This window comes from Rhineura floridana, chromosome 4, assembly GCF_030035675.1.
Source record: "Rhineura floridana isolate rRhiFlo1 chromosome 4, rRhiFlo1.hap2, whole genome shotgun sequence".
Classification (NCBI taxonomy): Eukaryota; Metazoa; Chordata; class Lepidosauria; order Squamata; family Rhineuridae; genus Rhineura; species Rhineura floridana.
In genome coordinates this window covers 127510933-128087648 of record NC_084483.1, presented here as the reverse complement: position 1 = coordinate 128087648, position 576716 = coordinate 127510933, and the positions used below count along the sequence as shown (strand labels likewise).

Genomic DNA, 576716 nt, shown 5'->3' with positions numbered 1-576716 from the left:
TATAATAAAATACAAAATCTTAGATACAATTGTAAAACATAGTACATAATACATACACAGTACATAACAAGGGAGGGGAAAATCAGGAGCAGGTGCATAAAATACAAAAACGATGTACAAGTACAGGTGCATAATCTATTCTCTGTACAAAAGTAGTGCTTAATTCTTTGCTCTCGCCTCTATCTGCCACTTTCCTATGTGGGTGAAGTCCTTGCCCCCCCCATGGCATCCCAGAAGGGAAGACACCACGGGGTAATTGCACATTACTATTGAAAATGGTCAAACACAAGAAATGCTCTGCTGAATCAGACCAAAGATCCATCTCACCTGGATTCCTCTTTTCCACAGTGGCCAACCAGATGCCTAAGAGAAGCCCACAAGTGAGACATGAGCACCCTCACTGTCTCCTGCTGTGGTTCCCCAGCAACTGATATGCAGAGAAGCATGCTGCCTCTGATCCTGGAGGTGGCATAGTACTCAGACTACAGTGACTAGTAGCCACTGATAGTCTTAGCGTCCACAAATTTGTTTCATTCCTTGTAAAGCTATCTAAGTTGGTGGTCATCCTCGCTACATCTTGTGGTGGTAGCATATTTCATAGTTTAACTATGGGCTAACTAGTTTGATGGGCTTTGTGAAGAAGTACTTCCTTATGTCTATCTTGAATCTTCTAGCATTCAGCTTCAATGGATGAATCTGGGTTCTAGCATTATTGGAGAGGGTGAACAACTTCTTTCTATGCACTTCATTCCTACTATCCACAGTGCTATACACCTCTATCATGTCTCCCCTTCTTACTTGCCTTTTTTCTAAGCTGAAAAGGCCCATTTTGTAATCTTTCTTCAGAGTGGAGTTGTTCCAGTCCCCTGATAATCTGGTTGCCCTTTACTGCACCTTTTCCTGCTCTACTATATATCCTTTTCGAGGTGCAGTGGCCAGAACTGAACATAGTATTGGACATGCTGCTGCTGCTGCTGCTGCTGCTGCTGCTGCTGCTTCTTCTTCTTCTTCTTCTTCTTCTTCTTCTTCTTCTTCTTCTTCTTCTTCTTCTTCTTCTTCTTCTTCTTCTTCTTCTTCTTCCGTACTGTTCATCCAGAGGTCCCATGCTGGGTTACAACAATTTTAAAACACATAATTAAAACAGTTAAAAATAACCCAAACAACATCACAGAAAACAGGGTGAGTCCTAAGAATATACATCTCAGGTGTTGAAGGCCAGGGTAAAGAGGTCCGTATTCAGCATTTGCCAAAAGTTGTACAATGAAGTTGCCAGATGCACCTTGGTGAGGAGGGAGTTCCATAGCTTAGGGGCTGCCATAGAGAATGCCCCCCCTGGACTTCTAACGGTGGCAGAACTACCAAAAAGACCCCCTCTGCTGATCTCAGCGCCCAAGAGGATCTGTAGGGAAGGATGCGATCTCTTCAGATATTTGGAACCTAAGTCATCTAGGGCTTTAAATACTAATGTCAGCACTTTGAGCTGGGCCCAGAAATGAACTGCAACCAATGCAGCTGTTTTAAAACAGGGGTTATATGAGTTTTAAAAGGAACCCCCACCAGTAATCTGGCTGCTGCATTTTGAACTAGTTGAAGTTTCCTAGTCATCTTCAAGGGCAGCCCCACGTAGAATGCATTGCAATAATCCAGTCTGGAAGTTGCCAGAGCATGGGCACTGTGGACAAGTCTTCTCTGTCTAAAAGGGGCCAAATCTGATGACCAGCTGGAGCTGGAAAAAGGTACTCCTAGCCACTGAGGCCACCTGAGATGCACCTTGTAGAATGAACCAAGTTCTCATTAAGAAGGGGTGTTGGAATATATGGGGTTCAACTCCAACTTGTCCCATATATTCCAACAACCTGAACCCCCAGCAGTTTGGATCAAGGAGTACCCCCAGGCTGTGGACTTGCTCCTTCAAGGAAAGAGCAATCCCATCCAAAACAGGCTGTATTCCCACCTCTAGACACCTCTGTCTTTTCAGGATTCAGCCTCAATTTAATGGCAGTCCACCACTGCCTCCAAGCACTGGTTCAATACCTCAACTGCCTCTCCTGATTCAGATGGAATAGTGAGGAAGAGCTGAGTGTCATCTGCATATTGATGGCATTTCATTCCAGCTCTCCTGATGACAGCTGCCAGTGGCTTCATATAGATGTTAAATAGCATGGGGGACAAGATAGAACCCTGAAGAACACCATAGGATAATCCCCATGGTGCTAAACAGTAGCCTCCCATAACTACTTTTTGGAAGCAGCTCTGAAGGTATGAGCGGAACCACTGAAGCACAGTGCCCCCAACCTCCACTTCCTTGAGATGTTCCTGAAGGATACAATGGCCAACAGTATCAAAAGTTGCTGGGAGATCAAGGAGAATGAGCAGGATTGCATTCCTCCATCTCTCTCCTGACAAATGTTATCAGCCAGAGTGACCAAAGCAGTTTCAGTGCCATGGCCAGGCCTGAAACCAGACTGGAATGGGTCCAAGTAATCAGTTATGCTAAATGCACACCATGTGCATGAATGATTGTTTTTTTCACAATGTTAGGGAGTACTGCTCTGTGTCAGGCCTCATTCAACATTGCCCAGGTACAGATGAACCTCACCCAAGATTTGCAAGTTGTGCGATGGATACAAATTGCCTTAAAAAAGTAAAGGAAAGAAAAAAGGATGTTGTTGTACTGAACATTTTTTTCACTTTAGTCCCAGAACATACTAAGATAGATTCACTATAATGTAATGGCAAATTCCCAGTTGTGTGTGTTTTGAAAAAGTATTATTTGGATGCCAAAACAATGTTTTGGCTTCAATCTCCATTGGGAGGAATAGCTTGCTTGGGAACAGGGAAGGGCCTCTGTGCTACACTATATAGTCTTTGTTGATGCTAACAAGTCCAACAGCAAAGGTTCAGAATGATAATACAGCCCAGTGCCTTGTCGTGGGAGTTGCCAAGAGAAGAACAAAGAGTCTGTCCAGCAACCAGGCCTTAAACAAATACATCATCTCCCAGCAATCCAGGGGCAACTCCTTTCATCAGACGTCAGTTCTGAAGGGGAAAAGAGTTTGTGTACATTAAGGAGGAAAATGACTGTAGAAAGAACAGCAGGGTCCCCATAGAACAGGGAGCAACATTTCATGAACAAGCAGTGACTGTACCCTGGTCTCATCTCTGACAACTTCTTTCTGGGAACTTCTGGAACATTATCTTAACAGCATCGCGTTAGTATGTAGGCTGCAATTCTATACATACAACAAAGACCCTTGCGGTACCTCAGAGACTAACTAGCACATTTATTATGGCATAAGCTTTTATGAATAACAGTCCAGTTCATTAGATGCATGAAGCATTACCCTGAAGCGATCTCCTCATGCATATGATGGAGTAGGCTGTAATCCATGAAAGCTAATGCTGTAAAACCATTCTTAAATCTTTTTGCTACACAGATACCTTTCTGGAAATTCCACACATAGGCAAACAACTTGCTTCTCCAGACAACCTGTTTGTTGTGCATTCATCCTGATTTGTTTGCAAAAAGCTTGTGCAGAGGTTAGGCTGTGCCTGATCTTTATTCAGCATGCATTCTGATTTGTTTGCAGGGAGGTTATACTTATACAACAATGAGAATTCATCCTGATTTGCTTGCACAATAGTTACATGTCTTCCCATTATTCATTCATTCATCCGATACTTTTCAGTGCATTTTCCTATTGTTTTCTTAACCGCAAAAAGTCTGTTGTTTTTTAAAGGGGATAGGTTGCACTAGGGTGACATAGGCACTTTAATCCACTTGAATTGTACAAACCAACATTTCCAGTATGTCCCTGAATCCCTGCCCCAAAATAGTGAGGGTCTGGAGGCATCCTGCTTCAATCCCACTGAAGCCAACTCAGAGTGAAGCAGTCTTAAACTATGCAAGATTGCAGTCCAACAATAAGAACATAAGAAGAGCGCTGCTAGTTCAGACCAAAGATCTACCTAAGTCCAGCAGCTTGTTCTCAGAGTGACCAAGCACATGCCTACAGGAAGTCTGCAAGCAGGACATGAGCACGTTAGAGGCGACTACAGCCTAATACTGCAATCTTAAACACATACTAGGGAGGAAATCTGATTGAATAGACTGGGACATACTTCCAGTGGCTGCTGGTGGCTCCATATCAGTGGGGCTGTGGAATCCTCTTTAGTACATTGGACAGCTCCTTGAAAGTTCGTACTAAAACCCAGAGCGGATTCCACTGCTGCACTGACATGGAGCCACCAGCTGCCATTGCTTTCAAGAAAACATATATACCATTACATTGTACATGTGCACTTAATGCACACATTTATTGGTGAAACCTAGGCATCATGGCTTCATTTCTAACTCTTCTTAATAGACTTTCCCCCTCTTGTCCTAAACTGCTTACCATAAACAGGCAGTCTGTTGTAACACATGGCAGATTGGAAGACACATGTTTATGCAGCATAGTAGCAAAATTAATTTTGAAGGAAAAGCAGCCTGGGTTAGAAGAGTGGAAGACAGATTTGCTGTTATGCTAGCAATTTAATATTTGGCATAATTTATTGCAGGATGGATTAGAATCCTTTTAATATTTACATAAATAACTTGCTAAACCCAAGATTTGTTTCCTCCCAAGGAAACTGTCTAACCCAAATTCTGGAATGTTAAGTCTACTGCATAATAATTTTGTACAAAAATCAGTGTAACTTGTTGACTGAAGGCTTTTGATCATGTTATTCACATTTTTCATGCAAATAGGAATTTCAAAATGAAATGGGCTGGAAATGGGTTATTTATGATATGGTGCTACAAGATCCATTTTATATTTTCTCATTTTGCTTCCCAAGTTTGTACAGTTTTCTCTATGCTGGCATAAAATGATAGAATTTTAGAATTGGAAGGAACCTTGGAGGTCATCTAGTCCAACCCTCTGCTCATTGTAGGATCTATAGTGATGCAACTGCAATATCCTTGACAGATGGCAGTCCGGTCTCTGGCAAAATATTGACAACAAAGGAGAGCCTGCCACCTCCCGAGGCAGCCTGTTCCACTGTCAAACTGTCAAACAACAGGAACGTTATCCTAATCTTTAGCTGAAATCTGCTTCCTTGCTATTTTCACCCGTTACATCTAGTCCTGTCCTGTACAGCAACACAGAACAAGTCTGCTCCATCTCCTGCATGACAGCTCTTCAGATATTTGAAGAAAGCTATCATGTTGCCCCTTAATCTTCTCTTTGTGAGGCTGTGAGACATACTCAACTCTTTCAACAAAGCATAGAGAGTTCACTGTGAGAACAGGATGCTGTGCTACATGAGCCATTGGACTAATCCAGCAGGACTCTTCTTATGGTCTTAGAGGCTTTGTAACTTGGGACCAAAGGGCACACGTTGCTCACATAAGAGAACAGGTTAGATATTCAGCATTCTTGCTCAATGGAGCTCCGGCAGCAGTTCTGAGGAAGAATCTACCTGCTTGAGAGACTTGTTTTGTGACTTGTTTTGTTTTGTGACCCTTTGACAGTGATGTTTGTGACTTAGTACAAGGCAACTCCTGCAATTGTAGGACTCCTATGTGTTGATGGGGAAAAAACTATTTGGAATTAATACAGGACATTGACCTCCTTCCATTGCCAATGCACCTTGGAAGAAGACTTGTGAGACAGAGTAATGGTGGAAAGGTCATATTTATTCAAATATAAACAATAGAAGATCTGCCAAACAATAATTGAATGATGCAAGTGTAGACAGGTGGGTATTGAATTAACATATATGAGGGAAGCAACCCTCCACACCCCTGGGCAAGTAAAGAGCCACATTTTGTGGCTCCCCAGCCAAGGAATGAGAGAAAATTCTCCTTCCCTGCTAAGTGAGCCTTGGGTATGTGAACCCAACATGCGCACCCCAAGCCCCACTGTCCAGCGTTTACCAAGATGCACATGCCAGACCTGAGGGGCAGCCCCAAGGACCCCCCAAACCAAAGGCTGTGGAAGGTTACTCAAGAGTGCCCTTAACCCAATGATGTCTCAGGGTGCCTGCCAATTATGTTCTTAAATTCCCTTACCTGCCTGCACTGAATGCCAAACAGGCCAAATAAATTCATACACCACCAGTAAATCAAAGAACCCTACAGTGTAAGGTAGGCAAAAAAGAGGAGTCCAAGGGCAGATCAGGGCTCCCCCAGAAATTCCTACTCAGTCCCTGGAAAGGGAGACTAGTGAAAACCCACTCTGTAGAGGGAGGGAGCTTGGGTGGGCACTGCAAAGAGAAGAAGGAAGTGGACAGGTCAGAGCGGGCTGAAATAGCAGCCTGACTGCCCTCTTCTTATTGGGCACTCCAGCCCATGAGATCCCCAAGGCCCTCTCCATGTGGGAAAGACCAACTCAAGTCTTTTCCCCAAAGGGTATGTGTGGCAAATTCACCCCCATTAAGAGTGGGAGTGTGATCATAAAGTATTTACTTGTGATTCTTTTGCAGGAGACACAAAATATGCTTTAGTTCATTCTATGGTGCTTTTGGTGGATATGTGCTAAGGTGTCATCAGAATGCAGATGACATCCAGCTAGGAAAATCCAGCCCATTTTCTGTTGTGTATCATCCAATCAAAAGGAACAACAGAAGTGTGGGATGCTGCCACATTGGTTGAATCCCTTGGAGATGAGTGCTTAGCATTTACCATTTGTAAGAATCAGGTAAAATGAGATGTAAACTAGAGATAATCTCCCACTGCTTGCTGTCAGATGGGTTGACAGAGAGAGGAACACATCCTCAAGTGCCTATGTGAGTTTGCTTTGCCCATGTGGAAGTAGAGGGTTTTTAAAGCAGATATAATATTCTTAGAGAGACAAATGACTACACCTTTGGCTTTCATCATAGGTGAACAAGAAATACTGAATGATGAATGAATCTTTGAACTTTTTAATAAGTTGGACACAGTATGTAATGTGAGAAGCAGCTATGTTAATTTGACATGTAGACCCTGGGCGTGTTGCTGTTTAATTTCATTATCCAATCAATAATGTTGCCTGTTTATTCAGATATGCTATCTTAGAGTTGTGTTCTGGCTGCTTGTCACTGTGGCTGCGTACACACCATACATTTAAAACACATGTAAAGCATGTGATCTCCTCCCCCCCCCCCAAGAATATTGGAAATGTAGTTTGTTAGAGTGCTGAGAATTCTAGCTCTGTGAGGGATAAACAACAGTTCCCAAGATTCTTTAGGGGAAACAATGTGCTTTTATTTATTAATTAAATTTATATCCCGTCCTTCCTCCCAGAAGGAGCCCAGGGTGCAACATATGGTGTATGCCATAGAGAAAAAGATCCTTGTGTGACCCTCTTAAGGATTTGGGTGTGTTCTCTTCCATTCTAGAAAATGGTGAATGGCACAATGATAAGAAAATGGTATAAACTGAATACATGAACATCATTAGAAAATGGCTGAAGATGAATATGTGAAAAATGCAAACATCATATTTGAGAGATGAGAAATTCAAAAACTAGTTAAGATTTTTGTGTGTGATCACTGATGACACATCAGTTCCCTGGATGTTTGTTCACACATCAGATCAGCCTTCGCTAACCTGGTGCCCTCCAAATCTTTTGGACTACAACTCCCTTCATCCCCAGTCTTGGACATTGTTTCAAAGAGGTAACTACTGTGTCTTGCTGCCTGGGTGCCTACAAGCACCTCTGTGCAATGGTTAGAGACCATTCTTTGGAGATGAGCAATTTGTTAGAGCTCAGTGCAGTATAGTAATAATTTACAAGGGGAGTGAAGTGTCCTTCTCCCATGTTGGGTTCCCAGATGTTGTTGGACTCCATCTCCCATCAGCCCCAGCCAGCTTAGCCAATGGTCAGGAATGACAGGCGTTGGAGAACTCAGATGGCACCCACCACAGAGGTAGCTGAAACATAAGCATATTGGTACCAAGAAAAACTGAACACAAATCTCTGCCATTGTTATCAGGCCAGTTCTGTCTGTCTGCTTAGAATTAACATGGCACTTGAGCCACATTCACACCGTATATTTATTTCATTATTGTTTCACTTTAAACAGCCATGGCTTTTCTCAAAGAATTCTGAGGACTGTCATTTGTTAAGGGTGTTGAGCATTGTTAGGAGACCCCTATTCTCCTCACAGAGCCACACTTTCCAGAGAGGTTTAACAATCAATCCCTCTTCCCAGGGAGCTCTGGGAATTGTAGCTCTATGAGGGGATAGGGATCTCCTAACAACTCTCATTACCCTTAACAAACTACCCTTCCCAGGATTCTTTGGGGAAAGCCATGACTGTTTAAAGTGGAATAAATGTCTGGTGTGGATATGGCTAGGGACTATATTCGTTAATTAGTAATTTTGTAATTGTTACTGATGTAAGCCGCCTTGGACAGGGCAGGCATTGCTTAGGTAGCCTTGATATAATTTAAATAAAAAACAAAAATAGTAAGGGAGAAAAACTTTTGCATCATTGGCTGACAGAAAAGGGGAAGATTAGATAGTATTATGTAAAGCTGGAAGTCCCTGACACTTTGCCTAAAGGATGTTGTGACCCTTCTCTTTTGTTTGCTATCTTTGTAGGAACAAACTCAAAAAGTTCTTTTGTGGCACAGAAATGCCTGATGCAGCGCACTCTGCAGCAGTTAACTGGTATAGTATATAATCATTTGTTATCTGGAAATTTAATAAAATAATAGTAATTATGAGGGCTGAGCCGAAATGGTTGTTAAGAACATTTTATGCAGTGTTAAAAAACACCCACATCTTCCAGTTTTGTTAGCACTGCTTGTAGAAATGTTTGTTTCATTTTTATTGCCCTTTCTTGCTCTCTCAATTGATTTTGCCATCAATGACATCATCACATGACCATATCTGATTAGCTATGTTGGGGTCATGGCATCTTCTTCACTATATGGTGATAGGCTGGTGCGATGCATGTGACTGATCTAGGAAGCAGAAAGAAGGGATAGTCAGAGGAGAAAAAAAATGTCAAAATAGGGATGGGAAACAATGACACCAAACTGGATCAAAAAGGTGAATATTTGCACAATCAAATGATTTTGAAATATCTCCAAACATTTCCCCTAAGATACATTACTTTCAGCCTGAAAACCATAACTGGAGAATATTCGGCACAGCCCAACAAATTATATATATCTCATATAATAAAATATATCAACAGGAACATGCCAAAATATATTTGAATTAAAATCCTGGACAAAGGACCTTTCCCTGTATCACGTTATTGCCTCATACTGTTAAAATTGTTGGGATTATTATTTAATAACTTCATGCTCTTCTTAACCTGGAATTCTTCAGAGATGCTTCCACTAAGTTGACAATTTCCTCCATAAAAAAAATTCAGTCTTTGTCTCTGATTTTTCATTTTTCAATTACATATTGGCATTTTAAACTTATTTGAATTTTGCTACAGTACATAATGTATGATTTGTGGATTGTTGGCGAAGTGAATTGGGGTCGGTTACTGTTATACTTTCCTTCCATTGGCTTCATCGCAACTGTAAATATAAAGCGATACTACATACTCTCTTACCTTTATCCTTCTTTCACCACTGCCTGTGTAAAGAGCAATCCAAATCACACTTCTATACTGCGTGCCAGTATAGATTCACATAGATAATATATTCACTGATAGGCAAAAAACCTTGCAGTGTAAGAACGTACCTATAGCCCACAGATATTTCTATCAAACTTTAAAAAGCAGGGAAATTGGGCAGCTATAGTGAATGCACCAGGTAAACAGTATTCTGAGGTGGTTTTACCATTGCCTTTCTCTGCGGCTGAGAGGCAGTGACTGGCCCAAGGTCACCCAGTGAGCTTCATAGCTGTGTGGAGATTCGAACCCTGGTCTCCCAGGTCATAGTCCAACCCTGACTCTGGGGAGGGGCAGGGAGGGAAGGAGGAGAGGGAGGGGAGGAGATTGGGTGGGCACTGGGCAGAGGGGAAGCCCCTTTCCTTTCCAAAAGGAAAACATTGTGAACAGTATCACTGCTTTTCAGCGTTTCCCCCACCTTTTTATTCTACAGCAGGCACATGTAGCCTCCCACCCAAATTTAAAGCAAAGCTGTCCCTGGCCACATCCACACCAGGCCTTTATTTCACTTTGGACAGTCATGGCTTCTCTCAAAGAATTCTGGGAAGTGTAGTTAGTGAAGGGTGCTGAGAGTCGGTAGGAGATGCCCTGTTCCCCTCACAGACCTTCAATCAGAGCGGATGACTGTTAAACCCCTCTGGCCACTGAAGCCCTGTCAGTGGAATAGGAGTCTCCTCTCAGCACCCTTCACAAACTATACTTCCCAGCATTCTCTGGGGGAAGCCATGACTGTCTCAAGTGAAATAAAGGTCTGGTGTGGGTGTGCCCCCCTGATTAGGCAAGCCCAGCAGCTGTGAGTCTGGCTTTTAGAACAGTGACAGTTGGTTCTTACTGAGCATGCCCGACATAATGGTAGACTTCAATGTTAAAATTTCTTGAATTAAAAATCAGCCAGGCCATTTTTTAAACTTTTAAACTGCAGAAGATGAAGGTCAGAGCATGGGGCAAGGTCAGTAATAGGATTACAGATACTCTGTGAACATGGCTGATTTTTAATGAATTTCAACAGATTATGGGAACTGACAGAAAAAAGTCCAAGAGCGGTCTAGGGTTTTCCCCCTCCCTTTTTAGACTTTGAACTCTCTATTCTCTCTGACTGTTTTGTGTATCACCATGAAAATTGAGAGGGTTGTTAAGCAAGTATTTCTGAGTTCAGGGCTCTAAGTTTTGTAAGGTTTTGTTTTGAAATGAGTTTATGAGAAGCCTCAGAATGGCATGGGGGGTATTTTCAATTTAACATTGCGGAATGTGAAAAATCCATGCTGGCTATAGTATACAGCCCAGAGCTTGGAAAAGTTACTTTTTTTAAACTACAACTCCCATCAGCCCCAGCCAGCATAGCCACTGGATTGGGCTGATGGGAGTTGTAGTTCAAAAAAGTAACTTTTCCAAGCTCTGATACAGCCACTCTCGTGGCTGTATAATAAAGGGTGGGACAGTGCATCTCCCATACATGTAGCATTCAGGTCAGAAGCAGCATGAATGGTTTGGTGGAGCTATGGAATCACCCTCCTGAATGACACCAGCATCACTGATGCTTACCTAGACAAGGCCGGAGTGGTGGCAAGGTCAGCACCATGTGGTTGCACCAACAGGACCAATCTGGCAGTCCCACTGGTGAAACTGTGCAGCCCTGGCCTCACTGCTCCCTTGCCCCATTCCTCTGCAGGTAAGCAGCACTGACATCTTCCTGGTCCCGCCCAATCACACAGAATGCTTCTGATTCAGATAATACATACCCATCCCCAAATCTTAGAAAGAGCTCAAAGGAGTAATCCTAAGCTCCCGAAGAGGGTGACTGAGGGACCTTTGGATGCTGGTGACCTCCATCTGCAGAGAGAGAGAGCTCCAGTGCTGGAGGCGGTGGCACTACACTTCCCAGGATTCTTTGGGAGAAGCCATGGCTGCCTAAAGTGAAATAACAGTCTGGTGTGGATGTGGCCAGGGACAGCTTTGGTTTAAATTTGGGTGGGAGGCTACATGTGCCTGCTGTAGAATAAAAAGGTGGGGAAAACGCTGAAAAGCAATGATACTGTTCACAATGTTTTCCTTTTGGAAAGGAAAGGGGCTTCCCTTCTGCCCAGTGCTAACCAGAGCTTGGAAAAGTTACTTTTTTGAACTACAACTCCCATCAGCCCAATCCAGTGGCCATGCTGGCTGGGGCTGATGGGAGTTGTAGTTTAAAAAAGTAACTTTTCCAAGTTTTGGTGCTAACCCGCCCAATCTCTTCTCCTGCCCCTCCTCTCCTTCTCTCCCACTTCCCTTCCTGCCCTCCTTCTCCCCTCCTGTCCCTCCCCCAGGTCAGATTCACCTATCATAAACATGATTGCACAGGAGTAAATCCGATTGAACTAAAAACGCATGCAAATGATCAAACCTGCCCTTCCCTCCTATCCCCTCCCTCTTGCCCCTTCCCTCCCATTCCTTTGCCCCTCCATTCCCCTCCCCTCTCCCCTTCCAATCCTCTCCCTCCACCTCCACCTCCTTCCCCTCCTTCCCCTCCTTTCCCCATCCTCCTCCCCCTGGTCAGTTTTACCTATCTTAAGCATGATTGCACGGGAGTAAATCCCATTTAACTAAAAATGCATGCAAATGATCAAACCTGCCCTCCCCTGCTCCTTCCTCTCATCATGTCCCATTTGCCCCTTCCCTCCCCTTCATTTGCCCCTCCCCTCCTCTTCCAATCCCCTCCTTCCCTCTCCCCATCCTTCTACTCTCCTCTCCCCTCCCTTCTTCCTCCCCTCTTCTCTACCTTCCCCCTCCCCCCATGGTCAGTTTTACCTATCCTAACCATGATTGCATGGGAGTAAATCCCATTGAACTCAATAAGCATGCAACTGATCAGGCCTGCCTTTCCCCTCCTCCCCCTCTCCTCCCCCTTCCTCCTGCTTTCTTCCTCCTCCTCCCCTGCCCACTCCACCCTCCCTCCCTTCCTTCCCCCTCATGTTCACTTTTACTTAGCCGAAGCATGATTGCACAGGAGTAATTTTCACTGAACTCAATAAACATGCAAATGATCAAACCTGCCCTCCTCCTCCCCTCCTCCTCCTGCCTGCTCCCATCCCCCTTTTCTCCTCTGCCCTTCCTTCCCTCTCCATCCCCTGTGGTCAGTTTCACCTATCCTAAGCATGATTGCAGGGGAGTAAATCTCACTGAACTCAATAAGCATGCAATTCCATTCTCAGCAAACTTGCACAGGATCCCATTTCTTACCTCCTGGATGAAAAAGCAGAGAAATTCACTAATAGGCAAAAAAGCTTGTGGTTTAAGAACGTACCTATAGCCAACAGATGAGCAAAATCAGCACAGCACATGTCTTGTTTCTGTTATTGGGGCTGACTGCATGTTACCAAATTCTTCCAAGTTACACAGGAAGTGGATCGGACTGTGAAAGACCAACCCAATTTTTGTTTGCATTTTGACAAATTTGTAGGGCAGTCCAATATCTCAGAGAGGAGGTCAGGTCTCCTGCTCCCCTGGTGCGTTCAATATAGCTGCCCAATTTCCCTGCTTTTAAAGTTTGGTAGAAATATATTTTGGCTATAGGTATGTTCTTAAACTACAAGGGTTTTTTTGCCGAATTTATATCTAAGGATGGGCCAAATTTTCAAGGCATGAAAAGCAAGGTTGGGGTGGGGTTGAAATTTCCCCTAAAAGACATCCCAAATGTGCCTTCTGGGCACCTTTTAATTTCATCATCATCCCCCACACACACACCAGCAACTGCAGCAGCCAACTGCCTCAGCACAGTATTTTATTTTCTTCCTGGCACTTTCTTCTTCAGAACATGTTCTCAGCCAATTACGGATCACATTGTGAATATGATAACATTACAATGCCAAATGACCAATCAAATTTGGTATTGTGACAACATCACTGAGTGAAAATGTAGAATTCAATGTGAGGGGAGTGATTCCTGTTATCACATTTCCTTTACTCTGGACGGGCAGATGGAGGAAATGCTTGATAGGTGGGGGGAGAAAGGAGAATGTGGTTGCCATTGCAGTCACTGCCCAAGTAGCTACCTTCTACTCAGATTTATTAGGAAGGCAGCTGCTATTGTGGCTACTGCTACACCCTCCTGAGGAAGTTATCTATTTGCAGCCCCTCTCCCACCCCAAATTTCCAAAAATTGGCCCTCATTTTCTTTGCCTGTTTAATCATCATCATCATCATCGTAGTCGTAGATTTATTAGTTGCTTGATACCTGAAGGTCTCCAAACAATGTTAAAAACAAAAACAAATATATCATACTATAAAAACAAAACAATAAAACTGCAACACCCTCATGAAGCCACAGGAAGCTTGGCCAACATACTAATAACAGACAACATCATCTCAGTCTATCAAACGCCTGGGAAAAAAGGTAAGTCTTTACCTGGTGCCAAAAAATGAAGGTACCAGGTGAAACTCAATGGGGAGTACAGTCCACAGACAGGGAGCCAAAACTGAAAAGGCCCTCTCCTTTACCACCACCCTCTGAGCTTCTGAGATTTTCAAAGCCATGGAATCTGTTTCAGCTCAACCCCATTTATTTCAATGGAACTTGCATATGAAAACTGGTGAATTGTGCAGCATGTTAATTTCTCTGTCTCTCTCTGTAGAGAGAGGGTGCTATTTCTTTTCTGCCTCAGGCACCAAAATGTCCTTACTGTGCCAGTATAATTTTTTTTTTGGCAGTGTACTCATGTACTTGTTGGCAAGCCCTGCTCTAAGTACTTATGTGCTGATGTAGCAGGTCATAAGATATGGATGTAAAAAAGGACAAATAGCATTTCTGATTTTGTGCTGATGTGAATGAAGGCTTATAGAGGAAAGGGGTGCATGCTTTTCACAAAATACATTGGCAATCTTTCATGGGGTATTCTGAAAGGCAGCAAAACTCTTCATCATCCATCGTCTAACCATCCTCCAAGTCTACACTCCAATGGCAGACGCATAGGGTTGCCAGGTCAGAAGCATCCCAAAACCTGAGATTTTAGGGGCGGGTCCCAGTGATGTCAGGGAGCGGGCCTGAGTGATGTCATGGGGGCAGGCCCGAGTTATGTCACAGGGCGCACCCGAGTGATGTCATTAAGCATGATACATTAATCATCAATCACAGTTGTTCGGAGCATACAATAATAAAAAAAATCTGATTGGAAATTAAGCTAGAAATCTCAGCTAAAAGATGGAGCCTGGGTAGGGAACATTTAATCTAGCCTACTTGCTTTCGACAAGAAGGGTTTAAGTGCCGCCAGGCCAGTCACCAGATGGCCACTGTAGGAAGAAAGGAGCCTAGTGTTGTGGAGATGTTAGATGGGAGCATTTGGGAGTAAAGATGGATGCCCCTGAAGGCTTCAATTCTAAACACACGTACTAAGGGACTAAGCCCCCATAGAACTCAACAGGACTTACTTCTGAGTAGATATAGTTTGGATTGCGCTGTTGGTAAAGCTTGACTAGGGATCCTCTGCAAAGACATCCATATCCAAGCAGGGTTGGCAACCCCCTGCCTGGAATGCCCTGCCTATGTTTTTTAACATGGCTGCTCCAAACTTCTTTACAAATTTGACCCTTCACTTCAGAAGGAGGTTTGAGAAATGAGTAAGAGTAAGAAGATTCTCTACCCTTTCTGTCTACCCTATGGGCTGTTATAAACTCACTTTGACAGCCAACCCAATTCCAGTGAGTAATAATTGACAGAGAGAAAACACACAAGGTTTGATCTACCTTCACCGGCAGCAGCTTGGGAACAACAACTGCAGCCACATTTTCAAATATGTGAATTCTCATTTACCACTATTGGGCAAGAAACAAACTGCCATGCAACCAACAAGGTGCATCATCAATGGGTTTTAGGGGGTTGAGCTGAGCACATGGAACCACTGCTGTAGCTTCTATGGATGTAAGGGATGTAAGGGAGTGAGGTTAAAGGTAAATGAAATGCAAACAAAAAATGAAAAACAAAATACAGTGATGCTTTCCTAAATGCAATACCATACCAAACACAACAAGATTCCTATGAGTAAGGCAGCATCCCACAACCAGTCAGGATTCATAACCAAAAACCAAAACTAAAAAAATCCTTGCAGCCAGTCAGTTAATGCAGAATGCTGCAGCATGTTTGCTGACATGAGTGAGATCCTATCAGCACATAATACCTCTGCTCTGAAATCTGCATTGGTTGCTGATTTGCTACCAGGCCAAGTTCAAGTTGTGCTTTCCATGTTATGGGTGCCACACAGTACTTGTTCTGCTCTTGTAAGAAATCAGTCCTGTAAAGTGGCAGCATTTTGGATACTCTGTTCATAGGGTTTTCGTAGTAAGAGGTATTCAGAGGTGGTTTACCATTGTCTTCCTCTGACTTTGGACACATACCATACTTTGGACATATAATGAGAAGACATGATTCACTAGAAAAGACAATACAGAAAAACAGAAGGGAGTAGTAAAAGAGGAAGACCAAACAAGAGATGGATTGATTCCATAAAGGAAGCCACAGACCTGAACTTACAAGATCTGAACAGGGTGGTTCATGACAGATGCTATTGGAGGTCACCGATTCATAGGGTCGCCATAAGTCAAAATTGACTTGAAGGCACATAATAACAACGAAGTGGCAGCACCTACACTTTGGAACTTCTTGCCTATTGACATTAGGCAGACACCTCTTTTCAGCACCTGCTAAAATCATTTTTGTTTAGGCAAAAATGTAGCAACACATGTAGAAGCTATTGTGTTTTTAAATCTGTTTTTAACTCATTGTTGGTTTTATTAATTTGAATGTTTTTCAATGCATGTCTTTAACTGTTTTGCCAATAATTTTATTGTTTTAATTCTTTCTGTAAACCGCTTTGAGATTTTTTACAATAAGGCAGTATATAACTGTTGTAAATAAAATACATAAATAAATTTTGGAGTCACAGCTTTTAAAAATGTTTTTAAAGATGTTTTGTTTTAATATATTTTAAAGTATGTTTTTGTGATTTTTAAAGTGTTTTTAGTGCTTTTGTTTGCTGCCCTAGGCTCCTACTGAGAGGAAGGGTGGGATATAAATCAAATAATAAATAAAAATAAATAAACTTCATTCACCCACCCCAAAATTCAGAATCATGCCACTTTAAGCTGTTTTGCAACTGTTTATACTTGTTTTATGGTTATTGGTTTTTAAAGGGATTTATTTCTTATTGTGAGTTGCCTTGTTTTCCAATCACCAACCCTACCTCACAGGGTTGTTGGAAAGACTCCATACACACACGCACACTTGTAAATATACACCCCATATAATAGTTTATTGTCAAACCAGTTGGCCATTGCAGAACATTTTTTTAAAAAATCAGTATTAGTTTCCTACATAATAAAAAATGTGATACCTAGGTAAACCCTGCCTAATTGCTTTAAAAATAGATTGGAGGGGGAGGGAAAGATTTACAACACAAACACAATTCTTTGTTATATTTACTCAGAAGACCCATTAATTTACAGCACAATCCTAACCATGCCTACTCAAAAGTCAGTCCTAATGAATTCAATGGGGTTTACTCACATGGGATTAGCATTGCTTTACTCCCAGAAAAGCAAGTATTGGATTAAATACTTTCATATTGCCAAGGGTTTCAAAGCACTGCCCTCTCCAACAGCCCAAGGTCTGACTCTTGCACACAAGAGAAAAAAATCTTTAAGCCATATTCTTACTTACTCAAACTGAAGATCTCAAAGCTACCATTTCCTGACGTTGCAATTAAGTGTAGGCACTGCCTGGGTCAACAAATCACAACCCTGGCTTCACTTATTGGCTATAATCCTGAAAGGGTGGGGTTAGAGCCAGAGCTTGGGAAAGTTTTTTTTTTTTACTACAACTCCCATCAGCCCAATCCAGTGGCCATCCTGGCTGGGGCTGATGGGAGTTGTAGTTTAAAAGAAGTAACTTTTCCAAGCTCTGCTAGGAGCTGCTATAACAGATCCATCAAACAGATTTAACAGTTGCCAGGGGCGGCTGATGTTTTGGTGTATATCTCGGGAACCAGACCACCTAGAAACTTAATATTTTTTTAAATTGAACCTGAGAGTCCAGAGATTAAGGTGGGTCAGCCAGAGAGCCGGAGGGGACCCCCCCAAAACCAGAGTCTCAGGCTGAAAAATGGAAATCTGACAACCCTACAAACACAGAAGAAGAAGAAGAATTTATTTATTTATTTATTTATTTATTGCATTTGTATACTGCCCCATAGTCGAAGCTCTCTGGGCAGTTTACAACAATTAAAGAAAGAATTGGAGAGATTTTATGCAGAAGTACAGGAGGAAATTGATCACACACCAAAACAAGATGTGATGATAATCATGGGGGACTGGAATGCAAAAGTAGGGAACAGAGAAGAACTAGGAATTGTGGGGAAATGGGGCTTAGGAGAGAGAAATGAAGCAGGAGAAAGACTTATTGAATTCTGTGAAGCCAATAATTTGTTTCTTGTGAACACATTTTTTGAGCAACCGAAAAGACGATTGTACATGTGGACATCACCAGATGGTCAAGATAGGAATCAAATTGATTATATAATTGGTAGCAGAAGATGGAGAAGTTCCATACTTTCTGCAAAAACAAGACCAGGAGCAGACTGCGGTGCAGATCATGAACTGGTCGCATCAAAAACCAGTGTAAAGGGGTGTGTTTTATCACCCTATTTGTTTATCATACGGAAAGCGGGATTGGACCAAGATAAAGGAGGTGTGGAAATTGGAGGGAGAAATATCAATAATTTAAGATATGCAGACGATACCATACTATTAGCAGAAACCAGTAATGATTTGAAACAAATGCTGATGAAAGTTAAAGAGGAAAGCACAAAAGCAGGACTATACATGAATGTCAAAAAGACTAAAGTAATGACAACAGAAGATTTATGTAACTTTAAAGCTGACAATGAGGACATTGAATTTGTCAAGGATTATCAATACCTCGGCACAGTCATTAACCAAAATGGAGACAATAGTCAAGAAATTAGAAGAAGGCTAGGACTGGGTAGGGCAGCTGTGAGAGAACTGGAAAAGGTCCTCAAATGCAAAGATGTATCACTGAACACTAAAGTCAGGATCATTCAGACCATGAGATTCCCAATCTCCATGTATAGATGTGAAAGGTGGACAGTGAAAAAAGCAGATAAGAGAAAAATCAACTCATTTGAAATGTGGTGTTGGAGGAGAGCTTTGCGCATACCATGGACTGAGAAAAGGACAAATAATTGAGTGTTAGAACAAATTAAACCAGAACTATCACTAGAACCTAAAATGATGAAACTGAGGTTATCATACTTTGGACATATCATGAGAAGACCTGATTCACTAGAAAAGGCAATAATGCTGGGAAAAACAGAAGGGAGTAGAGAAAGAGGAAGGCCAAAGAAGAGATGGATTGATTCCATAAAGGAAGCCACAGACCTGAACTTAGAAGATCTGAACAGGGTGGTTCATGACAGGTGCTCTTGGATTCTTAGGGTCGTCATAAGTCGTAACTGACTTGAAGGCACACAACAACAACAACAACATCATTTGAATTCATGTTAAAATAGATTTGGTTTATCTTTGTTAATGCTAGTACAAGGGCAGATGATACACCTGTGGTCTGCATTGTAGCAAAGAGTCTGCAAACTCACTCACTCCTGGTCTGGGAGCAGCAGTAGCTCTGGTCTTGTAACGCTAAAGTTACTGCCACCAACCCTTCTCAAGGCTCCAAATGATTAATTTTAGTTATGGGCATGAGGGAACATCCAGCCCACCCTGTCACTCCCTAGGGGAGCAGGGCAGCTTGCCTTCCTTGATCAAACCCCACATGTAGCATGAAGCCATATGGTCTAGACATGTGCAGGGGAAATGTCCCTTTGAGTCTGGCTCAAACACATGCAAAAACCCGAAGGCAATTTTAAGATGCTTGTTGAAGAAAAAAAAAGGTTTAAGCAGGCAAAAAGGAAAAGATGCATGAAAGAAAATGAATATTTCAGTTCTAACTATCCTGCATGGCTGCTTACAAACAGGCTCCTGGTCTCTTTGCGAGTAATGAAACACACTGGATGTTCAGAGAGATAGTGAGAGACGATGGCACATTCCAGCTCTTAAGGGATCTTGACCCAGGTGGGGTCTGATTGACAGGTGGCTCTGAAGTAGCCACTCTCAAGATGGGCAGGTATCTCAGGAAAGGGTGGAGGTTAACACCATTGGGGAAGTTGGGACCTGGGCTGCCATGGTGTTAACGACTGCCAGATTTCCCCCCACTTTCCTGCCAGATGGAGCGCTTTCCTCAGCGTGTGTCCTGGAGGGCAGATGTGACCTCTCCCTGGACATGATGGACTAGAGACACTGGGCAATCTGAAAGTGACAGGCTGGGTAGAAACAGAGCCACACCACATGCATTCTAACAATTTCCTCAGTGCATTTAATACTTGTTCTGGGTGGCAACAGCTTTATCTGTAAACATGATGCTATTTCTAACTGTTCACATTTGACATTTCTCTCCGTTCTGGCTAGGAAAGTAAAACAATTGTCATTGCTGTTCCTTTGTGCAACAGTGTTTTAAGTTTGGCAATTTTGATGGGGAATGTTGTGCTTTCCGTGAAATATTTTAGCAGGGGGGGTTGTGTGTGTGTGTTTTAAACCCATCATTTCTCACATGTTCTTTCTGTTGCTTATTTTGGTTTTGACTGCTGTGCTATTGCTCTGTACTAGAGTGGAGTGCAAATGCAATATTCCCAACCCCCCAAAGCAACTGACAAATGGTCTAATGTAAATGTGGAGAAGTGTAAAATTGCTGCTAAATAGTGTATAGGAAGGATAGTCACAACAACAAGTGGGCCATGTGGTTTTAGTGGGTAGCATGTTGGATTTTGGCCTAGAATACCTCAAGTCAAACCTCTGCACAACCATATACATGCTGGGTGGTCCATTTTCTGCCTCTCATTTGCTCTTGTGTAAAATGGAAAAATCATAAACAGGATTACAGGGAGGAACCAAGAGAGATTCTAAAGCATTCTCCATGTTAAAAGTGCTGCAGGGATGAATATTAATAACAATGGACTGCATAACACTCTAGTATTGTACAACGAGGAGATGCCTTTTATGGATGGTAGAGCACTGTGCTCCTCCCTGCTGTGTTTCAGGCTACATGCAATGATTTATCAGGACCACCTCTGTCTCTGGTCGGCTCATTGCTTCTGTACACTGAGTGGCTATTATTATAAACAAATGGGTCTGCATGGTAGGCATGCAAGCCAAAGGCACAAATCCCTTTGATTAAGATGATCTGACTGTGTTTATAACCTTGCTGTAGTTATTATGGATAAAAAAGGGAATAGTCTCTTTGTGATGTTGACCGTTACATTCTCTGTGGCTTTGGTCTACCACATTCCTATCCTTTCTTTAATTTCCCTGTGCATAAATATTTCCTCTCAGTGAAGGAGAAACATAGTTCAAAAGATTCAGAGAAATGCCTCCCCTTTTGTTTCACACTCTTACTTCTAAATTTCACCAAGCAATCTTAATTATGTCTACTCAGAAGTAAGTCCCAAGGAGTAAATCAGGGCTCCTAGCAAGTATGCTTTGGATTGCAGCCAAAACAAACAGCAACAGCAGAGAAGGGATTGTTTTGGTGTGTGTTTATTCCTGCCCCCCCAAGGATATACCTTGCAACATATTTCACTAAGCATGGCACAAAGTTGAAAGAAACTATTGCAAAGATCAGAGGTGTTCAGAGGCGAGCTCATGAAATTCTCTAGCACTGAATGAAATGCCTTCATCCAAATTATCTTCCAAGGAAACATTTTACTTGATTCGACATGCACATTATTGTCTTGCTCAGTATGTTTAAACTTAGACCAAAGAGGGATCTTGGGGATTAATTCTGGTAAGCATATAGCTGAAATTTTCCTTTATTATTTCTTGTTACTGATCTTTTCTGTGCTTTTTTCTTTAAACCCGCCAGTGTGCCCCCCAATATTCTTGTTCTGTTATGACCAGCTAGGGACACTAGAGGGCAGCATGACTGTTCTGTTTCTTTGCATTTGTACACTGTTATTTTTTTTTGACAGAGCTGTTTGTCTGTCCCAGCTATTCAGTGGAGTCACAGAAGAAAAATATTTGGAAGGGGAAAATAAAAACTATTTTGTTCTGAGAGTGCACATTCTGCCCTGCACACACAGGCAGTGAAGAAAGCAATGCACTACAAATGCGAGGAAACATGAAAGGTTTCCTGCCGTCTCAAATCCATAGGCTACTTCTTGGGTTAGGTAACTTTTAAAACAGCTGAGTATGCAGACAGCCCCAGGGGTACATGTTTATACTTACTCCATTCAGAAATGCAATGCTGTGATGGGAGAAATTCAGTTAAGCAAGAAGAATAGGGTGTCTCCTGGTGAGGATTAATGAAGGGCCAGAGGTTCTCAGGGTGACAAACCATTTGAAACAGGCCCTGGGGTCAAATACAGCTGGCCCTCCAAGCATTTTTATCTGGCCCTTAGGACTCGCCTTACACCACAGCTCCTCCCCAAGCCATGTGTCTTTGTCTGGCTGTTAAGTGTCTTTGTTCTGTGATAACAGAGTGGAGTGTGTGTGAACTAGCCTACTGTACAAAGGTAAAATTGGCATTTGCTACTCTGCCCGCTTTTGCCTCTGGCCCCACCCACCACTGGCATGTGGCCCTTCAAAGGTTGCCCTGAAGGGAAAGCCAGCCTCCAGCTGAGAAAGGTTTCCTACTCCTGTTTTTAAATAAAATAATTTAAATAATGTTTTTAAATAATATAAAGCCATAAAGAACTTCCATCGCTGTCACCAGGAAACCACTCTGTCTTGGAGCTGGCTGTAAGGGCCTGGGCCTGGTGTCTGGCCAAGTAAATTAGGGTTGCTGGCAGCATCCACCCTGCTGCCCAGCAGCTTCTCTGACTGAGCTGGCAGAGACTGTCTCAGCTGTGGTATTGAAGAAGGCCAGAACCATAGTCCTGGGTGATTTCAATGTCCATGCTGAGGCTGCCTCTAGTGTTCTGGCTCGGGACTTCACAGCCTCCATAACGACCATAGCGGCTGTCTCAAGTTGTCACCAGTCCAACACATAGGGCAGGGCACACCCCTGATTTGGTTTTTGCTCCAGATGGAGGAAAGGGTGGTCTGGAGATGAGGGGGTAGATGTCACCTCATTGTCGTGGCCAGACCGCTTCCTGGTGAAGTTTAGACTTACAGCTCCAATCCTCCCCTGCAGGGTTGGTGGACAGATTAAGATGGCCCATCCCTGGAGACTAATGGAATCCATTGGATTCCTGAATGCCTGGGGTAGATTCCAGTAGATAGAGCTGGTGACCCTGTTAAAGCCCTTGTTATGCTGTGCAACAACAAGACACATTGGGCTTTTAACATGGTTGCTCCTGAGCGCCCTCTCTGGCATTGTGGAGCTCAGTTTGCACCTTGGTACACCAGTGAACTAAGGGCAATGAAACAGGCCAGATGTGGGCTAGAGTTCAAGTGGCAAAAGACAGGGTGTGAGACTCATTAGGCATGAGTAAAACATCATAACCGTGCCTACTGTGTGGCAGTGAGGGCAGTGAAGAAGGCCTACTTGTCTGCCTTCATCGCATCCTCAAGTAGCTGTCCAGTGGAACTTTTTTGTATTGTCAGGGGTCTGTTGACATCAACTCCAGGAAATGGAGTCTTAGACCTTTCGGAGGCCCCCCATGAATTGTTTGCAAGGCATTTTGAGGGTAAAGTTGCTTGCCTCCACAGCAATCTTGATGCCCCATCCACATCTACTGTAGTCCCCAGTGAGGTGTCCAGTACAACTTCTGCCACAACATCTTGGGATCTGTTTCAGTTGATGTGGCCTGATGACATGGACAAGGTGCTTGCCATTATGTGGCCAGCAACATATCCTCTCGCCCCTTGCCCTTCTTGACTTATTAAAGCTTGCTGAGAGGGTATGACCAAGTGGATCCAGGGTGTGGTCAATGCCCCTTTGTGGGAGGGAATGGTCCAAGCAGCCCTGAAAGAGGTGTTGATCTGATCGCTCCTAAAAAAACCCACCCTGGACCCATTGGTTTGTGACAACTACTGCCCAGTTGCAAATAATCCCTTTTTAGGGAAGGTCATCAAGAGGGTTGTGGCACAGCATTTGCAAATACTCTTGGATGAAACAGATTATCTTGACCCATTCCAATTCCGGCTAAATTCAAGGTTCTAGTTTTGGTGTAAAAAACCCTACACAGCTTAGGACCAGGATGGAAAGACCATCTTATCCCTTATAAACCTACTTGATCACTGTGCTCTGCAGGTGAGGGCCTTCTGTAGATACCATCTTATCAGGAGGTCCATTCTGCACAACATAGGAAGCGAGAAATGTGGTGTTGGAAGAGAGCTTTGCGGATATCTTTGACCACGAAAAAGACAAATAATTTGTTGTTAGAACAAATTAAACCAGAACTATCACTAGAAGCTGAAATGATGAAACTGAGGTTATCATACTTAGGACATAATGAGAAGACATAATTCACTCAAAAAGACAATAATGCTGGGGGAAAACAGAAGGGAGTAGAAAAAGAGGAAGGCCAAACGATGGATGGATGGATTCCATAAAGGAAGCCACAGACCTGAACTTACAAGATCTGAACAGGGTGGTTTATAACAGATGCTATTGGAGGTTGCTGATTCATAGGGTCGCCATAAGTCAAAATCAGCTTGAAAGCACATAACAACAAATTTTAGACGTGCCATTTCTGTTATCTTTTTAGTGCCTATTGAAGACCTTCCTCTTTCAACAAGCCTTTTAAGTAGAGACCCTATCCTAGTCTGTGTCTGTGCTGGAATTGCTTTTAAAGATGTTTTTAAAGTTCTTTTTTAAATATGTTTTTAAGATGTTTTGTTTAAATATGTTTTAAAGACTTTTGTTTTGAAGATGTTTTAAAGTGCTTTTTGTGTTTTTGTTTGCTGCCCTAGGCTCCTTCTGGGAGGAAGGGCGGGATATACATTTAATAAATAAATACATAATAAAAACACAGATCAGATAACAGCACATTTTAAAGCCGCAGATAGGCGAGCAATGATTTAAACAGGTTCAGCCATAAACATAAAATCAAAACAAAACTTTTTGCATATAATCCCCCCCTTAACGTCGAATAAAGGCAAAGGAGCAAGAAGGCAGTTGCTGGACCTGGGGGCAATGTGAGATGTCTATATATAGCACAGAAAGGCAAGGACCTGTTTAATGAGGTACTGATTTTCACACATTCATAGCAGTAGATCACTAATTGATCCAGAATGAAGTGGGGTCTGTGTAAGCCATTTGTAGACTATTTAGGGACAAATTATGCAAAATACATCTGTGCACACAAATCCTAAATCAAGCATTGAGCATTCTGCATTGCTAAACTGAAAGGACAGTGACTTGGATGGCTCTCACAAGTCTCAGGGCGTAGTTTAAAGTCACACAATACAATAAACTTCCTGACGTTCAGCTTTTCTCGATCTAGTCAATGGGATTCCCCATGTATCCTATCTTGTATTCTGTGTACAGAAGATATAAAAAGAATAAATAAAATTTATAAAATTGTAAATGTTGAACCAGGACTGGAAATACCCAGGTCCAGATTGCCATGGAGCTCACTGAGTGACCTTGGGCCAAGTACTTAGCCTAAACTACCTCACAGGGTTTCTGTGAGGATAATACTGAGAGAACATGTAGTACACCAACTGGAACTCCTGGGAAAAGGCAAGATATAAACACACATATGCAGAAAAATATATTCTGTATATCTCCACATGTGTAAGAAGGAAACAAAGGGTTGTATCTAACTAAGCTCTGCTTAGAGTAGACCTACTAAAATTAATTGCCTTATGTTAGTCAAGTCCATGTATTTCCAATATTCTACTCTGAATATAACTAACATTAGGTACAACCCAGATACTCTATTTTCTTGTTCTCCACTTGTTTCTACCAACTTTATCAAAAGAGTGACTTCAGTTAGGGCTTATCTGGATTATTAGCCAAAGCAAACACCAGCCACCATTTTATCCTTTATGGGATAGCAATATAAGATGTAATGCAAAAGCAGTAGAACACATCTAATCCCTGTATAACAAATGGAGGGGAAGACTAGCTGTACTGCTGGGAAATCAAGTCTATTACCTTTTCAAAAATCAGAGGAAAGATTAGTTTCAGCGCTGGAGATGGGAGCACGTGTTCTTCAAAGATTTTTTAAAATTGGTATGAGTGTACTGCTGTGGGTGAAGACGGTTCCCCAGATTTTCTTTTCTTTAAAAGGGCTACATGAACATTCCCACTGTTATGTGGTACAGTGGAGAACCTCTTCATCTCTATTTTTTTAAAAAATCCTCAAAATATTACAAATGGCACAGATTTTTCAGGGATGGGGAGTTGTGTCATTCTTCACTTGTGATGCAATAATTTCTAGGAGAGGCTTGAATATTAAAGTAATTACATTCCATATAAGGCTAAAATGAAAGTGGAGAACTTCTTTGTGATTTCCCCCCTTCTGTCCCCATGAAAAGCACCCTCCCTTTTCAGTGATTAAATTATTGCAAAGGGACACTGCAGAGAGAAGGCACCCACTCTCCACTCCTCATACCTAGCATGCAGGAAACAGCATACATTGTGAATCTCTTTGAAGGCCTGATTGGATTCAGCTTCAGCACCATTTTCCCCTTCCTCTCTCCTTCTTCCTTATAACAGTGACATAATTATATACTTGACAAGATCTTTGAGAACAAATAAAGGTAATTCAGAGTGAGGGCATTTCCTTCATTCTGAATTATCTTTACTCTTTCAGTAATGACAGTAATGTCAAATTTGATTGGCTGTGTGATTACATCACGGTTACTGTCATTAAGCTGTGATTTTAAAACAAAACAAAAATGGTGTAACAGCAGTAGGTTTTCTGAGACAAGAACACCAGTGAACAGACACTAAAAATATAAGTTTAGAAAACACCTTACTAGCAAAGCCCTTTTTCGTGCCAAAAATAAACACTGGAGAATATTTGGCACAGGGTGATTTCACAATATAGTATATACTAGCTATGGGGGGAAATGGCATTTTCCCAGTGACAGTATGTTGCTGTTTGAGTACTGGGAAAATGTGTTATCTCCACACAACATAAGTACAATCTTCAGAGAAGACATCTGAACCACCTCCTGTAAATTAGTAGCAATTGTGTCTCAGCAGTGCTAGACAATTATTGTTCTCTGGATATGTCCTTATAGGAAAGGCAGTTATTTTCTGCAGGCGATTTACATTTACCACTTTATTTCTGTTGTCTCCATTTTGTACATGATCAATTTCCTGTATAGTTCATTACATCCAAAAAGGAAATTCTGACTCTCTTATTTAAGTAGTATTATGTGTGATGAACACGATCATGTTTACTTTGCTGTGTCAACAGATGCTGAAAAAGATGAACACTTTTTTAAAAATCCTACACATATCTGTATAGGCATCAAATTAATCAAACAGGATGGTGTTAGCAAAATCTGCATTTGAATAGCAAAGACATTTCAAAAGTAACTTCTAGTGCATGAGTTCAAGCCATCACAAATCTCTCCCCCACACTGGCAGAACTGTCAAGTGGGAAATTGTTTGGAGCGCAGAGAGACTGAAATCATCTACTTTTCTCCACCCACCCCCAAAAAACTAATTCAGAATTAGTTAGAAAAGCTGTTAAGAGCTAAGAGAAAGATCTGCATGGAAATAGAAACAGCATCCATAATTTCCCTGGAATAATTCTGGAAAGATTATGAAACTGGGAAGATGACTTTTTTATATTCCTCAGTCTTTAATCTATGTAGATCAGGGTTATAGAAGCTTTGGCCCTCCAAAGTTCTTGGTGCACAACTCCTGTCTTTCCTCATTATTGGCCATTCTGGCTGGGGCTGATCAGAACTGAACCATTAAATTATTTCTTTCAAATCTAACCTGTTGTCATGGTCAGAGCTTGGAACAGTTACTTTTTTAAACTACAACTCCCATCAGCCCAATCCAGTGGCCATGCTGGCTGGAGCTGATGGGAGGTGTAGTTCAAAAAAGTAATTTTTCCAAGCTCTGGTCATGGTTCACTAAGGAGGCACAGGCAGCATCTTGGGTTAGTGCATGATCCTTCCTGATTTCTTATATCACAACAATTCTGCCTGGCAAGCCTATGATAATCTCTGATTTATCAAGTGTAGAAAAAGTGCTGTTTTTCACTTCCAAGAATGGTAGCTTCCCTCCCCCTCCACAAAGCCTATTTGCCCAGAATTCCTGGAGTAAGAGTCGAAACTTTTCTGATTTATGCTTTTTCTATGGCTTCCACGCTCTCAGTGACTGTGTGAGCAGGCTGTCACATTAAACAAAGTTCACATGTTCTTGTTATTTTAATTAATCCAGGCCTAGCAGAAGCCCTGGGTTAGGAAACTCAAGAGTCCTAGCCACATTGTTTTTGATAGAGGTACTTTTGAAGAGATAAGCTCAGATATTTTTATCTTCACCACTGTGTCCATGATGGCATTTTTCTTCTGTTTTTCTTCTACTTGTGATTAATGGTACTGCAGGCTCTTCCAGACCTTGATGGGATTAGTTGAGGTGGGGAGGAAACAGGAAGTACCTTCGTTGTAGGAATTAACAGCTACTGACATGGTTTTAACACAGTGATAGCTTACCTTACCATACTGATGGTACTCGTTCTTTTTAAGCAGCACTGATTATAATGTAGATTTCCCTACCCTGAAGGTGTGGTTTGTGGGTGATTGGCAGTTTCTGATTCAGAGAACTGATCATATGTAAAAACTCATTTGTATATAAGGGCCTTTTGTGTTCAGAAATGGAGAATGGACCCTCATTCGTTGCCTGTCTGAAATGGGCTGGTTCACATGGCGACTTATTGTGAGATTCGTGCTACTTGCATCCCCATTTAATTTGCACGGTTCACATGATGTTGCAGGCAATCAGCAGCTATCACACAGTTTTCCAGTATCAAGCTAATCAAATTTTAAAGCGAAAAGGAAAGGAAAAACCATCTCAGGTTCGCTGCGCTCCTCTGTGTAGGCGCTTTGCTTCTATGTTGTTTTAGTGGGGGGGCTCTCTTATGCTCCATCACCAGCTCCCTCTCTCTCTGCCACCTGCAAAAGCTGACTTTCACTCACTCCCCCCTCTATTCAGTTTCATACAATTTCATATCAATTGCACTGCCACACTCTCCAAAGCCCGGAGAGGCGTGCAATTGACAAGAAACAATGAAACTGACAAAACCCCTCCCCTTCTCCATTAACAATATGGATACTCCAGAGGGAGTAAACATGTAAATTTGGGGGTGGGGCCACAAGGAAACAGCGATATTAAACTTTTTCAGAGGAATGCCAACTAGTGTAAATGGAAACCATCAGATTGGAAGTTAGAAAGTGTGAACCTTGCAAATCTATCACAATGGCAAAAGCTACATCTTTAATTCAAAGTTTACCTCCCATGTGAATGAGCCAAAAGAGTCAAATTCTTCCCCTAAGAAGACTTTTCTTAAATTGAAACAAGCTTACCACAAGAGTTCTCCAAGTTTTAGCAGCTGGAACAAACAATTGTATTTTCTGATTTTGTATGTCTGGTGGAATTGTGTAACAAGCATGAACAGAGGGAATCCATAGCGTTGAAAGAGAAGGGCAAAAATTCAAATGTTTTGATAAGGCATATTTCTGTTTTAAATAGTATTTTAAACAACATTTTGCTGTCATAACAGTGAATTGAGATTTTAGATTTCAAATTGAATCACTGGCAATTCATGGCTGATATATTGCTAAGTCACAAATTTGCTCTGACTTCAAAAAATATAATATTAAATTAGGGATGGATGAATCTGCTAATTTTGGTTTCTCTCGGTTTCTTATTTTTTCATTCTTAAATTCAGACCTCATTTACACATCAGCTTATGATTTTTTTTTAAAAAAAGTTAACATGAAAATTCAGACACAATTTTGCCTAATATCTACACTTTTGCAAGCAATTTCTCCTAAAATAACACATTTGTGTACATTATATTCATTAATACCAGCCTTTCAAGCACACTTTCCTCTAATGCATGTTATTTTATATAATTTATCCCTAATATGCATTTTAAAATGTGTATGCCTAATATACACTTTCCCCATGTACGTGCACGTTTTGGTTGGAGAACTGCATTGAAAAATTCGTAGAAGTGCACATTTTGAAGGATAGCTGGATTATGATTTGTGTATTGGTTTAGGAAGTGTGAATTAGGCAGGTTTGCATTCAGATGTGAATCAAATACATTTCTCTCCCATCTCTGTATCTGGGCTTGCAGAATGTGATGTTGAAGTAATTGTCTCGGTCCTGTTGCCTTAATTAGGGGTCCAAAGCCTGATCCAGGAAACCACTCTGTCAGGCACTATACAGAAAGACAAAAGGTGGACTCTGCTTCTGAACATGTACAGTATTAAAAATAGACACAAGGTCATATTAATGTGGCAGGTATTTTATAGACAGAAATTTCAATCTCCATCAACAGATGTGGAGCAATGCTTTCCAGAGGCTTTTACAAGGCCTCTTTTGCTGACTGGGCAGTTGCTGGGGTCACACATGAGATCCTAAGAAAATGAGCTGGGAAAAGTAAGTGCTTTGAAAGGTTCATCTGGTACATGCTATTTAACATACTTTGACACAGTGAGCCAGGAAAGCCAGGATTCATTTCAGCTATTGGATGAAATGTCAGGGGGGAAATGTCTTGCATGAGTGGTTGACAGCTGATAGGACAATCATTCTTTTTATTACAGGTTACACTCTCAAGGGCATTGCTTACAGACCAGCAATGCCCCAGAACAAATCCCCTCACACCTGCCGAGGAGAAAGCTCTAAGAATGCTTTCCAAATGAGAGCGAAATTGAAGCAGGGCCATCCCTGCCATTAGGCAGAGTGAGACAGCTGCCTCAGGCAATTGTCAGACAGAGCAATCCAAATGGTGGGAATTCGGCAGGGGGGGCAGTGGCAGCAGCCTGCGGAAAGCTCCATGGCATCCACTTCCGGCTCAGGAGCCACTGGCCTGGCTGAGTGGCAGCTCCATTGGGAGCTGCGCACACAAGTGGGAAGGAAAAAGCCAGTACCTACTAATAGGCCTCCTGGGGAGTAAGCACTCCCCATAGATGCCCATTACAATTTTTTTACTCTGCTGGCCTTTTGCTCGGCAGAGATTTCAGCCATATTGGGACCCAGGGGAGTGCTCCCAACATGAGGAGGATCTTGCATATCTGTCCTCCCCTGCAGCTCCTCCCCTGCTATGCCCCATTTTGGGGACTACCGCCGGCTTCTGCTGGCTTTCTATCCATTGGGCTGGCTGCCCCTGGTGGACTCCTGGCAGCACTGGCAGGGTCTCGGAGGCAGTGTTGCTTAGCCAAACCAGGGAGCTTCTGCTGGTGGAGCCCAGTGGTTCTGGGAGCCTGCCAGCTCAGCCAGGGATCTGCTGCATCCAACTCCCTCCAGCCTGGCAGAAATATGAGTTGGATTGTACCCTTAGGGGAGAAGGCATCATTTGCTGCTCGCATGGGAGCAGTAGTCTCCAATGACGCTGATTCAGTGAATTGGGACAAGAGGCATTGGAACAACTCCCATACACTTTGGCAGTGAAGAAGGTTCCTGAGCACGCCCATGAATATCCTTAAGGTTAAGAATATAAGAAGAGTCCTGCTTGATCAGGCCAATGGCCCATCTAATCCAGAATCCTGTTCTCCCAGTGGCCAACCAGATGCTTTATGGGAAGTCCACAAGGAGGATCTGAGCGCAAGAGCATTCCCTGCACTTGTATTCCCAGTAAATGGTATTCAGAGTCTTAGGCCTCTCCTGTTACCAGCCAATTCTCCCTACAACTGGTTATCCTCCCACCATCACAGCACACCCATAATGGTAAGTTTTCAGTGAGGTTTGGATAGCAGTGAGTTCGTTATAAGTCAGATCCAAGTTTTGGAGAGGGTTTGGGCTTCTCTTGTAATGGGACTGAGATTTCAGAATTGGAGGATTTCATTTCTGAACTCCACCTTTCTACAACTAAATTCTCAGATATACAGTACATGACCATTTTTTTTATTGGTTAACCTCTCTGGTAGACTGTGGGAATGCTGTGGACATAATATATCTTGACTTCAGCAAAGCTTTTGACAAAATGCTCCATGGTATTCTTATTAGGAAGCTAGCTAAATGTGGGCTGGATAGAACAACTATCAGATAGATCCACAGTTGGCTACAGAATTGTACTCAAAAGAGTGCTTATCAATGGTTCCTTATCAAATTGGGGGGCAGTAATGAGTGAGGTACTTCAGGGCTCAGCCCTGGGCCCAGTGCTCTTCAACATTTTTATTGCAGGGAATGCTTATCAAATTTGCAAATGATACAAAATTGGGAGGAATAGCTAATACCCTGGAAGACAGAAATAAAATTCCAAGTGATCTTGATAGGCTGGAGCATTGGGCTGAAAACAACAGAATGAAATTTAACAGGGATAAGTGCAAAGTTCTACATCTAGGAAAAAGAAACCAAATCAGAAGTATAGTTTCCAAATCGCATGAAGTATTAGTTCCCCCCTTTTCAGCACTGGTTAGGCCTCATCTTGAGTACTGCGTCCAGTTCTGGACACTGCACTGAAGAGGATGCAGACACACACACACACACACACACACACACACACACGAGAGAGAGAGAGAGAGAGAGAGAGAGCTTTCCCACAAACGGGATGGGTTGGGTATCCTCATTTTTTCCCCTACTGCAAGTTAGGGAAGCACTTTGCCAAGTGTGATGGTGATCAGAAAAGTACCCATGAGGAAAAGGTTAAGCACCCCTTGTCAGCACAGTTGCTGCAATTAAATCCACAGCCCTCCAAGTCTACATTTCAGTTTTTTAAAAAAATACCAGGAAGCTCATCACGAGTCTCCCATGTCACATGCAGTTTGGCCCATAGTGGTGACTTTCCATCTTAGCGGAAATCTGCATGTGTATCTAAAGCTCTGTTGTGGAATCTTTGGAATTTAAGCACCGTTAGCTTTTGGCCAGGGTTCTTTGATATTAGAGCAAGCATGACGCTGAACTTGTCCTTATGCTCCATCCAAATGCTGGGCATCGTTTCCACAGCATGTAAATGTTCCTTCAAATGATGCTGCTTCATTCTGAATATCCCATCTCGTGTTACAGCTGGAATACTCATTGTAACTCTTACCCTTGCGCATATCATACTATCCTTGCCACTGCTGTAGCTAATCCGCTGTGACTTGGCAGGAAAACTGTTTATCTATTCTGCTGCAGGGTAAATCTCAAGGGTTGTAGAAAATGAAGATGGTTGAGATCATGGAGATATAGCATGTATTCAGAGCAGTACTTAGCAGTTCAGTTAATACGGGTTAATCACTAAGCTGAATTCATGTGTGACAGGGCATATTTTCACAAATACATAATCTTTCCCATACAAGCATGTACAACACTACAGTTGTTGCGACTTTGGTCTGTCTTCCAAGCAGCAGTGGGAAAAGTTAACCCTTTCTCCCCACTCTAAATTCTACTGATGTCAATTTTTTTTCCAAAAGAAAAGTCACTGCAGAGCTGGCATTGGTTTTGTGGAAATTCCTGAATAAAGAATAAAGGTATCCATTTTTTGTTTCTGTGTTTGTACAAGATACTATGGAGTAGAGGAAAATAGTTATTAAAGTATTGTTAAGTGTGGTCGCTCCACCCAACAAAATGAGGTGAGTCTGCTTGGACCCTTGAGTCATTTATTTAATTCAGATTCTATCAGAGTTACTCAGTGTTTCCAGTCTGTTGAACCAATACTGCTAGCTCTACTGTCATCAGGAGGATACCAGTTCTGGATATCTATTTGGGGAAATCTACAATTGCAGAAGTTCAGATATGAGTATCTGATACTTTGTTGCTCATCAAAGGCCTTAATGTTTTGAGAAATGGAACTTTTGTTCTCTAAGACAGGGAGAGCCATAGGGTTGTGAAAGGAAGGCCTGGGAAAAAACCCACACCAGATACAGTTTTTTTTTTAAAAAAACACCATCCTGTCCCCCCCCCCATTTTTTACTCGTATTTTTCCTTTTTGTGTTTTTTCTTGATTTCCCCCCCAGACCTTCTCATCTCTTGTTATGTGCCTTCAGGTTGATTACAACTTATGGCAACCATATGAATCACTTACCTCCAAGAGCATCTGTTATAAACCACCCTGTTCAGATCTTGTAAGTTCAGGTCTGTGGCTTCCTTTATGGAATCAATACATCTTTTGTTTGGCCTTCCTCTTTTTCTACTCCCTTCTGTTTTTCCCAGCATTATTGTCTTTTGCAGTGAATCAGGTCTTCTCATTATATGTCCAAAGTATGATGACCTCAGTTTCATCATTTTAGCTTCTAGTGACAGTTCTGGTTTAATTTGTTCTAACACTCAATTATTTGTCTTTTTCACAGTCCATGGTATGCACAAAGCTCTCCTCCAACACCACATTTCAAATGAGTTGATTTTTCTCTTATCCACTTTTTTCACTGTCCAACTTTCACATCCATACAGAGAAATCGGGAATACCATGGTCTGAATGATCCTGACTTTAGTGTTCAGTGATACATCTTTGAGGACCTTTTCCAGTTCTCTCATAGCTGTCCTCCACAGTCCTAGCCTTCTTCTGATTTCTTGACTATTGTCTCCAGTTTGGTTAATGACTGTGCCGAGGTATTGATAATCCTTGACAAGTTCAATGTCCTCATTGTCAACTTTAAAGTTACATAACTCTTCTGTTGCCATTACTTTAGTCTTCTTGATGTTCAGCTGTAGTCCTACTTTTGTGCTTTCCTCTTTAACTGTCATCAGCATTTGTTTCAAATCATTACTGCTTTCTGCTAGTAGTATGGCATTGTCTGCATATCTTAAAATATTGATATTTCTCCCTCCAATTTTCACACCTCCTTCATCTTGGTCCAATCCCGCTTTCCATATGATATGCTCTGCGTATAGATTAAACAAATAGGGTGATAAAATACACCCGTCTCACACCCTTTCCGATTGGGAACCAATCGGTTTCTCCATATTCTGTCCTTACAGTAGCCTCTTCTCCAAAGTATAGGTTGCGCATCAGGACACCCTCATGGCACCCTCATTTATTTTAAAGCATTCCATAGTTTTCCATGATCTACACAGTCAAAGACTTTGCTGTAATCTATAAAGCACAAGGTGATTTTCTTCTGAAATTGCTTAGTCCGTTCCATTATCCAACATATATTTGCAATATGATCTCTGGTGCCTCTTCCCTTTCTAAATCCAGCTTGGACGTCTGGCATTTCTCTCTGCATATATAGTAAGAGTGTTTATTGTAGAATCTTGAGCATTACTTTACTTGCATGGGATATTAAGGCAATAGTTTGATAATTACTGCATTCCCTGGGATCCCCTTTCTTTGGAATTGGAATATATATTGAACACTTCCAGTCTGTGGGCCATTGTTTAGTTTTCCCTATTTCTTGACAAATTTTTGTCAAAATTTGGACAGATTCAGTCTCAGTAGCTTGTAGCAACTCTATTGGTATGCCATCTGTTCCTGGTGATTTGTTTCTTCCAAGTATTTTAAGAGCAGCTTTCACCTCACATTCTAAAATTTCTGCTTCTTCATCATACGATTCCTCCGTGAATGAATCTGACATCCTTGCATCTCTTTTATAGAGTTCTTCAGTGTATTGCTTCCATCTTCCTTTTATTTCATCTTGGTCAGTCAGTGTGTTCCCCTGTTGATTATTCAACATCCCTATTCTTGGTTTAAATTTCCTTTTAATTTCTCTAATATTTTGGAATAGGCCTCTTGTTCTTCCCTTTTTGTTGTCCTCTTCTATTTCTAAACAATAACTACTGTAACAGTTCTCTTTGTCCTTACTTACTAGTCGCTGTATTGTTGCATTTAGGGTTCTGACCATGTTTCTTTCTCCTCTTGCTTTTGCTTTCCTTCTCTCTTTAACCATTTTAAGAGTTTCTTCAGTCATCCATTGAGGTCTTTCTCTCTTTTTAATGAGAGGTATTGTCTTTTTGCATTCTTCCCTAATGTCTCTGACTTCAGTCCATACTTCTGGTTCTCTGTCAACTAAGTCTAAAGCTTCAAATCTATTCCCTATTTGATGTTTATATTCTTCTGGGATGTTATTTAAATTTTATTTTGGCATTCACATCTCTAGGTAGCCAATATTGTGCTCTCCAGATATTGTTGGATTGCAACTCCCATCATTCCTAATTATTGGCCATGCTGGCTGGGGCTGATAGGAGGCGGAGTCCAACAACATCTGGAGGGCACCATGTTGCCTACCCCCTGTTCTAAAAGACCTAGCACCTTTATCCTTCCAGACACCGGGTAGTAATATTAAATTAATTTCTATGTATATCTTTCTTACTTCGCTTCTTAAAATTAACCATCACCAGCTTTACTAATACCATGATTCTTTTGTGCTCTGCCTTATGAGAAGGCCTGAAAGCTGACAGAGGCAAGAGAAGACATATCTTAATTGTTATATATGTATTTCTACCCACTGCATATATTTTACATACTTTTTGATCTCTCATGGACTGAGACCTCTGAGCCAGACTTTTGTAACTAGCAGTAGCATAGGCTGTACTAGCTTCTTGATACTTTTGTTCTAACAGCAGCAGATGGGCCAGATATCCAACCTTCTATTTATGTATGTAATCTGTTTTTATTCTCTACCTATGCCTGATGAGGGTATACACTGAAATGTTTGCTTAGAATATTTTTAATGGCTCTTTGGTTCAAGAATACGGTATATATTGTCTCATATGCTGTAGATATCCAGTCTTTTAAAGTACATTTAACAGGAAGTAGAAATTGCCAGAAGAACAAAGAGCCACCAGCTTTCTCCATGCACCAACCAACTGGAAGTTAGGCCAGGGCTTCCTCCAGGTTTGAGAGAAGGTTATGGCAATATGGCTATTGGTGGTTCCTCAGTCAGCATCCCCATGGCTACAAGCTTACTTGGCAGCAACATCTGAATCTGTAAAGCTGCCTGTCATGTTAAGTTTCTCACAGTGCATGTAGTAGTAATGTTGAGTCTACCTGGGCAATTTGGGAGTTGGCTTCTCAGGTCCAGACATAGCTGCTAGGTGAGCTTGAGGCTGAGAGAACAGTCCTCAGTGCCAGGGGGCCCTGCTAGGACACTTGGCCTTGGAGTAGGATGGTCAATGTGGGGATCAAAAGGTGAAATCCACAGCATACATTAAAAGCACATGGCTTTCCCTGAGAATTCTGGGAACTGTAGTTTACCCTTCACAATTCCTAGCATCCTGGGAACAAAATACAGTTCCCAGGATTCTTAGGGGGAAACCAAATGCTTTAAATGTATAATGTGGATGTGACCTAAGGGTGAAAACTGTCTTGGCACACAGAAGAGTTCCAACCCTGTCTTGTGAGCTTAATAAGCTAAGAAGGAGATGTCTATTTGGTAAACATAGGAATATAGAGTACAGGAAACTGCGTTACTCTGAGACCATTGGTATGTATCCCAGTCTGCCTCTGTATTTGAACTATTTTAAACTGTTTAAACTTTTATACTTTTCTTGTTTGTAACTGTTCTATTTGTTTTATAATTGTATACTTTATTGTTATAACCCACTCTGGAACGTTATGGTAAAAGGTGGATAAGAAATCTAATAAACAAACAAATAGCTCAGTATTGTCTACACTGACTGGAAGTGGTTCTCCAGGGTTTCAGGCAGGGAGTCTTTCCTGGCCCTGGAGATGCCAGGGGTTGGGCCTCAGATGTTTTGAATGGAGGCACATGCTCTACCATAGAGCTATGGCCCTTCCCTGTGGCTTGATACCCAATGCAAAGTCCTAAGTTGCACAACTAGGAAGGGTATGCATTTTTAATACAAGGAGCTGTCTTGCACAAGTCTTGTGTCAAGGACTCAAACAGCCCTTCAAGCCCTGAGGCTCTTCTGAAGTTCTGTCACGCATGTGCATGTGCATGCACTTACTCTCCCCATGCTACTTTTGGATCCAAGATTTCAAAGATCTTACATGCAAGGGAAGGGAGTAAAACTTAATTTATTCTATAATATACTTCTTTCTTTCTTAACTTGGATATGCTTGTGTGGTTTCCTGAAGTTACTAGAGCTTCTGCTTAAGCCTTCTTATTCCACATACGCATGTTTGATCCCATTAAGACAATGGGGTTAAGCATGCATTGTAGATATGACTGTAGGAGTGCCACAGAAGTGAACAGTTTGCTGATGGCAGCTTCTGGCCCTTGATACTTCAATCAGTTTAAGGAAGCCATGTAAACCATTTTGAGCAGCTGCTTTAACTTTCACAGTCTTATTGAAAACCTGAAAACTTGAAAACCTGGAAAGTGTCAGCAATTGCGTCAACAAGACCAGTTGAGGGCCCTATTTGATTTCACTGGATGAAGTGGGTGCTTTGAGGACAGAATGTTTATGGCTGCCTTATCTCACTTTCTCTTAATTCTGGCTGTCCTTGTGTTTGTTTTGGCTGACCTGGTGCCTCAGACAGCAGCATACTTTGCTGCCACATAAGTTACATAGCTACGTAATTAAGGAGGATGTGAAGCAAGCCAGAAAAAAGGAATGTGCCAGGACAATGGTCTTCCTTTCCTTCCATACTTTGCCGTGTAGAACAAACTGTGAGGTCATTCCAAATGTTGTTGAACAGCATATAACCAAAGGAGCAGGGGCAGGGGCGGGGAAGAACTTGATCTTGGGGAGGGGGTTCTTTGTCACCTGCTCACCCAGAGATGCGTATGGGATATCTGAAAGTAATGCTTGTCACCTTATTAAGCAATATCCTAAATTAAGCAATATCCTAATAATTCCTAAATACATTAATACTCAGAAGCTCTACTTTATTGTAGACAGAGTCCCCTGAAAGTAAAACCTACTTCAATTTTTCTATCATTTATTTCCTCACTGAAATAAAAAGAATATAAATGTAACACACCAATCAATCCAAATATACCTAGATGCTTTATTGTTGAAGTAGTTCACATTATCTCAGCAGTCCTCACAACAGCCCTGAAAGGTAGGTCAGCAATATTACCACCATAGTTCCTGTAGAAGCTAAGGCTGAGGAAATAGCAACTTGCCAAAAGCAAACTCTTCTTCAAAGGGATTTTCAGGCTGTTTCTTTAAAAATGTTATCAGACCAACAGAAAAGTTAATTTTCAATAAATTTTGCACAATTACTCTTATTTTTAGCCTTTTGAAGAGGCACCACTCTTTTGCTGTGTAGTTAAGAGATGTTACTGTGTGTCTTTGTTCACATGTACACATGTGTAAGCCATGTGCAGGAGGAACACGACCTTTGGGAACTTTAGCTCAGAGTCAGGGCATGCGACATCCCAGGGGGAATTACCAATCCAAGTATAAAAATAACAAAGATGGAACAGAGGCTGGGGACATTGGGGAAGAAGAGGTAGGAAGGGGAGAGCCAAGCTGCCTAAAGCAATCTAAGCTAGGATAGATCCTATGAAGACTCAGGGGTGTCACTAGGGCGGTGCGGCAGGTGTGGGCCGCACCGGGTGACACCACCAGACGGGGTGACACCCAGAGCGCCCCCCCAGGCACCGCCTAGGCACCAATGAGAGTCTTCGCGTGGCCAGCTGCCTTCCTCAGCTGTTAGAAGGTGGAAGCGGCGGCAGACAACGAGGCAGCAGCGCACTCCCGGGCCCTGTCGTTTGGCCGCATGCTCCTAGAGGCCGCGCGCGTGTGCGATCACTCAAGAGACTGAGAGAGAAGGCGCTGCGAGCCACACCAGGTGACACCAACCCTAGTGACACCACTGTGAAGACTGAATACTGAGGTTTGTGGGAGAGAATGCTAGGAGGTTTGGTCACATAAAAAAGTAGGAGAAATATCTAGAAGACTAGGGACATCTAAGTGCCCATATTGGTAGGATTCAAGTGTCCTGCTGCTAAAGGTGATGAATGTAAAGGTATATGAGTACTCTCATGAGCTGAGAATTGTGGTAAGTTGTATGTGCCACTTTCAACATTAATTGTAGAAATCCCATAAGTCCAGCTGGGCAGTGGGTAGAATGGAGCACAGAACAGAGTCAACCTTCTAAACCATAATAAAATGAAGAGGTGCATCCATTCAATCTTTTCCACCCACCCTCTGTCCTGAATTGTGAACATGCAAGTAGATTAGGGCAACAGAGAGTCAACCTGCATGATTTGGCAACATGGATGAGTTCCCTCTTCTAGTGGCATCCAGGGTGGTGGGGCTGAGTCATGGGGCTGCCCTCCCTACTCTGGCATTGCTGAAGCTTACCCTGATGGGGCTGGGGTGAGGCAGGGTAGCAGCGCGGATGCACCAGTGGGAGTGCCAGATCAGCTCCACTGATGTGTTTGCATTCCCTTTTGCAAAGGACTGCCAAAACATCCAGTGGATGGGAGGAGTGAATGGGTGGCCTAAAATGTTTGCAAAAGCAAGCCTGCCTGTTTTGGCTAACATTTATCCAACTGTTCCTACAAGGAACTCAACACAACATACATCTCTCTTGTTTTACCCTCACAACCATCCTATCAGGTAGATTAGGCTAAGAGGTAGTGATTGGCTCTAATCAGGTATTTGAATCCAGATCTCCCTAGTCAAAGTCCTACATCAGAACATGGTGATTTTTAAATATATTGTGGACTACAACTCCCATCATTCCTGATCATTGGCCATGCTGGCTGGGGCTGATGGGAATTGGAGTCCAATAACGTTTGGAGGACACAGTGTTGGCTAGTCTGCCCTATATCATATGATCCCATACCAAACTAGAAGGATTGTTGGGGAGAAACCAGGACAGTTAGATTGCTATAAAACTGTAGTGGAAATCTGTAGTGTCGATATACCCTCAGTTGTCAGCATTTGTTTTTATGTCTAGAAAACCACATCTCATTAATTTCCTGTCAAATACTGATACTTACCTCTTTGAATTCTTTTAAATTATGTAACCCTATCTTTTCACATGTGAAACTGCTTGTGCTCATGAGGTTTTTAGTCCTACAGCATATTTTAAGGACCTTATTGTTATCCTCAATATTCTTAGCTATTTATGTCTCATTCCTTTATGCACTTCAAACATCATCTTTACCTTCCTTCTGCTTTTCCTTTTAAAGCTAACAATACTGTAGTTTTCATGCTGTCTTCAGTTTTAAAGAACTTCATTTTTACTTGCAATTAAGTTAAGCAACTTGTCACTCAGACACATTAGCTGTGAAATTCTAAACTTAATTTCACATAAAACCTCCCCCGAGTCAACTTTTTCAAGCTTTACCAGGCAGTTTTCATCTATGTATTTTGCACAAAGTACTCTTTACTTTTATTGCTCAACTTGTCAATGGCCTTGTATGAGTATAAAGACCTTCCCAATATATAAAATTCTGTAACTTTCTACAGTGGCAGCAAGTTATTTCTCTAACTTCCCTGATATATTAAGACTTTTGGAGATATAATACACCATAATGCCACCCTGGACACCTTTGGGAGGAAGAGTGAGATATTAATGGAATAAACAAACAAACAAACAAAGATCAATTAAAAAGGAGAGTACAATTAATTATCATAAACTCTGATTAGTTGATTGATTGTTAATTTTTATCCCGTTTTTTCTCTGAGGAGCTCAAGGTTCTGTTTTAGGTTGAAACCCCAACTGTCTAATCCAGAGGCCCTCAACTTTTTGGGTCTTGGAGGTGTATTTGAAAATTTCAGAAATTGTTATGGGCACCACAAAAAAACCCCACTCTATTTCACAGAGGAAAAACTGGTGATGCTCAGAACCAACCTCCCCAAACAAAGCAAAACATAGACACCTCTCAAAAACATGAATAAAACACAGATCAAACAAAGCAGCCCCCCACAAAACAGGTAACCTCCCTGCAAACTAAACAACCAAAAAGGTTTTAAAAACCTCTTAATTTTAAACAAAATTAAAAATTGGGAAGTGCAAGGGACCTTGGTGAGAAACAAGGGGGCACTTGAGGGTGCCATAGTGTCCATGAGTGTCACATTGGAGACCTCAGCTCTAATCCATGTGTGCTGGGAGTAAAGGAGGGGACAATTTTAAGAACAAAAGGGGGACATGGGTGATGGGTGCTCAATCCTCTCTCCACTGCTTACTTGCTCTTGGCTCTTTTCTTCTCCTACCCCAATGCACCTTTCTCTCAGCTGGGTTCTGAAATGAGTCTGTGTGAGAAAAACATTCCTGTAAGGGGAGGGCTGCAAGGAGTTAAGGCAGTGGGAAGGGGAGGGCAGCCACTTTCCCTGGTTCATGCTTCTCACATTCCATGTTCCTATTGTGTGCGTCGTACAACTCCTGACTCTCCTTTCGCATCTGTGTGCATCAGCCTCTGGGCTTCCTTTCGGGTTTGACTCAGCTGCATCATTAGTCACAGCGCTACTCGTACTTGTCCTTTGTTCTTCCCCAGTAGCTCATTGAGTGTCTTCTGACCTGGGGGTCTCATCTTCCAGCACTTTCTCGGGTTGCATTTTGGATACTCTTTTCATAGGGTTTTTGTGATAAGAGGTATTCAGAGGTGGTTTACCATTGCCTTCCTCTGAGTTTGGATGCATCTTAGTCTGGTGTTTCAGCTTTGACCATTCCGCCTTGGGTGTCCCTGCTAGGAGTCTAGCATCTTGGACTAGACTCCTGACAGCATTGCTCTCAGCTTCTTCAACACTCTCAAACCCCCTCATCATGTTAAGGTGTGCATCCTAGAGGGGGGCATTGCTCAGAGTGGGTGATAATGTCTCTTTACCTTGCTTGCCCTCACAACAACCATCAGAGGGAAGTTATTATCTTTCCCATTTTGGAAGTAAGGAACTGAGACAGGGCAGGGCTGACTTGGACTAGTCCTTGCCTCCATGTTGCTTCATAGATTAAATCCTCCCCCAATCTCCATAAAGGAAAATGTATGTGACAGTGTCTAAGTTGTGTGCATGTATTTTTGTTGTTATGAGCATACACATTATGTAATAAATATGCATATAGGGGAAAATGTGAGGTATGAAGCCCTGAGCTTGGAACTTTACGTAGATCCAAATCAATCTGCTGGTTCATGCTAGGTCAGCCCTGCTAAAAGTATATCCAGTTAATAATGCTTTGAACATTAATGCAACCACATTGTTATTTTTTTCTTGAACTGGTAGCTCTGAACTCTCAACTGGAAAAATACCGCTGTCATTAGTATGGATTGGAATATGGAACTGGAATTTATTTCAGGAACACTGAAGAGGCAAAAGGCAAATATTTCATTATCCAAATGTTATAGAAAATGAATTTTACAGACAGGCTCTTCTAGATATGGGAATACCACAAAACACACGCACAGAATGACTATGGTTTATACTGAAGTACCCAGTTACATAGGACCTAGTAAAATATTTTATTAGGCACAACAATAAATAGCATTGTAGAAGTGCTTTTGAATACACAGATGACAGAGTATTGATGGATCACTAGGAAGAACGAACAGGTATTAAGGGTTACCAAAACAAAATACGTTGCACATTTTTGTAGTAGTAGTTGTTGTTATTTATATCCTGCCATACCCCTGAAGTTCAAGGCTGGTAACATGTCCTATTTCACCACCATCACCAACAACAATGCTATGGAGTAGCTCAGTGGCAGAGCAGCTGCTTTGTATGCAGAACGTCCCTGGTTCAATCCTTGGCATGTCGAGCTAGAGCTGGGAACGTCTCCAATTTGAAATGCTGGTAGTCAGTGTAGACAATACATCTGCCCTTTGGCCTTGATCCTGTCCCAAAGATGGGACCACCTATCCCATCCCATATCAATCCCTGAAGTTATTTGGGGGTGGGTGGGCTAAGGGTTTTTTAAAAATTAAAAATGTGGTGGGGGAATCTCCTTCTCCCCAACTGAGAGAAGGCAGGTGCAATCAGCACCGCATAGGATGAAATCATTCTGCTTACCAGTAAACGGGGAAACAGGACGATTCCATCCTGCACGATGCTGGTCACTGTTTCTTCCCAAACAGCTTCTCTGCATGCAGGGGAGCCACCTGCAAATGAGCAGTGACCAGCACTGCACAGAATGATCTCTGCTGCTTGTCAGCTGATAAGCTAGAGAATTCCTTCTGCGGGTGGCTGCTTCTTTGTGAGCCGCTTCCCTGCATTCAGGGAAGCCACTTGCAAAGGTGATTTGGCGTGCAGTGCTTGGGGAGGCCTGTCAAGAAGGAAGAGGGTTGGGGCACAAAGGCACCTACCTCTTCCCGTGAAGAGGGGTCTCTTTTCCCAAGCTTCTCTGCCTTCCCGCGCATGCCTGCCTCCTCTTTCTGCACTATGCCCCACCCCCTGAGAGCCCCAGATCACTCTAGCCTGCTGTATCTGATCCATGGAGATCCAGGGCTATCTCAGCCTGACTCGGGCGAGGCCCAAATGCCTCAGTTTGGCTCAGGCCTCAGCTCTTGGCCAAATACAGAGCACAGCCCTAGGAATTAGAACACTACTTCTTTCTTTCTTTTTTTTGGTAAAAGCAAATTTTAAAGATGGCTAGCATGAAAACCCCTGGAGCTACTCACCTGAAATTTGGCAGGGTTAATTCTCTCTATAGGGGCTACAATGTTACCAAATTTCATGTCCCTGCATGGGAAAAAAATACCATGCCCATTTTAATTTTAAAACATTTTAAATTTTAATGGTGGCTAGCATGAAAACCCTGGGAGCTATCCACCTGCAACTTGGCAGGTTTAATCCCATAGACAGCAGCTACCAAAGGTCACCAAAGTTCATGTCCCTAGATCAGAAACCACAACAGTTATGGCTGCTTTGGTTTTGCAATGAAAGTCAGTGGGATTTCCGGAGATTTTTAACATCTGGGTTGTGATCCAGATCTGGGTTGGGTTGGAATCTGTCTGGACTGCATTGGGCCTGATCTGCATTTACAAGTCAGAGACACAAATTGCATTGAGCGACTGGGGCACAGCCTTATTGTCTGTCCCTGCTCTATGTCAACCTTCCCTAACCTGGTGCCCTCCAGATGTTCTAGACCACAATTCCCATCAGCCACAGCCACCATAGCTGAACTGGCTGGCTAGGGTTGATGGGAATTGTAATCCAAAACATCTGGAGGGCACCAAGTTGGAGATGGCTGGTCTATGTGTATACAATTGTATGTGCCAGAGACTCATTTCAGACCTTATTTATTTATTGCATCTATATACCGCCTCATAGCTGAAGCTCTCTGGGCAGTTTACAATAATTAAAAAAAAATTCAAACAAGTATACAACAACAACAGATTTATTTACTGTCAAAGACCCATATTACAAGTAAAATACAAGGGAAAAATAAAATACACGGTTAAAAATTTAATACAGGATTCAAAGTAATTAAAAAGCTAAACAGACTATAGCTTCTGGATTGGCCTTTGGAGAACAGAGTTTGCTCGCTTGGTTTGAGCTGCATATATGAATTTGGCCACTGATAACGTAAGGTTCCTATTTAATCCATTCAATAGCTGTTCCAACAGCCTCGCAGGAGGACTGTAGGGAAACCGTTTGGTAAAAGGATAAAGGAATTTAGCTCGTTCAGAAGAGTATATCGGACATGCGAATAGTACATGAGATAGTGATTCTATCACTCCCAAACTACAAGGGCATAACCTCTGAGCTTGCGGGGTACCTCGGTATCTTCCTTCCAGTACAGCTGAGTTTAGGCAATTAAATCTTGTCTTAGTGAAGGCATAACGGAATTTAGGTATATTTAGGAAGTCTAAGTATTGAGCGCGAGAATTTGTATCAAACCTCAAATTGTGATATAACGGAGAACATACTTTTGGCAGCTGCTGCAATAGCGCTTTGCCTGTCTATGTCTTTAAGTCTGTTGCCAATGATGTATTTGGCCATTACTGGTTCTATTTGGGATAGATGTTCCAACGAGTATCCTAATTTGGGAAGTTTGGAATGGAAAGTTTTCATCCAGTTAGAGGTATATGAATAATAATAAATAAATAAATAATAATAATTTAATTTTTAGGCCGCCTATCTGGCTGAAGCCACTCTAGGCGGCGTACATATTAAATTCAATAAAATACAAAATACAGTAAATACAATAAATACAATAAAATACAAATAATCAACAGTGACAGAATAGCAGCAATTGTAATACATAGCAATGGGCATTGAGTATATAATTAGCCCATCCCGATAGTCCCAAAGGCCTGACCAAACAGCCAAGTTTTTAATGCTCGGCAGAAGGTATCCAGGGAAGGGGCATGTCGAAGATCAAACGGGAGGGAATTCCAGAGAGTGGGGGCCGCCACCGAAAAAGCCCTCTCTCTAGTCCCCACCAACCTAGCTACTTTTGTTGGTGGGATTGAGAGAAGGCCCTGCGTGGCGGATCTTGTCGGGCGGCATAGTTGGTGATGCTGGAGGTGCTCCTTCAGATAAACCAGGCCGAAACCATATAGAATCGTTCCATATTGCTGTTAGGTATTCATTAACTGGGCCATAGGATAGTTTAATCCAAAAATTAAACGCACTTGACCATGCAAAGCATTCGATCGAGTTTAGACCAGTTTCAAGTCTAAGGGCGGCGTTAGGTACGCACCTAGATAAACCGAAGAGTTTTCGTATAAAAGTGGAGAGTACCACCTCAACTGAGGCGTTAAAGTCAGCAATCCATATTGGAACGCCAAATAGGTGTTGGGGAATTACCTTTGTTTTGTAAATCTGGATGGCCGCTGGAATAAACTGGCCTCCTTTAATGTAATAATAATGTAAGATGCGTTTCAATGTTGTATGAGCCGTTGCAACCGCCGCCCGGATGTGTGTGATCCATGAAAGGGATTGGTGAAAAATTATACCTAGGTACTTGTAGCTTTTGACCCGCTCAATTTTTTGGCCATTTATTGTCCACTCCGCGACAGACTGACAATTTGAGAAGACTAATATTTTGGTCTTAGAAAAATTTATAGTAAGCTGGTTATCAGAACAGTAGTTCATGAAGACGCGAAGGATTCGTTTGAGGCCTATCTTAGAAAATGCTAAGAGGGCTGCATCATCTGCATAAAGCAGGATGGGGCATCTATAATCACCTAATTTAGGCGAATGTAGGTTAGAGGAGATGCACCTAGACCCTAAATCATTTAGATATAAATTAAAAAGTAGGGGCGCCAATACACAGCCCTGCCTGACTCCTTTGGTGGTGGAAATCGAGTCAGTCAGGCCTCCATTTATTCCGCCTATGAGACCCCAAAATGGTCTCCTGTGGAAGACCCACGACAGAGACAATTGTGAAGCAGTTATAAAGCTTTATTTTCGTTCTTGCAAGAGCAGGTGTCCACTAGGTGGGCACACCCAAATGACATTGGTACAAATCTTTTATCCTCTAGCACGACGCTGTGGTCCCTCCCCTGTTTCCTCATTGGACAGAGTACTCCAGAGGTTACAGCCTATCAGAGCCGCCTTTCCCTGTCATATGAAGTCCCGCCCCTGTTTACATCTCCCATTACTCAGATTTAAGCTACCCCACACCAATATTTATTATTTTCCATATATGGTATTTTACTCCCCTCCCTTGCACATTAATTAAGCAGAACATTCTCAGAACACTCCCATTACATCAAGCAAAGTAAAATTTCCCTATGACTCTGCCAAGCAAAAACCCCCTTTCTATATTAAAACAGACTTTGACCACAGATTGTCCAGATAGCCATCTTACTTCATTATCTGAGCATAAAAACACCTTTTAATCATTTAAGCGTAAATCCCCTTACTATTTTAAAGTGGAACTTTGACTGCAATCTGTCTGTTCTGGCTGCTTTTTATTTGAACTTCAGACAGATGTCCTATTCTAAGAAAAGTCCCTTTTCTTCATCTAAGTTAAACTTCAGCCTCTATAGCATATCTATTACAAACAATCTACCAATTTATTAACCACTTATTCTTAACAATAAAATCACATATTTTATTTATCCCTAGAATATTCTGAAAAAGCAACACAATATATACACTTCTCACATTAATAAGCAGGCATTCTTTATCATACCAATTAGGAATTTCTGTGTTTAAAATAGGTCTAGAAGCCGAAGCTTTTGGAATTAGAATGGGATGTAAGAGTCCATTAAGATTGTCATAAGCATTGAGAGCCGTTTGTAGGCTATCTGTTTTCATTATTTGCTCTTGAATAGCCGGAGCTGTGTCAGAAAGAAGAAAGATATCAAGCGTAGAAGCCAGTTTTGGTGTCCAGATGGTTCTCCTATGTGTGAAATAGGCTGCACTTGCTATTGGGTTATACTCCTTAGCCACACGACATTTCTCATTTGTTTGTACTGAGAGCACCAAGGGAAGATGGTCACTGTCTTGTCTTTCATCTACTGTAAGTTTCGCTATTTGTTGTAGCAGGTGGTATGATATTATCGCGTAATCTATTACGCTGCTTCCTCTGGCAGAAATGTATGTGTATTCAGCACATACGTCCAGTGTGTTGAGTCCGTTGAGAATAACCAAGTCATGAATTCCCACAAGACGGGAAAGGCAGATTCCTGAATAGTTAATTCTGGAGTCCTTGGAGGTCCGGTTGAGTGTTAGAGGAAGATGTATACAAATTTAAAACCATACCAAATTAAAACCCGTAAAAACCAATAGGCAAGTTAAAAATGTGCTATTCAAATGCTGTTAAAAATGCCTAGAAGAAGAGGAAAGTCTTGACCTGGCGCCAAAAAGATAACAGTCTTCTCAGTGGTGGCCCCCACATTATGGAATGATCTTTTTGATGCGGTGCTCCTGGCACCAACACTGTTATCTTTTCGGCGTCAGGTTTTTAAATTGTTTTTAAAATTTTAAATTGTTTTTGTGTTTTAAAATTTGACTGTTTGTTTTTAATGTTTTTAATTGCTGCAAACTGCCCAGAGAGCTTGGACTATGGGGCGGTATATAAATGTAATAAATAAATAAATAAACAGTGTTGGCGTCAGGCGCACCTTGTTTAATACATCATTCCATATGGAATAATTATATTAACCATTATGATGAACATGTGAATGTCAGGCACATGTAACCCAGCTTCTCCCCCTCCATATCTTCATATAATATCTGAAAGAGGCTATTGTTTTATAATATAGGCGAATCATGCAGCGTTAGAAGCATTGTTCTTATTGAAAGATGTATTAAAAGGTTTAGAGACTAAGTTCTGTGACTAGATGTGTGAGGACAAAATTTATAGTTATGATGGAGTCCAGGCTTGAGAAAGGACCGTTCTGCATTCTCTTAAGGTTAGATATGTTTTATAGTATCCAGTAATAGGGGATGATGCAAATGTGTTGCCATGGTTTGTAAAGTAAATCGGATCAGACGGGGTTTGTCAGGTCTCCAGAGGTTGGTTTATGTGGGTGTTGCAAATGTCACACTGAAGACATGTCTAAAATTTTCTGGGGGGAAAAAACCCTCTTGGAAGATACAACCCACCTACCTAACCCTACATTAATTTGGAAGCTTTAATATTATTATAAAAATGAATAATTCAGTGCTACAAGCTATTAAATGTTAAGGCCTGAATTAGGTCACCTCTCCTCAGTCCTATTGTGTTGCCTAATACATTGTTTTGTTTTTAATGTAAACCACCAAATCCTCTTCCTTGACTATCACATTTTTGCATAGTAATCGGTTTTGCTGTGCTATGCTGGCTCTTGCCACAGTAAAGATGGTGTAAATGGCACACATATGAAGCTGTCCTATAGCAAATTAGACTGATGGGCCATCTAGGCCAACTAGCAATGGCTGTCCAGGGGCTCCATAGAGGGCTTTCACATTGTCTGCCACCTGGTCCTTTTCACTGGAGATGGCAGGGCTTAAATCGTATGCATATTAATCATGTGCTCTACCACTGAGCTATGACCCCTCACCCAGGGTCTCCTAGACGTGTTTCCCTAAATTTTTCCAATCTTTTCCCAATGTCTCCCAGACATCCTTTCCTAAACATGGAGTGGGCATGTGCCAGGGAGCCACAACCAATCAGGGATGCCCAACCTGGCATCCTGAATAGGGTTGCCAGGTTTTTGGTCTGAGACTGATCCTGTATCTTTAGGAGACGAGAAAGTCAGCCAAGTGCAGGTGTTCTTGCAACACTGTAATGGGAAAAACTACAAGGTGGAATTCTCCCTTCTCCCTTCACAACTGCCGGGCCTGGCAACCAAGAGGTCTTCTGAATCTTTAAAAGTTGTGCAGAGGGAAGGGAGAATTCCACCTTGCGGTTTTTCCCATTACAGGGTTGCAAGAACACCTGAACTTGGCTGACTTTCTCGTCTCCTAAAGATACAGGATCAATCTCAGGCCAAGAACCTGGCAACCCTAATCCTTAATGTTTAGTGATGTGAGTCTGCTTCTCACTCCTGACATGTTTATCAAATATCAAATTTCCTCAAATATCATCACTAGCCTAAAATCATTTGGGGATCTTGCCTTGTATTTTTTGTTTGTTTTAAATGTGCAAAATGCACACTGACAAGTTGAGTGGTGGAGGGAGGTTTGTTCCAGCTGTCCCTTTTGGCAGTACAGCAACAGGTAGAAATGTAGCAAACATATTTGGTCTGCTAGCATGGAAAGAAGGTTATGATTTTTCCCCGGACAATAAATGGTCAATTTGGGGTCAGAGACAAGGCTGCTACCATGATCCTTCTCCAAATGTTCAGTATCAAGGCCACATCTTTTTAGCCCATAATAAAGTAGGCAGGCACAGTATCTGTTGCAAACCACTATCTACTGCAAACTTCCAGTATAGGGATGGGGGAGAAATTTGATTCAGTTTGCATTTAAAACCAAATCCATAAAATGGGCACTTTCTGAAACTATATGAGAACCAAAACACAGCCATTCTTCAAAATTTGCACATACCTGAATTTTGCAATGGAGTTCTCTAACTGTTTACAAGAACACATATATTAGGTAAAAGTGTACATAGAAATATATTAGTAATATATATTATATTAGTAATATATATTAGTAATATATTAGAAAATGTGTTTGTTGGAAGAAATTCACACAAAAATGCTAAAAAAAATTCATGAGGATTTTTAAAAAATTCACAAATTGCTGCAGAAATGTGGAGAACTGAATTTCAGGGTGGAAGCATGAGAAACGGAGAGAACCGAAATTGACAGATCCTTCCCTCCCTACTCCAGGGCCAGATTAAAACATGTTGCTGCCTGGGGCAGAACAACAAATGAGCCCCCGCCCTGGCAAGTCAGGGTGCACACCAGCCATGTTATTTTAACACCTTCGGCAGAAAATCCCATAAGCATCTCTCTTCCTTCCTGGCAGTGAAAATACAACAATGACAAAATAGCTAACAGTTAGTTGCCCTTCCATGACACCCAAATCAGCTGCCTCACTCTGCCTAATGGTAGGGCCAGCCATGCCAATATTCCTGAGGAGCAAATCTGTTGCCCATCTGTGACAAATCAGTCATTTTTTTACATGGCATTGCATATGAATGCTGTGTTATATAAGAGTTGCTGCAGTAGATGTAAGCATGACTGATGTAATTCACAGAGGACCCTGCAAGATTTTTTTTTAAATTACTTAACAGAAGATAAAGACCTACTTGTAAAATGAAACTAGATGGCATGTCACTTCATTTAACATGACGCCCACAGTTAGCATTCTAGATCAGTTTGGAACAGAAAGTATAGAGCAAACTAATTCAATCTGTACTGTGGCTACATTATCTTGATAGATATACAGAGGTAGAATAAGAATGAGTCTAGATGGCCATATATTAATCTTCCTAACACCCACCTACAACTATTCTTGTTCCTCCACAAAATTCTGCAGCCTGAACTACATGTTATATTCAGTAAATTAAACAAAACTGCTCATTTTAAAGTCATGTATCCCAATCAAAGAAGCTGATCATTCTGCCAGTAAAAGAAATTATCTTCCTCTCATATGCAAGATTATAAAATCTCTGAAAGTGTTTAAGAATCAAGTCACAATATTCCAAATGCCCCTTCATGCAGATTCCATGTCTTGCTTAAATGCTTCTTTTGTGCTCTCGTTGTCCATGCAACTGCTCAAGACGAAAAGGCTAAATTTACACATACAAGAACAAAATGTCATCAATAGATCATCTTGGTATGAAGCCTTGTGCCCAGTTACTCATGTAATTCCAGATGAGAAAAGTAGATGACTCATGAGAAATCATTTGGGCTGCCTCCTCCTTCTCCATAGCATGACAGCCCTCCCTCTAGTCATATGTACCGTATACACAAGTGCAAATAAACTAAAATAAATTGGGAAAGAACTTTTGGTCTTACTTTTCAGGCAACTGGCCAGAACAGAATACAAATTGTCAAGTTTTGTTTTGTTTCCTGGCTGTTTGGCAATGCTAGCGATTGATTATTTTCTTGGAGAAATATATTTGCTTTTTATTAGGATGAAAGAACAACCAAAACTGTATTTAGATTGCAACCAAGATATGTAGGGAAAGGTAACAAATCTAGTGGCATTTTAATCAAATTGTATAACAATGGTTTTAAGAGACAAATTCAATGGGTCTTATGGTCAAATACTGAAATTTGCATCAATTGGACAAAGGTCTAAATGTGTTTGGAGCCACCAGAAATATTAAAGAAACAGAGATGTATACAGCGGTTGGTTCTGATCCCACAGAGTACATACGGAGTAAGCAGATTTACGCATGCAGAGGACTAGCAATTTGGCATGGAAGGGGGAGTGGAGGGAAATGAATCCAGCCCCACAAACAGCTGATTGGCAGTATTTCAACTTTTAAAGAAGGGTTCTGTATACACAGCTTTAGCAGTCAGATTGGGGAGGGGAACTGTGTATGTGTAACCCATTGCAAAGTTTTACTCTACTTTTATGTATTTTCAGTCAGTTTTAATCAGTTTTAAAATCCTCATGAAAATTCATGAGCATTTTAGTGCAAGTTTCTATTAATAAACACATTTTTGTATGCAGTTTTGAACAATGTACACATTTCTATAACCAACTTTCTCTAATACAATGCAACTATGCCTGGAGGATGCAGACAATCTAGATCCATTCCAGTCTGGTTTCAGGCCCTGTTTTAGCACTGAAACAGCCTTGGTTACTTTGATGGATGACAGAGAGAGAGAGAGAGAGAGAGAGAGAGAGAGAGAGAGAGAGAGAGCAGGAAGAGTGCAACCCTGTTGGTGCCCCTTGATCTCTCAGCAGCTTTTGACACTTTTAATAATGGTGTCCTTCTGGAGTGACTCCTTCTGGGTGGAGGCACAGTATTATGGTGGTTCCATTCCTATATTTAGAGTCCCTGCCAGAAAGTAGCACTATGAGCTGTTGCTTGGCCCCATAGTTTTTGAGATGTGGATTCCTGCAAGGGTCTATTCTGTCTCTTATGCTATTCATCTTCTATATGAAGCTGCTGAGAGCTGTCATCTGAGGATTTGGAGCATGGTACCATCAGTATGCTGATGAGATGCAGCTTTCTCCATTCTATGCAATCAGGAGAGGCTGTGAAGGTGTTGGACCAATACCTAGAAGCAGTGATGGGCTGGACAGAGGCCAATAACTGAGACTGAATCCTGATAAAATGGAGGTGCTGTGGTTGGGTAGTTCCTGGGTCCAGGAATTAGGTGTATAACCTCTTTTGGGAAGGATTGAACTTTCCCCTGAAGGAATAGGTTTGCGGTCTGGGAGTACTCCTGGATTCCAACTTGTACTGGAGTCTCAGGTGGCTTCTGTGGCTAGGAGTGCCTATGCCTAGCATAGGCTGCTTCACCAGCTATGGCTGTTCCTGGATCGGGATAGCCTGGCCTTAGTTGTCCATGCTCTTGTGGCCTCTCGCCTGGATTACTGTAATGTGCTATACATGGAGCTACCCTTGAAAATGGTCTGAAGGCTGCAGCTAGTGCAGAATGGGGCTCCTAAGTTGGTAAGTGCATCAGCCTGATGGGACCATGTGTCACTAGTCCTTAGAGTACCGCACTGACTAGCAGTGAGCTACCGGGACCAATTCAGGGTATTAGTACTACCATACAAAGCCCTAAATGGCTTGGGAACCAAATACCTAAATGAACACCTTCCCCAATATCAACCATTATGGGCCCTACAATCAGCAGGGTAGGCCTTGATGGTGGTGCCACCACTGAGGGCTACTGGGTTGCCAATGACACATAATAGGGCCTTCCCTGTGGTGCTTCTTTGTTTCTGCAATCCCCTCCCTCATTAGGTATGTTAGCCTCCCTCATTATTAACTTTTAGGAGAAATTTAAAAACATACCTATTTGCCCAGGCATTTGATGGCTGTCCCTGGATGCCTTTGAGAATAGATAATTGCTTTTATGAGTTTTTAACTGTTTTTAGGAGGTTTCTATAAACTTTTTTTCAGATGTTTTAATTATATTGTTTCAGTATTGATATGTTTGCTGTCCTGGGTAGGGTCACCAGGTCAGAAGCACCCTAAACCATGAGATTTATGGGGTGGGCCCTAGTGATGTCATGGGGTGGGCCCTAGTTTAGGGTTGCCATATTCCAGTTCCACAAATCCGGGCAGGTTAATTTGCATATTATGCAAATTATTTGCATATTATTTGCATATTATGCATATTATTTGCGTATTAATATTTGGATTGTCCAGTTGTTTTGTTTTTGTGCCTAGGAATTACCACCAAAAACTGGGGAAAGATGTGAGAAATCTTTTTTTTAAAAGCAACATTTTCAGCCTTAAATGCCTAGACTCTAGTTTCCAATACTATGGAGTATTTATTGATTGATTAAGAGGATTTATATCCTGCCCTTCTGCTGTTAGAAACAGAGCTCAGCACAGCTTACAAATATAATAAAAACAATAAAAATACACAATCAATATAAAAACATAATAAAAACACAAAATAGCAACAAACATAAAGTAAGTCAGGGCAGCAGTACGGTTAACCATATACGATATATTTCAAAGATGTGGTGGGTGGAGAAAAGCAAGAAGCCAAAATGTTAGGAAAAGGAGTCTTTCACACCACACGCTCAGTTCTAAATACTGTTGCAGCAAGTTTTACAAGTTCCTCCAGTATTCCACTGGTTCAGGCACTCAGACATTCAAAGTATCTGTATGTTTCTTAGGTTTTATAAAAGCATAGCTTTGCTTAACTCAAAATTTCTTCTCCCTTTGATCAACCACATCTACACAGGTTCCACCTCCATACTCAAAATGAAACTGGGCCTGGAAGTGTGCAACAACCCCACACATACCTTGCTAGTTAGATTACTGATGCCAGGATGTCTGTCTTATTGACTACTCTCCTGCTCCCCCCCCCCAACCGGGCATCATGAAAGACCCAGTCCTGGGCTCAGAAAGAAAATAAATATCTGGTCCTCTTGAAAGTATTGATAAGCCTCTTGTTTTAATTGAAATAATAATTATAAATTCTTGCTCTTATCACTAATGGGAGTTAATTATCTTGCATATGCTGCTAGTTGCTTCTATGGCTATAACGGAGTGAGGTTAAAGATAAGTGAAATGCAAATAGGAAAAAAAAAACACAAAAGGCAGTATCACTTTCCTAAATGTAATACCATACCAACCACAACAAGATTCCTATGAGTAAGGCAGAAAACTAAGCATCTCACAACCAGTCAGGATTCCTAACCAAAAACCAAAAATATGATAAATGAAGAAATATTTATATAAGCATGACTATCAAATATATTTATTATTTACACAAACTGTAAAGATATTTATAGTACAATCCTAGGTTTATTTATTCAGAAGCAAGTCCCAGTGTATTCAGTGGGGCCTACTCAAACAGGGGCAGAAATGCAACCTCAAGTGATAAGCAACATATGGGATTAGCATTGCTTTCACAAAAAGCAAGTGTTGGGAAGGTTTTCAAAACACTGCCCAAGATCTGACTCCTGCACACAAGAGGAAAAGAAACTGAAATGTATATACTTACCCAATTTATGAGATTTTCAGATAAACAGGGGGTGAAACCACCATTTTGTTTTCTAGACACTGCCTCAGGTCAATGAAACCAAAACAATCCTGGCTTTTCTGATTGGCTGCAATGCTGAACGGGCGGGGTTAAAGCTACAAAGTGCTATAGTACAGTACTGTTTAAAGAAAGATTTAACAGTCGGGGGGGCGGCTGACGTTTTTATGTATATCTCGAGAACCGGACCACCTAGAAACTTAATTTTTTTTTTAAATTGAAGGTGAGAATCCAGGCCACCTAAGGGGTTAGCCGGGCGCCAGGTGGCATGCAAAGAATCCGGGTAAAACCCAGCTAACCGGGCAATATGGCAACCCTACCCTAGTTAGGGTTGCCAGGCTCAGGGCCTGAAATTGATCCTGTATCTTTAGGAGATGAGAACGTCAGCCAAGTGCAGGTGTTCTTGCAACACTGTAATGGGAAAAACCACAAGGTGGAATTCTCCCTTCCCCTTGCACAACTTTTAAAGATACAGAAGACCTCCTGGTTGCCAGGCCCGGCCTCCAAGAGGTCTTCTGTATCTTTAAAAGTTGTGCAAGGGGAAGGGAGAATTCCACCTTGTGGTTTTTCCCATTACAGTGTTGCAAGAACACCTGCACTTGGCTGACGTTCTCATCTCCTAAAGATACAGGGTCAGTCTCAGGCCCTGAACCTGACAACCCTAGCCCTAGTGATATCATTAAGCATGATATATTAAGCATCAACCACATTTGCTTGGAGCATACCATTCAAAAATATTTTTCTGACTGGAAATTAAGATAGAAAACGTAGCTGAAAGAGGGTGTTCCCAGATCCAGCTGAAATGATGGGATCATTTCTTCTCACTTGCTTAGGGAGCCTGGGCAGGCATTATTTAATATAGCCTACTTGCTTCTTGCAAGATTTGTTTAAGTGCCCTCTGGCCAGGCCAATCATCAGAAAGCCATTGTGGAAGAAGGGAGCCTAGTGTTGTGGAGATATTAGATTGGAGCACTCAGGAGTAAAGATGGATGTCCTGGAAGGCTGCAATTCTAGACACACTGAGACACTAAGACCCATAGAACTCCGCTATTTCTGAGTAGATATGGTTAGAATTGTGCTATTGGTAAGGCTTGGCTAGGGATCCTCTGCAAAGATATCCATATCAAAGTAGGGTTGGCAACCCACTGCCTGGAATGCCCTGCCCCTGCCTTTTAATATGGCTGCTCCAAACGTCTTTACAGATATGATCCTTCATTGCAGACAGGTTTGAGAAATGAGTAAGAAGATTCTCTGCCCTTTCCTGCCTACCCTCTGGGCTACTATAAACACACTTTGATATCCAACCCAATTCCAGTGAGTAATAACTGACAGAGAAAATACACATGGTTTGGTCTACCTTCACAGGCAGTAGCACAGGAACAACAGCAATTGCAGCCATACTTCCCAGTATGTTAAATCTCTTTTACTATTATTGGACAAGAAACAAATCATCATGCAACCAACAAGCTGCATCATCAGTGGGTTTAAGGGTTTGAGCTGAGTACATGGAAGCACTGTTGTTGCTTCTATGGATGTAAGGGAGTGAGGACAGAGGTAACTGAAATTCAAATAGACAAAGAAAAACAAAAGATAGTGATGATTTCCTAAATACAATACCATACTAACCACAACAAGATTCCTATGAATAAGGCAGAAAACCCAAGCGTTCCACAACCAGTTAGGGTTCCTAACCAAAACCCAAAACTAAAGAATCCTGGCAGCCAATCAGCCAAGGTCACAGAAATCCCCATGCAGCACAACCTGACCCAGGAGTTGCAGTTAGTGCAGAATGCCGTGACACGATTGCTGACATGAGTGAGGCCATATCAGCACATAATACCTCTGCTCTAAAACCTGCACTGGTTGTTGATTTGCTACCAGGTCATGTTCAAGGTGTGCTTTCCATGTTATAGATGCCACATAGTACTTCTGCTCTTGTAAGAAATTGATTCTTTAGTGTGGCAGCAGCTATGCTTTGGAGCTCCCTGCTTATTGACATTAGGCAGCGCCTTCACTGTACTGTTTTCGGCACATGCTACAAACATTTTTGTTTAGGCAAGCCTATCCAGGGATATAGAAGCTGTTATGTTTTCTACCTGTTTTTAACTCATCATTGGTTTTATTATATTTAATGTTTTTAAATACCTATCTTAAATTATTTTGCCAATAATTTTATTGTTTTAATTCCTTCTGTACATCACTTTGAAGATTTTTTTTATAATAAATCGGTATATAAATGTAAAAATGCATAAATAAATTAGAGTCAATGTGGCCCTTGAGTCTCTTTCCTCTTTTAGGAACCAAGGAATCTGCTTTATACCAACGCAGGCCGTTTTGTACCATCTAGCTCAGTACTGATGACATAGACTAGCATTGGCTCTCTCCAGGATTCCAGGCAATATTCTTTTCCAGAGGTTGGATTTTGGACCTTTGCATGCAAAGCATGGGGCCTACCACTGAGCTACAGCCCTTCTCCTGTGTAAAAAGTATCTTTTTAAATTGTTCTTTTCAATTCACTAATGAATGGACAGCATACCTAGGGCAGATCCACAACATGAATTCAAAGCACATTCAACACATATTTGAAGCACATAAATCCCACCACAGAATCATGGGAACTGTAGCTTGTTAAGGGTGGTGGGAACTATAACTGTGAGAGGAAGACTACACTTCCCAGGATTCTTTGGGGGACATCATGTGCTTTAAATGAGAGTTGAATGTGCTTTAAATGTATTGTGTGGATCTGCATTACTTCATAAGCTTTGCCTGCTTATAAATCATTTTAATTAATTTTTTAAAATGAAAACCAGCTACAAAGTTTACTGGGTCACCATGGGCTACTCACCATCTTTCAGTCTAATCTGCCCCTCAGGGTGAAAACAACAGAAGGGACCATGAGCACCCCAAGGAAGGACGCACTTAAAATGTATTGGAAAGAATAATGTTCAACTGTAGTATGAAATCAGATACTTGTTGAGACATAGTATGAAGAAATATTTATATAAGCATGATTATCAAAGATGTTCATTATTTACAGAACCCGTAAAGATATTTATAGTGCAATCTTATGCACGTTTACTCAGAAGCAAGTCCCAATGTATTCAATGGTGCTTACTCAAACAGGGAAGTGTGCAACCTCAAGTGATAAAGAACTTCACTCACCTAACCCAGAATTCAGAACCATGCCACGTTAAGCTGTTTTGCACGTTTTATACTTGTTTTTATGGTTATTGGGTTTTAAATGGATTTATTTCTTGTTGTAAGCTGCCTTGTTTTCCAATTGGCAACCCTACTTTTTCCAATGAGAAAATATATATTCACATTGGAGATGTAAAAATACAAACATCCTATATAGTTTATTGTCAAAACCAGTTTGTCATTGCAGACCTTTTTTTTTAAATCAGTATTGGTTTCTTACCAAATAAAAGCAGTAACTCCTAAATAAGCCCTGCATAATTGCTAAAAAAAGGGGGATCGGAGAGGGAGAGAAAAATTTACAACACAATCCTTTTCTGTGTTCACTCAAAAATCCCACTGAGTTACAGCACAATCCTAACCATGTCTACTCAAAAGTAAGCCCTATTGAATTCAGTTGGGTTTACTCCCAGGTATGTGGCATTAGTACTGCATTAGAAAAGTGAGTATAGGATTAAAGCTTCATATTGGGAAGGTTTTCAAAACAGGCTGTGAATTAGACAAATAAACTGCCTCTTCAACAGCCCAGGAAAATTTAAACTTGTTTGACTCCTTATAATTAGAAAAGTACAACACATTGTAATGGCACTGTAAGCTGCAGCTATTTTTGAAAGTAATTCAACAAAACCCTGCATGCACACTTTTATTATAATCATAACTGAAATTGTTTAATGTGGGTGCCTACCAAGATTCTGCTGTGATCTTCTGCTTGATTATTGTGCAGTATGCACACAGAGGAAAAAAACTACTCTGGCTGCTCCTGAAAGCTATAAACTTTTTCTACTCATGATATGCAGATTTTTTCAGGACTTGTAATCAGGCCCGATGCCAAAGGCCCCCTTGTTAGAGTGGGAGGGTGGTGCTCTCTTTCCCCGATCCGAGGCAGCGGCAGGTCCTGCAATCTGACATTGCCATGGATTGTGGGGAGGGAGCTCCCAGACACTCCCCCATACAGGCAGCATAGGCTTCAGTAAGCTCACCCACCTACCCTACCTACCTTTTGCATCATGGTGAACGACATGAGTGCTCTGTGTACATGCGTACCCTCACCCAAGATGGTAATGGGGGCTTCCCTGAAGGGCTGATGTCACTGCTGCCATCTTAGTTGATGGCAGGCATGTGCACTATGCATGCACATCATTCACATGATGCAGGAGGTAGGTGGGGCATGCGGGTGGGCTTATTAGCTCTGCACCACCTGTATTGGAAGGGGGTGTTGGCTATGGTACCGCAGGCCTGAGGCAGGCTGATGCCCAAGGGTGCAGTCATGCCTGGTGCCAACCCTGCTTGCAATGGGTTCTAGCTATTGCCTGGAGGTCAACAAATCCCTCATCAATCACAACTCTGATGTCACTTATTGGCTAAAAAACTGAAAGGGTGGCAATTTGAGCAGCTGGCTATTAGATCATTTAGCAGAAGTTGCGGCTGGAGAAACTGATATTTTGGTTTGTATCTCTTGAACCACACCACTTAGAAACTTTTTTTTTTTAAAGAAAGCTAAGAGTGTGGAGATTAGAGTGTCTCACTCGGAGACCTGGAAAGGACCAAAAAAATTCTGGAATCTCTGGTGAAAACTGGAGACCTGGCAACCCTAGCCCTGAAATCCTTTTGTATTTCCAGTCCCCTGATCATCCTTGTTGCCCTCCTCTGAACCCATTCCAGTTCGTCTGCATCCTTCTTAAAGTGTGGTGTCCAGAACTGGATGCAATACTCAAGATAAAGCATAACCAGTGCTTAATAGAGGGGAACTAATACTTCATGTGATTTGGAAACTATACTTCTGTTAATGCAGCCTAAAACAGCTTTTGCCTTTTTTGCAACCACATTGCCCTGTTGGCTCACATTCAGCTTGTGATCAACTACAATCCCAAGATACTTCTCACATGTAGTATTACTGAGCCAAGTATCCAGCAAAAAAGCAAGGACGCAGGCAGCCAAAAACACTCAGCCAAAGAGAGGGAGACCCTCAAGGTGCCAAACCAGCAAACAGCAGAGAGTTGGTAATGAGAAATTTTTATTGCAGCCCAACACATTTTGGGTGTTGGCACAACCCTTTGTCAAGTGCAATCTGCAAAAGTATATATACAAACACCATTAAAATCAGTTGCATTCTAAAATTCTAAAATACAAAAAGAACTACATATATATCAGCTCAAAGTAAACAAAACAACATTCTTCACGATGCTGGCCAAATACTAAAATTAATAAGGAAAGGACAACCAAAATGAAACAATGAAAAATGAACACTAAAAAGTAAAACTGGATACACGTGAACTCAACACAAAAAAATTAAACAGAGCTATTAACTAAGTAGGATAAGCCATAACAAAGAAAATGGAAAAAAGGATTAGAATAGATGACTCGGAACACCTTGTGCAAATAACAAACTGGTATCTCATCAATGTAACAAACTAAATTCTTAAAAGCAGCTGGCTCTTAAAAGAAGAAAGATAAAGAGCACACCCACTCATGTGGGTGTAGCTACTTACTGAAGGGAGGATGGTTTCTGAATTCTAAAAGGTATATTATGCTGATTTCAATGAGAATAACTATTTATTATAGGTAGCACTAACTGGAGTGTACAGTAAAAAATATATGCAACAAAGGCAATGAACCGGGGGGGGGGAAGGTGCAAGTGCAAGTGCATGTGATAGGACTAGCTATAGCAAGGAAGCTATTCCTAGATCTTCATTTAAACCTGTGGGGGTTACCATTGTTCTGAGTTTCTTAAAAGTGGCTTTCCTAAAGTCCAGGGTACATGTATGGCTACTCTCAGCTTTTGTTTCCTTTAAAATCAAGAACTCAAGTATAGCGTGGTCACTTTCTCCCAGAGTTCCTGTAACTGCCACTCATCTACCAAGTCATGTCTATTGGTTGGAATCAGGTAAAGGATAGCCAATCTTCTAGTTGCTTCCTCCACTTTCTGTAGGAGAAAGTTATCTCCAACACAAGTCAGGAATTTCTTGGAAGGGCCATGTTTGGCAGAATTTATCTCCCAACAAATATCGGGGTAATTGAAGTCCTCCATTATTACTACATCATGCTTTGTCAAAACATGGGCAATTTGCTTTTCAAAAGTTTCATCCTCGTCATCTCCTTGATTGGGTGGTCAGTAGTAGACTCCAACCAACATATTCCTTTTATTCCTTGCAACATTTATTTTAACCTAGATACTCTCAGTGGCATTTCCAAGCTTGGCCTCCTGTATTTCTGTACAGGGATATATATATTTACTATATTGAAGAATGGTGGTGTTTTGGTTCTCAAATTATTTCAGAAAGTGTGCATTTGATAGATTCACCTTTACATGTGAACTGAATCAAATTTCTCCTCCATCCCAACTCTGGAGGGACACACAACAAAGGACTGATGCAAAGGCAAATAACATGTAACACTCATACATCAAGCAATATCCTGCCTTAATCATATATGTATATTCACTAATAGAATATCCATATAGGTAGCACTAACTGGAGTGTACAGTAAACCCTGGGCTCTCCCTGCTTTTAATTAACAATATTATGATAATGTTATTTGTTATTTAATTTAATTTTTGTAAATTATATATTGTTTTTATTGTATTTTTACTGTATTTTATACCTTTGGCCCAAAGGCGGGGTATAAATAAAATTTAATAATAATAATAATAATAATAATAATAATAGGCAAAAAACCTTGCCGTTTAAGAATGTAGCTATAGCCCACAGATATTTCTATCAAACTTTAAAAAGCAGGGAAACTGGATAGCTATAGTGAATGCACCAGGGGAGCAGGAGACCTGACCTCCTGTCTGAGGTATTGTACTGCCCTACAAACTGGTCAAAATGCAAACCCAATTTGGGTTGATCTTTCACAGTCCAATCCACTTCCTGTGTAGCTTGGAAGAATTTGCTAACATGTGCCTCTGAGCATATGGTGAGTTTAAGGGAATAGCTAATGTTTGGGGATGTCAGGTGATTCCATTGCACCACTGGTATGATTGCTACTGTCATCTGTCATCACTGATTTCTTTTTTGGGGGTGGGGCCCAAATCCGCTCTGCTGCCCTGGGCTCCTGCAGAGAGGAAGGGCAGGATATAAATCAAATAATAAATAAATAAATAATAAATCGAGATACACTCTCCGTCTCTCCCAAATACCTGCTGATCATGACCAAAAAAGTCCTGTCCAGTTGTAATATCTTTCTTCACCATTGCCCAGAATGAAAGAGAAAATGGGAGGTTTTCTTTCTTTTGGGGGGAGGTGTTTTGAGGGTCAATTGGAAATGATTTCATAGAATCTCGATGGGTAATGAATGTTAATAAATTAACTGAAGGGTGATCTGATTGGAAAATTATCTGGTTTGCCTTCTGTAAAAGGGGTGCTCTGTTGCAAATGGAATTCAAAGTGATGGTTTGATGTTTGGGGCTAAAAATAATTGCTTTACAGCTTGTGGGTAGTCATTTGTCTGCAGTACTCTCTTTGCTACTGTGGCCAGCTATTGGCTCTGGGAAATATACAAACATCAGGAGTACAACAGTGTTCACTGTTGTTTGTCTACAGTGTCCCTCTCCAAGAGACAGAGAGACAGAAGGGTGTATGAGCCATGTCTGAGTCCATGAGAACATGGGATTATAGGAAGCTGCCTACCAATGAAGACCATTGGTCTGTCTAGCACAGTATTATTTACGCTGGCTGGCAGCAGCTCTGCAGAGTTTCAATCTGCAGTCTTCCCAGCCTTCCCACCACAGATATGTTGCAGGTTGAACCTGGGACTTTTTGTATACAGAGCATGTGCTTTGCCATTCAGCTATAATCTTCCCCAACCACTGAGCTATGGCACTTTCACAGACCTTTCACAGATCTGTGCGCTTTCATCTCATGCTCCCCATCTTGCAAGTGGGTAAATATTTTCTAGAAAATCATCAACACATTTAATTCCTTGATCATAAAATACATGGCTTGGTTTACTTCTACATATTCTACATGTGTTATTTCCTACCTTTGTACTGTGGCACAGTTGTAGTCTGGATTTTTAGGTTGACCTGTAGTGGCCTGAGTTCATGAGTAGACAGTATTGGTTGGTGGATAGGAGACTCGTAAGTACATGCAATTGCTGAACACTACTAGGCTCTGCCTGGTCCCATTTCTTGATTTGCTAGACTCTTCTGGTTGAGTGGAATAGGTGGATTTGTAGCACAAGGCGTGTCTATCAGTAGATGGATTATTTTGAGAAGTGCAGTAATTTTTGTGAAGCTTTAACACTCCTGCTGGAGTCCTGGAAGTTGATTATCTTGTCAGTGATTCCCATGATAACTTAATGCTTCCATTGTTTTGTTTCATTTTTCAAGTTCAGTTGAAGTTGAAAATGATAGTTGAAATGTCTATCCTAAAGGAACATTTAGCTCTTTTTGCTTGAGGGAAAAAGGGTTTCAAATGCTTAGACTTAGGATCACAAGAAAAATGCGTGATTGTAGTTTGCCCCTTCCTGCTGATACTGAAACTATTGCTGTTTTTTACTAGGAAAATCACATAAAAGTGGCAATTCTAAACTTTACTAGTGCCCTATTGAGCACAGTGATATTTACTTCTGTGTAAACATGCATACAATTGTGCTGTAAGAGGTACATCACTATAGGGAAGAGGTCAAGATTATCATATTTATTTATTTATTTATTTATTGTTAAATTTATATCCCACCTTTCCTCCAAGGAGCTCAAGGTGGTACACAAACATGGTCCTCCCTCTCCTGATGTTATCCTCACAATTACCCTTTGAGGTAGGATAGGCTGAGAGACAGTGACTGGTCCAAGGTCACCCAGTGAGCTTCATGGCCAAGCGGGGATCTGAACCCTGATCTCCCAGGTCCCAGTCCAACACTCTAACCACTACACCATACTAGCTCTTACCAAAAAAAAAAGACTCTGGAGAATGAGCATAGCAAATGAGCATAGCAAGAAAAACAAATGGCTGCATAGTAGCTATTGTGTATTGGTTTATGAATCTGTCATAGGTCAGTTCATAGAACAGGTACAATATATAGAAATCCCATTATGGGCCTCTTATGGTCTAAGATGGAACTTTGGGAGCTACATGCAAAGAAGTACTAAGTGTCAAAACTTTCCTTGTGAGTTTGGAGTGATAGAAAGATAATTCTCATCTGAAAACTCTCATTTCTTCTCAATATTAATATAATAGGATGCTCTTCTGAAAAGATCCCCATGTATATCCTGAAAAATACTAGAAAAGAGCATTTTTCAGGAAATGGCATCAGCTATCTTATCAGATGGGGTATTTTAGTGAAGCCACATTAACATAGAATAATAGAATAGTAGAGTTGGAAGGGGCCTATAAGGCTATCAAGTCCAACCCCCTGCTCAATGCAGGAATTCAAATCAAAGCATTGTATAATGATGGGAGGGAGCATCATGTCAAGTTGAGATGAGGGAGAAATTTGTTCAGTTTGGATACTAATGCTACCCTACCTAAATTGCCCTTCCTGAACCAATACTTGAACTGAAATGCAGCCAGCCTTCCAAAATTTGCACGTTTCCTAATTTTGTGACCCAGTTCTCCAGCCAAATCATGCATAGAATAGTGTGCACAGATATGTATATTAGTGAAAATAACATACAAAATGCATCATATTAGAAAATATTCCTTGCAAAAATGTGTATATTAGAAATGTGCATGAAAATCATGCAACTTTTTATGCAGACTTTCAAAAAAACCACACTGATGTGAAATGGTATGAATTGGAAAAATTAGCAGATCCTTCCACCCCTTCCTCATAGTGACCCTTATCCCCCCAAGAATGGCTGTGTACAACAATTCCAAAGACGAAATGTTGGATCTAGCAGTATTAGGAAATTATGTATATAACAGATGCAAAACACTGAACAGACCTGAAGACATTTTGGAGTTATTTAAAGAAGGGACCAAAGCAACTATGGTGCTGCCAAGTACTGCAGTCCTGGTTTAACTACTGGCTCCCCCTTTATAACCTCCCACTTCTCTCACTCCTTATCTTGTTGTTAATGGGACATTGAAGGAGGGGAGGGGAGGGGAGGGGGGAGGGAAGGGGGATATAATCTTTGGGAGGGAGAGGGTAGATCTGATCTGTGTGCTTGGGATACATAATGGATGATTTCATAGTATTGCTATTTTGAGAATTAATAAAATTTGCAAATAGAAAACATAAGCATTCCAAGAGAAGCTTGAGGAAGAAATGTGAGACACTTCCAACATACCGTCCCAATCTTTCTGTCAAAACATTTCTCTCTCTCTAGGAATGTTTACAGCACTAAAGGGGAAAAAAGGACTTCCAAACTGTGCACAGAAATGAAGGATAAATCAGAATGGATGACTCAGCTGGATGACAATCTAGATTCAGTCAGCAACTGGCTTGGCAGCTCTCTTGAGAGAGTTAGAAAATCTCAGCAGCCTCTTGTTTGATGCCTGTACTTTCAGACATTTTTCCAATCCATATTTGGGTGTATTTTGGTTCATTCATTAAAGTTACATTTTTCGGTTATCCTCTGGCTAAGACCTGTGAACAAATTTACTTTAACATTTATTATTCAAATATCGTTCCTCATCCCCCATTTTTTAAAAAAGAGAGCTTAGCATCTTGGATTTGAAAACATATTTTCTTGGGATGCTGCCAGACTGTAACAGTTTTGGGGTGGGAGTGGGACTAAATGGCATACCAGCAAATTCAGGTTGCACAATTATAGTTGAGTGGGAGGTCTTGCCCAACAAACCCTCTATCCCAAAAGGTAATACTTTGTGTGATAAGTAAAGTGATGGGAAAATGCACTGGAAAGTATGGGATAATACTTGCTTTGATGCAATATCATCTAACCTCCCTGCAAACAAATCAGAATGAATACTCATATCTCTCTGAAAATATATCAGGATGAATGCTCAATGAACAGGTTGTCTAGAGACACCCTTAGAAAGAGTCTGGTATGAGCATAGGAATTCTCACAAAAAACCCTCTGGACAAAATGCAGCTAATAAATCTTTTCCCTCTTTCAGGAGTATGTACCAGCTGCTGTTATGGCCCTACTGACTCTACTGGTTATTTAGTAGGACTGTGCACAAACACCCCCCCATCTGCCCCATGGCTCCAATCTGGAGTGGGGCATCAAGCTGACCCACCCTGAGTAGACCTGAGGACCACCCACCTGGCTTGGAGCCACTCCTGAACAAGTTTGGGGGAAGGGCTCATGTTTAATTAGGGTAACCCTCAATTATGTTTGGTATTTTAAAAATATCACTATTTATTTCATAAAATAAATCTTCATTATAACAACTATGGTTTGTACATTCACTGTCTAAAATCCAGTTGTTTGATTTTTGCTTATAATTATTTGCCACAAGACCTTTATGCAGTAAAAGGAAGTTGCTTTCTTGGATGCCTCTCTCTTAGGTTCCTTATGGTTTGGTAAAGCATGCTGATGCTTTCTTTGTTCTCTTTGTTTGAAATTTGGAGAGTTACCATTGGCTGAGGATGAGTCACAGTTCGTAGCCAGGTGACCACGCCTCCCACATGAAAAACAGCATTGTGATTGGTTCTTGGGAGGGGCTTTCCCCTTCCCTTTATCCTTCTTGCTAGCCAGGTAATTTGAGCCACTCTCATTTGAATCTCTAAGGATAACACATTCCTCTCTTAACTTTGCAAGAGCTTGTTCAAATTGAATCTCATGGTTGTGGTTTAAAAGAGAAATAAATGGTTCAAATCTCTCTCCCAGTGTGCCCATAAGAAAACCCAACTTCTGTTGGTCATTAAATTCAAGTCCAGTTAATTTTAACTTGCTGAATATACTAATCAGGGACGTTATATGCCTTTCACAGTCTTTGTTTCTAGTTTTAGCTTCATTATTTTGTGAATCAACATTGTCTGAGATCTAAAACTTGTAAAGCCAAATGCTTTTGGAGTTTATCCAGCATTTCCTTGGCAGTTTGACATTCTGTTACATAGATCAGTTGATCATCCTTAAGGGAACCAAATATTATAGCTTTTGCTATAGCATCTTTGTCTTGTCAAATGCTTATTTCTTGGGGATCTTCCTCTGGTTTAGGTTCCTCAATACAGGAAAGAGCCTTTTTTGCACCCAGAGTAATTTTAATCCTGCTTTTCCATTGTTCAAAGTTAACAGCAGTTAGCTCTGGCAGTCTGGCAAAGCTCTGTTGTTATGCTGATACATTCTTTCTTCCTGGTCTGAGAAGAGCTTTGGTTTGCTAATACAACTTAGAAAAACAGCAGCCAAAAAGTCTCTTTAAAACTAGTACCTGGTAACAGGGCAAAGGGGGGGGGAAATACACCAAAAATACTCAAAATAAAACCCGAAAAATCTGGTTTAATTCTGAACTTATTTCTGGGCTAACCATAACCTGTTTGGTATTTTAAAAATATTTGTGAAATAGGAATTGTTTCTTGGTCCTATTTCTTAGCAGAGATATAAATGCAAGCAGCGGGATGAGAATCAACCAGTCCACCCTTTCCCTCAGACACAAATAATAACAGAAACAATCTTCTTAAGTAAAAGATAAAGAATGTTTACTCATGACCTTTCATATTTTGGAAACACAGGCTCTAGCTTAGGTGAAAGAAAAGTAGAAGTCTCAGTCCATGGTAATGGTCATCTTGGAGAGGAGCATGTGCATGCTTCACTCTCCTCAGGTTTAATGGAGAATATGCAAAGACTACCAGACAAAGGAGGAGGAAGAGAAAGCCAGGTAACCCCACCCTTCAGGAAGTTACATCACTGGTAAACAGGGAACATGCAAGTTTGCTTATCCTAACAAACATATGGTGGGGTGGGGGCAGGGGATGGAGATGTTGTGTCTAATTTGCATCGGACATCATACGGCGTTCCACAAGAAGTCATTATTTAGCTGAATGCTTATTCCTTAGGTTGTGATGAATCCAAGATTTGCAGAAAAGGAAACTGAACAGCCACTGTAGATGAACAGCCACTATGATTAGCAGGCAGATTATAATATTTTAAATAAAAAATACAAAGGCTTAAAAAAGATAAACGGGTAATGGGTATTTATAGTATTGGTCTTGAAGAGGGACACAGGAAACCTATTGTGTGTATTCACATACATAAAAAGTAGGACACCCCCCACCCCTTAAATACAACCCATCCAGTTGAGAAAAACTGCATCTCTGCAATACAGAGATGAAAGACAGGGAGTTAGAGTCTATCTGGGCTTACTGAATTTACAACTGCTGAGTAAGGGGAAAGGTGGCAACTGCCCTGTAAAAGGGACAAGGATGTAAGAAGGCAGTGATCCGACCTGCCCTATTTGTTGCAGTCAGAGCTTTTTCTGTTCTGTTACAGCTCAGCTTCTGTTAAAAACCTGTGTTAGTTGTCTCACTATCTGCTATGGTCAAAAGAACACAGTTATGTAATTATTTCAATGCATTTTAATGGAAGGGGAATATCAAAAACAATGCAGAGAATTACTCAAATTATTCATGCAACGTTTGCAGACCAAAAGGGCAATAATGAATGCTGCTCATATTCATCTGAGCGGTTCTGTTCCTGACCTCAGAATAACATGTGAACTGTGGCAATTTCTTCTCCCATTTCCATTTCTGACAGAATTATCTGAAATCCCTCAAATGGAAACATCAGCAGAGCTTGGAAAAGTTACTTTTTTGAACTACAACTCCCATCAGCCCAATCCAGTGGCCATGCTGGCTGGGGCTGATGGGAGTTGTAGTTCAAAAAAAGTAACTTTTCCAAGCTCTGCATCAGAGATAATTTGAAATCCAAACAAGGCCATGGCATAAATGTTTGGTAATCGCTGATTATAAAAGGTTTCATAGAACCAATTGATTAAGTGAATTTGGTTTGCTCTCTCTTTGTGTGTGTATGTATATATGTGAAGGGGATCTTGGTGTACTGTAAATTTGATGAACAGCAATCCACTGAATTATGTATTCGCTAATAGGCAAAAAAACTTGTGGTTTAAGAACATACCTATAGCCGATATTTCTATCAAACTTTAAAAAGCAGGGAAATTGGGCTGCTATAGTGAATGCACCAGGGGAGCAGGGGAGATGACCTCCTCTCTGAGATATTGGACTGCCCTACACATTTGTCAAAATGCAAACACCATTTGGGTTGGTCTTTCACAGTTCAATCCACTTGCTGTGTAGCTTGGAAGAATTTGGTAACATGTGCCTCTGAGCATATGGTGAGTGGTGGCAACACCTGCAATCAGCCCATATAATAGAAAGAAGACATGTGCTGTGCTGATCTTGTTTTAGCAGGGAGGAAGCAACGTTATTAAGACAGTTGATATAGTTCAGATGGTCACTTTAAATATGTCTGATTTACTTTGCAATTTTAGTGGAGTTTCCTATAGGAAGTCATTTTCTTTTGTTTCTATTTCTGTGAATATGTAAAGTACAGCAAAACTTTGCAAAATTTACACTAAAAAAACTCCAAACATAATTGTGGAATAATGGCACTGACTTCTTCAGAATAGTCTCCAGTGGACCTCAGGAGTGTCTCAATTTGCACAAGATAAAACAGTGGGAGGTGAAATATATTCTAGCAAAATTCTAGGTGTGCTCTATGTTTTTAATTGACCGTGCCTACCTTGCCTTAAATGAAGTGGTTTAAACATAGCAGGCTGAAAACATGCATCCTCTTTTTTCCAACAGCTAGAGTCATTGCTGAAGTAGCAACATATTGTAATCAGTCTGATTTTACATCAAACTGCAGTTTCAAATTCCACTGTTAATGCACCCAAAATAGAAATAGAACATAATCTCCATTTTGAAACACAAAAGGCTCTCTTCACCATCATATGACATTGACCAATACAAAGGCTTTGAAATTAATAAAAATAAATTTGACACAGATTTCTAAGATGAATAATGAGGGAAATAAAATTTTCTAGATTAGATTCTCTGTAGAAACATTAGTAACACAGGAAAGAAGCAAAGTAAGAAGAACACCAACAAACATACAAAAATATAATTCTCCATCTTTGGAGATGGCAGGTGTTGCCACCACTCACCATATACTCATAGGCACATGTTACCAAATTCTTCCAAGCTACACAGGAAGTGGATTGGACTGTGAAAGACCAACCCAAATGGCGTTTGCATTTTGACCAATTTGTAGGGCAGTCCAATATCTCAGACAGGAGGTCAGGTCTCCTGCTCCCCTGGTGCATTCACTATAGCTACCCAATTTCCCTGCTTTTTAAAGTTTGATAGAAATATCTGTTGGCTATATGTACATTCTTAAACCACAAGGTTTTTTGCCTATTAGTGAATTTCCCTGCTTTTTAATCCAGGAGGTAAGAAATGGGATCCTGTGCAAGTTTGCTGAGAATGGATTGATCATTTGCATGCTCATTGAGTTCAGTAGGATTTACTCCCCTGCAATCATGCTTAGGATAGGTGAAACTGACCACAGGGGATGGGAAGGGAGGAGGAGGGAGGGGAGGAAATACAGATGGGAGGGCTGGGATGGGAGCAGGCAGGACGGGGAGGGGACAAGAAGGACAGGTTTGATCATTTGCATGTTTATTGAATTCAGCGTGATTTACTCCCATGCAGTCATGCTTAGGATAGGTAAAAGTGACTGAGGGAAAGGGAGGGAGGGCTGGAGTGGGCAGGGGAGGAGGAAGAAGGAAGAGGAGAGAGTTGGAAGGGAGAGGAGAGGGGAAGCAGGTCTGATCATTTGCATGCTTATTGAGTTCAATGGGATTTACTCCTATGCAATCATGGTTAGGATAGGAAAAACTGACCATGGGGAGGAGGAGGGGGAAGGGGAAGGAGCGTATTGCAGGGGGGCAAAGGAAGGGGGAGGGGAGGGCAGGTTTGATCATTTGCATGCTTATAGAATTCAGTGGTATTTACTTCCGTACAATCATGCTTAAGATAGGTAAAACTGACCATGGGGAGGAGGAAGGGGAGGGAGAGGAGGGGAGGGGATGGGGATGGGGAGGGAGGGGCAAAGGAAGGTGGAGGGAAGTGACAAGAGGGAGGGGATAGGAGGGAGGAGAAGGGAGGGTGGGTTTGATCGTTTGCATACTTTTTGAGTTCAATGGGATTTATTTCTGTGCAATCATGTTTGAAAATGAAAATGGACTGCCTTCAAGTCGATTCCGACTTATGTTGACCCTATGAATAGGTTTTCATGGTAAACGGTATTCAGAGGTGGTTTTACCATTGCCTTCCTCTGAGGCTGAGAGGCAGTGACTGGCCCAAGGTCACCCAAGTGAGCTTCATAGCTGTGTGGCGATTCAAACCCTGGTCTCCCAGGTCCTAGTCCAACACTGACCTGGGGAGGGGCAGGAAGGGGGAGGGGAGGAGATTGGGTGGGCACTGGACAAAAGGGAAAACCCTTTCCTTTCCAAAAGGAAAAAATTGTGAACAGTATCATTGCTTTTCAGCGTTTCCCCCACCTTTTTATTCTACAGCAGGCATATGTAGCCTCCCACCCAAATTTAAACCAAAGCTGTCCCTGACCACATCCACACCAGGCCTTTATTTCACTTTGGACAGTCATGGCTTCTCTCAAATATTCTGGGAAGTGTAGTTAGTGAAGGGTGCTGAGAGTTGCTAGGAGACGCCCTGTTCCTCTGACAGAGCTTCAATCAGAGGGGCTGACTGTTAAATCAGTCTGGCCGCTGGAGCTCTCTCAGTGGAACAGGAGTCTCCTCTTGTGATGTCCCTGTATATATATAATACTGTAAATATGGTAAGTGAGGGTTTATTAGAGTATATGTGGTAAGTAGACTGAGTGAGAGGGGGGAGTACATGGGTTGGAATGTTGATGAGTGTTGTATTATGATTGGCTGAGCGCTTGAGTGTCTGAAGGTATAAATGAGAGGATGACAGTTGGGAGGGGGTTCGATTAGTGCGGTTTGGTTGGTTCTGTGGGTTGGTTTTGAGTAGGGTGGAGTGGATTAGGCGCGTAGGTTATTGATGACTAAGAAACATAAAGAGTAACGCATCTTATGAAAGCACACGCTTGTTGACTATACCTTTAAGTAATTTTCATTTCATTTCATTCCATTCAACTTTTATACCGCCCATAGCAAGCTCTCTGGGCGGTGTACATGAATAAAAACACTTCACATATAATATAAAAACCACTTAATCATCAGATTACAAAAGATATATCAAAAACTGTCTGTTAAAACATTAAATACAAAATACAAATACAAGAATACGAACATGTTAAATATTAAAATATTAAAATGCCTGGGCAAAGAGGAAGGTTTTCACCTGGCGCCGAAAGGATAGTAATGTAGGCGCCAGGCGAACCTTGTCAGGAAGGGTGTTCCATAGTTCGGGGGCCACCACCGAGAAGGCCCTCTTTCTTGTAGTCGCCTTCCGGGTGTCTCTTTCTGTCGGCACCCGGAGGAGGGCCTTCGATGTTGAGCACAGTGTACGGGTAGGCTCATATCGGGAGAGACGTTTCATCAGGTATCGCGGGCCCGTGCCGTGTAAGGCTTTATAGGTTAAAACCAGCACCTTGAATCGGGCCCGGAAACATATGGGCAGCCACTGCAAGCGGGCCAGAATCGGTGTGATGTGCTCCGACCGCTTGGTCCCAGTTATTAATCTGGCCGCTGCATTCTGCACTAGCTGCAGTTTCCAAACCGTCTTCAAGGGCAGCCCCACGTAGAGTGCGTTGCAGTAGTCCAATTTCGAGGTTACCAGAGCATGAACAACTGAAGTAAGATGTTCCCTGTCCAGATATGGGCGTAGCTGGGCCACCAGCCTAAGTTGGTAAAAAGCACTCCGTGCTACCGAGGCCACCTGCGCCTCAAGTGACAAGGACGGGTCCAGAAGGACTCCCAAGCTGCACACCTGCTCCTTCAGGGGGAGTGTAACCTCATCCAGAACAGGTCGAACATGCATCATCTGGTCAGGGGATCCATTTACTAGTAGCATCTCAGTCTTATCTGGATTGAGCTTCAATTTGTTCACTCTCATCCAGTCCATTATCGCGGCCAAGCATCGGTTTAGCACTTTGACAGACTCACCTGAAGAAGATGAAAAGGAGAAGTAGAGCTGCGTATCATCAGCGTACTGATAAGAACGCACTCCAAACCTCCTGATGACGGCACCCAGCAGCTTCATATAGATGTTAAAGAGCATGGGGGACAGAACTGATCCCTGCGGAACTCGATATTGGAGCGCCCAGGGGGTCGAGTAGTGCTCCCCAAGCACTACTTTCTGGAGATGACCTGCAAGATAGGAGCGGAACCACTGCCAAGCAGTACCTCCAACTCCCAAATCCGTAAGCCTCCCCAGAAGGATATCATGGTCGATGGTATCAAAAGCCGCTGAGAGGTCAAGGAAAATCAACAGAGTTACACTCCCTCTGTCTTTCTCCCGACAAAGGTCATCATACAGGGCGACCAAGGCCGTCTCCGTGCCAAAACCGGGCCTGAAACCTGATTGAAATGGATCCAGATAATCGGTCTCATCCAAGAGAGCCTGGAGCTGGGATGCAACCACCCTTTTCAGAACCTTGCCCAGGAATGGCACATTTGCTACCGGCCTGTAGTTATTCAAATTCTCTGGGTCCAGGGAAGATTTCTTTAGAAGTGGTTTAACCACCGCCGCCTTAAGGCAGTTCGGGACCACTCCCTCATATAGTGAGGCATTAATCACTTCCCTGGCCCAGCCGGCAGTGCCATCCCTGCTAGCTTTTATTAGCCAAGAGGGGCAAGGATCTAATACAGAGGTGGTTGCACGCACCTGTCCAAGCACCTTGTCAACGTCCTCAAGCTGTACCAATTGAAACTCATCCAACAAAACATGACCAGACTGTGCTCTGGAAACCTCATTTGAAGTAATCTTGTTATTCCCTGTGTATATAAATAAATATTTATTGGTTTACCAAAATGCCTGATCCTTGGCTGGGTTTGCACAGACGAGAAGGGTAGGCAAGACATATACCAAGGTTGGGAAACAGTATCAATGGTGGCAGCGGTGAAGAGATAGTGTAACATCATCAGGTATCCAGAGCAACCCAGGGCTGTAATCTTTATAGGCACAAAGATACAGGGGGGTTGAGGCCTGTAAGTGCACCCAGACACAAAATAGCAATAAACCAGGAGGAGACAAAGGCACAGTCTCAAGGCAGTATTGTTTACAGGGAGTGTCTGGTGGTGCTCCCTAGCAGTGGGATCTTGTGAGATCTTTGCTAGAGCTGGTGAGACAACTGTTTTGAGAGCAGGACCCTGAGGTGGGTCCGTGACAAGGCGGTGACCACAGGTAGGGTCCTGACACCTCTCAGCACCCTTCACAAACTACACTTCCCAGGATTCTCTGAGGGAAGCCATGACTGTCTCAAGTGAAATCAAAGTCTGGTGTGGGTGTGGCCCCCTGATTAGGCAAGCCCAGCAGCTGTGAGTCTGGCTTTTAGATCTCTGACAGTTGGTTCCTACTGAGCATGCCCCACGTTATCAGAAGGAGCCAGCCAAAATTTCTTAAATTAATTAAAAATCAGCCAGGCATTTTTTAAACTGCAGAAGATGAAGGTCAGAGTATGGGGGAAGGTCAGTATTAGGATTACAGGTACTCTGTGAACATGGCTGATTTTTAATGAATTTCAACAGATTATGAGAACTCTCAGAGAAAAAAGTCCAAAAGGGCTCTGGGGTTTCTCTCTCTCTTTTTAGACTTTGAACTCTCGTTTCTCTCTGACTGTTTTGTGTATCACCATGAAAATTGAGAGCATTGTTAAGCAAGAGTTTCTGAGTTCAGGACTATATGTTTTGCAAGGTTTTGTTTTTAAATGAATTTATGGGAAGCATCAGAATGGCATGGGGGTATTTTCAATTTAACATTGCGGAATGTGCAAAATCCATGCTGGCTATAGTATACAGCCACTCTTGTGGCTGTATAATATACACACAAAGATATATGTGAAATGCTTTTTTGTGGTGCTGTGTGCTGAGGACAGGGATCTCTCCCAGCCCTCCCTGGAGATGCTGAAGACTGAACCTGGGACCTTCTACATGTGAAGCAAATGCTCTACTACCATCACTAATATGATACGAAATCATATTTTGTTTATAATAACAATGCATTTTACTCAAACGTTTCTCACAGGCCCACTATATATGGATATAATCTGCCTCACTTTTCCTACAGGTCCATTCTCAATCAGGCCAAATTTTGATTTCTAGCGCAATTTAGAATGTGCTCACCCTATTAGCAACCTTCAACCCCACCAGAACTGCTCTTTTTCTTTTCCCACATCAAAACTCTCCCTATTGAGCATCCTGTGACTGCGTGTCACAATACAGGAAAGGCCCTGATGGCCTGAATTTGCAGGAGGGCTACTGACAGGATTTTCTTGATAAGGGCTCTAGGGGCAGGTGCCATAGAAAAAGTTGCAGAGGGATTCTCTTTCTCTCCCTTCATGCATACCAAGGCCTAGCCAAGTAAGTGGCAATGTGCAATGGTACCAGCCTCACTGGCACTTTGTTTGATGTGGGAGTCCCCTGCACCACAAATATGTCCATGGTCTTTGCTTAGTGGCTCTGTATACTGGGTTTGGCTATCCCCAGTCTTGCCAACTGCTAGCAAAATCATGCTTTCACAGATTTAGGACAGAAGGGTTGGACAGGATCCTGCGGGAGGCAAAGAAATCACAATCAGTCAGCCTGGAAAAGTGGAAGAACAGCACAAGGAGACCTGCATGAAATCCAGTACCTTTGCTGTGTAAAGAAGCTCAGCTAGGAGGGTGAATGGGAAAAACTGTTAGAATTAATTCAACATGAAATAGTCTAGAATCATGTGGGACTTTCACACCATTGTCAGACTAAATAGAATTAGCTGTCAGTTTATTCTGCATATCTTTTTTATTTAAATTAATTTGTCATTGCTTGTGGACTTTTAGCATGTCTGCAGTGCCTGTCTCTTTCAGAAATCAGGGGCCTGAATCATTATAGGCAGCCCACACACATACGATGACTTCATTTCCTGGGTTATATAAGATGCAAACTTCCTAACAAGTTGTCTGCAGGAAGTGTTTACCACTTTACTATAGAACAATCACATTGACGGCAGACTTGAACTGGTTGGAAAAGCACTTACAATGAAGCAGTGATGTTAACTTGCAGAGCCTTTTAAAATATTCAAGTCAGATAACTTAGACAAACTTCCTACAAATATTCCTACCTAGAAATATTCATTTGGTTCTTGAGCCTTAATTTATTGGACAGGAGTTGGAGTATCAGAAAACATGGCTAATTAAAAAAATTTGTCTGATCAATTATTATTGCAGTGTTATTCATTTCCTCGAAGAAAAGGAGGCCACAGACTACTCTGATCTACCTTCGCATCCCAGTAGTGATTTAGATGGTGCAAATAAGATTTGATTTTGGTTTTTTGTAATGTGCCTGTACAGCTGGCTGTAAAGGGCAGTAAGACAAGCACAGAAGGCCTGGGAGGCTGGGAGAGAGAGAGCTTGCAGTCACTGCCATTCTTCAGAATTTCCTTTTAGCTGTTGCTGCCGCCTTCACCAAACTCCTTTGGAGGAGAGATAAGGGAGCCAGCTGGGAACCCTATAGCCTAGTGAGAAGATCTCATTCCCAAGATAATCTGATCTGAACTGTATTTAAGTCCAACTGCTTTGGTCTCTTGGACAGCCACAAGACTAGCACTGAGGATCAGGAAGGTGTTCCTGTGTATGTTTGTTTTAGTCTGTTCATTTTTTATTTGGATATAGTCCCCATGTGAAAATGATGTATTACACCATTATGCAAAGCAATTAGGAGCTATAACACAAGGTCTGAGTGAGTTATATCAATGAGATTTAATGGGAAACCTATTAACATAACCATCATCCAAGTCTATGCTCCGACGGCAAATGCAGAAGAAGAGGAATTGGAGAGATTTTACGCAGAAGTACATGAAGAAATTGATCACACACCAAAACAAGATGTTCTGATAATCATGGGGGACTGGAATGGAAAGTAGGAAACAGAGAAGAACTAGGAATTGTGGAAAAATGGGGTTTAGGAGATAGAAATGAAGCAGGAGAAAGACTTATGAAATTGTGTGAACCCAATAATTTGTTTCTTGCAAACACATTTTTTGAGCAACTGAAAAGATGACTGTACATGTGGACATCACCAAATGGTTAATATAGGAATCAAATTGATAATATAGTTGGTAGCAGAAGATGGAGGTTCCATACTTTCTGCGAAAACAAGACCAGGAGCAGACTGCGGTACAGATCATGAACTGGTCATATCGAAAATCAGAGTAAAGCTCAAGAAGAAGAACAAAGCAATCATAATGCCAAAACACAATTTAAATAACATCCCAGAAGAATATAAAGATCAAATAAGGAACAGATTTAAGGCTTTAAACTTAGGGAAAAATGCAAAAAGGCAATACCTCTAGTTAAAAAGAGAGAAAAACCTCAATAGATGACTGAAGAAACTCTTAAAATGCTTAAAGAAGGAAACGAAAAGGAGATATAAACACGGTCAGAGCCCTAAATGCAGTAATACAGCGATTAGTATGTAGGGACAAAGAGAACTATTACAATAGTTATTGTATAGAAAGAGAAGAGGACAACAAAAAAGATAGAACAAGAGCCCTATTCCAAAAGATTAGAGAAAGGGAAATTGAAACCAAGAGTAGAGATGTTGAATAATCAAGAGGGAAACACACTGACTGACTGATATGAAATAAGAGGAAGATGGAAACAATACACTGAAGAACTATATAAGAGAGATGCAAGGATGACAGATTCACTCACAGAGGAAACGTATGATACAGAACCAGAAATTTTAGAATGTGAGGTGAAAGCTGCACTTAAAATACTTGGAAGAAACAAATCACCAGGAACAGATGGCATACCAATAGAGTTGCTACAAGTTACTGAGACTGAATCTGTCCAAATTTTGACAAAAATTGATCAACAAATATGGAAAAGAAAACAATAGCCAACAAACTAGAAGCATTCAATATACATCCCAATTGCAAAGAAAGGGGATCCCAGGGAATGCAGTAATTATCGAACTATTGCCTTAATATCCCATGCAAGTAAAGTAATGCTAAAGATTCTAGAACAAACTATATATGGAGCTAGAAATGGCAGACGTCCAAGCTGGATTTAGAAATGGAAGAGGTACCAGAGATCATATTGCAAACATACGTTGGATAATGGAATGGACCAAGGAATTTCAGAAATCACCCTGTGCTTTATAGATTACAGGAAAGCCTTTGACTGTGTAGAACATGAAAAACTATGGAATGTATTCTGAGCCCATGGTTCTGAAACCCACTTTGCCAGACAGTCAACTCAATCTCTCTCTTTTAATCAGAACTATTTTATCAAACCAGAAAAAAAAGGCATACAGAAACTTCAAAGAAAACATACAGTCTCTGGGGATGGTGAACTGAGGATGGTGATGATGATGAAGGTTGATGGCAGGTAATTATATTGTAGAATTGTTGAAGAGGTAAATTCAACAGAGGAGAGGTACCTTCTGAGAGAGAGACAGCTTTTGGAAGAGGCAATTCTGGCAGAGGAATAACGATAGGTAAAAAAGGAGTGTTGTCCTCCGGGGCTACATGGCCTGCTGCTAGCTTCACTGATGACTGAAACAACTGAGGCAGGTATTGGAGGGAAAAACTAACTAACCAATTAAAGAAAGGGGTGATGTCATCTGACAGGAAGTTACTCTAAAGCTAAGGGAGCATAGAGACAGACCTCTAGAGTTCCATAACTCTACCCTAATAAATACCTTCTTCAGCACAACGGAAAGGAGTATCCCTGCGGAGGCAGCACAGAATGCTTTAAAAGAAATGGGGGTGCCACAGCATCTAATTGTCCTGATGCACACCTTATACTCTGGACCTGACGCTACTGTAAGGACAGAATATGGAGAAACCGATAGGTTCTCAATTGAAAAGGATGTGAGACGGGGTGGATTTCATCACCCTATTTGTTTAATCTATAAGCAGAACATATATGGAAAGCGGGATTGGATCAAGATGAAGGTATGAAAATTGGAGGGAGAAATATCAATAATACCACAATACCATACTACTAGCAGAAACCAGTAATGATTTGAAAAGCATGCTGATGAAAGTTAAAGAGGAAAGCACAAAAGCAGGACTACAGCTGAACCTCAAGAAGACTAAAGTAATGATGACAGAAGATTTATGTAACTTTAAAATGAGGACATTGAACTTGTCAAGGATTATCAATACCTTGGCACAGTCATTAACCAAAATGAGACAATAGTCAAGAAATTAGAAGGCTAGGACTGGGGAGGGTAGCTATGTGAGAACTAGAAAAGTCCTCAAATGCAAAGATGTATCACTGAACACTGAAGTCAGGATAATTCAGATCATGGTATTCTCGATCTCTATGTATGAAAGTGAAAGTTGGACAGTGAAAAAAGCAGGTAAGAGGAAATCAAGTCATTTGAAATGTGATGTTGGAGGAGAGCTTTGCGGATACCATGGACTGTGAAAAGGACAAATAATTGGGTATTAGAACAAATTGAACCACAATTATCAGTAGAAGCTAAAATGATGAAACTGAGGTTATCATACTTTGGACATATAAGACCTGATTCACTAGAAAAGACAATAATGCTGGGAAAAACAGAAGGGAGTAGAAAAAGAGGAAGGCCAAACAAGAGATGGATTGATTCCATAAAGGAAGCCACAGACCTGAACTTACAAGATCTGAACAGGGTGGTTCATAACAGATGCTATTGGAGGTCATTGATTCATAGGGTCATCAGAAGTCATAATCAACTTGAAGGTACATAACAACCACACCAAAACATGTATAATATGACTCTTTTGGGAAAGATTGCCCGTATGTTTGGACTGCAGTGTTATCAATATATTGATAATGCCTAACTTTATTTTCCATTCTCCTTGGATTCAGGAGTAGTGTTGCCCCTGAATAGGACTTTGGACGCTGGATGTGGGCAAACCATCTAAAGTTGACTCAAAAGAAAACAGAAATGCTGAAGTTAGTGGTCCATGTAATTAGGGATGGGGTTTGCTGCCTAGCTCCGATCAGCTTGTATTCTGATAGCCTATCGTTTGATCCCGATTCACCCTTGTTTTGTTCTGCTTGCTTTGACACTTGCCGATTCACTGGGGGGTTTTTTGGTTATGAAAAAAGCGGTGTAATTTTAAACGTAAATGTCTATGTAAATGATGACAGTGTTCCATGTGGTCTGTTGTCCCCTGTTTATCACACTCACACATTTTTATGAATGCATCAACTTGGAGGAAATTATGAAGATAATTACAGAAAATTGGGGGGGATTTAAAAAAAAACCTGTTGACAATTACAGCTGCAGTGCCAGTCCAACAAGATAGCGGACTGTCAAATTCAGTCAGAATCCGGTACTAAGTCTGATTTAGTAGATATTCTCCTCCATCCCTGTATGTCATCCAGGAATGCTTGTGGCATATGATGGTGCTGTTAGGGCAGGACTTTGGGACAGGAGTCCAGGTCCCCACTCACTGAGTCCCTAAATGCAGCAGTATTGGCTTACCACATTTGGAAGTAAGTGAAATAATACACATTATCATCTAAAGTCGTGTTATGACCATTAAGTCTAGAGTCTAAAACTATATAACTGGTGGCATATTCTAGAAGAAATTCCCTCCTCCCCAAAAGAAAAAGTTTACAGTATGGGGGTAATTTTGGATCTTTTACTCCTGGATGTGCAGGTTGCACCTGTGGCTACCAATGCCAATGACGGGCTTCAAGGGTTTTGTCAGTTATACCCCCTCTTATCTCCAAATATGGGGATCTCTCTACCATCATAAATGCCCTGATAACTTTGACAGGAATAGAGGAGTGCCTAAATAGGAACCACCTGGTTCCAGTTTAACTGAAGTGGCATGCACCCCAAACTGCTAATTTAGAAAGTGCTATGAAGCTTGAGGGTATGCTGAAATAGGGTGCATTTGGTGCGCTTTACGCTAGCATAAAGAAATTTTCCATAGAAGGAAAAAAGTTACTTATTAGAACTGTTAGTTCTAAAACAGAGTACATGATTTTGGATGTACACATTTCAAAATATGGATTTTAAGCCAAGAGCGCCAGTAATAAATTGTGCCCTTTAATTTACAACTTTAATGCTACATTTTCGAGGAACTTCATTTTCACAAATATTTACTTATTACATTTGTATCCTGCCCTTCCTCCCAGAAGGAGACAGTCTTGCACATTGTTTCAAAGACAACATGAAAAACAGCGACAAAAGCCTTCAAAATTATGATATTTCACTGCACAGAACTAAACTACACTATGTGAGTTGAATAGCTGGTTAAAAATAGCCAGGCAAAAGCCACCTCTCCTGTTCTTAACAATTTATTATAGAGATAGTATTTCAGCTGATCTTCTCTACAGAGCAATATAATGTAACTCTTATGCCAGTCTTCCCTATAAGAATCTATGGTGATGAATGTTTCTTGAATGGGCAATTCAACTTTAGAAGTTGGGTTGAAGATGAGTGATTAGCACATAGTGTGTAAAAAAAATGCAATATTGCATTGGGTGTCAGAGATTGGGAGCAAAGAAATGTGCAAGTTGACTGAAAGTGAAGCAGCTTGCTTTTCTCTGGAAATCTGATACAGAGTAGTGGATTTGCAGCACTGTAAGAGTGTCTCTACCTCCAAGTCCGCTCTTGTGTAATTGCAAGAAAAGTAAATATTACAAAGGTTCTTAAAGTCCCCAGCATGCTCTTATTCAAAGGAAACATGAGTGCTACCCCTGGAATGCCTTGCTGCCTAGGGAAATGGGAAGCATGTAATAAAGTAAAAAGTTATCTACCTTGCCTATGCTGTAGTCTAGCATGACTAAGAGCAGGGCTGTCTTTGAAGGTCTGACTATGTATTGTTTTCTCCCTGAACTCCAACTCACTCAACAAACATAAGGTGAACAATAGCTGGACAAGGTCAGGAGGGAGCTGCAGGCTCTCTACACCTGCTAGTGTCTGTGAAAAGCCACTACCAACCTCTCTCACTCAGTAACAGGGGTAGCTGTCACATCCCCACCCTGCCAATACTCCCCCTTTACCAGAGGGAGACATGGTTTCCCTTCTCTTCCACCACACTTTATAACAAAGCTGCTATTATGGACTCTGCCTATTTCCTCTAGCCCTTGTTATAAACATCCAGGTTTCCAGCCTGTGTATCTTTATAATTCTCGAGGATAACAGCCCTGGATTGGTCCTCTGTAACCCGCTACAGTTACTTTCTCGGGTACTTCAGTGCCACCATTGATACTGTTTTTCCCCTTTTGTTTATGTTTTGCCATCCTTGCATTCTTGCCAATAGATGGCCAAGAACCAGGCGTGTTTAAAAAGAACAAATAAGTGTATTTATTTAACAGGTTTCTTAATCAACATTGTTTACGTTTCAAGTACGGAAGCATGTGGATTCTATATATGTCCTTCACTTATATAGTTCCCAGTCTTTTTTTAAAAAAATATTTATTTATTTATATCCTGCCCTTCCTCCCAGGAGGAGCCCAGGACGGCAAACAAAAGCACTAAAAACACTTTAAAATATCATAAAAACAGACAGTCTTTTCTGTATAGTCAATTAATATTAGCCTGCCTATACAACCCTCTACAACCCCCTCACACCCACACACACCCTCCAGCACTCTCTCTCAAAATGTCCAACCCTCTCTCTCTCCAACTTCGATCCCTATCCAACTGTCAACTGCCAAACCTTTCGAATATATATCAGTCATTCCACATTAACTCAGCCAATCACACACAGCATTCACCAACATCCCATACTCTCATTCCCCCTCCCAAATCTCATTACTTACCATACTCACCCTATTTAAACCTCACTTACTATAAACACCGAAATAAATACACAATTATCTACACAGAAATATGGAACACCACAGTTGTTATGTTATTGATGTCACCATGCATGATGTAGGGAAGCAGGCAAAGGTCTAGGCTAGTGTTGACTGTCCTGGCCTCACCTTCCTCCCTTAAACAGCAGCACAAAGTTGGGGAAAGGGGCTACTGTTGAGAAGAACCAAGGGGAAATGATGGTATTTCCCATTAAACAATGGCAATGAGAAATGCTGAGTTGTAGGGGTTGACATTCCTCACTGTGACGAAGCATGGTCTCCTGACTCAGCTTATAGCTATGTGCCACATAAGTTAATGGAGCCAAATCCTTTACAGGACGAAAAACAAATAGGTGCTTTTGGAGCCCTTTAAATAGGATTGCTGCTCATGCCATGGAACTTCCTTGAGCAATGGAACTTCCCCTCCTTCTCCCCCTCTTTATTCCCCAAAATATGCTCTGGAGGGTTCATGGAACCTCCAGAGCACGTTTGGGGCATACAGGGAGCATGGGGGAGGAGAAGGAGGGAAGTTCCATTGTGCAAGCAGAAACCGTTCTGCTCATGCAATGATTTTGTTGGATACAAACCTTTGTGCCATAGAAGTGAATTGGGATAAAATAAAGTACTGCTCTTGGGGACACTATTAGGTAAGGGCAAAATCTGAATGCTTCTGCATGTACATATACAAGAGGCACCTGCAATAAACTTTCCCCTCATCCACCAGTGTTGTATAGAAATAAATGTTAAGTACCCACAGGCTTACAATCTAATCAGGCCCAAGTAGAAAAAAGAGGAAGGGGGAAAGGAAAGTGTTGTGGGTTAAAAACAAACAAACTATTGTTATACTGAGCAATCAAGGAGGAAAAACAAGTTGAATGACTTGTAATTTCACTAGTAATTTATAATACTGACTGCTGCCATTTACTTATGGGTGTAGACTATGGGTGTGGATGGAGCATAACTGCTGAGGCATAATTCCTTAGGTAGGGAACCTTGAAGGATGCCTATCTTATAGCACTGTTGTAAGGAGACAGTATCCAGAAAAGTTCTATACAAAGTTCTGGACATGGATTATTATTATTATTATTATTATTAATAATAATAATAATAATAAATGTATAAACAAGTAATAATAACAAATAGAGTTTACACTTAATTAAGTTTCTAGGAAGCTTCTCAGGAAGAGGAGAGATGTGTGATATCCCCTGCATGAAACTAAGGGAAGTTGTCCAGTGTAGTGACTTAGCATGATCTGATTTCTTTGGGTTTAATTTGTCAGTAGTAAAAGGTCCTTGAGACAACATTGCCCAGAAGAAACCTGTAGTCTGAATATTTGGCATTTTCCAGGGGCTGAAAATACCTCAAAATACAAAAATCTCCCAGTATAAAAGCAAAAATGGAAATATATTTCCTTTTACAATGCATGATCATTTCCCACGATGGACTCCCAGAGCTCACAAATACTTTGTGGACAAGTTAATTTGAAGTGGACTGCACCATTTTTTGATGATAGCATGTATATTTAAACTTGCTAGGAAGTGGATATTAATTTTCATGTACAGGAATTGTGAAGGGACTCTTAATAATCTAACTACAATATTGCATAATGTGGACACCAAGTGTACTATCTTGTGCTTTGTCTGTAGACACGTTTATTTGAAGGGTCACTTATGCTGAGCATACAAGCTTCTCTGGTCTTATAAGGTCAATTGCTAGAGAAGCTCCCTTACATATTTAGGTTTTTCTATGAGTTCTTAAAGTCACTACCACCTAAGATTAAAACACACATTTTGCCTGTTTTGCAACCTTGTGAAGAGCTAGAGAGCTTTTTTCTAAAGACAGCAAACATATTTTCAAGGTCTGTTCTGGCAAAAAAAAAGTGATCCGTATGATCCCCTTGGCATGAAAACAGTGTGAACAATGGGAACTGGCTGGAACCAGATTGACTCTGGAGTGCACTGCCCAGAACAAGTTTGGAGACGATGGGAGGGAAAGTTGCATGCAGTTGAAGGAGGATGTTCAGCAGACTGTTTGCATCAGTGGTGCAGGCCCAACACAATAATGATAAATCAGATAGCATAGACTGCACCATGGTCTAGCTGTCTGTGATAAACTTATATTACTGGACTGGGAAAGAAATGTAGTTTCAACACTATCTAAGCAGTGATGTCATAGATTCTTTCTCTCTTCTGGGTGTGCTCACATGCCGAGGAGTTTGATGTTTGCCTGAAACAGAAGTTGGTGGGGTAGTGCCTCATTTGTCCTAACAGACCAGCCCCCACAGAATGTGAGCCGGGACTGCTGACAGGATATATCAATGTGAGTAAATGAATTAGGCCCAGAGAGTGCATGAAAAAAACCCTGACAGTAGATTCCAGGGGCAGGGAATAAGGAACATAAGAAGCTGCCTTATACCCAGGGGTGTAGTCACAGGGGGTCATAGACTCTGGCAGCAGGGTCTCAACCAGGTCCCTATATTTTATTAATTATTTGATTTATATCCTGCCCTTCTTCCCAGCAGGAGCCCAGGGCGGCAAACAGAAGCACTAAAAACACTTTAAAACATCATAAAAACAGACCTTAAAATACATTAAAACAAAACATCTTTAAGAACATTGTTTTTAAAAAGCTTTGAAGACACCTTAAAAAAAAAGGTTAAAAACATGCTGTTTTTAAAGAAAGGTTTAAATCCACAGACTGGGATAAGGTCTCAACTCAAAAGACTTGTTGAAAGAGGAAGGTCTTCAATATGCACCGAAAAGATAACAGATATGGCGCCTGTCTAATATTTAAGGGGAGGGAATTCCACAGGGTAGGTGCCGCCACACTAAAGGTCTGCTTCCTATGTTGTGCGGAACGGACCTCCTGATAAGATGGTATCTGCAGGAGGCCCTCACCTGCAGAGCGCACTGATCAACTGGGTATATAAGGGATAAGATGGTCTTTCAGGTATCCTGGTCCCAAGCGGTATAAGGCTTTGTACACCAAAACTAGAACCTTGAACTTAGCTGGGTAGCTAATAGGTAGCTAGTGCAATTCTTTTAGCAGCGGTGACATGTTGGTGATACCCTGCCACAGTGAGCAGTCTCACCACCGCATTTTGCACCAGCTGCATCTACCGGACCAGCCGCAAGGGCAGCCCCACATAGAGCGCATGACAGTAATCCAGCCTGGAGGTTGCCAGTGCATGGACAACAGTGGTCAGGCAATCCCAGTCCAGAAATGGCTACAGCTGTCTTACCAACTGAACCTGGTAAAAGGCAATCCTACCCATTGAGGTCACCTGAGCCTCTAGCGACAATGATGGATCCCGGAGCACCCCCAGACTATGGACCTGCTCTTTCAGAGGGAGTACGACCCCATCCAAAGCAGGCAACTGACCAATTGTCTGAACTCAGGAACCACCAACCCACAGCGCCTCTGTCGTCCTAGGATTCAGACTCAGTTTATTGGCCCTCAACCAGCCCACCACCAAGTCTAGACAGCGGTCCAGGGCTTGCGCAGCCTCTCCCGATTCAGATGTTACAGAGAAATAGAGCTGGGTATCATTAGCATACTGCTGACACCTCACCCCAAAGCGCCTGATGACCGCTCCCAAGGGCTTCATATAGGAGTTAAACAGCATGGGGGACAAGATGGTTCCCTTCGGCACCCCACAGCATAACTGCCAAGGGGCCGAAAGACAATCACCCAATACTATTCTCTGAAAACAACCTTGGAGGTAGGATTGGAACCACTGTAAAACAGTGCCTCTGATACCCATCTCATTAAGTTGGCCCAGAAGGATACCATGGTCAATGGTATCAAAAGCCACTGAGAGATCAAGTAACAGGGTCACACTCCCCCTGTCCTTCTCCTGATAAAAGTCATCCATCAGGGCGACCAAGGCCGATTCAGTCCCATAACCAGGCCTGAACCCAGACTGGAATGGGTCAAGGTAATCTGTTTCATCCAAAAGTACTTGCAATTGCTGCACCACAACCCTCTCAATCACCTTCCCTAAGAAGGGGGTGTTTGTGATCGGTCATTAATTATCGCAGGGCAATGGGTCCAGGGTGGGCTTTTTCAGGAGCAGTCGGATCACTACCTCTTTCATGGCAGCTGGAACCACTCCCTCCCGCAATGATGCGTTGACCAAATCTTGGATCCACTCGGTCAAACCCTCTTGACAAGCTTTAATAAGCTAAGAAGAGCAAGGGTCAAGAGGACACCTTGCTGGCTACATCACTGCAAGCTCCTTGTCTATGTCATCAGGCCACATCAACTGAAACCGTCCTAAGATGTTGCAGCAGATGTTGCACTGGACATGTCATTGGGGACTACAGTAGATGTGGATGGGGCATCAAGACTGCTATGGAGGTGAGCAAATTTACTCTTAAAGTGCCTTGCAAACAATTCACAGTGGACCTCCAAAGGGTCTAAAACTCCATTTTCTGGAGTCGATGTCAACAGACCCCTGACAATACGAAAAAGCTTCACTGGACGGCTACTTGAGGATGCGATGAAGGCAAAGAAGTGGGCCTTCTTCACCAACCTCACCGCCATAGAGTAGGCACAGTTATGATGTTTTACTTGTGCCCGATCAGCCTCACAGCATGTCATTTGCCACTTGTGCTCTAGCTGTCGTCCAGCCTGTTTCATTGCCCTTAGCTCACTGGTGTACCAAGGTGCAAACTGGGCTCCACAATGCCGGGGAGGGTGCTTGGGGGCAACCATGTCAAGAGCCTGATGTGCCTTGCTGTTCCACAGTGTGACAAGGGCTTCAACAGGGTTACCTGCTCTATCTACTGGGAACTCCCCCAGGGCATTCAGGAATCCAGTAGATTCCATTAGTCTCCGGGGATGGACCATCTTAGTCTGTCTATCACCCCTGAAGGGAAGGATTGAAGCCATAAGTCTAAACTTCACGAGAAAGTGGTCTGACCATGACAATGGGGTGACACCCCCCATCTCCAGACCATCCCTTCCTTCATCTGGAGCAAAACCCAAGTTGAGGGTGTGCCTGCCCTATGCGTTGGGCCAGTGACAACTTGAGACAACCCCATGGTCATCATAGAGGCCATGAAGTCCCGATCAGGATCACTAGAGGCAGCCTCAGCATGGAGATTGAAATCACCCAGGAGTATTGTTCTGGCCTCCTCCAATACCACAGCCGAGACGGCCTTCGCAAGTTTAGTCAGAGAAGCTGTCAGGCAGCAGGGTGGATGGTACAGCAACCCTAGTTTCCTGTCTCCTTGGCCCAACACCAGGTGCATGAACTGATCAGCATGAAAGGGGAGCATGTTAGCCACTGAGAGGAGTTCTTGTCCTTTCATGCTGATTGAAGTCACCCAGAGTGAAAGGAGATGAGTCAACCACTGAGAAGACTCTTCTCAATATTAATGCACAACCTTCCCTTTCATGCTGATTGGCTCCTAGGGACATCCCATGTAATGGAGTGTAGACTTCCAAGACAACATGGAGAGCAAGGGAGATGAGGGAAAGTGGAAAAGAGGACATCCTAAAGAAACTAAAGGCCATCAGTCAATCCTCCAATTTTCAAAAACATACAAGGGCTTTCCTTGGGAGTAGGGAGGGAGAAAACAGTACAAATTTGTATGAGCCCAGAGAAATGAGGCTTTACTTGGGGGCTCTGCTCTGTTGGCACCATGTTTCCAGTGGCATAACCAATATGAGAAGAATTCTAACATTTCTGAAAAGCTCAGACTGAATCTGTATTCTTCCTTTCTACAAATATATAATTCAGAATAATTAGCACTGAATACTGCAGGCAACAAGAGGCAATTTTATTTCAAATCCGTTGTCTTATGGAATTAAACTTATTATGTTGCTCAGATTTGTGCTATGAAGAGGTGGCAGCAGGGATGGGTTTATTTTAAAGAGCAGCATTTGCTTTACATAAGTCACTGTTTCTATGGCACTCATAAGCAAACAGTGGGCTAACATAGAAGAATGCAGTGCAGTCTTTTTTTTTATGTAACATCTTTTTTGATGTGCTGTGCCATAGAATATTTCAATAGGAAAAGCAATATATAACTATGCTCCCTTGCACATTTTTTAAAAAACAATAATGACCTGCTACACCACGAGAGCTTTTCTTGTGCAGCACTTAAATACACTAGAGGAAAAAAATCATCTCATGAATCCAATATGAGCAAATTACTGGGTCAAATAATGTTTTTATAATTTGGGCCCATAGGATTGTATCCAATATACTCAGAGCAGACCCATTGAAATTAATGGGCATGGCTAACTTAGGTACATTCATTTCAGTGGGTCTACTTTGAGTAAAACCTAGTTGGAGACAACCACATTGTTTCTTCTGTTCACTATGAACACATAGTTTAACTTCCCTCTGAGCTTTTTTGTTACAGTACTCACCAGTGCAGAGTACTGGCACCTCTTTTTCTGCTGTCCATGGCAGCCATTTTGTGCAGGCACCACAGCAATTTTATCAAGATATGAGTGCTGTTACCTTATTATTATTATTTTTTTTACCAAAAAAGCATTCCACTTCCCTGGACAGCAATCTCCCCTCCTGCCTGGATTTGTATTAAACTGAACCTAGCAGAAAGTTGTTTTCACTTTTTAGTTTTTGCCTGTAAACTATTTCTCTTGAAATTTCTCAGAAGACATTTTTCTAAGAAAAAATTCTGAGATTTTTCATTTGCTCACCTTCTCCCCCCAGGCCAGTTTGAAGAATTGTCTTCAAATATTCTCCACAAGTTTTGTGACTGAGTGGGTGAGTGGGAGGGTATGGGTGGCAGCTGCCATTTCCCCACCTTTCTCCTCCCCGCAATGCCCTGGAATGATCCAGGGCATTGTGGAGGATATCAAATGGTGACCAGGCTGCCAGCACTGTTGCTGCTACTACTTGCAGCATAACAAAACAAACACCCAAAACTCCTTAAGAAGAATGAAAGCAACTGGGCTATTGCCACTGTCACGGCTAATGGTGAGCGCTAACTTTGAGAAAATACTGGCAATCCCTACCCCCATTCTTTGCCCACAAATAGGGCAGAAAATATTGAGGGGCCATTTGCACCCAGCTCAAACAAATATTTTCACATTGATATCTTTAGTCTAGTTTTATAGGTATGACAACCTGACAAGAATATAGAAGGTTAGAAAGAAAGCAACTTGCTAGTCTGCTTCTTAGCAGGGAAATTATTGTTATGAGTATGGGGGTTGGGATGGCTAAAGAGATCTAGAAAGTGGATGGGCAGCTGGAGGAATTGGACTGTCAGGAGTTGCAGTCAGTAGCGGAGGAGGAAGAAGTTTTGATTGTCCAGGAGCCTGCCAGGGGGGAAGACAGCAGAAAGCTGGAAGTGAAGCCCCAAGAGTTGAAGGAGGACAGGCTGGAAAATGAAGAGGAAGAGGCCTCAGAAGAAAGTGAGGTAGAGCCTGGAGAAGAGATGCTGCTGACAGATTTCTCTGCTCCCTGTGTGCCTGCTGTTAAAGTAGTGCAGGAGGAAGAAAAAGCCTTGGAGAAAGGTGAACTAGAGGCAGGAGAAGGGCAGCTGTCGATAGATTTCTTTGTCCCGTGTGCCAGCTGTGGAAGAAAAAGTGCAGGAGAGGCCTAAGGTGGGAGTACAAGTCCAAGAGGAATTCCCAGCACCTGGAGAGATGGGTGAGATAAAAACCCCAAGTGACTCCCCTTGGGTGCCCCATAATTGTCTAGTAGGGTGGGATGCAGCTCCTATTATGGGTGCAATTCCTGGGCAAATTGCAGCAGTGAGAGGCACCCAGCACCCTGTGGGTTTGGAGGGCAAGAGACACTGGGAGGGTTACCTGCCTCTGTTTGGGCCCATGTTTCACACTGGAGATTGTGAGGGAGAACAGAGATTTCTTTCTGCCAACCTGGGTGGGCTAGGCCAGCTAATCCTGAAGAAGATGCCCCCAGATAAATACTTGTGGCAGAACTTTGATTTGGAGTTTGGGGCAGATGAAGTCGACTGGCTTAAAGACTTTTCCCAGAGCAGAGAGTGGGAAGAAAATGGCTACAGTCTGCCATGTGCTTATGAGGAAACAAATCTGTTCCTGGATATGAGTCCCAACCCAAGCTTAGACTGGGAACTCCATGAAGCCCCAAGACAAAGCACCATGTGGCCGACCACATGGTTTGGGGGTAGGGTTTGTGCTTATGGGACTGTGTACTGATGGGACTGTGTATTGATTTGCTGTAGGAATTTTTCTGATGGCTTTAGTATTGCCTTTTGAAATGCTGTTGATTTGTGCTTTTTGCATGAGTGTGGGGATATGAGCTGTTTAATGATTTTTTAGGAATTATGTTGATAGGTTTTTGCAATAAGGTTTTAAAGTTAAGATTTACTAATCTGTGACTGTTGCATTGTGGGTGTATGTACACCTGTCTACGGGAGCAAGGAAAAATGTGCATGTGGTTGAGGGCATGTTTAAACATGCCGGGAACTCAGTATCTTGGCCACTGCCAAGTTATGAGGACTGGGTAAACTGTTTGGATGCAGAACTGTGACTGGGGGCTCCAAGAAAGAAGAGGAAGCCTAAAGAGAGAGCAGTTAATTGAAGATGTGCTGTAAGGGAATGGACTGTTTTTGTACTTGTGTGGAAATGAGACTGTAATATGACTGTGCTTTTAATGATGTATATTTCAATGTCTGACTAACCTGTACCGGTTATTTCTTTGTAGGGAAAGTTGTTATTCTGTTCTTTGGTTGCAGGTCTGGAACAGACCTTTTTCAGAGAAGGGGGTAGTGTTATGAGTATGGGGGTTGGGATGGATGATTCCTGTGGGTCCCCTTTCCAGCCTCTGATTTGGAATCCTGTCCCTTGGAATGAGGAACTCTCTGCTGGTCAAATGAGTCTTTTGTTAACCAAATAGATTGGCCAGGTAAGATAATGGGCTGATCAGTTGCCTAGCAATGGTGAATGGGCCAGGGAGACCCTTTTGTCATTTAAACTCTGCAGGAGAGCCTCCCCCCCACTCCTGGCAGCTAGCAGAAGTTGTGCTTGTAGTTTGAGTTGTGTTTAGAGATTTGCTGGGAACTGGAAAGCAGGCAGAGAGAGACAGGCTCTCTGCACCATGGCATTTGGGGTGCCTCCTGCAACCCAGATGGAAGAGCTGGATGTTGGACTGCTGATGCCTTGAACCCCTCCATTCTAAGCTCAGGTTGGAATGTGTGTAAATAAACAAACCATATTTCATAAAGACACCACAGTCTCCGCTGACCTTCTTCCCCAAAGGAAACCAAACCCTGGAGGAGCGCAGGGACCCCCGAAATCTCATCGCTTGGAGATTGGGGGAGGCGTGCAACATTATGTTTATTGACTGACCCCTCCCAAGGTGGAAAACAAATCCCCGCAGCTACATTTTTGTTTTCCCCAGATTTGACACACATTTTATTTAAAACTCTGGAGGAAGAAGCTTGAACTTTTGGAAAAAGACTGTGTCTCTCATAATGTGATGTCTGAGTTGATTTATAGTGTGCAGAAATTGTGCAGCCTGTTGAACAAATTTTACTTCCACTTTAGTGATCCCAACCAGATGCACATCTCCAGTTCTGACACTGTGCAGATGTAAACATGAAAACACAAAGCTCAGCATTGCCAGAGACTTATCTGATGCCTCCATTTAGAATTGAGCCATTTCCATCCACCACCCAACTTTGTTACTGTCTGTATGACAAGTTATTGGGGATTACTTATGCTGGCTCGATTCTCTTTGTGACAAATTATTGGTAGTTGTGTATACCAAGTCAATTAATAACATGGCCTTTAAAAAAAGATTTCTAGCTTGGTTTTTTATTCAGTGTGCAGCCTCCGCTTTCTTGAAAGAGCTGAGGCTAGCTTACATGGGCTAGGCTGAAAGTTTGTGATGGACAAAATAAAAATCGCTCAATTGACTTCATGGCGGAGTGGGGACTGGGAGGGTGAGATACAAAAGGTGAACAGTGTGATGTGATGTGATGTGAACCCAAGTGTTTTCCATCTTAGTCTCCTGAGAGTGGGGAGCTTTAAGCCCAGGGGCCACATGTGGCCCAATACGCCTCTCTATCTGGCCTTTAGGGCTTACCCTAAGCCATACCTGTCTAGGCCACACCCTTCACTGGTCCTGCTCAGTACCCTTCTCAAATGCTTTTGCCTGGCTGGAATGTGTCCTTGAAGTGGGATAATGCCTCTTGCTTGTCTGGATGGAGAAATGTGTGTGTGTAGAAACCTCTGACTTTTGTGAAATGTAGTCTACTCCATGTGATAGGAATAGGTTTGGTCAATTCATACAGCAGAAAGAAGAGTTGCATGCGCTTTCCCACCTACTTTTTGCCTGTAGCCCCATCCACCATTGGCATGTAGACCTTGGAAGATTGCCTATGAAGGAATGTGGCCTTAAAGCTGAAAAAAGTTTCCCATCTCGGTGCTATCCACTGCACTACATTACCTAGTGTAACAGCAGATCCACACCATACATTTAAAGCACACCCAGCACATATTTAAATCATATGACTTCTCCCACAGAATCATGGGAACCGTGGTTTCCCCCTCATAGAACTACAAATTTCCAGCAACCTTAACAACTACAGTTCCCAGAAGTCATGTGCTTTAAATGTGCATTGGACGTGCATTAATTGTATGGTGTGATCTGCCTTAAGTTTAGAGGTATCCAGGAGCAACTGGCAGGCAGGGGAAGTGGCACACACCTGGTCTCCTGGCAGCATTATCACTGTGGCTTACCTGAAAGGAAAGTGGCAAAGTGGTGGGGAGGTCAACACTGTGTGGCTGCCCTGGTGGGAGCACCAAGAGGCCAGGTGTGCAACAGCACCCCTCCTCACTGGCCACATCTGGAGGAATCAAGTTTCAATATATTAGAAACAAGTGTGTATAACTCATTAGAATCCCTTAGTTGCTAAGGTTAGCCACTGGGAGGACACTATTGAAATGGATAGGAATAGGCTTGGTCAATTCATGCAGCAGAATAAGATGGGAATGAGGTGGTAGAATGGACTTGACTGTGCCAGTTAAAATTCCAGGTGGGGAATACCAGTTTGGAATGCTGCCCCATATGAAAACAACAGCAATCACAATTAGAAAACAAGGGGAAAAGGTTCTAGCCCAGCACTTAGTCTGCTTTCTGTATTTTAATATTGGGAAGCATAACAAATGTAGATCCCTCCCTGCAGTCTGAAGTGGTACAGTCCAGTCTACCACCTAAGCACGTTACATCTTATTCTTCTGCATGTGCAGGCTGGGCCTTACTCCCTTTAATAAATATGTGCTAAATAAATATGTGCTAGGATGATGTGCAGATCATCACTATTCATTCTGGGGTTCTTGTGCATTCAAAAATGTGCACAGGATTGCTGCTGTAGAGTTAATTGAATATCTAGGGGATGGGCCAATAGGATTAATCTTTCGAGGTCAGTATCCTATTTCAAAGAACAATATGTTTAGAGTTGAAGGATGACTATGTTTTGGCTGGTTATTTGGCTAAAGTATGTCCTACAGTAGTTTAGCGATGTTTGATTGCTGATAAGAGTGGTAAAGAGATTAAACTGAAAAAGAAAGTGTGAGTGCTGACAGCCCCACCATCTGGCCAAAACTGCATTTTCCATTGAGAGATGTTTGTTTATTTCTGCATCTGACTGCCTTCCACTTGAAAGAGCTGTGTTTGGTCCAGCTGGGTTCTTTTTTGTTCGGGAAGAGTTAAGGCAAGTGACACACACAGTTCAGCTGCATCGGGTTAAACCCCATCTGCTTGTGTGCTTAGCAAAACTTGGCTAAATATCTCCTGATGTCTGCAAATGCTGGTTTATACTCATAGCTTTAATATCTGGTTTGTAGAAAGTGCAACAGATTAAACAAATACAGGAAAACCAAGTTGTAAATGACTTTTGATGCCATCCATATGCTTTGGTTAGCTTTCTTGCTTCCATCTTTTACAAGATTTTTGCCTGCTCACCTTGGGTATGCTCAGAATTGTGGGCCTTCACCTTCAGATATTATGAATGCTTCACCACATTTCCTCCTTGGCGCTCTTCACTTCCCAAATTAAGCTATGTAGCACCTGCTGTGTTCTACAGTAGTGTTTGCTCTGAATGTACCACTGGAAAAAAGTTTGTAATTCATTTTACTAAAACCTTAGTTTTGGCTATGTGCAAATTAATATGTAGGAAAATCTTTGTGTTTGTTGTTGTTGTTGTGATTTTAAAAGATCTGCTCTGATTTTTATAAAACTTTATATGAAATTTCCTTGGGAGCTTTTCTTGGCTTTCTAGTTAGGAAAGGGTGTGGAACATCCCTGTTTTTCATTTTCCCCCTCCCTATTGTACAGTGAAGTTGAGAGTTCCCACAGTTGTTTCAGCAACAGCTTACATAACTGCTGACATGCAAGCCATAAATGACACTATGAAATAGTTGCTCATTCCTTTCTTGCTAACTGTTTTATCTCCCTGGGAATTGCATCACTAGAGCAGGTTTCACAAAGTAGTCTTCAGGGAAAGCAATATATTAACACTTAAAAAACTCCAACTCTGCTGCCTTCACCCCCACCCTGCAACCCACCTCCCACGTGTACACCTTGCCAATTGCCTAGAATTTCTCTGGTCTTCAAGAGACTATTACTGCTGCTCTTTTTTTCTTCCACACAAAGTCCAGCTATTATCATAGACTGCACAGCTCTGAACCTGGTTGGCCAACACATGAAAATGTTTACTACAAGTTTGGTGCAATCTTATAGGATACCTAGCAAAAGGTTTAGGCTGCAAGTTAGCTGCCAGAGTTGAGTAATAGGTAGCTGTTGTGTAAAGGTTTCATACTGAATTACATGTTTGATGGGTGCTTATGGGCACTAGTGTGCTGTTACTTTTGCCCTCACTGTATCTGAACTAGTGGGGAGAAAGGCCACAAAGAATCTACACAGAAAAAAAGTTTTCTGTGATAAAATCACCTTTTGTTACTGAACACATGCCATTATTTGAGATTTATAACTAATTTAGCTGTCATTCCTTCTTCCCAGAGAGTCTTAGGTAGAAGCAGACAGGGATTTTAAAGACAGCATTCTTATTTTTTTCACCAGCTCTATTGCAGTTCAATATGGAATAGATTGTGCCTATGACATAGTAGCTCTTACAAGCTTTCAAAGTGTGCTTGGTGTACACACATGTTCCTCCTGTAATGCATATCCGGTTCTAGCAGGCTGAAACTTGCAGAAGGAAGCAGGCTAAGCTCACTTGACAGATGACGGGGAGGGAGAAGGCAGTGCAGTCTACAAGGATAGCTCATACAATGAACTGGGAGACATTTTCTAAGATGCAAGGAAAGTAAGATGTGGAAGCAGCAGGGACAGAGATAAGGTCAGCATTGCCACTAGATAAGAAGAGCCCTGCTGGATCAAGTGAAAGGCCCATCTAGACCAGCATCCTGTTCTCACAGACCACTTTCTCGTGAAGTTTAGACTTATGGCTTCAATCCTTCCCTTCAGGGGTGATAGACAGATTAAGATGGTCCATCCCCGGAGACTAATGGAATCTACTGGATTCCTGAATGCCCTGGGGGAGTTCCCAGTATATAGAGCAGGTAACCCTATTGAAGCCCTGGTCACATTGTGGCACGTCGGGCTCTTGAGAGGGTTGCCCCCAAGCACCCTCTCCTGCATTGTGGAGCCCGGTTTGCACCTTGGTACACCAGTGAACTAAGGGCAATGAAACAGGCTGGACGAAGGCTAGAGCACAAATGGCGAAAGACGTGCTGTGAGGCTGATCGGGCATGAGTAAAACATTTCACCATTGTTATCATTCAGCAGTAGCGTCCTGATGCTAGTGTCTTAGTGAGCTATGATGGAAGGTTATGAAGCTTTGGGTACATAGTATAGCTGTTTCTCAAGAGGTTTAGGTTTGGGGATTCAGGCAGCCTGAATCTGAGGTTTTGACTACCAGGTCCTGCTTAGGTATTGGTGCCAGTACCTGGCTGGAAACATGACCTTAGTTGTGTGACTATAGTTCTCTCACCTGCCCCCGGCAACCTCTTTGGTGCCTCCTCCATTGAGCCTGTGATCCGGACTGGGTTATCATGACAATGAGCTGGAAAATCATGTTATTGCTTGAAATAAAAAATGTAAAAATTGGGAGCTTACCTTCTTGCCCTGCACAATCCCACCATTTCATTAATCTGGATGAAACTGATAAAGAGAAAAGACTTTCAGGAGAGGATCTTTCTTGCTGTGATCTGCTATAACCTTAAAAGATTGATGCTTTTCCTGCTTCTGTGAGACACCAGAGCAGCCATTAGCTAAGGTATTTTGCCATATGACAATCTAATGGTTCTAAAGCTGGTAGTTATTTTTTCAGAGTTATTGGGAAAGGAACTGTGCTCTCTCTCTCTCTCTCTCTCTCTCTCCCTCTCTCTCTCTCTTGAATAATTTTTGTAACCATATCACCTGAATATATTGAAAGATACTTTTGTAGATAGAAGGGTGAGCATTCAAATGACATGTTACTCCTCCATAAGCAGTGAAACATTCAAAAAAGCAGTTGATATGTTTTAAAATATCTTAGAATCACAATGCTAGAGCTTCAGAGCAGTACAGTTAATTAATATGTCATCCTTCTAGCCCACAGCTCCAATTTCCATTACAGTCCAGAAGAAATTAATTTTCTTGATTTGTTAATTAGGAAACAAGGTGATCATTTGTATACTTCTATATACAGGAAACCCACAGATAGAAACTCCTATCTAAGGTTTGACAGCTCTCACCCCAAACCACTAAGACAAAACTTACTCTACAGCCCTAAGGATTAAATGTAACTGTTCTTCTGAAAAAGATTTTATACAGCAATCCCAGATTTTGGAAAATCTTTTTGAGAGGGGTTATCCAAAAAATATAGTAGATGATAACTTTAGGAAAGTTTCCCTTAAAAAATGCACAGACCTTTTGCAATCCATGTTTAAAACAGCTTCTGATCGCTTAAATTGCAATTTGGCCTTTAACCACGTTACTAATAGACTACAAAGTAGCATTAAAAGGCATTGGCATGTTATACAACATTTCCCTGGTTGTCATGAGAAACCAATGATTTCCTTCAAAAGAACTAAGAACTTGAAGGATATTTTGATTAGAAGTGAATTTAGGGATAACAATCACCTGAACTTTAATTCCATACTGGGCACAATTGCACCTAAGGGTCACCATCCCTGTGGACACTGTGCCTATTGCATTTTTACGTGCAAGGTGACAGAGTTTGTCTATCCTGTCAGTCATAAAAAATACACTTTGAATCAATTCTCCACGTGTAACACTGCCAATGTCATTTATGCACATGCACACGCATTGCTGCTGTTAACCAAGATGGCAGCAGAGGCTTCAGCCCCTTAGGGAAACCTCGGCCGCCATCTTGATTGATGGCAAACCTGCATGCGCAGTGTGCGCAGCCGCAAAAAACAGCAGAGAGAAAGGTAGGTGAAGCGGGGGAATGGGGGTGGCTCTGAAGCTCCTGCCCTGCTATCCGTGGCAGGAATCCTGCCGTGGATTGCGGAAGGGGAGCGCAGGGGCCCTGCAGGTTCCCAATCGGGCCCCACCTTTGCAAACACCAGCCCTGGTTTTGGAGGCACTGTTTTACAGTGGTTCCGATTGTATCTCCAGGGTCATTTTCAGGGAATAGCATTGAGTGATTGTCTTTCGGCCCCCTGGCAATTGTGCTGTGGGGTGCCGCAGGGTACCATCTTGTCCCCCATGCTGTTTAACATCTATATGAAGCCCTTGGGAGTGATCATCAGGAGATTTGGGGTGAGGTGTCAGCAGTATGCTGACAATACCCAGCTCTATTTCTCTGTAACCTCTGAATTGGGAGAGGCCGTGCAAGCCCTGGACTGCTGTCTGGACTCGATGGTGGGCTGGATGAGGGCCAATAAATTGACTCTGAATCCTACCAAGATGGAGGCGCTGTGGGTTGGTGGTTCCCAAGTTCGGATAATTGGTCAGTTGCTTGCTTTAGATGGGGTCTTTCAAGCAGGTCCATAGTCTGGGGGTGCTCCTGGATTCATCTTTGTCGCTGGAGGCTCAGGTGACCTCAGTGGGTAGGATTGCCTTTTATCAGCTTTGGCTGATAAGCAAGCTGTGGCCATTCCTTGACTGGGATAGCCTGACCACTGTTGTCCATGCCCTGGTAACTTCCAGGTTGGATTAATACACTCTATGTGGGGCTGCCCTTGAAGTTGGTCTGGAAGCTGCAGCTGGTGCAAAATGCGGCGGCGAGACTGCTCACTGTGGCAGGGTATCGCCAACATGTCACCCTGCTGCTGAAAGAATTGCACTGGATACCTATTAGCTATCAGGCTAAGTTCAAGGTTCTAGTTTTGGTGTACAGAGCCCTATACAGCATGGGACCAGGATACCATTTAAAGATGTTTTGTTTTAATATGTTTTAAGGATGTGTTTGTTTTAATATATTTTAAAGTCTGTTTATATGATGGTTTAAAGTGTTTTTAGTGGTTTTGTTTGCCACTCTGGGCTCCTACTGGGAGGAAGGGAGGGGTATAAATTTAATAAATAAATAATAAGTAAAATATATATTACACAAAAAGGGCACCAAATCAGTCCAGACATCAACATATGTTGCAACAGGAAAGCAATTTCTGGTTGTAAAATAATATTTCTTAACTTCCAGAACTGAATGTAAAAGCTGTCCTGTATGTAGTTGCAGTGTCCCCTTTACACATAGTTCATTAAAATGATTTGGTGGATTTACTTTGAACTCTAACATTTTAATTGAAATATTTTTTTTAATACTTTTACACAACATCTTACTTGGCACCAAGCTTGAGGCTTTCTTCTTTCCATGCATTCTTTTCACTTTTCAGTTGCCTCCCGCTTTTTTGTTTTGGAAGTGAAATCTCTCTCACAGTACTCAGAGGTTCAAAATTATTTGATCACAAGGGTAAAATTTTCTTGCAAAGAGAGTTGCACTTGATGACTGAACCTGTTCAGCTGCCTGATATAGTTCTTTCCCTCTCGCTTGTGACATATTAGTTAGGTTAGATCCAGAGATGGATGAGCAGAATTATGCTTCTGCAACCAGGCTTTTCTGATTCCTCAGCCCTGCTGCAGCCCTCTGCACCCCCAGAAAAGTTGCTCCTAACAGTTGAGACACCCTCTGTACTGGTGCGCAATGAGGCACGAGGAATTGCAGCGGGATGGGGAAATTGGGAGAATTTGGTGGGGCTGCTTTGCAGAAGCAAAAGGGCTTTCCATTTGCCCAGGTCATTGTTGGATACAAGCCTCTGAATTTGATTCTACTCTGATATCTGATTGGCCTTTTCCTGTTCATGCATGTTAACCCAGAGTGGTTTGCAGCAATGATCTGAGCAGACATGATATATAATTTCTTAGGGTTCTTTCCCAGTAGATCACCCCTTTCCCAGCTAGTTGTCTTATCATACACCCCCCTACACTATGAATCAGTGAAAGATAATTGTGACAGGCTGCAAAATAGTGTTGCGTGCCTCCCCCAATCTCCGAGCGGTGAGATTTCAGGGGTCCCTGCGCCCATCCAGTGTTTGGTTTCCTTTGGGAAGAAGTTCAGCGGAGACTGCTGTGTCTTTATGAAATATGGTTTATTTATTTACACACATTCCAACCTGAGCTTCAGAATGGAGGGGTTCAAGGCATCAGCAGTCTAATATCCAGCTTTTTCATCTGGGTGCAGGGGCATCCTATAGCCATGATGCAGAGGGATAGCCTCTCTGCGTGCCTGCAGCCCCAGCCATTCTCTAGAACACACTAAAACTACCAGCACACACCTTCTGCTAGCTGCCAGGAGTCGGGGGAAGGCTCTCCTACCGAGTTTCAATCACAAAAGGGGTCTTCCTAGCCCATTCTCCGTTGCTAAGCAACTGATCAGCCCATTATCTCACCTGGCCAATCTATTTGGTTAACAAAAGAGATTCATCTGGCTAGCAGAGCCAGCCCCCAGGACATAGGATTCCAAATCAGAGGCTGGAAAGGTGACCCATAGAAATCATCCATTCCATGCTCATAACAATATAATGCAAGTCTGAGCGCATAAGACTCGGAAACTGTAGGGAGAAGAGGAATAGTGTCGAGTTGTGTAGCACCTTAAAATACTGATAAATGTAATGTAGCATGAGCACTTGTAGGCAAGAATCTGCTTCCTCAGATGCACAAAGGGGCAGTGGTGTGGTGTGCTGTTTTAAAGGTAAACAAGTTGGTATATAATCATAGAGTGCTAGGATGCATGTAAAAAAGCAGGAAAAATCAATTAGGATGACTTGTTTGTATAGGCATATTTTTCTGATCCCATAAAATAAAAAGTATGAGTTAACTAACGTAATATTTTTTTATGGCTAACATGCTGTGTTTTATCTTTGAATGTCAAAACATTTGTGACAAGACTGGGTCTCAAGCAAAAAAGAAAGTGAAGGGGAAATGAACAGAACAAATGTTGGGCATGTACGGGTTATAAATATAACTTATAATATATTGCATGGTAATACAGAATAATATATAAAAGGATCATTCAGATGAACCTTTGTAGTTTAGAGGATAGGGAATGAGCAGTGGCGAGTCTCAGTTTTATGTGCTTCCTTCCTGCGTACGCCAGGGGAGGAGATTCTCATTTGTGTCAAACCATAATTTACTCTTTTTTTCTGAATGCAGTAAACAATGGTTTGGATTCTCATTTGAGAACAACTTTTGTTTGTGCAATCTGTAGCTTGTAGCATTTAGCTAAAACAGCAATCCTTAGTTTGCTGCTCAATGGAAGCAGAAGTTACTAATCTTTTCCCTTCACACATAGGGAAAAGGGAGGGGGGAGCATATGAGCCTGAGTCCTGCGGCTGCTTGGTTCCAATCCTTCAGACCAAGGGCTGAATTGACCTAGAGTTGTTACAGTATAGTTCTGGCTTGTGAGACTCATATTCAATATATAATATTGCACTGTCATAAGCACATACTAAGATAATGTCCTATAGACTGATCCAACAGAAAAAGATTACTTGAAAAAAAACCCTCCTTGATATGTAAATAGTTTGGTGGTGATACATTTCAGCATTCATTTTAGCCATGACAAAAACAGACAACAATCACAACTTCATAACCCAGTGGGGTAAAAAAAGAATAACTGGGTTGTTAATTTCTCATAGTGAGGTATCCTGGATCTCGTTCACAAAGAATATTGGTAGGCTAGAGTTTATCATAAAAATCTACCTATAATGGCTGGTGGCACCTGAATATGCTGAATAGCTTGGGAAAACTATTTTTTATTAATTAGCTTGGGGGAAACTACTTTTATGTTGAGCAATGGGCTTTTTTTTTGGACAGTGTCTACCAGTTTTCACTAGGGCCAATGGGAAATACAAAAATATGTAATTACATAGTCTTCATAGAGCTGGGGGCATAATTGCATGTATTAGCTTTGGATGCATCCATTCAATACCCAGAAACAAGCCTGGTCTTTCTATTGCATAAAAAATGTATTATAGTATAGTGATACATGACGATTTGCAGCTCGACTACTAGCATATTTTATGCTTGATTCACACTTTAAGACTAGAACTGTGTGTTGCTGACTGGTGACAGAATGTTGTTGTTGTTGTTAAATGCCTTCAAGTTGATTACGACTTACAGTGACCCTATGAATCAGCGACCTCCAATAGCATCTGTCATGAACCACCTTGTTCAGATCTTGTAAGTTCAGGTCTGTGGCTTTATGGAATCAATCCACCTCTTGTTTGGTCTTCCTCTTTTTCTACTCCCTTCTGTTTCTCCTAGCATTATTGTCTTTTCTAGTGAATCATGTCTTTTCATGATGTGTCCAAAGTATGATAACCTCAGTGCCATCATTTTAGCTTCTATGATAGTTCTGGTTTAATTTGTTCTAACACCTAATTATTTGTCTTTTTCGCAGTCCATGGTATGCTCAAAGCTCTCCTCCAACACCACATTTCAAATGAGTTGATTTTTCTCTTATCCGCTTTTTTCACTGTCCAACTTTCACATCCATACATAGAGATCGGGAATACCATGGTCTGAATGATCTTGACTTTAGTGTTCAGTGATACATCTTTGCATTTGAGGACTTTTTCTAGTTCTCTCATAGCTACCCTCCCCAGTTCTAGCCTTCTTCTAATTTCTTAACTATTGTCCCTATTTTGGTTAATGACTGTGCGAAGGTATTGATAATCCTTGACAAGTTCAATGTCCTCATTGTCAACTTTAAAGTTACATAAATTTCTGTCGTCATTACTTTAGTCTTCTTGAGGTTCAACTGTAGTCCTGCTTTCGTGCTTTCCTCCTTAACTTTCATCAGCATTCTTTTCAAATCATTACTGGTTTCTGCTAGTAATAATAAATAATAATAAATTTAATTTCTGTGTCGCCTATCTGGCCAAAGGCCACTCTAGGCAACGTACAAAACAGTTAAAACACAATGAGATAAAATACAATAATACAATAAAAAACAGTATGAGAATAATACAGCAGCAACAATATTAAAACAGGGTAGGAGGCATTTCAGTCACAGTAATTAACCCTCCCCGGAGATCCCAAAGGCCTGTTGAAAGAGCCAGGTCTTTAAGGCTTTACGGAATACATTTAGGGAAGAGGCGTGCCGGAGATCTTGTGGGAGGGAGTTCCAGAGAGTGGGGGCCGCCACTGAGAATGCCCTCTCTCTTGTACCCGCCAATCTAGCTGTTTTTGTTGGCGGGATTGAGAGAAGGCCTTGAGTGGCTGATCTTGTCGGGCGGCATAATTGGTGGCGTTGAAGGCGCTCCGTAAGATAAACTGGGCCGAGACCGTATAGGGATTTAAAGCTAATACCAACACCTTGAATTGGGCCCGGAAAACAACTGGAAGCCAGTGTAGATCGAACAACACTGGTGTGATGTGATCCCGGCGGCGACTATTCATAAGTAGTCGAGCCGCCGCATTTTGTATAAGTTGTAATTTCCGGACCGTTTTCAAGGGTAACCCCACGTAGAGCGCATTACAGTAGTCCAAACGAGAGGTGACCAGGGCGTGTACTACCAGGGGGAGCTGATGAGCAGGAAGGTAGGGTTGCAGCCTTCGTATGAGGTGTAGTTGATACCAGGCTGCCCGGCTCACCGCCGAAATCTGAGCCTCCATGGACAGCCTGGAGTCAAGTACAACCCCAAGGCTGCGGACCTGGTCCTTCAGGGGTAAACTCACCCCATTGAACTTCAATGGTATGGTAGTAGTATGGTATCGTGTGCATATCTTAAATTGTTGATATTTCTCCCTCCCACCTCCATCTTGGTCCAATCCCGCTTTCCGTATGATATGTTCTGTGTACAGATTAAACAAATAGGGTGATAAAATACACCCCTGTCTCACACCCTTTCCGACTGGGAACCAACCAGTTTCTCCATATTCTGTCCTTACAGTAGCCTGCTGATTATACCTAATTCTGCCTCCGTCTGCCACCATTTTCTGACAGGCTCTGCCCCTGCAACACAATTTTGTGCCTGGTTACTTTCTGCTTTAGACAATATTTTTCATGGGTGTTATTGATGAAACTTAGTGCTTATATAAGCTAACATCGTTTGTACACCATCAAATTAACAATATCCTCTGGGTGATTAACAATAAAAGATAAAAGAAAAACTAACAGAACCGTAAAAACCAAACATAGAACTACAATACAAAACTAAATAAATAAGGCCATAAACAGCAAAACATACATTAAAACAGCAGAGCTAAAAAAAACCACTGAACATCTTAAAATAATTTTTTAAATGCCTGGGAAACTAAAGAGGTTTTCAATTAGGGCCTGATCAGATGCTGGTATAATCTGGATCTGATGCTTTTTGCAGATCCTTTTAATTTGGACTGTTTGCATGAACTTTTTGCCAACGCGATTACATTCAGCTGCTTTTGCTTTTAACTCCGGATTAAATCAATGTGACAAAAACCTGAAATTGCTTTTAAAATCCGCACCTGCTTTGATGTGCTTCTACCGTGTATTACCTTTTAAGCTCCTTGTTTTGGCTGCGCAGTTTCTTCGCCATTAGATCCTCCCTTTTCTCCACCCCTTTAACTGTCTCTCGGTGTAATTTTGTTTCCTTGCCTTCCTTTCTCCCGCTTCCCCCCCAATACATTTCCTCCCCCTCTCCTTTAAACAAAATCACATTCATCGAAATTATTCACCCTTGAATATCTAATTCTGTGCAAGCTCTCTGCATGTGACGTGAGCAGGTTTTTTCCCCACCCCTTCGTTCTCTCTCTTCTGCAGTGACACCAACTCCCTGAGGGTAGCAGGGAACTGCTGGAGCTCAGAAAATTGCTTTCTGGCCGCCAGAGAGGGAGACTCCCCTTCAGCCTTGGCTGGCTCTCTTGCTTGTTTCGGGGGGGGGTCCACAAGCTGCTACACACCACTTGCTGGACCTACACCCAGGCTTGGAGCGCACGCAGCCACGATGAGAGGAGGCTGGTGAAGGTGCCGCTGGGGTAATTTATAAGCGCCCAAAAGCACAGGGGAAAGGGGAGCTGCCTTGACGTCTCATCCCAGCATCTGCTCCACTCACGGAGAGCGATAATATTAAACGGTCAATGCTTCCTTTAGTAGCTGCTTTTAATGTCTCTCTAAAGATAATTGTTTGGGGTTTTTTTTATGTTTCCCAGAACGCATGCTGAGGCTTGTCCTGGGGTGCCAAAGGCACACCAATCTCGCGCAGGGACAGCCTAACAGCCACGGGTGGGAGCAGGGGGGACAGGAGAGAGCCTGCACCACAGGGAAGGGGGACAGCTGTAGATTCCCTTTCTTTCAAGCGCCTATTCCTCTCTTCATTTAGGGAAACACTGCCCCTTCCATGCCTCCGCAGTTAACATTCTAATGTGTGGGTGTGGCAACAAGGAAATGCTGATAGCAATAAATGCACTTGCATATGAATGCTAAAAAGAAAAACAGCCAATTTATTCATAGTGAAGGCAGAAGTATGTGAACTGTCAAAATCAATTTCGATGGAAAAAGCAGCAGTTTTAATGTGGATCTTGGCTCATATGTGAACCAGCCTTTAGTGCTGAAAAGGCCATAAGGTAGGGGCAAGGTAAACTTTTCTGGGGAGGGCATTCTACAGTTGCAATGCCACCACTGGAAGGAAGGACCCTTTCACTGGTAATAACCCTCTGCATATCATTTGGTTAGGGAACTTGGAGAAGGGTCTCTGATGAAGATCTTACGGTGTAGGTAAGGTTAAGATTAATTAACTGGAAGGACATGTTTAAGAGCATCCCAAGTTAAAGAGGTTAATATTTGTATATATGAGCAAAGGTAAGACTCGGAGAGAGACATACAATTTTACTTGTGTATTTCTTGTACCTTTACAAAGCCTACAAAATTGGCTTGGATCCAGAAAAGCCTGTAGTGTCAGGATTTACTGCCCCTGCAGCCCAAGTGCTCCCCAAAGCCACTCCCACGGTTCAGAGGATTCTCCATTATGGCATGGAATAAGGTGGCTATAGTGGGAGGGGGGCCTATGGCCATACTACCCTGAACACGCCTGATCTTGTCTGATCTCGGAAGCTAAGCAGGGTCAGGCCTGGTTAGTACTTGGATGGGACACCGAATACCAGGTGCTGTAGATTTAGAGGAAGGCAACAGTAAACTACTTCTGAATACCTCTTACCATGAAAACCCTATGAATATATTCAAAAAAGATTTATAGGGTCGCCATAAGTCGTGTTGACTTGAAGGCATATAACAACAAAGTGGGAAGGGAGAATTGGCAAAAACAGGTGGAAGCATCTTGTGTGAACCTTCTGCTTGTCTGGGCCCAAGCCACTATAAATTAAAAAAAAAACAATTTATGCATATATGGTATCTAATAGAAAAGTGAAATAGTAGGGGAAATGGCCACTGCGTAATGTAAAGTGTGTAGTACCTGTGTTCACTCATCAGTGTATTTTTGTTTGAGATGTTTCCCCTTTGTTGGCAGTAAATGTCAAAAGCTTCTTTATAATCTCTAGCTAATTTCACTTTTTTGTTTGTTTTCTTGTCAGGGCAATTAAGGGTCTATTGAGAGTGACACTGCAAAATTTGCTGGAGGCTCTGGACTCTATAACTGTCTTGTCAGTGGTGCAGAGAAGTATTTTGAGCAGTGGAAAGGATCTGGAATGTAAGGGTGTGTTGCAGCTTTAGAACACAGAAAAGGAACTTCCATTATAACCCAGGCTCTTCTAGAACAGAGTTAAAAAGAAAGCCTTCTAGTTTCTCTATTCCTTTGTGTAACAGTAAGGACACTCCTATCCTGTTTCCTTTCTTCTGCTTCAGTTCTTCTTGAGTTGACTGCTAAATCATTCCCTGATTTCATAACAAACTCTTAACCTTTCAACAGTTCGTGTTCAGTGGAATCAAACTGTGTTCAGGTTACATCAATTGTGTGCACAAACTTGTCATAGTTCCATAGACATCCCAATGACTATAAAAAATAAACAAAGCTCGTGTTCATTTGCCTAAAATAATCATTGATTTATTATTTTAGACCCATTTCATTTTGTTTAGAGGGGAGGGCATACTGTGTGTTTCTTGTCATGAATTATGAAAATGTATCTTCAATATAGTACACAATTAAAAAAAATACTTGAAATCTCAAAACTATTCTGTGAAGTTCAAATAACTGGTACATTCGTACAGAACAGATTGGTTTTACTGAACCAGCTTTCTAATCCTATGCATGTGTACTTGGAAAGGGGTCCCACCAATTTCAAGAGGGCTCACCACTATGTTAGCATACACAGATTGTAGCCTTTTTAGATTTGTTTTACCAGTAGTCCAATATCCTGCATTTTGTGTAACTGAAAAAATATAAATCTCCATGCAGAATTTCAGAAACGCTAAAATGTTTACATAAGAAAAATAATTCCATCATTAAATTAATATTTTATTGTTACTAAGGTCCCTACAGAGCCAAAGAACAGTATGTTAGACAATGACCAGGTAGCACCCATAATACTTTAAAACATTTTTAGTTTGCCATTCTGGCTGTTGAATAGTTTGTAATAGTAAGAGCAAATAATTATTTAATGTTCGGCAGCATGCAAGGATCTGGGTATGCTGGTTCATACAGCACTTTCCCCATGGCTTTTTTAGGACTGTAAAGCTAAACAGGGAGGAGAGAAGGCAATTCAAGGAACAAGTACCACCTACCAGCATACGTCATTTTACAGCTCCCGTTTTGGAGTGTGCCACCTGTGTTGATTCTGTTAGCCCCTGTGTCTGCCATTTGGACAAGCAGTGACTGGAATGGAAATGTGTGTAGCTTATGTGTATCAATTAAAAACTTCCATCTAGGTGCCCAGATTTACTATAAAATACTGAGATTTTGAAAACCTGTGAAGTTAGGGTTGCAAACTGAAGCACCCTAACTAAAAAGTGCTACTAAAATTAAGGGTGCAAATGATCAGGTTATAATGCATTTTTTTACAAGGCAAACAAGTAAATTGTGCAAGATGTCGGAAGTAATCAAGTGAATGTTAGCTTATTAGGCAATGGAAGTTAATTTTTTAAACTGTTTTGACTTAAAGCAAATTTTAGGAAATGCAAAATCATAATAAAACCAAAGCTGAGCTTTCCATATTAATGTGTTAATATTCCTAAATATATAATTAAACTAACAGCTTATGCATAATATTCATAACTCTTATAATTTGTTTCTCATCTGCTTTGACAATTTGTGTTCAAATTAGTTTTTGTACAAATGGATTCTTTTTGTTTACAAAGCATTGCAATAATTGACAAAAATAAAAACATGCAACAGAAATGTGCATTATCACAAAATAAGCACTATTATTACTGGTTATATTTGTTGATAATAGGTGCTTTAATCTCTGAAACAAGAGGAATGCTGAAGTATGCAGAATGATTTCCTGCTGCAAAGATGTTTTTCACACTTAATGTCTGAAAATGTAGCAAGGTTAAATAAATAAACTGAATAAATTATACATTTAGTATGAATTGCAGACTTTATTGTTTTTCTGGAAATCTTAGGATTTGTAGCTGAAGAAACTATTTTAATTGGTATATGCATTAATCACAGTAGTTATGATGTTAATCTGACCAATTCAATTATTATTTGGAAAAAATATAGGAAAAAAGAGCAAACAATTTTGCTCTTTTCAAGTAGTTTTGTATTAGGATACAATAACAGTTAGAAATGAACTATTGCATGTCATTCTAAAATATCTAAATAATTTCTTCAAATAAATTCAGCCATATGCATAGAACATACCAGTGCATAACCAAGTGACATGCAAGCCCTCTGTTATATATTTGTAAATATTCACAGTATAACATGTCTGCACTGTTTTACTAATGCCAGCATTTGATATACCAGGAGACATGTTAAATGATGCTATTTGTCGACATTAGAACTTCATAAGACTTGTTAATTCTGAGTGGTGAGAGTGTTTATTATGTAGAAGATGCAAAATGCAAGGACACTCTGTTCATTTCCTTTGAAGAATGGAAATATAAATGATGATAATATTTATTGGACTATATTTATAAAATTAATCAGCTCTTTACTGAAGATTCATAAAAGCATGTAAGGTAAGCAATGGAGAGCAAGAATTTTATTTGCTTTTTAAATATTTCCTCTCACATTGTGGTAATTTACTGCAACTATTGTTTGCCAGAAGCTACTTTAAAGAATTTTATAAAATGACAAATGATTTGGGGGACAAGTTGGATAAGTTTAGGTAGTTTTCCTTGATCACAGATGACTGAACAAGGAAGATAAATTTAAGAGCATCACAAATGAGACAAATGAGTAGATGGATTTGCGTGCCAGCGTCCACTGTGCATTTTCAAATAGAGCACCAAGTATTGATCAAGAAAATAGGTTAACTGTCATGTTTTCCAAACTGTTGCAGATACATAATGCATATGCAACCTAATGTAATAACATATTTTTCCCTCTGTCAGAAGGGAAAACTTCAGTGGGATTGAAATCAGGTTCGTTTGCTTTTATTGTACCATAATAAATAAAAAATAAAAATAGATGATCTTCCAATCATATAGAATGCTGCCCTTTTCCTATTTCAAATTTTCTCTTATTTGCAAACAGAAGAGTCTAGAAATCAAACAAATTTTAAATGCATTTTTAAACGAATACCACGTTGCATTTCTTTACAGAAAATAAAGGATCATCTGAAGGATGAATAGGGCAACTGTTCCCATCAAAGGCGTGAAGGACGCAAATTGGTATAATCTGGAGATCGGTACTCTTCATTTTCTTTTGCGACGGGGATTTTACACCGTTCACGGTGAGGTTGTTACATTAAAGAAGAGACACTCCTAATGCTGGACACCGTTTCCTCCTGCGGACGCGATAGACTTAGCCGGAGTTTGCGATTGGTTTGCTCCGAACGAGCCTCATTTTAAAGCAACCTCACCACCATCACAAAAAGATCGGAGCCCCCCGTGCTAAGTCACCGATTGACAGGTGGTGGCCCGTTTGTGTGCCGTCCGTGCCTTTTTGTGGCAGCCCTTTCTTAACGCCGCTCGCGTACTTTAGACGTCTGAGTGAGAGAGTCAGAGGAAGAAGGGCGGGAGCCAGGGTTGGGCACCTTTACTTCTTCCATTGGTGCTGAAACGGACGACCTGGCTCTAGAACGAGAAAACTGTCCGCCCAGACGGCGAGGCGTCCGGTATCCACCTAGAGGCGGGAGAACTCTTTGCTGGAACTGCGCGGGGAGTGGCTTCCCCCCAGGACAGCACACCTCGAGGCGGGAGGTTCCTTGAGAGACTGGGGGCTTAGGTAAGGAGGAAGGGCGTATTTACCTCGCCGCGCCGACCCCCTTGCCCCCATAGCGCCTCAGGGGCGAACGGATATGGCCGAAGGATTTGCTGGGCTACCTCACTTCTTCCCTTCCAGTGGCGACGCGGACAGGACACGCGGCCGCCTTTCGGATTCCCTCAGCCACGCGCAACAAACCGAGGGCTTCCAGGCACGTATCTCAGAGTTAGAAACTATGGATTCTAGAGTAGACTCTCATGGCACGCGAGTAGATGACAGTCGAAAGAAGCCCTCTTGAAGGAGGCTTCAGTGCGTAGACTTCATCCCTCATGGGCATTCTCGGCGCAGACGCCAGACTCTCTTCAGGGCTGAGTTCTGGGAAGTGCGCCTTCTCTAACGCACGTTCAACTAGCAGTAGGCCTTGTTGGCGTCAAGGCTACTTCCTCCCAATATAGGGTGCACAGGATTGCAGCTTAGGTGAATACCTTTGGGGACGTGCAGAGGGCTTTCCCCTCATTGGTGAATAGCCATAAAATGTCGTTCAGAGCCTGGGAAAAGAAAGGCTTCCAGTAAACTGGCCTCAAGCATTTGCCATGAGAAATTAAGCGCTGAAGTCAAGTGTGACACAAAGTCCCGCTTGCGAGCTTCCCCGCGGGTATCTGGTGGGCCACACTGGGAACAGACAGCTGGACTAAGGTGGACCGATCCAGGACGGCTTTTCTTATGTTCTTAAAGTTGGTGAAGGGGAACTATTGGGTGTTTTTGAACTGCAGTATCCCTGGGAAGTGCTAAGATGTCGAGGGCTGGGCTTTCCTCTTTCGCCGAAGCTTTGATGGCTTAGTAATGGGAAAGGCAGACGAGAAACCCGATTCCGCCCACCCCACCCGCCTTCTTCAGGTGGCAAGTTCGCTGCTTTGCCTTGCCTTAGCGTGAGGGAGGCGGCTTTGAAGCACTAAGCTCCGCCAGTGGGCGGCTTTCTGGCGGCCGGGGCTGGAAATTGGAAGCAGCACTGCAGTGATACATTTTTTCCATCCTCGCCGCTCGGCTTTTAGAGAGAGCGAAATATTTATATTGCCGAGAAGGAACCCAAGGAAGAAGAGGGCGGGGTAGGTAGGTTGTGTGTGCGCGCGCGTTTTAACGCCAGGTTCTGGGCGCGCGAGGACGGACGACGACGTTAAAGGCGGTGTTCTCGGTCCTCTCAAAGGGGAAAGGCAGGAAATTAAGAGGATTCTTTGCAGGGGATCTGTGGGATTTTTAAACCGAGAAGGTAACTGCTGGCCGCTCTTCGCGTACCGGGAAAGGGGCACTGGAGCAGCAACCGAGCGGCGACCGAATCCACCCCGTTGCCTGCCTTTCTGGCTTCTGCTTCTATCCTCGCCGCCCTGTCGTGACTCTTCCAAACGTCCTGCCTTAAACTCCCGCGGAAAGGGCGGGAGGGAAGCCCGATGGCCAACCCCGAGAAAGCGCGCTCAGCCCGCCCCCAGCAGGCCCCCCTGACTGCGGGAGCGGGAGGGGAAAAACCCGGCTCCAGCCCTAGGCAGCTGCACTTCCCTGGCCACAAGAGGAGCGGAGGGTTTCCTTTCCCGGGAAGCAGCCGGGTTGTCTGCAGCTCCTCCCGCGTTCTCGTAAGGAGCAGCGGCAGCAGCGTTAAGTGCTGCGTGGCGGGAACGGGCTCCTGCAACAGCCTTTCTAACACAGCAGCCACTCCGCCAGTCCCCTCCCCTTCTCCCTCTCCTTCCTTTTACTTCTTGCCACCGCCTCCTCTTCTCTCCTCCTCATCTTCCTTCAAGCTCCCCGGTCCCCGCGGGAGGGAAGGGGCTGGGAAAGCAAGCCGGGTATCAGCGAGAGATGTTGGAGCGGTGGAGGCACCTCCAGCTCCCTTGATTGCCGTCCCCGGCAGCAGCAGGAGGAGGCGACTTCGCTTCCCCTCCTCCATCCTGCTACCGCCTTCCAGCTCCAAAGAAGGCGCCACCGGCCAGCGTCGTCATCGACAGCAGCGATCGCCTCCCGGTTCCTCGCTTCTCTGCCCGGCTTTTTCTCGCTTGTGGTCCTACAATCTGTTAGCTAGAGGAGGAAGAGTAGCTGCCCGTGGCGACGGCCCCAGAGGCAGGAGCAGGGCTTGCAGGCAGCGGCAGCAACAAAGAGGCACCTTCTTCACTTTCTCTTCCTTCCCCGCTCCCCTCTTGTTGGGGCCAGACATGGAAGATGGATCTTCTTCGGCCAGCTGTTTTAGACGGTTTACCGAGTGTTTCCTGAGCACAAGTAGGTGGCTGAGCGTTGTGTTTTTATGGTCGATTGCCTTAGGGGAAGGGCGAGGGGGCCGCATGTAGGAGTGGTTATGTGGCACGATATTTTGACCCTCTCCGTGTGTCTGAAAGAGGCAGGGGTGGGTGCTTCCAGTTAAACTTGGTCGCGGTCACCTCTCCATTTAGAAATTAAGCACTGCAGCCCATGCGATGCTAGTGTGTTTGTGGTACCTATCTACTGCTATGAAAAGAGATAACAAAAGGAGGAGGAACAATTGTTCATCAGATCTGTAGAAGATTGGCCGAGAAATAAATGGGTTTAAATTTCAGGGAGGTAGATGTGGATCAAACCAGCAGCAGCAGCAGCGTGCTGATTGTAAATGGATTAGCACTGGAAAAGGTTTTCCTCCAGGAAAGGCAAATCTCCTTCCTTGGATAGTTTATATCCAAAGCTGGACAGGCATCACTTGATGGTGCTTTAAATACAGGATGGCCTATTTCAGAGCAAGTTTGCTTACTAATGATGTAACAAGGAATGCAGTCTTTCCTGGGACATGCTTAAAGCAACACAGTAGATTTCAGAGTTTTTCCTGATGGGAAAATTTATGGAAGAAATAAAGCACACAAGAACATAAGCATCAGAGAATAGTTAATTATGGCAAGGAAGGATGAAAAAATAAAGTTTGTCATACCTGAAACATGGCAATCATTTGTTACCTTCTTGAACATGTCTTTTGCATTCACTTTATCTTTCTTTTTCTGACTTTGTGCACATTTGTGTTAGGATGATTATTTATTTATTTAAGAGAGTTCTACACTTTCCTTCACCAATATGGTCACAGGGCAGTTTACAATAATCAAGTAATATAACACATAATACATAATAAGCAAATACATTAAAATAATTCTCATGAATTACATAGTGTAATTAAAACACCATAAAAATGACTTAACCTATCAGCCACTAAAAGCCTAGTGAAAAAGGTTTTTTTTAACTTGGTATCTGAAACAATTCAAATTTGAAATGTGACACACCTCAATATGGTGGCCATCCCACAGATGCAGAGCCACCACCAAAAAGTCTCTTTGATGGGTCTCTGCACTTCTACCTCTTTTAACCAGAAAATTGAATGGCATGGAAACTGAAGTGGGCAAATGACATGAAATAGTCTTGTCAAAGTGACCAAATAATTCTTTAAAAAACTAACAAAATCTCAAGCACAATCTTACCAAAGCTTACCATGACCTAAGTCTATAGGTTTGGGAGATTAACAAATAAAAATGGAGGAACATTCTAGCAGAAGCATAGAAAAACAAAATTAGTGTTCTACTAAAGAATTGGGAAGCAACCCTTTAACACAGGGATAATCTTTATTCTTGAGTAATTGGGGCAGTGTACACTTAATACAGAATAGTATATTAACGTTTGTCCACTCAGAGTGGTAAAAGGTTTGATATTTCTCACACAGTTTCTACATCATATTGATAACTGTGATGAAAATGGAGAGTTGTCATCACTTCACATTTATAGGGCATAGATGGATCATCTATTGAATGATCTTTGTATTGTGGAACTGTTGATTATTCATCTTGATCTTTGTCCCATAACTTGTCACTTTCAATATATTTCCCATGTATATAGTAACTGGATGGCTTTTTATACAAATCTCCCAAAGTTTATATGAAATATAACTTCTCTTACAGACAATCTCAATTTTAGTGCTTATTTCTTTGTAATTGGGAATACTGTATATGGGTTCAGATTGTTTGCCGACCACTTTTGGGGGAAATTGATTAGGTAAAAGGGAAAATTAGTTTACCTCTGCCATTTCAGACTTTCACTGTGTGAAATACACTGGCAGTGTTGCAAATAGTTGCACATAAAAAAAAAGTTTGGAAGGAAGCATTCCAGCGTGCACAATTGTGTTAGAGCTACCATAAAATGTGATGGGTGGGTGGAGGAGAACTTGTTAATCAAATAATAGGCAGTTTTGAGGGGAGAAAAGCACATGGTGTGACAGGACAAAATAAGCCAACAAGGTTGTGAAAGTGTCCACATTCATTTGTCTGGAAAGCCACGATTGGCCACGTTTCATACTTCACTCCTCCCTCCAACACCTTGGGGATCATTTCCTTGTAATAAAGCAATGTATGCTATTTCCAGTGGCTTTCAGGGCTATGTCAGGATTGGGTTACTATCAAATACACATGAATGTGTGGGAAGTACCCTTTGCTTCTTCCAAGTTTCCCCAAACCCTTTTTATTTATTAAATGTATATCCCTCACATCCTCCCAGAAGAAGCTCAGAAGAAAAAGCTGTTTTTCTCTTGTGTCAGGAGGTTACCCATGGCAGGAGAAAAACAGCTAGAGGTTGGGTAATCGAACAATTCAGCCCCCCCCCCATTCTGTGTTGTAAATCTCCCCCTCTCCATAGCTTTGTAGCGATTCAGCACAATAAGCTGCGTTGGATCATAAGGCGTTATGACTAATTTGAGCTGTACTTTTGAGCCTTTTTGAGTTTGTGATACTTTGCAGCCATTGGTATGCTATCAAGGCATGTCTACGCTGTGCCTCTTACTACTTTTCTTTTTAAAAAATATTTTCCATAATAACAGACATACAACATACAATATAGCCATCACGTACTAAATAAACTGTTTGTATATAATTATCCTCCTTTAATTCTGTACTCATAGATTTATATTAAATCTGCGAATATTTAAAACCTTGTATAAGATCTGTATAAATATAAAATCTCATTTATATAATTTATTTTGTTATTTATTAAAATTTATATCTCATCCTTCCTCCTAAAGGAGTTCATGGCTGCAAACAACAAGCAATTAAACAAACAAACAAAAATCTTAAAACAATTCCAATACAGATAGAGACTGGGAATCTCCATAGTCATTTATTAGCAGTGAAACGTCAAATAATTCTAAATGTTCTTTCGTATAACTGACAATGAGGCTTAATTTCACTCTCTGCAAGTTTTGTCATCTTTGCAACATACCCCACCTTGTTGAATCATACTCTTTCAGAGGGAATTTTAGCAGATTGCCATTTCGCAGATGGCCACATTTTGTCTACTCTTAATAAATTTCCAGCTATGGGAATACGATTTGATTGAACCTCATTTCACATATTGCAACAATGTAATGGTACAGAATAACCTATCATATCACATCTCCATCATACGCACATATAATTAACATAATATTTTACATTTTCAACATCTGTTAACAATATTAGGATAGGTTGTAGCTAAATGCTTCAGAGTTAGGTACCAGCAATAAAGGTGCTTATAATAATTTATTAATTTCTTTTAATTTCAGCTTGCCTTTCCTTATTCTAATACTAAGTCTTTATGTACTATCTGTATGTGTGTATATAACAATATACTTCTTATTCTTTAAATAACAAAATGCTTAATAAGGTTGTAAAATTGGGAGATTTGGACAGGAGAGGATTCATGAAACTAGAGGTATTGCCTGAGACTCCCTTAGCAGTCAGGGGCAAAGTTGCCAGGTAATGTTTTGTTAGGGAGATTTCTGGAAGATTTCTGTTAGTAAGCTACTTTTTCCTTAAGTTTTCTGAAAGGAGCATATCATCTCCCTGACACCCCCTTTCTTAGGATGATTTAATGTAGATATCTGTAAAAGGAAACAGAAAGGAAAAGGGGAAAGATTGGTATTTTCTAGGGGGATACAGAGGAAGAAGCAGAGAGCTGAGTTTGGGGATCTGTAAACTTTTTTTGGGGGGGTGGGACTGAATCTCTGGAGATCTGATGTGGGGCAGTGGATTTGGCCATCTGTTAGAGTGATTAAGGTATGCCTCTTTGTGTAGTATTCTTGTATATTTGCAAATAAACTGAAATATAATAAAACACCACATACCTCCACTGACTTCCTTCAAAAATAAACCAAAACTGAATGAGTACTGGGCCCTTGGAATGTATCACTTTTCAGAGAAGTTTGGAGAGTGCAACAATAAATTTTAAGCTAGATAATTGCCAGTGCTGTTTTTCCATTGTTGAATGTGTTTTTCTGATTTTATTTATCTTATTTCAGATATATTGTGAACCACAAGAGTTCCCCTGAGGCTGGATTAGAAATTAAAGAAACAAATAAATAGGTGTAATTTTACCCTGTGTACCCATGCTCTCATACATGCCAAAATATTTTGGTGCATTTCATAAAAACAGTGAGGAAAATCTTGAATGCTTCTGTATAATTAGGTAGTTATATGCAATGTTGGAAAATAACTCTCCCACTGCTCCAAAATAAATTAGTATGTCTAAGGTAAATATATACAGATTCATTATCAACTCAGAAAGAGGGGAAAGCTCTGATAGTGAAGAAGTGGGGTGGGGCAGTAGTAAGGATGAGGGGAGATATCTGTTCAAATACAAGCAAGGGACATAATGGGAAGGTTAGTATCTCTAATGAGATTGTCTTTCAGAAGAAGAAATCAGGAAGTTGGATGATTTCGTGCTCAAGATACTTGCATTGTTTTCAGTGACAGAGCATGTGAAAATGAGTGATGTAGACATGCTTGAAAAGATAGCCATACTATGACATTTTAATAAGTCATCAAACAGTTGTACGCTGAGCATACTTTTCATGGTTATTTTTCGAACAGTCACTATTTTGAAAATGTCTATGCTGTGGGCAGTGCATTTGTCAATAGCTGGCTGCATTTTTGGGTCCCAGTATCAAAATTGCTGATACTAGATGCTGTAAAGGCTGGGTTTTCACATAATGTGAGCCCCAATGCAACATTGGGTTTGCGTGCTCTCCTCTCTTCTCATGCAGCTGAGAGGAAGACTTTTACTGAGATTACTTTCTGTTTCTGTTCCAAGGAATCCCTGCATAGTGTTATGTGCAGATCAGGAATCCTGGTTTAAAACAAACAATGGTTGGTTAAACAAGCCAGCTTCATAAGCCATGGTTTGATGCCGGCTTGAACTAACCATTGTTTGTCAAACAATTTGTTTCATGAATTTTTTTTGCCATGCAAACAGTCTGAGTAAAACGCAGTGTTTCAGTTGTGCTGTTGAAAATTAAATCTCTGTGTTAAAACTTGAATAACATAAAATACTGTTCAGGCTCAAGGTAAATTTGGCAGTGTTTACAATAAAATTAAAAGATTTCCATAAAAAATGCAATGTGATTGGCACATATTCCTTTAAGTGTTGTTAAAACAATATAGGTTTCAGTTTGATGTCTAGCCACTACTTTTTGAAACATTTATGGGAATCTCAGGAACTGGATTATTGACAAGCACAGATTAACTGTAAGGATGTTGAATCATACTTATTTTCAAAAGTTGGCATTATTCTGGGCATTAAGAAATGTAATTTAAGTCTTGCCATATAATTTGGTGATGATCTTGCTGTTAATAACATTGCCATTGTCAGACAGAGAGTATTTCACTTGTTTTATTCATTATTTTTAATATAAGGTGTATGTAGAAGGCCATCTTGGTTCGGAGCCCATGTTTCAGTGTTTCAAGGTGCCTTTGTTTTATTATCTAGCAGTGTAAGCGGGGCTGACTCTTGGGTTCCGGCCCTAGGGCAAATCATACTAGCCCTGTTCAAGCGTTCGCCTGAACACAGTGGGCTTAAAACAGGGCAGGACAGGGGCATGTAGGAAGCCCCATCTCCAATGTTGCAGGTGTGAAGGCATTGTTTTACACTTCCTATGTTTAGCATGAAGGTCTGCAAAGGGTATCTAAGTGAAGCCCTGTCTTAGCAGGCTTTCTGATTGTGAGGAGATTTCTAAGCATGTTCAATGGAACACGCTTAGAAACCCAGCACAGACCTGGTCTAAAGTAGAGCCCACATGCCTAGAGAGGTCGGCATCAGAGTTTGTGTGCAGCCCCTGCCCTCTTCACAGTTTTAAGCGGAACCATTATCAGAACTATCCGTGGGCATCTAGATCATGTGAGGGTGGTTGTTGGCACTGTTTCATTCAGTGCCAGGCTATTGCTTGGCTGGGCAGTCAGCCTTATGTTGGGATCCTAAGAATGGTTGCTCAGGAGTAGCCTGATCCTATGCATGTCTATTCAGAAGTACTCCCACCTTCTCCCAGAAAACTATGTACAAGGCTACAGCCATGCTGTAGGCTGGAATCCTATGCATGCTTACCTGGAAGCAAGCCTCATTGAATTTAGTGGGGTTTCCTTACAAACATGATTTACTGAAGCTGCCTGTAACCTCAGCTGCAGCTTACTCCCAAGTTAAAGCAAGTTGTACTCTGCCTGTAAAGTGAGATGTGTTTCCTTGGAAGTAAGCCCTATTGAAATAAATGGGGCTTACTGCTGAATAAAACATGCATGGGAAAAAAAGCCATGAAACCCCACACTAACAGTTCCAGGTGTTCATCCCATTGAATTCAGTGGGACTTGCATAGGATCAGCAAGAACACTAGATTCCCCATCCTCTATCCTGAATGGCGACTAGGGGAACCACAGCCTAGTCTTTCCACTTATTATTATTATTATTATTATTATTATTATTATTATTATTATTATTATTATTATTATTATTATTACTCTTTATTTTTACCCCGCCCTTTTTCCAAAACTGGAACTCAGGGTGACTTACAAATAAAAACTACACATAGGTAAAAAACATACAAAAATATACAATTAAAATAGAATTAAACTATTCGTAACATTAAAACCATGAAACATACACTTAAAATACTAAGACAATTTAAAACATTAAGAATAGGACCATAGAACAATACAACAGACCTTATGAGGCCCTATCTTAAACATCTTCTAGTCCAAAAGCCTGTCAGAATAAAAAAGTCTTTGCCTGCCGACGGAAGGATAGCAAGGAAGGGGCCATTCGTGCTTCCCTAGGAAGAGAGTTCCAGAACCTGGGGGCAGCCACCGAGAAGGCCCTATCTCGCATCCCCACCAATCGCGCTTGTGAAGGTGTTGGGACTGAGAGAAGGGCCTCTCCTGAGGATCTCAATGCCCGGGCGGGCTCATATGGGGAGATACGGTCTGACAAATAGCCTGGACCTAGGCCGTATAGAGCTTTATAGGTCAAAACCAGCACTTCCCTTGCTTTTGCAGCCAAACTCTCCACAATTGTTGCACTGGTGTTGCTATTTTGTTGTGTACTTCCCTTCTTCCCTATCAATCATCCCTAGGAAAAAAAATAAGCCACTGCCTGCCTTTCTTGTCTCTCCCTCCTCCCTACACCACAAACCCACTCTGTTCCCTGTTCCCCATCTTAATGCATATGCACATCATGGCCTAACGAAAACAACCCAGCCATGGCTGCTGGCACTACATTAAGGTGCAGGGCTCCCAAAGGGCAGGGCTTGGATTGGTCATCTTGATTCACCCCTTCACAGGGATGGCTCTTATGTAAGTCTTTCTGCTGCATAACTGTCACTGATGATTGTCAGTGGGTCTCACTAAGTTGAAAACAAACTATGTTCAGTAGCAGCGTCGGATAGATTGCACCTTTGTATACACATGAGAGAAAGGTGGGGTGAAATGTAGCTTAATTCTATTTAAGTATTGGAATTATGAATTTAGGTTGCAATCCTATCCACATTTACATGAGTGTAAGCCCCATTGACTCAAGTGGGACTTCTTTGTGAAAAAAAACCCAAAGCATAGAATCAGGTGTATGGCAGTTTTAAATGTATGCTTGACTGTAGCCAATGTGTATAATCTGCTGGTCATCGTTGTCTTTGAACATATGCTTTTCCTAGTGCCATTTAAATCTGTAATGTTATTCAACATATTTTCAGAAAGGCATTTTTTTCTTAAAATGCTCCTGATACTTTTGTACATTGTGTAATACTTTTAAGATTTTATGTTTATGTCAAAATGCCAGTTTAAAGTGTATTTTAAAGAAGTATAATTTAGCCTGTTGTATTCCCTCTGATGGTTGCTGAACTGTAAACAATTCAGCCCAATCCTGTTCTTCAAATTGTTCTAATATTGTTGTCATTATGAATAGTCAAGTTTTCAAAAACCTATATAAAATAAAGATAAATTTCTAAATACGGAGAAAAATGTATTCAGACTTCTTATGGGTGATCATTACATTCATTCACTTGGAGCAAGGAACTACAAGTGGATTTCTGTTTATTATGCAGTAGGTTTTTCTCATCTCCTACTTCAGATGTGTGCTGCTCCTGCATTGCATGATCCTTCAGAATGATGTGTAGTGCTGATGTGTATCATTTTACATGATGTGTATCCATGTAAAAGATTCTCCTCTTGCAAGCATGTTTAAGGGTCATGTGTGCAGCATGTGAATTCCCAGAGACGTGTGTAAAAAGAACACCCTTCTCTTGTCAGAGCAGAAGTGCTTTCCATTTGCACAAGTTGCTCTCCGTATCCAAGCAATTTTCTATTGTTTTAAATGCTTGCTTCTGAATTTTTCTTTATGGCTGCATGGGAGTGTGTGAACCTGAGAATTGCTGTGGCTTGTGCATGCTCATATACATCGTGCTAAATGATGATTGTGCAACTGGTCACTGGCTGCATTCGGATGTGACGGTAAATGAATTGCTGGACTTAACTTGAAGGTTATTTCTCTACTGGATGGAAGGTATCCTAGACTGGGATCTCCTCCCATTCACTCCGGAAGGAAAGGCCAAAATTTGAAGCTTGGTGTCCTTCCTGTGTGGGAGAGAGACCCCTTCTACCTTGGTTCATACGATAGCTTACAGTCTAGCTTTCTGGACAGCACCTAAAAATAAAGCTTCACTGGGCTTGCAGGAAGGTAAAAAATGAATAGAAACAAGGAGAAAGCTAAAGATACAATCACCCCAACCAGAAAATCCTAAATTAAGAACTTTGAAACAAATTTCTGCCCTAGTATAACCTCACCTGGCTGGGTAAGGATGTCCTCCATCCACTATAGAGAAGGTAGTTTCATCGTATGTCCAGCATTCCATTCTTCTACAGTCAGTGATGTGGGACAGAAAATTTTCCAGTGTTTTATTTTTGTGCAGAAAATTTTCCATTTCATTGATTAATTAGTAACAATGAATGAATACCAACAGCAGATATGATATTAGGCAAACCTGGCTCTTTCAAAATTGTAATTAATGCTTGTCCCTAGCAAGTATATAAGGATATCATGTATAGTTCTTTGTGTTGATAAAATTTATTAGTGTGTGAACAGTTTTTAGTATCTCTATTTTTTCCTTTAAACAATATAAAAGAGCCTAATGCTATTGTTTTTAACTTTTTACAAATATTCCAGTAAAAACTTATACATAATACAACATTTAAACCACATTAAGTGTGGTTTAATCCCCTCCCTCAAATATTTCAGATCAAATACTTGTGTAGTGTGACAAAAAATTAACAAGGAGTACTTTTTTTTTGGCTTCGTTTACTAAATACAAACAAAATAAACATTCTAAAGTTATGAGGAAATTTTCCAATGCAAATTAAAAAATTACCGATGCAAATTACCGTATGCAAATCCATACTTTTCTGGAAAACCCACATTACTACCAACAGTGATGGTTGCCAAGCACCTCTCTAGTTGCCAAGCACCTCTCTGGTCAAATGAGCGAGCTTCAAATAGAGGCCCCGGCTTGCTCCCTTGCCTTGGGTTTGAGGCTTCCTGGTGCTCCGCCTATCATTTGTATTAATACCTATATCCCCCCGTCTAACTCTTCTCAGCCAGTCTCTCCCGGGAGGTCGTTGGAATCCTTCCTGGAAACACTCCAACTCAGGTATCCTACCTATGAGTTTCTCCTTGGAGGTGATTTTAACGCAAGTCTGGGCTCAAGTTTTCCCAAGGGACACGTAAACCTTAATGATTCAATGGAGGGGTTTCCTCTCCTATTTAGATCAGCAAGGGACCACATAGTTAACAAATATGGAGTAGCCCTTAGCCAGATATTACAAAAATTTCAGCTGACTTGCCTTAATGGTTCCCCATTAGATCTCCAAAGGCAATTTCACATACCTTGCGAGGATGGGGGCCAGCTTAGTGGATTATTTTTTGGGCTTTCACACATTGATAAATAGGGTTAAGCAACTGGAAGTGCTACCGAGACCAGAAAGCGACCACCTGCCCCTAAAATTATCTCTAATGGTCCCAAAAAATTGTACCCTGCTCCCTTCTAAGCTTTCCCATCCAGAACTTTTGGTTGGTCTTAAACGCCGTAAATGGTCAAAAGACATAGGAACAAGGGCCCACAGCATGCTCCAATTAAGTCCCCTCCCCTTGTTACGTCAGATGGCAATATCAGATCCCCAGAATAACATTAATATATATGAGGCTATCATGGCTGAACTCAGCCCACATATAACAGCTCTAACAATACTTCCAGCCTCCTTACACCCCAGAACCTGGTTTGACAAGGAATGCAGGTTTTTCAAGAAACACCTCATCAAGTTGATTAAATCATTCCGTACCACCAACAACCCTGTTATTTTTCATCAATTACTAATGCAGAGAAGGGCCTATAAAACCCTACTCAAAAAGAAAAAACAAGCTTTTCACCAGGCAAATTGGATGGCCCTAGCAAAAGCGGCCTGTGATAAAAACGAGCCGGAATTCTGGAGACTTTTGCAAGGAAATCTAGACCCAACGCCTCACACATACTCTTCTCCAATTACCCAAGAGATTTGGGTTGCTCATTTCAGTGCAATCTTTGGCAGTCCATTCCCCTCAAGCCCTGTGGAGATAACAAAAGAGCTGGCCGGCCTCCCGTCTTGGCCACCAATTACTTCTGAGGAAGTCAGAGAGCTTATATCCTCCCTGAAAGTAGGGAAAGCCCCCTGGGAGGATATGATACCTCCAGATTTCTTAATTCAAGATTCATCTTGGTGGGCTCCTTTACTCGCTGCCCTATTCACTTACATAAACACCACAGGCAGAATTCCTCAAGGCTGGTTGACCAGCATTGTGGTCCCTATTTTTAAAAAAGGAGATCCCACCACACCTTCAAACTACCGCCCTATATCCTTACTTGACATTTCATCAAAGCTGTATAGTCGACTGCTCCTAAACAAGCTTAAAGATTGGGACCAGTCCAACCATATAATTTGTGAAGAACAGGCTGGCTTCAGACCAAATAAAAGTTCAATCGATCAGGTTTTCACATTATACCACCTTATGAAAAAAACAAGATCCAAAGCCTACCCCTCTTTATATCTAGCCTTCGTTGATTTTAGCGCGGCCTTTGACTCAGTGGACAGGGGGCTCCTATGGCAAAAACTGGCCAATTCAAATATAGACAAAAGGTTGTATTGGCTGATTAGGGCTCTCTATCAATCCAACGTAGCCCAGGTATGCCAAAATATCACGGGCTCCTTGTCATCAAAAATTCCAGTCCAAAGGGGGGTTAAACAAGGCTGTCTACTGGCTCCTTTTCTTTTTACTTTTTTCATAAATGATCTTGTAGATACACTGACTTCACCGGCCTTCCCCCCCCGCTCTATTGGTGACAAAAAGATCAATGTCCTCCTGTATGCTGACGATGTGGTACTTTGCTCTCTAACAAAAATTGGGCTCAGATGCATGATTCACAAATTGAAAGAGTATTGTGATTCTCAAAATCTCACTATCAACCAGTTTAAATCAAAAGTTATGATCTGTGGGAAGTTTATGAAAGCTAAAAATAGATGGCCTTTAAATGTGGGTACTCTTGAACAAGTTCCCACCTTTAAATACCTGGGTGTACATCTGTCCAATAGATTATCCTGGACTTCACAAATCAAGGCAGCGGCTCTAGTTGGGTCCCGAGCTCTAGGTTCTGCTAAAAAGTTCTTTTTCACACGGGGCGGGGGCAGCTTATTCCCCCGCTGATTAAAATATTTAAAGCAAAAATACTCCCCAAAATCCTATATGGAGTTGAACTTTGGGGAAATATGGCCAGAACTAAACTTGAATCCATTCAGAACATTTTTTTGAGACAATTGCTGGGCCTCCCACAGGGGACCCCGGCAGCCCATCTCAGAGCAGAAGTGGGTCTGCCTTCAATAACAGCACGCATAGACCTAGCTTTACTAAGATACTGGCTTCGTCTTAATGACATGGACGGCGCCTCTTTGGCCAAGCAGTGCTGGCAAGAACAAATGCAGTCTGTCGGAGGTGCCACAGAGTGGCTGTCTATTTTTTCTAAATACGACCTCTCCCCTGCGAAGCTAGTGGAGCTTAGTAACACCGCTCTTTGCAACTGGATTTTTAACCATGATGCAGCTCAGGATCGGACATCCATAGAGATGGCCTCCTTTTCCAGATGGTATCCTACCATCAAACTCAATCATTACATGTCATATTATTTAGTTGCCATAGATAGACCCCTCTTCAGAAGAGCCTTTACGGCTCTCCGCTTTCAAACCATGCCTACGGCCTATCTTGAGGGACGGTTTTGGGGTATTCCAGTAATCCAGCGCCAGTGTATATATGGCTGTAAGGATATTGAAGGGATCGTTCACTATTTACTTTACTGTCCACTCTTCGATGACCCTAGACAGAAATTTCTCCCATTTTAAATCTCTTAAGACCTTGTTCTGACAGAGAATTGATAATTGCGCTTCTATCTGATAATTCCAATTTTGTGACCATTGCAGCCGCTAATTTTGCAGTTGCAGCTCTCAAACTGAGAGAGTCCTTTGCCGAAGAGACAAATGCCCACCAAAGCCCTATATAAATTGTTATGTCATGATTTGTAAATTTTATATATGTTTATACTTTGCAATTTTATTCTTGTTTGTATCTTGCACATGGCCTATGGCTAATTCTGCAATAAAGTACCTTGTACCTACCTTGTACCAACAGTGATGAGGTACATGAATAGTTCCCAGAAGGGTGGGTCCCTCATTGCTAAAGTTGTCTATGAGAGATCCATGGCAGGAGCACTCACTTGCCTCACCTGAGATGAAGGTGTTAAGCTGACAGTGTGAAGTAAAGGTTGACAGTGATGACCAGGTGGCCACCATACCGATATCAATAAGCGTAATGCAGAAGTAGCAGCATTTCTCCCAGAATGAGCTAATATTCCAGCTGGAACAGTAGCAGATGCAGACATATCAGAAGGAAATACACAAAACTATCTGGAAAGACTTTTCCCATTGTACTTGGATGAGATGTGCTTGCGATAGAAAGCTGCATTAAATAAAACATCAATCACACATTGCAGTCATCATAGTTGAATAACAGAGCCTTACTGTTTCATGGTTTATACATAATGCCTTTTCCCTTTTTTCACAATTTGATGACATATGGTCAATTCTATTCTTTGCTCTCACAGACTTGTTAAACTGATAGGAGAGGAGATACAACACATCTAATAACTTCTAATATGGAGGTGTCTGTTTCTGAAAATGGTTAGAACAGTGAGTGCTTGGAATAAGCCAAGGCAGCTTTCAATGGCTGTTGGTTGTTAAAAATCATGAGCCCGTTGCAGAAGTGTTTGTGTGACTTTGGGAAATGAATTTTACTTATTTTTAAAAATTTGCCGAATACTTCACAACAGCTTGAAGCAAAGCCACCATCTGTGATCCCAAGAAACAAGGTTCTTCTCCATTCCCTTACTTCAAGAATTGGAAAATTGGGTTCTTCACACACAAAAATGCTTTTTTTTTTGTTCCAAATGAGAGATGGGTTAATGAGTTTTATGCCTTACGAATATGCAATATGAATATGCGCTAGTAGAAGAGTACCTTTTTTTCCCTGAGAACTGAGCAAATTCTAGGAAAGAGTAACTGCATGCTTTTCTTCTGTCCCTGACTTGGGTAATTCTTTCCTAAATAACTTTTCTTTCAAATTTGTTTCGTAAATCATTTCTGCAGGTGTTTCCTTTAGTATATTTGCTCTGTTCTACTGTGTATTATTTAGTGTTGGGTAATCAAATGTGGATTTGTTTAAACTATGAGTACCGAGACTGCTAATGATTGCTGCTGATAAGGTTTTCATACTTTGTGCCAGATCTGCCAGGCCTAGAAACCCTCACAAAGAGGAATCTGCTGGTTCTAAGTATCTTTAAACCAGAAGAAGAGAAAATGGGGTCAGGTTTCTTTTGATAGCTGCTTAGATAACTTCACTTTTATATGTGTCTACTCAGAAATAAATCCCTTTGAGTATGTGTAGGATTGCAGCTTCAATGTATTAAAATTACATTTCAATGTGTCTTTAATAATTTGGGTATTAGAAAAAGAATATTTTTCTGCTTCCTTATTTACAGCATTGTTTTGCTCTGGCATGCAGTGTTTCATTTCTAAAATAAAGATGCTAGAGGTCAACCCATGGATACCCATATCTTTTCTTCCATGGGTTGGAAAGCACATTTGTGGGGGTTAATTTTGACCACAAAAAATAGCCTATAATGAAAGGCTCATGAGTGTTTTATTCTGTTTTTATCATGTACACCATTGCACTGGCTTTATGCTGGGTATGCCTTTGTATAATGATAAAATAATAATTTTATTTCTATGTGTATTTCATTTTGACTAGTATCCAGTGAATCCACTAAGTAACTTGTTTCATCAGCACAAGGTTTTATGCTTGCACAGTGGAACTTTCCCCACTCCGGTGTGCCCTTCCCAAATATGTTCCAGAGGGTTGAGGAACCCCCTTAACAAATTTAGGGAGTGCATAGGGGGAAGGTGGGGGAAGTTACATTGACCAAGCAGAAATCCTTGCGCTGATGGAACTAGTCAGTTGGATACTGTCCCTTTTCCTCCATGGAGCTCAAAATGGAAATGGACTGCCTTCAAGTCGATTCTGACTTATGGCGACCCTATGAATAGGGTTTTCATGGTAAGCGGTATTCAGGGGTAGTTTTACCATTGCCTGAGGCTGAGAGGCAGTGACTGGCCCAGGGTCACCCAGTGAGTTTCATGGCTGTGTGGGGATTCGAACCCTGGTCTCCCAGGTTGTAGTCCAATGCTTAAACTGCTACGAGCTCAAGGCATAACACACTCAAACCACTACGAGCTCAAGGCAGTATGTGTTGCCTTCCCCCTTATGTCCTCATAGCAACCCTATGAGATAGATTTGTCCAATGTCACTATTCCACAGACCGAGCACCACCCTCAGCCCCTGTGGCATTTCTGTAGTAGTCAAATAGTAGGTCCTCACACTTGCATTCCCCTTAATGAAAGGGGATTTCATTAATCCCCCTATATCAAAGCGATTTTCAGGAAATTGCTGGCTGAATGATTGGCTACTGGCAGTGGTGCTGTGTTTTGCTACTGGGGGGTTTAATATTGGCTTTATGGTATCTTACACTATTTTTATCAGCATTGTTAGCAGCCTTCAAAGCTTTCCTCATGAATAGCTGAGGTAAAAATGAATAAAATAAGTGGGGGGAAGTTACCCACCAGGAGATTGACCTTGTATCTTTTGGCATCATTTAACTGTTAAAAACTTCATGGGTACAAAACAGACTAAAAACTGCAGCTGCCACTAGCTCAAATGGTCATATGAGTAAGATTTTCTATTGGATCCATCCAAATCTTATACAGATTCTCAGATGCATAGAGCTCTTAAAACAACTACTAATTTTCCCAAAGGCACAGCACAACCCCATTAATCCAGCTAATATCCTGCTATACAAATGCCATAATTTCACCGCTGGGAAAATCCTCTCATAGTCTCCCTCCTACAACCAGTCACTCCCTCCTACAACCAGTCATCCCTTCCCACAATTTGAGATGCCCAACAGCACTTTTGACTTTTTTCTTTTTTGTAAAAGGCAGTATCTTTAAAGAAGAGTGGAGCAGCTTTTAAACTGACTGAGGGGGGAAACCCGACAGGAGCTGAGAAAGGTCCGGTTCGGAATAAACCTCCCCCCTGGGATAAAAACCAAAGAAATGATGAAATTTTAAAAGGGGTAGGCCTAGAAGTAGGCATTGTGAGAACAGGGGCACAGGATATAAATTCAGAAGAGCAAAATTACCACAGGCCAAACCACAAGTGCCAAAGACACTTGAAGAGAGTCACTGCTTACAAGTGCCTGTACGCTAATGCTAGGAGCCTCCGAACCAAGATGGGAGAACTGTAGTGCTTGGTCTTAGAGGAGAGCATTGATATAGTGAGCATAACTGAGACCTGGTGGAATGGAGAAAACCAGTGGGATACGGTTATCCCTGGATATAAACTATATCGGAAGGACAGGGAAGGACGTATTGGTGGCGGAGTCGCTCTATATGTGAAAGAAGGCATTGAATCCAGCAAGCTCGAAACCCCAAGAGAGGCAGACTCCTCCACAGAATCGTTGTGGGTGGTGATACCATGCCCCAGGAGGGACTTAATACTGGGAACGATCTATCGTCCCCCTGATCAAAATGCTCAGGGAGACCTTGAGATGAGATATGAAATTGAGGAAGCATCCAAACTAGGAAATGTGGTAGTAATGGGTGACTTCAACTACCCGGACATAGACTGGCCGCATATGTGTTCCAGTCATGACAAAGAAGCAAAGTTTCTAGATATTCTAAATGACTATTCCCTAGACCAGTTGGTCATGGAACCGACCAGAGGGACGGCAACCCTGGACTTAATCCTCAGTGGGGACCGGGACCTGGTGCGAGATGTAAGTGTTGTTGAACCGATTGGGAGCAGTGACCACAGTGCTATTAAATTCAACATACATGTAAATGGCCAATTGCCAAGAAAATCCAACACGGTCACATTTGACTTCAAAAGAGGAAACTTCACAAAAATGAGGGGATTGGTAAAAAGAAAGCTGAAAAACAAAGTCCAGAGGGTCACATCACTCGAAAATGCTTGGAAGTTGTTTAAAAACACTCTATTAGAAGCTCAACTGGAATGCATACCGCAGATCAGAAAAGGTACCGCCAGGGCCAAGAAGATGCCAGCATGGTTAACGAGCAAAGTCAAGGAAGTTCTTAGAGGCAAAAAGTCTTCCTTCAGAAAATGGAAGTCTTGTCCGAATGAAGAAAATAAAAAAGAACACAAACTCTGGCAAAAGAAATGCAAGAAGACAATAAGGGATGCTAAAAAAGAATTTGAGGAGCACATTGCTAAGAACATAAAAACCAACAACAAAAAATTCTATAAATACATTCAAAGCAGGAGACCATGTAGGGAGGCGATTGGACCCTTGGATGATAAGGGAGTCAAAGGTGTACTAAAGAACGATAAGGAGATTGCAGAGAAGCTAAATGAATTCTTTGCATCTGTCTTCACAGTGGAAGATATAGGGCAGATCCCTGAACCTGAACTAACATTTGCAGGAAGGGATTCTGAGGAACTGAGACAAATAGTGGTAACGAGAGAGGAAGTTCTAGGCTTAATGGACAATATAAAAACTGAGAAATCACCGGGCCCGGATGGCATCCACCCGAGAGTTCTCAAAGAACTCAAAGGTGAAATTGCTGATCTGCTAACTAAAATATGTAACTTGTCCCTCGGGTCCTCCTCCGTGCCTGAGGACTGGAAAGTGGCCAATGTAACGCCAATCTTCGAAAAGGGATCCAGAGGGGATCCTGGAAATTACAGGCCAGTTAGCTTAACTTCTGTCCCTGGAAAACTGGTAGAAAGTATTATTAAAGCTAGATTAACCAAGCACATAGAAGAACAAGCCTTGCTGAAGCAGAGCCAGCATGGCTTCTGCAAGGGAAAGTCCTGTCTCAGTAACCTATTAGAATTCTTTGAGAGTGTCAACAAGCATATAGATAGAGGTGATCCAGTGGACATAGTGTACTTAGACTTTCAAAAAGCGTTTGACAAGGTACCTCACCAAAGGCTTCTGAGGAAGCTTAGCAGTCATGGAATAAGAGGAGAGGTCCTCTTGTGGATAAGGAATTGGTTAAGAAGCAGAAAGCAGAGAGTAGGAATCAACGGACAGTTCTCCCAATGGAGGGCTGTAGAAAGTGGAGTCCCTCAAGGATCGGTATTGGGACCTGTACTTTTCAACTTGTTCATTAATGACCTAGAATTAGGAGTGAGCAGTGAAGTGGCCAAGTTTGCTGACGACACTAAATTGTTCAGGGTTGTTGAAACAAAAAGGGATTGTGAAGAGCTCCAAAAAGATCTCTCCAAACTGAGTGAATGGGCGGAAAAATGGCAAATGCAATTCAATATAAACAAGTGTATACAATATAAACCACCACCCTTTCCCGGTTGGACTTCTGCTCTGCTGGGGTCATGCCTTGCAGGACCAGGACCAGGTACTCAGCCAGCTGTGGCTGATTTTTTCCACCTGTCCCTTCTTTGGAGGGGATACATAAGCCAGGTGGCTGAGGTGGCTCCTGCTTTGTCTGGGTCTTCAGTTATGTGCCTGGGAAAGAGGACTCAGAGCCAAGTGGGGAGATTTGAGGAGGCCCCAATTAGTGTAGTGATGGGTAGAGGGAGATATGGCGTTGTGAGGAGGACTTGCCAGGTAAGGGGAACACGACCCAGGCAGTTAATGGCTGTGCCTTGTTTTGGTCCTTTCTACACCCACAGGTTTGCTGGTTGCCCTATCAGCCAGCTCTCAGGCCTCTGGATGCTGCTGCTAAATGCCAGATCGGTGCATAATAAGATCTCCCTCATTCACGATTTAATTGTGGATGAGGCAGCCGATCTGGCATGTATAACCGAGACCTGGGTGGGTGAGCAGGGAGGAGTCAGTCTCTCCCAGCTATGTCCACTAGGGTACCTGGTCCAGCATCAGGGTAGACCTGAGGGTCGGGGAGGGGCGGTTGCTGTGGTCTATAGGAGCTCCATTTCCCTCTACAAGCACCCTGTCCATGTGACTACTGGTCTGGAGTGTTTGCACCTTACGTTGGGTCAGCGGGACAGACTGGGGATTCTGTTGGTGTACTTACTGCCCACCCCGCTGCCCAACAGACTCCCTAGCTGAGCTGATGGAGGTGGTCTCAGGTGTACTGTTGAGATCCCCCAGACTGTTGGTTCTAGGGGATGTCAACATCCATGCCGAGGCCACCTTATCCAGGGCGGCTCAGGATTTCATGGTCTCTATGACAACCATGGGACTGTCCCAATATGCCATTGGCCCAACACATGTAGCAGGGCATACTCTAGATTTGGGTTTTGCATCTGGACATGGAGTTGGTGATCTGAATGTGAGGGGCCTTACATCAGTCCCTCTGTCATGGACAGATCACTGCTTGCTGAAGTTTGGACTTACAGTGGCTTTTCCCCTCTGCAAGGGTGGGGGACCTATTAAGTTGGTCTGCCCCCAAAGACGAATGGATCTGGATGGTTTCCAAAGGGCTCTGGGGAGTTTTCCGGCTGATAGGGCTGGCGCTCCAGTTGAAACCCTGGTTGAACTGTGGAATACAGAAATGACCTGGGCGGTTGACATGATTGCTCCTGAGAGCCCTCTCCTGTGTAGAGCTCGTACGGCTAATATGGTATATCCCAGAGCTGAGAGCGATGAAACAATATAGGAGACGGCTTGAGTGCAGATGGAGGCAAACTCCTGGTGGATGCAGTTATACACTGGTAAGTGCCTATGGTAAGCTGTATTTAGAGGCAGTGAGGGCAGCAAAAAAACCCAATATTTTGCTGCCACTATCAAATCATCAATCTGACGCCCAGCGGAGCTCTTCAGAATTGTCCGGGGGCTATTACACTCTGGCCCCAGGGACAAGGTAGAACCATCTGAGGCCCGCTGTAATGAATTTGCTAGGCACTTCTAGGATAAAATCTTTAGCATCCGCCAGGACTTTGACTCCAGTGTTATAGCAGGTGAATCAAGCGAGGTGTCCAGAGCACAGCCTTGTCCCGATTTCTTGGATGAGTTTCAGTTGGTACAGCTTGAGGACATTGACAAGGTGTTTGGACAGGTTTGTGCAACCGCTTCTGTGCTGGATCCTTGCCCTTCTTGGCTAATAAAAGCTAGCAGGGATGGAATAGCCGGCTGGGCCAGGGAAGTGATTAATGCCTCTCTGCGGGAGGGGGTGGTCCCTGGCTGCCTGAAAGAGGTGGTAGTGAGACCACTCCTGAAGAGGCCCTCCCTGGACCCAGAAAATCTTAATAACTATAGGCCGGTAGCAAATGTTCCATTCCTGGGCAAGGTCCTGGAACGAGTGGTGGCAGGCCAGCTCCAGACACTCTTGGATGAGACAGATTATCTGGATCCATTTCAGTCAGGTTTCAGGCCTGGTTTTGGCACGGAAACAGCCTTGGTCGCCCTGTATGATGACCTTTGTCGGGAGAGAGATGGGGGAGTGTGACTCTGTTGATTCTCCTTGATCTCTCAGTGGCTTTCAATACCATCGACCATGGTATCCTTCTGGGGAGACTGGCTGAGTTGGGAGTGGGAGGTACTGCATTGTGGTGGTTCCACTCCTACTTGGCAGTTCGTCTCCAGAAGGTGGTGCTTGGGGAACATTACTCGGCACCCTGGACTCTCCAGTATGGGGTTCCGCAGGGGTCTGTTCTGTCCCCCATGCTGTTCAACATCTACATGAAACCGTCGGGTGCGGTCATCCAGAGCTTTGGAGTGCGTTGCCATCAGTATGCTGATGACACGCAGCTCTATTTCTCCTTTTCATCTTCTTCAGGTGAGGCTGTCAATGTGCTGAACCGGTGCGACAATGGACTGGATGAGGGCTAATAAACTGAGGCTCAATCCAGACAAGACTGAGATGATGCTAGTGGGTGGTTCTTCTGACCAGATGGTGGATGTCCAACCTGTCCTGGATGGGGTTGCACTCCCCCTGAAGGAGCAGGTTCGTAGCTTGGGGGTTCTCCTAGAACCATCTCTGTCACTTGAGGCTCAGGTAGCCTCGGTGGCACCGAGTGCCTTCTACCAACGTTGGTTGGTGGCCCAACTACGTCCCTATCTGGACAGGTCTAACCTGGCTTCAGTTGTCTATGCTCTGGTAACCTCCAAATTAGATTACTGCAATGCACTCTACGTGGGGCTGCCTTTGAAGACGGTTCGGAAACTGCAGCTTGTGCAAAATGCAGCGGCCAGATTGGTAACAGGGACCAGACGGTCTGAACATATAAAACCGATTCTGGCCCGCTTGCATTGGCTGCCTGTATGTTTCCAAGCTCGATTCAAGGTGCTGGTTTTGACCTATAAAGCCTTACATGGCTTGGGACCACAATACCTGATGGAATGCCTCTCCCGATACAAACCCACCCATACACTACGTTCAAGATCAAAGGCCCTCCTCCGGGTGCCTACTCCAAGGGAAGCTCGGAGGGTGGCAAAAAGGAAGAGGGCCTTCTCAGTGATGGCCCCCAAATTATGGAATGACCTTTGTGATGAGGTGCGCCTGGCGCCAACACTGTTATCTTTTTGGTGCCAAGTCAAGACTTTCCTCTTCTCCCAGGCATTTTAGCATGTGTTTTAAATTGTTTTTATATTGTTTTAAATTTTAAAATTGTGTTTTAAATTGTTTTTAAAATATGTGTTTTAAATTGTATATTTGTTTTAATGTTTTTGATTGCTGTACACCGCCCAGAGAGCTTCGGCTATGGGGCGGTATACAAGTGCAATAAATAAATAAATAAATAAAATAAATTATATGATATGGTAGCCTTACACTAGTGGTAACCTTTTTATTTTTGTTTACTCCACCCATTTACTGCTGGAGCCCTCTGTGCCCCCCCCAGCTGCTCTTGAGTTGGGGTACCTTCTGGAAAAGTATAAGATATGGCTCTGGTGCTTGCAATAGGTAAGGGGGATTGGCAAAAATCAGTTGCTTCCCTGTGTGGAAGTGAAATACTTTATACTAGCACAAAGCCACCATTGGATACAACCCATTGTCACCATAGGATTTGCACAAAAGTTGCTGCCTTTGTATTTGTGTAGTTCTGAACTGGGTCTTTTTTGGAAGCATTGCCTCATGAAGTCAATCACATGTTGACCTTTTGGTTATTTCTGGCCACCTACGGGACTGTGAAATAATTGTTCTGCTAATTGTGATTTTGCATATTTTTGTTATGACTTGGGTTATTTTCTTTAAAAAAGCTAGTAAGCTTTCAATCATCAACAAAAACCCTTCTTTGTTTTTTGCCTTATTTTTATCTGGAGAATCATATGTAATTGATTTAGCTGTAAAGTTTTTCAATCTGGTAAATAGAATAAATATTTAATCTGCTGAAAGAACCCATCTCTCTAATTCATAATCCATCTATGGAAAGTCTCTAACCTTAAAAAAGCAAATGCTTTTTGATGAAGACAGAGTGTACTCTCCTGGCGTTTCTTGAGCTACACTTTACATTCTTGAAAAAATTAAGTGCATTCGGTGGAGAAGTGTCACCTCAAATGTTTCCACTGTGTACATGTGTATTTAAATCAAATCACTTTGTAAATCAAATCATATTGTAGTGTTTTGTTCCAAGTAAACATTAGAATAATTTATTTCTTGTGGAACAAGAACACATTGAGTTCCATAGGATTACTGTAAATTTGAAAAAGTTGTACATGTTCAACTTAGTGTTTAAATTTGGGACTATGTATTTTGATAGAGATGCACTTAGTGAGCAAGTCTATGCACATGAACTACTTAAGGATTGTCAGTCAATATGATTGTGTGATACCTGAACATGATTTGCTTAGATTACATTCTGTTTGCATACAATATTCATAAACCTGTATAAGCTGTTATAAGGTAAACAACGGATTAATTTACTGAAATGTTAAACATTGCTTTCCGTGCATAATTATTGTTCTGTTTATACTTTACATTCACTTCAGTGATTTTATATTGGTACCATTTGGGGACGGATTCAGTTCTTTGCTCAAACATGCCCTTCCCTCTGCATACATTGAGGGAAGGGCATTCATTAGCAGAAAAATAGAGAGGGTACGTAGTTGAGTGGGCTGTTACTCATGCAGAAAAATAGTAGCAAACCAGAAAGGATAAACAGCGTATTCCAAGATGGAGTGATTTAAATTAAGGTAATTGAACTCACTAAGTTCACGATAACTAATTTTAAAACAGTTATTTAAACTGAATTTCCTATTTCATGATTAATTCATTTCTTGAACTAAGGCTGTGAACACACTAGTTGCCTAGAGCAAAGTGTTTCCATTAGTCACACCTGAAGGGGGAATGGGTTGATATGCTGATCAGTTGCGAAATCTGTTTGAAGCTGAATTAAAAAACAAACAAGCTGATTCCACCAGGTTTTACAGCGAAAAAGGGGCAGGGTTTGACTAGTGTGTCCCTGTTTTCAGAACAGAGGTGGAGACACATTGGAACCAGCAGAACAGTGTGTGTGTTCCTGCCCTAAGAGTGTATACTACTTTGTTGCTGAAACAATTAAAATATAGTGGGCTGTATCCACTGCTCCACACATGGAAATATGCTCATCTAAGGGGAATTTCCTTCCTTTTTGCTGTAGCCCTTTGTGCCCTCTCAAAAGCCCCTTGTGCACCATTCCTATTCTCTGAAGCATTTTAAGTTACACTGATTTACTTTTAAAAATGTTTATTGTATTGGATTGTTGATTGTATTTTAGTATTATTTTGTTATTCATTGTATTTTTATGCTATTTTATGTTCACCGCCCAGAGAGCTATTGCTAGTCGGGCGGTATATAAATTTAATAAATAAATAAATAAATAAATATAAATAATGCAGTGTTAAGATAAGGCATATGTACCACTGTAAAGTATACTTAATTGGAAGAAGGATGATTTGTTCTCTTAGGCTTCCAATCCAACAAATGTATTTCCTACTGGATTGGAAGGTGTATTTGCAGACCAGTGCAGTGTGCATGATAAAATTAGATTTTGATTACAGGCTCCAGACCAGATGTATTTTCAACTCAGTGCACCTGTCAATGGCTTGAAGCCTTTACTTAAAAATCTGCTCCATCTACAGGTTCACTAGTTTGCTTAGATCAAGTCCCTACTTCTCAGCCTCAGTATGTCATCACTAGCCTGTTTGGTAGGTTAGTTTTTATTGCACGGTTACTATAACAATGCACATGAATTGTAAAGCGCTTTGTGAACTTGGCTACAGTTCACAAATCACTGGAGTGGTCTCACAAAACTATGTGGAACCATTCTTTTTGGTAGTCTGTGGATTATATTTATTATTTACGATAAGAGTTATATCCTGCCTTAGTTGATGTACAAAACCTGTCATAAACTGTATACAATAACAATTTGAAAGCAGCATTTTAACTCTACAATTAAGCACATTTAAAATGAACAATAAAACAGTAGTAAGACACCATAATTTATAATCACAGAGTTTGGGCAGTCTTGCACCAGTGCAGGCCGTTATTCAGATAATATGGTCCCAGTTGGTTTAGGACTTTAAAGTTAAACTTTAAATTGGGTCCAGAAACAAATAGGCAGCCAATGTAAATGGTATGGAATGGGTGTAATGTGCTCTGATTGTGTTGGCTCCTTTGAACAGCTTGCTGGTGCATTCTGTACTGTTTGATGTTCCTGAAACATTTTTAAAGATAGGCCAATGTTTTGTTTTCAAAATATTAACATATAACTATCAGTGCATTATTAGAAGACAACAAATGTGAATCTTTGTACCTTTTAAAAACTTGATAAACTTTATCTGGTTTTCTCGTTGTTACAACTTCTCAGAAGTAACGTTATGAAATGGGGGAATCACAATTGTAATGATGTTCAATTGGTGCAGCCTCACATAGATTGCAGTATTATGAAACGCTCTAATGGTTTTGGCTGAGGATTGCATGTAAATTGCCTTTTAAATCAAAGCTGAATCTGTTAAAGTTAGTGAAGGAGCAGTAGCTGGGAGACTACTGCTCGACCCCCTGGCTGTTGGCCTACGGGGTACCTCAGGGTTCCACTCTGTCTCCCATGCTCTTTAACATTTATAAGAAACCACTCGGAGAAGTCATCCAGAGATTTGGAGTGCAATGTCATAAATATGCTGATGACACTCAACTCTATCTCTCTCTTTTATCTGATGGCAAGGTGGGACTGCTCGTCCTAAACTGGTGCCTGGAGGCTGTGAAGGGCTGGATTTGGGCAAACAAACTGAAACTTAATCCAGACAAGACGGAAGTGTTTCTGGCCAAGGGAAAAACTGCCCCAGGGATAGCGTTGTGGTTGGTGTTGCACTCCCCTTGAAAGAGCTGGTCTGCAGTGTGGGAGTTCTTCTGGATCCTGCCCTGCTGCTGGAATATTAGGTGGTTGCGGTAGCCAGGGGTGCTTTTGGCCATCTCAGAATGGTCTACCAGCTGCGTCCATTCCTGGAAGCAGCTGACTTGGCCACGGTGACACATGCATTGGTGACATCGAGGCTTAATTACTGTAATGCACTCTACATGGGGCTGCCTTTGAAAACGATTTGGAAACTACAGTTGGTCCAAAATGCACCAGCCAGAATGTTAACTGGAACATGGCGCAGGGATCATATCACCCCGTGCTTTATCGACTCCACTGGCTCCCAATTTGTTTCCGGGCCCAATTCAAAGTGCTGGTTTTGACCTTTAAAGCCCTAAATGGCCTGGACCAGTGTACTTAAGGGACCACTTATGCCCATATATTCCTAGCCTGGATTTAAGATCATCTACCTCTGGTCTCCTCTGTGTGCCTGGAATGAAAGAAGTTAGATTGTCAGGCACATGGAAAAGAGCCTTTTCAATTGTGGCTCCCAGACTTTGGAATTCCCTGCCCCGAGAAGCCTACTTTGCTCCCTCCCTGAAGGTCTTCCGGAAACTTGTAAAAACTATTTAGTTCTGGAGAGCCTTTAGTTGGGACTGACAGGTCAGCCTGACACTGTTTTAAGTTTTTAATCTTTTATTTTTATCTTTTAAGTTCTTTTATTCTCACTTTCTTATATGTGTATGCACATATATACATGTATGTATGTTTGTATGTGTATGCATAATGCATTTTATGTATGTATGTGCATAATGCATTTTATGTATTTTAATAGTATTTTATGCATTTTAATTTACTGTAATGTTTTGTGTTTTTATTGTGTATTTTATTATATATGTGTGCGATTTTATTGTAGCTGACCTGAGTTCCCTATTGTAGGGTAGAAGGGCAGGATAGAAATATTTTAAATAAATTAAATAAATAAATAAATAATAGTATTAGAAACAATCATTGCAGAAGGCTACTGGGTAGCATTTAAAGCTGCTATATGTCTTATAGCAGAACCAAATCTCTTAAGTAACTCTGATGTTGTTATATGGATTTTATTCACTACATCTCGCATATCTCGCATGTCTCCCTTAACTCTCATACCGAGTAATTCAGTAATGTTAAATCATGTGCAGCATAGTGCTGTCCTAAGCATGTTTACTAAGAAGTCAGTCCTGCTGAGTCCAGTGAGATTTATTCCCATTTGTATGCACAGAATTGAGCCCTTAGACTAAAACTTTTATTGTGTTTTGCAATTTTAGCTTTCTGGAGAGGACTCATCTGTTAGTGAAAAATGTCATTTATGATGTACTGTTACATGTGTTTAATTTTCCGAGTGAAAGGTGTCACATTGTTAGTGCTTAATCTTAATGACAAACTTCTGTATATATGCAAAGCTATGTTGGATCAGAAATAGTGTGTGAAATTTATGGAATTGACATCTGTATTTATGGAATTAATACCTTCTGACCGGCAGTGTGGGTTACACTTCCTACTATTGGTCCTTATATTTCCATCTTTGGCTCATAATCTTTCTGCACGTTTTTTGTGGGATTGTGTGAGATGTGTCTGTGCAGGTACGTGAACAGAAAGTTAGTATGATGCTGCCTCCATTTTGGCCTCAGTTTCATTTGTCATTGGCAGGGGGAGGTATACTTTGCGTGGAGGAGTTGATTACTGTCTGGGGTGGCAGGTCTCTGTCCTCCTTCTCAGTTCCGCCACTCCCCCAGAAGTACGTGGTTGCTTCTCTGTAGAGTCCTCTGCTCTGGCAGTGCTGTTACTTAATGCCAGATCAGTCCGAAATGAGACCATGCTCATCTAGAATTTTATCATGAATGAAGGGGCCCATGAAGGAGGGGTTTTACACTTCTCCTGCCATGACTGCCAGTCTGGGTAGGCCAGCTATGCAAAGGGCTGTCAAGAAGATTTCCAGGGTACTGAGTAATCTAGAAGTGACAGTGGCCTATTGCAAGACAGCAATACAGGGCCATGCTGGCATGTATTGCTGAGACTTGGGTGGATGAGCTGGCATGTGTGACCTAATTCGGCTGTGCTTGCCTGGGTACTTGGTGTACCACCAGGCCAGACCAGAGGGTTGCCACAGGGAGGGCATCACCAGTGTCCACAGGAATTCCATCTCATTCACCAGAAAACATCTTGACTTTGAGTTAGGTTTATTTATTTAATTTGAATTAAATGATGTATAATCTGTTCTTCATTGTTCACACAATCTCAGAGTAAGGAACAACTTTAAAACACAATAAATCAACATTTCATTTAAATGCAAATTAATATAAAATCAGACAGTCTCCTAACAACATTGCTCCCTCAGTCAAGCGAGGGGCACCACTTTAGCCAGATACTTTGGCTTGGGTGAATAGTCACTTTTTTTTTACTGCTTTGAAAGGATTATAATAGATATTGGCTGCATCTTGTGTTGGGCCAGAGAGACAGATTTGGGATGTGGCTGGGGTACTGATGGCCTGGCTACCTAGTGGTGTTTTTGACCAAGCTGGCTGAAGTGGTCTCTAGTGTGGTGTTGGAGGACCCCAGGACAATAGTCCTGGATGATTTTTAACATCCACATGGAAGCTGCTACTCAGGCTGGCTCGGGACTTCATGGCCTCCATGGCAAACATGGGCTCAAAAGGTCATTTTTCCAACACATTGAGCAGGGCACACTCTTGATGTATCCTTTGCCCTGAGTGATGCGAGGGAAAGAAGTGGGTGCAATGCACCCCGTTGTCAAGGTTGGACTGCCATCTGGTGGTTTTTCCAGTGGAGAAAGTTGGCAGTCCTGTCAAAATCCTGGTCTTGCTTGGAAATGGTGAGATGAGATGTTTTTTTTTTGACACAATTACACCCAAGCATCATCTCTGACTTTGTGGAGCTCAATTGTCCCCTTTCATTCTGGGGAGCTGTGGGCTATGAAGCAAGTCTGACAAAGACTAGGGGCAAGCGACACTAGTCTTGTTCTGAGGTCACTGAACACTAGTTAGTGCATGTAATCATGCATAATCTGTGGCAATGCAAACAGCAAAATAGGTGCACTTCACAATCCACACTGTATCCTCAAGCAGTCAGCTGGCAGAGCTCTTTAGGGTGGTCTGGAAGTTGCTGACTCCCACTGTGGGGGAAGAACCTTTGGAGCACTTGAAGACTCTCTGTGACCAACTGGCTGCATAGTTTGAGGATAAAATCATTCAGCTTTGGAGAGACTTTGATCCTGCAGTTGTTGCAGTCTCGGCTGAAATGTCCAGTGCCCACAGCCTGTGCTGTGCTGTGGGATCAGTTTCAGTTTATGCACCTGATGCTTGCAGCTCTCTCTCTGCCCATGTATCCCCTTGATCCTTGTGCCTCTTGGCTTACTAAATTAGCAGAGAAGGCTTGACTGCTTGGGTCTGGAGTGTGGATAACATTTCAATGTGTGAGGGGGTGGCTGCTGCTGATTTGAAACAGGAGGTGGTACAGTCACTCCTAAAGAAGTCAGCCTTGGACCTTCTGGACATTATTATTTATTAATTAAATTTATATCCCACCCTTCCTTCCAGCCCAGTTTCCCTTTTTAGGAAAGGTAATGGAGAGGGTTGCAGCATGGCAACTGCAGGCATTTGTGGATGATATGTGTAATCTAGAACCAGGGTCGGCGCTAAAGGGCGGTCAGGTTGAGCCCTGGCCAAGGGCCCCTGGGGCTACAGGCCCCCCTGAGAGTCCCCTCCATAGGGTGGGGGAGGAGTAGTGCTCCCCTGCTAGAGATGTAAAATTTCCAGAAATTTTGAAGCCATGGAAAAAAACTTTTTTCTGTTTTCCCCCAGAAAAAAATGGAACTTTTCAGAAAAATTGAAAAAATGCAATATTAGCACTTTTTCCATATTAAAAGCCACTTTGTTACAACAGGAACATAAAATGTAATTATGTACAAGTTGGTTTGGCATAAAAATATCACATTTGGTACAGTAGGGCCCCGCTTACCGGCGCTTCGCATTCCGGCGTTCCGGTAATGCGGCGGCAGGAAATTCCCCTTTTTAAAGCCGATTTAGCGATTTAACGACATTTTACAACATTTTCGCATCATTTTCACGCGACGGCCCCATTATAGTCTATGGGTCCCGCTTTATGGCGATTTTTGCTTTATGGCGGGGGCCTGGTCCCTAACCTGCCGTATAAGCGGGGCCTTACTGTATCTTAAAAGTACTTTTTATTCAAACAATTATTACAAATTGAATTTACTTTTTTAAATTTTACTTTTTTTGCAACAAACGGATCTATAAGATCCTGAACTGTAAGGAACCTCTTTCATTTTACCAGTTTATGAAGAGCAGGTAAAAAACAATTAAAAAAACAGAAGAAGCCGTCAACATTAATAATAAAGAAAATTATTTACGTCTCTGCTAATCCTCCACAGTGTCAAGCAGACATAAAGCATCCATTCCCATAAAAAGAACTGAAAAAAAGGGGGGGCAAGATTCAATGAAACATTTTATTCATCAAGCTAAAATAAAACATTCCATAATCCATTTTTTCTTCATTTTTTTTCAATTTTTCAATTTTTTTCAGAAAAAAACAAAAAAGACTTTGGAAAAAAACAGAAAAAGTTTTTTTCCTGAATTTTTCCAGTTTTTTCCCAGACTTTCACATCTCTATCCCCTTCCGTGATCCATGGCTGAGTACTGCCGCAGATCGCAGGGAGAGAGCTACCCAGCCACCTGCCCATTTGCTGGCTCCACCTACCTGTCTCTGCTGTCTTTTGTGGCTGTGCAGGCTGCATGTGCACGGCTGTCATTGGTGGCTGAGGTTTCCCTAAGGTGCTGATGTCCTTGCTGCCATCTTGGTTGATAGCTGCATGCGTGCCCTCAACCAAGATGGCGGAGAAGGCTTCAGCCCCTTAGGGAGACCTCAGCCGCCATCTTGGTTAATGGCAGCCCAGAGCACACAGCCACAAAAGACAGGAGAGACAGGTAGGTGGGGCACGTGTGTTTCAGTAGAAGCCCCAGATATTCTGTGACATTAAAGCAGGCCTGAAAACATCTTAAAAAACAAGACTGTAGAGGCAGACTAGAGTCATCGTATGAGAATTTTTAGTTGTCCTTGATTAATCTTTTCCTCTACTTTAAGCCTTTGGATCATCTCCTTTGAATCCGGATTTTCTTCTCATCTGTTGTCAGAGCACTGTTTTGACTTTTACTCAGGCCAGTATGCAAAGCCATTGCTGTGGGAGAAAACACAAAGTTGCTTTAATAACTCTTTGGTCAAAAAGAGGGCTAGATATTTATGAATAAATTAATAAAAGCATGGCTGTGAAAGCATTCCCATGGGGAAAGTTGTGCTATTAATATATGGGATGATGTTTCTACTTATACCTTGAAGAAAAACCGGATGGAATAGCAAGAACTTGATAGTTCTTCTTGGTCTGCTATTGAGATAGTTTTTGTGAAGAAGAATGAATGCTCTACTCTGCTCCACACATTAAAACAGTATGAAAATAAGCAACTCTAGAGAGAGAAGATAATGGTGTCCAATCTGGCATTCAAAGAATGTTATGTTTCTTATTAAGTAATCATGGCAATAAACACAGTAGAAAAAACTAAAACAAAGGTAATTTAACATTTCCGTAGTATTGAAAGACCCAATATGAACTATATGTACAAGCCCGGCTTGATTTGCATTTGTAATGACAAACAACCTAAAAGTTTCTGACACCTCAAAAAATGTTGACTGCAATTATATAATTATATAAATTATAAAATTCTTTTATAATTTTAAAATAACTATACCTGAGCTGGAAACAAGCTATCAGTTTGGAGTCTCTCAGAAGATGCTTTCTGCTAAGTTAAGAACAATTCTTATTTTGCTGTAGATAAAAAGAGCAGTTATTTGAATGCTTGAGTTTATGCATTCCATACAAACCAAAGGTTATACCTGTAATGTGAGTAGGAACTCAAGTGAATTAGATATAGTTGTATGGGGGAGTCAGTTGGGAGAGGCACCAGTAGGAAAACGAAAGCAGAGCTCTTGGTTATGCTGCAATAGACTGTTAAGTAAAGTTTGTTCCTTCTAACCAGCATTTGTGATTCATTTCAACTCTTGCAAATATTACAATATCTATGGTTAATATTCAGTAATTAGTATTGTTGAATGGAAATGTGTAGATTCTATAGAAGCAATAGATCATTTCAGAGGTTTGTGAGACTAGAAGCTAAGTCTCTCACTCAAGAGCAATTCCGTAATCATTTGTCCACATATGGTGCATTTGTAGCAGCATTTCTCATAGTTTCTGACATACCTAGACCACAGCAGGCCACTTTATCTGGGTTCCATGTCCTTGGAGTCCATACAGAAGTCCTTGAACCTTTGACCTTGCTGCCTAACTTGGGAGAAGCTATAGGGAAGGGCCATAGCTGTTAGGTTCGAATGGAAATATTTCAGTATTAGCTGTTTCGTGTGTGTATAACTATAGTGCTTGATGTTGCACTCAGGTCCTGCTCGAAGGTTTCCCATAGGCATCTGGTTGGCCACTGTAAGAATAGGATGCTGGACGAGATGGGAGATTGGGCTGATCCAGCAGGCTCTTCTTATTTTCTTATAACTATAACTTTTTATGATAGTGATCGTTTTGTGGGAAGGGATAATATAGTCTTAGCAACTTGCTGGATTGATTTAGAATGATGTAGTGTTGCAAGAAAATGAAAAATGACTGATTGCATTAGAAGTGATGTCATAGAGATGCAGAGGTGAAAGTTCTGAAAACAGTCAGTTTGTCAGTTGAAGGTAGGTAGGTCTGTTGATCATAACTAGATCTGTGTATCTAATGCATTAAGGGCATAAATTCCTTTCATCCAACTGTTTCTGGGTACAGTTTTCCAGTAGCATGTGAATGTTAGATGTCTTGTTCTCTACTAAATGTTTGTCACCCTGTGAGTATTGTTACTTTTCAGAGTGCTTATGATGAGAATATGGATGAATCTATTCAGAAAACAAACAAGTCACCACCTAGAAGATATTCATCCAAAATACCAGACTCCTTAACAGCAGAGAGTAGAACCAGCCTCAGAGCTAAAATTGCGAACTCTTTTGTGGTGGCGGAGAGAAAATTGGGTGAGCAGTTTTCAAATGAATACCGAATGTCCTGATACAGGAGCAGTGAACTTCTTATTGAAATAATAGTTCACTCAACAGTTCATTTATTTTATTTATTACATTTATCATTGTAAAGAGCTCAAAAGTATATTCTTGGTTCTCTAATTACATTTTTAGCCTCACAACAACCCTGTAAGGTAATTTAGATTGAGAAATGGTGACTTAGCCAAGGTTGCCTAGTGAAATGGTTTAGTAGGGATTTGAACTTGAGACTGCCTAGACCTAGTCCAACAATCTAACTTGTCTTGGTGTTCATCTTTTAGTGATTCTTCTTTTAGCACATCTTCCTTGTTATGTTGTTGGATGAAAACTTTTGGTATTTTATTCTCGGTTTATTTCTAATGCATTTTTATGTTTTTAATCTTTCTAGGTTGTTTTGAGTCATTTGTAAAAAAAATGAATAAATTTAATAAAAAAATATAAAAACCAGTGTAGTTCAGAAGGTGAAATTTTCTGCTGCATGTGAATTATGAGAACAGTTGGCTGGGATGAGTGATGTTGATGAGCTTTATTCAGAACTGTTCATACATAGTCATAGTTCATAGTCATAATTGGTGACTAGGTTTAGATAGATGGGGTTGGATGTGTCTAGTGGTATTTTTTTTTGCTTTTGGTTCCCTCAGTTTGAGATGTGGCATGGGAAGCTGCTTTTTAAGAAACAGGTCCAGAACTAGTTCCATGGTTCTTTGGATTGTAGCCAATACAATGAATGTATTTTGAGTACATCAAACCACTTGTGTATTATTACTATTATTGCTGTTTGTCATTATTATTATTGAATTTACATGCCACTCATTCAGCCTGTGCTTTTCTAATTGCATTGGTTTCTGATTTGCTTTTGGGTCCAATTCAAAGCGCTGGTTTTAACCTTTTATGCTTTAAATGACCTGGAGCCCTCACATCTCAAGAACCATTTCCCCTTGTATGAGTTCACTTGCCTGTTAAGGTCTGTCCAGAGGTCTTTGCTACCTGTGCCATCTTTGCAGCAGTAAGAACCGAGACAGTTTGGAGAACGACTTTTACATTGCTTTCCCCAAACCTTTGGAACTTTCTTCCAGTAGAAGGGAAGCTATTTTCTTTCTTTATTTCTTTTTTTGCAATGGCTGCAAGAAAAACTTAAATTGTTTAAGCTGGTTTGTAGTGGAACTTCCTGTGACTTTTCAGTTTAACTGGCATTTTGTTTTATGTGTAGGGCTTGGTTCACACATAACGCTTAAACTGTGATTAATCTTAACAATGGTTAATGTTAATCATAGTTAATAAACCATAGTTAAAGCTGAGGCATCTTGGAGATTATAATTTAAAGGTTGGTATATTAAATCAAAGAATAGCTAAAAGCAGCTGAGCCTTAAGAGTGGCTTGAATTTTTTGCTGCTCTTCGCTCACAGCTCTGTAGTTTTTGGCTGGTGATAGCTTCTTAACTATAAGGAAAGAGATCTGGATTCCTACATAATGCTAAACTATGGTTAATGTTAACCAAAGTTTATAAACCCACTACAAACCTTAGTTAATAAATGGCCTTTAACCATAGTTAATAAACCATAGTTAAGCTACTCAGCTGCATTCACACATACTGTAACACTAAACAGGCAGTTGGCATGAAGGGAGGGAGAAGAATACAGCAAATGCAACACTTCTGAATATCCCATCTTTAATGTTCTATAACTGCCACCTTTGGTGCAATATCCTTTGTTTCACAAAGCAGCTGAAGAAGTTAGAGATCGAAATGTTTTGCCCTAAAACTTTAATATCTCTGTTATGTTAGGGCGCAGTCCAACTTGTGGTTGTGCTGGGCTGAGGGAAGTTGGATATGGTGGACCCCCAGTTGAGTGGGCAGGCTCCACTGGTAGAAGCCGTTCACCCCTGCTCAGCTGCGGCAGAGTTGGGACCCTGCTGGCTCAGCTAGATGTCTGCCAGGGAAGCCCAGTCCAGCGAAAGGGGTGCCAGTGGAAGCTGGCAGAAGGCTCCCCAAAAAGGAGGGGCTGGGGGGGACTTATGCAACATCCAATTCCAGAGTGCTCATGCTGGTCCTGATCCAGGCCAAAGTTACACTGGGAAAAAAGTTGTTCTAAGAAAATAATTACAATGGAAATCTGTGGAGAGAGCTTACTCCCCTTTAGGGGTATTTGTGACTTTTACTTTTCGGTCCCTGCATGCAGCTCCAGGCTGAGCCCGTGTTCAGCTGGCCCAGTGGCTCCCGAATGTGAAATGGATGCTGCGGACCTTCCCGCCGGCTTCTCCTCTGCCAGTCCCCCTTCTGCTGGCTTCCCAGGAGTTGGATTATTCCTCCTGTTGCTGTAAGGAATATACATTTTTGTGATTAACTGTATCTGATCCATAACAAACTTTTTTGAAGTGCTGTTTGATACTTTAAAATTGTTTGTATCCATGTTAACTACCATGAGTAATTGGAAAAATGGTATTTAAATATTTTCTTAAGTGTCCTGAAAGACATGTGACATAGAAAAATGTTCACTTGGTACCAGAAAAACATAAAATTTGGTGTCACGTGAATCCCCCTGGCAAGGGCGTTACATGTACATGGGGCCATACCTGAAAAGGCCCTCTCTTTGGCCAATACCCCAATAAATTTAGAAGGTCAGATATTGAGAAAATGGTTAGAGAAATGTTTGCTTCCTTTCTCATGACATTAGAATTTGTGGACATCCCATTAAGCTAAATGTTGGAAAATTCAGGACAGACAAAAGAAAGTACTTCTTCACACAATGCATAGTAAAAGTATGGAATTTGCTCCCAAAAGATGTAGTGATGGTTATCAGTTTGGATGGCTTTAAAAGAGGTTTAGACAAATTCATGAAGGCTATCAACCCTGGTGGATATGTTCTACCCCACTATCAGAGGCAGTATGCTTCTGAATGCAGTTGCTAGAAACTGCAGGAGGGGAGAGATTGCACTCACGTCCTGCTTGAGGACTTACCATAGGCATCTGGTTGGCCACTATGAGAATAGGATGCTGGATTAGATGGGCCACTGGCGTAATTCAGCAGGCTCTTACATTCTTATGGCGAAGAATGCTGGGACTAGAATCCTGTCGAGGTTGGCCTGCCGTGAACATATAAAGGCAACTCTGAAAGAGCTGCACTGGCTTCTAATATGGTACCGAGCCTGTTTCGGTGTTGTAGCCTTGGTATGTAAATCTCTAAACAATTTGAGACCTAGTTTCCTGTGAGAACACCTTTTCTCCATAGGCTGACCTATGTATTAAAATTAGCCAGGGAGGCTGGCTTGGTGATGCCGCTTGTTACTGAGGTTTGATTGATGGCAACATGAGGGGAAAGCCTTCTCAGTGGTGGCACCCCAGCTTTGGAATTCCCTCCCCTCTGCGGTATGACTGTTCAACGCCAGATTGGACAGTTCAGTGTCAGATTGGATGGTTTTGGAGTTATTTATTATTATTTATTTCATTTCATTTTTAAACCGCCCATAGCTAGTAACTCTGCCTTGATTTTACACTGTACTGTTTTATGTTGACATTTATGCTGTTATTTTATCTTTTTTTTTTATTGCTGCCTGCTCTGGAATTGCTTTTTGAAATTAAAAGTGGGATAGACATGCTTTAAATTAATAAGTCACTACTTGAGCTTCTAGTGACAATATCAGATTTTATCAGCACTCCCAGACTCACACTTGATCATTTGGGGAGGGATGTTATTATTCAAAAGAGGTGAACATCTCTCTTGTCAGCTTCTGTCCTGCTACTAGAATATCCAAGTTTTGTATGCAACAGAAAGGCTTTGCTATGGCACTTAAAATACAATAATGCATAGTCTTGAAAACAATAGGGAAAGAAAATATTTAAAACTGAATCTGCTTGTTTGTGGCTTTATTTAATTAAGCAAAGTCCTTTGGTATTTTTTTAAAAATAAGTCAATATGGTGTTCTGCAATTGTGCAACAGGTTTTGATAATCTTTTTTAGGAAGTACTTTTCACACTACATTTTTGTTGCAGAAATTTAGTAAACCCCCTTTTTGCACTAAGACTTTAGTGTGTAAAGTAGCAAAGCTTATAGAGTGCAGAAACAGTGCAGATTGATAATTATTCAAATACTTTACTGCTGATTTGCTCTTCACTGAAGCTTGTATAAAACTATTGTTTTGTTTGGTTGTTAGCATGTTAAGTCTGGTACTCTGCTGGGTTGTGCTAATTTCAAAAGGAAATTCATTTTTAGAGCACCCTATTTTTTCACAATTTCTTCTGCATGCATAGTATATAAAGGAAAATTAATATTTTAGCAGTGTATGAACTTTCTCATTAAGTTTGCAGTTAGGCTCCTGAAAAAGCAGATGCTCTATAATAGTCATGCCTGGAGTGAACATAGTTTTCTTTATTAAACACAAAAGTATATTTTGTGTTATACTTGGTACATATGAAATACATGAAGCTGCCTTGTTTCTGTGGCACAATATTAGTCCAGCTGGTCCTGTATTGTCTACTGTCATCGGCAGCTAAGACCTTACGAATCATTGGGACTTGGTTATTGCTGACAAAATAAATCTTCATGGAATCTCAGGAGTCTGCTATTTGAAATGTTGTTTGTTGTTGTGCTGTAGCCTAGATTTCTCTGTGCTGAAATATCTGTACTTTACCATCTGACTGGCAGTGGCTGTTCAAGGTCTTGAAGCCTTCCTACCATAGATCCTTTTAATTGGAGATTCCAGGGATTGATTGAGGAATTCAGTGTTATGCAGAAGTCCTTTATTTCGGACTCCCCTCCTCTGCATTCTCTGGCATACCCAAAGGTTTTGGGAGAAGCTGAATCTTTTCTCTCACATATGTGGTATATGGAGAAGGTAAAAACAAAAACAGTGGTAGTCTGTCCTGCTACTTAGGCTGCTTTCACTCTGTGCTTTATTCCATTATTCTGACGATTTCTTACCTGGTAATTTGCGCATTATATTTGATCTTTCATACGATGCACAAGCTAGCTCCAGAATTCTAGTGGAATGTAGTGGAAGTTTAGTGCTAGTTTCTTTGATAAATAATACCAGAAATAATCCATTAGCAAGGCTGGGAACCCGGAAGATTGCAGGAGTTTATTGCTAGCTGCCGCCGCCCATGTGACGGGCATCCCAGCATACAGTGCATTCCCACCCTTTAGTCGCGTGTTTGTTTGTTTTTGCCTGATGAATGTTGTACCGGTATTCTGGCATCGGTGCAGATAGCAGCAGCATTTCCCACACATACCTCTGTCTTGATCCAACTAAAACAATTTAAAAAGTCAGATCCTAAAGGGAGAGGGCTTTCATGGCGATGGGATGAGATCTTAGATCTCCTACACAGTGAGCAACAGTGTGCATGGGTGAGGGACGAAAACAAGCTGTGTGAAAGACAGTTGCGCAAAATGCCGGTATATCGGCTGAAAAAGCTGCTGTTCCTTAATGCAACAGGTACTGCAGTGTGAAAGGGATTTTAGAAATCGGGACAGAAGTGCTACCTTTTAAATCCGTTAAACTAACGCAATCAGCCCCATGTGTGAAAGCAGCCTTAAAAAAACCTGCTGTTTCTTGGAATGGAAAAGGACTGCCTTCAAGTCAATCCTGACTTACTGTGACCCTATGAATACGGTTTTCATGGTAAGCGGTATTCAGCGGTGGTTTACCATTGCCTTCCTCTGAGAGGCAGTGACTGGCCCAAAGTCACCCATTGAGCTTCAGGGCTGTGTGGGGACTCAAACCCTGGTCTCCCAGGTCATAGTGCAACACTCTAACCACTATACCACATTGGCTGTCCTTACTTGCTCAAAATTGCAGTGGAAATGAGACCACTGGGGTGGGGATGGGATCTGTTGGCTGGTGTCGATTCGAAAGCATTCAGTGGACCTAACATGCTGGCATCGATTCGAGTTAGTTCTGTATCCATTAGCTGCTGCTTTTACCAATCTATGCTCTTTTTTTTTCCTTCAGGAAAATATCAATAATAATATCAACTTTTAAAAAAGAAATATCGATGTTTTGAAGGAAATATCGATAAATATCCTTACAATAGATGTTTTAGAGGTGGTTTTTTTTTTTAAAGTTCATTTTCAAAAATAGCTGCAGAAATTTGCTACATTAAAATCCGATCCTCAGCTATTGAGAATAAGCGAATTATTGGAAAATTTGGTACCAAATCCTAATTGGGCAGAATTCTAGCACATCTCTACACTGGGGTAAGGATGTGTGTGATATCTGGTGTCCTGCTTGCCAGAGGGCTGGGAGTACTCAAGCATTAGTGTGGCCCAGAATATTTACTACTTAGTATACATGTATTAATCATAACATAGGTTGGAATTATAAGTAGGTATTTCCAATTAAGGCCAATCTTTAATGAAAATTCTGTTTGTTTGCTACAGCAGTTCTGTTGAGGCAAAGAGATTACAGGCATACCCCACTTAACGTCGCTTCACTTACGTCGCCTCGCTATAACGTACATGCTCCATACTTCCCCATATCCCGCTTAACGTTTGCGTGCTTCGCAATAACATACACTTTATTGGCATGATGCAGCTGCCATCTAGTGGTGATTGCGTGCAGTACAGGTGAAGACAATTGCTTCATTTAAAGTTTATTTTCGCTTAAAGTATACTCTCCGGTCCCGTTGCGAACGTTAAAGCAGGGTATGCCTGTATGTAGCTTCAAAGTTTGCTGAAGTTACATTGTTGTATGGGAATTTAAATGGAAGCTAAAGAATTCCAATTAAAGTTAGTGAAATTACTTGGGGAGTAGAAGGTCTGCACAATTTGATTGCCAACAGATTCTGACAAGGCAAATTTTGTGACAAATTTTGAGGGACTTGTTGAGATGAAACATCTGTAGACATTTTAATGAAAGCTGAAAGAATTCCAATAATTTATCAAATACCTTCCACTGGGTTTTCTTTGTACAATCTTGATTATAACAACTTTTTTAAAAAAAGCAAAATGTAGGTTGGAAAAAACATTTCAGGAAGTAATGTCTGTAGTATATTATTGAGATTGCAAAAGTTTCCCTTCTATTTCATGAGCCAACTTTGCCTGTCAGCGTGTTTTCTAGTCTACATATTGCTTCAATCCTTGTTAGTCAGTTGGAGAAAGAACAATCTATTTGTTGCCATGCTGCCTATGGATTGTTCTAGGGTTATAATTTTAGATGGCCCTTATATTAGAAACAGTGATGAGACAGCTTATGAAGCCATTCCACTTAACATGCTATTTGCTGCAGATGAAAGAACAGATAAAACATGATGTTGCTTTGGAGTTCAGAAGTAAATGTCAGACTTGACAAACTTCCATGCAAATACACACAATGTAGGTGCACATTAAAATAATTAGAATCCTTACTTCACAGTCCGTTTTCTATTCAGTATTTACCCTAAGGGTACATACTTTTATTTCTTTATGAACAATGGCTTCTGGAAAGAGTTATCCTCCTCTGCTCTGAACACTTTGTCCTTATGAAATTACTAAAGAGGGGAGTTGAGGAGAACTTAAACCAAGAAGGGATGATTATTAATAGTGCTACTTACTACAGCCCACTTAGCCTGTAATAGCCTGGGAAGCCTTCAAATATTCACGTTTATTTAAATCACCTTTTTTCTTGCCCCTCCCTTTCTCCTCTTTCACACTGTTATGGTTGAAGTGCAAGACTTTACAGACTGATAAGAACCACATGGTCCTTTGCCATAAGTCAGGAGTCCCCACTGGGCTTACTGACGCACACGGTCCTCCCCTGATGTCAAACAGCTGATAAGTAGCACCTTTGGCTCTTTTCCCAAACTTGTGTGCCAGAGAGGAAGAAAGGTTCTTTGTCTGAAAAACGCAGCTCTGTTGAGGCATTTAAAAAAAAAAACATTTTATTGCTTTCCTTGAATCAGAGCCAGAATGCTGTCTGTTCAAACTATTTAGTATTATTTCTAAATTACTTGGCAAATATAAATGTCCACTAAAGTGTTTAAATCATCATGTGCAATATTTACTTCTTTGTGCTGTTAGAACCAGAAACCAAATGCAACATGCAGTGTTTGTAAAATAGGAAGGCTCAACTGAATTGTGAATGGTTGCAGAAAACTATTCACAAATTCTGAAGTTTGTCTTGCAAAATAACCATGGCTTTGATCCTCAGTTAACCTTCCACAAACAGAAGGGTCTTTGGTCTAATGCAGTGGTATGCTTTTGATATTTGCCAAAATTGTGGTGAATGTGTTAACGTTTTTGCCACATGACTGAAAAAAGGTAACTATGTTTTTGAGGGTAGAAAAATACACAATAATGTTTTGAGCAGAGCTTGGAAAAAGTTACTTTTTTGAACTACAACTCCCATCAGCCCCAGCCAGCATGGCCACTGGATTGGGCTGATGGGAGTTGTAGTTCAAAAAAGTAACTTTTCCAAGCTCTGGTTTTGAGTTATTGATACAATGAGTGAGAAATCTGACATATCTTTTCATTAAGTTGCTCAGGGAAATCAGTCACAAAATCAATTAGATTACATCTCAAAACTGCCTCCAAATTTTCATCTAGTGTCCACCACCTATATGTGCAACGTTCAAAAACAATGTCTTGTGTGTACACTCTTCTCACAGCTCAAGTGCATTTTGCAGTGTATAAGACCAAAGACAAATCTGTGATTGTTAAAGGTGGGGGGTGGACACTTGTTTGAACTGGTACATGTGTGAAATGATTGTATTTTAAAACTTATTCACTAATAGGCAAAAAACCTTGCAGTTTAAGAACATGCCTGTAGCCAACAGGTATTTCTATCAAACCTTAAAAACAGGGAAATTGAGCAGTTATAGTGAATGCACCAAGGGAGTAGGAGACCTGACCTCCTCTCTGATATATTGTACTGCCCTACAAATTTGTAAAAATGCAAACACAATTTGGTTTGGTCTTTCACAGTCCAATCCACTTCCCATGTAGCTTGGAAGAATTTGGTAACATGTGCCTCTGAGGATATGGTGACTAGTGACAACACCTGCAACCAGCCCAAATAATAGAAAGAAGACGTGCTGTGTTGATCTTGTTTTAGCACGGAGGAAGCAACAATATTAAGACAGTTGATATAGTTCAGATAGTCACTTTAAATATGCTTGATTTATTTTGCAACTTTAGAGAAGTTTCATGTTAGCCACCCTTGCTTTACCTCATAGCTGTGAAATTACAGAAGTGAGCTGGACTTACTGATAGCGTGCAGGACTGCATACTTGATTTGTAAAATCCTGTAAAAATGTAAAAAAAAAAAGATTTATTTTCATTATGTAACTTTGCCTGTATTGGGGGTAAGGATAAGGGGTTTGAGAGTGTTGAAGAAGCTAAGAGCAATGCCATCAGGAGTCTAGACCAAGAGGATAGACTTCTAGCAGGGGCACCCAAGGCGGAATGGTCAAAGCTGAAACACCAGACTAAGATGCATCCAAACTCAGAGGAAGGCAATGGTAAACCACCTCTGAGTATCTCTTACTATGAAAACCCTATGGACAGAGTATCCAAAATGCAACACGAGATAGTGCTGGAAGATGAGACCCCCAGGTCAAAAGGCACTCACTGAGCTACTGGGGAAGAACAAAGGGCAAGTATGAGTAGCGCTGTGAATAATTATGCAGCTGGGTCAAAGCTGAAAGGAAGCCCAGAGGCTGATGCGCACAGATGTGAAAGGAGAGTCTGGAGTTCTACGATGCACACAATAGGAACATGGAATATGAGAAGCATGAACCAGGGAAAGTTAGAAATTGTTAAGCAAGAAATGGAACGCATCAACATTACAATACTTGGTGTGAGCGAACTAAAATGGACGGGAATGGGACATTTCCAGTCAGGCAACTACAAAATATTTTATGCAGGAAATGAGAAATTAAGAAGAAATGGGGTTGCTTTAATAGTGAGAAGTGATGTAGCAAGAGCAATTAGGAGCTACAATGCAATGTCTGAGCGAGTGATATCAATGAGATTAAACAGAAAACCTATTAACATAACCATCATCCAAGTCTATGCTCCGACAGCAAATGCAGAAGAAGGGGAATTGGAGAGATTTTACGCAGAAGTACAGGAAGAAATTGATCACACACCAAAACAAGATGTGCTGATAATCATGCGGGATTGGAATGCAAAAGTAGGGAACAGAGAAGAATTAGGAATTGTGGGGAAATGGGGCCTAGGAGACAGAAATGAAGCAGGAGAAAGACTTCTTGAATTCTGTGAAGCCAATAATTTGTTTCTTGCAAACACATTTTTTGAACAACCGAAAAGACGACTGTACACGTGGACATTACCAAATGGTCAATATAGGAATCAAATTGATTATATAATTGGTAGCAGAAGATGGAGAAGTTCCATACTTTCTGTGAAAATAAGACCAGGAGCAGACTGCGGTACCGATCATGAACTGGTTGTATCGAAAATCAGAGTAAAGCTAAAGAAGAACAACAAAGCAATCATAATGCCAAAATACAATTTAAATAATATCCCAGAAGCATATAAAGATCAGATAAGGAACAGATTTCAGGCTTTAAACTTAGTTGACAGAGAACCAGAAGAGCTATGGAATGAAGTCAGAGACGTTATCAGGGAAAAATGCAAAAAGACAATACCTCTAGTTAAAAAGAGAGAAAGACCTCAATGGATGACTGAAGAAACTCTTAAAATGGTTAAAAAGAGAAGGAAAGCAAAAGCAAAAGGAGATAGAAACACAATCAGAACCTAAATGCAATAATACAGCGACTAGTACGTAGGGACAAAGAGAACTATTACAATAGTTATTGTATAGAAATAGAAGAGGACAACAAAAAGAGTAGAACAAGAGCCCTGTTCCAACAGATTAGAGAAATGAAAGGGAAATTTAAACCAAGAGTAGGGATGCTGAATAATCAACAGGGAAACACACTGACTGACTGAGATGAAATAAAAGGAAGATGGAAGCAATACACTGAAGAACTCTATAAAAGAGATGCCAGGATGACAGATTCATTCACGGAGGAACCATATGATGAAGAAGCAGATATTTTAGAATGTGAGGTGAAAGCTGCTCTTAAAATACTTGGAAGAAACAAATCACCAGGAATAGATGGCATACCAATAGAGTTGCTACAAGCTACTGAGACTGAATCTGTCCAAATTTTGAGAAAAACCTGTCAAGAAATATGGAAAACTAAACAATGGCCCACAGACTGGAACCGTTCCATATTCGTCCCAATTCCAAAGAAGGGGATCCCAGGGAATGCAGTAATTATCAAACTATTGCCTTAATATCCCGTGCAAGTAAAGTAATGCTCAAGATTCTACAACAAAGGCTCTTACCATATATGGAGCGAGAAATGCCAGACGTCCAAGCTGGATTTAGAAAGGGAAGAGGCACCAGAGATCATATCGCAAACATACGTTGGATAATGGAATGGAGCAAGGAATTTCAGAAGAAAATCACCCTGTGCTTTATAGATTACAGCAAAGCCTTTGACTGCGTAGATCATGAAAAACTATGGAATGCTTTAAAAGAAATGGGGGTGCCACAGCATCTGATTGTCCTGATGCGCAACCTGTACTCTGGACAAGAGGCTACTGTAAGGACAGAATATGGAGAAACCGATTGGTTCCCCATCAGAAAGGGTATGAGATAGGGGTGCATTTTATCACCCTATTTGTTTAATCTGTATGCAGAACATATCATACGGAAAGCAGGATTGGACCAAGATGAAGGAGGTGTGAAAATTGGAGGGAGAAATAATTTAAGAAATGCAGATGATGCTGTTGAAGTGTGTGCGTTGTTGCGTGAAACAGCATACGTTACGTTGGAGTTAAGTTGCTCAAGAAACTTCTCAGATGCATTAGATCAGGTTAAGAGTCTTTTATTAAGACATTATGGCTTAAGGCTTTAAGATCCCCCCCTCTAGGAGAGAAGTTCTCAGTTCAAAGACATTACACAGAAGACTCAGCTCAACACAGATAACTGCTAGAACTCTCCCAGTCTATCTTGATGCTGCCATGACAACGGCCTTGGCTATCCGTTCCCAGACTGGGCAAAGACATAACTTCTCTTAGCTACAGATTTCCACACTTTCAGACTTGATGGAAAAACACTCAGTGACAGTGTGGTTCAATGGTCAACAATTCCCCCCTTTTCCCATCATGTCTGTAATTCATTACAACAATTACAATAATACATTTCTACAATACATCTTGCAATACAGCTTACATTTCAGTACAGTTCAGAACATCTCTGCACATTTAGCTAAAACTTTATTCAATCAAACTTTGGCTGTACACATGTCAAATACAAAGTGTCAGGATCCATGTCCACCAGTTTATGCATTCCAGGACTGGTAATTACCCCCACAGTATATCTTTCTGGCGGTTTCCCTATGTTTACTCTTGTAGAACGTCTTAATGGCACTAGGGCTTCTGCTCTCTCTGTCCCCCCATCTGTGCTTGTGCTTGGCACAGCCTGCGCAGGAGATTCCATTTCCTCAGCCTTACGTTTCTTTGATCTTCGTTTCCCACAAATGAGTTCATTTAACGCATCTCTGAGAGGAATATGTGTGCCCTCTACCTTTATGTCTGGATTTGGCTTAAATGTTTGTGATTGTGTGTCATCTGACCCTGTAAGAATGACTGTTTCCCTTTGATCCCAAGGTTTTTCTGAGACTTTAATGCTTCTGCTTGTGATGTTCCTATATATTAGTGTATATATGGTAAGCGCTGGTTGTTTAGAGTATACATGGTAAGTAGTGAAAGAGGAGGGGGAGTGAATAGGCAATAGAATGCTTGATGATTGGCTGAATGTTTAAAATGGCTGACAGTATAAATGAAAAGATGACAGGTAAATCTGGGTGAATGTGAGGTGGTGAATTGTGGAATCTGGGGGGGGGAGAAGAGAAAGAGTGGATTGCTTGGTGGGGTTTAGAGAGTTGTTTACCAGGAGGGAGGTGGAGTTTGGATTAGTATTGAGTAAAACCATATGCTTATGTGCCTTAAGAAGAAATCTTGTTAATCTTGTTAGCTTTGTTATCTGTAATAAATACTTAATTTGGTTTACCAAAGGCCTGATCCTTGGCTGGGGTTTCACAGACCAGAAGGGAGGGTAAGGTAATGACCAAGGCTGAAGGGGAACTGTAACAAATGGTGGCAGCGGTGAAGAGAATAACAATACCAGTATTCAGAGTCTCTGGGAATACTAGTATTGGGACGTTACTGGTGGTTGCCTAGCAGGGGGATCTGTTGAGATCTGTGCTAGAGCGGGGAGAGAAATCATAAGAGAGAGCGGTCCGGACTGGTGGAGTCCCTGGTGGTGCCTAGAGACAGACAGTAACCACGAGCAGGTAGGAACCTGACAGGGAGAGCCAGGGAAGGACGCGTCACAGGTGGTGTCAGTAGCGGTGGGATACGAACAACAGAGAATCCAGATACGAACCAAAGAGAGTCCCAAAGACACGTGGTGACAATGGAGACTACATCACAGGTGTTGGCTGTAGCAGTGAGATACGAATACTAGACAATCCCTAATAGTTGTGTGGCAAACAGAAATAACAAAACAAGATTTCTTGTGAGAGTGACTGGCAAAGAGTGTGTGGCAAAGAGTGAGTGAACTCAAACACCATGGCTGAATACATAAAAATGAAAAGAGAGGAGCTGGTGGAGAAGTGCATAACATTCAATTTACCTCACGAGGGTAAAGGGGTAGATGAATTGAGGGTAGCACTTATAGGATTTGCAACTGCCCAGCAAAAACAACCTGTCAGAGAAGAGACCCCAGAAGGATATTTAAGCAATCCCGCTTATATAGAGTACTTGAGAGAGAAGTTGAGGGTGGAAGGTGCAGAGAAGGAAAAACAGAGAGAGTTGGAAGCTGAGAGATTGAGGATGGAGGCTGAGGAAAAAGACAAGCAGAGAGAGTTGGAAGCTGAGAGATTGAGGATGGAGGCTGAGGAAAAAGATAAACAGCGAGAGTTGGAAGCTGAGAGATTGAGGATGGAAGCTGAGAAAATGAGAATGGGGTTTGAGGAGAGGGAGAAACAACGAGCAGTGGATGCCGAATTACAAGTAGAAAAGTTAAAATTTGAAAGAGAGAAGTTTCATTCTGATGAAACAAGAAAGGACAGAGATGGAGCAAGAATAAAAATTACTCCAAAGGACTTTGCTGTCTATGAGCCTGGTCAAGATCCTCAAATTTACCTCAGTACCTTTGAAAAAGCAGCTCAGTTGTGGGGGCTACCTGAAGATAAATACATGCAGAATTTATCAAACCTGATTAAAGGGGAATTGGCTGAGGTATACCAATATTTCCCCTCAGACAAGCCTGTCACCTATGCTGAATTCAAAGAAGCAGTGTTTAAAAGATTCAGACTGGGGCCTGATTATTTTAGAAAGCTTTTCAGAAACTGCCAGATACAGACAGGGAGGTCTTTTGTGGAACTGGGAGCAAAGTTGATGGATATATTTGGAAAGTGGATGAGTAGTGCCAAAGCTCAGTCAGTGGAAGAGGTGAAAAGCCTCATGATACTGGATCAATTATACCATCAGTTACCACCAGAAATAAGGCTCCTGGTCAAAGACCGTTCCCCTACATCGGTGCAGGAGGCCGCAGAGATGGCGGATCACTTCGCCTCCAATAGAACTGGCTGGGTGGGGAAAACATCAAGAGATTTTAAACCCAGACCATATAGTGCTGGCAGAAGGGATGTGGTACCACAGCGAGTGAGTCCTCCATTAAAATCTGAAGGGCACAGGACACCCCAGAGTGGATCTGTGTACCCTAAAAGTGAGGAGAAATTATGCTACAAATGTGGTAGACCGGGGCACCTACGTTTTCAATGTGAGGTTGCCAACCCCATTAGTAATCCTGCTCAAACAAGGGCAGTGAAAACAGAGCCCAAGGCTTTAGAAACAGCGAAAAAGGTTCAGTTTTGCCAGATAAACTGGACAGAAGTAACAGACCTTGATTCAAGTCTGAGAGAGGAAGTGAGTGTACAAGGGGCAAATTATTGGGCATTGCTTGATACTGGTGCCGCTCAGACATTACTGAGGCCAGATTTAATAAAATCTGAGGTAATATTACCTCAGGAAACTGTGACTATCCAAGGAGTGAGAGGTCAACCAGAAAGTTTGCCTGTGGCCCTGGTGGAAATGACTTGGAGAGGCCGAGAGGGCCGATATAAAGTAGGCATTAATGCCCAGCAACAAGAACCAGTAATACTGGGAAGGGATGTAATGGGCGCCCAAGGAAAGATCTATGTAGTGACCAGACAGCAAATTGGCAGAGAAAAAGAAGCCATATTAAGGGGGGCTGAAACAAACAGGGTGGAATGGCTGAACAAACAGGGTGGAATCTGTTAACCAGCCTCAGGTCACCATAGCAACCACTAGCAGGCCTGCTGAAGGAGACAAAATGTATCAAGTGGTCTCTGGGGGAGAAGCAGAGCAATTCAGGGAAGAGCTGCATCAAGATATAAGTCTGAAGCAGATAAAGGAACAAGCTCTGACCCAACAGATTCCTTTCACTGACAAACTGAGGAATCAAGTTGTGTGTGAGAATGGGATTTTATATAGACTGTGGATGCCTGCTGAGAGAAAGGATGAATGTGAACCAGTGAAGCAATTGATAGTACCTAGCAAATACAGAACCAGATTTAATGGAGTTTTGAAGGGCATGATGGGATGCTTCTTGTTTGCATACAGAGAAGTCCCTCAAGAGTCAACAGGCTTCTCACCCTTTGAACTCATGTTCACTAGGAAAGTGAGGGGACCTTTGGAACTGCTAAAAAATTCATGGGAAGGAACTCTGGGAGAGTACAAAACTTCTGTAGTAGATTTTGTATTGGAATTCCGCAATAAATTAACATCAGTGATGGAAGTAGTGAAAGAGAATTTGAGTCATGCACAGGAGAAGCAAAGTTACTGGTATGACAGAACAGCCAGGGAACGTGTGTATGATGTGGGAGATATGGTTATGGCGTTCATACCCAGGAAACATGACAAATTACAGGCTAACTGGGAAGGACCATATACCATCAGAGAAAGGCTTGACACAGTGACGTATGTAATCACCACAGACCAATTAAACAAAAGCAGAGTGGTTCATGTAAATATGTTAAAGCTTTACCATACCAGGGATGCAAAGGTGTTGCAAATTACCTTATTCCCTGAGGGAAGTGGGCCTGAACTTCCAGATTTGGTACAGGAAAGCAAAGACAAAGGAGGGGTAGATCAAGTGGAATGGTCAGAGGAGGTGAAGGAGGAAGTAAAAGAAGAGATTCTGAGAGTTTTGAAAACCTATAGGAATCTCTTTAGCAACAAACCTGGCCGAACCAGTATAGTTATACATTCCATTGATACTGGAGATCATGCCCCAATCAGATCTGTTCCGTACCGTGTGAATGGGAAAGTTTTGAATGAGATCAAAAAGGAGGTGGAAGATATGCTGGAATTAGGAGTGATCAGGGAATCCATCAGTCCCTGGGCCTCAAGTATTGTCCTGGTTCTGAAAAAAGATGGAACGACCAGGTTTTGCATTGATTATCGGCTAATCAATAAAATTACTGTCCCAGATGCGTATCCTATGCCTAGGGTAGACGCAGTGTTAGAGTTATTGGGGGCAGCAACCATTATCTCTACACTAGATCTCTGTAAAGGATTTTGGCAAATGGAACTAGACGAGCAATCCAGAGCCAAAACTGCCTTCAGTACACCAGATGGGTTATATGAGTTTGTGACCTTACCCATGGGACTAAGGAACTCACCAAGTTCATTTCAGAGGCTAATCAATACTGTGTTGCGAGACATGTCAGATTTTGCAGTGGCCTATATCGATGACGTGGCCATTTTTAGCAAGTCGGTGCCTGAGCATGTCCAACACCTGACAACAGTATTGGAGGCCTTAAGAAAAGCAGGCCTCACAATAAAAGCTAAGAAATGCCAGTTTGGACTAAAGGAAGTAATCTATTTATGACATAAGGTGGGGAGTGGGAAAATCACCCCCTTATGGAGCAAGGTGGAGGCAATACAAGCGTGGCCGATCCCCTTAACCAAAAAACAAGTAAGGGCATTTCTGGGTGTGGCTGGATTTTATAGGAAGTTTGTGAGAAATTTTGGGGAAATAGCAACCCCCTTGCATGAATTAACAAAGAAGAAGTGTTCTGAGCGTGTGGTATGGACGGATGAATGTCAGAAGGCTTTTGATCTACTGAAGCAAGCCTTGTGCCAAGGACCCATATTAATAGCACCAGACTATGAGAAACCATTCATCGTGGCTACAGATGCGTCGGATCTGGCGCTGGGAGTCGTCTTGCTACAGGAGAGAGAAGGCACCAGACATCCAGTGGCGTACCTGAGTCGCAAGCTGACGCCGAGGGAGAAAAACTATTTGTCGGTCCAGAAGGAGTGCCTAGCGGTCGTGTGGGGACTGAACAAGTTGCGCTCATACGTGTGGGGACGAAGATTCACAGTGACTACGGATCATCGGGCCTTGTTATGGTTGCAGACTATGAAAAACCATAACACTATGCTGCAGAGGTGGTCCTGGGCCCTACAGGACTATCAAGTGGACTTCCAGTTCATAAAAGGCAAGGACAATGTACTGGCCAATGGACTTTCCAGGCAAGTGGCTGGGACTGCAGTGACGTGACCAGACAGAGGAACAAAGAAAGACATTTTCCCCATAGAGACTTTTATTTGTTAACGTGGCGTATAAATCCTGGAACAGGAATAATACTCTGCCGTTGTTTAAGGGGGGGGAAATGTGATGTTCCTATATATTAGTGTATATATGGTAAGTGCTGGTTGTTTAGAGTATACATGGTAAGTAGTGAAAGAGGAGGGGGAGTGAATAGGCAATAGAATGCTTGATGATTGGCTGAATGTTTAAAATGGCTGACAGTATAAATGAAAGGATGACAGGTAAATCTGGGTGAATGTGAGGTGGTGAATTGTAGAATCTGGGGGGGGGAGAAGAGAAAGAGTGGATTGCTTGGTGGGGTTTAGAGAGTTGTTTACCAGGAGGGAGGTGGAGTTCGGATTAGTATTGAGTAAAACCATATGCTTATGTGCCTTAAGAAGAAATCTTGTTAATCTTGTTAGCTTTGTTATCTGTAATAAATACTTAATTTGGTTTACCAAAGGCCTGATCCTTGGCTGGGGTTTCACAGACCAGAAGGGAGGGTAAGGTAATGACCAAGGCTGAAGGGGAACTGTAACAAATGGTGGCAGCGGTGAAGAGAATAACAATACCAGTATTCAGAATCTCTGGGAATACTAGTATTGGGACGTTACTGGTGGTTGCCTAGCAGGGGGATCTGTTGAGATCTGTGCTAGAGCGGGGAGAGAAATCATAAGAGAGAGCGGTCCGGACTGGTGGAGTCCCTGGTGGTGCCTAGAGACAGGCAGTAACCACGAGCAGGTAGGAACCTGACAGGGAGAGCCAGGGAAGGACGCGTCACACTGCTCAGAATTAACTGCTGTGTTTCTGGACACCAAACTCTGTAATATGCATTCTGAAATCCCAAAACAAAACCTTGCTGCGCCCTCGGTGCAAGCTTGCCCCTCCTTTTTCCCTGTGGAACGTGGATCCAGCATCTTGCCCCGAATTTTTGAATGTGTTGTATTTTCGGTTTTCTGCCAGTGATTTTCTCATAAGGAGACATTCCAAGAGCACTGTGTAATACCCTATTGTGAATGTAATTCGCATAAAGAATTGCTTCTGCCCTGAATGAATTCCCTAAACTGCAATCCATTAACATGGCTCTCATTGCTTCCTGCAGCACCCTGTTTTTTTCTCTCTGCAGTTCCATTGGAAAACGGGCTGTATGGAGCAGTAAAATTCTGTTTTATTCCCTTACTCTCAAGGAAGTCACTCAATGCTTTACTCGTGAATTCCCCCCCCTGGTCTGAGTGTATCGCTTTCACAGTGACGCCATGTTGAGTTTCAATTCTCTTAATGAACAGCTTCACTTTTATGCTTGAGCAAATAAAGATTCGTGTATCTAGAGAAATCATCTACCAGTACCATAAAGAATTTCGCACCTCCGCGTGAAGCATTTATTGGCCCTGATAAATCAACATGAACTAGCTGGTAGGGAGCTGTTGTGGTTCTTTCAGCCTCCCGGTTAATTGGTGCAATAGTCATTTTAGCTTTATGACAAGAATCACAATCCATTAACTGTCCACAATCTCTTAAACGCATGTCTTCACAATGCATTGGGGTTTTCTTAATCGTGTCACGGTTTGCATGCCCCAGCCTTTGATGCCATTCATGGACGCAGCCCTGATGTACCTGTGCCTCAGCATTTAACACAGCACACCCTGCTTGACTGCTCTTTATTACAAACTGTGAATCATTAAGGCTTCCCTGCAAACACACTTGATCTCCCCTCATTACATAACATTTGTCTTTGTGGAACAATACAGAAAAATCACAACTCACCAGTTTTCTGACTGACAAAATGTTATGAGCTAATTCTGGAACAAACAAGCATTCTGAAAGTATTCCCAGTTTATCAAATCTCACCAGTCCTCGGGCTTCCACGCTCTTCTGCGACCCATCCGTAAGTAAAACAAAGTCCTGCTCATTTGTAGACGTGTAAAACAAACTCCTGTCTTTAATTAATATATGGCTTGCCCTGCTGTCAACAATCCAGTTAACAGGTGCTAAATCTTGAGACTTCTGTTTACAAACAAAGTTCACATTTCCCTGCTTCAAGCCTCCGTCCCTGGAGTTTCGCTTGACTGCACAGTCTTTCTGGAGATGCCCACGAGCCCCACAGGCATAACAAGCCTTCAGCCGTTGCTGTTCTTGCTAGTTTTCCTGTCTGCTGCTGCTTTCTTCTTTCAGCTTGGCTCTTTGCTTTTCCTCAGCACTTTTCGCCTCTTGTCTCCGCTGCCATTCCTGGGTCAGCTTTTCCTCAATAAACGCAACGTTCAGACCTCCGTCAGGCATGGCTTCGAAAGCCATGACCATATTATTCTAAGTCCCATCGAGCGAAGCCAGGATCAGATAGGTCTTCTGAAGTTCAGAGTGTTCGACGCCTCGGTCCGTCAGCTCAGCAAACAAACGTCTGAATTCCGTGAGATGCTCACTCATTTCGCACTCACCCATGAAGCTCATCTGGTAAAGCTTCCGTGCCAAGCACAATCTAGATCCCGCAGTCTGTTGCACATGAATGCCTTCCAACCGGTCCCACATCTGTTTGGCGTTTGTAACATTTCTCACGTGTAGAAGTTGAGAGTCTGATAGAGCCAGAAGTATAAAAGCTTGCGCCTTCTGATCTCTACGCGTCCAGGCCGCGGTCAGTACCGCCGGAGAGGGTCCATCTATAATGTCCCATAAATCCTCTTTTATCAGCAAAGCCCTCATCCTCGGCTTCCAGCTGCCATAATTCTTTTCATTAAGTCGTTCCATCGGCAAGCCTCCCCCAGACAGGTTTACAGCCATGTTGCTCACCTCTGTCTGGTACAATCAACCAAGCTGTCCTCTGGAACTCCGTCTGCCGTTCAGACCAGCAACTTACTCCCGTGTAATGCGCTGTGTACCTGGGCCCATAACCCCTGTTGAAGTGTGTGCGTTGTTGCGTGAAACAGCATACGTTACGTTGGAGTTAAGTTGCTCAAGAAACTTCTCAGATGCATTAGATCAGGTTAAGAGTCTTTTATTAAGACATTATGGCTTAAGGCTTTGAGATCCCCCCCTCTAGGAGAGAAGTTCTCAGTTCAAAGACATTACACAGAAGACTCAGCTCAACACAGATAACTGCTAGAACTCTCCCAGTCTATCTTGATGCTGCCATGACAACGGCCTTGGCTATCCGTTCCCAGACTGGGCAAAAACATAACTTCTCTTAGCTACAGATTTCCACACTTTCAGACTTGATGGAAAAACACTCAGTGACAGTGTGGTTCAATGGTCAACAGATACCATACTACTAGCAGAAACCAGTAATGATTTGAAAAGAATGCTGATGAAAGTTAAAGAGGAAAGCACAAAAGTAGGACTACAGCTGAACGTCAAGAAGACTAAAGTAATGACAACGGAAGATTTATGTAACTTTACAGTTGACAATGAGGACACTGAACTTGTCAAGGATTATCAATACCTCAGCACAGTCATTAACCAAAATGGAGACAACAGTCAAGAAATCAGAAGAAGGGTAGGACTGAGGAGGGCAGCTGTGAGAGAACTAGAAAAGGTCCTCAAATGTAAAGCTGTATCACTGAACACTAAACTCAGGATCCTTCAGACCATGGTATTTCCGATCTCTATGTATGGATGTGAAAGTTGGACAGTGAAAAAAGCGGATAAGAGAAGAACCAACTCATTTGAAATGTGGTGTTGGAGGAGAGCTTTGTGCATACCATGGACTGTGAAAAAGACAAATAATTGGGTGTTAGAACAAATTAAAACAGAACTATCACTAGAAGCTAAACTAATGAAACTGAGGTTATCATACTTTGGACACATCATGAAAGACATGATTCACTAGAAAAGACAATAATGCTGGGAAAAACAGCAGGGAGTAGAAAAAGAGGAAGGCCAAACAAGAGATGGATCGATTCCATGAAGGAAGCCACAGACCTGAACTTACAAGATCTGAAGAGGGTGGTTCATGACAGATGGTAATGGAGGTCACTGATTCATAGGGTCGCCATAAGTCGTAGTTGACTTGGAGGCACATAACAACAACAAAATTATAAGTTGCTTTATTTATGACATATATAGTATGTAAACATGCTTATATTGAAATCTCAATAAACAGTTAATAGTGGTCCCTCCTATTTTTTTCTTGAATCTTCTGAGATCTAGATCTTAATAGCAAAGTTATGGCCTTTCTTTGACTATGAAAGGTATGATTAACATAGAGACATTATTAAAATTTCATATTAAAACAGGTAATATAAATTTGCCCCCAAATAATAGTTTTGCCAATTTGCAAAAAAACAAAATCAGCAACAGCAAAAAAACAAGCACACCAACCAGAAGTGAAAGATGGAGGTAAATGTGAACAGCTTTTTGAAACTTCCCTATTTATGACAATAATAATAGACTTAAAAGTGCCAAAACAAAGGGCCTAGAAAGGACAGCAGCTGTTGGTGAGAAGAGGTGCAAAGAAGCAAAGAGCCATTTGTCCACAGTTTTCGTGCAGTCTTGCAACCTTTTGTGCAGAAAGCTGTAGATGGAGTCTCCTAGTCCCGTGTTGCCCATAGACATGTGCAGGGCCGGATTATCCATTAGGCTTAGTAGGCTGAAGCCTAAGGGCCCGGAGCTCTTGGGGGCCCGTGTGATGTTCCTATATTAATGTATATATGGTAAGTGTTGTTGTTTTAGAAGATACATGGTAAGTGGAGTGAAAGAGGAGGGGGAGTGAATGGGCAGTAGAATGCGAGATGATTGGCTGAGTGTTTAAAATGGCTGAATGTATAAAAGGAAGAGTGAGAGTGGAATCTGGGGGGAGAAGAGAACTGAGTGGGTTGGTTGGTGGGGTTTAGAGAGTTGTTTGCCAGGAGGGAGGTGGAGTTCGGATTAGTATTGAGTAAAACCATATGCTTATGTGCCTTAAGAAGAAATCTTGTTAATCTTGTTAGCTTTGTTATCTTTAATAAATACTTAATTTGGTTTACCAAAGGCCTGATCCTTGGTTGGGGTTTCACAGACCAGAAGGGAGGGTAAGGTAATGACCAAGGCTGAAGGGGAACTGTAACAAATGGTGGCAGCGGTGAAGAGAATAACAATACCAGTATTCAGAGTCTCTGGGAATACTAGTATTGGGACGTTACTGGTGGTTGCCTAGCAGGGGGATCTGTTGAGATTGTGCTAGAGCGGGGAGAGAAACCATAAGAGAGAGCGGTCCGGACTGGTGGAGTCCCTGGTGGTGCCTAGTGACAGGCAGTAGCCACGCGCAGGTAGGAACCTGACAGGGAGAGCCAGGGAAGGACGTATCACAGCCCGCGATCCACGGAAGCAGGACAGGAGCCGTGGATCGCGGGACAAGAGCTTCCGAACTGTCATCCCCGCTCTTCACTTACCCTTTTCTCCGCTGTTTTTTGAGGTTTGCCATCAATCAAGATGGTGGCCGAGGTTTCCCTAAGGGGCTGAAGCCGCTGCCGCCATCTTGGTTGATGGCACGCATGCTTGCTACACGCGCGCATTGCTGCCATCAACCAAGATGGCGGCAGAGGCTTCAGCTCCTTAGGGAAACCTCGGCCGCCATCTTGATTGATGGCAAACCTGTGTGCGCAGTGCGCGCAGTCTTAAAAAACCCAGAAAGGTAGGTGAAGCGGGGGGATGGGATGGGATAGGATGGGATGGGACGGGACAGTGGGCAGCTCAGAATCAGCCTAGGGGCCCTCCTCAGCTTAATCCGGCCCTGGACACGTGAAAAGGGAAGAGATTGGTTTCGAGAATGTACAAAGAGTTTTCCTCTACCCTTCACAGCTAAAGCAAAGCTTGTCAGCTTCTAGGCAGCATGTATTATACATTTATGATATCTGCCCCTCTATATTGCACCAAAGATTTTCCTGCTGCTAATGTGAATGAAGGATCACAGCCAATGTATTTATTTTTATTTATTAATGTATTTCTAAATATAATGGTAGTTATAATATAATCATTTTCACACCATAAAACAAAGAACTAATGACCAAAACTGATTTAAATTAAAATAATGTGCACAAGATTATTATTCTCTCTATCTATAGTTGTGCATTTCTTAAAAATTCTGCTCTGTGTTCACTCTCTGCTTCAATGTGTAATTCAAGTCCTGCATAAAATGAAGCTCTTTGTTTCCCTGCTCACTATAATGAAGAAGCTAAAAACTGCTATATGTTTTTCCCCCTTTTGCCAAAGTGGATGAAATTTATAGGCCTAGAAGCCTCTACACAGTAGATTAAGATAATTGTTTAGGGTAGCCATAAGTCGGGGTCGACTTGAAGGCAGTCCATTTCCATTTTTGTGTCTTCTGATAGGCTTTGCAGGCCTCCCAATAGGCCTTTACGTCTCCAATATGCCTGACGATGTGAGGCCGTCTACAGTGCTGCTTACTAAGTTCTGAAAAGCCTTGGAGCTTTGTTTTGTTAATGTAGCACTGCTGTGCTTTAACAAAAAACAATCCAGAGTTGTTCAGTGCTCCAGAGAACTTATTTGACAACTTGACATCTTGCAAAACTCATGGACCGAGAGCAACAGAGAGATACTATATGGGAAAACTGTATCAGCACAGAAAAATACAGAAACAGAACAACAGACTGCTCTGGGTCTTTGAAGGGGCACTGATTTGATTCAGGGAGGTTCAGGCTGCTTTCATACTGCACTTTATTCTGTCATTCCAACAATTCTTTACCTGGTAATTTGTGCATTTTGTTTGACCTTTCACACAACATAATAGTTCTGGAAATGAGGTGGAATAGAGTGGAAGTTTAGCAATAATTTTTGTGAGGAAAGATTCCAGAAACAATCTGTTTGCAAGCTTGGGAACCCAGATAGCATAAGTTTTGTGCTAGCTACAGCCACTCACATGACAGGCATCCTGGCTTGCAATGTATTCCCGTCATTTAGGCGGGAGACATCTTTTTTAGCCTGATGAAAATTATACTGGTATTCCAGCATAGGTGTGGGCTAGGGTTGCCAGAACTCCATTTTGTAGGCCTGAGACTCCGGTTTCTGGGGGTTCCCTCTGGCTCTCCAGCTGACCCACCTTAATCTCTGGACTCTCAGCTTCAATTTAAAAAAATAATTAAGTTTCTAGGTGGTCTGGTTCCTGAGATATACACCAAAACATCAGCCACCCCAGGCGACTGTTGAATCTGTTTAATGGATCTGTTACAACAGCTCCTAGCAGAGCTTGGAAAAGTTACTTTTTAAAAACTACAACTCCCATCAGCCCCAGCCAGGATGGCCACTGGATTGGGCTGATGGGAGTTGTAGTTCAAAAAATAACTTTCCCAAGCTCTGGCTCTAACCCCACCCTTTCAGGATTGTAGCCAATAAGTGAAGCCAGGTTTGTGATTTGTTGACCCAGGCAGTGCCTACACTTAATTGCAACGTCAGGAAATGGTGGCTTTGAGATCTTCAGTTTGAGTAAGAATATGGCTTAAAGTTTTTTTTCTCTTGTGTGCAAGAGTCAGAGTCAGACCCTGGGCTGTTGGAGAGGGCAGTGCTTTGAAAACTTTGGCAATATGAAAGTATTTAATCCAATACTTGCTTTTCTGGGAGTAAAGCAATGCTAATCACATGTACCTGGAGTAAACCCCATTGAATTCATTAGCACTTTTGAGTAGACATGGTTAGGATTGTGTTGTAAATTAATGTGACTTTTGAGTAAACAAAACAAAGAATTGTGTTTGTGTTGTAAATCTTTCTCTCCCTCTCCAATCCTATTTTTAAAGCAATTAGGCAGGGTTACTAGGTATCACATTTTTATTATGTAGACTAATACTGATTTTTAAGAAATAAATCCCTTTAAAAACCAATAACCATAAAACAAGTATAAACAGTTGCAAAACAGCTTAAAGTGGCATGATTCTGAATTTTGGGTTGGGTGAATGAAGTTTATTTATTAATTTTTATTTATTATTTGATTTATACCCCACCCTTCCTCTCAGTAGGAGCCTAGGGCAGCAAACAACAGCACTAAAAACACTTTAAAAATAATAAAAACAGACTTTAAAATATATTAAAATGTCTTTAAAAACATTTTTAAAAGCTGTGACTCCAAAATTTATTTATGTATTTTATTTACAACAGTTATATACTGCTTTATTGTAAAAAAAATAATCTCAAAGCGGTTTACAGAAAGAATTAAAACAATAAAATTATTGGCAAAAACAGTTAAAGACATGTATTGAAAAACATTCAAATTAATAAAACCAACAATGAGTTAAAAACAGATTTAAAAACACAATAGCTTCTACATGCGTGGATAGGCTTGCCTAAACAAAAATGATTTTAGCAGGTGCTGAAAAGAGGCGTCTGCCTAATGTCAATAGGCAAGGAGTTCCAAAGTGTAGGTGCTGCCACTTCATTGTTGTTGTTATGTGCCTTCAAGTCAATTTGGACTTACGGCGACCCTATGAATCAGTGACTTCCAATAGCATCTGTCATGAACCACCCTGCTCAGATCTTGTAAGTTCAGGTCTGTGGCTTCCTTTATGGAATCAATCCATCTCTTGTTTGGTCTTCCTCTTTTTCTACTCCCTTCTTTTTTTCTATATTGTCTTTTCTAGTGAATCATGTCTCTCATTATGTGTCCATTGTATGGTATGTGTCCAAAGTCAGAGGAAGACAATGGTAAACCACCTCTGAATACCTCTTACCACGAAAACCCTATGAACAGAGTATCCAAAATGCTGCCACTTTACAGGACTGATTTCTTACAAGAGCAGAACAAGTACTGTGTGGCACCCATAACATGGAAAGCACAACTTGAACTTGGCCTGGTAGCAAAACAGCAACCAATGCAGATTTCAGAGCAGAGGTATTATGTGCTGATAGGATCTCACTCATGTCAGCAAACATGCTGCAGCATTCTGCATTAACTGACTGGCTGCAAGGATTTTTTTAGTTTTGGTTTTTGGTTATGAATCCTGACTGGTTGTGGGATGCTAAGTTGTCTGCCTTACTCATAGGAATCTTGTTGTGTTTGGTATGGTATTGCATTTAGGAAAGCATCGCTGGAATACCCCGCATTAACATACGCAGTGGGACCGGAGCGTGTATGTAAAGTGAAAATGTACTTGAAGCACTACTTTTTCCCCACTTATCGATGCATGTACTGCAGTGCAATCGTCATATATGGGCATAACTGATGTAAATAACGCATTTATAACTAAAATAAAAATAAAATAAAATAAACCCTTTATGAAAAAGGGTAAGCTTACCTTTAATGTCAGCTAGCAGATGTGAAATGGATGAACGAAAATTTACATGTACTGTAGGAAGGATGAAGGAGAGGGCGTATCTTCTACTTCATAAGTCGAGTCATCAAGGGCTAGACGCTTTGTTGCTGGTGATTTGGATGGACTACCTGAAGTAGGAGTAGGGCTTGGCAAGGCTGATGTTGATGCTAGAGATGGACTTTCAGTGGATGTTGATGGTCTGGGAGATTGACTGGGTGCTGCTGGCCTTTTATGAAAGTAGGTGTCTAAGGAGGTTTGAACTATAGCTCTTTTCTTTTCCCTGTAGATTTCTTTGTAACAGGCATAAGCCCCCAAAATGTTAGCATTGACTTTGGGACTTCTTTCAAAGTCCCTATCGTGCTTTTCAAAAAGAGCCATGGCGCTATCAAGATGACGGAAAGCTTCCAAGAGAATTTTTGAAGTTAGGCCTTCAGGCTGTTCCATGGTCTCATCCTCATCCGGCACATTTTCTTCTTCTCTCTCCTCTTCAAGTTCCAGAAGATCTTCATTGCTGAGGGGTTCAGTATGGGACACCATAAGGTCAGCAACATCTTCTGGCTCCACTTCCAGCTCTAACTGCCTTGCCATCTCTACAATATTTTCAGTAACATTAGCTACAGGATCTTCAAAGGCTTCGACATCATCAACAAACTGTGGGCATAATTTTTTCCAGGCCCCTTTCATTGTTGTTTCCTTGATGTCATTCCAAGCATCTCTTATAGTTTTGATGCAATCCAAGATGTCATAGCTTTTCCAGAACTTCTTTAGGACTTCTTGCCCTGTCCCCTCTTCTTGTCTATTGCTGCAATACACTTACTGAAGGTTCTTTTCAAGTAGGTCAACTTGAAGGTGGCTATGACACATTGATCCATGGGCTGCAGGAGTGAGGTGGTATTCGGTGGTAGGAATTCCACTCGAATGTTAGGGTTCAGTTCATCTAACGTTCGAGGGTGGCCAGGAGCATTGTCTACAAGGAGCAAAATGTTAAAAGGGATATTGTTGTCCTTGCAATAGGCTTTCACCTATGGTACAAAGCAGGTGTCAAACCAATCTTCGAAAATGGCTGCAGTCACCCATGCTTTTCTGTTAGACCTCCAATGCACTGGAAGTCTAGTTTTAACGTAGTTCTTCAAAGCTCTAGGGTTTTCCCAATGATAAATTAGCATAGGCTTCAGTTTCAAGGTACCAGAGGCATTGCCACCTAACAGAAGGGTTATTCTTTCTTTAGCTGCCTTGCAGCCTGGCATTGTTTTCTCCTCTCTTGCGATGAAGGTTCTTGCAGGCATTTTTCCAGAACAGCCCAGTCTCATCCACATTAAAAATTTGTTCCTTGGAGTAGCCTCCCTCTTCAATAATTTTGGCAAGGTCGCATGGACAGCTTTCTGCAGCCTCAGTATCTGCAGTAGCTGCCTCTTCTTGCACTTTGATGTTATGTAGGTTAGACCTCTTCTTGAACCTATCAAACCATCCATGGCTTGCAACAAATTCGGCATCCTTCGCTGCCTCACCTTTCTTAGCCTTCAGGTCATTGAATAGGCTTAAGGCCTTACTTTGAATCATTGCCTGGCTTACAGGAACCTGGCGTGCAGTCTGATTTTCTATCCAAACTATTAAGAGTCTCTCCATGTCTGCAACAATGCTATCCCTTTTTCTAATTTTTGTTGTGTTCACTGGTGTAGCACTCTTAACTTCCGCAATAATTTTTTCTTTGCTCTTCATGATTGTGTTAACTGTCGTTCGAGTGAAGCCTAGCCTTCGGCCTATCTCAGCTTGAGAAACACCTTCATCAGACAGTTTAATCATTTTAAGCTTCATATCTAAGGTGATAGATTTACGACTTTTCTTTGTATCTGCCATTATGTACTGTACTGTAATACTGTACAGTACTGAAGGCAAGGGAAAACAATACCAATACACACACACACCCCACACACACTATTGGTAGTCACAAGCCAGCAGTGGCGAAAGCCAGAACTAATGATGGGCAGAGACAGAGAGGAAAGTATTAAATTAAAGCAGGAAAGGAAGATGGGACAATGGAGAGGTATAAAATGAAATCAGGGTGATCTAAAGAATTTTTTTTAATCACAATCAATTAAAGCAGGAAAGGAAGATGGGGCAATGGGACAATGGGGGACAATGGAGAAGTATAAAATGAAATCGGGGCTCTAAATAATTTTTTTTATTTTTTTATTTTTTTATCACAAAGCAGGAAAGGAAGATGGGACAGTGGGGGACGATGGAGAGGTACAAAATGGGACAATGGAGAGGTATAAAATGAAATCGGGATCTACAGTACTGTAAAGAGCATGAGGTGCCCCCCCCACACACTGCTACCACCGACCTAGGCCGGGGCAGGCAGAGCTCCGATCGCTCTGTACTGTACAGAGTAAAGTACAGTACTGTACTATAGTAACAATTTAAAGAATTTAAACAATTTAAAGAAGATCTGTACTGTACTGTAAATGAGAACCTTCAGGTCAGCAGTCACTCAGAGTCGCTCTGAACGCTCTAAACGCTACGGGAGACAACGCTTCGCAATGCGTGTGGCACGTGGAACTCAAGTTCGGGCGTTCCGTCAGTGTCCGTAATTGTGAAGCGCGCGTATGTTGTGGGGTATGGTGGAGTATGGAGCATGTCCGTAATTGCAAGGGTCCGTAAAACGAAGGTACGTATTTGAAAGTGTGGCTGCAGTTGTTCCCAAGCTACTGCCTGTGAAGGTAGACCAAACCACGTGTGTTTTCTCTTGTCAATTATTACTCACTGGAATTGGGTTGGTTGTCAAAGTGAGTTTATAGCAGCCCACAGGGTAGACAGAAAGGGTAGAGAATCTTCTAACTCTTACTCATTTCTCAGACCTCTTTCTGAAGTGAAGGGTCAAATCTGTAAAGAAGTTTGGAGCAGCCACATTAAAAGATAAGGACAGGGCATTTCAGCCAGGGGGTTGCCAAGCTTTACCAACAGCACAATCCAAACTCTTATCTACTCAGAAGTAAGTCCTGTTGAGTGTGTTTAGAACTGAAGCCTTCAGGGGCATCCATCTTTACTCCCGAATGCTCCCATCTAACATCTCCACAACACTAGGCTTCTTTCTTCCTACAGTGATCTTTTGGTGACTGGCAGTTAAACCCTTCTTGCTGAAAGCAAGTAGGCTAGATTAAATGTTCCCTACCCAGGCTCCATCTTTTAGCTACGATTTCTAGCTTGATTTCCAATCAGATATTTTTTTTCATTGAATGCTCCAAGCAACTGTGATTGATGCTTAATGTATCATGCTTAATGACATCACTTGGGCCCGCCCCTAAAACCTCAGGTTTTGGGATGCTTCTGACCTGGCAACCCTAGTGTGGGCAGCAGCTTCACCTTCCTCCTCCGCCCCCTTGTGTCTGGACACACCACAAAAATAATGTCAGATGCTAAAGGGAGAGGGATCGCGTGGTGACAGGACAAGATCTTAGACCTCCTACACAGTGGGAAACTACAGTGTGCATGTGCATAAAAGGCAAGGGATGAAAATAAGACCTTGTTCGTTGCAGCAGTGTAAAGATATTTCCCGAAATGCCGGTATATTGGCTGAAAAAGCCACAGTTCCTTAATGCAGCAGGTATGCAGTGTGAAAGGAATTGTCAGAATTGGGACAGAAGAGCCACATAAGCCCCATTTCTGAAAACAGCCTTCTTAACATCACACTTCAACTTGGGGGAGGGGAGACCCGCCTAAATCACCCTAATTTGCCTCATTATTCAGCCCCCACTCAGAGCCAATGCACATCCTTACCACATACGTGTACTAACAGGAAGTACTTTAGCAGGGATTGATGGCTAGGCCCTGGCAATTGTCCATCTCAAGGCAATGCTGATGCCAACACTATTACAGTAGTCTGAAGGTGGGAATGAGGTGTTTGTTTTCAGTAGAGAATGGTGTTAGTAGAGGGTTTCCATTTGTGTAGGATGTCTGTAAAATTGTTGCAGAATGAAATTATAAAGGAAATGGTGTTTGTCTAGACTTCAAGCTTGTTTTGCTTGTATTTAGGAATACCCTGAACAGACGAGCAACTGAATTATGAGTTCAGTATGTCATTTTGCTCAAAGAGATTTAAATTCTGTTCCATCTTTCTCTGAGGGGAGTACATGCGGTTCATCAAGCAGTCTTCCATTCAAGAACTGGCTAAGGTCATAGCTACTTAGCTTCAAATGCTACAATTCCCAGAGTGGTTTAACAGTCAATCCCTCTTCCCAGGGCACTCTGGGAATTGTATCTCTGTGAGCGGAATAGGGGTCTCCTACCAACTCTCGGTACACTTAACAAACTACAGATCCGAGGATTTTTTTGGGAAGCTATGATTTATAAAGTTGTATAATACTGCTATACATGTATACTGTGGATGTATCCTTTATTTTATAACATAAATGTAAGATAAGTTTCCACAGGGTACATCAATTTAATGGCCTCAGGTTTTGTTTCACTTAGAGTTTATATGAGCTTAGTAAGTGAAAGAGCACTAAGATAAATTATCTAAGAAAGAACATTATGGTTTGAACCTGATTAAAACTGTATTGGGGATGCGAAGGTGGAAAATTAAACTAATCCAATACTAACTGATTAAAAAGCTGGCGAGGTCCATCGTAGGTCAATTGGGGAATATTGAAACAACAAAAATCTAAGCCATCGAAACAACTAAAGTTAATATTTTAGTGTTCTGGGTATGGTGTACCTATGGGCAAAGATCAGTAAAAGGTTCTTTTGAAAGTTTTTGTGGGAAATTATTTGGATTTGAGTAAGTGAACATAAAACTTTCTATTGTACATGGCCTCCCCACCAACCCCATTTATGTATTTATTTATTATTTGATTTATATCCCGCCCTTCCTCCCAGCAGGAGCCTAGGGTGGCATCCTCCTCCAGTAACCCCATCCTCCTCCAGTAACAGCAAACCAATCAATAGGTCTAATTTGATGGTAAATCTGATGTTGCTGTCATATGGAATGAAGCAGAAGTTGGTATGATATTTTTGTTGGAATTGTGTTGAAGGAAATTGTTGGTCTTCTTGAGCTGGAGCAGGGAATAATCTGCATGAACACTTAACGTCTGCTTCTCCTTATGCTTATGCAGAGTTAACATAATTAAAGCTGAACTTTATAATTTAGTCCACAGATGAAATGTAATCACAATAATCACAGGAAAAAAATGTTGGTTTTGAAGGGTTAGATTATCATCTAACAGATCAAACATTTTCTTCGGGAGAATGAACAAACGTCTTTGTAATCATACCTCTTAATGAAAGGTTTTTCTTATCTTCCTCTTATTTACTATACTTTTTATGTTCCTTTGAAAATAGTGGAAATGTAAAGATTGGAAGCAGGTAAAATGAAACCTAAAACACAAGAAAAGAATTACATAGCAATTGTGAAATTGTTGTTTTGACTTTTGGGAAATAGATAAGATCTGTATCCAGGAAGCACAGGACAAAGCATTATTTTAAAAAGGATTTTTAGACTATATGCAGGTTACCTTCAGGACTTTAGTATGTAAGTTCACCTGGCTTTTTAATTTATGATGATGGAAACCATGGTATGACAATCAAGCCTCATCTGCTGCTACTATTGGGGCTTCCGATGACTGCCTTCCTATCCTGGAGCAAGAGTAAGCTTTGGTGGCTTTGCTTTGAGGGGGACTGGCAGGAAACCTCATTTTAAGGTGGTGTGTGTGTGTGGGCAGTTCATATTAACAGATTGCCATTGCTGAGAGACAAGCAAAGGGTGGCTTGGGGCAGAGAGACAGTAGGCTGGTACAGCTGATTCCTATCTTTTGCATGCCACCCCATCTCACCCTATCTATACTGTATTTGTATTATACATCTTACCTTAAAGGACTGCTGCCTTTGTAAGAATTTTCCTGGGGTTTTATCACTTGGAACATGACAAATGTGCTTGATGTGCAAACTTGTATGTCATAGCCAGTCTTTGGCTGAGCTCTTAGTGCACTTATGGGCTAGTACTTAAGTCCCATTATAATAAATAAACAAGAATTATGCTCACAGTAAAACTGTTCAATCTCAATAGTCCTTTTCTATGGACTATCCTCATACAACTGACCTTTCTGTTTGACATGAACGTACATTGGTTTAATTCTCTTCCTTCCCATTTGTCTTAAATTCATAAAGCAAAGTTCATAGAACATGTTTAATCTGTTAGTATAAAATGGACCCTGTTCATAGGGAAATATGCAAAATAATTTAACTTTATTTATATTTTGCATGCTTACTAGTAGTACTACTTCTGTATTGCTCCTTTACCACCTTTTATATCCTACCCATCCTTCAAAATACTCTGACTGGCATTTATAGAATTATTTCATTTTATCCTCTGAATAACTCTGTGACCTTCTGAGAGATAGTGTTTTACCTAAAGCCACCCTGGAAACTGAGGAGAGATTTAAATCCATGTCTCCCTAGTCTGTTGAACACCCTATCTACTACACCATACTGGCAGTTGAACAAGGTATAAGGGCTTTCTGATGGGAAAACAAAACTAAGCAAAAAGCCTGGATGCTGATTAGATAAGAGAATAAATCCATTATATTTTTGGTAACTGAAAAACATACTTTGAATTGGTTTCTACCCAAACACAGTTCTGGTTGTTAATGTTTGACAATAGCAGATTTTGCCAAAGTAGTACTGTTAGGTCACACATGCTTTGGATATTTTCAGCATTTGATTCCTCACTTAAATGGATTATGATTTTAAAAGGAGGTCTCACTTGAAAAGTCTATTATAAAATTACTATGTTAGTGGTTTTGAATTCTGATGTTTTGAACAAAGAAGGGATTCATTTAATGGGATTAGCGTCTAATCCAAATGAAGCAGTGAACAAACACATGCCACAAATGCCTTCAAAATTTACTTCAAAAAGGGATTTCTTTCCTGTGGATTGTTGTTTTGATAAGTATTCTCCTGTGATTCACCTCTCTTGCCTAGACCACAAAAGCATGGCCAGTCCATCTGTCATTCTAATAAACTGCAGAATTCTCCCTTCTGCATGCTGAAAGATACTTATTTATTTAACAAAAATATATATACCACTTGAATGTAACGACTTTTAAGCAGTTTACAATAACCGTTAAAATTCAGAATAAAACAGTTTAAAACAATTAAAAACATATTTAAAACAATCAAAACAACTACTAACTAAAAAGATTAAAACAGATCAACATCTATGTGCCTGAAAAGGCTTAAACAGGCACCAAAAGGAAAACAGCTAATAAAATAAATAATAAAAAAAGATTTCTTACAAGTGCAGAATGAGTATTATGTGGCACCTGTAGTAGTTCCTGTTCCACAGAGTGAAGTGCTGGAGTGGGCACATATGAAGTAAAGCAGTCTTGCAAGTAAACTGGTTCCAAGTTAAGGGCTTTATATACTAGTAGTAACACTTTGAACATGGCCCAGTAATAAATTGGCAATCAGTGCAGATCTCAGAGCAGAGGTGTTATATTCTGACATGGTTTCACCCCCATCAGCAATCTGGCTGCAGCATTCTGCATTAATTGCTGTTTCTGGGTCAAGGGAAGTCCTACATAGAGTGCATTGCAGTAATCCCATCTTGAAGTCACCAGTGCCTGAACTAATATGGCCAAGCTCTCCCAGTCTAGGAATGGTTGTAGTTGTCTCACCAGGGGCAGTTGATAAAAGTCACCTGTATCCACTGAGGTTGTTTGGACTTCCAGTGACAGAGCTGGATCCAGAAGCCAGAGGTCTTGTCGTCTGAGGTCATGGGGGGTCATAGACCCCTTACTTCTTTGGAAGCAAGATCCCAGCCTGGTCCCTATGAATGAGCCAATCATCATGAAAACAGAGCATGTTAGCCACTGAGAAGAGTCCTTGTCCTTTTGTGCTGATTGGAGCCAATCAGAGTGAAAGGAGGTAAGTAAGCCACTGAGAAGACTATTTTCAGTAGCTAACACACAGTCTCCCCTTTCATGCTGATTGGCACATCTGTTGTGCCAACCTGTTAGAAACATCTGTTGTAGTGGATATGGAGAGTAAGGGAGATGAGGGAAAGTGGAAAAGGGTGCTTGGCTGTGAGGAGGCTATCATGACAATCATGAAGGGACCCTGCACTTCTGAATTTGCCACTTCACTACTGCCAGAAGCACCCGCACGTTGTGTACCTGCTCCTTCAAAAGGAGTGCAGCCCTGTCCAGGGCAGGCAGTTGACAATTTTCGGGGACATAATAGTCTGCTCTCTGGGACATACCATCCTGTCTCACAGTGGAGAATTTTTCAAAAGCATCTTGGAGCCTCCTGTGGTTTCTGTAGTATTCAAGGGGTGCTTTCACACTGCACTTCCGTTATTCTGATGATTTCTTACCTGGTAATTTGCGCATTATATCTGAGCTTTCACACGACATACCGGGCAGCTCCGGAATTCTGGTGGAATGTAGTGCAAGTATAGCGCTAATTTCCGCAATAAATGATACCAGAAATAATCTGTTAGCAAGGCTGCTAGCTGCTAGCTGCTGCCGCTCACGTGACAGGCATTTTAGCATGCAGTGCGTTCCCACCCTTTAGTCGTGCAGGTTTTTGTTTTTTGTTTTGCCTGACGAACGTTGTACCAGTATTTCGGCATCAGCTCTCCTAAAGGGAGAGGGCTTGCATGGTGATGGGACAAGATCTTAGACCTCCTACACAGTGGGGTACAGTGTGCATGGGTGAGGGACGAAAACAAGCTGTGTGAAAGTCAGTTGCGTGAAATCCTGCTAAATGGGAAAACATCCTCAGAATGCAAAGGCCTAGCTGAAGTCACAGCCAGGTCATCAGTCTTGACTGTGGTGCAGAGGAACAAGACTGATTAACAGGTAAGGCAAGTGAATAGGCAGGTTGTAGGTTCGGTTGTATTCTAATGCAGTTGTGGATGTTTTATTCTAATGTTAATTATTAGGATCTTACATTCACAGTTCTGTTATATTCCTAATGTAAAAAGGTTTTGCTGCAATGCATCTTGAACCATTGTGCTCCAGTGTACTCGAGTTCTCTGTGAACATAAGAGCTGGGTGAACCTATGAATCATGTTATTTGTAAAGTTAACTTGATTTTGTTTTATGACATTAGGGGTTTCCAGCCTGTCACTGTTTTTGGTTGCAATCCAATTGGCAAATTCAAGTTCTGATTTGAAATTGATTTGGAGGTCTTGTGCAACCAACCCCTTCCCCCCCCCCAAATTCAGATTTTTTGTGATAGGGAAAATGATGGGAAAATACACTAGAAAGTGAGAGATAACATCTGCTTGATACGACATCACCTAACCTTTGTGCAAACAAATCAGAATGAATGCTCAATAAATAGCTGATGTCAAATAATCTCCCCACAAACAAATTGAGATGTATGCTCAATAAACAGATTGTCTGGAAGCAAGCCTGGACATTATTAGCATTATTTTCCATCATTCAACGGAAATATTAAAGGGTGGCATACACCTCCTCATGTGTAGGAGCTCATCCTGAACCGGTCACCTGGTTGTGCAGGTGTTTAAAAAAAGATCTGATGTTGGAGGTGGAGATACCAGTATCACTCTGCTCCAGTTTAAATGGGTATGCTGCTACATGTGAGTAATGCACACACAAGTTATCTCCCAAGCACAAAACCTTCCCCAGGATAATACTGGCCTAACTTACAGGGTTGTTATAAGGATTATGAATGTATACGAAGAACTTTCAATGCTTTAGAAGCACTACAGAAGTAGCAGTAGTAGTTATACAGCCACAAGAGTGGCTGTATACTATAGCCAGCATGGATTTCTCACATTCCGCAATGTTAAATTGAAAATACCCACCCATGCCAATCTGATTCTTCTGATAAGCTCATTTTAAAACAAAACCTTACAAAACCTATAGTCCTGAATTCAGAAACGCTTGCTTAACAACCCTTTAAATTTTCATGGCGATACACAAAACAAACAGAGAGAATAGAGAGTTCAGAGTAAAAAGAGAAAAAAACCTTTTTGTCAGAGTTCTTATTTGTTAAAATTAATTAAAAATCAGCCATGTTCACAGAGTACCTATAATCCTGTTACTGACCTTGCCCCATACTCTGACTTTCCTTTAAAAGTTAAAAAAATGCCTAGCTGATTTTTAATTAATTTAAGAAATTTAGCGTTGAAGTCAATGATAAGTCTGGGCATGCTCAGTAAGAACCAGCTGTCAGTGTTCTAAAAGCCAGACTCACAGCTGCTTGGCTTGGCTGATCAGGGGGCCATACCCACACCAGACCTTTATTTCACTTTAGACAGTCATGGCTTCCCGCAAAGAATCCTGGGAAGTGTAGTTTGTGAAAGGTGCTGAGAAGAGACTCCTATTTCCCTGACAGAGTTCCAGGAGCCAGAGTGGTTTAACAGTCAGCCACTCTGAAGGTCTGTGAGGGGAACAGGATGTCTCCTAGCAACTCTCAGCACCCTTCACAAACTGTGCTTCCCAGGATTCTTTGGGGAAGCCATGCCAGTCTGAAGTGAAATAACAGTCTGGTGTGGATGTGGCCAGTGACAGCTTTGGTTTAAATTTGGGTGGGAGGCTACATGTGCCTGCTGTAAAATCAAAAGGTGGGGGAAATGCTGAAAACTGATACTGTTCACACTGTTTTCCTTTTGGAAAGGAAAGGGACTTCCCCTCTATCCAGTGCCAACCCATCCAATCTCCCCTCCCCCTCCTTCCTGCCCTCCTCCTCCCTTCCCTGCCGCTCCCCCAGGTCAGTTTCACCTATTCAAAGCATGATTGCACAGGAGTAAATCCCATTGAACTCAAAAAGCATGCAAATGATCAAACCTGCCCTCCCCTCCTCCTCCCTCCTATCCCCTTCCTCTTGTCCCTTCCTTTCTCCTTCTCCATCCCCTTCCAATCCCCTCCTCCCCTTCTCTCCCCTCTTCCTCCCCCATGGTCAGTTTTACCTATCCTAAGCATGATTGCATGGGAGGAAATCCCACTGAACTCAATAAGGATGCAAATGATCAGACCTGCCTTTCCCCTCTCCTCTCCCTTTCTCCTCCCTTCTTCCTCCCCTCTCCTCTTTGTTCTTCCTCCTCTCCTGCCCACTCCAGCCCTCCCTCCTTTCCTCTCTCTTCTCCTTCCCCCCATTGTCATTTCTACCTATCCTAAGCATGATTGCATTGGAGTAAATCCCACTGAACTCAATATGCATGCAAATGATCAAACCCGCCCCCTTCCCCTCCCCCTCTTGCCTGCTCCCATCCCCCTCCTCACCTCTGCCCTTCCTCCCCCTTTCCTCTTCATCCCCTGTGGTCAGTTTCACTAAGCATGATTGCAGGAGAGTAAATCCCACTGAACTCAATAAGCATGCAAATAATCAATCCATTCTCAGCAAACTTGCACAGGATTCCATTTCTTACCTCCCGGATTAAAAAGCAGAGAAATTCACTAATAGGCAAAAAACCTTGTGGTTTAAGAACGTACTTATAGCCAATAGATATTTCTATCCAACTTTAAAAAGCAGGAAAATAGGGCAGCTATAGTGAATGTACCAGGGAAGCAGGAGACCTGACCTCCTCTCTGAGATATTGTACTGCCCTACAAATTTGTAAAAATGCAAACACAATTTAGGTTGGTTGGTCTTTCACAATTCAATCCACTTTAACTAAGCTTGGAAGAATTTAGTAACATATGCCTTTGAGCATATGGTGAGTGGTGGCAATACCTGCGATCAGCCCAAATAACATAAACAATACAAATAATAATATTACTTTCATTATTCATCCTAGAAATCTGTGTCAAATTTATTTTTATTAATTTCAAAGCCTTTTTATTGGTCAGTGTAATATGATGATATTCTATTTCTGTTTTGGATGCATTAACAGTTGGATCTGAAACTGCAGTTTGATGTAAAATTAGACTGATTAATGTTGCTAGTTGCTGGAAAAAATAAATAAATAAAAATAAATAAATAAAAATAAATCTTGGCTGCCCAAGATGCATGTTTTCAGCGTGCTGTGCTTCAACCACTTCACTTAAGGAAAGGTGGGCATGGTCAATTAAAAACATAGAGCACACTTAGAAATTTGCTAGAATATATTTCATCTTCCACTGTTTTATCTTGTGCAAACTGAGACATTCCTCATGTCCATTGAAAACTATTCTACAGAATCGTCAGTGCCATTATTCCACAATTGTTTCTGGACTTTTTTAGTATTGCAAAGTGTTGCTGTACTTAACATATTCACAGAAACAGAAGCAAAAGAAAATGATTTACTATAAGAAACTTCACTAAGATTGCAAAATAAATCAAGCATATTTAAAGTGACTATCGGAACTATATCAACTGTCTTGATATTGTTGCTTCTTCCCAGCTCAAACAAGATCAGCACAGCACATATCTTGTTTATGTTCTTTGGGCTGATTGCAGGTGTTGCCACCACTCGCCATATGCTCAGAGGCACATGTTACCAAATTCTTCCAAGCTACTCAGGAAGTGGATTGGACTGTGAAAGACCAACCCAAATTGTGTTTGCATTTTTTGCACATTTGTAGGGCAGTACAATAGAGAGGAGGTCAGGTCTCCTGCTCCCCTGGTGCATTCACTATAGCTGCCCAATTTCCCTACTTTAATAGTTGGGTAGAAAAATCTGTTGGCTCTAGGTATGTTCTTAAACTGCAAGGTTTTTTGCCTATTAGTGAATAATAATAATACTGAAACAAACGTTTCTTATCCGTGCATTCTCAATAAGAAACAGTAGTTGTAATTAGTTCTGTCCCCAGCAGAACTAATTAACACTTCTGTATTCAGTGTGTTTTCTGTTTGTGAAGCATGCACCTTACTCCCTCTAGGCAATTTGCTGCACTTTTTTCCGATATACCTTTGAAAAATATTTGTATCATACTACTCTCACATCTGGAAGATAGGAAGTGTTTTTTTGCAATTACAAACTTGTAAAATCAGGAAAATAATGCTAAACTCAGTGTAATGACAGTATTAGAACTACAGTTTTGAAATGTAGGCTGCTGTTTTCCCAGTACAGTGTTTTGAAGATAACACTTGATTTAATCTCAGTGGCTGGGATCCTGCATTATTATGCATAAACAAATCCATGGACATCAGTGGGATTTAAGTAGGGGTAAGCAAGGACACAGATATGCCCCTATTATGGATAAAGAATTTTTGACAAGTATGTTAATATTTTCTCTTTAAAGCTCTATCATGTCTGGCACAGTGTTATTATTAGTTTCAGTTTACTTGTGTATTTGATGACTTTTAGTGCTCTCATGACAGTACTGTGGTTTGCTGCTCTTTCTTGTTTAAGTGGCAGGCTTTATTTTCTTGTTGCACAACAAGGATGCGGAAGTGCAGCCCTCCAGATGCAGTTGGACTCTAACGTACATCAGCCCCAGCCAGCATGGCCAGCAGTCAAGGATGATGGGAGTTGTAGTCCAACAACTTCTGGAGGATCACAGATTCTCTATTCTGGCTGTATGAGATGCAAACATAAAGATAGATGTTTTTGCAACTTTTGCAATTCTCTTTAGTGTAGGCAAGACACCTTCCCTGTCAATTGTTTTATTCTTTATACCAGAAGCAGCCAACATAGTTACCTGTGCAGATGTTGTTGGACTACAGCTCCCATCAGCAGCAGCCACCATGACCAGTGGTCAGGGATGATGGAATTGTAAGTTCAACAATATCTGGGGGACACCATGTTGGCTCCCTCCTTTAAATCAACTAACAAACAGGATAGTCAAATTAACCTGTCACTCAGAACAATTGATCATATTTACCTGTAAAAGATGTGTTTCACTAAATTTGATGGGGTTCAATTTTGGACACAGGAGCTACAATTGTAGGAGAAGAGGCCAAGTAGGGAATTATTGTTGAAAAAATGATTATTTGTAATGTAACAATGAAGCAGGGATGAATCTTGACATACTACAGGTGGATCAGCTTTGGGATGTTGGTCAGTATTGTGTATGAGACTTCTCCTGAAGTTCCATACAGTATTTTTCTTTCCTGGATTTCATTACATATCACACTGTAAATAGCTAGAATACTCTTTTATTCTTCTTATGGGAGGAATAGGATATTCTCTAGGTCTTGCATCTGCACTGTGCTGCTCAGTGACGCTCCAGTCCACCTTTCCTTCTGCTGCCATCACACAACACTCTCTGGCAATGGCAGTTTCTTCTTCCCCTCCGCTATAGTTGTCGTTTGATAGCAGAGACTGAGCATTGCTTTCAACTCACAAGCATACATCATTACTTTTTTTGTCTATATCAGTGGATAACAGTATGTGTGGGCGGGAGTTGGGGTCGGAATGAACATCTAGCATTCTTTTTTAAAAAAAAATTCAGATTTTTCACATGCCATGTGTGTATCTGAAATCATTAAAGTGTTTCTCAAGAACATAAGAAGAGCCTGCTGGATTGAGCCAGTGGCCCATCTGGTCTAGCATTCTCACAGTGGCCAATCACATGCCTAAGGGAAGCCTGCAAGCAAGACCTGAGCGCAAGAGCACTCTCCCCTCCTGTGGGTTTCAGCAGTTGATATTCAGAAGCATAGTGCCTCTGACCATGGACGGAGAACATAACCATCATGTCTTAATAGCCTTATTGAATTTGTCTAATCCACTTCCAAAGCCATCCAAGTTGGTGGCCATCACTGCTTCTTGTGGGAGTGAATCCCATTATTTAACTGTGTGCTGTGTGAAGACATAGTTCCTTTTGTTTGTCCTGAATCTTCCAACATTTAACTTCATTGGATGCCCACAAATTCTAGTGCTATGAAAGAGGGGGGAAAACATTTCACTATCCACTTTCTCCCTGCCATGCATAATTGTATATACTTCTGTCACATCTTTGTCAACTGAGTGCAGTGTTTCCTCTCAAGTCTATTTCTAATTTAACAGAACACATATTCTAAAGTTGATTTGTCTGTTGCTTTAACTAAGTTTCCCTTTTTATCCATTTAGTTAGCCCTTTCTTTAGCATAAGCACTCTTTCAAGGTCCTTCAGATGCTTGGCTTTTCATATTTACGTATTTGTTTTAATTTGTCAGGCTCTGTGACTGCTTACCTACCTTACTGCATGTGATTTCTTTCATAGTTGTCATTGAGTGAACTTTCATTCAATATCTTACTAGAAAAACTGCAGGTTTCCGTTGCACCTTTCTGTTATCACCTTTTGAATTATTGCAGTCTTCAGGCCAGGTAACTCTGTGATATTCATGGCACAATAGACCTCATTCCTGATGGTGGTTTTTTTTTTGTCCATAACATTTTTCATTAAATACCAGTAGTGTAATTTGTGATGTTCTCTTTTGCAGGTTTGACAGATGAAAAAGTGAAGGCGTATCTTTCTCTCCACCCCCAGGTACTGGATGAATTTGTGTTAGAAAGTGTAAGTGCTGAAACTGTGGAAAAATGGCTGAAAAGGAAACACAACACAGAGGAAGGTAATATCTTAATAACTTTTAGAATCATTCTGCTAGTGATTAAGCTGTTTCTGGAATGGAATTTCTCTATACTCTCATTCTCCACAATGGAAGTTATAGGGCAGATCCCTGTGCCTGAACTAACTTTTGCAGGAAAGGAGTCTGTGGAACTGACACAAATAGCTCTGACAGGAGACAATTCTATGCCTTATTGATAAAATAAAAAACAACAAATTGCCAGGTACAGATGGCATCCATCCCAGAGTTTTTAAGTATATGTAACTTGTCCCTAACATCATCCTGCATAACTGAAACTGGAAAATAGTCAATGTAACACAAATTTTTAAAAAGCAAACCAGGGAGATCCTAGAAATTACTGGTCAGTTAGTTTAACACCTGTTTCAGGAAAACTGATAGAACACATTGTTAAAAATAGAATTACCAAGCATATAGAAGGACGGGTGTTGCTGACGCAGAACCAGTATGGCTTCTGCAAGGGTAAGTCCTGTCTCACTAATCAATTAGAGTAATGTGAGAGAGTCAACAAGCATATAGGTAAAGGTAATGCAGTTGACAGACTATACTTGAACTTCCAAAAAGCTTTTGACAGATTACCTCACCAAAGTCTTGTGAGTAAGCTTAGTAGTCATGGAATAAGAGGAGAGATCCTCTTGTGGATCAGGAGCTGGTTAAGAAACAGGAAGCAGAGAGTAGGAATAAATGGACAGTTCTCCCAATGGAGGCATGTAGAAAGATAAGTCCCCCAAAGATTGGTGTTGGAACCTGTGCTTTTTAACTTGTTCATAAATGATCTTGAGTTAGGGGTGAGCAGTGTAGTGGCCAAGTTTGCTGATGACATCATGGAAGGGCGGGATATAAATTCAATAATAAATAAATACCACTCCCATCAGCCCCAGCAAACATGGCCAATAGTGGCTACCCACTAGCAACATCTGGAGGGCCAAAGGTACCCCACACCTGCTCTACACTCACCATTGCCTTGGATGGTGTGTTGCACTTTCTCACTGACCTGGTTGCTTTGCTCTCCTCCCCTTCACATTAATCAGGTGTTGGCAAGTGGTCCCTCTTTTCTTCTTTAAAAATGTTCAGTGGTGTGGGTGCACCGCACAGCAAAATGCCTGTTGCTGCAAATGATCCAACCATGTCTGGAAATTTTCATTTCCTCAGAGTGCTTGGCAGTTCAGGTCAAAATGGAAAGGATGGGCAGCTGTGAGTCTCTATGCTGCTGCCTTGCTTCGCCACTATGAGAGACAGCAGTAGCACTGCTGCCCAGGAACTGAGGCATATATTGGAAATAGATCCAACCTTACATAAATTCTAGTGCAAAAGATCCACCCTGAAATAAATTCAGATTTCATCCATGTGTAAGGACTTCTCTCAGCGTTAAAAGGCCTTCCATTCCTTCTCTCCAGGTTTTTGAAAGGACTTGTGTTGTAGGGGATTTTGTGTGCAACTGTTTCCCCAACAAAACTGGACAGTGTGCTTCCTTTTCCCTGAAGATAGATTAATCTATTGAGAAATAAAGGACAGTTCAGAAGAATTAGAGTATTCCTGATCTTTAGACCAATTAGACCAAGGAAAGAAAATTGTCTTATAAAATTGCTAAAGCAAAGTGGTTTCAGAGAAAGCTTGTGTCCATTTCTCCTCAGACAACTGAGGTGTATTGTGAAACCCAACCCTGCAGAAACAGGTCTGACAGGATTTTGGGTAATATTAATAAGATTTTAGTACTGGGACCAGATCTTTGTGTGGCTCAAAACAACAACAACAAAGGAGGTGCCAGGCAAGCCTCTCTCAGAAGAGAGCCATAATCAGAGCACCACAACTGAGAAGGCCCTTTCCCCAGTTGCCAACTTGGTACGAGCATGTGGAGAGGGTCCTATGATGAAGACCCATGTGCAGGATAGCATGGTAAGCTTTATTAATTCAAGGTCCCTGGACCCCAGCCTTGTAGGATTTTTAAAAACTAATAAATAAGCACCAGCACTTTAAATTGTGCTTGGCAATGGATTGACTGTTTAGGAATTGATAAGGTGTATGTCCATCAACCAGTCCCAGTCAAAAGTCTAGCAGGATGTTTTGAAATAGTCCTTTTAAAAAATAAATCAAGTCCAGGAAGAACTGTAGCTCGTGAAAGGCACTCTGAGCCACCAAATCCACTTGGAACTCTTGGATCTATGGTACCCCAAAGATGCACACCTAGTTCTTGCAGGAGAGTGCAACTTCACTCCCAAGGCTAGATGAAGAACTACCACCAGCAGTCTTATCAGGACTGAGCTTCAGTTTATTGGCCTCATTTGGTCCATTATTGATTCCAGGTACCAGCTCAGCACATCTACTGCATCACCTGATGGCAGTTGTAAAGGAGAAATATTGTTGGGTGTTGTCAGCATAAAGATGGCACTTCCAAATAATGTAATGTAACTTTCTCTGTGCTGTTGGGGATGTTCCTTTTTTCACGGTTCCTGTCTGTCTGTATGCTCATAAGACTAGTGATAAATGGGGTGGGGGTAGGGACAAGACAGACCATCCCATTTACCCACTATGTTTTTATTATATGTCTTTTCAGACTGAAAGACAAGGGCTTTTTAGCAGGATTACTTTGCCTAATGCCAAAGTTGCAAGAGAATTTGAAGAAGAAGAAAAAAGCAAAATAATACCAGGATGCAACAAAACATTCTGTATTTTAATGTACACTACAGTCAGTGTGAGCTCTGTACTTGCTTGCCAAGACTGTTTTATTGACATTTGGTCTAAAAATTTGATGCAAGAACTTTACACACAATAAACAAACAAAAAACCAACAACCACTTAGACCTTCAAAGGTGACTCATCTGCCTATGTGAAACAGCCTCTTTTCTTCAAGGCTTCTTTCTCTATGCAAGCTGAGCATACCTCTATTGTCATAGAACAAAGATCTGTGATGAAACATCCTTGGAAGATCCCTTGAGGGGATTCATAACTGAATGTTGAGCTGAGCTGTGCAGATCTGCCTGAAGAAGCAAAGCAGGCATGGCACAAAGAAGTAGGATGGGGCTGTACTTTTCTGCATAATAGGTTTGGTTGTCTGTATATAGAGTCTCAAGTATTTTAAAGATAGTTACCCTTTCTGTTTTATAGTAAAGTGAATGCTTTTGTTTCAGTTTGGAGAGATTGCGTTGTATAAGTTGTGACATTAAACTCAGGGATTGTGCAGATATAAAGAAGAAAAGATGGAAAGCCTACTGAGAAGTGGGTGAATAGAATAAAAATTAGAGTTGCAATCTTTTCTTTCATATATTTCTTCTGAGTCCTCACACTTGGCTACATAGGTAAAATGAATATGTCACAAGGACTAATATAATTTTCATACTTTTTTTCTAGTTCAGTCATTTTCTCCACTTGATGTTTTGCTTTTTTTTTTAATGTTGGACATATTCTACTATGGATCTTTATTTCACAGCATCAGATTCTTGGAATTTGACAAGCAAATACCAAGATACTCAGATCCACTGTGGGCAACTGTTGCTTTGCCTTGGTAGCCTAATCAGTCATTTCCCCAGTGCTTTTACAAATGTTGAATTGTTTGCAGGTATGCTGCCATAGCTTAGCATGACAGGGATGTGAAGATAAGTGCAGCTGAATTATTCCTACACTTCTTGCTTACCTTCCCATAGCCTCTGCCTTCAAGTACCTTTCTCCCAGCCAAGCTGGTATATAAGTTGGCTGAGGAGAAAAGGGCCTGTGTGCTATCAGACTTCACGATGGCGGGGTGTGGGTAGGGAGAGCATTTAGCATTCTATACAGATGTTGAGAATTGAACCAATCTACTCTTGTTCTAAAAATCAGATTCCCTCATTGTTTGTTTTAGGTAGACCCCAGGTTTAAACAGACTACTCCTGTCATATTTAGTTTGAGCCGTAGTAAAAGGTAGAATATGATTCTAAACAGTTTAGTTCAAATATCCTGAAAAGAGAAAGGAATGTATGTTCTTGTCATTTTTCCAGTACTCATGTTTGTCCAGAGGACGTTTGAACATTTTCTCAGTGTAATATTTTTAGTCCCCAGAGTACAATAAATAAAATACGTCTCTAGTACAAATGTACGTATGTTGTAGTTACAGTAGGGTTCCTTCGGAGTGGATGAAATAGTTCCCTTGACGTAAATCTGTTCTACATTGGATTACTACTCTTTCCCATGTGGTAACCTATCATTTCTACTGCTAATGATCCCCTTACCCTTGTTGACGTTAGCAGAAGATTCCCAAGGGTTGTTTTTTCTTTTGTTTCCCTTGTCAGCTGGTATGAAAAGAGAGAACTGTTCAGTCTTGACTTCTCTGCAGATGTTGAGGATTGGACTACAAAGTTCAGCAAAAGTCTTGTTTGTTTTCATTGTACTCAATAACATAGAAACAAGAAAATGAGCCAGTGAGATATTTTATATTCTATGGCAGATTAATACTAAGAGAAGAGAAAATTTATAGGAATTTATTGTTTTTCTCATGATGCAAGATTATTGTTTCAAGGTTTTTGTTTTGTTTTGGCTTTTTTGTATAAAAGAAACTGAACAAATAACAGGTGAAAAAAGACACATCAGTCAGAACAGTGTATTAACTATTGAAGGGCAAATGCAAAGGAAACACAACCACTTGCATTCAGTTTGAAATCTTTCCAAAGATTGTACAGTATAGTGAAAACAAACACAGACTGTTACAATTTGTTCCTACGTTACTGAGCCAAAACTGTAGAGTTCTTACCCCAGCGCATCAGGTGTGTCCTCATTTTAAAATTCACAATTCCATATATATGTGGTAGGTAGGTAACCTGACAAGTAAAAATTAGTAGGTACTTAGCGAGTGCAGAATGTTGCTACAGCAGACACAAAGAAGTTTCTTAACTCTGTCCAAACCTGAATTTTGTATGTGAGACAGTCTGTCCCTTCATATAAGTAGAAGTGAGTGCCTTCTTTCTGAGGGAATAATCTAAACCCGCAGCCAGAAGCAGTGGGGCAGAACAGAGTAGTTGATTCATTGCTACATCTGAAGCCTGTGGCTTGAGCTAGCTAGTGCAGAAGGTGGGGCTACAGTTTTTAACCAGCTTGAGGCTGGCACAGCAGCCCCCATTAGACCCCTCTCTGGGAAAATAGCCAGCTTTGGATCCATTAGAGCCCATCGCCAACTTTGTTCCACCCCTGAAAAACTCCATTTTGAAGTCTTGTGATGTCTTAACACTCATGAGAACACTGCTGGCAGTAGCATAAACTAATACAATTTTGGTAGGTGCAGCAGGGATCTCTGTACTGGCAGAGTCTGGTGGAGGGATAGCTTTGCCTCATCCTAACTCCCTCCAGCAGCAGGGATCAGAGGTTAGGGTTGCTTTGTTAGTGCCAAATAATGTGCCAAGAAGGTAGTGTGCCAAATTATATTTGGCTTCTTGCTAAATATTCTGTGCAAACCAACCTGAAATGTATGCTAATTTATATTCTGCAAATTAATACTGTTATGCCATTTTTGTATGTTTTCATAATTTATTAGGTCCTTCAGAAAGGCCAAATTGAAGAAAATGTTAAAAACTTGTTTAAAACATTTCATTTAAATTAACCTTGCATATAATATTATTCAAAGGATGATTGTCCATGTAACAGAATCAGAATTATTTATATGTTTAAAACTGTTTTGAAATTGTGTTCAGGCAAGAAGTGTTAATAGAATGTTAGTAGGGGCAGATGAGGTATAACTGACATGGGAGGGTGTGTGTGAGTGAGAATTCCGAGGGGAGTTTTGAAGAGAAAAATTGTTGGGTTTGACAGTTACAGATAAATGGGATTAGGGATCAAGAAGAGAACAGTTAGTTAGAAGGGCTGGGGTTTTAGGGGAGGATTTCATTGGGATTAGTGGGGTAGGATAGGGACTATAACAATTTATTCATTTACTATCACATTTAACATTTTGCATATAATAAAGTTTATTTGTTTGATTCAAAATTCCATGTGTCAGCTTGGTCAACATACTAAGGTCCTATTCTGTACCTTTACCTATACCAATTTTACAGACAGATTACACTAGTGGTCACCTTTTTGGGGAAAAGGTGGTGGAACTGAAGCTTGTGGTTCAGAGGACATATCTGACTCAGGCTGAGGCGCGCTTCCTTGGGATTTCCTGATCCAGGCATTTGGGAATCAAGAGGTGGTAATCCCAGGGACACAGGAACATTGTAGTCCACCACTTGTCTGAGATTTTTATCACCTTTCCTTCTCTCTGCCTACTTCCACCTATCCACAGATTCACTTTGTGTTTTTTCTTAAAGAAAAGTATGGAGTAAGGATCTCAGAAGGCCAATAGAGGAATTCTGCTGGGACAAAATCTGGAAACTGAGCCTACTGATTTCTTAGTGCAAATCTCAGCATATAACTCCTAGATATCTAATAAATCAGAGATGGGCAGGCTTCAGGGTTGTTGGATACACTTTCCCCCCCAGAGCTCCAGGATTTTCCAACTAGAGCCAGGTGCAAAAGACATGGTTAGGATTAAATAACGGGATGCCTGTGAGGATATTCTGAGCCTACAAATTCATTTTCAGTACAAGAACTGGACTGAAATCTGAGTCCTTCCACACAAAAGTCCACTCCTGGTTAGCTCTCCTCATTTCAGCAACCTAATTAAATTGTTGTTGCACTTTTTAAACAATTGGGAATCCAAAACTATTGCTGATCTACTGTAAATCACCCCAGAATCTACAAATAGATGAATACCTTCTGCCCGCCCTTTTGTTCTATTATATTACAAACAAGGCTCTAGGACTAATTAGGGTGCAATCCTAATCCCAAGATGGTAGTGATGGGGCTTGCTCGCCGGCGCAGAAGGTGAGGCAGAAGAAGATGCCTCTTCACTGTGCCACCTCCCAGACTGGTGCAGCAAAGAGGTCCAGATTGGGGTCATTGCTGTTTTATGATGGCAGCAGGCCCTGCCCTTAAAATGCCCCATTTCAGGGAGTTCCTCTTGTGACTGTCAGTGGGGATGCAGCCACCAGTAGCTTCCATTTGCCCATTGGGTGGGTAGATTGGGACACTCTCAACTGGTGGAGCTCCCCTGTCAGCAGGGCTGAGTGGAAGAACCTCCATTTCATCCAAACTCCCTCCAGCATGTCAGATCAGGGATTTGGATTGTTCTGTTAGAAGGAATGTGGGAACAAGAGCATGTTATACTACATATGGTAGCTTTGCCCAAAGGTATCACAATTTGGGAAAGGTTTTAGGTACAATTAGTATTATTAAGTTCCTAAGGACCCTGAGTTGTTTTTATTCAAAGGAGCTACACATAAGGACAGTTATATATCTTAGTGTTGGTTAGGATAGTATTACCAGGTACTGGAAAACAGAAGCCTTTAAGTCTAAAGATCAGGGAAAGAATGTTGTTTGATACCTTTTTGTTTCAGCAAAGATAAGCAGATTTCTCTATAATCTGGTTGCCCTCTTTGAAGTTTATGAAAGTTTCAGATTTGATCTTCCCTATACTTAGTAAATACACTTCTATTTGTGTATATTTGTTTGTGAACTTCCTCAGACAGTTCTTTTTAATTTACAGTTTGTTCTCATATGAATTGACTTCAAGTAGGGGAAGAGGTTAGGGAGTTAGCTGTTTTCTTTTTGTGGGGCTATTAATTTATACTGCAATGTATTCATGCATAGATGTTACTTTTTGGTGAGCATGTGTTTAGGATTTCATTCTTAATTGTATTTTTTTAACTGGTGAATATCTTTTTTAGAAATTGTATTTTTTTTAACATGGAGTCTATCTTTTGGTGTTCTTAAGCTTTTCTGCTGCTCTTAAGAGAAGGATCGTGACTCAGTGGTAGAGCACATACTTTGCATGCAAAAGGTTGCAGATTCAATCCTTGGTGTCTCCAGGTAGTGCTGATAATGTTCCCAGTCTGAACCTGGAAGACCTAAGTCAGTGTTGACAGTACTGAACCAGATGGACCAATGGTCTCACTCAGTACAGTAGGGCCCCGCTTCCCGGTGCTTCACTTCCCGGCGTTCCGCTAATGCGGCGGCTTTCATTCCCCCTTTTAAAGCTGATTTTGCCGCTTTTGCGGCATTTTGGAATCATTTTCGTGCAGCGTGCCCCATTATACTCAATGGAGTTCTGCTTTACGGCGGGGGTCCAGAACGGAACCTGCCGTATAAGCGGGGCCCGCCTGTAGAAGGAAGCTTTCTGTGTTTCTTTGTTCTATAGATAGAATTTTTTTTTAAAGGGAGTTGTGTGCCCCAGTGTTGGCGATGGACAGCAGATCTTTCAATGAAAAAGAAAAAGAATTGATGACTATTTGGTTCATGAGATAATGTGGCATGACTGTGGAAGAGAAAGTAGCCTGCCCCACCTTTTAAAAAAGACTTCATGAGTACTTCCTCACTTTTGTAGTAAAGCAGGATAAAAATCAGATTTTAACAAAGTAAAAATAAAATTTAAAAAATAACAGTTCATAGGAATTGAATTTTGAATACATTTGAATTTTGTTTTAATCTCATTGGTTCATTGCTGTGAGCATATCATTTGAAGAGGAAAGGCAGGGTTGAAATGTTAAAACAAACAAATAGTAGATTCCTGGAGCCAGCACTGCCTGGAGCTCTTCAATGTGTTAAGAGCTGAACGAGGCTAAGAATCAATGGCTGGTGCCCCACAGATACAGAGGATGGTTCTGTCATAGATATAGAGGATGCTACAGTCATTCTGCCCAGGAGAAAAGGAAGTTGGAGGAATGACATCAGATTGGAATGGGATAAACCAGAGGCAGGAAATATTCGGATCGTAATAAGCTGCCCTGAACCTATTGTACAGGGTAGAGTATAAACTGAAATCTCATTTGGAGTGACTCCCTAGCTTGGACTTTCCCTCCAACAACATATTGTAGTTCCATTGTTGGAAAATGTGATGTCCTTGAAACAGAAGGATTCCTTCATGGAAGATGTCAATTCAGTGCAACAAATTTGTAGCAACTGAATGTTTTGTTGGGCTAGAAAGGTTCCTAGCTGCATCTTTCTAAAGAGTCAAACCTTCACGTTCTTAATCCCCTTGCCATTTCAGATGTACTAACCATGATGATAAGATTTAAAATTAATTACTATACATGCTTCTACAGAATGCACATTGACTTTCCAGCATGGAAAAAATGAGAACTTTGTTAAAAGCATGTTCTTTGGTTTCACAAAACTATCTTCTCTGTTTGTTTTTGTATAGTCTAGGACTTGATAGTGAAGAGTTCTTTGCTGGCCATTGGCTACTCCAGACCACTGCACTTCATATTATACTTCACTTGCCTAGTGGGGGGCTGTAAGGAACAGTTTTTGCAGTCTTAGTTTTAGTTAGAGATAGGTTTGAGTCTGGAGCATGGCTGAAGAAGGTTGCTAAGTGATTTCCAGCTAGCAGAAGCATCTTCTAGGATAGTGGATTACTAGACTGATGTTGCTTGGGATGAGAACTGTTGGCCTGCATTCTTGCTTCCCATCTGCTCAACCTGTATATTTGTACATAAACAGATATCACAAAAAAGCTGTAATTTTCTAGTAGTCAGAGCAAATGTGACCATGTGTAACTGTCCCTTAAATGCCCAATTGCTCAGGGAAGTAGAGAGGGTGTCAGGCAGAGGGTTCATTTGTAATTGTAGGTAAATTATAAGCTTGTGGGTTGATCTAGGCAGAACTCTTGCAGTGCACAGAGGCATCTAAAATGCTGAAATATAGCATAGAGGCAGGTAAGTGGCAACTCCTAGAAAGTATTGAGGTTACTATGCAGAAAAGGGAAGAAAGCTTAAGTAGCATGAAAACCTCACAAGTAACACCAGACCGATTTATTATGTCTGAACTAGGCACATGAGAAGAAATGAAAGCCTCAGTAGACCAGCAGCTGCAAGGGGCATCAGAAGTGGCCTTAGATTCTATGCTAGAATCTAGTATTCGAACACATGTTGAAATTAGTATAATGAACTGAAGAGATGGATGGGCATAATACAACATTTTGAAAAACTAATTTCTTAAATGATAGATAAATTTAAGTCTAAATCTAAATAAATTTAAGCAGTGATTGCTCATCAGGTATGGTGCTGTTGCATCATATGTAGCTTTTCACAAAACTTCAGTTTTTGTGTAAAAGTATGCAAAGATTTAGGGCACAGTCCAGCTCACCTTTCTGCTGGGCTGGGGTGAGTTGGATGCTGCAGAGCTCTGGCTGCGCTGGCCTCTGTCAACAGGAGCACTCTGCCACAGCAGAGATGTGGCTCTGCCAGGATGCTGCTGGACAGATGGCCCGGTGGAAGCCCCAAAACCCAGGGGTTCTGGAGGCGTGGTGTGGCGGAGCCATGGGGGGGACATATGTGAGATCCTTCTCGCTCCCAGATCCCTCTCCTGGCTCCCGATCCCCTGGTAAACTCTGTCAGTCAAAAGGCTGGAGCAGTAAAATATTTGTTCTCTGTTGTGGCCTATGGGAAGCGCTTACTCCATGGGATGCCTGTTTCCCAGAGCTGATGCTTCCCAGCTGGCTCATGTTCATGGCTTCCAATGGAGCCGGTGTTCAGCCAGGCCAGTGGCTCCTGAGTGGGAGGAGGATCCCGTGGAGCTTTCTGCCAGTTCCTCCTCCACCGGTCCCCCGGCAGTTGGATTGCTCTCCCCATCACTTTGGCTCAACAAAATATTGTCCCACTGAAGTAAGCATTTCATGATATAATGAGATAATGATCAACCCAGAATCCAGAGCGTTTCATTATTAAATAAATCTGTATTATATAACCACTCCAAATTACAGAATAAACTTTAAAATAAAATTAAAATCTTGACATATAGAAGTTGATTTCTCCTGAACTTTTAAAGCAGAAATTAGAGATTGGTTGAAGCAGCTACGCACCTCTAAGAACTCCTTAAGAAAATATTAACCTTCTGTTAGAGTGGTACGACAATGGAACCTATTACCTAAGGAGGTGGTGGGTTCTCCAACACTGGAGGCCTTCAAATGGCAGCTGGACAGCCACCTGTCGTGTATGCTTTAATTTGGATTCCTGCATCCAGCAGGGGGTTGGACTCCATGGCCTTCCAACTCTACGATTCTATGATTCTATAATAATCTGAAACCTGTTGTGGGGAAAATTCATACGATTTAGGGATCTTGCCTCTGGTTCCATCTAGGGATAAATGGGTACATGAATAGAGTGATAATTATGATAAGAAGACAGTGATGATTGAGACTTAAGAATTTATTGCAAGCACATAGTGCAGGGGTATGAAACCTTTTTGGCTCCATGGGGCAGATCCTTATCAGGATCTACCTTGCAGGCCAAATTTGACAGGCGGGTAAAGTTTAGTGTCTTGCTACCTGCAAGGTGCTTTGAAACCTTCGGGATTTCAAAGTGCAGCCAAACTAAGTGGGATTTAATCCTGCTCCCCCCCCCCCCCGATTAAATGTTGCTTAGTTTGGCAAGACTTAGTACAAACCCCTTCCTGATTCAGGAAATGGTTTACATTGAAACTGCTGCTAAAGCAAAGGGGGGGGAAAACCATTTTAGCAGGAGTTTCCCTCCTACTTAGCACTGGGTTCAGGTGTGCGAGAGAGTTCCCTGCAGGGAGCATTCATGTGCACTTGAACCCTACAGGATTGATCTTCTCCTTGCAGGCCAAATGAAGAAGCCTGGCATGCCAAGTTTGGCTCCCAGGACGGAGGTTCCATGCCCCTGATATTAATGCTTAATGAGCTAAGTTGCCCTGAATGTTTTTACTTCTTTTACTGGTAATCTACCCTTTTTGGAAGGATGTCAAATAATGAGAGTGCTACTTCAGTGTACACTGCAGTACGAATACAGACCTGCTCCTGTCTCAGTGCTTTTATGTGATTTTGCTTCTGGTCTGGTGATCTGGGGAATGGACACATCTGCAGAGTGAAGCAAGCAGGAACGCAGGTTTGAGTCTATATGATGACCAGCCCTGTGGGCCTGTCTGCTCCTTGCCACAATCCTCTGTTTGTGCCACTTGTTGTATACCTGCCTTTTGCTAGGCACCCATGTTTGGAAATAGAGTGTCATCGCATACCTAAGAATCATGTGAGAACTAGCTCTCTCAGCATCTCCTTCACGATCATTACACTTTTAAAAATTAAAGTACTAACCCTCCTCATTAAGTGGCAACATAATTTGTACCAGAGATCCTTGGGAAGAGTGCAATTTGTAACACAAATTTGTGATTCAGATACTGTGACTACACTCTCAAACCCAGTGCTTTTAGCAGCGTTGGAGTTATTTTAAGATGAACATGTTTCCAAGGGTCTGGCATGTAGATTCAGTCAACCTGCAAGCCACCTATGAACTGTCCTTTTTTCTCTAGCACGAACTGCAAGCTAATATGAACCATTAATTAATCTGTTGAATAGATTTTAATACTTTAAGCTTACGAAAAATAAGCATTACATTGAAAATAAGGATGTGCAATGAAAAAAACTGCTAAAGATACTATGATGCAATAGACATTTTTGTTAACTTGAAAGCAGCAGCAGAATTGTACAACCTTGAAAAAGTTTTTTAAAATAAAAATCTTGTTCTAAGATCATCCCAGAACTTTCCTAGGGTATTTGATTGTTTGCTTCCTTTCCTTACAGATGATTCAACTCCTAAGCATACCAGCAGGGTAAGTACTGTACAGTTGTGCCTCTGTTCCCCAGAAAGTAAAACTGTCTCAGCAGCCTTCTGTTAATTTGAAATGTTTCTCCTTGTGTGCTGTGGTTCATTCATCGGATGAACTCCAGAGAAATTGGTGGTGAGCACACTAACAACTTTCAAACCAGTTAAAACAACAGTATTCAGAATATTAGGAATTAATAAGGGCACGGCACACTGCAACCAGATGTAATAAAACTGTGATTAGGAATAAGTGAACTACCTTCAGTTTGCTCTAAAAATTAATTGAGTGTTAAGACTGAACACTAAGCTACCCAATTTTTCTGTTCCCCAAATTTCCTCACCTTTCCCATTCCCCTGACTTCCATTGTCAGTCTTTCTCTCTCCTAACCCCAAAAAAGCCTTACCTTGAGGAAGTGGGAGGTGGCTAACAGGTCTGGATGGCAGGAAAGGCACCATGGGGACTGGATCTGAGCCTAGTTTACATGTTAGCCTTCTCCCCTTTCAAGTACCAGCTCTCCCTTGCACAATGTCTTCAGGAGGAAGTAACTTGCATTGTAGAAAGAATTTATGGTAATGGAGGGCTTAAGCAGTCACTGTTTCCCTTGAAACTGTCCTGTTCACAGAGCTGCTTTTGCCTCTGCTTGTATTCTGGATTTATGCTTACTTCACAAATGTTGGGCTCAGGTTCAAGCAGCTGGGGGGAGTTTTAGGGATAAAATGTCTGGATAAAAACTTATTTTCTTCCTGATCCTTTGTCAGCAAATCACCCCCTTCCAAGAGGATTATGTATAGAAGGGCTGTCAGGTTAATGTTGCGCATGGCTGCAGTGTAATGTGCAGTTTTCTCCTAAATAATAATCTACACTGCTTTTCTTAACTTTGAGTGAGGTTATTGTGTACTCCAGGGTGCTGCTGTGCATACAGAAATCCCAGTGTACAATTTAATGGGACTGTCTGGATTACAGCCAGAAGAATTAATATTTCCCATGCAATTACATATTGAACTGCATTTGGATCTCTTAACCTCATCTAAGAAATCAGGAACGGGTGGCTCTACATGAGTGCCCAATCCTAAGTGATCTTCCTGAGTTTGCGAGTGAAGAACTGTACAAATGGGATGTGCATACAGTTGGATATCTGCATTAAGTATGTTTTATATACTTGGAAGGGGAGACATTTGTGTTGGTCCTTTACCACATAAAGGTTTATGAACTGGGGCCTACTCTCAAATTAATTTTGGTTCTTCTGGTTCACAGAGGACATTCAATAATTGCTATGTCAACTTGAAACTTTCATAAAAAGAAATGGCATAGTTATGCTGCTGGAAATGTAGCAAACTTTTAACCAGCTTCCCAAACAATGTACATTATGAGCATATCACTTAATAAAAAACATTATTGTTGTGAAAAGCAGCTCATAGATGGAAATACCTTAAATTATTAAACATTGAAAAATGGAAATGTACTTAACATTTTGTAGCTAAACCATTTTCCCATGTACCATAAAAACCTGACTAACAGTGAAAAGGAAAAGTAGACTCCTAGCTCTTATTAAAGCGTCCTGCCAAAATTTCTCAAGAGAGTTCATCCAAGCAGTCTTCGTTTTATCATTATATCATTATCAGTCTGAGCTGTAAGAGTCCTATTGTACAGATGTGCTAAATAATATAAAAGTCAACTCCTTAAAAATGGAAAATACTTGCATGAGGTTGTCCTGGTAACATAACTTTGTTCTTCCCAAGAATAATGTTTTTTGCTTTTTCTGAGTAATGGGATATAGGGAGTGAGAACTGTGGACACTTGCCTCCTGTCTTACTACATTATTTGCCCCATATTATTTTTTTCTCCATATTACCACAAGGCTTTCTTGACGTTGAGTGGATCTCAATTCATTGCTAAGGATTACTTAGAGAAACGTCAACATGAGGTATTCTTTTTCTGCAGCTCTTACAGTTGTTTTAATAAATATTAGGGCTGTGCACCAGATCTGGCTGAGTCTTGAACTGAACTGGGCTGATTCAGGAGGATTCGAGCTTTGGTTCGATTGGATCAAAACAGCCCTGGATGACCATGGTCAGGTTGTCCCATCCAGGGTAACAGGTGAGAGGGGAAACAAGAGACAGGTAGCAGCATCTATAAAGAGCAGCATGGGGCTGTTTGGAAGAGGGCTTTCAAAAGGGCCACACTGCCTTTGACTGTCCATGTCTGTTCCCAGTTGGGGAATTTGCACATGTAGCCAAACTCTGTAGGGTTCAACCCTTTTGTTCAATTCTGCTGGCTACAGGGGTCTGTTTTGGCAGGAGGGACTACACTGGGAAACAGTGCCGAGCAGGATTGAACCCTCTGCTCCCCAGCTGATGAGCAGATGGTTCAGTCTTGCTGCCTGCAGGGCTGTGGGGGGGAGGGAAAGAGGAAACTGTGTCTCCTTCCCACACTCCCTCTCCTATGTGACATAGGACAGAGGTCTGCAATTCCAGGGCTCCATGCGTCCCTCAGTCTAATTTCATGTGGCCCTTCACCTAATTTGAATGAGGCTGATGAGAGAAAAAATGGAAGGGGTGGCAGAAACAGAAAGAAAAGGGGGCAAAAAGAGAGAGAAATGAGGTGTCCAGAGTTTTCCGTGCAATCCTTCCCCGCTCCAGACTGAACTATTTATTTATTTATTTATTTAAAATATTTCTATCCCGCCCTTCTACCCTATAATAGGGCACTCAGGGTGGCTTATAAAAATAAAATCAGACATTTTAAACTAGCAGGAGAAGCAGTGGTGAGTACTCCATGGCTGGCTGATAGGGCAAGTCTTGCACAGAAAGAGGCGTAAAGAATATTTTCTTACTGTATTATCTTGACAGTATGAACTTTTAAATTATAAATATTCTGTTCCTCAGTAGTACCATACATGAAAGTTGAAGACCATTTTTCTGCTTTACCTGGAGATTTATCCTAAGCTCTAAATTTAGAATTGTAATAATGCTCTCTCCCCCCCCCTTTTAGCCTTTAAATGAAATTAGAACCTTTTAGATTTTAGAAATTTCACTTTTAAAATACTGGCTTTCACTCTTTGTTTTGCTGTCAAGTGTTAAAAGCACTCTTAATTTCACTTTATGAGTTAAAATCTCAGGTGTTTCTTTTATTCTTGTTATGAACTGCAAAGAAATTACCCTAAAAGTATAGCAGTGCTTTATATAAATCATTTAAAAAGTTGAAGTGTAATGTTAAATTTCATGTTTCAACTGCTTCATTCAGGTTGTTTAAAACTGAACAAGCAGTTTAAAATTTTGCACTCAGAAAGATTGCTACTTTTATTCTTTTGTGGATAGCTGAATTAGCTTAAGAATGTTTCACTTAATCTAAGATTAGATTTGCCTGTCTTTGTATCAGATGTCACTTTGCAGTTGAACCATGCACATTTCAAATAAAATTTGTTCCTTGTTTTTAGAGGATTACTGGGTAATCATTTTCAGTGTAAACAAAATATGGAAATTCTGTCACGTTAGAAATTAATATATTGACTTCAGTTTGCATTGCCAATGTGTTTAACTGTGTAGGCAAACATAATGGATTGAATGATTAATGAAGGTCTCCTTCTGTCTATGGAAAGATTTTGATCCAGTGGAAAGGTCTTGGTGGTGGAAGGCAGGGCTGTGGAGTCGGAGTCGGAGTCGTAGAGTTGGAGTTGGGAGCAATTTTGGGTGGAGTCGGAGTTGGTAGAAATGTACCGACTCCGACTCCTTCATAAATGGCAAATGTATATTAACTAGTAATAACAAATTTACTGTAGTAAAATGGTAGCACATGGCATTTCATCACCACCACGTGAATCCAGAGCTTGGAAAAGTTACTTTTTTAAACTACAGCTCCTATCAACCCCAGGGATTGGGGTCGTGGGAGTTGTAGTTCAAAAAAGTAACTTTTCCAAGCTCTAGATTCACGTGGTGGTGATGAAGTGTCTTGTGCTACCATTTTACTACAGTAAATTTGTTATTACTAGTTAATATACATTTGCCATTTATGAAGGAGTCGGAGTCGGACAGTAGAAAAATAGAGGAGTCGGAGTCGAAGGTCTGGTGTTCCGACTCCACAGCCCTGGTGGAAGGGTCAGGCAGCAGTTTTTGCTATTTTTTCTTATCTCTGCAGGCCCCCCCCCAAAAAAAATCCAGATGGCTCACAACCCTTTGGAACAGATTTTTAGAGGCTGCAAGGGAAAGGGGAAATGTGAAAAAGTTGCTTCCTCTCCTTTCGTCAGCAGGAGCAAAGTCTGGATCCAAGGCAGTAATTCTAAAGAGGTTCAGTTCCTTAAGTGTTCTAATACATATTAGCAAAACCAAGGCTGAGATCCTCATCATTCTTAGAAATCATTGTATAGAATTGTTTTTGGGGTATAGTTGCCATGTATAGTTACTGTATTTAGAACAATGTAACTAAGTTACGTGAGATAATTAGGTAAAATACAGCTGTGTTATTCTGCATGCGTGCACATATGCCAGGTAAAGTACTTGTCCAACTGATGAGTGTACAGTTTGCAAAAATAAAATAGAAGCCAATCTATTATGTGTATGCTGTGGATGGGACACTGTTTTTCGTTGACCGCACCTGCTTATCACCCTCAGACCCTCTCTGAGGTTACTAGTTTTTAATATCCATGAATGAGATGTGCAACAAATTTTGTGCATGTCTTCTTGTAAGTAAATCCTGTTAAGTTCAATGCTACTTACTCTCAGGGCAGTGTTTATAGAATTGCACACCGGGATTTATTTCTGAGTAAATAGATAGGGGATTGTGTTAATGGACCCAAACTCCACTGACTGTTAGCACCTGAGCATTTCATTTAACCCTAAGTGGTTATGGGTTGCTAGCATTTGTTGCTGGTACAGATCTATGCACATAATTCTTAATTATATCTAAAGCTTTCCAACCCTCCCATTCATCTCTTTGTATATCGAACAGAATATGGTTCAAGTGTCAAGATTTGTGGATGCCTGAAACTTCTGAACAATGAAACAAAATATCTATTAAACAAAAGCAAAATTCATTCAAGAAAAAAAACAGGCATAAAAAAAGAAATTTAAAATGGCATTTTGAAATATATTCTCATTTAATATGTCATTAAACAGTACATATCAGAGTACCATCCTCAAATTGTAAAGAATTTACATTTTCGCTTATAAATGTCATGTCCTTTTCCTTTTTTCTAATATTACTCAGTTTTACATAGTGAAATCTCCATGTGTGGTGTTAACACATAAACTTGATCATTACAATTACATATCTAGGAAACTACCTTAAAGCAAGTCAGTATGGTGTTCACTGATTCATAGCAGTTCTCCAGGGTTTCCAGCCTTACTTGGCAATGCCAGAGATGGAACCTGAGACATTTTGCAAGCAAAATCTGTGGTCTACCACTGAGCTAGGGTCCACAGTTCTTTGTTGTGTTAATACAAAATGAGAGTTGATGAACTGCCTCAGAGTCCTTTTAGGTTGTTGTGTTTCATCACTCACAGATTTCCCCTTAGGCATTTCCTTATCTTCCCTTTATGTTTTCTTTTTTGGGTTTTCAACTTCTCCAGATTTTCTAATAACTTCTGATCACAAATATAGTAAAGGTTCTTTTTATATTAATTTTTCACAGTAGTTCTGAAATATGTGCTTGTTTTTCACTAGTACCAGAATCCTGATATGCAAGCAATGGTATATGAACTGAATGGCTTTATAGAGCAGCGGATGGATATAGGAGGGCACAGTCAACTGCTCTTATATGAACTGAGTAGTATCATTCGAATGGGTAAGAAAACATTTTGGATGTTTGCGAACTAAACTCAACACAGTGATTTTTAAATCTTTGTTTGAAAAAGGCTTTACACACTCTGGAACTCATACCAAATAAAATCAGTGCTGGAAAGCCTCTACACCACCTTCCGAGCCACACCCTCACCCAGTCCTGATTTGCACCCACCTCAAGTGTTGTTTTGGCTGGATGGAATGTGCTTTTGAGCGCTGATAATGCTTCTTGCTTGCCTGGGTGGCAGATAGAGAGGGACGTATGAGTGTGAAGAAGCTACCCTTACTGTACAAAAGGAAACATTCACATGAGTTGCTCTGCCCACTTTTTTTCTCTACCCACCAGTGGCATGTGGCCCTTGGAAGGTTTCCCAAAAGGGGATGTGGTCCTTATGTCGAAAAAGGTTCCTACTCTTGCTGTAGGATAAGGATCAATATTAATGCAAACTATGGCAGAAAAAATGACTTGCTAATTTAGATTACCTAGACGTAAAGCTAAACTGTAATGTTTTTTTTTTCCTCATCTGCAAATCAGAGACATAGGCAATAACACATTTCCTCCAAAGAGAACAAGGACATATTGTAATAATTATTATGAAGTATAAAGAAAACATCCGGATTGCAAAGGATCTTACGTATATGCCTCTCTATGTGTAAAGAGGAAAAAAATGCATCACCTTCTGTTGGTAATTTTTTTTTTTGGATTTTGGAAATAAAAAAATAGATAAATATAAACTACTCGGGCTAGTATTGCTTTCTTTTTATTTTTTTATTGAATGCAAATTCAACAAAAGGGAAAAAAATAGAATTAGATCACATGAACAATAAAAATAATCCATCAATCCTGACTTAAACATATATATTTATATAAACAGTCCGTATGACAAAATACATATCCAAACAGGATTGATGATTATAATATATATATTTAAATATAGAAAGGGGCAGTAAGTTCTTTTGACCATTGAGTAGTGGATGGTAGGTTTTTATCTTTCCATCCTTGAAGTATGAGTCACTTTGTAACCATGAGGGCTTGTGGGATCTACTTCTGTTCTCCAATTCATTGTATAATTTAAAAATGCATGAACAACAGCAGATATCAAGGATTTTTCCAAAACAAAGTTGATATGAACATCAATTTCTGACCAGAAAGAAGAAACTACAGAACACAGTGCTTTCTAAATCAACCTGGAAAAACCAAAAAATAAAATTCTTATCTCACCATCCTCTAAAATGAAATGAATGTACTACAGGTTTTCCCACCAAAAATGGAAAATCAAATTTATCTAATTTCATATTTATTTCATTTTTTCTATGTGACATAGGCTGTTAGAAAAATACATAGGATTATATGTGTGAATAAACGAACAATGCAAGTAAGAATAGAGAGCCACATTTAATTAAATGTTTAACTTTTTCTGTGTATGCAGGCACTCACTGATGTTATGATGAGCCATGTTCCTTTGTATGTCACCTTTCCCTTGTTGTTGTTATGTGCCTTCAAGTCGATTATGACTTATGGTGACCCTATGAATCAGTGACCTCCAATAGCGTCTGTCATGAACCACCCTGTTCAGATCTTGTAAGTTCAGGTCTGTGGCTTCCTTTATGGAATCAATCCATCTCTTGTTTGGCCTTCCTCTTTTTCTACTCCCTTCTGTTTTTCCCAGCATTATTGTTTTTTCTAGTGAATCATGTCTTCTCATGATGTGTCCAAAGTAGGATAACCTCAGTTTCATCATTTTAGCTTCTAGTGACAGTTCTGGTTTGTCTTTTTCGCAGTCCATGGTATGTGCATGTGCTCTCCTCCAACACCACATTTCAAATGAGTTGATTTTTCTCTTACCTGCTTTTTTCATTGCAAACTTTCACATCCATACCTAGAGATTGGGAATACCATGGTCTGAATGATCCTGACTTTAGTGTTCAGTGATACAAATTTGCATCTGAGGACCTGCCCTCCACAGTCCTAGCCTTCTTCTAACTTCTTGACTATTGTCTCAATTTTGGTTAATGAGCGTTCCAAGGTATTGATAATGCTTGACAAGTTCAGTGTCCTCATTGTCAACTTTAAAGTTACATAAATCTTCTCTTGTCATTACTTTAGTCTTCTTGACGTTCATGTGTAGTCCTGCTTTTGTGCTGTCCTCTTTAACTTTCATCAGCATTCATTTCAAATCATTACTAGTTTCTGCTAGTAGTATGGTATCATATGCATATCGTAAATTATTGATATTTCTCCCTCCTTTATCTTGGTCCAATCCCACTTTCCATATGATACGTTCTGCGTATAGATTAAACAAATAGGGTGATAAAATGTACCCCTGTATCACACTCTTTCCGATGGGGAACCAATCAGTTTCTCCTTATTCTGTCCTTACAGTAGCCTCTTGTCCAGAGTATAGGTTGTGCATCAGAACAATTAGATGCTGTGGCACCCCTATTTCTTTTAAAGCATTCCATAGTTTTTCATGATCTACACAATCAAAGGCTTTGCTGTAATCTATAAAGCACAAGGTGATTTTCTTCTGAAATTGCTTAGTCCGTTCCATTATCCAACGTATGTTTGCAATATGATCTCTGGTACCTTTCCGTTTTCTAAATCCAGCTTGGACATCTGGCATTTCTTGCTCCATATATGGTAAGAGCCTTTGTTGTAGAATCTTGAGCATTACTTTACTTGCATGAGATATTAAGGCAATAGTTCGATAATTGCAACATTCCCTAGTATCCCCTTTCTTTGGAATTGGGATATATATTGAATGCTTCCAGTCTGTGGGCCATTGTTTAGTTTTCCATATTTGTTGACCAATTTTTGTCAAAATTTGGACAGATTCAGTCTCTGTAGCAACTATATTGGTATGCCATCTGTTCCTGGTGATTTGTTTCTTCCAAGTATTTTAAGAGCAGCTTTCACCTCGCATTCTAAAATTTCTGCTTCTTCATCATACGGTCCCTCCATTAATGAAACTGTCATCCTTTCATCTCTTTTATACAGTTCTTCAGTATATTGCTTCCATCTTCCTTTTATTTCATCTCAGTTAGTCAGTGTATTCCCCTGTAAATTGTTCAACATCCCTACCCTTGATTTACATTTTCCTTTAATTTCTCTAATCTTTTGGAATAGGGCTCTTGTTCTACCTTTTTTGTTGTCTCTTTCTATACAATAACTATTGTAATAGTTCTTTGTCCCTATGTACTAGTTGCTATATTATTTTATTATTATTTGATTTATATCCCGCCCTTCCCTCTGGCAGGAGCCCAGGGTGGCATATTATTGCATTTAGGGCTCTGACCATGTTTCTATCTCCTTTTTCTTTTGATTTCCTTTTTTAACCATTTTAAGAGTTTTGTCAATCATCCATTGAGGTCTTTTTCTCTTTTTATCTAGAGGTATTGTCTTTTTGCATTCTTCCCTGATAATGTCTTTGACTTCAATGCATAGTTCTTCTGGTTCTCTATCAACTAAGTTTAAAGCCTTGAATCTGTTCCTTATTTGTTCTTTATATTCCTTTGGGATGCATTTTGGCATTATGATTGCTTTGTTGTTGTTCTTTAGCTTTACTCTGAAATTTGATATTACCAGTTCATGATCTGTACCTCAGTCTGTTCCTGGTCTTGTTTTTGCAGAAAGTGTGGAACTTCTCCATCTTCTGCTACCAGTTATATAATTAATTTGATTCCTATATTGACCATTGGGTGATGTCTACGTGTACAGTCGTCTTCTCAGTTGCTCAAAAAATGTGTTTGCAAGAAACAAATTATTGGCTTCACAGAATTAATAAGTCTTTCTCCTGCTTCATTTCTATCTCCTAAGCCCCATTTCCCCACAATTCCTAGTTCTTCTCTGTTGCCTACTTTTGCATTCCAGTCCCGCATGATTATCAGCACATCTTGTTTTGGTGTGTGACGAATTTCCTCCTGTACTTCTGCATAAAATCTCTTCAGTTCCTCTTCTTCTGTGTTTGCTGTTGGAGCATAGACTTGGATGATGGTTATGTTAATAGGCTTCCCGTTAAATCTCATTGATATAACCTACTTGGACTTTGCATTATAGCTCTTAATTACTTTTGTTACATCACTTTTCACTATTAAAGCAACCTCATTTCTTCTTAATTTCTCATTTTCTGCATAAAATATTTTGCAGTTGCCTGATTGAAAATTTCCCATTCCCGTCCATTTGAATTCACTCACACCAAGTATTGTAATGTTGATGTGTTCCATTTCTTGCTTAACAATTTCTAACTTTCCCTGGTTCATGCTTCTCACATTCCATGTTCCTATTGTGTAGTAAAACACCGAACTCTCCTTTCGCATCTGTGCGCATCAGCCTCTGGGCTTTCTTTCAGTCTTGACCCGGTTGCGTCATTAGTCACAGCGCTACTCATGCTTGTCCATTGTTCTTCCCCATTAGCTCAATAAGTGCCATCTGATCTGGGGGTCTCATCTTCCACCATTGTCTCATGTTGCATTTTGGATACTCTGTTCCTAGGGTTTTCATTGTAAAAGGTATTCAGAGGTGGTTTACCATTGCTTTCCTCTGATTTTGGATGCATCTTAGTCTGGTGTCTCAGCTTTCACCATTCTGCCTTGGAGAATGCTAGACATCTAGGCTAATAAAAACACCTCATTTTCATAAATATACAATAAAACCAAACAATTCACTGATAATTCATAATAAGGCCCGGTTTGTATGTTTTCCTTTATCCTTCCATTTTACTATTTTCTATACAACTGTGATAGTTAAGTACTGTTCTTAAGGAGTTTGGAATGGACATTTTGTAATTATAAATGCCATTTGGTTGTTGGATGATGAATTAACTCTAACATAACACTTTGGTAGTGGTTATACTAATAAGATTGCAATCCTATACACAGTTATCTGGGAGTGAGTTCCTCTGAACTCAGCATAGTATAGAATTGCATTGTAAGATAGCAAGAGCTTGGCTGTACCCAGGTTTACCAAATACAAACCTTCACAGGTTTGGTTCAGAGTTTGTACTGCATTGGAATTCACCGTACAACGCTTGCAAAATTGTGTACAAGTCTTATATTTACATAGTAACAGCTAATCTGCCATTGAGAGGTTTCTTCATAATTTTCTTCCCCAGTGTCATTTTAGCCAAATATTGTTATGTAGCACATTCATAATTTAAAAAACATTATAGTCTTAAAAATCACATACCAGGAAAGTATACAAGGTATCCACACCAGATTCACTCTCCTGTATGTTCACACCCACTCACCACACACATACAAACCACAGTCCCTCATGCATCTATCATACACTCATAAGCACACTTCACATACATCTCTCCCTCTCTCTCTGCACACATGCATCTTCTAATCTCTCACAGAAAAAACACACAAATCACATATTCACCTCTCTCTCACACACACACACACACAGAGTACCTCAGCTAATGAAGCTTCTGTTAAAGCTTTTTAAAAGGTGAAACTGACAGGTTTTGTTTTGCATGGATAAAATTTCAAGCCTGTGCCTTTGCTTTAAGGTGAAACTGACCAGCCTGTGCCTTTGCTTTGCTATGGATAAACTTTCAAGCTAGTGCATTTGCTTTGCTAGGGTGAAACTGACAAGCTTTTGTGTTTGCTTTGCATTAAAGAAATCTCTTGCTTTCTCCCAGGTCTGGGAGGGAAGGATCCAGTAGAATTCAGAGGAGAAAAAGGAGGGGAGGGGGAGGAATGGGACAGGAGTGAAGTGGGTGGGTGCCAGGTAGGTACCCTTTAAAGCCCCTGTTGAAGCTGCCCCACCATCTATGAGGGGGTGTAGAAACCCATCCCTATTATTTCCATGTTATTCCTACCTCTGATACCAAAGTTTATTTTAAAGAAGTAATGTCGCATCTACTTTGTTAACTGAGGTATTACTGTACATCTCTCCCAATTGCATCTCTTTCACTCTCTCTTTCACTCACTTTCTCTTTCACTCACTCACTCACTCTCTCTCTCTTTCACTCACTCACTCACTCTCTTTTTCACTCACTCACTCACTCTCTCTTTCACTCACTCACTCACTCTTTCACTCACTCACTCACTCACTCACTCACTCTTTCACTCACTCACTCTTTCACTCACTCACTCACTCTTTCACTCACTCACTCACTCTTTCACTCACTCACTCACTCACTCTTTCACTCTTTCACTCACTCACTCTTTCACTCACTCACTCACTCACTCTTTCACTCACTCACTCACTCACTCTTTCACTCACTCACTCACTCACTCACTCACTGGCATCCACCTGATGGTTCAGATGTGCCTTCATGCTGACATTGTCAGTTCAGACAAAAATATAGGTCAGCGGAAACTTCTGATAAAAGTAAAGGAGGGCTAGTTGCCCTGCTCAGAGCTCCAATAGACTGATGCTTGAGATTTGCTCTGATGCTGTCCAGGTCCCTTGAATGAAGGAGTTGCAGTGAGGCCCCTCACCCCAGAAGACTGGGATCTGTTGTGATCAGGGTTCTCTCAGGCTCTCGAAAGGGAGTGCCCTTCACCAGATTGGCAGTCAGCGTCCACCAGCGAAACGATGACCTCAGGAACGGGGAGAGCGGCAGCCTTCTGGGCCTGGAACTAGCAGTGTCCAGTTGGAATGGAAGAAGTGCCCATTGGAGGGGTCGGGTATGATGGCAAGCTCAGGGAACAATGTGGATGGTGGAGATGAATAGGCCCAGTGTTCTGGTGAGGAACATGACATCCGTTGTTCTGCGAGATGTCAAGTGGCAAGCTGTCTGGATGGGAGTCACTATTATTTCCAGACAGAGAAAAACCATTGCACGAGTCATGTCCAGTATGGTCCCCAGATGCTGTAGACATTGTGTTGGATGCAGATGGCACTTTTCCAGATTGATGAGGAAGCCGTGGTCCCTCAAGGCTGCTAGGATGAGGCATACGTGGGCCTGTGCCTGTGCCCTGGTAGGCACCCTCACCAGCAGGTCATCCAGGTAGGGATAGATATGTGTGCTCTGGAGCTGGAAATTCACTACTAGGGTGACCATCAGCTTTTGAACACTCTTGGGGCCAAGGAAAGACTGAACAGTAGGACACAGTACTGGAAATGGTCTTGGTTGTAAGCGAACTGCAGGAAGCATCAATGGGCAGGGAGGATAGGGATGTGGAGATAGGCCTCCTTTAAATCGATAGAGGCAAGGAAGTCCCCTTTGTGGAGAGCCTCTACAATGGATGCGAGAGACTCCATCTTGAACCGCCGGTGTCTGAGGAAGGTGTTGAGAAATTTGAGGTCTAAAATCATCCCCCACAAATGACTTTTTTGGGTACGGCAAATAAGACGGAGTAAACGCCTGAGTAGAAGTCTTTGGGATCCACTGGTTCTATCGCCTTTATGGAGAGCAGGTGTCCTATGGCTTCTGACATCACAGAGCACCTCTCTGGAGATTTGGACAGGGGTGAGGGAAGGAATCTGTGTGGAGGAAATTCCCAACATTCTATGGAGTAGCCATGAATCATGGAGTCTCTCACCCAGGTGTCCATGGTTATGTGTCTCCATGTCCTGGCAAAGTGGAGAAGCCTGCCTCAACTGGAATGGTGTCAGTACTGGTGCTGTTGGCGCCCTCCCCAACTGGGTCCAAAGGGCGCCTCGGATGCCCAGAGAACTGGTGTTGAGAATGCATGGGGAAGCACTGCTTATTCAAATAGGCTTGTGAGGGATGAAAGTCTCAGGTCCTACCACTGAGCTGCGGGTTTTGAAAGGACCGCTGGTAAGGGTATGAGGAAAACTGGTGAGCAGCTCGATGATCCTCTCTTAGTTGTGGCCAACACAGGCTTACTCTTATCCTTAGGATCCACCAGCACTGCCTTGAGGGCTTCATCCTCGAAGAGCAGGGAGCTGAAGTAAGGAGCCATGGACAGGTTGATATGAGCTGTATTGTTGGCATTCCAGTGGCATAGCCAAAGTGTATGATGAGCCACCACCCTGTGGTCATAGCTCTGGCACTGAACTGCATAGTGTTGAGTGTTGCATCTGCCACGAATGCTGCCGGCCTTGTGTAGCTTGACTAGGGTCTTGTGAAGCCAAGCTGGATCAGGCTGGGGATCATCCGGTATCTCATCCAGCCACATGATGGAGCCTCTGGTAATCAAGGAAGAAGTGCAGTCCACCTGGATTGCATATGCAGAGGCATCATGGATCTTCCTGAGGGCAAAATCTAGTCTGTGCTCAGTGGCATCCTTGAATTGAGAATCCCCTTCTTTAGGGAGAAGCAATTTGGTGACAAGATCAAAATGGGCCCTTCCACTGCCAGGACTTTCAGGAAATCCATAAAGGCCAGAACTAATGAGTAGAATTTGTTGGTAAAGGCCGTCACACATCATCTAGAGAGGATAGCTCCATTCCTCATATGCGAAGCTGTCCAGGGGGTCTAGAACTGGAAAGGCAAGGAAAGTAGACTTAGGGGCCCTTAGCACCCTGGCACCCTTGACAGGAGTGGGCAATGGTTCAGGTTCTGAACCTTCCAGCTGCAAGGTGACTAGGGCCTTGTGGAATAGAGCACAGTAATCCAAGTCCTGAAAAAATTGATGTGATAGGTCCTCTTCTCTGTCCGACTCACCACTCCACTTGGCATCCTTATCTACAGGAGTGACGAAGGGATCCAGTCGGTTGGCCTCAGTATGAATAGATTGATGGACTCTTCCCCAAGGAACATCAAAGGGATTAGGGGATGGATGCCCTTTGCTCCTCAGATGGAGGTAGAGGACGAGTTTGGGGAGCAGGCACAGGAGAAGGCCTCTGAAGTTCAGCTTCAGGAGACCTGAGCATGGCATCTCTGAATTAAGAAAGAAAGGCCTGATTCAGGAGAAGACCCTGCAAGGAAGCTTAAGAAGATTGGGGGTCTAGGGATGCTTGTGGATCAGGAGACTGTTGAGACTCAGTGGATGACTTGGGCTGAGAAGACACAGGTGGCTCAGAGAACTGTGTAGAAGCATGATCATTATGCTGAGCTTTGGAGACCCTTTGGCAGGGAGGAAGAACAGGTGCCTTCCCGGAGGACTGCTCCAGAAACCCTTCAAATTCCACATCAGAGCGGTCGACAAGTGGAAGAGTGCCCCCAGCCTGTGTTGCCTATGAGGCTGTGCATCTAACACAGCCTTTGATGAGTTGCCTAAGGAAGTAGGGGCACTGATGTAGTGAGTACTCATTGAAGCCTTCTGTTTGGCTGAGAGAAATGACTTCTTAGTGCATTTAGAGGCTTTGTGCTTATGAGACTTGGATTCTTCCGAGGCCTGTGAGGTTAATGGAGTTGATGGCTGCTGAGATGGTGGCTGCTGCATGTCAGAGTACTGCTGTTCAGATGAGACATCATTAAAAGCAGCATGGGATGACCCAGCCATGGTTACACGCACACAGTAGAGGGGAGTGGTAACAGGCGTTTGTTGGATAGACTCCTAGTTAATCAACACACGTACAGGTAGAGGGATGTGGTAGATTAGCTAGGCCAAAATTAACCACGCATAGTAGAGGGGAGTGGTTTGACCTCTAAATGGAGCCAAGAATGAAATCAACTGCACACAGTAGGGAGGGGAGTGGTTTGACCTCTAAATGGAGCCAAGAATTTTTTTTTTTAAATGCAGCCAAGATGGATTACACTGCCCACAGAAGAGGGGGAATGGTACAGCCAAAATGCAGCAACACAAAAACTTCCTCCCCCCCCCCTTGCCTTGTCAGAAGAAGAAAGGCAGAAAGGAAGGAGACACAGAAGGCAAACCTAAGTGCAGGACAGCCAAGTACAAGACAATCAAGGATTTTGTGTGTGTTTTGTTTTTTGAGAGACAAAGAGGGTGAAGGAACAATCGAACAAGGTTGGAAGACAAGAAGAAGAACATGAAGGGAACTGAGTGCAAAAAAAGAACAGTGGAACTGGGACAGGCTGACAATGGTGGGAAAAGGAAGAACCGCGATGTGAGTGGAGCTGCCGCTACGAGCTCTGGGGCTCAGAAGGTGAAGCAGTGGCTGTAGTAGAAATCTCCAGCTGCTAGCCACGGTGACCATGGGGACAATCTCCAGTCACAGACCATGAATGGCACAGGCAGCAATCGGGCAGCAGAGGGGGGTGAAGGAGCCTGCAGCCTCCAGATGACTGGACAGGAGAAGGGAGGTAGTTGCTGGGGGAGGATGGCCCCAGTAACCGCTAGCCAGGTGGCCAAGCCGAGGAAGGAAGGGTAGCTGGAGCCAAAGGGCAGCAAGGACGAGAAAACAAAAATCTTAGCCCCCTGATGGCATGATACTTGGGAAAACCACCTTTCAGGTGAGACCAACGGTCCAATCTCTGTGTGTCTCTCTCCGCCCCTCTGTTTTCTCACACACACACTTTTCTAGGAGGAGTATCTTTGGTGGGTGGGGTGAAACATTGAAAGAGTGAAGCAGGCTAATTTCTCACCGGAAAGGGAAAGAATAGTGTCTACATTTTGTCTCATATCTCAGGTTCTAAAAATGCTATAAACTTACTTTTTTAAAAAATTTAGGAATCGGGGGGTTATGGTTCATCCTGGAAGCTCTAAAAAGGCTTTTGCCTGCAGGCACTGGGTTGGTGATTCCTGGCTTACAGGACAGTTGTGAAAAAGTGGAAAGACATCCATGTTCACTGCTTTCAGCTTCAGTGGTTCTCAACCTTTTTTGCTCCATTCCCCCCTTTCACCATTGTTCAGAATTCCCCCCTTCCCAAGATAGTCTCTCATAGCGTGTTGACGTTTCGCGAGTGACGGTGGTGTTTCTCGTGAGAGAAAAATTTCTTAGTTTATATTATAACAGAATTTCTTGGAGCACTTTCTGGTCTTTAAATAATAATTTAATTTTGCAAATGAAAATAATGCTGCATGTTCAAGAATCGATTTTAATCTGCGGCATTCAATAAACTTTATTGAATGTCGCAGATTAAATTAAAAACAAACTACAATTTTACAGATTGTACATAATCTACAGGACATCACACTTTGCTGAATAGTGGTCCCAATTCCCCCCCTGGAACCCTAAAATTCCCCCCCGGGGGGGAATTCCCCCCTTGTTGAGAACCCATGGCTTAGAGGAAAGATGGGATACAAATGTGAATAATTATAATTAATAATACATGAATCAAATTAATTTTGCTTAAGAAATTATGTTCATGTGATTCAGATTTTCATCTTGCTTACTTTTTCCCCTATAAGGGCTGCAGTACTTAATGAAAAGAATGATGGGAATCAAGGCAGGGAGAGAAACTGGAGGCTGTTAACAGGAGCTGGTGGGATGTTAACAGGAGCTGGTAGTGAAGACAAGAATGATGGGTTAGGTGGTAGCTATACAGAGCATTGAAAATCTACTTCCTAGCTCCACCCCCACTGGTGGCAGCTGTGCCCAGCTTTCCCAATTTTCACTTGTATTTTCCAGTGTCTACTAAACTAGTTGAAGGATCACTGAAGAAAGCAAGTTTAGTATAGTTAAATTTGTCTTGTCGATAGCAGAGATGTGAAGGACCAGGGGAAAAATGGAAAAAAGTTTTTCCTGGTTTCCCCCCCATGCTTTTCAACCCCCCTCCATTTTTTCCCTGGGCCCTTCACACCTGTAGTTGGCAGCTGATATGGATTTGAACAGTTGGCTCATTTCTCTCCTAGAAGCTTACAAATAGAATAGTTTAACATACATCTACTGTGAAATTCTGTTGAGAACATATTTTTATGATATATATTCAGGAAGTGTTTTTGTTTTACTTATACTATAACTCTTCATTTCTTGTGTCTGACATATAAGATTAATATTGACAGTAGATAGCTATCCTAGTTTGGAAGTACCCTTTATAACATCAGCAACAAAACTTGCAAATACAATTCTTTCTCTTAATATTTTTAATTGTGTTTTGGCAGCTACAAGTGCTGATGGATTTGCACTATATTTCCTGGGTGAATGCAATAATGTAAGTATAAATCTGGAAAGCTGTGTTTTATATGAGAACACCCATTTTCATGGTGCTTCCTGTCATATATTGTACAAAGAAGGAGTTAACTAACTATGCATTGATTAAGATACATTTTTGTAAATGCAACTAGTGAAATGTATTGATGAATAAACTTATTTCCCCACTGGCCTGCCAAAAGACCTCTGTATTAATTAATATTTTTGTTTAGATGTGTATTATTAAACTAAAAAAGGTAATGGGTTGACTTCTTGCTGTTTACTTCTTGCTGCAATTGTAAGTCATGTACTAGAGAGTAAGTTCCATTGAACTCAGTGGGATAGACTTCTGTGTGTGGGATGGCACATTTTCTCCCATTTTCCTTCTATTTTGAAAATCACCCATTTATCCATGTCCATTCTTTCTTTCAGTATGATTAGTCTCTTATCATAGGGCTCTCTTAGGAGTATTTTATTTTATGAAACGTTTTTGTGAAAGTCCTAGCACATAGTTTCCACTGGATCCCTTTGTCTACATCCTTGTTGATAGCTCAGTGAATTCTAATAATTTATGTAGCATGATCTTTTGCAGCAACAATTTTCATTTGACACACCATCTTTATCCACAGATCTAACATTTCTGCCATGAAAAGTGTTTTCCGCTAATTAAATTTTGCTTCATTGACCAACATCTTGTATGAAGGCTCATTTTAAAGCTGCCACATTCTTCTGTGATTTCACATTTAAGTCTTTAAAGAACTCTTGGGTAAATGCCCTCTATTCCCACCAGTCTACTGCAGTTTGATAGTTCATAACTTCTTCCTTTTACAGAATTCTTGTGATGTATTGCCTGACAAACTGGCAGGTGCTCTGCTCATTGAGCTATCCTTACATGCAATTCTATAATACATTTATTTTCTTTATGTGCTGCTCTTCAGCTCACAGAGCAGCAAGAGGTGCTTACAACAGGAATTGGGAATAGTGCAATTAGGGTAAGTTCAATAGTGGTTGGTGGGACAGCACAGGCATGGTTGCATTGCTGACCTCGCTTCCCAATGCTGCATGCCATTGCTGGCTACTGAGCAGGAGAGGTGCAAAGGAGTAGGGAGCTCAGTGTGGGTGCAGTGGCAGAGCTGATGTTCACACCACTGTGCCCAAACAGTGCTGAGCTCCCCATTCCCTTTCTCCTCTCCATCTTGATAACCAACGACAAAGTGTGGCATTGGGAGGGAAGCCAGGTCACCAATGCACCAGCCACTCCTGGGTAGTTTCCACCTTTCTGTAAATGTTGACCTGGGATCTTTACTCTGAATAGTAAGAAGCCCAAGAAACAGCACATGCTCATGCTTTCAGATATATATATTAAGCTGTTATTCTAGAATACAAAATGATGAATTGTTATTTAATTCTGCATGATAGATAGTGCCATCTAGTGACTCTATTAAATATTTTATGGCATAGAATGGCTGAATGCTGATAGTTATTGAACCTAGAAATAGGGAATTATTTTATTTCTAATGGGTTGGATTCAGAGAAGCATAAATGGAACTCTGTTTGCACACTCCTCCCCATTGCGCCACCCCCCTCCCCAGAGCCCCCAGAAGCCGCTTGCAGAACTGTCTTGAATGCTGTGGGGATGAGGCATGGGGAATGCATGTGATAAGGATGTCACTAGAAGTTGAGGAGGCTGCCTTGAACAAGTAGAAGTTTTTTGTCAGGGAAAATTAGATAAGGTAAAAATTATTTGTTTTCAGAACATAAGAGCCCTACTGGATGAGGCCAAATGCCCATCTAGTTCAACATCTTTTTCTCACAGTGACCAACCAGATGTCTATGGGAAGCCCACAACCAAGACATGAGTGCAACAGCACTCTCCTCACTTGCCGTTCCCAGCAACTGATATTCAGAGGCATACTGCCTCCAACTGTGGAGGTAGAACATAGCCATTGTAGGTAGTATTTATTTTATTTATTTTATTTAGTTTAATTTATATACCGCCCTAAGCCCGAAGGCTCTCTGGGCGGTGTACAAAAAGATAAAAACAAGCACAATATATAAATACAATAAATAATAAATAATAATAAAAAACAATAACGAACCAAACAACATCCAAAATATGGAAATGCTGTTTAAAATACACTTTAAAATGCCTGGGAGTATAAAAAGGTTTTCACCTGGTGCCGAAAAGATAGTAGCGTCGGCTCCAGGCGCACCTCATCAGGGAGACTGTTCCACAGTTCGGGGGCTACTACTGAAAAGGCCCTGGTTCTGGTCATCACCCTCCGAGCCTCTCGATGGGATGGTACTCGGAGGAGGGCCTTAGATGTTGAGCGTAGTGTACGGGTAGGTTCATATTGGGAGAGGCGTTCCACCAGGTATTGCGGTCCCATGCCGTGTAGGGCTTTATAGGTCAAAACCAGCACTTTGAATCTAGCCCGGAAACAAATAGGAAGCCAGTGCAGACGGGCCAGAACAGGTGTTATATGAGCGGACCTTCTGGTCCGCGTCAACAATCTGGCCACTGCATTCTGGACTAGCTGTAGTTTCCGAACAGTCTTCAAGGGCAGCCCCACGTAGAGCGCGTTGCAGTAGTCCAATCTAGAAGTTACCAGAGCATGAACAACTGAAGCGAGGTCGTCACTGTCCAGATAGGGACGTAGCTGGGCTACCAATCGAAGATGGTAAAAAGCATTCCGTGCCACCGAGGCCACCTGGGCCTCAAGAGACAGGGAAGGATCGAAAAGAACTCCCAAGCTACGAACCTGTTCCTTCAAGGGGAGTGTAACCCCATCAAGAACAGGATGAACATCCACCATCTGAGCAGAGAAGGCACTCACCAACAGCGTCTCAGTCTTGTCTGGATTGAGCTTCAGTCTGTTAGCTCCCATCCAGTCCATTATCGCGGTCAGGCAACGGTTTAGCACGTTAACAGCCTCACCTGAGGAGGATGAAAAGGAGAAATAGAGCTGCGTGTCATCAGCGTACTGATGACAACGCAGCCCAAAACTCCTGATGACCGCACCCAGCAGCTTCATGTAGATGTTGAAAAGCATGGGGGACAGTACCGATCCCTGCGGGACTCCACAATGGAGAGTCCAGGGCATCGAGCAATGTTCCCCAAGCACTACCTTCTGGTGGCGACCCACCAAGTAGGAGCGGAGCCACTGCCAAGCAGTACCCCCAACTCCCAACTCCGTGAGTCTTCCCAGAAGGATACCATGGTCGATGGTATCAAAAGCAGCTGAGAGATCAAGGAGAATCAACAGAGTCACACTCCCCCTGTCCCTCTCCCGACAAAGGTCATCATACAGGGCGACCAAGGCTGTTTCGGTGCCAAAACCAGGCCTAAAACCGGATTGAAATGGATCAAGATAATCAGTGTCATCCAAGAGCCCCTGGAGCTGGCCGGCAACCACCCGTTCCAGTACCTTGCCCAAGAACGGAACATTCGCCACAGGTCTATAGTTGTTCAGGTTATCTGGGTCCAAAGAGGATTTCTTCAGGAGTGGTCTCACTACCGCCTCTTTTAGGCAGTCAGGGACCACTCCCTCTCTCAAAGAGGCGTTTATTATCTCCTTGGCCCAGCCGGCGGTTCCGGTCCTGCCAGCTTTCACCAGCCAAGAGGGGCAAGGGTCCAGCACAGATGTGGTCGCCCGCACCATTCCAAGGATCTTGTCAACGTCCTCAAGCTGTACAGACTGAAACTCATCCAATAAATAAGGACAAGACCGCGTTCTGGATGCTTTGTTGGAACTCACTGTCATAACATTGGAGTCTAAGTCCCGGCGAATGCATGCGATCTTATCCTGGAAGTGCCTCGCGAACTCATCACAGCGGGCTACAGATGAATCCATAATATCCCGAGGGCCAGAATGTAAAAGCCCTCGTACAATTTTAAAGAGCTCTGCCGGGCGGGAGAGAGATGCCTTAATTGTGGCAGCAAAATATCTCTTTTTTGCTGCCCTCACCGCTACTATATACCGCTTAGAAGAAGCACTTACCAAAGCATAATTGCATTCGTCAGGAGTTCGCCTCCATCTGCACTCAAGCCTCCTCCTCTCTTGCTTCATCACTCTCAGCTGCACGGTATACCATGGAGCTGTATGAGCTCTACATAGGAGGGGGCGCATGGGAGCTATCGTGTCAACCGCCCGGGTCATCTCCGTATTCCACAATCCAACCAGGGCTTCGACAGGAGCGCCAGTCTTCTCAGTCGGAAAATCCCCCAGAGCCCTTTGGAAACCCTCAGGATCCATTAGTCTCCGGGGGCGGACCAATTTAATAGGTCCCCCACCCTTGCAGAGGGAAAGGGTCGCTGTGAGCCTAAACTTCAGCAAGCGGTGATCTGTCCATGACAATGGGGTAGATGACAAATCCCCAACCACCAGATCACCATCTCCATGCCCAGTGGCGAAGATCAAATCAAGAGTATGTCCCGACACATGCGTTGGGCCGGTAACAACCTGAGACAGCCCCATGGTTGTCATGGAGGCCATGAAGTCCTGAGCCGCCCCAGATAAAGCAGTCTCGGCATGGACGTTGAAGTCCCCGAGTACCAAAAGTCTAGGGGACTGCAACAGTACCTCCGAGACTACCTCTGTCATTGTAGTAGCCATTGATCTCCTCCATTAATTTGTTTAATCCTCTTTATCACATCTTGTTGTGCGAGCGAATTTCATAGTTTACCTAGGTGCTGTGTGAAGAAGTACTTTCTTTTGTCTATCCTGAATCTTCCAACATTAAGCTTCATTGAATGGCCCTAAGTTCTAGTACAGCCTTTTCCAACCAGTGTGCCTCCAGGTGTTGTTGGACCACAATTCCCATCTTTCCTGACCATTGGGAGTGCTGGCTGACAACAACATCTGGAGGCACACTGATTGGGAAAGGCTGTTCTAATATTATAAGAGAGGGACAGAAACATTTCTCTACCCACTTCCTCCACGCTGTTCATAATTATACACCTCTATAACATCTCCCCTTATTTATAATAAAAAAATAATAAAAATTTATTTTTGAGTCGCCTATCTGGCCGAATTAACGGCCACTCTATGCGACGTACAATAACAGGATAAAATACAATATAAAACCATAACAACAACATTCAGTAATTAAGCTACCCACTCTTACATGTAATCAGCAGCATTAAAAACTAACCCACCCCAGAAACCCCATAGGGTTTTGGGAGTTGCTTCAACCATTTAAATATTTTGGTTGTAATTTGTGAACCTTTTGCAGCTCTACAATATCTTTTTTGAGGTGAGATAACCAGAACTGTACACAGTAGTCCAAATCAAGTCGCACCATAAATTTATATAATGGCATTATGGTGTTGGCAGTTTTATTTTCAATCCGTTTCCTAATGATCCCTAACATGGAATCAACATTTTTCACAGCTATTACACACTGGGTCTACAACTTCATCATGTTACCCACTGCTATCCACTACAACACTAAGGTCTTGTTCCTGGCTGTCACTACCATTTCACAACCCATGTGAAATTAGAATTTTTTGGCCCAATGTGCATCACTTTATGCTTTGAATTGTATTTACTATGTTATTGCTCATTCACCCAGTCTGGAGAGATCTTTCAGAGTTTTAGTTAAACAGGATTTTTTTCTTTTTTATTTCAAGATAGTATTCATGAAACGTACATAATTGATATTGATAAACTACAGAATTGATAAAAATAAGAAATATGCATCTCTGTCACAGATTTTGCAACAGATGAGACCAATGTAAAAACTTAATATCCAGCTCATATTCACCTATATTACAGTTCTCCAAACCTGATTAATCACCTGCAAATTATACTAGGTCTTCTTAAAAATGGTTAGCAACTAAATTGACAGTTTTCCATAACTTCATTAGCCTCCTGAATCCACTTCCCAATACTTTCCAAAAGGTATTAACTGATGTAGGTTTGCTTCATTATACTCTGTAGGTCTCAGGTGGGTGACTTGCAGTCCTATGGCCACATATGGCCCTGGACCTAATTTTATGTGACTGTTGGCCTAACTTCAAGAGTGCTCTGCAACCTGGTAAGAATGTTCTGTTCCTCCCCTGGCAGCCTGCTAGGGTGGGGGGACAGAGATGAAGAGAGAGGGAGAGAGTAAAAGTGGAATGCATGACAAAGAGAATGAGAACGCAAAGAAGGAAGCTGAAAGAGAGAAAGGTGGTGTCTCTAGCCACTTTTTGCTCTGGCCCTTTTTGCCCCACTTACTTCAGCTCTGCCCTTAGCATGCGGCCCCGATAGATTATCCCAAGAAAACATAATCATCAACAGAAGAAAAGTTTCCCACCTCTGCAAAGGTGTGGTATGCTTTACATAATCTAGATTGCCACAGAGCAATTTCTTCCTCAGATATAGCATACGTCGTAAACTTTTGTAAAGAGAACAGTCTATATTTCTTTATTGGCCACAGTGTTGAGATCCCTTCTCCATCTTGATATATAGCTTTCTCTGCATCTTGTTTATTTGTAATAGCAAGTGATAAACTTTGAACAGTAACTTTATCTTCAAAGAATATATTAGCACTTCAGTACTTTTAATTCTTAAGGCAAGTCAATTATTTCTTTTCTGGTTGTTTAGAAAAAAGTACTCTATCACAAAGTTCAAACTTAAATTCTATTAGATGGTGGTTAGAGGGTCTGATATTGAATATGTTCCTGTCACGTTAGTGAATGGTGTGACATGCATGTCAGTCAACAGGATAAGGTGGCTGGTATGACTTCACATATAATGCGATGTTTGTGATAATTACAATCATAACTTGATCATGAATCATCAGTGATAATGAATAGATTAAATGGATGCTGTTGTTTGTCACATGGTAGATTATCACAGACTTTCCTCTTACTCCCTCCAGCAACTATGAGCAGTAGGCATGAAGTAGGAAGTTAACCAGCCTATCATAGGTAGGCTGTCATCTATCACATTGTACTTCTCACTAAGTGTGAACTTGCTTTCTCTTTTGATAGCAGTAGCCAATCTGATGCCCTCCAGAAGTTATTGAACTACAACTTGCATCATGTGTGCACAGGCCATGCTGGATGGGGCTGATGAGAGTTGTAATTCAACAACATCTGCAGGGCACCACACTCGCTATCCCTGTCTTTTGATGACGCTAACATGTAGTGGCCCCAAATTTTGAAAGTGAAAATTCAAAGTTAGTATTTCATCTTTGCATATTTAGGTGAAAATGGCAAATCAGAATAGAAAATAAGATAGTGTTGGTCTGTCAAATAGCATATGAAAGGCACTGACATTCGTCAGTAATTTCTTTCAAAACAATGACTTCACTTTGCTCTGTTTATTCAAATTTCACAGTTCTTATTTTGGCAAAGAATAAAGAAAAACTAACACAGATGTTATGCCAAACTGTGGTTAAAGAAAACTGGCATCACTTCTAAATTGACAAATCTTTGTTTGCAATCAGCCAGCAAACCAGAATTAGAAACATAGCTTCCATGATTATTTCCTCCAAGAATGGCAGCCTTACCAACCTGATTCCCTTGAAATGTTTTGGGACACAAACCCCATCAGTCCCAACAACCAGCCAATGATCAGGGATAATAGGATTTACATCTGGAAGGTACAAGCTTAGGGAAGGCTAAACTATAGTTTGGCATAGCATTCAAATTGACAAATAATGGTTATGGCCACTGCTGCACCTCCAGAAGCCACTGTAGTATAGAGACAGGAGCGCTGCCAAGCAGGCAGAAATCTAAAACATACAAGTGGGTCTTGCTGGTGATTTCCTGAACATGCCATTGTCAGTGTTGCAATATATTCACAGCAAAGAGCTGACCATAACCGAGTTCTCAGAGTGACTCACAATGGCCGTGTTCACATTTAACACTAAGCTATGGTTTGTATTAGTCATAGTTTGGTTAATAAACCATAAAAACTCAAAGCTTCCCACAGACACTCAAACAACCTGTGGTTTCTTACGTCAGAGCCTGGTTTCTCCCCCCTGCCTGATACCTTGTATGCCTTCACATTACCCCAGTACTGGTATTGCCTTACTGTGTTGTCATCTTCCTTACTGTTGGTTGGCTGTATGAATGGGCAAAGAAGTCTCCTCAGAGCTTGTCAGGGATCCATCCTAATGTCCCTCAGCCTCATTTGTATAAAAACAGCCTTAGGTATCTGTGTTTCACTAATTTTCACTCAGAATACTTTCAACATCCTTCTAGTAGCGTGTATTGCAGGCTTTAGGTGTGAGGTGGACACCAACACTAGAGATAGGATAAACCTTAAACTAAGATCGGTCTATTAAAGGAATACTATTTACATAAGAGAATGCTGATACTTATATTGGTTCTTTAAGGTGCTTGTTGACAGTTCCTGAAGACTCAAGAAAAGCTGTTGCTGACACCAACCTCTCTGTGGTTTTTACCTCAGGCCAATTTCCCTAAACCTCCACCCCAACCAAATACTCACACAACACAGTCCAGCTACTGGGAACAATCTGCCTCTGTCCCGCAAAGCTCCTCAGGTTGTCCTCCTGGCTACTTGGACAGTTTAGCCAACTTTAAAAATCCACTTGTGTCACCTTCCTCTGGTAAGATCTTTACACAGAGCAGCCTCTCTAACCAACCCAGTCACCAGCTCCCTTCCCTGATCTTCACTAAACCAGTATTAATAATACACTGGGTATTAATGTACAAGTCTCAATTTTTTCCTCAGCTATTCTCTGATCTCATTCCTCACACTGCCCTCATCAACCAACTCCCAACTAACTCTCCTAATTAATCACCACTGACAGTTAACGCCCAACTGACTGGAACCAACAGCCAATCAGAGTCTGCTATCACCCAGACCAATCAGAATAATATAATCTCAAAGCAATTGTGTTTCCTCTCAGAACCTGTAATCAAGTAGCCACTGCTAAGCAAACTTGTACCAGTGTAACAATACAAGGCCTCATAATAGTCACAGAATATGTTTTTTCTTCAAACACAAACATACGTACAGCATTTTTCCACAGAGCTCTTCAACTGGTCTTGGCAATGGTCACACCAAGCAGAACCCTTCCTCCCTCCGCTTACAGAAATGTTGTATGCATTCTCTCCAGCCAAGAAGCTTATTAACCTCTTCCTTGCACAACACTAGAGTGGAAGTTGTTCCTAGTACAAGATCCAAAGCAGCATTATTCAGTGCCATTTTCCCTATCCCCCCACAATACAAAATTGTTTTCTCTGCAAGATTCAAGCCTGCATTTTCCAAAACTCTTTTCACGTCCCTTCATAAGAAGGGAATTGCTGACCCAGTGTAGTAGTTTGTGGTGAGAAAGAAATAGGATAGAAGTATATGTTAATAGTGTGCAGTCATTCAATCCAGACATACACACTCCAAAATGTAAAAGCACTCCTCCACCTAGAAGTACTTTAGAGCCAGAAAGGAACCTATTCTGAGATCAGAGTGAAATTAGATGAGGCCCTTTAACTGCTGCCCAGGAAATACTCTCCAAACCCATCCCACCTTGAAAATCTTACTAAGAAGCACCACCTGAAATAACCTACTGAGAAGCACCACACTTGAGTTAATTATGTAAGGAACAGAACCAGCTTCCCTAACTGACCTACCTCTTTCATGTTCTGCCACCACTAAGACAATAAAGACATACATTCTGATAAATGTTCAAACTTTATTTATTACAAATTTAGAGTTCTATTTGCAATGGGGTGGGGAAAGTTCCTTTAAACCTTTTCATATTTCAGTGTTTCCAAAATTTAAATGAATGTAAACATTTATAGCCTATTGATTTTGGGTTTTTTGTAATATAAAATTCTGATTACTATGGAAAGAGCCAAACATTTAAAATGCAGTTTTCTTTTTTTGTTCTTCCTCCCATTAGAATCTCTGCGTGTTCACGCCACCAGGAGTGAAGGATGGACAGCCGCAGCTTGTTCCTGTAGGGCCCATTATGCTTGGCACCACAGTATCTGCACATGTAGCCAAATCTAGAAAAACGTTGTTAGTAGAAGATATTCTGGGGGTAAATTACTGTCTTTTTTAAAAAATAAAATGTCTTAGGCTGCAATCCTTTACACACTTATCTGGGAGTAAGTCCTATTGAACCAAGGTGGATTGATTTAAGTCATCAATTAAACCAGCAAGAAAATAGGCAGATTTCAGTCAAGTTACCCACTAATTCTACTTCATATATTTCCTAAACAGTGGTACAGATCATATCACTAAACCATATTAATTCAGGGCTGAATAGATTCTGTTCTTTGGAAAACAGTCCATGCTTTGAAGGTTGCCTGATTCAGTTCAGGATCCGAGGCCACGTCCACTTCAGAAAAAGAAATGCTTCTTCCCCCCCCTTCACTTTTGATGTTTTTTAAAGGGTGTGTGTGGGCTATAACTTTTTTCTCCTTATGACAAAAGTGGATGGAATTTGGAGGCACATTAGGCCATCTGAAGTGGACAAAGCCTGCCAAATTACTGGCAAATACTTTCAGGGCATTTTGTACTGGGCACCTTTAAAGTATTTTTTTAATTTTAAAAGAAATGATAATTTTTCTATTTTTTGGCCGAACTGGATGGAATTTGCAGGCATAGTAGATCCATCTCAGAGGAAGAAACTGGCCAAAGTTTAGAAGGATAGCTATGGTAGTTTTCCTGCTGAGTAAAAATGATTCACTTAATTTTCCCTAGTTTGAAAAGAGCAAATATGGGAGTGGTGTCCCTAGGTAAGAAACCTGGCAAATTCCAAGCAGTTCACTGGCTGTAATGCTGGATACCTTTAAAGTTTGTTTGCTTTTTTAAAAATAAAAAATTAAACACCTGGAACTTTGTTGGGGGAGGCTGAATTGGATGAAATTTGTACCTAAAGTCATCTTTTCTGAGGTCATGAATCCTGCCAAATTTCAGAAAGATAGCTGCAGGGATTTCCCAAAAGAAGCGGCCTTTACAGTTTTTGGGGTTACCCCCCCCCACTTAATATCTCTTAGCATTTAACGAAGAATTGGTCTGAAAAAAAGCTGTTTGCTGATTACAAGCTTGAACAGTCAATCAAAATGGACCTCTCCCCATCTGGCCATATTTTGTATCTTCCCCCAAGTATTTTGTTTATACGGTAAGTTTAGGGATATTAGTTCAATTTTTAGCAGACACTTGTCTGTAGTGTTTATTTGGTTTCCAGGATTGCTGAGGCACTATGAGGTGGGGAACTCCCTGTTTTCATTCTGTGTGTCTTGTACAAATCTCACTTTGCCTTGGGCAAGCCCACAATCCCCCTGAAAGACAATGTTTCAGCTCAAGATTTGCCTGAAGGTGCTAGTTTTTACTGCTGTAGCATTAAAAACATGCCTTTATTGGCAATTATGTGTGTCGTTTAATAGTAGTATTGGGATAAAAAAAATGAAGCAAACCTAAAAACTGAAAGTTTGTAAATCAAAAGTTGATTGACCCACTTACCTATGGAAATAGCTAATTCAGAGCCCCTTATCCTGTTGATTGTATTTATGGATTGATTGATTTGCTTATTTCCCCACTTACTTTAGTGAAGCTATTTACAGAACTGCTTCCTGTATTGAAGTGAATGGTAACAGCACAGTTCTGAATCCCACATGGGAATTGTTAGATCAGGATATAGAAGAGAAGAAAGAAATTTGTGGTCATTGAGCAGGTCTAGAACTCATATGGGTTTTCTGGGGTGGGTTAGTCTTTTATTGTTGTTACTAATTGGTGTTATTTTAATTACTGATTATGGTTTTTTGGTTTTTATATTGTATTCTATTTATTATGTACGTCGCCTAGAGTGGCTGTTCATTCGGCCAGATAGGCGACTCAAAAATAAAATTTTATTATTATTATTTTATTATTTATTATTATTATATCATGTTCCCAACTGAGTGGGCTTTTCCATTCATTTCTGTACACAGGGAATGTGCTGCATGTGTGGTAGGATATCGTTGACTAATACAGAGCATTTTCCTTAATTAAAAAAATAATAAAAGGAAGAACTGTGAGACACCATGTGCATCAGCTCGAGACCAGATCCAAATTCATGAGCTGCTTTCCTACATATCTAATTAGCATAACGTAGCCACAGAAAGTCCAGGGACACCCCACATTTGCAACTAAGTTTTTATTATTAATAATCACTTTGGTAACTTTTTAGCATTCACAATGTGTTTACATTCCTCATTACAACCTTGTGAGGTCATTAATCTGTTACAGTAACCCGTGAAGACTAGGCAGTGAGTTTGTCCTCAAAATTTCAACTGAGATATCCCAAGTCTGTAGACGAAACTGACAAACAAACATGCCGTAATCTACTTGCCTTTCTAGGATGAACGGTTTCCCAAAGGTACTGGATTGGAATCAGGGACTCGCATCAAGTCTGTTCTTTGTTTGCCAATAGTTACTACACTTGGTGACTTGATTGGTATCCTGGAGCTTTATCGGCACTGGGGTAATGACACCTTCCATCTCAGTCATCAGGAGGTAAAGCCTAAATGTTGCAGTGAGTGTTTAAATGTTCCTTTTGGGATGATGTGAAGCCACTTCCGTAATTGTGGATAGGATTTGTTTTACATTATTAACTTCCACTGGACCCAATCACTGAGCTGGTTCACATGCCATATTAGTTGAAAATCAACTATGGTTGAAAGTCTAGAATGATTTAATGTGAATGAGCAGCATGCTTAGGCATGCTGCTCAAAAGTTCCTGAGGTGCTCTCTCCTATTCCTGCTGCTGCCTTGCCAGAAAGGAAGTGAACCAGAGGCTGGCTTCATGTTATGTGTGAACCGGCTCTTGTGGTTCGTTTGAGGTAAACAAAACACATGCCTTGGTTAGCATGTAGCACAAAGCCAGCCTCTAGTGTGTTTCTTGCATGGCACAGCAGCAACAGCAATGGGAGAGAAATGACTCAAAAACCTTTGAGCAGTGTGCAGTACCATGCTGCTCATCCACATTATTTTAATCTATGGTTTAATGTGGCATGTGAACCAGGTCATATGTTACACACAAATATGTGTAATGAAGCCCCACCATTTTAAAAAAATGAAAATCAGCCTTGTAAAGCTGCAATTTCAAGCAGAAGAGTGGAACAAAGGGGGGAGTGCATAGTGTTTTCCTAGCTGCTGTTCTTATGCTCACGATGGTTGTGCTGGCTGCCCACTTGCTACCTGGCCAAATTCAAGGTTCCAGTTTTGGTGTACAAAGCCCTGTACAGCTTGGGACCAGGATACCTGAAAGACCGTCTTACCCCTTATATACCCAGTCGATCACTGCGCTCTGCAGGTGAGGGCTTCCTGCAAATACCATTTTATCAGGAGGTCCATTCCGCACAACATAGGAAATGGGCCTTTAATATGGTGGCACCTACCCTGTGGAATTCCCTACCCTTAAATATTAGACAGGTGCCATCTCTGTTATCTTTTCGGTGCATATTGAAGCCCTTCTTCTTTCAACAAGCCTTTTAAGGTTAGACCTATCCCAGTCTGCATCTGTGTTGGAATTGTTGTTTAATATGTTTTTAAACCTTTTTTTTAAAAAAAGAAAACAATGTTTTAACCTTTCTTTTTAAAGATATTTTGAAAGCTTCTAAAAAAATGTTTTTAATGATGTTTTATTTTAACGTATTTCAGAGTCTATTTTTATGACATTTTAAAGCATTTCTAGTGCTTTTTCTGTTTGCTGCCCTGGGCTCCTGCTGGGAGGAAGGGCAGGATATAAATCAAATAATAAATAGAATAAATAAATAAGATCCTCCTGCATGTTTCCTTCAAATGCATATTTTCTAACACATGTACATTAACCATAAGATTCACTTCAGACTCCACATTGGAAAAGAGCAAGATGTGTAGTCTATCCAATTTGGCTTGGGGTCTGAATCTCGACTGAGTAAAATGAAGCTTCATGTCTCTTCCATTCATGGTTGTAGCATTTTTCCTTTTTACAAAACTGAATGAAATTTGCAGGCGTATTGCCCCTTCAGAATAGACAACATTTGCCAAACTACAGACAAATAGGTCTAGGTCTTTTGTTCTCAGCACTTTTTATATTTATATTTATTTATTTATTTTTACATTTATATCCCACCTTTCCTCCAAGGAGCTCAAGGTGTCATACATGGTTCTTCTCTCCATTTTATCCTCACAACAATCCTGTGAGGGAGGATAATCAGAGACTGACTGGCTCAAGCTTTCATGGTTTAGTGGGATTTGAACCTCGATCTCCCAGGTCGTAACCACTACATCACATTGGCTCTTTAACATTGTTACTTTAACAGTGTTTCCCCAAAATACTGCGATTGGAGAACCTTGGCAAACTCATTCTCTCTGATTACAAGCTAGACCTGTCAGTTACAAAAGAGCTCTCCCTCCTTCTTTCCCCACTTTGTGGTTTTCCTCATGTGACAAGATTGTTTCAGTATTTGCAGACATACTGTCTGCAGCATTTTTTAAAAACATCTGGATCTCTTCAGGTGGCAACTAGGTTAGGGGTGCACTGGCTCTGCCAATCTGTTGTTTAGGAGGGGATTGGAATAAGACTCCCCATAGCCTTCTTTCTTTTTCCTGCTCCTTGTTTGGCCGTTGGTTGTGGGCACAATTAGTTTGTGTGCCAGTATTCTAGGGTGCAGTTGGCTAGCATGTATTGATGTATAGGAAATGTGTATGGACCTCTTGCTACAGTGCATAGGTAGCTGTGCACATATGGGTGAATGGCAGCTAAGAGGAGGGATGGGTCATGCCTTCTTTTTTAAAAAAAAAAAATTGTTTTACAGTGGTCACCCAGAAGTGGCATAATGGGAATCTTATTTTTATCTATCTTCAGTTGCAATCTATAATAGAAACATGTTTAAATGGTCATGTGGACTGAAGAACATTTTATTTATTTATTTATTTTATTATTTGGTTTATATTCCCCCTTTCTCCCAGCAGGAGCCCAGGGTGGCATGTCACTTAGGTTTGTTTTAACTTTACAGATTCTTTTATATAGCTTTCTTATATTGTGATGCTTTAATATGGTATTGAGAGCCAGTGTGGTGTAGTAGTTACGGTGTTGGACTACGACGTAGGAGACCAGGGTTTGAATCCCAAACAGCTATGAAGCTCACTGGCAGGGCCAGTTTTAAAGGGCGGCCAAGTGGAGCACTGGCCTGAGGGGGCCCCCCAATCACCTTCTGTGATCCGTGGCAGCAGCCATGGATCGCAGGGCAGGAGCTTCCACCTGCCCGCCATTCCCTTGCCCCACCTACCTGTCTCCTGCCTTTTAGCATTGCCCTTAGCGAAGATGGTGGCTGAGGTTTCCCTAAAGTGCTGAAGCCCCTGCTGCCATCTTGGTTGATGGCAGATATGCGTGTGCGTAGCACACATGCATGCCATCAACCAACATGGCGGCCGAGGCTTCATTCCCTTAGGGAAACCGTGGCCGCCATCTTGGTTAATGACAATGCTAAAAGACAGGTGACAAGTAGGTGGGGGACGCGCGCGCACACACACACACCAGGGCCCGAGGAAGCTGATGCCCAGGGGCCCCAGCATGCCTGGGGCCAGCCCTGCTCACTGGGTGACCTTGGGGCAGTCACTGCCTCTCAGCCTCAGAGGAAGGCAATGGTAAACCCCCTCTGAATACCGCTTACCATGAAAACCCTATTCGTAGGGTCGCCATAAGTCGGGATCGACTTGAAGGCAGTCCATTTCCATTTTTTCAATATGGTCTTAATCTGTTTTATTCTGTTTTTTTTTGTAAGACACTCCAAGAACCTGTTTAACGGTGGGCTACACATGCAGCTATTTTGTCTTAGTTTACACAAGACTCTAAAATTACCAAGTCTTGGTTTATTTATTTATTTATTAGATCTATATTCCCCCCTTTCTCCCAGTAGGAGCAGGAGCAAATGTGTGAGTTCCCAGAGAAGAGCTCACAGCTGCTTTGTTCCCCTCTAGTCCTTTTTGCTTCCACTCTAAGCCAAAACTTGTCCAAACTGGAACTGCAGGTAAGCTTATGATTAGTGTGGGAGAGCTTAACCATGAGTCTTGTTTGGGATGATATGCTAAGCCAAACTTGGTTTATCTTAGTGTGGTGCAGCAGCAGAACTGGGAAGAAGCAAAGTGGCTGTGAGTTCCTCTTAGGAAGTTGGCACTTTCATGTGGTCTTGCTAAGCCAAGATTTGACTTAGTATGTCATGCAAATGCAACCACTATGGCTTTACTTCCCATTTAAGGCTGCATTCCCAGCCCCTGATTCATGCTACTAGAAAGGATTAGGAACTAGCAAATATTTTTATTTGCTGGGCTCTGCTTGTGGGGAAGGGGCAGGGAGAGAGGGGCTCTGTCACCATCGAGGGTCCTCTTGTAGCCTCAGAAAGTCCAGCAGGGAAACCACTACTGCTGATTATATTCCTGTTAGCTATATTCCCAATGGATGGCCCAGACGTGGGCTGTTGCAGGAGCAATGCTGCTGGTTTTGAATCTGTTTTAAGTTAGGATTTTCTGTGTTTCAGGTTGCAACAGCGAATCTTGCATGGGCCTCTGTAGCAATACATCAAGTAGAGGTAAGTCTTTGGATGAAGTTTTAGTTTTTCAAGGAAAGCAATAAACAAATTCTAGGAATAAAAAACATGATCAGTCAGCCTGATGATGTTAAATGTTGGGACAGTATAATCAAGTTATATTTCATTTTATGTGTATTTCAAAAGGGTTTATTAATACTAACTTTTGACTTCAGCCCAGACTCTCATCACTGCTATGTAAATTTGGATTTCAGGAGAACCGAAACAAGCCCATGCTATGAGCTTAGAGCGTGTGTCCTAAAGTTCATTTAAAATATAAATGTATTATCTGTTAAGTGATATCCAGTGTTAGCTATACTCAGAATAGACCTGTTCAAATCAGTGAACATGTTATTTAAATTAAGTGCATCAATTTCAGTGGGTCTTCTCAGAGTATGACTTAATCGGCCATCACCCATTGTTGGAAATCTTCTGAGTTCAGAGCCTGTGCTTAAGCATGCACTTAGCTCTCTACCACTGAATCAGTGGGATTTAAAAATCTGAAAAGACTTTATTCCTCACAAATGCTATCCTTTCTCACTTAGGGAAAATAGACAATAGGAATTCCTTGCTTAAAACCTGAAAACTTCTTTAACTTGGTTTTCTTCCCAGCTGCTGCCACCAATTTAGTGTATTTATGAAATTCCCCAAAACCATTTTTTTAAAATTAACCAAACCAGAGAGAATGCATCAACAAAGAACTACCATTTGGCAGCCAAATGGGTTGGATGAGACATGGACTTAATAATAGTGGTGAGTGATGTAGGTCTGGGTGTTTTTCCTAGTAGAATGCAAGCCAGCTTATTGTGGGTTATGCCCTCCTACTTGCCCTAGGCAGGAAACCATCTAACTAAATTTCATCACTTCATCTTTCAGTTTTAGTTTCCTGCCTCACCCTAAGCAATACTCCTTTTTATCCTCCCGTCTATACTGCTAGTGCTCAGCTAACTTTTTCCTCCTCTTTCTCTTTTTTGACTTCCTTATGTCCCCAATCCATCCTCTCACCTATCTGAGCAAGAATGGCATACCTTAGATGTTCATAGAATTCCATGCATATACATAGACAGGGCAAAACATTATTTGTTTGTTTCGTTTTCATCCTAGGACCTTAGGATGGAAGGCAAAGACCTTAAAGAGGCCACATGAATTAAGCATGTATAGCTGTGGCATACCAGCCTCAGCATCTTAGGCCTCTTAGGAGGATCACAGTACATTCCACAAGGCAACATCACCTGTGTCTTTAATCTTCAGTGCTAATATTCAGGACATTTCCAGGGCAGCTTCATGGACTTCTGTACCCACGTTTACAAGACCCTATACACTTGTTCTACATGCATAAGCGGAGGTGGCTTTTGGAAGGTGTGTGCTGCAACATGTGCCTCAGTGAACAGTGTTCAGATTCCCACCCTGAGTACATAACGGGTTCTGGTACGTCCCACAATAGGCTGGCTTGCATTCTGCTAGGAAAATGGAAAGTTGGGTACTTAGCATGAATGGGCTTTTTGTAGCAGAATATGCAAGCCAGCCACGGCAACATCCTGCATGCAAACCACTCACTACAAGCCTCATGCGCCAGTTACTGTACAGAAGAACTGTGACACTCCTACTCTCAATAGAGTTGTTATGGCCAGGTTTAGGCTCTGTTTTTTATCTGATTTTCCATGCTGTATTCTGTGTATGTATATTATCTTTATGAGTTGTCCGTGATCTGGGACAAGCATCCATCTAGGCTTGGACATGCTAGTAAAAATGAAAGAGAAAGAATGATGGAGGAAGTGATGAAATGTAGTCACATGACTTCCTGCCCAGAGTAAGTAGGAGTGCATAGTTAACCCAAAGTAGGCTGGCTTGCATATTTTGCTAGAAAAAGCACATTCACGGTAAGTACCCAATGTCCCAGTCTCTTTCCCAAAATGTGTAGGTATTAGTGGACTAAAGAATTTGGTAGAAGGTAATGTTGCTCATTTACCTCAACTATTGGTTGTCTTTGAGGCTGCTTCTATAAGATAAGAAAACTGGAGAAAAGGCAATCTTTTCTCTAGTAGGAACAGAAAATACAACACTTCAACATTCTGAGCGGGTTAGTAGAACTGGCCGTGAGGTGGTTTCCTAGGTTTTTACGTTCAGAGTTTATATACAAAAGAGGAGGTTGCCAGTAAAGTCTTCAGACTCATTGGTGCCATCTTAGGCAGTAGAAGAAATACATAACTCATCTGTACTTACACAATAAATCTAAATCTAACATACATTTACCCTTATATCTTAATTTAGATAGCATGTATATCCCACAGATTCACTTTGATTCTAACCTTCTGCTTAAATAAGCAATAGTATTTCCAATGTTCTGGCCAGGTATCCAAGGGCCTCGCTAAACAGACTGAATTGAATGACTTCCTGCTTGATGTTTCAAAGTAAGTGGTGCATGAAACTCATTCTCAGTTAGCTGTGTGAATGTGATGCACAATCATAGAATGCAGTCCCCAAATCTAGTGTCTATTATTGTCTAATGTATCTTACCAACTAGTACAGGAGTCCCATAATAGGAAGTCCCATTGAAGTAAGTCCTGAGTAGAGATGTGAGGGCCCAGAAAAAAAACAAAAAAATGGGGGGGGGGGAAAGAGATTGAACTTTTTTGTTTCTTTTTTTTAAAAAACAAAATCCATTTTCCGCTCAAGGAATTTAAAACAAAAACAGGAAAAAACTGGGGTGGGTAGGTGTCATTTATTTCCTTGTTTTTTTCCCGGGCTTTCACATCTCTAGTTCTGAGGAGGCATAGGACGACAGGAAGCTGCCTTATACTGAGTCAGACCATTGGTCCATCTAGCTCAGTATATTTTAATCCTGCCTCGCAGTGGGTCTCCAGGGTTCTTTCTCAGCTGTACCTAGAGATGCTGGGAATTGAACTTGGAACCTTCTGCCTGCAAAGAAGACACTCTAAATAGGATTGCACAGTAAATGATAGTGGAAGAAATGTTAGTTATTTGTCTTTGTTTCAACAATGTTAGTGTATATCTACATGAATTCCGCATAAATGTCTAAGCAAGAGTATATAGTTTCTTTATAAGAATGATATTTTGTATTATATTACTCTTATGGGAAGCGTATGTGCATATTCAGCAAGTTTTTAGCATGCATTGAATTCAGGATGTTTCTATAAGGTTTAGGAATGGATGTTAAATGATAAATCTTCATGCCCAGACTTAAACATAGGTCTTTCTTCTTATGCGTTTTCTGACTGGTGACTCTTGAGAAAATGGAACATTTAAAGTATGTTTTGCTTATAAATTTGACTTTTATCTTTCAATAACTTTGGGTGTCTTGGACAACCAATGTATTTTAATCAGTGAGAGACAGCTGCTGTTGCAGTTTGCAGAAGCAAGGTCAGCTTGTTTTTCCAACTCTGCTACACCTGGCTTTAAGATCTAATGTTTGCTGGTGTGCTCACAGAAAGAACCAGGCATATAGAAGCCTGCTGTCAGTGTCCTGCCAATGCAAAGAGGAAGAGAAGACAGAGGGAGAACTTTCAGAATAGGTCAGAAGAAAAAACTGAAATAAACATTGCCACCATTATTGTACTAATAAAATTATTTAAAAGTGTTATTTAAAATAATGTTATGTTAAGCCTAGCACATAAAAAATCATGAAAATTGTTGAAAGCAGCCAAAGCAGTTCTTTCAACAAGATAAAATAATATGGGCAGTTTGGTCCAATGGGACAAGAGTGAAATGTTAAAAAGTATGTCTTTAACGTTGACTATAATCCTCTCTGATTGGTTGTATGATTATACAACTGCTTTGAACTTTGCTTTATTCAAGGGTCCCCATCCAGTGTGGTGCAAGAGTTAAGAGTTTGAGACTTAGGCAAGAGAGACCTGGGTTCAGTTCCCTGCTTAGCCATGAACCTCACTGAATTATCTTACCTATTAGTTACCTCCTTACCTCTCAGTTTGATCTACTGCACAGGGTTCTTGTGAACGGATGACTCAGTTGTTTGACATTGTCAGTGCTGGTTACCTTTCTGTGGAGGTGAGATGGCAGGGGATCAGCACTATCATAGTTGACAGATCCTATCTTTTGTTAGTTCTGTGTTCATGGATCCAGTCCAACATAGGATCCATCAGTAAAGCTGGCATCCTTGAAGGGACACGTGGGGTAGAGTTCAGCAAGATGATCAGTGCATAGAAGCTTGGATCAGGAAGAAATGTGGTATTGTTTCTTAAACAGATGATAATCGGTTGTTTTATTGGTAATTAAAAACCATCACAGGTTATTGTGGTAGTGAAATCTAAAAATGATGTTGTTAATAAGAACTTCACCTATTCTTCTGCAGGACGTACTTTGATAACATAGTTGCAATAGATACTCTACTTGAAAATATCATGGTAAGGTGTCTTTTCCTTAAATGTCAGTATTACATCTGATTTTTCAGTCTTCCTCTTTGAAACCTAGTGTACAAAAACATAATTTCCCAGATTATGTGTCTCTTTCTAATCAATTCACATTGTACCTCTCATTTGCCCATTCAAAGTATTAATTTTTAAAATAATTATGTAGAAATTAGTAAATCATTTGTGTACTGCTATTCTAAAATAATTTTATTTGCTACTGGATTTATTTTTTAATCCCATTACATAATGAGAACTACGAAAGAAGGTGAAACAAGCAACCCTAAAATATTCTGTATTAATAATTTGATATTGTGGGTAGGGTGGGGGTGCTGATAAATAGTGACCTGGTTCACACACAACTCTAAGCTAAACAATGAACATGTGGGCTCCTGGAAAAGAGGTTCCAGCTGCTTCGCTCTGGTCTTGCTGCTGCAGTGAGCTAAGCCATGTTGTGGCTTAGTGTGTCATCTGAACCAAGGCTCATGGTTTGTCTCAGTCAAGACAAGCTGTGAGCTGTAGCCTTTACAGCTTGTGGTTTGTCTGGCAGAGACGAACTATGAGCCCAGGTATGGGTGACATGATAAGCCAAACCATGGCTTACCTTGCAGCAACATCACCAAACGAGGAGAAAAGTGGCTGTGATCTCCTCTCTAGGAGCCTGCACATTTGTGCTGTGCCATGGTTTGACTTAGCTTTAGGTGCAAACTGAGCCACTGGTTGGTCATATGCCACTTAAACAGATTTGTGTTATAGCTCACACTCTTGGGGCCAAATTACTTATGATGCTTAACATATCATTTATTGTTGCATGGATCTTTTAAAAATTGTAAATAGCTGCTGCTTGGGGCCAGTCAAGACTGAGACTCTGGGGCGGGCATTAGCCCTTTCCTGCTCTGCCACAGTCCCAGTGAAATTACCCCCTCCAAAACTGTTATGAGCCTCAGGAGTAAAACTTTGTTTCATTCAGAAAGGTTTTGGTAGAGAGCAGAACAATTCCATTCCGTGTACTTTCAAAACTCTGAATGGATTCTATCATCTGCTCTGCATATGCTATGTTTCTTTACATATTTCCCGAGCTGCCAATAGCAGGAATGGAGAAAATTGTCCCCACTTCTCCCTGCGTTAGAGGCCTTGGACATGAAAAGCAATGTGGCCCTGGGCAATCTGGGAATGTTTTTCCAAGGTAATATATTAAAACCACAAGTCATAGAGCCAGTTTTTAGGGAGTACACTATTGAAAATTGAGCATTTATGCCTAGCTGTTGTTTCAGGTCACCTCCCCTCAGGATTCTGAGGTCTAAAACACCGCCTTGTCATGTCAGAGGCCTCAGGTCATGCAAGATGCCAGCCTGGCACAGCTCAGGATGTCCACCTTGGATGTTCCAGAAGGGAAGTGGTGTATTCTGACTGGTGGGAAATAGTTTATGTGACTGTAATAAAGAGGCATAAATCTACCAGTTTTTCAGATGGATGTCATATTGGCTTAGTTTAGTGTGTAGTTATTTGTCATAATGAGCAATACACAATCACGGCAGCTACCAACATGTACCTTTAAAACTGAGTCATTAACAGCAGCCTCCTGATGCATTCATCTTTTTAAAAATTGGAACATGTTCTTAATAAGTCAGATCTCAACAATCTACACTAATTGCGGGCTTTTGTTGTTATAATTGAAATATGAGATTTATTTTGATCCTATGCACATTTGGGAACTTGAATCTGATTGAGCTGCATAGGTGATCTGATAGCTCTAAAGTTCTAGAATTTTTGCAAAGTAAGAAGTCCTCAGTTAAAAGCCATTAGAAAGAGCCTTCTCCAGCAGGAACCCCATCAGAGCTTTTCCAGTTATCCCATGGTGTTCCAGAGAGTTCTGTCTTGCTCTCTAAGCTGTTTAACATCTTCATGAAACTGCTAGCTGAGGTTATCCACAATTTTGGAGTGAAGTGCTGTCAGTAGACTCATGAAACCCAGCTCTATTTCAGTTAAGGCTGGGCCATGCATCTCCCCATTTTTGTGAAACCATTCATCCCCCATGAAAGTGGGGTGGGAGATATACAGTGACTTTCAAGGGAAGGGTCGGTTTTAAGAATGTTTGGGTAGGGTGGGCCTACCTTTTAAAGATAAGGTGCCCGAGGGTTTTTTCTTTCTTTCCAGAAAAAAAGCTTTGTTTCCGCTTCAGGTGGTGGCTTGGCTACCCTCAGCAGCCTAGTGGCGTTCCCTTTGTAATTTGGGACACAATGCCCATGGGAACAATGTGTCCTAGTGCTTGTGACTGGAAAGAGGGCCTTTTCAGTGGTGGTCCCCTAATTGTAGAATGCCCTTCCTCATCAGGTAAGGAAGGCACCAATGTTGCTATCACTCAGAAGGCAAATTAAAATGTCATGGATTTTAGTGATTTTTAATGGCTGTTAGTGTTTTTACCATCTTTATGAAATCTTTTGACGCTGTTCTGGTAATCTAATTTCTAAACAAAGTTTTTCTTGTTTTCCTATGTATTCATTATTTTGATGCTTCTTGTCTTTAGATTGTTATTTCTTTTTTGTAAACTGTTTTGGACATATTAATAGGAAAGTGGTCTAAAATGTTTTAAATAAATAAGGACAAGAAAACAGCAGCTAGGCATAAATACTCACTTTTCATCATAGACAGTCCCTAAGATCTGCTTTGTGACTTGTGTACTATATATTACTTGGGAAAAGAGTGGCATAATTTGCTGATGGTACAATATTTGGAGATGAGATATACAGCTTGATAGCATTTCTCTCTAAAACTATGCTTATGCTCTTCAAAATGACACTCATACTTCTCAAAGTGGCTTATAGATATATTCTTTATCAACAAGTACATGCCACAGTGCTTTGAACTAAAAGATCTGTGAGCAAAGCTCTGCTCATGGAACTCTCCCAGTCCCAGAAGGAGACCATTTCCCCTAATTTGTCCTCTCCACTTGTAGCTCCTCATGTCCTCCCTTTGAAAATCTTCTCTGGAAGGTTGGAAGACCCTTCAGAATAGCAGGGGAGGTGGCATGGGAGGATTAAAAAGGAATCTGCAAAAGTTGCTTTCCCCCAGTTCCATGAGTAAGAGCCTTTGCTTGATATCAGCTCTGTTTGTGTTTCCTATTCTGTTGATACTAATATTACTATTATGTTAGAACTTGTCTGGGTGTTTGCCCAGATAAACTCTCTAAAATTCATAGCAGAAAACCGTTTTGGCTCATCATTTTATAAAACTTTATGTTAAAGTAAATTACATTGAACTGAAGCTATGGAAGTATGCTGACTCATAACTGCTACTTTTGAGTAATTCAAGCTTCAGGAAATATAACAGTTTTGTTTCCTGCTAATAGATGGCAAAACAGTTATCAGTGCTAGAAACAAGTTTTTACAAAATCTTTGGAGGCACCCCAGATATTTTTGTGGTGCTTCCTAAATCAGCTGCCTATTTCTATTGGCTCCCTTGAATCCAAAATCTCCAAAATCTCAAATATGCCAGGAGCTGCTTAAGGAAGGGAGTAATTTGAAAACAATCTCTTACTCCATCTCTTTTGCCAGGTGACACAGCATAGATATTTTATTTATTTTTATCTTGTAAGTTTATATACCTTTTAATCAGAAATACTCTAAACAGTTTACATAAAATAATATAAAATATTTGTAAGAAGCACAGATAAAATCAACAGACTTTAAAAGCAAGTAGATATAATAAAATTATTGAAATATTGATAAAATCAACAGTTTTAAAAACAAATATACATATTAAAATTGCAGGCCTGGGTAGGCTTGCATAAACAAAAAAGTTTTTGTCAGGCATACAAAACAATACAAAGAAGGCACCTAATATTGTGAGCAAAGATACGCTTTTGCAATTAATGCACAAAAAGAAACAGGACTGTTATAGCTTAATTAACTTTTTGATTAAGGCAGGAACCTCTACGTGTTTTTAGAGGGTTTGTTAAAGTCCACAATTTAGTTAACTTGTGAAACATAATACAGACTTGGTCTAAGGTTACTTTGGTTAATCTTAGCTCTGTTCTTTATAGATATATGCAAAAAACCTGGTGAATGCAGACCGCTGTGCACTCTTCCAGGTGGATCACAAGAACAATGAATTATATTCAGACTTATTTGATATTGGAGAGGAACATGAAGGGAAACCTGTCTTCAAGAAGACCAAAGAAATCAGGTAAGAATAGTGAGTGGGCTCTTCTTGCATGTCAGTATTATTACCCATTTCATTTCTTTGCATATTTACAAGTACTGTGATAATTTTTGTCACTCTGTAGTATCATTCTCATCTCCAAAAGGCATTTCTTTTGGGAATGGTAATTACAGTGCCATCAAAACTACATATCTGAAGCTATAATGTCATTCCCAGAAAAACCATTTTCTGGATGTAGTCCTTTCAGAGATGATGTGTGGAAAATTCATTGTTGCTCCAAGGTAGCTAAGGGTGTGAATGTTAAAAGTAAATTGCAGCTTTTCAGTTTGCCATATACTCATATCTGAAGTCCTTAAATCACTTTTGATCTGAAAGGTTCTGACCAAATAAAGTGAGCAACTCAGAAAGGTGGCTGTAGAATCACTTTGAGGGAGGAGGAGGGGGAACCCCAAGATGCCGAAAAAAGGAATTCTTGAGTAGGAAGTCCAAATAGATTTATTAAAAAGGAAGAAGCCTTTTTTAAATAAATCTATTTGGATTTCCTACACAAGAATTCATTTTTTCGGCATCTTTGGGTTCCCCCTCCTCCTCCCGCTTGCTGCTTTTGGATGTCATCCCTGTTGTTTGCCTGTAGAATCACTTTACCAATGCAAAATTCATGGACTATCCCTGATCACCAAGACTTTTCTCCTCATCCCGTAAAGGACTCATTTTTCTTAGAACAATCTGTCTGCAGGATAGTTACCATATGGTAGCAGGCAGCCCTAAGCCATGTAATCAAGAAGAAATGCTTAAGACATGAGGTCTTTACCTTGCCTATTATTATTATTATTATTATTATTATTATTATTTACATTTGTATACCACCCCATAGCTGAAGCTTTCTGGGCGGTTTACAACAGTGGCTACCAGGCATTTGGGCAGGGGGTGGGAGGGATTCGTGAGGGCACTCTGCTCAGTTACTGCTTTTGAACATCCCTTTGTTGAATGACTGCCTATCTAAGAGGAGTGGAGAATAAATTCTTCCTTTGTGAATTCCTGTGCTTTTGCCCATGCTGTATAGTTATACAAATTCTGAATAGCTCAAGTTTCTTTTCTTCACCACAGGTCAGACTCCTTCCCTGATCTTTTGCAGCATGGTAGGGAGCTGGCCTAATTATAGTTAGATATTAACTATGTTGTGGCTTTGTTTTGTGGCCATCAGGTCCAGCTTCCCATGAAATGTCTTTAGTCCTGTATTCTGGTCCCAGATTGAGATGTTACCAAGTGCTGAATTATCTGCTATCTACAAGAGAAGGGAAATTTTGCAGGTAAACATGTCTTTTTTCCCCCTCATAAACATATTGTTTTAATACGTGTCTATCTCTTTATGTCATATGCAGATTTTCTATTGAAAAAGGAATAGCTGGTCAAGTAGCAAGAACGGGTGAAGTCCTCAACATTCCTGATGCCTATGCAGATCCACGTTTTAACAGGTAGGAATTTGGTATGATTGCAACCCACAAGACAGCTCGTATTATATTGGTACTTTTCTAATGTAAATTTCAAATGTTTATTTGGACTTGTAGCTTAAAATTTTTTTCTTCTTCAATAAAACTAATTGAGATATGACTAGTTTCTTATTTCCAGCCTCCACTTTGCAACAGGAAGCTTGCACAGCCAATGATTAAATATCTGATATCTTTGGAACTCGTCAGAAAAAAATTCTCTTGCAGACTGTAGTGACCTCCTGGGTATATAAGGAATGAGCTATATAGGGTCTGATATCATAAATCATAAAATAGTAGAGTTGGAAGGGTCCTATAAGGCCATCAAGTCCAACTCCCTACTCAATGCAGAAATACAAATCAAAGCATACCCGACAGATGGCTGTCCAGCTGCCTCTTGAATGCCTCCAGTGTCGGACAGTCCACCACCTCCCTAGGTAATTGGTTCCATTGTCATACGGCTCTAACAGTCAGGAAGCTTTTCCTGATGTTCAGTCGAAATCTAGCTTCCTGCAACTTGAGCCCATTATTCCGTGTCCTGCACTCTGGGATGATCGAGAAGAGATCTCGGCCCTCCTCTGTGTGACAACCTTTCATGTACTTGAAGAGTGCTGTCACATCACCCATCAGTCTTCTCTTCTCCAGGCTAAACATGCCCAGTTCTTTCAGTCTCTCCTCATAGGGCTTTTTTTCCAGTCCCCTGATCATCCTTGTTTCCCTCCTCTGAACCTGTTCCAGTTTGTCTGCATCCTTCTTGAAGTGCGGAGACCAGAATTGGATGTAGTACTCAAGATGAGGCCTAACCAGTGCTGAATAGAGGGAATTAATACTTCACACGATTTGGAAACTATACTTCTGTTAATGCAGCCTAATGTAGCATTTACCTTTTTTGGAGCCACATCACACTGTTGGCTCATATTCAGCTTGTGATCAACGACAATTCCAAGATCTTTTCACATATTGTATTACTGAGCCAAGTATCCCCCATCTTATAACTGTGCATGTGGTTTCTTTTTCCTAGGTGTAGAACTTTGCATTTATCCCTGTTGAATTTCATTCTGTTGTTTTCAGCCCAATGCTCCAGCCTATCAAGGTCCCTTTGAATTTTGTTTCTGTCTTCCAGGGTATTAGCTGTGCCCCCCAATTTGGTATCATCTGCAAATCATGCTCTGTACCTCCTCATCCAAGTCATTAATAAAAATGTTGAAGAGCACTGGGCCCAGGACCAAGCCCTGTTGTACTCCACTCATTACTTTTGCCCAGTTTGAGAAGGAACCATTGATAAGCACTCTTTGAGTACGATTCTGGAGCCAACTGTGGATCCACCTAATAGTTGTTCCATCCAGCCCACATTTAGCTAGCTTGCTAATCAGAATATCATGGGGCACTTTGTCAAAAGCTTTGCTGAAGTTGAGATATGTTAGTACCAACTTCTTGATCTTGGCCTGGTAGCAAGTTGACAGCCAGTATAAGTCCTTTAACTAAGATGTTACATGTTGACAGTAGTTTGCCCCCACAAACAACCTAGCCATCACATTCTACACCAGCTGCAGCCTCCAGACCAACCTCAAGGGCAACAAGGGAGAGGGCCTTCTTAGTAGTGCCCCCCAAATTATGGAATGATGTGTTTGATGAGGTGCGCCTGGTGCCAACACTGTTATCTTAGCGGCGCCAGGTCAAGAATTTCCTCTTCTCCCAGGCATTTTAGCATATGTTTTTAAATTGTTTTTATTTATTTTTTAATTGTGTTTTTAAATTGTTTTTGTGTTTTAAAATTTGTATGTTTGTTTTTAATGTTTTTAATTGCTGTAAACATCCCAGAGAGCTTCGGCTATGAGGCGGTAAGTAAGTAAATAAATAAATAAGGGTAGCCCCATATAGAGTGCATTGCAATAATCCAGTGATGAGATTACCAATGCATGAGCAACTGTGGTAAAGCCATCCTGATTCAGGAACGGCCATAAGTATCTTACCAACCGAAGCTGGTAAAAGGTGTTCCAAGCCACCATGGACACTTGCATCTCCAGTGACAGCAGATCCAGGAGCACCTCCAGACTATGTGCCTGCTCCTTCAGGAGGAGTGTGACCCTGTCAGCAGCAGGCAACTTACCGTCTGCTCACATCCAGGAACCAAACCACTTACCCATATGGAGCCTACATCTTGCTCAGATTCAGACTCAGTTTATTTGCCCTCATCCAGTCCACAGTTGTATCCAGACACCAGTTCAGGGCCTCTTAGCCATTCCCAGTTCAGATGTTACAGAAAAATAGAATTGGCTATCATCAGTGCTTCACTCCATCTCCCATAGAGGAGAATACCGTGGTTGATGGTATCAAAGCCAGTGGGATATCTACCAAAAGCAAGAGAGTTGCTCTCCTTTGTTCCTCTTCTGATCGAGGTCATCCGTTAGGGTGACTAAGGCAGATTCATTCACGAACTATGTCTGACCCCAGATTGGCATGGGTCTAAATAGTTTCATTCAGGAATGCCTGCTACTGTGCCACCACAACTTTCTTGAGTATCTTGCCCCCAAAAGGAGTATTTGTGACCAAATGGTAATTGTTAAAATACCATCAGGTCCAAATAGAGAGGTCTATTGCTGAGTAAGACAGATGATTTAAGGACCATGGCAACATCCCCCTCACCCTCCAGTCTGTGTTGGTGTTGCACCAAGTACCCAGGCGGGCAAAGCTGGATAAGAACTCAGCTCACTCACCCAGATCTCAGTGATAAATGCCAGATCAGCTCAGTCATCCATCCTCAAATTGTGGATGAGTGAGGTCTTGTTATGAACAGACCTGGTGTTCAGTAACTGAACAGTCAGAGTAGATAGTGTTATGGTAGTAGAGCAACCAGAACTTGAGACTTCGGGGGGAAACAGAAAAGGGAACTGTGTGCAAGTACCTGGTATCCTCTCTCACACAATGGAATCCTCTCCTCCAAGGCTGTACCTTCCCCACCCCATGGTTACTACGATGGAAAAGGCACCTCTGTTCCACCCAGCCCCACGTTTTCCAGATATATATCAATGATACAAAGACACACACACAACCAGCCATTCAATAATACAATAGTACCAGTATGTCTTCTGCCAGTTGATGCCAAAAGACATCAAACTGGGAGTCACCAACAGCATAAAAATATCAGGTGTAACCTACCCCCAGCTATCACCTAGGACAAAAAACACTTCTCCCTGTCTCCCACCAAGGGTGGGCATAATTCCATACTAAAATGGAACTTGAGGGGCATGAAACCATTTCTCTCTCTCGCTACTCCAGGCCACCTCCAGTCTCTCATCCTGGAAATGGTCCAGAGAAAAACACAACAATGATTCCCCAGAGGAAAGAACAAAATGTAGGTCTAGCGCCTTGACCAGTAGTGGATGGCATTGTGGGGTGGAGGTGCTTACCTGATCTCCCAGCAGGTGAGTCGCTGCTGCTTCTTATGGGGAAGGGTGAGGTGGTGGGGAGGGCGGTGCAGTGCAAATGCACCAGCAGGAACACCGGATTGGGTTCACTACTTTGCCCTGGGCTGACCTCACTGCCTCCCCCCCATGCACAAGTAAGCAAAAGTGACTCACTTGCTGGGAGGTGAGGTAAACATCTCCACCCCACCATGCTGTCCGCTACTGACCCTAACTATCACTTCTTGCACACATGGCATCCTTTGCACATGAAGCTTTGAACTGGTTAGAAAACTTGCGTGGATTAGTTGGTAAGTTATTTATCAGAAAGTCCCTGGTTTTAATCTCATCTCTGGCATGAATATACCAGGTTCTCTCGGCCTCAGTCCAGTATCTGCAATATGGGGTTGAGGATGATGATAATATTAACTTTACAGAATTATGAAGTTACAACAGAATAATGTATGTGGAATGGCTTTGCGTAAATGTTAACTAATATTATTAGATGGTCTCATGTTAAGAAAGTGAACTTACTTAAAACTGATGGAATGATTTTTTTTTTTATTCTTCAGAGAGGTAGATGTCTACACAGGCTACACCACCAGAAACATTTTATGCATGCCTATTGTGAGCCGAGGAAGTGTAATAGGTGTCGTGCAGATGGTGAACAAACTAAGTGGAAGTGCCTTCTCTAAAACTGATGAGAACAACTTTAAAATGTTTGCAGTCTTTTGTGCTTTAGCCTTACACTGTGCTAATGTAAGTTTTTTTATACAAAGATAGACAAGTGAACCAAAATGAAATTAATTCATTTTATAATGCTATTTTATAAATTAATTTGGGATTTGTTCTGCCAAGTCAGCTGTACTAATTTGATTGTTAAGAATAACTCTTACGCTGGGAGATGTCAAAGATTAAGCTGATACTATTTGTAAAGTTCTGGAATTAAGTTTTTATTGTTAAGAATATTGTATGGGGAGATGCCAAAGATTAAGCAGATTCTATCATATATGCTCGTGGTTAAAAACATTAAAAAAGTCTTTCCATTCATATGTTGGTGACCATATACATTTATAACCTGTTTTAAAAGTATTTCTAATACTTTCTCAAAAATATCTCTTCAAAGTAGTAGTTTACAGACAAGTTTTTACCTTGAGAAAAAAGTTTAGACTTTGTACAAATAGCTGTGTCTTATATATAAATATATTTTATTTAGATGTACCACAAAGTTCGCCATTCAGAGTGCATTTACCGTGTTACTATGGAGAAACTTTCCTATCACAGTGTCTGTACAGCAGAAGAATGGAAAAACCTTATGGACTGCAGACTCCCACCACAACTCTGCAAAGAAGTTGAACTGTATGTTTTTAATGTGAACTCTTTGATATAGAAGTAGAGTATTCCCCATGACAGGAGCAGCTGCTGTTATCAAAGTGCCAAACTATTCATGACAAATGCATCTTTGTAATTAATATGCAGGGTTTTTTAATGCAGATGGCATTGGTGGAAATGGGGAGAGCTGATAATTAACTTGATCTGAGTAGGCATGGAGGGTGAATGAATTTACCTCTTTCCTTCCCTGCTTTAACGTAGAGGGAAATCTCTCCTCTGAAGCTAAGATTTGCATTGTGAGGAAATCCCCCCATTGGTAGCATTTTAAGTCTACACCTCACCAGGAAGTTAATGGCAAGGTTTCTGTTGATAACTCCCATCAACCTCACAACAACATTATTATAGCCAGCAGAGAATACCAAATCAAGTGTATGATCTGGCATATATATAGGATCTAAAACACTCTGGGATAATCCTGTGGTTGTCATGGTGGCCATGATACATTAATCATTTATATAAACAGAGCAGTTACTTTCCAGTCTAACATATCTCCTGTGCAATACTGTGTTTCCAATACACCCAAGTATTTTACTGAATTCAGCGACAGGGAAATAAAACACCTGCTGCAAGCAGCTATGATGCAGGGCTAATTAATAATAAAACAACTAGTAATTCTATTATGAGTCTCAACATGTGATTATAAATATTGACAGCAGAAGAATAAAACTGTAAGTATCATGATAAAATACAATTTAAAACATTTGGATTGCATTATTTTGGATTAGAATATTTGCTACCATTCAGGCAGCATACAAATTTGTCATAATCAAAAATACATTATCATCAACGGTATCAGTTTCTTCCATTATTCTAATTAAACATTCAAGTTTCCAAAGACTTATCTGTTATATCTTACGATCAGTGTAGTTCTTCAAAAGCTTGAGAAGTGTTTTTCCTTGTAAATATTCTTTCTCAGGATACTCCTTAATGGGTTTTCCTTGCTCTAGGTCTAGGTAGTACAAGGCAAACACCTTCAGAGTTCTGGCAATTGGTGCAAGGGTAAATCCCTGCTCTACAAGACCAGTTGAGAACTGCAAAACTTGAGAAACTTGCAAAAAAAAATGTTCAAGTTAACTGTATCTTTATCCTGCCCTTCAAATGAAACTTATCCAGCATGGCTTACCTACCATATAGCCAATAAAATATAATGTAAGCCCAAAAGAGAAATTGACAACAAAGTGCATGTCAAACACATTCAACAACAAAAACCTCAGGTAAAAACCCTAGGCATACATAGATGGCATCCTGTAATAAAATGCATGAGTGAATGGCTCAGTTGCCAGTATCATGATAAAGGACCATGAGGTGGGAGAGAAAGAGGGGACCACACAAACTACTGAAGAATTAAAGAACAGAAAGTAATGAACTGAATTGTCTGTCATTCTTAACCCAGCTGTCAAGAATTTTCAAGTAAAATGACTACAACGATTCCATACCTCATTTGCAGGTGGCGAACTGAAGCCATTCTAGTGCCATTTCAAATGCTGTGATTCAATCCCCAAAATGGTTTGAGAGGAGGGAACTTATCATAGGGGTGCAAAGGCTCCCCCCCCCACTGTCTCTTTAAAAAAGGTTAAAAACTACTGGTTCAGATGACTGTTTCTGCAGCACAGCAGCAGGAGTGGAGCTATGGCTGCTGTGGCAACCAGACTACTCTGGTTCTACTCCTTCTGCTTCAAAAGCCTTAACCTGTTTTAAAAAGAGGGAGAAGCAGCCTTGCTGCCACCATGGTAAGCCCCTCCCACCCAAACAATGGTGCAAAGCAACTCATCCCACCCACTCTGGTCCCCTTTAGCCCATTTCAATGCTCTTTTAGCTCATTTCAAAGCTCACACGGCAAAGCTCAGCCCTATCTTTTACTGGAAATAGCACAGAAAGCTGTTGGTGAAGTGATGTCAGGTATTACTTTATGAAGTGTAGATGCTTGTGTTAGACCAGAAGCTGGTCTGAATAAAGTGTAACTCAACCATTTTTGATTGAAGGAATTGAAGTTAATTTTCAGCTGAAGAGATTCTGGTGCACAAAACTTCGATGCTTACAAATATGCTTAGATAAATGTACACCCAGATGTCTTTGGTTCTCTTAATTGTATATTTTCTTCATAACAGATTCCACTTTGATATCACTTCTTATGAAGATTTCTGGCCAGCCATTTTTGTCCATATGATCCATCAGTCTTGTGGGATAGGCTGGTATGAATTCATTATTTTAAACTTTTTTTATTATGGTTATTTGTACTGGTTTTTATATAGTAAGGCTTATTTGAATACCATGCAATGACCTGGCTGTGTGGGATACAAGATTACTTAAAAAGATTCTATTTCTAATTTTCTTATTATTATTTTGTTAAAACAAAGATTACTATAAATGTTAGTTCTGTTCTTCTGTTGTGCAACAGTTATCCTGGTTTCTGTAGCAAGCATCCTTTTATATGCACTGCTGAGATCCATTTATATGTAAACTTAGATAAAACAAAGCTAAATATTTATTGGGAAAAAGATGTTGAACAACTCTGATATGAAATACTTGGAGAAATGCATTTAGAAAATGGAGAAAGGTCATAAGAGGAAGCTATTGGTAGTTGATGGATGGAAATGGCCTTCAATTCGATCCCGACTTATGGCGACCCTACAAATAGGGTTTCCATGGTAAGCGGTATTCAGAGGTGGTTTACCATTGCCTTCCTCTGAGGCTGAGAGGCAGTGACTGGCCCAAGGTCACCCAGTGAGCTTCGTGGCTGTGTGGGGATTCGAACTCTGGTCTCCCAGGTCGTAGTCCAGCACCTTAACCACTACACCACACTGGTTCTCATTGTTGGTAGTTAAATTTTTTTATTATTATTTTTCTCCATACAGTAGTAGTATTATGAAAAGCAAGTTAGAACTTCAGTCTTTTTGATCACACTGAATTTCCTATGTGGCACCAGACCATCCACTGTGGCCATGGGACAGAGGTGGTGAACCATATTCATACTGACTGCCTGGAGCTGAAGTGTGTGTGTGTGTGTGTGGTGTCTTTCTCAAATTGTTCCAGCCTGTTTCCTCCCTCACAAACTGCTGCCATTACATCAGCAGGAAGCAACTGGGATGAATAATTATAGGCTTCTTCTTTTTAGCCAAACGTTGTTTAACCCAGCCTGGTGTTTTGGTTAAAGTACAGCAAAGATTATGCCAAATCAAAACAGCTGTTTTGACTAATTAAACACTTATTTTGTGCTATAGAATGACTAGGAGTAATGGAAGCTAGTGCCATCCAGGGCAGGGGGAGTGGTTCTGCTATTTGAACCCTATTTCTCAGTGCTATTTTATATCAGCGGATGGAAGAAACATCATTTCCTGTTATTGTCAGCATTATTCAGAAATAGAAAAAAACATAAATCTCCGACATCTGTGTTCCAGAGGTGACAAAGGAACAAGTAGGATGCACACTGCTTGCAATGTTCCCTCTTTCAAATTGCTTCCAACTTTGGAAAAAGACTAATATCTGCCTTCTAACTAATCGCAGTATTAAGGACTGTGAGAAAATCTAGTTGTTGAGTTACACTTTAGAATAGCATTGAGCTCTTAAGTGTTTGTGAGTGTGAGTTGCTGTGGTCCATAGGGATTTGATCTCCCAGATCAGGAAGCCCATTCCATTGCAGGTTTCAAGGACTTGCATCTGGTGTTGGGCAAGAGAGACAGAATAGGAATACTGCTGGTGTACTAACTACCCTACTGCCCTGCAAACCCCCTACCCAAGCTTGTGGAGACAGTCTCAGAAATGATGCTGGAGAATCCAAGGATGTTTGTCCTTAGACTTCATCATTCACACTGAGGCTGTTGTGGCAAGATGAGGAGTGCCTTTGACATGATTGCTGCTGAGCACTAGAGAGCCTCCTGGTTTTCAGAGAAACTGTGGTCTTTGAAATAGTTTGAATGAAGGCTACAGCACCAGTGTCTGAAATTTTGCCATGAGGGTGACCAAACACATGTTAATGTACATGATTGTGCCTACCATATGGCAGTGAAATCAGGAAACATGAGTTGTACTTTGCTGCCTCCACTGCATCCTTAAGTAGTCATCCAGCTTTATTGGTCTGAGTGGTTCATGGCCTTTTAACATCTAATGTAATGCTGGCTCCCTAAGATGTCTTGTGTGACAAATTGGCAAGGGACAGAGGATAAAATTGCTTGCCTCTGTGCCAAATTGGATGCCACAGTTATAGTAGATCACGGAGAGATGTCCAATGCACCGTCTGGGTTCAGTTTCCATTTCTGAGATGAGGATGTGGACAAGATACTTGAGGCTGTGCAACCAACCACATGACTTTTTGACCCTTACACTTCATGACTGATTAGATCTAGCTGGAGGGGATTGACAGTACATCTTTGTGAAAGAGCATGCAGCCTTGAAGGAGGCTGTAATATGTCACCTTGCAAGAAACCCACAATGAACCTGGAAGTGTTTGACTATTGCCCATCCTTCCTTAGGAAAGGTACTTCAGAGGGCAATGGCCACTCCGCTTCAAATGCTCTTAGTTGATATTGATTAACTAGATCCATTCCAGTCTCAGTTTAGGCCTGGGTTTAGGATTGAATCAGCTTTGGTTGCCACCGTGGATGATAGTTATCAGGAAATGGATAAGGGGAATGTGATCCTGTTAATTCTCCTTGATCTCTCAATGACTTTTCATACTGTTAACTACTGTATCCTACTGGACCGGCTCTGCAGGTTAGGGGCTGAAGGCATAAAAACATAGGAAGCTGCCTTATATTTATTATTTATTATTTATTTTATTACATTTCTAGACCGCCCTATAGCAGAAAGCTCTCAGGGCGGTGTACAACAAATAAAATCACAATTAAAATATGAGCAAGTGTGAAAAATATAACATGATAAAAATCCGAAATAGAATTGCCATGAGTTTATAAATTAAAATCCATATTAGGTTTAAAATTAAATTTAAAATGTTTAAAAAGCCTGGGCGAAAAGGTAGGTTTTTACCTGGCGCCGAAAAGATAACAAAGAAGGCGCCAGGTGTATCTCGTCTGGGAGGGCATTCCATAGTTCGGGGGCCACCACTGAGAAGGCCCTAGATCTAGTTGTTGATCTCCGGGCCTCTTTATGAGTTGGGACCCGGAGAAGGGCCTTCGACGTCGAGCGTAGTGAACGGGTAGGTACATAGCGAGAGAGGCGTTCCACCAGGTATTGCGGTCCGATGCCGTTTAGGGCTTTATAGGTAAGAACCAACACTTTGAATCTGGCCCGGAAACATATCGGTAGCCAGTGCAGCTGCGCCAGGACAGGTGTTATATGGTCAAATTTCTTTGTCCCAGTGAGAACTCTGGCCGCAGCATTTTGCACTAGCTGAAGTTTCCGAACCGTCTTCACAGGTAGCCCCACGTAGAGTGCATTACAGTAGTCCAATCTAGAGGTTACCATAGCATGGATAACTGAGGCGAGATTCTCCCTGTCCAGATAGGGTCGTAGTTGGGCTACCAGCCGAAGCTGGTAGAATGCATTCCGTGCCACCGAGGCTACCTGAGCCTCAAGTGACAGGAGCGGATCTAATAAGACCCCCAAACTACGTACCTGCTCCTTTAGGGGGAGTGTAACCCCATCTAGGGCAGGTCTAACGTCAACCATCTGGGCAGAGGGCCCTCCCACCAACAGCATCTCAGTCTTGTTAGGATTGAGTTTCAGTTTATTAGCTCTCATCCAGCCCATTATCGCGGCCAGGCAGCGGTCTAGTACATCAACAGCCTCACCTGACGAAGATGAAAAGGAGTAGTAGAGCTGCGTATCATCAGCATATTGCTGGAAACGCACTCCAAAACTCCTGATGACCTCACCCAGCGGCTTCATATAGATATTGAAAAGCATGGGGGACAGAACTGAACCCTGTGGGACTCCATATTGGAGTACCCAGGGACTCGAGTAATGTTCCCCCAGCATCACCTTCTGGAGATGATTCCCGAGATAGGAGCAGAGCCACCGCCAAGCAGTGCCTCCCACTCCTAAATCCGTAAGTCGCTCCAGAAGGATACCATGGTCGATGGTATCAAACGCCGCTGAGAGATCAAGGAGAACCAACAGAGTTACACTCCCTCTGTCTTTCTCCCGACAGAGGTCATCATACAGGGCGACCACGGCCGTTTCTGTACCAAACCCCGGCCGAAAGCCCGATTGAAATGGGTCCAGATAATCAGTTTCATCCAAGAGAGCCTGGAGTTGGCGAGCGACCACACGCTCTAGGACCTTGCCCAGGAATGGAACATTTGCTACCGGCCTATAGTTGTCCAAATTATCAGGGTCCAAGGAGGGTTTTTTTAGGAGCGGTCTCACCACCGCCTGTTTCAGGCAGGATGGGACCACTCCCTCTCGTAAAGAGGCATTAATCACCTCCTTGGCCCAGCCGGCTGTTCCATTCCTGCTAGCTTTTATTAGCCATGAGGGGCAAGGATCCAGAGCAGAAGTGGTCGCCCGCACCTGTCCAAGCACCTTGTCCACATCCTCGAGCTGTACCAACTGAAACTCATCCAGTAAAACAGGACAAGACTGTGCTCTGGACACCTCATTAGGATCAACTGCTACAATAATGGAGTCAAGGTCCCGGCGGATGTTCATGATCTTATCACGAAAGTGTCGCGCAAACTCATTACAGCTGGCAATTGATGGTGTTATTGCGTCCTGGGGACCAGAGTGTAAAAGTCCCCGGACAACTTTATAAAGTTCCGCTGGGCGGTTAAGAGATGACTGAATAGAGACAGCAAAGTATTGCTTCTTTGCTGCTCTCACTGCCTTCACATAGAGTTTGGTAGGGACCCTCACAAGTGCATGATTACAGCCGTCGGGAGTTCGCCTCCATTTGCACTCAAGCCGTCTCCTTTCTTGCTTCATCACTCTTAGCTCCGGGGTAAACCAGGGAGCCAATTGAGCTCTGCAACGGAGAGGGCGCACCGGGGCGATCGTGTCAACTGCCCGGGCCATTTCTGTATTCCACAGCGTGGCCAGGGTTTCGAGAGGACCGTCAATTCTATCAGCCGGAAAATTCCCTAGAGCCGTCAGAAAACCCTCAGGATTCATTAGTCTCCGGGGACGGACCATCTTAATTGGTCCTCCACCCTTGCAGAGGGGAGAAGACAATGTGAGTCTAAACCTTAATAGGCGGTGATCTGACCATGACAAAGGAATAGATGTAAAATTCCTCACTCTCAGATCACCATCCCCTAATCCAGAGGCAAAAATCAAGTCCAGAGTGTGCCCCGACACATGCGTAGGGCCAGTAGCAAATTGAGACAGCCCCATGGCTGTCATGGAGGTCATGAAGTCCTGAGCTGCTCCAGATAAAGCAGCCTCAGCATGAACGTTGAGATCCCCCAATACCAAAAGTTTGGGGGAACGCAACAATAGATCCGAGACCACCTCTGTCAGCTCAGTTAGGGAGGCTGTTGGGCAGCAGGGTGGACGGTACACCAACAGTATTCCCAGTCTGTCTCGCTGACCCAACGTTATGTGTAGACACTCTAGACCATTAGCCACCTGGATAGGGTGCCTAACAAGAGGGATGGAACTTCTATAGACCACAGCGATTCCCCCTCCCCGACCCTCGGATCTACCCAGATGCTGAACCGAATACCCAGGTGGGCACAACTGGGAGAGATTAATACCTCCCAGATCGCTCACCCAGGTCTCGGTAATACATGCCAGATCAGCCGCCTCATCCACAATTAGGTCATGGATGAGGGAGGTTTTATTATTTACTGATCTGGCATTGAAAAGCAGCAACTGGAGATCCGAGGGTTGGCTGATAGAACTACCAGCAATCCTGTCGGTGTGGGGAGGACTGGAACACGTCACAGCCACCAGTTGTCTGGGGCGAGTTCCCCTTAACTGGCATGTCCTACTCACAGCGCCATACCTCCCATTACCCATCACTACACTAATAGGGGCCCCCTTTGGTCCACCCTCCCACAACACTGTCCTCTCGCCCAGGCACATAATAAAAATAAAATAAATAATAAAACTCATGGCATATACACACAATCACACACTCACTCATACAACCCACTCATACATTCAGACAGCACAGCAGCATCCGAGGGGCTTCAGCAACCGGCAGTCCGTAGTAGCTGATGTAATAGGGGCCCAAAAGCAATGGACAGCAGGCAATGGGTCTCCCAAGCCCCCTCAGCCAGCCGGCTTATATATCCCCTCCAAAGAAGGGACAGATGGAACAGTATCAGGCACAGCTGGCTGAGTACCTGAGGCCTGGTCCTGCAAGGTGCCCACGTGCAGAGCAGGAGCCCAAGAAGGAGAGAGCAGAGATGTTGACCAAGCAGCAGCAGCAGCAAAGCAGGCAGATGGCTCTCCCTCCCTGGGCGGTGATGGTCCTCTTCCCTTGCAGGCACTGGATCTCCCAAGCCCCCTCAGCCAGCCAGCTTATATATCCCCTCCAGAGAAGGGACAGGTGGAACAGTATCAGGCACAGCTGGCTGAGTACCTGAGGCCTGGTCCTGCAAGGTGCCCACATGCAGAGCAGGAGCCCAAGAAGGAGAGAGCAGAGATGTTGACCAAGCAGCAGCAGCAAAGCAGGCAGATGGCTCTCCCTCCCTGGGCGGTGATGGTCCTCTTCCCTTGCAGGCACTGGATCTCCCAAGCCCCCTCAGCCAGCCGGCTTATATATCCCCTCCAGAGAAGGGACAGGTGGAACAGTATCAGGCACAGCTGGCTGAGTACCTGAGGCCTGGTCCTGCAAGGTGCCCACGTGCAGAGCAGGAGCCCAAGAAGGAGAGAGCAGAGATGTTGACCAAGCAGCAGCAGCAAAGCAGGCAGATGGCTCTCCCTCCCTGGGCGGTGATGGTCCTCTTCCCTTGCAGGCACTGGATCTGAGCGAAGCTGGGGAGCGGCAGCGTCAGACCATTGGTCTTTCTAGCTCAGTATTGTCTGCACTGACTGGCAGTGGTTTCAGACAGGATTGCCTCCCAGCCCTATCTAGAGATGCCAGGGTTGAACCTGGGATCTTCTGCATGCAAGACAGATGCTCTGCTACTGAGCTACAGCCCTTTCCCCAACAATTAAAAACACAAACACTATATTATGATGGTTCCACTCCTACTTGTAGGGTCATTTCAAGAAAATAGCATTGGGAGGCTGTATCTTGGTACCATAGTAATTCTGCCGTGAGGTACCACAGAGTCCCATACTATTTCCAATGCTGTGTGAAGCCATAAAGAGCAATCATTAGGAGGTTTGGAGTGAAGACTGTGCAGGTGCTGGATCGAACTGTACAATGGCAGGCCAGATGAGGGCCAATAAACTGAAGATGAATGCTGATACGACAGAGATACTGTGGGTGGGTGGTTCCCAGTCTGGGAATTGGGCAGGCTGCCTGACATGGATGGGGTCACACTCCCTCTAAAGGAGCAAGTATGTCACTTGGGTGTGTTCCTGAATCTAGCAGTGTCATTGGAGTCACAAGTGACCTCCACGGCAAGGAACACTTTTTGCCAGCTTTGTTTGATGCACCAATTATGGCTGTTCTTGGACAGGAATAGTCTGTCCATAGCAATTCATGCACTGGTAACCTCAAGGTTACCCTATATAGGGGTGCCTTGGAAGCTGATCAGGAAGTTTCACTTGGTGCAGAATGTGATGGCATGACTGTCATGAAAGAACTGCACTGGCTACTTATTTGCTGCCAGACTAGACTTAAGGTGTTTGCATTGACATACAAAGCCTTAAACAGCTTTAGTACCTAGATACTTGGCAGAGGTCCTGCTCCCATGTAGATCTGCCAGTTCTTTAAGATCTGCTGGGGATTCTCTCTTGGCAGTGTCGCATCAACCTACAGTACGGCATGTGGGAATGCAGGAGAGGGCATTCTCAGTTCAAGTTGCCCTCCCCAGATAAAGCTGGCACCAAATCTTGTGAGTTTTCAGTGCTAGCTAAAGACTTATTTATGGAAGTCACCAGTACCCAGACCTTTGGATGAGTTACTGCTGTTAATTTGTGCTTGTATTATTGGTTTTTCTTTTTCTTTTCTTTATTTCTTTTCTTTAAATATTAACCACTCTTTCATATAAAATATCACAAAGTGGTATGTAGACTAAAACCAGTTGTACATTAAAAAGATCAAACGTATCAGTAAGAGTTGGTTTCAAAGAATCTCAGGTTTGAAAGGTGTGCTTGAATAATACAGTTTTTAGAAGATGTCTAAAAATGAGCAGGGATGGCTCCTGGATGGAAAGGAGTTTCATAGGGCAGGGCCTGTCATGCTATAAAGGCTCAGCTCCTGGTATAGGCTATCTGAACCTCAGGGGTATGTGTGACCACCAAAAGAATCAGACAGTCCTTAAGGTAATTTGGGCCCAAGTTGTTTAGGATTTTATTGTTATTATGTTTAGTGTTTCTACAGATATAAACTACTCTGGGTTACCTACTTGATAATGAAGAGCAGGCTATAAATATTTTAAATGACTACATAAAATATATAGAATCACCATCACACACAATAATAGCGTAGTAATCCTGGACAAATTAGCCATATGAAACCTAGATGTCGTTTAATCAGTAAATAAATATGTACTTGAAAATACTAAAGTAGGAAAGAGGATTTGAGATTTGTACACGATGTTAATATATAGAAATTGTAATTACCTTGTACTATAAATTGAGTTATTACAGGGTTATTAGAAACCATTTTGAGGGAGTAAAGTGCAGCTAAAACCATATTTTAAAACCTTGCCTTTAAAAGCATTTACTTACCATTCGGTAAGATTTCCTATGAAGGATTTTTCCATTTTTCCCAGAAACGCAATTTTTCCATTGGAAAAAAAACTTTAAAAAAGCAAATAGAAATAAATCCCCCTTAATTTTCCCCCCTATTTTCTTTAGGCCTTCACATGTCTAATGTGAGCAAGAACTGCTTCATCACTTCAATATTAAGAAAATTAAAGTGAAAGAGGCAGTTCCAGCTTGTCAGATCTCCATGTGTACCTCAGAGCCCTGCAGAGCTTTTGACTGGGAGAGTTGTCATCTCTTCAGTTTTTTTCTATCAAAATGCATTTATGGTCTGTTTTGTTTTACATCCTGTATACCCACTAGGGTTGCCAGGTTCATGGCCTGAGACTGATCCTGTATCTTTAGGAGAAGAGAAAGTCAGCCAAGTGCAGGTGTTCTTGCAACAGTGTAATAAGAAAACAAGGTAGAATTCTCCCTTCCCCCTGCACACCTTTTAAAGATACAGAAGACCTATTGGAGACCGGGCCTGGCAACCAAGAGGTCTTCTGTATCTTTAAAAGTTGTGCAGGGGGAAGGGAGAATTCCACCTTGTGGTTTTTCTCATTACAGTGTTGCAAGAACACCTGCACTTGGCTGACTTTCTCTTCTCCTAAAGATACAGGATCAGTCTCAGGCCATGAACCTGGCAACCCTAATACCCACACACACAAGCACAGCTATATGTTAGACCAATATAAATATTTAGAGTTGGATTCAGAGTTGTAGTATGTGGAATTATGTTCACTCTGGCGGGAAGGAGTGCGGAGGCAATTTTCACTGATTCCCCCTTCCCTCTGCAGCCCCTGAAAAGCACGTCCAGAAGGTGAAAGGGCCCTTCAGAAGAGCATGGCACTGGGAGCTGCAGAGGGAAGGTAAAATCCTCTGCTGCCCTCTACCCTCAGGGGGAGTCTATGTTGAATCCCAGTTCCCTCTGAGAATTCCCTTTCATTAGAGGAGTGGAAAGTATGGATCTAACTCACAATTATTTTTATATGGGAAATCATGTTTTTGCTGCTGAGTTTGGGGTTGCATTTCTCTTAGAATTTCTCAGTCATTCCTGCGAGCATTGCTGCAAACAGTGGAATATTTACCTTGTTGAAACAGTCATTTCAGTATATTTCTAGTTTCACTTTTGATTATTTGTAATTTAAAACATTGGCTCTCTTGTATCATTTGTAAGTTATGGAAGAATTATACCTATAGATAATGGCCTGGTTCACATATCACACTAGGGCAAATCATGACTTAGTGCAAATGTGTGAGCATGAAGACTCCCAGGGAAGAGATTGTGGCCACTTCGCTCTTCCATGCTGTTGTATCATGCTGAGCTAAGCTATGGCTTGGCTTGGCTTGTTATCTGAACCTGTGGTCCTGGTTTAGCCCTCTCAAGAACAAACCTTAGTTACAACCTGGCAAATCTATCATTGGAAACAGTCCATAATTTATAAATTTGTTATAAAAGTTCATTTTTCAGTTACAAGTTTGGATAAAGTCTATATGAGGAGTTGTGCCTTTTTAAATGCAGGGATTTCTTTCTTATTGCACAATTAATCTTCTGTATATCATCAAATCAATGTGCATTTTTCATAAATGTTGATATAAGTTAAGGTTATTGTCAGAAGGCCTGTGATTTGAGTAGATGAATTTAAAGGTACAATTCAGTGTGATTTTTAAACATTGGCTTAGTTAAAAATCAAAGTAATCTTAGTCTGTGATCACAAATATGCCTTCTTGGAAGTACCACTAATTTAAGTGAGGCATCTAAATAAGCATACGTATGGTTGAGGTGTTAGCCATATATAGTGGCAATATTTTAATGGTCTTAAAATAATTATTTCAATTTTGAATTTTAAAATGTCATAGCCAGATAAATTATAACCATAGAGGCAAGGTAGTTCTCTTTCCTGCCTTGTAAGTCTGCCCCATTTTGCACATGCAGGAACAGAAGGCAAGAGATTTTGAACAAAGAAGATTCCAGTGTTTTGATGTCAGCATTGAGCCTTTATGTGGAATCTGATGTTTTGGAGGAAGGGTAATTAGAGCTTTTAGCCTGGACACCAGCTTTAAACAGATGGAGTGTGGGAGATATCTTAATATGATTTGCTTTATGAATCAAACTTCTATAACTTTAACTTGGATGTAGAGCTTGGGTTAGGATTGGTGCTCTTAAACTACTAGATGTGCCTTTTCCTCAAAATGATTATTTTTTAAGAAAAGTAAAGTGGGTTGTGAAATTGCTTGGAGATTTTTGGGTTCAGGCTCCAGGGTTACAGTTGAAAGCTCTGTGGGACTCTGATGTGAACATGCAACTCTGCATGTGTGGAAGCTGACCTATTCTGAGTTGGGAGATGCTACCCAAGAATTCTCCATTGAATGTGTGAAGTATTGTCCTGCTCTGTATGGGTATTTGTTTCCACACGTGTGCTCTGGAGTTGCATTGCAGTGTAAACCATTTCAGTTAGAAGCTAACATTTGTATCACAGTTTTGCACCCTGGGCAAAACTATTGCAGATATTCACAGATAGACTTCCACAGGTAAGGATGACAACTCTAAAGACTTGGGAGTGCTCCTGAAGCCTGTAGCTTCCTTACCAGGATATGAGGCAGCAGTAGAACTCCCCCACTAGACAGAGAGGGAACTTGGAAAAGTCAAGAGTGCCATCACTGTTCTGTCTCTCACTGTGGAGAGGGATTAACACTAGCAGAAGGAGGCAGTGAGAACTAAGGGAGAAATGAGAATATAATTTTCCTTTCTGTTTCTTCAGTGGTGTGTCTGCACTAAGACACTGAAGGGTGCCTACTTTTGTTATCCAGGTAGAGGTGCAAGACTATCTTCTTTCCTCTTTCCAGATTGGCATTCATTTAGATATGAGCTCTGTGTCTGTGGGATTCTAGGCAGGACAGGGTTCGGCCAACATACTTCATTCCAACATTCTTCATTCTCTGCTAAATCCAGTGGCTATGGATCTGCTGTGACTTTTTTTTTAACCAAAATATTTTAAAGAGCTGAATAACCTTGTGTGGCATTCAGTTAATAGAATTATTTATTTATGGAACCTAATTTTTTTTTATATCTCTGCAGGACACAAATATTATATTTACTATGATAGTTAGGGCAGAGAGGAACCTCTAAGCTTGCTTGGCAAAACATAACTTGTTGTTGAATGTAATTGTTTAGACCTCCCACTTTGCACTTGCAGTAGATTTTAGTTAACTGGGATTAGTGATTTTGAGGAGAATTAAAATCAACTAAAAATGTTCTGTGAATATTTGCAACATTAGCAGTTTAGGGTAAAATAAATTTTAGAGTTAACTCTCTGTTATCCTGTTTGGTTGAAATTACTCTTACTATTTTTCTTTCACATGCTTTGTCTTACTGCTTCTTTTCTTTCAAGTTTTGAACTAGAAAAATTATGTCGTTTCACTATGTCTGTGAAGAAGAACTACCGCCGTGTGCCCTATCACAACTGGAAGCATGCAGTTACAGTTGCACATTGCATGTATGCTGTTCTTAAGAATAACCACAGGATTTTCACAGACATAGAAGTAAGTTTAGATTTTTTTTGTCAGTATCAACAATCATATCTGTGTCATTTCATGTTTTGATAAGTGTAAGGTTATATCCTGCATGGAAAGGGATCTTAAATCTGAGAAATAATCTTAATATAATGCTCTTACCAATTTTTCATTTATAGTACAACACTATACATGTCTACTCAGAAGTAAGCCCCATTGAGTTCAGTGAGACTTAATGCCAGACAAATGTGCATCTTGAATTCTCCATACAGTTGTAAACACTCGAGCATGGTAAATGTACAGTATAGTATGCAAGAAGCAGTTCAGAAATAGAACACAACTGGGTTGAAACATGGAATGTCTGCAGTATAAAAAGAGCCAAGATATTAGATGAAGAATCTTGTCCATATCAAGATGGTATAATAGCAATACATACAATCAGAAATGGTTTGAGAAGCTAGAGGGGGTACAGCAGGGATGGCTGACATCGTGCCCTCCAGATGTTACTAAACTACAGCTCACATCATCCCTGATCATTGGCTATGCTAGCTGGGTCTGGTAGGAGTTGGAGTTCAATAATATCTGGAGGGTACCACATTGGCTACCCCTGGGATACAACTTTGGATAATAGAGGACATCTGGTTAACACACAACTGATTCAAAATAAACAATTGGAAATGTATTCAAATAATACAAAACTGACCTTTAAAACTTTATCTTAGAACATGATAATTGGACTGATAGTAAAAATGGATTAGAAGTGGCTATTAACTAAGGTGGGTAGGGCATAATCCTCTTTCTATTATCCTCCAAGCATTAGAAGGTGGCCAAGGTATTCATCTGTGGAGACAACACCATCTGTTGGTACCCAGAAGCTGGGCTTACCTGAATTCCTATATTCTCTGGGAGCAAGGGGAGATCACCTGTTCTTATTCTGCTTCTGCAAGGACAGCAGGGTTTTCTGTTCTGCAGGCAATGTCACATATACCCCTTAGTCTACTCTTTCTCTAGTTTCTCTTCCACCTTCTCTTTCTTACTTCAGACAGGTCTCTCTCCCATATCAGGAAAGACAGAGCAAGGTGGGGCATGGGGGGGGGACAGAGGTTTGTACGGTAGTGTCAAGGTACATGGCAGCACCTGAAAACATTCAAACGTAAAAAGAGTAAGAATGGTGACACACCAGATCTTCTGCACATGGGGAAATGAAGATGGCCTACTGGACAATCCAAAGTCTCAAACTAGGACTGCAGGTTGGCAAGTCAGTGAGCTTCACAGAGTCAAGTTATGCAGAGCCTAGAGAGCATCCATTCGTCTGCTAAGAATGGTGCAAAACCAGATCATCTGCCTGTGGGGAGACAAAGAAAGGGCTTGCCCCACTGGGCAGCTTGGCAACTTAAAGTCCAAAATTGGAACTCATATCTGACAGAGTTAGGGAGCTCCAGCTAAGTTATGTAGAGGCCAGAGACACTGAACATCATGGCATGACAGACACCGTTCATGCCCACTAGCAATGGATCCTACTGATGCACTCCCAATGAGCTCCAAGGAGTGGCATACCGGAGAAGATAGTGAGAAGATAAGTAACATGCCAACAGGTGAGCTGTAAGGCTGCCTAGTGTCTAAATGCAGGAATGCACAGGAGTCAAGATTTGGGCTGATTCTTCCATTCCTCACTCTAGTCCATTCCTTCTTTCGTCTGAGATGGTTCTTTCCCAGCCTTAGCCTTGCTAAATCTTTGGTGTTCACTGAGCTGAGTTATGAGTTCCGTGCTAAATCTTAGGGTCGCCCCTTTTGTTTGTTCTTGTTTGTTCTTTTCCTTCATCTGCCATTTTGTTTGCTTCATTTTTCACCATGCTTTTTCTCTGCTATCTTATCTACTCCTTTCTTTTGTTTATCTGTTCTTCCATTATTTCTCTTTCCCTCTATATCTTGGACAAAGAGTAGAGAGAATTAAAATTGGGGGGGATTGAATTTTGTTTTAGTTTTACTGCACCCCTCTACCGTGTGCATGTGCTTTTGGCTCCTGTTCCTACCACCGCACCCCTCTACTGTGTGTGTGTGTTAAAATTTGGATACTGCACCCCTCAGCTTTGTGTTTGTATACCATTGTGACTCCAGCAGTACCCATAGATCCTGCTACCAGACCTGTGATGTGGCATAGCAGACCACTTCTCGATCCACATATCGATCCAGGCATCCTTGAAGTGTAAAGTTAACAAGCAAGGGCTTTCTAAGTCAGTCTCCAAGTCTAAGCATTCTACTAACCAGCTGGCAGCCAGGCAGGCCCATCACCTGAGGACTCCAGTCTCCCAGGAACACTTACCTGCTTCTATTATTACCACTGAGGAAGAGCCATTCTCTGAGGCAAGGGGGCTGAGAAAAAATGGTGACCTTGTTTAATTCACCTTTGGTTTCTTTGGATGAGGACCTTGATGGCTTTTCAATCCAGCCTCCACTTGCTCCTGCTGCTCCAGCTCAACAGCTACCTGTTCCTGTAGTTCCAGCTTGCCAGTTGTCTGACCCTGCACTACTTCCGGGCCAGTCTTCGCCTGCATCTGGCATCCCTGGATTTACTTCTGCTCCGGTTCATCCAGGGCCTTCTGCAGTTTCAACATCTTCCTCCAAGCAGGTTTCTTCCCTCTCCTCTATCCCACTCTCCAGAAAGGTGTGCTGTGATGGTGGAGGCCATTTATTACCTTCTGGACATAGCAGCTATAGAGCTAGTGAATCCAGACAAATGTTACTCAGGAGTTTGTTCTATCTTATTTGTGGTTTCCAAGAAAGACCATTTGTGGAGGGCCTTTCTAGACCTCAAATTCCTGAACAAGCTTATGAGATAACTGTATTTCAAAATGGAGTCCCTGTCATCGATTGTGGAGGCCACTCAGGCAGGGGGCTTCTAAGCGTCAGTCAGTCTGACAGAAGCATATTTCTACATGCTGATGCTGCCTACTCACAGATGTTTCCTAAGGGTTTGTGTATGGCCAGGCTCACTTCCAGTACTGGGCATGGCCATGTGGTCTCTCATTGGCTCCAAGAGTGTTCACCAAGATTATGATAACTCTGGTGGCACACCTCCACCTCCAGGGTATCCATATCTACCTGTACCTGGACAATCTGCAGATTCAGGCAGGCAGTTTGGATCAGGCAGCAGCCCATGTGCCTCGCATTCTGCAGCCCTGAAGGACTACGGTGTTCTGGTCAACCTTCTCACCAATTCAATGGCTCCAACATTTGGGTGCCATACTGGACACTGCTCAAGCCATAGTTTATGTGTCTCCAGAGTAAATCTCATCAATCAGGGACATGGCATGCTTCCTGATGTGCCACAGAACGGCTGATGTTATGGTTCTTGCAAAGGCTCAGGGTCTCTTTGTATCGACCATTCAGAGTGTCTCTGGGGCTCACAACCATACCTGACTGCTCCAGTGAGCTCTGTTGCCTTTTGAACTGGACATTGTCAACTCCAGACACTGAGGACTTTGACTCTCCCCCTTCCTGCAGACTTTGTTCTGGTGGTGAACATCATCCCAGAATCTTCAGAGGGGATCCCCGTTTTGGAAACCAGCCAGGACCTTAATCACAACAGATGCCAGCTGACTCAGCTGGGGGACCCATTGCAACTCCCAATTAGATCACCTGGTCTGTGGCCAAGGGGCTTCACAGCATAAACGGGCTAGAATTGAAGGCGTTCACAGCATAAACTGGCTAGAATTGAAGGCGTTGAAGGTCTCTGCTTCAAGTTCATCTGAAGTTGATCCATGTCCAGACCAACAGCACTTGTGTGAACTCACATTTGAACCATCAAGGGGGCACTTGTTCCCAGAGTCTACTGTCATGTTCAACTGGGCCTAGCATCACCTGAAGTCGAGGGGTGAACATCTCAAAGGAGTATTGAACATCACAGTGGACTGGCTCAGTGGCAGGCAGCTATCACAGTGGCAGGCAGCACGTCATGCCATGGGACTGGAGGCTCCATCCTGAGGTTTTTTGCTGCATGCAGCACCTGACTTGGACCTCTGAGTGTGGATCTGTTTGCCTCGAACCACAGTGCTCAGTTTCCCCAGTTCCTCATGAGCAGGAGGCAAACACCAAGTCAGTTGATCTCTTTTGGTTCCTTGGCCAAACAGACTACTTTTCTCTGGTGCCCTTGTTGGGTCAGACCTTGAAGAAACTTTGTCAGGAATGCATTCAAGTGGTGCTTCTAGCCCCTTATTGGCCACATTGGCCCTTGTTATCGGAACTTCTAACTCTGCTGGTCATGGGTTCATGGAGGCTGCGAACGAGGCCAAATACTCTTCACAGGGTCCAGCCTGGCATATGGATCCTGAGTGGTTGAGTCTGACGGCCTGGTGTTTGAGTGGCAGCAACTGATCTTTTGGGGATTCCCTCAAGGGGTCATCAACACCATCCTGACTTCTAGGTAGCCTTCTACTATCTGAATCTACCCACGTATGTGGTCTTCATTTTTCAGCTGGTGTATTTCTCAAGGTCTTCAGCCTTTCAGAGCCACTGTGCAGCAGGTTTTGGACTTGCTCCACAGGAGACTGAAAATAGGACTGAAAGCTAACTCCTTGCATCGCCAGGTATCTGCCATTTGTTCAGTTTTAATGACTAAACCATCATACATTTCCCTAGGTTCTCATCCTTTGGTCAAACATTTCCTTAAGTGAGCTGCCTCATTTTCACCACCAGTGCTTCACTGCTTCCCTTTATGGAGTTTATAGAAGGTGCTGCAAAGTCGTGCCATGATCTCTGTTTGAACCACTCAGAACTGTTTCTCAAGGCCATCACCTTGGCAAGGCGAGTGTTGGAGTTGGGGGCCTTGTCTTTGGTACATCTCTTTTGTGTCTTTCTTAAGGAGTCAATTGTGTTACACACTGATCCATCATTTAGGTCTGAAGGGAGTTATGTAACCAGGACATTGTTTTACTATATTTTTGTCCCAATCTGGTATATCCTCTGGACAAGTCCCGGCATTCCCTCAATGTCTGCAGAGCCCTCTATCTTGCTTGTACCCGGGACATTGGTTTGGCTGAGTCACTGTTTCCTTTCATTCAAGGATGTTGGGGAAGAAAGCATTGAGTTCCACTTTATCTTGTTGGCTACGGCCATGTATTGCTCTGGCTTATAAGTCCCTCAAACTCCTGGTACTTCATAACATCAGAGAACACTTCACCAGGTCTGTGGCCACTATGGCTGCATTTGCCACTAACACCCCCTTGTGGATATCTGTAAGTCTGCTGTCTGATCTACTCCTAATTTGTTTCAGACATTATAAAATAGATCACTGCACCTCAGCTGATGCTTCTTTTGGGAGGTGTGTTCTGCAACAAGTGGTGTCTCATGCCTAGGCAGCCTGGATGGACTCTTTCTGTTGGGACTGCTTTGGTACATTGCACCTGATGTCATGTTACCTGGGGAAAATGAGCTGTTGGTCTCACTTGATAGTTTTCCTGGGTTTCATGCCATCAGGACCCCTCTGTTGGGGGGCTGCCTATACGATCAAATTTCCTTTTGTATTGTTTGTTTTAAAAAAAGGAAGGAAAAAATTATTTTGCTACGGTGATTTTTACTATGTTGAGTTGTGAATCAAGACTTTATTGCATATATTATTGTTATTCCTTCTGTGTGCATTTCTTTCTGTTTGTTGTTTGTACTTGTCATGTGAGTACTAAGAAGATACCGTGTGTCAGTGTCATCTGGAATGGACTGGAGTGAGGCCTGGAAAGAGCAGCCCAAGCCTTGACTCCTGGGCATTTCTGCCTTTGGACTATAGGAGGTGGTACAGCCCTTCTGATGGCATGGTACCCTGGAACCTTTCAGGTGAGACCAACAGTCTGTTCCAAGTACATCCCTCATAATTCTGATCTTTTCATTGACCCAACCGCCCATAATTAGGGATGTGCTCCATATAAAATTCTATGAACAGATCCAGAAGTACACGAATTAGGCTTTAGACCACTTCCCCACTGGGCCCAGCACAAGGAAACATACCTAGCTTCCCTTTACTCCCACTGCATTTCAGCTCCTTCAGCAGTGAGCACTGAGAACTGCAGTGGCACTGATTCAAGATTGCTCTAATGAAGGCCACTCGTGCCAGTTCCAGGCAGGATAAGATGAAGCCCCCCCCACAGCTTATTTCTACATCCTAGCAAGGGGCCTAAACAATGGTAAGAAACCATGTTCCCCCCCCCTTAGAGGATGAAGTGATGGTTTTCTAGCTGTATCACCTGCCCTAGTTAAGAGGTAAAACAATCATCTGCTTATTTTGCCAGATACTGAATGAGGATGGCAGAGGGGATGCACTTCTGTCTCTGTGCTCCCTGGGGGTTGCACTACATATTTCTGCTAACTCCTTTCATTGGAAGACTTCTGAAAAACATCAGAGAGGATCAGACAATGGTGGTTCTCATCGTTTTTAGAGACAATATACCTTGCAATGTCTCTTCCATGGCATTTATCTTGTATCCAGATTTTCTGTCTCCAGGAGCCCCTGCAGCATCTGTATCCCAGTTGGCTAGCTCTGGTGCCTGGAGGTTGAGCAGTGACATTTAGTGAAGGTGGGCCTCCCTGAGGATCTTATTGGCACAATCTTAGCAGCAAGGAGACCATCTGCCCTCCAGGTATATCAGTCTTCCTGGTCCACCTTCCTAAGGACAGGCGGGTAGATGCAGAGAAGGCCAACATTTCTAATTTGCTTACATTCCTATAAAGCGAATGGCCATGGGACTTAAACCTAACACACTCTGGAGACAAATCTTAGCACTATCATTAGTCCTTTCTTGTCACCACTCCAGGTCTCTTAGATCCTGTCCTCTGCTAACCAAGTTTCTTAGAGGTGCGCTGCTGCTGACTCCAACTGTTCAATATAGGTTCCCCACATGGAATGCTCATAAAGTTGTGTTTGCCTTACGAAGACCACCATTTCAATCTCTGAAGTCTGTTCCTTTTTGGATTTTGTCCTTTAAAGTGCTCTTCTTTGTTGTAATTACAACTGCCCAGAGGATTTCTGAACTCAACTTTCTATGGCCAAGCCCTTTTGTATGTTTCAGAAAGACAGGATATTTCTTTGGACAGACCAGTATTTTATTCCAAAAGTCAACTGAGCCTTCATATTGAACAAAGTGGTCCATCCTACCTTTTGTTCTTTCCTATATACCTGTCTGAGAAGGTTTGGCATTTGCTAGATGTGCATAGAGTCATGAAAGGTTATATAAACAGGAGTAAACCAATCAGGCAGACCAAATTTTATTTGTGTCTTTTCACTTGGCTATCTTTGAAAATAGAGAGTGTCTAATGTTGCCCTAGCCAAATGGATTAAAGTGTGTATCCTGCCCTGGGCTCCTCCTGGGAGGAAGGGCGGGATATAAATCAAATAATAAATAAAATATCCTGTCTTGTATCCATGTCTGGATTGGCTTAACCTAACTGTGTGAAAATCAAGTGGATACTGCTCCATCCTACAGTACATATCGGAATTCTGTTGAGTTGCATAGCAGAGCAGAGAGTTTTGAGCGAGGTTGTGTGTATGTGTTTGAATCTTTGCTGAGATTCTACCTTCCCTGCAAATTAGTCAGAGACTTTAAGCTTCAAAATAAGAAAGAACTACTTTATTCTGGAAGTTCATGCTTGATAGGAAAGAGTTCTATATCTAGCTAACTAGCTATGTTGGAGCAGTCTGCACTGGTCCCAGTGCAGCTCTCATGCTGGTTGAGAGGGAGAGACAAAGGAAAGATGTCTGCTCCCCTCTCGAGAGAGAAGAAGAAACTGGGAAGGCGGGAAGGAACTGGGATCAACATCCTTTGCATATCAGTCTAGCAGGAAGGGGAGAGACGGCAAGGATCAAAGGACAGGTATAGCCTAGCAACCGAGAGGTCTCCTCCCTAGCTACCTTTCTTAACCCCATGCAGCCTCAACCCACCAAGTTGGAGTTGAACCTCATACATTCCAACACCCCTTCTCAACGAGAACTTGGTTCATTCTACAAGGTGCATCTTGCCTCATAGTTTCTGGTGTCAGACTTTGCCCAATGGTTTGGTGAAAGCATCAGCTGTCATCTCTTCTGTTGGACAGTAGGTCATCTCTAGAAGTCCTTTCTCCCTTATGTCCTTCAGGTAGTGGAACTTCACATCAATGTGCTTCATGCAAGAACTTTGCCCTTCTGATTCTGCGAGTCTTATGCAGGCTTGATTGTCCTCAAGTATTCCGATAGGCTCGGGTTCAGATAGGCCCAAGTCTCCTAGAAGCTTGCGTAGCCACAGCATTTCCTTGCATGCCTCATCAGCTGATACATATTCAGCCTCAGTAGATGAGTGAGCTACAGTCTCTTGCTTTCGACTTGTCCAGCAGATAAGTGACTGTCCATAGTAGAACAAGTTTCCACTGGTTGACTTGCGATCTTTGGTGTCTCCAGCCCAGTCAGCATCAGCATATCCTAGAAGTTTAGGATCTCGAGTAGCAGATAGCTTTAGTTTTAAGTTTGCAGTGCCTTTCAGATATCTTGCCACTGTCTTGACTGCTTCCCAGTCTTTCTTGTTTGGCAAGCTGGCTTTTCTGCAAAAAGGTATCCCACTGCTACCGCCACATCTGGTCTGGTTATTGTGCTGATGTACAGGAGTTTCCCTATAGCTTGTCTGTACCTTTCATTGTCTTCCCAGGGTTGATTGTTCTGGTCTGGTTTCAAGTATCCTACTTCCATTGGTGTAGGTGCTGGATGTGCATCCTTCAGTCCTAGACTCTCAAGTAGGTCTTGAATCTTTTGTTTTTGGTTTAGAAGAAAGGATCCATTGTCCTCTCGTTCAATTTGTATTCCAAGGTAGTAAGTGATGTCGCCTAGACATTTCACTTCAACTTCCTTGCTTAGATTATTTACTAACTCCTGCTTGTCTTGTGGATTCTCATAAGCCAGTAGTAAATCACCTACATAAATCAAAATATAAGTCCATTTGTTGTTCTTGAATCTGCTATATATGCATTGGTCTGCTTTGCCTCTTTTATAGCCTTGTTTCAAGAGCATTTGGTTCAGTTTGTCATTCCATGCTCTTGCAGCTTGTTTCAGTCCATAGATGCTCTTTTGCAGTTTGCATACTAGGGTTTCCTTTCCTTGTATTTCAAAGCCTGGTGGTTGTTGCATGTAGATTTCCTCTTCTATTTCCCCATGCAAGAATGCTGATTTTATATCTATGTGTTCCACCTGCATTTTCTTGTTAGCAGCAACACTTAGTAGAGTTCTGATTGTTGTATGTTTGACTACAGGAGCAAAGGTTCCATAGTAGTCTTATCCATACTTTTGAGAGTATCCTTTGGCCACTAGTCTTGCCTTGTATCTCTCAATGTTCCCTTCAGCATCTGGCTTTTTCTTGAATACCCACTTGCAGCCTACAGCTTTCCTTTCTTGAGGAAGCTTGGTAAGTGTCCAAGTTTTGTTCTTGTGTAGAGCTTCCAGCTCTTCCTTGGCTGCCTGCCTCCACCTCTCAGCTTCAGCTTTGGGAAGGCTTCAATATCTTTCCAGGTCTCAGGCTCTGGAAGTTCATCAGCTCTTGCCAGGTAGGATAGTCTCAGTGGAGGTACACCTCTATTGGTGCGGTTAGAGCGTCTTGGTACAGGACTCTGCTGCCCCTTCTGGCTTGTGCAGGTTCCCCTTCTTGCTCTGATTCCTGGCAGTACTGGCATGTTGCTGTAATCTGTAGTGCTGTATGGTATTTCTACTTTATCTTCTTCACTGTTGTGGTCTTGGGATGGTGCCCCGTCTGGTTGGAATGCACCTTGACCTTCCTCAAAGTAGACAGCTCTTTGGATTTCAATCCTTTCTGTTTTGGGATTTAGGATTCTGTATCCCTTTTTCTTTGAAGAATATCCAACGAAGATTCCTTTCTTTGTAGTGTTGTCCAATTTGGTTCTCTTCTGGTGTGGAATGTGACCATACACTTTTGATCCAAACACCTTTAAATGAGCCAAACTGGGTATGCGCCCATACCATAATTCGAATGGAGTCTTGTTGCCATTCACCTTTGTTGGCAAACGATTTTGTAGATAGGTGGCAGCATACACTACCTCTCCCCAATGCTTCTGTGGGAGATTGGCATGTTCTAGCATGGATGTCACCATCTCAATAAGGGTTCTGAATTTTCTCTCTGAGACTCCGTTCTGTTCTGGGTTGTGGGGTACAGTGGTTTGATGCTCAATCCCATTTTCAAGCAGAAACTGCTGGGTAGCATGTGACATGTACTCCCCTCCATTATCAGAACGCAGAATCTGTGGTTTTCTCTGAAATTTAGTGGTCACCATTGCAATATATTCTTTGAGTTTCTGAAGCATTTGCCCCTTCTCCTTCAACATATATATTACAGTGAATCTTGAAAAATCATCAATAAAACTCACAATATATTTGTTTCCACCATGTGAATGAATTGGCATTTCGCAAATGTCGCTGTGAATCAACTCTAGGGGGCGCTTAGTCTTCCTTTCACTGTGCTTAGGAAACTTGGTCTGGTCCCTTTAGCTTTAACACAGCAAGTGCATTTCCCCTTTTCTTGGCAGGGTTCAATTTGCATGACTCTTACTAAATTATTCTTTTGAAGGGTATTTATCTTTGCAATGTCTCTATGCCCAAGTCGTCTGTGCCACATATGCAAACATGACTTGTTACAGCATTCTTTCACAGCATTAGCTTGTGGACTTTGTTGATCAACTTCATACATTCCCTTTCGCTTAGTAGCTGTGCATAAAATTTCACCATCTCTAGAAATTGTGCAGGAATCTTGTTCAAATAACACCGAGCACCCATTGTTTGTAGCTTCATTAACAGACACTAAGTTGTTAGAAATCCCTGGGGTCCAGAGCGCATTCCTGAGATAAATTTCCTCAGTGCTGCTTGGAGTCTGGCAAATCAGCTTAGCATCTCCCCGCCCTCTTATGGGCAGGACTCTCGAGTCCGCCAGTTTAACTGTTCCTTCATATGGGGTTAAATCTTCAAACAAAGCCTTTTCATTTATTAGATGAGCACTGGACCCTGAATCCACATAGAAATTTGTATCATTATAACATTTTTCAACATGGGTTACTTGAAAGCCTTTTGCATTTTTCTTTTCTGTCCCTTCAAATCCTCTATCTTGTTTTTCAAACTTTTCTTCTCGTCACATTGACTTTTAAGGTGTTTTTCCGAATTGCATAGAAAGCAATGCTTGGCTTTAACATTTGGTGATTGCCTCCGTTGTTCCCCAAATCTGCATTTGACTGGGAGTTGGCCAGCAGCCTGGCCAGTTTGTTTACTTAGGAAAGAGGAGACACTATCTTTTTCTGTAGCTGCTTTCTGAGAGAACTGCTCTCTCACTTCTGAAATAATCTCATTTAGAGTCTTTTTCTGTTGTAGTATAACAAGTACAAAAGTTTCCATGTACTTTGGAAGGGAGTCTAGGAATAAAGTGATCTGTACATTTTGGTCCAGCTGCGTTCCCACCTCTTCTATCCCTTGGACTAACATCATGAATTTTGTAAGATGTTCCTCAAAAGAATCATCCCTCATTTGCAAATTAATAAGACTTCTTAACATTGCAATCAGATGTGCATGGCCTTTGGGCTGAAGGCTCGATTCCAGCACAGACCACATCTCTCTGGCGTTTTTACATTTCATGATCAAAGGAATCTGCAAATTACTCACAGATTTAGTGATAAGATCCTGTACTGTTTCATCTTTCTCCTTCCAAACTGTTTGCATTTCCCGAGAAGCCCCTTCTCCTGGTTCCAATCCTGTAATCACTTCCAACAGCTTCTGTTGCTTCAGGTGATTCCTCATATGGAATTCCCAGTTTCCATTCTCCGGGGGCTAGTTTGTGGAGTCCTAGCCGCTCCATCACGGTAGCCATCCCTAAGTAAAGACAACTCTTTTCACTGACTAAACTCCAAAGGTCTCTATTTAGCTTCCTTGATTCAAACACAATAGCTCCTTTAATTGCTCAATCTCCTTTTGCATGGCTGTAACCTGTCGGAATTCTACACTGTGAGCTTCACGCTGTGAGCTCTTACCAAATCACACTCTGTCCTATAGTAACTGACTTCTAAGATGCTGTTTCTCATCACCATAACCACTACATAGGGTTCAGAGATTAGGGCCCTGTCTATATGCAAAACACAAGGTGATGCTTCACCTAGACCCTTTCTTCTGAAGGTAAGCACTGTTCCATAAAGCTCAGGAGGTATGTCTTTCTCCTTCCTCTCCTGCACTGATTTGTTATTACAAGAAGGATGTTTTCACCTCTACTCATGAAGCCTTCAGGTAGAGAGTCCTGCAACAGACCCAGTCGTCTTGCTCAGCAACAGACATTCCTTCTTGAGATGGGAGGCATCATTGTACGACATCCCTGCAGATACCCTCCTCTGTTGAGGGATAACAAAACTGTCGATTTGCTATGAATGTTCCTTGTCCTTGGAACTAGGAAGACATCTTGTCCTCCTCATTTTGGGTAGCCTGCTGCTATGAGCAAGACTGTGAACCTTTAGGTTCACATTGTGGTTGTGATTGACTCCAAGGGAAAGTCCATCGGTCTCCAAGGGAGTTTTATTCCTCTCTCCTGATGGTTATCTAGTTGACAGTTTAGTTTTCAGGTGATTTCCTAAGTGGGTCCAGGAATGCAGACTCCTCCCAATGGAGATGGGGAATTCAGCTAAGTTGCGAAGTCCAATGCTCCATTTTGTTAGAGTCCACTACTATTATTTGTTTCTTCTGTATCATGTTGGCTACAGTCTGATATATGCAGTTGGTCTGACCAAGTAAATGTTTGTAAATTAAGGTTGGATATTAAAAGGTTCTCTTGTTCCATTGTTTGGAAAATAGCTGAATGTTGAAAATCAATAGAATAACCATCAGGTGGGCTATTACGCCACCTAGTGTCCAAAGACAGGAATGCACAGGACTAAAGACTTTTTTCCAGTCCTCACTCCAGTCAATTCTTGCCTTCATTCAAGGCAGATCGGTCTTAAATGTAGAATGCTTACCTTTGCTTCTGCTGTCTTCCTTGGTCATTGTGAGTGTGTTCCCTGCCCTTCGTTTGTCTTATGTTGAAAAATCAATAGAATTACTATTTAAGGCACTGTGCAGGACATAGCAGTGACACACTCCCTGCATATAGGACCCTGGGGACACAGGCACGCCAAGGAGTAGGATAAAAAAGTCACACGTTGACAAACAGGAGAGGAGGACTCATGGCAGAAAGCAATTCCTAAAATTACACAGTGGAAAAGGCTGCAGAGCAGGCCAAACCCACGTCCTGTCTTATCCACAGACAGTATTAGTCTGGTGAGAGGGATGGCTCCTCCCCCTGGAGAGGAGGCAGAAGATTGGAATAGACCCTGCCTGTCCCTCCCAGAGGGAGTATCATTCCTGTCAACAGAGTGTCTTCCACTCCAGTCTGGCAAACAATAATCTTGTAGCACCATAAAGGCCAACAAATTGATTATTTCGTAGAGTCCTCTTCAGATGCATGAAGCGTTGTCCTGTGTTGGCATATATACAGAGCTGTAGAGTAAGGATGGCTAACTTTGGTCCCTCCAGATTTTGCTGAATTACAACTTCCATCAGCCTTAGCCAGCATGAGTAGTGGTCAGGGATTATGGGAGTTGTAGTTCAGCAATGTCTGGAGGACCACAGCTTAGCTACCTCTGGTGTAGAGGAAAAAAATGAGGTCAGAGGGATATGAAATACTAAAGTAAAAGCCATGAGAATTATATTAAAGCCTAAATTTGGGTGAAATATTTTCAGTGATCATTCACAAAGCAGTGTTGATGATAACACAAGCATTGATAGTAAACCAATGTTCTCCATGTATGTTCTCAGCAGGGTAGGTATGCTATTTTCAGTGTCAGCCAGGTGTTTCGCTCAATGCATTGACTTCCTGTTTCAAGCCCAATTCACGGTGCTGGTTACCTTTAAAACCCTAAATGGCTTAGGGCTATCTGAAGGACTGCCTCTCTCCACATTTACCTGTTCATCTGTTGCAGTCATCATTAGAAGCTCTGCTCTGTGTTCTGCTGTCAAGGGAAGCACACTTGGTGGCAACACGGGACAGGCCTTTTTGGTGGTAGCTCCCTGGTTGCGAAACTGTCTTCTGAGGAAAGTTCTATTGGTCTCATCTTTGATGGCTTTTTGGCAGGCAACCAAGATGTTCTTATTTTCAAAGCTTTTAATGGTTTTTAAGTAGTTGTTAATCTATTAAAATGTTATTCCACTTTATGTGATTGCTTTATAGAAGCAATAAAGCAATCACGTAAAAATGGAATTAATTGCTTTATCGCGTCTAGTTCTTACTGTATTTTGTGGTTGTAAATCACCTGAGGGCCAAAAAGTTGGATATAATTTTTTTTATATAAATAAAGGCCAAAGAAAGTAATTGTTCACACAGCACATAGTTAAACTATGGAATTTGCTCCCACAAACAGCAATAATGGCCACCATCCATGGATGGTTTTTAAAAAGGATTAGACAAATTCATGGAGGCAAGATTATCATTGGCTACTGAACCTGATGGCTATGTTCTACCACTGCTGTTGGAGTCAGTATGCTTCTGAATATCAGTTACTGGAAACTGCAGGAGGGGAGAGTGCTGTTGTGCTCAGGCCCTGTTAGCGGGCTTCCCATAGGCATCTGGTTGTTCACTGTGAGAACAGGATGCTGGGCCACTGGCCTGATCCAGCAGGGCTTGTCTGTTGTATTTTATCTGTTACTGGAATGTTTGGAGAGGGATAGAGTGACATCTAGTGGTACAAAATTAATCAGAACACTAATTACATATCCTGCCTGTTAACTTATCTAGCGAAGAGGTCTTCTGGTTGCATGTTTATGTCATGACCTGGATCACAGGGGCTACAGCAACAGCTATCTTCAGAAGTTTGATCATCCTTTGGCAGCTCTTTATTCTACTTCAACAATGGAGCAACACCATTTTTCACAAACGGTATCTATATTGCAGGTAATAAATTGCACTCTGAATCTGTTCTGTATTGACCAACAGCCACTGCAGTACAAAGTCAAAAGGAGGCTTCAATAGCACCCTGGACAGTTCCATGCAAGGCTTAGGCTTGAGACTTCATAAAAGAAGCGGTCGTGATCCTCAGACTAAGTTTGAAATAGGAGCTGCAGCTCTATATCAGTAGCTAGATCTGCCTTCCGTGATAGGAGCCTCTTCATTTAAAGGGGACTAGTATGCTTGAGCATTGTTCCTCTAGGACCTCTGAGATGGAGTCAGAGAAGGGCAATGTGACATTGGGCCAAGTTCTTCTGGTTTGATATGTACATCTAGGGCTGACCTTGAGTGTAATTCACTCTCCCATTCCAAATTCCTGGTCTCGTCCCCTAAAGAAGGGAGTCTGACCCCAATATCATGACAGAATCAAAAGCAGTTCAAGTTCAAAAAGCTAGAAGTGGTAGAATTGACTGCCAGTTCTGTATCTTTCCACAGGTTTGCAAAGAACTCTTGTAAATACAATCTTTCTAGTACAATGTTTAAATTTTCCCTTTATATGATTGTAGGATATACTTATTTGTGTTTTATACCTTTCAGTCACCTCGTGATGAGGCTCTACATGCCTCTGATAATAATGGTATAGTTAGTTCAAAGAATAATGTTTGAAACCCAACAGAAGATGCATAATTACCTTTAAGGACAAATATTGTAGTTTTGTGTGTCTGTTTATGATTTATTAAATTTATTCTTTGAAATTTGTACTGTAGTGGTATGCAATATTTCAAATGAATACTTTTCCAGAAATATACCTAGAGATGGTACAAATTAATGTGTCACAGTTAAAAATAAGCCCTTGTTAAATTGAACAAAAAATGTCCACCCTGCTGGCCAAGCAAACTTAAGGTCAAACTATAGGTTACAAACGCCAGAGATGTTGCTGAAATTAGCATCCCTATATTGAATTCTCACCCCCATCCTATAATGTGTAGTGATACCCCATGTTGTAACATCATATTGTGTAATTCCCTGCCCATAAGCAGCAGCCAATGATGTGAGGCAAGGAAACACAACATCATGAAGTCACAGCATGGGTTTTTGGTGGCATTTCTTTGTTTCTTGGATACATAGTTCCAATTTGACAAAAACCTAGTTTGCACCAATCACTAAGCATGGCTTAGCATGAACAAGAACACACATGTGGATACAACAGATGAAAACTGTGGTCACTTTGATTGCTCTCTGGTCCTGCTTCTGCCACATTACCCAGAGGTAAGTCATGTTTTGGCTTAGTGTTGCATTTCAGCCCAGGTTTGTGGTTTGTTTTGCTCCATACAAACCACAATCTATAGTCAAGATTTGTTCTTGGCTTAATCCCTTGTAGTTTGTTTGGAGGAGAGGATTTGTGGCTTAGCTCTGGGTAGCACAGCAGCAGGACCGGGGAAGATCAAAGCACCTGCAATTTTCACGCTAATCATCTGCACTCTTGTTCATACACATTTAGCCATGGTTGGCTTTGCACTATGTGTGAACTAGGCTATATTCTGGGAACTATTGAAAGAAGGAAAACTGCCATGCTTCCCTGAGATTGCTCTTGAAAAACTTGTGTGCCTTTCCAAACTCTTGTTTGAGCTTGGGAGAGTTTAAATAACAGTTTGAGGATTCTGGGGAAGGGGGCAAAGATAGATCATGAGGGTACCCTTGGAATGTGCATGTGCCTGCATCTCTTTGGATCCTGGGCCAACATCAAGGAATTTCCATTGAACCCAAACTAGACTTCGATAGGTTGTATCCAGACTTCATAATGCTTAGAGTAGACCCAGTAAAATCAATGGAACTTCAGTAATACTTTTAAGCATGATAAAGACTGGATCCAATCCAACAATTTTTGCCAAGACTGTCAGAATCTCATGTTACATAGAATAAAAGTGAATTTTAAACTCAATTCAGCTAACATATTCAAAAAATGAAATAAAATAGTTCAAAATAAAATCTTAGGAGGTTTATTTTTAAAATTATGTTTTCATAGCTGGAAGGCCACAATATCTTCTCTAATTTGAGCTCCAGTGAATATGAGCAGGTCCTAGAAATAATCCGCAAAGCCATCATTGCTACAGACCTTGCTCTGTACTTTGGAAACCGGAAACAGCTGGAAGAGTTGCACCAGTCAAGATCACTAAACCTTAGAAACCAAGCTCATAGGTAAACGCAAATTAATGTTTATAATTTCATTTCTAGTCAGTGTCAGAAGTTTTAATTTGTTTTTAAAGATTTGACTTTCCTTGTGTTGGTTTTTATTATGCACCTACCCTTTGGAATTCACTCCTCTTAAATATTAATAAGGTGCCATCTCTATTGTTTTTTTGGCATCGATTGAAGACCTACCTCTTTCAATAAGCCTTTTAAGTGGAGATCTTATCCCAGTTTGCATCTGTGTTGGAATTGTTTTTAAAGATGTTTTTATAATGTTTTAAGATGTTTTGTTTTTAAATTGTTTATATTTATTTATTTTAGTGTTTCATTTTTTTGTTTGCCACCCTGGGCTCCTTGGAGGAATGGCAGGATATAAATTTAATGAATAATAATAAATATTTGGCAGACAGGTGGATGAACACAATGTAAAGAAAGCTGCATGAAAAGTTTAAATGGCTTATCCACCTCTGTATTTGATACCAAAAGATGCACAGGATCCTGCTCTGTGTTAGAAGTAGGAAAACAAAATAACAGGAACATAAGAGGAGTTGGGGAGTTTTTAGCCCCAGTGAAGAATGTTTGTACATGTTAGTGTGAGGTGTCCTCTCTGAGTTCCAAACTGTACATGAGGTCATGCACTTTTACAACAGCATTCTTAAATTGGCCATTGTTATCTTAAAGATAAATCAGCCATGGGACCCTAACCCAGAACAATAGAGTATTTGTACCCAGTCGTCAGCCAAAAAGGCTTACATAATGATCAGTTAAACCAAGACAGTCCCTGCCCACAGGCTTATAATCTAAGAAACAGGGCACATAAGGGAAAAGGGACAGGGAGGGAAGAGGAAGAAAACTCAGGCAACAATTCTTAAATAGTAGTTCTTATAATGACCCACTATTATACAAATAGTTCAGAGGTAAAACGTGCCTGATGGAACTGATCTTTCAGCTTTCGCCCAAAAAGATTGATATTTGACCATATATTAGTACTCCATCATCTAATTGATAAATATGCGGGCAGAAAAGGAGGAACTTTCTATACGACCTTCATAGATTTAAAATCTGCGTTTGACTCAATATCTCATCCTCGCCTCTGGTCGAAGCTTAATAATCTTGGTATGGACAGGCGTCCTATAGCTTTAATACAAGGTCTTTACAATAACACCTCACTGCAAATAAGATGTAACATCAAAGGCCATCTATCTAATCCTGTCTCTACAACAAGAGGAGTTAAGCAAGGCTGCGTATTAGCCCCGGTACTGTTCAACATTTATATTAATGACATAGTACATAATTTAACTCCAATCTCTGCTCATCCGCCCATTTTGGCTAAAAAAACGAGAAACATCTTATTATATGCGGATGATGTAGCCTTGCTTTCAGGAACCCCAATTAATTTGAAACATCTGCTAGCTAAACTTGCAACCTACTGTTCTACGGAACTTTTGACAATCAATTACCAGAAAACTAAAATAATAGCTTTCTCTCAGAAAAAAACTAAGCACCAATGGCAGATACATGGATATAAAATTGAGCAAGTCAATTCATTAAAATACCTGGGTTATGTATTCCAAGCCTCAGGTGGCCACCAGCTTCACAATAAACTGATGATTCTCAACGCACGGAGAACGATGAAAACGTTATTGACGTTTTACTATTCTAAAGGGGGGCAAGCTTTTCTGCTAGCTATCAAAATCTTTAATGCCAAAATTATATCGCAGTTGACTTTTGGCTCCCAAGTTAACAAGAATTTGAAATTTAGCGAGTTTGAAGCAATTCAAACCATTTTTTAAAGATCTATTATGGCAATTCCTCCATGTATACCTAATAATATTCTTAAACTGGAAGCTGGAGTCCAGTCAGTAGAGGCCAAGATATGGCTGCTAAGGATTAATACCTGGCTAAAACTCACTTTCAATCCCATTGGACTTGCTCCCGACATTTTATTTATTTTTTCAATTAATTTTTATTCAAATTTTCAAAACCAAAACAATACAAAAAGAAAAAACACAAATCTATAACTAATACAATAAAAAGGAAAAAAAATATTAAAAAATAAAAAATTGACTTCCGATTTGTCGTAGTTCAGCTATAAGTCTATAATATATAACAAGCCTGTATCTTGATAGATTATAAAATCACCTTCCTCCAGCGGTTATCTTAATTGGTTACAAATCTCATTAACATCATATCATTTTATTCTTCCACAAAAAGTCAAAGAGAAGTTTCCACTCCTTGAGATATATGTCCATCAATTTTTTTTCTAGATAAACATGTCAATTAATCCAACTCATCAAGTCTACTAAATCCAGTAATTTCAAATCGCTCTTCTTCCATTATCTGTATTGGTTCCATCTTCCATCTTTACGCGCCCAATAATCTTGCTGTCATAGTCATATAATAAGAGTCTGATAGGAATTTCCTTTTTCACAGATATTTTCTTGCCATCAGTTCCGAACGTATCACTGAAGTATTGTTGCAAAGCTGCATCTCTGTTCCTCTTTTTTATATGATACACTAGCACATCTCTTGAAGATTTTTCCATTGACACAAAACAGGGATTAATTCTGTTAGCTTTCTCCATTTCAAGTTCCATCAAATCCTTCCAGTCCAAGAATTTTTTTGAACCGATAATATCTTTATCTCCAATTTCTTCAATTCCTTCAGGGACAGCGCTGAGTTCCAAACCGTAATATTTGTCTCCAGGATCCATCACAGCCAGGAAATCCAAATCTTTTTCCATATCCATATTTAATCCAATCTCCATAGTTTGAACCTTGCCTTTAATTTCTCTTTCATCCTTTTTTGGTTTTCCAGATCCATCTTTATTCTCCTTTCTCATAGAATCCTGAATTTCTTTCAGCTCCTGTCTCATTTCGTCAAATTCAATTCTCAACGCTTGACTATTATTTCTCAGTTCTTGTTTTATTGAGTTAATCCCATTCATTATTTTCTGAAACATGTCTAAAGATAAAGTTCCTTCTTGTACATCCATAATCTTCTCAATTGTCATTCTTAAAGCCAAAGGAACAAAACTCCTTCAATTTTCAATGTCCCAAGCAAAGAGCAGTTTATTTCTTTATCCAGTTACAAAGGAGTTAATCTTTCCAACCAACTGGCGTCACACTCTAGACAGCCCTTATCTCTTATATGCCCAGAAGTGTAAAAACAGCTTTAGTTCACAGCGCCCAAATAACTAGTAGCAGATTCGTCAAAAAAAAAGTAGATCAGAAAAAATAGTCCCAGACATATATTGCACAAAAGTCTTATAAATCAAAAAGAAAACCCTCATCCGTTGTAATCTTTATAATGCTATTTTCAATGTCAGCTTTTTGCAATAAAAAAAGATAGGCTATTTTTATTTTCTTCCCCCTTAGTTCCGTGAGTAAAAGAAAAGGAAAGTTTTGGCTCACCCAGGTTTTCTTAATTGCTGATTCCTTGACAAATCTCTTTAGCTGTGTAGATAAGAAAGTAATAAGTGTAGACAGAATATTTGCCTGTTAGGCCGTTTTTCTTTAAAGAAAAAAAAACGGGTCACTTTTTCAGCTGAGCTAGCTGGAAATCCTCGCTCCGTCCGAGCTGCTGGAAGACCTTCTTTCACAGACAATTCTGACGAGTTCCAGTCTCCAACAATCACAACAAAATTGTGTGGGAAATCTCACGTTTCTTCCTTATCCGGAAGAAATTATCCCCAGTCAAAAAAGACCCTTCTGACTGGATTTAAAACTGAAAAAGTTTCATCCAAGACGGGAGCCGTCTCAGAGGCTGCACAGGCGGAGGGATCCTCCTGGGAAGTCCTTTCGACTTGCTCCCGACATTTTAAAAGATAACTTTCACTCTGCTTGGGTTGGTTTAGTGACAGGCAAACTTTTAAAGATAGGGCTTTCTCCTCAACTTGTCTCTCTTTTGGGCCCTGAAACAGCTTTAGCGAACATACGACAGCATCTGAAAGATATAGATTACCAACAGCAATTAATGCCAATTAAAAAACAAAGGCATAATCCCAAATTTTTTACACCAATGCCGTATTTACTGAACCTAGGAATCCCCAAATATCGAAAAGCCTTCGCACAGATCCGATTGGATGCTTTACCTTCTGCTGTTATGGAGGGCAGATTTACTAAAACACCCTACAAAGATCGTTTCTGTCTTTGTGGTGAAGATGCAGTTGAGAACAATGCACATGTGTTGCTTCATTGCTCTCTCTATAAGACCGTAAGGCAACAGCTAATTATTCCCTTACTGGCCCCTTTCTCGCATGAACCTGAATATTTCTGGCTGGAATACCTTCTAGGTGATACATCTCTAAAAATCACTTCACAAGTAGCAAAGTTCACCGTGGCTGCTCAAAATTTAAGGTGCAATACTGTAAAAAGTCTTTTTAACTTAAATAGTGCAATACAATAAATCTTAAATTGGATAAACTGATGCTATCCTAACCTTTTGAGATGAATATCACTATACAGCTGAAACTCATGCTGGAGCTACAGGAAAGTCAATTAGAAATGCATAGTTTTGATATCTCTGTATTTATCTTAAATTTATATTTTATTTGTCTTAAAGCGTCATATAATATTTATTTGTCATGTACCACACGGTTTGATTTTATTATGTCTCTATGCTGACCATTTGGTCGAATAAACTGTGATTGATTGATTGATGGAGTAAGCCCTGCTTCCCATCTCTCCCACTGAGGCAACCTGATGGAATGGCTGCTGCCAGGAGGGGGAGGAGGCTTGATGGAGCTGGTCTTTTAGCAGAGCTGATGCAATGAGCCCTGCTTCCCATCTGTCCCACTGAGGCAGTCTGATAGAATGGAATGATGAATATGGATTGGACTTGTGGCAGTTTTCTGCTAAAAATCTTCCTCTTCTTGGCAACTTGGCAAAGAGCACTGTCAGGGATCCCTGGGTCCCACTCAGCCTCTTTGTATAAAAACAGGCTTCCTTAATTTTTTCGCTGCCACCCAGTGGTGTGCTGGTAAATATTTAGCAACCGGCTCTCCGGAAAAAAAAATCCAAGCTGGATTTAGAAAGGGAAGAGGCACCAGAGATCATATTGCAAGCATACGCTGGATAATGGAATGGACCAAGGTATTTCAGAAGAAAATCACCCTGTGCTTTACAGATTACAGCAAAGTCTTTGATATGTGTAGATAACAAAAAACTATGGAACGGTTTTAAAAGAAATGGGCAAGGTTCTAGAGCGTGTGGTCGCTCGCCAACTCCAGGCTCTCTTGGATGAAACTGATTATCTGGATCCATTTCAATCGGGCTTTCGGCCGGGGTTTGGTACAGAAACGGCCGTGGTCGCCCTGTATGATGACCTCTGTCGGGAGAAAGACAGAGGGAGTGTAACTCTGTTGGTTCTCCTTGATCTCTCAGCGGCTTTTGATACCATCGACCATGGTATTCTTTTGGAGCGACTCTCGGATTTGGGAGTTGGAGGCACTGCCTGGCAGTGGCTGTGCTCCTATCTCGAGGGTCGTCTCCAGAAGGTGGGGCTTGGGGAGCATTGCCCGAGTCCCTGGGTACTTCAGTATGGGGTCCCGCAGGGCTCAGTTCTGTCCCCCATGCTCTTTAATATCTATATGAAGCCGCTGGGTGAGGTCATTAGGAGATTTGGAGTGCGTTTCCAGCAATATGCTGATGATACGCAACTCTACTTCTCCTTTTCATCTTCTTCAGGTGAGGCTGTTGATGTATTAAACCGCTGCCTGGCCGCGATAATGGACTGGATGAGAGCCAATAAACTGAAGCTCAATCCTGACAAGACTGAGATGCTGCTGGTTGGGGGGCTGTCTGCCCAGATGGTTGATGTTCGACCTGCCCTAGATGGGGTTACACTCCCCCTAAAGGAGCAGGTCCGTAGTTTGGGGGTTTTATTAGATCCGCTCCTGTCACTTGAGGCTCAGGTAGCCTCGGTGGCACGGAATGCGTTCTACCAGCTTCGGCTGGTAGCCCAACTACGACCCTATCTGGACAGGGAGAATCTCGCCTCAGTTATCCATGCTCTGGTAACCTCTAGATTGGACTACTGTAATGCACTCTATGTAGGGCTACCTTTGAAGATGGTTCGGAAACTTCAGCTAGTGCAGAATGGTGCGGCCAGAGTTCTTACTGGGACAAAGAAATTTGACCATATAACACCTATTCTGGTCCAACTGCACTGGCTACCAAATGTTTCTGGGCCAGATTCAAAGTGTTGGTTCTTACCTATAAAGCCTTAAACGGCATCGGACCGCAATACCTGGTGGAACGCCTCTCCCGCTATGTGCCTACCCGTTCGCTTCGCTCGACCTCGAAGGCTCTTCTCCAGGTCCTGACTCATAGGGAGGCCCGGAGAACGACAACTAGATCTAGAGCCTTCTCAGTGGTGGCCCCCGAATTATGGAATGCCCTCCCTGACGAGATACGCCTGGTGCCTTCTCTGTTATCTTTTCGGCGCCAGGTAAAAACCTACCTCTTTTAAATGGCATTTTAAGCTTAAACTTTGTAATTGAAATTCTTATTTTAATCTTTTAATCTTGTGCTTAAAATGTTTTATAACTGTATAATGAAATTCACACTTGCTCATATTTTAAATGTATTTTATCCTGTTGTGCACCGCCCTGAGAGCTCAATGCTATAGGGCGGTCTAAAAATGTAATTAAATAAATAAATAAAATAAATAAATAAATGGGGGTACCACAGTATCTGGCTGTTCTGATGCACAACCTATACTCTGGACAAGAGACTAGTGTAAGGACTGAATATGGAGAAACCAATTGGTTCCCCATCGGAAAGGGTGTGAGACAGGGGTGTATTTTATCATCCTATTTGTTTAATCTATATGCAGAACACATCATATGGAAAGCGAGATTGGCCCAAGATGAGGAGGTGTGAAAATGGAGGGATTTTAAAGGGATTTATTTCTTATTGTGAGTTGCCTTGGTTTCCCAACCCTACCTCACAGGGTTGTTGGAAAGACTGCATAGACACACACACACTGCAGATGTATAAATACATACAGCCCATATAATAGTTTATTGTCAAACCAGTTGGTCATTGCAGAAAAATCAGTCTTAGTTTTAAAAAAATCAGTATTAGTTTCCTACAGAATAAAAACTGTAATACCTGCCTACTTGCTTTAAAATAGGACTGGAGGAGAACAGAAAGAGTTAGAACACAAACAATTCTTTTTTACATTCACTCAACAGTTCCATTAATTGACAGCACATTCATAACCATGTCTACTCAAAAGTAAGTCCTATTGAATTCAGTGAGATTTACTCTGGGCATATGGGATTAGCATGCTTTTACCCCCACAAAAGCAAGTATTGGGAAGGTTTTGAACACATTGCCCAGGATCTGACTCTGCACAAAAGAGGGGAAAAAACTGAAATGTATATACTTACCCAATTTATGAGATTTTCAGATAAACGGTGGGGGGGGGACCACCATTTTCTGGCATTGCAGTGAGGTTTTCTAGACACTGCCCAGGTCAACCAAACAGTCTTCACACTGATTGGCTGGAATCCTACGAAGTGCTATAAAGTACAGATTTGTTTTAAAAAAAAGATTTAACAGTCGGGGGTGGCTGACGTTTTTATGTATATCTCGAGAACCGGACCACCTAGAAACTTAATTTTTTTTTAAAATTAAAGCTGAGAATCCAGGCCACCTAAGGGGCTAAACGGGCGCCAGGTGGCATGCAAAGAATCCGGGTAAAACCCGGCTAACCGGGCAATATGGCAACCCTAACTACAACTCCCATCAGCCCCAGCCAGCATGGCCACTGGATTGGGCTGATGGGAGTTGCAGTTCAAACAAGTAACTTTTCTAAGCTCTGCCCAGAAGCCCATGCTTTTGGCACATGTCTTTTGTCCACCAATCAGAGGAGCAGAAGATTTCCCCTGCTCCCTCTGTTAACAAACGGCTTGCAAAATTCTGGAAACTTTAACAATTGGCTCTTGTGAGCCCGTACGAGCCGGCTTCAGTACACCACTTCTGCCACCAATTCCCACAGAATACTTTCCAACATCCTCCTAGTAGTGTGTATAGAAGGCTTTAGGTGTGAGATGGACACCGAGAAACAGGATAAAAAACTAAGTCTGTAGGTTGATTAAAGGGATACTATTTACAAAAGGGAATATTGATACTTGTTTTGGGACTTTAAGGGTGCTTGCTGACAGACTGTAAAGACTTGGGACACTAGCCTCTAAGGGACCTTTACCTCAGGCCATTTTCCCTAAACTTCCACCCCAGGCAAAAACTTCCACTGAGAAGATTGGCTGTGTGCCCCAAAACTATTTGGTTTAAAATAAAATAGAAACAGTTCAATAGTTCTGTTTCTTAGTAGAGTATGTATTTTGCAAAGCAGAATGAGAATTAACCAACCCACCCTCCCCTCATACAGACTAGCTGAATAAAAACAACAGAGATAGTCTTCTTTGGTTAAAAAGTATTAAGAATGTTTACACACAACCTTTCATATGTTTAGGAAACATAGGATCTAGCTTGCAGAGAAAAGACAAAAGTAGGTAGTAGATTAAGATCCTCCGTGGGGCAGAGTGGTAAGTGGCAGTAACGCAGCCGAAGCTGTGCTCACGGCCGGAGTTCGATTCCAACGGAAGAAGGAAGTCGAATCTCCGGTAAAAGGGGTCGAGGTCCACTCAGCCTTCCATCCATCCGTGGTCGGTAAAATGAGTACCTGGCATATGCTGGGGGGGTAAAGAAAGGCCGGGGAAGGAACTGGCAATCCCACCCCATATATACGGTCTGCCTAGTAAACATCGCAAGACGTCACCCTAAGAGTCAGAAACAACTTGCACTACAAGTGCAGGGACACCTTTACCTTTACCTAGGTAGTAGATTTAGTCCATGATTGGGATCATCTGGCAGAGAAGCCTGTAGAGGCCTTTCTTTCTTGTGGCTTAATGCAGAATTATGCTAATAAGAGAACAACCTCTCTTAACGAAGAAGAGGAAGAAAAGAAGGGAAATAACACCTATCAATAGGAAGTTACATCACAGTAAACAAGCATAGAGGTGTCCCCCAAATTCTGGCTAGAAGAGACATCTCCCTATTAAAAGCATGCAAGCTTGCTTATCCCAACAAAAACTCCTCTGGTTGTGCTCCTAGATGCGTGGATAGTTTAACCAGCATGAAAAACCCACTTGTATCTCTTCCCTCTGGTAAGACTTTTTTCCAGGGCAGCCTCTCAGACCACTTCAGTCCCCGGCTTCCTTCTGATATTCACTAGACAATTATTAACGAAACCCTGGGTATTAATATAAAGGCCTCAATCTTCTCTTTAGCTACTGTCTGGTCATATTCCCCACACTGTCCTCATCAACCAACTCCCTATCTCCTCAACTCTTAACTCCCCTAACTGACGGTTAACTCACAACTGACTAGAACCTCTAGCCAATCAGAGTCTGCTGTCACCCAGACCAATCAGAATGAATTTTCCTGATCCAGGCCCCATCAAATAACATCTCAAAGCAGTTGTGATTCTCTCCTTCCAGAACCTGCCACCAAGTAATCACTGTTAAGCAACAACACAACAGCACAAGGCCTCAAAACAGTCAGAGGTTATAGAATACAGTTTTCCTTCTAACACAAACATAAGCAAACATATATACAGCATTTCTGCACAAGTAGGGTTGCCATATTGCCCTATTAGCTGGATTTTACCTGATTCTAGCCATGCTACCTGGTGCCCACTTAGCCCTTTAGGTGGCCCGGATTCCTACCTTTCATTTTTTTAAAAAGTCTCTAGCCTTTGTGGATCCAGGGTTACAAGGCAAAATGTTGAGGCATATTCCCGCCTTCCATTGTTAGCCAATGTGGGACACCACAGCTGTACTGGGAAAATCAAGAATTTCAGTGTGCCTGCCTGCTGCATATGCTGAATCTAGGAGTTTAGAAAATTGCATATGTTCACTTAATCAAAACATGCAGCTTCACCCCTTACCCATAGACTTTCTGGTTGAGTCAGCAAAGAAGCAGCCTTATCTCAATTGCCTCTGTGTGTCGGGGTATGTGTCTTAAGTGGCGAATGTGATTGGGGGGGATCTGTCTGCCATCATGGAGGATGGAATAAAGGGGTTTAAATCCACCAAATGCTCCTTCCCCAAACAAATACAAATATAAAAGCAAGCCTCTATGTAGAAAACGCTGAGGTATTAGCATTTGCATTTTTCAGCCTGCCCCCACCCTGTAAATTGGTGCTTACTCCCAAGTAAAGTTGTGTTGGAATGCAGCCTTGTTCATCCTGTTGCCTGGCAGAGTTTCTGTTCAGCAATTCAGAAAAGGCTAAAAAGTATTTTTTTAATACATTTCCTTCTTCAAAATGACTGGCAGGCATCTCCCCACCAAATATCACCTTACTTCATTTCCTCCCCAGGGATGTGTGTGTATGTATGTGTATATATACACACACATATATATATACACAGAGAGAGAGAGACTCTATATATTCAGTGTGCGGTGGGGGATGCAACCTTCCCCCCCTTAATACTAATAGAAATGGATCAATCCACCCTACACTCACCAAGGTTGGGAATAGTTATTTGCTTCCTATGTGGTGTATTTTGCTCTTGGTGCTACATGTCTGCCCCCTGGCAGTGTCTGAAATCCCTTATTCCTAATGCCAAATTAATAGAGGTAAGCTTGGCATTTAGTGCTGTAGAATGCACTCAGCACATATTTAGAGGATCCATTTTCTTTATTACTATTTCACATATTCAAAGCTCAATTCTTGTTTGCAAGGACTGGGGAGAATTTGATTTATTTAAAATTTGAAATGAAAATGATTGTTTTGTAGCTATCTTCTTTTATATAGCCAAATTTCAAACTATATATTTTGCTATGTCAACCACTTTGGGAACTTTTTGTTGAAATGCAGTATATAAATACTTTTACTACTATTATTATTATTAGCGGAAAATACATTGCATACTCAATATACATTGCATGCTCAGTATACTCTGAAGTTCAGGCAAACCTTGCTGCACACCAAGGTTCTGTTCTTTCTAGTGGCATATTAAATACTCTAAAAGAAAGAATACATTATTCCTATTTACTTGCTGATCTTCAATTTGGTGCTGTGCATAAGCATAACCTTGGGTGTCTTCAGGCACTTCAGACTTATGCAGGAGTGTAGTCTGGTGTTGGAAAGGATTCTGTGACAGCACTGCTTGCTTTGAAGCTAATTAAATAAGGTTATTGACTGAACTGATAATATTGAAATCTTCATTTCTATCTGTGTTACAGGTTGTAGCATTCATTTCACATTTCCTAACTGTTGCTAAGACAACCTCTCAGTCACAATATTGCTTTTAATTGACTGATTGGGTATTTTTATTATTTTTGTAAGCTGCTCTGACATATATATATATATATATATATATATATATATAATCCAAAGTATTGGAAACTAGGCATTTAAGGCTGAAAATGTAAATTAAAAAAAAGATACATGCTCCCTAGTTTTGGTAATTACTAGGCAAAAAAACACAATTGGACAATCAATTAATTAATTAAATAATTTATTATTTGATTTATATCCCGCCCTTCCTCCCAGCAGGAGCCCAGGGCGGCAAATGCAATGTAACCATTGTGTGTTTAATTTGCATAATATGCAAATTAGCATGTCCATATTTGTGGAACTGGGATATGACAACCTTATCCACAAACACCTTCAGGGGCAAACTGCAGGAGGAACTTTTTAGCTGGAAATTGCAGTGGGAGTCCTGATCCAAATCAGCAGCATGTGTTATATTGGAGCTTCATGGCTGCTGTTTTTTTTCCAGAAGCACAAAAAAAGTGGCCAGTTTCAGCACACTGTTTTAAAAGCATTAATAATACCATGTGTATTTTGGCCCTGACTTCAATAAGAACAAACATATATACAGTATTTCATTAATTCTCCTCTGACTGAGTTGTTTTCTTCAAACACACAGAGAAAATTTAGATGTTTTGTGATATTATGTGCCTGAGCTTACACCTACAATGGAAGGGATTGCATGTGGTTTAAGCATTATGAGGACAAGCCACAGCAACAGTTGGGCTCACATATTCCTCCCCCTCTGGTGCCATCTCCTCTTCAGTGCCTCTATAGAAATAAAAGATGAAATACAACTTTAGAAAAGGCAAAAAAGACAGCTGTACAAGTGAATATCATTCTCAAGTTTCAAAGAAACTCTTTCACAAGAGGAAATTGTTAGACTTCTTAGTAAAAACTCCTTCCACAAAGTATTCTGCTGCAGCATACCTGATCAGAGGCAAAGCACATTGTGCAGCTGAATCAGGTTAATATTAATCTGAAGTTTAAATTCAAATTGTTTCAATAGCCACTTAAATGCTGGTATACAAATATAAGAATAAATTTTAAAACAAAACAAATGCGACATCTTTAAACTGCATGATAATTTTCCAGTTCTTATATTCTAGGGATCGTGTGATTGGGTTGTTGATGACAGCTTGTGACTTATGTTCTGTGACAAAATTGTGGCATGTTACCAGAATGACAGCCAGTGATATATATGCAGAATTTTGGGCTGAGGTATGTGCCTTTTATTTTCATATTTGCATTTGTACCAGTGGACATGTGCAGCATTATATATCATATTATAGATATTATAGATCATTAAAACTAATGTTATTAGAGTGCAAAGTAATTTTGTTTCACAGCAATTATACAAAGTTGTGGAAGGTAGCAGTTGTAATGGACAGACCACCAAATCATAAGCATTGTTGGGCTCGTGCTGACTGAGCGGAAGGGGGGGTCTATTCCCTCCCCACTCCCTTTTCTAGCTTTTTTAAAAAAGAGATTTTCAAATGGATTTATTTTATTTTTTATTTAGAAATATAAACCACTGAATTTAAAAAACCCTAAGCAGTATACATAAAAACAATGTAAAACAATTATAAATAAAATCAGCAAAATTGAAAAACAAGCTAGATTGTATGTCCTGATAGGTTTCTTAGAACAGAAAAGTTTTTAGCCGGTGTCTGAAACAGTATAATAAGGGTGCCTGTCTGCTGTTATAGACAGGAGTTCCAAAGTACGGGAGCTGTCACACTGAAAGTTCAACTCCTCACAAATGTGGAGCAAGCATCATATGATACTTAGAGTTCAAGTTCCATCTTATTGGAGTGGTTGCATAGGCATATAGAGGGCAACGTGATCCTTCAAGTAAATGGATGTCAAGTTGTTCTGAACTTTATATATTCTAATAGTAAGATCTTTAATTTGGCTTACTAATGAATTAGCAGCCAGTGCAGATCTTTGAGTAAAGGTATAATACTGGGCTGCAGCATTCTGTATACTGATATTTCCAAACTAACCCTCAAAGGAAGACCCACTTAAAGTATATTACAATAATCCAGCCTTGAAGTCCCCAATGCCTGGACTACAGGGTTATGCTATCTTGGTCCAGGAATGGCCTCATCTGTTGCAGCAGTTAGTGAAAGTAGCTCCTAGCCGCACAGGTCACCTGGGTCTCTGTTGACAAAGCTGAATCCAGGAGCACCCCCAAGCATCTGTTCCTGCAGAGGGAGTGCAGTTCTATCCAGGGCAGGCCACTGGCCTACTTCTTGGAAACAGGAAACACCCACAGAGTCTCCTTCTTGTCAGGATTCACATACAGATTAATTGCCCTCATCTAGCCTGCCACTATCCATGCACTGGTTTAGGACTCATACATCCTCTCCTGATTTAGATATTATGGAGAAATAAAGCTTGGCACCTTGCCCCAAATTCCTAATTACCATTCCTAACAGCTAGATTATGAAATAGCATTGGGGATAGAATAATTCCCTGCAGCAGTCCATAGCATAACTGTCAGGGAACCAAAAAGCACTCTCCCAACACTGTGCTCTGGACTTAGCCCCATAGATGAGATGGAACCACTGTAACACAGTACCCATCCCCACCCCAATAACCATTCCACAGAGCCAGTCTAGGAGGATACCATGGTGAAAGGGTATCAAAAGCCAATAGGTAAATCAGTATACCAGCTCCAGGGTGTACTGTTCTAGGGGCTTGTTGGGGAAACAGGAGGGTTTCAACCAAAGCTTTGACCATCTGCCCCTGGCACACACACACCTGAACTTCTCCTTTTTGCCTTCTTTGCCATTGGAGGATTATGGTGACGGAGGGACAACTGCTGAGATTTCTGTGGTTGCAACAAGGAGGCTTCCATGGGCTGGAGACAATAGGATTGCACCCTTAATAAGTAAACTATTTGAAAAGAATTAAGTAACTGTTTTAGGCCTAGTTCTCACATATGGAGAACCTGTACCACTGCAGATTACAGGTGGAGGTGCACATGTGAATGCTCCTTATAGAAATGGGACAAGATGAGTCTAGTATCTTTCTCCCTGAAATGTAGAGTTTGTATATGCATGTTTTGTTTTGTTTTGTTTGAATGAAAGATGATTCATTCATATTAACCATCACTTGCATTCTGAACTGGTAAAGTCCAGAAACAGATTTACCTCCCCATTTGCTGTTTGTGAGAACTATACCTTAGTATTGAGACATAATTGGACATTCTTCCTGTTTGATTTTGTGGAACATGGAGTTGTAGAACACAGACACACATAAAATATTTTCCCCAGTGCTATTAGGGTGCCTTTGATCCAATTTGTTGTGTTAAATGCATTTATGTCAGCAGATATCCACAATATCTAAGTGGAAACTTCAAATTCAGAGGGAATATGGTCCTGAATACAATGTGGGGGAACAGCATGGGAGGGTTATTGCTTTCATGCCTTTCTTGTGGGCTTTTTGGAGACATCTGGCTGGCTGTTGTGGAAAACGGCCGTGGACTAGATGGATCCTTGGTCTGATCCATCTGGTCCTATGTTGAAAATTCATTCCCTTCTGTTGTCCCTATCCCCTACTATTAATAAATTGAATTCTTAATTAGAATTCAATTACTGTATATAAATGAGAAATATTTTTGGACCAAAGAATCATGGATAATCCATTCTTTTGTCTTCCACTTTCTTTTAGGGTGATGAAATGAAGAAGCTTGGTATTCAACCAATTCCTATGATGGATAGAGACAAGAAAGATGAAATTCCTCAGGGCCAAGTAGGTCTTAAAATGTTTGATGTTTCAAATAGGTAAAATTTAAATAGAAAGTAGGTTTTGAGATATTTAGGTATTACCAACCTTTCAGATTTTTGAATGCAGGTCTGACTTCCATTCTTTCTATAAATACTTCTGAATTATTATTATTATTATTATTATTATTATTATTATTATTATTATTATTATTATTTACATTTGTATACCGCCCCATAGCTGAAGCTCTCTGGGTAGTTTACAACAATTAAAAACATTAAAAACAAATATATAAACATATAAATTTAAAAACACGTTAAAAAAACAATTTAAAAACCCATGCTAAAATGCCTGGGAGAAGAGGAAAGTCTTGACCTGGTGCCCAAAAGATAAGTGTTGGCACACCTCATCAAAGAGATCATTCCATAATTTGGGGGCCACCACTGAGAAAGCCCTCTCCCTTGTTGCCATCCTCTGAGCTTCCCTCGCAGTAAGCATCTGGAGGAGGGCTTTGATGTTGAGCTTAGTGTATGGGTGGGTTTGTGTCGGGAGAGGCGTTCCATCAGGTATGTGGTCCCAAGCCATGTAAGGCTTTATAGGTTAAAACCAGCACTTTGCTTCGAGCTCAGAAACATACAGGCAGCCAATGCAAGCAGGCCAGAATCAGTTTTATATGTTCGAACCGTCTGGTCCCTGTTACCAAACTGGCCGTTGCATTTTGCACAAGCTGCAGTTTCCAAACTGTCTTCAAAGGCAGCCCCACATAGCGTGCATTGCAGTAATCTAACTTGGAGGTTACCAGAGCATGGACAACTGAAGCCAGGCTATCCCTGTCCAGATAGGAGTGTAGCTGAGCCACCAACCGAAGTTGGTAGAAGGCATTACGTGCCACCGAGGCTGCCTGAGCCTCAAGTGACAAAGATGGTTCTAGGAGAACCCCCAAGCTACGAACCTGCTCCATCGGGGAGTGCAACCCCATCCAGGACAGATTGAACATCCACCATCCGGTCAGAAGAACCACCCGCTAGCAGCATCTCAGTCTTGTCTGGATTGAGCCTCAGTTTATTAGCCCTCATCCAGTCCATTGTTGCAGCCAGACACCGGTTCAGCTCATTGACAGCCTCACCTGATGAAGATGAAAAGGAGAAATAGAGCTGTGTGTCATCAGCATACTGATGGCAGTGCACTTCAAAGCTCCAGATGACCACACCCAACGGTTTCATGTAGATGTTGAACAACTTGGGGAACTGAACTGACCCCTGCGGAACCCCATACTGGAGATTCCAGGGTGCTGAGCAATGTTCCCCAAGCACCACCTTCTGGAGACAACCTGCCAAGTAGGAGCGGAACCACTGCCTTGCAGTCCCTCCCACTTCCAACTCAGCCAGTCTCCCCAGAAGGATACCATGGTCGATGGTATCAAAAGCTGCTGAGAGATCAAGGAGAATCAACAGAGTCACACTCCCCCTGTGTCTCTCCCGACAGAGGTCATCACACAGGGTGACCAAAGCTGTTTCCGTGCCAAAGCCAGGCCTGAAACCCGACTGAAATGGATCCAGATAATCGGTCTCATCCAAGAGTGTCTGGAGCTGGCCTGCCACCTCTCATTCAAGGACCTTGCCCAGGAAAGGAACATTTGCCACCGGCCTATAATTATTAAGATTTTCTGGGTCCAAGGAGCGTCTCTTCAGGAGTGGTCTCACTACCGCCTCTTTTAGGCAGCCAGTGACCACCCCCTCTCCCAGAGAGGCATTAATCACTTCCCTGGCCCAGCCAGCTGTTCCTTCCCTGCTAGCTTTTATTAGCCAAGAAGGGCAAGGATCCAGCACAGAAGTGGTTGCACGAACCTGTCCAAGCACCTTGTCAACGTCCTCAAGCTGTACCAGCTGAAACTCATCGAAGAAATCGGGACAAGGCTGTGCTCTGGACACCTCGCTTGATTCACCTGCTATAACACTGGAGTCAAAGTCCTGGCGGATGCTAAAGATTTTATCCTGGAAGTGCCTAGCATATTCATTACAGCGGGCCTTAGATGGATCTACCATGTCCTTGGGGCCAGCGTGTAATGGTCCCTGGACAATTCTGAAGAGCTCCACTGGACGGCAGATTGATGATGATAGTGGCAGCAAAATATTGTTTTTTTGCTGCCCTCATTGCCCCTAAATACAGCTTACCATAGGCACTTACCAGTGTGTAATTGCATCCACCAGGAGTTCATCTCCATCTACACTCAAGTCGTCTCCTATATTGTTTCATTGCTCTCAGCTCTGGGGTATGCCATGGAGCCGTACGAGCTCGACACAGGAGAGGGCGCTCAGGAGCAATCGTGTCCACCACCTGGGTCATTTCTGTATTCCACAGTTCAACCAGGGTTTCAACAGGAGCGTCAGCCTTATCAGCTGGAAAACTCCCCAGAGCCCTTTGGAAACCATCTGGATCCATTAGTCTCTGGGGCGGACCAACTTAATAGGTCCCCCACCCTTGCAGAGGGGAAAAGCCACTGTAAGTCTAAACTTCAGCAAGCAGTGATCTGTCCATGACAGAGGGACTAATGTAAGGCCCCCCACATTCAGATCACCATCTCCATGTCCAGTTGCAAAAAACAAGTCTAGAGTATGCCCTGCTACATGTGTTATGGAAATTCTTCCAAGCTACACAGGAAGTGGATTGGACTGTGAAAGACCAACCCAAATTGGGTTTGCATTTGTAAACAAATGCAAATGCAAATTTGTAGGGCAGTACAATATCTCAGAGAGGTCAGATCACCTGCTCCTCAGGTGCATTCATTATAGCTGCTGAATTTCCCTGCTTTTTAAAGTTTGATAGAAATACCTGTGGGCTTTAGGTATGTTCTTAAACGGCAAGGTTTTTTTTGCCTATTAGTGCATTTCTCTGCTTTTTAATCCGGGAGGTAAGAAATTGGATCCTCTGCAGGTTTGCTGAGAATGGATTGATCATTTGCATGCTTATTGAGTTCAGTGGGATTTACTCCCCTGCAATCATGCTTAGGATAGGTGAAACTGACCAGGGGGGGGAGGGAGGGAGGGAGGGAGGGCTGGAATGGGCAGAGGAGGAGGAAGAAGGAAGAGGGGAGGGGAGGAGGAAGGGAGAGGATAGGGGAAAGAGGGGAAAGGCATGCTTGATCATTTGCATGCTTATTGAGTTCAATGGGATTTACTCCTATGCAATCATGGTTAGGATAGGTAAAACTGACCATGGGGGAGGAGGAGGGAGAAGGGGAGGTTTGATCATTTGCATGCTTATAGAGTTCAATGGAATTTACTCCTGTGCAATCATGCTTAAGATAGGTAAAACTGACCATGGGGAGGAGGAAGGGGAGGAGGTAGAGGGGGAAGGGGATGGGGAAGGGGGAGGGAATAGGGGAAGGGAGGGTAGGTTTGAACATTTGTATACTTTTTGAGTTCAGTGGGATTTATTTCTGTGGAATAAAATGGAAAATGGAAATGGACTGCATTTAAGTCGACCATGACTTATGGTGACCCTATAAATAGGGTTTTCATGGTAAACGGTATTCAGAGGTGGTTTTACCATTGCTTTCCTCTGAGGCTGAGAGGCAGTGACTTAACAAAGGTCACCCAGGGAGCTTCATGGCTGTGTGGGGATTCGAACCCTGGTCTCCCAGGTTGTAGTCCAACACTGACCTGGAGAGGGGGAGGGCGGAGATTGGGTAGGTGGCCACTGGGTAGAGGGGAAGCCCCTTTCCTTTCCAAAAGGAAAACATAGTGAACAGTATCATTGCTTTTCAGGGTTTCCCCCACCTTTTCATTCTATAGCAGACACATGTAGCTTCCTACCCAAATTTAAACCAAAGCTGTCCCTGGCCATTTCCACATCAGACCTTTACTTCACTTTAGACAGTCATGGCTTCTCTCAAAGAATTCTGGGAAGTGTAGTTAGTGAAGGGTGCTGAGAGTTGCTAGGAGACGCCTTATTCCCCTCACAGACCTTCAATCAGAGCGGCTGACTGTTAAACCATTCAGTTCCACTCTGTAAGTGGAATAGGAGTCTCCTCTCAGCACCCTTCAGAAACTACACTTCCCAGGATCCTTTGGGGGAAGGCATGACTGTCTCGAGTGAAATCAAAGTCTGGTGTGGATGTGGTCCCCTGATTAGGCAAGCCAAGCAGCTGGGAGTCTGGCTTTTAGAACACTGACAGTTGGTTCTTACTGAGCATGCCCGACATTATAATTGAGTTCAAGCCAAAACTTCTTAAATTAATTAAAAATCAGCCAGGCATTTTTTTAACTTTTAAACTGCAGAAGATGAAGAGTATGGGGCAAGGTCAGTAATAGGATTACAGGTACTCTGTGAACATGGCTGATTTTTGATGAATTTCAACAGATCATGAGAACTCTGACAGGAAAAAAGTCCAAAGGGGTCTGGTTTTTCTCTCTCTTTAGACTTTGACCTCTCTATTCTCTCTGTTTTGTGTATCACCATGAAAATTTAGAAAGTTGTTAAGCAAGCATTTCTGAGTTCAAGGCTATATGTTTTGTAAGGTTTTGTTTTGAAATGAGCTTATGGGAAGCATCAGAATGGGAAGGGCGGGTATTTTCAATTTAACATTGCAGAATGTGAAAAATCAATGCTGGCTATAGTATACAGCCACTCTTGTGGCTGTATAACTAACTCAGGTAAGAGTGCTATATAAAAGAATTTTGTCTGAAAGCCTAGAGAAGTCGCTGTCACTCAGAGTAGAAAATGCTGGGTTAGATTAACAGAATTAGTATCAGATGAGGCACTCATATATGAGGCTAAAATACAGTGAAAACACACCGTGGGCATTCTCATAAGCAGGTTCCTTTAAAGTTGCAGATTTCTGAATTACTACCAGAACTTTCAGTTCAAGTTCAGCAGTTATATAACTGCAGTATTTTACTTGAATTCTGTTTTTGCCCTAATGTAGTAGCAAGCTTGTTTGGATACCCATGAGTAGTTTACTCTAGGGTTCTTTCCGTTCATAAGACTGGTATTGATAATAACAGATATCCAGAATTGTCTAGAATAGACAATTTTCCTGCTAAGTAGTGTACATTCGTTACCATGCCTTTCTAATTTGCTTAATATAGATTTTGTTTTATATTCTGTTTCATTTTTTATTTTCAGATTGGATTCTTCAATGCTGTAGCCATTCCATGCTACACTACCCTTTCACAAATCCTTCCTCCTACACTACCACTACTTCGAGCATGCAAGTAAGTTACAAGAATTTGCACAGAATAACTTTGTCAACTGGAGTCTATTGTACATGCTAAATGATTATTACTTAGAGCAGTGCTCTGTAACTTTGGACCCCAGTTGTTGTTGGGCTATACCTCCCATGATCCCTTGGCCAGTGGCTAAACTGGCTTGATAGGAATTGTAGTCCAAGAATGGACCCAAAGTTGAAGAACAGTGACTTTGATATTCCTTCAAAACTATTAAAGCTTGTTGGGGGAGAGGTAGCCACTCTGCACTGGTATTAATTTCTAGAACAGAGGAATTGCAATGCATGTTCAGATCTTTGACTTAATTCAGAAGCAGCTTCCTGGCATGTGTGTCACTGCTGTTTACTAGGACAGAAAGGGGACATGGCAGAGAGGATGGTGCAGGTGCACCAGCAGGAGCACGAGATTGGTTCCCCCAGTGTGCTTACAATGCACCAACCTCTCCTCTACTTTACCATCTCCCTATCCCTTCTGGTAAGCAGCAGCGACACAACTGCCAGGAAGCTAGCATTGCAGCTCTCCCCCATTGGGCAAACAGCCTCTGACAATTAATTCTTTGTACTATTTCTCATGGTGGTTTTATCCTTCAAAGCTGCAAGAATAAATAAGTTGTTAGGCATGTTAAGAATGATTTGCTGCTTAAAGGAAATACAGAATTGAAGGAGGCACAGTAGAACTGGCCATCAGTATCAACTATCATGTTTTATTTACCATTTTATTTTTACAAAGCTTGCAGAGCTCTGTGATCAAGCAGTTTATAAAACTTTTAAGTAAATAAACATTGAACCCTTCAAATGTGGCATATTCATATACGTAAGCACGGAGGCTTTCTTGTGTCTACCACCAACATCTGAAGCTGAGACTAGGAAGAGGGTCTTTCTGTGGTTATGACTAGTCTTAAGTACATACTTTCTAGGGCAAGGAGTTGCTTTGCTCCTTCTCTGGTGGTCCTCTGTGAGTGTTAAGACCTTCTTTAACAAGCTTTTTGTGATCCTCTTGGTACTGGATTTTGAAGTTTTTGAAAGCTGTGCTACTTTGTTGCTGAAATCATTATTTACAGTATCCTGGGTCACTCAGCCAGTCTGAGTAGACTGGATGTGCGTGAGGGAGTGGAATCATGATGACAAGCCCTGTTATTGCGCTACTTTCATTCAGACTGTTGTTTGAATAGACCTCTTCCATGTGTAAGCTGTGTGCATTGACTTCTCCACATGTTGGGGTTATTCAGACAGTAGAATTGTTGCACGTGGTTTGGAGTGGGGCTTGCTAGCACAACCCCATTCTGCGTCTCTCTCTGATGAACATTCACTGTACACAAACTGATTGTGTGAACCAGGCTTTTATGTTGTTCAAGTGGCTTGACTTTCCATCTCTATTCTTGTTCCAGTGGAAAGGTCCCAGTCTTGGTTATGAATTAAATTCGAGTTTGAGTCCCCAGTCTGTAATAGCTTACTCATTCATTTAATTATCCGAGTCCTATGCACTTAGTGTAAATTTTAAAAGGCATATTTAAAAATGAGAGATGGAAAATAAAACATTAAAATGAACTATTCATGGGAAAAAGGTGCTTAAAAAGCAAAAATAGGTCCTGCACAGTCTTGGTAGCCAAGTTAGAAGTTTCACTCAGGTTCTGTTTTTCTCCTAGTCATGGTCAGTAATAGAAGCCTTGAGGTTTCTTATTGAAGAAATTGCAGCACTGAAGGGAATTTGGAGCTTGGTCTAACAGGAATTAAAGTACTATGGGTGCTTTTACTTGCTTCAGTGCATTGAAAGAGCCATGACTCCATCCCAAGAGAAACTGGCCTCCCTGTAAAAGCTGTATATTTTATCGCATGGCATAGATTGCACATCTCTGAGAAAGTGTTTGGGACTTTCTTGAAGCTCAAGCAGATAGTGCTGCAGTCAGTTCTTATTTCTAAGGTTATAACTTCAACCAGAAATTCTGTAAGTTGCACTTTTAATGATTTTTTTTTAAAAAAAACTAGCTGTAGCACAACTGGATCGAATCTTACAGTAGAATTAGCAGCAGCTTAACAAAAGGATATGCAGAAGTAGAATAAAAATCACCATTCTACTTATTTCTAGAGGAGTAGCTGTGATGTTCTGTTGCAGCAAAAACAACAAATAAGAACATAAGAAGAGCCTACTGAATCAGGCCAATGGCCGATCTGTAGTCCAGCATCCTGTTCTCACAGTGGCCAACCAGTTGCCCATGAGAAATCCGCAAACAGGACCTGAGTGCAAAGAGCATTCTCCCCTTCTGTGGTTTCCAGCAACTGGAATTTAGAAGCATACCACTTCTGCTTATGGAGGCAGAGCATAGCCATCATGGCTAGTAACCATTAATAGCCTTTTCCTTCATGATTTTGTCTAATTCTTTTAAATCCATCCAAGTTGGTGGCCATCACTACCTATTGTGGAAACGAATTCCATAGTTTAACTATGAGTTGTATGAAGAAGTACTTTCTTTTGTCTGTCCTGGATCTTCCAGCATTCAGCTTCATTAGATGTCCATGAGTTCCAGTGTTATGAGAGGAGAAAACCTTCACATTTCCCAGGGCAGCACAATTTTATACACTTCTGTCATCATGGTATCTTTTACTCTGTCTAAACTAAAAAGCTGCAAATTCTGTAACCTTTCCTCAGAGGGGAGTTGCTCCATTCCCTTGATCATTTTGGTTGCCCTTTTCTGAACCTTTTCCAGCTCTACAATATCCTTTTTAAGGCGAGGCGACCAGAATTGTGCACAGTATTCCAAATGCAGCTGCACAATAGATTTATATAACAGCATTATGATATCAGCAGTTTTATTTTCAGTACCTTTTCTAATGATCCCTAGCATGGAATTTCCTTTTTACAGCCACTGCACATACAGGTTGACATCTTTTTTAAGCTATCCACTACGACCCAAGGTCTTGTTCCTAGTCAGTCACCACCAATTCAGATCCATAAGCATATATGTGCAATTAAGATTATTTGCTCCATTCATTTCATTGGTGATCACTCGTGGCCGAGTAAGATTGTCTTCCAGGGTAAGGTCTTTAACAGTGGGTCCATAAGTGACTGTGGAGGCCAATTCTGGATCCACACAGCCTCCCACAGTGAGGTCATAGGTTTCCAGATGGAAGATGGTCATGATGAGGATTTGCCTTTCACCCTGTACTCGTGCTTCTTCAAAGTCCATAGCACCTATGATAATGGCCGACCTCCAATTGGGACACTCATGGGCCAAGGCTTCCCAATTCTCGATGCTCGTGTTACATTTTTTTAGATTAGCTTTGAGAACATCTTTAAACCTCTTTTGCTGTCCACTGATATTCCGTTTTCCATCCTTAAGTTGGGAGTAAGGTAGCTGCTTTGGAAGATGGTGCTGAGGCATTCGAACAACATGGCCGGTCCAGCGAAGTTGATGTTGGAGGATCATTGTTTCAACACTGGTGGTCTTTGCTTTTTCCAATAAGCTAACATTAGTCCGCGTATCTTCCCAAGTAATTTGCAGAATTTTCCGGAGGCAGCGTTGGTGGAATCTTTCAAGAAGTTGGGAGTGGCATTTATAGATGGTCCATGTTTCACAGGCGTCCAGTAAGGTCGGTAGTACAATGGCTTTGTAAATAAGCATTTTGTTCTCCCTGCGAATATCCTGCTCCTCGAACACTCTACACTTCATTCGGGAGAATGCGGCACTCACAGAGCTCAGACAATGCTGAATTTCAGCGTCAATGTCAGCTTTAACAGAGAGATGACTGCCAAGATAAGTGATCGACATTGTCCACCGTCGCACCATTAAGCTGGATTGATGGTGCTACAGAGAGATTGTTTTTTTTGATGTTAAGCGAGAGGCCAAGCTTTTCATATGCTTCTGCAATTACATTTAGGGTAGTTTGAAGATCTTCCTCTGAATGTACAGAGACTACATTATCATCAGCATATTGAAGTTCTACAACGGAGGTTGTAATTACCTTAGTTTTTGCTTTTAGCCTACTGAGATTAGAAAGCTTTCCATCTGTTCGATATGTGATTTCCACGCCAGTGGGAAATTTCCCCTCAACAAGGTATAGAATCTTGGCAATGAAAATAGCAAATAAGGTCAGAGCTATGATGCATCTCTGTTTGACGCCTGATCCCACTTTGAATGGATCACTTTGAGAGCCATTGTTATCCAAAATTGTCGCTGTCATGTTGTCATGGAGGAGTCGCAAAATATTCACACATTTATCAGGGCATCCAATTTTCAGAAGGATGGTCCAGAGAGCAGTTTGATTCACAGTATCAAAGGCCTTAGTCAGATCAATAAACGCCATATACAGAGGTCGGTTTTGCTCCCTGCATTTTTCTTGAAGCTGTCGTGCTGTGAAGATCATGTCCACTGTCCCCCTGGAAGGGCAGAAATCATTTTGGGATTCAGGGAGGATGTCTTCTGAGATAGGTAGGAGGTGATTTGCGAGGATCCTTGCAAGGATTTTACCTGCAGTAGCTAGAAAAGAAATGCCTCGGTAGTTCCCACAATCTGTTCTATCACCCTTCTTGAAAAGAGTGAAGATTATGGCATCCCTAAAGTCTTCCGGGACCTCCTCCCTCATCCAGATTATTTCGATGATCTTATGTTGTGTAAATTCAGGCCCACCTTCTTTAAAGACTTCAACAGGAATCCCATCAGGACCACTAGCTTTGTTATTCTTCATTTGATTAATGGCTTTGCTGACTTCATCCCAATTAGGAGATACTGCAAGCTCATCTCTAATTTGTTGTTGTGGGATTTGTGAGAAGACCTCACCAGCCACAATAGAGTTACGATTAGGGAAGTCGTGGTAATGCTCTTTCCAACGCAGTGCAATAGACTCTTTGTCCTTTAGAAGTTTGGTACCATCTATTGAGCATAAGGGATTTGTACCATAATTTGTTGGTCCGTAGATAGCCTTTGTGGCATTAAAAAAGCCCCGTGCATCATGAGCATCTGCAAAATGCTGGATCTCTTGAGCTTTCCTTATCCACCAGGTGTTCTTAAGTCCTCTAGTTCTTCTTTGGACCTCATCCTTTGCACTGGCGTAGATCTTTTTCTTAGCAGCACAGTTAATGTCTTTTTGCCATATCTGGAAGGCTTTCCTTTTCTTGTCAATGATATGTTCAGTCTCACTATCATTCTCATCAAACCAGTCCTGATGCTTCTTAGTTTGGTATCCAATAGTTTGTTCACATGCTGCAATAATGGATGTCTTCAGTTTAATCCAGTGTTCCTCAACGTTTTCAGGGAGTTCCGTAGGTAGATGTTTCTTGAGAGTTGCTTGAAAGCAGGCTCGCTTAATAGGATCTTGAAGGGCATGGATGTTCATTTTACGCCTTGGTTTTCTTCCTTGGAGCCTGCGTTGAGGAACAATATTAATGGCCATAGCGGATTGAATTAATCGGTGATCTGTCCAGCATCATCAGCACTTGTCTTGCCCCTAGTGAGGAGAACATCACGACGATCTATGGCACGGACAATTACGTAATCCAGGAGATGCCAGTGCTTCGACCAAGGGTGCTTCCATGATGTTTTAAATTTATCTTTCTGGCGGAAGAGTGTGTTTGTAATAACAAGATTATGCTCTGCACATTTAGTCAGAAGTAGAATGCCATTCAGGTTGCTATTGCCAACTCCTTCTTTCCCAATGGTTTCTGGCCATAAATCCAGATCACGCCCAACTCTTGCATTGAAATCGCCCAGGAGGATAATTTTATCCCCCTTAGATATCTCTGATAAGATCATGTCCACCTGGGTATAAATTTTTTGCTTGATGTCTTCATCAGCATCTAATGTTGGTGCATAAGCACTTAGAATAGTTGCCTGCTGGTTTTTGGTGAGTTTTAATCAGAGAGTTGAGAGTCGTTTATTAATGCCAGTAGGAACTTCTGAGAAGAGCTTCATAAGATCATTTTTAATAGCAAAGTCTACTCCATGTATTCGTCGTTCTTGTTCAGGCAGTCCTTTCCTCTTCCTTTAGTTGTCCCTCTCCTGCTCTGAGTTTCTTGGAGTGCTGCTATGTCAATTTTAAAACATCTCAACTCCCTTGCGATGATGGCAGTCCTGCGTTCAGGACATTCACTATCTGTATTGTCCAGCAATGTCCGCATATTCCATGCTCCAAAGTTCATTTGTCTTTTGCGACCACTAAGTGGTGACCCCACTGGACGTGGTGATCCAGTCAGGGAGAGAGATGAGGCAGACTATGTTTAGAGCACCTTTTGTAGCCTCCTTCCCATATGGGGTGAGCAGAGTGGATCCTGAATAGGACTGCTCAGTCGTGGATATAGCTGCTGAACTACTCAACTGCCTCAGTCCTTGAGCCAGGATGACTGAGTCTATCCACCGCCCATGTGTCGGTCCATGACTAGGGGCTTCCGGATTTCACAGTCCTGCCCCTGTCGCTATTCGCCGATCGCCATGGTGCTTTTGGTTTGGTTTGGTTTGGTTGGAAGACGCCTGTGCGTGAATTTGTTTTATGCGGGGAGATCAGTGCACGACGATCAACACACAATCTTGACAGAAAGAGGCTTTGATCCAATGGCATGGATACTATGACGATTGGAAATCTTTTATCTGTTGCAGCCTTCATCCGCCTTCACAGCTGTTGTAACATACACATTGTTATCCTCCGCCTGTTCTGCTGTTGAGGACATTCTTGGATCGTCCTTTGTCTGGTTCCTCTCCCTTGACCTTACTGCCATGGGTGACCCTGCTGGGAGTACATGACTCCCGACAGCATCGCTCATGGGGTTCATTGGAACACACAAGTCCACTCACTACTACAAGGTGACGATCCAGCAAGGGGTATCTGCTCCAATATGCATAGCTTTACATATGTATAGCTTTACATAAGAGCTACAAAAGGATCTCTGACTGAATAGGCAGTAAAATGGCAAATGCATTTCAGTGTAAACAAGTGTAAAGCTGTTTGCTCGAATATGCATAGCTTTACACTTGTTTACTTTGAATTGCATTTGCCATTTTACCGCCTATTCAGTCAGAGGTCTTTTGTAGCTTTTTGCAATCCCTTTTTATTTTAAGAACTCTGAACAATTTAGTATCATCAGTAAACTTGGCCACTTCACTGCTCCTCCATAAATCTCGATCATTTATGAACAAGTTATAAAGCACAGGTCCCAATACCGACCCTTAGGGGCACTCCACATTCTCCCTCTCTTGGGAGAAACGTCCATTTATTCCTGCTCTCTATTTTCTGCTACTTAATTCATGATCCACAACAGGACCTCTCTTGTTACTCCATAAGTGCTAAGATTACTCAGCAGTCTTTTCTGAGTTACTCTGTCAAAGCTTTCTGAAAGTCCAAGTACACTATGTGAACTGGATCACCTCTCCCAAAGAACTCTAATAGATTTGTTTGTTTCCGGTCACAATTCAAAGTGCTGGTTTTGACCTATAAAGCTCTATACGGCCTAGGTCCAGGCTATTTGTCAGACCGTATCTCCCCATATGAGCCCGCCCGGGCATTGAGATCCTCAGGAGAGGCCCTTCTCTCAGTCCCAACACGTTCACAAGCGCGATTGGTGGGGATGCGACATAGGGCCTTCTCGGTGGCTGCCCCCAGGTTCTGGAACTCTCTTCCTAGGGAAGCACGAATGGCCCCTTCCTTGCTATCCTTCCGTCGGCAGGCAAAGACTTTTTTATTCTGACAGGCTTTTGGACTAGAAGATGTTTAAGATAGGGCCTCATAAGGTCTGTTCTATTGTTCTATGGTCCTATTCTTAATGTTTTAAATTGTCTTAGTATTTTAAGTGTATGTTTCATGGTTTTAATGTCACGAATAATTTAATTCTATTTTAATTGTATATTTTTGTATGTTTTTTTTACCTATGTGTAGTTTTTATTTGTAAGCTGCCCTGAGTTCCAGTTTTGGAAAAAGGGCGGGGTAAAAATAAAGATTCATTCATTCATTCATTCGTGAGACAGGACTTATCCTTGCAGAAGCCATGCTGGTTCTGCTTCAGCAAGACTTGCTCTTCCATGTTGTTGTTATATGCCTTCAAGTCAATTACGGCTTATGGCGACCCTATGAATCAGTGGCCTCCAAGAGCATCTGTCATGAACCACCCTCTTCAGATTTTCTAAGTTCAGGTCTGTGGCTTCGTTTATGGAATCAATCCATCTCTTGCTTGACCTTCCTCTTTTTCTACCCTCTTCTATTTTTCCCTACATTATTCTCTTTTCTAGTGAATCATGTCTTCTCATTATGTGTCCAAAGTATGATAACCTCAGTTTCATCATTTTAGCTTCCACTGATAGTTCTGATTTAATTTGTTCTTCTAACACCCAATTATTTGTCTTTTTCACAGTCCATGGTACGTGCAAAGCTCTCCTCCAACACTACATTTCAAATGAGTTGATTTTTCTCTTATCCGCTTTTTTCACTGTCCAACTTTCACATCCATACATAGAGATTGGGAATACCATGGTCTGAATGATCCCAACTTTAGTGTTCAGTGATACATCTTTGCATTTGAGGACCTTTTTTAGTTCTCTCATAGCTGCCCTCCCCAGTCCTAGCCTTCTTCTGATTTCTTTTTTTTTTTTTTTCAATAATTTTTATTCAGATTTTCATAAAACATACAAGACAAAATCATAAAACATTCAAAGACAAAAAACAAAATCAAAAATAGTTAAACAAAAAGAAAAAAAGAAAAGAAGAAAAAAAAAAAAACAAAAATAAAAAATAAAGAGTAAAATATTGACTTCCCATTTGTCAAAGATCAAATCAGTTATAAGTCTATAATATATAGCAATCCTGTCTCTTAAGTCATATTATAAAATCACTTTCCTCCAGTAGTTATCTTACTTAATCATCAAATCTCATAAACATTACTTTATTCTTTCCACAAAAAGTCAAAGAGAGGTTTCAATTCTTTAAGAAATATATCTATCAATTTTTTTTTCCAGATAAGCATATCGATTAATCCATCTCATTACTAATTATGATAATCTTATTGTCATAACCATAGTCTTCTGATTTCTTGACTATTGTCTCCATTTTGGTTAATTACTGTGCTGAGGTATTGATAATCCTTGACAAGTTCAATGTCCTCATTGTCAACTGTGAAATTACATAAATCTTCTGTTGTCATTACTTTAGTCTTTTTGACGTTCAGCTGTAGTCCTGCTTTTGTGCTTTCCTCTTTAACTTTAACCAGCATTCGTTTCAAATCATTACTGGTTTCTGCTAATAGTATGGTATCGTCTGCATATCTTAAATTATTGATATTTCTCTCTCCAGTTTTCACACCTCCTTCATCTTGGTCCAGTCCCGCTTTCTGTATGATATGTTCTGCGTATAGATTAAACAAGTAGGGTGATAAAATACACTCCTGTCTCACACCCTTTCCGATGGGGAACCAATCAGTTTCTCCATATTCTGTCCTTACAGTAGCCTCTTGTCCAGAGTGTAGGTTGTGCATCAGGACAATCATATGCTGTGGCACCCCCATTTCTTTTAAAGCATTCCGTACTTTTTCATGATCTACACAGTCAAAGGCTTTGCTGTAATCTATAAAGCACAGGGTGATTTTCTTCTGAAATTCCTTGGTCCATTCCATTATCCAATGTATGTTTGCAATATGATCTCTAGTGCCTCTTCCCTTTCTAAATCCAGCTTGGATGCCTGTCATTTCTCACTCCATATATGGTAAGAGCCTTTGTTGTAGAATCTTGAGCATTACTTTACTTGCATGGGATATTAAGGCAATAGTTCGATAATTACTGCATTCCCTGGGATCCCCTTTCTTTGGAATTGGGACGAATATGGAACGCTTCCAGTCTGTGGGCCATTGTTTAGTTTTCTATATTTGTTGACGAATTTTTGTCAAAATTTGGACTGATTCAGTTTCAGTAGCTTGTAGCAACTCTATTGGTATGCCATCTGTTCCTGGTGATTTGTTTCTTCCAAGTATTTTAAGAGCAGCTTTCACCTCATATTCTAAAATTTCTGCTTCTGCATCATACGGTTCCTCCGTGAACGAATCTGTCATCCTGGCAACTCTTTTATAGAGTTCTTCAGTGTATTGCTTCCATCTTCCTTTTATTTCATCTCGGTCAGTCAGTGTGTTCCCCTGTTGATTACTCAAAATCTCTAGTCTTGGTTTAAATTTCCCTTTAATTTCTCTAATCTTTTGGAATAGGGCTCTTGTTCTTCCCTTTTTGTTCTCTTCTGTTTCTATACAATAACGATTGTAATAGTTCTCTTTGTCCCTGTGTACTAGTTGCTGTATTGTTGCACTTAGAGTACTGAACATGTTATATCTCCTTTGCTTTTGCTTTCCTTCTCTCTTTAACCATTTTAAGAGTTTCTTCAGTCATCCATTGAGGTCTTTCTCTCTTTTTAACTAGAGGTATTGTCTTTTTGCATTTTTCCCTGATAACATCTCTGACTTCATTCCATAGTTCTTCTGGTTCTCTGTCAACTTAGTTTAAAGCCCCAAACCTGTTCCTTGTTTGATCTTTATATGCTTCTGGGATATTATTTAAATTGTATTTTGGCATTATGATTGCTTTGTTGTTCTTCTTTAGCTTTACTCTGATTTTCGATGCAACCAGTTCATGATCTGTACCACAGTCTGCTCCTGGTCTTATTTTCACAGAAAGCATGGAACTTCCCCATCTTCTGTTACGAGTTATATAACCAATTTGATTCCTATATAGTCTATATGCTTGGTTATTTTATCTTTAGCAATACTTTCTACCAGTTTTCCTGCGAGAGATGTTAAGCTAACCAGCATGTAACTTCTGGGATCCCCCCTGAATCCCTTTTTTAAGATTAGCATTACAATGGCCACTTTCCAGTCCTTGGGTATGAAGGTGGATCTGTAGGACAAGCTATATATTTTTGTTAGAAGATCAGCATTCTCACAACTCTCAGGTGGGTGCCATCTGTACCCTGTGATTTGTGAATTTTAATTTTGTCTATTAAGTCTAGAACATCATCTCTTGTTATCACTGGTTGTCTCAGTTCCTCAGACTCCCTTCCTGCAAAAGTTAGTTCAGGCGCTGGGATCTACTCTTTATCCTCTCCTGTCAAGACAGATGCAAAGAATTCATTTAGCTTCTCTCCAATTTCCTTATCTTGCTTAAGTACACCTTTGATTCCCTTGTCAAACAAGGGTCCAACTGTCTCCCTAGAGGGTCTCCTGCTTTGAATGTATTTCAATAATTTTGTGTTGTTGGTTTTTATGTTTTTAGCAATGTGCTCCTTAAATTCCTTTTTGGCATCCCTTATTGTCTTCTTACATTTCTTTTACCAGAGTTTGTGTTCCTGTTTATTCTCCTCATTCAGACAAGCCTTCTTGCTTCTAATAGCTTCTTTGACTCTGATCGTTAACCACACCAACATCCTCTTGGCCCTAATGGTAACTTTCATGATCTGCAGTATACATTCCAGCTGAGCTTCTGATATTGTGTTTTTAAACAACACCCTAGCGTTTTGGAGTGATTTGACCCTCTGGACTTTGCCTTTCAACTTCCTTTTTACCAGTCTTCTCATTTGGGGGAAGTTTCCTCTTTTGAAGTCAAAAGTGTTGGATTTTCTTGGCAATTGGCCATTTATTTATTTATTTATTTATTTATTTATTTGTTCACTGTTCCTAATCAATTTGAGAGCACTTACATCTCGCACCAGGTCCTGGTCATCACTTAATATTAAGTCCAGGGTTGCTGTCCCTCTGGCCGGTTCCATGACCAAATGTTCAAAGGCACAGTCATTTAGGGTATCTAGAAATTTTACCTCTTTGTCATGACTGGAACACATATGTAGCCAGTCTACATCAGGGTAGTTGAAGTCACCCATTACTACATTTCCTACTTTGGATACTTCCTCAATTTCATTTTTCATTTCAAGATCTCCCTCAGCATTTTGGTTAGGGGGACAATAGAATGACCCCTGTACTAAATTATTCTTGGGACCCAGTATCACCACCCACACTGATTCTGTGGAGGAGTCTGCCTCTTTGGGAGTTTTTAGCTTGCTGGATACAATGCCCTGTTTCATGTGTAGAGCAACACCACCTCCAAAACTTATTTCCCTGTCATTCTGATATAATTTATATCCAGGGACAGCTGTGTCCCACTACTCTTCTCCATTCCACTATGTTTCCATTATGCTTACTATATCAATGCTGTCCTCTAAGACCAAGCACTCCAGTTGTTGTGTCTTGGCTCAGAGGCTTCTACCATTGGCCTATAAATATTTGTATATAGTGTCTCTCTTCAAGTGTCTGGCACTTTTGGTTTGGCCTGTGGTAATTTTGCCTTTCTGAATTGCTGTCCTGTGCCCCAGCGCTCACAAGGTCTAGTTCTAGGCCTGTTCCATTTAAATTTTCATCTTTTTTTTTCTTTATCGCAGGGGGAGGTTTATTCTGAACCGAACCCTCTTCAGTTTCTGTCGGCTTTCCCCCCTCAATCAGTTTAAAAGTGGCTCTGCCACCTTTTTTATTTTAAGCGCCAGCAGTCTGGCTCCATCCTGGTTCAAGTGGAGCCCATATCTTTTGTACAGGCCTGGCTTGTCCAAAAATGTTCTTCAGTGCCTAACAAATCCATACCCCTTCTCTCGAAACCATTGCTTTAGCTAAGCATTGAGACTACAAAGCTGTGTGTGTCTAGCTGGCCCTTTGTGTGGAATTGGTAGCATTTCAGAGAAAGCTACTTTGGAGGACCTGGCTTTCAATATCCTTCTAGCAACCTAATTTTACTTCCAGGACCTCAATACTGCATTTTCCCATGTCATTGGTGCCATCATACACCACGACTACTGACTCCTCCCTAGCACTGTTTACCAAGCTACCTAGCCGATAGGCAACATCTGCAACCTTTGCGCCAGGCAGGCAAATCACTTGGAGTCTGCACGCCTCTCGCACATCCCACTATCTATATTCCTAATGATCAAATCACCCAGTACAAGGATTTCTCCACCCCCTCGGAGACGTATCCTTGGCATGAGAGGATGCCTTCCCCCAAGGAACGGGTCCCTTCTAAAGAATAATGTCCCTCTTCCTCAGATGGACATTCCCCTTCGCCAAGGCCCTCATTCTAAATGATATCATGAGAGCTATCATGTCCCCAAAGGCCTCATTCACAAACCTCTCTGCCTCTCAGCTTCTCCAGGACAGCCACCTTGGCCTCAAGACAACAAACTTGTTCCCAGAGTGCCAGGATCTCATTGCACTGAGGGCACACCCATGATTTCTGTCCAGGAAGATAGTGGTACATGTTGCAGACAGTGCAGAACACTGGGAAGCCCCCACACCTCTGCTGGCTTCTTACCTGCATAATTCTTTTGGTAGTTTATTGAGTTAATTTATGAAAAGCTTAGGTTTTGTTTAGGTCAGAAAACAGACAGGCAGAGTGGGAGTGCCCTGACTTCCTTGCTCTGCTGCTTAACTCACCTTGACACTTTGTCAGCTGGGGTCGAGATACTTTGTCAGCAGGCTCCCTGTAGCTTGAGATACAGAAATACAGCTATTGCGGCATAAGCCTAGAGTAGTCAAACTGTGACTTTCCAGATGTGATTGAACTCTGACTCACATTAATCCCAGCCAGCATGACCAACAGGGATGATGAGAGTTGTAGTCCAACAGCAGCAGGAGGGCTACAGGTTTTCTGTCTATCCCTGGTAACAGCATTCATGGAGTAGAGTCTATTTTGTCAGATACATGAAACATTATCTTAAGTTGGTTGTGGGAAGTGGGGATTGTAAGCAGTGAGGCCAGGGAGAAATGAAATGTGAAAAGTATGCACTGTGATAATTACATTAAAGATACTTACTAATTGTCCATTTGCAAGAAGTGTTGATGATAACACAAATATCATGGCTTTAGTAACCTAATTAAAACTAATAATGAGATAGACACCCATTAACTCAGGCCACGGGTGATAGAATTGAAGTCCTTGGTAAATTCTAATTCAGTGGTTTTATACTAGAGTCTCCCTTTGAAGTTCCCCAAAATTAAGAGGCCTATTAACATAAACAAGAGCAGTTGATCCCTATAAAATACTGCTGATGCTTATATAATATTGCTAATGCTTAGATGTCCTATTTTGAAAATAATCTTACATTCAATGTTCTCTTTTTTGCTTCTCCAGGGAAAATCTTAAACAATGGGAAAAAGTGATACGAGGAGAAGAAGCTTATGGATGGATACCACCACAGTCAAATAGCACGGGGACAGACTCAGTACCTGTGAAGATAACTGATTGATACACATTTTAAAATTTATTTGAGACTCCCACTCCTTTTTTAGGCTTTTAAAAAGATAAACACTGCAAATTCTAACTGGGAAGCCTTGTGCAAATTTTCTTTCTTTGGTGATACAGTGTGAACAGACTGACTGACAATTCAACTGTTGCAGAATCAGTTATCAAAGCAAATGTTTGGCTTGTAAATATAAAAGACGGCTTTTTCTCATGGGCTAATTTGCTGAGGCCTTAATTTAAATTTGTTGGGCGGAGAAGGCAAATCTTAGGTGTTGCTTTTAAATTGTGTCTTTGTAGTAGGGATTTTCAGTGGTACTTGTACAACACTATACTGTCTCTGGCTTTAATACCAGTTTCAGTTGGGAAGTTCTTGGTTATAAATAGGATCTTTCCCCATTGTTATTGTGAATGTTTGTGTTTGATATTTGTGCAATCAGTTAAAACTATAGCAGAAAATCTCTGGGGCTGAAACTATCATTGAGTTTACAGTACTTGAATTAACTTGCTGCAAATGGGGGGAATTTAATTTCCAGATACAAAACTCCAAAAAATTCTTCTATAAACATCATGGGCAACTGCTCTATTGCAGGCATGTTAAACATCTGAAAGGTACAACCCTTGGTTCTTCAAAGTAATTTCATATACTAGAGTATGTGTTTATTTTTACACTGGAAAAAATAGAATATGAACCTCTGGTAAGGAGAGCCGTAGCTGTCCTATCAGGTACCAGAGGGCCTTCCTGTCAACATTCGTAAGAAAAATGGGCTGAATTTCAAATTTGGCAGCAGAGATCTGCCAAGTATTCAAATCAGTCAATTTATATGACATGTCTCCCAATCCCAACTAATCCACAAAAAGCAGGACCTTCCAAACAAAAGTCATATTTACTAGGTCATGGTACCATCACAATAAATGAAACAGATGTTCTCACTAGCTTTTCTGTTGCTCACTACTACTCTGTGTATCTTATTCAGCCCCTTCCCATCAAATTCCCAAACAACTGGGAACCTTTAAAAACTTCCTTTCCTAGTCTTGTAAGCAGGTTGCCCGCTGAACAAGAGAGCTGATTTGGATTTGGTTGCACTCAGAAACTGTGAATTAAGATCTGTACTGACTTCTGCAGATAATTACATTATGTGAAATAAGTGTATACCTCTTTGCAGAATCAATTTTCAGACCAAGTGCAAACATTTTAACCTTAATAATAGATTTATAGGATGTATAAATTACGCCATTAGGTTTAATCCTAGCCCTACTGACCTCAATGTGAGTTCTTCTGTGAACTTGAACAGATATGGAACTAGTCTTTTTCTTTGCCCTTCGTCTTACCTGTTCCCTCAAACCTCCCAAGTGTAGAGTCTATGAATAGTAGAGGAGCAGGATTGCTTATCGTCCTTGCATTTGCTTTATGCATTCGCTTATGGTCCTGGTTGCCATTTATATAATGGATGTTATATTTCAATGACTATACATAGAAAGTCTACCACATATACGCCTGATCTGCACAAATCTTTACATGTGTGTGTTGTGTGCTTAGTGTATGTTTGATTGTGTGACTGCCATGTCCAGTTTGGCCATGCTTACTTGCTTTGGCCACGCTCACTACTGCCATGCAACCCTAATAGGATTGGCCTACAGGGAATGCAGCTCTCAAGCAAGAAAAAAAAAAGATTTCCATTCCTGATTTAGGGGTTCATGTGAAGAAGCCATTGGGAACACTGTACTAAGGCTGCTTCTCTTGTTACTTAGGTGTATCCTCAACAACGTGAAGATGAATGAAAAGGTACTATGAGAATATGTGTTTTCAGGTTGGTATCTGTGCGATGATCTATGAACTCTGAAAATGACTCGGATTCTGACTTCATTTTCTGACAATAGATTTCACTTACTGTAATTCTCAAAGTACTTTTTGTTGTTGTTGTTGCCACTGCAAAATATCAGCCATAGCATGATGCTTAAGAGTTAATCCCATGCCATTATGGAGGAACATTAGAAGCAGACTTCAGTCTAGTGTTTGCCTGTCCTCTACACAGTACCAACAACACTTTTTTTTGAGCTCGCATATTATGGATCCTATGATGGATTTGGGGGAATGTTGCTTTAGCGTGATATTTATGTGAAAATTATATTTTTATCTGACTCATAACTTTTCCATTGTTGTTCAACATACTATGCAGACTATGCTGTCTGTACATTGTTCATAATATTACATTAGCAGAAAATATTTATTCTATTTAAAAAAAACCTGACTGGGTCTCCAAAGAAATTTGCCTTAGGTTATAATTGAGTGCATTCTGTTACAAGTTTATACATAAGTGTATACTGTTTGATCAGAAATACAGTTGCAGAAATATACTTGAACCTTTGTCATACATAAGATAGTTAGGTTTAAAACTGTGCACTGGCAGGTCTTTTAAAAGACCCAGGTTCTTAAAAAGATGCAGTTGACTACAGTGCCCTAACTGTTAAGGTCTTCTGCTGATTCACTTTAATGAATTCACTTGTTATAGTGATATATGGAGCAGAACCAAGCTGCTGTGAAAGGAAGAATATACACCTAGTATGATCTGATTTTGTTCATTTGGATAACTGCATATAATGCTTATATGTGTGAAATCATGTGTTACATATTTTTCTGATTAATCTAAAGCATTCCTGTGCACAATGTGTGTATATATATATACACCTAGAAAAATGACAGTAGTAATGTGCAAGAAATGGTTCCAGATGTGATAATATTTAAAAATGGCAAATATTCAGACTTCAGGCTGGCTTACACTATAGTGGTAATGGTATGTATGGTGTACCTCAATACTTATGCATCTGCTGATGGTGATGGAAGTTGTTTGGTATGTGTGGGCACTACTAACCATACAAGTGAGTGCAGCCTGGTTTCACAATAATGACTCTCACTTGAAAAGACAAACAGAATTATGAAAATAGGCTGCACTCTCACATGCACTGATTGCATGGATGTCAGAATCACATCAGACTGCTTGCAGATGATCATATATTTATATATACACACACACATATTACTTGTTCTCTGCTGCCCCCACAGCCCTCTTGAAATGTATTCCTTTTTCCAATATAAAATAATCTCAGAAATTAGGTAGATCAAAGTCGTGTAATGTTCTTGGTGGTATTACATAACTGCTATCTTTTACAATGTAAAATTTACATGCTTATATTAAGTGCATACATAGCCTTCCATCTCCTGGGATTTTGTTGTTAGTAGGTATGTTTGTGGTCACAAGGCATTGTCCCAAACTGCAGCCTATAAGTAGACACTTGCACATCTATCACATGTGAAGTTATCAGAATAATTTCACATAAAAGTTAAGAGGTAATCAGCTAGTAACAATTTATAGAAGAAGTAAGATGAAAGATTACAAGCCACATGTAATGAATTGTGTAGTAGCCAGTAGTGGGTGTTGTAGTGAGGCAGAGCTGACGAACCGTCCTCCCTATACCCACATCTCTATAGCTTACATGAACGGCACTGGGGCAGGGCAGAGCAGCAGTGAAGTTGGTGCTGCATGGCCATACTGGTGGAGCCAATGATATACTTTACATGGAGTACATGATTTGAGAAAGTTCTGTATCCTCTGGGTTGTGTTAAAATGTCTGAGTCACTTGCTCAGTCAGTGCTATAGAAAACGTACAGCATTTGATTTTGTAAAAATGTGGCTGCCTGTAACACTTCATGAAGTTCTGACTCTCCTATACATGCTTTGAAAACACTGTGATGCATTCCCCATGTTGTGCAATGTGTAAAGCAAGCTCATTTGTTCTGAGGATACCATTCTCTCCTAATTGCTATTAGGAGACTCAGATTATAGATTGTATATTCCAACCTATCAAAGGCACATCACAGTAATTTTTTGCTGACCGAAAAACTGTGCTCAATGGAAACAGGGTGTATACTCTGTCATACACTCAAAACATTACTAATGTAATTGGTTTGTAGATTTAAAACCATGTATATCCAGGTTCAGTAGGTTGTAGTGGGAAGAAAGAACTTAAAAGGCAACAATACCCAATTTTACTATATCTAAGAGGTTGGGCTGGGGAAGATATATATATATATATATATATATATATATATATAATACTGAGAACATTCTTTGTAAAAAGAAATATGCAAGTGCAATAATTTAAATAGGTCTTAACTTTGCATTTATAAATTATAAATACTGTACATGGTATGTATTACTTTCATGTATTCATCTGCAGTCTTTGTATTTAAGAAATCTCAAAACTTTACTATTATGTTTGTACAACAGAACATATAATTATTTATTATGATCTAGATAACTTGTAAATAATTTTGCAAAACCAAACAGCCAGAACATATGCATATCTGGGGTCCTATAGTGAATCCTGTTTCTGCTTTAACAGCTGGCTGTAATGCAGCAAGACATCTTCTGTGGATATGTAATTATACATATAAATATATGTATGATACATTAAATATTTAGAATTGTTCATAATTTTAATTGAATTATTCATGCATATACATATATACATGTTGTGAATATTACTGAATACAGAGATTTTATAAAAAATATAGTTTGTGTTCATTTTTATTATTTCTGGGGAAGTGGGAGAGAGACAGGAACCCTGCTCAATTTGTCTTCATAGGATAAATAGTTCCGTGCTGTTAGGTAGGGGTACATAAATCATTCTGAGGACCACTTTTATTGCTAACTTGAGATGACTGCTATACTATGTTAACCACAGGAAAGCATTTTTGTTGAGCATTTCCAGAATTAGTTCATTTGTTCCAACTATTGATCATAACAATATAAGCAGCTTGCAGACTCTATTTCTGCTGCCAGCTGCAAACCTCCTGTTGCCTTTTTAGCTGTTCCCTCATTCATACATCGCCCCATACCTAAAGTGACTATGTCTGATACACACATTTATTATAAATTCAGTATAAGAACTCGGAAAAACTATCTTGGAAAATTTGTTGTATTTATCCATTTTTAACTAGCTTGTCATTGAAGCAAAGAAGTTGGATTTACCATTAAGTTAAAATATCCTCTGTTGCAAAGAAAAGCTAACCCCATGGAAATATGATATCCAGGAACTGAGGCTTTGCTTTTGATCAGGCCTGGTCAGTCGTGCATTGTTGCTTAACAGCCGTAGGGAGTCTAAGAAGAACTTGGAATGTTTCACTGGTTTCCTTGGGAACAAGCAAACCTCATAGAAGTAGCTATACCATGTACTTTGTGGAGCTTATAAAATGTAAGTTGGTGTGCAATTTAAATCTTTTAGTGATGTGTTTTTTAGATTAATGTGTGTACAGAGGGGAGATTAAAAGTCCTTTCTGTTTTGGAGAAGTGCTTTATAGCACATGCAGAGTCTTGTGAAATTAGTCAACGGTAAAAGCAAGGTACCACAAAAGGGCATGCTGTTTTTGTTGATTACTTAAAGCTGGAATTGTTAATAGGGGTACTACTTGTTCCTTTTTCTTCCATTATATTTAAATTAAAAATTAATTCAATTTCTGCATTTAGCTATACAGAATTTCTTCTAAGATGGTCCAAGTAATAAAATATGTCTGACATGTTGCTACGTTTTCAACATTTGGCACTTTCTAAGTGATTGAAAAGTATCAGTTGGCAGGAACATCAGATGATTAGGCAAAGGCTCTGAATTCCCACATATCATGTGGCTGTAGGGTTACCAGACCTCCGTTTTTCAGCCAGAGACTCCGGTTTTGGGGAGTCCCCTCTGGGTGACTCACCTTAATCTCTGGACTTTCAGCTTTCATTTTAAAAAAATTAAGCTTCTAGGTAGTCTGGTTCCAGAGATATACAGCAAACCATCAGCCACCCCCCCCAACTTCGTAGTTGCTCTACGTTCTGCACTGATCCCTGCCCTTTTAGGTTTTTAGCCAATAAGAAATCAGGGTTGTGATTGAGAAGGAATGATAGAGCCAAACATATAGAGTCAAATTGAATTGTCTGCCTTCAAGTCGATTCCGTCTTACAGCGACCCTATGAATATCGTTTTCATGGTAAAGTGGTATTCAGAGGGAGTTTACCATTGCCTGTCTCTGAGGCTGAGAGGTAGTGACTGGCCCAAGGCTCAGAAACGTGCTTTTTCCTGCTTTTCTGAACATCTCACAGATTGAATAAGTAAGCTTTCAGTCTTTTTCTCTCTTGTGTGTAGGAGTAAGGTTTAAATTTTGAAGAGGACAGTGTTCTGCAAACTTCCCAAATTGAAACTTTAATCCAGTACCTGTTTTTCCAGAATAAACATACCCAGAGTAAACCCCATTGAATTCAATAGGACTTCTTTTTGAGTAGACATGGTTAGGATTGTGTTGTAAATTGATGGGACTTTTGAGTGAACATAGGAAAGAATTGTGTTGGTGTATATCTTTCTCTCCCCCTCCAATCCTATTTTTAAAGCAATTAGGAGGGCTTACTTAGGTATCACTGTTTTTATTATATAGGAAACTAATACTGATTTTTTTAATGTTCTGCAATGATCAACTGGTTTTGACGATAGACGATTATATGGGGTGTATGTATTTTTACATCTCCTCTGTGTGTGTGTGTGTGTGGGGATTTTCTAACAACCCTGTGAGGTAGGGTTGCAGTCTGGAAACCAAGGCAGCTCACAATAAGAAATCCCTTTAAAATCCAATAACCATAAAAACAAGTATAAATAAACAGTTGCAAAACAGCGTAAAGTGGCATGATTCTGAATTTTGGGTTGCCTGAATGAAGTTGCTTATCACTTGAGGTTGTAGTTCTGTCCCTGTTTGTGTAAGCCCCACTGAATACATGGGGACTTTCTTCTGAACAACTATACATAGGATTGCACTATAAATATCTTTACAGGTTGCGTAAATAATAAATATATTTGATAGTCATGCTTATACAAATATTTCTTTTTCATATTTTTGGTTTTTGGTTAGGAATCCTGACTGATTGTGAGATGCTTAGTTTTCTGCCTTACTCGTAGGAATCTTGTGATTGGTATGGTATTGCATTTAAGAAATCATCACTGTCTTTTGTTCTTTTTCTATTTGCATTTCATTTACCTTTATCGTAAATGATGTTAAATTTGGATGTTAAAAGGTAGGGACAGGGCATTCCAGGCAGGGAGTTGCCAACCCTACTTGGATATGAATATCTTTGCAGAGGATCCCTAGTCAAGCTTTACCAACAACACAATCCAAACCATATCTACTGAGAAGTAAGTCCTATTGAGTTCTATGGGTCTTAGTCCCTTAGTAAGTGTGTTTAGAATTGCAGCTATAGAAAATCCATCTTTACTCCTGAGTGCTCCCATCTAACATCTCCACAACACTAGGTTCCTTTCTTCCTACAGTGGACTTCTGGTGACTGGACTGGCCTAGCCTGAGGGCACTTGAACCTTTTTTGTCAGAAGTGAATTAGCTAGATTAAATGTTCCCTACCCAGGCTCCATCTTTTAGCCAAGATTTCTATCTTAATTTCCAATCAGATAAATGTTTTTGTATGAATTGTATGCGCCAAGCAACTGTGGTTGATGCTTAATGTATCATGCTTAATGACATCACTTAGACTCGCCCCATTACATCACTCAGGCCCACCCCCAAAATCTCAGGGTTTGGGATGCTTCTGACCTGGCAACCTTATGTGGCTGCCACTTTGGGTTGCCCATGAACAACTTCTCAGGCAGCTGTCAGAAGTCAAAAGATCACCTGTGCTATGACTGGATGAGGGCTAATAAACTGAGGCTCAATCCAGACAAGACTGAGATGCTGCTGGTGGGTGGTTCTTCTGACCGGATGGTGGATGTCCAACCTGTCCTGGATGGGGCTGCACTCCCCCTGAAGGAGCAGGTTCATAGCTTGGGGTTCTCCTAGAACCATCTCTGTCACTTGAGGCTCAGGTAGCCTCGGTAGCACGGAGTGCCTTCTACCAACTTCGGTTGGTGGCCCAGCTACACCCCTATTTGGACAGGGATAGCCTGGCTTCAGTTGTCCATGCTCTGGTGACCTCCAAGTTAAATTACTGCAATACACTCTACGTGGGGCTGCCTTTGAAGATGGTTTGGAAGCTTCAGCTTGTGCAAAATGCAGTGGCCAGATTGGTAACAGGGACCAGACAGTTTGAACATATAAAACCAATTCTGGCCTGCTTGCACTGGCTGCCTGTATGTTTCCGAGCTCGATTCAAGGTGCTGATTTTAACCTATAAAGCCTTACACGGCTTGGGACCACAATACCTGATGGAATGCCTCTCCCGACACGAACCCACCCGTACACTACGCTCAACATCCAAGGCCCTCCTCTGGGTGCCTACTCAGAGGGAAGCTGGGAATCTGGCAACAAGAGAGAGGGCCTTCTCAGTGGTGGCCCCCAAATTATGGAATGATCTTCCTGATGAGATGTGCCTGGCGCCAACACTGTTATCTTTTTGGCGCCAGGTCAAGACTTTCCTCTTCTCCCAGGCATTTTAGCATGTGTTTTTAAATTGTTTTTTAAAAAATGTGTTTTTAAATGTGTATATTTGTTTTTAATGTTTTGAATTGCTGTAAACCGCCCAGAGAGCTTCAGCTATGGGGCAGTATATAAATGTACTAAATAAATAAATAAAATGTTTGGAAGCAATGAAGATCATAATCTAAGCAGAAAAAGGAAATTGATCTTTCAGTGTGGAACACAGCTGGGACATTGCATGCCACAACACACTGGTTGACCAGGCAGACCCTAGATCAGACAATGTGTGCTATCTTATTTATTGAAAAAAATTAAAAAGTTAAAATCACATAAATATAACAGCGGTGGAACACCACCACCCCCAAAAAAAGAGGCTATAACTTCAAGAGCTCTCCAGAAGCCCTCCAAAATTAGGAGCCAAATGTCTGGGATAAATGATTTTACCTGGCGCCTAAAAATAGATAATGATGGCGGACAGGCGTGCCTCCCTGGAGAGAGCATTCCATAAGCAGGGGGCCACCACTGAGAAGGCCAGGTCTCATGTCGCCACCCTCTGCACATTCCTCAGAGGGGACACACAAAGAAAGGCCTCAGATGCTGAATGCAGGGTCCAAGTTGGTTCATATAAGGAAAGGAGGGCCTTGAGGTATTGGGGTCCTGGGTCCTATAAGGCTTTATAGGTCAAAGCCAGAAACTAAATGGTATCCAGTGTAGTTGTGCCAGAATTGGTGTTATGTGCCCTGGTGAGCCATCTGCCTGCTGAATTCTGCACTAGCTGCAGTTTCCAAACCATCTTATAAGGCAGCCCCACTCATAATGCATTGCAGTAATCCATCTTAGAGGTTACCAGGGCGTATACAAAAGAAGTCAGGCTATCCCTGTCCAGATAGGGTCATAGCTGGGCCAGCAGCCAAAGGTGATTGAAGGCACTCCTTGCTACCGAGGCCACTTGAGCCTCAAGTAACAGTAATGGATCCTAGAGTACCCCCAAGTATTGCACCTGCTCCTTCAGGAGTGTAACCCCATCAAGAGCAGGCCACATCCCCTCCATCCGGTCTAGGGAACCATCCACTAACAGTGCCTCAGTCTTGTCTGGATTGAGCTTTAGTTGATTGGCTTTCATCCAATCCATTACTGAGGCAAGACATCATTCTAGCACATCCACTGCCACACCTGGAGATGTAGAGGAGGTGGAGTTGAGATGCTGACAACGTACTCCAAATCTCTGGATGACCCCACTCAGCCGTTTCATGTAGATGGTAAATAGCATGGGGATAAAATCAAACCCTGCGGAACCCCGCACACCACCCTCTGAGAGCAGAACCACTGCAAAGTAGTGCCATCCACCCCAGCCTGAAAGATGTCATGGTCGATGGTACTGAAAACTGCTGAGAGAGCAATGAGGATTAATAGGGACACACTTCCCCTATCTTTCTCCCAACGTAGGTCATCATACAAGGAGACCAAGGCAGTTTCTGTGCCAAAACTGGGCCAGAAGCAATGGCAGAAGCCAAAGGTGTATGCACTGCCACTTCTCATCAGAGTGCTTCACAGATGCAGTCATCAGCAGAAATCACAAGACTAGTGGGGCATGACTTGCAGATCAGATTGCTTTGTCATGTTGAAAGGCCTGGGTACTCCCAGCCTTAGCTGACCTAAGCCTGTCTACGCATAGTGTTAATTGTGTGGCCTGCAACCCCACTGAGATTTTTTTTTAAGTGTAAACCTTGGTGTGAGGGATGATTTTCATTAAAACCAAAACATGCAGGACATTACAACAGGGGAAGGGAGGATTAGCATAAAGTATAGTTAAGCTCCTAGTCATGCAGAGGACTCAGTTTTACATTTGATCACCCAGAGACTGAACTGCAGCAACTTTGGCTACTCCACGTGAATGTTCTCCATCTTGCTTACAACCAGGAACAATTATAGTAAGAGTCTATTACTCTGCCTGGGAGGCATTTCTGCCCTAGCTCTAGATGTAATGGTGACACCTTGAAATAATTCAAAAGGGTTTCTCTCTTCAAACACTTTATGTGGCTGCAAAGACCTCCCTATCACAATGTTGTGACCAAAGAGCCATAGCCTGAAGCTCTTAACCACTGATCTTATTAGAGACATTCTTGGCAGAATATAAAAACCCACATTTCAAGCTTAAAAATTGTTTTGAAAAGCTGTATGGAGTGATATATAAAGAAAATAAAGTTCTTTAGGGTGTTCAAAAGACGTGGTACATCAGATACTGGAAATATCCCTCACTCCACAGATGTAATGTGAGTTTACCAGCTGCTGTTGGCTTCTGAAGAATGAAATTTCATTAACCCCTCCCCCCATAAAAGTGTGTACAGAGGCATTGGGGGCTTGAACCCGTGACCACCGGCTTCAAAGCAGTATACGAGCTTCTCTCTCTGTGCAACAAGGATTGTCTCAGAGAATCCTTCAAATGCTACGTATGTACCATTGTTCCTTTGTTGAAAGAGTGATGGCATGCCTGTTTCAGGTTTCAGATTTGCACTGAATCAAGCCTCCTTGTTATGCACAGGGTTTTAAAAAGAACATCTTAGAAGTCTACTCATCTGAACTGCTGATGTCATGCCTTCTACTGATCTTGAGCCTCAACACGGGAGGTAGAAGGGTAAGATACTGAAGTTTCACAGTAGCAGCCAGTAGAGCAGGGTGGGGCAGCATTGCTCATCTGTCAGAGTGTGTCTGCTGCTGTGCCTGCACTGACCTCCCTGCCGCTTCCCCGCACCTTTCCCTCCTCTTGAGTACCGACAGCGACCTCTGTCTTGGGAAGCAAGGTGACGAACACCACCTCACTCTGTCCTTTCGTATGGCTCACAGGAGCTGTACAGGATTAACTCACCACTACAGGTAGACCAGATGTGTGTGTGTGCACGCATGTGTGGCCCTACAACTCAGTGCTCCCATTGTTAAATTTCAAGAGTGTGGAATGACAAATATCAGTCAGTAGTGTGAGAGTAGGCATAGCTGTAGTGTTACATGAACTATATTATTGCGCACACCCCAATCTCTGCCCACTGGCAGGCTCCTGGAGAGTCAAGGCCTCTTTCCCCCCCGCTACTGACTGCGACTCCTTGGAGTTCAGTTCCATTCAGCTGCCCATTTACTCCCTGCATCTCTTTAACCACCACTCCCATGTGAGTGCTCTGCAGCTGGGCTTCTGGGTCAGTCTCAACTCCTTGTAGCACCTGATCAGGCAGGACACTTACCTCCTTACATAGGGTCTCTTTTTTCTCTTCAAAGACGCTGTCAAGCTGCTGAAGCATAGCATTCAGCTTGCCTTCAAAATGTCTTTGAAACTGCTGCATTTGTTGCTGGTACATCAATTTAATTTGTTGTGGGAGTGTTGCTGTTCCTCCATTTCTGCTCCAGGAAACTCAACCCAATTTCTGACACCAGTGTTGCGCACACCCCAGTCTCTGAGCAGTGTGAGACTTCCAGGGGTTCCAGCGCTTACCGAAGGTTCAGTTTCCTTGGAATGAAGGTCAGCCAAGACTTTGGTGTCTTTAGGATATATGGTTTTATTTATACATATAGACAACCTGAGCTTAGGCTAGAAGGGGCTCACAGCGTTAACACTCCCACAGATCTTGTTTCCCTATTAGGTTTCTAGAAGACTCTCCAAAGCCATGGCTTGGGGCTCAGCACACAGAGCAGTCAAGCCTCTCTGGATCTTTCCAGCTCCCAGCTCCACATCAGATTCACTCACTAACAGACTACCTCTTGGCCGCAGGACAGGGCAGGGAGGTGCTCTACTCTTATTGGAAGAGCATCATCAGCCAGCTGTTCCTATGCCAACAGATGTCTTGACCAAGTCTTTAGACACTTAGATTGGGTACTTGACAGACCCATTAACTTAACGAAGAAACTGGCTAGACCAGTTCAGGAGATTCCTTTACTACAAATTCCCATCTCTTCAGACACAGAATTACAAGATTGTTGGTTACTCACAGATATTATTCATACCAACCCGCAATCCTATAGCAATATTTTCCAATTACATATGGGTCCAGAAGCCTTGTATCAGGAACACCTGGCCACATAACATAGTCATGGAGGGTCCCAATTGTCAAAGAAAGTCATGAGAAGTGGCAAAAGGGTGGCTCAGAAAGAATAGAGGATGAGGAATCCCAGTCCAAGGGGAGGGATTCCTAGACTTTCAGGGGCATTGGATCAACCCTGTAGAAGGATCACAAAATACCCCAAAATATCCCATAAGACAGTGGTAAGATCAAATATCCAAAACTTTCCATTAAGAAGGCAGCTCAGAACACCAGCCGTTCTCCCTCCTATCACAAAGAGGGCTTTTCAGTCACACAGGGTATTTGATGGGATGCATGCTGTTTGAAGGACTCTTGAGTCTCTGCCCTCCACTATATAGGGATATTATCCTCACCCCCTGGAATTTCAGTACACTGCTGTTAGCTCTCACCAGCCTACCTGTGCCATTAATTGCACTTGAAGGGGTGCAGAACACTTAGCTAACAAATCTGGGGGTCTTGACAATTATATCTAATTATGCCAAACATTATATTGCCTTCATACCAATTTACCTGTCATGCTTCTCCAAAAGAAAGCAATGTTTGTGGATAATGCTGAGCTTTATGTTAAAGATCCTTTGCCAACTTCATAAAATAAGGGGAGGGAATGATGATTAAACCTATGGTGTAAAATCAATAAGGGCCTTGTTTTAACAGGATAAAGCCACATGGCATGCTTGATCCATCCTTCATTCCTAAAATGGATGTTATTTCCTACATAGCACAAATAGTAATTCTCCCTTCATTTCACCCAAACTCCTTCACCCCAGGGAAACCGAGTAGCATAGATGGCATATTAGGCTGATTCTGAAATTTAGACAAAAGGAATTCCTCCTTGCTTTCTTCAAGCAGCCATTTTTTTGATAATCTAGCTTCAACACTTTTAAAGTGCATTTGGAAGTGTATAGGCCTACAGGCCCTAGTGGAGGAGTCACCTCAGTTGCCTTGCAGGATAATAATAATAATAATAAAATTTAATTTATGTGTCGCCTGTCTGGCCATTGGCCACTCTAGGCGACGTACATGTAAAGAATTAAAACACAATACAATAAAATACAACAATACAATGTGAAACAGTACAATAGCAGAACAATACTAGTACAGGGTTAGAGGCATTTCAGTCATAACAGTTAACCCTCCCCGGAAATCCCAAAGGCCTGTTGAAAGAGCCAGGTCTTTAAGGCTTTACGGAATACATTTAGGGAAGAGGCGTGCCGTAGATCTTGTGGGAGGGAGTTCCATAAGGTGGGGGCCGCCACTGAGAATGCCCTCTCTCTAGTTCCCGCCAATCTAGCTGTTTTGGTCGGCGGGATTGAGAGAAGGCCCTGTGTGGCTGATCATGTCGGGCGGCATAATTGGTGGCGTTGAAGGCTGTCTGTCAAGGACATATGCAGAACATCTGTGTGGTTCTCGCTGCATCTGCTCACTAAATACAAGTAGCTCTATGCAGATGACAATATAGATAGAATAAACACATGGAGGCTGGGGCAACCACTGGCTCTACCTCAAACCTCTCTATGTTCATGTAAAGCTGTACACAGAGCCTATATGTATACAAACTGTATAGAAGTCACCTCTGCACGAGCAGTCTGTACCTTGCAGTTTCACAGGGAACAAGTTGCACATATAGCTTGTATGTACATAGACTCTATGCACAGGTTTGGCTGGTGAGTATGAACCTGCCCCACCTTCATGCACACATTCTGACTACAAATGTGCATTCTGACTACATCGTCAAGTGGAACAAATGGTCCTCAAAATGAGGTGCAAAATTAAGGTATTATTTTTTTCTGCCTGGAAACAGTGTTGCTTCTCTATATCCCAGGGAGCAGTCTGTCATACTGAAATCAGGGAGAGGCATTCTAGTGCAGTATGGTTAGGCTGATTGCTTCAAGGTATCCAATATGAATCAAAATTGTTCAGAAACACCTCAGAAAATGAGAGACGTTGTTTTGCTTTCTTTAGCTTGAGCTGAGCATTCTGTTTATATGCACAGTGATGAACATTCTGCATGGCAGGGAAGAACAAAAGAAGCAACCTTACGGACCTTTTAGATGGAGTGGAAAAGGCCCACAAAGCTGAGATTCAGCTTTACACCTCAGGCCATTTAAATCATAACAAGCTTTACAAGCCTGAGCAATCGATAAAGCGCAACTACTGGGAAAGGGCCAAAAAATCTGCAATAATCCTCACGAAAAGAACCCAGTTCACATCACCCAGTGAAGTATCCCGAAAGACAAAGAATACTTTGACCAGCTGTGATGACGCAACACCCACTCCCACCCGAGCCAAATCTGCTTCTCATTCATGCCAGCAACCTCGGGCTTCCAAGGCCAGCTGTAGATCTCCAGTAGGTACTTCCTTCGGCACCACCTCTCTCAAACTGCAAAGAAAGGAGGCAGAGGAAGGATTTGGCACATTTCGAAAGCAACTTATAAGGGAAGAGCTGGACGTTCCAGAGATGAAAATGCTGAAATACAAACCAACAAAGAACAGTCGGCTTTGCCTTATGAGGGAGGCAAAAGATGAATACCAGTTCCTTCCTTCTTACTTGGCTGGTGTGACCAAAACAGACCAGTTTCAGAAGTTCATGCAGTTTCAGAAGGATGTTATTGCAAAGCAAGATTTGCTGGAAAATGATTATATTGGGAGCAGGTCAGCGGAGCACCATGAACGGAAGTTGGCTCAGGTAAGTAAACAGTAGTGGGGAATGAGATAGAGTGCACACTCATGTTCCCAACTGATGTAAAACTCTTGAAAAAATGTCATGAGGGATCAATGCTGTGGGTAAACCACATCTTAGGCATTAGTCTAGAGATTAATTACACAACCATGAGAGTGGCTGTATACTATAGCCAGCATCGATTTTTTGCATTCCACGATGTTAAATTGAAAATACTCCCATGCCGTTCTGCTGCTTCCCATAAACTCATTTCAAAACAAAACCTTACAAAACCTATAGTCCTGAACTCAGAAAAGCTTGCTTAACAACCCTTTCAATTTTCATGGCGATACACAAAACAGGCAGAGAGAATCAAGAGTTTAAAGTGTAAAAAGAGAGAGAGAGAAAACAGACCCCATTTGAGCTTTTTTTCTGTCAGAGTTCTCATAATCTGTTGAAATTAATTAAAAATCAGTCATGTGTACAGAGTATCTGTAATCCTATTACTAACCTTGCCCCATACTCTGCCCTTCATCTGCTGCAGTTTAAAATTTTTTTAAATGCCTGCTGTAGGTACACCACATCAACCTCCTCAACACCTTGCCCCTCTCCCTTTTGGTTGCTGGCAGTGACCTCTGTGTTGGGAGGCTAGGTGAGCAATGACACTCTGCTTGGCTCTGCCCTGCCAACCACTACGGCAGTCAATCATTTTCACCAATGCTAAGTGAACTTTACAGAAGCTATGTAGAAACCCAGTAGAACTTTTTTCTGTTTGTTTTGTTGCAAGAGGTATTGTAGAAATGTGTTATTGTTGTAATGGATTTACAGACATGATGAAAAAGGGGGACTGTTGGCATTAGGCCGTACTGCCTAAGGATGTTTTCATCAGATCTGGAAAGTTACAAGCATGTGTCTTGAGAAGCAGTCTTATCTGCCATGCCTGGCCTGAGAGAGCAGACTTTCAAGGTCAGACAGGTTGTCATGGTAACGGGAGATAACAGCTGGGAAAGTTGTAACAGCCTGCTGTTGGTTCTTCTGGTCTTCTGCATCATGCCTCTGACCTGAGAGGCTGTCTTACTTTTGCTTTTGGAGAGAGATGTGCTGTAGAGCTAGAGGGGGGGAAACTGCTGAAAAGCCTTAATGTCTTAATAAAAGACTCTTAACATGCTCTAATGCTCTGAAGAAGTTTCTTGCTCAACTTAACTCCAACGTAATGTATGCTGTTTCACGCAACAACGCACACACGCCAACATGTTTGTGTGTGTGTGTGTGTAATATATATATATATATGAATCCTGCCCAGTAGGAGCCCAGGGCGGCAAACAAAAACACTGTAAAACATCATAAAAACACAGACTTTAAAATATATTTAAACAAAACATCTTTAAAAACAACTTAAAAAAAAAGCTTTAAAAAAATCTTAAAAAAAAATTCCATCACAGACGCAGACTGGGATAAGGCCTCTACTTAAAAGGCTTGTTGAAAGAGAAAGGTCTTAAGTAGGTGCTGAAAAGAAGAGAGATGGTGTCTGTCTAATATTTAAGGGGAGGGGATTCCAGAGGGTAGGTGCCACTACACTAAAGGTCCGTTTCTTATGTTGTGTGGAACAGACCTCCTGATAAGATGGTATCTGCTGGAGGCCCTCACCTGCAGAGCGTAGTGATCAACTGGGTATATAAGGGGTAAGATGATCTTTCAGGTATCCTGGTCCCAAGCTGTATTGAGCAGCTGTATAGGTACACCAAAACCAGAACCTTGAACTAAGCATGATAGTTAATGGGCAGCCTAGGATGGGCAACTAGGATGTCTGGGATGTCAAAACTGCCATAAACTCTGATTTAGGGCTTTACAGGTCAAAACCATGAGTTGCGCTCTTCACAGCACTAAGGGGAGCGTTCCATCAGCATAGGGATTTCTCCTTGTGCAGTGGAATGTTCTCCATCTCTCTTTGCCCTGTGCATCCCCTAAATCTGTTTTGGGGATTTAGAGATGATACAAGGTATGCATGGAGTGGGGGGGGGAGGTCCCATTGCACAAGAGGAAATCCTTTAGCTTTGGCAATTATTTAGTTTGAATACCACCCCAACATTTTAAATTGAACCCAGAAACTATTAAGTCACCAATGTAACTGATACAGTATCAGTGTATTATGATCTGACCCCCATAATCATTCCAACAGCTGCTTTCTGCATATGAATTTCTAGTTCTTATGGCAATGCCTGCTCACATCTCAGAACTCAGAATAGATAGCTGGATGAGATGTTCAGTAGTTGGAAGTGGAACTTCAGCATCTTTGCCCCTCCTGTGACCAAAACAAAAGTAATGTATGCAACATTTGAGAAATTATGAAAATATACCCAGTTTGCATAAACTACACTGTAGAATCCAGCTTTTCCTGGCTTTGAATTTGTATTTGTGTGCTTTGATTTGGATTCCTGGATTGCACAGGGGGTTGGACTTGATGGTTTTATAGGCCCCTTCCAACTCTACTATTCTATGATTCTGTGATTCTATGATTGCCTGGGTGAAAAACTTTATTTTGTTGTATTTTTGAAAAAAGCATGGAGTAGACACACAGCCCCTACCTATAACAAGAGGGGTTGGGTTCCTATAAGAAGCAACATGATCTCTGAATGCGACAGGAGGTAAGCTGTACAAATGTTCTCTTCAAGAACTCGCTTGCCTTTACACATGAACAAAAACACCATCTGTGATGGGGCTTATAGCTCTCCGCTATCCAGAAGAGTAATTAGTTTAGAAGTGCTTGAGATTCGACTGTCAGAAATTCATATTCTGGCTGCATACAGTTCAAGGTAACAGATCTGAGTAAATCTTGTGAATGAATTTGATTTCCTTTCAGGCACTTCAGAATATCTGCGACTGCAATCATCCGCATTTCTACCGATTGCAGGCTGTTAGTGACGTGTTTGAAGATATCTGCAACAGCTCTTTAATATTTGGCGACATACTGAAGGAAGTGAAAGTATGTGCTGTTCCTAATGTTTAAGGCAGTATATCCTGAGCCTGCCCCGATGGCTTCTTTTGGTGTCCATGCTGCCACATTTAACTCCTTATTCATGTTCATCTAACACTTGCTGAGACAACAGATCACCATGGTTCTGTGTAGCTCACCCAACCTCTATCACGACAACATTGGATACAAATTTATTTAAAAAGTTATATTCTGAACAATGTGCATATTTTCTCTAGTGAACATTTCCTATTTTTATTTAGAAAACATTTTTGACAATGAGAAAAATTGCTTTGAAAAATTATCAAAGGAAAACGAAAAGTTCAGTTAAATACTCATTGGTAGGCGTATGGTTTTTGTTGTGTTTACCCGGCTTTCAAGGTGACAGAGAGTTTTTCTGTGTGTCTTTTCATTCATTCCATAAATCATTTTTCAGGGGGTGGTCTGCATTCTGCAGCCATCCCAAGTCCCACACTTCCACAAAACCACATGACATCCTCAGCTGGACTTTCCTTTAAGTGTGGGAGAGCCAGTAATGTAATGGCAAATTCAGAAGTGCACTCCCCCTTCTAAGATTATGGAATAATCTGGTCAGGCTTGAATAGTGCTTTCTGCACTATCACTTAACAGGACATTTAACTGTCCTTTCTCACTGTCAAAGATACTGCTTGAATTAGAGGGGAGAAACACACTCACTGTTCTGCCAGTTCCAGTGTGTCTCCACCTCTCTCTTCTGAAAATGAAGGCACAGGAGGCTAGTCAAGCCCCACCCCTTTTTACTGTAAAACTTGGTGGGAGCAGCTTGAGTGCATTTTTTAAAATTCAACTTCAAACAGATTTCGCAGTTGATCGGCAGATCAACCCCTTCTCCCTCCAGGTGTGGCTAAAGGAAACAATTTGCTGTAGGCGATCAGTGTGTTCACAACCTGAATTCAGTGTCTACATCTTCTGCTGCTACCAAATGGCTTGATGATGTAAATGAGATGTTATCATCAGGATTCACTCTGTTCTGCAATTACAGAATTCTCACTCTCCACAACTTGCCTTGGTTTTTTAAAGTAGAAACTAATAAAAGCTTACTTGCAGTTGACACTCATTGACACCCCACATACCTAAGATGTTAGAAAACAGAGGTTTTAGCCCATTCAGGCAGTTTTTCATCATCATCATGCTGTAAGGTAAGGCACATAGGATGCTGGAGACATAGGGACTCTGTCACACCTAGCTCCCTGAAACATAAGGGGTCTAAGACCCCCTGAGACCCCAGGTGACCAAACCCCTGGGAAAGGCAAGGAAACTGCCTACTGTGTGCCTGACAGCTGTTCCTACCTAAAAGGTAGGGCAAAATCAGCAAGTGCATGGATCTCAGGTCCTCAGTAGCAATCCTTCCTAACTTCTTATGTTTCAATTGAAGCCCATAGGGAGACATCATGAAGTAACACTGCCCATGGGACTTTTTCAGATCAGGAAGCAAAGACATGGGGATATTCAAACAATCAGTGAGACTGAGCAGCTGGGCAACAAGACAGGTTTAAGAGCTGTTCAAAAACTGTAAATTATAGTTTTGTAATGAAGTTTACTGGAATTTACCTTCTATCCACCAGTTTTATGATGTAACTGATAGGATCCTTCTCTTACCAAAGGAAGAATTCTACTGATGATAAGGTTAACATCTGAAAGGCTGCCTGTCTGTGTAAACCTATAAGATCACTTACAGTTTCTGGAGAAATTATGCTTGTGACACCCTACAGAATATTGTAGGGTGATGACTTGAAAATGGGCATTTTCTGCTGGTGTCCATGATCTTCCCTATGGCATATGTGAAGCAACAACTACCAATTGCTTCATATGACTTGTAAATACATATAATTTTGTCCAGGCTTTCTCTGAGCCATAAGATCAGACCCGTTTTATATGTTTGGATCCCCTGAATTCCTGCTGTAGTTGTTTGATATGCTTTTACGCTGCTGTTTTATTGGTTTTAGGTTGTATTTTTGTTTTAATGATATTGTTTGTTTTTATATTGTACACCCCTGACAGAATAAAAAAAATAAATCACTTATAAATGCTTTTAAGGAAATACAAAATAATAATAACAACAGTCTTTTGTCTCCAGGCAATGGGTCCTTCACATGGGTCTCATATATACTGATCTTCCAAGCAAGTTAAATTACTTAATGATTGGCATGTACTGAAATAAATTAATGTCTTTTAAAACTTGTATATTTCTTAATAGTGGTGGAATTGGGACCTGCCTATACATTAAGGCATTTGGGTTGTGGTGTGTTATTGCAATAGGGAATATTCTACATTCCATATGTCTTGATTGATGAAAAAGAAAAAAAAATAGTATGTTTGTTCCTTAAAAATTGAGTGAAAATTTTAAAGTATTTCACACTTAAATCATGCTATTTCAATATTCTCAAATGAGTACCTATGTTGAAGCTTTGGTAACATGGAAATATTTTTATATGTAAGGCTGCAAATCCTAAGCACATTTTTTAGGGAGTAAGCACCATTGGGCACTGTACTCTTGTTTCTGAGTAGGCATGCATAGGATTGTGCTGCATGTGATTAATTTACCAATTAAGTAAATAAAAGCCATTGGATTTATAAAATGCACATTCTTGAAGTATCTGACAGCTAATTGTGTTAGAATCTCACTAATTTAATAATAGTTTTCTGGGTGATTTTTGTTCAATCCAGTGCATTACGAGAAACTGTAAATATACTTTGAAGATCAGGAAGGAAAGAGTGAGATGTCCCCCCTGCTTTCTAAAGGCACAGTCTAGGACCAAAGAACATCTAAGTACAGCCTCTAAACTGCATCAATATCTGTTTTTCTAACATTCTTATTTGACTATACTTTCCAGAATGAATATGAACTCTACATGGTGATCCTGCTGGATTCTCTCCCTACAATGCAATACAAAGCAAGTTTTTGTTTTGTTTTGATATACAGCAGTGTCTAATTCTGTCTGGGTCTGTGCCATTGTTCCTTTGTTGTAAATATAATGGATGACATTGCCACGCATGCTTTATGTAACAAATGTTCCCAGCATCAGGCAGCACATACTGAAGCTCAAGTTTCTCTTACTCTTACAGCTGAGCTAGCATTCCTTTCCATGTGTGCTCTATTAGGCCTGCCCTACACTTTTGGTAGAATGAAGTTGTACATTGCTGAAGGGATAGAATGGACTGTACCATTTTAAACTGCAGGCGGAAGAATCACATTTTTAAATATTCCTCTATATTAAATACAGATAGATCATGCAGCAAACAAACAAACAACAAAACAGGCAAAAGAAACAGGAAGTTTGTTACAAGGGGGAGCATTTAAAAACGGCATCTTTCACTTGTAGTTTGAAGTGGTACAGACCACAGCCTCATTCTTCTGCATGTTTAGATCTGGCCTGTGTGTTGCCTTCCCATGTTGTATGTTGCTCAATATTTGTAATTTGTCTTGAAACATATACAGCAACAATATCTATCAAGGCTAACTTCTAGGTCACAAGAGAATTACTGCAGATGTTATAGTTCTTTTCCTCCACACACCTTGGTAACAATTCAGAATCTGTTAATAAGACCATGTTCATCCCGTAATGTGTGAATATACCATCAAACACCTTAAACATAGGACGGTAGTCAGCATTAGTCATACTCAGAAAAGACCCATTAAAATCAATTAAGTAACAGAATTAAGTGACTAATGCTGGATATCACTTAGAACTTTCATGCTACTTCACACAATGCTTTTCAATAGAGTCAATTCAAATATTCAGCAGAGAGTCATTATGTTGACAAATCAAGTGATGTACGGACAAGTGAGAACTGCTCCTCATTCTGTCTGTATTAAGAAATGGATGGTATTAACAATAATGTTGCTCATTGTTCTCCATGGCAAATGGTTAGCAATGTCTGTCTAATATCAGCAAGTATCCAGAGAACTGTACAGGGAAAGTTCAAAATAACATGCTGCCATACCGTATCATCAACCAATCTTTACCTTTCCCTCCTCCTGCTTGTAGCACTTGTGCCTCTCTGAAAAGTATCTTCGGATGGTTGGGGTAGGCTACCAAACATTATGAGGCTGCAGCAGGAGGATGGAATCAACCAAAATCAGGAACCTTGCACAAGTAGGGCAAGATTCTTCCACCCAATTTTGAGTGATCCCTACTCCTATCTAAGCTCCATAACATACAGCCCACAATGTAAAGGCTTCCCTGAGAACATAGGAAGCTGCCTTATACCATCTAACTCAACATTGTCTACGCTGACTGGCAGGACCACTCCAGAGTTTCAAGCAGAGGACATTCCCAGCTATATATAGAGTTTTTTTTAAAAAAAGTTTTAATCTACATATATTTGAGAAAGTTGTTTGTTCGCAGTGCATTTGGACACCCTTGTAACCAAATTTTGCATTGTGGTTCCTGAGATTAAGGAGCAAGTTTCTGTCTATGTTTGGGTACAACTGGATGCCATTTTGAGTCAACATGGTGTACTGAACCTTTCAAAACTGCATTGATTTTAACCACTGAACTGCACTGATATTTTTGTTTCTTAGATTTTCCCGAGCACCACCGGGTATGAGGCTGCTAGTAATTTACATTCCACGGAATATCATAGTTTCTACGTGGTGTATAACAAGGATACAGTATTCATCACAGTATCAGTTAAAATTAACCATAAGTTCAGAAAGACTCATTTAAAATGCCTGTTGAAATAAAAAAATCTCCATCAAGTGCCAGAAGTTCAGCACAGAGGGGATCTGTCAGATGTGGGGAAGTTCCATAGAACTGGGCCACAGTACCTAACACACAGCACCTGGGGAATACAAACCATGCATCTGAGCCATGGGAGGCCTTTAACAATGACTCTCCCAAAGACCTCAGTGATCAGTCAGTGATATTAACATATCAGGCAGCTCTTAAAGTATCCTAGACCCAAGTTGTTAAGTGCTTTGTAAATTAATACCAGAGAAATACCAGGGATTAAACCCATGACCTTCTGCATTCAAAGCAGATGCTCTATCATGGAGCTATGGCTCTTTCCCTGATCTGGAGAGATTTTTCAAGGAGTTACAGGGAGCTGGAGGAGGGAAAGATTATGTGAGCTGCTGTCCATTCATAGTGTTAGATTCAACCTTCTCTGTTTATTTCATGAGTGGTTTCATGCTGGTTTTACTTTTGGAAGAATTAAGACTTACCCCATGGAGCAATTCATTTGCAAGCTTCCATCAAAGTGAATGTACATAAAAGACAAACTGAAGAGATGTCCTGTTGTCCCAGGGAAGAAAATAGCATAAACTGGTTTTGCTCATGGCTCCTAACCTTTTCTCTTGCTGGAATATCCTAATGTTTTTATTTGTGTTCCACAACAATATAGACTTTGCAGAAAGAAGTAAAAGGCATGGAGAAGAGGATAGTGATGACTCATGATATAGAAGAGAACAGGCATGATGTGCAGATTCTTGTGCATAAATCTAAATTGGCTTTAGCAAGAAATGAAGAGTAAGTTGTGTAAGTGTGATATGTTTATACAACATATATATATATATATATTCACTAATAGGCAAAAAACCTTGCAGTTTAAGAATGTACCTATAGCCCACAACTATTTCTACCAAACTTTAAAAAGCAGGGAAATTGGGCAGCTATAGTGAATGCACCAGGGGAGCAGGAGACCTGAACTCCTCTCTGAGATATTGGACTGCCCTACAAATTGGTCAAAATGCAAACACAATTTGGGTTGGTCTTTCACAGTCCAATCCACTTGCTGTGTAGCTTGGAAGAATTTGGTAGCATGTGCCTCTGAGCACAAGATGGAGAATTATATTTTTGTATGTTTGTTGGTGTTCTTACTTTGCTTCTTTCCTGTGTTACTAATGTTTCTACAGAGAATCTAAACCATAAAACTTCCCCCCCTCCTTATTCAGCCTAGAAATCTGTGTCAAATATATTTTTATTAATTTCAAAGCCTTTTTATTGGTCATTGTCATGTGATGGTGAAGACAGCCTTTTGTGTTTTATATTGGAGGTTATGTTCTATTTCTATTTTGGGTGCGTTAACAGTTGAATCTGAAACTGCAGTTTGATGTAAAATCAGACTGATTACAATATGTTGCTACTTCAGCAATGACTCTAGCTGTTGGGAAAAAGACGATGCATGTTTTCAGCCTGCTATGTTTAAACCACTTTATTTAAGGCAAGGTGTTCACGATCAATTAAAAACATAGAGCACACCTAGAATTTTGCTAGAATATATTTCACTTTCCACTGTTTTATCTTGTGCAAATTGAGACACTTCTGAGGTCCACTGGAGACTATTTTGAAGAAGTCAGTGCCATTATTCCACAATTACGTTTGGAGTTTTTTTAGTATAAATTTTGCAGCGTTGGTGTACTTCACATATTCATAGAAACAAAAGCAAAAGAAAATGATTTCCTATAGAAAACTTCACTAAAATTGCAAAGTAAATCAGACGTATTTAAAGTGACCATCTGAACTATATCAACTGTCTTAATAATGTTGCTTCCTCCCAGCTAAAACAATATCAGCACAGGACATATCTTCTTTCTATTATTTGGGCTGATTACAGGTGTTGCCACCACTCACCATATGCTCAGAGGCACATGTTACCAAATTCTTCCAAGCTACACAGGAAGTGGATTGGACTGTGAAAGACCAACCCAAATTGTGTTTGCATTTTGACAACTTTGTAGGGCAGTACAATATCTCAGAGAGGAGTTCATGTCTCCTGCTCCCCTGGTGCATTCACTATAGCTGCCCAATTTCCCTGCTTTTTAAAGTTTGGTAGAAATATCTGTGGGCTATAGGTACATTCTTAAACCGCAAGGTTTTTTGCCTATTAGTGAATTTCCCTGCTTTTTAATCCAGGAGGTAAGAAATGGGATCCTGTGCAAGTTTGCTGAGAATGGATTGATTATTTGCATGCTTATTGAGTTAAGTACACACACACACCAGGCAATCATGCTTAGGATAGGTGAAACTGACCACAGGGGATGGGGAAGGGAGGAGGGGGAGGAGGGAGGGGTGGAAAGGCAGAGGGGAGGACTGGGATGGGAGCAGGCAGGAGGGGGAGGGGAGAAGAAGGACAGATTTGGTCGTTTGCATGTTTATTGAGTTCAGTGGGATTTACTCCCATGCAATCATGCTTAGGATAGGTAAAACTGACTGGGGGGGAGGGCCGGAGGGCTGGAGTGGGCAAGGAAGGTGGAAGAAGGAAGAGGGGAGGAGAAAGGGAGAGGAAAGGGGAAGGAGGGAAAAGGCAGGTCTGATCATTTGTATGATTATTGAGTTGAATCGGATATACTCCTATGCAATCATGATTAGGATAGGTAAAACTGACCAGGCTGGGCCTGCCAACCAAGACATCTTCTGTATCTTTCAAAGTTGGGCAGGGGGAAGGGACAATTCTACCTTGTGGTTTTTCCCATTACAATGTTGCAAGAACACCAGCACTTGGCTGACTTTCTCTTCTCCTAAAGATACAGGATCAGTCTCAGGCCCTGAACCTGGCAACCCTACTTCCCACCCAAATTTAAAACAAAGCTGTCCCTGGCCACATCCACACCAGGCCTCTATTACACTTTGGACAATCATTATTTATTTATCTATTTATTTAGTCTATTTATATACCGCCCCATAGCCGAAGTTCTCTGGGCGGTTTACAATAACTAAAAACATTAAAAACAAATATACAAATTTAAAAACACATCTTTTAAAAACAATTAAAAAGAATTTATCATGGCTTCTCTCAAAGCCATGGCTCAAAGCCAATCATGGCTTCTCCCAAAGAATCCTGGGAAGTGTAATAATAATAATAATAATAATAATAATAATAATAAATTTAATTTATGTGTCGCCTATCTGGCCAGTGGCCACTCTAGGCGACGTACATACAATAAATACAGCAAAATACAATACAATAAAATACAGTGTAACAATATAAATTGTTAGTGAAGGGTGCTGAGAGTTGCTAGGAGACGCCCTGTTTCTCTCACAGACCTTTAATCAGAGTGGCTGACTGTTAAACCATTCTCTCAGGGGAATAGGAGTCTCCTCTCAGCACCCTTCACAAACTACACTTCCCAAAATTCTTTGAGGGAAGCCATGACTGTCTCAAGTGAAATCAAGTCTGGTGTGGGTGTGGCCCTCTGATTAGCCAAGCCCAGCAGCTGTGAGGCTTTTAGAACACTGACAGTTGGTCCTTACTGAGCATGCCCCGCATTATAATAGTGTTCCAGCCAAAATTTCTTAAATTAATTAAAAATCAACCAGGCATTTTTTAAACTGCAGTAGATGAGGGTCAGAGTATGGGGCAAGGTCAGTATTAGGATTACAGGTACTCTGTGAACATGGCTGATTTTTAATGAATTTCAACAATGCTGTGATTAGTAGGAGCCAGCATGGGTTTGTCAAGAAAAAATCCTGTCAAACTAATCTCATCTCTTTTTTTGATCGGGTCACTAGCTTAGTAGATGGTGGAAATGCTGTAGATGTCATCTATCTAGATTTCAGCAAAGTGTTTGACAAAGTCCCCCTCGACCTTTTGATTAGCAAACTGGTCAAATGCGGACTAGATGGAAATACTGTCAGGTGGATTCACAACTGGTTGGAAAACCGTACTCAAAGAGTGGTCGTCGGCTCTGCTTCGGACTGGAAGGAGGTTTCGAGTGGAGTGCCACAGGGTTCTGTCCTGGGGCCGATACTCTTCAACATTTTTATCAATGACTTAGATGATGGGGTGGAGGAAAGCCTTATGAAGTTTGCGGATGATACGAAACTGGGAGGGTTAGCTAACACAATGGAAGACAGGAATAAAATCCAAAGGGACCTGGATAGACTAGAAAATTGGGCTGAAATTAATAAAATGAAATACAATAAAGACAAATGCAGGATTCTGCATTTAGGCCACAAAAACAAAATGCACGGGTACAGGATGGGAAATACCCGGCTTAGCAGTAATGCGTGTGAGAAGGACCTTGGAGTTGTAGTGGATCGCAAGTTGAACATGACCCAGCAGTGTGATGCTGTGGCAAAAAAGGCAAAGTCGGTTTTGGGCTGCATAAACAGAGCTATAGTTTCCAGGTCGAGGGAAGTAATAGTCCCTCTATATTCTGCATTAGTCAGGCCTCATCTGGAATACTGCGTTCAGTTCTGGGCGCCTCATTTTAAGAAAGATATAGACAAGTTAGAGCAGGTTCAGAAGAGGGCGACGAGGATGATAGCCGGTATGGAGAACAAGTCTTATGAGGAAAGGTTGAAGGAACTTGGCATGTTCAGTCTGGTGAAGAGAAGGCTGAGGGGTGACATGATTGCATACTTTAAGTACCTGAAGGGCTGTCACATAGAGGAGGGTACAGATTTGTTCTTTGCTGCCCCAGAAGGTAGGACTAGGTCTAATGGTTTTAAGTTGCAGAAGCGTAGATTCAGATTGGACATTAGAAGGAACTTCTTGACAGTAAGGGCAGTTTGGCAATGGAACCGACTGCCTAGGGAGGTGGTGGGATCCCCTTCGCTGGATGTCTTCAGGGGCGTCACTACCTGCGTGCGGGGAGTGCGGACCACACCAGGGTGACACCATGAGAGGGGGTGTCACCCAGAGCCGCCGCTCCCGCCCCTAGGCAGCAGGAAGCGGGGCAGGCGGACAGCGGCCTTGTTTGTGCGGTGCGCGCACAGCGCGCTAGCACGTGAGGGAGGTGTGAGCGTGAGCGCTGTGAGGGAAGGGCGCTGGGCGTCGTTGCAGTGACTGTGACCAGGCTGAGGCACGTGAGGGAGGCGTGAGGGAAGGGCGCTGGGTGGTTCTCCTAGCAACGGGGCCTCGACTCCAGCGGCGTTGCAGCCTGTTGGACGAGAGAGGATCGTTTGTTGCGGCCATTGGAGGGTCTCGGGGCGCTGTTACGTTGAGCTGCTTTTCTTTTGGAGTTCCAAACAGCCGCGTCTATTGCCCGCGTTCCAATGGCTCTGGCGTCATCACCCTTGAAAGTCTGCGTCGTGGGCTCAGGAAACTGGTGAGCAAGCGGGGGGGGGCATTGAGTCGAGAAGGTACTGGGGCATCGAGAGGAACCTGCGCTTCCTTATCCTCAGCCCTGGTTGCTTTGATGTCTAGAGGACAGGTGGGGGTGGGGGAAATCAGGTGTTTATTCCTCCCCCCGACTCTGTCATTATATTTCTTTCCTATCCAAGAACCCACTGCATGGCTGCAAACAAAAATGACAGTCGGAAAAACGGGACACGGGCAGTGATACTTCTACTTCCTTGTTGGACAGTAGAACTGTTACACCCCTTAAGAACTTTTTCAAATGTATTTAACGCCTGATCGTACAGTCTACCCTCTTTTATTTTTTTAATGGAAATATAGTTTTTCCCACATGGGTAAGAGTTTGGGGTTTTTTTTAGCGCTTAGATGCTGGGCCTGACTGCTCGCCTTTTCTTCTCGTTCTGGTTCATGATGCCTTAAACCTGATGCAAAATGATGGCCTTATGGCATGACAAGTTTGCATGTCTAACTGAGACGGCTTGCAAAATCAACACACATGGGCACGATGCAAACCCACAAAATTCAGTGCAACATTGTTACGTTCAAATAGCGAACTCATTTTCTGTGTGAGGAATCCTTGTGTAGCGAAAATGGCACCATCCACGCACAAGAGAGAGCTATTGGCAAGAACGCCAAGATTTATAGAAAAATGAAAAAAGTGGGGTGGGTGAGAAATCAAAACAGTCCAATGAAGAATGAGCATGCTCAGTGGTTGTGGGAATGGTGACTGTTGTGGGAGGGAAATGGAATGGAAGTATCCTAGAAATGGATATGGCTGGCTGGCACATTAAGCAGGAGTGCTCCACATGTGCAACATTTTCTTGCAGGTCCCACTTGTTATTTATTTTGTGTGTTTGTATATCATCCCCCCCTCGCAGGGACCCAGGATGAAGTATGTTTCTCTCCCCCTCCCTTACTCCACTTTATCCTCACAGCAACTCTGAGTTTTGGCTGAGAAATAGTGACTGATCCAAGGTCACCCAGTGAATTGCATGTCTGAGTAGGGATTTGAATCTGGCTCTCATGGGTTCTAGTCCAATATGTAAACCAGTATACACCAGTGGCTCTCATTTGTTTTGCATGATGGTGTCTTTCAAATGAATGTGCTCTAGATATATAGTAAAATGAATGCAGGTCCATCATGTTTCACTTTTTGTGACAAGACCATGCCCCACAATATCTTAAATACTCTACTTACAAACTAGATGCATTTGTTTCAGAATGCTATTTATTCTCCCCAAGAGCATTGCACGTTTCCCTATGTTGTTTGTAATCTGAATGTGAGACCTAAATTGGCTAAAATTAACATCTTGATTTTAATAAATATACACTTAACCATTCCATTTTCTATCTCACATTACCAACATTCATGAGTGATGCTAAGAAAACCTTCTACTCTAGTAAGTATTACTTGTAGAACTCCCCTTTGTCAGCTTTGTCTGCATGCTTTCTTGGAATACATGGAGAGAAAGGGAGATCACGCCAGCGAGCACCACCCTCAGCCTCTGTAGATTTGTCAGAAGGTGAGAAAGCACATGGAAAAATGCCCTGTCTGCATACATGCACATAGAGCCCAAATTCGGGATTTGGATCCCTAGCCCTGTTCTCCCCTTATCCTCCATATGTACTCAGCAATTGGAGGAGGAATTGGAACATGCCAGCTGGCCCCAGCCCAAACATCTCTGCAGATCTATGGGTCCTACCCTTTAACCCATGTGCATTCATCTAAAGTTGTGAACAGGGTCATCTGCACAAACTGGTATGTGTATATAAGTTTTCTTGAATTTCAAAGCTTGATGTGACCAAGGTTCCCAGTAGCACATAGAGCTCTGTGCATACATGTAGTTTCCCTTCTCACCTTTGTCTGAGATTTATGTAATCTATCTATTTAATCTAATCTCTGAAGCACCTCAAAACAATTTCATAATAAAATCAAAACATACATAAAACAACTGCACATATAAAAACAATTAGAAACCATTACATGTATGAAAATAGTTAAGACAATTACATTTTTAAAAAAAGGCTTAAAAACATATTAAAAAGCAATTCCAACACAGACTCAGACTGGGATAAGATCTCAACTTAAAAGAACAAGTTCCTTATCACTTGAGGCTGTGGTTCTCTGCACACTTCCCAGTTTGAGTAAGCCCCATTGAACACATTGGGACTTGCTTCTGAGTAAACAAACATCGGATTGCACTATAAATATATTTACAGATTGTGTAATTTATAAACATATTTGAGAGTCATGTTTATATAAATATTTCTTCATACTGTGTCCCAGTAAGTATTTAATTTCACACTATGATTGTAGATGATTTTTTCCTCTACATTTTAAGTGTGCCCTTCTTCCTGGGGGTGGTCATGGTTCTCCATTGTTTTCATCCTGAGGGGAGGATAGGCTGAGAGATGGTGAGTAGCACATTTAAGGTCTCTTCACCTCCCCCCCCCTTTTAATTTGTATTTATTTTATATTTCTCCAATATCTTCCCCTGGCTGTTTTTATGTATTTTAAATATTTTTAGATTAAATAAATAGGAAATCATAATTGTGAACCTCCCTAAAAGCAATTTACCTATCCTTATGTTTTGGCAAAGTGATGGTGTGAAGGCATGCTGGTAGAACAAGAGACCATGTTTGAGGCATGTTATAAGGTGTTTGAGGACTTTGTCACACATTACTTTTTGAGACCTGTAGATTCATGTTGGAAAGAACACATGCACGTATTGAATGGTGGCTTGGGTGCTGTTTTTTCAGTCTACGCTGCATACGTAGGGAAGGTGATACATCATCTGGCAGCTAGCTTCATAACGTGAGAATGAAAAACATTTGGATCACCATTCACTTGTTTACTTTTCTCATTATTGAGACCACTTCATATATTACTTTTTCATACACAGAAATTTAATCTTTGTATAGGAAAAAGTATTTTGTAAAATATGAAGGACAGTGGCTGCCCAGTCAGTATAACCACTGTACAAGATCTACTCAGCCACTGTAATTACCTTTTTGTTTTGAGTACCCTTTTGTCTGGGTCTTCGTTCAGGTGTGTATCCAACTTTGATGTGCTTATGGAAGGGATGTGCAAGTAGTGCCCCCCCGCAAGTGTGGAGGCTTGGACAAACATTGTGTTATGGAAAACCAAAGTCTGTGTGAAAGTACATATTTGGGAATGCCATCAGTGTAATCCTAAACACATTTAATAAATAATATCAAACTTGCACGTCACAAAATATATGACGGTCATGTCCATAAGCACCAGGAGGGTAGTCGCCCAGGGGATCTTAGTCCCTCTGCTTTTTTGGGAGCAGGGTCCCTATGTCTCCAAGCATCCTACAGTCAGCATGAAAAGGGAGTGTGTTAGTCACTGAGAAGAGTCTTCTAATATGCTTCCTTGCCTTTCCTGCTGATTGGAGCCAATCAGAGTGAAAGGAGGTGAGTCAGCCACTGAGAAGACTCTTCTCAGTTGCTAACGCTCTCCACTTACATGCTGATTGGCTCCTAGAGATGTTTGTTGTTGTGAGAGAATGCATTAACAAAGATCTCATTCTTAATCCAGGAGCAAAAAAAGATGTATTGTGGCTGCAACTATCATGAAGGGACTCTGCATTTCTGAATTTTCTACTAAACAACTGATAAATACCTATGTAACTTTGTGTCTGGAGACTTATTATTAAGAATCACTTTCCATAATTGTAAGGAGGTATGTCCACACGCAAGTCCCAGGCACCTAAATGAGGGGTGAGAGCAGCATAGGGACATATGACCACTACATAGACCACTTGAAAATTGCTAGGGTCTGAAAGTATCTGAAAATTTACTATGGACATATGCAAGATAATTAACTCCCATTAGTGATAAGAGCAAGAATTTGGGCTGTGCGTATGATATTGTAATTTAAAGGTGTAATTTTAATTTTGCTAGTTGTTTATGTCACTACTATTGCCATTACATTCAGTGATATATGGGAATTACGATTTACGAGTAACATTAGTACAAAAAACATTACTAAGGATTCTGTATGGTCTGGTATGGGAGGAGGTCCATGGGGGTGACACCATGCGTTACCGCACCGGGTGACACCAACCCTAGTGACGCCACTGGATGTCTTCAAGCAGAGGCTGGACAGCTATCTGCGGGAGATGCTCTAGCTGTGGATTTCCTGCTGTGAGCAGGGGGTTGGACTCGATGGCCTACAAGGCCCCTTCCAACTCTATGATTCTATGATTCTATGATTATGAGCTCTGGCAGAAAAAAGTCCAAAAGGGCTCTGAGGTTTTTCTCTCTCTCTTTAGACTTTGAACTCTCAATTCTCTCTGACTGTTTTGTGTATCGCCATGAAAATTGAGAGGGATGTTAAGCAAGCGTTTCTGAGTTCAGGACTATATGTTTTGTAAAGTTTTGTTTTGAAATGAGCTTATGGGAAGCCTCAGAATGGCATGGGGGGATATTTTCCATTTAACATTGCGGAATGTGAAAAATCCCCGCTGACTATAGTATACAGCCACTCTCGTGGCTGTATAATATAACTCCTTTAGTTAACCAGGGTAGGCAGTACTCTCATGGATCACATGATTTTCTAGGCCTAGAAGTGGATTTTTCCAAATAATCTGACCTGTCACTAGTAGGGATGGGTGTGAAATTCAACTCAGTTCACACTGATAGGTGAACCTTCCTAATTCACACTTTGCACAACATATGAACCAAAACACAGCCATCCTTCAAAATTCACACTTTTCTGAATTTTGCAGTGCAGTTATCCAGGCAAGTAATATATACAAAAATGCATATACTAGGATAAATATATTAGTGAAAATAGCATACAAGAATGCATTATATAAGGGGAAATTGTTTTGCAAAAATGTGTATATTAGGCAAGATTACATACAAATATGTGTATATTAGGAGAAATTTACATTAAAATATTGCTGCATTTTCATGAGGACTTTTTTAAAAAAAATCAGAAACTGATGTAGAAATATAGAGAACTGAACTAAAGAGTAGAAAAATGAGAAACAGAGAAACTTAAGCTGGCAGATTCACCCATCCCTAATCACTAGAGATCCCCACCTCCTGTATGCTCCACTATTATCTTTATGGTTAGCCAGGTGTGGCCTGTCAATAATGCTATTAATGTGGCAGAAATAAATTTCCAAGGGAGGTAAAGAGGTGTACTTGGTGGTGGCAGGAATGTCTTTTGTAGATCAAAATGGCTCATTCTCTTTACCATCTCTCTTATTGCATAACAATTCTTTTAGCACAAAACAAATGTTCCTGTTTTCAGCTTTGGAAATATATAATGTCTTAGACTGCAGTCCTGTATGCAGTTAAGCAAGTCAAGTCCTAATAACTCTAATGGAATTTAAACAGCCTATGTGAAGAATTGTAGCAGTGCAGTGCAATTCTGAAAATATTTACTCACGGTTTCACTCAAGTCACTGGGACTTACTACCTGTGGCTCGTTGGTCTTTTCCCGATAAATGCAGAATATGAACATGTCTGTTACATCCAAAAGTATTCATGTCTTCAGAATATCAACAGATTTTTTAAAAAAAGAATTACTTTGAAATCCCAAGTTAGATGCCTCAATTGTCTGCCCTAAAATCTCATGGGACTGTTACATTCATTCATTCATTAATTCCTTCATTCATTATCCTGTCCTTCCTCCCAAAGGAGCCCAGGGCAGCCAACAAAACAATTGAACAACAATTTTAAAAAATTCTATAAACAATTACAAAACTTATCAAAACAGTTAAAACTTTCTTTAAAAAACCAGCTACAGATAAAAACATTCTAAAAACAATTGCAAATAAAAACATTCTTCATCCAGTGATCTCCCGATTTCCAGGAACAGTCTCCTTCATCCATCAAATGCCTGGGAAAACAGGAATGTTTTCAAATCCCTCCTAGAAGTCAATAATGTTGGAGACAGATGCACCTCACTGGGAAGGACATTTCACAAATGGGGAGACTCTGTCATGGGTCAACACCATCCAGGCAGTTGCTGCTGGTTGTGTTGCTTTACTTAAGGTTGCTGGACTTCTGATTACAAAAAAAACCATTTTATTTGTTATTTATGTAGAACACTGCTGAGCATAAGACTTCCAACTAAGGCCTTGCTTCCTTCAGCTCAGTCACACCCTGATCTGCTGACCTGTTTCAGCCAGTCTTGACTAGCAACATTTGCTCTATAGTTCTTAAAGAGACAATTAACTATTCCTACATCTCCCCTTTTTAAAACCACAAAACAAAAACAAAATAATGTTACATTGAAACATAAACATTAGTATTGCTCAATAAGTCTTTCTGGTGCTCGGCGTAATCTGTTTGATCTGCATGGTGCTATTCCAGTTTCCTCTGTCACCTCAGGATATAGTTCCATTGGTTCCTCATTCTTTTCCAGTGTACCACTGTTTGTAGGTAGCTTGTTCATGTCTTGTTGCTGATTACTGATCCTGTCTTTTGGCCCTGGAACATGCTGCAGATGTCTCCTGTTATGGCAATAAGAATGCCCATCATATGCCTGTACCTCATATGATCTTGGAGCTACCTCCTACAAAACACATGCCTTCTGACTCCATGAGTCACCACCATGAATACAAACTATGTCATTGGATTTCAGTAACTGCAAGGCCCTAGACCCCTCATCATAGTACAGTTTCTGTTTCAGTTTACTCATGCTTTGATATTTGCAGAGATCAGTAACATCCTTATGACAGTCCCTTACCAAGCCAAGCAGTCTAGTTCTCACCTTTCTGCCAAATAAAACCTCAGCAGGTGACAGACCATGTACCAAAGGTGCCGATCGATAGTTCAGAAGAGCCACATGTGGATCTCCACTTGAAGCAGTGGCTCTTTTCAATAATCTTTTTATGATGTTCACCCCATTTTCCACCCGCCCATTAGACTGAGGGTATCCTGGGCTTGATGTGACATGCCTAAAACCACAGTCATTTGCAAATTTCTTGAGCTCATATCCTGAAAACTGAGGGTCATTATCCAACATGACCAGATGTGGAATCCCATGTCTTGAAAAAATAGATTTAATGCACTGTATAACCTGTGGTTCTGTAATACCTTCTAACAAAACCACCTCAGGGTAATGTGAAAAACCTTCCACAACTAACAAATAATCCCTGCCTGCAATGGTAAACACATCAATTCCCACTGTATACCATGCATCCTGTATGTCATTCCCCATCCACATGGGCTCTTTTTATTCTTGGGCTGATATGTTTAGCACGTATTACATTTGTGGATTGCATTTTCTATATCCAGATTCATAAGAGGCCAATATAATACCTCTGTAGCCCTTCTCTTGCATTTTTCAATGCCCAGATGATCCTCATGGATTCTCTCAAGCACATCCACTCTTAAACTATTGGGGATTACAATCCTTTTATCCTTGACCAAAACACCATCTATCACTTCACAAATTGAAAATATGTGCCAGGGATGCGATGACCAGACCATCCATAGGTGACAGCATTTATTTATTTATTATTTTATTTATACTCCACCCTTCCTTCCAGCAGGAGCCCAGGGTAGCAAACAGAAACACTAAAAACACTTTAAAACATCATAAAAAGACCTTAAAATACATTAAAACAAAACAACGTTAAAAACATTAAAAAAAACTTTCAAAACATCTTTAAAAACAGAAAGGGTTAAAAACATATTAAAAGACATATTAAAAGCAATTCTAACACAGACGCAGACTGGGATAGGTCTCAACTTAAAAGGCTTGTTGGAAGAGGAAAGTCTTCAAAAGGCACCGAAAAGATAGCAGAGACATCTATTACCTGCTGCAACATCTCATCCTGTGCAGTGGCTAGCGCAATTTCTCCCCCATTTCATCTGAGACTGGGAAATACTTCCTTATCTCATTGACAGGTACAACATCTTTTTACAGTTCAGCAGCAGCAGAAGTGTCATCAACTGCCCTGGACAATGTGTCCACAATAATTATATCCCTTACCTGGTTTGAATTTCAATCTCAAATCATATAATTGTAGCTGGGGAAAAAATCTTTGAAGTCTGGGAGGTATATCAGCAAGTTCCTTTCTAGAAATAGTGACCAAAGGCTTATGGTCTGTTTCCACCACTACTGACCTCCTATAAATGAAAACATGGAACTTTTTGCATCCATGCACTAGGACCAATGCTTCTTTCTCCATTTGTGCATATATCATTTCTGTTTTTGTGAGACCCCTAGACGCATATGCTACCGGCCTCCAATGATCACCGTATTTTTGCAGGAGAGTGGCTCCAATAGTCTCTTTAGAAGCATCGGTGGACAATTTTGTCTCCCTGTTACTGTCAAAACACCTTAGGACAGGAGCTGTTTCAGTTAAGTTTCTTCAGCTTTGCAAAGGCTGTGTCCATATTTGCATCCCATGTCAACTGGGTATTCTTTTTTATGAGTGCTCTAAAACTAGTAGTATGCTCTGCCAAGTTTCTAATGTACCTTCCTACTTCAGCTATCATCCCTATAAACGTTTGGATCACTTCTTTATCAAGTGGGGCAGCATGTTGGAGATTGCCGTAATTCTGTTTGGGTCAATTTGTACACCATTTTCAGATATCCTTTCCCCCAGGTATACGATTTCTTTAACTCTAAACTTGCATTTCTCCCTGTTGAGTTTCAGCCCAGCTGCCCCTGTCCTCTCCAAAGCATCTTGTAACTTCTGATCATGCTCCTCTTCAGTTCTGCTCCACACAAGGATGTCATCAATGTACACTTTGACTCCAGGAACCCCATCAAATATTTGCTGTACAGTCCTATGAAAGACTTTGTAGGCTGACTTAAGGCCAAATGGGAGTCTGCAAAAACAGTATCTCCCAAAGGGTGTATAAAAAGTGCATAACCTTGCACTTCAGGTAACCAATGGTACTTGCCAAAAAAACTGAGGATGCATCCAAAATTGAAAAATATTTTGCACCTGGTATCTCACACAATATATCCTCTCTAGTAGGCAAGCTGCCTTTTAAAATATTTATTGAGCTCTTTGGATCAAGACACAATCTAATTGTTCCATTTTTCTTTTCTATGATTACTAAAGAGTGAACCTATTCAGTGGGTTCTTCTAATTTTTCAATAATTTTTTGAGTTACCAATCTGTCTAACTCTTTTTTAACTTCCCTTTTAAGGCCAAAGAAACCTTTCTTGGAGCATGGATGACTGGATGATTAAGTTCTGCTAACTCAATTGTACATTTAGTGTTTAATATACAAATGCCTTCAAAAATCTGCATATTGATCTTCTATAAGCAGGCCCTTAGCATTAGTTACTATACAAACCCGTTAGATGAAACCTAATTCTTGATGGGTTTCTAAACCAAGGATTGGCACAGTATTTCCTAAAGCTATTACAAAAGTTATTATTTTGAGTTGCTCTTTAAACTTTACCTCTAGTTGATATACTTCTTTAGTGGGAATAACCTTCCCATTGTAAGCTCTTAATTTTCTTTGAGAAAATTTTTGGCTTTTTGTATACCTTTTCTACAAGTACTTCAGGAAGCACATTTACTTCTGCCCCTGTGTCCATTTCGTAATTAATGGCTCTTCCATTAGTCTCGAGTGCAACAGCCCAGTCCTCTCCTTTCTCTGAAGCCACTGTGCCCACAAAAAACTCCTCCTCAGTATCTTCATCTGTACGATCTTGATACTGCATTAGTTTGCATGCTTTGTCTTCTCCTCTGTGGTTGCTGCTCTTGGCTGCAGACCCTAGCAAAGTGGTTATATTGGTTTTATATGTTTCACCACTTTCCTAGTGCAGGACATTGCCTATTCATGTGATTTATTCCACATTTTCTACAAGTCGAGGCCGTTTGCCTTGCTGCCTCTTCTTTTGGAGTTTGTCTGAAGAATCCTGTTCTTGCTTGCTTTTTTACTTCTTGCTTTTGCTTGCTGTGTATCTGATCTACTGCAGCTGCTTCTGTTTTCCCTTCCATTATGTCAGAGTTTGAAGAATAACTTCTGATGCTTGGCAAACTTGCACTGCTTTGTCTACAGACAAATTTGTATCTTCTAACAGTCTTTTTTGCAGTTTTGAATCTAATCTCTTATCAGAGACTTAGTAAGCTTCCCAAAGTTACAATTCTGATTCATCAACTTCAGGTCTGTTAGGAATTCTTCAAAAGATTCACCCTCTTTTTTAATTCCTTTGTGGAACTTGTATCTCTCAAATTTCTCATTTGTTTTGGGTGTATAAGAGTGCAAATATTTGTAAAACTGTCATAACTTTTTCTCTCATCTTGGCTTAGCTGCACGCTATTAAAGATATCCACAGCCTCATTTCCAGTTATATTAAGGAAAATTGCTATTTTCTGCTCATCACCCTTTATTGCATAGCCTGTTTCTTGCATATATATCTCAAATCTCTGTTTAAATTGTTTCCAAGATTTAGCAGCTTTACCTGAGAGTTTTAGCTCCTTGGGTAGTTTTAAGTGGTCCATGGCTTCAGCAGTTTCTTATCTTCTTTTTTTCTTTAGTCCCTCTTGTTTTACTTAAGGTTACTGGACTTCTGATTACAAACAAAACAATTTATTTGTTATAAATGTAGAACACTGCTGCGCATAAGACTTCCAACTAAGGCCTCGCTTCCTTCAGCTCAGTCACACCCTGATCTACTGACTAGTTTCAGCCAGTCCTGACTAGCAACATTTGCTCTACAGTTCTTAAAGAGACAATTAACAATTCCCACAGTGGTGACACCACTAAAAAGGCCTCACCTGCTGATCATAGGGTCTGAGATGGTTGATGCTTTCAGATAGTTGGATCCCAAGCCATTTAGGGCTTGCTAGTACTAACACCTTGAATGGGGCTTGGTAGCTCACTGGCAGCCAGTGCAGTGCCAGTCTAGCAAGCTGCATTCTGCACTAGCTGCAGCATCCAGACCATCAAAAAGTCCCACATACAAAGCATCACAGTAGTCCAGATGGGAAGTTACCAGGGCATGGACAACCGATGCCAGGCTATCCCAGTCCAGGAATGGCTGCAGGTGGTGAATCAGCCTCAGCTTGGCATAAGCACTCATAGTCACAGAAGCCACTTTGGACTCTAGTGACAAGTTGGAATCCAGGAGTACCCCAGACTATGAACCTGTTACTTCAGAGGGAGTACAACCTCTCCCAGAACGGGTCATACACCTAGTTCCCAGACTTAGGAACCACCCACCCACAGCACTTCTGTATTATCAGAATTTAGCTTCAGTTTATTGGTTCCCATCCAGTCCATCACTGCCTCCAGACACCAGTACAACACCTTCACTGCCTCTCCTGATTCAGATGGAATGGAGAGACACAGCTATGTGTCATTAGCACATTGATGCTCCAAATTTCTGGATGACAACTCCCAGCATGTAGGTATTAAATAGCATAGGAGTCATAATGGACCCTTGTGGGACACCTAGGGATGGGATCCATTGGCTGGTGCTGGTTCAAAAGCATTCCATTCACCTAACAAGTTGGTATTGATTCAAATTCATTCTTTGTCTGCAAGCTGTTGCTTTTATTAATCCAGGTTTTTTTCCCTTGGAAAAAATACTGATATTAATATCAATATTTTGGGGAAAAAATCAATACATTGAAATATGCCTTCTGTGTTAAATTTTACCTTTGTAGTCCCTTTAGTACCACCCCTATATAATATGTATATATGTGTGTGTGTATATATATATTGTATTTTATGTATTTTAATTTATTTTAATGTTTTTGTGATTTTACTGTTTACAATTTTATTATGTACGTGTTTGATTTTATTTTTGTAAGCCGCCCTGAGTGCCCTATTATAGGGTAGAAGGGCGGGATAGAAGTATTTTAAATAAATAAATAAATATTGATATTAATATTTTTATATTTTAAAAAAATCTGTTTCTGAAAATAGCTGTGGAAAATCACTACATAAGAATCCGATCTGCAACAATAGAGAATAAGCGAATTAATAGGAAATTTGGTACCAAATCTGAATTGGGCGGAATTCTAGCATATCCTAAGAGACACCACAGCCCCAAAGCCATGGAATTGAGCAACAATTAACACAGTATCTTCAACTCCCACCTCCTTCAGTCACTCCAGAAGGACACCATGGTTAATGATGTCAAAAATCTCTGAGAGATCAAGGAGAACCAACAGGGTTGATGCCCCTGTCTCTCTCCCAATAAAGGTAATCAATCAGAGCCACTAAGGCTATTTCAGTGGTGAAACCAGACTGGAATGGATCTAGATCATCTGTGTCCTCCAGGCAGACCTGCAGCTGGTTGGCCACCAATCACCTAGCCCAGGAATAGAATATTTGAGACTGGATGGTAGTTTTCTAAAACCTCTGAAACCAGGAAGGATCTCTATAAGAGGGGTCACACCATCACCTCTTTCAAGGCAGTGGCATTACTTCCTACTGTAATGAGGCATTGACCACTCCCTGGACCCATACAGTTAGTCCTCTCCTACTAGATTTTACCAACCACAATGGGCACAGATTGGGAGGGCACATAGTAGGCCTCACTGCTACCAGTGTCCTGTCTACATCTTTGGGTTGTAACAACTGAAACTGATCCCACAGGGCGTAATTCAGCGGTGCTCTAGGGACCTCCAACAAGTGTGAATCAATTGTGGCATCAAGTTCAGCATGAATCCGAGTAATTTTCCTCTCAAGATGATTTGCAAATCTCACAACAGGCTCATCATTCATCATTGGCAATCACTCGTGGCCAAGTAAGATTGTCTTCCAAGATAAGGTCTTTAACAGTGGGTCAGTAAGTGACTGTGGAGGCCAATTCTGAATCCACACAGCCTCCCACAGTGAGGACATAGGTTTCCAGATGGAAGATGGTCGCGATGAGGATTTGTTTGACATGCCTTCCGCTTAGCTCGTTTGTCCCATTCGCCCTGTATTTGTGCTTCTTCAAAGTCCACAGCGCCTTTGATAATAGCCGACCTCCATTTGGGACGTTCATGGGCCAAGACTTCCCAGTTGTTGATGTTCATGTTACATTTTTTTAGATTCGCTTTAAGAACATCTTTAAACCTCTTTTGCTGTCCACTGATGTTATGTTTTCCATCAAGTTGTGTCGTATCCAGGTTGGGACTCAGGAACCAGACCAGTTGGTGAAAGCAATTCAGTTTTTATTAAGTAATATCCAGACAAATACTACGCCTTCTCATGAAGTTTCACTACGAAACAACCTGCGACTTGAAAGAGAGTTGACAGAACAAGGAATCACCAGGCCCCCTGTCCCTTAAGAAGGGGGCAATCGAGCGCAAATTCTCTCACTCCACCTCAAAGTGCTCTCATCCACACCCCTCCTTTCCTCCCTCTTTTGCCGCCTCTTTAACTGCCGTCTTGTCCGTGGTGAAGGGGGTGCTACAGCCTCCTCCCCTTCTGAGGACTTTGACTCAGGTATGGGGGAAAGCGGGGGGGCAATGCTTAAAGCATCTGGCTGCTTCTCCTTGTTTTTCCCTGGATCAGGAGGGGGTTGGATTCCCCCTTGCCCTCCCTCCTTCTCCAACTGCTCTGAGCTCGAAGGGGGAGGTGGCGTGGGAAGCTCTCGGGAAGGATCTGTGTTGGTTGGACTTTCAAGGTCTTCGCTGCCAGACAGTCCTATCTCTGGGCTTCCCTCCCCCTCCTCTGCTTCTCCTTCACACAGCTCTGGCCAAATGACCCCCTCCCTCTCCTCATCTTCTGAAACATCAGGGCCCCAATCCTGCATCCTGACAAGTTGGGAGTAAAGTAGCTGCTTTGGAAGACTGTGATTAGGCATTCGAACAACATGGCTGGTCCAGCGAAGTTGATGTTGAAGGATAATTGTTTCAACACTGGTAGTCTTTGCTTCTTCCAAAACGCTAACATTAGTCCATCTATCTTCCCAAGTAATTTGCAGAATTTCCCGGAGGCAGCATTGGTGGAATCTTTCAAGAAGTTAGGAGTGGCGTTTATAAATGGTCCATGTTTCACAGGCATCCAGTAAGGTCGGTAGTACAATGGCTTTGTAAATAAGCATTTTGTTCTCCCTGTGAATATCCCGATCCTCGAACACTCTACGCTTCATTCAGGTGTGACGTTGGAGAACATTGATCACTTCCCCTATCTCGGCAGCCATCTCACAACAGGCTATTGAGTGGTTGATGATACCATTCCACAGTGAAACTAGGGTCTTGACAGGAGCATCAGCCATGCTACCTGGAAAATTCCTGAGGTAGCATCCAGAAATAACTCAGATTTCATCAGTCTCTGGGGATGGACCAATCTAACTAGTCCTCCACCCTTGCAAAGGGGAGCAGGTCAGTCACAGCCAATCCAAACCCCTCCAGGGCATGATCTGTCTATGACAATGGGGCAATATTCATCCCCCTGATCACAAGATCCTTCCCAATTCCATCTGTAGGAAAAACCGGATCTAGGGTATCAACCTTGACTGATGCTGCACAGAATACCACGGCAGGCAAAGCTTGGTAAGGTCAAGACCCCCCCAGCTCATGATCATTTGTACATCTCTGATTAATCAACTTTCCTAAGTAGCTGGCATTGACAAATTTTCAGAGCACAGTTCTGGTTGCCTCACCTGAGCAAGGATACTGTAGAGTTGGAAAAAGTTCACAAAAGGACAACCCAAATGATCAAGAGGATGGAGCAATTCCTTCATGAGGAAAGCTTACAACATTTGGGGCTTTTTACTTTAGAGAAAAGATGAGTAAGAGGTGACATGATAGAACTGTATAAAATCATGCATAGCATGAAAAGAATGGATAGAAAAAAGTTTTTCTCCCTGTTTCATAACACTAGAACTTGGAGACATCTAATGAAGCTGAATGTTGGAAGATTCAGGACAGACAACAGAAAGTATGTCTTCACACAGAAATATAGAATTTGCTCCCAAAGGGGCAGTGATGGCCACCAACTTGGAAGGCTTTAAAAAAGGGTTATATAAATTCATGGAGAATAAGGCTATCAATGGCTACTAACCCTGATGGATATGTTGAATACCAGTTGCTGGAAACCGCAGGAGAGGAGAGTGCTGTTGCGCTCAGGTCCTACTTGTGGGCTTCCTATAAGCACCTCACTGATCACAGTAAGAACTGGATGGGCAACTTACATGATCCAGCAGACTCTTCTTATATTGTTAGAGCTGTGAATGTGAATTTACAAATTCCCAAAAATAATTGAACTGGAAAATCTTACTTACATTGTTAACCCAGAAATGGACATCTGCAACTTGTGGAGCTGCATGAAGCCTAGTATGATGTGTACTTATCTACTACTGCTTATTTAAAACAAAATTTAATATCCTTTGAGGGTTCGCATGGTATGCATGTTTTCCTTTATTTTGTTAATCATCTTTCCATTCATTGTTTAATTTATATTCTGCTTTATGTCCTATGCCAGACACCCAGTAAAATATCACAAAATGTAAACACTGAAGTGACTGGAGAATGTGGGCCTTGTTTCATTGTTTATATTTGAGAAAGGGCAATCGGTAGACGCTGATTGCTATCCTGTCTTGCATTCATCCAGCTAATAAAATGCTGGATGATATGAGTGAGCAAACACACCGTAATGCCAGAGTGCAGATTTGTGGTCATGTTGCATTTGTAGTAATCCTCATGTAAACACATTCAACAGGATCAGGTCTTTCACTATTGCTTGGGTCTGATGTATGCTGTATGAAGCGTAAAACACCACTGCGGCTGGACCAGAAATAATTAGAGGTTTCTTTTTCTTTTTTCATTTCAGACTCAGAAATGAATTAGAAATGGAACTGTGGGTGAGCCAGTCTCACTCAAGAATGGCAGGTGAGTAATAGCATGACTTTGGGGTTGGACTCAGTGGCCTTCTAAGCCCATTCCAAATCTACTGTTCTATGAACCATGGTATGATGTGTTGGGTGTTTTATAGCTCAGACAGAAGAACTGTAAAATCAGTGGCTGATGTCCAGTGTTAGTTATATTCAGAGTAGACCCATTGATTTCAGCGAGTCTATTCTGAGTATGACTAAAATTGAGTATCACCCAGAGTCTTGTGCTGTAGGTCTGGATACTTTATGTAGCTGAAAGTCTTTCTGCTAAGGGAAAGCTATTTCACTGCTTTCCTCTTCTCAAAATCTGCCATTGTGTTGACCCTGTTTTGCTTTTGCCACTGGATTGTAATGCTGTAGCCACAACGCTCCTTCCAAGTGACCATCATTTCTTTGCACCTGCAGAAAAGCTGTGTGACCAGGCAGGGAAAGCAGAGTCTCCTGTTCTTTCCAGTGGTGAGCAGCTTGCATCCTTGAGGTGTCAAATTCTCATGAAGTGGGAGGAGATTCAAGCAATGGAAAAAGAAATTAAAGATACTATGACTTTTGCTGGCATTGCAAACATCAGAGAGAAGACTGTTAAAGAATTAGAGGTAAGATCCAAGGGTATAATGAAATGGTAGATGGGGATATCACCATCCTCTATTAAGTTGGAAGTGGAAAGTCTTGGTTTTCTTTTTAAAATTGTTTTCAGTTGTATCAATTGCATGTTATGCATTTTTAATTTTTTGCTTTGTAAGTTTTGGAGCAGACTAGAAACTGAAATAACAATTTTTGCTTACAAATAAGACGCTTTGATGTTTGAAATTTAAAGGCCTCATTTAAATGTAACAATAAACTAGGGTTTATTATTATGAGAACATGCCTACGTAAGCCTGACATCATGCACTCTTTCCTCCCCTCTTCTCCCCTCCTCTGATGAGCTTGTGTCTGATTGAGGCCATGAGGAGAGATCAGAAACTTTTGCTATCAAAACTAACCATTGTAGCATTTTTCCTCCCGCTTGGCTATGGATCACTCAGAAACAAGCCACCTTGAAACTGTGGCTTAGAAAGAGTTTGTCTGCATAAACCCTAGTTACAATTAACCCCAGTTTAGAATTTGGAAGTATTGCTAAACTGTGGCTAAATCAAATCAGAAACTAGAGAGAAGCAAAAGTTTATAATCTCCACTTGAAGTAGGGAGCTCATAAATGATATACTATTGTTTATGGTTACATCTGACCCAGACAATGTCTCAGATTCTATAAGAGCAGATTGTGCAAACACTCCCTTGTTCTCTCTCCCACAGTATCCGCCCTTCTGATATAGTATAAAGCTTCTATTAGACTAGACTGAGATTGTAATACTGGTTAGGGTCAACAAATGAATCCATGAAAAGGGGAATGAAAATCTCTTTTCCCTCAGGTAGGCTGTTGTGCTGCCTAGCATCTGAAAGCAGGAATGCACAGGAGTCAAGACTTATTTATTCTATTTATTTATTTTTTGATTTATATCTCGCCGTTTCTCCCAGCAGGAGCCCTGCTCCTTCCAGTCCTCACTCCAGTCCATTCCTTCCTTTGTCCAGGGCAGATATATCTCAGCCTTAGCTCTCTTCTTTATCTTTGTGAGTGGGTTATTTAAAGTGTGTTCATTGTTATTTCAGTTTTTTAAAAAAGATTTTGGTGAGTGCATGTCTGCGGTTGTGGACCATTTCCCTTGTTTTTCTGATGGTGGTGGTTTTTTCACTGCTCTCCAAGTTCACTGCTGTGCCTTTCCCTCTTTTCTGTTTGCCTAGCTCAGTTCTAGGCCTGCCTGAAGCCCCATGGCTGTGGCTCCATCCCTGGAGCACCTGTTTCACCTGTTTTCACCTCTTGAACCATATCATAGTAGCTTGCGGCTGCAGTTTCTCCCTGGGACCGACTTCGTGGCACTAGCACGGGTAGAATGGACTGTTGGTCTCACCTGAAATGTGGTTTTCCTGGTTATCATGCCATCAGGATGCTCCCTGTGTGGAGGCTGCCTCTAAGCTTTTACATTAGCAATTCTATTGCTAAAATTATCCCTAACAGTTTTATGAGTCAAGATGCATTGCATATGTTTTCTATTGCTGTACTGGATATGTTTTTTGCTCTCCCTCCCTGCTGTCTTCTCCTGTGGTTTTTGACCTGTGTGTGACTGTTGAGAAGATACCCTGTGTCAGTCTCATCTGGAATGGATTGGAGTCTGCAAAGAGCAGCTCAAGCCTTGACTCTTGGGCATTTCTGCCTTCAGATGCTAGGTGGCACTAAAGCCCGCCTGATGGCAAGCTACCCAGGAAAACTACCTTTCAGATGAGACCAATGGTCCATTCTAGGGGTGTGCACAAAATCTTTTACATGTACCCCCCAAACAACAATATATGTAGGTGGAAAACATGGGTTTCCTGCCATGTTATTCACACAGTGCCAAACATCCTGCTGGTGTGTGTAATGTGTGAAATAGCTCTCATATCCCTCTACCCCAAGTTTTTAAGGATAATTTGAAAAGTCAGACAAAAAGTGCCTGTGCTCTGCCCAGTCCATCACAGCTAGCCCTAACAGATGTTGTCTGTTAAGAAATGGGAGAGCTACAATTTGGAAACATAATTGGAGATTGATACTTTTAGAGTTCTAAATGAGATTGACTGCACCATATATTTCCTTACCTTTTAAAACTGCCCCTCAACATTTTCTACTTGTCCAATGCCAAGACTAAGCTAAGCTCAGACTAAGCTAAGCAAGCCCCTCCCCCCACAGGTGATAAAAAAAAGAATTCTGGTAATGTGACAATTTCAGGGAAGCTCTGGAGCCGGGGTGGCCACTCTGTGGCTCTCCAGATGCTGCTGGACTACAGCTCCCATCATCCCTGACCATGAGCTGTGTTGGCTGAGACTGATGGGAGCTGTAGTTCAGCAGCATCTGGAGAGCCATGGAGTGGCCACCCCTGGAGCCTCTGAAAAAGACAATTCTGATGGTTTCAATGTTGTTGTTTTTAAAGAAGTAAATATAGTATTGTTCTTTTATATGATGGTTTTTTTTTTACATTCTTATTAATCTGTAGAATAACTCCTTCAGCAAAATACTCTTATGGAAACTATTATACTGATCAAAAAATATGCTGGTATGTTTACGAAGGCCTATGTTAATGGTTTTTGTAGGGTGAAGCATCAAAGCTCCAGGCATCTAACAAGTTTCTTAAAAAACAAATAAGGGTAAGGGTTTATTTTATTATATTTTATTAAATCAAATATGTAAATTCAATACATCAAAAAAATAAATGGCAGAATTAGAAAAAGGTGCTTACTTTACTGAATAAAATTATATTTACATAGACCCATATATTTTACACTCAATTCATCAATATATGTCCAGCAGCATCATTAAATTCATATATCAATACCTATAAATTCTATATGTACACCAATAGCTAACAATAAATATTATAAAATATATATAAATACAATATCAACACATGGTGTGAATGTATATCAACCTATTTGTTTCAAGCAAAGGGACTAGACCCTTGGTTTTCTCTTATTTTGTATTTTGCAGGATGCTGAGCTTAATATCACAAATTCATTACAGAGGCAGAAGTTTAGCAATGAGAACCAGCGGTGAGTGAATGTTCTAATAATAAGCTAGGAATAGCTTAAATTGTGCCAGAGTTCACCCAGAGTCAGACTCAGCCATGGCATCTCTCCCTAATGCCTGGACTTAACTATGGAATGCATGAAGCAAGGACAGATTAGAGTCACCCTGAACATGTCAAGAGTGCATTTCTCTCAACATTGATCAGATCAGATATCAGAAGGTAGTACTTTCAGACAAATTTGAGCTCCAGCATCTTTATAAAAAAGAAGAAAAGAACTTGAGCACTGAACGCAGGTTCTTTATACTACATGTCACAGATTAGTTATGAAATCCTCCTTACATGATATCTTTATAATTCATGTGCACACAAAAAAGATAAGTAAGGCTGTAATCTGGGAGCACGTCCCATTGAACTCAGTGGGATTTACTATGAGTAGACATGGATAGGATTGTGCTGTAGAGTTAGTGAGGAGGCCATGAATTATGTATACAGTCAAGGGATATGTGCCAAGAAAAACTGGCCAAACTCTTTTAAGTGCCTGCCATGCAAATTACAGCAAACATGAGTGTGAGGAATCATTGTGTGATGTCCTTTTCCAAGATTTTATACCATCATATTTAATTTTTCTACAATTGTGTGTTCAAACAGTAGCTTTATCTCTGGAACACTGCCTTGTGGCCAGTGTAAAAAGCTATGAATAATTAGTGATGGTCACGGAAAGAATATTGTAAGCTGCATCTTTTGTTCATCCATTTGTTAGTTGCTAACTGTAAGTGGCTATTATTGCTCAGTCAGGGAAAGGATCTTGTAAGTAAGGAGAAAAACATGTGCTGTTACCCAGCCCTGTGGAGAGAGAAGCTACATCTGCCCTGCCCTTATAATATCAGAAAAAGAAAACTTAGAAAGATGTGGACAGCTCATGTTTCTGCAAGAATAATGGAAATCAGTATGCCAGATTTTTTTAAAAAAAGATCAGTGGGGTTATTTTGAAATCATTAAAATATAGCTATCCTTGAAGTTATTAGCAATAAAATACTAAGCAGCAGATAATAGTGGAATACAAGGTTAGTTAGTCCCATTTATAGGCTGTTAATTATTAAAAGTAATTAGCCTTGAGACAGTTAAAGAAATGCCCTCACTAAATATATGTTAATGTGTTAAACTTTTAAGACAATTTCCAGTTTTGCTCCCAGTACAAGTGTGCCTTTAGATTCTTTAAAACTGTACCATGGTTTGGGGGTATTTGCATAATCATTTATAAATGAGGGAGCTCCCAAATTTTGCCCTCCTTTTATTATGATTCTCATTTTGGGAACTGGCATAATTCTTCTTCATTGTAGATTAAGGAGTTCTGAAAGACTATGTGGAGCCTGAGAATCAAAGTCTGTCTTGGAGGCATAATTAAAGCAGGGTATCTAATACCATGATGTCAGAACTGGATCATCTTTTTTCCGTTAAGGATTCAGAAGCTTATTTAAATTGCATTAATTATCAGCGAGGTACAGATTAATAATTAAACTTCTCGGTGTTGTGTGGTGTTATCCACCAAACTGAAGGCAAAATGTGAGACTGAGTCAATATTTACCTGCAAGCAATATGCCTAGCTGGTTTCACTCATGTAGCAACTCTCTGTAATACAGAATTGTACACTCTAACCCATCTAAGGAGACCTATGTGCGTAAGCAGGAACTGATGAATCAGATGCACATCCAAATGTGCATTGGAATGTCCATGCTATATGGATACTATGTGCACACTAATCCATTTGTAGGACAAAAATGTAGTTTTTCTCATTCCAGAATTGTTCATGCTCAAAATGCTGCTTTCATTCTAGATCAATTCTATATCCTGCTATCTACAAGGTTTGGTGTAGCTACCTGATAAATGTTTGAAAACCCATCTCTTGATTAGGTTTTCCACACCTAATTGGTGTGGATACTGCGATACTGATATATGCCCACTCATAAAATTATTGTACAAATGTGAATACGACCCCCATTGCTGGGGCCACCTACATCTGTTTTCAGATGGACACACTGCAGGGTAATGCAGAATCAATCTACAATAAGCTTTTATTTTTGGAATGAAACCAGTCTATGCCCTGGCCAATGGGCATTCAGGTTTCCGAGGTACCAGAGAGATGAGTAAGGCAGACTCAGCTGTAGGTTTACTTAAAAGGAGACAGTTTATTGAGTAACTTTCAACCCACAGGTGTACCCAATACGATTGGAACAAACTTGCATGGTTTTGCACAAACCGCTGCCAGTCTGAACCCCGAACTGGGTAGCAAAGAGCATTTTTATAGGATACATGTTTACAGCACAATAATAAGCAACTAATTAGACAAAGAATTACATCACCACTTTCCCACCATAGCCCTCCAGTGATGGGGCTCTTTCTCAGGATCATACAGCATAACCATAGCTGATAAGCAGCATGCCCCTAATTGCCTGGCAGGGAGTTAACTGCTCCAAGGCCTACCCTATCTGGTTAACAAGGCACCTTCCCAGCATCACACAGACACTCTTGGCAGAGCATCACACCGAATGCTTGTTAGGAACCCCAGATTAGACTCCAGGTGGCTCTGAGCTCATTGACCATCCTTTGACCCATCTCCCTGCATGCTTAGATGCTGAATGCTAAACTCTAAAAAGAACTAAGGCTGGGGGGGGGGATATAAGCCCCCCTTGACTACAGGCAGCTATTCCGCTGATATAGCTGCTGAGCTTGCCCACGTGCTGATACAACCAATTTCCCAAGAAGTGCTTTTTAGGGGCAAAACAAATTGCACAGATCTAGATTGTGTGTGGACTATGTAGAAAAAACAAGTACTCAGTCTCCATTGCTTCTAGAATCAAATGTGTGTACGCTAGGGATGGGATCCTCATCTTAATGTGATCCAATTGTATTCCATCAAACAGGAATGCCATTCTGTTTCTGGCCATTTCCACTAACTTCTACTTTTATCCAATTTGACTGAAGAGTGTGTGTGTGTGTGTGTGTGTGTGTGTGTGAGAGAGAGAGAGAGAGAGAGAGAGAGTTTGCAAATAACATGCATGAAAGGAACAGAAGGCCATTTAATGGGTTAATACCACAGAGAGACTACACTGGAAGCCTAGAGAGCCAACAAAGAGATTAAGGAGATTTTCTAGGTTTCTTTTAACCTCTCTGTAATATTAACTCCTCAATTGCTGAGAGACAGGTTGGTGATTTTTTCCTAGCAGCAACATAGAGGCCAAGCTTTGCTTGTTCCAGTCTTCCCTGCTTAAACCTTCAATGATTCCCGTGGAGGGGAGAGTGGCAGAGAGAGAGAGAGAGAGAGAGAGAAACAGAGACACAGAGAAAGAGAGAAACCTGCATAAATTACTGCTGTGCTGTGCTATGAATCCCCCTCTAGGATGCACACCTTAACGTGGTCAGGGGGGTTGAGAGTATTGAAGAAGCTAAGAGCAATGCCATCAGGAGTCTAGACCAAGAGGCTAGACTCCTAACAGGGGCACCCAAGGTGGAACGGTCAAAGCTGAAACACCAGACTAAGTTGCATCCAAACTCAGAGGAAGGCAATGGTAAACCACCTCTGAGTATCTCTTACCATGAAAACCCTATGAACAGAGTATCCAAAACGCAACACCAGATAGTGCTGGAAGATGAGACCCCCAGGTCAGAAGGCACTCACCGAGCTACTGGGGAAGAACAAAGGACAAGTACGAGTAGCGCTGTGACTAATGACGTAGAAGCCCAGAAGCTGATGCGCACAGATGCAAAAGGAGAGTCCAGAGTTGTATGACGACACAATAGGAACATGGAATGTGAGAAGCATGAACCAGGGAAAGTTAGAAATTGTCAAGCAAGAAATGGAACACATCAACATTACAATACTTGGTGTGAGTGAACTAAAATGGACGGGAATGGGACATTTTCAATCAGGCAACTACAAAATATTTTATGCAGGAAATGAGAAATTAAGAAGAAATGGGGTTCCTTTAATACTGAGTAGTGATGTAGCAAGAGCAATTAGGAGCTACAACGCAAGGTCTGACTGAGTTATATGAATGAGATTAAACGGGAAACCTATCAACATAACCATCATCCAAGTTTATGTTCCAACGGCAAACCCAGAAGAAGAGGAATTGGAGAAATTTTACACAGAAGTGCAGGAAGAAATTGATCACACACCAAAACAAGATGTGCTGATAATCATGGGAGATTGGAATGCAAAAGTAGGGAACAGAGAAAAATTAGGAATTGTGGAGAAATGGGGCCTAGGAGACAGAAATGAAGCAGGAGAAAGACTTCTTGAATTCTGTGAAGCCAATAATTTGTTTCTTGTGAACACATTTTTTCAGCAATCGAAAAAACGACTGTACACATGGACATCACCAAATGGTCAATATAGGAATCAAATTGATTATATAATTGGTAGCAGAAGATGGGGAAGTTCCATACTTTCTGCAAAAACAAGACCAGGAGCAGGCTGCAGTACAGATCATGAACTGGTTGCATCGAAAATCAGAGTAAAGGTAAAGAAGACCAACAAAGCAATCATAATGCCAAAATACAATTTAAATAACATCCCAGAAGTATATAAAGTATATAAATAAGGAACAGGTTTGAGGCTTTAAACTTAGTTGACAGAGAACCAGAAGAACTATGGAATGAAGTCAGAGATGTTATCAGGGAAGAATGCAAAAAGACAATATCTCTAGCTAAAAAGAAAGACCTGAATGGATGACTGAAGAAACTCTTAAAAGGGTTAAAGAGAGAAGGAAAGCAAAAGCAAAAGGAGAGAAACACGATAGAACCCTAAATGCAACAATACAGCGACTAGTACGTAGGGACAAAGAGAACTATTACAATAGTTACTGTATAGAAATAGAAGAGGACAGCAAAAAGGGTAGAACAAGAGCCCTGTTCCAACAGATTAGAGAAATGAAAGGGAAATTTAAACCAAGAGTAGGGATGTTGAATAATCAACAGGGGAATACACTGACTGACCGAGATGAAATAAAAGGAAGATGAAACTCTATAAAAGAGATGCCAGGATGACAGATTCATTCACGGAGGAACCGTATGATGAAGAACCAGACATTTTAGAATGCGAGGTGAAACCTGCTCTTAAAAAACTTGGAAGAAACAAATCACCAAGAATAGATGGCATACCAATAGAGTTGCTACAAGCTACTGACACTGAATCTGTCCAAATTTTGTCAAGAAATATGAAAAACTAAACAATGGCCCACAGACTGGAAGTGTTGCATATACATCCCAATTCCAAAGAAAGGGGATCCCAGGGAATGCAGTAATTATCGAACTATTGCCTTAATATCCCATGCAAGTAAAGTAACGCTCAAGATTCTACAACAAATGCTCTTACCATATATGGAGCGAGAAATGCCAGACGTCCAAGCTGGATTTAGAAAGGGAAGAGGCACCAGAGATCATATTTATTATTATTATTATTATTATTATTATTATTATTATTATTATTATTATGAATTGTTTATTTGTTTATTTATTTATTTAATTTGTATCCCGCCCTTCCTCCCCGCAGGAGCCCAGGGTGGCAAACAAGGCACTAAAAACACTTTAAAACATCATAAAAACAAATCTTAAAATACATTAAGACAAAACAGCATTAAAAACATTTTAAAAACTTTTTAAAAGGGTTAAAAACATTATTAAAAATCATGTTAAGCAATTCTGACACAGATTGCAAACATACGTCGGATAATGGAACGGACCAAGGAATTCCAGAAGAAAATCACCCTGTGCTTTATAGATTACTGCAAAGCCTTTGATTGCGTAGATCATGAAAAACTATGGAATCCCTTAAAAGCAATGGGGGTGCCACAGCATCTGATTGTCCTGATGCGCAACCTGTACTATGGACAAGAGGCTACTGTAAGGACAGAATATGGAGAAACCGATTGGTTCCCCACCGGAAAGGGTGTGACAGGGGTGTATTTTATCACCCTATTTATTTCATCTATACACAGAACATATCATACGGAAAGCAGGATTGGATCAAGACGAAGGAGGTGTGAAAATTGGAGGGAGAAATATCAATAATTTAAGATATGCAAACGATATCATATTACTAGCAGAAACCAGTAATGATTTGAAATGAATGCTGATGAAAGTTAAAAGAGGAAAGCACAAAAGCAGGACTACAGCTGAACGTCAAAAAGACTAAAGTAACGACAACAGAAGATTTATGTAACTTTAAAGTTGACAATGAGGACACTGAACTTGTCAAGGATTATCAATACCTCAGCACAATTATTAACCAAAATGGAGATCATAGTCAAGAAATCAGAAGAAGACTGGGGAGGGTAGCTGTGAGAGAACTAGAAAAGGTCCTCAAATGCAAATATGCATCACTGAACACTAAAGTCAGGATCATTCAGACCATGGTATTTCCGATCTCTATGTATGGATGTGAAAGTTGGACAGTGAAAAAAGCGGATAAGAGAAAAATCAACTCATTTGAAATGTGGTGTTGGAGGAGTGCTTTGCAGATACCATGGACTGCGAAAAAGACAAATAATTGGGTGTTAGAATAAATTAAACCAGAACTCTCACTAGAAGCTGAAATGATGAAACTGAGGTTATCATACTTTGGACACATCATGAGAAGACACGATTTATCAGAAAAGATAATAATGCTGGGAAAAACAAGGGAGTAGAAAAAGAGGAAGGTCAAACAAGAGATGGATTGATTCCATAAAGGAAGCCACAGACCTGAACTTAGAAGATCTGAACAGGGTGGTTCATGACAGATGCTCTTGGAGGTCACTGATTCATATGTTGCCATAAGTCATAGTCGACTTGGAGGCACATAACAACAACAGTGCTATGAATAAAACAGTAGCATTATATTTGACTTTTTAAAAAAAAATCCAGTATTGGGAGAAAGCTGCTGAAGTCCAGAGCAAATGTGATTGCTCTGCAGAAATGGGGAATACGCAGACTTTTGCAAAATCCAGTTTTAAATCCGACTTCAGTGGAATTCTCTCCCATCTCTAGTGTACACAGCCTTTATAGCTTTCAGTTGCCCACACATTTGAATGCACATCTCCATCCATGTTTTGATGTGATGGATTATGCACAATTCTCATATTTTAAGTGAAACTAGATTAGGATGTTAGAGATGGAATGGACTACAGAGGAATATTCTTATATTCATATTAGCTTCCTACACCTAGATCAACACATGCAAGCTGGTATATTGCTGCTGCTGCTGCTGCTGCTGCTGCTAAACTGATGTATACTCCACTCTGCCTTTGGGGAGCATGCACTCTCCCATCCAATGGCATAAGGAACACAAACAGAAAGCAGATGCATTGCAGAAAGGTGACTGGTAAGAACTAAGACAAATCTAAGATATTGAGAGTGCATCTCAACATCTCTGCAATGTGAACTTATTGTATAGAGTATTTAAGAACATAAGAACATAAGAAGAGCCTGCTGGATCAGGCCAGTGGCCCATCTAGTCCAGCATCCTGTTCTCACAGTGGCCAACCAGATGCCTGGGGGAAGCCCGCAAGCAGGACCCGAGTGCAAGAACACTCTCCCCTCCTGAGGCTTCCGGCAACTGGTTTTCAGAAGCATGCTGCCTCTGACTAGGGTGGCAGAGCACAGCCATCATGGCTAGTAGCCATTGATAGCCCTGTCCTCCATGAATTTGTCTAATCTTTTAAAGCCATCCAAGCTGGTGGCCATTACTGCATCTTGTGGGAGCAAATTCCATAGTTTAACTGTGCGCTGAGTAAAGAAGTACTTCCTTTTGTCTGTCCTGAATCTTCCAACATTCAGCTTCTTTGAATGTCCACGAGTTCTAGTATTATGAGAGAGGGAGAAGAACTTTTCTCTATCCACTTTCTCAATGCCATGCATAATTTTATACAATTCTATCATGTCTCCTCTGACCCACCTTTTCTCTAAACTAAAATGCCCCAAATGCTGCAACCTTTCCTCGTAAGGGAGTCGCTCCATCCCCTTGATCATTCTGGTTGCCCTCTTCTGAACCTTTTCCAACTCTAGAATATCCTTTTTGAGATAAGGCGACCAGAACTGTACACAGTATTCCAAATGCGGCCGCACCATAGATTTATACAACGGCGTTATGATATCGGCTGTTTTATTTTCAATACCTTTCCTAATTATCCCTATTATGGAATTTGCCTTTTTCACAGCTGCCGCACACTGGGTCGACATTTTCATCGTGCTGTCCACTACAACCCCGAGGTCTCTCTCCTGGTCGGTCACCGCCAGTTCAGACCCCATGAGTGTATATGTGAAATTCAGATTTTTTGCTCCAATATGCATAATTTTACACTTGTTTATATTGAATTGCATTTGCCATTTTTCTGCCCATTCACTCAGTTTGGAGAGGTCTTTTTGGAGCTCTTCGCAATCCTTTTTTGTTTTAACAACCCTGAACAATTTAGTGACATCAGCAAACTTGGCCACTTCACTGCTCACTCCTAATTCTAGGTCATTAATAAACAAGTTGAAAAGTACAGGTCCCAGTACTGATCCTTGAGGGACTCCACTTTCTACAGCCCTCCATTGGGGGAACTGTCCATTTATTCCTACTCTCTGCTTTCTGCTTCTTAACCAATTCCTTATCCACAAGAGGACCTCTCCTCTTATTCCATGACTGCTAAGCTTCCTCAGAAGTCTTTGGTGAGGTACCTTGTCAAACACTTTTTGAAACTCTAAGTACACTATGTCCACTGGATTACCTCTATCTATATGCTTGTTGACACTCTCAAAGAATTCTAGTAGGTTACTGAGACAGGACTTTCCCTTGCAGAAGCCATGCTGGCTCTGCTTCAGCAAGGCTTGTTCTTCTATGTGCTTATTTATTTATTTATTGTACTTACATACCGCCCCATAGCTGAAGCTCTCTGGGTAATTTACAGTATGAAGAAAGTGTTGTTCTCTTGCCCCTCCACTTTGGATAACCCAGCCAGCATGTAAACCCCAGCTGGACTCCAGATCCACATGATTAGTTCTTAGCATTTCTTACAGGCAAAGGGAAAAATAATTAACACAAAGAAATCCAGTTTCCTCAGAACCCCAGAGAGTGTCTAGCAACCCTTCACACCCCAGCAGGTGTTCACCTCCCCTAACCTGAAGTGTGATCTGATTGGACCTCAACTGGCAGCTGTCATTCAAATCCATGGAGTGACAGTGCCTTTTAAAACTAAGCTATGCCGTGCAGTCCTTTGATTCTGGTTGGCCCACTCCAAAGTCTGCTCCTTGTCTCAAATGATCATGAGAGAATGGGCATCACTACCTAAGCTGTTTACTCATGAGCAGACCAAAAGCCTGTATGTAAGTAGTGGCTTAGGATCAAGTATTTAGTTGAGCTACAGAGCTCCTTTTTTCCCCAAAGTTCCTCTCTGTTCATTTGTTCTATCTCTGCCTCTTTTTTTCTTAATGAATGCTATATAAATTGGATGGTTGGGTCTGTGTGCTAAAGAAAAGCAGACTCTTCAGATCGCTGGAAGTGACAGAGGGAGAGTTGGGTGCTGGTTTTAGCCCTCACAGTAAATTACAGAGGGAACTGGCTGGGAAGTGCAGGGTGCGCTGTCCTCGAATTTCTGGGTTCTTAGTACTAAATTGGGGGGGGGCATATTCTTCCTGTCCGGAACAAAGGGGTATAGGAAGCGGTGGTAGCTCTGCTGGGCATTTTGAGAAGCACAGCTGTTCTACATTGCACAGCAGTTGTGCAAGGAAGGGAGCAAGTGGACTATTCTGAGTCTCCATCACATAAAGGATCTTCTGTATAGGTGGCATCATTAGAGGAATGTTCTGGATCACTGTTGGAGACCATGACAGACATAGAACATCTGCTTCTACCATTTCCCATGAAGAAACCGGATAGTTAATTGTTACCCTCCCATCTTTTCTCTAATCTAAATCTATGTGGATTGGTGAGGAGATGGAAGAGTAGGTTACTCTTTCCTCACAACATCTGGGCTTACTCTTTAATTAAAAAAAAGAGAAGGTCAATAGGGTGTCTCAGCCAAATACTTGCAGAAATAAGCTTTAGCTACAAGCATGCATTTCACCCATGATCATGTTTTTCCCCCGTTTATTTTTAGATTTTTGTGGGAACTGGTGAAGGACTTCTTGACACCTGAAGGAAAAGCAGACTCCTTTTACTACCTAGAACGATCATATTCTGATGTTTCTTTGATATAAGAAAGGAACACCACTGTGAAAAATGAATGATGAGAGATCTTTGAACTTGTGTATTGTATGCTACTTGAAAAAACAAACAAACCAGAAAGATGTCTCAATTTTTTGCATATGTGGCCATGTATCATGATTCTATAGAATGAAATTGTTGCTTGCCATAGAGGTAGTCATTGTGATTGCTGCTTGTTCTGACAGAGAATCTGCCACCATACTTGAAGTTTGTTGTGGCAAATCTGGGTTCTGTTGCCATAAATAACTGAATTTTTTAATTACTTCGCATTGTCTGGGAAGTTAACTGATTGGCAGATTGAAGATACTGCAGTAGCAAAATATTAACTATTTTCTGCTTCAAAGATAATTAAGTCCAGAATAATCTTCCAAACAATTCAATGGAGTGAGAGAAACAATTGTTTGATTGTTTTCTCTTTATTAGAATGAGACTTGGATTTATTTCTTTAAATGTTATTAAATGGCACGTATTAACCAACCCTTTAACTGTGACATTAAAATCACACACTGGCCTATCTTCTTCCAATATCTGTTCCCAGTTTTCCATAGAATTAGGTTTTAGGGTGCTTCATTAGATTCCAGAATCTCTTTATTTGATGTTGGAAAGGTTTAAGTCCCCCCCCCCAAATGTAGTATACAATTATGTTTATGCAGTTGCTATTGTTGTTTTAAAAAGAAAAACCAACAGTTGAAAGGACCAATTTATTAATTCATATGGTAAAAATCAAAACAAAGAGCAATTAGCTGTTCATCGGGGGTCTGTCAGAAAAAAGAATAGCTCACATCTATTACACTTCCTTAGATAACATATTTTGCACCATCATAGGACACCATGTTCAGTAGCTCCTTGGAGCAAATCATCTAAGAGACTTCAATAGATAATACTTTTCTCTCTTTTTGTTTGTTAGTTTGTTTTACAAACTTTCACAAAATGCTCATTACTTGAAATATATTGGCATTTATTCCAACTGGATTAATAGATTGGTCACCTATATTTCTTGGTGTTCCCTTTGTTTCTGCTGTGGAGTGATGTCCTTTTGATGCATTTGTCTATTTTGTTTACTTAGCAATACCCTGTACACCAACAATGAAAATATAAAGATGAAGACATTTTCTGCACTGCAGTCTGATCAGAATTATTTGTATCTCATTATACATGTGACCATGCCTCTGAGGCATTAAGGGGGTTACCTTAGTGGATTCCACTCAGGGCCGGCACCAGGCATGACTAGGCCCTTGGGCACCAGCCTGCCCAGGCCCACCAACACCCTCTCTGTATACAGGTGGCGCTAGGCTAATAAGCCCGCCTGCGTGCCCCACCTCCTATTGCATCAGTGTGCATGACAGGGAATCAATGCCTTAGGGAAGCCCCCGCCAACATCTTGGGTGATGGCAAGCATGCGCATGCTGCATGCTGCATGCATGGCATACACACTTAATGGGAGAGATTATTGAAGACTACACTGCCTGTATGTGGAGTGCCTTGGAGCTTCCACTCCATGCTCTGTGGCAGCGTCAGATTGCAGGACCCGTTGCTGCTGTGGATCGTGGAATAGGAGCACCATCCTCCCATCCCAAGGAAGGGTCCTTCAGGGGGGCCCCCCAGTCAGTGCCCAACCTGTCTACTGTCTGGCACCAGGCCTGATTCCACTTCTAATGGGGGACCTTCCGCACAAGGAGCTCTTTCCTGTGCTCTAATATATGGAGGGAATACAACGTGTGGAAAGTTCTTAAGAAACTCCTACAGGAGCACCTGTATGATAGACAAAGGGCTTGGGGCAGGGGCACGGAGAGAGAGAGTTGTATCAGTCAATGAGCTGCTATAAGAATGTGTAGCATTTGTAAATGCAAACTTAATTCCAATAATGCCATCATAAACTGAAGTGTACATGGAAGAGTCCTGCTAGATCAGGCCAAAGGCTCCTCTAGTCCACCATTTCCTTCTCACAGCGGCCAACCAGATGCCTATGGGAAGCCTGCAAGCAGGAACTGACTGCAGCAGAGCTCTCTTGCAATTTCCAGTAACTGGTATTCAGAGGCATACTGCCTCCAACAATTGCAGTGTCAGAACCAGCAAATTGTTAGGAGTTAGTGGGCCTGTTGCCACTACTCACTGTATGCTCAAAGGCACGTTACCAAATTCTTCCAAGCTGCACAGGAAATGGATTGGACTGTGAAACACCAATCCAAATTGTGTTTGCATTTTTACAGATTTGTAGGGCAGCACAATATCTCAGAGAGGAGGTCAGGTCTCCTGCTCCCCTGCTGCATTCACTATAGCTGCCCAATTTCCCTGCTTTTTAAAGTTTGATAAAAATATATGTGGGCTATAGGTATGTTGTTAAACTGCAAGGTTTTTTTGGCCTATTAGTGAATTTCTCTGCTTTTTAATCTAGGAGGTAAGAAATGGGATCCTGTGCCAGTTTGCTGAGAATGGATTGATCATTTGCATGCTTATTGAGTCCAATGGGATTTACTCCTCTGCAATCATGCTTAGCATAGGTGAAATTGACCATGGGGGAGGAGAAGAGGGAGGGCGGGCTGGAGTGGGCAGGGGAGGAGGAAGAAGGGAGGAGGAGGAGAGAGGAGAAGGGAAGGAGGGGAGGGGGAGGGGAAGGAGAGAGAGGACAGAGAGGGAAGGAGAGAGGGAGAGGCAAAAGGCAAAAGGCAGGTCTGATCATTTGCATGGTTATTGAATCCAGTGGGATATACTCCAGTGCAATCATGCTTAGGATAGGTGAAACTAACCACGGGGGAGGAGAAGGGGGAGGGTAGAGGAGGGAAAAGAAGGAAGGGGAGGGGATTGGAAGGGGAGGGGGAGGGGATTGGAAGGGAAGGGGATCAGAAGGGGGAAGGAAGGGTTGAGAGGAAGGGAATAGGAGGGAGGAGGAGGGAAGGGTAGGTTTGATCATTTGTATGCTTAATGAGTTCAATGGGATTTACTCCCCTGCAATCATTATTATTATTATTATTATTTATTAAATTTATATACCGCCCGACTAGCAATAGCTGTCTGGGCGGTGAACATAAAATAGCATAAAAATACAATGAATAACAAAATAATACTAAAATACAATCAACAATCCAATACAATAAACATTTTTAAAAGTAAATCAGTGTAACTTAAAATGCTTCAGAGAATAGGAAGGTTTTGACCTGGCGCCGGAAGGAGAACAGAGTCGGCGCCAGGCGTACTTCCTCGGGGAGACTGTTCCATAGTTCGGGGGCCACCACTGAGAAGGCCCTAGATCTTGTCATCACCCTCCGGGCCTCCCTGTGAGTTGGAACCCGGAGGAGGGCCTTCGTAGCAGAACGTAGTGCATGGGCCGGTTCATATCGGAAGAGGCGTTCCGCAAGGTATCGTGGTCCCACACTGTATAAGGCTTTATAGGTTAATACCAACACTTTGAATCTAGCCCGGAAACATATTGGCAACCAGTGCAAGCTGGCCAGAACAGGTGTTATATGCTCGGACCGCTTGGTCCTTGTCAGCAATCTGGCCGCCGCATTTTGCACTAGTTGTAGCTTCCGAACTGTCTTCAAAGGTAGCCCTACGTAAAGCGCATTACAGTAATCCAAACGTGAGGTTACCAGAGCATGTACCACTGATGTAAGGTCCTCTTTACTCAAATAGGGACGTAGCTGGGCTACCAACCGAAGTTGGTAAAACGTATTCCTAACCAGTGAGAGGGAAGAGTCTAAAAAGACTCCCAGACTACAAACCCGGTCCTTTAGGGGGAGTGTAACCCCGTCCAGGACAGGGTATATATCCACCATCCGATCAGAGAACCCGTCCACCAACAACATCTCAGTCTTTTCTGGATTGAACTTCAGTTTGTTAACTCTCATCCAGTCCATTGTCGCGGCCAGGCAACGGTTCAGCAAATCGACCGCCTCACCTGAAGAAGATGAAAAGGAGAAGTAGAGCTGCGTGTCATCAGCATACTGATGACAATGCACTCCAAAACTCCTGATGACCTCTCCCAACGGCTTCATGTAGATATTAAAAAGCAGGGGGGACAAAACTGACCCCTGCGGGACCCCTATCATGCTTAGGATAGGTAAAACTAACCATGGAGGAAGAGAAAGGGGAGGGGAGAGGAGGGAAAAGAAGGAAGGGGAGGGGGAGGGGCAAAAGGGAGGGGAGAGAAGGAGGGGAGGGCAGATTTGATCATCTGCATGCTTTTCTAGTTCAGTGGGATTTACTCCTGTGCAGTCATGCTTACGATAGGTGAAACTGACCTGGGGGAGGGGCAGGGAGGGGGAGGAGGGAGGGAAGGGGAGGAAGGTGGAGGGGGAAAGGGGGGTGATGGAGTGGGTGGGCCCTGGGCAGAGGGAAAGCCCCTTTCCAAAAGGAAAACACTGTGAACAATATCATTGTTTTTCAGGGTTTCCCCTATCTTTTTATTCTTCAGCAGGCACATGTAATCTCCCACCCAAATTTAAACCAATGTTGTCCCTGGCCACATCCACACCAGACCATTATTTCACTTTAGACAGTCATGGCTTCCCAAAGAATCCTGGGAAGTGTAGTTTGTGAAGGCTGATGAGAATTGCTAGGAGATGCCCTATTCCCCTCACAGAGCCCCAGTCCCCAGAAGAGGGGCTGACTGTTAAACCAGTCTGGCCACTGGAGCTCAGTCAGGGGAATAGGAGTCTCCTACGAACTCTCAGCACCCTTCATAAACTACACTTCCCAGGATTCTTTGGGGGAAGCCAGGACTGTTAAAATGAAAAAAAAATCTGGCGTGGGTGTGGCCCCTGATTAGCCAAGCCAAACAGCTATGAGTGTGAGTTTTAGAACACTGGCAGTTGGTTCTCAGTGAGCATGCCTGTGTTTATCATTGACTTCAACATTAAATTTCTTTAATTAAAAATCAGCCAGGCCTTAAGAAACTGCAAAAATTAAAAAAGTTAAAAGAAAACTGCAGAAGATGAAGGTCAGAGTATAGGGCAAGGTCAGTAATAGGATTACAGGTACTCTGTGCACATGGCTGATTTTTTAAATTAATTTCAACCAATTATGAGACCACTGACAGAAAAAAGTCCAATAGGGGTCTGGATTTTTTCCCTCCTGTTTTACACTTTTAACTCTTGATTCTCTCCAAGCATTTCGTGTATCATCATGAAAACTTAGAGGGTTGTTAAACAAGTGTTTCTGAATTCTGGACTATAAGTTTTGTAAGGCTTTGTTTTGAAATGAGCTTATGGAAAACAGCAGAATGGCATGAGGGGTATTTTCAATTTAACAATATGGAATGCAAAAAATCCATGCTGGCTAGAGTATACAGCCACTCTTGTGGCTGTATAACAAGTGCTACTTCCTGGCTTGAATGCAGACACTTCCACTCATTCAGAAGGTGCATCTGCAGCCACCCCCATCATCCCATACACACAACAAAAGGCCATTGTGGAGTTTCCTCTGAACTTCTTGAGTCTTTTTTTGATTGGCACTGTTAGCTTTTACAGCTCTGATCACTTGTTGAGGTGGGGAAGGAGTACCTAAATCCAGACTTCACCTGATACATGATTATTGCCATGCCATAGTTGCAGGTTAAGTTTTGTGCTCCCCCTGCAACACATGCACACACATCCTGTAGCATTCTCTTACACACTTGGGTAAGGACCCAGAAATATTTGATTATATCCTGCTGTTATAAACAAATCGCCCTAGCCCCTTTTTGGGGTCCTAGTGGCTGGGGTCCGCTCCCAGATACTCACCCAATAGAGTCTCAGAAACGACGAAACAAAGATGGAGAAGGAGTATCTTTATTGCTAACACGTGCACATGGAGAAGTAGCAAGCTAGTTCTGACTCAACTAGGCACAGTCAAGTCTTTTATCAACTTTGTTTTACTAATTATTCATGCATCATTATCATCTTAACTACATCACTTTAATCCCTGCCCATCTCCTTCTGGTACCGTCCCCTCTTTCCTAGATCCATATTTGGAACTTGTTTTTCACACTTGTTTTGCTCATTTTAACCTTGTATCTGCAACAAATTTTGATACTTTTCTACAGTACAGCTGGACATTGCAACAAAAGCCTGAGACCTTATTTTTGCAAACGCAGCTTTAAACAAACAATGATAATGCAAGTCAGCAAATTAGCATTTCTTTTAACACGCACACAAGTAAATTAACTGTCAGCAAATTAACACACAAGCAAGTTAACTGTCAGTTTACTGTGCTATAATTCCAAACAGGCCCAACACTTTTTACTTTAAGCAACATATAAGCAAAATACATTTTTAATTTAAACAAATAAAGTCCAGTGTCACACTGCCCTTCCTCCCAGCAGGAGTACAGAGCGGCAAACAAAAGCACTAAAAACACTTTAAACATCATAAAAACAGACTTTAAAATACATTAAAACAAAACACCTTTAAAAACACTTTTTTAAAAGCTTTCAAGACTTTTTTTAAAAAAGTTAAAAACATTGGGGGGTTTTAAAGAAAAAGTCATAAAAACGTATTAAAAAGCAATTCCAGCACAGAAACAGACTGGGATAAGGTGTCTACTTAAAAGGCTTGTTGAAAGAGGAAGGTCTTCAGTAGGCACTGAAAAGGTAACAGAGATGGGGCCTGTCTAATATTTAAGGGTAGGGAATTCCACAGGGTAGGTGCCGCCACAGTAAAGGTCCGTTTCCTATGTTGTGGAGAACGGACCTCCTGATTAGATGGTATCTGCAGGAGGCCCTCACTCGCAGAACGCAGTGATCAACTGGATATATTAGGGATAAGACGTCTTTCAGGTATCCTGGTCCCAAGTTTTGTACACCGAAACTAGAACCCTGAATTTGGCCCAGTAGCCAGTTGGCAGCCAGTGCAATTCTTTCAGCAGCAGGGTGTCATGTTGGCAATACCCTGCCCCAGTGAGCAGTCTCACCACCACATTTTGCACCAGCTGCAACTTCTGGACCAACCTCAAGGGCAGCCCCACATAGAGCGCATTACAGTAATCTAGCCTAGAGGTTACCAGTGCGTGGACAACAGTGGTCAGGCTATCCCGGTCCAGAAGTGGCCACAGCTGTCTTACCAGCTGAAGCTGGTAAAAGGCACTCCTAGCCACTGAGGTCACCTGGGCCCCTAGTGACAAAGATGGATCCAGGAGCACCCCTAGACTGCGAACCTGCCCTTTCAGAGGGAGTATGACCCCATCCAAAGCAGGCAACTGACCAATTATCTGAACTCAGGAACCACCAACCCACAGTGCCTTCATCTTGCTAGGATTCAGACTCAATTTATTGGCCCTCAGTTTATTAGGGATAAGACGGTCTTTCAGGTATCCTGGTGCCAAGCTGTATAGGGCTTTGTACACCGAAACTAGAACCTTGAACTTGGTCCGGTAGCAAATGGACAGCCAGTGCAATTCTTTCAGCAGCAGGGTGACATGTTGGCGATACCCTGCCCCAGTGAGTAGTCTCGCTACCGCATTTTGCACCAGCTGCAACTTCCAGGCCAACTTCAAGGGCAGCCCCACATAGACCACATTACAGTAATCCAGCCTGGAGGTTATCAGTGCATGGACAACAGTAGTCAGGCTATCCCGGTCCAGAAAGAGCCTCAGCTGTCTTGTCAGCCGAAGCTGGTAAAAGCCACGGAGGTCACCTGGGCCTCTAGTGACAAAGATGGATCCAGGAGCACCCCCAGACTACGGACCTGCTCTTTCAGAGGGACTACAACCCCATCCAAAGTAGGCAACTGACCAATTATCCAAACTCGGGAACCACCAACCTACAGTGCCTCTGTCTTGCTAGGATTCAAACTCAGTTTACTGGCCCTTATCCAGCTCACCACCGAGTCCAGGCCCCGGTCCAGGGCTTGCACGGCCTCTCCCGATTCAGAAGTTACAGAGAAATAGGGTTGGGTATCATCAGCATACTGCTGACATCTCACCCCAGATCTCCTGATGACTGCTCCCAAGGGCTTCATATAGACGTTAAACACCATGGGGGACAAGATGGTACCCTGCGGCACTCCACAACACAACTGCCAGGGGGCTGAAAGACAGTCACTCAATGCTATTCTCTGAGAGCGACCTTGGAGATCAAACAGTGCCTCCGATACCCATCTCACCAAGTCGGCCCAGAAGGATACCATGGTCAGTGGTATCAAAAGCTGCTGAGAGATCAAGTAAGAATAACAGGGTCGCACTCCCCCTGTCCTTCTCCTGATAAAAGTCATCCATCAGGGCAACCAAGGCCGATTCAGTCCCATAACCAGGCCTGAACCCAGACTGGGATGGGTCAAGATTATCTGTTTCATCCAAGAGTACTTGCAATTGCTACGCCACAAACCTCTCAATCACTTTCCCTAAAAAGGGGGTATTTGTGACCTGTTGGTAGTTGTCACAAACCAATGGGTCCAGGGTGGGCCTTTTCAGGAGTGGTCAGTTCAATGCCTCTTTCAAGGTGGCTGGAACCTTTCCTTCCCACAATGATGCATTGATCACAGCCTGGATCCACTCAGTCAAACCCCCTTGGCAAGCTTTAATAAGCCAAGAAGGGCAAGGGTCAAGATGACATGTTGCTGGTCCCATCAAAGCAACCACCTTGTCTACGTCATCAAGCCGTATCAACTGAAACCGTTCCCAAGAAGTTGCAGCAGACGTTGCACTGGACACCTCATTGGGGATTACAGTAGATGTGGATGGGGGCATCAACTGCTATGGAGGTGAGCAACTTTACCGTCAAAGTGCCTTGTAAACAATTCACAGTGGGCCTCCAAAGGGTCTAAAACTCCATTTCCTGGAGTTGATTTCAAGAGACCCCTGACAATATGGAAAAGCTCCACTGGATGGCTACTCGAGGATGTGATGGAGGCAGAGAAGTGGGCCTTCTTCGCCGTCCTCATTGCCACATAGTAGGCACAGTTATGATGTGTCTTTTGCCACTTGTGCTCTAGCCATCGTCCAGCCTGTTCCATTGCTCATAGCTCACTGGTGTACCAAGGTGCAAACCGGGCTCCACAATGCCGGAGAGGGCGCTTGGGGACAACCGTGTCAAGAGCCCGACACACCTTGCTGTTCTACAGCATGACAAGGGCTTCAACAGGGTCACCTGCTCTATCTACTAGGAACTCAACCAGGGCATTCAGGAATCCTATGGATTCCATTAGTAACTGGGGGTGGACCATCTTAATCTGTCCATCCCCTCTGCAGGGAAGAATTGGAGCTGTAAGTCTAAACTTCACCAGGAAGTGGTCTGACCATGACAATGGGGTGACATCCACCCCCCATCTCCAGACCACCCCTTCCTCCATCTGAAGCAAAAGCCAAATCAAGGGTGTGCCCTGCCCTATCTGTTGGGCCAGTGACAACTTGAGACAGCCCCATGGTTGTCATGGAAGCCATGAAGCCCCGAGCCGGAACACTAGAGGCAGCCTCAGCATGGACATTGAAATCTCCCAGCACTATCGTTCTGGGCTCCTCCAACACCACAGCTTAGACAGTCTCTGCCAGCTCGGTCAGAGAAGCTACCGGGCAGCAGGGTGGATGGTACACCAGCAGCAACATGCATTGTATGCCTGTGATAAATGGTTCAAAGTGAATGGCCAGCATACACTGAACATATTAGCAGCACAATGTGTTTTCTTGTATTTTTCAAACAAGATGGCTCCAGATTTGTAATAAACCATGCAAATCAGATTAATACCTATAATTTTACTAAATATATATGTTTCCATCATAGACATTTTCACAGATTTTGGAAAGCTGGAAGTAAAATCTGATGCAGCAGATGGGAAAGAAGGTAGGGCATGGGACATATAGCATGAAGCCAATATGATGTAGCACTTTTCTTCAACTTTGGGTCCCCAGATGTTGTCTGACTACAATTCCCATCAATCCCATCCAGTTTAGCCAATGGCTAAGGATGTTCGGAGCTGTGGTCTGGCACAATCTGGGGATCCAAGGTGTAGAAAATGTCAGACTAGGTCCAGGGAGACCCACATTTGAATCCTCACTCAATCATGAAGCTCACTGGGTGACCTTGGACTTGTCACTGTCTCTCAGCCTAACCTACTTCACAGGGTTGCTATGAGGGAGAAGACTATGTGCATCATCTTGAGACTCCTTGGAGAACAGGCTAGATAAACAGGCAATAAGATAAACAATAAAAATTTATGAAGATGCAACAGAACAAGAACTAGAGAGACCGGAGTAGAGATGGCACTGGCTGGAGAACCCAATCCTTTGATTATTGGAAACACAACCAAGAAATGTCTGTTCTACTTTTCAGCAGATACTCAGGCCTGACATTTGCTGGGACCCAGATACTGTGTCACTGGGCCTGGCAGGATGCAGAATGGAAGAGAAGTACCATGAAAGGTGAAAGTGTGCAAGGCTTCCTCGGTCCTCCAGCTTCTCATTTTGTGTTAGTCTGGAAAGGCATCCCCACTGCCACGGCCCTAATCTGTCCCTCATCATCTTGCTTCTCTCACGCAGTATCTCAGGATGCCATTACCATGGAAATGGAGTTGTGGCCAGAGCTTGGAAGTAATTTGTTACTAATTTACTTTTTTGAGGAACGAGTGGGTAATTCCTTTACATTTTGATTGTAATAGAACTAGGAGTAATTTTATTACTTTTGTGGAGTAATTGTAATGTTTCCAGCATTACTTTGGGGCATTACTTGGGGGGGGAGCAGGGGAAGTCTTCTGTTCCTCTGATTTGTGGATTAAAATCATGTGCCTCAAACTGGGCTTCTGTGCAGTGTCGCTCTTCTCTCATGCTCTGTGGGTGGGTAGGAGGCGACGAGGGAGGAGATGGAGAGTGGGATGGGGTGGAGTGGATAAAGCAATTGTTTAAAAAATGGATGGTGGTGGTGAAGAATGGAGTGGAGGGAAAAATGAGCTTGAGGGCAAGAACATAGATAAAGGAGAAGGAGGCAGCAGCAGAATGGAGACAAAGAACTGTGGAGGTGAAAGATGACAATGCGTGTGTGTTTGCGCTTGGCACACAAAGTGGCCTCCACCACCCTCTCTGTTGACTGTGCTGCATTTGCAGTATCTTAACTTTTTTGCATCTCAGGGGAAAATGTTTGCTTGGGTGAGTGTCCCTTAGTTGGTGGCAAGGCAGGGTCCGGCAGGTGGTTAAGTGAGAGAGATTATGCTCTGTCTGAGGGGGGGGGTTGCACTTGGTTTGATGTGCAAAGATCTACGTAGTGGCCTCTGCCTCCCTCTCCACCTCTCTTACCAGCAGAGAGATTGCTACCTTATGGATAAAAAGAATACTTCTATTACCTCTGTATGTGTGTGTTTATTTTTAATGTTGTTTGAGGCTACTTAGGTATGCAGCAGCCAAGGCCAGCACCTTGTAGGCGTTTTTTTTTTAAAAGTAACTGAAATGTAATTGCAGTGATTACTTTTGAGAAAAAGTAAAGTAATCAGTTATTTTCAGAGCAATTGTAATTGTAAGGGTAATTACTCCTTTTTTGGGCCATGTAATTGTAACTGTAATTTATAACTTTTAAAAGTAATCTTCCAAGCTCTGGTTGTGGCTCACCGTAGACATGGCTCACTCAAGAGTATAGAGCAAAAGCCTTGTTACCAAGGCAACAGGTGGGCAGTTGCCTTTGCAGCTGCAAAGCTGGGCAAAGAGGTATTCACTCTGTCATCCACCTCCCCCACTGTTGTTATTGTTGTCTGAATTTAGATCCTGTTATTTCTCCTAAAGGTGCCCAGGGCGGCAAACAAATCAACAAATCAGTTTAACAACAAAAATGCATTCTAAGAACAGTTAAAGCATTCTAAAAAAGAGTTAAAACATCCTGATATATGTTGCTAGAGGAAAATTCAAGAAATATATAAGTAGCTCTTCTACTGATTTCAGAGACAGATTTAGGACTTCCACTGCTTCCTACGTTTGACAGAAAGAAACACAGAGTGGGTTTCACCAACATATCAATGGCATCCAATACCCAATCTACCAGACAACCTCTCCCAGTAGGGTAGAATCACAGAATCGTGAAGTTGGAAGGGGCCTATAAAGAAATCAAGTCCAACCCCCTGCCAATGCAGGAATCCAAGTTAAAGCATACACGACAGGTGGCTGTCCAGCTGCCTCTTGAATGCCTCCAGTATTGGAGAGCCCACCACCTCCCTAGGTTCCATTGTCCATTGGTTCCATTGTCGTACCGCTCTAATAGTTAGGAAGTTTTTCCTGATGTTCAGCTGAATTTTTGCTCCTGTAACTTGAGTCCATTATTCATATACTACACTCTGGGGCAACCGAGAAGAGATCCTGGCCCTCCTCTGTGTGTTGAAAAATATGAGGAACAAGATAGACCTTACAAAACCTCACAAGCCAAAGGTCATAGGCTTGAGAGGTATTTCCCCAGTGCCACTTCCTGGGGCCTACCTTCCAAGGTGGAGCAGAACCCATCATAAAATGATGTCCCTGTCCTGGTGGGTCAATCTTGGGTGGGAAACATCTCTTGTAACACTGGCGTTGGGGGAGCAGTTCTTAAGATGGTCTGTGGTTCTGCACTATGCATGCCAAGGAAGAAAAGTGGTTTTTCCCTTTTGCTTTTATTTTAAAAAACCTCATAGACAAGTGATCATTTTTAGCATATCTGTACCCAGAGACTCAGAGCCAGCCCTACCATTAGGCAGAGTGAAGCACTCATCCCAGGCAGCTTATTTAAGGTATCATGAAAGGATAGCAAATTGTTAGTTATTTAAACTGTTCTTAGCTGTAAGTTTGCTGCCTGGTAGGGTAAATAGCACTTGTGGAATGTTCTGCCTTAGTTGCCAAAATAACATAATAATAGCCTATTACTAATTATGTATTAGTAATAATATTATGTACCTTAACTTGGAGGGGGTTGCCACTTGCTGCTTCTCCACAGGAAGCCAAATGTGTTGGGTCACCACCCGCCACATAACCTCAGCTAGTCTCCAAATGTCAATGATTATCTGGAATGACTCCCAAAATCTCAGCAGGTCTGGCATCTCTTTTTTAATAATTAAGTACTGCATGTTCCTTAGCCAGTGGCCTGAAGGACCATTGTGCATGACACACAAGGTGTTATTTATTTATTTATTAAATTTGTAACCCGCACTTCCTCCCAGAAGGAGCGACAAACAAAACACTAAAAACTCTCTAAAACATATTAAAAACAGACTTTAAAACATATTAAAACAAAACGTATAAAAACTTATTAAAACAAAACTTCTTTGAAATCTTTTTTTTTAAAAAGCTTTAAAAACATCTTAAAAAGAAATTTCAACACAGACACAGACTGGGAAAGGTCTCTACTTAAAAGGCTTGTTGAAAGAGGAAGGACTTCAGTAGGCACCAAAAAGATAAGAGACAGCACCTGTCTAATATTTAAGGGGAGGAAAGTCAAAAGGGTAGGTGCCACAACACTATAATAATAATAATAATAATAATAAATTTAATTTATGTGTCGCCTATCTGGCCGATGGCCACTCTAGGCGACGTACAAGTAGGCAATTAAAATACAATACAAAAATACAATAATACAATATAAACAATGCAGCAGCAAAAACAATACTAATACAGGGTACAAGGCATTCCAATCATAGTGATTAACCCTCCCCGGAGATCCCAAAGGCCTGTTGAAAAAGCCAGGTCTTTAAGGCTTTACGGAATACATTTAGGGAAGAGGCGTGCCGTAGATCTTGTGGGAGGGAGTTCCAAAAGGTGGGGGCCGCCAATGAGAATGCCCTCTCTCTAGTTCCCGCCAATCTAGCTGTTTTTGTCAGCGGGATTGAGAGAAGGCCCTGTGTGGCTGATCGTGTCGAGCGGCATAATTGGTGGCATTGAAGGCGCTCCTTTAGATAAACTGGACCGAAACCATATAGGGATTTAAAGGCTAATACCAACACCTTGAATTGGGCCCGGAAAACAACTGGAAGCCAGTGTAGATCGAACAACACAGGTGTGATGTGATCCACATCCTATGTTCTGCGAATCAGACCTCCTGATAAGATGGTATCTGCAAGAGACCCTCACCTGCAGAGCACAGTGATTGACTGGGTATATAAGAGGTAAGATGATCTTTCAGGTATCCTGGTCCCAAGCTATGTAGGGCTTTCTACACCAAAACCAGAACCTTGAACTTGGCCCATTAGTTAGGGTTGCCTGGTCAGAAGCATTCCAAGCCCTGAGATGTCGGGGTAGGCCCTAGTGATGTCACATGGTTGTATCCTAGTGATGTCATAGGGGGTGCCGTAGTAATGTTATTAAGCATGATACATTAAGTATCAACCACAGTTGCTTGGGGCATACCACTCAAACAAAACAATTTCACTGATTGGAAATTAAGATAGAAATCTTAGCTAAATGAGGGTGTTCCCAGGTCCAGCTGAAGTGATGGGATCATGCCCTCTCACCTGCTTAGAGAGCTTGGGAAAGGAACATTTAATCTAGCCTACTTGTTTCTGGCAAGAAGGGTTCAAGTGCCCTCAGGCCAGGCCAGGCCCCAGAAAGCCATTATAGGAAGAAGGGAGCCTAATGTTGTGGAGATGTTAGATGGGAACACTCAGGAGTAAAGATGGATGTCCTTGAAGGCTGCAATTCTAAACACACTTACTAAGGGACTAAGCCCCATATAACTCAACAGGACTTACTTCTGAGTAGATATTGTTAGGATTGTGCTGTTGGTAAAGGCTTGACTAGGAATTCTCTGCAACAATACCATATCAAATCAGGGGAGACAACCCCCTCCTGGAATGCCCTGCCTATCTTTTAATGTGGCTGCTCCAAACGTCTTTACAGACTTGACCCTTCATTGCAGACAGAGGTTTGAGAAATGAGTAAGAGTTAAGAAGATTCTTTATTCTTTTCTGCCAACACTGTGTATAAATTCACTTTGAAAGCCAATCCAATTCCAGTGAGTAATAACTGACAGAGAGAAAACACACATGCTTTGGTCTACCTTCACGAGCAGTAAATTGCGAACAACAGCAATTGAAGCCACAGTTCCCAGTATGTCAATTCTCTTTTACTACCATTGGGCAAAAAACAAATCATCATGCAAATAACAAGGTGCATCATCAGTGGATTTAAGGGGGTTGAGCTGATCACATGGAACTACTGTTGTTGTTTCTGTGGAAGTAAGGGTGTAAGGTCAGAAGTAAATGAAATGCAAATAGAAAAACAAAAAAGACTGTGATGATTTCCTAAATGCAGTACCATACCAACCACAACAAGTTTCCTTTGAGTAAGACAGAAAACTCAGCATCCACAAACAGTCAGGGTTCCTAACCAAAACTAAAAAAATCCTGGCAGCCAGTTAGCCAAACTCATAGAAATCCCCATGCAGCACAACCTGACCTGACAGCTCCAGTTATTGCAGAATGCTGCATGATTGCTGACATAAGTGAGACCCTCTCAGCACATAATACCTCTGCTCTGAAATCTGCACTGGTTGCCGATTTGCTACCAGGCTAAGTTCAAAGTGTGCTTTCTATGTTATGGGTGCCACATGTTCTGCTGTTGTAAGCAATCGATCCTTTAGTGTGGCAGTACCTACACTTTGGAACTACTTGCCTATTTATATTAGGCAGGTGCCTTCATTGTACTCATTTTGGCACCTATTAAAAACATTTTTTCTTTAGGCAAGACTACCCAGTAATGTAGAAGCTATTATGTTTTTTTATCTGTTTTTAACTCATTGTTGGTTTTATTATTTTGAATGTTTTTAAGTATCTGTCTTTAACAGTTTTTGCCAATAATTTTTTTTAATTCCTCTATAAACTGTTTTGAGGGGTTTTTTTTACAACAAAGCAGTATATAAAAGTTGTAAATAAAATACATAAATAAATTTCGGAGTCACTGTGGCCCTTGGGTCTCTTTCCTTTTTCAGGCACAAAAGGAATCTGCCGTATACTGAGTCAGGCCAGTTGTTACCATCTAGCTCAGTACTGATGACATGGACTAGCATTGGCTCTCCAGCATTCCAGACAATAGTATCTTCCAGGGATTGAATTTTGGACCTTTGCATGCAAAGCGCTCTACCACTGAGCTACAGCCCTGATTAAAAAAGTATCTTTTAAAATTGTTCTTTTCAATTCACTAATGAATGGACAGCATACTAGGGCAGATCCACACCAAGCATTTAAAGCACATTCAACATACCTTTGAAGCACATGAATCCCACTACAGAATCCTGGGAACTGTAGGTTGTTACGGGTGGTGGGAACTATAACTATGAGAGGGAAACTACACTTCCCAGGATTCTTTGGGGGATGCGAGTTGGATGTGCTTTAAAAGTATTATGTGGATTTTCATTACTTCATAATCTTTGCCTGAATATACATTATTTTAAATAAATTTTAAAATGGAAATGAGCTACTAACTTTACTGGGTGACCATGGGCTATGCACAATCTCTCAGCCTAATCTGCCCCTCAAGGTGAAAACAACAGAGGGGGACCATGACCAATACAAGGAAGAAGGGCACACTTAAAATAAAGAGGAAATAATTTGTAAATAATAATTTACAACCATAGTGTGAAATCAGATACATATCAAGACATAGTATGAAGAAATATTTATATAAGCATGAATGTCAAAGATACTTATTCTTTACATAACCTGTAAAGATATTTATAGTGCAAACCTAAGCATATTTACTCGAAAGCAAGTCCCAGTGTATTCAATGGGGCATACTCAGATAAGGAAGCATGCAGAGGACTGCAATTCACACATATGCTCCATTTTTAGAACTGGCTAGTTTCCTTTCAAATATTCACTAGATGGCAGTGTGATCCAAGTAATGGTAGAACAGACAAATAGCAAGAGGTGCTAATGTAAAGAAAAGTTAAGGCATAGCGAAAAGGCAATAATTGTCATGAAATCTGAACTGAAATGTTGATACTTCCATACTTGTAGTACTTGGAGAACTGAGGATATATTAGAAGACTGCTAAAACTATATGGCTTTTTTCTAATGTGGTGGATTTTCATGGGACTGACTGAACTAATTTAGGATGTGGGTAGAGGACTGCATATTTGAATGTTCCCTGCATGTGGGAAGCTGGCACATCACAGATGAGATTAGGCTGGAACTCTTAGGCCTTAGTTTTCCAAATGAAGGGATTTTTTTTAACATAGATAATATTAAAATGTCTATTATGTGCTGCCCATATCCTGAAGTGGTACAGTCTAGGAGGACAGCTGTTACTAACGTTACAGATAAATGTATTGCAGTGTCACTTTGTCCAGTTGGAAATGTGGACTGGCAGAGTGGTATCATTTAGTAAGGCTGAAGTTAACAGCTAGAATAGGCTTGCCCCCTTTTTTTCTGGTAGAGCCCATGTGCCTTTAATTGCTTTTGGACAGGCAGAAATTCAGCAGGAGAAGCTTCTTCCACCTCTTCCTCTGTATGCTGGAAAAAGCTTCACTGGCTTGTCTTTGGTTTGTCATCTAGCTGGCTTAGTGGGAGGCAAAACCCTTGGTAGGCTTAGGCTAAGTATGGAAATGATGCAAAGGAAAAGTAGAAATGATACTATAGCATAATTGCAGCGACAATAAATCATTGCATCTACCCTTGCCAATGCTTTGCTTTGCAAGATGAATCCCAACAGAACTGAAAAGGCTGTCCTTTGGATCATAAACAGTACATATAAGGAGATGTTACTAAATCAACACATTTTAAAATGCATATAGTAAGTAATAAACGGACCTGGATTTCTCTAAATCAGCTTCGCACAGGTAATTTTGTGTGAATCACTATTACTGGATAGTAATAAAATATTTCTGTTAGTTTTATTCTAAGACTTATGCAAGGGTGGGGAACCTGAGGCCTGGGGGCTGAATGTGGTTTATCTAGCCCTTGGAATTATCCGAAGGTCATGCCCTTCACTGGTCCTGCTTTGCCCGAGTGCTTTTGCCAGGCTGGAATGTGTCCTTGAACTCTGATAATGCCTCTTGGTTGTCTGGATGGAGGACCGAGAGTGTGTACAGAAATTAGCTTACTGTACAAAGGTAAAATACACTTTCATTGCTCCGCCTCCTTTTGTCTTTGGCCCTGCCTACTACTGGAATGTGGCCCATGGAAGATTGTCCAAAATGGAATGTGGCCCTCAGGCTGGAAAAGTTTCCCCACACTGATTTATGCTCACAACTCAAAGCATTATAGAAATGAAGAAGGAAAGTGGCCAGTTGGAATCTGGTTCTCCAGTGCTTTGGATCAGAACATGCTTTTGTGCACCCTTCAGTTGCACTTGCACAGCAGTGGTGCTTCCACAAATGGCATCTCCTCCTAATGTGGTGGCAGAACATGCATCTCTGAGGGAAGAATTTAACAACTCCCTGTGTTATTTGAAAGGATGGGGAAGTGGCTCATGAGTGAAATTCTCCCTTTCTGCTCACTGAGACATCTGGAAAAACTCAGATTTCTTTTATAGTATAATTGGCTGTTATGGTCAATTGCTGATGGAAGATACCAGAACAAAGTTGTGTATAAAGGTAAGAGGTAGGCTAAGAGGTAGTGCCCAGATCTATCAGTGAATGTCAAGGCTAAGCAATAATCTAAAAGCTGCAAACATCTCTTGAGCTCATTTTTTAAAATTATCAGTTGTTGATCTGCTAGGTTCTGGCCCCAATCAACTGTTGGGCTATCATGAAGCTAGATCTGCTGAAGCTTGAATGGGAATCTTTGGATCTGTTTTGTGCACCATTGAACTACATTTTATTGCAACTGCCCAGGCAACTTAGTATCTTCAGGCCCTGGACTGACCCAGTCCATTCAGCCTGGCCATTGTATCCTTAGGAGTATAAGAGGTCTTCATGTTCCAGTGAAGTTATGCCTTGCTTGAGCAACAAGGTCTTTCTGAGCTCTGGTGGGTTCCTGTGTCCTTTGGCTGTCCTTCAGTCCTGATGTCTGGCTTGCTTTTTGATTCTGCCTCCTGGTTTGTCCTTCAGTTCTTCCTTACTCTTTAGTCCTGATTACTGTCTTCATTCCATGGGTTCCTGGTCTCCATCTCATTTCAAGCTGCTGCCCATAGCATCCCTGACACTAGGATCTGCTAGATCTTCTCTGTGTTGTTGCTACGGAATAGGGGTGAGGAGCTTTTTTTTCCAGTAAAAGCGCTGTTCACCCAGAGGGGAAAAGAATACCCAGGAAACCAGAGGAAACAGTTGGTGGAGCCAGAGCCAAGAGTAGGCAAAGCTAGAACCAAAAGTAAGATGTAGATCTCTTGGTTGCTCCTTTTCCAAATTTACCTATGATGATCTGATATTTGCATGTCTTTCAGATGAATCTTGTCTGCAGAGGAAAAAATAACCTCAAACAATCTGCAGTGATGATGATGATGATGATGATGGTGGTGGTGTGTGTATGTGTGTGTGTGTGTGTGTGTGTGTGTGTGTGTGAGAGAGAGAGAGAGAGAGAGAGAGATACCTGGGGAGTAGAAGTCAGAATTTTTCAAAAGCCATAAGCAGATTAATTTATAGTTCAATAGCCTCCCATCTTCAGTCAGAGAAATAGCCTTCTCAATGCAGTTTGCTTGCGCTTCTGTTCCTCCCTCACCAGAGCCTAGACTATATGAAGCGCATTTCCAAAAAACAGGATTTGCCAGGTTCTCATCCAAAGAGGGCTGCCAGTTTCTAACCTCACTAGAGCCATACGCTACAAAGAACTCCTTTGGTGCCATTTTCTTTTAGCTCTTCCTCTTTTGTCACCTATGGGGAAGAGTTGTAGCTCAGTGGCAGCACATCTGCTTTGCATGCAGAAGATCCCAAAATCTCCAGGTGGGACTGGAGAGAATCCTGTCTGAAATTTTGGAGAGTATAGACAATACTTAGCTAAATGGACCAATGGTCTGACTCATTATGAGACAGCTTTCTATGTTCCCTGTCGCACCACTCTTGATGAGAACATGGAAAACTTATCCAGAACACAGCTTTGTGTATTATTTGTCCACTGACCTCAATTTCCCACCTTCCAGCAGCTATTTCCGCTCTAACTTGCAGCTTTTCCAAGACTGCTTAGCTCTTGTCAGCAAACGTTTTGCTCTGTTAGGCGCTGAATCAGCTCATATGAGTGACTAGTCAATGGGAGGCCTTTTCTTTGATGAACATAACTGGTGCGTTGGGTCTGCCAGGTTTAAAGGCTAGATCACTAAAGTGTGACCAAAAAATTGTCTGCATTTAGTTTTCTGTGTATGCAAGTTGCAGAATCATGTATTTGATGCAGGAAATAAGCAAAGAGCCTCACAACTCCCCAATCACACTTTAAAGGGAACTATACAGGCTGCTACTTGCTATAGTAAAATAAATTATAACAACAAAGCTTTAATGGAAATGATTAATCTCTATAACATTCTTCAAGAAAAATAGCATTTTTTTCCAAAGGGTTTCTCTTCTTTTGCTGTCTAAATGTTCAGCATACCATTTAATTATTAAACATCAATGGCAAGAAAAAATATTAATTATGCATTTGTTAGACCACAAAAGCTATTTTAACTGGCTAAATGATTTAGTATGCATAAAAGTTAACATTTAATAATACCACCAAGAACATTTGTTTTAAACATTTCCATGTTCTCTTCTTGTCTAATTAATAATTAACCATTCAAGAGATTAGTTATGCTCTTTCAGTTTCTTCCTGTGTGCTTCGTATACATTTTTATTTAGCAGTCCTTGCACTAGGCTTGTGTAATACCTGCAAGGAGAAGTTACTTTATTGCACAATACTGAATTGCTGTTAAGTATGGAAATACTTGCAAAGAACTGTGGAAGATTTCCCCATGTACTCTCAGTCAACCCTTACATTGCAGTTTCTGGTTCCTCATTGTCAGTCTAGCCAACACTTCTGCATCAATACATCTTGCTTAGAACCTGGGCTGTGAACCAGTGCCTAAAGAATATTGATGTGATGGAGACTTTCAAGGACATCATAGGAATCCTCCATCTGGAACCAGAACAGTAGAGTACCATGATGACAAACTCGGTTCCAGCAACAATTGGAAGTTCACAGCCCTCAGGTTGGATTCAGAGTGTCCCATCCTTGAACAGAAGGGTCCTTCTGTGCATGGAGGGAACTGAGATTCAGCAGAGGCTCACCACCTGCTGTCCCCCAACCTTGTGGAGCAGCTTTTCAGAAAACTGCAGGGACAGTCTACAAAACCCCCTTACCCCATTACTCCAGTGAAAATGTCCCATGAGCAAAGGTCTGCTGCAGGAACTCTGGATCCAATCCATGGAATTTTGCCATTTGTGTATCATTAATGGTAATGTTTATGACAAAACAGAGGCATGCTTATAATAGAGTATACTGTTTTACAGTGGATGGTAACCCTCAAAAAATGTTATTTTCTTCTTAATGTTTGCTTTTCTTTGGAATATGTCTGTAACCAAGTGATTTGATGTTTAAGGATCAGGAAATGGTTCCATGCAGCCTCCAATAGAGTTTTTGCATTTTTATTGGAATAGGAAAATGGATCCCACAAACTCTTATACCCCTGGATCAGCTTTTCTTTTTTGTAAGTCATCATCAAGTTCAATGAACTCAGTTCCTGCTTCTTGTATTGGCACTGTTTTCTCTGTAAGCAGCCAAGTAGACCTTTGTGAGATCCTGAATGATTTTTGCTGAAAATGTAAAGTGAAGGACGTTTTTTGACAGTATCGGCAGTTAGAAAAAACTATCAGTAGTAGTGAACTCTTCCTTTCCACTATCTATTCACATGTGAAGTTTTTCTTTCTTGAAATAATGCACTTCCTATGTATTACACAGTTTGCATGTCTTCTTTCCTCCTACGTGGAGATAATCAGGCTGAAAATCTATTCTTCAACACTAGCTGTATCCTATCATACATTGCCTAATACTCCTGAACGCTAGGGTTCAGTCTTTTATAAGATTTCATATACAGCTAAACATCTTCTTCTTGCTAATCCAGAATTTAGGGCCCTGTAAACAAGATGCTGCCCTTCCTAAAATTAACACATTTAAAAGTCTGAAATGATGGTGTTGGCATGAGGCGAGGAATATAAGCACTGACCTAACTGGAAGCGTGAAATGCATTTGGATTTAATAAAGGCACTGAGCAAAGGGACAGGATTTGATCAAGAATAAAGCCTTGATGGCTTTGACAAGCCTTTTCTTTATTCTCTTGAGCTAATTGTGTCATTTGACAGGTTTGCATCAGGGTATGTTGAAATTCTGACAGGCTAATTTGAGCTTGCGGTTCCAATGAAACATACATACGGCACTTGTTATATTTAGTGACAATCAGTGTCATTTTCCGCTTAAATGCAAACGGCTAAGTACAAACGTTCAGCTAGCTGCCTATCAGCATATGCGGACCTATTCTTTCAACAGAGCTGAAGCAAAAGACTGTATGTGTGAGAGAGACTGTGCCTTTGAAATACCCAGGGTTTGAAAAAGCACAATAAGGGACTGAGAAAAGAAATAAATATTAAGCTGGTCTGAGTTTGCATAGAAAACAGTTCATTTATTTTAGCTATTTCTAAGCCACCTTTCAAGACTATAGCCTTTCCCAAGGCTCATTAATAACAAATATACAGCTGGTTAACAGTTTCCTTGAGACTGAACTATTGGCTAACTTTGCAAAACCTTGAATGGTAATACAAGTTTAATGGATAAAGAATAAAATAAATTATGGAGGTGCTGCAATCAGCCTTTGCTATATCTAAGGAGAAAGTTTAAAGACATAGAAGTAAATGCTTTCCAGAATAATTACAAAATAAAATAACCCAGGTTAATGTAATGTCCTCTATGTGGGGCTACCATTGAAGACTGCCCAGAAACTGCCAGCCAGTGCAGCATGTTACTGTTTGGCTAATGAGTGGCATGCCTAGTTGCAGCCATATGACACCTATATTCCATAAGCTGCACTGCCTGTGTTTGCTTCTGAGCCCAATTTAAGGTGTTGATGTTGGTTTATAAGGCTCTAAATAGGTTTGGACCTAAATACTTGATGGAGTGTCTTTCTCCCGGTATGTGCCAGTCCAGCTGCTGTAATTGTTGGAGAGGACCCTGAACATGATCCCACCTTTGGATGATGCCCAAGGAATGATCTAGTTTGTGGCACCCGCTTTCTGGGACTCCCTGCCTCTGGAGTGCATCAAACATCTTTAGTTTTTCAAATTTGCAGTTTGCTCAAGATGCATCTCTTTACCTGGACCTTCAAGTCCACTTGACCCTGTTGTTCCAATATGGATTCTTGGACTTTCTGTTTTGCTGAACAGTCTGTTTAATGGATTCTCTTGCTGCTGTTTTTAGTTTACGGGATTGCTTTCAGGACATGAACATATAGTTCATATTGTTTGTGATTTGTTGCGTATTTTATATTGTTACTTGTGGTGAAACACTCTGGGCTTTTCCAGTGAAGTGAAGTATATTCAGAACCAGTATGGCATAGTGATTAGAGTGTTGGATCAGGAGCTGGTAGATCAGGGTTCAAATCTCCACTATGATGCGAAACTCACTGGGTGACCTTGGGCTACTCACTGTCTCTCAGCCTGCCCTACCTCTTAGGGTTATTCAGAGGATAAAGGAAGGAGGACAGAACCATGTATGCCACTTTGAGCTCTTCGGAGGAAGGTGGGATATAAGTGTAAGAATAATAAAAATGTTGTTGTTATTGTTACTACTGTTATTTCAATTTCTTACCCACTCTTCAATATAAGGCCCCAGGGCGAGTTACAGACATTTAAAAATACAGTATAAAAATAGTTTAAAACAACTTACAGTCACAAGAGTAGGGGAGGGGTCCTAAAATATATATATCCCAAATGTCAAAGTGCAGAGTGAATATGGCCTCTGGATCTGAGGTAGGGATGTGTTAGAATTCCACCCAATTCAGATTTGGTACTGAATCTTCCATTAATCCTCTTTTTCTCTATCGTTGACAATTGGATTTTTATGTAGTGATTTTTCATGGCTATTTTTGAAAATGTATTTTTTTTTTAAAAAAGCCTCTAAAATATCAATATTTCCTTTCAAATTACAGTAGGGCCCCACTCATACGGCGGGTTACATTCCGGACCCCCGCTGAAAAGCGGAACTCATTGAATAGAATGGTGTGCCATGCCCGAAAACTGCCGTAAAAGCAGAACAAGCGCTGCATGAGTGGGGCTTTAGTCTAATTGCACCAAATTGAGACCGCCGCATTAGCGAAGTACTGTAAAGTGGGGCCCTACTGTAATGATATTTCCTTTAAAATATCAATATTAATATTTTTGTGAGGGAAAAAAAGATTGGTAAAAGCAGCAGCTAGTGGACAAATCAATACCAGTCTGTTAGGTTGACAGAATGCTTTTGAACCAGCATCGGCCAATGGATCCAATCCCTCATTTGAGGTTCCCTACTTTTGCCTTAGTGTTAAGGAAATTAATCTTATTCCTACAAAGAGTCTGGAAATTGAAGTTTTATTATTTATTTATTTTATTTATTTGTTTCATTTATAAACCGCCCAATAGCGAGTGGCTCTCTGGGCAGTGTACAAAAGGTTAAAATACAAAATCACAATAAAATCAGCCTACAGACAATGAACACAAATTTTAAAATGTTGCCTTTACTTGGGAGCTTCTCCTGAAGTGATGTAAATAAAATACTCCTAAGAGTAAACATAAAGCCACCTTTTCAAAGTAAAGCTGGTGGGAAAAACAGAAAGGAGTAGAAAAAGAGGAAGACCGAACAAGAGATGGATGGATTCCATAAAGGAAGCCACAGACCTGAACTTACAAGTTCTGAACAGGGTTGTTTATAACAGATGCTACTGGAGGTTGCTGATTCATAGGGTCAACATAAATCATAATTGACTTGAAGGCATATAACAACAAAAATTAAGTTCCAGCCATTTAGGTTTAAAATTTGGTCCTCCATTTTGTTAGGTCAGCCTTACTTACACCTGATCAGCCCATAACTCAAATTTATGCTGGAACAAAAATGGTGAAACTGTATGGAGAATCATGACTTTGTTTTTGGTTTCCTTCATTTTGCTACAATCACCAACTATACGTAACTCTTGCATCTTTGATTTTTACTGTTCTTTTATATGTACAGTCAAAGGTCTTTATTCAGTCTCCAAAGGGACTCACAGCAAAGGACATACACAGAGGCAAATAACACAAAACATTCAATCGTAGACAGTAAATAAATATATATCTAAGGATCTTACATAAATAGTATAATTTACATAATGTCACAAAACAGAGAACTGTCTTCTCAAAGTTCTGTCAGAAAAGGTTGTGTCACCCCAAGACCTCTACCTGAATCTTGATCTTTCTGTGGGCCAGAGAGAGGAAATTGCCTCCTGTCATTCACTTCTGCTTCACCACAGTTTTCTCAGGAAACATAAATTTACAGCCCTGATCTCAAGGGTTCAGGGCCAGACAGAGTGGAGACACCCAGGCATCATCCTTAATGCTCTGAGGTTGTTGTTGTTATGTGCCTCCAAGTCGACTACGACTTATGGCGGCCCTATGAATCAGTGACCTCCAAGAGCATCTGTAATGAACCACCCTGTTCAGACCTTGTAAGTTCAAGTCTGTGGCTTCCTTTATGGAATCAATCCATCTCCTGTTTGACCTTCCTCTTTTTCTACTTCCTTCTGTTTTTCCCAGCATTATGGTCTTTTCTAGTGAATCATGTCTTCTCATTATGTGTCCAAAGTATGATAACCTCAGTTTCATCATGTTAGCTCCTAGTGATTGTTCTGGTTTAATTTGTTCTAACACTCAATTTGTCTTTTTCGCAGTCCATGGTATCCGCAAAGCTCTCCTCCAACACCACATTTCAAATAAGTTGATTTTTCTCTTATCCGCTTTTTTCACTGTCCAACTTTCACATCCATACACAGAGATCGGAAATACCATGGTCTGAATGATCCTGACTTTAGTGTTCAGTGATACATCTTTGCATTTGAGGACCTTTTCTAGTTCTCTCATAGCTGCCCTCCCCAGTCCTAGCCTTCTTCTGATTTCTTGACTATTGTCTCCATTTTGGTTAATGACTGTGCTGAGGTATTGATAATCCTTGACAAGTTCAATGTCCTCATTGTCAACTTTAAAGTTGCATAAATCTTCTGTTGTCATTACTTTAGCCTTTTTGACATCCAGCTGCAGTCCTGCTTTTGTGCTTTCCTCTTTAACTGTCAGCATTTGTTTCAAATCATTACTGGTTTCTGCTAGTAGTATGGTATCGTCTGCATATCTTAACTTTTTCATATTTCTCCCTCCAGTTTTTACACCTCCTTCATCTTGGTCCAATCCTGCTTTCGATATGATATGTTCTGTGTATAGATTAAATAAGTAGAGTGATAAAACATACCCCTGTCTCACACCCTTTCCGATTGGGAGGGCTAAAGAAGGCTAGTGAGGGGCGTGGCCTGGGAGAGATTGAAGGGTCAGATAGGGAGGCCTGTGTTGGAATGAGCAACAGTCTTTAATAACTACAAACTGTACTGAGAAGAAAAAGTCACTAGATGGTTAGTGTATATAGGAACAGAAAGCTAAATGGCTTTCCTGAGTTGTCTATTTCAATTTCTCTTTCACGTTTCCTGCTGACTTCTGTTGTAACAAGGGATGCCTAGGGATGTGCTAGAATTCAGCTCAATTAGAGTTTTGTACCAATTTTTCTATTAATTCACTTATCTGCTATCATTGCAGATCAGTTTTTTATGTAGCTATTTTCAATACCTTTTCTTAAAAAATCTGCTTTAAAATATAAATATTAAGAATGATAATTTTATCAATATTTTCTTTCAAAAATTTGATATTTGCTTTCAAAATATCAATAAACATCAATTTTTTTTGAGGAAATCACTGGATCGGTAAAAGTAATGGATAGTGGACAAAGAACAAACACCAGTCTGTTAGGTTTACAAAATGCTTTTGAAGTGGCACTAGTCAATGGATTCCATCCCTAATACAACAACAACAATCTTTATTTACAGTCAACTGACCACCAATACAGAACATAGTATTAAATATTAAAAGATAAAACTGCTTGATAGCAGAAACTGTAACAAGCAGGGAACAGTACTGTAGCAAGCAGGGAACAGTCCAATTAAGTTAACTGCCATTGACGAACTTACAGGGTCTGGTTAAAATGGCCAGGTTCAAGAATTTTGCCACTTGCACAGAGATTTCCTTGTCAGAACCCTGGAATAGAACAGTCAGAAGAGACTCGAGGGGGCGGCTGGGAAAGGACTGCGTAACTGGGTATATTAGATCTTTCCTGGCCCCTTCATAGTATCTACAATTGAACAGAACATGTGACATCGACTCCACTTCGTCATTATCGCAGGGACAGCATCTGTTGTTGCTTGGGATTTTGTTATATCTACCCTCCAAGAGTACAGAAGGTAAAGCATTGAATCGGGCCAATGAGAATGCCCTTCTATACTTGGGAACGGATAACCAGCATAGATAGGGCATCCCATCCTTACAAGGAAGACCTAATAGGCCCAACGACTGGGGGGAGCAGGAACCCTGGGCAGCTGCCGAGAGCTCTTGGGTGTCAACGTCCACTAGCCTCTGTTTAACAATCGTCTTGGCACTTCCAAGCTCCATAGAGAGCAGGTCGGAGAGAGTGTTGCGCTGCAGCCAACTCAGAAGGGACAGGAAGGGGGGAGGCATGAGTTTCAGGCACCTCCGCAGCCAGAAGAAGCAGAGTTGGGGATTGTTGTGTCTGAGCAGGATCGTGCGGGAGGGGGGCAGCCTGCTCTCCAGTCAGTTCCCACGAGTAATGCCCTTTCCGAGGAGCCGAGCGCACCGCCCCCAGTTGATGCAGAGGACTTGTGGGGGGAAGCTTCAGAGACAGTGCCAGCTCCTCCCTTGCCAAGCAGTTCCCAGGAGGATTCCAGTGTGGCCCCGCCCCCTGACCTCGAGCCCGTTGCTCGGGAGCAGGTATCTTCAGATGAGCCGTTGGATGCGCGTCCCCTGTCTCCTCATTCCCGTCGCCACAAGAAACGGACAGGGCAGAGACAGGAATTACGAAGGAGTCAGAGATTACGTTCGAAAACATTTCCTATATAAGCCTGCCGCTCCCAGTGGGGGGTCGTTGAGTCAACTTCCTTCACACGCTGCAGAGCATGTCTAGAGTATAGTTAGGGACTCTAGTGAGTTAGCGTAGGGTTTCCTGTGAAGCGCAATGCCTTTGATGTATCCATTACTCTAATAAAATGAGATTTACTTGCACACACACTCCAGCCTCATTCTTTCAGCTCTGGACGGGACAGATTGACTCAACCACCATCCCTACTCGAACCTGTTCCCATGGCGGATGACATGGACCAGAATGGAGCAAGAGGGGGAGTACCTATCACCATGGAAGCTTTGTATGCCAAGATCCAGAACCTCCGAGTGACTACGCAAGCCCTACAAGCCGAGAACCAAAACCTCAGAGCCGCAACGCAAGCCTTGCAAGTGGATAACCAGAATCTCCATGCCTTGGTCGCCCATGTCCAGGCTGCGCCCCCCGGGGGGGCAGCCCCTGTGAAGTCTCCAGTGGGGCTCCCTGTGCGATACGGGGGCCAGAGTGAACAGTTTGCCACGTTTCTAGCCCAATGTGAGTTGTACATTCAAGTGCGCAGAGCTGAGTTCCCAACTGATGACGCGAAGGTGGCGTTCATCATCAGTTTATTGGAAGGGGAAGCGGCAAAATGGGCCACCCCGTATTTGATTCGCAACGACCAGATATTGCACCAGTTTGATGCCTTCAAGAATGTGATGGGGGACATGTTCCGAGACCCCCAGAGGAAGGAGATGGTTGCCCGCCAGTTAGGGACCCTGAGACAGGGAAGGGGGTCTGTAGGGCAATACACAAATGCTTTTCGTGTTTTGTCTCAGGAGACGGAGTACAATGACCCAGCCTTGATGTACTTCTACAGAAATGGACTGAGTCCAGAAGTGTTGGATGAACTGGCGCGCTCCACACACCCCGACTCACTGAGGGGTTTGATTCAACTGAGCTTGCAGATAGACAGCCGCTTAGAAGGAAGAAAGTTGGAGCGAAGAATGGAGCCTTCACGGAGTCAGGTTGCTGCTCCGCTGCCCTGTGTGCACCCTGTGCCCAATCCTGGCATCCTTACTGTCTCGGGAGAGGAGCCCATGCAGATTGGGGGGGCTAGACCACGATTGACAGAGGAGGAGAGGGAAAGACACCGGAGGGAAGGACTGTGTCTCTATTGTGGAAAGTCTGGACACCTCGCCAGAAATTGTGCAGCCAAAACCGGAAGATCCCAGCCGCCGGAAAACTTCACATCCCAGCTCTCGTAGAGGCTAGAGAGTTGGGGGGTGCTACAGACACTGAGCCTCCGTTACGACCCCTTCCCTCCCAAGGGGCCCTTCTGTTGCCCATTTGCATCACCCTATCCTCAGGCGAGAGCTTCTCAGCCAAGGCTATGATCGACAGCGGAGCATCCTCTTGTTTCATAGACCGAGAGTTGGCTCTACACCACGCTATTCCCACAAGAGAACTGAGTCAGCCGTTGGCAGTGGAAACTATAGATGGCTGGCCTCTGAAGTCTGGGGGCGTGACTCGGGTGAATGAGTCCGTGGAAGTGAAGGTCCCTGGGCATCGGGAAGACCTGTCGTTCTATGTGGCGTCCTTGCCGCATTTCCCGGTGGTGTTGGGTATGCCTTGGCTAGTTAGGTACAACCCCACAATCTTTTGGGATGAAGCTGTGGTGGTTTTTACCTCCAAGTACTGCCATCAACATTGCCAGCCTGAAGAGGAGCCACAGGTATTGGCAGGGGCGTCTCCCCCAAGGGAGATAACTTTGCCCACCAAGTATGGGAGTTTTCGGGACGTCTTTGATAAAAAGGAAGCGGAGCAACTCCCTCCTCACCGGCCCTATGATTGTGCCATTGATTTGGTGCCTGGGGCACGCATCCCTGCCGGGCGGATCTACTCTCTATCTGAACCAGAGTTGGCGGCGTTAAGGGAGTTTCTGGACGCCAATTTGAAGAAAGGCTTCATTCACCCTTCACAGTCCCCAGCTGGTGCACCCCTGCTGTTTGTGAAGAAAAAAGGGGGGGAGCTCCGTCCCTGTAATGATTATCGAGCCGTAAACCAGCTCACTATCCCCAATAGTTACCCGCTGCCGCTCATTAGGGAAATGTTGGAGAGGTTGCGTTCCACCAAAATTTTCACGAAACTGGACTTGAAAGGAGCTTACAACTTGGTGAGGATTAAGGCAGGTCATGAATGGAAGACTGAGTTTAAGACCCGTTACGGTCAGTTTGAGTATTTGGTGATGCCATACGGGTTGTCGGGAGCACCTGGAGTCTTCCAAAAGTTTATGAATGACATCTTTCGGGACTTTGTGGACTGCTTTATGATAGTGTATTTGGATGATATCCTGATTTATTTGAATACTCCCAAGGAACATGACTCGCATGTGCGTGCAGTGCTGCAGAAGTTACAGGAACACCGTATTTACGCGAAGCTGGGAAAGTGTGGGTTTGACCTAACCACGTTGGATTTTCTGGGGTATCGGATCTCTCCAGCAGGAGTAGAAATGGACCCATAAAAAGTTCATTGTGTACTCACGTGGCAACCCCCCAAGACCAAGAAGGATTTGCAACGCTTCTTGGGCTTTGTGAATTACAACCATCGTTTCATAGCCAACTACTCCCATCAGACCGCACCGCTCACGGATTGCCTGAAGGGCTCAGGACCTTTCCAATTGACAGAAGCTGCACAAGAGGCTTTTGAGAGCCTGAAGCGAAGGTTTGCTACCAAACCCATACTACAGCATGCCGACCCGGTGCTCCCTTTTGTGGTAGAGATGGATGCGTCGGACGTCGCGATCGGAGGGGTTCTTTTACAACCGGCCCAGAAAGGGGGAGAACTGATGCCTTGTGCCTACTTTTCCAGAAAGTTAACCGACTCTGAACAAAACTACACTGTGTGGGAAAAGGAGCTATTAGCCATTAGAGATGCCTTTGAAGCCTGGAGACACCATCTGGAAGGGGCGCAGCATGAAATTGAGGTGCACACGGACCATCGTAATCTAGAGAGTCTTCATACCGCCCATAAACTCAATCAGAGGCAAGTGCGCTGGGCTCATTTCTTCGCACGGTTCCATTTCAAAATTCATTATATCTCCCAAGCACAGAATAAGTGGGCTGATGCCCTCTCAAGGAAGCCAGAATTTCTGAGGGATCCCACCCCAAGACCGTTACAGTACATAATCCCTCCCGAGTGGGGAGTAGTAGGGGCCTGCCAAGATTCTTGGGAAGCTGAAGTGTGTGAAGCGCAACAACAGGACCCTTTCATGCAGGAGCAGCGGGTCGAAGAGGGTGCGTCACCCCAGGCAGAACAGAAGGACCTTATATGGAAGGATGGCATACTGCACCATCAGGAAGCTGTTTATGTGTCCCCCGGAGAACTGCGAGTGAGGGTACTACGTCAGTGCCATGACGCCCCCACGGCAGGCCACTTTGGGGTTTTTAAGACCATTCAAGCTATCACTCGGGAGTTCTGGTGGCCCAAGGTGAAGAAGGACATAGAGCATTATGTTCGCTCTTGCCCCACTTGCATGAGGGCTAAACATGCCACTGGGAAGCCACCGGGGCTACTGGAACCCCTTCCTACTCCAGGAGGACCTTGGCGAATGATTACTATGGATTTTATAACAGACCTTCCACCTTCGCAGGGGAAAACCAGTTTTGGTGGTTGTTGATGCCTTCTCGAAAATGGCTCACTTCATTCCGTGCGCAGGGCTCCCAAGCGCTCAAGACAATGCCAAGTTGTACGTGCAAAATGTGTATCGGCTGCACGGTCTGCCAGACAGCCTGGTTTCCTATCGGGGCACACAATTCATCTCGCGTTTTTGGCGAGCGTTGTGGAAGTTGCTGCAAAGTGAGCTGAGACTGTCGTCTGCCCATCATCCCCAAACGGATGGGCAGTCCGAGAGGGTCAACGCAGTGTTGCAACAATATTTACGTTGTTTTGTGGGGTATCAGCAGGACAACTGGATGTCCTACCTGCATTTAGCAGAATTTGCCTATAATAATGCAGTGCATTCGCACACGCAACAGACTCCTTTCTTCGCCAATTTTGGCTACCACCCCTGAGCCTTCCCTGCCCCAAAAGACAGTCTCTCAGTCCCAGCCGCTGAGGATTACTTGCAGGAACTTCACGCTATGCAACAGCTACTCCAAGAGCAACTAGAACAGGCCAAAGCGGATTACAAACGCGGAGCTGACCAGCATCGGAGAGAGGGGGACCTCATACGAGTGGGAGACCAGGTCTGGATCTCTACACGTTTCCTAGCTATGCGTGGCCGGTGTTGTAAACTGCAGGAACAGCGTGTAGGGCCCTTTGAGGTGGAGGCACAGATTAACCCTGTGGCTTATAGACTAAAATTGCCGCCCACCTTCAAGATGCACCCAGTCTTCCACAGGGCATTGTTGACCAAGGACGCTGCCCCCGACCCTCACCGTCAGCGAGTGGAGCCCACACCACCGTTGTTGGTAGAGGGGGAGGAGGAATACGAAGTAGAACAGATTTTGGACTCGCGAAAATGCCGAGGGCGTCTTCAGTACCTGATTCATTGGAAGGGGTATGATCCAACTGAACGTTCCTGGGAAACAGAGGAGAATGTGCATGCTGTGACTTTGGTGAGAGAATTCCATGAGGCTTATCCAGAGAAACCTAGATTTCAGGGGTGGGAAGGGTTAAAGCATGGAGGGAGGGATGATGTTGCGCTGCAGCCAACTCAGAAGGGACAGGAAGGGGGGAGGCATGAGTTTCAGGCACCTCCGCAGCCAGAAGAAGCAGAGTTGGGGATTGTTGTGTCTGAGCAGGATCGTGCGGGAGGGGGGCAGCCTGCTCTCCAGTCAGTTCCCACGAGTAATGCCCTTTCCAAGGAGCCAAGCGCACCGCCCCCAGTTGATGCAGAGGACTTGTGGGGGGAAGCTTCAGAGACAGTGCCAGCTCCTCCCTTGCCAAGCAGTTCCCAGGAGGATTCCAGTGTGGCCCCGCCCCCTGACCTCGAGCCCGTTGCTCGGGAGCAGATATCTTCAGATGAGCCGTTGGATGCGCGTCCCCTGTCTCCTCATTCCCGTCACCGCAAGAAACGGACAGGGCAGAGACAGGAATTATGAAGGAGTCAGAGATTACGTTCGAAAACATTTCCTATATAAGCCTGCCGCTCCCAGTGGGGGGTTGTTGAGTCAACTTCCTTCACACGCTGCAGAGCATGTCTAGAGTATAGTTAGGGACTCTAGTGAGTTAGCGTAGGGTTTCCTATGAAGCGCAATGCCTTTGATGTATCCATTACTCTAATAAAATGAGATTTACTTGCACACACACTCCAGCCTCATTCTTTCTGCTCTGGACGGGACAGGGAGAGAGGCCTACTGACATAACTTTTTTCACTACCACCTTTGTCCAAAATGGCTCAACGGAGTCTCTCATTACCAGGGATGTAAAAGGGCTGTGGGTGCATACAAGGCAGCAGCGAAGTCAATATTGGGTAACACCAATCCAAGCTGAGCATTTCAGAGAGTTAAGGCCAGCCTCCAAATTGAGGGTAGCTCCAGAGACACACCTTGGGACCCCAAAGATGGATCTAAGGAAAAAGGATTGAATTCCTTCAAGTGAGCCCTTGAAGTATGGAAACCAGATTGGTGTCCCGTAAAGAATCAAAGGGACAATCTTGGTTCTGAAAACATGGATGGCAGCTGGCAAGAATTTCCCACCCTTTATATAAAAGAAGTGGGTCAATGCGCCCATGTTTTTCTCTGCTTTGGCCTTAACATATTTTTCTTGAGTTCTCCAGCTTACTGCTTCATGGAACCAGATACCCAGGTATTTATAGGAGTCAACCTGTTCAATTCTGTTGTTCCCCATAAACCAAGGGTATCTAACCTTCCTCTTAGAAAATACTACTACTTTGGTTTTAGAATAGTTAACTGTGAGAAAGTTTTCTTTACAGTATTCCACGAAGCCACTCAATAATCTCTTAAGACCCAGCCGAGTTTGGGAAATTAAAACTGCATCATCTGCATACAGCAGGATAAATACCTTTATATGCTCAATCTTAGGTGGATGGGATTGAGTTGTCCCCAATACAGAGGGGAGATCAGCCAGATATAGGTTAAATAAGGTAGGAGCAAGGACACGCCCTTGTCTAACACCACGTGAGGAGGTGATCTCCTTGGAAAAGTGACCGCGATTACTGCAGCGTACCTGAACAGAAGTGTTTTGGTACAGAGTGCGGATCAGAAACAGTAACCTTTTCTCAATGGAGAGCTGTTCCAGTTTATTCCACAGTCAGTCACGAGAGATAATAATAATAATAAAATTTATTTTTGAGTCGCCTATCTGGCCGAATTAACGGCCACTCTAGGCGACGTACAACAGCATAATAAAATACAATATAAAATCACAACAACATTCAATAATTAAACTGCCCACTCTTAAATACAGTCAGCAGCATTAAAAACTAACCCACCCCAGAAACCCCATAGGCCTGCCTGAATAGCGAGGTCTTCAAAGATCGGCGGAAAGCCATCAAGGAGGGGGCATGGCGGAGATCTAGAGGAAGGGAATTCCAGAGGGTGGGGGGATGGAATCAAAGGCAGATTTTAGGTCTATAAATGCTGTGAAAAGTTTACCTCCTCTTGGTTTAGAGTGTTTATGCACTAGGTGGGCCAGTACTAAACAGCAGTCAAGGGTAGAGCATCCGGCTTTAAAACCTCTCTGCTCCCCCCCCAAGATGTTATTGTCACTTATCCACGTTTTCAGTTTAAGGCCTAGAAAGCTGGCGTACACCTTTCCTACTGTTGATAATAAACTGATGGGTCGGTAGTTACTTGGATTATCTTTAGGTCCTTTCTTATAGATAGGAACAATAAAAGCTTTCAGCCAGGCTATGGGAATTATGCCAGATTTATTTATTAAAGTAAAAAGGGAGGCCAACATTGGAGCCCACCAACTGATGTTGCTTTTCAATAGCTCGGAGGGAATGCCATCTGGTCCAGGAGCCTTACCTGACTTTAGCTGGAGTAATAGTTCCTTGATAATATTAATATCAACAGGAGGCCAGTCGGGGGTATTAGAGTGCAAATAAAGCAAAGGATTAGAATTAGATATATTCAGATCATGAAAAACTGCACGAAAATAGTCTTCCCAGACATTTGCTGGGATATGGCAATCAGGACTTCCGTTGATGTCACTCAGAGCACCAGAAACAAGCTTCCAAAAGGATTTAGAGCTACGAGTGACAGATGCTGCTATCAGCATTTGCCATGAGTCCCTGATTGCTTCACTTCCCCTGCCCGATATAATAGCTTCTTGTGTTCTTTCCTTAACGCATAATAAGAATGGGGGAGTTGGCGTTCATCATTTGCATGGTAAAAGCGGTAAGCAGAGTAAATTATTTTCCTAAGATTAATACATTCCCTATCAAACCACTTATTTGTTCTGTCTATCAGATGTTTTGTAGTGCCTGTTGAAGTTGGAAGAGTGAGATACATATTCTGCATCACCTCCTCAAAAGCCACTATACCCTTCTTTGGCGAACCATCTACTGTTATTTGTTCTAAGGCGTTTATTATATGAGGAAGATGAACAAAGCTATTGAAGGCCTGCCCTGTTTTATTAGACCATATGATCTTTTTAGAGCTGACCATGATGGGTGAGCTGGAAGATATATGATGTGGCATATTTAGCTCTAGCATGCCTGGTATGGCAAGAGATAATTCCAGTGGCAGATGGTCGCTATCGGAGCAATCTGCTACTCTAAAATTATAGCCCAGAGTTTTCAGGAACTTATGGATAAGAATATAATCGACCACACTTGATCCCCTAGAAGAAACATAAGTGAACTCCCCCCAGTCATCGCCAGCACTAGAGCCATTTAGAATGCACAAATCAGTTTTTGAAGCAAACTGAAGCAAACCTACCCCTGCAGGATTCAGAAAGGCATCTTTTGAGTGATGTAAACTGCTCTTAAATTGGCCCTTACTTACAGAAGGATGGACACCTGAGGTGGAAACATCCACCAGATAGGTTCCGGTTCTTGCATTAAAATTGCCTGCGATCATAGGGAATGCATAAGAAAATTTGGCCATCCAGTGTGCATAGTAACATTCGGTTTTGATCCAATTTAGCATAGCGTCCTCCCTATGGGCCACTGGGGGGAAATAGACATTGAGTAAAAGCAGGGTCAGCTGAGTGGTCCTCAACTCCAAAATCAATGCTAACAGAGAAGAATCACAGCTAGGGACCTCAACTATCTTGGCATCAAGAGAAGAGGAGACCAAGATGCACAGTCCCTGACTGGCCCTGCCCTTACCCTTGTTGGAGAGTGCTGGCATACAAAAGGTCACAAACCCATTGACGTATATGTGGTCACAGCACAATGTCTCTTGGAGCAGGGTTATATCAATTTTGTTCAAATAAGCAAGGAAATTTGAGTCCCTGCACTTAGATTTCCACCCGGCAATATTCCAAGAAAGAAGTTTTAAGGGAGTGGTACCACTCCCCTGTCATGGTCAGTCTAACTCTACAATTGTGTCCAGTGATAAGACATTTCTTTAGGATGTCAGGTATTTTCAATCTTACTCATGGAACTTCAATGAAACTACTCTGAAGTAAGTGGTTTAAAGATTAACTAGATTCCTGATGATGTTTCATCTGATGAATGTGGTTTTTTTTAAGTGTGGATAGATTTATCAGAATAAGTGTAAGGGGATTAATAAACTTCACATTCAGCCTCCCAATGGCTCTCCAGATGCTGTTGGACGTCAAACTCTTATCAGCTTCAGCCAATATTGCCATTGAACAGTGATGATGGGAACTGTACTTTGGAGGGCCAAAGTTTCTGCAATCATGTCCTAAGGCAAGCCACCAGACCCACATTGATCAGCCCTTGCAGTCTAGAACATGGTACATCACTTATAGGCCAGACCCACATAGATCAGTACATGCAATGGTGTGCCATAAGCAGAGAGTAAGTGCACAGTAGGGCCTTTAATACTTCAAGAATGCCATCCTACAGGGCATGACAAAATACTGACATCCCTGGAAGGTGTGGACTGATAATTATGTGGAAGGATTAAAATGAAATAATAATTAGACAAATTAATAGTGCTATTTAATAGTATTAATGATTATTTGAGAATGTACTTTTCATAAATAGATGCTGAGCTCAAAACTAGCAGAAAATAGCTGTTACCATCCTCAAGCCATGGTTCTGAGCTGGTCACAAGCATCTGGCAAGCCCAGAGAAAGTCCTTTTATTCAATCCATCATGACAATTCTTGTGTTTTTATGAATAATGATGAATTTAGAAACTTACTGTAACTATTTGAAAGGAAAGTCTCCTTCTGTTAACCTTGGATGCAGCTTTGATCCAGAAGCCAAATCCAGAAATTGTATGTCATTTTGCTTGTCTCGTGCATGGGAGTGGGGAACCTGTGGCCATCCAGATGACATGAGACTACAGTTCCCATCTGGACTCCAACTTCTATCAGCCTGGGCCAACATGGCCAAGAGTCAAATCAAAATTAATGCTCAATAGTCCTATGCCATATAACCTCCCCACAAACTTTGTGCAAACAAATCAGGATACATGCTCAATATACAGGCCGTTTCTCTTAGTTTCTTATTTTTCCAATCTTAAATTTAGATCTCCACATTTGTGAATGCTGATGAAAGTTAAAGAGGAAAGCACAAAAGCAGGACTACAGCTGAATGTCAAAAAGACCAAAGTAATGACAACAAAAGATTTATGTAACTTTACAGTTGACAATGAGGACATTGAACTTGTCAAGGATTATCAATACCTCAGCACAGTCATTAACCAAAATGGAGACAATAGTCAAGAAATCAGAAGAAGGCTAGGACTGGGGAGAGCAGCTATGAGAGAACTAGAAAAGGTCCTCAAATGCAAAGATGTATCACTGAACACTAAAGTCAGGATCATTCAGACCATTGCATTCCCAATCTCTATGTATGGATGTGAAAATTGGACAGTTAAAAAAGCAGATAAGAGAAAGATCTAATTTTAATAATGTTTATTGTATTGTTGATTGTATTTTAATATTATTTTGTTATTCATTGTATTTTTATACTATTTTATGTTCACCGCCCAGAGAGCTATCGCTAGTCGGGCGGTATATAAATTTAATAAATAATAAATAAATAAAAAATAAATAAATAAGATCAACTCATTTGAAATGTGGTGTTGGAGGAGAGCTTTGTGCATACCATGGACCGCGAAAAAGACAAATAATTGGGTGTTAGAACAAAGTAAACCAGAACTATCACTACAAGCTAAAATGATGAAACTGAGGTTATCATACTTTGGACACATCATGAGAAGACATGGTTCACTAGTAAAGACAATAATGCTGGGGAAAACAGAAGGGAGTAGAAAAAGAGGAAGGCCAAACAAGAGATGGATTAATTCCATAAAGGAAGCTATAGAGCTGAACTTACAAGATCTAAACAGGGTGGTTCATAACAGATGCTCTTGGAGGTCACTGATTCATAGAGTCGCCATAAGTTGTAATCAACTTGAAGGCACATAACAACAACAACATTTGTGAAGCAATCTGCATTTTTTTAAAAAAAATCCTCATGAAATTCTTCAGCATTTTAGTGCGATTTTCTCCCAATTAATACATTTTTGTATGCAGTTTTGACTAATTACACATTTTTGAAAGCAATTTATCCTATTATAACACATTTTTGCATGTTATTTTTACCAGTATATTCATTTTGTGCACACTTTTTGGTTAAAGAACTGCACCGCAAAATTCAGATAAGTGTGAATTTTGAAGGATGGCTCTGTTCAATTCTCATTGTTTCGAAAAGTGCGAATTTGATATGCAAACTGAATCAAATTTCTCTCCCATCCCTAATATCAGCTAGGCTGTACTCTGCAGAATTAACATCTCCTAGGTAGTTTCAAAGGTTTATTCAGTAAGAGGTCTCTGACAAAGCCCAGCTTTGCAAATGTGTATTTCTCAAAATGGGGATATGTCTCTCAAACAATCTTTCTTTCATATCAGATATCAACTACCAGCAGGTTAACGTCCAATAACTCTAGTCAGTCAGATGTAAATGAAGAAAAAAACTGATCTGGGGTGTAAATGAAGAGAAATGAAATTAAGAATTGAGCTATATTATTGAGTACTTCCTCCTGCCATGAGTGTAACATACCTTTTACACAAGGGATGGTGACCAAATCACTTTACTGAGAACATATACTAATACAGAGACACATTATGTGTGAGGAAAGCCCACCAGACACCACTCTCTTCAGCTGCCCAAGAGCTCTTTAGAGTCTTTCCAATCATCTACTACCTGATCATTTTAACTGGAGATGCCAGAACCTGACCCTAGGATCTTCTGCATGCAAAGCATGTGCTCTGCCACTGAACCGTGGTCCCTCCTCAACTGGTTGTGCATACAGTCTCTGTGTGGAAGTGGTGGTTCATAATGCCTCTGGCAGAGCTTGGAAAAGTTACTTTTTTAAACTACAACTCCCATTAGCCCCAGCCAGCATGGCCACTGGATTGGGCTGATGGGAGTTGTAGTTCAAAAAAGTAACTTTGCAAAGCTCTGACCTCTGTAGGGTCTTTGGAGCGGAGGGGCATAGTGCATCTCTGTGCACTTTGCCTACAAAGATGAAGTACACTTCCCTTAAGGGTGACATATTAATAAGAGATAAGCCACTCCCACCTACAGAAGGCAGGTTTCACCCTCAGTGTCACAGAGCCCCAAGCACAGCATTTTACCTGTTTCCAAAGAAGCGAACAACAATCATTCAATCATACAGGAGAAAGTAAATGGTGTTTTAATGTGACCATTCGGGTGGGGGCTAAACTCATCCCATGGCCCTAGTGATTCCCATTCATTGGGAACTAGTTTGTTCCCATGCATATAGTTCCATCCTGGGTCCTGTTTCTTGGTCACACCACAGTGTGATACAACCTTGGGATATATCTGATCCCAGGGGCGGCTGGTACCCACTACCTCTGGTGGGGCTGCTAAGACGTTATGGGTTGTGGTCAATGAAAAGTCATGGGACATGGCTAAATGGTTCTGGTTTTCTCCCCATCCTCCCCCCTTTCAAAGATACTGCGGACAAGCAAGCACTGCTGTTTTACAAATAATTAGCATCTAATTAAATTGAAAAATGTCTTACTTTAGTTCAGAAGAGGTCCCTGCTGTCATAGTTGCTTCTCTGCTGTGAAAAAAGTGTGGCCTCCACCTGTTCTAGTTCTCCCCCTATCCTTCTTCTTTGCAAAGAAACAGTGGACACCTACAACATTGACGTTTTATTAATATTTAATACCTAAGTATCTTACCTTGGTTCAGAAGAGGTTCCTCCTATCACGATTTCTAGTGTGAATTCATGCTACAATAACCACACATTTCTCAGAGGTAATCCCCCTCTGAATTCCATGGGGATCACTCCTTGGTAAGTATGTACTGGATTGCCTTTGATTATTATTTATTATGGTCAAAGACCAGTCCATACAGAATGTACAAGTGCGAAATAGAAAAAAAGTAAAATAATGTAACTCTTGTATATATTAAAACCAAGAAAACCACAATAGGAGATTTCCTTGTAAAGCATGAAAATATTAAAGATTAAAATTATGAAAATATTATTTAATCATTACTCTCCAATAATCAATAGCAGCTGCAAGGAAGCTGGCCACTTTCATTGTGACCTGTGGGTTCCAGTCACTGCTCTAGATGAAATAAGTTGGATCTGCTGGGAGTTTTTGTTAGTATTGGAATAAAAATAGCTCTAAAATCATGATTCTGTGAATTCTGTGAAGCCAATAATTTGTTTCTTGCGAACACATTTTTTGAACAACCAAAAAGACGACTGTACATGTGGACATCACCAAATGGTCAATATAGGAATCAAATTGATTATATAATTGGTAGCAGAAGATGGAGAAGTTCCATACTTTCTGCAAAAACAAGACCAGGAGCAGACTGCGGTACAGATCATGAACTGGTCGTATCGGAAATCAGAGTAAAGCTAAAGAAGAAGAACAAAGCAATCAATGCCAAAATACAATTTAAATAACATCCCAGAAGCATATAAAGATCAAATAAGGAACAGGATTGAGGCTTTAAACTTAGTTGACAGAGAACCAGAAGAACTATGGAATGAAGTCAGAGACATGATCAGAGAAGAATGCAAAAAGACAATACCTCTTGTTAAAAAGAGAGAAAGACCTCAATGGATGACTGTAGAAACTCTTAAAATGGTTAAAGAAAGCAAAAGCAAAAGGAGATAGAAACACAGTCAGAACCCTAAATGCAACAATACAACGACTAGTACGTAGGGACAAAGAGAACTATTACAATAGTTACTGTATAGAAATAGAAGAGGACAACAAAAAGGGTAGAACAAGAGCCCTGTTCCAAAAGATTAGATAAATGAAAGGGAAATTTAAACCAAGAGTAGGGATGTTGAATAATCAACAGGGGAACACACTGACTGACCGAGATGAAATAAAAGGAAGATGGAACTCTACAAAAGAGATGCCAGGATGACAGATTCATTCACGGAGGAACCATATGATGAAGAACCAGAAATTTTAGAATGCGAGGTGAAAGCTACTCTTAAAATACTTGGAAGAAACAAATCACCAGGAATAGATGGCATACCAATAGAGTTGCTACAAGCTACTGAGACTGAATCAGTGCAAATTTTGAGTAAAATCTGTCAAGAAATATGGAAAACTAAACAATGGCCCACAGACTGGAAGCGTTCCATATACATCCAAATTCCAAAGAAAGGGGATCCCAGGGAATGCAGTAATTATCAAACGATTGCCTTAATATCCTATGCAAGTAAAGTAATGTTCAAGATTCTACAACAAAGGCTCTTACCATATATGGAGCGAGAAATGCCAGATGTCCAAGCTGGATTTAGAAAGGGAATAGGTACCAGCGATCACATAGCAAACATACGTTGGATAATGGAATGGACCAAGGAATTTCAGAAGAAAATCACCCTGTGCTTTATAGATTACAGCAAAGCCTTTGACTGTGTGGATCATGAAAAACTATGGAATGCTTTAAAAGAAATGGGGGTGCCACAGCATCTGATTGTCCTGATGTGCAACCTATACTCTGCACAAGAGGCTACTGTAAGGACAGAATATGGAGAAACCAATTGGTTCCCCACCGTAAAGGGTGTGAGACAGGGGTGTATTTTATCACCCTATTTATTTAATCTGTACGCAGAACATATCATATGGAAAGATGGATTGGACCAAAATGAAGGAGGTGTGAAAACTGGAGGGAGAAACATCAATTTAAGATATGCAGACAATACCATACTACTAGCAGAAACCAGTAATGATTTGAAACAAATGCTGCTGAAAGTTAAAGAGGAAAGCACAAAAGCAGGACTACAGCTGAACGTCAAAAACACTAAAGTAATGATAACAGAAGATTTATGTAACTTTAGAGTTGACAATGAGGACATTGAACTTGTCAAGGATTATCAATACCTTGGCACAATCATTAACCAAAATGGAGACAACAGTCAAGAAATCAGAAGAAGGCTAGGACTGGGGAGGGCAGCTGTGAGAGAACTAGAAAAGGTCCTCAGATGTAAAGATGTATCACTGAACACTAAAGTCAGGATCATTCAGATCATGGTATTTCCGATCTCTATGTATGGATGTGAAAGTTGGACAGTGAAAAAAGCTGATAAGAGAAAAATCAACTCATTTGAAATGTGGTGTTGGAGAAGACCTCTGCGCATACCATGGACTGCAAAAAAGACCAATAATTGGGTGTTAGAACAAATTAAACCAGAACTCTCACTAGAAGCTAAAATGATGAAGCTGAGGTTATCATACTTTGGACACATAATGAGAAGACATGATTCATTAGAAAAGATAATAATGTTTGGAAAAACAGCAGGGAGTAGAAAAAGAGGAAGACCAAACAAGAGATGGATTAATTCCATAAAGGAAGCCACAGACCTGAAATTACAAGATCTGAACTGGGTGGTTCATGACAGATGCTCTTGGAGGTCACTGATTCATAGGGTAGCCATAAATCGTAGTCGACTTGGAGGCACATAACAACAACAACAAAGTCATGATAAAAAGAGCAACAGAGTAACACATGGGCAATTGTCTCTACGTCTTCTGAACCACAAGCGCATAGACGCTCTCAATAGGGTGCTTTCTTAAATCTGCCTTCCAGGAAAGTAGAAGGTAAAACATTGAACTTGGCTAGCATAAAAGCTTTCCTATATTGGAATAGTCAGTTTTATTAAATAATTTGTCCGCCGGGACCTAGACTCTCAAGTTATAGCAGTAGATCCTAGTGAGGTGTCCGGAGCACAGTCTTGTCCTGTTTTGTTGGATGAGCTTCAGTTGGTTCAACTCGAGGACGTGGACAAGGTGCTTGGACAGGTACGTGCAACCACTTCGGTACTGGATCCTTGCCCCTCCTGGCTGATAAAAACTAGCAGGAATGGAACAGGTAGCTGGGCCAAGGAAGTGATAAATGCCTCTTTACGAGAGGGAGTGGTCCCGGGCTGTCTGAAAGAGGCAGTGGTGAGACCACTCCTGAAAAAGCCTTCCTTGGACCCAGACAATTTTAACAGCTACAGGCCAGTGGCGAATGTTCCATTCCTGGGCAAGGTCTTGGAACGGGTGGTTGCTGGCCAGCTCCAGGCGCTATTGGATGAAACCGATTATCTAGATCCATTTCAATCGGGTTTTAGGCCCGGTTTTGGCACTGAGACAGCCTTGGTCGCCCTGTACGATGACCTATGTCGGGAAAGAGACAGAGGGAGTGTAACTCTGTTGATTCTCCTTGATCTCTCAGCGGCTTTTGATACCATCGACCATGGTATCCTTCTGGAGAGGCTTGCGGAGTTGGGAGTTGGAGGTACTGCTTGGCAGTGGTTCCGCTCCTACTTGGCGGGTCGTCTCCAGAAGGTAGTGCTTGGGGAACATTGCTCGACACCGCGGGCTCTCCAATATGGGGTCCCGCAGGGGTCAGTTTTGTCCCCCCTGCTTTTTAATATCTACATGAAGCCGTTGGGAGAGGTCATCAGGAGTTTTGGAGTGCGTTGTCATCAGTATGCTGATGACACGCAGCTCTACTTCTCCTTTTCATCTTCTTCAGGTGAGGCTGTCGATTTGCTGAACCGTTGCCTGGCCTCGACAATGGACTGGATGAGAGTTAACAAACTGAAGCTCAATCCAGACAAGACTGAGATGCTGTTGGTGGACGGGTTCTCTGATCAGATGGTGGATACATACCCTGTCCTGGACGGGGTTACACTCCCCCTAAAGGACCAGGTTCGTAGTCTGGGAGTCTTTTTAGACTCTTCCCTCTCACTTGAGGCTCAAGTAGCCTCGGTGGTTAGGAATGCGTTTTACCAACTTCGGTTGGTAGCCCAGCTACGTCCCTATTTGAGTAAAGAGGACCTTACATCAGTGGTACATGCTCTGGTAACCTCACGTTTGGATTACTGTAATGCGCTTTACGTAGGGCTACCTTTGAAGACAGTTCGGAAGCTACAACTAGTGCAAAATGCGGCGGCCAGATTGCTGACAAGGACCAAGCGGTCCGAGCATATAACACCTGTTCTGGCCAGCTTGCACTGGTTGCCAATATGTTTCCGGGCTAGATTCAAAGTGTTGGTATTAACCTATAAAGCCTTATACGGTGCGGGACCACGATACCTTGCGGAACGCCTCTTCCGATATGAACCGGCCCGTGCACTACGTTCTGCTACGAAGGCCCTCCTCCGGGTTCCAACTCATAGGGAGGCCCGGAGGGTGATGACAAGATCTAGGGCCTTCTCAGTGGTGGCCCCCGAACTATGGAACAGTCTCCCTGAGGAAGTACGCCTGGCGCCGACTCTGCTTTCCTTCCGGCGCCAGGTCAAAACCTTCCTATTCTCTGAAGCATTTTAAGTTACATTGATCTAATTTTAATAATGTTTATTGTATTGTTGATTGTATTTTAATATTATTCTGTTATTCATTGTATTTTTATACTATTTTATGTTCACCGCCCAGAGAGCTATCGCTAGTCGGGCGGTATATAAATTTAATAAATAATAAAATAATAATAATAGATGCAAATGCTGCCATATTATCCCTAAAGTCTGGGTAAAGTGTGACCAATCCTAAATGTTCTTGGAGTTCAGTGTCCCAAATACACTGCTTTATAACCGTTTTGGCTTTAGTGTATCCTAAAGTCAATATAGCATCAGGAGAAAAACCCAGCGTTTGTAATTTCGATGTTAGCGTCTTTCCTCTATTTTGATTGGAAGATGTCAATGAGCATCAGTGGGGCTAAGCCCACTGGACAAAACAACATCTTCAGCCAATCATTCATCTTGAGAATCCACGCATGGGCCTCTATAGAAATTTGCCCTGTCTCTAAATGAAGGATTACATTAGGTTCACAGCTCGGGACTCCCAGGATAGCTCTCAGGAATTTGGTTTGGATTACTTCAAATGGAGCAAATGTGCTATAAACACATAATTGTGAGCCATGTAACATCTGGGCTATGATCTTAGCTACAAACACCTGAATAGCTGAGAGTACATGTTGACCCCCTCTGGTAAAAAAGGAGAGGAGGGCCTTTGCCCCAGTGGACCAGGCTCACTGTCTGATCCCATATGCACACTTAGAATTTTTTATTATTATTAAGCGGCTTATTTGTTTATCCTCACCCTGAATTCTTTTTTATTGTTATTATTTGAAGATAAATGTATACAGTATAAATATAAACAGCATAACAGTAAGTGAAAAAATAAGTGTATTAAGTAGATGAATGAGTGAATGACTCCTTATACCTTACCAGATAAAATATACAGATTACTTCAGCAAATAATTCACAGTACTCCAAGCACTGTGTATGAATTTACATTTTCTTGCACCTTGTTACACCTATACATAATGAAATCATTTCATTTTTCCTTTCTTTTGTTACTACTTGCAACAAAAATAACAGATTACGTTCTCAACAATGAATAATAACCCCCTCTATACTAAATAATAATTACATAAAATAACAATAACAAAAAATAGTGATAACTTGAGCCTCTGATAATTGCTAATACCAAATGGGGGGGCAATTTGGAATGAAACTGTACTTTCTCACACAATTGTCAAAGGATTATAATTAATTATCCCTTGTTCACTATTCCATATAGAACCTGAAATAACATAAAGAAATCTCTCATTCTGAAGACTTGTATAAAATGAAATGAGTGTACCCATCTTTATCAGAAAAAAATGGGTTTGGGATCACCTTGAACTTGAAACATGCATGCCTGAAAAGTATGCCACTGAGGAAGCATGTAGGCTGTGCTTTCTACATGGTGGAATATATTGGCTGTGCTGTACTTACTTCATGAGTCTCCCAATCACTGGGAATATCCCTGCCAGCACTGGAATTTTGTGGCGGTGGCTCACAGTAAGTTGAGATGCTTCATGCAGCCATCCCTGTACAAATGATACTTCCCAGTAGGTGGAATACTGCCATGCCAAAGCATTTGTTGGCAGTCACAATCACATGGGGTAAGTACACCAAGATTCATAGTGGCCCTGATCCCCTCACCTTTCATGAATTTATAAAGACTCGGTTGTAATATGGACCACCACCATGGTCTGCGGCACAATTTTACACTTCTAAAACAAACGAACAATTTCCCCTTCTCTCTCTTTTAACAAACTTCTCTACTTCACATATCCTCTGTGTCCTGCACTGTGAAAGTGTTGAAGCTGATAGATTGCACCCATGAAGAATCATTTGGGCACAGAATAAACATGCTGAGTATCCTCAGTGGTTCATCTAGGGTCACATCCGCACCATACATTTAAAACATTGTTATACCACTTAACAGTCATGGAGAATCCTGGGAACTGTAGTTTGTGAAGGGTACTGGGAACTGGAGCTCTGTGAGGGCACCTCCTTTCACAAACTACAGTTCCCAGGATTCTCTGTGACTGCTAAAGTGGTATAATAGTGTTTTAAATCTATGATGTGAATGTGACCTAGATGTTCCAGGCACATGCAAAAACTCATTTGTCAGTGAAAATGTAATTGGTAAACATGGAAAGGTTAGAAAAGATCTCCAGGATCTGACCTTGAATAGTGCTCCTGTGCCTCTAATAATAATAATGTCCCTAGGAGGGGAGAAGGTAATCTTGCAATACTCCATACCTGCGAATGTCCCTCTTGCAGTCCAGTTATCATGAAAGGCATAAGCATGCTCTTCAAATGAATGAGTTGGATGATATGCAGGAGGAGTTCGATTAAGGCCACCCTTGCCATGGAATTGCAGAAAAACATAACCCCCCAAAGATGGTAATGTTCAATGACACCTCCTCTGAGCTAGATTCCAAAAAGTGGTCCAAGGCAAACCCATGAGCCATCCAGCCTTCAGTGACCGTGGCTTTTTATTTCTGGCACTGTGCCTTGTGGGGGTGGTGGTGCCCATGTCATCTTGAAACACTGTTAGATTTTCTCATCACCTGAAAAATAACCACTCATTTTTTGTTTTCCTTGACAAGCCTCTAAGATGTCGATCATTTCTCCTGATATCCCCATTCTCACTCTTCTCACACTTCACTGATTCTTTTCTCCTTGCTGCCATCAGAAAACCTAGACGAAGTCTTAGGTAAGCAGCATGGTATGGTAAAAGATTATAAGTTCAGAAGCAATAGCATAGAAGAGTATTGCTGAAGCTTCAGCTCCATTTCCATGGTATGCAAAGCAGAATGATCCTTAGTATGGTTCTTTTTAAATCTACAGATAAATGTACTGCTTTCACAACCAACTGAGAACATTCTTTTGTTACTGTTGCCCACAACGAAGATGTTAAGGGTCCTGGTTGCTAATGGCCGAGATCCCCCAAGATCCTTTATCAGGATAACTAGTTTCTGTTTGCCACCATCCATCTTGATTTCTCCCTACGTAGTGTCCATTCCTGAAAAATGAAGTGTCTGTATGAGTTAACATTTCAGGGTGGCGTAAGCTGAAATGAAATCTTCACCGTTCATTTTATTTCAAGAGAGCTGTACTCTGAAGCTTAGGGCCAAAAATGAGCTGCATGTGGTGAGTCTGCCTGTTACATTTACAGCTGGTGTACAGGGAGGGAAAGCTGCATCTGTGTGCAATGCCGTATGTCAGGGATGAGGTACCGCAGACCTGGGGGCTGAATGCAACCCCCAGGCCTTTCTATATGGCCCTCAGGACTCCTCCCAGGCTACACCCCCTCCTGAGCCCTGCCCCTTACCGGCCTTGAGTGTTCATGCCTGGGGAGCATGTGTCCTTGACCTCTTATCACGCTTCTTGCTTGCTTAGATGGAGGATAGAGAGGGATGTGTAAGTGTGTGTAAGAATAAGCCCACTGCAGAAAGATAAAATTAACATTTGTAGCTCCACCCACTTTTGTTTCTGGCCCTGCCCACCACTGGCGTGCAGGCCCTGGAAGGTTGCCTAGAAGACAATGCAGCCCTCAGGCTAAAAATTTTCTCCATCCCTGATGTATGTTATGCTATGAAAACTCCCACAGCGTACAAGTTGGCAGATCTATCTTAGTTGTAAGTTTGGGCTCTCAGCACACAGCTGAGGGATGTAGTTGTGCCAAATCCCTTGCCAAACAGAAATGCATCAGTGGCTGGAAGACAGGTCAAGGCAGAATGCTACAGTTAATGATTCCCCTCCTTCCATTTGTCTTTATGTATCCATTCCTAAATTAGTGAAAGTTTGATCCAAGTTAACTGGTATTGTGTTGATGCGTCTTAAAAAAGACATGTATTGAGCCAAATGAAATGAATGTTCATTCCCTAACATATCATTTCTTAACATGAGATGTAGCAAAAGAGAGGTAGCTAATATTTTATTCTTTTTTTGGGGGGGAAGCCACAAGGCTGCTTAAAAAACAAGCTGCCATTTGCTTAGTTCAGAGGTTTCTGGTGTTCACTAAAGCAGTGTCGCTGTTTTTAAAAAATGTAATATACTATGGGATCCTAAATTCAAAGGTTTTCATATTCTCATGGCTCTTCTTGGCAACCAAATAATTACATATGTTCATGCATCAACAAGGCATAACTCTACCAATGACTGAAACACCCAATTCATCCCACACTTTTCAATGCATTTCCTCATCAGTTTCCAAACAGTTTCCAAAAGGTGTTGTTTGAAAAAGTTAATTTGTAGTGCTAAAGCAATGGAGCACTTTGATTCACTTTAATTGAGCCAAACATAAAGTTCTTGTATGTGCTTGAATCCCTTTTGCAAACTACTGACAGTCTGGAGGCATCCTGAATATGGCCAAAGAAGTTCCTCTTACATCAGCCTTTCCTTCTAGCATAGGAGAACAGATGGAGAGGGAATGGCACAATGCTTCCACATTGACCCATCTTCTACTGCTTTTAAAGATGCTTAATTGCCTTTTAAGATTTTAAAAGATTTTTTAAAAAGATGTTTTTACAGATGTTTTGTTTTAATATATTTTTAATGTCTGTTTTTATGATATTTTAGAGTGTTTTAGTGTTTTTGTTTTCTGCCCTGGGCTCCTACTGGGAGGAAGGGAGGGATATAAATCTAATAAATAATAATAAATAATAATGGTGGTTTACTAGGCGGTGCCTCAGCAAAAATAAGGGAACTTCTGTACAAGTTCAATTCACATGTTCTCTTAGGGCACCAGTAGCCATTGAGACCATCCATGGTCTTCTGTGAATGGCAGATATCAACTACCAGCAGGTTCACAAATCTTTTGTTTATGGCTCCCTGCAGTCTTTTTGCTTCAGATAATTCATTACTCGTCTGCCACGGAGCTGTTTATAAGCTGCAAAACACCCTACTCAGAGAAGCTTGAGACTGCACGATGGATTTTACACAATGTATCATGTCAATCAGTTATATGGAGATGTTAATAAGCGGATCTTGCAGACAAAGTATCTTGTCTTTCTGTAACTTGGAGATTTACATAAGTCAAGCTTTTGATGTGAGTTTCAGAGTGGCTTTGCAGAAGCTATTTTACTGTGCTGTGTTAATCTGTTTGAAGACCTTTGTAATGAACAATTCTGTATATGGCCCAACAGTGATCAGTGAGTGCAGTAGAGTTTTTCTGCTTGCAAAAAGGGCAGCTGTAGGCAGATACAACCCCCACATTTTAAGTTGACTAGAAATGTTGCCCAAAATCCAGCAAATGTGCAGCTGATGAAGATGAACACTGCAATGCTTTTCCATTCCCCACTAAACTTGATGGATGCATCCTATTCAGGGCCACTGGTCACACACCAAAGGATGGGGATATGGCCTTAGTTGATACTACCTTGGGATTATCAATATTGTGCTCAGCATAATTCTTTTTATGTCATTCTTTCTTAAAAGGTCACAATGCAAGGAATTATTCTTGGGTGTTTTACAGTCCTATTTACACAGATATTTCTCAGCTACCAGGATGTACACATTTTATCACCACACCTGTTTTTTAATTTCCTTTTCAAACATACATCAGTTTAAATGATCAGCGCTTCTATTCCAGTTATTTTTTTCAGGTTGCACAGGACTAATTTCTGCCTAATTGAGGGTATAGATCAGTTCTCAATGTCTAACTTAAAATGGGCATAATAACTCATATACAAATTTAGAGATATTTTCTTGTCTCCCAAACAATTGTGAATAGAATTTGCATCATGTAACAGAAAATATGGGATATATTTTTGTAGTTATTTTCTCAAGCCATTGTTCACATCTAGCAAGCAATGTGAGAAAAGACAAATATGATCAGAGTGCAGGTTTTGTTAGAGGTAAGGTGAAACTTTAATATGGATCAACATTTCAGATTTTGATTTCACCACTATATTTTATTTTGATCTAAACATAATATATAATCAGCAGGTCAACCTAACTGCCATAAGAACACAAGAACATAAGAAAATAAGCATCTGCAACGTCAGGCCAATGGCCCATCTAGCTTTTTAACTTGTATATAAATGACCTAGAGTTAGGGGTGGGCAATGAGGTGGCCCATTTTCTGATGATACTAAATTGTTCAGGGTTGTTAAAACAAGAAGGGATTGCAAAGAGCTCCAAATAGGCAGTAAAATGTCGAATGAGCATGGTTATCAAATTTGCAGATACAAAATTAGGGGGCATGGCTAATACTGTGGAAGACAGAAACAAAATTCAAAGGGACCTTGATAGGCTGGAGCATTGGGCTGAAAACAACAGAATGAAATTTAACAGGATAAATGCAAAGTTCTACACCTAAGAAAAAGAAACCAAATGCACAGTTATAAGATGGGAATAGTTGGCTCAGCAATACGACATGTGAGAAGGATCTTGGGATTGTCATTGATCACAAGCTGAATATAAGCCAACAGTGCGATGTGGCTGCAAAAAAGGCAAATGCTATGTTAGGCTGCATTAACAGAAGTATAGTTTCCAAATTGCGTGAAGTATTAGTTCCCCTCTATTCAGCACTGGTTAGGCTTCATCTTGAGTACTGCATCCAGTTCTGGTCTCTGCACTTCAAGAAGGATGCAGACAAACTGGGAGGGCAACAAGGATGATCAAGGGACTGGAAACGAAGCCCTATGAGGAGAGACTGAAAGAACTGGGCATGTTTAGCCTGGAGAAGAGAAGACCGAGGAGAGATGTGATAGCACTCATCAAGTACATGAAAGGTTGTCACACAGAGGAGGGCCGGGATCTCTTCTTGATCGTCCCAGAGTGCACGACACAGAATAATGGGCTCAAGTTGCAGGAAGCCAGATTTCAACTGAACATCAGGAAAAACTTCCTGTTAGAGCCATACGACAATGGAACCAATTACCTATGGAGGTGGTGGACTGTCCGGCACTGGAGGCATTCAAGAGGCAGCTGGATAGCCATCTGTCAGAAATGCTTTGATTTGGATTTCTGCATTGAGCAGGGGGTTGGACTTGATGGCCTTAGAAGCCCCAACTCTACTATTCTATGATTCTATGAATGCAATTTGATGTAAAAATGTGTAAAGTTATGCATACTGGAGAAAAAAAAAATCTTGATTTCATATACACGCTCATGGGTTCTGAACTGGTGGTGACTGACAAGAAATGAAACCTGGTTGTAGTGGATAGCTTGATGAAGATGGTGACCCAGTGTGCAACACCTATGAAAAAGGCAAATTCCATGCCAGGCGACATTAGGAAAGATAGTGAAAATAAAACTGCCGATACAATAATGATATTATATAAATCTATGGTGTGGCTGCATTTGGAATACTGTTTACAGTTCTGGTGGCTTCACCTTAAAAAGGATATTGTAGAGCTAGAAAAGGTTCAGAAAAGGGCAATCGAAATGATTAGGGGGATGGAGCAACTCCTCTATGAGGAATGGTTGCAGCATTTGGGGGCTTTTTATTTTTGAGAAAAGGCGAGTAAGAGGTGACATGATAGAAGTGCATAAAATTTTGCATGGCATGGAGAAAGTGGATAGAGGAAAGTTTTTCTCCCTTTCTCATAACACTAGAACTCTTGGACATCCAATGAATCTCAATATTGGAACATTCAGGACAGACAAAAGAAAGTACTTCTTCATGCAGTGCATGCTTAAACTATGGAACTCGCTCCCACAAGGGCAGTGATAGCCACCAACCTGGATGACTTTAAAAGATGATTAGACAAATTAATGGAGGATAAGGCTATGAATGGCTACTAGCCATGATGGCTATACTCTGCCTCCATAGTCAGAGGCAGCATGCTTCCAAATACCAATTGCTGGAAACTGCAGAGGTGGGGAGTGCTCTTGCACTCAGGTCCTGCTTGCTGGCTTCCCATAGGCATCTGGTTGGCCACTGTGTGAACAGAATGTTGGACTAGATGGGCCACTGGCCTGATCCAGTAGACTTTTCTTGTGTTCATAGGTTCTTTTAAGTATTTATCTGGAGTTGAAAATTTGTCAATAAAGGCGCTAGGCAGACCTCACCGCAAATGAGGAGCCACAACTGAAAAGGTCCCCTGTCTTGTCACCACCCTCCAAGCGAGGGAACCTGGAGACGGGCCTCAGAAGATCTAAGGGTCTGGGTAGGTTCATATTGAGAGGAGTTCCAGAGGACAAGGCTATCAATGGCTATATGCCTCTGAATACCTGTTGCTGGGGAGCACAAGAGGGAAGAGATGTGCTCATGTCCTGCTTGTGAGCTTCCTGTAAACATCTGGTTAGCCACTGTGAAAATGAAATTCTGGGCCGGATAGGCATTTCATCTGATCCAGTAGGGCTCTTCTTATGGCTCTGGACTTCCATAGGGCCATATATTTGTGACCCCACACTTAGTTCTGAAGCCTAATTTAATACACAATGCAAATCAATTGCAGCATTTGCATGCCCATGATCTGAGGCCCTGGGATAAACAGAATGATGGCCACAGATGTGGGGAATGCTTTTAATCCAGAAGTGTTATATTTAAATAAGGCTTCAGCCACATAGTTTATTTCTGAAGTAATTCTGAACCCTGTTGCAGTTTCTCTGATGCCAGATCTAATATAGGGCAAATTAGATAAATTTCATTAGTGGAAACTTCCAAAGATTTGCCTCCCTTCAAAAAAGTAAACCTATTACAAGAGTCTGGCCATTTCATTGTCTGCATGTCCTTGTTTTCTGCCTTCAGTCATGTTACATCAGAATCTTTAATTGGACAAAGCTGACAACTTATTATCCAAATTGAGTGGACATCAGCCATCTCAGCTAAATAGCTCTGTTGATTAATAAAGGACCATTTAAAAGAAAGCCAATTTGGAGGAAAAAATCAAAATGACAAAATACTAAGTAAAATTGATAGTCGCTCTACTTCAGTTTATTTCTAATATTTTAGAAAATCAGAGCTGGGCAGAAACTCACTAATTAAAATCGTCCCTGTTAAATGGCATGGACCATCTAGCAGCCTCCAACTTTGTTAAAATAATAAACATTGCTTTCAACCTATTTGAAAAGGGGAAAAATGATATTACAAAGTAACTCCAGTTAGATTTGAAAGACCATGGGACTCCTGTGCCAAAGTAGGGACATAGCCCAAAATATACAAATCAATCCCTGGGAGGGCATCCTAAGAGCTACAGGATGTTTTCAGGCAGTGGGAGGTCCAATCATGTAAGGCCCCTCTCTGACGCCACATAGAAACTCCCATAGCCTTTGTCTTACAGCAGGAGTAGGGAACCTTTTTCATTCCAAGGGATGAATTCCTATCTGGGCAACTTTCCCAGGGCCATTTGGCAGTGGTGGGAAGGGCTAGAGGCAAAAGTGGGTGGAGCAATGTATGCAAATGTTCTTTGTAAAGTAGGCTAGTTTCTGCACACACACACGCGCACACACACACATCCTCTGTTCTCCATCTAGACATGCAAGATTTGGTGACTGTTGGTGGTATGAGGAGACAGGGTGTAGCCTGGGGAGACTCCTAAAGGCCAAAATGAGAGGTCTAGAGGACCACATTTGGCCTTGGGCTGAGCTTCTGTACCCCTACCTTATGGTGGTTCCACTGCAACATGTAGGGTCAATTCCAACTGCACATCTTTTGCTTGGCCTCATGATATTTGTGCTGTGAGGTTCTGCAAGGTTCCATCTTGTCTCCTATGCTTTTCAAAATCTGTGGTCATTCCTGGATAGAGAAAACCTGGATGCAGTAACCCATGCTCTGATAAACTACTGTTTGGATTACTGTAATGCACTCTACATGGGACAGCCCTTTAAAAACAATCGGAAAGCTACAACTAGTGCAGAATACCGCTGCTGCCAGGGTTTTGTCTGGTGCAATGGGTAGGATGATTTAATACTAATTCCTGAATTTTTTTTTTGTTATGTTCCTGTTCCTGTGTCTCTGGGATTACCACCTCCTGATTCCTAAATGCCTGGATCAGGAAATCCCCAGGAATCCTGCCTTAGCCTGAGTCAGAACTACAAGCTTCAGCTCTACCACCTTTCCCCCAGATGACGACCACTGGTATAATCTGTCTGTAAAATTGGTATAAGTATAGATATAGAATAAGGCCTTAGTATGGCAGCACTCTTGTCCAAGCTGACACATGGGATTTTGAATCAAATCAACAAACTTTATTATATACAAGATGTCAAATGTGATAATAAATGAATAAGTTGTTATAGTCCCTATCCTACCTACCTATTCTACCCCACGAATCCCAATGAAATCCTCCCGCCAAAATTCTAGCCCTTCTAACTAGGTGTTCTCTTCCTGATCCCTAATCCTATCTCACTCTGTCAAACCCCAACAGCTTCTCTCTTTAAAACTCCCCTCAGAATTCTCACTCACACATCCGTCCCACCTGTCAATCATACCTCATCTGCACCTGCTAACATTCTATTAACACGTTCTTACCTGAACACACTTTCAAAACAGTTTTAAACATATAAATAATTCTGATTCCATTACAATCTTCATTGGCTGCGTATATGCTCCTGGGCAGGATTTAAGGTACTGGCTCTGATCTAGAAAACCCTATATGGCTTGGGACTCAGGTATCTGATGACATGCCTCTCTGTGTACCAGCCTGTCTGAGTTCTTAGCTCTGAGCCCTTCTCATGGCCCCATTGTTGGGGGAGATACATCATCTAATGACACGAGAAAGGGACTTATTTGTGGTGGTTCCCTGGTTATGGAATTCCCTCCAACATTTTTGATATTTCAGTACCAGGTAAAGACCAATCTATTCATCCAGACATTTTCAGGATGCTAGTCTGTAGCTGTGATGCGGAGCTGTGCTTGGCTACTTGTGAGATTTTTATCTTCTAATTTTATGGCTGTTTTTATCTACTCTTTACTGTTGGTTTGTTTTATGTTTAACTGAAGTGTAACACACCCAGACCCCTTGCTGGATTGTCACCTTGTAGTGGTGAGTGGGCTTGCGTGTTCCAATGAACCCTGTGAGCGATGCTGTCAGGAGTCATGTACTCCCAGCAGGGTCACCCATGGCGGTAAGGTCAAGGGAGAGGAACCAGACAAAGAACCATCCAAGAAAGTCCTCAACAGCAGAACAGGTGTAGGATAACAATGTGTACGTAACAACGGCTGTGAAGGCGGATGAAGGCTGCAGCAGATAAAAGATTTCCAACCACCGTGGTATCCGTGCCATTGGATCAAAGCCTTTTTCTGTCAAGATTGTGTGTTGATCATTGTGCACTGATCTCCCCGCATAAAACAAATTCACGCACAGGCGACTTCCAACCAAACCAAACCTTAAGTCCCATGGTGACTGGTGAATGGTGATGGGGGCAGGACTGTGAAATCCAGAAGCCCCTAGTCATGGACCGACACATGGGCAGTGGATACAGACTCAGTCATCCTGGCTCAAGGACCGAGGCAGTTGAGTAGTTCGGCAGCTATATCCATGACTCAGCAGTCCTATTCAGGATCCACTCTGCTCACCCCGTATGGGGAGGGGGCTAGAAAAGATGCCCTAAACATAGTCTGCCTCATCTCTCTCCCTGACTGGATTACCACATCCAGTGAGGTCACCACTTAGTAGTCGCAAAAGTCAATTGAACTGTGGAACATGGAATATATGGACATTGCTGGACAATACAGATAGTGAATGTCCTGAACGCAGGACTGCCATCATCGCGAGGGAGTTGAGACATTTTAATATTGACATAGCAGCACTCCAAGAAATTCGAATGGCAGGAGAAAGACAACTGAAGGAAGAAAAAAGAGGTTATACCTTCATCTGGACTGCCAGAATAAGAATGACAAATACATGGAGTAGCCTTTGCTATTAAAAATAATCATGTGAAGCTCTTGTCAGAAGTTCCTATTGGCATTAATGAATGACTCTCAACTCTTCAGTTAAAGCTTGCAAAAAACCAGCAGGCAACTATTCTAAGTGCTTATGCACCAACATTAGATGCTGATGAAGACATCAAGGAAAATTTTTATACCCAGCTGGACACCATCTTATCAGAGATACCTAAGGAGGATAAAATTATCCTCTAGGGCAATTTCAGTGCAAGAGTTGGGCGTGATCTGGATTTATGGCCAGAAACCATTGGGAAAGAAGGAGTTGGCAATAGCAACCTGAATGGCATTCTACTTCTGACTAAATGTGCAGAGCATAATCTTGTTATTACAAACACACTCTTCCGCCAGAAAGATAAATTTAAAACATCATGGAAGCACCCTCGGACGAAGCACTGGCATCTCCTGGATTACGTAATTGTCCGTGCCAGAGATCATCATGATGTACTCCCCACTAGGGCTGTGACGAGTGCCGATGATGCTGGACAGATCATCAATTAATTCGAACCGCTATGGCCATTAATATTGTTCCTCAATGTAGGCTCCAAGGAAGAAAACCAAGGCGTAAAATGAACATCCATGCCCTTCAAGATCCTATTAAGTGAGCCTGCTTTCAAACAACTCTCAAGAAACATCTACCTACGGAACTCCCTGAAAACGTTGAGGAACACTGGATTAAACTGAAGACATCCATTATTGCAGCATGTGAACAGACTATTGGATACCAAACTAAGAAACATCAGGATTGGTTTGATGAGAATGATACTGAGATTGAACATATCATTGACAAGAAAAGGACAGCCTTCCAGATATGGCAGAAAGACATTAACTGTGCTGCTAAGAAGAACATCTATGCCAGTGCAAAGGCTGAGGTCCAAAGAAGAACTAGAGAATTTAAGAACGCCTGGTGGATAAAGAAAGCTCAAGAAATCCAGCACTTTGCAGATGCTCACAATGCACGGGGCTTTTTTAATGCCACAAAAGCCATCAATGGACCAACAAATTATGGTACAAATCCCTTATGTTCAATGGATGGTAGCAAACTTCTTAAGGATAAAGAGTCTATTGCACTGCGCTGGAAAGAGCATTACCATGACCTCCTTAATCGTAACTCTATTGTGGCTGGTGAGGTCTTCTTGCAAATTCCACAGAAACAAATTAGAGACGAGCTTGCAGTATCCCCTAATTTGGATGAAGTCAGTAAAGCCATCAATCAAATGAAGAACAACAAAGCTAGTGGACCTGATGGGACTTCTGCAGAAGTCTTTAAAGAAGGTCTGAACTTATATAACAACTTCATAAGCTCATCGAAAAAATCTGGATGAGGGAGGAGATGTCTCTTATAAGCTACAGTGGTGCTGGTGACAGGAGGATGGCTCTGCTCCGCACACCAGCAGCTCCTGAACCCTCATAGAATGAGTCACTTTAGTTCAAAGGGTCAAAATCATCTTGATATAGTGGAGTAATCTGGGAGCACTTAACAAACAAACTATGTGGGATTACGAGCTTTCATCAGCCTGTGAGCCTGGGTGAATACCAGCAACCATTTACCAAGTGCTAACTTAACAAAGGATGCTTGCAACCATGTGTCCTTCCAAATGGGGAAAATTCTACAATGCTCCAGATTTCTGATTGATTGGAGGTATCATAAAATTAATGTAACATGAAAACATTACATAAGAGGACTTCTGTTAGATCAGGCCAAAGGCCCATCTAGTCTGGCATCCATTCTCTATGTGGCCACATCGGAAGCTCACAAGCAGCATCTGAGTACAACAGTGTTCTCCCCCACTTGCGATTCCTTGGAACTGGAATTTAAAGGCATACTGCCTCCAACAGTGAAGAGAAAAGCTAGCCATCATGGCTAGTAGCCAATAATAACCTTATCCTCCATCAGTTTGATAAATCTTCTTTTAAATAATTTAGAACTCCAAGATGGCGACAGAGAGGAGGATGACGGGGGCCGGGGCTCCTTATACCTACCACAAGAACTGGTGGGGATTCAAAGCCCTCATTGCCACCCAGTACACAAGTGTCGAGATTAAGATCCTCTCCACTCTGCCACAGTTTTGCTTTAGGCCGACCATCAAGACCCTGGAGTTCCTAAGGAAATTTACAGCTGGGGAGCCCTGCTGCGGCCGTGCTCTTTGGGCCACTGGCCCCCGTCTCCCGCTCTTCCCCGTCTCCGCCTGAGCTTGTCAAGCTGGAGCCGAGGCGGAGCAGCCGTTGGAGAGTGAGGGAGAGAGCGCAGTGGGACCAGGAGCCAGGGACCAGCAGTAGTGCTTTTAGCGGCAGCAAGAGCCCCGCCACCAGTGCCACCAGTAGCGCCACCAACACTAGCAGACTCACTGAGACTCTTCCCCGTGCAGCATGCCCCTTCCTCATGCCGGTCCCGCAGTGGCCTTGGCTCGGCCTCAAGCACACAGGCAGGCTGGTGGTGGCAGAGGTGGTTGCGCCAGCTCGGTGAAGGAGGAGGAGGCGATAGCAACAGCAGCAGGTCTGTTTCTTCAGGAGCCTTGCCTGTGTGTTCCTTCAGGACTAATCTAACTTTTGCCTTCCTGAGCCGCTTCAAGCAGCGAGTTAGCTACCAGGAAGGGCCTACCATAGGTACCAAGCCTCCTTCCATCATGGGACTCAAGGCAGCGTACGTGAGGTTTCTTTGCCGATATCCATCCAGGCCTGACATACCCAGGCCTGCTTAGTTCCAGCTAGGTAGTGGACTCATGGACTTATGTGCTTTTAGATGGTACCTTGGGGCCAATTTCAGCACTGCAAGTGTTAAGTTGGAAATGTAGATTGTGATGGTTATTGTTATTTAACTCTTGTAAATTGTGTTTTATAAATCGTATTGCTTTATTGAATTGCTTTATTGTTTTATTGATATATTCTTATATTGTATTTTGATATTTGTGTCTTCTGTAAGCTGCCTTGAGGGCCTTGGGCCGAAAGGTGGGGTATAAACAAACAAACAACAACAACAACAATAATAATACAATAAAGCCATCCAGGATGGTGGTCAACTTTCCCTTGCCATTCAGCTGTTAGCTGTCGATGACACCCAAACCACTGGTGTAAATTACCACTCAGTAAATGGTAATTTGAATTCACCCTACCCCATGGCAACATAGTGTACTGTATGTGTTTAAGGCTTGATTGTTGGTTTGTTTTGAAAGAGAGAGAGAGAGAGAGAGGTGGTGATTAATTTTTGGTGGGAGAGGAAAAATATTCAGCCAGAATCACATTTCCTCTTCTAGGTTTGCTGAATAGCACTGCAGAAACCCAGGCACTCAACATACATTATTTGTTTGAAATGCTGTTTCTCTGCTTAATGATGGGTTGTCTCCAGCTTTGTGTGTCCTACATTTTCCTTTTTCCTGTCTTCAGGTATGATGTTCGGCTATTCCATCCATTTTGCTTTTTGCCTTTGTTGTAGTACCACCTGCCTCAATGACTGTAATTGAGCAAGTTGTTCCTGATGCTATCCAGCAAGCATAAAAGAACAAAATATTTTGGTTGCATTTTGTCCTACTTCAGTAAGAAAACGAGCTGTTATGATGCCTCTGAAGCATTACCTATTGAAGAAACAAGAGGTGCTCCTTTCTTCAGCACTTGTGTGTCATTCTGGATGACTCCATGCAATTATTAGCCCACCTACAAACATTGCTGTTGCTTCCGTTTTTTTAAAGAGCTGTCATTTCAAACACACCCAAATGCTTACAACAAATGGCATGTTTACAGGACACTAGGTTCATCCCCTCAAGATCTTCTGTAAACACCATTGAATGAATGGGAACTATGCATGAGAATCAATCTGTGCTGTTGTACAATTGTTGTAATATTAATTTATATCTCACTTACATGCCAATATGGTTTCTAAGCATTTTACAAGTATAAAATCAATTATGAAATCCATACATAATTAAAATTTAAATTTAATCGAAACATTAAAACATACAATTGCAACGTATAATAAAGCAAGCCAGTTAAAAAACATAACAAAACCATTAAAAAAACATTAGCACAATCAGAAGTTCAAGTACAGGGGAATGGTTGTCTAAACAGGTGTGTCTTCAAGAGCCAGTGGAATGCCAATACTCATGGGGCCTCTCATATTTAAACAGGGAGGGCTGTCCACAACACTGAAAAAGTCTCCCTCTGTGTAGGTGTTTAGACAGGCATGCCCCTTTGTCTGTCCTCCTTTGTTACTATGTTTTTAAATATAGTTTATAGGTGATCCATAAGGTGTCACAACTTCAAGTTTGAGTAATTCAGTCTGTTTCCTGACTCCTAACAGAGCAGAGCAGAGGAGAGGGAGCTGTCTCAGTTGGTCTACAGGTGAGGAGATATAAGCAAGCCAGCTTTCAGAGCGAGCGAACAGAGCGAGCGAACAGGCAGAGCAAACAGGAGTTTGACAAAGGAGTTCCACGGGGAGGTCGAGGGGGAGGTCCCTAACAAAATAATAAAAAATAAAAATTACCAATTCCCCTTGTACAGTGCAGCATATACCAGTGGGACTCTCAGGTTAACCCTGAAGTAGGACAGGACAAAGCACAGGCCACTCCAAAACAAGTAGTTAGAAAGAAACAAAAGGTAGAAGAGAGAATGGATGGGAAGGATGCTCCAGTGGTTGTGACCTGCAAGGTGTGTGTCATGTTTGTTTTCTTGCCCTGAAGCTCAATCAAGCAGGGGCAATGAAACCACATCCCACAACAAGAAGAGAAGAGTACTAGTAGTGGAAACTCCCTACTGCGAGGGATTGAAACCCAAATATGCCGAGAAGATCCATGGACTCGCCAGGTATGCTGTCTACCAGGAGGACGGATTAGAGATGTGACGGAAGGGTTGCCATCACTCATCAAGCCCACCGACAGGTATCCCTTTCTCCTCATCCATGTGGGAACAAATGATACTGCCAAACGGAGGTATGAAGAAATCACATCAGATTATGAAGCTCTGGGAAGGAAACTCAAGGACTTTGGGGCCCAGATAGTTTTTTCATCCATCCTTCCAGTACTTAGAAGAGGAGTAGAAAGGGAAAGAAAAATACTCCGTGTGAATGAAGGGCTACGAAGGTGGTGCCGATGTGAGAGATTTGGATTCTGGGACCACGGGCTATACTTCCTGGAAGATGGACTGCTGGCAAGTAATGGGTTGAATCTCACAAGGACTGGGAAGAACGTGTTTGACCCCAGCATGGAGAAGTTCATCAGGAGGGCTTTAAACTGAACGACTGATGAAGGCTTGTGCACAGTAATGGGAACAGAGAGATCAGCTGTAATAGGGCCCAGTAACAGTAATCAGAAAAAAGTAGTAAGGAAGCCAAGCCATAAATCACATGGTCTTCGATGTCTGTATACTAATGCGCAGAGCATGGGAAACAAGCAGGAAGAACTTGAACTCTTAATACAGGAGGGTAATTACGACTTGATAGGTATAACCAAAACTTGGTGGGATGACTCCCACGACTGGAATACAGCAACTGAAGGATATAATTTGTTCAAAAAGAACAGAAGGAATAAAAAGGGAGGTGGAGTCGTGCTATATGTTAAAAATATATATATCCCTGTACAGAAATTCAGGAAGATGAGCTTGGTAGTTCCACCGAGAGTATCTGGATTAAAATGAATGGGGCAAGTAATAAAAGGAATGTGGTGCTTGGAGTCTACTACCGACCACCCAATCAAGGAGAAGACAAGAATGTAACTTTTGAAAAGCAAATTGCCAATGTTTCAAGGAGTCATGATGTAGTAGTAATGGGGGACTTCAATTATCCCGATATCTGTTGGGAGACAAATTCTGCCAAACAAGGCCCCTCCAAGAAATTTCTGACTTGTGTTGGAGATAACTTTCTTCTACAGAAAGTGGAAGAAGCAACCAGAGGATCAGCTATCCTGGACTTGATTCTAACCAATAGAGATGATCTGGTGGATGAAGAGGCAGTTATGGGAACTCTGGAGGAAAGTGACTACACCATACTTGAATTCGTGATTTTAACAGAAGCAAAAGCTGTGAGTAGCCATACACACACCCTGGACTTCAGGAAAGCTGATTTCAATAAACTCAGAACAATTGTAAGTATGGTTCCATGGCAAGCCACCCTAATGAGAAAAGGAGTCGAAGATGGGTGGGAGTTTCTAAAAAAGGAAATTCTAAAAGCGTAATTGCAAGCAATTCCAACAAGGAAAAAAGGGGGAAAACAGCAGAAGAAGCCAATGTGGCTTCACAAAAAGCTTAGAGATGACCTGAAAACAAAAAAAGACATACAGGAAGTGGAGAGAAGATCCAGAAAGGAAGAGTACAGGCAGGTATCACAGAATTGCAGGGATGGTGTCAGGAAGGCTAAAGCTGAGAATGAGCTGAGGTTACCGAGGGTTGCTAAGAGCAACAAAAAAGCTTTCTTCAAGTACATCCATAGTAAAAGACAGAGAAAAGAAATGGTGGCACAGCTACTCAATGAGGAAGGCAAAATGATAACAGATGACAAAGAAAAGGCAGAAGTGCTCAATTCCTACTTTGGCTCAGTCTTCTCCTAAAAAAGGGTCTATGACCCTCCCGGGAAACATGAAGTAGAAGGGGCAGGATTGGAGCTTGAGCTTGACAGACAAACAGTCAAGGAATACCTAATCACTTTGAATTAGTTCAAATTGGCAGGGCCCGATAAACTGCATCCTAGAATATTGAAGGAACTGGCTGAAGAACTCTCAGAACCGCTGTATATTATCTTTGCGAAATCGTGGGGGACTGGTGAAGTGCCGGATGACTGGAGGAGAGCTAATGTTGTCCCTATCTTCAAAAACGGCAAAAAGGAGGAACCGGGGAACTACAGACCAGTCAGCCTAACATCAGTCCCTGGAAAAATTCTGGAGCAGATGATAAAGCAGTCAATTTGTAAGCACCTTGAAAACAATGCAGTGATTACTAGGAGCCAACACGGATTTATGAAGAAAAAATCCTGCCAAACTGATTTCATCTCATTTTTTGATCGGGTAACCTCCCTTATAGACTGTTGGGAATGCTGTGGACATAATATATCTCGACTTCAGCAAAGCTTTTGACTAAGTGCTCCATGATATTCTGATTAGCAAGCTAGCTAAATGTGGGCTGGATGGAACAACTGTCAGGTGGATCTACAGCTGGCTCCAGAATCGTACTCAAAGAGTGCTTATCAATGGTTCCTTCTCAAACTGGGTGGAAGTAACGAGTGGGGTACCACAGGGCTCGGTCCTGGGCCCAGTGCTCTTCAACATTTTTATTAACGACTTGGATGAAGAGGTACAGAGCATGCATATCAAATTTGCAGATGATACAAAATTGGGGGGCACAGCTAATACCGTGGAAGACAGAAACAAAATTCAAAGGGACCTTGATAGGCTGGAGTATTGGGCTGAAAACAACAGAATGAAATTCAACAGGGATAAATGCAAAGTTCTACACTTAGGAAAAGGAAACCAAATGCACAGTTATAAGATGGGGATAGCTGGCTCAGCAATACGACATGTGAGAGGAATCTTGGAATTGTCATTGATCACGAGCTGAATATGAGTCAACAGTGTGATGTGGCTGCAAAAAAGGCAAATGCTATATTAGGCTGCATTAACAGAGGTATAGTTTCCAAATCGTGTGAAGTATTAGTTCCCCTCTATTGAGCACTGGTTAGGCCTCATCATGAGTGCTGCGTCCAGTTCTGGTCTCCGCACTTCAAGAAGGATGCAGACAAACTGGAACAGGTTCAGAGGAGGGCAACAAGGATGATCAGGGGACTAGAAACCAAGCCCTATGAGGAGAGACTGAAAGAACTGGGCATGTTTAGCCTGGAGAAGAGAAGACTGAGGGGAGATATGATAGCACTCTTCAAGTACATGAAAGGTTGTCACACAGAGGAAGGCCGGGATCTCTTTTCAATCATTCCAAAGTGCAGGACACGGAATAATGGGCTCAAGTTGCAGGAAGCCAGATTTTGACTGGACATCAGGAAAAACCTCCTACCTGTTAGAGCTATATGACAATGGAATCAATTACCTAGAGAGGTAGTGGGCTCTCCGACGCTGGAGACATTCAAGAGGCAGCTGGACAGCCATCTGTCAGGATTGCTTTGGTTTGGATTCCTGCATTGCGCAGGGGGTTGGGCTTGATGGCCTTAGAAGCCCCTTCGAACTCTACTATTCTATGATTCTATGATGATACTCAGTTCCCATAGGCACCCATTTTCAGCTAGACTACAATGTCTCTCTTTGTGCGTCGGTAAGTGCTGAACACATTAGGAACATATGAAGCTGCCTTATGTTGAATTGGGCTATTGGTGCATCTACTTCAGTATTGTCTACAATGATTGGGAGCAGCTCTCAACGATTTCAGACTGATTTCTCTCACAGTTCTACCTGGAAGTGCCCAGGGTTGAACTCAGAACCTTATTTATTTATTTATTTATTTATTATTTGATTTATATCCCGCCCTTCCTCCTGACAGGAGCCTAAGGCTTCTGCATAGATTCTCTACCACTGAGCTATGGCCCTTCCATTTGCCAAAACATGCACATAAGACCATGATAATACAAATAAACAAGGAAATAAAAACAGAGAAAACTGAAAAAAACTCTCCTAAAATAAAAATAAACAAAGAACCACATTCTGATCTTGCACCGAGTTTCTTTCTTTCTTTCTTTCTTTCTTTCTTTCTTTCTTTCTTTCTTTCTTTCTTTCTTTCTTTCTTTCTTTCTTTCTTTCTTTCTTTCTTTCTTTCTTTCTTTCTTTCTTTAATCTAGGTTGTGTACAGTTTTTTTAAATGCCCAACCAATTTAATATATTGCATGAAAGCAGTTACTCTATACATCATACTCTTTGAGGCAGACATTAGTACTGCTAAAGATCTGGGAACATCTATATAAGGAGTCTTGCCTTTCTCAAGTGTTGTAGTGTGCATCCACCCTTCCCAACTCCCATTTTTTTTAGATACAGGAGTGACCTGCAGCTGTCCCTTGCCACTAAAACCTAATACTAGATGCTAAGTAATGTGACTGCTGGCCAAAAGAAAGTACTTGTTAATGATGTGTCTGCTGACCTTGTAGAACACGATCACATTCTTCCTGGAATACAGATAATAAGGACATGATCTATGCAGTGTTTAGAAAGTTGAATGGTGTAACTGAATTGTCATCATGAAGATAAAGTATCTTGTTCTGGTAAATTGGAAGGGCCTTCAGTACTGGTGGGCAGTAAACTCAGACAAGCACTTTTAAAGGCTGTGAATCTTCCTTAATTTCTACTGTTAATGCATTGCATATTCTTTCTCAGCAAATGATCAGGGCTGGAGGATGAGAAGGTACCTTCCATATTAATACCACTAGAGAAATTTCTCATGCACATTGACACAAACTAAACAAGTTCCTGTAAGTGGTGATTTCCAATTAATGATTTGTTTACAAACAGGCCCTCCAAGACATGTAACCTACTAGAACCCTGCTTTTGCATACACCTCTCAGACACTCATAATGACAGGGGAAACATCCAACCCATAGTGATGCTGCTGTGGCAGCTGCTTCTTGTGATATCTTTAGGAAAACAATAGTATTAGGTTTGGTTCAATATGGTGTTTGCCTGCATCAGCTTTAATATACAGTCTACTATTTGCTCTGAGTTGAAAGCTTATATAACAAATAAATCAATAAATCTCTGAAATGTCTCATATGTTTAACTTGTCCTTGTATTATTCTTTGGTTCTGAACGATAAACACTCTTTTGCAATGAAAATGAAATAGACTGCCTTCAAGTCGATTCCGACTTATGGGCGACCCTACGAATAGGGTTTTCATGGTAAGCGGTATTCAGAGGTGGTTTACCATTGCCTTCCTCTGAGGCTGAAAGGCAGTGACTGGCCCAAGGTCACCTAGTGAGCTTCATGGCGGTGTGGGGATTCAAACCCTGGTCTCCCAGGTCGTAGTCCAACAGCTTAACCACTACACCACACTGGCTCTCAAAGTGTGAAGAATATTGAGTGTATAAATGAAGTGGGCACAGGAGAGTTGGATATATGAGGCTGCATAATATTTGCTCAAACTCCCATTGATCACAGGACTATTCCCTATCAGATTAAAGGGTTTTTTTGTTTTGTTTTGGCTACTTCCAGGGAAATATGGATGATGAGATGAATGCTAGCTTCTCGAAAGCATGGTTAAAGAAATTTGTTTAATTTGTTTAATTTGGGCTGAATGTACAATCCATCTAAGACAAAGTACTGCGATTTTAGGACGACTTACTCAGTTCCATTAATGTGAACTCAGGTATGCACATTGTCTTTCTGAATATTGATCTGCTGCTGCACAGGGACAAACCATGCATTTAGCACCTTGGGATGCACCCACGGTGCCCATGATGGATTTGAAGTCACACAAATGATAGCATTCTTCCTGGAATACAGATAAGAAATGCATGATCTGTGTAGAGTTGAGAAGGCTACATAGTATAACTCAGGAGCGGGGAACCTTTGGCTCTCCAGATGTTGCTGAACTACAACTCCCATTATCCCCGGCCATTGGCCTTTCTATCTGGCCCCCAGAACTCTCCCAGGCCACACTCCACACTGGCCTTGCTTCACACTCTGAATGTTTTTGCCAGGCAGGAATGTGTCCTTGAAGTCTAATATTGCCCTTCCTTGCCTTTTGCTGCTGGCAAATTTACCCCATTCCCTTTTAGGAGGAAGAGTCGTGAGGTTTTCCCTGAAGGGAGGGGGTGAGGGATTCCTCATGTGGCCTCTTTCGGCCAGTAGATTTGGGGGATCAAGAAGGCTTGTCCCCTAAGCACCTCCTCTTTGCCTCTTTTGGCATCCAGCTCTCCCACACTTTGAGTAGTGTAGGTTTGGCTAGTTGCCATACAGAGCTGAGCAGGAATTTTTAGGGTGCTCTGTAGCATTTGGGGGCACCCTGTTTTTGCCTACTCTGCACTGTTATTAATTCATTTGGCTCATGGTGGGTTGGATTTAATCTGGCTGTTGGGCAGGTAAATTGAGTTTAAGAAGGTCAGCACCCTGAGGCAAGGTGGGTGAAGGATACATCACTGACCTCCTCCTATTGTTGACCGGCTTGTTGGGACAGGTGGTTTTGTGCTCTCGGGATGTGGTGAGTACCACCTGCTGAATGCTGAACAATGGGGTGTCTGGCACAGGTGAGATCACACACCCATGATCTCCCTTTAGAGGAAGATGCTATTGGCCGCCCTGGGATCCTACTGAGAGGAAAGGGATATAAATCTAAATAATAATAATAATAATAATAATTGTTATTATTATTTTATTTTATTATTTGCCTAATGCCATGCTTACAAGGGTGATGGACTTCTCCTGGTGTGGTTTGGATCTCAGATGCAGGCAGGAGTTTATACCTGCTTGCACTTTTTTTGATGTGATTGGCACAAGTTCTTCTTTGTTACATTTGAAGAAATATAATTTTTAATCAAATGCTGAAGTGTCAGATCTTCTTTCCGTGTGTGGAGTTATGCTTCTTGCCTGGATGGAGAATTGAGAGCAGAGCTTGGAAGATTACTTTTAAAAAATAATAAATTACAGTTACAATTACATGACCCAAAAAAGTAGTAATTACCATTACAATTACAATTGCTCTGAAAGTTTACTTTTTCTCAAAAGTAATCACTACAGTTACATTTCAGTTACTTAAAAAAACACCTACAAGGTGCTGGCCTTGGCTACTGCACATCTAAGTAGCCTAAAACAACATTAAAAATAAACACACACATACAGAGATAATAGAATAATTCTTTTTATCCATAAGATAGCAATGGTGGTCTCTATGCTGGTAAGGGAGGTGCGGAGAGATGTCAGATCTTTGCACATCAAACCAAGTGTACCACCCCCCACTCAGCCAGCAAGCATAATCTCTCTCACTTAACCACCTCCCAGACCCTGCCCTGCCACCAACTAAGGGACACTCACCCAAGCAAACATTTTCCCCTGAAATGCAAAAAAGTTAAAATACTTCAAATGCAGCACAGTAGCCAGAAAGTGTGCCAAGTGCAACACAATATTCACATACACACACACATCATCTTTCACCTCCACGGTTCTTTATGTCTATTCTGCTGCTGCCTCCTTCTCCTCCTTTATCCATGTTCTTGCCCTCCGGCTCCTTTTCCCCTCCACTCCATTCTTCACCACCACCATCCATTTTTAAAAAACAATTGTTTTCTCCACTCCACCCCATCCCACTCTCCACCTCCTCCCTCACAGCCTCCTACCCACCCACAGAGCATGAGGGAAGAGCGAAGCTGCACCGAAGCCCAGTTTGAGGCACATGATTTTCATCCACAGATCAGAGGAGCAGAAGACTTCCCCTGCTCTCCCCCAAAGTAATGCCCAAAAGTAATTCTGGAAACATTACAATTACGCCACAAAAGTAATAACATCACTCCTAGTTCTATTACAATCAAAATGTAAAGGAATTGCCCACTCGTTCCTCAAAAAGTAACGAATTACAAGTCATTCATTACTTGTAACTAATTACTTTCAGGCTCTGATTGAGAGGTGAGTGTGTGTGTGAATGTATGTAGGAACTAGCTGGCTGTACAAAGGTAACATTCACATTTGTTGCTCTGTCCACTTTTGCCTCTGGCCCTGCCCATCACTGGAATATGGCTCCCAGAAAATTGCCCAGAAGGGAATATGCCCTAAGTGTGAGAAAGGTTCCCCACCCCTGATTGGACAATTATAAGAACAAAATGAATTTTCCCATTTATAGTAGGCTGTTGAAATGAAGACAGCTTCATCAGTGGTGGACTTTCTGTATGAAAGGACTGTGAGCAGTTCCATTCTGGTACTAAAAACAAATTACTAGGCTCAGAATGTGCTCAGAGGCAATCTGTTCTTTAATTCTGACTCTGGTTGGTAGATCTTTGGCTTCTAATGGAAAACAAAGGAGATCTGACAAACCTGAAGTCTTCTTACCCCTGCTGTACAAGATATACATTGGTCAAAAATGTTGCATTTTGTTTAGGGATGGGTAATAATTTTGATTCACTTCCATGTCAAGCTGAATCTATCAAATGTGCAATTTCCAAAACAATATGAGAACCAAAATACAGCTATCCTTCAAAATTTGCAGTTGTTTGAATTTTGTGATGCAGTTCGCCAACCAATGTTTACAAAAATGCACATATTAGGAAAAAGTGTGCATGAAAATAAATATATCAATGAAAATAATATGCAAAAATGCATTATATGCTGAGAAATGGTTTGCAAAAAGATGTACATTTGTCAAAACTGCACACAAATAGTGTTTATTAGGAGAAATTCCCACTAAAATGCTGGAGAACTTTCATGAGGATGTTTTTTTTAAAAATCACAAATTGCTGCAGAAATGTGGAGAACTGAATTTAAGACTGGAAAAATGAGAAACTAAGAGAACCAATATTGACAGATCTTTCCATCCCTAATTTTATTACATATTTACACACAGGTCCTAAGAAGTTAATGCAACTGCCTGCCTCTTTACTAATAATAGAATTCAGCTTCTTGAAAATCCAATAGGTCGTGCTTCTAGGATTTTTTCCCTCTTTTAGAGGGTTTTTTTTACTTTTTATTTATTCCCTCGGAAGACTACTGGCACTCTGTGCATCTGTTTTTACAACAGGGTATTCTGCAGTTGTGGAGACCTCTGCTTCTCCTTTAGTTAGCTGGGTTACTTTGGTATTGAGTGGCTTTCCTTTCTTCCCATGTGCCACTAGTCAGTTCTTCAATAAGCTGGAGAAGACATTTCCCCTTGTGTTGAAAAGAGATATGGAATCCAATGTTTTCAAGCAGACCAGTGACAGATAGTGAATTCATTAAGACAGGTAGGCCTCTATGAAAGGTCAAGAACAGTAACCTTTTCTGGTTTGCTACTCAATCTCATTAGCTACTTTTTAAAAGTTATAGTGTCTCTTTTCAAGGTATGAGGTTTGCCATACCAGCCAGCGAGCTAAAAATAGTTGCTGAGTTGGCCTCAGACCATTTGAAACAACTTCCCCAATGACAAAATGGTTTTGTGCAGTTTCTGGAATGCACATTTATTGATTAGGCTTTTCAAACAATCAGAGGAAGTGTATTAACTAGGCCACATTTGCTGTAGTATGGCAAAAGCCTATAGCTACAAAGATCTTTGCACATAATCCTAGGAGAATCAACTTCAAAGGTGATATTACCACCATCAGCCTATATCAAGGGTAGCCAACATGGTGCCCTCTGGTTGTTTTGGGCTACAACTCTTATCTGGTTCAGCCAACATAGCCAATAATCAGGTATGATGCAGACACTGTATTCAGTCATTCAAGCAATGTCTCTGACAATGGGAAAGGACGTCAAATGGTGACAGTGATAGGGAAGTAGAAAGCAGAGTTCAGGCCTGGCCAGATTATTCTATAATTTTAGAAGGTTGTATAATTTTAGAATGGGGTTTGGCTGTGAGGGTATGTTTCTGTGAAAGATATTGCACAGGCTGTCAAGTTTAAGGTTTTATTTTTACTTGATAAGAGCCTAAACAACTGAGGACCAACAGCAGACAATGTAGTAGGCTGCACTCTATGCTGATCTCTGTCAGGATGAGCTGTTGCAGCATACTGGAATAGAGAGGGGGAGGAATGCAGCAGCAGCGAGGTTTACCCAGGCTTTCCCAGATTAATCAGATACTATGAATTAAGTTTATTGCTGATTATTGTGGGTATCTGAAATTATTTATTTTTTTATTGGTTTTATGGTATTTTATTGTGGGTTGTTATATTTTGTACACCACAAACAAACAAACTCATCCTCATTTGCTGGGGACACCTCCAAGTATTTGCTTCCCATGATCGGGCTTGTACCATGCGACCAGGGCCAGTTCCAAAGGGTGGCCAGGTTGGGCACTGGTCGAGGGCCCCTGGAGCCACAGAGGCCCCTGAGGGGCCTCTTGACTGGGTGGGGGCGGAGTAGCACTCCTTTTCCACGATCCGCAGCAGAGTAGCTGCCACGGATCGCAGGGAGAGAGCTTCTTCAACCCACCCATTCGCTGGCTCCACCTACCCGTCTCTCCTGCCTTTTGCAACTGTGTGCTTAGGACTGCCATTAACCAAGATGGCGGCCAAGGTTTCCTAAGGGGCTGAAGCCTCCACTGCCATCTTGGTTGATGGCAGCGATGTGCGCGCATAGCAGCCCATGCAGCTGCAAAAGACAGGAGAGATGGAGTCAGTGAATGGGTGGGCGGAAGAAGCTCCCTCCCTGCGAGAGACAGGTAGGCTCATGTGCGTGCATGTGCACATGCGCCGGGGCCCGGGGCAAGCTGGTGCCCAAGGGCCCTGGCATGTCTGGTGCTGGCCCTGCATGTAACTTCACCTTGTGAACTCTGAGGATGATATGAAAGAGATGTGTGAGATATCATACAAGTGGTGTGTATATGTTTGTTCACATCTTAGAAGGGAGGAGCACTGAGTTGTGATTTGCCTGAATTCAAGACATTCAAGACAGCCAGTGTGGTGAAGTGGTTAGAAAGTTGGACTATGACTTGGAAAACCATGTTCTAATCCATGAGGCTCACCATAACCTTCGGCTAGTCACTGTCTCTCAGCCTAACTTACCACACAAGGTTGTTGTGAGCTCCTTGGAGGAGAAGTGGTATATACATGCAATAATAAATACAGTAAACAAACAAACATCACCTTGCTTATAATTCTGATTGGATTAAGTGGGACTCATGCTCTGAGATGTGTGTAGCTAGGATGGTTTATTTTATTATTTATTTATTATTTGATTTATAACCTGCCCTTCCTCCCAGCAGGAGCCCAGGGCGGCAAACAAAAGCACTAAAAACACTTTAAAACATCATAAAAACAGACCTTAAAATACAAAGATAACAGAGATGGTGCCCGCCTAATATTTAAGGGGAGGGAATTCCCTAGGGTAGGTGCCGCCACACTAAAGGTCCGTTTCCTATGTTGTGCAGAACGGACCTCCTGATAAGATGGTATCTGCAGGAGGCCCTCACATGCAGAGTGCAGTGATCGACTGGGTATATAAGGGGTAAGACGGTCTTTCAGGTATCCTGGTCCCAAGCTATATAGGGCTTTGTACACCAAAACTAGAACCTTGAACTTGGCCCTGTAGCAAATTGGGGACTACAGTAGATGTGGATGGGGCATCAAGACTGCTTCGGAGGCAAGCAACATTACCCTCAAAGTGCCTTTCAAACAATTCACATTTTCTGGAGTTGATGTCAACAGACTCCTGACCATACGGAAAAGCTCCACTGGACGGCTACTTGACAATGCAATGGAGGCATAGAAATGGAACTTCACCACCCTCACTGCCACACAGTAGGCATGGTTATGATGTTTTACTTGTGCCCGATCAGCCTCACAGCACGTCTTTCGCCACTTGTGCTCTAGCCATCGTCCAGCCTGTTTCATTGCCCTTAGCTCACTGGAGTACCAAGGGGCAAACCGGGCTTCACAATGTCGGAGAGGGCGCTTGGGGGCAACCGTGTAAAGAGCCCAATGTGCCTTGCTGTTCCACAGCATGACAAGGGCTTCAACAAGGGCTTCAACAGGGTCACCTCCTCTGTCTACTGAGAACTCACCCAGGGCATTCAGGAATCCTGTGGATTCCATTAGTCTCTGGGGGTGGACCATCTTAATCTGTCACCCACCCCTGCAGGGAAGGATGAGAGCCGTAAGTCTAAACTTCACAAGGAAGTGGTCTGATCATGACAATGGGGTGTCATCCATCTCCCCTATCTCCAGACCACCCCTTCCTCCATCTGGAGCAAAAACCAAGGCAAGGGTGTACCCTGCCCTATGGTTGGTACCGAGAAGTGAAGGGTGCTGTTTTTCAGATATTTATTTTGTCATTAGTTGTAACACAGACTGTGATTCTCTGGATTAGAGCTTGGAAGTAATTTGTTACAAGTAACGAATTACTTGTAATTCATTACTTTTTTGAGGAATGAGTGGGTACATTTACACTTTACATTTTGATTGTAATAGAACTAGGAATAATTTTATTACTTTGTGGAGTAATTGTAATGTTTCCAGCATTACTTTTGGGCATTACTTGGGGGGGGGAGAGCGGGGGAAGTCTTCTGCTCCTCTGATTTGTGGATGAAAATCATGTGCCTCAAACTGGGCTTCTGTGCAGAGTCACTTTTCCCTCATGCTCTGTGGGTGGGTAGGAGGCATCAAGGGAGGAGGTGGAGAGTGAGACGGGGTGGAGTGGAGAAAACAATTGTTTAAAAAATGGATGGTGATGGTGAAGAATGGAGTGGAGGGGAAAAGTAAAGTAATCAGTTTCTTTCAGAGCAATTGTAATTGTAACAGTAATTACTACTTTTTGGGGCCATGTAATTGTAACTGTAATTTATTACTTTTTAAAAGTCATCTTCCAAGCCCTGCTCTGGATGTACTTCTATCAAGACTTTTCTGGACAACCTGCATAGGACTGGGCTCCAAAGACAAAGAGAATTGACTATTAAGGCCTGAAACGTATAAATATATATATTCCATTCCATTTCTTTTACCGCTTCAGAAGGGAATAATAAAATATAATTTTACACTGTGTTTTCTTCTCCATAAATGGTTTTTTAGTTCCTCCTATGATTTGCTCTGTCAGATTTGGTGAATAAAATCTCTTGATGCAGCCCAAGGGTAGCCTTCGAAATCGGTGTGCAATGAGCTTTTCTGTAGCTGAGATACTCAGGATTCATCAGTATGTTCTATAAATTCAAGCTGTCTCTTCTTCTTAAATTCTTGAACCTTCTCATCCTCTACCATTTCTAAGATCTTATTCAATTTTACTTTGCAAATACCATAGGGAGAGCTAACATTGCAGAGTCCCAGGAGAAAATTAACCTGCAGATCACATTTTGGATAAGTTTCTGTTAAAATCCAAAACACTACCCAGCTTGATTCTCTAAAGAAGGGATTATCATCATCATCAATACTAATACTATCACTAATACTAATAATATCCCACCCTTCCTCCCAGTAGGAGCCCAGGGTAGCAAACAAAACACTAAAAACACTCTAAAATATCATAAAAATAGACTTGAAAATATATTAAAACAAAACATCTTTAAAAACATTTTTTTTTAAAAAAAGCTTTAAAAACATAGTGGCAAACAAAAACACTAAAAGCAACTTAAAACATCTTAAAAACAAAAGACTTTAAAACATATTAAAACAAAACATCTTAAAAATGTATTTTTTGAAACAAACAAACTTGTAAGCATCTTAAAAAGCAATTCCAACACAGACGCAGACTGGGATAAGGTTTCTACTTAAAAGGCTTGTTGAAAAAGGAAGGTCTTCAGTAGGCACTGAAAAGGTAACAGAGATGGAGCATATCTAATATTTAAGGGGAGGGAATTCAAAGGGTAGGTGCCACTATACTAAAGGTCCACTTCCTATGTTGTGAGGAACGGACCTCTTGATAAGATGGTACCTGTAGGAGGCCCTCACCTGCAGAGCATAGCGATCAAATGAGTATATAAGGGATAAGATGATATTTCAGGTATCCTGGCCCCAAGCTGCATAGGACTTTATAAATCAAAATCACAACCTTGAACTTAGCCCAGTATTAAATGGGCAGCCAGTGCAATTCTTTCAGCAGCTCAGTGATACGTTGGTGGTAACCTGCCACAGTGAGCAACTTTCATAGGGGGAGTCAGTAGGTTTTTCAGCAATGGTGTGTACTAGTCCAGTCTTTCCCAACGTTTTGGTCCCTGGATGTTGCTGGACTACAATTCGCATCATTCCTGACCATTGGCCAGGCTGGCTAGGGTTGATGGGAGCTGTAATTCAGCAACATCTGGGGGCCCAAAGGTTGGGGAAGGCTGTTTAGTCTTTGCAGGTTGCTTTACAGATGTATATATATAGCAAATTGAACACTTGATTGGCTGTCTGTTGTGCCTGTTCCATTGTGTTCTACGCTGCTAACTGCGTTACAAAAACATTTTTAATTATCATTTATTTGTTTATTCACATCAACATTCTGTCTTCACATCAGAACCACACACACACAAACACACACAATTCTTTAAAAACAATTGAAAACCTGCTTTAGGGTTGGGAGGAATTGTGTTGGTGATTTCATAGGCACTAGCCAATTATTGTCACCCAATTTAGCTTTTCCTCCTGGAAACTTGCACAACTGTTTTGCAAGCTCACCCCAGGACAGAAGTATGTACATGTTCTTTCAGGGGAGTGAAGGTGCATTCCAATGTTCTCTGGCACATTAAAATGCCTTGCTTTTCTAAAAGTTGTTTGAAAGTTATTTTTGCCATCCAGATATAGTGCAGACAAGTGAGTACTTGTACTTTTGGTAATCCTACCTCCAGCACAAGGACCACACAAGTATGGAGGATACCAAACCTACAGAATTAGAGTTCTGTTAGCATATCATATATGTGGGCCTAAAGCTCTGAATACTTAAAATTGTCTGCACTGGTCATAGCTCCAGATTCTGATAAACTGCAGGGTTCTTCTGAAGGAAAACCCTGTGCACTGAATTGATTTGAAATTGATGCTAAATGCAGATTTCAGAGTTGTGGCTGTTTGCAAGTGTCCATTTCCTCAATGCACCTTCCTCTATGTCGGTTTCCTGGAATTGCTGTCGATGGGTCTAAAGTTCCATGAGTTCACCAAAGTACCATTTCTGATTTCTGAATGCGTTCTTAATCCCATGTTGTGGGGCTCTGTTCTGCCCTCTTCTAAGAAGAAGAAAAGCTTCCAGTAGTTGTTAAATGAACAATAGGTATAGAGCAGGGCTGGGGATCTTGTGCCCCTCCTGCATGGCCAATTGTCAATGATGGTGAAGCTGGAGTTCACCAACATCTGGAGGGCCACTGGTTCTCCACCCCTGGTTTAGAGGTTGCCAAGCTCCTGGGGTATCATGCTGATTGTTAAAGAGATCTGGCAAAGACAATATTTTATATCGCTGAAGCAAAGCAGTAGTCCACAGCACCAAAGTAGTACTACTGTAAAAGACAGAAAACCAGAGTGTAACTGTTTGTGTAAACTAGAACACCAAACACTGGGAGCACCAAAAAGTATACCTCAATGTACTGTGCATGAGGAGATACAATTGCTGCAGCCTGATCCTAAGCTGGCTTGCAAAGCAATAAATATCACTAAGGCCTGGTCTACAGATGCAGGAGAATAAGGTGGCAATGAGATAATAGGCTGAGATGGTAGAATGGACTGAACCACTTCACAGCAAAGGTGGCAAGTTTCAGTTTTGAATGCTTTTACATGGGAAAAAATCTCCCTATAAATAGAAAACTAGCACATTGGAGAGAGAGAGAGATTCTATCAAAGCCTTTTGCCAGCTGTTCTCATTTCTATTGGCAGGGCTTTTTTTTTAATCATAGGAGGGCATTTTTTCAAATGGGATCACTCTGCACTCTACAGACAGAGGGCCACTCAATGATGGGCCAATTCCCCTTGGGGGTTACCTTGAAGGGGAGACACCAAAGGGTGTTGCCCCTTTGGTTTTATCCCTTCTGGAGGCCATTAGTTGGAAAAAATGCACCCCCCTGAAGTGGCAGATAGATGGTAGAAAGACCCTGCATAACAGGCAGGAAAATGGAGATCTCCCAGAGTCAAAGACTAGGAGAGGAAAGGAAAGCTCCCAGATGCGACCTGGGAGGGTCTGTCATTTTGGGGGAGGGGGATTAAGAGCTAGTTTTGAACAGAGAGAAGCATATAGACTTTGTACATTTTTTCTGCACTTTAGGTGTGCTGCTGCTGAAGGCTGTTGTTGTTGGATATGTATTATGTTTTATACTTGCACCTGAGATGAATAGGTAATGACTTAGGTTATGAGATTCTGCATTTCACAGTCTGAAGTGGTACAGTCCATTTGACCACCTCAGCACTTTCCCATCTGTTTTGGTGCATGTGTGGACCAGGCCTGAGAAAAAGGAGATTATTCCCAGGTAAGTGTTCATAGGATTGCACTTGCAGAATAACAATAATACTGTGCATTTCAGAGTTCACACACAGAGAAACTGTCACTCAGCAAAAAATCATTTCCCCCCTATTTGGGCAGAACAAGCACTATGCATATATTTAAAAACTCTTGGATGCAAAATGCAATCATGTGGAAGGTTTCGGAAATATAGTTTCAATGTTGAAACAGCAGACTGGTCACAAGGTTCATGAGTGTGGCTATATCTATCCCTGGCTCCAAACTCCATCATTAAAGAAAAAAGGGTCATGTAGTTTACACTTTCCATTGAAATGGCTAAGAAAACATTAAGCCAGCAAACTTGGGGAAGCTGATAGAAAAATAGTGGCTGGAAAAGATGAAGTAGAGCATTAACTACTCACTTTAATTTTCTTCTCACACATTTACAGTATTGCTAAAATTTCCTCATCCAGGAATTTTGAGGCTCATGAAATTGGTTTAGAATCCAAAATGGGGAGAGAATTAGTTAATAATTGTACCTGATGAAAGTGTGTCCAAGTTAACAATGAGGATTAAGGAAGTATAGATAAGTACATCTAGCAGACACTCTGCACTGACCACAGAACTATTTTTAAAAGACATTTCCTTCTACTGCTTTCCTTTGGAAAACCTTGGCTCACCGCTGCATTCAACATCATGCTCAGCCCTGCCCAAATGTGAGGGTGCAGCAGTTATTTACTCTGGCTGCAGCAATGTTACAATTGAGGAAGTCTTAGGGCTTATCCTCATGGGAGCATTACTTCGTACTAAAGACACTGTTTTTACCTGTTTTCTGTTTGCACCATCCACTGTAAGGGCTCAATGCCAGCTGCAAACATGGTGTTTTCTATTCACACTGAGGGGAAGGATCAATCATGCAGTTTCCTAATGACCACACCCTCTAATTTAACATTTCCGCTCCCTCTGGTAACCTGACAAACGAGCATGCTCAGTTTGTTCTACCAGTTAAAGGTGAAAAGGTATCCCCGCACTTATAGTGCGAGTCGTTTCCGACTCTTAGGGTGGCATCTTGCGACGTTTACTAGGCAGGCCATATATATGGAGTGGGATTGCCAGTTCCTTCCCTGGCCTTTCTTTACCCCCCAGCATATGCCGGGTACTCATTTTACCGACCACGGGTGGATGGAATGCTGAGTGGACCTCGACCCCTTTTACCAGAGATTCGACTTCCTCCTGTCGGAATCGAGCTCCGGCCATGAGCACAGCTCAGCTGCGTTCTACCAGTTAGTTTCATTTAAAAAACAACAACCAGAAGTGTGATTATTTGTATTTTCACTGGTACAATACAGCTGAAATACAAATCTTTGTTTGAGCAGTGTTATGCTTTTCCACACAAGTTAGGTGGAAAAGAAAATAAAGGCACCATTTGCAGCAACATAAAAATGCCAGTAGAATGGGAGAGAGAAGCTGGATGTTGCTCTTCAGCCCACAGGAAATGAAATAAAAGAAGGGAGGAGGAGGAGGGAGTGGGCGTGGAGAGGGGAACGATTGACATACCCACCTAAAAGCATCAGAGCACAGCTTCTGCAAGCACTAGAGATATGGAATGAAGACATTTTTTCTTTCCCTTTTGTAACTGCTTTTTCTAAAGTCCTCATGGAAATTTGTCAGCATTTTAGTGCTTATTTCTTCTAATATACATATTTTGTTTGCAATTTTGCCTAATATGTAGGGTTGCTAGGCTCAGGGCCTGAGACTGATCCTGTATCTTTAGGAGAAGGGAAAGTCAGCCAAGTGCAGGTGTTCTTGCAACACTTTAATGGGAAAAACCACAAGGTGGAATTCTCCCTTCCCCCTGCACAACTTTTAAAGATACAGAAGACCTCTTGGTTACCAGGCCTGGCCTCCAAGAGGTCTTCTGTATCTTTAAAAGTTGTGCAGGGGGAAGGGAGAATTCCACCTTGTGGTTTTTCCCATTACAGTGTTGAATGTTTCATCAGTACCTTATTTCATGTATACACTAATGCTGACTGAACTGGCGGTGACAGACCAGGAACAAAACCTTGGGGTTGTAGCAGATAGCTCAATGAAGATGTCGATCCAGTCTGTGGCAGCTGGGAAAAAGGTAAATCCTGTGTTAGGGATCATTAGGAAAGGAAACTGAAAATAAAACTGCAAATATTGTAATGCTGTTATACAAACCTCATGCTTGGAACCTCAGGAAATTAGACTACAATGCAATATATCTAGGATGGTGGACCACTGACCCTTGGGTCCGCTCCAGCTCACCAAGTTTTTTGCTGGCCCACCAATCCCCATCCCAATTTACCGGCAGCAGAGCTGAATGAAATGCCTCTCCTCTAGTCGCTACTGATCAGAGGCTGAACAAAGTAGCTTTCATCACCTGTAGCAACCAGTGATCTGAGCAGATTGAGCACTCCAACATTTTATGATATTTCCCAAGAGAGTGTTTGGTAAACATCAGAGCAGATTGAGGTGCTTATTCCTGATTCTGGAGCAAGGGCAACTAAAGAAGAGAAGAGGTGATTCATTCAGCTCTGGAGTGTGTGTGTTGTGCTGCATGCATATTAGAAGAAATTGCTTGCAAAAATGTGTACGTTAGCCAAAACTGCATACAAAAAAAGTTTATTAGGAGAAATTTGCACTAAAATGCTGAAGAATTTTCATGAGGATTTTTATAAAAAAATTGTTGCAGAAACCTGTGGAACTGAAGTTAAGGTTAGAAAAATGAGAAACTGAGAGAATCAAAATTGACAGATTCTTCCACCTCTACTCCCAACCTAGTGCAAATACAGTTCCGAACACCAGAGAAGAGTCTATAAGCTTACTTGCAGTTTTTTCTTGCCTCATTAGATAGAACACACCATCTTAAATGTTTAGATTAGTTAAAGGACCTACAATTATTCCTTTTGATCTCCTCTGATCCATTTCTCAGTTCTGGAATAGGGTTAGGGCAGCATCACTAAACCACGGTGGAACTGGTGTTTGAAGTTGCTGCTGTTGCTGTTTTGCTCTGTAAACCATCAACAGCAGTAGAATGCTTTATGAAGCTGAAACATCATTTTCTTTCTGCCAAAAGGATGTTTGGCTCACATAAATTTTACCCATTTATTGGTGGTTTATCTCTTAGGCACTGTTGCACAAATGCAAAATCTGTCCTCTTGCCAGGAAATGCTTGTGTTTCTCTAAGAAGGCAGAAAGCGACTTTTACAAGCAACTCAAGACCTTTCCTTCTAATTATCTTTTTTTGTCACATGGATGCATCTTTACAAGCTCTGTGCACCCAGGCCTATTGAAAGTAAATGATAAAACTCACCTAGGGATATGCATGTCAAAATGTGGTGCGTGTGCCTGGAGAAGAGAACAAATAGGCAAATACCACAGCAGGAAAAGGGTCAGAGAAGCAAGCCCAGAAATGGAGTTGCAAAAGAGCTAGTCTGGAAGAAAAATTTGACACAAAATGGAAAATTGGTCGAAATGTGTCACATTTACAATTTATTGGGACCTGGAATGCAATACCTCTTCTACCACAAGTTTAATTTCTCTTTAAATGGTTGCCTGATATTCATGTAGCAGAGCTGGCTTAGAGGGGCATCATCATCAGGGAGCTGCCAGCACCCAGGCCTCAGCTGGAGTCTACTAGGAGCTAATGGATCCTGTGTGCAGCATGTGGTGAACCATTGAAGTACAGGCCCTAGGTTGATTCCACCTACCTAGGCTGGTCACTGTGCCCTCTTGGACAGGAAGGAGTATAAGAGGGCTCCCGTTCCAGGTGAGCCTTGCTTGAGCAACATGGTCTTCCTGAGCTCTGGAATATTCCTGTATCCTTGGTTATTCTTTGATCCAGACCTCTGGCTTGCTCATGCCTCCTGGTTTTTCCTTTGCCCTGGCTTTGCTCTTTGGTTCTGACTACTGGTTTATCCCATGGACCCTGGCTCACCCGTGGGATATGCTGCCCATGTTCCCACCCTTACAGTGGCTCACTGTCAACCCTTGGAGACCCCTAGCCCTGCTACTCTCCTTCTTTGCTGTCACTGCCTGCTAGGGATGGCAGGATCTGTTAATTTCAGTTCTCTTAATTCCTTATTTTTCCAGTTTGGCATTCAGTTCTCCACATTCCTGCAGCAATTTACTTTAAAAAAAGTCATCATGAATATTCTTCAGCATTTTAGTGTGAATTTCTCCAAATAAACACATTTTTGCATGCAGCTTTGAGTAACGTACAGATTTTTGCAAGCGTTTTATCCTAATATAATGCATGTTTGTATTTTCAGTAATATGTTCATTTTTATGCACGCTTCCCCTTTATGTATACATTTTGTAAACATTGGCTGGAGAATTGCATCAGAAAATTTGGACAATTGAAAATTTTAAAAGATGGTTGTGTTGTAGTTGTTTCAGAATGTGCAAATTTGATAGATTCAACTTTAAATGCAAGCTGAATAGAATTTAGATCCCCACACCTCTATTATCTGCTGTTTCTGAGTGAGTGAGCAATGAGAGGAGTGAAGAGAAGGAGCAGCACTCCACTTGCCCCTCCTCCTGGGGGAACATGTACATTATGCTTAGAAGAAGAGGCCAAGTGAATGGGGCTGTGACCAAAATGGGGAGGAGGAGATGGGTCCACCCAGGGAGGAGGAATAAGTTGCCCAAGCACCCCCTGACACAAAATGGAGTTTGCAATTACATGCAGTCAGTTATCACTAGTTTGTTATTCTGGCTTTAAAAGCTCACATAGTGAGTTACTACACATAGACTCTTTCTTTTTTAGTAGCAAGAAGAATTGTAACAGAAGGATAAGGAGAGGAGCACAGAAGATTTGTTAGGGGGGTTCAGACAACTCCCTACATATGTTGAAATAATGTGTGAGGGGCTTATGAGACTGCATGGGCTAGCCCCATCCTGATGTGTGTGTTGACTACACCCCGTCTGTTGCACCCCAGGCGCAAGGGGAGTTAGATCTGGGAGAGGAGTCCTCAGATGAGGCTGAGGTCCCTGGGAGCATTGGAGGAGGGGGAACTCTGCCACCCTGCAGACTTCCTCGGCCAGCACCCCCATTGAGGCAGGTCCAGCCCCACCTGCGAGTTCCCAGCCTGAGCTGTTGGGAAGCGACCCCTCGCACGCACCAACCCCACCCATGCTGGAATCCCCACCTGGCACTTCAAACGCTTCCCCGCCAACCTGCCTCCTGAGGAATTAGAACAAACCTCGCCTCAGTCTGGTTTCTCTGACCCTGGGCAGGACAGCTTGACTCAGCCACCACCTCCCTTCACTGATGCTCCCATGACCGAAACCATGGAGGCCAGCGCCACCACCGAAGGGAGACTTCAGAGAACCGTCAAAGCCTTGTATGCCAAAGTCCAGAATCTCCATGCAGAAACCCAGAATCTCAAAATCAAGAATCCAAACCGTCAAGCCTTGTTTAACCAAGCTACCCAAGGAGGCATGGCACCAGCAGCTGTGCCACCTGCCTGAGTCAAGGCGCCAGTGGGACTACCTACTCGCTATGGTGGCCAGAGTGACCAGTTCGCTATGTTCCTTGCCCAGTGTGAACTGTACATACGCATATGACAAGCAGAGTTTCCAAATGATGATGTGAAGGTGGCATTTATCATCAGTCTCTTGCAAGGGGAAGCGGCCAAATGGGCTACCCCGTTCTTGGTGAGAAATGATCCTGTCCTGACTCAGTATGCCGCCTTCGTCCAGCCATGACCGAGATCTTTCATGACCCTCAGTATAAAGAGATGACATTCCGACAGCTAGGAGCCCTGAAACAGTGGAAAGACTCCATAGGGACTTATACTAACACGTTTTGCATCCTAGCCCAGGAGGTGGATTACAATGACCCTGCACTGATATACTTCTACCAGAACGGACTTAGCGCAGAGGTGCTGGATTAATTGGCGCACATCTGAGCTGATCCAGTTATGCCTGCTGATAGACAGCCAGATTGAAGGTCGCTGCTTGGAGCTCAGGGTGGAAATCCCATGTTCCCAGGCTCCCACACCTTTCCCTCCTGCCCGTTTCCCACCTAGCATGGGAACCTCGACTTTGTCGGGGGTGGAGCCCATGCAAATCAGAGGGGCTAGACTATGCCTGTCAGAGGAGGAAAAGGAGAAGAGCAGGAGGGAGCGGTTGTGTTTGTACTGAGGGAAAGGTGGGCACGTGGCCCGAGGATGCCCCTCCAAAGGAGAAAGAGCCCCAGTGCAGGAAAACTCCAAATCACAGCTCTCATAGAGGTCAAAGAGTTGGGAGTGAAGCAGCCCCTCCCATCATAGCCCGCACTTCATCTGCAGTTGACTCTACCTTCGGGGAAATGTCTCCAGGTCAGCACCATGATTGACAGTGGGACCTCCTCAAATTTTATGGACTGGAGTTTTGCCGAGGAGCATGGCATGCCCACTCAGATGCTCGAGAAGCCGTTGTCTGTTGAGACCATTGATGGGTGGTCCTTGAAGTCAGGAACTGTTACCAGGGTGACGGAGATGCTGGGAATGGAAATCCTGGGACATATGGAGAGACTGTCACTCTATGTAGCATCCCTCCCCATTTCCCAGTGGTGTTGGAAATGCCCTGGTTGGTTCAACACAATCCCACAATCTTCTGGGATGAAGCTGTGGTGGTGTTCACCTTGGGGTATTGCCATCAGCACTGTCAGCCGCTGAAGACTTCCCTTGACATCGTGGCAAGAGTCACACTGCAGGAGGGGGTCTTCTTGCCTGACAAGTATGAGGAGTACCGGGATGTGTTTGACAAAAAAGAAGCCAATCAGTTACACCCCCCAACCTTATGACTGTGCCATAAATCTGATGCCGGGGGCACGCATCCCTTCAGGGCAGATCTATTCCTTGACGGAACCAGAGTTGGCAGTACTAAGGGTATTTCTGGAAACTAAACTCAAGAGGGGCTTCATTCGGCCGTCCTTGTCTCCTGCTGGGTCTCCTTTGCTGTTCATTAAGAAGGAGAGCAAGGAACTATACAGGTGCGTAATGATTGCTGACAGTTGAACAAGATCACTATTCCCAACAGCTACCCCCTGCCGCTCATCACGGAGATGCTGGAGCGACTGCAGTCAGCCAAGATTTATACCAAGCTGGATTTGAGAGGTGCTTACAACCTGGTACGAATCAAGAAGGGGGATGACTGAAAGACCACCTTCAAGACCCGATATAGACAGTTTGAATACTTGGTCATGCCGTTTGGTCTATCTAATAGGCCTGGAGTCTTCCAGAGTTTTATGAATGATATATTTAAGGATTATTTGGACTGGTTCGTGATCGTGTATCTGGATGATATCCTCATCTATTTGGATTCTCCAGCTGAGCATGATCAGCACATGCGGGTGGTGATACAACATCTCAGGGAACATCGTCTTTACACCAAGCTGGAGAAGTGTGGCTTTGATTTAACCACGTTGGACTTCTTGGGGTACTGCATTTCTCCCACCGGAGTGGAGATGGACCCGGGCAAGATCCACAGCATTCTCACGTGGCAGCCTTCCAAAACAAAGAAGGATCTTCAGCGGTTCCCGGGGTTCGCCAACTACTACCATCAGTTCATCGCTAATTACTCTGACAAGACCGTGCCCCTCACAGACTGTATGAAGGGTTCAGGTCCCTTCCATTGGACTGATGCCACGCAAGTAGCCTTCAAGGAGTTGAGGGTTCACCTCTGAACCCATACTGCAACATGCAAACCCTACACGCCCCTTCGTGGTAGAGACAGACGCGTCAGATTTGGCCATCGGCGTGGTGCTTTTACAACCAGCCGGGGGGGGGACTAAGGCCATGTGCATGCTTTTCATGGAAGTTGATGAGTTCTGAGCAAAACTATACCATGTGGGGAAAAGAGTTGTTGGCCATCCGGGATGCTTTTGAAATGTCGCGACATCTTTTGGAAGGGACACAGCACGAGATTGAGGTGCACACTGATCATTGAAACCTGGCGAATGTCCACACCATCTGTAAGTTAAACCAGAGACAACTGCGCTGGGCTCAATTTTTCCACACTTCCATTTCAAGATCCATTACATTCCCCAGGCGCAGAACAATCAGGCAGACACTCTGTCTCACAAACTGGAATATTTGGAGAACCTGTCCCTGAGACTGCCGCAATTGATTATACCCATCGAAAAGATGGTGGCAGGGGTGTGCCAGGATTCCTGGGTGGAGGAACTGCAGTTGGCGCAAGAACAAGATCCGCTTGTTGAGGAGGTGTGCAGAACTAGAGGGGCAGCCACCTGGAAATGTAGAGGGCTTCACGCTGAAGGTGGAGTGTTGTATCATAATGATGCTATGTACGTGCCCCCTGGGGACATGAGAGCCAAGGTCCTGTGTCAATGTCATGACTCCCCCACTGCTGGACACTTTGGAATTTTTAAAATCTTGCAAGCAATCGCCAGGGGGTTTTGGTGGCCCCGGATGAAGCAGGAGGTGGAGTGCTATGTCCAGTCCTGCCGCACCTCTGCCAGAGCCAAACACGTTATGGGACGGCCAGCAGGACTCTTAGAACCACTCCCTATGCCCGAGGGTCCTTGGCAGATGGTGACAATGGACTTTATCACTGACCTCCCCTCTTCTCAGGGGAAAATGATGGTGTTTGTAGCGGTGGATGTTTTACTGAAATGGCTTATTTTATTCCATGCTCGGGTCTTCCAAATGCACGGGAGATGGCTCAGCTGTATGTGCAGCACATTTACTGGTTGCACGGTCTGCCAGACAGCTTAGTCTTGGATTGGGTCCCACAATTTACAGCTCAGTTTTGGCGCGCCTTGTGGCAACTCCTGCAGAGTGAACTGAGACAGTCGTCCCATCACCTGCAGATGGATGGCCAGACTGAGAGAGTGAATGCCACATTGGAGCAATACCTCTGTTGTTACATCAACTACCAGCAAGACAACTGGGGCTCCTTTTTGCCCCTCACACAGTTTGCTTACAACAATGAGGTGCACACTACCATGCAACAGACCCCATTCTTTGCCAACCTGGGATATCACCCTCGAGCTTTTGCCTCCCCACACATCAGTCCCATTGTGCCAGCAGCCGAGGACTTCGTGAAAGAGCTTCAGGCGATGCAGCAGTTGTTGAAGGAGCACTTAGAGAGGGCGAAGATCGATTATAAGAAGGTCACTGATCAACATCGACAAGAGGGACCCGAAATCCATGTGGGAGACAAGGTGTGGCTGTCCACGTGTTATTTGCCTACACAGGCTCCATGTCATAACCTGGAAGATCAAACGATGGGTCCGTTTGTAGTGGAGGCTCAGATCAATCCAATGGCTTTTTGTCTGAGGTTGCCACCTTCCCTCACGATACATCTGGTGTTTCACCACTCCCTGCTTACCCTAGAGCACCCCCCGATCCCCACAGGATATCAAAGGTGCCTCCACCCCCCATAGCTGTGAATGGTCAAGAGGAATATGACATGGAGTAAATTTTGGACTTGCAGAAGCGCCGAAGGTGACTTCAGTACTTGATCCACTGGAAGGGGTATGATCAAACGAAGTGTTTGTGGGAGTCAGCTGACAACGTCCACATGCCACATTTGGTGAGACAGTTCCACGATGCCTATCTGGACAAGCCCAAGCCGGTGGGTGGAGGGAAATGGAGCATGGAGAGGGGGATAATGTTGCACCCCAGGTGCAAGGGGAGTTAGATCAGGGAGAGGAGTCAGACGAGGACGAGGTCCCTGGGAGCGATGGACGATGGGGGATTCTGCCAGCCTGCAGACTTCCTCAGCAGGCACCCCCCATTGAGGCAGGTCCAGCCCCACCTACAAGTTCCACGCCTGAGCCACTGGGAAGTGACCCTGCATGCATGCCAACCCCACCCACGTCAGAGTCCCCACCTGGCACTTCAAACGCTTCCCTGCCAACCTGCTTCCCACCTCCTGAGGTCACGCCATCACCTAGCAAAGCCCCAGTGTTGGATGGGCCATTGAAGGCTCGCCTCCTCCCTCACCACGTGCAAGAAGGCATGAGAAGAGAGACTTTCAGAGGGTGGAACTCCGGCTGAGCCATCATTTACATGTGAAGACCTTCCCTACTTAAGCAGATGACCTCCTGGACTCTAGTGCTGAGTCAACTCTCCCATGCTGCAGAGACTCTTTAGGTAGGCTAGTTAGGGAAAGCAGTGAGTCAGAATAGACAGGTTTATGAAGCACACCACTTTGGATATAACCATCACACTAATAAAACGACAATTAGAACAAATCTCGTCTCACTGTGGTTTCTCCAACTCTGGGCAGGACACCTTCCCCACCACCGTCAACACATTCAGTCAGCATGTTCTACCTCCAGTGTCAGAGTGCGGCATACCTCTGCATGCCAACTGCTGAGAATGTCAAGTGTGGACAGCACTGTTGTATATAAATGTTTTAAATAAAATATATAAATAAATTTCGGAATCACTTTGGCCCTTAGGTCTCTTTCCAGGCAATAGTCTCTTCCAGAGATTGAATTTTGGAATTTTGCATGCAAAGCATGTGCCCTACCACACAGCTATAGCCCTGTTTTTAAAAGTATCTTTTAAAATTGTTATTTTCATTTTACTAATGAATGCACAGCTTACTAGGGCAGATCCACATAATACATTTAAAGCACATGAATCCCACCATAGAATCCTGGGAATTATAGTTTAAGGGTGGTGAGAACTATAACTGTAAGGGGGAAACTACACTTCCCAGGATTCTTTGGGGGAAGTCACGCACTTTATATGTGGGTTGGTAGCCATAAGTCGTAATCGACTTGAAGGCACATAACAACAACAACAAATGTGCTTTAAGTGTATTATGTGGATCTGGATTACTTTATAAACTTTGCCTGCATATAGATCATTTTAATTAAATTTTAAAATGGAAATAAGATACAAAGTTTACTGGGTGACCATGGGCTACCCACCATCTCTCAGCCTAATCTGCACCTCAGGGTGAAAACAACAGAGGGGACCATGACCACCCCAAGGTGCAATCCTATGCATGTTTACTCAGAAGCAAGTCCCAGTGTATTCAATGGGGCTTACTCAAACAGGGAAGCATGCACAGGACTACAGTTCAGTGATAAGGAACTTCACTCACCCAATCCAAACTTCAGAATCATGCCTCGTTAAGCTGTTTTGCAACTGTTTTATACTTGTTTTATGGTTATTGGATTTTAAATGGCTGTATTTCTTGTTGTGAGCTGCCTTGGCATCCAACCCTACCTCACAGGGTTGTTGGAAAGACTCCATATACACACACTGGGGATGTGAAAATACCTGCACCCCATATAATAGTTCATTGTCAAAACCAGTTGGCCATTGCAGAACATTTTTTTAAAAAAATGAGTATTAGATTCCTGCCAAATAAAAGCAGTGACACCTAAGTAAGCCCTGCCTAACTGCTTTAAAAAAAGGGTCAGAGAGGGAGAGATAGATTTACAACACAATCCTTTTCTATGTTCACTCAAAAGTCCCACTGATTTTCAGCACAATTCTAACCACGTTTACTAAAAAGTAAGTCCTTTTGAATGTAATGGGGTTAACTCCCAGGTATGTGGAATTAGCACTGCAGCTTTACTCCCAGAAAAGCTTCATATTGGGAAGGTTTTCAAAACAGGTTATGAATAAGACAAATAAACTGCTCTCTTCCAGTAAAATTTAAACTTATTTGACTCTAATTAGAAGAGAATAACACTGCAGCATGTACACTTTTTAAAACTTCTGTTCAAAAATTATTTGACAGATAAAGTGTATAATATACCATTTTTGCAAGTAATTAAAAAACCCTGCATGTACACTTTTATGCCTACCAAGATCCTGCTGTGATCTTCTGTTGTAGTGCAATCCTATGCATGTTTACTCAGAAGCAAGTCCCAATCCTGTACAGGGCGGCCGGTGAGGATCCTCCCCCGGGTAAGACACTTATCCAGCAGCTCGTGGAGCTAGTAGCAATTATATCTGAAATAATACCCGACATAACTTGGAATTTTGAATTTTGAGTCTCCTTTGCCAAGCTGATTTGCTGAGGTTCTTTATTACTCAAGACAGGTTAAAAGTAATAAAAGAGAGGCAGCAGAGCGAAGCCTCATATACTTGGACTAATTGCCGCCATTAACCTGACTAACTGCTGCAATTCACTGCTATAATCTATGCTGCAATCTATGCGAGAGTAATTAGAACGCCTTCTAATTTGAGTACAAAGCGGTGTGAGGCAAACATATCAACAGATAGATTGGAGTGAGGGGTGTAAGAACCCCAGTGCATTGACTGCAAGTAACGATTTAAAGGAAGATCTTTGCTAGTATAAATATAAGGAAGTGGGGAAGTGCTCAGTTATGGAGGACGGAACTGGATTAAAGGATCGACAAACAAAGATAACTAATTATTTTCCCCGTGCTCAAGAAATACCCTGTCCTTTTAGGACTACACAAATCTCTCAGTTAAAATACCCTACACGGGCAATGCCTCATGAATGGCCATTGGGAAAATCCTTCTTAGTAAATAAATATACAGAGAATGCTGCTAGAATATCAGTTACAAACTTAGAGGAGGAGCTCATAGATGCAGGCTTCAAATGTTCTTATGACCCTTTTAACTTATCTGACGATCTACCACCTTCGGAACCTGTCACTATTGACTCTTATCATGAGCCACTCAGTGGAAACTCCTCCATTTTCAACTCTCCTGGATCCCTTGAATTATGTTCGTCAGTATCTGCGGCACTTGATGATTCTAAACCAGCAGAACCTGACTGGCAACACATTATCTTTCAGGAACTGAGATTAATTAAATCCTTTATCACTGAAACTAACAACCTACTTACCACCCTGGTGAAATATAAGGGGTCTCTTACTGCATGTGATAATGTGGAGCAGTCATTGCCGCCCGTGGTGGATCCTGTCTCTTCACAGCAGCAGCCATCTGTAAAAGAAACAGATAAAAATAAAAAGAAGAAGAAGAAGAACAAACATCAGCAGCCCAAGGTCATTTCTGGTGGGAGAGGAAAGTTAAGGCAAACAAAGAATACAAAGAAATCTAAAAACTACAAAAACTCAGAAACCCCAGCACCGGCAAAAATGAACTTTAAACCTTTATTTAAACTGCTTGAACAACCAAGACCGGATCCCAAGCTAAGACAGCATGTTTTATCTAAACAAAACAATCATCAGACTGTACCCTCCACATACTTCATGGATAACTCTGCAAGCGAAACTACAATAACATCGGGGAACGAGAGCCTTACCTTAGAGCTCACTCAACTGGACAAAAAGACATGCTGTACCAAAACGTATTCCAGACCTTGGGAACTAGTTTTGCAACCTGATAAATTGGCAATAACGTACAACTCTAGGACTTTAAGAAGATGCCCCCCCTTTCCAAGTGTGCCCTTTCTGGACAATTATTTTGCTCGCTTTTTACACCCTGGACAACCCACTAACTATGTCAGATCTTTGATTAATGAATCTTCTAAATCTGGAGTGTGGCGTTTGATTGTGACATTCCATTCCTCGATAATAGCTAATCAGATATATCGTGTAAGAGAGGAGCTACACTATAGCGGCCTCTTAATACAACGTTATTACATTAACGCCTCTGCCCCAGTACCCTTATGGACTCACACAGGGAGATCAGTGAGTTCTTCCTCCGCAGAATCAGAGATAGATATGAACTATGCTTATTCTCAAGACAAGGAACGATCTCCTGTTGCACCACCTGTTTCGGCCCTATCGTTTTCGACCTTGCTGGGTGAATTGGAACCGGAAGAGATCCAACTTACTGCATTATGTTCTCAAATATCAGATCTGGAAAGAGACATGGTTATCCAAAGACTATATGGCCTGATACAACGTCTTACAACTACGAACCAACAAAAGGGCTCCATTGGGGACAAGTCTACTTCTTGCAATTCTGGGAGGACTACGCCCTCATATGTAGTACCCCGATCCCAGGTTGCAACTCGGAAAATGTGCCCATCTTCAGGGGCGGTATTTAATGACAATCTGGGCATTCTGAATCACATAGAAGAGTTACATTGACAGCCCCAGATTATATCACCCTTGCCAGCTGGGGACTCCAAGCCCATCCGTAAGTGTATTACCTCAGTGATGAATGACACTCCATTACACCTGCTGTCCTGGAATATAGCAGGATGGTCATCCAAACAAAATATTCCAGATTTTATTGATTTTTTAAATCATCAAGATGTAATTTGTTTACAGGAAACTTGGTGTATTAATGACCTAAACTTAGATGGTTTTAACTCTACAACTTTACCAGCTGTTAATCAAATAGACAAAACGAAAGGACGCCCTAAAGGAGGTCTGGCAATCCTCATCTCTACAGGGCTAAATGTACACTGTAACAGTATCCCAGCATGCCATAACTTAGCTATGGCAGTTCACTTGACGTTTGACAAACTAGCCTTTCTATTAGTAAACGTCTATATTCCCCCTGCCACTTCCAGAATAATTATGGATCAAATATGGGAAGAATTAGACCACTATATCACGGAGCTGGAGTCCCGATTCCCCAGAGCCTTGGTAATCATCATGGGTGATTTTAATGCTAGGATCGGCCAGGATAATGAGAGTCTCCTGTCCTCCAGATTATGGAGGGGGGAAACTAACTCTCATTTAGTTATGGACCTAGAGAGAACCTCAAAAGATCATACTGTGAATTATCAGGGAATTTGTTTAACTCGTACTGTCGGTAGCCACAACCTTGTCATCTTAAATGGACTAAAGCCCCTTGATGCCTGTGCGGAATATACATACATTTCAAATAGAGGAAGCAGCGTGATCGATTATGCTATCACGTCCCCCCATCTCCTGAATTTAATTACAAAATTCTCGATTGGCAAGAGACTAGACAGCGACCACTTACCTATTACCCTTCTACTACAACCAAAGGTGAACTGTAGGTTAGTGGCAGAGTATAACCCGGTTATTAACCAAATGTATTTTAAATACAAACGGCCCATGTGGACCTCATTAGTTGCCGCCAAAATTGAGAAATTCATAGATTCTCCCCTGGCCAAGAATATACAAGAGTCTATTGAGAATTCTTCCAATCTTTCTCAAACTTTAATTATATTTGACTCCTTGGTTGAGACTCTCCAACCTTTGCTAATCCCGAATAAAGTGCCCAGCAGAGCAAATATTTACAATGGCCCACATAAATGGTTTGACCAAGATTGCCTAAATCTAAAAAGACAACTCAGAAGCATATATCTATGCTATCGCCATCAAAATGCTAAAATCTTGCCTGAGGCCTACTATAAAACCAAAAGGATCTATAAAGCCCTTATAGCTAATAAAAAGAGACAAGCATTACAGCTGGGATGGGAGTCCTTAAGACAGGCAGCCAAAGATAAAAATTCAAAAAAGTTTTGGTCACTAGTTAATGGCTCTATCAGACCCTTTAACCTTGCCACCTGTAACATCCTCCCAAGTGTTTGGGAACAACATTTCGCCGACTTCCAAATGGACTTTCATTATTTTCCTTTAAAGTCCCCTCCTGTAGCTGATCACGGATCCCTTCCCATCTGGCCGCCGGTCACACAGATAGAAATACTCGATTTGATTAAAAACTTAAAACTGGCTAAAGCTCCTGGTGGAGATAATCTCCCCCCTGAGCTTTTAAAAACACATCCAGATTGGTGGGCGCCTATTTTAGCAAATTTATTTACTTTGATTAATAACAAGGGTCACTTCCCACAGTCCTGGAAGGAAGCCATAATTGTGCCAATCTATAAGAAAGGTTCCAGGACCGACCCTGCCAGTTATAGACCAATCAGCTTACTTTCTGTGATTGGAAAGCTATATGCTAAATATTTAAAGAACAAATTGGCCAACTGGATGGAGGAAGAAAATGTCCTGGGTGCGGAACAGGCAGGCTTTAGGAGTGGTAGATCGGTTATGGACCATTGCCTCCTTCTTAATCACCTTGCGGAAAAATATAGCAATCACGTAGGGAGTGGTTTATACGTCGCTTTTATTGACCTGAAGGCTGCGTTTGACTCAATTCCACGGGATTTGCTGTGGGCAAAACTGGCTAAAACATCGATGGATAAAAGATTACTGTTTTTGATATATAAGTTACACCAGAACACTTCCCTCCGCGTTCGCTGCGGCCAAAATGGTGATCTCTCCAACTCAATCATCACATCAAAAGGGGTCAGACAAGGCTGTGTGTTGGCCCCGCTCCTTTTTAATCTTTTCCTTAATGATTTGGCCTCCAATTGTCTCTCTGCTGACCTTCACTCGCCTAAAATTAAAGGAAGTAGATGCCCCATCTTGCTTTATGCTGATGATGCAGCCTTGCTCTCCTTTTCAAAAGTTGGCCTAAAACGTTTGATTAGAATTTTTATGAAATATTGTTCAGAGAATGTATTAACAATCAACTTCTCCAAAACTAAAATTCTAGTCTTTGCAAAATCATCATTAACTCCGGAATGGAAAATCAATGGCCATGTAATTGAGCAAGTTAGAGCATATAAATATTTAGGCATCTTATTCCATTCTTCCCTTTCCTGGGTGCCTCACATCAGTGCGGCTGTTGCAACGGCCCGAACAGCGATGAAGAGCATTGTCCGATATTATTATAATAATGGGGGGCAATACATTCCAGCAGCATTACAGGTGTTCAGAGCTAAAATATTACCCCAACTTTTGTATGGTGTCCAGATTTGGATATATGCTTTCAACCCTAAAGTGGAGTCAGTGCTATCTATTTTTTTGCGTCGAATTTTTGGAGTCCAAAATTGTGTTCCTAACGCCGCCTTGAGAATGGAAGCGGGATCTTACTCAGTTGAATGCTTAGCATGGTTATTTTCCTTTAAGTTTTGGACCAAAATCATGTATGCATGCCCGACAGGTTATCTTTCATCTCTTGGGGAAGAAGGTCACCTATCCACTTGGATGAAATGCTTTTTGGACAAACTACCCTATTTAGGCCTTTCGATTGAATTTCTTTCTTCTATAGAGTTTAGTAAGGCCAGACAGATTATTAAGGATAGGCTTAAGGATATTGATAGACAATCCACAACACAGGCGGCAGCTAAAACATGTTCCCCTTCCCAGCATAATCTCGGTTTTCACTTTCCAAAATACGCCCCATACCTAGATGTCCTAACGAATCCTAAATTCCGTCTAGCCTTTACCAAGGCTCGTTTCAACTGCCTGGAGTCTGCGCTCTTGGAGGGCAGATTCAAGGGCATGCCCTTAGCCCAACGTTTCTGTATATGCAGAAAAGGACACTTAGAAACACTTCACCATGTCCTGTTTGCCTGCCCACTTTATATTGAGGAAAGGGACTTATATATTGCACCCCTTATACAAAAACAATCCAATAGATCTCCAGAACAGTGGTTAACATGGCTTCTATCTGGCAAAAATAGCTCTTATTTGATTCCAGTCGCTAAGTTTTTTTATACAGCACAACGCAAACGTATGTTATCTAATCCTATATTGTAATGTCTATTGCTTTTTTATCTTGTATGTAACTGGCTGTAATTTTATTTTCTTGACGGGTCATTGACCGTAATAAACGTAACGAAAAACGAATCCTGTACAGAGAAAGTACTCTTTATTCTGCTGAAAGCTATATATTTACTGAATTCCTGATGTGAGACAAGCAGGAAAAGGAAACTGTGAGTTTAGCTATTGCCTGGGGTCAACAAATCTTGTCAATCACAACCCTGAGTTCACTTATTGGCTCAAAAACTGAAAGAGCAGGGATTAGAGCAGGTGGCAGTAACAGAAGTTGCAGTGGGGAGGCGGCTGACATTTTGATTTATATCTTTTGAACCAGACCATCTAGAAACTTAATTTTTTTAAAATGAAAGCTAAGAGTTCAGAGATTAAGGTGACTCACCCAGATCCCCAGAGAGGACCCCACAAAACCGGAGTCTCCGGGAGAAAACCAGACACTTGGCAACCCTACTCTGGATTATCTGATCCATCCTGATTTATGTTAGGAAGTTGCCTATGTATATGCGTGATTGAGATGAGTTCATCCGCACATTTTGAAGGGATGGCCTGTTTGGAGGAGCCTTTGAAGCCCACCAGGCTGTTGAGCTGCTAGCTGCTGTTTTGCACATGAGGAGCCTGCAAGTTGGAGACTACTATGAATTGTAAATTATCTGAAAGCCTGGTTCACTTTATCTCTCACTGTGTGCACCTTAGATTCCATCTGTCTGTACCAAGTACATATTTTGGTTTCTCTACTTAGTTTGACTATCACATCGAGCTCATTGTCCAGCTAAGATAATGAGTACAAGTTTGGACATTAAGCGACAACAATGCAAGGCTTTATACTGGGATTCAACAGCCTGCTTGTGTATTTTCAGACAAACTGTCTGTTTTAGCCAAACCAGTGCAGGGACCATGATGGGCATGTAATGATGTCTGACATTCCCTCTGGTAGAGGACAAGGGTACATAAACACATGCTGTCTCTCTCTGTCTCTCTGGCTCATGATCATGCTTTGCAGCTCAACCTAAGCCAGGCCCCAAGGTGGCAGCCAATTCTCCTGGCTTCCGCACAAGCATACACAGAACAAAGTTTCATCTCTTTCCAGTAATTCGGCAGATGATGATGAACAGTCTTTCCTCGTGCCAGCACACAGCATATGAGCCTGTGGTACAGACGGCACATACACAAATCACCCTATAAGGTCAGTGTTGACAGGCCCTGGGTACTTAAGAAGCACATCAGCTTACAGCTCCTCATTTCTCAAACAGAAGAAAGAATTAGATTCAAGTCTATGATTTCTTTGTGTGTATGCTTCTGTGTGGATATAAGCATTATGTTTTCCCCTTTGTAAACTCCACTTGCTGTGATGAGTTCCCCCTTCCTTCGGAGACTTGCCTCTTTCTAGGCATTTCCCCCCCTCCGTAAGCAAAGATATACCTAAGAGGATAAAACACCATTGCCAAAATGTGCTAAGCTTAGCAAAGTACACCCTCTGGCCTTATCCAGCTCTGAACTGTGATATGTATGAATGTTTAATGGAGGGCAGTAGAGCAAATTGGGCCAAAAACAAACCAATGATCAGCTTCATGGTTGACAAGGGAAATGCAAGATGGATTAGAAGAAATAAAAAGAATGAGAATATTCATTTGAAGAGCATTTAAAAGGCTTCTGTCACCACATGGGCCAGAGAGCAATTTCAGTTTGCCCTAAGGAGATGTAGCTGGTGATCCCTGGGTCAGACCAAAAGGGTATGCAGCTTCCCAAGAAGTGTGGCTGTGGCTATCAAAGGACCCAACCACAGGCAAGGAAACATACCTTTGGGTGAGGGATGGGAAGAGTGCAGGTATACATGCCCTTCCCTGATACCCTCGGCAAACCCCATTCTCTCTTCTAAACATTCTGCTAAAGGACCAAACAAAATATGACAAGGCAATCATTACATATCAGACAGCAAACTTCTCTATTATATTTTCAGAGACTGCTAAAGAGGTTCCCTATGCAACAAGGTTTCTAAATTGAGATATTTATTCACTAACAGGCAAAAAACCTTATGGTTTAAGAAAGTACCTTTAGCCAACAGATATTTCTATCAAACTTTAAAAAGCAGGGAAATTGGGCAGCTAGTGAATGCACCAGGGGAGCAGGAGACCTGACCTCCTCTCTGAGATATTGTACTGCCCTACAAATTTGTAAAAATGCAAACACAATTTCGGTTGGTCTTTCAGAGTCCAATCCACTTCCTGTGTAGCTTGGAAGAATTTGGTAACATATGCCTCTGAGCATATGGAGAATCATGCTTAGGATAGGTAAATTGGGAACAGTATCATTCTTTTTCAGGGTTTCCCCCACCATCATATTCTACAGCAAGCACATATAGCCTCCCACCCAAATTTAAACCAAAACTGTCCCTGGCCACATCCACACCAGACCTTTACTTCACTTTAGACAGTCATGGTTTGTCGCAAAGAATCCTGGAAAGTGTAGTTAGTGAAGGGTGCTGAGAGTTGCCAGGAGATGCCCTGTTCCCCTCACAGAGCTACAATCCCCAGAAAAGGGGCTGACTGTTAAACCACTCTGGCCACTGGACCTCTGTCAGGGGAATAGGAGTCACTTAACTACTCTCAGCACCCTTCACAAACTACACTTCCGAGGATTCTTTGGGGGAAGCCATGACTGTCTTAAGTGAAATAAAGCTCTGGCATGGTTGTGGCCCCCTGATTAGTCAAACCCAGCAGCTGTGAGTCTGGCTTTTAGTACACTGACAGTTGGTTCTTACTGAGCATGCCCGACATTATCATTAAGTTCAAGCCAAAATTTCTTAAATTAATTAAAAATCAGCCAGGCATTTTTTAAACCTTTAAACTGCAGAAAATGAAGGTCAGAGTATGGGGCTAGGTCAGTAATAGGATTACAGGTACTCTGTGAACATGGCGGATTTTAATTAATTTCAACCAATTATGAGACCACTGACAGAAAAAAGTCCAATAGGGGTCTGGATTTTTTTTCTCATGTTTTCCACTTTGAACTCTTGATTCTCTCTGACTGTTTTGTGTATCACCATGAAAACTTAGAGGGTTGTTAAGCAAGTGTTTCTGAGTTCAAGACTATAAGTTTTGTAAGGTTTTGTTTTGAAATGAGCTTATGGGAAGCAACGGAATGGCATGGGGGTATTTTCAATTTAACATTGCGGAATGCGAAAAATCTGTGCTGACTATAGTATACAGCCACTCTTGTGGCTGTATTATCCCAGCTGGTACCTGTACTGAAATTGAGTTAATGATATGTATGTGTCATTGTTGTTTCAGTGTTTTGTATAGATGTAACTGTTTTATATATGGCTCTATCATATTGTAAATTGCTTTGGGATGCCCCTTGGGAAGTGATTCATAAGTGAAATAAATCATCATCATCATTCATGTGTCTGGCCAATTCACGTACGAAATGCTGGGCACAGGAGCATTTCACTTTAGAAGGTGCATGGGGAAAGAGGAGTGCTGAATCCTACTCCTTCCACAGCTTACCTTCTTATAGTTGGCAGTTCTGGTTACCTTTCTTTGCTCTGTCACCAACCTTTTTGTAAACCCATTTGTAAACCAGATAAAATGTCATGGGCTACACACACACACACACACACACACACACACACACACACACACACACACACACACACACACAGAGCAACCAAGCATATGCTACATCCTGTTCTATTGGCTACAACAAAATGCATATTTCAAGCCTGATTTGAAGGGGGGGGGATCCTGCAAGTGCCAGGAAAGGCCTCTGTGGGCACATGTGTGCTCACAAGGGCAGTGTTGGTGAGCCCTGCTCTATTGCCACTGTGAAACCAGAAGTGAGCTAAGAATGAGGGAAAGTGACCGGAGCAACATTTTGAAGAGGGACAAGGGGTGTGTGTGTGTGTGTGTGTTAAGCATCCCTCTTCTCCATACTCCTTTCACGATGGTAAAAGTATGACAACCCCCCCCATCCCCAGCTTTATATGTAAATATGGAAGATAAGTGCAAAGCCATCCCACATGGATTGGCCCTTCCACATTTGTTTTTGTTTCCTTTGTCTTCCCCTTCTTACTTCCTTCACTCTATTCTCTGGGCAATCTGCACCTTCTCCAAGCAATATGCATACCCTCCAAGAAACACACCGTTGTTCTCTATAGGACCACCTGTAGCTCATTGTCTAATTTTATGCCTCTGGTAGTGTCCCTCCTGCCAATCAGCTGAGCAGTGGAGAAAAGAGGGTGTGGCTGCAGCCACCCATTCCTCCCCACTGCTTAGCAGTTCCTGCAGATCAGCCAAGCAGCATGGTGGGGGATGCCTTGACTTCCCTGATGAGAAGTGGAGAAATGTGGACCGGGCTGCCAATAAAGTTAACTTTGCATTCACCATGGGACTCTGTTCTCACACAAATCATCTACGCACAAAATGTGTGTGGATGGATGGAGGTGAGGTGGGGTCAAAGAAAGAATGTGGGGTGCTTACCTTCCCCTTTCTGTTTCACACAGACACCCAAACACTGCATACATACACAGTGAATGGATGGCTACAGTGTGTGGGGAGTGTTAATGGATGGATAGGTATGGGGTGTTTGTGTGAACGGACTCACAGACCCCACTGGTTCCATGTATGTCTTTTTTTAAAGATGTTTTTAAAGCTTTTTAAAAAATGTTTTTAACATTGTTTTGTTTTAATGTATTTTAAGGTCTTTTTATGATGTTTTAAAGTGTTTTTAGCATTTCTGTTTGCCGCCCTGGGCTCCTGCTGGGAGGAAGGGCGGGATATAAATCAAATAATAAATAATAATAAATAAATAAATACACACACATACACCAACTCACATACATTTCCAAGAAATGTCCACTCCATGGACAGATTAGGTGCACATTCCCCTGAGGTGTGATGAATGTGCACAGTGCCTGGTTAAGAGCATTAGCTGGTCATCTTACATTTCCCCATGTGCAATATACATATGCATACACACACACAAAATGGACTGCCTTCAAGTCGATCCTGACTTATGGCAACCCTATGAATAGGGTTTTCATGGTAAATGGTATTCAAAGGTGGTTTACCATTGCCTTCCTCTGAGGCTGAGAGGCAATGACTGGCCCAAGGTCACCTGGTGAGCTTCATGGCTGTGTGGGGAGTCGAACCCTGGTCTCCCAGGTCATAGTCCAACACTCTAACCACTACACCACACTGGCTTTCTCTCACACACACAATCTACCCATTAACAAGAGCTGACTAGTGGCCAATCAGCTGAGTACTGGGGAAGAAGGGGCCTGGCTGCAGAATCTCACTGTTCAGCAGATTGATGAGGAACCCCTCAGCAGCAGGGAAAAGGGAACAGGGCTGCAGATAAAATTAGCCAGCTTTCCCTACTGCACAATTGTTCCCTGCCAATCACCTTGTAGGAGGCATAACCTTTCATTCCCAATCAAGAGCAACTCCCCCTGTACTGCTCTTACGGTTTTTCCTAAGCTTATAGCAGTACCTTGGGGGGATTTTCAAAAGGACTGCAGGGCAAGGGAAGGGTTAACCCCCCACTAGCTCAGCTAACTGGCAGGAAACAGCTTAGCAGCATTGGAAAGGAAGCTTCAGCCATACTCTCTTTTCCTGGCTGCTCAACTGATTGGCCAAAAGTCACATAAAATTAGACAACGGGCTGAATACAGTGGGTTGCCCACTTATGAATTAGAGACATAAGCAAAGGGCATGTTTCTTGGAGAGTTATGCATATTGCCCAGAAAATTTACAAAAGTCTGTTGAAATATGCACATTTCCAAGGCATGTTTGATATTGACTGGGAAACGCACGCAGCATGTGAGTGGTGCTTTACAGAATGCAACAAGGACAGGATCCTGCCCGAGGCAGCTTACAGTCTAAAGCTCTGGATCTGTCAGTTTTGCTTAGCAGTTCACATCCACCTGGTACTCTTTAGACTGAGCCTTGGTTTCAGCTCACCCAGCTAAAGACACTATTGTCTCTTGGAAATTATTCTGATTCTCAGCATGAGGAAGTTTCTTTCTTTTGATCTGAGCACAAAATCACAATACTAGAAATAGGACTGACCATAATATATCTCCTTTCAAGTCACAGATAAAACAAACCTTCTTCACTCCCACCCCCCAAAAAGGTTGTTTGTAGCAGTAGAAACAGAAATTGTGCCAACTGTGTGGGAAGATGCACTCTGTTTACCACACCTTCCTTTTGCCTTTGTTCTGATAAAGTAACACCACACCAAATGAGAGCGAAGCAATTTGTGGTACAGACACAGCAAAGAAGATAAAAGATGGCACCTCTTTTATGTCTCCAAAAGTAGAAAGCTTGGAAAATATAAAACAAGAAAAGTGGTGTATTTCATTTTTAACCACCTCTCCGCTTTCTGCTCATTTTCTTTTGCATAAAAGAAATCACACTGCTTTTAAAGAGGTACATTTACTATAGCAATTTCAAGTGCTTTGCCCTGAAAAACATATATATTCAATTACCCTTCACCTGCTTTTGATATACTATCAGATTGCTTTTATATGATGGCACATATACTATAATGGCTTTTCATCTGAAAGGCGTGTAAGAGCTTTCAAACTTCTATATATATTGAACCCATTCTACTCAGCATTGAAATGCATTCTCTGTGGTTCCTGTATTTATTCTAGAAGTATTAAATATCTTGAATACAGGAAATGAAGGAAGCAGAGCTTCAATGGAACTTATGGCAGTCCTTGTGCTTTCTGTATCTCTTGAACTTAATAGAAGGTAAGGCTGGGGAAGAAGTCTGATTCAGTTTTCATTTAAAGCTTCATTTAAAATTTGCACTTTCCAAAACATGAGAACGGAAATACAGCCATCCTTTAAATTCCGTACTTATCTAAATTTTGAGATGCAGTTCTCCAGCCAACCAGCGTTTACTAAAATGCATACGTTAGGGGAAAATGGGCATAAAAATGAACATATTAATGAAAGTAACATACGCAAATGCATTATATTAGGAGAAATTACTTGCACAAAGACATACACAAATGCATTATGTTAGGAGAAAAATGTGTACATTAGCCAAAACTGCATACAAAAAATGTGGATTTTTTTTACAAGAAATTTGCACGAAAATGCTGAAGAATCTTAGTTACTTCAAACTACTATGGAAATGTGGAGAAATAACTCCCTGCTTGCCACGTAGCTGGCAGGCTGGGCACAATTGCAGGTTGGACGAAGCTGCTGCCTCCATCTTGAATGAAGGCAAAGTCGCATGTCGTGTCTATGATGCGAGCACGACGCAGCAGACCTTAGGGGCGGAGCTGCTGTGCTTATTTAAGCCCAGCCGCCCCTCCTACCTTCCTCTTGCAGCTGCGACACCCACCCTGCCCTCCCTCTTTTATGGTGTGCCTAGGGATCGCTTCGGGGCCGAGTAGGAATTTTTATCCTGCCCACCCTTGTTGGCGGGCAGGTTTTTTGCCTGCTCCACACTATGGGAGGAGGAGGGAATCAGGTTATGGGGCATTGTTATTAATAGGTGGTTTTGGCTAATTGGCTACTTGACATTAAGAAAGGTTAATGCCCTCTCAGGGCAGTTCGTTATAGCACTGGTAGCGGAAAGGTGCGGAAAATGAATAGTTAAGGACAGCTAGGTGGCCCCCTTAGGCTCCTTTGGAGGTGATTGGCGGTTCCGGATGCCTGTCTGTCACGGCTATGCGGCTCGAGGACAGGATATGGTTGCCTGGCCGCGACAATGGACTGGATGAGAACTAACAAACTGAGACTCAATCCTGATAAGACTGAGATGCTGTTGGTGGATGGTTTCTCTGATCAGATGGTGGATATATACTCTGTCCCTAAAGGAGCAGGTTCGTAGTCTGAGAGTCATTTTAGACTCTTCCCTCTCACTCGAGGCTCATGTAGCCTCGGTGGCCCGGAATGTGTTCTACCAACTTCGGTTGGTAGCCCAACTACGTCCCTATCTGAGTAAGGAAGACCTCACATCAGTGGTACATGCTCTGGTAACCTCGCGTCTGGACTACTGCAATGTGGTTTACGTAGGGCTACCTTTGAAGACGGTTCGGAAGCTACAGCTAATGCAAAATGTGGCAGCCAGACTGCTAACAAGAACCAAGCGGTCTGAGCATATAACACCTGTTCTGGCTCGCCTGCACTGGCTTCCCATATTCTTCCGGGCAAGATTCAAAGTGTTGGTACTAACCTATAAAGCCTTATACGGCGCGGGACCATGATATCTGTTGGAACGCCTCTCCCGATATGAACCCGCCCGTTCACTATGGTCTACTACGAAGGCCCTCCTCCGGGTCCCGACCCATAGGGAGGCCCAGAAGGTGGTGACAAGATCTAGGGCCTTCTCAGTGGTGGCCCCCAAACTATGGAATAGTCTCCCCGAGGAGGTGCGCTTGGCGCCGACACTATCATCTTTTCAGCGCCAAGTTAAAACCTTCCTCTTCTCTGAGGCATTTTAATTTAAGTTAATTTAATTTTAAATTGTTGTAATCTGATTTCAGTTTGTACAGTTTTTATATACTTCGTTTTATGAGATTGTGTAATTTTATTGTATTTTTTTGATGTTCACCGCCCAGAGAGCTATTGCTAGTCGGGTGGTACATAAGTTTAATAAATAAATAAATATGGGCTGCCTTTGGGGCCAACTCATCTCATCTACCCAGGGGTTATTCGGCCCCGGGTGGGGATGATGTGGGAAGGCCCCCCTACTCACCTACAAGGTGTGGTCAGGGTAAGGGGTAAGCAGATGGGCTTGCCCTTACTCCAACAGGGGCTGGTCGCCCGAGAGCTGTTTGGCAAGCTACTTGCTCATAGACAGTTCCCGCACCTAGGCTTCCCTCTGCAGGTCACTTTAAATTGGGTTTTTTCTTGCTGTAATTTAATAAAGTGGCCCTTGTTCAACCCAAGCTGATGTCTCTGTGTTTTATTTCGTCCCTTAACTACAATTGAATTTAAGATTGGAAAAATGAGAAATGGAGAGAACTGAAATGGACAGATCCTTCCATGCCTAACTGGAGGTGATGATTTCGCTATTTAACAGTTGAGGGTGTGATCCTATATTACTAACCTAAACAGCCAGGGGAAGATATTGGAGAAATATAAAATAAATACAAATAAAAAAAGGGGGGGAGGTGAAGAGACCTTAAATGTGCTACTCACCATCTCTCAGCCTATCCTCCCCTCAGGATGAAAACAATGGAGAACCATTCATGCAATAAGACACAACGCTTCCACTAAAACCACATTCCGATACCCGTTCTGGTTTTCATTGATGTTTTGTGTCTTATTGCATGCATCCCATGTAGTCATGTGGGACAGGTGAATTTGGGAGGTCTGGCTCGCTGGGAAGTTGCTGTTCTGGGCTGTTTTACGTAAAAGTGTATTATAACCTGGAACGGGTATCGGAACGTGGTTTTTGTGGATGTTTTGTGTCTTATTGCATGCATCCCATGTAGTCATGTGGGACTGGTGAATTTCAGAGGTCTGGCTCACTGGGAAGTCGCCATTCCGGGCTGTTTCATTCCGTTCTTGAGGGCATTTTGGTTGTTAAAGGGTTAATAAAAATCCTATCGGAATGGTTTTTGTTCCTAAATGTTGTTCTCAAGTGTCTCTAACACATCCCATTGTTTTTGGCATCAATTTCTTTTATAAAGGGCCCGTTCCGGCCTGTTCCGTTCCGTTCCGGCTTTTACACCATCCCATATATACTTACCCAATTTATGAGATTTTCAGATAAACGGGGGGGGGCACCATTTTCTGGCCTTGCAATGAGGTTTTCTAGACACTGCCACAGGTCAACCAAACACTTCACTGATTGGCTGCAATCCTGAATGCATTTCCTCCCCTCCCTCCTCCCCCTCTTCCCCTCCCCATCCTCTGTGGTCAGTTTCACCTATCCTAAGCATGATTGCAGGGGAGTAAATCCCATTGAACTCAATAAGCATGCAAATGATCCATCCATTCTCAGCAAACTTGGACAGGATCCCATTTCTTACCTCCCGGATTAAAAAGCAGGGAAATTCACTAATAGGCAAAAAACCTTGCGGTTTAAGAACATACCTATAGCCCACAGCTATTCTATCAAACTTTAAAAAGCAGGGAAATTGGGCAGCTATAGTGAATGCACCAGGGGAGCAGGAGACCTGAACTCCTCTCTGAGATATTGGACTGCCCTACAAATTGGTCAAAATGCAAACACCATTTGGGTTGGTCTTTCACAGTCCAATCCACTTCCTGTGTAGCTTGGAAGAATTTGGTAACATGTGCCTCTGAGCATATGGTGAGTGGTGGCAACACCTGCAATCAGCCCAAATAATAGATAGAAGACATGTGCTGTGCTGATCTTGTTTTAGCAAGGAGGAAGCAACATTATTAAGACACTTGATATAGTTCAGATGGTCACTTTAAATATGTCTGATTTACTTTGCAATTTTAGTGACGTTTCCTATAGGAAATCATTTTCTTTTGTTTCTATTTCTGTGAATATGTGAAGTACAGCAACTCTTTGCAAAATTTATACTAAAAAAACTCCAAACATAATTGTGGAATAATGGCACTAACTTCTGCAGAATAGTCTCCAGTGGACCTCAGGAGTGTCTCAATTTGCACAAGATAAGACAGTGGGAGGTGAAATATATTCTAGCGAAATGCTAGGTGTACTCTATGTTTTTAATTCTCCGTGCCCACCTTGCCTTAAATGAAGTGGTTTAAACATAGCAGGCTGAAAATATGCATCCTCTTTTTTCAAACAGCTAGAGTCATTGCTGAAGTAGCAACATATTGAAATCAGTCTGATTTTTCATCAAACTGCAGGTCCAAATTCCACTGTTAATGCACCCAAAATAGAAATAGAACATAACCTCCAATTTGAAACACAAAAGGCTGTCTTCACCATCATATGACACTGACCAATAAAAAGGCTTTGTAATTAATAAAAATCAATTTGACACAGATTTCTAGGATGAATAATGAGGGAAATAAAATTTTCTAGTGTAAATTCTCTGTAGAAACATTAATAACAGAGGAAAGAAGCAAAGTAAGAAGAACACCAGCAAACATACAAAAATATAATTCTCTATCTTTGGAGATGGCAAGTGTTGCCACCACTTACCATATGCTCAGAGGCACATTTTACCAAATTCTTCCAAGCTACACAGGAAGTGGATTGGACTGTGAAAGACCAACCCAAATGGTGTTTGCATTTTGACCAATTTGTAGGGCAGTCCAATATCTCAGAGAGGAGTTCAGGTCTCCTGCTCCCCTGGTGCATTCACTATAGCTGCCCAATTTCCCTGCTTTTTAAAGTTTGTTAGAATAGCTGTGGGCTATAGGTATGTTCTTAAACCGCAAGGTTTTTTGCCTATTAGTGAATTACTAACTAGCAGTAAGTCCCATTGAACTCAGTTGTGATTACCTCTGAATTTATGACTGCAATCCTATACTTGCTTACTTGGGAATAGGTCCTATTGAAATCAAAGGGGCTTAGTTGAGTAGAGATGGGTGAATCTGTCAATATTGGTTTCTCTCAGTTTCTCACCTTTCCACTCTTACATTCAGTTCTCCATATTTCCACATTAGTTTTTTAAGTCCTCATGAATATTCATCAACATTTTAGTGTGCATTTCTCTTAATATGCACATTTTTGTATGCAATTGTTCCTAATATAAACCCTTTTACAAAGCAATTTCCCTGAGTATAATACATTTTTGTATGTTATGTTTACTAATATGTGCATGTATATGCACACTTTACCCTAGTAAATGCATTTTTATACCCATTGCTTGGCTGGAGAACTGCATTGCAAGATGTGGAAAAGTGTGAATTTTGAAGGATGGCTGTGTTTCAGTTCGCATATTGTTTCAGAAAGTACAAATTAGTTAAGTTCACCTTTAAATGTAAACCGAATCAATTTATTCCCTAATCCCTACTTCCAAGTAGACATGTATAGGATTGTACCATTGATGTATTCATTATTTAGCATTCACATTGTATGAGGTGAACATATGCTAAAACAGCACATGACATGTATATTTTGCATCCATATTTTATTTAAAAAAATGTTTTAAACAACACCTTAAGTAGTGGATCAGCATGGGGAGTGGTTAGTTGGGCCAATTCCCGACTTCTACCTTTGGCCTTTGGGTGAAAAGGTACAGCTCCTCGTTTCTTTTACTTGAGGGGAACAAAAACTGGTTCCTTGAGAGAAAAAGATTGAACTGATCCCACCACACACCTGCTATTATGGTGAGCATTGCAATCTCTTGCTGCTGCTGAGTTTTTAAAAAAATAGTGGATGAAAGTTACACATGATTGCATGTAGTGTGTGTTGTTTTTTGATTCTGATGGACTAAGTCCATTCACAATGACTAAAGGACTAGCTATTCAAAACCAGTAATCCAGAGCTCCATGGGTCTATTTTGCCAAAGGGTAGAAGATTACTGGGTTTGTAATTTCAAGGCAATAAAAGACCCAGGGAAGAAAGGGTTACAATACTTTAATGAGCTCAAATCATTTTAAAGAAATAGGCAAGCAATTAAAAGCAATTCTTATCTCACTCCCTCTCCTTCTGAGTTTAGTCAGCGGTGAGGAGAGAACTGAGCTGTTTAATGCCTGTATGTAGATTGATGTGAAGACTTGGGGACCTCTATTTATACCCAAAGAAAGCCCCCAGACCTGGGTGTAACCTTGCACCTTGTGACTTTAGTTCTACCTGTGAGATGCTTATCTTTACCTGGATTTAACGCTACTGTCGTGTATTCATTCCTTCTGTTGGGTCAGTGTTTTGGAATTTTGCTGTCAGTTCAGCCTGGGGAATATGGCTCTTTTAGGCAGTGTTCCCATCATATTTGAAAACGTGTTTGTTTTGTCTGATTAGGCGCCTTTCTTACCTCATCAGTGTTCTATTCCCAGACATCTGTATTGTATGAGAAAGTCTCCTTTGAGAAGCCTGCACAAGCCCAACTGGCCAAAGAGCAGAGTGTGTGTGTGTGTGTGGAACAGGAGCAGGGACAAGAGAATGGAGCATGCCACACTAAAGCTCCTCGGCTCTCACATCAAGATGTCTTGTGGGTCAGTTGGCAATACAGGGTCACTGATGCTTTTATGGAGCTCTACAGGAGCATCACTGTTTCCCAAATGTTTCATAGGTATCCCCATGTTACACACACACACACACACAATGCTGAAGTGAATGGAACAGAACTACCTTGCACAAAGCAAAATGTATACATTTTGGAGCGCTTATAGGTATGCCAGAGCTGCTGTATTTGCGGAAAAGTGATGAATGTATGCTATCACATCAAAGCTCTATAAAAGTGCCTTGAATTATTTGCATTGCATATATTGAATTCTTACAAAGCAATCCTATTTAATTATTTATTATTTGATTTATATCCCACTCTTCCTCCCAGCAGCAGGAATCCTATGCGTGCCTACTCAGAAGTAAGTCCCATTGCTGGCGTGGAAAATTCTCTCTCTTCTGAGGTTTATGTCTGTTATAAAAAAAAGTATCTCTCCCTAACCTTTTAGGCTTGTGCTAAGTATGTGTTAATTCTTGGCAAAGCAATGACATGTATAATCTGTTGTAACTGCCTTACTTTATCTAGAACAAAGACAGAGTCATGTTCCTTTTAGAGACGATTTCAATGATGCATTTAACCACTGGTCACAAAGTGTCTGTTTGAAGGGGTGATAACATTAGGGTAAGATCTAACAAGAACAGGAAGACAGAAAGGATGAGACTTCACCTTCTGTTTCTTTTGAATACATATGTTCCCTATATTACGTCTGTTTACATCCTCGTTTGATCACTCTGTCTTTTGCAATGTTTACTGCTTGCCATGCCATGTTGATGTATAAATTGTTGCTGTTTCCTGAATAAAGTTGTCTTTCTGACCAAGGTTGCACTCTCGGTTGGACTGAGAAGCTTCTTTGGGGCAGTTAGAACCTTTGATCAAAGTTCCATTGTGTTTGGATCATGTTTTCCTTCCTCACTCGATTCAGGGTCCAATTGCAGCTCGTGTCTTACCTGGGGAAGGTGGCACAGCGAGATAGCCATTGAGATCTCGCCCATCACCATTGTGTTCATTGGGATTTACTCTCATAAAAATGTGCATAAGACCGTGGCAGTAGGAGAGAAACTCTTTTACCATTTTGTGATTCAGTGAGTGGATGTCTGCCTTTGGGCTCCACCAGACAATGTTTATTCAGCATTCATCCTGACTTGCTTGCACAAGGCTAACGCAGTGGTTAGACTATGTCTAGTCTATTCATTCTGATTGGCTTATGGGGTGTTTATATACAGGACTAACTCCATGGGGGTCCTTGGACAAAGGGTATGAGTGGGCCTCCTGGCCCTTCCCTCAAACCACACCCTCCCTCTTGGTCTCACCCCTTTAAACTAAAACAAATGTTCAATATGGCAACTCCCTTTTGTTAAAGAAAAAGACAAACAGTTATTTCACTGGTTACTTTTTATTTTTATTTTGTCAATAGTGTAATATAGAGGTAATTTAAGCTGCTATCCTATACACACTTACCTGGGAGTAGGTCCTACTGAAGACATTGGGGCGTACTTCTGAGTAGACAGGTATACAGGATTGCACTGTCAGAGATAGAACTTGAGAGACGTATAATACATGTCACTCCCTCCATTGTTTCAACATGGAGTTCCAGAAATCTCTCTGTCTCTTAAGTTCTATGTTTAAAAGTGCATTCCTGTCAGAGGTCAAATTTAATCTGCAGTTCTTTTACTTCTGTTCAGAATGGTCATCTCACCCTACCCCCAATGTAATGGTATGTAAATACAAAATTTGTGGGCTACATAATTTCTAATCATCGTTGTCCCAAGAATAAAACCAACAGCAAGCAGAGGAGAGGCAAAAGACCTGGGTAAAAACCACCTCTGCCTCCACTACTTGTCCCTCCTCTGCCAGCTTTCCTGAATAGGAGCAATCTGGGCTGGCTTCCTCCTGCACACCATGTTTGGCAGGAAGGGGCGTGATGTAGGCATTCTAGAATGGGAGTGAAATTGCTCACATGTGCAGTGGTAGCCTGACATAAAATTACCCACCATGGGCAATTTTATGCTAGATAGTCATTGCACATGCAAGCCAAATTGCTCCTATTCAGGGCCTACAGTGCATGCATTCCCATGCAGCCCAGTTTGACCAATCCAGGGGGAGGGTACTTGGTGGGTGCTAGTGTGGCAGCGTCAACTCTGGGACAGGGGTCCCCTAGGAGCTCCTGGGACCTCACCAAGTGCCAACCCTTTTATATGTCTTCCTGTTCATAATTAATTTTCAGTGAATTTACCTGTCACTTTCTAAATCCCAAAGTCTTTTTTTGTGATTTGTTGCATTCGGACTTTAATCCACTGGAAGTATGTAAGCCTAAAGTTCTAGTATGTGCTTGAATTTGTCCCACAGAATAGTGATAGTATGAAGGGACTCCCTAGTGTCAAGTAAGCAGCTGGCTGTGTTTTCTAAGCAGTTTGGCTTTAAGCAGCATTTTCTTCTCTTCTTATGTGGGGTGTTACTACAATTCCGCATGCATTTATTATTGGACATATATGTATTCCCCCATTTTCTCTATTTCACAATTGGCTTTCCTTTAACATAGATGATGATGATGATTCTACCTTGCCCAATGAGAGGAAGAAGTCAAGAGCCACTTGCCCTTCCTTCTCAGCAGTAAACCCATGGTTTTGATTGTTTTATCCCTGGCTTTTGCTGCCAAGGTGCAATTTCCACTTTGTTCTTGATTATATTTATGTTTATGTTTCATGTTTAATGTTCTAGTTTTAAAATCTTGCTGCTATTTGTTATTGATTTTATTGTAATATTGTATTTTAACCTTGTACACCGCCCAGAGAGCTATTAGCTACAGGCGGTTTATAAATGAAATGAAATAAATAAATAAATAAATAATATTTCTCTCTCTCTCTATCTAGATCTCTATGAGAGATTTCTACAGGCTTCTCACTTCAAGTATATCACTGCTAATAAAAATTTACAGTCAGAATGCACTATGCAACCCTGAGAAAGTTAACTGGTGGGTCAGAGAGGGCACCTGATGCCATGCCGTTGTTCTAGGACTCCTTGAATGGGAGCCAGCTCCAGGCACAGACAAAACAAATGAGGCAAGTGTCATAATGGGACATTAAAGGCCCCTCATTTCTTCCTCTCTCTTCCCAGTCAAACCCAGGCTTCCCCATCTAGCAGCTCCAATCTCTTGCCTTCCACATTCTGCCATTTCAGTTCATCTGTGTCCCAGGAAATGGTATCCTCGTACTTTATTACAGCAAACAGAAATATTTCCAGGATATGTATAGCTGTGCTCTTGAACCTGTGACATTTAAAGGGCAGTAGAATACTAATGAGACTAATAAAACAGAAAAATGGATTTACCTAAGTTTGGTATGAGAGTAGCTCTTTTTGAGCAAAGTCATTTTGATAACCGTACTCAGAAGGGACAGAACAGATGAAGTGGTGGGGACAGAGATAAAAAAATAACTGTTAAAAATAAAGAATTATAACACACACACACACACACACACAGAGAGAGAGAGAGAGAGAGAGAGAGAGAGAGAGAGAGAGAGAGAGAGGTTTTCGGAGTATTTATTTACCATCCGTGATTTTTAAAAAGTCATAGTGACTCTTAAAATCAGCCTTAGACATTCAAAGATGTGGGGTGGGGGGAGAGGAAGAATTAGCAAAGTGCACTACCTCTTCCCAGCTTACATCTGCTCTTAGGGTGTGTGAAGTGTATATTCCCTGTACCTCCCCAGGGGCGCTGATGGAGGGATATGAGCAAGTGTGAGGAAGGAAGCACAACTCCCTTGTATTTTCTTGCCCTCCTCCCTCATTTAAAATAGCCAAATGTAAGGTCATTAACTATGCCCTAGACCAGCCTTCTTCAACCTTAAGTACTTAGATGTTGTGGACTACAACTCCCATCATCCCTGACTATTGGCTAAGCTGGCTGGGAGATGATGGGAGTTGTGGTCCAACAACATCTGGGGACTTAAGGTTGCCTGACTTAGATGTGCTGACTGCACAGCACCCCTTTTCAGCCTGCTCTGATTATTCCCTGCTTGTCTGTTCACATGACAGATGAAAAGGATTGTGGGTGGTGCCAAGTCAACACAGGCTAAGCTGTAGTGTGGGTACAGAATACTGCTTCTTCCTGGCTTTCCAACTGCACACTAAAGTTGCACATAGACTGGTGGAGGTGAGGGGGCTTTCCATGCTCTAAGCAGCGATACAGAATGTGTATCTTAAATAACTTCAGAATGTGTATCTTAAACAACCTATTGACTTAACAATTGTTTTAGATCTAGGATTTCAAGAGGCATTAGAAGACTTCTGTAAAACTACAGATTTTGGGACATGCATCTTTTCTTATCCCTAGAGCAGAATGGGAAGATAAGGTCAAAAAGGATATTGTAGAGCTGGAAAAGATACAGGAAAAGGCAAACTGGGTAGAGGAAAGGGGTGGAACAACCCCTCTACAAACAGAACTTTCATAGTTTAGGACAAAGGTGAGTAAGGGGAAGACACAATGGAGGTGTATAAAATTATGCATGCACAAAATGGAGAAAGTGGACAGAGGGAAGCTTTTCTTCCTTTCTCATAATATTAGAACCCAGGGTCATTCAGTGAAGCTGGATGGTTGGAGATTCAGGCCAGATAAAAGCAAGTGCTTCTTCACACAGTGAATAGTTAAGATGATGGAATTTGCTACCGCAAGATGTAGTAATGGTCGCCAACTTGGATGGCTTGAAAAGGGCATTATGCAAATTCAAAGAGGATAAGGCTCCCAGTGGCTACTAGGCTATATAACCTCCAGTATCAGAAGTGGTGCACCAGTTGCTGAGGATCACAAGTGGGAGAGTGCTGTTGCCCTCAAGTCTTGCTTTGGGCTTCCCAAAGGCACCTAGTTGGCCACTGGGGGAAACAGGATGCTGGATTAAAGAGGCCTTTGGTATCCATCAGGGCCCTCCTTATGTTCTGTACATGTCTATATTTCTTCTCTCTACAGTTATTTAAGCATCGAAGTCTTGACCTCTGTTGCATCCACTGCATCCAGTCACCCAACTTAAACTTGATTTAGTTGACAACCATTGTTGAACTGTGAAATCTGAAGCTCAACATGTATCCACAGACCAAGCATACTAAAATGGTTGGGATGCTTTGTATGAGTTGTGCAGCCTTTTGTTACTCAAGGCTACAACTTAGCGTGTGTATAATTTCCCCCCGAGTATTCCAAAAGTAGATTCAATATATTAAACATGTATCTGGCACAGATACGGGTTTGCGTTCAAAATGATTTCACATTCTTTTGTTTCTTTTCAGAGGAAAGCTCAGCAAATATGATAACACATGAAAAAGATCAAAGAAATGTTTGTATTGATTTACAAGTAAGGTAAAAGCTCTGTTTTTCCTTTCTTGGTATTTGTTTTAATGTTATTTTTTAAAAACAAAATCCATCCTGTGAAGGAGCAGGAAATTAATACATAGCCATAAAGACTGATTTGCTGTTCTCATGTCTGTCAGAGTATGTGAGAGTCCCAAGAGCGAAGGAGAATATTGTAAACCAAACTGAAATTGCCAGAATCTGTGGAATACAGACTTGTGGGGCACGATCACAAAATTACATTGAGTCACTAATGCGATCTGGCTCAAAGAAGGCAAACGTTGGCTATACAACATTTCTAACAAAATAATTGTTTACGTTTTTCAGCCCTGGCCCAGTGAGATCTCCCAACACTTCCTTTATCCTTTTGTTTAAGCTGCTGTTACTAGTGACAGGAGTTTAGATGGTATGTGTGACCCTCTGCTTTTAGCAAATTTTCTCTCGGGATGCCTTGATAGATGTCTTTTCCTCATGTGCTAGGCTTGATTAATGGGAAATAATTGACTAGTTTCTGGGTGTGGTTTTCTTCCAGGGTAGCATGTGACTTGCTTCATTGCTTGGTCCATATAAAGATATTTGAGTGGAAAGCAACTTACTGAAAGGGGTGTGTGTGTGTTACCCTTTGGTCTTTTCTATTGCACATTTCCAGAATATGCAGAGGGAATATTAAGACTTCAGGATGTAGAACAATTTTCTCCTACTTTTGCTATCAAAAATTATCATCGAAAGTTTGTTTTTTAAGAATACTAGTTGTGTTTAGTGGGGCTGTGTAGATTTTCAAGTAGCATTTGTATTTTGTTTTTAATCACATAACTTATTTAGAGGTACCAAGTCTCTGGTTTTTGCCCAGAGACTCCAGATTTTTGGGGTCCTCTACAGCACTCTGGGTTTTGTTGTTATATGCCTTCAAGTCGATTATGACTTACGGCAACCCTATGAATCAGCGACCTCCAAGAGCATCTGTCATGAACCACCCTGTTCAAATCTTATAAGTTCAGGTCTGTGGCTTCCTTTATGGAATCAATCCACCTCTTGTCTGGCCTTCCTCTTTTTCTATTCCCTTCTGTTTTCCCCAGCATTATTGTATTTTCTAGTGAATCATGTCTTCTCATTATGTGTCCAAAGTATGATAACCTCAGTTTCATCATTTTAGCTTCTAGTGACAGTTCTTGTTTAATTTGTTCTAACACCCAATTATTGGTCTTTTTTGCAGTCCATGGTATACACAAAGCTCTCCTCCAACACCACAATTCAAATGAGCTGATTTTTCTCTTTTTTCTTTTCTCTGTCCAACGTGGTTAGAGTTTTGGACTACGACCTGGGAGACCAGAGTTTGAATCCCCACACATCCATGAAGCTCACTGGGTGACCTTGGGCTAGTTACTGCCTCTCAGCCTCAGAGGAAGGCAATGGTAAACCCCCTCTGAATACCGCTTACCATGAAAACCCTATTTGTAGGGTTGCCATAAGTTGGGATCAACTTGAAGGCAGGCCAGCAACAAACTTTCACATCCATCGATAGAGATCGGGAATACCATGGTCTGAAAGATCCTGGTTTTAGTGTGGTCTGGTTCAAGAGATATACACCAAAATGTCAGCTGCCCCCCTGCCATGTTAAATGAGCTCATAGCTGGCTGCTCTAAAACCGCCCTTTCAGGTTTGTAGTCAGTAAGTGAAGTCAGGGTTGTGATTGACAAGGCAGTAGCTAGACCTCACTGCAAGTCCAGAAAACTGTTGTTTTTCCCTGCTTATCTGAAAAATCTCATAAACTGAGTAAGTATATAGAATTCAGTCTTTTTCTGTCTTGCATGCAGGAGTCAAACAAGTTTAAATTTTGCTGGGCTCTTGAAAAGGGCAGAGTTTTAAAAACCTTCTCAACTTTAATCCAATACACACTTTTCTGGGAGTAAAGCTGCAAAGCTAATCCCACATACCCCAAGAAAACTCCACTGAATTCAGAGTAGACATGGTTAGGATTGTGCTGTAAATTAATGGGACTTTTGAGTGAACATAGCAAAGGATTGTGTTTGTGTTGTAAATCTTTCTCTCCCCCCCCCAATCCTATTTTTAAAGCAATTAGGCATGGCTTATATAGGTATCACTGCTTTTATTATGTAGGAAACTAATCCTGATTTTATATTTTTTAAAAAATGTTTTGCAATGACCAAGTGGTTTTGACAATAAGCCATTATATGGGGTGTATGTATTTTTATATCTCCAGTGTGGGTGTGTATATGGAGTCTTCCCAACAACCCTGTGAGGTAGGGTTGGTGTATGGAAACCAAGGCAGCTTACAACAAGAAATAAACCCCTTTAAAATCCAATAATGATAAAAACAAGTATAAACTGTTGCAAAACTGCTTAAAATTGCATGATTCTGAATATACCTCATTTCAATTTAAAAAAATTAATTAAAATTAACATGCAGGGAAAGTTTATGAAATAGATCCACACAATACATTTAAAGCACATCCAATTTGTATTCAAAGCACATGACTTCCCCCAAAGTATCCTGGGAAGTCTAGTTTCCTCCTCACAGTGATAGTTCACACCCCCATTAACAAACTATAGTTCTCATGATTCTGTGGTGTGATTCATGTGCTTAAAATGTGTGTTGAATGTGCTTTAAATGAATGGTGTGGATCTGCTCTAGGTATGCTGTGCATTCATGAGTGAATTGAAAAGAACAATGTTGAAAGATACCTTTTAAACAGGGGAAGAGCTGTAGGTCAGTGGTAGGGCATATGCTTTGCATGCAAAGGTCCAAACTTCAATTTCTAGAAAAGACTATTGACTGGAATCGTGGAGAGCCAATGCTAGTCCATGTCATCAATACTGAGCTAGATAGTACCAACTGGCCTGAGTCGGTATAAGGCAGATTCCTTTGTTCCTAAAAGTGGAAAGTAACCCAAGGGCCACAGTGATTCTGAAATGTATTTATTATTTTATTTACCATATTTATATACCTCTTTATTGTAAAAAAAATCTCAACGTGGTTTACAGAAGGAATTAAAACAATAAAATTATTGGCAATAATTTATTTTAAAACATTCAAATTAATAAAACCAATAATGAGTTAAAAACAGATAAAAAAACATAACAGCTTCTATGCCTGGGTTGTTGTTGTTATATGCCTTCAAGTCAATTACGACTTATGGATACCCTATGAACCTTTTTTGGATATATTCATAGGGTTTTCACTGTAAGAGGTATTCAGAAGTGGTTTACCATTGCCTTCCTCTAAGCCTATGGTACCTGGTATTCCCAATCTATGCCTGGGTAGGCTTGCCTAAACAAAAACGTTTTTATCAGGTACTGAAAAGAGTACAACGAAGACATATGCCTAATGTGAATAGGCAGGTTGTTCCAAACCATAGGTGCTGCCACACTAAAGGCCTGATTTCTTACAAGAGCAGAACAAGTACTATGTGGTACCCGTAACATGGAAAACACAACTTGAAGTTGGCCTGGTAGCAAATCAGTAAACAGTGTAGATTTCAGAGCAGAGGTATTATGTGCTGATAGGGTCTCACTCGTTAGCAATCGTGCCACGGCATTCTGCACTAACTGCAGCCTCCGGGTCAGGTTGTACTGCATGGGGTTTTCTGTGACCTTGGCTGACTGGCTGGCAGGAATTTTTTAGGTTTGTTTTTTGGTTAGGAACCCTGACTGGTTGTGGGATGCTGAGTTTTTTGTCTTACTTACAGGAATCCTGTTGTGGTTGGTATGGTATGCATTTAGGAAATCATCACTGTCTTTTCTTTTTCTGTTTGCATTTCATTTACCTTTAACTTCACTCCCTTACATCCATAGAAGCAAGAACAGTGGTTCCATGCGCTCAGCTCAACCCTCTTAAACCCACTGATGATGCAGCTTGTTGGTTGCATGATGGTTTGTTTCTTGCCCAATAGTGGTAAAAGAAAATTCACATACTGGGAAGTGTGGCTGCAATTGTTGTTCCCAAGCTGCTGCTGCTGTGAATGTAGACCAAATCATGTGTGTTGTCCCTCTGTCAGTTATTACTCACTGGAATTGGGTTGGCTGTCAAAGTGAGCTTATAGCAGCCCACAGGGTAGACAGAAAAGGGTAGAGAATATTCTTACTCTTACTAATTTCTCAGAACTCTTTCTGAAGTGAAGGGTCAAATCTGCAGCCATCTAAAAGGTAGGGGCAGGGCATTCCAGGCAGGGGGTTGTCAACCCTGTTTAGATACGGATATCTTTGCAGAGGATCCCTAGTCAAGCTCTACCAATATCACAATCCAAAACATATCTACTCAGAAGTAAGTCGTGTTGAGTTCTATGGGGCTTAGTCCCTTAGTAAATGTGTTTAGAATTGCAGCCTTCAGGGGCATCCATCTTTACTCCCGAGTGCTCCCATCTAACATCTCCACAACACTAGGCTCCTTTCTTCCTACAACGGCATTCTGGTGACCGGCCTGGCCTGAGGGCACTTAAACCCTTCTTGCCAGAAGCAAGTAGGCTAGATTAAATGTTCCCTCCATCTTTTAGCTAAGATTTCTATCTTAATTTCCAGTCAGAGAAATGCTGTTGTTTGAACTGTGTGCGCCAAGCAACTGTGGTAGATATTTAATGTATCATGCTTAATGACATCACTAGGGCCCACCCCCATGACATCACTCGACCCCGCCCCTGAAATCTCAGGGTTTAGGATGCCTCTGACCTGGCAACCCTAACTGTGATGCTTGCCCAGGACATTTTTTTCCTTTAGAGCCTCACCTCCTTACCTGGTAGTATCACACAAGAAAAAGAGCAGTTACCAAATACTTAGTAACAGTACAATCTTAACCATGTCAGTTCAAACATAAATTCTTTTGAATTCAGTGCAGCTTACTTCCAGTCCAGGTAACTGGTGCTAGGATTGCAGCTTTACTATTCCCCAGCTGAGGCTGCAATCCAGCACATCTGCTGAGAAGTAAACTCCATTAGGTTCAATGGGACTTACTCCTAGATAAGTGTATACTGGATTGCAGCCTTACTGGGGCACACTGACACTAGGGTAGGAACTGCTCTCAGACCCAAGACAGCCTTCACAGCAAATGTTCTCCTTTTTATATTCCTTCTCCAGCCCTCCCCCCTGGACATACCCAAAGCCTATCCACATGATGCATCTATAAATCAGCTGACCACTTGGCTGAGTCACATAATACGCTAGAAATCCATTAGCTGACTGCATTACACTAATATTGGTGGTGATGGCTAGGAAAAACAAGATTTTAATTTTTAAACTGCATAAATTTAGCAGACTTACTCTGTCTTCAATGGGTTTACCCTTTTTGCCTTGCATGGTTGAAAACACAACACAGAGAGTAATTTCTTTTGCATCAACCCTCCTCTTGAACTGGTTACCCCTTTCTGTTTGTTAGCCGACTAATCTTATATGAATGTAGTCTTCGTTTTATGTCATATTAAGGTGCTAAAGCTGCTACAGAAGTTATTAGTTACTCAATATTTGATGTGTAAGTTGTCAAGAAAATATTAATGGGTGGAAAATCATAACACCCATGAATGATTCATCCTGAAGCACCTTTGCTTCAGGCCTATTCAATCTTTCAAATGCACTTCAGGCATATTAGCCACTTGCTAATGACCTTCTACAGATGATGTAAATCTCCCCAAAGAGTAATTACAGTTTCCTTAAAGGTCTGTGATTTGCTACATCCATCAGAAGTGGATGGCATCAATGTAAGTGTGATAAGAATGTTCTTATTTGGACTAGGGGACAACAGAAGTAGGGGCTGCATTACTGGATCTGATCAGAGTTGCCATCTCTCCCCGTTCCCCCTGTCCTGGGGCTGGCCCAATCATGACACAGAATGAGACAATTGTCTCAGACAGTGGGCACATGAAGGGGTGAATTGGCTTGACCCAGACCAGCCCTGTAGCCAGCCTTCCTTGTTAGGTGGGGCAGCCACATTTCTAGGTGGGGCATTTGAGAGGGAAAGGTGCCTAGTGCCAGCCAATCCCCTCCCCATTGGTGGAGAGGATGTGAGGGCTAGGTCAAGGGAAGGGAAAAGCAATGAGCTTCCCCACCACTCCTCCTCCATCCAGAAAGTGTATTAACTTACATTTAATCTGTTGAATTGTCTCACCCCTTTTTGACAGATCCTCAGGAATACCAGACTCAAAACCTTGGCTTTGCCTATAGCTACAGTCCCCTTTCACCTGTGGTCTGTCCCTGTGTTTTTATTCTTCATGAACAGAAGTACTTTGGTAAAGACAGTGAGCTCCTGAGCTTGGCTTTGATGCTGCATTAGGTATTTCAGTTTTACATTCCACCTAAAAAACAAACTTGTTCATACAACAAATTTAGGGAAGGACAGAGAGAAAATAAAAACTATAGGGTGTGTTTGCCAGCTCCTCCTTGACAATCTCTTCTTCTGGTTTTGTTCCTGGCCTTTAGATTTTCCTTCTTGTTGGAAAATCAAGAGAAAACATTTTAACTGGCTGCTATATAAAGGATGAACTAAGCAACTGTAAACCGATAGTGGAAAGCAACTGGAATGTTTTTTACTGGTTGCTTTTTCTGTCCAGAAACCCTGAAAAGGCCTCACGTTGAGCTGTACACACTGGGAAAATCAGAAATTAGGCCTGAGTTGCAGCTTAGGTGTCCAGCTAACTGTAGTGTATGCAGCAATATATCTATTCCTCTAGGGCTGATTTTATCCTTTGCCAGCAAGTACTCATGAAAAAGAAGAAAGTATAGCCGCTATGATTGTGAGTACAGTGAGTGCTTTAAAAGAGTTAAAGGTAGTCATTTTTTCTGATCACTTTAAGTTAACTCTTTATTTCACCCTTTAGCAATAAGCACCCGGTCCTGCTCTACTCATTATAATAACCACACAGTAAACAAACTCTTACTTCTTACTGCAGGCAAACAAATGTGCATCTTTATTGAAAATGAAAATGAAAAGCAGAGCAAAAGAAAGTCCAAGGGGTGGAGTCTAATTCCAGCCCATAATACAAAGTTCTAATATTTAACTCATCAAGCTGTTTTTTCAGGATCATTTAAGTAATTATAGGGTGATTGTGATCATGAAAAATCCACCCTCAGTCAGGGAAGATCTTGAGTGAGCAGACTTTGGGGGACTCTTCCTGATGAGGCTTTTGTTGTGCAATCACCCTGCCTTATTCACTGATTTTTTCAGAGGCTGCTATCCTAAATTGCTCATATTTTTAAACCAAGCTATCATTCTTTAAATGGAGATTGTCATTGTCATGTCACATATTAAAAAGAAGACAATTTCCCCAAAAAATCCTGGGGTGGGGAAGCACAGCTCTGGGGGTTGGCACCCCTATTCCTATCCTGGCTACAGGCCTGCCCAAACCCCCACTTGCATCATGATTGGCTGCTTGTCCTACTGTTGCTGCCAGTGCCACCACCCAACCTGGTGAAAGGAGGGTCTCCACCACCCCCTCTACCTCCAGCCTGCCTGATGCTGAGGAAGAGCCAAGTTTGTCCTTTCTTAGAGTGAGGCATTGTAGGAGTAATGCCAAGACAGTAGCTGCATCACCACAGTGGTGCAGCAGAGAAAGATTGTTTATTGTAAAGCCCACTGTCAAATAGCTTGTACCATTATGTAGTTTTCCCTAATTTTAAGCTAAAATTTGCTTCCCTACAATTGCTATAATGTTGTTGCCTCTCCTCAAAAAGGATATCATAGAGTTGGAAAAGGTTCAGAAAAGGGAGTGCTAAATGATTAAGGGGATGGAGCAACTCCCCTATGAGGAAAAGTTACAACATTTTGGCCTTTTTAGTTTAGAGAAAAGATGAGTAAGAGGACGCATGATAGAGGTGCATAAAATTATGCATGGTGTGTAGAAAGTGGATAGAGAAAAGTTTATCTCTCTCTCTCTCATAACACTATAAATTATAGATATTCAATGAAATAATGTTGGAAGATTCAGAACAGACAAAATAAAGTAATTGCTGGAAACTGCAGAGGGGAGGAGTGCTGTGGCACTCAGGTCCTGCTTGCGGGCTTCCCAGGGCATCTGGTTGGCCACTATGAGAACTGGATGCTGGACTAGATGGGCCACTGGCCTGATCCAGTGGAACTCTTCATATGTTCTTCTCTTGCACTCTGGAGTGACAGAGAGCAAGTTGACAGCCCTTCAGATATTTGGAGATGCTACCATCTCCTTAAGCCTCTTCTTCTCTAAATATACCCAGTTCTCAGCAGATTGGGATCCTTTCTCTGTCATGGGAAAGGCCCCTGCATCAGCCCAGATAAAACACTGCAATGTTTACACACACACCCCTCAGTGGCATGGAATGGCACCACAGGGACATGGCTCTTTTCACTGATGCTTGTGATGAGGGGTCTGGGAAGAAGGGGCCAAAGAACAAAAGGTCTAAGAAATAACAGTTTTCCCTTTGCAAATAGCTGCTTGATGCCCTAAGGAATGGCAGCGATTGTTCAGCCCTTTTTAATGCATGCAGCACTGTGCTCCTTTGGATTATTTTTATCTCTGTGAGGAAGGTTTTCAGAAATACAATGAAAGCTGTGAACATTCCTACAAGCAATGCTTTGGTAATTATCACTTGAGCTCCCAAAAAATAGCAAGAATAATTTAACTCCTTCACTAGGCAGTTTTCAGCAGAGTTATTCGCTTCCTTTTTCAGACACCTGTTTCAACTGATTTGCCTCCTCCACTGGAGGCTGCATTAATGAGAGAAACCCAAGCCTTAAAAGATCTTGCTATTTCAAAATCTAAAGTAGCCACTACATATTTAGTCAAGGAAAGATTTCCCAACACTCAACTCACAAATTACAGTGGTTTTTAACATTCCCTCCGTTCTCTTTACGTGCCTGACTTAAAACAGCACAATGCTTGTTAAACCTGATCGTAGAAGTACCTGTCAAAGCTTCCACTAGGGGGAGCTTGAATATCATTAATCTCCAGGGGTCTTAAGGCGTGAGTTCAATGGAGCATTGAAAAATGTATGGACGGAACATCCTCAACTTCCTACTGCAGGTTTTCCTTAAAGTTCATTACTGGAAAACAGTTGCTTCATTGGCTTCAGTACGGCCTTCAGTGATGTCACTGTCTGAGATTCATTCCCTTCTTAACATAAAATAGTTATTTGTTGCATCTGCCTCTTTCCCTTGGGAGCTCTGAACAGCATCCATGGGGCACATTTTATCCTCACATTAACACGCCATCACATAGGTAAGCCGCTCTGATCCTGCAAGAGAGATACACATCCATACATAGCCTTCCATTTTGCATTGCTGATGAAAGTCTGGAGGCATTTCACTTTCTACTTCATGGTGCACATCCAAGCTCTGCTGAACTGGCTGGGTGCATCTCGGAATGAGGATGCACACTTGCATCTAGTGCTACCAGGTGTTTTGCATGTCTAGTTGTCTACAGTTGGATTGGGGGCTGAGTCATTCACTTTTCCATAGCCATTGCATGAGCTTCATAGTCAGGAAAAACTCTAGCCCTGGGGTGGGGAACCTTTTTTCAGCCTAAGGGCAGCCTTCTGGGGGGCCACACATCAGGGGTAAGGGTAGCCAGTGGCAAAGGTGAGCATGGTAACTGGCAGATATGCATGGAGCTCAAAGCTTGGAAAAGTTACTTTTTAAAGCTACAACTCCCATCAGCCCCAGCCAGCATGGCCACTGGATTGGGCTGATGGGAGTTGTAGTTCAAAAAAGTAACTTTTCCAAGCTCTGATGGAGGTATGGATGTGACTAATACATTAGAAACATTCAATTACTGCATCTAGGTGAACAAGGGACATTCTCAACGTTCAAAGACACACCCAGTCAGGCAAAAACACTTGAGGTGAGAGGTGTGGCCTCTGGAGGGGCATAGCCTAGAGGAGCATCCTGAGGGCCAGAAAGAGAACCCTGGAGGACCGCATTCAGTCCCCAGAGCTAACAATCATTCAGTGATAAAATGGCACTGAAACAAAATCTAAATGGTCTGGGCAAATAAAGACATTTACATCTGGTGACAGAAAGAAAACACTTTACATCAGGCAAATCTCCTTGGGGAGAGCATGCCACATTGGGGGCACCAAAACTGAAAGGACTATTCTCCAGTCACCGTTACCCATTTCACCCCTCAAACCAGGGAAAACTTAAGAAAGATCTGGTAGGAAGGTTGGAAAGGTTCAGCTGGAAAGAGGTAGTCCTTCAAGTACCTAGGCCTTGGGTACATAGCATAAATTGTTCTTTGAAATTATTATCATTATCATTTAGTTCTGTTAGTCGCTTGTTACCTGAAGATCTCCAAGTGACTTACGATATTGTTAAAAAAAGAAAAATAAATATACCATAAAAACCAAACAATAAAACAACAACACCCCCATGAAGCCACAGGCAGCATACTAATAACAAAACATCATCTGAGCCTATCAAATGGTAAAAGGTAAGGCGGACCTCACTGGGGAGCGCATCCCACAGATGGGGAGCCACAACTGAGCACGCCCTCTCTCTTGTCACCACCCTCTGAGCCTCCCTCAGTTGGAGACATGGAGAAGGGCCTCAGAAGAAAAGATTGGGAGATAATATGGCTGCTTCAAAACCAGTGAGATGTGATTCATATACCCTGTTCTAGTTAGCAGTCAGCTGCTTTATTTGAACCAACTGTAGTTTCTGAACAGTCTTCAAAGGCAGTAGTCTACATGGTATGTATGGATAATTGCAGCCAGGCTATCTATCCAGGATAGGCTGCAGTTGATGTACTAGCCTAAGCTATGCTTCATGCCATAGTACACTGGAGTCTCCAAGACAAGGCTGGATCTAACAGCACCCCGAATAGGAACCTGACGCTTCCGAGGGTGTGCAAATCCATCCACTGCCTCCCAGATCAGATGAACCACTCGCCAATAGTATGTCCCACCTTGTCTGGAGGTTCAGTTTATTGGTCCTCGTCCAGTGGAAACATTGGTAATGTCTGATGGGTGCATTATAGTGGTCTGTTTTAAACTCATTGTCAGGAGGCTCTCCACCACCCCAACCCTGTGCAAGGCACATCACATGAAACATGCCAGTTAGCCAGACTTCCTTTCTATGTGGGACTGCCATATTTCTGGGTAGAGCTAAAGAAAAAAGAAAAAAAGAAATAAGTGAACATCCTATTGGAGTCTTATCCAGCTATAGGCCCTTCAGATGTGTTGTACTACAATATCTATCATTCCTGAATTTTGGCTGTGCTGGCTAGGGCTGATGGGAGTTGTAACCAAACAACATCTGAAGGGTATACGGTTGGGGAAGACTGTCATATCGTATGAAAAGAATAGAGATATGGGGGGGGAACCTGGGGGGGACCATAGTCCCCCACCATGCTTCTGACATCATAATGCAGTGTTGTTCAAACTGAGGCATAGTGGGAGAATATGGTGTCCCACTAGGCTGCCAATTGTGCCATTTCCATTGCTGCTTGTAGCAAGAGAGCAATTAAGTTTAAGAAAGAGCAAGGCAGGGAGAAGTGGCCGCCACAATAAAAGTACATTTTAAGTTATTCTTTATTCCCTTGAAGCACCCTGACACGAGGGAAGTTCAGACACCCACCCCCTTGAAAGAACACAAGGAGAGGTCACAGGGCCATGCAGTCTTGCTCTGATGCCTATAGTGGTTCCATCCTTTGCCATCAGTGTGTTCACTGGAAGGGGCTCTACCTACGTGTGTAGACCTCTTCCATGCTGAAGGAAGAATCCCAAACCAATAAGGGCCCTGCTGACATAGAGGCATGCCATGTGTGCATGTCAATACTTGCATCAATCTCCTTCATGCACTGGCAAAACACATGGATTGCTGTGCCTGCTGGAGACAGGGCTAGCCCACATCTCCTCCCATGTATGTGTACGTGGTCATCCCATGCTCACAGATGTAGTAGCTAATGAGGATATTTCCAGAATCAGTTAACCATGATAAAGGTGAGTGTGATACTGAAAAAAATTATCCTGGGTGAGAAAAAGCTAAGCTCCTTAGGTGGGGAGTGTTTCTCCTTGCAGAGAGAGGGGGCACCTACTGCCACTGAGTTTTTTTAAAACCAAAAACGTTCCTTTAAAAAGCATGCATTCTTCAAATGGAAATTTGCCTTTCAGTTTCAAGCTGTCGCTATTTCCTGTTTTCTGTGAGCTCCGTGATTCAGCCTTGAAACTCTTACACAGCCTAATTATTATAATCCTCTCAGAGCATAATTATTGGGAGCTGATGCTGGTGCACACAAGCTTAGTTGACAATCTGGCTCCATGCAGCTGGATCCCACCATTGTGCTTGGCAGTGTTATGCAAAAAGAATCCACTTGGTGAAGTCATCTAAAATAATTATGCTTTAAATATGCACTGTTTCTGCCAAGCCATGTGCTACTGAAACACAGAATCCAGATGCCATGAATTTTCTATTCACTTCAGCTTCAGATCTGCCATGTGCAGGAAAGAGGTGCATTATAAAATTTCCCCCTTTGCCTTTTCCAATGCAGGAAGGCTTTAATTAGGCATAAATGAGTTTGATCAATGAATCATTAACTTCCATTAAACTTGAAGTAGATTTCCTGACCTGGCTACTTCATTTTGAATTTAATCTGGTACACACTTAATAATTAGAATGAAAGGGATGAAAGCTGGAGGCTATCCTCAGTCTTTCACATGAAATGGAGTTGAGTCAGCTAATAAGATGTTATGTCAGCTTATAAGGCCAGGAATTAGCCATAAAGTGTAATTTTCCTAGGAAAAACGGACTGTGAAGTGGATTGGCTCTTTGTTTTGCTTTCAAAATTAGCTACGGAATAGCCCTCCTTCAGGCTTTATAATGTCTTGCCGGCCATACCCCTGCTAGTGCAACAGTTCTTGTTGCAGATTATGTGGCAAGGGTGTGTCTTTTTTGTTGTTGTTTTTGGCACAGTGGGAAGCCAGTGTGGCGTAGTGGTTAAGGTGTTGGACAACAACCTGGGAGACCAGGGTTTGAATCCCCACACAGCCATGAAGCTCACTGAGTGACCTCGGGCGAGTCACTTCGTCTCAGCCTCAGAGGGAGGCAATGGTAAAGCCTCTCTGAATACCGCTTACCATGAAAATAGGGTCACCATAAGTCGGGACTGACTTGAAGGCAGTCCATTTCCATTTTGGTACAGTGATGCTGCAGAGTTAGTCTGCTTTATGGCTGTTATCTTTAGGACAAACCATTTTTGTGTTTAGAAGATCCCAGCATTTTCAAAAGTGCAAGCCTGCTACCACTGGTATTTTTCAATACTCACTTTGGGACTCTATGAGCAACGACAAGCATTAGATTCTATGCGCACTGAACTTTTATTATGAGCATTCTCCCACATTTTCCCCCTTCTCCATCAATTAATGGGAAAATAAATTGCATTTGAAAAATTTAAATATGGAGAGAAAATGTCAGTGAAATTTTCATGGATCAGGTGCAGGAGTTTTGCTGTGCTTATGTTGCCATGGGGCGGCTGAGGGCTGTTTGTGATGTGAGTGTCCTTTCTTTCATTCCACAAATCATTTCACCAGAGGTCTGCACTCTGCAGCTGTCCCAGGTGCTTGTCCTCCAATTGTAACCTGAGGAAGACATCAAGAAGCAACTCCTCCCATGGGGCTTTTTCAGATCAGAAAACACATGTAGTTAGAGAGGCTGCAGAAAGCTAGAGAAATGTTTATTGGAAGAAAAACACACACACACACCACCTTCTGCCACCTTGCAACAATAAGGTGCACTCAAAACCTTACCCATAGAAATTCTTAATAAATTCTAAAGTGCCCTGAGAATGAGGCTGACAAATGGAAGACTTTTTCACAGGCAAAGAAAACATGTGAGATATGGCAGAACAGATTTCAGCACAGCACTACTACAGATTTTCTCTCTCTCCTATAGAACCTTATAGAGGAATTTTGGGGAAGTGGTATTTGAGCCACAACCTCTTAATGACTGTCATGGATTCCTTGTTTCCTTGCAAAAAAGGGAGAATCTTCACCTGAATGTATTAGACGTCTTGTGTGCAGGAACTTCCTGTAGATACACACCGTGCAAAGAAGAGAAAGGGAAACCACCCCATGCCTAAACTTTGATCATTTACATTGCACAAAATTAACATCAACACATTAGTCATCGGTCTTTGCAACCAGGAGCAGCTCCAGGCAAGGAGGTGGACAGGCAGGCAGAAATGTGGAGCCAGAAGGAAAGAAGAGCCCCCACCTCCCACATTTCCCCATAGGGATTGATGAATCTGTCAGCTCCAGCTCTTCTCAGTTTCTTATTTTTCCACTCTTCAGTTCAGTTCTCCACATTTCTGCATCAGTTTGTGATTTTTTTAAAAAAAGTTCTCAATAAAATTCATCAGCATTTTAGTGTGTGCTTCTCCTAAGGTAGCCATATTTGCAAGCAACTTTCCCTAACACAATGCAATTGTATATGTTATTTTCACTATTAAATGCATTTTTATGTGCACATTCCCTCAATGGATGCATTTCATCCACATTTATTTTTTGAGAACTGCAAAACAACATGCAAAGTAGTGTTGATTATGAAGCGTAGCTGGGTTTTGGTTTTTATATTATTTCGGGAAGTGTGCACAAGTCATCACATTTCTTCCCCATTCCTGCTCTCTGATTCCCCCCACAGCTCTTCAAGTCTACCCTTTGTCTATGCTGGAGGCAGGAGGCAGAAGCATGCAGCATCAACAGCAGCAATGACAATGTCATATGGTCCTTTTTTCTCCTGCTGTCATTGCTATGTTTAAAAGTCCTTTTTTAAAGGGAGGAAAGAAAAAAAAGCTGGGGAAGTATATTAAAAGTGCCACTGATTTTAAAAATGTGCCTCCCTTGAAGTGTTAACAGAACCACTATTTGGGTTTAGAAGTCTCCAGCCATTTTTCTGAAAGTTTAGAAATACCCCACAAGCCACCAGTCATTAGATACTCTGTGATACACAGTGAGCTAGTTATGATATTTGACAACCATTGCTCATCACCAGAAGGGGAGGGAGCAGAAACAAAGAAAGGAAATTACACTTGTAGAAGCAGCTATTCTATATCACTCATAGCTTTTCTGAGAATTTTTTAAATTTTATTTCAAGAAAGAGCATGTATGTGCATCAGTACTGGTGCAAAGAAAAGCACTTTAATTAAACAAAGAACAGATAAGACCCTGGTGAAACTGACCAGACTTTTCTTTCAGACTTTCAGCAGGGGGGGGGGATGATGAAGGTAATGGAAGGGCAGGCAAGTGATGGCGAAAGGCAGTGTTCTATCACCAAACATCAAAAAACAAACAGCCACACATCCTAACCAAATGGAAAACCAGAACTAGTCAGTTCACATATGAATGCATAGTGGTGCAGTTGTGCTAGAAACTCAACTAATCACCCCCAAAAGTTACACAACAGGAAAATACGGGCCTTCAATAGTTTGAAAAGGATGTCATCTGGATGATCAGAAATAAGTGAATGACTTGTGTAGATAGGAGGAAATGGATAGTGTGAAAGTACCTGTGAGCTACAGATGCTTCTCTGACTTTTGCTTCTCCCCTAACCTTCTACAAATTTGATAGTGATTGTTGTTCAGCGGAGCAAAACGCATCAACAAGGCTTGCTCCTTTAGCCTATCTCTCTCTTGTGCATTTGCGAAGCTCTAGTGTAAATATGAAGGATTTCCAGATCCTCCCGCAAAGGATTTGGTATAGAAGATGAATCAGCCACAAAGGAGCTCAATTTCTTATGATTCATTAATAATAATAAGAGACCGAAGAGACCACTGGGAGCTGCCAATCAGCCGGCATCTTCTGAAGCCTTGCAGCATCGCTTTGAAAAGCCATCATGGCTCTGTTCAGCCTGCAGTGCAGTGATACTACAAGTGTCAACTTGTCACATTTAATTTCCATTCACATGATGCAGAGGGAGCAACATCACTAAAAAGGAAAGCACATTTTCTTACCACCCTTTTGCAATCACACCCCTTCCCACAGCAATAGCAGCAGCATCTGCACTGGAGCAGAGGTGACAGGAGGGGAAGTGCCCTTGTCATTCTTCTGCCTTAGGAAGGAAGAGCATTACATCCCATCAAAGCTTCTTTCTCTTGAGCTAACCACCAGGGCTGGAGCTGCTGCACCTGCTCCTGCTCCTGGCTGCTACAAGGGGAATATAAAGCAGAACTGCTCTAAGGACACAGGAAGTGGAGGCAGATGTTGCCTGGCAAAACAACAGAGACTGTTGATTGTTGCTTCTCTAGTACCTGGGCATAAGCCACAAAAAAAACCAAAACCCTGAAAATCGGGAGGAGAAAATGCCAATCTCCTGTGCACCAGTTCTCCCTGCAAACACCTTCCCTAAGCCTTACATTAGTGTCAAGAGAGGAAAAGTGGAAAACCTAGGTTGGGAATGCTTTGATTCCCTCATGAATATCTAGTCTGGCCCTAAGAGAAATAAGGAAGGATATGAAATACACTGAAGTGAAATATATTGTGGTACAATCAGGGCCAGAGCAGTGGTTGCTAGTGGGCTTTTAGGAATGTGTCTTCATTTTTTAAAAGAAGAACTGAGGCATAACCCTTGCATCCTCTGACCTGAAAGCCATTTCCCATTGGTACAGAAGTGTAGGGATGGTTGATGATACTCTATGATGAGAGAAGAGTACTCTGCACATGCCTAGTGATGCTGTCATTAATACTACACACAGTGTTTCAGGGTTTTGCCTTAGCCCTGAAAAACAGTTACATAACTGACTCCAGGTGCACCTTCATTAAGATTTTGGCATTCTCACGATTATATGGGGGTGAGTTTGCCTCCACCCTCCCTGGACAAAAGGAAGACTTCAGAGGGTTACTCCCAAAGAGAGGGGGAAGAGGTGAGGGGTACTTGATGCTCCTCAGCCTATCAAAGGGTTTTAAAAGTCTGCCCTACCTCTCAATCCCCCTTCTTGCATCCTTCACGCCCACCCTCCCTTGCTACACGCAGTGTGGGCAATGCTGGTCATCAGTGATGGGTCCAAGTAGGAGTTTTTTTAGTTGGGCCCCATCTGGTTGGGGCCCTTCACGTTTTGCCTTCTTCACACTGCAGGATTTAATTTGTTTGGCTTCAGGGAGATGGGTGGTTGCCTGTATGTTATGGCATTGAGTTTGGACAGGTGAGGAAACGGGGGGGGAATATTTAGGTATACTGAAGCAATACTTGGTAAGGCCACCCTTCAGAGATCTGCCAGGCCTTCAGTCTGGGGGGAACTGGGGGGGGTGCCCCTTGTGGATTGTCATGTGCACTGGGGGGGAATGCGAGTACAGCGGGGCCAGGGTGAGCATGACGGATCCACAAGCAAGGTTCACCTAGCAAGGAGTGAGTGAGTTATTCCACATCCTTGGCTAGGTAGCCATAGCTACTGCTGGAGTACATGCTAGCTCAGCTGGAGGTCTGCCAAATCCAATTCCCCTCAGCCCGATGTAAATGCAAGTTGGATTGCACCCCGTGACAAGAAGATACTATGGTCATATTCAGTTTGGACTTTGTTTGGATCCATAAAAAAACAGAATACTAGAATAGTATTGAAATCAATGCATAAAGATTGTCAAATCTTACACTAATGTTGAAAGAGATTCTCTTTATAATTAAAAGTTTGACAGTTTCTTTGATTTTTGCTGCCTAATTAGGAGGCAATTATGTGAGAGCGGGCAATCTTTTTGATCACAAATATGTTAACACCAGAAACAGGACTTGTTTGGGACACAGTTATTGATGGCTGATGGAGCATGACAGAGAAAGGTAAAAAGACTCTCAATTTCTAAACTGCCAGCAGTTTGTTTCTAATATTGACACTAATTAGAGTACTGGGTGGCATTCTCTGCAAGGACTGAATGCAAATAGTATAGATATTCTGGCTGTAGCGTTCATTCTTTCTTGGCCAAAGCTTTTACATATTGTTTTCTATTATCCAAATCTGTATTGATTCGTTTATAAAAATGTGTTAATTGCCTCTCTCTCCCTCTCTCTCTCTCTCTCTCTCTCTCTCGTGTGTGTGTGTGTATATGTGTGAGAGAGAGAAAGAGAGAGAGAGAGAGAGAGAGAGAGAGAGAATGTTGAACTACAACTCACATTATCCCTGACCATTGGTAATGTTGGCTTGGACTGATAGGAAGTCCAACAGCTTCTAGAGGGCCACAGGTTCCTCAGTTCCATAGGTTCCCTAACAACATCTGAAAGGCCACAGATTCCCCACAAGTCTAAAAGTTGGTGAAAGTAATATACAATTAAATAGTTGTAAACATCAAAAGTGCTGAAATGACTAAACCAACAATAAAAACAACAGTTTTTATATATATTTACAGTTTATATACAAATGCAATGGTTTGATGACTTAAACACCCTTGCTACATCTGAACGTACTTTCTATAAATGTCAACTTAATCTATACATGTAAACTAAAATGGATGTACAGATGTTTAAATGTTTTGTTAATGTCAGCTGACAGGGTTTTCTCTCTCTTTTCACCCCTTTTTTCTTTTCTTTCTTCTTTCTCAAATTGCACAAGTAATAATTTAAAAAAAAAATGTCTACAGTTTTTGATAGACCCAGAGGATATTGTGTTTCTCCTGCTGCTCAGACTGTTATTCGTTACATTTTTCTTACATGGAGCCTGGGGAGTGGAGGGTGGGGTTGTAGTTAGTTCTCAGACTTAGGTAAGGGCGCTGCCACGAACTGTATGGTTTTTAAAAAGAAAAAAAGAAAAGTGAGTTCACCTTTTACATTAGGAAAGCCCGATTAAACTATAGCAGGACCCTGCCTGGGATGAGGACTTCCTCTTCAGAGTAGTTAGCAAGATTTGTTGGGAAAACCTTGGCATTTTCAGAACTTTAAGTCTTCGTTTTGACTAGGGTTGTCTTTTTTATGGGAAGGGAAAGTTGTGAACTCATGGAACCAGGGCTAGATTTATGCTAGGCTAGGTGACTGACTGGAGTGCTAGTAGAGTAGGGATGGCCAAATCTGTCAATTTCTGTTTCCTCTGAATCTTAGTTCATTTGCAGTTGAGGGGCAAAATAAACACAGAGACATCAGCTTGGGTTGAACAAGGGCCACTTTATTTAAAATTATAGCAATAAAAAACCCAATTTAAAGTGACCTGCAGAAGGAAACCTAGGTGTGGGAACTGTCTATAAGCAAGTAGCTTGCCACATAGCTCTTGGGTGACCAGCCCCTGCTGGGGGCAAGGGCAAGCCCATCTGCTTACCTTTTACCCCGGCCACACCTTGTAGGTGAGTAGGGGGGGCTTCCTACATCATCCCCACCCGGGGCTGTATAGCCCCTGGGTAGATAAGTTGGCCCCAGAAGCAGCCCATATCCTGCCCTCGAGCCATAAAGCCCTGATAGACAGGCCTCTGGAACCGCCAATCACCTCCAAAGGTGCCTAAGGGGGCCACCTAGCTGTCTTTACCTATTTCCCTTCCTGCACCTTCCCGCCACAAAAGGGGGACAAATCTCTATTTAGTCCCCCTTTACCCCACTGCCGAGAAGCACCTCTCGCAGATACCTCTGCAGGTCTCCCAGAAATATGTCATTACTTGTGTCTGCCAGGTGAACGCCATCGGCCCTGTATAGTTCACCCTTCCAGTGCTGAATGTGGGGATGCGGAATGGCTAACCCCCTGTGCCCAAGAAGAGCCACTGAACCTGCCGGTTGACCTTCTTCCGTGCTTGATCAATTCCCCATGGGTCCCATATGCCACGCCACACCCTGTGTGGAAGCATGTCTGACCACAGCAGACGTACCGAAGGCCAACGTTGCCTTATCACCTGCATGTCCTTACATGCCTGCACGATGAGGGCCTTGCCTCAAGTAAACGAGGTCATTCCCAGAGCTTGGAAGTAACTAGTTACAAGTAACGAATTACTTGTAATTCATTACTTTTTTGAGTAACGAGTGGGTAATTCCTTTACATTTTGATTGTAATAGAACTAGGAGTAATTTTACTACTTTTGTGGAGTAATTGTAACGTTTCCAGAATTACTTTTGGGCATTACTTTGGGGGGGGGAGCAGGGGAAGTCTTCTGCTCCTTTGATTTGTGGATGAAAATCATGTGCCTCAAACTGGGCTTCTGTGCAGTGTCGCTCTTTCCTCATGCTCTGTGGATGGGGAGGAGGAGGAGAGTGAGACAGGGTGGAGTGGAGAAAACAATTATTTTAAAAAATGGATAGTGGTGGTGAAGAATGGAGTGGAGGGGAAAAGGATCCAGAGGTCAAGAACATGGATAAAAGAGGAGAAGAAGGCAGCAGCAGAATGGAGATTAAGAACTGTGGAGGTGAAAGATGACAACTTGTGTGTGTGTGTGTGTGTGTGAGAGAGAGAGAGAGAGAGAGAGAGAGAAAGAGAGAATACTGTGTTTGCACTTGGCACACAAAGTGGCCTCCACCACCCTTTCTGGCTACTGTGCTGCATTTGCAGTATTTTAACTTTTTTGCATCTCAGGGGAAAATGTTTGCTTGAGTGAGTGTCCCTTAGTTGGTGGCAGAGCAGAGTCTGGGAGGTGGTTAAGTGAGAGAGATTATGCTTGCTGGCTGAGGGAGGGGGTTGCACTTGGTTTGACATGCAATCATCTGAGTAGTGGCCTCAGCCTCCCTCCCCACCACCCTTACCAGAGACCACCATTGCTATCTTATGAATAAAAATAATTATTCTACTACCTCTGTATGTGTGTGTTTATTTTTAATGTTGTTTTCGGCTACTTAGATGTGCAGCAGCCAAGGCCAGCACCTTGTAGGCGTTTTTTTAAGTAACTGAAATGTAATTGTCGTGATTACTTTGGAGGAAAAGTAAAGTGATCAGTTACTTTCAGAGCAATTGTAATTGTAACAATAATTACTACTTTTTTGGGCCATGTAACTGTAACTGTAATTTATTACTTTTTAAAAGTAATCTTCCAAGCTCTGGTCATTCCCACCCATGGGGAATGACCACCACATGTGGAACCGTCCGCCTTGAACCTTATTGGAACAAAGTGGGTAGGAGCCCATCCCAATGCATTCCTCTCCAGCCAAGCCACTGTATTGCAGCCCATCGACTGAGGCCCAGCTGTGAGCCCATGCTAGTTTTCGTGGCCCTCCGGGCTGCCCATAGAACCATGCTGTGGCTGCATATTAGGATGCGCACCTACTCCGTCCCCGTCCAGCAACCTGTCAAAATAATTATAACTTGTTAGGCTTCCGAATTCCCAGGCCCTCTAAAAGGGGCGAATATAGCCCTTATAAGCACCAGAGGACCAGCGTCCAACTGCCTGCACCTTTGCCTGGGAAAAACCCAAGACCTGCTGCTGTAGAAGCAGCTCCCATTCCAAAAGAGTGGATTCCAAACTCTGAGGGGTCAAGCCCTGGCCCCTGCAAGGCCCACTTTGTGAGAGCTCAAACTAGTATTTTGTGAGGGGTTCCTCACTTGCATGGGTGAATAAATGAATATAGCCTTTATAAGCACCAGAGAACCAGCGTCCAACAGCTTGCACCATTGCCTGGGAAAACCCAAAACCTGCTGCATTAGAAGCAGCTCCAATTCCACAAGAGTGGATTCCAAACTCTGAGGGGTCATGCCCTAGCCCCTGTAAAAGCCCACTTTGTGAGTGCCCAAAACTGGTATTTTGTGAGGGGGTTCTCACTTGCATGGGTGAATAAATATCCTTCTCCAGACCCCGGGCCAAACGTACAGTCTGCCCCATACATCTCTGGTCCGTCTTAGACCTTCTCCATTGTATAAAGGCACAACCCCCCTCCATGGAGACATCTGATAGCTGGAGGAGCATACTGTATTCCCACTGGCCCACCATACCCAATAAATGTCCAGTGAGAAAGGGCGACGGGGAGAGGGAAAAAACCACCAGGCTAGCTAGGAAGGAAAGTCCCGCCAGCTTACCTTAAAGTGCTCAGACTGACAGGCCCCTTCTCCTGCCGTCCACTAGGAATTTCGGCAGGTGACTTACCAGAAAAGGCCACTCTGGCGCATAGCCCTTGCCGGCCCAGAATTCCTGAATCGCCCTACCTGCTCTCTGGTAGCTGGTGAGCGTGCTGGGGGCAATGGAATCTATGGGAATTCCAGCACGCAGTTCACAGGAATAGGCCACATTTGCACAACCCCTGCGGCCCTTTCTGCATTCTGATAGCTGGTGATCATGCTGGGCAACATATAGGCTTATGGCCATCTCCGACTTCGTTCCCCAATCCCCCAATGTGCGGCTTGTACATCCCTGCCGAAACCTCTCCAAGAATAAAGGAACAGACAGGGGCCCTAACCCTAGTGTCCCTAAATATATAAGGGAGCTACAAAATCTGGCCCATGGCCGTGAGCCCTTCTGGCCAGGTAGCCATAACCCTGAACCTGTAGTAAGGCTGTGAAAACCCTGCCATGGCATGATAACCGCCGTAAAAGACCCCTAACACCTGGAGGGCCAAAAGGAAACACTTTCATGGCCCCTGAAAACTCCAGGATCCTAATCTGCAACAGTTAAAGCTTGTCCCTGTGCAGCTTGCAGCCCTGGACCCCAGAGCCAATCTTGATACCCAGAATATGATCCTCCATATTCCCAGCTGTCAAGGGAACCCCCAGTTACTTAGCCATACTATAAGCTGTGACCTCAGGTGCTAACATGCACCCCAAAATCTGCCATACCCATGAACAGCCAATCATACAGATAGCGCCCAACTGCTTCTGAGCCCACTTGTCTCCTGACCGTCCCCTCCCAGAAGGATCTGAAGCACTCCATGCGAGAAATATAGCAGTCCATAGGCAATGCTCTGTCACATAAAATGCATAAAGCACCTCTGCCACATGCTCACACCATGTTAAATGAAGTGTAGTGCACTGTTCCTAGACCATCAGGTATGAACCCCTTACTGCCTGACCCATTAAATAAGACTGGTGGTGAATCAGGTGTAATTTGCCCTACCCAACTGGGCCCTACGCGACTGTGGCCTCCAGGAAGGGGCCAAGAACTCTGCCCAACTGTACATCTTTACACTCATCCCTGGCAATTACTGCCATAACTAAAACAGATTGAAGATTGTAGGCCATGAAGGCCAGCCAGGAGCTGAAGTATGGGAGTGGGAAACCAAAAAAGAAAACACCATAACACAGACAAACCTCCCCTTAAACCGGGTAGCCTGCAAACAAAGTTCATAGTATCTTGAGTCTAACCGGGGAGGGACACATGTCCCTGAGCAGCTTATGCTGGGGGTTTCTTCTTACCCCTTTGAAGGCCTCTTGCCACTTATCTCACTGTTGCACATATCCTTCTGCAAAAAAGGAAGGAAATCATTTATGAGTAAGTACACTTTACCAACTACTAGTTCATTGCAGCTAACCCAGTTCCCCTAAAGCGCAGAGACTAAGGATATACTGCTGTCACCAATATTGGTCCCCACTGCCGCAGCTTTCTCCTAGCAGTTTCCAAATGCCAATCAGAATATAAGTGCCCATGTAAAAGTTACATGCTATGTATGACTTCAGGTAATTGTTATCAGAAGTCCCAACCAAGAAAGGTTTTGTTATTGTTGTAAAATTGTCAGGAAAGGGTGAAGAGTCTGCCTGGATCTTAAAATGCAGCATCTGTGTCAAAAGAGAGTCTAAGATTCTGTCAAAGCAGCCCCTGGTTCAGTAAAATCTAAGATCCTGGAAATGAGGAGAAGAGCCTGATAAGTACCCTGTCTTTCCTCATTATTCCTATCCACCCATCCAGCCACACTATCATCTGCTAGACCTTCAATTCCCTGCAGAAGTTTGCATGTTCTTCTTTAAAAATAACAAATGCCATATGCTTTGTGTTTGATATAGGAATGTGTAACTGACACTTGGAAAATGATCACTGTCATCTAAGTAGTGGTTGTGATTTAGATATTTTCTAGCAAACCCAGTCATCTCTGCACACCATTAGTATCCAAATATGAAGGCCAAAAGGCCCCAAAGGCTCACCTGACCCTACAAAGGCCACATGTAATATAATAATAATAATAGAATTAACTACCTCAACCGAATATATTCCTGGGCCTAGCAAGAAGTCGGAAGCCTAACAAAAGAGCTCCACACACCCCAAAGCAGCCACCATGTAACAAAATTAATATAATAAATTACCTTGAACCTAGTATAGGCACAAGTCAAGCAAAAGGCCACAAACCTAACCAAAGAGTCCAGCACAATGGCCAATATAGGCTGCCAGGGCCTCACCCACATCCTTTGCCGTCTTGTGCCCCCTACCTAGGCTGAACTCACACCCAGCTTTGGTAACCAAAGGGGGAAATAGGGCTTGGTGACAGACTCAAAGGGCTTGTGCAGCCTCCTCTCCCATAATTTGTTCTGAGCCTGCAGCCCATGGCTGTTGGGAAGATTCGAACCCTGGTCTCCTGGGTCGCAGTCCAAACACCTCAACCACTACCAAAACCTATTCCATGCGTATGGGGTAGTGGTGGTTTAAAATTGCCCAAAGGCCTGCATTTTATGAGGGAACCTTTCACCACCACCCCCACTTTTCCTTTCTTGGTTGGCATGACTACTTAAATCCTCCCTGGCCTATAATAATAATTATGAGAGCAATCATCATCATCATCATCATCATCATCATTATTAAAGCCACTGACTGTATGGTGTAATTCACCTATTCCCAGACCTTAGTCTATAACAATAAGTCCAAATTATTATTATTATTACAAGCCACTGACTGTATGGTGTAATGCACTTATCCCCAGTCCTTAGCTTATAACAAGAAGTACCAATACCAGCATTAGTTATTACAAATATTATAAGCCACTGCCTGTAAGGTATGATGCCGCTATTCGAAAACCTCGCAGCTCTTTTATTTCCCTTTATTTTTAATTTAATTATTTTACTTCATTTTAATTTAATTCAATCTATACAACTGTGTTGTGTTCTTGTTTAACTGGCTGCCAAAGCAGCCTTGAGGCAGCGCTGCTGATGGACGCCAAGTGCCTCCCTCCCCCACCAGCTGGGGGGGTACTGGCCAAGTAGGCCCCTTTGACGAGGCCCACTCCAGCCGCAGCCACTCCTCCAGGCACGCGACCACCCGGCCTCTGTCACTACCCCCAACGGGGAAATCCAACAGGCCGAAATCAGCCTGCAAAGAGGCCTGTTGTGCCGTGAAACCACACACCTAAAATGGCGCCGACCACACGGCCGTAAGAAAATGGCTGCTGCCACTCTCACCCAGCATTGTCCTCTTTGCTGCTTCGTCCTCCGTCACCGGGCTTGCAAAGAGGAAGGTAGGAGGGGTGATTGGACTTAAATGAGCCCAGAGACTCCACCCCCACGCTGCACGTCACGTTCGCGTCATAGGCACAATGTGCGACATTGCCCCAGTTAAAGATGGAGGTAGCGGCTTCGCCTCCATCTGTAACCATGCCCCGTTCGTAAGCTGTGCAGCGAGCGGGGCGTCATTTCTCTCCAATTCCACATCACTTTCCTTTAAGAAAAAAAAAAGGCCTCATGGAAATTCATCAGCATTTTAGTATGAATTTTTCCTAATACTGTATACACATTTTTGTATGCAACTGTTCCTAATATACACATTTTTACAAAGCATTTTCCCCAAATACAATGCATTTTTGTATGCTGTTTTAACTAATATATGTATTATTATACACACTTTAATATATACATTTTTTGTACACATTACTTGACTGGAGAAGTGCATTGCAAAACTCAGAGCAGTGCGAATTTTGAAGGATGGCTGTCTTTTGGTTCATGGACATGTTTTGGAAATTGTGAATTTGATAGGTTCATCTTTAAATGTGCACTGAATCTAATTTCTTCTCCATCCTTAGGTGCCAGGCTTGGGGAGTGCTGGGCTTGGGGTGCAGTTGTCATAGACTATCTATTGAACTATCCCCTGAACAGATGGAACAAAGAATATTGTTAAGAGTTCTTAATTTCCCTGAGTGTTTCTAGGGGCCACACTACCACATTTTGGTTTCCCTTGTAGGAGAGAGATCCCAGGGTATGTGTGTATGCTTAAACATTTCACTGGTAAGTAACCTCTCATCTTCACCCTGATGCACTTCTGAACGATCTGGGAGGTGATGATACTGTCACACACACATAGAAAAAATTCTGTGCCAGTATAAATGTATATTTACATCTACCTACCTACACACACACACACGGAGGTGAGTAGAGACATGAGAGGCAGAGGTTTTCTATAGCAATGGGCAGTAATAAATCTCTATTTTGTCTCTGTAGCCTCTTTGTGTGGCTGTCCTTTTTTAGCTAAGAAAGTCCAGGAGCGCTGGTATTTTTTCTTTTCATCTCTCATGCAAGCTAAGGTCTTCACCAAGTGCTGGCACCTGCAGCTGTGAGTGTTAGGGACTTTGGAGGGGTAACTGGGGACAGAGGAATAGCTGAGACACTGATACTCCAATCAGAGTAACTTGAAAGCTGTGCTCTTCAGCATGCCCCTAATGGCTCCTTGAAGCCTAACAGCAGGCATCATTGAAAACTCACATTATGAAAAACCTGGAACTGAAAATCAGGAGCATCGTTGTCAAATCACTCCAGCAAATCACTTCAGCGATGTCCCAGCCATTAGTAACTGGCCTTTGCTCATTCATAACTGTTGACCTCAGGTCCTAGCAGGCAATGTACTGACACTACAGATAACATTTTGAGCTTCTTAAATCTTTTTGGGTGACCTTTACAATTAGAGTAACTTCAAAAAGGAAAAGATACATATATGGAAGAATGTCAGGGACATATATCTGCAGCAGGAACATCTATTTCAAACAATAAATAGCTTGTTAACAAGACAATCCGTATCCTCTGCTTTTGTCTGTCTGGTGCACAAAGATCACACATTTTCACCTGGAGAAGGCCTGAGCTTTCTGGTTTCCCACCTTTCGAGGACTTCTCACAAGACATATTTGAAAGTGCATGGGCAGTTTTGCATAGGAGTGTATTTAAGTATGAATGACACCATTCATTCATTTACTGCTGAAAAGAATGGGCAGACCAATCTTACCTTGCCAAGGGAGGGAGAATCTAAGGCAGATGAACCACCAAATCCAGAGTCTTGCTGGGCTTGCACCAGCTGGGCAGAAATGAGGTGTTTTTCTTCCTGTTGTGGGAGGTGGAACGATGAATATTTTGATCCCTGATTTAGGGCCATGACAGGGGACCAAGGGAACTTGGGATCTAGCAGTTCCCAGGCTTCCCTTGATTTCTCCCCAGCACACTTCTTTTTTCTCCTTTTGATATCAGAGCACCAACAGCAGAAAGTGGACGGTTATGGATGTTTCTGTGGCTTCAATAAGGAGACCTCTGAGGATGAATCTCTTCCTCTGCCTGGGGATCTTCCTCTCCATGGACAGAGAGGGAGACCTGCAATATCCTATGATATTGGGATGTCCTCTAAAGGATCGTAGGATTGTGCCCTGAATATAATGAAGTTATGAAATAATAACAAATCCATGTTTGAAGCTTTGCTCTACCTTGTATTAATAGGAGTTACTAAATTTAACCTTGTGATAATTACAGGAAATTTATGCTAAAGTCTCATAAGAATTGCTTTGCTCAGTCAGATCAATAGCAGCAATAATTCCACTGTAATTGAAGTTGCTCTGGTCCTTGTTCACAGGCCTCTAAATATGAGTTGAAACCACATTTTGCTGAAATTGAACTTTTTACAATTTGAATGCAAACTTTTTTGAACATTTTGAAATTTTGCATTTTAACTTCAACTGTGAAGAATATCTTAAAAAAAAACAAAAGAAATACTGTCTTGCTAATGAATTTTAAGAATATTTTATCAACATGCTAAATTACATACGAAGTTTCAATAAAGCTCTAACAGCACCATAACAGAGGCTTTAATAATAATAAACAATAGTAAATCAAATTAGTAAAATCTCCATTTAATTTGTTTCCCCAAGTCAATTTTACTTGGGAGAATTTCCTGAAGAATTTCTTCCTTCAGTTTATTTCAGCTCTACAAAACATTCCACATTCTGCAAAAGTCATTTTGCACAATTCACGCTTGGCTTTCAAGTATTCACTAACAATTAACAATTTCAATTTATGTTTGTTCAAGCACAACAATAGTTAAATTCTGTTTGCAGCTATTCAATGGTCTATTTCAGTTTTACCCATGATGAATGTCAAGTAGTGTTTTCAATGACTGATAGGTTAGGTGTTTGAGGGTGTTTTGTATGTGCATTCTTATTTTTGCCCAGAATATATTGTGGTTTGAATGCCATTGACTGTCAGAAAAGTAATGATTTCAAGTGTGTAATTTATATCAAAGAATAACTCGTTCTCAGAGAGTAATTAAAGACATTTTGTATTTGGCAATCAGAAAGAAAATACATTTTAACCTTCTGCTACATGACAAAGTTTTCTAAGTTTTAGTAATTCTATGTAATGCAAAGAGCAAAAAATGTTTTTGTAACTGATTGTGAGGACAGTTCCTTAAAAAAAAAGATCCTAGTAGCTCTTGATCCCTGCTGCAGTGAGAAATGTGGAAGAAGCAATTAATTGTACAAAAATGGGGCTCTGAGGTATTGCTTCTCCGTCTCATGAACAGAACCAGCTGGACCTGAAAATTCAGAGATGGTGTTGGGCTTCTCAACATCTAAGGACTGTGACACCAGGAAGTCCTTCTAATTTCTGAAGAAATGAGGAAAAGAACGCTAGGAGAGGGCAAAACCAAGACTGGTTACTGTACCAGCAAATTGCTGTTCTCACTTGTTGCTAAGGTGCCCACTAAATGCATCTTCCAAAAAAATGGCAATGCATAACAAAAAAAGAAGACACAGATCTGCATAAAATGTGTATATGCTAATTTAAATGTGTAGATGCAAATTTAAAAATATTTACTATAACTTAAATAGAAATACAATACATGACATAATTGTAGGGAAGATTGTGGCCAGGTGACCTGTGCACCTATTCCTTCCCCTGTCCAGGTGTTAACAGCTGATGGGCAACTTCAAAGCTTTTCCTCCTCTCCCAGGACAACCCTTCAAATAGAAGGCTGTTCTATGACAGACTTTCAGATAGGGGATTATTCTCTGTAATGGAGGGCACACGGCCACCCTACTTGTGGCCTCGTGGCCTCCGTAGAATAGATCCTTTTTTTTCTCCTCAGAGAGCTCATTCTTCTGGAACCAGGGGATCAGCTGCTGCTGGATTCCTCTCCACCCTCTACACAGGTGTGAGTCCTGATATGGGGAGGCAGGGGGACTTCCATAGCACTTTTGGGATGATTCTATGTAAGAAGGCAAGAAAGAGCACTTGTTGCCTTCAGAATATCAGTGCATGCTCTTGCATGGCATAACATATTTCACACAGGTGGGCTGTTGAGGGAAGTGATCACATCTAGATCTTAGCATGGTTTTAAGAGATTGAATTGTGAATAACTGTTCCCTGATGCTCAGAGTCTTCTGTCCGATAAAACTTGAGCTATGGCGTCTTAGATACTCTTACTGTAGTGTGCATGAGCATCTGTTTGAATACACGAGTTCTGGTGTGAGAAACACTGAGAAAAGCTATCTGTGATGAGATTTTGTTTTGCTGTGAGATTATTCCAGTGTGATGTGCACAATTGTAGCCAACTCAACTTTTTTTACAGTAAATCAATGAACCTCCTATTAGATGGTAATTTAGTTGCCCCTGTTGACCTTGCTTGAATTTGAACCCAGGGCCTTAAGGCAAACATCTACAGTGTTTATACTAATCCTATGAGCTTCTGAGTTCAAAAACATGCATAGTCTGTTCTTGGCAGTTGTTGTGCTGACATGCAAGTGGGGAATACTGGGTATAATATTACTGACTTTCAGGCCATAAATATATGGATGAAAAATCTGGCTTTTGGGAAATTCATCCACATTGAATGAGTGAATATTTGGGCCTTTGCCAATTGTCTATTTTGACTCAGAGAATCTCTATGGCACAGTCAGAATTACAGTAAGTTTTTCTTACATGGCAGTTCTTGCAAATTATATTTTAAACAGTTAACATTGCTACTACTATAGTATATTTTGCATTTAATGACATTCCCTGGTAGTTTTTTGTTTGTTTGTTTTTCAGAAGGTCCTTTGTTAAGTAACCTGACTGGACTTCTGCACCTTAGTGGGAATGGAGTAGAGGGAGATCTTGAACTCTGGAGAAAGAATCAGATGCAGCAAGCTTTATAAACTATGGAAAGTTTATCAGGTCCATATTTTCCTCCTTTGTCGCTCCCCTCTTCACACAACTGCTGGCTTTGATGTGGAGACCCTGGCTTGTTTTAAGCCAAAGCTCCCTGTTATATCTAAAATGGGGTACTCTGGTTTAATGAGAGTTAATTAACCAGGATATTAAGCTTAATATGCTGCTTAGCTGACATTAAACTAGCTTTCCACTTCAAACATAACTGGCAACTCTGGTTGAAAGCAAGCCAGGATCCCTCTATTGGTTAGGGCTGGACAGCCCTCCTAAACCTGTAGCCTTGATCTGTAGGCCCTGAGGAGGGCCAATCCACCCTGTCCCATCCCACCGCCGATCAGTCCCTGAAGTTATTGGGGGGGCAGAGTTAGGGGTGTTTTTTTCAATTAAAAATATGGATGGGAGAAGGAGACACTGCATCTTCTTCTCCCCCCTGAGAGCAGGTGGGTGCATATAGCACCACACAAGAACCATTTCGTGCCTCATGCAGGGCGCATTTGTGGGGCAGTGCATGGTCTCCAGAGTGATGGGAGAAAGATTCCTCCTCCTGCCCATGCTTGCTGTCATGGGATTGCTAGTGATTTTGGGCAATCCCACAATACCCTGAGCAGGGTGAAGTCAAAGCCAGGCCTTAGGCCTAGGCCTGCCTGATACCAGCCTCTTTCCAGAGAATGAATTTCCAGAGAGGTAGCCCTGCTAGTCTTTTGCAGCCAAAATAACAAAGAGTCTTTTGGCATCTTAAAGACAAAGTTAATGATATGACTAATGGCCCATCAGAAAGACATCTATGGCAACCATTCTAACCATGTCTACTCAGTAGTAAGTCCCACCTAATTCAGTGGGGCTTATCCCAAGGTAAGTGGGGTTAGGACTGCAGCCTATCTCACTAGCTTGATTTCACAGTTCAGTACAAACTTGTCATCCTGTGTTGTTTCCCTCATCAAGACAATACTGGATGGTGCTGGTGGGGCTGTAATGCTTACCTGGCTTCCCAGCACTCCATATCACTGCCAGTTTCTGAGAAGGAGAGGGAGAGAGGCAAGGCAGTGGGGAGCCCAGTGTGGTGCAGCCAACGTAAAACATAACAAAAAATAAAGTCACATTAAAAATTCAAAATACAAGTTAACCACCAAATGAACATTCCAGACAGTCTTAAAAATATTACAGAGAGGCAATACATGAATTCACAGCTGGCTCATGACTTCAAGCCCCTGTTAAGGCCTGAGCAAAGAGGTGCCTGTTCAGTTGGTGGTGAAAGGCAAAGTGCATCAGCGCCATTCACACCTGAGAGGAGAGGGCAATCCATTAGCAGAGTTCACCATGGATAAGGCTCTAACCTATGCCATCACACAAAGTGTTTCATACAACAGCAGGACAATGAGAGGGACCTCTCTAGTAGATCTTAATAGACAGACAGGTTGCTATAGGCTGAGGGTTGACAAAGGTAAGTATATAAATCCCTATAATAAAAAAAAATTAAGTGTAGCCAGAGCTTGGAAGATTACTTTTAAAAAGTAATAAATTACAGTTACAATTACATGGCCAAAAAATTAGTAATTACCATTACAATTACAATTGCTCTGAAAGTAACTGATTACTTTTTCTCAAAAGTAATCACTACAATTACATTTGAGTTACTTTTTTTAAAAAGCACCACCAAGGTGCTGGCCTTGGCACATCTAAGTAGCCTAAAACAACATTAAAAATAGACATACACATACAGAGGTAGTAGAAGAATTATTTTTATCTATAAGATAGCAATCTCTGCTGGTAAGGGAGGTGGGGAGGGAGGCAGAGGCCACTATGTAGATCTTTGCACGTCAAACCAAGTGCAACCCCCCCCCACTCAGCCAGCAAACATAATCTCTCTCACTTAACCACCTTCCGGACCCTGCCCTGCCACCAACTAAGGGACACTCACCCAAGCAAACATATTCCACTGAGATACAAAAAAGTTAAAATACTGCAAATGCAGCACAGTAATCAGAGAGGGTGGTGGAGGCCACTTTGTGTGCCAAGTGCAAACACACACACACACACACACACACACACACACACACACACACACACACACACACACTGTCATCTTTCACCTCAACAGTTCCTTATCTCCATTCTGCTTCTGCCTCCTTCTTCTCCTTTATCCATGTTCTTGCCCTCTGGCTCCTTTCTCCATTCTTCTCTACCACTGTCCATTTTTTAAACAATTGTTTTCTCCACTCCACCCTCATCTCACTCTCCACCTCCTCCCTCGTAGCCTCCTACCCACCCACAGAGCATGAGGGAAGAGCGATGCCACACAGAAGCCCAGGTTGAGGCACATGATTTTCATCCACAAATCAGAGGAGCAGAAGACTTCCCCTGCTTCCTCCCCAAAGTAAAGCCCAAAAGTAATGCTGGAAACATTACAATTACTCCACAAAAGTAATAAAATTACTCCTAGTTCTATTACAATCAAAGTGTAAAGGAATTACCTACTTGTTCCTCAAAAAAGTAACAAATTACTTCCAAGCTCTGAGTGTAGCTAACCCAAGAGTGAACAAGGTCTACAATTAGATGTAGCAAGAAGTTTGATGACATCCATAGCCACTTGGTTTTACTGATGCGCTCCGGGCTTGGGCTTATTATTTTATACAGATCAACGACTTTGGGGCAGAAGAAACTTCCTATTCGCATCTATAAAGGTATACATCCTGCCTGTTTTAGAAAGTCTGCTCCCAAATTCTTGAGGCCAAGAAGTTCACCTGCTGCTGTGAATGACTTAATATGTTCTACATGGAAAGACTATGACTTCAGATTTCACCGTGAGAACATAACTTTTGAATAAGAAATCAATATTTCCATACGCACAGTTAAGCAAAATTGGGTTTCATATTGGTAAGCAGATCAAATTAATGCTTAGATCTGTACTTTTGTAACTACCAACACTGCAACTTTAATTGCTCCTAGAATCTGAAATTAATCACTCTCACTTTGTCATATAAACAGCATCTCTGAAAGTAACGGGTCAGTTGGTTGGCACATGAAAATGGTTGACAGAAATGGTTTTTTTCTTTAGTTTTTCTTTCTTTTCTTTTTTCTTTTGCAGAGAATTGAATCTACCCTTGGCTACATACACATTGATATTTTTTTTTCTCCCTAAAGCATTAAGTAAGATATGTGTGAGAAAACAAGCCCTGCATCCTAGCAGAAAACATCACAAAGAGATTGATGGGAGATTTCTCACTGCAGGGAAGAAAGACTTTTGCAGATGTTAGTTCTTGCTTGCAATTCTTAAAGACGTGTCAATGAATGGAACACCCTCCATATGTCATTTTTCTTTGCAGCTGCTATTCCTATTTTCTATTAATTAGTTTTAATTTAACAGACCAATTAAATAAAGCTCTTCACACCTACACCCCCCTGCACAGCTGTCAAGTTATTGCTCTTTGAATAGCTTGATTCATTTCTGATATATAAGAGAATCCTGAATGCTTTTTTTTCTCCAGAGGCAAAATATATCCATCATTTCCCCCCTTTTTGTGTTAGAAAGACCAATGTTGGTGATTTTATCTGTGCTGGTCTAAAGAGGATTTACAGCACAATCCTAAGCATATTTGCTCAGAAATAGGGATGTGGGAAGGCATCGCTTTATATATTGCTCCATATGTGTTGCACGGAACACTGTTTCTGTTCTACTGCAGTTCATCTTCCACCAAAAACTACATTATTTGTCTCATGGGGAAATTAGGTAACTTGCTTAAACAATTGCATAAATCACGTTGTCAATTCATTGGACTCTGTTGGACCATTCATTTCAAAACAAACACAATGCAAATTGAAAAAAAATTAAATTATGTATCATTTGGAGGCTGAAAACAACAACAATAGAGAATGCTGATTGTATTCACTGGATTGATTTCTGTTCCTGACATGGGATGAATTAGTGAACAATTTTACTTCAATCTCTGTTTTTGCTGGAATTCTCTGACATCCCTACTCAGATGCAAGTTCCAGTGTTTCTAATGGGAGTTACTCTGTACTAAGTTAGTTCAGAATTGCAGCCTAAAATACTGAGATTATAAATTCATTTTGCATGCAGGATATATAGATAGGCACTACTGATCCACACGTCTCCCCTCATGTCCCTGGTAATGTATAATTATTTCAGGCTTAGCCAATGTGATGCCCTGCAGATGTTGTTGGAGCTGAATTTCATCAGCACCAGCCACCATAGCCAATGATCAGTGATGATGGGAGCTGTAATCCAGCATCTGATTATGATCACTCTGCATCATCCATGCTCAGGCATATGCCTTACAATGCCTCCATAAGACAAACTTTTGAAAAGGTGTGGCATTCTCTATCATTGCCCAGCCCCAAACCAGTTTGTGAATTCTGGAGGAACCAATGCTCACCAATATGGCACATTTAAAGCACATAGAACTTTCTTCCTCTCACACAAATCTAACAGGCATTAATTGCAACCCATTACGCCCAATCAGCTAAACCACAGTTTAGTTGGGCTCATTATTGCCTGTGGCTTGTCTTAGAAACCACAGCAAAACCAACCTGTCACTGGGGCAGCTGCAAGTGGACAGATAACTCATCTGTTATGCTGGGGAGAGACAGGGAGTTGCACCCTCACAAGTTAAACTACCCCTGTTGTCTGGGGCCTGGTCCCTGAAGCTCACATTCCATGGTGATGTGGCCAAAGGGGGCTGTTGCTGTAGCCAAGGAAGAGAGAAAAGCAACTTGGGAGCAAGAAGAAGTTAAGCAGCTCCATAAGTAGAATGGCCACTGCTTTTCTGATTGCCATAGCAATGCAGCTGGGACCAGCATGGCTTGCTATGTTCTGTTTAAGGGACAGAAGGACGTTGGCTAGAGGAGGCAGCTGCGATCCCTCTTTCACCTCTGACAGGCCAGGATGGAGGGTGAGAAAGCAGAGAGCAATCGTGCATTTTAATGTCTCCGCCTTCTAGCCTGGCAGAGGGAAGAAAGAGTAAAGAAGGCTCCACATTTCTGTGACATCATCCACATGTAATATTACTGAATTTGGAAGGATTTCATCAGTCCAAATGGGGATTATGGACGGTCAGCATTGGCAAGCCATGCAGCATCTCCCCACTCCATCTGTCGAAGCTGGAAATTGAGATGGCAAGAGCTGATGGTTCTATTAAAACCAAATAGAACCATACTCAGCTCTATAGACTTCCAGGGTGTTTATTGGATACTCAAATGTAACTGCATACCCCATGCCTAGGGCTGACATTCTCCTGTAACAACTGGGAATAGCATAGAGCCTCTCATCCTTGATGGAGTTGTGGCAGGTGCCTCAGACCCTGTGTGTGTGTGTGTTGGAAGATAATACTAACTGGGGACAAGGGCTGTATAAAATGTACTTTTTATTATCGCTTGGGAAACGCCGTAGCTTTGTTGGGACAGAGCTGTAGCTCAGCAGAACTTCTGTTTGCATGAAGAGGTTCCAGGTTCAATCTCTGGCATCTCCCAGGACTGGGAGAGAACCTAGTCTGAAACCTTGGAGAGCTGCTGCCAGTCAGTGTAGACAGAACCAAGCTAGATGGATCAATAATGTGATTTAGTATAAGGTAGCTTCCTATGTTCCTATGCACACTGCCCTTCAGTGAAAAGACCATCTTTGTTGACACTGTGGGTGCTCTACATATTTCTAGGCATATGATCCAGCCTTTACAAAGCCACCTCCACATTCCAAAGGTTAGCAGATTGCCTGCTGACCCCCTACCAATCCCAAACCCTGGCCTCCATCATCAGCATGATCATCTACACTCACACACTGGAAGAACACCTGAGCCATGTGGCAAGCAGGCTTCCACCTGAATGCTAGGAAGTGTCATATTGAACTGAACAAACAAGGAAATGAGTCCCAAGAAACCAAAAACATAAAAAAAGATTGGGAACAAAAGAACTCTTGTTGACTGCCTTGAATAATATATACAAGCACTTTATGTAAAATTGTGAAACAAGCTAAAGATAAACACTGAGCAAACACTCATAACAAAACCTTAGAAGATTAAACAGAAAAATGTGTGATGTCATTGGTAACAAATTCTGGAATGCTAAATAAAAGCAAGTACCTAACAGTAATTTTTATTTTTTTACTTTTGCAGTTGTTATTTTTGAGTTCCACAGTTGTTATGTGTGGATTGTATTCATATTTAATCTATATTATTTGACCATTGAAGAAGACTCCATGTCAAAACAGATTTTTGATATCTGCTTCTATTGTCAAGATTTTGTCAATTAACACTGTATATATCTGGGTTTTTTATTTGGTTATCATACATACTGTTTTTATTTAGACTTCCAGATTTTGTTACTAGTTCCTGCACACATTTTTCTGTTTAGTCTTCTAAGATTTTATTATTTACATTTGCACAGTGTTTGTTTTACTACCTGAATATGCCCCAAACTAATTTGAGAAATTCTTCCTACCCTGATCTGTTCAGCTATATCAGGGGTTTCTTCCTTGGTCACATCCATGTCATCTCCTTTGTTTAAGACCAATGACAGGTTTTGATGCTAATGTGTAATAGTTAGTATCAAAGAAAGGCTTTCTGTTGTAGATGAAGAAAAGGCAAAATAAAGTTCTCCAACTTACAGAATTCTTTAGTTAGTATTCATGCACTTTCCTGAGATCTAGTGTGGTACTGAGTGGTACTGGCTGAAAGGACTTTGCTTAATTCTTATGATTCATAATTTCTAGCATGGTTGGGAAAATAACAGATTGTCAGCTTTGATATCCCCCCCGATGTGACCACAGAAATAAGCAGAAGAAGAGTAGTAGCAGTGCGACAATAAGTTCTTTGTGAAAACATAATCTCAAACTTGTCATCAACCTAGGGCTCATCCACATGGTGATTTAGTGTGCATCTGGTGCTACTTGCATTCCCTTGTAATTTGCATGGTTCATATGACTTTGCAGGCAAGGAGAAACTATAATGCAAAAAGAAAAGGAAAAACCATCTCAGCTGTTCAGCATTCCTCCTTGTAGGTGTTTTGCTTCAATGTTTTTTTAGTGGGTGGGCTCTTTTAATGCCCCATCTCCCGCTTTCTCTCACTCTGCCACCTGCAAAAGCTGCTGCAGCTGCTGCCTACTTTGCCTTTTCACTCACTCCCCCCTCCCATCTGTCTACCCTGGGACAATGGAGAAAGGTTTTTTTATTGTCAGTTTCATTTTTTCTTGTCAATTTCACACCAAGGCACAGCCTTGAACCAGAGAGAGTAAACTGTAAAATAAGAGGGCGGAGCAACACTGATCCTTCACAGAGGAATGCCTACTAGTGTGAATGGAAAACAGAGGATTTGAAGCTACCAAGTGTGGACCTTGCAAACCTATCACAACAGTAAAAGCAGCATCTGCAGTACGAAGGTATGCTCCTGTGTGGATAAGCCCCTAGTCGTATGTATGTATGTATGTATGTATGTATGTATGTATGTATTTAATTAATTGATATCCCACCCTTCCTCCCAGAAGAAGCCCAGGGAGGCAAACAAAACACTAAAAACACTCTAAAACATCTTAAAAACAGACTTTAAAATATATTAAAACAAAACATGTACAAAAACATATTAAAACATCTTTTAAAACATACTAAAAAGCAGTTATAACACAGATGCAGACTGGAATAAAGTCTCTACTTAAAAGGCTTGTTGAAAGAGGAAGGTCTTCAGTAGGCACTGAAAAGACAACAGCAATGGCACCTGTCTAATATACACGGGGAGGGAATTCCAAAGTGTGGGTGCCACAACCAGAGCCGCCCCTAGGCACCGGGAAGCTGGGCAGTAGCCCCGGGGCCTGCACTTTGGGGGGTCCGCGCTTGGCGATCTGCTGCCCTTATCACCACATGGTAGGCTGCCGCAGCTGCTCTAACCCATGTCCAATCGTTCTCAGAGTGAGATTTTCTCCACCAGCACTCTAGCCGTCTCACCTCCTGCCTCAGAATTTGCAGCCATGGATTATACCACGGTGCTGTCTGAGCTCTATTCAGGGGGAGAGGGCATTTTGGAGCCACCTGGTCTAATGCCCCGATGATTGCAGCATTCCACCCCTCCACCAGGGTCTCAACCGAGTGCCCGTGTGCATGCTCCAAAGAATCCCCAAGCGCATTTAGGAATCCATCTGGATCCATCAGACGCCTGGGGCGGACCATCCTAATGGGTCCTCCACCCCACGTAGGGTATGTGGCATCGAAAAGTCCACCCTCACCAAGTAGTGATCTGACCATGACAAGGGGGTGATGGATGTACCCCCCATTTTCAGATCACTCCCCTCCTCTCCCAAGACAAACACAAGGTCGAGTGCATGACCAGCTACATGGGTGGGCCCCATTGGAATAAGGTGCAGCTCCCAGGAAGCCCTGGTTTCCATGAAGTCCCAAGGCACCCCTGTGAGGGTGGCCTCTGAATGTACATTGAAGTCCCCCCAACACCAACAAGTTTGGGGACTTCACACGCACATCCGAGACCACCTCCAGCACCTCAGCCAGGGAGTCCATCGTGCAGCAGGGTGGACGGTACATGAGCATAATCCCTAGACTGCCCTTCGGGCCCAACCTCCGATGCATGCAGTCGACAACCTTGGTCTCCCGGAGAAGGGGTCTGGTGAGAACCAGGGACCCTCAATAGATAACCGCCACTCCCCCTCCCCGACTACCGACCCTCGGCTGCTGTGCATATAGGAACCCAGCCGGACACATGGCCTCAAGAAGAGGAGCTGTGGCCTCATTCAGCCAGGTTTCTGTAATGCATGCCAGGTCCGCGCCCCCATCCAATATCATATCAGGGATGAGAGATGTCTTTTGGACAAGAGACCTGGCATTGCACAGCAGCAATCGAAGGCCAGAGTATGGAGCCACACATCCCCCGGCTATCTTTCGGCTCTGGACAGGCCCGGAGCAGGGCACAGATATTACGCATCTCTCCCTAGTTCCTCTTACCTGACATGGCCTGCCCCTAGCACTTCACCAGTATCTGCCTCCCAGCCTCATAATATATTGGCCCCTCCCTTCCCCATCACTCCCCTCCGCTTGACACATGCCCCCAACACTGGCAACCACAGCTCAGGCAGGCCACCCACCCCTTAAAACCACCAAAAACAACTCAACAGACCCACAAAGGCCCCCCAAAACCCACCCCTCAACAATTAATTTAAAACCGGTAGTTATCGACCATACCCCCAGTCCTCTATGACTCTCCAACCCCCCCTCTACTGGGCAATAGGACAAGCCCTTGCCCTTGTAATTCCCCCAAGTGGCTCCCCCAAAGGGCTATCTCCTTTGGTGCTGCCTCCTCAACTACTACCCCCCCCCCCGGCGGCAGATCTGCCCCCTCAGTCTTGCTTCCAGCCCCTCAGCTGCTACAGCTGGAAAAGGTGGCGCTTGCTGGTAGAAACTGCTGAGTCACAGCTGATGGGGCCCAGATCTGCGAGGAGGTAGGTTTCTCACTGAAGTCTCACAGGTAGAGTCGACCCGGCAAGAGCAGTAACAGCAGCTGGATGCTACACTTGTCTGGCGTCGTCTCTCCCATAAAGATGTTCTTGGGTGGATTTCTTCTCCTTGTAGCATATACTCGAGTGTCCCAAGCCCTCATAGGAGTCTTGCTTTAATCTGCCAGCCCCTCAACTGCTCCTCCGCTGCTACAGCTGGGAAAGGTGGTAGTTGTTGGCAGAGCTACTGAGTCACAGCTGATGGGGCCTGAGTCTGCAAGGAGGTAGATCTCTCACAAAAGCCCCAGTGGTGGAGTCAACCCGACAAGAGCAGCAACAGCAGTTAGATAACACACTTATCTTACATAGCTGTTGCCGAAGTTTTTAACTTATCCTCTTGTGATATTCCGGCCTCTGAGTTGGGAACGGTTGGAGAGCAGTTCCTCCGACTAAATCTCTCTCCAGCACAGTTCTGCACAGCATAACAGGATGCAGATAAGTAGAAGTAGAAGAATGCAGATAAAAATAGAGTTGCTGTAATTACATTCTTCTCAGGCTGCAATAAATTAAAACAATGAAAATAAATTGCAGAGCACTCGGCAAACACGTCCGCTACTCGGACGCCATCTTCACTAGCACCTAGTAATAAGATTATGCTCTGCACGTTTGGTCAGAAGTAGAATGCCATTCAGGTTACTATTGCCAACTCCTTCTTTCTCAATGGTTTCTGGCCATAAATCAAAATCACGCCCAAATCTTGCACTGAAATTGCCCAAGAGGATAATTTTATCCTCCTTAGGAATCTCTGATAAGATGGCGTCCAGCTGGTTATAAATTTTTTTGGTTTGGTTTGGTTTGGTTGGAAGACGCCTGTGCGTGAATTTGTTTTATGTGGGGAGATCAGCACATGACGATCAACACACAATCTTGACAGAAAAAGGCTTTGATCCAATGGCATGGATACCATGACAATTGGAAGTCTTTTAGCTGCAGCAGCCTTCATCTGCCTTCACAGCCGTTGTAACGTACACATTGTTACCCTCCGCTTATTCTTCCGTTGAGGACTTTCTTGGATTGTCCTTTGTCTGGTTCCTCTCCCTTGACCTTACCGCCATGGGTGACCCTGCTAGGAGTACATGACTCCCGACGGCATCGCTCACAGGGTTCATTGGAAAATGCAAGTCCACTCACCACTACAAGGTGACGATCCAGCAATCCAGATAAATGCCCTCCTTATAGATGGGGGTTTTTTGCACTGCAAGTTTGTTCCTATGTGTAGTAAGGAAAATGGTTTCAGATGGGGGGAGGGGATTTGTTATTCTCCAACTTCCTGGGCTCTGTTCCACTATACCACGGAGCTTCTCAACTCACTCTTCCTCCATTTTATAGCTTCAAGCATTTTAAAATGTTACTTCCACGCTGTAGCTTGGCTGTAGCCCAGTCATGCAGCATATGATTTGCATGCCGACAGTCCCAGGTTCAGTCCCTGGCATCTCTAGGTACAGCTGTAAAAGGTCTCAGAAGGAAGCCCTGGAGAGCCATTGGCAATCAGGGTAAATCAGAGTTGGGAAATGTATGGGCCTCCAGCTGTTGTTGGACTCCAACTCCCATCAGACCATTGGCCATGCTGACTGGGGATGATGGGAGTTGGAGTCCAACCACATCTGTCAGACCACATGTTCCTCATCCTTGGTGTAAACGGTACAGAGCTAGATGGACAGATGTACTAGGGCGGAGATAAATAGCCTAACATTCTCCTTGCTGTTTATGAGTGAGTGTGTGGGTGGGTGAGACTTTTCACCAAATATTCTGGGAGGGAGGAGGTGAAATTCTCCAACAGTTTTTTTCTCAGAAAACTGTTCTTAAAAGTTTCATAACACCTCATGAAACGCTGTTGTTAGAAGTTCACATTAGTGGATGTAGGAATTCTACTTCGTTTTACAATGTGACCTCTACACTATCCAACAGGGTTCCTATTACTACCCTGCTTAAAGATGCCGCCCTGGGCTCCTACTGGGAGGAAGGGCGGGATATAAATGTAATAAACAACAACAACAACAACAACCCTGGAGTTCACTGGAGTCTCCCCAGCATCTGAACTAAGGAGTAATAGATCAAACATTTTCTGATAATCTTAAAAGGTTTATTAATCTCCATCAATTACAGAATAACACAGTGAATAAACAACACATACAAAGACTCTCACACATCAAGGAAGGAAGGAAGGAAGGAAGGAAGGAAGGAAGAAAGGAAGAAAGGAAGAAAGGAAGAAAGGAAGAAAGGAAGAAAGGAAGAAAGAAAGAAAGAAAGAAAGAAAGAAAGAAAGGAAGGAAGGAAGGAAGGAAGGAAGGAAGGAAGGAAGGAAGGAAGGAAGGAAGGAAGGAAGGAAGAAAGGAAGGAAGGAAGAAAGGAAGGAAGAAAGGAAGGAAGAAAGGAAGGAAGAAAGGAAGGAAGAAAGGAAGGAAGAAAAGAGAAATGTAGTTAGTTCTTTAAAAATCCAGGAAAAATCCTCAGGTACTTTATTCTGTAAAGAAGTAGTACACTCCTGGAGCATACCTCTACCCTTATAGAAGGACTCTCACGGCTATAATCGCTCTCCTTACCCTTGGTGCAATGAAAATCATGAAGATCAGAAGTACATCCCTGGAATACACCCCTCTACAGGCAAAACCATTATTTTTGGACCTGGTGCTAAAAAGACCACAACTGGTGAGAAGTACAGAAGTGAAAGCAACCCATGGAGCTATGTCACCTCATTTCTTCTACCTTTACAACAACTAGGCTGCTATCATGAACTTCACTGCCAGGTTCAAAATGAGACAGACCCCTAGATATCTTGATGGGACCTCCAATTACATAGTAATTTTATGAGATCTTTTCTAATGCAACCCCGACACTCTCCAGCAGGGATCCTACTACCCTGCTTGAAGATGCAAACCTGGAGTTCACAGAAGTCTTTCCCACCATCTGAACCCAGCAGTGGTAGATCAGACAAGTTCTAATGATCTTCAAGGTTTTTTACTACAGCAGTAACAGAAAAAGAAAACAAAGAAATAACACATAGAAAATAAACACAAACAAAGTTTTTCATGTGTCTACGACCTGTTCCTTCTTGCCAGCTTACTTGTTCCTTATAGGTAAGATTTCATCTCATTTGTGTCTCTGTCTACCTGACCTTCACCTTTTACGCTGGTGAAGTTCTGTCCTTTCCAAACTTGGTGTCCCCCTTTCTGATTGGCTCCCCAAACTGCCATCTGTCCCTTTCACCCATTTCCTTACTGTCCCAGACAAGAACAGTCCTTCATCTCATCTGGCCCCACAGGGGTACTCTGCTGCTATTCTATCTTTACTCTAGACATTTGTCAAACTATGTTGTTAAAATGTTCCTATCTAAGTATATTACTGCTGAAATCTGCAGTATAAGCATATTTGCTACTGAAATCCTGGTATTCATCAGTTCTATATTTGAAATGTTGCGCTAGCATTTTGAATGTGTCTTCCTACACCTCTGCCTATCTAGTAAGGCCCTAGCTGCTATTAGCTGTGACATGATGTTGGTCTCATGATTATGTGTCCCCATAATCTTGAACCCTCTTGTTTCCCCTTATAATTAAACAGAAAGTGATTTATCAACTATATATGTGAATTTGAACGTGTGCTTGTCATTTCAGTCTTAAATGGACAAAAGAAGCAACGAGGTAAGAGAGGATGCCTGGAAGGAGTAGGGGGCCAAGTCCATTTGCTTCCTTCAATCTTATTTTATCTTGCTATATTATATTTTTGTAAGCATCATGACCATTTCTACCCATGAACATTTCTGCGCAGGTGCATTCTTGCACTTAAGTGTTCACAGGTAGCATGATGCTTACAGGTGAGGAGGGCAAGGAGAGGCAAACCTTGGCTGCGATGGTGGTGAGGTGGCAGCAGTGATGATGAGAAGGGGGGCAGTAGGCAGGGCATAACTGGGGCATAGAAGGCTGGTGGGTGAGCAAGTGAGCAGCAGCAAGGCCATAAGGTAAGTGGGGAATGGGGGAGGGAGGTTTGGCAAACCATTGAGGGGGCAGGGGCAAGTTTAGAGACCTGCGGAGGGGGCAAAGGGAGGTTTAGAGACCGGAGGAGGGGGAGGTGAGGTCTGGAGGCCTGTGGAGGGGGCGGGGAGGTTTGGAGACCCACAGAGGGAGAGGGGGAGGCTTAGAGACCTGTGGGGTGAGGGAGACAGGAAGGTTTGGAGACCCATGGGGGAGGGGGAGGTTTGGAGACCCGTGGGAGTAGGGGAGGTTTGTAGATCCATGGAGGGGAAGGGGGAGGTTTAGAGACATTTGGAGGGGCAGGGACAGAGCTTCAGAGACCAGTGTGCACACCGGGAGTCTCAGGTGACCTGTGTGGGCTGGGGTTGATAAGGGAGGGTGGCTAGGAGCACCTGGCAGAGCCAGTGGAGGGAGTGGTAGGGTGCAGCATGGCAGAGGGGATGGAGAGATAGCTAGGGGGCACCTGGCAGAGGGGATGGGTGGAGGCCTTTGGGGTGCTGTAGGGTGGGCTGTAGGCAGGGTTGGTGAGCAAAGCGAGCAGAAGTGGCAGCCACTTGTAATATTGTTGTTGTTGTTATGTGCCTCCAAGTCGACTACGACTTATGGCGACCCTATGAATCAGTGACCTCCAAGTGCATCTGTCATGAACCACCTTGTTCAGATCTTGTAATTTCAGGTCTGTGGCTTCCTTTATGGAATCAATCCATCTCTTGTTTGACCTTCCTCTTTTTCTACTTCCTTCTGCTTTTCCCAGCATTATCATCTTTTCTTGTAATATTAAAGTAATATTAAACAATATTAAAACTGGATCCACAATTCATGGATAATAAAATTGGGAGGGCCACTTTGCCAAATATTCTCCAGGGGAAGACTAATATTCTTCAACATTCCAGGAAGAGCTTGAAAAATAAAATATTCAATTCTTTTCTGAGAATTTTCTGCTCAACCCTATAATCAGGTTCCCACTGAGCAGCTGCCAGCCCCCACCCCACTCACACCCTGGCCAAAGCTAACTTCAAGTGGACTCTCACTTTGTCTGAATCCACTTCCTCTCTCTGCTCCTTGCCTCCTCACCACACACAGAACACTGGTCCCAAGCCCCACCTGTACAAGTAAATTGGTCATTTGGGGGGGGGGCACAGTCACCAAGAACCATTTATATTCTATCAACTCTCTTAACTACCTGTCACAGAATCACAGAATCATAGAATTGTAGAGTTAGAAGGGGCCTATAAGGCCATCGAGTCCAACCCCCTGCTCAACTGTTGATAGAACCGTTCTGTTCAATCCAAATTCTACTATTCAACTTTATAGGCAGCATTAATTTCATAGAATTTTAATGTCTGAAGAGACCATGGAGGTCATCTAGTCCAACCAGTGTAGAAATCTTGCAACTACAGCATCCTGGGCAGATGGCTTTTTCCAACTTTTTCCTAAATACCTGCATCACCCCCCAAAGCAGTCTGTTTCACCAGATAGTATTAGTCAGTTTGTTCTATTAGCTGAGATCCGTTTACTTGCATTTTCTACTCATTCATTCTTGTCCTGCCTTCTGCAGCAACAGAGAACAAGTCCGCTGCTCTGTCTTCCAAGTGACAGCCCTTCAGATCTTTGAAGACACCCATAATATCTTCCCTTAATCATTTCTTCCCCATGCTAACCATACTTTCAATAATTCCTCACATGAGTTAGTTTTCAAACCCTTTACTATCCTGGTTGCCCTCCGTTGGACCTGTTCTAGTTTGTCAATGTCCTTCTTAAAATGTGGCTAGGAGTAGACAAGTCATACATGATTCTTTCACCTAGTGTTGAGTACTTCCTCATCAGCATTCCTCGTGGGTTTTCAGTATTAATTCTCCTTGTCGAAGGTGGTGGGTGGTGGGGCGGGATGATGTAATGACACCATGTTTATAGACATTGCGTGAATGAGATTATATGTGAGAACTAACCAATTCTGTTTGGCTTACTATTACTACCATTGCTTTTTGCCTTGACATTTTGTGCTGACTTGGGGGGAAGTGCTTTCTTTTCACCAGATCACTGGCCTGATACATTCTGCAACAACTCTTGCAGATGCAGGACGTGAAAAAGTTATGGCATCTTTATACCAATTTTTACAGAACATGTTCTGACAACAAAGGGATAGATGTGAGGTTACTATTGTGTCATGCTGAATTTTGCTTGTTGTAGTTGTGCATAGCAAAGGAAGAAGGTGAAGAAATGGATGTTTGTCAATGAGAGACCTTGGCTAAAGGTCAGAAAAACTGTGATGTACACACACACACACTTTTGCTTCCTTGTTCATGTGTTATTGAGGCTGAAAACTTTGCACACTGGGAATCCTGTTGGACATTGGTACTTGTGACAAACAGAGCTAGGATCCACCTTGTTCTGCCATTAGCCAACTGGCAATTGGAATGTTCAGAAGGGGGAGACTGAAAAAAGACTCCCCTCCCCCAGTTAGAGAGAGAGGTGTGATGAGGGAGAAGAGATCAGACTGAGCTTGGGTTCTGGCGTGTATAGTTAGAATAGTTCAGGGTTGGGTTAGGATCAGAAGAGGGACAAGAAGTGTATAGAGGGTTAGAAAAAGAATGGGATTAGGCAGGAATGGGAAATGTTATGAGGTATTAGGTGAGGGAAAGGTTAAGGAAGAAACACTGAGAGATAAGAGTTCAGGGAAAGGCTACATCTGTAACAGTGTAACAGTCATGCTTATCTGCCAGCTACTATTCACAGTTGTCTTGAAGAAGTTCTTGGTTTAAAAATAAAAGTTCTCTCTTTGCTTTATCCTGCAGCCTGGATTTAGTTAATGTTGGGGTTTAACAAGGTTTTGTAATAACTAAGGAATCCACATAGAACTGATCACGTACCTGGAATCATATTGGGACATACACTCACCCCATTTACATTACCGCTCCTGTTTTGAGCAGTCACCTCCTGGGCTGTCTGTGACCTACAAAAGACAGCTGGTTCCAGTGAGTGGGGAAGATTTGAGCTAGGGGAGTGAACCTCGTCCCCCTCATCTGAGTTTTTAAAAAGTGCATATGATCAAGCTGCAAATTTCCCTAATATCCTGGGATTTAACTGTTAGGACATGGGTAGGAAACCTCCAGGCCTTTTTATCCAGACTTTGGGATTCTTTCCAGCCCACTAGCCCAACCACACCCACTTTCCCCAGACTGCATCCGCCTTTCCTCATACCCTCCATGAATGTTTTTGCCTGCCTGGAGTGGGTCCTTGAACTCTTGTTTTCCAAGATGGAGGACAGAGGTGTGTGAGTGTATGCAGAAACTGCCCTACTGTGCAAAAGAAAAATTTATATCCATTCTTCTGCTCACTTTTGTCTCTGGCCATGTCTACCATTGACATGTGGCCCCTGAAAGGTTGCCCAAAAGGGCATGCAGCCCTTGAGCAGGAAAAGGTTCCTCGCCTCTGTATTGATGAGTGATTGGGGGAAAATCACCCCCCATAGGATAAACTGTGTTATATTTTATGTTACAGGATAAAACATGATGCATTATATAGTATATCATTTGTCCCAGATGACCACTACATGCCCTTCCCATCAATTAACACCATCCTTCATTGTTTCTGACCCTCTTTAACCTGTTCTAATGACTCCTATATATATATCTGTGCAGCAGGAGTCATTATAACAGAATAAGAGGTTCAGGCACAATGAAGCATGTACTTAATCAGCAAAGAATGTCACTTCTCATCAGCAGAAGCCTTTCCTCCATTGTTCCTAATTCCTTCACTCTGCTTTGGTGATATAATGGAGGGCATATGGAGCAGAGCCTATCTATTTATACAGGGGGTCATTCTCTCCCACATTGATGAGAACTGATGTTCTTTGTAGATTACAGGGAAACCAATGCTCACTCCTTGCCTTTGAAAGTACAAATCTACCAGAGATTCCCCCCACCCCATTGCAGCAGCAAGACTCTATGAAACAGAGCCCTACACTGAGCCACACTACTGGCGCGTCTAACTCAGACATACCTAATCTGATTGGCAGATGTTTTCCAAGGCCTCAGGCAGAAATATTCAGCTCCCAGTTATAGATGTAGATTTAGAAGTTACTGGAGATGGCAGACTTGGTAACTTATGCTTGCAAACCATGCACTCTGCCACTAGGCTATGGCTTCTTTGTGGCAAGATGTGGCTCATAGGTTGCTGTCAGTTAGTTATCACTGACCTTTTGCCACTCTGCTGCTTAAGGTCCTTCAAGTGGAATTGCTAGTGACTGTTGATCCTGGGATTTCCTATGTACATAGTATGTGCTTTTCAGTTCCCAGAAATAACGACAACAATAGCAACAACTTGCATAAGGGCTTGCCAATCTATCCACCCCTTAGGAAAACAGAGTTTTTATTTTGACAGCCTGACAGCCTGACACCTCTCTCTCTCTCCCTCTCTTTTTAATGAGGAGGAGGCCAGTGTAACATCTTCATGTAAGTGGCTTTATTGATTTCACCAGGATTGCTCTTTGGAATGAGGACCAAGTTGATTGGCAGGACCCTCTGAAGCAATGTTGAAATGAGCCCTATCTTGCATCCTGCTGGCTCCGATTTTCTTCTGTCCTGCTTTGCTTCATACAGCTGCTCACTGCTGCCTTTTGCATTCTAAGTCACAATCAAACCAGAATTTTCTTTTTGAACATCATGCTTACTAGGTTTGGCCGAGCAAAGTATATTTAACTGGTGATGCACAAACCTGAATTGCATGGCTTTGAAGGAATGTTTTTATAGGCTTTTCCTTCCATTTGTCCCCTCCCTTTCAGGGCTAATGCTGGGGCTGTTTCTTTGCCAATCACAGCATTAGGTGCATATCTGTTTAAACACACGTGGGGGTTACTGTTTCCAGGTTGCCTCTTGCATACCTGAAATTCTATTTTCCTTTCCACTGGGCCTTTCCACATTCATTATGGCCTGATAATGTCTTTCCCTGATCCTAGTGGAAACACTGCTGCACAAAGCACAGCAAGAAGCCAAGAGAAAGAGCTCTGTTTACTTCTCTCTCTTTTCCTTGTCCATTTCCTTCTATAAGATGTGCATGCTGACCCAAAAAATAATGACTGCACCTAAGGACCCCAAGTGTAAACAGCAATCTGGTAGCACTTGGGTTTCAACTCTGGTCTCAAAGAAAAAGTGCATAAATGCTGGACTGGATGTATCTGAAAAGGAAGAAAAGGATTTGTTCCTCACCAGCTGAATTTCTTAAGAGTGCAATAATAACTATAATTAAACAGAAAATGGGTGGGGAGTGGGGAGACATTTCAAACGGCTGCAATTTTGTGCAAAATGCACTGCAATTATATTTCTATTCCTAGCCCAATCGGTTGCAAAGCTGTTTCTCTCCTCTCCTCCCCCCCATTGCTTTTTACACTCTTGTATAGCATCATTGCAGTTTTGTGTTGATGGGAGAAGCAGACTGAATATCACCAGACCGAGCTGCCTTGGAAGGTTTGATATTAATTGCACAGAACATTGTTACTCAGAGTATGGAGCAGCATGACTGACAAATCTGGCTCAGGAACGATGTTAGCAATTTTCTCGTTGCAGTGGTGATTATGGCAAGAAACATAATGTAACTCATTTACGAAGCTTCTTATTGTTTAGAATGTTGTGGATCTGTGTTTTTTTTAAAAGCACTGCAGAAGAACAAGAAAAAATAGTATAATTTTTTTATTGCAGCTAGGTAATAAAATACAGTAATACCTCAGTTTAGGAATCCTCCAAGAATGAAGCTCCTTTTAAGGAAGGCTTTTTTAAAGATGAAACTGATCAGCTTTGCTTGCTATGAATAAACTTTCAAGCCTGTGCCTTTGCTTTAAGGTGAAACTGAGCAGCCTGTGCCTTTGCTTTGTTACCAGTAAATTGATAACCCTGTGCCTTTGCTTTGCTAGGGTGAAACTGACAAGCCTGTGTCTTTGCTTTGCATTAAAGAGATCTCTTGTTTTCTCCCAGGACTGGGGAGGGAAGTATCCAATATGATTCAGAGGAGGGAGGGGAGTAGGTGTTGGGTGTTGGGTTGTTGTTATGTGCCCTCAAGTTGATTATGACTTATGGCGACCCTATGAATCAGTGACCTCCAAGAGCATCTGTTACAAACCATCCTGTTCAGATCGTGTAAGTTCAGGTCTGTGGCTTCCTTTATGGAATCAATCCATCTCTTGTTTGGCCTTCCTCTTTTTCTACTCCCTTCTGTTTTCCCCAGCATTATTTTCTTTTCTAATGAATCATGTCTTCTCATGATGTGTCCAAAGTATGATAACCTCAGTTTCATCATTTTAGCTTCTAATGATAGTTCTAATTTAATTTGTTCTAACACCCAATTATTTGTCTTTTTTGCAGTCCATGGTATGCGCAAAGCTCTTCTCCAACACCACAATTCAAATGAGTTGATTTTTCTCTTATCCACTTTTTTCACTGTCCAACATGGTTAGAGTGTTGGACTACAACCTGGGACACCAGGGTTCAAATCCCCACACAGCCATGAAGCTCACTTGGTGACCTTGGGCCAGTCACTGCCTCTCAGCCTCAGAGGAAGGCAATGGTAAACCCCCTCTGAATACCTCTCACCATGAAAACCCTATTTGTAAGGTTGCCATACGTTGGGATCAACTTGAAGGCTGGCCAACAACAAACTTTCACATCCATCGATAGAGATCGGGAATACCATGGTCTGAAAGATCCTGGTTTTAGTGTGGTCTGGTTCAAGAGATATACACCAAAATGTCAGCTGCCCCCCTGCCGTGTTAAATGAACTCATAGCTGGCTGCTCTAAACCCGCCCTTTCAGGTTTGTAGTCAGTAAGTGAAGTCAGGGTTGTGATTGACAAGGCAGTAGCTAGACCTCACTGCAAGTCCAGAAAACTGTTGTTTTTCCCTGCTTATCTGAAAAATCTCATAAACTGAGTAAGTATATAGGTTTCAGTCTTTTTCTGTCTTATGTGCAGGAGTCAAACAAGTTTAAGTTTTGCTGGGCTCTTGAAGAGGGCAGTGTTTTGAAAAACTTCTCAATATGAAGCTTTAATCCAATTCACACTTTTCTGGGAGTAAAGCTGCAAAGCTAATCGCACATACCCCAAGTAAACCCCACTGAATTCAGAGTAGGCATGGTTAGGATTGTGCTGTAAATTAATGGGACGTTTGAGTGAACATAGCAAAGGATTGTGTTTGTGTTATAAATCTTTCTCTCCCCCCCCCAATCCTATTTTTAAAGCAATTAGGCATGGCTTATATAGGTATCACTGTTTTTATTATGTAGGAAACTAATCCTGATTTTATATTTTTAAAAAAATGTTCTGCAATGACCAAGTGGTTTTGACAATAAGCCATTATATGGGGTGTATGTATTTTTATATCTCTAGTGTGTATGGAGTCTTCCCAACAACCCTGTGAGGTAGGGTTGGTGAATGGAAACCAAGGCAGCTCACAACAAGAAATAAATCCCTTTAAAATCCAATAATGAAAAACATTTCCCCAGCATTATTGTCTTTAACACCCTTTCAAACCGCTAGTGAAGCTGACCCCACCATCTATGAGTAGGTGTAAGAACCTATCCCTATTCTTTCCATGTTATTCCTGCCTCTGGTGCCCAAATTTCTGTTAAAGAAGTATTGTCCAGGAATGCATCTACTTTGTTAACGGAGGTATTACTCTACTAATAGATTCCAACATCATCCTTCACTCCTGGCCGCAAGTCCTCCCTTAAATTCAGGCTCCTCATTTTCATTTAAAGTATTGGGAAGGTCTCTTAGGCTGCCTTGACTTTTTTGGCTTGAAGAGTCAAATTGAAGAGTTTTCTTAATTTAATAGCAGCCTTATGGATACAATATACTAGTAAACCAGACCAATGTAAGTGGTTGGTGCCTTGGTGTATCTTTTCTGTGAGCACTACCCTCACATTCTTTGGGAGGAGCCACAGCTTGTTGGTACAGTATACACTTTGCATGTTGCAGGAGATTCAATCTCTGGCATCTCTGCTTAGAAGGATCTCTGCTTAAAAGGAAGCATGACTGGGAAAGACTGTGGTCAAGACTCTGGAGAGTCACTGCCTATCAGAATACAGAGTAGTGGACTAGGCAGACCAATGGTCCAGCTCAGTATAAGGCAGATCATTATACTGAAGATCACAATAATAAGACTAATATTGGAAAATAATAATATGCTAATAAACGTCTTATGGCATAATCTAACAGAGGGATGGGGAATTTGCTGCCCTCCCGATGTTGTTGGAATTCCAATTCCCAGCATCCTTGAGCACTGGCCATACTGGCTAGGGCTGATGGGGCTTAGGAATCCAACAACATCTGGAGGGCCACAGGTTGTCCAGCCCTGGTCTAACCAAGGGTAAGCAAATTATCACTTATTTCACTGTGATGGTTAAGCACACCCCTACATTTCTGCCACTGAATTGACTTTGCTAGGAACGTGCCCTTATTTTCTATATAAGGCTGCAATTATGAAAGCTACTGAAATATGAAAAGAGCTGGATGCATAATGCAGTCTTCGGATGCACACCTTAACGTGGTGAGGGGGTTTGAGTGTGTTGAAGAAGCTGAGAGCAATGCCGTCAGGAGTCTAGACCAAGAGGCTAGACTCCTAGCAGGGGCACCCAAGGCAGAATGGTCACAGCTGAAACACCAGACTAAGAGGCATCCAAACTCAGAGGAAGGCGATGGTAAACCACCTCTGAATATCTTACCATGAAAACCCTATGAACAGAGTATCCAAAATGCAACACGAGATAGTGCTGGAAGATGAGACCCCCAGGTCAGAAGGCACTCACTGAGCTACTGGAGAAGAATGGAACAGACCAAGGAATTTCATAAGAAAATCACCCTGTGCTTTATAGATTACAGCAAAGCCTTTGACTGTGTAGATCATGAAAAACTATGGAATGCTTTAAAAGAAATGGGGGTGCCACAGCATCTGATTGTCCTGATGCGCAACCTATACTCTGCACAAGAGGCTACTGTAAGGATAGAATATGGAGAAACTGATTTGTTCCCCATTGGAAAGGGTGTAAGACAGGGGTGTATTTTATCACCCTATTTATTTAATCTATACGCAGAACATATCATACGGAAAGCAGGATTGGACCAAGAAGAAGGAGGTGTGAAAATTGGAGGGAGAAATATCAATAATTTAAGATATGCAGACAATACCATACTACTGGCAGAAACCAGTAATGATTTGAAATGAATGCTGATGAAAGTGAAAGAGGAAAGCACAAAAGCAGGACTACAGCTGAACGTCAAAAAGACTAAAGTAATGACAACAGAAGATTTATGCAACTTTAGAGTTGACAATGAGGACATTGAACTTGTCAATGATTATCAATATCTTGGCACAATCATTAACCAAAATGGAGACAATACTCAAGAAATCAGAAGAAGGCTAGGACTGGGGAGGGCAGCTGTGAGAGAACTAGAAAAGGTCCTCAAATGTAAAGATGTATCACTGAACACTAAAGTCAGGATCATTCAGACCATGGTATTTCCAATCTCTACGTATGGATGTGAAAGTTGGACAGTGAAAAAAGCTGATAAGAAAAAACTCAACGCATTTGAAATGTGGTGTTGGAGAAGAGCTTTGCGTATACCATGGACTGCAAAAAAGACCAATAATTGGGTGTTAGAACAAATCAAACCAGAACTATCTCTAGAAGCTAAAATGATGAAACTGAAGTTATCATACTTTGGACACATAATGAGAAGACATGATTCATTAGAAAAGATAATAATGCTTGGAAAAACAGAAGGAAGTAGAAAAAGAGGAAGGCCAAACAAGAGATGGATTGATTCCATCAAGGAAGCCACAGACCTGAACTTACAAGATCTGAACAGGGTGGTTCATGACAGATGCTCTTGGAGGTCACTGATTCATAGGGTTGCCATAAGTCGTAGTTGACTTGGAGGCACATAACAACAACAACAACAAATGCAGTGTAATAAAATTTAAGTTGGAGATGTGATTGATGGTGTTCAGAAATGTTTATTCACATTTCTGATCCAAGTTTTAGTAATCCTGCATGCATATTTAATGTTCATGTGAAGCTACGCACTGGCATATTCTGCATTTGTGCCAAGACAAGGCCTTCCAAGTCCATTCTGTATTCACAGCAAACGATCTACTTGTGAGATTTAAAATCTTGTTGGCTTCAAACCCCCATTTGAAATCACATCCAGATCCAATATCATAAGAACCATTCACTGAAGTTATCTTATAAGACAACTTTACCTAGACATGTACTATGACACGATGGAATGTGAACAACAAGGAGATACTTGTGGAAGACACCATAGCCCTGTTCAGGCATTATACAAGTAGAACAGGAGAATAGGGAGAGTTGAGATGATCATGTTAACTCCGCTCTATCACCCTCCACAAGCTGGATGGCGACTACCTGTAGCAGGGAGCTTGCTGTGTTTGGTTAGGTTCCCTGTGATGTAGAACTCTGGAAAACCAGGGTTCTACACTGTGCAGAGAGCCTCAGTGGGTACAGGAGGCTCCCTGCTGCAGACAGTCATCCTTCAACTAGTGGAGGATGATGGGAACAGCAAAGCAGGCTTGTCCCCACCCACAAGTTCTACTTATTTTATTTATTTATTTATTGAATTTATTAGTCACCCATCTGGCTGGTTATCCAGCCACTCTGGGTGACGTACAAAATAAAACATACAAATACATTTACATTAAAACATTTAAAGTCTCAAACCAGATTAATAAAACCTAACCCAACCCAAAACCCTTAACACTTGAATAGGGCTAATAAGACATCAGGTACCTGTTATGGAAAACAAATGTGGAAAACTCATGCTCTGAGAATTTCCTGGCCTTTGAATTGCAATGCTATAAGAATAAATGAGGCTCTAGAATAACAGTCCTTTGTGCCAGTAGTAAATTTAAACATACATTTAATTTGAAACGATAGGGTTAACCCATTTTCAACTGTGGCATCAGCCATTATAGACTGAGCTCAACCACAGGCTAAAGCCAGTTATTTTTTAATAATGGGTCCAGAATATTTTTGATGTGGTCTAGCTATTGTCAATAGTCTAAACTAACAGATCCCACACGCATTCATGTGCAACAGCTTCTCACTCTCTTCAGTCCCAATTCTCAAATGGATCAAAATCTTCATCTGTCACCTTTCTGTTGCTACAGTTTCTACCCTCCTATAACCCCTCCTTTCTCCTACACAGTAGCATTTTTTAAAAATAAAAAAGGACTCCTGCCTACTGTGATGTTTTATGATCTTTCTCACAAATTTGCTACATGCTTTGGTAGTGCCATGCTTCGGTACGCACAGATTTTAATAATTGCCGCTGATAGTTCGCAAGTGATTGAAACCCATTTCTAATCTATACTTGCTGCTGTGTGCTGCTTTGCAAAAACCATGCTGTAATACCTTTCTATAATCTACCATATTTATATCTAATCTAACTATATAATATTTGTAAGCTGTCACGCTGTCATGCATGGGGGTGGGGCATGGTGACAGGCAAGAGAGACAAGAGAGTGAGGGGGCGGATGGCAGGGGGAGTGTGCAAGTGGGGTGGTGGGTGAATGGGCAGACAGCATTGACAACACAGAAGGCAGGCAAGCAGCTGAGGTGGGGCAGTGGTGGCAGCAGCAGCAGCCTGGTGTATTGCCACATGACCACAAGAATCTTGATGTACGAGGAGATTAGAAATGGCACATGAATGGCCTCTGTCCCCTAATTATTGCCCCTAAACCCCTGATTTATGGCAGTACTGATTGTTTTTGTAATCTGTTACTGCTTAGAATTGGGAGTCTGGGAAGATCAAAATGCAGGCTTCCTGACACAATCACAGCATTTGGGAAGTTACCCTATGCCTCTGTGCTTGAAACAACACAGGGTCTGGGAATTTTTTCTCAGTAACCAAAACAATACGGCTTGCCCCACACATTTGCTCTGTCAGGTGGGTTTGTTTATGGCTTTCTCAAGGTTTGAAGAGGTGATGAGCTAATTGGCTTATGAATGTTTTCACTTGGCTAATGTAAACAAGTAGCCTGATAATCAAAACAAGCGAGAAACCTTGAGAATGCAGTTGCATTCTCAATCCCAGGATGTCATCAGGACAGGATCAGGAGACCTCACCTGAGGGGGAAACCAGCTACCTGAATGATGGGAAGATAGTGATCTAATAGGTGTAAAACGCCCTCTCCCAGGGGGTCTTTGAAGGATAAATACAGGACCCCTAGATCAGGGAGATCAAGCCTTCAGGGGGCTAACAAAGCCCCAATATACCAGCAAGATACCATGAGCAAGAAGACCAAGCTTCAGCTTCAAGCAAAGTTTCCAGCAAGAATCCACACTGCTAAAGGCTTCCAATTGCAGGGCAAACATAAGAGCAACTAAAGACAAGGGAGGGGGAAACAGAGACCCATTTGCCATTAGCTTCAGTTTAGTGCTTTATTACTTGCAAAGAATAGCTGTTTGTAACTCCTGCTTTAATAAACCCTTCATTTTCCTGCAGCCACCTGTGTTCATGATCTCTTTGAAATTCCGAACTCAATAGTCTTATGCTTGGGGAGGGGCTAAGCATTTGGTGTTACACCTGGGCAGGCAGAAGGCCGGTAAGCTGCCTAAACAAGGTGGCAGTGAGTGCCTGGGAGGCGTTTTGGGAGTTACCTGGGTGAGTGGACATTTGGGGAGCTGCCTGGGGTGGAGGCATTTTCAGAGTTGCCTGGGAGTGGGGGGCATTTTGGGACTTGCCTGGGGATGGGGGGCAGTTTGAGGAGTTGTGTGTGTGTTTGGGAGTTCCTGTGTATGTTTGGGGGTGCCTGGTATGTGCATGTGTTTGGGAGCCCCTGACTCTATGTGTGTGTTTCGGGGTGCCTGGTGTGTTTGGAAGTCCCTGTGTATGTGTATGTGTGAGGGGTTGGAATGCAAAGCCCCTAGTAATCACAAATTCTATACAATGTTTTTTGTGTGTTTTCATGGCTGAGCCATACAAGTTACAATGGTTATGAGAACTGGTTCAACAAGTTGGTCCAATAAAAGATATCACAGATCCACAGATGTATCATATGCAACTTTCTTGACCTACTTAGTACTACATCCTGTGTCCCAACATTGCTGCAGTGCTGTCCATTTTTAATTATAATAATAATAATAAATTTAATTTTTGTGTCGCCTATCTGGCCGAAGCCACTCTAGGCGACGTACAAACTAAAATTCAGTAAATTACAATACAATACAGATAAAATACAATAAAATCAGAACGATCATTAATCACAGCAGCATGAAATCAGTTAGGGCGATCAATAGATAATAAAATATCCCAAAAAAGTTAGCCCTCCCCGGAATTCCTGAAGGCCTGTCCAAAAACCCAAGTTTTTAATGCCCGGCGAAATATATCCAGGGAAGGGGCATGGCGAAGATCGAATGGGAGGGAGTTCCAGAGAGTGGGGGCCGCCACTGAAAATGCCCTCTCTCTAGTCCCTACCAACCTAGCTGTTATCGTTGGTGGGACTGAGAGAAGGCCCTGTGTGGCTGATCTGGTTGGGCGGCTTAATTTGTGGTACTGGAGGCGCTCCTTCAGATAAACTGGGCCGAGACCGTATAGGGATTTAAAGGTTAATACCAACACCTTGAATTGGGCCCGGAAAACAACTGGCAGCCAATGTAGGTGAAATAATACTGGCGTGATGTGATCATGGCGGCAGCTGTTTGTAAGCAACCGAGCCGCCGCATTCTGCACCAGTTGTAGTTTCCGGACCGTTTTCAAGGGTAACCCCACGTAGAGCGCATTGCAGTAGTCTAATCGAGAGGTGACCAGGGCATGTACCACCAGTGGGAGCTGATGAATAGGGAGGTAGGGTTGCAGCCTCCGTATGAGATGTAATTGGTACCAAGCTGCCCGGCTCACTGCCGAAATCTGAGCCTCCATGGACAGCTTGGAATCAAGAACCACCCCGAGGCTGCGGACCTGATCTTTCAGGGGTAAACTCACCCCATTAAACTGTAGGTCAACAGCACCCAACCTCCCCCTGTCACCCACAAGTAGCACCTCGGTCTTATCAGGATTGAGTTTCAGTCTGTTCCTTCCCATCCATCCACTCACGGATTCCAGGCACTTGGACAAGGTATCCACAGCCATCTCTGGTGAAGATTTAAAGGAGAGATAGAGCTGCGTGTCATCTGCATATTGATGACATCACAGCCCAAAACTCCTGATGATAGCTCCCAGCGGCTTTACATAGATGTTAAATAGCATGGGAGAGAGGATAGAACCCTGTGGCACTCCGCATGTGAGGGGCCAAGGGTCTGAAACCTCATCTCCCAATGCTACCTGTTGATGCCTGTCAGAGAGAAAGGAACGGAACCACTGCAAAACAGTGCCTCCTATTCCCAATCCTTCCAGGCGATCCAACAAGATACCGTGGTCGACAGTATCAAAAGCCGCCAAGAGATCCAGGAGAACAAGAAAGGTGGATTCTCCCCCGTCTAATGCCCTCCTCATATCATCCACCAGAGTGACCAAGGCTGTTTCAGTACTATGTCCAGTCCTGAAACCCGATTGGTATGGATCCAAATAATCCGTTTCATCCAAGTGTGCTGCCAACTGGCTAGCCACCACTCGCTCAATGATCTTCCCCAAAAATGGCAGATTTGAAATGGGGCGAAAGTTGTTCAAGACTTTGGGATCCAAGGAGGCCTTTTTCAAAATAGGCTTTATAATTGCCTCCTTGAGGGCTGGTGGCAAAACACCCTTCTTCAAGGATGCATTTACCACCGCCCTGATCCCTTCGCCTAATTTCTCCCTACATTTCATAAGAAACCATGATGGGCAAGGATCAATCAGACAGGTGGTAGGCTTTACCGTTGAAAGCACCTTGTCCACATCCTCAGAAGGGAGAGGCTGGAACCGATCCCACAGAACCGGACTGCAATTGGTCAACTCTGGATCCCCCACTGCATACACAGTGTACGGAATCGAGTTCTTCAGGTGCTCGACTTTATCAGCAAAGTGCTTTGCCAATTTGTCACAGGAAGCCTTAGAATGTTCCAAGGGTTCCTGAGCAACTGGACCGACCAGGCTTCGGACCACTTGGAACAGCTTCCTGGGACAGCACTCTGCGGATGCAATAGAGGCAGCAAAGAAATCCTTCTTTGTTGCCCTCACTGCCACCTGGTAGGCAGCTATTGCTGCTCTAACCTGTGTCCAAGCATCTTCAGAACGGGATTTTCGCCACCGGCGCTCTAGTCGTCTCACCTCCTGCCTCAGACTACGCAACCGGGGTGTATACCACGGAGCCATCTGAGTCCTATTCAGGGGGAGAGGACGTTTCAGAGCCACCTGGTCTAATGCCCTGGTGATTCCCTCATTCCACTCCATCACCAGGGTTTCGACCGGGCGACCTTCAGCAGGTTCCAATTCCCCCAGTGCAGTCAGGAATCCCTCTGGATCCATCAGGCGCCTGGGGCGGACCATTCTAATAGGTCCTTTACCCCTGCGGAGGGAGTGTGGCATCGAGATGTCAAAATTCACCAGATAGTGATCTGACCATGACACGGGGGTAAAAGAAATAGCCTCCAACTTCAGAACACTTCCTACCGCTCCCAGGACAAATACAAGGTCGAGAGCATGACCGGCTACATGGGTGGGCTCAGTATTATTAAGGTGCAGTTCCCAGGAAGCCATGGTTTCCAGGAAATCCCGAGGGGCTCCACTGAGGGTGGTCTCAGCATGCACGTTGAAATCCCCCAGTACTAAAAGCTCTGGGGTCAACGCTCGTACATCCGAGACCACCTCGAGCACCTTGGACAGGGAATCTGCCGTGCAGCGGGGCGGGCGGTACACGAGCAAGATCCCCAAACTGCCCTTCGGGCCCAACCTCCAGTACATGCAATCAACAACCTTGGTCCTTGGGAGTGGAGGCCTGGTGAAAATCAAAGACTCCCGGTAGATGACTGCCACTCCCCCTCCCCGCCTTCCTACCCTCGGTTGCTGTGCATAATAGAAACCAGGCGGACACATGGCCTTAAGGATGGGAGCTGAGGCCTCGTCCAGCCAGGTCTCCATGATATACACCAGGTCTGCGCACTCATCCAGTATCATATCATGGATGACAGATGTTTTTTGTGTCACAGACCTGGCATTACACATCAGCAATCGAAGGTCGGTAGGAATCCTGCTTCCCCCAGTTAACTTCTGGTTTTGGGCAGACCTGGAACACGGGATAGGTATTATGCATCTATCCCGTGTTCCTCTAAATTGACATGGTCTGCCCCTAGCATCAATCCGGCACCTGCCGCCCAAACTTGGTATAGCTTGGCCCCTCTCCTTCTCTGTTTCATCCCTCCTTGGTTGAACTATTGAATTAATACCATCCTAGACAGGGGGATGGAGGTGTCCTCATATTTCCAGCCTGGACATGAGGGTGCACATAACAAAGTCAGTCATGTGACCTGAGCTGACCCTAAAAGACACATTTTCTGCGCACAAAGTTTTGGTCAAAGGACTTATTCATCTGCAATATAATCTTCCTTGTGCCTTCATGAATATTGAAAGCCACTGATATGAAATAGTTTGAGAAGGAATGTATTTAGATTACAAGTGCAGGAGTTTTGAACATTGTTCCCAATCCACTTTTATCAATGTCAGTGACACATAAGATTGCATAAGTGACGCAAAGCAATCAGGATGGTGATAGGTTTGGTTGTATGTTTGTGTGTGTTAGCCCTCAGAACAAGTCAGCTAAGAAGGAATTGCAGCATTTAAATTCATGTTTTGTCATTTCCATTTCAAATGTCCTATGAGGGGGAATGGTAAGAACGTCCATATGCTACAGACAGAATGCTCGGAATTTTGCAATTTGCACTGGCAAGTACACATAGAGCCTGTTCTCATGTCTGTTACTTAGAAGTAAGTTGCATTAAGATCAGAGGGGACTACTCCCACCTAACTATGCAGAGGATTGCAGCCTTGATATTGTAATAGCGTTTCCTCTGCCTTCTACCTCATTGCTAGTTGAATACTCTTTTGTTTCCATTTTGAACTTGTTCAAAAAAACTGATTTTAAAATAAAAGCCTCCCAAATATGCCTCAAACTATTTTCTGATATAATTTCACTGGTGCTCATAAAAAAAGAAACATGTCTACATCCCAATGAAGCAAATAGGTGGAATGCTTAGGACTGAATTGTTTTAGACGTAAAAACAGCATTAATAAAGGCTTGACTCTTCTTTCCATAGGAGCAGGATGTAGGGTGTCAATTTTGAGGACTTCAGGTAAAGAATCAATTTTTGCCATTTCAAAAAATAACAAGACCAACATTGTCAAGAATCTATCTGCCATGTCTAAGGATTCCTCTGGTCTCTTGTAGTCCCCTCTATCCCTGTTTCTTCTGAAATAGCAGAAGTGACTAGGAGCCTCAAAGTTGTCTCATAAAAATTAGTCCAGCAAATTGCTATATAATTAGACTATGATGCTTCTCCTCTTAAACAGAAAGGAACCCAGCAGAGTAATGTCCACCTTGGTACATAACTAATAATGTTCTGTGGAAAGATAGCGGTAGAGAAACATGTGCTTTTAAATAAATAAGCTCTAATTCATATGTTAAAATCATCTCCTTACAAAGACTTCTGTCTAACTTAGTTCAAAAAGAGGAATAATTTATTATGTATAGGAATTTTGAACAAGTCTTTTGATATTGTAACATAAAATTGGAGTGTATTGAGGGAGTTTTTGAGGAATTATTACCCCACTCCCCAGAATCTGGTGTGGCAGACATGTAAACACTTGATATACTCTTCTATTTAAGATGAACACCTGGAAATCTTCTCATCCAACCGTTGATTGTCCCTGGCACACATTCAAAATACCAATATAGGGTTCTTTCTAAACCTCTGAAAATTGTTCTGGTATAAATATGGGGCATCTTGACCTATCTCCTATGTAGGAGTGGGTGAGAAATTCAATAAAAGGAAACTGTACATCAGACTGCACTTGCAGTTCACAAGTTCGCTGTCTTTCCAGACTGATCTTGTTTGCTATGAGCTCCTGTGGTTTTTCCTGATACCAGATTTAAAAAACAACAACCAGTGAATATAATATGATTATTGATGACATCTTGGATCTGAACTGCTGGAATGTGCATTTCCTTTAACTTCTGTGTCACTGAGGTAAATCTCTGCGGCTTTAGTTACAAGCAGGCAACACCAGCACACTGAAAAACTGACCAAGGGGTGTCTGTGTGTCTGTGTGTTAACCAATAAGTTGGTTAACTTCAAATAGGCTAACTTTAAGGTTAAGAACTCAGCAGACAGCAGTATTCCAGGCTCAAAGATAAATTGGTTTGGTTTTCAATTTTCAAAATTACATCACATAGCTGAGCTGGGGGGGAAATTAACTGTACAAATTTCATGGTTAAAAATGAATTGCATGGTTAAAACCACACCTTTCATCTCCTTGGACAGATAATAATCTGAGGCAGGATGCCTACTTAATGGGCAATTACCTGGTTCATATAATTTTGAATTTTAAAAAATTGCAGGCCATCTTTAGAAAAAATGGAAGCAATAACATTATTTTTCAACAATGGAAAAGGTCAAAATAGGAAACGCAGAAGGTAACAAAGCATTAATTACAACAGACTGTAACCAGCTGCCAGTTCATCAAAACAACAACTGAACCAGCACCAAACTGTGAACTACATCTCTATTCCTGATGCTGCATGTGTGCCATGAAAGAGAAGCAAATTGTTTATTATTTAATTTATTATTGTTATATTTTTACTGCCAGGAATGGGGAGAGGCATTTGTGGGATTTTTCAGCTTCAGGTGTACTGGTGGTTACACTTACTGTTACTGATGGCCTGCCTTTCTCTGCTGGAGTACTGGGGGGGGGCAGTAGTATCCAGGAACTCCACAGGAGAAGTGTGACTGGACACTTGGCAGGGAACTTGGCAGGGAACATGAAAATGTATTTCAAGAATGTCTGAAAGAGCATGCTTCATCATTCCTAAATCAGAGGAATGTGTGAGCAAAAAGGAAAAGCTTGTCTCACATGTTTGTTTGTTTGTTTGTTTGTTTGTAGATAGTATTTATTACCCACTCTTCACACAGGTCCCAGAGTAGGTTACAACAATATAAAATAAACATTAAAATCAGTTAAAACAATTGAATAGGGCGGGTCTCAGACAGAGCTTGGAAAAGTTACTTTTTTTGAACTACAACTCCCATCAGCCCCAGCCAGCATGGCCACAGGATTGGGCTGATGGGAGTTGTAGTTCAAAAAAGTAACTTTTCCAAGCTCTGGTTTCAGATGTCAAAAGCCAGGGTAAACAGATGTGTATTCAGCATACAATGAAATCTATACAATGAAGGTGCCAGACACCCCTCTGTGAAAAGGAAATCCCCCTGTTTAGGGGCTGCCACAAGAATGCCCTCCCTTGGGCTGTTCTGAGAGTGGTGCAAGACCAAGAGGGCCCCCTCTGTTGATCTCAATACCTAAAAGGTTTTATAGGAAGGAGATGGCCTTTTAGATGTATGCTACCAGGCCCAATTTAAAGTGCTGGTGATAACCTACCCCTGTCAGTATCTGTATTGGATTTGAAGGAGGAGGAGGAGGAGGAAGGACTAGTTATCAAAGTGCCTTCTTCCAGATTGAAATGGAAGAGAAATTTGATTCAGTTTGCACTTAAAGGCAAACTTAGCAAATCTGCATTTTCTAAAAGTAAGTGCAAGCACCAAAACACAGCAAAACCCTGCTCCATCATGACTTTGCTGAGTATTTATCCTGCTTCTTGCTAGACTCTTGAAAATATACCTGTGTCTGTGCTGCCTACCCATGTGGAATTACATATTGTTCAACGCATGTTCTATACATTTAAATCTGCCCTGTAAAATTAACTGAAAAGTCTCATACAGCAACAGTTTTCTTTTGGAGTGGCGCCTGTACAATGCTCCCCTGTGATAAGGAGTGACCTGCCATCTCAGGTGTGGTGGGTGCCTGCCTGAAAGAGGACCTTCTCAGTACCAATGCTCCAGTTTTGGAAGAATCTCCTTTCAACACCAAAGACCCATTTATTTTCCCGAGTTTTTTAGATACGGTGTTAATTCTGCTGATCGCTTTATTTCGCTGTTATGATGTTGTGGCTTTTAGCTTATTTTATTATTTGTATTTATATTTTTAATTGTTCTATCCTTTTTTGTAAACCATTCTGGGAAAACGATTGAAAGGCAACATTAAAATACTTCTAATAAATAAATATAATGAATACTAGGGACTATAGCCCTGTTCACTCTGCTCACCAACACCCAAAACTTACCCCACAGTAACCTCTCTAGAGCTTCTCCTTCCCACCCAGTGTAACTATTAAACTCCCTTTTCACATTCCCATCCCCATTTCTGAAGCCACTCCTATTCTGCAGCCCTGCTTTGCACCCTTTTTTCACCTTTATCCCATGTCCATGTTTCCTCCTCCTTCTCCTCCCCTTCCTCTTATTTTTGTGTAACTCCTCCTTGCATGCAGGCCACCCTCATGGTAACCTCCTGCATATTCCTACTCCCACACAACACAACTACCAAGCACTCTTTTCACCTTCCATCAGATTATGAAGGCACAATTCCCTCCTGTTCTGCAGTCCCTTTTGTAGCTGGAAAAAGCTTCTGCATGCTTCAAGAAAGGGGGTGGGGTCTAGTAGAGAAATATCAGCTTTACACATTTCTAAACCACACTCAGATTGAAGTTTACTGATAACCTAAACAGTTATTTAATTACTAAATATATTAACATATAATTATATAATCTGTTTTCTAAAAGCAATAATGTATGTTCACTCATCCTGTATCTGACTTGTTTTTCGGAGGGGAGGGGCCTGTCTCTCTTTGTAAAATCCTGTAAGGTGCCTACACTGATGATATGGTACAGACAATAGACCTAATATTTATTTAAAAAGATTTTTTTTGACAATCCTAAAAAGGGATTTAAATTATACATGTGACAACACAATTATGCTATGTAATTTGCATATTATATTATTATGTTGGTCACAAGAACTGCTGCATGTAAAACACATTTCAGGTAGTATCTCATCATATTTTTGTAATGCTAACAACTTCAAATGAATTTAAAAAGTATAGAGTTTCCTTTTCATTTGTTGGGGGAGGATGTGTTTTTGTGACCAACATTACACATTCAACCAATGTAAGTTTTATTGTACTAAGCTCATCTAATGTTGTTCCTAACATAAAATTTATTCTTGGTTTATCAAATGAGAAAGGAAAACTATCAATACAATAAAGGATCATTAATCTATTGTTTATTTCTGGGAAGCTCTTCAACTGAAGGAAAAATAGACACATTCTGAGTCATCTTGCATGCCATACTTCTGGTTATTTTGCTTACATGTAAAATGATATTTTGAAAAACTATTGCCAGATAATGAAACTTTGGAAAATTATATTTAGAATGATATAGAACATGTTAACTATATATAAATAATAAAAAAATTAAGATGTCTGTAGGTTAACATTTTCATAGAATTATCCGGGATGCTCCATAGGTTTTGAAGGCCTCAGTGGACAGATGATATATTGGTGGTTCTCATCTTCTGGAATCTTGGAATCATTTGAGGGATTTTTCAACACTTGCTGCTGTCGCTGCCCTCCTGGGCCCACAGCAGCCACTGGGAAATAGACCTTCACAACTGTGTTACCAAACACCAAGCCTGGATAACATATTAGTATGTTATAACATATTAGTGTAGTTTTTTACATATTTAGCCCTTCACTTGGGATGTGGGAGAAATTTGATTCAGTTTGCATTTAAAAGCAAATCTGCCTAATTCACACCGTCTGAAACGATACACAAACCGAAACACAGCCATCCTTCAAAATTCACACTTCTCTGGATTTTTTAGTGCAGTTCTCCAGACAAGTAATGTGTATAAAAATGCATATGCTAGGGTATAAAGTGTGCATAAAAATGCATATGTTAGTAAAAATAACACAAAAATGCATTATGTTATGGGAAACTGCTTGGCAAAAATGGGTCTATTAGGCAAAATTACATACAAAAATGTGTATATTAGGAGAAATTTGTACTGTGCAAAATGCTGATGAATTTTCTTGAGTTTTTTTTAATCACAAGCTGATGTGAAAATGGGGAGAACTGAACTTAAGATTGAAGAAAATGAGAAACTGAGAAAAAATCAACAGATTCATCTACCCCTAGCCTTCACCCTCTAATTTCTCCGACATTTTCTTCACAGACTCAGTTATGCGAGGGCACTTTTGAAATTAGCCTATCTGTCAAACCTTCTGTTATCTTGATGGTTATCCAGATATGTGTAGAGTATTAGTAAATGACTACAGTCTATCATGTGTGAGGATATCTCCTGCTGATAAGATTGAACCAACACAAATCTATGTGTTATTCTCCAAGTCCTGCCTGTCACTCTTTGTGAGTCTTTCTGGACCTTTGGCAGTTTTAAATTAGCTGTGATGGATAGAAACACTATTAGAGGCCAAATGGCTATCATTTTACTGTGGGATGTGGTAAACCCATTTATTCGGCTATTTGCTAAGGTTGGGAGTAGTGTTTGCATCAGTTGTATTCAAGGGAGCAAAGAAAAGATACAAACTAACCCAGATAGAAAAAAATCTCATGGAATAACTTGCATGTGTCACAGTATAAACCTTAGCCCAAGTAAAATTAATTAACAAAGTAATTAATCAACTAAAATAAATATTGCATTAATTCATAATATTTAATGCATAAATATTGCATTAATTCATGTGATACTTTTTGAAACTTATGGAAAATAGCTCATACATTTACCAATGCTAGGAAAATATTGTTTATGACAAGAACTGAATATAAGAAAACACTTGTGAGCGAAGTGTTATTAAAGATCTACATCTTGAAATTTCTTTTTATGAACTTTGAGGGCTCATACCATTTGATTAATGATTTCAGCCTTACTTTCCAAATTATATTTGTTTATTTATTATTTGATTTATATCCCACCCTTCCTCCTGGCAGGAGCCCAGGGTGGCATTTTTGGAAATTAAGGATAATCGTTTTTTCATTTTTCATGCTGCCATATGCATTGGTTTGCTGATGAAAGAATATAAGATGAGAATCCTTGGGAGGCCATTGAGATGCGTAAATTGAATTCTAAAATGATGTGCTAAATGAAGTGATAGCTCATTAATAATTAAAACTATTCAGTGTTGAGTGGTTTTTCATATAAAAACTTGTCACTTAAGCATAGTGATTTCAAGGTAAAAGAGGCTTTCACTTTTACATTAAGACTTACATTTATATTTGTGATCAAAAGCATTGAAATGGTCCGTGCTTAATCTACAGTGGCAAATTTTGCATTTCCTTAGCAATAAGTGCCTTGGGCTGCTTCCATACAGAGGTGTCATTTGCAAACAGATCCAATTTCTGTGTGTGTGGAACTGACATACAAAGATCCTGTGCAGAAATGCTATATATGTGCTTGTGTCTAAAAAATATTATATGACCTCTTTGACTATCATGAGGCCTTGTTTTGGTACAAGCCTGCTTGGCAGTGGTTGCTTGGTGACAGGTTCTGAGAGGAGAGAGACGTGATAACTTTAAGGTGCTAGTAGATGGGGCCTGATCAGTTAAATTCTTTCTGATTGGCTGAAGGTTCCAAGAAGTTGGGAGTTAATAGTCAGTCAGGAGTTAGCAGTTAGAAAGAACAGTTGGAGTTGGTGAGAGTTGAGGCTGGAATTAGAATAGATGAGGAAAGGACTGAGGCTTATATATCATTACCCAGGGTGTCATTAATGGTGGTCTGGTGAAGTTCAGAAGGGAGCCAGTGACTGGATGAGTCTAAGGGCTGCCCTGAAGAAAGGTCTTGCCAAAGGGAAGTGACACAAGTGGGAGTATAACACTGGCTAAACTCTCCAACAGTCAGGAGTACAACCAGAGATGCTTGGGGATCACAGAGGCAGATTGGCTTCAGTAGCTGGACTCAGTTGTGGAAATAATTGGCTGGGGTAGAGGTTTAGGGAAATTGGCCTGAAGGGAGAGCCACTTGGAGGCTGGTGACAGCAAACGTGTCTCTGGAGACTTTAGTATCTGTCAGCAAGCATCTATAAAGTCCAGAAATAAACAACCCTATTCCCTTTTGTAAAGAATATCCCTTTAATAAACCTACAACATAGTTCAAGATTTATACTGTCTCTCAGTGGTGGTGTCATCTCACGCCTAAAGCCTTCCATACATGCTACTAGGAGGGTTCAAAGCAGTATTCTGTGTGAATTGGGGGAATCGAAAGGGTTACAGAAGCCTGTTTTATGTGAAGTGAGGCTGTGGAACTAGGGAACTCCCTGACAGATCCATACCCACCTGTTTTTCACTCACCATATTCATTGTTATCTGTCCATATTCATTCTACTGCATGCCATCCACAGCAATGGATCGGCATTGTTTTGTGGGATTTTTGGTCCCTCCCCTCAGTCTCTCCTCCTTCATTCTCCACTACCTTTTCCCACTGTAGGTTTGCATTCAGATATTTCTGCAGAGGTAGCTCACCAGGTGGGAGCAAAGCTGCTATGCTTGCTTCCTGACAGGTGGGCTGCTGTTGCTTACCGGGAGGGGAGAGGCAGTGGCAAGATTGGCACAGCACAAACACATTGGTGGAGCCAATCTGGTGCTCCTGCTAGTGTGTTTGCACCATGCCAACCTCTTCACTGCCTTGCTCCTCCCTCTCTCCCTCATGGTAAACAACAGGGGATCACCTAGCAGAAGTTAGTGTAGCACCTTCTGCCCCACCTGGCAAACTGCTTCTGCATTTCTTTTATTAAAAAAAGGAAGTGTGTAAAAGCAAACATCACAATAGGCAAAACGGAGGTGTAACTTGAGAACAAATGTGGCTAGCATTAGAGCTGCTAATAGAGAATAGGGATGGGGAAAAATTAGATTCAATTTGCATTTCAAGGTGAACCAACTTAATTCACACTTTCTAAAATGATATGTGAATCGAAACATAGCCATCCTTCCAAATTTGCACTTCTCTGAATTTTGCAATACAGTTTAGTTCTCTAACAAATAATGTGTACAAAAATTGCACATACTACAGTAAAATGTACATAAAATGCATGTATTAGTGAAAATAACACAAAAAGCTTTATATTACGCAAATTTATTATTATAACACTTATTATTTGTATCGTGCAATCAGATGCACATGGTGCTGTACATAAGACAATAAAAACAAATCCCTGCCCAACAAGGCGCACAATCTAAATAAAATAAAATGAAGACAACAAAGGAGAGGAGGGGAAACAAAGCAAGAAGACACAGCTCGGACTTCAAATACACATAGTCTAGGTATACAAATATAGAATTTTTTTAAAAACAACAACAACCCTAAGTTGAAACTCCAAAAGCTTTGGAAAAAAGGAAGACTTTGAAATTGAGGGAGCAGTCTGCAAGTGCTCCAGGAGACAATTCCAGGAATATGAAGCAGCAAGAGAAAATAGACAAAATTGAGCTAAAGAACAAACAACCCTGGGACGGGTAAGAAGGACAGAGTTTGAGGAGCAGAGATCCTGAGCAGGGCTATAATGAGAAATAAGAACTGAGAGATATGGAGGAGCCAGATCATGTAAAGCTTTAAAAGTTAAAACAAGAAGCTTATACTGAATCCTAAAATAAACAGGGAGCCAGTGAGGGAATTTCAAAAGTGGAGTAACATGGTCAAAATGATGGGTAAAATAAATGACCTTGGCAATGGAATGTTGTATAGAAACCAAGGGACTGATATAAGTTTGTGGAAGACCAGTCAAAAGAAAATTGCAATAGTCAAGGTGAGAAATGACTACAGTATGACATCTTTGCAGAGGAGATAGACGAAAAAAGCCTGATTCTAGCAATATTATACAGGAAAAAATGACAGGATTTTGCTACAGCCTTAATGTGGGGAACAAAAGAAAGAAACCATGTGCTTCATCCACAGGATAGAGAAGGACGGTGTTAACAGTGATGGCAAATGTATATTGCAAAGAGGGCTTAGGAGGAAAGATGAGCAATTCTGTCTTTGGCATATTACGTTTCAGGTGCTGATGAAGCATCCAGGCTGAAATGTCTGAAAGACATGCTGTAATACAATGTTGAACATCAGAAGAGAGTTGTGGGGTTGAAAAGTATAACTGTGTGTCATCAGCATACAAATAATACCGAAAGCCATGAGATTGAATGAGGTTGCCCAAGGGTAGCACATAAAGGGAAAACAACAAGGGTCCTAGAACTGAGTCCTGTAGTACCCCAACTGAGAGGGGAAAAGAGGAGGATGCACAACCTCCAGACAACACATGAAATGAACGGCCTGACTAATAAGAAACAAACCAACTAAGAACAGAATCATAAAATTCCAGATCTTGAAGAGAGTTCAACAAGAGACCATGATCAAATATGTCAAAGGCCACAGAAAGATCGAGTAGAATAAGAACTGAATAGAAATCTTTAGACTTGGAAGTAAGGAGGTCATCTGTGATCTTCGTAAGAGCTGTCTCAGTGGAGTCCAAGGGATGAAATCCAGATTGAAAGGGATCTAGAACAGAGGTACAAGAAAGAAAGTCAAGGCAACATGAATAAATTGCATACAAAAACATATGTTAGAAGAAATTCACAATAAAATGCTGATCAATTTTCATGACATTTTTAGAAGAAAATTGTGAACTGATGTGGAAGTGTGGAAAATTGAATTTAAGATTAGAAAAAAGAGAAACTGAGAAAAACCAAATTTGACAGATCTGTCCATCCCTAACAGAGAATGGCGTTCCTTTTAAGGGGCATATTTGCCCTCACCATAATTACAGGGAAGGCTTGTGAACATTCTAGAATCAAGAGTTAGGAGCCACGTGAGATCAATCAACCAATAGATGAAGGCGCGGAGCAGCAGATATAAGGCTGCTCCATCCTTCCTGCGCTTGCCTTTTTTGCCTTGCGGCAGCTGCGTTTATTCTCCTTACACGTTGCTCTGTTTGCGGTTTGGGCGTTCCTGCTAAGTATTTTCATCGCTAGAGCTTCGTTTGCCAATTGTTTCCTTGTATAAGCCTCTTCAGTTGCTTTATCTGATCTCCGACGATCAGCTGGGCGGCGGGCTCCGCCCACGCGCCCCGCGGCGCGGGCCGACATGCAGGCTTTATTATTTCCTTGTCGTGCTACCGTTACAGTTATTGCCTTTTAAGTTTCAGTAAGAAGGGTTGGAGTTGGTTGATTCTTTGTTCTTGTTACAGTTTGCGTGCATTTAAGTAATTGTGCCCTATCTATCGTTAATGTTATAATATTGACCCCCCCCATACGTTCTTGTTGAGTTCCTTTAGTTTGCTTGGTGATCCTGTGGTTTAGTTGGCAGTTGCCTCATCTTACTTTGAGTAAACTTTTAAATATATTCATAATTATTGCTTAAGTTAATTTCATTATTAAGGTATTGCATTAGTTTTAAATTACATTTCATAGTGGTTTATTGTTCAGTTTATTAGAGTGTAATACATTACCCCACCCCCACCTCCCACTTCCCTTTTCCTTAAAAATCCCCCCATATCATAGTCATATATACATAAATAAATAAAGAATAAGTTAATATATTAGAAATAATAATAATAATAATAATAATAAAAGTCAAATTTATTGTTATAGTGTAATTAGCACTTATGTGTGCCATTTATTATTAAATTTGTCAACTTTATAATCTAGTAGAGATTGCATTTTGGTACATTGCATAATTGTGTGGATTGGTTTTTACAAATATGCCACCCAGGAAGGCTCAACAGAAAAAAGAGGTGCGGGTTGTGAAGCAAACGACAAAGCGTCCTCCACCCCAGCAGAACTTGTCTTCTGACGAAGAGGAAGATTTGGAGACCATCCGTGCCTTGGTGGCTAGGGTGGAGGCGCTGGAAAAGGAACGCAAGCAGCCGCTTGATGCTGAAGCTGGCACAAGTTCCGCTCCTGCAGGTAAGAAATCTGCAAGGTTGGCTTCCAGAATGCCTACAAATCGTCTTCTTGCTGATTTAGTTTCTAGGATCGGAGTTCTGGAAGCGGCAGCGCACTGTGAGGAGCCAGCTACCCAGACGCCTTCCGCTTGTTTGCCAACTGTTCCTGCCTCCGTTTCTTCTGTCACGCCTTCTTTTCAGCCGGCTGTTGGGACTATGCAAGATCAGCTGCCGGTCCCGCATGATGCTGCCGCGTTTACTCCTAGGGCTTCCGGGTTGGCAGCACAGCCCGGAGTTGCCTCTCATGCTGTGGATACAGGTGAGCAACTTTTGCACTCACAAGCTCACAATACACATGTACAAGATTCCAATGCCCTTAACAGGGAGGTACAAACGACTGGCTCTCCTTTGTCAGGAGATGCTACGCACCCAGTAGTTTTTATGGGAGGCGTTTTGGCCCCCCAGCACCCACAGCTTCCGTGGCCAGCGGCTGCCGTGAGTCGTTGGCAGCTGCCTTTGACTACCTCTTCTCCATCACCTGCTTATTTGCCCCTTCCACATGGGGTTTATCCGCAGGCCGATATTTCCCTTCCGTTAGGTGATCATTTATTGTTAGCAACGAAAGAAAAAATATGGAGGGGAGAGTATATCGATCTGTTTACTCTCCTGTTTCATGAAAATGAGGCTAAGATTAAGGATGGTCAGGAAGTTAAAGAGCGTGAGGCAGCGATAAAACGAAAGATTGATCGTGTATGGCCTAATTGGTTGAACGCCTATACGATTTATATGGGCGTTATGACACAGGCTTATCCGTCTAGGGTTTTGTCCATGATAAAATATCAGGATATTGTGCATAGGGCCTTCCGAGAATTCTCTGGAACCGCTTGGTTGACATATGACACGAATTTCAGGCAAAGAGCAGCATTGGATCCCACCCGTCGTTGGGATATTGAACATGCTGGTCTGTGGCTGAGATCTATGAGTTCTGCCAGGCCCACTACAGGAGAGAGAGCCGATAGTGGGCATTTATTGGCACCTGCACAGACTTTCGCCTATGGCTTCAGCCAAGGAGGGCATTGGGTTCAATCCCAGCAAGTCTGCTGGACATTTAATAGCAATGGACGATGCTCTAGGCGTCCCTGTAGATTCAGACATGTATGTGCATTGTGTGGAGGAAACCACTCTAGTTCCTCTTGCCAGAGGGCACGTACTGCTCGACAAGGTACAGGGGAGCATCAACAGCCAAAACGTGGGTCTGGCAATAGCCGCAGTACGTTGCAAGGCCAGTAGCCAGATCAAGCTGGCTCCTTTAGCAAAGCTGTTAGAGCTCTATCCCAATAGGCAGGCTGCTACTTTTCTACGTCAGGGTTTTACGGATGGTTTTCGTATCCCTTTTGAGGGCCCTAGGATTGCTACATCATTAGTCCATCAGCCCACTCTCAGTAATTTAGCGTCTGTAGTGCTGGCCAAGCTTAATAAGGAGATACTTGCCGATCGTATATCAGGCCCCTTCAGTTTTCCTCATTTGGAAAATTTGAGGATTTCCCCTTTAGGTATTATCCCTAAGAAGCAGGCTGGGGAATATCGCCTTATTCATAATTTGTCTTTCCCGAAAGGAGCCTCAGTCAACGATGGTATTTCCCCATTATATGCCTCTGTCAGATATACTTCTTTTGATGAGGCAGTGAGAGTAGTTAGGAAGGCTGGAAAGGGTGCTTTACTGGCAAAGTGTGATATAAAATCCGCCTTTTGCCAGTACACCCTGCAGATGTGATTTGCTTGGTCTTAAAGTTCAGGACCAGTTTTATGTAGACAGAGCTATGCCAATGGGTTGTTGTGCTGCTTTTGAAGCATTTAGCACATTTCTTGAATGAGTATTGAGGAGGAAAGCATTATCCTCCTTCTCTGCTCATTATATTGATGATTTTTTTTTTATTTGTGGGGCCTGCTGGGTCTTCTCATTGCTTACATCTCATGCAAGCCTTTGATAATTTAACTGAGGAATTGGGAGTCCCGCTAGCACCTGAAAAGTCAGAGGGCCCTACTACTTCCCTTATTTTCTTAGGGATCCAGTTAGATACTGTAGCTCAGTCTTCCCGTTTGCCGCTAGAGAAGTTGGTGGTACTGCGTCAACTGCTTCATTCAGTCATAGGGCTGAAGAAGATACCATTGGCCCAGTTACAGGAACTTGTGGACCATTTAGTTTTTGCTTCCAAAATTATTTCACCAGGTTGTGCGTTCCTCAGGCGTTTATGTGACGCCATGAAGGGAGTTCGCTCTCGCTTCCATTTCATAAGGATGACGTCAGGGATGAGGGAGGATTTGCATATGTGGCTGGAATTCCTGACAGATTTCAACGGCCTTTCCTTTTGGCGGGAGGAATTGCTCTTAGAAGCCGAATTACAGGTGCATTACGATGCTGCCGGAAGCATTGGCTTCGGAGTAATATTTAGATCCCAGTGGGGCACTGACCAATGGCCTGAAAGTTGGCAGGCTACCGGAATTACTTCAGATTTGACATTTCTGGAATTTTTTCCAATAGTGGTAGCAGTTCATATCTGGCCACTGGCATTTCAAAATCGCACAGTACGTTTCTGGTGCGATAATTTTGCCACAGTTAGCGTTATTAATGCCCAAACTTCTAAGTCTTCTCATGTGATGCACTTGGTGCGTGCTTTTGTATTGCAATGCTTGCGATTTAATGTTTTATTCCTGGCCAGACATGTTCCAGGTTTGCAGAATACAGTTGCTGATGCACTTTCCCGATTACATATGGCGCGCTTTCGGGAGCTTGCACCTGGCGCGGCTCCGGATCCAGTACCAATCCCTCCTTTCCTGCAGAACCTTGGCAACTAGAAGTTGGGGTTGCTATCGCAGCTGCTTTTGGTCCCAGTACTCAAAATGCGTATAAGCTATCTTTTGCGAAGTTCCAGGCTTTCCTCATCGGCTTGAAGCTGCCATTTGACTGGCCTATTCCTGTGGCTCATTTATTGCAGTTTATGATATATTTAAAAGGGCACAATAATTCTGTTTCCACTATTGCCGGCCACCTCTTGGTGCTAGCCTTTAACTCCAAGGCAAGGGGGCTGCCGGATCATTCTGTAGATTTTAGGGTCAGAAAGGTCCTTGTGGGTTGGTCGCGTTCCGCTCCCAGGTCCGCTGGCCGGAGGAGGCCAATCACGCCCGATGTCCTCCTCCAGATCCTGGCACTATTTAATTCTTTATGCTCATCTCAGTATGAGTCGCACCTGTTTGCCGCAGTAACTCTGACGATGTTTTATGGTGCTTTTCGCCCTAGTGAAATACTTGCCCCTTCTAAGCGTGATGTGACTAATTGAGCCTTATGCTTTGGCAATTGCACATTAGGTGCGGTTATAGTGAGGTTCTCCCTGCGTGTCTCTAAGACCGATCAAAAGGGCCATGGCAGTATCGTGGTTACAACGATGCCAGGTCCCAATATTGTGCCCTGTGTCTGCAATGCGGCAAAAGGGCCATGGCAGTATCGTGGTTACAACGATGTCAGGTCCCAGTATTGTGCCCTGTGTCTGCAATGCGGCAAAAGGGCCATGGCAGTATCGTGGTTACAACGATGCCAGGTCCCAGTATTGTGCCCTGTGTCTGCAATGCGGCAATTCTTATCCATTTGGCCAGCGGGCCAGCATTATTTGTTTCTACATGCAGATGGAACTGCCCTGACTCAGTTTCAATTTTGGGCCGTTGTTCGGTGGGCCTTGTTGGCCAGTGGTTGCGCTGTTGGAGTCTATGGGCTGCATTCATTCCGGATTGGTGTGGCTATGGCTGTGGCCCTCATGGGCACGAGTATAAGCAATATACAGGTGATTGGCAGGCGGCGTTCCGATGCATTCAAGTCTTATGTCAGGTTTTAACAGAGGAATTTGTTTTTGTTTCCCATAGGTTTGACAAACATCCCAATTCCTGTGAAGATCGTCTTGTGTGGCCACTCAGTTTTGTTTTGGGCTCACCGGAGGGCATCCTCCTCTGTTCCGGGCACACAGCTGGAGCTGTCGGCCTTAGCTACGGTTCAGTGGGATGCACGGAGGGGCATGTTATGGGATGCGTTGTTGCCTGCCATGTGCCGAATCATGTCCTCTGCTAATAGGCCACACATCGTGTTGATTCATTTGGGAGAAAATGATTTGCTGCAGCGTCCTGCGTTGGATTTGCTGCTGAAAGTTACGCGTGATCTCACATGGCTTATCCGCGTATATCCCAATCTTATAATTGTATGGTCCGAAATGCTTGTTAGAAGGATCTGGAGGGGTGCATTGCACCCCAATAAGATAGATAGATCTAGGAAATGGGTTAATAGGAAGGTAAGGGAGCTAGTTTTGTCCTTGGGTGGGGCAGTTATTCCTCATGAAAGGATTAAGTTCCATGCCCCACATCTGTTTCGTGATGACGGTGTTCATCTTTCTGAGCAAGGGTGTGACATTTTTTTTTGGAGGATCTTATGGGGGGATTAAGGGGTTTGTTATCTTCATTGGGTGGAGGGGACCAAGCTTAAGCTGATCCCCTCTTGTGGCATAGAATTCGGGCAGGTGAGGTATATGGGGGTTAAAATTAGGCGGTTAAGGCATCCTGAAAAAGGGGCACTCCACAGGGAACCATCAGGGCTTGGTGTCTGGTGGCGATCTGTGTTGTGTCCTTGTGGGACCTGCTTGCGCATCAGGGTGAACGCCTGTACGGCGGGGCCATGGTGTGGAGGTGGGAACCACACAGCTGGCTCCAAGAGCAAGGAGGGAGGAATTCACACACGTCCTTGACTCTTGGGTTACGTAATGACGTGAATGGATGCCTTTAGAAGGTGAGGGTGTAATCCCTTGTTGTTAGGTTTAGCCTCACCTGCCCGAAGAGTTGGATATTTGAATAATTGGCTTTATAGCATTTGATTTACGATGTTATATTTTAATAAATATAACATTATACCAGTCTGGTGTCACGAGTCTTCCTTGTGTGGGGGCAAAGGAAATGTGATCGAGCCATTCCTTTCCTATTTGCCTGCCTGCACTTTCTCCTTTGCTAGCAGCCCACAAAACAATTCCCTCCATTTGAACACGAAGAGGTGAAGAACCCATCCTCACCCTGTCCCATCCCCTCCCTTCTCCTGTGTGTGTTTTTTTAAGAATTTGTCCAGTCTTGCATTATTTGCTTGCGTGAGAAAGGCCAGGAACAAGCATCCAGTTCTTTAAGAACAATGCAGACCAACTGGAACAGGTTCAGAGGAGGACAGATGTGTACAGCAGGAATGGGAAACCTGTGGCCCTCCAGATGTTGTTGGACTACAACTTCCATCATCCCTGACCATTGACCATGCTGCCTGGAGCTGATGGGTGTTGGAGTCAAACACCTTCTGGAGGGCCACAGGTTTCATACCCCTGGCATGCAGGATTGCAGCTTAAAGTCTCATTGATTATACATGTGCAACTCTTTCCTGTTGATTTCAGTAGTCTTTAAAGAGGCTCAAACTGGGGGAATGCTCATATGATTAACATTAATCCTTAGGAGGTATATAACAAGGAACATAAATATAAAAGATATGTTAAGTTGTTTATGTTCAGTGTATTCATATTTATTGTCTGAATCCTGAAAATATCAACATCTGCATTAATTTGACAAGATGTAAACTCTTATATGATATAAACCAATTTCTAACTGCCTGCCTTGGAGGTAAACATTCCCTTTGGGCAAATCATTCTATAATTGTACACACTGGGGTTTCATGCATTAAAAAGAAAGAAAGAAAGGGAAAGCATTCTTAGGAGGGCCAGCTCCAGGTTTCTTGGGGTCCCTGGGCACAGGATACCAGAGCGCCCTTTGGCCCCATCCTTTTATTCTTAAACCACACCCCCATTTTGACTGCTCCCTTTAAAGTAAAACAAATTTTGACCAATGTGACAACCTCTTATTTCCAAAGAAAAACAACACAAACTTTAGTATTCTATTAGGTGTCTTTTTAATTGTTTTGTCAACTGTATAATTTAAGAGATATAATTTAATCTGCAATCCTATCAGCAATCCCATCCTGGGCTCCTTTGGAAGGGTGTGATATAAACTGAATAAATACATAAAATAAACAGATTCATAGGGACTTCCATCCTAGTAGACATGTACATAGGATTGTATTGTCAGATGCAGAACATGAGCCTAACTTAGATGTAAATAGAAAATGTGCATATCAGCATGCAAAAGAGTCCTTGTTCAATCCCTGGCAAATTCAGGTAGGGCTGAGAATATTTCCTGTCTGAAACTCTGGAGAGCCATTCAGCCTAGACAATGATGAGCTGGATTGGCCTCGGCCAATCCTCATTTGGAATACCAAAATTCAAGAATTGGGAAAATACAGAGTTTCTAGGTTAGCTTTTTGAGGGGGGTGGATAAAGGAGGAGGGAAGAAGAGAAAAAGATCCATTTGGACTTTGCTGTCTTTTCAAGCAGGTGAAATGAAACAGGTCTTGGGGGTAAAAGCCACCACCACCACTGGGTGTAAGCAGGCAGATCTGATGGGGTTTAAATTTATTTATTTTTAAAAAGGGGTGGGTGACAAGCACCATTAGCATATAGGCGAAATTAGGATTTTTGTCCCAATGTACATCACTATACACTAGCTTACATTGAATCAGATTTGCCATTTTAATCCTCATTCACCCAGTTTTGAGAGATGCTTTTAGAGTTCTTCATGACCCATTTTACTTTTAACCATCCTAAAAAACAGATGTCATCAGCAGTAAACCTGGCCATCTCAGTGTTCACTTCTAACTCCAGGTCATTTGTGAACAAATTTATAAGCAAGACTGGGGAATGGACAGCACTGGGTTAGGTATGTGAATGGTTGGATTTGGATATTATCTACCAATCCTTCCCATTTGAAAGATATCACTACCAGAACTCAAGAATAGGGAAAACACTTTGAAAAAGACATCTAGAGTTTCTAGTATGAGTTTTTTTGAGCGGGGGGGACGAGACGAAAGCATACTGCAGACTTGGGTTCAAAAAAACTTTGACAAAAAGCAGAGAACACATATCCAGTCATTACCTCACTCACAAATTTTATGCAGTACCATCAAAAGTTGGTGAGGGGTTTTTTTTGTAAATATTTTTATTTATTTGAAAGTGCCAATATGGCAAACAAACAACCTTGTGTAAAAACAAGACAACAAGTCACAGTGAAATATGGTGTACAGTGTGCTTGGTCTCTCCCCGCCCCCTTTTCTATAAGTTCTCCTTAGCTTACTGTGTAAAGGAGCTTTGCAGGGTTGCTTGTTTACTTGCATAATGCTTACTACTTACTTATGCAAATACCAAGAAAGTGCAATGCCTCCTGCACTCCGCTGCAGATCAAAGGGCTTTCTTCTGAGCGGGGCTGGAAGAAAGGGAAAATTGGTAGCCTCACAGTGAGCAACCAATTCAGCTCCATGCAGAGAGAACGTGCACTCTGCTTTTAGGAGGCATGCACACAACAGTTTCCAAAGCAGTTTCCAAAGTGAAGCCCCAACTCAGTGGGAGTGACTCAGCTCCTGTGAGTAGTAAGGAGGATGGTAAAGAAATCTAGAAGCCTATAAAGTAAGCAGTGTGCTGGGCAGGCAGGAGATGCTTTTTTCCTATGCGGAGGTGGAGGGTGGCAGCGGCAGCATAGGCAGTAGTGTTGAGCCAGCTTGGGATAGTGGACCCCTCTTAGGTTGTGGGCCCTCGGCCAGTGCCCCACCTGAACCATGCCTGCCGCTGGCCCTGATTTCTAGTACCAACCTCTGCTAGGGAAATGATACAGATCTAGGATGGACTGCTAGTTTTCACTATTCACAAAAAGCAACTTATTTTATCTGCTACACCGACACTTGCTTACAGCAACAAACCAGAGAACTTTGACCTTAGTTTTTGCTTCTTTGAGAGATGGAATGCAAGCATTAATCTCAGGTGCTTTTTAAAAGGTTATTTTCAGTAGACCTGAAACAGATTTGGCCATTACAGATTTGCCAACTGAACTTGATTGTTTGTGGTTTTCCATAAAATAGCTAAATTTGAATTAATAACCTTTCTGAGAGTAGCTCAGTATTTTGCCATATTGCTCTTTAGATGAGTGCAGGCTTGACAGATTCAGTAAGAGATTAGGCTCTTGTACTTTATTAATTTCAAAGCATGGTACATTTCAGGACATGTAGCTTTCTTCTCATAGGTCTGCAACTACACAAGTTGATATTTTCCCTTTTGTGGCCCTCATTTCTTTTTTGAAGGGGGAAAAAGAGCACTGAGTGGCATCAGAGAACACAGGGATGGTAGTGCTGGAAAATAAATACTTCCAAATGATGAGCATAAAAAAATAAGCAAAAGGGCCTTGGATGCATTCAGCACTTTGATATTGCTGTCAGGAGTGGCCCCAGGTTTTTGAGGGCCATAAGGCATCCAAGTATCAGTGGGCCCCCTTGCTACTTGAACCATCCCCTCCCTCTTTGGCCCCTCCCAATTGGACCCACCATCCTTGCCCTCTGTTCACTCCCCTTCGGGAGGGGCCAGTGGGGAGTGGGGAGCAGTGGCACACACCTGGCTTCCTGGCATTGGCATTGCTGTAGATTATCCTCACACCAATGGCTTGATGGGATCAGAGACCTCTCAGGGAGAATCCCAAATCGAATATTAGGCAAGTGATTTGACATTGCTCAGAAACTGGAAGAGGCCAAAAGGGAATAGCCATTAAAAAGTTGGTTTTGCCAGGCTTTGCTTTAAATATGCTCTCTGTTCCTTTCATCTTGTGGCTGCTTACTGAGACAATTAGAAGCAAGATATGAATGCATAAAACAGGCAAAGGAGGGGTTTAAACACACACACACGCTGATGCCTGAAGAAAACAGAATCTCTCACTGAATAAAAAGGACCCACAAACTTGAAAAGGGAATAATAATCTCTTCCACATACTTCAGAGGAAAAAGATTTCACAAGCACCAAAAAGGCCTTTTGAAGTTTCCCCCTGTTCTGTTTGTAGATGCTGCTGGAAAATGCCAATTTCTTTTTCAAACCAAGCCTTTATTGTTAGGGTGAGGGGTGTGTGTGGACAGATTACCTGTGTGATGTTCTCTCCCTGTGTGTATAAGCAAGCACACATGTGCTATGAGGGAAGAAAAGACAGAAACAACGGGAAATACATACACACACATTTTGGTATCCCTTTGAAGCAGAAATGTAAACTCCCTAAATAGATTTGCGTATGGGGGAAGGGGAAGAAGAGAGTAAGTAGCACTGCTATAGTATCACTGGCTGGAGGGGGTAAGGAAGGATGCTCAGCACACACAAAGGAGAGGGACAGAGAGCATTTTATTTGCTGCTCTAATTATTTATTTTGTTGAAATTATGATTTCAATAAATTTAGTTTTACCTTGTATGTTGCCCAGAAAACTGTTGTTTCTGGCCAAACGATAAATGGAATGTATAATAAAACAAACTCCAGTCAGCACTGAAATAATTGAGTATCATGATGTGTGTTTTTCTTCTGAAATATGTTTCTTGTACAGCAATGAAAGTAATACTTTTTGCATTTTTTTGTTGGTGCATGCCATCTTTGTGCAAACTGAACAACAGGTTTAGATACTAACATCTACAACAAAAACAAAGGGGGCAAAGGGTATAAAATAAATGCAAATCTTGTCTAAAGCATATGTTTGGCCTTGCATATTTGAAGTAAACCATTGTGCAAAAAATCCCAAACTAAAATGATCCTGATGTTTTGCCACTTCTGTTATACTAATTAAATTATTATCTTTTTGTTAGGGTCATTTGTTTTCTGCTGAATGGAAATGCTGTGCCACTGGGCACCATGCTATGAATTAACATTCAACTAGAAGATCTCCAAACATCAGGGTGGTGGAATTCTTTTTGTTCACCAGACACACTTCATAAATATTTAACAAATCAAATAATTAAAGAATAATATTATCTGCCAGCTGTGGCACCATCTAACAATGGTACAGTTCCCTGTCTGGATTATTAATCTTCCTGTGTAGTACTTGTCCCTTGACTTTAATCTATCACAGTCATGTAGAAACCACTACTATTTAGAAAACCACTAGTTTCTCCAGAATCAGAAACAAAAACATAGTGATGCTTATGTTTACATTTTGTCAGCTGTGTGCAGAGATAGAGTTATGAATTTTGTCAAGGAAATTTTTTGTCTACTTTTTTCGTATTTCCATTGCACATTCCAAAAGGATAGCAAACTGTGTGCATCTCTTGCAGAAACAACCACCAAGTATTGCAGTACATTAAAATGATGTATTTTCTGACTTTCTTAGATGTTGGCAAGACAAATTAGCAAATGATTCTGTACCTGCTCAGTACAGTTTGCTTGTACAAAATGCCATTTGCAAGGATGGACCAGGCAGAGGAATGTGGCTGTGCCTGCTCTTCCAGTGATGCCTCTCCAAGTGCGTGTCTGCTAGCGCTTCAGTGATTCAGCACCTCCTGGCCAGTCCCGCTACCTGTACCCTGCCTTGGTGAGGAACTGTGATTGCATGCTGAGCTTGGGGATCATGAACATTAAGAAGAGCCCTGCTTGTCCAGGCCAAAGGCCCATCTAGCCCAGAACTCTGTTCTCACACTCTGTCCTTACAGTGGCCAACCAGATGCCATTGAGTAGCATTCAAGCAGGACCTGGGCACAACAGCGCTTTCTCCACCTGCGAGTCCTAGCAACTAGTATTCAGAGGCAAAGTGCCTCTGACAGTGGAGGTGGAATATAGCCATTGTGGCTAGTAGCCATTGACAGACTTACCCTCCATGAATTGTCTAATCCTCTTTTAAAGGCATCCAAGTTGGTGGCCATCACTGCCTTGTGTGGGAATGAATTCCACAGTTTAACTTTGCATAATTTAACCTTGCACTGTGTGAAGAAGCGCTTTCTTTGTCCTGAATTTTCCAGCATCCATCTTCATTGGAAGTCTACAAGTTCTAGTGTTACGAGAGAAGGGGGAAATTTTTTCTGTACTCGCTTTCTCCACACCATGCATACTTTTATGCAGCTCTATCATATCCCATCTTACTCGCCTTTTCTCTAAACCAAAAAGTCCCAAATGTTGTAACCTTTCTTCATAGGGGAGTTGCTCCACCTACTTGATCAGTTTGGTTGCCCTTTTCTGAACCTTCTCCAGCTCTACAATACCCTTTTTGAGGTGAGGTGAACAGAACTGTACACAGTATTCCAAATGTGGCCACACCATAGATTTGTATAATGACATTATGATTCCATCAGTATGGGATGGACACAGGCCATGGAAGTAGATAGGAGAAGGCACACCCAACCATAGCAGACTATTTCAGTTGTTTTTGTGACACAAAGATGTTTGTAGTGTTTGGCCTCAATTCAGAACAAATGACCTATCAGTAGGTAATTGGTAGAGGAAAGAGGTAAAAGGTAAGACCCTGCTCTGCCACCTATAATTTAGATGGGGCATAGCATAAGTTTTGTCCTGAAAAGTGAAGTGTCTTCTTAGTTTCTAGACATTGGAGGAAGTGATTCTCTAGTTAAAGAAGTTCAGTTTGATGGACAAGTACAACTGCAAAGCTGAAACAGTACACTGACAAAATAAGTTCCAAGCAGCACTCACGTGGAGCCCAAACTGTGACAAATGACACCTTTAGATCAGATAAAGCTGTCCTTCTACAAAGTGCTTTCTGCTCCCTGGTGCAGACAGATGTGCTCATGCTGGGGTCTTCTTCAGTGGATCAGTGACTTTCTGGGAAGTAGGCTTTAAAACGTTTTAATTCTAAGCTGAACAAATTCTGGCCAGGTAGAAACACACCCAAAACTGAGAATGGCAGATCTTACTTCATCCTGTTTGTTACTTGTTTGAGTTAGAGAGAAGAAAGCATGAGACACTAGCCCTTTTGAAAAACATGTACAATGAATATGTACAGGGGTGGGTGGGATGGTGGGCTTATTCACACGGGAGCCTAACTTCGCACTGAAATTGCTGCTTTTACAATTGTAATAGATTTTCAAGGTCCACACTTCTTGCTCAATGGTAGCTTCCAATCTGCTGTTTTCCATTCACACAAGTAGGCATTTCTGTGGGAAGGATCAGTGTTGCTGTTTCCTTGGGCTCTGCCCTCTAATTTCACATGTTTACTCCCTCTGGTTCAAGGCTGAAGCTGGGAGAGCGCCTCAGTATGTAATTTACAAGAAAAAATGAAACTGACTAGACCCCTCTCACCTTCTCCATTGTCCAAGCCTGAGTGAAAGGCAGATGGGGGGGGATGTGAGTGAAAGGCAAAGTAGGCAGCACCTGCGGCAGCTTTTGTGGGCGGCAGAGAGAGGGAGCAGGCGATGGGGCATAATAGAGACCACCCACTAAAAAATACATAGAGGCAAAGCACCTACAAGGAGAAGGGCAGCACAGCTGAGATGGGTTTTCCTTTCCCTTTCGCATTATCAGCAGATTGGGTTAATACATATTTAAAAGGAAAACTGCGTGATAGCTTCTGCTTGCCTGCGACATCATGTGAACTATGTGAATTATAAGAGGATGCAAGTAGCACCAGACACACACTAAATTGCTGTGTGGATGAGCCCAATGTCTGCTGCCCCTCACCTTCAGGCATTCACAGACACTATGCATGGATACAAAGTATGTATGTATGTATGTATGTATTTATTTATTATTAGATTTATATCCCGCCCTACCTCCCAGCAGGAACCCAGGGTGGCAAACAAAAGTGCTAAAAACACATCAAAACATCATAAAAACAGACCTGAAAATACACCAAAACAAAACAACTTTAAAAACATTTTTTTAAACGCTTTAAGAACATCTTTTTAAAAGGGTTAAAAAAATTGTTTTTTTTTTAAAAATAATAATTAAAAAGCAATCCAACACAGATGCAGACTGGGATAGGTCTCAACTTAAAAGTCTTGTTGAAAGAGGAAAGTCTATGGAAGAGGAAAGTATATGTAGATTGTAGCAAGCTTGTATGTATACAGACTCTCTGTGAGATTGGAGAGCTTTTTTGGGGGGTGGGACAGGATCCCAGATTATAAAACCTACCTACCAACAACTTCTTTCTGTGCATGTGGAACTATTGAATGCATGAAGGTTGGGTGTGTGGGCACAGGGATGTGTGTTCCCCTTTCCCCTTTTATATGTTTGTTACACATGGTTTTCAAGTGTGTGAAAAGAACTAAAACCACCCTAACTCTAGGACTAATATTTATGCCACATAGGAAAGTTTATAATCTTGAAAATTACAAATATATAGAATGAGAAAGAAATAGGTCTGGTTCTGATGAAATGAGAACCCCATTATGGGAACAAACTCAGGCTCATGAGTCCCCCCTTCCCTCCCTTTTTGTGGGATTTGGAAGTGTTCATTTTCATTTCTCAATAAAGCACAGTTCCACCCTGTACCAGACAGAGTCTATGGGGAGCACGAGCAGAGCAGAGCAAGAGTTCAGTGAGTCACCAGAGCTTGGAAAAGTTACTTTTTTGAACTACAACTCCCATCAGCCCTGGTTAGGGATGGAATTTTCTGAAAATATCAGTCTTGCTCTTATCCACAGGGATTTTTTTTCTAAATCTATCCTTGATCTTTTTGAGAAGCAAGGGTTTTTTTAAAAAACTGGTTCTGCTAAGAAAATGATCAATTCTTGCATATTATCTGCATTATTATATGTATAATCAGGGCTTTTTTTGTGGCAGTACTCACTGGCATGGAGTAATGACACCTCTTTTTTACTGCCCATGCCAGCCATTTTGTGCTGGCACCCTTGGTACTTTTACCAAGGTATGACTTCTGGCACCTCATTTTTTTATTCTATCATATCATATTATATTATACAGTAGGGCCCCACTCATATGGCAGGTTCCATTCCAGGCCCCCGCCGAAAAGCGAAAACTGCTGGAAAGTGGGCCCCTACTCAGCTGTAGTGTGGGAGCTCCCTGCCCTACAGCTGATCATGCGATCAACTGTAGCGCAGGGAGCTCCAGCTGCCCCACTTCAGCTGACAGCAATCACTATCAGCTGTAGCATGGTGGCTGGAGCTCCCCGCGCTACAGCTGACTGCCCAGCTGGTGCCACCATATTAGTGAAACACTGACAAGCGGGGTGCCGACAAGTGGGGCCCTACTATATTATAGTATATTACATTAAAATAATATCATATATATATATTATATTATACATACAAAATGTATGCCAATTAAAAGCATAAACAGGTTTTCTAAAGTAACTAATGCATACACAGAAATACAGTACAATGAATATAATTGTATACAAATATTTACGTGTTAATGCTTGAGACCACATGGGACTTGAGTCTTTTATATTTATTATAAAAATATATATGTATTTTTGCATATAAAAAACCCCCTGACAATTCAAAGCAGCTTGAACATAAGCAGGTGCTCATTTCCTGAGATGGTCCAATGCGGGCAAAGATCGATTGTGTCAGAACCACCAAATGCCATGTTTAAATCTGCTTAAAACAGATTAATTCTATAGGCAGAACTAGGAAATCAGAGAAGCAAGACCACATGATGAAGAGAGATAAATAGCCACCAAAGATCCCTAGAGAGGGTACCTTATGGTTGTTTGGGACCCCTTGGAATCATATATCATCAAAATGCTGTAAAAGACTCAGCTACTAGCAGTTTTGTGATGAAAGCTTCCCTGGAGGTGGGAAAAGCTGAACTACCTTGCCACTGACATAATGCTGCACTAGCTGCAATGGTTCGTGCCTCTGTGGTTCTATTTACCCTTGTGGCAGGTAAGCAGCTAAAACCCATATACTCCATTTCAGTTTGTTCTAAAGGCTCAGGTGATGCATTGGCATCATGAAGCTCTCTACACCAGGGCACATTTCCCCTGAAACACATTGCAGATGATATCATTTAGTCTTTTCAGAAACAATATGCTGAACACCCTTGTTAACTACTGCTAGCACCCTGGCCCCACAGCTAACTTGACCTAGATTTAAAATATTTATTCTTTGTAGGTTGCTTTTTTGTGGATAGTTAATATTTTATGGACAACATTTAGTTGGGATATTTGATGCTAGTAGCTGCTATAATTTCTTGGATGCTCAACAGGCGCTCATATTATGGGCACTATTGGAACTTCTGTCTCTAGTTTGCTACTGTAGGATTTTTTGTTTTCATTGCAGAGATGTTGTGGTCCAGATCCTCAGTTTGCTGATCTGAAGCCATCACCACTGAAGAAAGTGCATCTGTATTACTTTGTTCCATTTTATGGTCTTGCATGTAGTGTACCCTAACATAGTGATATTATTCCAGTCCCTAAATCTCTCTTGTTTATTTTTATCAAGAAAAATGTAAATGTTCAGGCCTTTAAATATCTCATAAATTCAACCAACATAATATTCTGCCTTGTGCTGTTTGTTGCCCCTAATATTACTTTTGTGGATTTTTAAAAAATCTTTAAACTTAACATAGCTGTAGCTGTTTTTAGAAATTCAGAATTGCAGATTTCATTATTTAAAAAAATGCAAAAAGTGATTCATGTATGGTCACAAGATGATAAGATAATAATGTGCTTATTGGATACAAATAAAACATCATAACCATGCCTACTGTGTGGCGGTGAGGGCGGCAAAGAAGGCCCACTTCTCTGCCACCATCACATTCTCTGTTGACATCAACTCCAGCAAATGGAGTTTTAGACCCTTCGGAGGCTGAATTGTTTACAAGGCACTTTGAGGGTAAAGTTGCTCACCTCTGTAGCAATCTTGATGCCCCACTGACATCTACTATAGTCCCCAGTGAGGAGCCCAGTGCAATGTCTGCTGCAACTTTTTGGAATCAGTTTCAGTTGATGCGGCCTGATGATGTGGACAAGGTGCTCGTAATGATGTGGCCAGCAACGTCTCCTCTTGCCTCTTGCCCTTCTTGGCTTATTAAAGCTTGCTGAGGGGGTTTGACCCAGTGGATTCAGGGAGTGGTCAATGCATCATTGCAAGAGGGAATGATTCCAGCTTCCCTGAAAGAGGTGGTGATCTGATCACTCCTGAAAAAGCCCACCCTGGACCCACTGGTTTGGGACAACTACCGCCTGGTCACAAATATCTCCTTTTTAGGGAAGGTGATTGAGAGGGTTGTGGTGCATCAATTGCAAGTACTCTTGAATTACACAGATTATTGTGACCCATTCCAATCTGGGTTCAGGCCTGGTTATGGGACTGAATCAGCCTCGGTCACCCTCCCAACCCTTATTGGGAGGACAGAGGGAGTATGACCCTGTTATTCTTACTTGATCTCTTGGTGCCTTTCGATACTATTGACCATGGTATCCTTCTGGGCCGACTTGGTGAGACTGCACTGTTTTACAGTGGTTCTGATCCTCCCTCCAGGGTCGTTTTCAGAGAATAGCATTGGGTGATTATTTATTTTTCAGCCTCCTGCCAGATGTGCTGTGGGGTGCCACAGGGTACCATCTTGTCCCCCATGCTGTTTAACATCTATATGAAACCCTTGGGAGCGGTCACCAGGAGATTTGGGGAAAGGTGTCAGCAGTATGCTGACGATACCCAGCTCTATTTCTGTGTAACATCTAAATCAGGACAGGCCATGCAAGCCCTGGACCATTGCTTGGACTCAGTGGTGGGCTGGATGAGGAACAATAAATTGAGTCTGAATCCTAGCAATACAGAGGCACTGTGGGTTGAAGGTTCCCAAATTTGGATAATTGGTCAGTTGCCTGCTTTGGCTGAGGTTGTTCTTCCTCTAAAAGAACAGGTTTGTAGTCTGGGAGTACTCCTGGATCTGTTTGTGGCTAGAGGCCCAGGTGACCTAGTCTAGGAGTGCCTTTTGCCAACGTTGGCTGGTTAGACAGTTGTGGACATTTCTGGACCTGGATAGCCTGACCACTGTTGTCCATGCACTGGTAACCTCGAGGTTGGATTACTGTAATGCACTCTATGTGGGGCTGCCCTTGAGGTTGGTCCAGGAGTTGCAGCTTGTGCAAACTGCAGCAGCGAGACTGCTCACTGGGGCAGGGTATCGCCAACATGTCACCCTGCTGCTTAAAGAATTGCACTGGCTGCGTATTAGCTACTGGGCTAAGTTCAAGGTTTTGGTTTTGATGTTCAAAGCCCTATACAGCTTGGGACCAGGATACCTGAAAGATCGTCTTACCTTTATATGCCCAGTTGATCACTATGCTCTGCAGACTCCTGCAGATACCATCTTATCAGGAGATCCATTCTGCACAACATAAGAAGAGGACCTTTAGTGCAGTGGCAGCTTCTTTTTGGAATTCCCTCCCCTTAAGTATTAGACAGGCGCCATGTCTGTTATCTTTTTGGAGCCTACTGAAGACCTTCCTCTTTCAACAAGCCTTTGAAGTAGAATTTATTCCAGTCTGCATCTGTGTTGGAATTGCCTTTTAAGATGTTTTAAAAGCTTTTAAAAAAAGATATTTTTAAAGATGTTTTGTTTTAATATATTTTTAAGGATGTTTTGTGGTAATATATTTTAAAGTCTGTTTTTATTATATTTTAGAGTTTTTAGTGCTTTTGTCTGCTGCCCTGGGCTCCTACAGGTAGGAAGGTGGGATATAATAATAATAATAATATGCCCACACAGCTAATTGATTTGAGATTTCAGTCATAGTTTCTTAGGTGACATGCCGGTAGCTTGATAGTTTGATTGCCAGATTCATTATATCTTCACTCTTGCCTAATCAGGCATGTTGAGCTCTTTTATTATAGATGTTATTAAGATCATGTTTTCCCTTATTAAAGTGCATATGCCTTTCATTGTGTGGTTGGTTTCTAAAGCGTTTTTAAACTTGTCCCTCCTTTTTCTTTAAACTTTTTATGTTAAAAACCTTGTAAGTGTTTCCCCTTTCAGGAAAGATCTTTGATCATAACATAAATCCCAGAAGCTTCTGTATGTCTGAACTGAATCTGAATTTGACAGAGGAATAAAGTTTAGTCCATTGTCTCCTCTGTGTGGTAATGTCCCCCTCCCTCTTACTACAAGGAATTCATTCTCATCCTATTTGATCTCACTTGACAGGTAACCAAATTTATTATTAAATCTGCTGGTGTACCATCAGTGTTTGCTGAGAGCTATTTGCTATGAAATTGTTCCTTGAAGCAATATTTCTCTC

General features: G+C 42.0%; 2 protein-coding genes and 1 pseudogene across 6 annotated transcripts; all 3 read left to right on the top strand.

Annotated features, from left to right (window-relative positions):
- Nucleotides 1-107100: 107100 nt before the first annotated feature.
- Nucleotides 107101-107213, top strand: LOC133384677 (5S ribosomal RNA; annotated as a pseudogene).
- A 5319-nt stretch (nt 107214-112532) lies between these two features.
- On the top strand, nt 112533-317937 carry PDE10A (phosphodiesterase 10A). 5 transcript variants are annotated; one of them, XM_061624350.1, is made up of 24 exons: nt 112533-113626; nt 187927-188055; nt 200666-200694; nt 202547-202612; nt 206347-206467; nt 218335-218384; nt 228224-228364; nt 230668-230823; nt 234831-234881; nt 237231-237289; nt 239209-239260; nt 243306-243448; nt 244807-244899; nt 248888-249074; nt 249532-249674; nt 251816-251899; nt 262408-262500; nt 263864-264014; nt 278795-278950; nt 280971-281143; nt 293572-293683; nt 296141-296221; nt 301322-301410; nt 315542-317937. In XM_061624350.1, the coding sequence occupies exons 1-24, from the start codon at nt 112810-112812 to the stop codon at nt 315654-315656; spliced, it is 3291 nt and encodes a 1096-aa protein (XP_061480334.1). In that variant the 5' UTR covers nt 112533-112809; the 3' UTR covers nt 315657-317937. The 5 variants fall into 5 exon arrangements, with proteins under 5 accessions (XP_061480334.1, XP_061480335.1, XP_061480337.1 ...); XM_061624351.1 differs by lacking the exon at nt 202547-202612; XM_061624353.1 differs by lacking the exon at nt 228224-228364.
- A 2886-nt stretch (nt 317938-320823) lies between these two features.
- On the top strand, nt 320824-374566 carry C4H6orf118 (chromosome 4 C6orf118 homolog). Its single transcript, XM_061626372.1, has 11 exons — nt 320824-320905; nt 326644-326736; nt 330162-330854; nt 333688-333810; nt 336672-336731; nt 339184-339308; nt 359593-359651; nt 360059-360246; nt 362810-362863; nt 363204-363265; nt 373359-374566. Exons 3-11 carry the CDS (start codon nt 330177-330179, stop codon nt 373456-373458), a joined length of 1449 nt encoding a protein of 482 aa, XP_061482356.1. The 5' UTR covers nt 320824-320905; nt 326644-326736; nt 330162-330176; the 3' UTR covers nt 373459-374566.
- Nucleotides 374567-576716: the final 202150 nt, after the last annotated feature.

What these genes read in the sequence shown, in the direction of transcription:
- PDE10A (XM_061624350.1), top strand. Translation starts at nt 112,810, where the DNA reads ATGGCCAACCCCGAGAAAGCGCGCTCAGCCCGCCCCCAGCAGGCCCCC. An exon ending in TAGTAGAAGATATTCTGGGG is followed by an intron (nt 228,365 to 230,667) that starts GTAAATTACTGT and finishes TTGCCTTTCTAG; the next exon opens with GATGAACGGTTTCCCAAAGG. An exon ending in GCAGATCCACGTTTTAACAG is followed by an intron (nt 244,900 to 248,887) that starts GTAGGAATTTGG and finishes TTTATTCTTCAG; the next exon opens with AGAGGTAGATGTCTACACAG.
- C4H6orf118 (XM_061626372.1), top strand. Translation starts at nt 330,177, where the DNA reads ATGGCAGGGAAGAACAAAAGAAGCAACCTTACGGACCTTTTAGATGGA. An exon ending in GCTTTAGCAAGAAATGAAGA is followed by an intron (nt 339,309 to 359,592) that starts GTAAGTTGTGTA and finishes TTTTCATTTCAG; the next exon opens with ACTCAGAAATGAATTAGAAA. An exon ending in GTCTCACTCAAGAATGGCAG is followed by an intron (nt 359,652 to 360,058) that starts GTGAGTAATAGC and finishes TTGCACCTGCAG; the next exon opens with AAAAGCTGTGTGACCAGGCA.